Source organism: Mesoplodon densirostris, chromosome 10 (genome assembly GCF_025265405.1).
Source record: "Mesoplodon densirostris isolate mMesDen1 chromosome 10, mMesDen1 primary haplotype, whole genome shotgun sequence".
Classification (NCBI taxonomy): domain Eukaryota; kingdom Metazoa; phylum Chordata; class Mammalia; order Artiodactyla; family Ziphiidae; genus Mesoplodon; species Mesoplodon densirostris.
The window spans coordinates 61,118,565-61,524,730 of NC_082670.1; the positions used below are offsets into that span (position 1 = coordinate 61,118,565).

Sequence of the window (406,166 nt, forward strand, 5' to 3'; positions counted from 1 at the left end):
CCAGACAATCGCTGATCTCCTTTCTGTCACCGTGGATTAGTTGTACTTTCTAGAGTTTTATATAAGTTGAATCATACCGGATGTAGTCTTTGCCTGTCTTCTGTCACTTGGCATAATTTTTTGAGATTCATTCATGTTATTACATGTTTGTTCCTTTATAGGACTAAGTGGTGTTCCATTTATGAATCTGCCACAATTTATCTACTCATCTATAGATGGACATGGAGGTTGTTTCCAGTTTGGAGCTATTACAAACAAAGTTGCTGTGAACATGCGTGTTCAAGTCTTTATATGACATAAGCTTTCTTGGATAAATACCTAAGAGTGGAAGGGCTAGATCATATGGTAGGTATATGTTTAACTTTTAAAGAAACTGTTAAACTGTGTTTCAAAGTGGTTAAACCATTTTACCAGCAGTGTATGGGAGTTCTCGTTCCTCCTCATCAGCACTTGGTGTGGTCAGTCTTTTAAATTTTTACCATCCTAATAGGTATGTAATGATATCAGATTTTCTTATGGTTTTAATTTGCATTTCCCTAATGACTAATGCTATCGAGTATGTTTTTCTGTGCTTTACATCTATATATCTTCTTTAGTTAAGTGTTTGTTCAAATGATTTGCGTATTTTAATAGAATTGTTTCTTACTGAGATTTGAGAGTTCTTTATACTTATTGGATGCAGATCTTTTTTTTTTTTTTTTTTTTTTTCCGGACGCTCAGGCTCAGCGGCCATGGCTCATGGGCCCAGCTGCTCCGCGGCATGTTGGATCTTCCCGGACTGGGGCACAAACCTGTGTCCCCTGCATCGGCGGGCGGACTCTCAACCACTGTGCCACCAGGGAAGCCCGGATGCAAGTCTTTTAATAGATATATGTTTTGCAAAGATTTTTCTTCAAGTCTGGGCTTGTATTTTCATTCTCTTGCCAATGTCTTTTGAGGAACAGAAGTTTGTTTTTTTTTTTTTAAACTCTGGTTAAGTCCAATTTATTTATTTATTTTAAAATTTATTTTATTGAAGTATGGTTGATTTACAGTGTTGTGTTAATTTCTGCTGTACAGCAAGGTGATTCAGTTATACATATACATATATACATCCTTTTTCTTATTCTTTTCCATTATGGATTATCACAGGATATTGAATATAGTTCCCTGTGCTATACAGTAGGACCTTATTGTTTATATCCATTGAAGTCCACTTTATAGTCCACATTTCTTAACTTCTACTTCATATTTTTACCTTCTGGAAGAATTCTTGGCTTGATTTTACAACTCACAAATTTGCTCTTTGGCAACCTATTCTATTCAGCCTATATGTTGAATTTTTTTCAATGATCAGATACTTAAAAATCATTCATCATGTTTGCAACATGGTAATCTTACAACTCCCTGAGAATAGCAATTATTCAGTTCCGTTCAGTCTGTGAGCTTTGTTTTCTCGGCGTTAATTGTTACACTTGGTAAGAGGGTGACATCTTTCTTGCACAGCTGCTTGGTGATGCTTAGCTGAGGAGTCATGTATTTGAGGACACCCTGTTGGCTGGTCTTTGCCTGTTGTGCCCACTTCGAGGATGAGGAGTGAGAGGCAACACAGCACCACCAGAGGGCGCTTTCTTGGGGGCAGGAACTCCTCACTCCTCCCTGGTGCAGTCAGCCCCCTGGGACACTGTCTAAAGACTCATGCTCCATGGTCCTACGTGGAAGCGGACACCTCTGCTGCTGCTGCCTAGTCCCAGGGGCAATGAGGACAAGGCATGGACCTGACAGCTCCTACTCAGGTGCCCGCTCCAAGTGGATTCTTTTCCTTCTCTCCCATACATACCTTCAGGCTTTGAGCATCGTTGGAACCACCGCCCAACTTCTATCTACTTCTATGCAAGAGTCCTCTCCCATGTGTACCTAAGTATAGGATTCCTTTCAAAATCTGATTAGACTGCCTTCCATATTTCAGGGATTTTAAATATTTCTTATCTAAAAGGAAACCCCTTCCAATTTTCCAACATTATTATGGATCAAAAACACATTTGTCTCATTTCTAGAGACTTGTGATAGGAGGAGAGGCTGTAACATGCTTCATTGTCCAACCTGAATGGAACCTGTGGGCAGTATTTGCATCTGTAGAAGAATCTCAGTATTTGAAAGGCCACCAGTGCAGACCACATATGCTAAATGTTGTCATGACAATTTGGTTTGCAACTTTTTTCTTTTTGGCCTCCCCATGTGGCACACGAGATCTTAGTTCCCTGACCAGGGATCGAGCCCCTGCCCTGTGCAGTGGAATAGTGGAGTCTTAACCACTGGACCACCAGGGAAGTCCCTTCGTTTGCAACTTTGTTGTTTGCACATTGGGGAAAGTTTACCAGTGCCCACCATCTGAGGGGAATGCATGACCATTGTTGGAAATGAAAATCTGCCCATTTCTCTCCATGCTGGAAGGGCCATGTATCTGTGCTACTGTTGACAGTCCCAGCCGAGCCCAGACTTTCAGTCATTCCCACCAAAGCACCAGACGTGTGAATGAAGCCATCTTGGATCCTGTAGACAAGCCCAGCCGCCAGGTAAGTACCACTGAGACCCTCAGGTGATGCCACGTGAAACAGAACTGAAGAATTTCCCCTCCAAGCCCCAATTCCTTAGCAGGCTGCTAAGTGCTTGAGCTGTAACAGTGAAGCCCTTCTGGAGAGCAGTCTAGTGAGGGAAGCAGATGACAGAACAGATAACATTATGCAAGGGTTTGAAATGGGGGGAGATGACTGGCAAAGAGTGCTTTAGGAGCACCGAGGAAGGGTATCTTTTAGCTGCACGTACACAGGCACTGCACACAGTGCACTTAAAACCTGTGAACAGTGGGTAGCAGCTGCAGGAAATCTCTAAGGAGGACATTTCTGGAGTCTTCACCAATGGCTCACATCTGGGAAACCGGTGAGAGGCAGATTTGACAATTTGCTACAGTGATTGTAGAGGAGGAAGCCCAGCTGGGGTGAGCCGCTCACGTGAGGATGAGGTCGTGGCTGCACCACTGTGGGTTAGGTCTCAGCCTTCCACAAGCTGTACCTGAAGCACGTGGGGATGTGAGGTCTTGAACTTTTAAGCCAAAAGAGGCTCTAAAATGGCTCACTTAACAAGGAAGCTACTTTAAGAACAGTGCTTTGAATTTTTTCTCTTTTAATCCAAATGCAAATAGCTATTTCTAAAAGTAATTGCATAATAATAATGATTAAATCGCTAACACTTATCACTGTCTTCCCATGTGCCAAATACTGTACTGTGTGCTTTAGGAGGCATATTTCGCTGAATCCCCCACAGCAACCCTCTGTGATCCTCTCTTTACAAATAGGGAAACTGAGGCTTGGAGAGGTTAAGGAACTTCTCAAGGTGACATGATGTTATGGCTGAACGTGTGTGTCCTCCCAAAATTCATGCGTTGAAGTTCTAACCCCCAGCGTGGCTGTATTTGGAGTAAGGAAGTAATTGAAGTTAAATTAGGTCATAAGAGTGAAACCCCATCCCAATAGGATTAGTGCCTTTATGAGAAGAGACGCCAGAGAGCTGCCTCTCTCTCCATGTGTTTGCCCAAAGAAGAGGTCGTGTGACACATAGCAAGAAGATGGCCGTCTGCAACCCAAGGGAAGAGTTCTCACCAGTCACTGACCCTGGTGGCACCTTGATCTTGGACTTTCAGCCTTCACAACTGTGAGGAAGTAAATTTCTGTTGTTTAAGCAACCCAGTCTGTGGGATTTTGTTATGGTAGCCCCAGCAAGTTATATACCTGACAACTCACCACACTGGCATTATGAGCACCAGAGCCCCTGACTCATCACCCTGAACTGCCTCCTAGAAATATCATCATTTGAAAAGTTTTACATTTTGTAAAGTGGCATGCTAGTTTTAATATTTAAATTGACGTGAGACATGTTTTCAAAACTTGACATTATCGGGACATCGCTGGTGGCTCAGTGGTTAAGAATCCACCTGCCAATGCAGGGGACATGGGTTCGATCCCTGGTCCGGGAAGATCCCACATGCCGTGGAGCAACAAAGCCTGTGCGCCACAACTACTGAGCATGCGCTCTAGAGCCTGTGAGCCACAACTACTGAGCCAGCGTGCTACAACTACTGAAGCCCACACGCCTAGAGCCTATGCTCTGCAACAAGAGAAGCCACCACAGTGAAAAGCCCATGCACCGCAACGAAGAGTAGCCCCTGCTCGCGGCACCTAGAGAAAGCCTGCGCACAGCAACAAAGACCCAAAGCAGCCAAAAATAAATTAAATAAATAAATAAATAAATAAAACCTTGGCATTATCTATGCTAATATTGATGGTTGTTACTTAAAGCAGTTTAACTAAATTTGGATCTCTGGAAAAAAACATTTTTTTGAGCATGGAAGCAGGTTGGAAATATTGCACCCAGTAATAACAGTGAGACTTTTGGCATATGAAATACTTCAGTGGGAAAGTATTTGCTTAAATCTCTGCCTGCTATTACAGTTGAAGGTTTGGTGATAGTATTTGCCCTTCCCATGAACTTTCTGGATTTCAAAACCATGTGGAAGTGTAGCTTGTCTTATACGAAAAATAAAGTCGGAGAACTTTTAAAGAATTAACATCAAGAAATGCATTAAGCTAAGTATCAGTTATTTAGAGAATGATTATCTGGTGTGTGAATGATCTTGGTCCTTTTATTTCTCCCCCTCCTTTGACAATACCATGAGGATACTTTTCTTCCACAGGTTGGCTGCTCTCCTTCTTAACCTCTGCTGGGAGTGCAAGCAGGTGTCAGCCCCTCAACAGAGGCCAGGCTGTTCTAACAGGCTTTCACTTTGATGAATGCTTTGGCTTTATGGGTGGAGCATCTTTTACATCCACTGCTGGCTCTCTGTAGACCATTTAAGCAGTACAAAAGGAAAGATAGATGATGGGTAAGTGAGTAGGTAGATGGATAGATGATACATAAATCAGCAAGAACAGCCCACAATCTGAGCTATAACCATTACAGGTTATATATATATGACATAGATATATAACATATATATAATCAGTTATATATATATATATATATGAACATATAACATTTCAGGTAAAATCCAGACCTTTTTTGGGGGGGTTATTAATTTTATTTATTGCTTACTCATTTCCTATTTCATCAATTTCCTCTGTATTATTTCCATTCTTTTTTCTTTTAAAAAAATTTTTTAAAAATTAATATAATTTTAAAGGTTACACTCCATTTAGTTATTACAAAATATTGGCTATATTCCCCATGTTGTATAATACATCCTTGAGCACATCTTACACCTAATAGTTTGTATCTCCCAGTCTTCCACCCCTCTATTATCTCTCCCCGCTCCCCACTCAGACCTCTTTTTATGAGCATGTATACATATAGATGCATGAAAATCTACATATGTCAGATCATCATATTTTGAGCATATTAGAATTTGTAGGATGCAGCTCAAACAGTGCTTATAGGGAAATTTAGTGCATGTGTATACACATGTATTATATATAGTATATATTTTATATAATATATTTATTATATATTATATAAAATGTATATAATAGAAAATAATTAGAAAAATAGTAAGGCTAAAAATCTAAGCAACTATCTCAAGGAGCTAGAGAAAAGTATTGCAAATTAAATCCAGAGAAAGTAGAAGGAAAGAATTAAAAACAAATCAATAAATAAAAATTTAAAATTAAAAAGTAAATGCATTATAGAAAGAAAACCACCAAAGTTAAAAGTGGGTTCTTTGAAATAATTAAGAAAATTAATAGCTCCTACAAAGACAGATCAAGAAATAAAGACCAAAAATACAAATTACAAATAACAGGCATGAAAAACCTGACATCACTACAGATTCTACAGACATTAAAAAGGCAATGATTCTGATAGTGTGGTCAAGGAGAGACAAGGGCTTGAACTGAACCCAGTAGATGAGAATGAGTTGGTGGATTTGAAAGCTTGAGGAGGTGGAATAAACAGACTGGTTGGATTGGGTGTGGGAGAGAAATAGGTGTAACAGTTTGTGCTGAGCTCTCTCTTAGTTGACTGGGTGGCCAAGGGGCGCCACTAGTGAGGCTGGGCAGCTCAGATGGAGAACCAAGCTTGGTGAAATTCGGCTAAAACTTTTCCCGATTTAATTTTATTGCTTTTTTTACTTGCTACCTAAAAAACAATTCCCCCCCCCAAAAAAACCCCAGAAAATAACAAGTGTTGTGAGAATGTAGAGAAATTGAAACTCTGTGCACTGTTTGTGGGGAGGTAAAATGCAGTGCAGTCACTGTGGAAAAGTGCGGCAGTTCCTCAAAATATTAAACATAGAATTACTATGTGATCCAGCAATTCCACTTCTCGGTATATACCCTAAAGAATGGAAGGCACTTATCTCGAACAGATAACTGTATACCTATGTTAATAGCAGTATTGTTCACAATAGCCAAAAAGTGGAAACAAACCAAGTGTCTTTCAAAGGATGGACAGATAAAGAAAATGTGGTGTGTAAGTACAGTCTTTAAAAAGGAAAGAAATTCTGATGCGTGGTACAACATGAATGGACCTTGAGGGCATTATGCTACGTGGATTGGCAAACATTAAAAGACAAATACTGTATGATTCCACTCAATGTGGGGTACTTAGAGTAGCGAAATTCACAGACAGAATGGTTGCCAAGGGCTAGAGGGAGGGGAGAAAAGAGGAGTTACTGTTTAATGGATATAGAGTTGCAGTTTTGCAAGATTAAAGTTCTAGAGGTGGCTGGTGGTGGCTGCACAATAATGTGAATGTACTTAATGCCACCAAACTGTACACTTTAAGATGGTTAAGATGGTGAATTTTATGTTATGTGTATTTTATCCAGTTAAACAAACACACACACACACACACACACAAGGCTAGACCCCAACCCAAGGTTCTGATTCAGCAGGTCTGGAGTGGGATCTGCTGATTGGCCTTTCTATTGGCATTCTATTGTATTCAGTAAGTTCTCAGGTGTTGCTGATGCTGCCGGTGTGGAGACCACACTTAGGGATAAGTGGTTAGGAGGCCTGGTGAGTATCATGTGGAGGGGTCCTCTGCTTGCTCCCTCGTGGCTATCGTTGTTATTGACAACAGCTGGCCTTTATGGAGGGCTTGCCTGCTACAGGTTATCTCACAGTTGGGTGAAGGGGCAGCAGATGGGCAGGGCTAGAGTAGATAAACTTCACCCGGCTTCCTTTGGTCCTTGGTGTGAGTGTAAGGCTGAGAAGGAACCAGAGACGCAAATAAAGACCCAGTACAATAGAGCACCCAGCCGCGGGGAGAATTAGGGTCGCCTAGGGACCGAGCGCCCAGGGCGCGATCTGGACGGGGACGTGGGGCTCCCGGGCAGGTCTCCAGGCTCCTCCGCGGCCGCGGGAGGCGGTGGGGGACTCGTGGCCCGCAGAGGGCGCTGCCGCGCCGTCCCGCCGCCTGCCGCCCAGGCCGCCCAGGCCGCCCACCCCGCGGGCGCGCCTCTCTGCAGTCCAGCGCCGACTGGCCGGGGACCCGCTTGTTCCGAGCGCGCACACTTCTCGGCCGGACTGAGGACGCCGCCAGCTCCTGGCCGCCCCTGTACTCGCCTGCGGCGGCAGCTCGGCCCACCGCCCCCGGCCCGGCACCGCGTCGCGCCCGCGACCGAGCGCAGAACTCCGGCCCCCAGGAGCCTCCCGGCCGTCGGCGGACCCAGCGGCTCCGCCGCCGGCACGCTCGGCGCCCTGCTCTCGGGGCACAGGGGAGGGCGGCGGCCGGCTGGTGATGGGCGGCCCGGCGGCGCGGAGGGGCGCCGGGGGGCTCCGCGCGCTGCTCCTGGCGCTGGTGGCCGCGGGGAGCCCCGCGGGCGCCTACAATCTGGACCCGCAGCGCCCCGTGCGCTTCCAGGGTCCCGCCGGGTCCTTTTTCGGCTACGCGGTGCTGGAGCACTTCCACGACAACACGCGCTGGTAAGTGCCCTCCCGGCCCGGACCCTGACCCCGGCCCGGACCCTGACCCCGGCCCGGCTGGTCCCGCTGCAGCCGCCAGGCCGTCGCTGCCGCCGCCTTTCCGGCCTCTCCACGCCGCCGTCCCGAGGGGGCGATTTAAATGTCTCCGTTGTGCGTAGCCCGGCCGCCGAGGAAAGGCGGGGAGGAGGGAGGACGCCGGTTCCCGGTCCAGCGTACTGCCCGGTGGGCGCCGGAGTCGGAGGGGTTCGGGCGCCTCCCCGCCGGGGTTGCCCCTCGCTCGGCCTCCTAGCCAGACTCGGCTTAACTCTCTAGGTCGCAAAGTAACTTGGTTCTTCTGCCCCCGTGGGCCGCAGGCAGCCCGGCCAGAATCCCGAAGGCCCCGGGCTGCGGAGACAGACTCCTCAGTTCGGGGAATTCTTGGTGACACCCCACCCGCCTCGCCCGGGCTTTAAGCCTCTCCCGCCGGCTCTGCGCAGGAAGCGGAGTAACCCCGAGATGCGAGGGGAGTGGGCTGGGTGTGCGTGGGGTCGGGGGGGCGGGGATGCCGACTGTGTGGTCCCCCTTCTCGCTCACCAGGCCCTCTGCGGAAGCGAGCTGAGAGGGTCCGGAGGCAGGGAAGGGGGATGGTCCTGGACCCCAGTGACAAGTCCGGTGCGACCGGTGGGTGATTTCTGGGGCAGCTACCCTGGAGACCGGTAGAGGTCAAGGAGTCCAGTTGCCCCCTGAATGTCCCCTTAAGAGTCCCAAGAGGTGGGAGCTCTCCCCAGGAGGCACCACCTGTGATGGGGCACGAAGCTTGAGTGCTCAACCCCAGGGGAGAAGCACCGGGGGAGGTTGGTCTCCCCTTGGCCCTTTCCTATGGACAAGAGGGAATGAAGCAGCCACAGGAGGGGTCAACCCCTCCTCAAAGAATTAGGGTGTGGGTAGTTCCCCAGTGGGGCCCCAGATGACAGCTGGTCTGGGGCTGGTTTTATTGTGTGGTCACCAGTGTGAACATCCTTGGGGGCTGCAGGCTGGGAGGGCGAGGTCAGCCCTCTGTGTGCGCTCAGCATGCAATTCTGCTCGGAACTGGACAGAGGCTGATAGAAAACGGAGGGTTTGTAGATTCGAGTCCTCTGGCGTTCCTGGAAAAGTGGGGACTCCGTGACCAGCCAGCCCTTTAACAATCATGCTGTTTAGGAGAGCTGCCTCCAAGAGAACAAGTTTTTAAGGTTTTTGTGTAGCTCCTGTCCAGTTCCCTATCTCTCTCCCTACCACTTACCCCAGTTGCTGAGTTTAAGACCAGCTGTCTTTTCTTGCACTTGCCAAATCCCCCTTTTAAAGCAAAGCAGGCTGACGCCTTTTCTGTGTCCTCTGTACTCAGCGTCCACTGTGGACTTTGGTAGAGAATGTAGCCTGGGCAGGAGCAATTGGAGAACACATCCCAGGATCCTGGGCTGGGCTCCCGAACTGTGTGACCTTGGCACAAAGCATGTGGGGAGGGCTGTTAAAGATAGAAGGGCTGGGGCTTCCCTGGTGGTGCAGTGGTTAAGAATCCGCCTGCCAATTCAGGGGACACGGGTTCGAGCCCCGGCCCAGGAAGATCCCACATGCCGCGAAGCAACTAAGCCCGTGCACCACAACTACTGAACCTGCGCTCTAGAGCTCGCGTGCCACAACTACTGAGCCCTCGTGCCACAACTACTGAAGCCCGTGCGCCTAGAGCCCGTGCTCTGCAACAAGAGAAGCCACTGCAATGAGAAGCTCGTGCACCGCAGCGAAGAGTAGCCCCAACCAGAGGAAGACGCAACGCAGCCAAAAATAAAAATAAAAATAAATTAATTAATTTAAAAAAATAGAAGGGCTACTCTGGGCAGGGGGCTGCTGAGGAGGGGCAGGCAGGGGAGCTGGAGCACCACATGGGGTCTGCAGCTCCGCAGCCTCATGGGTCTCTGAGCTCTTTGGGCCACGAGTAAAAGCTGCCCCATTTCGGGAGTAGGGGGAGTCAAGAGCAGATCTGACTTGGAAAAAGAGTCCAGCCTGCTTTGTTTTAAAAAGGTGATGAGGAAAGGCTGTGTGGTATGAATATTTCAAGTATGTTTCAATATTTCAAGTATTTCAGGGGTCCATCCACAGCCAGGCTTCCGGTCTCAAAATCTCTCTCTCTGCTTCTGATACTGAGTGGGCTGCTCTTTTTATTGGAGCGCTTATCCCTATACTTTTTCAAGTACCAACTAATCTCTATTGCAATCTATTTAAAGCAACTTTTCTTATTCCCTGCCCCCCACTGCCTTAACTCTGTCTTAGTTTTTGCTTATCTCCTTGTCTTCTGTCCTCTTGTTATTTCTTCCTAGCGTCTTCCTCCCTGTTCTTTTCTCTCTCCTCTCCCTTCCCCCCAGTATTCTTGGTCTTAGACCTTGACGGTTATTCTCTGCTGATTATGCTGCCCAGTCTTGGTATGCCAATGGTCTTTGAAGCAAGAGACTTTCAGCATCTCCTGTTTTCTCCTTCTTACTTTTCTTTATATCTTTAGAGGCTAGGCTTATTATGAGGCTAATGAAACTTCCACCAAAGGCCTCTCACTTGCACAGGCCCCTCCCTACCAAGGCCCTGTGCCTAATTCTATATTCGTAATTTTGTATTAATTTTCTTAAAGGTAGTTGCCCTATATTTGTAGGATTCAGGCCCTGTGGAATCTGGATCTACCCTAGGTCTCTACCTTAACTCTGGGGTTGGTTGACTGACTTAGTGACTGATTGTTGGTCTCTTCCTACCAGGCAGTCCTTGGGCCCTGGATCTTTTAGCTTTGCTTGAGGGACATGCGGGTTGTTTCCAATTATTCACAATTATAAACAGCAGCAGGGTAAACATCCTTCTAACAAAAGCCTCGCGGACATCCTTAATTATTTCCTTTGAATAAGTTCCTGGGCTTAGAATTGCTGGGTCAGAGAGGGAGGTTTTAAAGCATTTTCTCTGCATTTCCAGAGTGCCAGTGAAGCTGAAGTGTGCCCTTTAGGGAAATGTGTTTAACTTTGGAGTAATTTACCAAAGGGCTGCTCCAGTCTAATGGAAGAGCATAGCCACCTACGTGAGGGGGACTTAGAAAAAGATCACAGAGTGTCAAATTGGGTGTGGGAGGTAAGTGACAGACACAAAGAGGACAATGTGTTAAAACTCTGAAAGGAAAAGGAGGCAGCGGTCACTAAGCCTTGTATCTGTTGCCTTTCTTTCTGAGCAGAAGTTACTCTTAAGCTTCTTCATTCAGTCTTAGTGGTTCAATAGTTTTGCTTCGTGCTAATTAAACACTTCTGTACAGGTGGAAGGATTTGTTGTGTGTAGGGTAAGGGAGGGAGGAGAGTGTGCAGGGGGAGGGGCAGGGAGAGAGCCCAGGCACGACAGTCTGCAGGGGCCAGAACTGAAGGGTCCCCAGGTTAAGGGGACCCCAGGTGCACATCACAAAGCTCCTGCATATGCTCCGTCAGTAGGACTAGTGCTTCTTCTCTAATCCCATAACTGAGCATTCTTAGCAGTTCTTTTTTAAGCAATAATTGTCACTGATCAGAGGTCCTATCTCTCTGTGTAAGGGATGGCGTGGCCTCGCTTTCCGAGCCCTGGGGACTGCGTCCTGCATATGCAGTCATGTTGCGTTGGGAACAGAATCCTGGACCCAGCCTCTCTCCAAGGGTTTGGCTTGAGTGGCCTCTGCTGTCTGTCATGCTCTGGGCAGTGAGCATTGTCCCCATGGCCAGGTGGACCAGAATATGGCAGGCAGTGTGATAGATGTCATTTGTATCAGTTTGGATGCAAACATGCAAGTGACTCGGTTTCTTTTTTTCCAGTGACGCCCCTGAGGGCATCTCCCTGCCCTGAGCTAGCATCCTCCCCTAGACCTCCCACCACCTGGGTCTTCTTGCTCCCTTTGAACAATAGCAGGAGGTGCCAGGGAACACGGACAAAGCAGATTTCTGTCCCCTTCCTTTAGACACGGACTGGTCTCTCAGCTGCAGGGCAGACAACTGTAACACCCTGTGAGATAAATAAATGCAGCCCTACTGGCTGGCGTAGAGCCCCAGAGCGGGTTTCTTTCACACCCTCCCCTTCCCTCCTTCCTCTTGGCCCCAGACGCCCTGGAGTCCTAGGCGGTTGGGTGCATTGGCTTCCTTTCTGGAGACGTGCTTCCTCCCTCATCTCCCGGGATGCTCGGGCCCAGAGCAAGTGCTCGGAAATGGAAGAGGCGCCGGCGTTTTGCTTTGTTAAGGTTGTTAGAGCATCACTCAGTGAGGAACAGGAGGTGATTCAGAGCCGAGGGGACCACAGCATCCTCAATTTGCATGAAGGTTGAGAATTAAAAGAACAAGCTAGATGGTCTGGCACTGCCAGTGCAGTTGCCGCGAGCCAGATATATTGCTGTCTAAGTTAAAATTAATTACAACCAAATAAAATGAAGAATTCAGTTGTACAGTCATACTAGCCACATTTCAAGTGCTCAGTGGCCACGCGTGCCTCGTGGCTACCGTACTGGATAGCACACAGAACATTTTCACCATCGCAGAAAGTTCTGGTACTGGTTTGGAGCAATGACTTGTGTCTTAAAGGGCTAGCTAGACAGGGACTTCCCTGGTCGTCCAGTGGTTAGGCCTAGGCGCTTTCACTGCCATGGGCCTGAGTTCGATCCCTGGTCAGGGGACCAAGATCCCACAAGCCGTGTGGTGCAGGCACCCCCGCCGCCTTCCGGCAAAAAAAAATAAAGGGCTAGACAAAGATCAAAAGGCAGTGTAAGAAAAGTCGACCCTTGTATTTGAGTATGAAAACCGAAATGAGGGAGCTTAACTAAAACGTAAGACTGGGCAGCCTCTTTTCATCCATCAAACATTGGAGTGCCTGCTCTGTGCTAAGGGCTGGGTATTCAAGAATGAAAAATGCACTCACAGCCTGATGGGCGAGAAGGTTGTGGGCTTCTCGTCTTGTGTGTCAGGCAGAGATAAGATGTGGGCTCCCATGGGGGAGAGGCTGGTCCTGGGGCAGCCCCGGGGACTTGCGATGGGCAGAGGAGAGTCCCGTGAAAGTAAAACCTTCCGAAGGGGGACCCTGGGATCATGGGCCCCGCTCCTCACCCCCAGCCCCACCCGGCTTTGCGAGGAGACACCCAGAAATGATGGTGGTGGCCGGTGGACTTCTCATAACCTCTGTGGTGACCTCTTTGTCGCGTTCTGTCCCGTGTCAGGCTCTCAGGTGGGGCTGTAGCTCCACTTCCCCATCTGGATTTTCTGGAAGTAGCTTTTTCAAACCTCGTTCCTGGTTCTTGCCCTGCAGAGCTTGCTTTCTCAAAGCACTCAAGAAGGGATGACACATGTATGAGGCTCGAGTTCTAAGGGGACCCGGAAAGCATCCCTTGGGGTTCCCAGGACGTTTGCCTGAAGATCTCAGGAGGCTGGCGAGGGTGCTGTTTCCTGAGCTAGTGCTGAATGCTGGCCAGGGGAGAGGCAGCTGTGTCACTCAGGAGAGAGCCTTCCAGGGCAAGAAGACAGACGCTTCACAGCCAGTTTCTAACAGCCCAGAGTGTGAGAGTGTGAAGGGCCGGGCCCTGGCCAGCTCTGAGTCCCCAGCGACCTGCTGCTGGTCAGGAAATGGTCTCCTTCTGATAACTCCCATTGTGATTTGTCTGGGGAAAATGCCATATTCACATTTGTTAAAAGCAGCCATGGTGTTCTCAGAAATCATTTGTTTTCAAGGAAGTAGCATATAACTTTAAGAAATCAAAACGGGGACTTCCCTGGTAGTCCAGTAATTAAGACTCCGTGCTCCCAATGCAGGGATCCCTGGGTTCGATCCCTGGTCAGGGAACTAGATCCCGCATGCCGCAACTAAGAGTCTGGAACTAAGATCCCGCATGCTGCAGCCAAGACCTGGTACAGCCAAATAAGTAAATAAATATTAAAAACAAAACAAAACAAAATGAACGATCCCATCAGATAGGATTTGCTGGGCATCTACAAGAGGTCCAGTGCTTTCACAAGCGTAAAAGTCCCCCAGTGGGATCTTTGGGACAACCTAGTGAGTGGTTTTCAGTTTGCCAGGTAGAGAACAAAGGCTTACAGAGTTACACACCTTGTCCAAGGTCCATCCCAGCCTTGGTGATGCATGCACATTGGGGGCCTGTGCAAGAGAATTATGGGGGTGGGCGGTAAGGCCGGTGAAAGAACTGGGGGTCGGGGAGGAGACAGGATTGGGCAGGGAGAGCCTTGGACTGTGATTGGGATCTGATTCAAGTCTCGGCCATCTCAACACGGGCACACCCACCCCAAGATTATAATCAGTCCCTGGGGCTGCCTGGGAGACGCGTGGCATCAGCTTGATTGCCTGGAGGGGGCTGCAGCTGGAGGCTGTCGGCTGACTGTCCTCTTGCAGCCAAAAGGCTTCAGGTGGTGCACACCTACCTCCACGTCGGCCACGGAGCCCATCGTGTGTGAAAAGCTGTGTTCGGAGATGTGAGGTGTGTTCTTCGGCCTGCAGTGTGGCTGGGATCATCTGTGCCTCTGCTTATCCCGCTGTATCAGCATGGGGGGCGCTGGGATTCTGGGCTGTTAGAATTGGCCCCGAGGCAGACTCCCAGGGTGCCTCTTCCTGGCCTTTGGGAAGTCTCAGGTGAGGGACGGAGGAGGAAGAGAGCTCCCACCTTACCCTGAGCCACTGAGTCGCTGACAGCGCTTGGCTGGAGGGAGCTGCCAGACCTCAGCCCTGGTACCTTGTGAACTGCAAAGCCTCAAGCCATGTGGATTTGGCGACCAACCAAAGCAAAGTGTTTGAGCATCACTTAGGAAGTGAAAGTGAATCCAAGATTGGGAAAAATCCAGTCTTTGAAACCACAGGCTCATTTGGTCCCCAGTGTCTGCTTTTTTGGGAGAACAAAAAGGACTTGTGAGTTTAAATTTGCAGCAGCAGCGGCAGCAGCAGAAATACACTTACAGGGCGCTTAGCCCATATTAACTCACTTAATGTTCTCTGCAATTGCTTCAGTTGGTTATCACTGTAGCCCCATTCATGAAGGGGAAAACTGAGGCACAGACGGTGTTTGCCCAAGTCACATGGTGACACAGTGGTCGAGCTGGGGCCTGCACCTTTGCCTCTCAAGAAGTCAAGAGTCTGAGTTTGGAGCTTCAAGGCACCCAAGCATCTGTGTCATGAGATTCTGTCTTACTTTCTTGGAAAAGTTATGGAATCACGGTCGTGGTTGCTTCCCTGTGACACCCTTTGCAGATGCTTATTCAGGGCCCACTGGATACCTGTGCAGAGATCCTGGGGTTCTGCTTTCCAGAGATGCTTGATCCCTCAGTAAACAGGGACCAGTGATTCCGCCAGGGACATTTGTAGGTCCTGCTGTCATGCTAAGTCTCTATAAGACAAGTGTCCTAGGAAAGATGGAGCGTTCTGGACTATTCTGTGTGTGCATCCTAACCTCCCTGGGCTGCTTTTGTTACCATCCCTCCACCTGCTCCATTGAGTCCTCCGGGCTCCCACGGCTTATTTAAGAAGCTCTGTTTGGAGAGTTGATGGGAAAGAAAGCCATGGCGGCCCGTGTTTAGGATTTACCCCTGGGTTTGTTAAAGAAACCCGCACAGGGTCAGAATTTCTGTATAGGCGGCCAACAATATGAGAGCAAATCTGAGCATAAAAAAAGCATGGAACGAATTTCCTCCATCTCAGCTCATCCCTTGGTATGTTGAAGCCCAGGTGACCTCTCCCACCCATTCTGGACTGTTTAGTGTTAAAATGCTGCAACGTGCACAGACGCCAGAGCAAAGTCGGCCGTGTGTGTGGGACACCCCAAGGGCATCACTGCACAGGGTCCTGGCACCTCTTCTCCATCAGGCTGGGTCCTGGAGTGGTTGTTCCAGACGCAGGGGAGTGGGGTTCTACATGGCTCTGCCTTCATTGTGGCCCCTGGTTCCCCAGCAACAACCAAATCCGTGGTCTGTGCCATAACGGGGGGGGGGGGGCGTCTGACTTCGCCCCCATTTAGGAGCGGTGTGTTCTTGGCAAGTTACTTCAGCTGTCTGAGCCTCATTCCCTCCTCTATAAAAGAGGAATAATGAGAATTTGTCCCTCATCACGTTGTGGGGGAGATTAAATGAGATGATGTCTGCAAAGTCTGGAACATCACATGCAGAACATAGTAAATCCTGGATAAATATGAATAGCTATTTCTATTGCTACTTTGATCTGACATTTGAAGCTAATGGTCTTCATCCTGCCTTTAGATGCTAAAAGTTTGCTTTCAGTACATTTGTTGATCCATTTATTTATCAAAATTTGAGTGTCAGCACTCAATACAGAAATGAATGACAGAGTCTTGCATAAGACACTATTATGTGTGGTCTCTAAAATTTTGGTCATGGTCTACATAAATCTGCATTTTTGTGTATTCATGTGTATGTCTACTTCCAAAAGGATCTGAGATGGCTGCTTTAATTGGAGACCTGTGGGATTGTAAACCCTAGAGTTTTTAAAATCTTTTTTAAAATTGAAGTATAATTGATTTACAATATTATGTAAGTTTCAGGTGTACAACATAATAGTTCACAATTTTTATAGATTATATTCCTTTTAAATTTATTATAAAATATTGACTATATCACCTGTGCTGTACAATACATGCTTGTAGCTTATTTATTTTATACGTAATAGTGTGTATCTCTTAATTCCCTTCCTCTGTCCTGCCCTGTCCTCTCTTCCCTCTCCCCCCTGTTAACCACTAGTTTGTTCTCTATATCTGTGAGTCTGCCTCTTTTTTGTTATATTCACTAGTTTGTTGCATTTTTAGATTCCACATATCAGTGAGAACATACTGTATTTATCTTTCTCTGTCTGACTTATTTCACTAAGAATAACACCATCCAGGTCCATCCATTGAAATTTTGCCATTTACGTTCTTTTTTATGGCCGAGTAATGTTACATTGTATATATACCACATCTTCTTTATCCATTCATCTGTTGATGGACACTTAGTTTGCTTCCATATCTTGGCAATTGTAAATAATACTGCTGTGAACATTGGGATGCATGTATCTTTTTGAATTAGTGGTTTGTTTTCTTTTTCCCCCTAGGAATGGAATTGCTCTGTCATATGGTAGTTCTATTTTTAGTTTTTTAAGGAACCTCCCTACTGTTCCCCATAGTGGCTGCACCAGTTTATTCAGTATATTCCCACCAACAGTGTAGGAGGTTTCCCTTTTTTCTACAGCCTCCAATATTTGTTATCTGTGGTCTTTTTGATGAGGGCCTTTCTGACAGGTGTGAGGTAAATCCTAGCATTTTGCATGCCTCTTCCCTTTCTCAGCGAGCAAGCGGGAGGTCACTTCTTGTCTGGGGAGCTCTGGCCCTCATCCCAGGCTCCAGGTAAGTCTGGGAGGTAGGTCCACACTTCCAAGGTGCTGGTGAGAATTTTACCCCCCCCCCCCAAAAAAAAGTAAATGTGAAAGTATTGACTTATTTTTCTTGGAGGAGAAAACTTTCACGAGAAACCAACAGAAGATTTCCAGGCTCAGGTCTCCAGAGCTCCGCAGCTTGCTCTGCCTCTTGAATTTTAATGTTTACTTGATGCTCTCAGGTGGGGAAGGAAAACCTCGGCTCTTTGCCATGTTTCCTTCTCCAGGTACATCTACCAGGACCTGAGCCCCTGGACGGGGCAGCAGCCTCTGAGGACCCTTTACTCCCATCCAGGGTGGCCAGCGGGGATAATTTCTCTCCGAGCTGGGACCCTCCCCGTGGCTCTGTTCTTTCCCGGTTGGTCATGGAATTTTACCTATTTCCTTCTCTGGGGAGTGAAGGTTTTGGCATGGTAAGGTGGCTTTCCTGGCACTGGCTTTCCCACTGCTCAAGTCTTGGCTGTGTTTTGCCCAGAAAGGGATGTGGAGTGATACCTGGGGTTTCCCTGAGGTGTGGTGGACACGCAGTGATTGAATTCCACTCCTGTAACTAAAACGTGGGTCCCCAGGGAAGTTTTGGTTTGGGGATCAAATGCCTGAAAGCAAACCTAATGGGTTTAAGGTTTTTAATCCCCAGTTGCTGTCCTCGATCTGGCTGTAATTTCGCCCTGCAGAATCACTGCTGTGGTATTCGTGGGAAGGGAGGGAGCCCTTGGGACGATGTCAGTTCCGAGCCTCCTCCAGGGAGGTAGCTGTGGTTCAGCCCTTTTCTGCCACCTGCTCCCAGGGGAATTGACGGGTGGTTTGCTCTCAGGAGGTGAGGGATGGGTTCAGAGTAGGACGGGAGGCTGGACTGGAGCCTTGGTAACCTGCTTCCCCACACACAGGTCAACCAAGGAAGTGGCTCTGTTGGAAATATGGAGTGCATTTAAACTGCCACAATAGGAGGGAAGGACTTCCCTGGTGGTCCAGTGGTAAAGAATCTGCCTTCCAGTACAGGGGACGCAGGTTTGATCCCTGGTCAGGGAACTAAGATCCCACATGCCTTGGGGCAACTAAGCATGTGAGCCACAACTACTGAGCTCACACACCTCAACTAGAGCCCGCGTGCCGCAAACGACAGAGCCCACGTGCTCTGGAACCTGCGTGCCACAACTAGAGAGGGAAAACCCACACGCCTCAACTAGAGAGAAGCCCGTGCGCCGCAACGAAGAGCCTGCGCACCGCAACTAAGACCTGATGCAGCCATAAATCAATAAATAAAAGTGGGAGTTTGGGGGGACTGGAAAGAACATGCCCTTGGACATGGGCACCCTGGGTTCAAATCCCAGCCACTTACCAGCAATGGGACCCACCAGTTTTATTAGGTCCCATTTGTTTAGTTTTTGCTTTTATTTCTATTGCCTTGGGAGACTGACCTAAGAAAACAGTGGTATGTTTTATATCAGAGAATGTTTTGCCTATGTTCTCTTCTAAACAACAAGGTCCTATTATATAGCACAGGGAACTATATTCAATATCTTGTGACAAACCATAATGGAAAAGAAAATGAAAAAGAATATATATGTATAACTGAGTCACTTTGCCGTACAACATTTTCAATCAACTATACTTCAATAAAATACAAAGAGAGAGAGAGAGAGGCTGACCTCTGGGTAACACCACACCAACCATGTGAACGTTCTAGGAAAGCAAGAAGATGATCGAAATTCAGCCTGATGGGGAGGAGAAGGACCATCTTTCAGTTCCAAACCCCTGTCTGTCCTTTGGGGACAGAGCTTCCAATCTAAGTTCTAAGCTCAGGGCCACCTGCAGAGCATCACATGCCTTTTTCAGACAAGGTCACATGTGTGAGTGGCTGGCACCAGAGATGGCTCTCGATACCTGTTGGCTCCCTTTTCCTCCTTTCTGGCTGACGTGGGGTGGGCAGAGTAGGGGAGTGGGCCCTGCACCCCACTGCTGGGGTGCATGCTGCACTTGGTGTCTTACCGTGCTCTGTGGGCTCAGGCAAGTCCCATGACCTTGTGTGGCCACCTGCTTCTCCATCTGTAAAGTGGGGATAATATCAGTGCCTCCCATAGGCTTGCTGTGAAGATGAAATGCAATTGTGCCCAGAGGGAGCCTAGCCCAGCACCTGCACACTCCAAGGGCCCATTACAGGCTGGTTGTCCTTGTAATTAGGAACCCGAGTTCTGAGTTAAGGAGGAGGCTAAAATGTCTGGGAAGTTTGTGTGCATCTTTAACTGGGGATGGGATAGAGGAGAGCCTTGCTTTTCGGGGTCATCAGTTCATACGGGCCCCAGATGAACGTGATGATTTGTAATCAGCATAGGTGGTTCTGTAACCCTTAGATTATAAGTCACCTGGGGAGCTTGTCAAAATGCACGTTCTGATTTAGCAGGCTGGGGATGGAGCCTGAGATTCTGCATTCCCATCAGGCTCCCAGGTGTTTTGCATGCTGCTGGTCTGAGGATCACACTTGAAGTAGCAAGCAAAGGTCCGAAACAGCCTGATGATTTATCACTGGGAGCCTGTTGGTGGGGAACTCCTTTAGATGGTAACCCTACAGAGGAAAGAAACATCTTATTGTCTTGTCAAGAGTGCCGGGAAAGATTTGGGGGGGGACATTTGAAGTGGCTGGGATGTCCCTTTGTAACTCAACGAGAAAAAAAGTAGATGGCCTCTTTCAGTGGCATGCCCTGAACTCTGGGCCATTGCCTTCTCTTTGGGATCAGCCTGGCGAATAGCCAGCTGAATTAACTTCAGAAGAGGCAAGCTCATCGGCTGGCCTGTAGAGCAGTCTTGCTGGCCAGCGGCCTAGGTAAAGAGCAGCACCAGGCTGCGGAGGAAGCCACAATGTTCTGTGAACACAGAGATACGGGCTCGTCCTCCAGCGAGCCACCACTGTGAATGTCGTGCACACAAGTGCACACACACACCCTTATCTCTTGCTTCATTTCTTGTTAGATTTGGGGGAAAAAACCTCCTCTGAGCAGCTGATTAAGAGTTTGAACCAGATGGTTGTTATCAGTGCTTGATCAGCCCTTGTTGTTAGAATCATTGAGTACCTTGGGCTTGGAAGGAAAACATAATTCAGCAGGTCCCTTCTTCAACTTTCGGTTTTGAAATAAATTTCTGCTTCTCTGTCTCAGCTCTTGGCTGGGAAAAGCAGTGCTGGGATTTAAGCTCTCCAGGGTCCTTCCTGCTTGGATACCTGTGTATCTGTATTGAGAAGTCTGGAGCAGTGGCAGTCTGTGGAAGGTCCGGGGTTCCAATGCCACTGTGGGGGACATAATAGAGAAACAGCCCATTGTTTCCTGCAGCCATTTCCCTTCCTTTGTACATGATGAATTCTCCCCCTTGTTTAGTTCTTGTGATTTTTTTTTAGTAGCATGGATTGCAATTGGCGTTTATTCGCTGTGCTGATATAAATTCGGAGTTGGTGGGAATTTCTGGCCCCAGGTCTGTCCCATGGGGGTTTTCTAGTGGAGGAGGTATTTTATGTTCCACAGCTCCTCTGGCCTGCCATGTGGAAAGGCGGTGGGTGTTACAGTGTAGAGATGGCAAGCTGCTGATGCCTCTCACCTGTGTAAACACAGCCAGCATTATAGAGCCACCCTTGGCCGAGCCCCGGTGGCTCTGGAGCTCAGCCCCAGAAGCCGGGGGGTGGGGGGGAAATTGACCCCTTCATGTGGCTTTCTTCTCACTTGAGTTTCATTTGGTGTGTCGTCCTGTATTTGAGTGAGAGCAGTCGCAGGCCAGCCAAGCTGCCCTCATGTGGTTGATGGAATCAGTGTGGTCTGTGGGGAAAGTGCTTGCTAGGATTTCCAAAGGTGATGGGTTCCAGCCCCCCTTCTGCTTGGGGGTCCAGCAGCTGTGGCCCATCGTGGTGAGGCAGAGGCTGGCAGCTGCCCGGGGAGCACTGGCAGGTTGCAGATCCTGGGCTGTTACTGAGCGGCAGCAGGCAGCTTGGGGGTGCCCTCACTGTTGAGGGCCTGGCTCCTGTCACCCCTCAGTGTGGTATGATTTGATTCCTCATAGGATCAGATCCAGACTCTCTGAGACTGACCTGGAAAGAAAGGTTCCACTAAGGAGACCCTTCCTAGCCTGGGGGTTGAAGGATTGGGCTCAGGGACCCACGTGCCTCCTTGTGGACCTGACACCATGTCTCTGAGCCAGATTAGGGTGCTGTCCCTGTGGGATCTGCCAGCCTTTGCTGAAGGCCCGTCTGAGGGTCTCAGCCCTCCGTTTTCTGATCTGGAGATCTCCACCCCTTTGCTACGCCAGAGCGTCGGAGGGGAGCAGCGTCATTCTGAGGCCAGGGTTGGGGTGAACGTTCGAGATCCCAAGATGAAGGTGGCTTTTAGGACAGAGTGGGGGGAGACTTTGTCAGCTTTCTACAGCCCCAGGGAGGCTGTTTAAGGTCCTTCTAACCTGTGCTTTTAGACACCTTTTCCAGAGATGCATGACGGAGAATGCTTTCCATTCCAAGGCCAGTGGGAAATGATCTATTTCATAACATGCCCGGTACCCTTGGGAGGGAATTGCATCTCCCTTCCAGGCTGCTTGAGATACGGGGCAGCTCACTTTCCAGTTGAGCAGTGGCTTGGCACTGTCTACTCTTTGAACATCAGCATGGGTTTTGTTTAAAGTTTCGTTGTACAGGTCCTTGTAGCTCAGCACCAATCATTCCTGGCTGGGGGTAGTTAGTATTCTTTGCTACAGCTCTTCGGTTGACTGCTTTCCAGAAACAATGCACAAAACTGTAGGTCAGAATTGTTTTTGTAACATCTGGAGGGGTATGTGTGCCATTCCCTCATGCTCTGTACCCAAATGTGTGTCTCTGTCATCTTGGCGTGTCTTGCTCTTTTCCTCCAGTGGGCAAGGGCCCTGCTGGGGACGGCTCATTCCTAGGGCAGCTTTTCAGTTCAAGATGAAAGATGCACAACCACGTTCTTGCCCTGTTGTAGCCAAACTCTTCTATCTCCGGTTTGCTTTGGGCTAGAGGACGCAGTTTCTAATTCCACATTGCTGCTACTTCTTTCCTGTCACCCCCAAATGTACACGTTGTGTGTGGCAGGGAGGGGCAAGAGGGGGACGTGGGACAAAAGGCATTTCTAAATTTCTTTTTTATTTATTCACTAAAGTTTTTAACAAGTTGAAGTGTAACCCATCCAGAAAAGTGCCCATTGACATATCTACAATTGAATAAATTTTCACAAATTTGTATAAACACCACTCAGTTTGAAAAAGAGAACATTTTAAGCACCACCCTCCAGGAGCCCTTCTTCCTGGTTACAACCCTCTTCCATCTCCCGAGGTCGCCAACCTTTAACACAACCGTTAAATTTCGCCTACTTTTGAACATCAGATTAGTGGAACCGGCAGTGAGTACACTACTGTCCCCAATGTCTTTTGCTCAGTGTTTGTGAGTTTCATCCATGAGGCTGCAGTTGACTGTTCATTGATTTTTCATTGCTGTGTAGAATTCTATTTCTACACCACAGTTTATTTATGCATTCTAGCATTGGTGGATCTTTGGGTTTCTTCTAGTTTGGGGCTGTTTTACACCCAGCTGTGAACATTTTGTGCATGTCTCCTGTAGACATATGTGCATTTCTGTTGGGTATGTTCCTAGATATGAGATTGCTGGGTCAGAAGGTAGGCACTGTTTTAGCTTTCTCAGGAGTTGTTGAATCACTTTTCCAAAGTGGTCGTGCCCCACAGCAGTGTGTGAGGGTCCCAGGTGCTCCATATCCTTGTCAGCACTTGGCGTTTTCAGTCTTTTTGGTTTTAGCCTTCTGGGTGGTGTGAAGTGGTATCTCATTTGGATTTCTCTGATAACTAATAGACTTATTGGCCATTTATCTTTCTTCATCAAGGATCTGTTCAAGTCTTTGGTCTATTATTCTATAGATTTGTCTGTATTTTTTTTTTTGCGGTACGCAGGCCTCTCACTGTTGTGGCCTCTCCCGTTGCGGAGCACAGGCTCTGGGCGCGCAGGCTCAGTGGCCATGGCTTACGGGTCCATCTGCTCCGCGGCATGTGGGATCTTCCCGGACCGGGGCACGAACCCGTGTCCCTTGCATCGGCAGGCGGACTTTCAACCACTGCGCCACCAGGGAAGCCCTATCTGTATTTTTGTTATTGATCTGTGGGAGTTCTTTATACATTCTGGATAGGAACTGTTTGGTGGTGGTATGTGTTCCCAACCAAACTCAGATTTTTTTCAAGTCATGTTAAAATCATAACAGGTTCACTGTAGGAGTCCCTCCCTTCTGCCCCCACCCCCCTCCAGCACTGTGTAATGCTGGGGTATGATCTCCCAGGGAGCATTCAGACAACACGCCCATGGCTGGGTGAGGATTTAACCATTGGCTGCCCTTTCTTCGTACCGGGTTGTGACCGAATGCCCTTTCTTCTTGATGTGCAGGGTCCTTGTGGGTGCACCAAAGGCGGATTCCAAGTACAGCACTTCAGTGAAGTCCCCTGGGGCTGTGTTTAAGTGCCGCGTCCACACCAACCCTGACCGGAGATGCACCGAACTGGACATGGCTCGAGGTGGGTGGATTTTCGCTGCCAAGGTGGGAATGGGTATCACACCCTCACACTTTCCTCTTTTTCTTCCTGATTATTCATCCATTTTTCCTTCCTTCCACCCATCCACCCACCACATATTGAGTACCTGTTACTTTGTAAGCACTGGGATACACCAAAGATCCTACTATCCAGGGTCTTATAAATTAGTAGGCAAAAGATATTAAACAAATAATTGAGTGTGAGAAGATCAGAGGGGAGGTGAGTGTTTGATCTGATCTAGATTGGAGGGTCTGGGGCAGTGACTTTTACAATGACTGGAAAGATGCACAGCAGTAAGCCGGGCAGGTACAGGAGGCAGAACCTCCAAGTGGAGGAAAGTTTGTGCCATTTTAAAATTCAGAGCAAGCACAGCATCACTGGAGTGGTGAGCAGGGGAGCGTGGAAGCAGAGGTTGGTGAGGTGGGCTGGGACTGGACCACACAGGGCCCGACAGGTGGTAAGTAAGGTGTTGGGATTCTATCCTACGTGCAAGGTGGGAGGCCATTAAAAGCAATGTTAGGTTTTATGTTTTAAGTAGGAAAAGATATGACTGAGGGATGTTTTTAAAAGCCCGCTTGGTCTGGTGGAAAATATATCATCTTTGGAGTCAGATCTGCCTGGGTTCAGAGCCCAGCTCTGCCAGTTACTCACTGGGACTTACTGGGAATGTCCCAGAGCCTCTTTGGCCTCAGTTGCCTCACCTGTAAAATCAGAAGGAAGATAGCTATCTCATAAGGATTACCTTGAGAGGATTGATGAGATAATAGAGATGAATACACAGAACTGTGCTTGGCACATAGTAGGTTCTCAATAAGTAAGAGCTATATTTTATCGTACTCATCAATTCAAGACCTCACTTTGTCCAAAGTCCTTTCCCCTCAAGATCTTCTTACTATTATTTTTTTTAAATGAAGAATTGTCATGATTTTCTTTAGCAGAAATAGGGGAGGTGTCCATGGTGTCTATGACTGGTTTGTGGGCTGTTACTGGTATATAACAAATTAAGGAGCTTACTTCGTAATATAAATCAATGTACTGCTTCCTTCCTTGAGAAAGTCTTGCTATGAAAAAAAATTGACTGAATTAAACAACATACGTGGTGGTGGAGTCAATTTACATCTTGTTACCAGTTCCTTATTTACGGGCTGGTAATGTAATAGGGGCGGGGCAGCCGAGCGGCCGTAGCCGCGCTGCCGTTACCGCGAGACCCTCAGCGCGCGAGAACCCGGAGCTCAGAGGTGAAAGGTCCCGCTCCGCCGGGTCAGCAGGGAAGCGGTCCTCGTGGCGGAGAGTGTGGAAGCGGCGGATCGCCGCCTTCTCCCCGGGGCCCTCCAGGCCCTTTGGCCTCCGCCGGTGGGTGAGCTGGGGGCCCGGGAACAGGCCGAGGGCTGTGTCCTGCAGGGCTCCAGAGCCCTTGTCACTGGGCCCCGGCCTTGAGGCAGCGGTGAACCTCTCCCCCATGCCCACCTCCGCGAGCTAATGGCGGCGGCAGTCACCCTGGGTCGCAGTCGGCGGGACCTGGCCCCAAGTTGGGCGGCCTAGGGAGCCTGAGGGCCGGCTGGGTCCTGGGCGCCTGGCTCCCTCAGCGATGACGGCTGGGCGGGGTCTGGGGACCTGGCCCTGAGGGCGCCGCCAGCTGAGATCTGCCTCCTCAGCCGGACTGGGCACTGGCGGGAGGACCCGGGCTGGGTGCCGGACCAGCGCTCCCGGGCAGGTGACCGGCCCGCGCAGGGACCCCTCCTCTTAACGAGGCCTGGACCTCGGAGGGCGAAAGTTGAGCCTTGGGACCTTGCCCTTTCTTGTCATAACAGAGGCTAACATTCGTTTGGTGGACGTTTACAGGAACATCGTGACCCGACCTCAGGAACAAAGGATCTGACACCAAGAAGCTTCCAACAACTAACCCCACCCCTCCCTCACCTTTCCTGTAAAAGGGCTTTGCTGAAAGCTTTCAGGGAGTGTGGAGTTTTCTAAGCCTTGAGTCACCTGTCACCTTGCAGGGCACTGCAATAAACCTTTCTCTGTTCCCAATTCCGACTTTCGTATTGTTTGGCCTCACTGTGCATCGGGCACAGGGCACTGCGTTCGGTAACAGTAACAAACACTTGGGTTGTAGACTGCCCTGTGGAAAGCAGACAGGAGAGCAGCATTCCTCAGTCCAAGCCTGGCTTTTCTCTCTTTCCTCCAGGGAAGAATCGGGGCATGCCCTGTGGAAAGACCTGCCGGGAAGACAGAGATGATGAGTGGATGGGGGTGAGCCTGGCCCGGCAGCCCAAGGCTGATGGCCGCGTGCTGGTAAGGCCTCCTGGGGGAGCCATGGGGAGAGGGTGGCACCCTGGAAATGAATGACCTTGACCCCTTAGGAAAGCTGGATGGCATGGCAATAAGGGCATGGCTTTGAGATTGCCTATTCTGGACTACTACTTGGACAAATGATTAATCTTTTTACTTTCTTCGTCTGTCAAATGTTAATAATGTCTGTCCAGGGTGCTGAGATGTGGCTATTGAAAAATGGCAAATGAAATATAGGTGAAAAGTACTTTGCAAATCTCATTCAATACATAAGCATTTTCTTGTGGGTATCTTTTTAAATTGAGGTATAACTTACATAAAATGCACAGATCTTAAGATTGCAGTTTGGATTTTGACATTTGTACACACTTGTGCGACCACTCACCCATCAAGATACAGAATACTTCTGTTGGCCCCAAAAGTTCTCTTATGTTTCTTACTAGTCAGCTACTCCCACTTCAAGGCAACCACTGTTATGATGTGTATTACTGTGGGTTATTTCTGCTTTTTCAAGAACTTCATATAAATGGAATCCTACAGTGTGTGTTCTTGTGTTAAGGCTTTTTTTCACTCAAAAGAATACTTCTGAGATTAATCCATATTGTGCATATCAGTACTTCATTCCTACTTATTCCTACACAGTATAATATTTTTTTTTTTTTTTTTTTTTGCGGTATGTGGGCCTCTCACTGTTGTGGCCTCTCCCGCCGCGGAGCACAGGCTCCGGACGCGCAGGCCCAGCGGCCACGGCTCACGGGCCCAGCCGCTCCGCGGCATATGGGATCCTCCCAGACCGGGGCACGAACCCGTATCCCCTGCATCGGCAGGCGGACTCCTAACCACTGCGCCACCAGGGAGGCCCTAGTATAATATTTTATGAAATACATATACGTTGTTTTAAAATAGTCATTTATTTCCTTCCCAAAGTGCATATGATATATTCTGATCCATTAGGTGCTTTGAGGGTGATGCAAGGAAGAAGATGTCTTTGTCCTTGAGACTTGCGATATGCTGGGACTGCCCAATAAAGCAGTCATTATTTAAATTTATCAGAATTAGATAAAAAATTCAGTTTAGTCACTCTAGTCACATTTCAAGTGCTCAGTAGTCACAGATGTCTGCTGGCTGCTGTGTTGGCTGGCACGGAGGAAACATTTCCATCATTGTAGAGCGTTTTATTGGCCTCAACAAAATCTCTCACTGACCCAGAGGTCTTGTTTTGTCCATTTTTGTCTTTTACAGTTTTTTCTTGAGGTATAACACTAAAGTTCTTAACATACACAGTTTCACTGAGGAGCTGGATGGATGTTTTCATGTCCATGTACTCATGTATCTGACTTCATAGGCCTTTTCTTGGAAGCTGTATAAAGATTTTTTGTTGTAAAAGCATGAGATCAAGACGGGAAAATAATACTAGCTGCTGTTTATGGAGGGCTTCCTCTGGGCCACAGGCTATAAAGCTGAGGGTTTCACATATATTTAATCCCTGGGGGAAACAGATTTTCCTTAAGGATCTAGGCAAAATGTTTCTGACTCCTCCCTGAGCAGTCCATTTTGTGTTAGACTTCTCTGTGCGGAGTTGTTGGTCTGAATTTCACCTGCCTTGTCAGCACAAACTAAGCCTCTTGCCGTCGGACCCCTTTGGGGAGGGAGGAAGCAGCTGGATGCTGTTGCAGTGTCAGAGGGCCTCCCTACTGGACAGCATAGGTCCTGTGGAGGCCCCCATCCCAAAGTTTGCCTTGGTTTCCAGCCCTTTAATCACTGTCACCTGCTGCCCTGGACCCTCTCCAACCTCTGCCTTCCCGCAGACACGGTGGCCTGACCCTGACTGCGTGACCAGGCCCCAGGAGGCTTGTCTGCCATCCTATGGGAAGGAGGGGAAGGAGCTGATCCATCTATAAATCAGAGTGGCCCTGAGGTCAATATTAAGAACAAAGGAGGTGGTGGCCTGGTGACAGCAAAATACGTAGGGTTCCTGAGAGCCTTGAACCTAGATCCAGTGGTTACTCCCGTGAAACATGCCCCCTCCCCACGGAAGGATGACCTCCACGTGGCTGAGAGCTTACTTCCAGAGGGTTCTGCACTTCTGCAAATGAGTATCAGGAGGGGGCCATCTCCGTGGACATGAAGAGCGATGAGGATCACAGGGACACTCGAGCCAAAGAAGCTAAGAAGGCAGAGCTGGAGGGTTTGTGCCAATGGTGCTGTGATTATCCTGTTCTAATTCATTGCATGCAAAGCTAATTTTCTCATCTTTTACACAGTTACTGCATCATCTATTTAATAAGCCACTCTGGGGGGCGGGGGGAAGGACGGGCATGCAGCAGCATCTGCTTTCCTCATGGCTTTTTAATATTGTGGTCAAAAACAACATGAAATTTACCATCGTATCCACTGTTACATGTAGAGTATAGTAGTGTTAACTATATATATATCATTGTAGAGCAGACTTCTAGAACTTTTTCATCTTGCAAAACAAACTCTAAACTCATCGAACAATAAGTCGCCCTCTCCCCCTCCCCCCCAACTTCCTTTTCTTAAGAGTTTGGCAACTTTACATACTGCATGATTCCATTTGTATGAGGCATTTGTCTTTTTTTTTTTTTGAGGCATTTGTCTTTTGTGTGTGTGTGTGAGTTAAAATTTTTTACTTAAAAATATTGCATACATTCTTTTGTTTTTTCACCTGTTACATTTTATTTATTTATATATTTTTAATTTTTAATAAATTTATTTATTATTTATTTTTGGCTGTGTTGGGTTTTCGTTGCTGCGCGCGGGCTTTCTCTAGTTGTGGCGAGCGGGGGCTGCTCTTCGTTGGAGTGCACGGGCTTCTCCTTACAGTGGCTTCTCTTGTGGAGCACGGGCTCGGTGCGTGGGCTTCAGTAGTGGTGGCACGCGGGCTCAGTAGTTGAGGCTCGCGGGCTCTAGAGCGCAGGCTCAGTAGTTGTGGCGCACGGGCTTAGTTGCTCCGCGGCATGTGGGATCTTCCCGGACCAGGGCTTGAACCCGTGTCCCCTTCATTGGCAGGTGGATTCTTAACCACTGTGCCACCAGGGAAGCCCTGATGTTACATTTTTAAAGTTTTGTCAATGTGGTTAATATTCTCTGTAGTATTCTGTTGTTTTGTTTTTTTTTTTTTTTTGGTGACTGGCTGATTTCACTTGGCATAATGTCCTCAAGTTTCACCCATATTGTAGCATAGGACAGGATTTCCTTAATTTTTAAGGCTCAGTAATATTTCACTGTACGTATGTACTACATTTTGTTTATCCATTCATCCATTGATGGATATTTGGGTTGCTTCTACGTCTTTTTTTTTTTTTTTTTGGCCATGCCGCTCAGCATGCAGGATCTTAGTTCCCTGACCAGGGATCGAACCTGGGCCCCCTGCAGTGGAAGGGCAGAGTTCCAACCACTGGACTGCCAGGGAAGTCCTGCTTCCACGTGTTGGCTATTGTCAATAATGCTGCTATGAACATGGGTGTGCAAATCTCTCTTCAAGATCCTGTTTTCAGTTCTTTTGTATATAAACCCCGAAGTGGGATTGCTAAATCCTATGGTAATTCTATTTTTAATTTTTTGAGGAACCTCTATATTTTTTTCCACAGTAGCTGTACCATTTTACATCCCCACCAACAATGCACAAGAGGAGGGTTCCAATTTCTCCATGTCCTTGTCAACACTTTTTTTTTTATGGTGGCCCTCTTAATGGGTATGAGATTGTATCTCATTGTGATTTGTATTGCCCTAATGATTAGTGATGTTGAGCATCTTTTCATGTGCTGGTTGGCCATTTGTATGTCTTCTCTGGAGGAATGTCTGTTCAAGTTCTTTACTTATTTTTAAATTGGATTTTTTTTTTGTTGAGTTGTGTTCTGGTTTTTTGCACGTGTGCCATCTTGCCAGGAAACGTCTGTCCCCAGTCCACTCTGTCCTCCCTGGTTTAGACTCTGCCACCTCCATGAAGCCTGTCATCAGTGACTGTGCTGTCTAGAACAAGCTTGGCATCTTTTGTGTCATTAGGAACTCAGCATTATGTCGTTACCTTATGTGCATGACTTATTTTATGTATATGTCCTTTTTAATGGAAATCACTTGGGTATAGAGACCAAATCTTCTAGCCTTTTAACTCTCAGCACATGGAGAAGGTCCCTCTAAGGAGTGGGTCTGAAAGTGTGTTTGAATAACGTAGGGGCTGAGCGTCAATGTTGAAACAATTAGAAACTAAGTTAGTTGCCATCTCTTCTTCGTGGCTGATTTTAAGCAGTTGATGGAAGCTTGAGGCAAAGGCTATAAATTGCCCCTAGGAAATGACAGGTGACAACAGGGTACAAGGAGTGGTCACCTAGTCCATATTCATGTTTAGGAGGCTTCTTATCCATTTGCTTTTTCTTTAATGTCTTATTTCTACCTGTCAAAGCTTTCTGGGAGGCAGGTATTTATTTTAAAATTAAGAACAGGAAGATATGTGTTATTCAAATATGTTTTGAGAACTCGGGAGGTGCCTGGGGGTGTGGGCATGACACCTGTATCCCCAAGGAGCATAATATTGGATTCCAAGTTTGGGCTTGAAGAGGGAGAGGTGGGATGGCTTTTTTTGAAAATGGCATCTGGTGCTGATTTCAAAGTAAAGAACAGATAGAGGGGCTTCCCTGGTGGCGCTTTGGTTAAGAATCCGCCTGCCAATGCAGGGGACACGGGTTCGAGCCCTGGTCCGGGAAGATCCCACATGCAGCGGAGCAACTAAGCCCGTGCGCCACAACAACTGAGCCTGCGCTCTGGAGCCCGCGAGCCACAACTACTGAGCCAGTGTGCCACAACTACTGAAGCCCACGTGCCTAGAGCCCACGCTTCGCAACAAGAGAAGCCACTGCAATGAGAAGCCCGCACACAAGAGTAGCCCGCGCTCGCTGCAACTAGAGAAAAGCCCGCGCGCAGCAACGAAGACCCAACACAGCCAAAAAATAAAATAATAAAATAAATAAATTTAAAAAAAAAAGAACAGAGAGTTTGAAAGCTGTGACAGCGTGTCAAGTATCTCAATGACACATGGCATTTTCTGTCCCCATGGACCGGCAGCCAGCTCTGGCAAGACCCAGGACATTGGGCTGGTCTGGCAGGCTGCCCTTGGCTCAGTACCTACCAGTCTCGGATCCACACACGTTGTGGTTCCTTCCATTGCCCCAGGGAACAAATGATACCTGGAGTGAACATAGCATTGGGATTAGAGGCAATCCCCTTCCCTTCCCACACTCCCAGATGCAGATGACAGTTTAAGAAGTCGGGGGGAAAATATCACTTCTGGTAATAACCACCCAACAAACCCAGTACAGGCACTGAGTCGTCTCTTGGACCTGGGAGGGCACACAATGTTCAAGTCTGACATTTCTGCTTTTCAGCAGAGTCTGCAAGCCTCAGACAAAACTGAAGTCAGCATCTAGCTGACTTCTGGGAGGAAGCGGTGTTCTCCAGCTCTATCCCTTGGCTGTTTCCTTTCCAAGCATCAGGGCAGTTGCTATCTATTCACCACTTCTCATCTGTCCATTTTTTCAAAGCCACAGGATACACTTTTGCATTTACTTCTGTTGCTTTGTTTCCTGATTTTTTTTTAAGTGAACTTTTTGCTGAGCTTTAACATCCATGCAGGAAAGTGCACAAATCATCTGTGTACATCTAGATGAGTTTTCAGTAGGTGAACATTTTCAGAATGAGTTTCCCAGAACCCCAGAAATCACCTTCCCTGGACCTCCCAGGCCCTTCCCTCCTCCCTTGGAGGGGAAGCTTCTTTGAGGGGTGGAATCTGTGGCATCAGGGCCCTGATCCCCTCCATCCCCTGCTCTCAGTGGCCCAGGGCCTGGCCCAGCCTGTGCTGGATGGACCCGAGGCATGGGAAAGCTCTGGCCATCTGTGCATGGCAAATGCATGTGTAAGAGGCTGAGGTGGGGGGGGGGAGTGGCGGGGGGGGCGGTGTGGCGCAGTGTTGGGGGAGAGGTACATGCCGCTGTGGCTGAGCCATCAGAAAGGCCCAGTACCCACCACCCCCAGGAAGGACATGTGTTTCCATACAAGAAAGCCCTTCGAAATATACTCATCTCTTTATCCTTTTGGGAGGAAGAACAGCCCTTAAAACCTGAAGTATGTAAGATGCTAAGATTTGGGGTGATCCGCCTAGAGGGGTGGGATAGGGAGGGTGGGAGGGAGACACAAGAGGGAGGGGATATGGGGATATACGTATACATGTATAGCTGATTCACTTTGTTGTACAGCAGAAACTAACACAACAATGTAAAGCAATTATACTGCAATAATATGTTAAAAAAAAAGATTTGGGGTGGTCCTAGACCCTCCCCCCTCTTTTGTTATAATTCTTTGGAATGCAAGTTGGAATAAGTCTTGCTGTTTCCAGAGGGTGCTCTCTTTCTCCTGTTGGTCTTGCCTGCTCTGCCCACACCCCCGCCTCCCTCACAGCAGAACTCATTTGGAGAGATTGATGGAGATATTAATGCTTTGGAGACAGTCCCTAGGAATTTTTCTTAATGTAGGAGTCAGATTGACATGCGTGTATATATAAGGATAATTGGGACTAAACAAAGTCTTTTCTTTCTGTAGTTTATGTTCAGAGACACTTTTCCTTGTTTTCTTACACGCAAACTGCCTTTGACACTTTGATCTCTGACCTCACAGAATGCATTAATTTTTGTTTCGTTTATTGTGAAATGCAATCTTTGGCTCTTCTAGAAATTCACCGAGATCACTTCTTAAATAGTTTATGGCAGTTAAAAAAAAAAAAGACAGTAGGGCTTACCTGGTGGCGCAGTGGTTAAGAATCCTCCTGCTAGTGCAGGGGACATGGGTTCGAGCCCTGGTCGGGGAAGATCCCACATGCCGTGGAGCAACTAAGCCCGTGCGCCACAACTACTGAGTCTGCGCTCTAGAGCCCACGAGCCATAGCTACTGAAGCCCGTACGCCTAAAGCCATGCTCCGCAACAAGAAAAGCCACCGCAATGAGAAGCCCGCACACCGCAACCCACACAGCCATCAATCAATCAATCAGACAGTAAGCTAGACATTAAATACAGAAAGTCCGTCCTTACAAGAGTCAGCATGTGTCATGATAAACACCCGCCTCGGCCCTTTTCGGTCCCTCTAACCCAGAAATACAGTAAAACATGGTAAGCCCACGAGCTTTGCCAAATCCATAAACTAAAATATAACTAATGTACCAGCTAATTAGATGGTAAGTGATTCAAATTTGCAAACTATCAGAATTTGGTCAGAAATAAAATAAAATTAAAACACTTAGTGGAATGGAGTGATGATCCACCAAGTGATACTGTTGTTTAGCTTCTTGCCTGATACAATTTCAGTCTATTGAGAAATGTGCTAGAAGCACAGAATAGTACCACGCGGGGAGGAATGAAGGTGGTTTGCAGTGTAAGGAGCAATGAGATTAACGTCATAGGGTAGGAGGCAGAGTGTGGGCAAGCTGAGGTTTCTCACCACTCTGAGTGTCCTCATTTTCCCGTGGACAGAGAGCAGCCTTGTCAAGGGCCCTTGGGCGGTTTGCTTGAAGGGATGAAGACCAGAGAGGATGGCAGGCAGTGAATTTCTTTGTAGAGTGACCTCAGGGATAGCCAGGCCCTGGAAAGCTCCCCCACCGCCCAGGGCCTGGACATCCTGTTCGACCCCAGAGAGGTCATTTCGGGGGTCCTGAGACCTGTGGAGAGGCTCTAAGGGCAATAGCTACCCGACCTACCTCAAAGGGTGGGTTTTTTTTTTTTTTTTTTTTTTTTTTTTTTTTTTTTTTTGCGGTATGCGGGCCTCTCACTGCTGTGGCCTCCCCCGTTGCGGAGCACAGGCTCCGGACGCGCAGGCTCCGGACGCGCAGGCCCAGCGGCCATGGCTCACGGGCCCAGCCGCTCCGCGGCATATGGGATCCTCCCAGACCGGGGCACGAACCCGCATCCCCTGCATCGGCAGGCGGACTCTCAACCACTTGCGCCACCAGGGAGGCCCAAAGGGTGGGTTTTGATGGCTTCTCAGGTGGGCATTGGGAGTTATAAATTGGAAATGTTTTCTACTAAGACAAGGAGAACTCTGAAATGTGGGTTCCTGTGTTGTTTGCAGCACTTACCAGCTCTGGAACTTAAGCAAAGCACTCTCTGATACCCAGGGTTCCTGTACAGAAAATGGAATTCTAAGACACCTCCCCACCTTCCAGGGTTACAAAAGTGGTCAGATGTGGACCATGTAAGTGCTGAATGTTACAGCCTACAAAATCAGTGTGTTTGATGCAAAGACACGAAACACTTTGATTTTTTTTTTTTTTTTTTTTTTTTTTTTTTGTGGTACGCGGGCCTCTCACTGTTGTGGCCTCTCCCGTTGCGGAGCACAGGCTCCGGACGCGCAGGCTCAGCGGCCATGGCTTACGGGCCCAGCCGCTCCGCGGCATGTGGGATCTTCCCGGACCGGGGCACGGACCCGCATCCCCTGCATCGCCACCAGGGAAGCCCCACACTTTGATTATTTTAAAATGCAGTATTTTAAGAAAATGCGTCTGTTGGCCAGAGTGGAGCAACCTGATAACAGAAGTGAGTGTGAATGTCCACGAGAAACAGGCGGGGCTAGGCAGAGCACACACCTCTGCAGGAAGCAGCTGGGCTCCTCACCAGCTGTGCGGGTGCATTCGAGTGTGAAGCTGGTGTGTCCAGTGCTGGTGGGGAAGGACGCGAGTCTGTGTTCCTGCTTCTGGCTTCCAGAACTGCCCTCCCTCCAGGTGTCTCCTGGCACGTTCGACCCCAGTGCTCCCCAGAGGCTCCCCTCCAGAGCTGACCAAAGGGTCGGTCTCACTTCCTCGCATGTGCCAAGCTCTCGCCCACCTCAGGGCCCCTCCCAGTTGCTCCCTCACTTTCTTCAGGTCTCTGCTCAGATGTCACCTCCTTGGAGAGGCCCAGGCCACTTCCTGGCATGTGGGACCATCCTGGTGAGATGGAAATGTTCTATATCTTGCTAAGGGTTTGGTTACAGGAGAGTGTATTTGTTAAAGCTCACTAGATGGTACACTTGAGATTTATGCATTTTTCTGTACGTAAATTTACTTCAGAAGACCGTCAACAAACATTTACTTCTGATTAATGATATAAAACAGTCAAATATCAAAAACTTCATATGGTTTAACCAAATGCTTTGCCCTGAACCTGAAAAGGAGCTCCTAAAGGTGCTCCACGGACCAGTGGCCTCGGCTCACCAGGGGGCTTGTTAGAAATGCAGATTCTCAGGGCCCTGAAGACTGGCCGAGCCAGCTCTCTGGGTGGGGCCCAGCGGTCTGTGATTTAGTAAGGCTTCCACGTGATTCTGAAGGGTCTCATGTTTGATGGAGGCCAGTGGCTGCTCCTTGGGCAAGCAGGTAGCACCTTGAAGCTTAGGGTCTGTTTTGGGTGGAGCAGCACTCCTCGTCTCTGGCTTTTTCTCAGTATGTTCTTTGCTGAGGACTCGAGTCTGTCTGCTGCACCAGATGGACCTGTGACTGTTCACTGCTGCATCCTCAGTGCCCGGCTCAGAGCCTGGTGCATAGTAGGTGCTCAGTAGATACTTGATGGAGGAATGAACAGGTGCATGTGTGGGGCATGCACAACGGATCCATCGTGGCCCGAGGGCCCTGAAGCGGGTATTGGGTGCTTGTCTTATCCTCTGCCTGGTTTCCTTTTCTGTCCGTTCCTGCTCTCCCCACATCTGGTGGGTCCCTGGGCCCATTAGCTCCACCTCTACATCGTGAGGTCACCCCCTTCTCCCATCTCCACTGCCACTGTCCTGGTGCAGGCAGCAGCATCCCTCACCTGATGTTCACTTCCACCCTTGCCTATCTACAGTCTCCACTCGGCAGCCCAGTTATCTTTCCAAACTGTGAGTCAGACCATGCCACTTGCCTGTGTAAGACCCTCTGTCAGCACATCCACTAAAGTCACAGTCATCCCCAAGGTCTATAAGACTCCCAGGGCCTGGCCCCTGTCCCCTCTCTGACCTCAACTCCATCCAGAGCAGCCCTGCGGGCCTCCTTTCTTTCTCTGGACCCTCTAAGCCTTCTTCTCCATTGCCCCTGATATTCCCTCCTGGAGCACTTCCCTCTGTGCCCAGTGTGTTTGGTTCTTTCTCATCCTTTTGGCTGCCCCTGGCCTCCAGGTGAAAACTGTCCTCCCCACTCCCAGATTCTCAGTCCATAACCCAGTGTCTTTCCTTTCCGGCACTTGCTAGGATCCCCATTTGTTTGTATGTTTGTTGGTTGTCTGCCTCTCCCAGGGGCGCTCCCCAGGCTCTCACAGTTTGCTGATGCCCACCCAGCACAGCATCTGGGCTGGATGGGAGAGAAGGTGGCTTCCTGGCCCCTCTGCACCTCTTGCCTCCTACAGAACCACCCGGCACTGCCGGGCTCTGCTTTGTGACCTCCTGAGCCTGACTCTTCTCCTCTGAACCTCTCTCTGTCCTCTAGGCCTGTGCTCACCGCTGGAAGAACATCTACTACGAAACAGACCACATCCTGCCCCACGGCTTCTGTTACATCATCCCATCCAACCTCCAGGCCCAAGGCAGGACGCTGATCCCTTGCTATGAAGGTGAGCTCTGACTGATCCTCCCTCTTGCTTTCTGACCCCATGTCACACCCCAAACAAGCCCCAACCATCTCCACACCACCATCTGAACACTTCCCCTGGCTTTCCACACTCTAACAGAAGGGCTGCACCATGTCCCCAGATGGCCCCTTGGTGTCCGAGGATCAGGTAATGAGGAAGATGGGAAGGGGCAGCGTTTCCAGGCCCTGCCCAGCCTTGTCCATCTGTGCCACAGACCCCATGGCGCTTCCCAAGCTTTATGAAGTCTCAGACTGAAATTCACCAGCCTCTTGGTTTCCTGACACTGCCAGATGTTGTACAGCCTTGGGAAACTTGCTTTCCCTCTCTGGGCCTGTTTCCTCCCCATGAAAATTCAGAGGTTGGCTCAGATGGTCTCCACAGTCCCATGCAGCTCGCAGATGGTCATAACGCTCCCAAGACAACTCCCGGCCATACCCGTGGACAGATGTCCTGAGGCAGGGGGAAGAGAAGGCCCAGGGTTCAGTCACTTCATGACATCCCAAGTCTGGCTTTCCTTCTCATCCGGTCTGCACACTCTGGCAGATGCTGGAGAGTTGGGTGCACCCTCAGCATGGTTTTAAGAGTTCCTTACCAAGGGGCACTTGGGGTTTGGGAAGGAAAATGTTTCCTCAGGCTCCCTACTTAGACGGTTCTAATGCCTGGGCTGGGGACCACTGAGCCTATCATGACTTAGCTCAGTTGAATTTGAGCTTTAAGGATTCAGTGTCATTTACTGCAGTTTTATACCTTGTGCTCTTAGGGTTTGCTTAGCCTAATTCCAAGTGAGCTAAGTGTTTAGCTGTTTATGTTTTAATTCTCCCCCTAATTTATTTGTTTGGACAGAAGTCTCCACTAGCCCGTGGCCACCTTTCCCTTGGGCCTCCCTGGGTTTTCCCATGTTTCAAATTTTGGCCATTGAAAAGGGGCTCTGGGAAAGGCTGGGTCCCTGCAGGAGGCATGGACCCTCTCCTCTGTGAGGGGGACCCTTTCTTTGATCCCATGTCAGCATCTGATCAGCTCTGGCAGGACCATGCTAGGCAGCTGAACTCTGGCCCTGTTTATCTCTGTACTGCCCCCATCAGAAGAAAAACCTCACCTGAAAAATAGATGATGATGTGATCAGTCGAGAGGAGGAGGGATAGGTCATATAAAGACACAGATGAGGGCCTCCCTGGTGGCGCAGTGGTTGAGAGTCCGCCTGCCGATGCAGGGGATACGGGTTCGTGCCCCGGTCTGGGAGGATCCCATATGCCGCGGAGCGGCTGGGCCCGTGAGCCATGGCCGCTGGGCCTGCGCGTCCGGAGCCTGTGCTCCGCAACGGGAGAGGCCACAACAGTGAGAGGCCCGCATACCGCAAAAAGAAAAAAAAAAAAAAAAGACACAGATGAGGGGCCAGGACCGTGCTGACTGCCCCAGCTGGTTGCTTCCTTTTTTTCCAGGAGGAAAAGTGAAAAGACCCTGGAAGAACTCGTTGGGTAGCTTGTGAGGCTGGGAGGAGTGAGGGAATCAGTAGGGACGATGGAGGCTGTGGGGATAGAACCCAACTAATTATGCAATAGGACCAGCAGCACTCTGGTTTTCTCAGAAGTTGTCTTGTGAAATAGGGCCACGTTGCCATCCCTAGTGACTCCCCTGTACACCACCGTAAGCGTTAGAAAGCAAAAGATGGCCCTTTGGAGAGGGAGCTGGGGTCACATGTCCATGTGTACCTGTAGCCACTGTGGCTTACACTTTTAAAGGATCTGTTATCAGGCAGTTGAGGGGGCGGTATCAGCAGTAGAATGGGGTTGGTCTGGGGACTTTATATATTCTTTTTTTTTTTGGCCATGCCGTGTGGCATGTGGGGATCTTAATTCTCCAACCAGGGATCAAACCCTTGCTTCCAGCAGTGAAAGCACGGAGTCTTAATCACTGGAAGTAGTTTGTTTTGGAAGTTATTCCAGAAGACACCAGTGGGGAGCGGGAAAGTGAGAAAAGGAGGGGAAGGCGGCCCATGAGGGGTGTGGCCCCCATGAGGGGTGTGGTCCCCACGAGTTACCAGCCTGGGCCACTGGGATACAATCTCTGGGCCAGCGTAGGACACACACCTCAGAATTATCTTGCCTGAGGGATGAGGGGATGGGTCTGTATTCACTGGGCATCCTGTCCTGCCACGTTTGTGGGCAGGGAAAGCCCCCATGCAGAGAGATGCAGGTGCTGGCAGGTGGCAGTCAGGCCATGTTACAGAAATGGTAAGGGCTGGGGGGACCTGGGGGGGCCCCCTTGGTGGCGGGGGTTCTGTGTTGCCTTTCTCCTGTTACAGATGAGGATGCTAAGACTCGGCGTTTAAGTAAATTGTCAAAGGTCACTCAAAATCACATGGTGGATAGAGCTGGGTTTTGAATTTTCATTTGTCTGACCTCAGCAAATCATTTTGTCCCCTGGTGGTTAGTGGGGATTTGTTTTGTGTTTTGGTGTTTCTGGTTTAAATGAGATTTAAATAGGAGCCAGTTGTTCACCCTCTCAAAATAAGAGAGGGTGACTGAACTGTCCCAAAGGTCCAATCATGAGGGAGGGGAACATGAACATTTTGGGTGTTGGTGTTCTCAAGAGCACCTGCCTGTTTTCTTTGCTGGCAGCTCTGGCCTGACCTTGGCGGGAACGTGCAAGCCTCCATGAGCCAAGGAGGGCACCACGGGGCCAGGTAGCAGGTTGAGTCATGTCTGCTCCACATGTCTGTCACTCACAGTAGAGTGTGAGCTCAGAGCCCACCCCTCTGGTGCTTTGGACTGTTGCCTGAACGCGTTCCCTGTAGCTCACTGGTCCCAGGAGAGAGACGTGTGGAACAGACCCAAACCCTAAAGCTGCAGCCAGAGCCCAGCTAGGTCATCCAAACCCTAGATGACCTGTAGATGTGCATGGGAGAAATAAATGCTTGTCATTGTTTTCAAGGAGATTTCCTGGTTGTTACGCAGTAATAGCTGACTGACACAGGCTCATCACAGGAACCCACATTCCTCATGCGACAGTGGCTGTGGGATGGGCTTCGGCCTCTAGAATCACTCTTTTCTATGGTTGTTCCTTGACTTAATGATGGCCAGCTGGAGCCAGCAAGGAAAGTAGCAAAGTGGTCGTGCCCTGCCCAGTCCTTCTTCCCCACAGGCGCCCACACTTCTGTATCCTAACTCATTCAGTGCCCAGGGAGGATTATGGTGTGGGGCCGGGATGGGGAGCATTGGGGTATAAGCTGCCTCTTAGAACAATGGGGGACTGAATGGACCGCCTCTGTAGTTCTTGGTCCTGTAAGAGGCGAGGTGTGGCAGATGCTCAGATTTCTCTAGAAGAGGGACTGGCTGGTGGGGGATGCAGGCCACAGGGCCCTTGCCTGTGCTCTTGCTTTGGGATCTCCATCTCCCTGTTTGGTGGTCTAAACTAAACCTATTTAAGCTCTTAAGGCAACCATTATTTTCTCTTAATGTGGAAAAACTCAGTAATGCTGGCTGTCTGTTCCACTTGGGGGATCATGTGGTAGTGAAGTACAACAGAAGTATTTTGGAGTTTGACCGGACCTTTCAGATATCACCCAGCCTGGCCTCTTTCTCTTTAATGACATCCAGAGATGTGGGGTGGCCTGCTCAGGCTGAGTTTTAACTTCCGTTCTGTTATTCACATGCTGCACAATCAAGAGGCCAAGTAGAGTGGCGGCTAAGAGCACAGACTCTGGGCCTAGACCGTCAGAGTCCCAGTCCTGGCTCTGCCACTTGTTTTTTGTTTGTTTGTTTTGCCATACGCGGGCCCCTCACTGTTGCGGAGCACAGGCTCCGGACACGCAGGCTCAGCGGCCATGGCTCATGGGCCCAGCCGCTCCGCAGCATGTGGGATCTTCCCGGACCGGGGCACGAACCTGTGTCCCCTGCATCGGCAGGCGGACTCTCAACCACTGCGCCACCAGGGAAGCCCTCTGCCACTTGTTAATGCTGTGACTTCAGATGAGTGACTTAACCTCTTGTGCCTAACCTTCCTCAAGGGGCTGTGGAGAGGATTAAGTTAAAGCTTGTAAGTTCTTAGAGCAATGGCTGGCATATGCATATATATATATATATAAATACTACAGTTGACCCTCCGCATCCATCTGCAAATTTTGGTATCTGCAGGCATCCTGGAACCAAGCCCTCATGGATACTGAGGGAAGATTGTATATGCTAATAAGCACATAAATGTTAATATACCATATTATGTGCTAATGTACCATCAGCCAAGCAAGTGTTTGTTAATTACTATAGGGCAACTAATTTGTCTACCAGGGGTAGAGTCCACTCAGTTTTATTAAGTACCTGTTAGACCGTGTGCTAAGTGCCTGATAGATAAAGCCCAAGAAATTCCCCATCTACAGGGGAAAACAGAGCGGGAACATGATGCTTCCAAAGTGGCAGAGCTGAGTGGGGAGAGAATTCTATGCCCGTGTGCGTGGCCTGGAACCTCTGCAAGGACCCAGGCTGCATCCACGTTCAAGGTGGCATTAAGGCAGGATTATTTCATTTTACAACTGGAAAAATGGAGACCCGCCTAGAGTCTGCAGCCTGTTGGGGCCCATGGAAAACACAAATGGTGGGTGCTGGGCAGGGGAGGATGGACACTTCCTCTGCAAGAGTGGAAAGACCCCAGGGTGGGGCTGGGTGTGGCCTGATCTTCCAGGCTTCTGCCTCCATGGCCTCAACCCTGTGGCTGGACCCTCGGTGGGGATGGACACCATGATGCCTCCATTACATTTACCTCTGAGGGTTATTGTGAGAAGCTCATGAGAAAACGCAGGTGAAAGTGTTCAGAAAGACCACACACTGTTCTCTAATTGTGGCCTGATTGTGGGTCTCAGTGAGGGTCAGCCGTGCTCTCTCCAGAATGTTGGGAGGTTGGTTTAATTGAGGAGAGCCTCCAAGTGTGTGGGCACCTGTCCACAACGTCTCAAACTTTTCACTTCTTAAAAAGTCCGTCTTTGGGGCTTCCCTGGTGGCGCAGTGATTGAGAGTCCGCCTGCCGATGCAGGGGACACAGGTTCGTGCCCCGGTCTGGGAAGATCCCGGCTGGGCCCGTGAGCCATGGCCGTTGAGCCTGCGCATCCGAAGCCTGTGCTCCGCAACGGGGAGAGGCCACAACAGTGAGAGGCACGCGTACCACAAAAAAAAAAAAAAAAAAAAAAAAGTCCGTCTTTGGTTTGTCACAAGGACATTTTTCTCCTGGCTTTTCGGGTGCCTCCTGTTTCTGGTTGGTGGGAAATGCTATCAGAATATCCTGTTTGGAAGCAGGAAATGTAGAGGGAATGGGAAACAAAAATGAATTTAGGACACAAAGTAAAATAAACGGATGGCGCGTACCCCTAAGTCAAACCGTTTATTTGATAGGAGAATATCGTCATTACTACCATATGGGGTTTGGTTTATATCAGAATGTGTGAGAAAATGAGAAGTTTAGTGGGGTGACAGATGGGCAAAACTCTTCATAAATTAAAGAGCATGCACTGTAAAACATTAGTTGCTGTTAACCAAGTTATGGTTTTACCGAGTCCAAGCTCGCTCTGCTCGCCGCACGACAGGCCAATGAATTGGAGATGAGGTGTTGAGGCAAGGAATACGACTTTATTCGGAAAGCTGGCAGACTGAGACGATGGCAGACTAGTGTCTCCGATAAATCATCTTATCGGGGTTCGGATGCCAGTTTCTTTTATAGCACAGAGAGGGGGAGGAGATGAGGCAGTAAAGTAAAAAATACCATAAGTTTTGCAAATATCTCCTGGAATGGCCAGCCTCCGGTGAAAGGCTGTGTTAATTTCTTCTTTCTTGCAGCCATCCACAGGTGGGCAGGGTCAGATGGTCTCCCTGTGAGCTGAACAGGAACACTTTAACATTCAGGCAGAGGGGGCAGGGTTCCCTGAGGCAGGCCATTCTGTATGATTATAATAACAAAAGCAACGAAAAGCAAAGGTTAAAGGCAAAGAAACAGATCGAACTTAGAACCCCATTTAACTCTTTCCTGTTACAATGGGATTTTAGGACTCCCCGAAGTGAAGTCAGTGCATTGATAAAATCAAGCGCAGAGATTTCTTTCATCCTTTGCCCTTGAGTCCACTGAGGCAAGAAGCCAGAGCTTGGCAGGAGGGGGGTTATAAACAGGTCATCTTTTTATTCTCACTAATATAGAATAATCTGGGAGCAGCTCAGCTAAATTAACAAAAAGTATTACAAATAAAACACTGATAAATGCAATTGGGTACCATTGTATATTAGATCTAATTTCAGAATCTGGCTTTACCACTCACTCATTCCTATGATTGAACCCATAGCTCCTACTTCCTGATTGGGTGACTTTGGGTAGACAGCCCCCCCCCGCCCCCAGCCTTGAACCTCAGTGCCCTCCTCTGTAAAATGGAGGGATTAGTCCCTACTTAAGAGGTATTTGGGACTTCCCTGGTGGTCCAGTGGTTAGGAATCGGTACTTTCACCGCGGTGGCCTGGGTTCAATCCCTGATGGGGAACTAAGATCCCACAAGACACGCAGCATGGCCAAAAAAAAAAAAAGAGAGAGAGAGAGAGAGAGGTATTTGAAGTATATAATGTGCCTAACACAGCTCCTAGCTCAGGGTGAGTACTCAATAAAAGGGAATTTTCTAATTAACTTTAAAAATGGTATCATAGTGTCCTTAAACCTTCTCCGAAGACGTCCAGCGATCCTGCTTTAATGAATAATGGAGGGTGGAAAGCTGGGTATTGCTAACCTGATTTTAAGACTCCTTGAAAAGATTATAATTTTAAAAATTCTTTTGAAGATTATATTTGCACAATTTATTTTCTTAGTAAGCTCTCTTTATGTAGATGATCTGAAGTTTAATTTCATGCCATGTTTAAATATTCTCAAGTTTGGAATTGCTGGGGTCTTAATTTATCAAATTTTACTGTGCTTTAAAATTGTCCTATTGATTCCAAAGATTTCTGTACCATTTTCTTCGTTATCAGGGGGTGGCCAGGCCTTTAATTCCTAATTGCTTTTGCATCTCTCAAGACAGAGATCATTTCTGGAGAAGGAAATAGATTCCCCTATTTAGATGAGAAGATTCCTCTTCCCCCTTCTAATGTTGAAGGCTGTGGCTCCACAGGGGATACAAATCAATCAAGATTCATTTACAAATGAAAAGCAGTTGAGGTTTTGTTTTGTTGTGTTTTTGTTTTGGAGAGAACCATAAAAGGCTAAGTTAATCCATTTAAAAATTCAAGAACAAGCCCCATAAATTTTTATTAAATAAAGAGCTCTACATTTACATAGGATTTTATGGTTTCCAAAGAGCTTTCATAAACATTATCTCATTTAAGTAAATACAGCAAATTAAAAAAAGCAGATGCAGTTCTGTAGTATGCCCAATTAATGTGGAGGGGGACCCTGAGAGGGAGGGTGGCTGGAGGGTTCAGCCAGGGCCAAGCCTCTGGCAATGGCTCTTGGAGCTCAGGGAGACCCATCAAGCTTTCCCTTTGGTGCTAAGAATTCTTATCTTGGGCATAAATATATTCTACACTTCAAACATGTTTTCATACATTGTGTGGAATTATTGACTACTTAAACTATGTCATCTAATAGTTTCCTTATGGATATTCAAATGTTATGAATCTCCTCTTCTAAAATTACATATCTGTGTGATGGATGTCTTAGGTTTCGTTTCTTTTAGAGACACTAACAGATTCAGAGTCACCAAATATTTATCAAGCACCTACTGGGTTCCAGGTGTTCTAGGTACTTAACATTTATGATCTTACTGAGTAATCACATCATGGGGGGGGTTAAGTATTCTTATCCCCATTGTACAGATGAGAAAACTGAAGCTTAGGGAGGTTGATGAAGGTCACAGGCTTATTAAGCAGAAGAAGGGTGGTGGCTTTTAAGTTCAGAACACGTTTCTTTTTTTTTTTCCATTTAGGCTGTGGTCCTTGTAACTGAGGGTTGTTTTATATATTTAAATGCCCCTTTTATCACTAGATATCTGTCTGCCTGATTTCATTGTCCTCTGAATTGTTTTTTTTGTTGTTCTTTTTGCATTACACGGGCCTCTCACTGTTGTGGCCTCTCCCGTTGCGGGGCACAGGCTCCAGACGCACAGGCTCAGCGGCCGTGGCTCACGGGCCCAGCCGCTCCGCGGCATGTGGGATCTTCCCGGACTGGGGCACGAACCCGTGTCCCCTGCATCAGCAGGCGGACTCTCAACCACTGCGCCACCAGGGAAGCCCTGTTGTTGTTTTTTAATTGAAGTATAGTTGATTTACAATGTTGTGTTAGTTTCAGGTTACAGCAAAGTGATGTGTACATATATATATATATAAAGTGATATATATAAAATATATATATTATATATATAAAATATATATGATATATATATAATATATATATTCTTTTTCACATTCTTTTCCCTTAAAGGTTGTTACAAAATATTCAGTATAGTTTCCTGTGCTAATACAGTAGGTCCTTGTTGGTTATCTCTTTTATATATAGTAGTGTGTATATGTTAATCCCAAACTCCTAATTTATCCCTCCCCACCTCTTCCCCTTTGGTAAATTTGTTTCTATGTCTCTGGGTCTGTTTCTGTTTTGTATATAAGTTCTTAAGTATAATCAAATTGTTTAATTATCAGTTGGTTAGTATTCACTCAGAAATTGAGCAAAAATTCAGACATTAAGACTGGAAAGCTATTTTTTTCCTCTGATATTTTATTTCATGGCTAAGCTAAGGAACTCTGGAAAGATAATTTTAAAATTGCTCTTTTAGAAAGACTAGCTTTGAAAGATGAAACTTTCTCAAATGGTTAAAAGGAAGAGAGCTCAGTAGGAATAATATATGTTACACTGTATGTAAATCTTGATCTTTCCATGGGTTGGTTTTATCCCGCCAGTATTTTGGGAAGAGTGCAGGAAGCGACTCCACCCAGCCTAATTCTTGAATGAATTAAATTCATTAGTGTACGTTCCATGCATTGAGTTGTGGGTTATGAGCATTTGGAAACCAGTATCTTTTCCTCTCTCAATTGCCTGCTGTTTAGACAGGGTTTAGTAAAACCAGCAGCTCAACCAAGGAAAATACTACCATTTTTAGACTGGAGGAGCCATGCAACTTAATGAATCAAAGTGTGTGACGCAGGCCACATAATTCAGACCCACCCATGGCAGAAAGACAGAGCTTTCCAAGGGAAAGCTCCTCCAAGGGATGTCTGGGCCCCCTCGTTCCACCACGTCTTGCTTCCCTGATTCAGTTGCCCCACATTTAACAGAGTCAGGTTTGTTACAGCATCCATGAGCTGCTGTCGTGCCAAGCCCCGTTCTCCCTTGCTGCTTCGAGGTGGGTAAACGTTTTGTTCCACAGCGGAGAGGGAGGAAACTGGCGTGTTGTGGTCCTCTCTCCCTGGCCACGTCCTCGGGGCCTTTGGAGACTGAATGGAAGTGCCCAGGAGTGGCCCGGTGCCTCTGTGTGTGCAGGAGCAGTTCTTCTTGAGAACATAGGAGGCTGGAGGTCCTGCCCCAGCCCTCCGCCCTCTACTTCCTGGACCTCTCCACAGAGGGAGGGTGTGTGACCTGGGGATGCTGTGATGGGACAGCCCCCTTGTCTCCACACTCACCCCCCTTCTCATAGCTCTGTGGTAGAGGCTCTCCTGCCTTCTCCAGTATGGGCAAGCAAAATCGAGCTTTCTAGCATACGGGAATGATAGATTGCCCTATGTATATATTTTTTTTTGAAGAAGAAAGGCCTGTACTTTAGAACTGGATTAGAGAGAAACTACAACCTGCCCTTTATATATATATATGTATACACACACACACACACATATATATATACATACATACATATAAAATATATAAAATATTTTAAAATATATATTTGTATATATTTATATATATATATATATATATATATATATATATATATATTTTTTGCAGAAGGTATCAGGTTAAAATAACAGTGGCGTCCTTAACTCATGGAAATAGCACTCAACAGAGTGAAAACAACTGAAGCATGCTGTGGTCCAGGATCCAGTGTATCTGGCCAGCATCTCTTGGGAAGCCCAGGCCTGGACCCTAAGGGCCACCACTGCACCCTGAGGTGCCAGTTTACCTGTTGTGTGGCCTTGTTCACTTTACAAAGTCTTTCTTAGATCATTTCTCACTTAATTAGGATTTTTGAGTATCTGGTAGGCCAGCACAACCAGGTGGGTGTTTGATTTTTACTGGAAAGGAGCAGGCCAGGCACAGAACTTGACTTGGGGTTTGGGTGGCTGTGCTTGCACAATGGTGCTGAGTCTTAAGATGTGGTTGATCAGGAAGAGCTTTGAAGTGTTCTGTGAAGCCTGCTCACGTCACTTCTTCACAGGTGTTTGGCTTTTAGAAGAAGAGCACTTTGTACCAGGAGGGCCAGGCTTGGACACAGGCTCAGTGTCTCCCAGCGTGGGCCGTCCCACCTGTGTCCTCAGATCTTTGAGGACAGTCCGTGAAGGATCATGCCAGGGGGTGGGCAGGGATTGAAGAACCGGTTCTGAATATTCTGTGCGGTTTCTCTTGAGGCCCAAGAGGGAGATGGAATTGCCCAAGGCAGAATCAGTCAACCTAGGTTCGGAAAGCCCAGAAAAATCCATCCTGTGTGTCCTTGCCCTGCTCCAGTCACACCTACTTCCATCCTTAGGCCTCTGGGGTCAGTGACGCCACCGCTTGGAGAAGCAGGATTCCTGGTACCCAGGACACAACTCCTCTTCGAGCAAGGCTGGGGTGGAGGTCACAGAGCCTGATGGACTGGAGGACAGAGGGTAGGGCTGGGAGGTCAGGGGGCACAGAGGTCCAAGGCGAGCAAGTTGGAGAGTCCAGGTGCTCAGTGGCTGAAAGAATGTGCCAGATCCTCTTGCATCTCCGCCTGGGGCCTTGGGTCTGGGCACGGACTGCAGCGCGCACACCTGCCCTCAGCAAAGCCTCACCTGCACACACTGTATCTTACACTGGGCTGGGGTTGGGTGTACTGAGATGGGTGAACTCATCTCGGTGTTGAATAAACGATGTGATAAACACACACATTTTGAGATGGGGAGAGGGTGTCACTTACCTTTACCTACAAGGTCCCCTGGGCACAGAAGCTGAGGAGGGGTTCTGGAAGGCTGTGGAACGTGAACTGTCAGATAAACATATACCAGTGGAGCCTTCCTAGACCGGAGTTGCCACAGCTGCCCCCCAGAGTGTGTGGTGCTGTGGGGAGCGAGGGGGCATAGGACTGGATCCTGTTCCAGGTTGAAGGGGTTAATCAGAGTACAGGCATTTCTGGGCAGTCAGAACATGGTCTGTCCTCTCAGGAGCCATGGGTGCTAGTCAGGAGCCCCACGTGGTTTGATTCCTTGCTCTAGAGCAAGCTGAGAAGGCAGGTATAGAGCCTGGGGTTTCAGGAATGTCAGAGCCGGTGAGATGGTGACTGCTTCCTGTGTGTGAGGCCCACAGACCTCGGAAGAGGCCATCCCAGCTTGGGGAGCTGGGCTGACCTCTGAACGGTGCCACGATGCCGGCTGAGGCAGGGGTGCTGGTCAAAGGGCTTCCCCAGTGGCCTTTGGCCTGGGGTGGGGTTGGGACCCTCCCAGCTCCCAGAATGGCTGTGGTCACCTCAGGAGCCCGGGGCCTGCTCCTGGCTCAGCGCTCGCCAGCAGAGTGTGGGGATGGGGTAGAGAAAGACAAGTTTTCCTGTCTAGTTTTGGAGCCCCTGTCACAAAAGAGACCTTGAGACTGTTTTCTTTAAAACATGAAAGATTCCCACATAATTCCTATTCATGTCCTAAACTTACGAGGCTGAACTCGTGTGTCCTGCACTGTAGTTTCCTTCAGCTCGTGGGGGCTGAATTTCCTTTCGTGTTTCATTTGTCTGAGACTTACAATCGGGTGAGTGGGTGGATATGCTTTTTGCCGGACCTTCCACATTTAATATGACTGTTCCGGTTGGGACATTTTGACCCTTTTTGCCATTGTGCTATTTGATATAGGATTTATTAGTTTTTATGGTTTCTTGCCATCGTACAATTTGATGCAGGATCTCTTTATGACTTTGCATAAGTCCCGCTCCCAGCCTTGGTGCAAGATTTTGCAGAGAAGTGTGTTCTACTGTCACTGGGTTGCTTTCTGGCAGGGCTGTGAGTTCTCTTTGTAATAACAGGACAAGGTAGGAGGAACTGAGTTAGCCCTCCCCTGGAAGAGGAGTAACTCCATTGACATTCTGTTGTAATTTAGCAGTTGGTTAATGGCCACTTACTGGAGAATGTTACCAGGCTCTGCAGTGAGTGTTGTTAGAAAATGAATTCCTCTGTGTATTTCCCCAGGGCCCTTCTGCTTCTCCTACAGGACGTAACTCTGGAACCACAGGAAGTGGCACTGTGGTGCAATCACAGCTTCACTGTTCCTTTGTATTATTTATTTTGTGTTTCAGAATTAAGTATATTGCTTTTAATGGAACCAGAGACTTGTCAGGAGCCCAGGGGGTGACATGGGGGTCACTGGGTCATTTTACTGGGTCTCTTGGACCTGCAGGTGCCCGGGGCAGCCGTGAGCCTCTGTCCAGCAATGTCAGTTTCACATGTAATTAGAGTCGCCTAAGCTGAACATCACTCCATCTCCATGCCTTTACCCATGTCTTTATTTCACACGGCTTGTCACCTTCTGGGTTTTGTGTAATCACTCACTGCAAAACCTTTGGTCAGCCACAGAGGTGAAAGAATGTGAATTTCCGAGTCTGCCGAAATTGGATAGAATTCTGGCTTTGTGACCTCGGACAAATCACTTGAACTTTCTGAGCCTCAGGGGTTTTACCTGTTAACAAATGGTGATGCGGGCTCCCAGGGATGAGGGACTGATGAAATGGTGAGTGGGCACAGCTGTCACAGTGCCCAGAACATGCTAAGCTTAAAATGCCAACTGAAAAAGGAAACAGTAGCAACGGAGTTCCCGTCTGTTGGGTTGGAGTCTTAGGAGCTGAGGGACAGGTGGGGGAAGAGAACTTATCCAGTTGTTTTCTTTTGGATCCATTTGTGGAGGGAAAAAGAGATCTCCCCTTTTCCTTCCACACAAGGAAGACGAGGTGTCAGTGATGGCGTCACCGTGCCGTGGGGCCGGTACGGCGGCCCCTGGGCTCTGAGGGCTGGTTTCTGGTCGCACGGTGGAAAGCATATCGCCTTCAGCTGGATGGAGTGTCTTTTTGGGAGGCTTGGTCGTCTCCCAGGGGACTCCACACTGGGATGGCCACATCATTCCATCTCTGTGTCGTGTTTTCAGTTCTTTCTTCCTCCTGGGGCTCCCGTCCTTTCTGAAGTGAATGAGATAATTGTCACCGGCCTCCCACTTAATTACTATGGCTGCTGCTTCTCCTTTCCCACATGCAAAGAGGAAGCCCATCAGGGCACTTGGCAGCCTCACTACCTGATGGCACCAGAGCCTGGATTTTTGAGGTCTGGTGGATTCCTGAGACTTTTTCTCTGCGCCCCAGTCTGGATGGCATCCCTGGGCCGGGCCTGCGGCCGCACTCAATAACATACCCAGCATGCTCAGGCGCTCCGCACACGACTGGCACACACTGATGAGGCTGTGGTTTGCTTCTCTTCCCTACCCTCCCCTTCTAGAGTATAAGAAGAAGTATGGAGAGGAACACGGCTCCTGCCAGGCTGGGATAGCGGGCTTCTTCACTGAGGTGGGTATCTCTCTTTGGGCCTTTCTCTTCTCTCATGGGTGTTCATTTCCTGCATGGCTTCCCATCATATGGTAGATTAAAGTCCAAACTCTGTGTCTTGGCCCATGGGCCTGACTTTCTCCTTCACTCACCAGAGGACAACCCAGAGCTGTGGGAGGGGATGGGACAGTGAGGGGGAGAAAAGGCCTATGACACCCACTGGTTTCAGCTGCTGCTGGACCATGCCAGATCCTTACTAGCATCATTATTACAGAGGTCCCCACGCATGGTGTTCTGTGCACAAGTGCACATTTCTGTAGGTGAGCCGCACAGTAGAGGAACTGCTGTGTCAGAAGCTCTTCAAAATGTGAATTTTTGACACATGCTGGCAAATTGCACTCCAGAAACATTTACCAGTTGACACTCCCCCCAGTTGTGTGTCATTGTTCCTACATCCTCTAACCAACACTTAAAAATTTTTGTCATTAAAAAAAAATGACATTGTGTTTTAATGGCCCTTTACCTAATTATTAGTGTAGTTGAGTATCCTTTTCAAATATTGGCCATTTGTGTTTATTTTTTCTGGAAATTGCCTGTTTATGTTCTTTGCCCATTATTATGTTATTTTTTAACTGTTGTTTTACTGATTTTTAGGATCTTGTATTTTCAATAGTAATCTCATATCTCTTGAATGTGTTACAATATTTTTCACCAATCTTTTACCTGATTTTTAAGTTTGCTTAATGGTGTCTTTACTATATGGGCATTGAACATTCATACTTGGTCAAATCTGTCAGTCTTTTTCTTTCTGGATTCTAGACCTCTCTGTTAGGAAGGTCATCCCCATCCTAAGAGCATGAAATATTCACGTTTATTTTATTCTGCCACTTTTATAGGTTAAAAAATATTTAAATCTTTAATCCGTCTTAGATTTATGCGTTCAGACATTATACGGGAGAAATGAACTTCATTGTTTTCCTAAATGTGTGGTTGGTTGTTCTTTTTTTTTTTAATAAATTTTTAAATTTTATTTATTTTATTTTTTTGGTTGCATTGGGTCTTTGTTAATGCGCGTGGGCTTTCTCTAGTGGCGGCGAGCTGGGGCTACTCTTGGTTATGGTGCGTGGGCTTCTCATTGCGGTGGCTTCTCTTGTTGCGGAGCATGGGCTCTTGGCACGCGGGCTTTAGTAGTTGTGGCTTGCGGGCTCTAGAGTTCAGGCTCAGTAGTTGTGGTGCATGGGCTTAGTTGCTCCTTGGCACGTGGGATCTTCTGGAACCAGGGCTCGAACCCGTGTCCCCTGCACTGGCAGGCAGATTGTTAACCACTGCGCCACCAGGGAAGCCCTGGTTGGTTGTTCTGATACTGGTTTGTTAAATGTTTTCTTTATCCCCATTGATTTGAGATACCATCCTGCCATATGCCAAGGTTACCCATCTTCCATCTCAATAAGCCTATAGAGGGTGTAATTTCTATGGCTGTTGTTCCTCCACTGAGATGTAGCAAGTATGACTCAACGCAGGAAGCAGCAGGGAACTGCTGTTAAGTTTACAGACACAGTGATGGCAGTGCCGTAAGAAAGTCTATTTGGGCTGGGTCTTGTGCCCAGGTGTCTGGAAGTGGGAGAGCCTGGAGGAGGCCAGGTTGGAGGCTGTGGTGTGGTCCAGCCACAAAGAGACAGGGCAGCCTATGGGGTGTTTTAGGAATAAAAATGATGAGGGGAGTCAGAAAATATGAAGGCAGTATCAGTGGGCTGGGTGACCAGAGGACTGTGGGGGCGTTGAGGAAGGAGGTTTTATGCCAGGTTTCTGGGGAACACTGGTGCCGGTGGAAAGGGGGCTGCCCAAGGAAGAATCCACTGGGAGACGTAAACTGATGGGTCTGCTGTATACACATGCCATGTGAGGTGATGGGATGGGACACTCACATAGATGTTTCTAGAATCCAGCCTTGATTTGGCCAATGCTAGTATGTTTCTGAGGGGACTGGGTATGCTTAGCATAGGGCCGGGGTTGGGGGGCTCTGAGCAGAATGTCTCTTGTAGACAGTGGGAAGAGAAAGTCAAGTCATTGCAGAAATGAGAACTCATTGGAGATGTTGGTGGGGAGCTAGGGGAGAGGAAGAGTCCCCGGGAAGAGATGTCTCCAGCCAGAGAGTCAGGGAAGACGAGGGCACTGGGGCTAGTGGGGAGGAGGAGGAGGAAGGACAAGGGTGTGGAGGGGAACCCGGTGGGCCGTGCCAGCTCCGGATTACCAGAGGACCTGCTGGGACTCCACAGCCTGAGGGAAGCAAGGTGCGGGCAGCAGTGGGGCTGGTGTGTGGAGCACTGCAGGGAGCCGGGCGGCAGTGAGCAGGAGGGCTCAGTCCTGAGCCGGCCACTCGGGGCCTTGGCCTCTGCTTCAGTTCCCAGGCTTTTGGCCTCCCTAAACAGGAGGTCTTTGAACTTCCAGTCTCCCTCGTTTCTGGAACTTCAGCTGTTGGAGGCCAAGCAGGAAATATGGTTGAAGGGGTCAGGCAGCACTGTGCCCCTCTCCTGCCCTCCTGCTGACCTTGTCACTTGGGTTTGCCGTTGCTGGGAGCTGGGCTGCCCCTGCACAGGGGCGGCAGCTGCCTCCCAAGCTGGACGTGGTTCTGTGGCCTTCCGGTCATGGCCATGTTGCCCCAAACTACTCTGGCCCAAAGCGACTGCGTGACCTGAATGTCAGTGACCCTGGGGTTATCAAAGCTGTTTGAGTTATGGACACTGCATGAATTTTAGCCCAGCGTTGAGGACAAGGGAGAACTTCCCGGGAACATATTTATTTTTGTAGCCTAGGATAACAGAGGTAGATACTTCTAAGCAGCAAGAGAAGACTTGACCCAACCCTGCTGGTGTCGGGGCACCACTGTGAGAGCCTGGGGACATCTGGGTGGAAATCCATCTAGCACAGACTTCTGCCACAGATCCCGAGGACTATTCTACCCCCTGCTTGTGCCAACCTACAGGGCACAGAGAAAAGCCCATGGCTCCTCTCAGGCAACTCCAGGTACCTGTGTGCCTCAGGAGGTTCTGCCCCTTGCAGAAAGGCCCATGCTGTTGATCGATGGAGTTTCGCACACATGATTTAGGCAGTGGTGGCCTTGGGCTTTTGGAGAAGCTTGCACTTCTGTGTGTTGCATTTGCGTTGTCTGTTCCTGGGCGGTGAGGAGCCAAGCATTGATGACATTTTCCTGGCACTTGTGGACAGTGTCAAAAAGGCCCAGGCTGCACCCACAGCGGATGGAAAAAGCCAAGTAGGAGGGAGTTCCAGGGAGATGCTGTTTCCTTGCCCCCAGCCACAAGGGTCTCAGGCTGGGCCTCAGTTTACCTAGTTTGAACTACAGGGAGAAGGGGGCATAAACAGTAAGAGGAGAAGGAAAGAAACCAAAAGCTGTTGGTTTTAAAGGTTTTTGAGGAGAGCGATGACCTTGTTTTATTCTCTTTGTAATGTTTGAGAGAGGGGATGCAGCGATACGTTAGACGTACATTTCTCAACTTTTATCCTGGATTAATCTGAATCATCAGAAAACAACACATCCACTGCCTGGTGTCCCCACGAGCCTTACAGGCCTCTGGTGGTGCTCAAAGCTTTGGCTCGTGAAGAGCTGCTGGTGGAGAAAGCTCTCCACTGTGTATGTGGCTGGCACTGGGGATACTGCTCATTTTGTCTTTCTGTGCCCTTTGTATTCGGGCACTGATTACAGAGTCCTTTCTGAGCTTAAGACCAAGGAGAAAGACTCCCTTCTCTGATGATCATTTGTCTTTCTCATGCCCCTTCTAGAACCAGCACAGTCCCTTACACAGAACAGATGACTATAAGGGGAATGAATGAATGCACTGCCCATGTTTTCCCAGGGATGTGTCCTAAGTGCAGAAAGTGATATATTTTTATAAAACAGTGAGATACCCCTGAGAGTATCCAGTTTCTCATCCTCTTAGCATCCTTGGAGATGGATTGGATCTCAGAACCTTAAAGTGAAGTGCTTCTCAATGGTCATTCTTGGTCCACACCTTCATGAATTATCAACAGCAAACCATTCAGGCAGGAGTCTGGTGGCTTTCCTTCCAGCCGTGCTCACACCCTGTTCTTTGGTAAGGTTCTTACCCGAATTGACCATAGAACATGTATTGTTCAAAGTATCGTCCTGATACTGCTCTTGCCATACACGTGCTCTCCTTTCTGTGTGCTCTGTCCTCCTTTCTCTGCTGTTCTATTAAGATGGCTCTGGCCTTTTCAGACATGTGCTCCCAGGGAATTCAGTGTCACTTTATGAAATGTCAACAGAAACTCAGAATTCTTAGGGGGATCTAGCCTCCAGGGACTTGTTGGAAACCAGCAGCTTCTGACAGCGGTGAGGCCAGCTCTGTAGAGAGGGGCCAGCCTGGAAGGATGTTTCTGAAGTATAACAGTGCGGGGACCCTAGAGGCCAAGGGTGGTGTGTGTGTGTCAGTAACAAGAGCATGACCTGTACAGTGTCCAGCATCTCCATGAGCCCAGAAGGCCTGTATCTTTGGGGTTTTTGTACAGCTGAGGGGTTTCCTCTAAAACTGCCTTTATTTTAACCCTTTTGGGTAGAATTTTTTCTAAACATTCTGTACATTTCCTTGTTGCCTTACCCTGGGATTTTTTTTTTTTTTTTTTTTTTTTTTTTTTTTTTTGCGGTACGCGGGCCTCTCACTGTTGTGGCCTCTCCCGTTGCGGAGCACAGGCTCCGGACGCTCAGGCTCAGCAGCCATGGCTCACGGGTCCAGCCGCTCTGCGGCACGTGGGATCTTCCCGACCCAGGGCACAAACCTGTGTCCCCTGCATCGGCAGGCGGACTCTCAACCACTGCACCACCAGGGAAGCTTCGTGGTTTTTTTTTTTTCCTGGGAATGTTTTACAAAGGGATTTGATTGATCTGTGGATCTGGTATAAGTAGGAGATGCTTAATAAATATTGTGGAGTGAAAAGTTAATGAATTTGTTAGAAAAATAATTTTTATTATTTCTTACTGCAGTGTAGATACTTTAGAAAATATAGATAATCAAAGAGAAGGGATTTCCTGTTGGGGAAGGCTGGGGAAGGAAAGCCTCGATGATGTCTTTCTCTATTGGACTTACTTCACTGAGCATAATGCCCTCCAAGTTCATTCATGTTGCCGCAAATGGCAAAATTTCATTCTTTTTTATGTCTGAGTCATATTCCGTTGTCTATATGCACCACATCTTCTCTATCTGTTCATCTGTGGATGGACACTTAGATTGCTTCAGTATATTGGCTATTATAAATAGTGCTGCTGTGAACATTGGGGTGCTTGCTGGGCCTGTTTTAATAGTAGTGTTGTGTCTTGCTGTCTGTGGTCTCTTCTCTCCCCAGTCCACATCTTTCCTGTAGTGGGCCTCTCTGCTCTCTTGTTTTAATTGTTTTGACTTTGCAGTGAGCCTTTAGTGGCCAGAAAACCCAGCTTCAGAACCATTCCTGAGAATGAGGACTGGAGGGGATTTCTCTGGAGTGTCAGTACATTTTATCCATTCATCTGTTGATGGACACATAGGTTGCTTCCATATCTTGGCAATTGTAAATCATTATGAATATGAAATTTTTTTTATTGCTCAGGTGTGGCATCTTTACTTTAATTACGAGTTCTTTGTTGTGATTGTGGGTCTCACCACACCGCCTTCTCCCCTCTTCAGTTTCCTTCCCTGTTTACCTTTGGATTTCTCTTCCATAGGAGCTGGTGGTGATGGGTGCCCCAGGGTCATTTTATTGGGCTGGGACAGTCAAAGTGCTGAACCTCACAGACAACACCTATTTCAAACTAAATGATGAAGTGATCATGAACAGGAGGTACACCTACCTGGGTGAGTAGCTCAAGGAGGTGACAGGTAAGAAAGGGGAAGTGGGAGTGATTACCACCAAGCTTGCCAGTGATTGCTTTACGGGTGGAAAGAAGAGTTCGTTGGCTTTTACATCTGCTGTTCTACTTAGTTGCACTTTTAGCCAAGGGCACCACAACATTGAGCTCCACACATAGCAGGTAGAGAGAGGAGAACAAAGAACGGGACTGAATTAAAGCTGTGTGATTTAATTAAAAAGCTGACAGTTGAACCTCCAAGGAAGCAAACATTTTCTTTTCCTATTTTAGCAATTACTCGGGTTCAGATGATTAGATACAAAACGAGTGTGAGAGAATCCTGTTTTTCCATGACTTTCCTTTGGATGAGGTCTCTGCTTTCTGGTCACAAAACTGGTTGCAGGTAGAAATAATAAGAACCAGAAATTAGCATGATGGATGGTAACCTAATCCTGAGGTTTATTTAAAGGCTCAGAAAAACTTTCATTTTCTTAACCGTTTTAATCCTCTAGAAAGAAGGTAGACACAACTTAAGTTAGCAGCCACCAGGCCAGAATGACTCTGGACAAGACCATGCTTATTGGTGAATAGAGAGAGGCTGTCTTTACTTGTGTAAAAGACAATTTGACATGGCTCTTTTCTTTAATTCAGGCCCTAAATGCTGTAATTCTGGGCTGAAAATGAAGCTAAATTTAGCAAGGCCTAATGATGAGAAAACAATGTTCTTTCACACTCATTACACTTAACTTAAATCTGGGGGAGTCCCTGACCCGCTTTTTGTATGGAGATTCACTTGTGAGTTGGCAGGAGGGACTGGCTGACTTGTCTTTTCGCCTCTAAGTCTTTTGCCCAGTAGCACTGACTGTGATACCTTTACTCAGAGGCCCAACTCCTTAAATGCTGTCATTTATTGGGGACTTACTCCATGCCAGGCTCTGCATATGAAAGAAACCGAGGTACAAAGAAGTCATTTAACTTGCCGAGGTCCCATGGTTCATCAGTAGCAAAGTGGGGGTTTAAACCTGTGGTTTCTGAGTCCAGAGTCTAGGTGCTGAGCTGCCCACCTGTGTATGCTCTGCAGACAGCCCTGCCCGCTGGTGTGGACCCCTCGCTGGGCTGGGAGCACCTTGGAGGAGGGGAGTTTGTCTGACATTTCCAGGACTTGGTATAGTGCCTGGTGCAGAGGAGGGACTCAACACATGTTTACTATGTCAGAGAATGAAGAGAAGGCAGAAAAGAGCCCAGTTTGGTTGTGGCTTTAGGGTCGATAGGCCCTCTGAGCCTCAGGGCCCGTGGCTCCTTCCTGTATGCCAAGTAGAGGCCTTCATGCTGCGGGATTGCAAGGCTCACTTCAAGCTTTGATGTCACTCATAATAGTCTTAGGGAACGTGAGCCTCCAGTTTGAGAGAAATCAGCCACCTGGTGAGTAAGAGTTGATCATAATATGACACCATTACAAAATGCAAGCAGCTTATGGTCATAACATTAGGGTTTGAGGATGAGGAAAAGGTTTGTAGAATATACAGCAGCCTGTACAGGGTTTTTACTGCCAGCAGGGCTCTCAGAAAGCAGGAGACATTTAGACTAAGCTCAGACAACTTTTACCTTTGTTTCTAGATTCTTTTTGCGTCCGCGCATTCTTTGCTGTCATCCATCTATCCACTGACCCACTGTCAGCTTTTTTCTGGCTCTTCTTAAGAGGGTGTATGCATAATGGTTCACAGCAAGGGTGATTTGGAGACACACAGATTGGATTTGAATCTTGCTGTGTGATCTTGGGTGTGTTGCTTACCTACATTTAGTCCCTGTTTCCGTATCTGTGAAATAGAGTTGGCAGATTAAAAGAGACAGTGGCATCTGAAGACATGTGTAAGAATGTTCATAGCAGCTTTATTCACAATAAAGCTGAAATAACTGGAAACAACCTAAATGCCCAGCAATAGGAGAATAAAGACATTATGATACCATCATACAATGGAACATACTCATCCATAAAAAGAAACTAGTACCATACTCAACAGCATGGATGAACCTCACAGAAGTTATGTTGAGGGAAGTTTGGAACAGGCACATGTAATATATGGTGACAGAAATCAGGAGAGGGGTGACCCATGCAGGGGAGGGTAGTGACTGGGAGAGGGAATGAGGGAACCTTTTGGGCTCGTGGTTCTGTGGTTATAGTCACTCTGGCTGGTGATGTCCATGTGTACACACTTGTTAAATTCTACACTTTAGATGTGTGTACTTTACTGTATGAAAATTGTATCTCAAAAAGGAAAAAATAGATGTGGAGTATTTAGCACAGCACCTGTTCCAAAGAGGACACTCAGAAAGCACTCTTTCCTGCCCTGGAGTCCTTGTGAATGTGTCTTTTTGTGCGATGAGCCATTCCAGCGTGAGAAGACTGACAGCTGCCATTTATTCCCTGATATTTTATGTTCCAAGAATAACTGGATCTTAATTGTCCAGATAAGGATGCTTGAGAAACATTGTCCTCTGATGGATCTTCTTTCTCCACCCCTTCCTTGGTTTCTCCCCGTCTTCTGCAGGTTATGCAGTTACTGCCGGACACTTTTCTCACGTGTCCACCACCGATGTGGTAGGAGGTGCCCCTCAGGACGAAGGCATTGGGAAGGTGAGGAACAAAGTTTATGGAATAGCATGGGGTCAGATGGGGGGAGCATGCTGCCGCTCTTTTTGAGGTTTGTCAACTCACTTTGATGTGAACATTCTGCTGGGCGGCTGGCAGGTAAGTGATGAAATATTGAGGAATCATCTGTTCATCTCCATCCAGCCTCTTTTGAGAATTTACTTTGAAAGCTTCTTCCGAGTATGAATACTATTTCCAGACCTCTCCATTCTCTGCACTTTGTCATCTGAGAATGTTTTTCATGGCTGATGCTGTGTGTGTGAGAGATGATTAAGATTGACCCGTGGTATTGTGCCATTCTCCAAAGGAAGGGTGTCCAGTGCTACCCAACTTCAAACCCTCCCCTCTCCCAAATCCTTTCCAAGTTTGACTTAATGGCACCAGGTCTAGTCCCAGATATCTTTGGGGCCTTTTTATTTATCTTTAGGCCTAGATTCTCACATTTTTTTTCTCCAATGTTTTAGAAACAAGACCAGTTCAGCCCAGAGGCTAGACTGGGAATATATGGGTCTGTTTCCCTAAAGTATCTGCCCAGAGTGTAGAAAAGACCCCATGGATCTAGGACCGTCAGAATCCCTTTGGGAATCATGGCATCTATGGGGCCTGAAATATGGAGGACTATGTTTGTTGGCTCTTTAGCTCCAGGCTACAGGAAGTCCAGTTGAGTCGACCCAGATGAGTCAGGAATGTGCATTTTAACAAGCTCCATAGTTTGTTTGATAGTTACGACTGAAGAGAGGAATGGTCTTTGGGTCTGAGCCCATAAGGGGTGGACCTTTGATAGAATCTGGCTATATCTCTGGGGGCTTGGAAAGGTGGATTCTGGAGAGGCCCAGACAGACCGAGACCACTGGTAACTGGAGCCTTCGGCCAGGATGTCAGTCTGATCAGCAGACAAGGCGTGACTGCTGGACATTCATGAGGGTTGTTTTCCCGGATCCTCCTGGGCAGGAGTTAGGAGTCAACACTCAGATTTCTGGAGCACATGCCTCCCTCCCTGTCAACACTGATGCTATTTTCCTTGAAAACGAAGCCACGGTAAAAACCCAGGGCCCTGAGCACAGGGGAGGTGTGCAGATGAACTCTGATAACTTCCAGCAAAGGGTGAGTCTCTCCGAGTCACATGAATTCCTCTGCGTGGTGGAGGGACAGAGCCAAGGGCTGTCCCCACATTGATAATCTCTTCTTGGGGAGGAGCTGCGTGTGACCAGGCATCTCTGTAGCCGGTAAACACGCCTACCTCCCAATTCACAGCAGTGTGGATGCCTCAGTGCTGCTGACAGCAGCTTTGTTTTGTTTTAAATCACCAGTTACAGAATACTTGATCTAACTATCTTCTCTTCAGGTGGTTGGCATAACTGTATAGTCCCTGTCAAGCCTTAGGATGATAGAGCCAGGCAGAGGGCATCCTGGATCTAGTTAACAAAGAGGAACATAAAAATGCTGCTTTCAGCTGGAGCCCCTGAGAGGTGCTGGGGAGACTGGTCATAGTTGACAAAGTTGCTGACGGTTCCACATTGCCAGGCATGGGAGCTGGTACAGATTTGCTTCCCAAGGACCCCAGGATGGCTCTCTGGCCTTCAGGATCTTGGTGGTTATCGTTTCTGGTATTGGGGCAGGAAAGCATTCACACTAAGATGGTGATTCCTGACCCCATGGGAGGCTCCCTGACACTGGTTCTCATGGGACACTCGCTCTTCCCTTAAGATGCAACTTGAAAAAGAACTTCCCCACTCATGTCATTTAGGAAGTTCTACACAAACAGTCTTTTCTGTGGTGGAGATTCATGGTGTAAATGCACAGGCTAAAGGCTTTGAAAGGTCCCCAGTAAAGGAATTTATTTAATGTTTAACTCTGGCATTTTGCAAACTAAACTCATATTTACCCAAGCAGATCTCATGACACTAACGTTCTGTGGAATCACTTTGTCTAAAATGCTCATGTCCATCCCTCTTCTTACACAGTTGGCCCTCCCTACCCGCGGGTTTCCACATCTGTGGATTCAACCAAACATGGATGGAAAATATTTGGGGAAAAAAATTCTAGGAAGTTCTAAAAGCAAATCTTGAATTTGCCACGCAACTATTTACGTAGCATTTACACTGTATTTACAACTATTTACATAGTATTTACATTGTGTTAGATAGTCTTAAGTAATGTAGGGATGATTGCCTAGGTTATATGCAAACACTACTCCATTTTACTTAAGGGACTTGAGCCTCTGTGGATTTTGCTATTCTGGGGGTCCTGGAACCAGTCCCCCACAGATGCCAAGGGATGACTGTATTGTGATACCTGCTAAAGCTCTCACTAATAGGAAGGAAGGAAGTGTTTCGAGGAAGAAAATCCTTTTCCCAGGAGTTGACTTTTTGGTAGTAATTTGGAAGCTCCTTAGGTCTTACTGGGCATGGCTCCCGTAAACAATGTGGCTCAGGAGGCATGGAGGTGATTTCTGCCTCAGGATTGAAGGACAGTTTCTTTGCAGAGTGCGTAAAATGATTTGTCATCAGCTAGTGTAGGCACATCTGCATGTGTCTGGTCAGGCATTTACATAGAACTCCCAGAAGGATGCTGATAAATATCTTTGGTCATTGCTTCCATCTTAACTGGATTTTTTTTCCTTCCATAGGTTTATATTTTTAGAGCTGACCGAAGATCAGGCACCTTAATTAAGATTTTTCAGGCATCAGGTAAAAAGGTGAGATCCTTGGGATTAGTGTCTTGTTTGTTTGTTTGTTTGTTTGAGAGATGTCATCATGTGGGAATCAGTTCTTACTTTTTAGAATATTGGTTTAAAGGCCCATCTGTGCCCTACATTTACATGGCATGTTCAGTTGCATGTTGGAGCCTTTACCTTCTCAGCATTGTGTGTGACCTGCAGATTCCTGGGATTCACGCATGCTGAGACGGGGAGCAAGATGAGTTTGTACACAGCCAAGTTACAGCACAGAGGTCTAAAAGGTTGTCCATGGTTCAGATACTCATCAAAATGACTATGTGCTCTGTTTCTTTTTGCCTTTATCTTTCTGCCTCTCTGTCCCTCTCCATCTGTCTTTCTCCCAGCTCCAGAGAGATCAGGCATTGTTGAGTACAGATACATGACTGATTATTTTCAAAGGAGGCAGGCAGATAGATGGTTCTCACTCTCCCTATCTCACCAACCCAAAGCTGCCCCTCCTGCTTACATCCCAAGCCCTCTGCCACCATCGCCATGGGAACTGCTGCCACACAAAAAGCAAACAAATATCACCCGGTTCCTTTCAGAACTTTGAAATAGAAATAGCTGGGGAAGGCTGCCCTGAAATTAGTCCTGGGCAAGGTTTATCTGCCTGTGTCATCTTATTATCCTTACCCTGTTGCTAATTCTCTCTCCATTTCCTGCAAGTTTCCATTATATTGCACCATAGTCTGAAATTAAGTCAGGTAGAGATTCCTTTGATTAATAAGCACCATTTTTCATGGGCTTATCAGTGGTGCACACCTTGGCATGGCTTTGGTCGGCAGGATTATTTGGTAAGATTGGCCGCTCTAAGAGGAGACAAGTTTAAGTGGGGAGGTGAAGGGGGTGATTTGAAGAGTTGTCTTGGTAGAGGCCTTAGTGAGCTCGAGGAAGAAGCACAGGACTTGGGACTTGGGAGGGAGATTTGAGGAGATAGGTAAAATTGCCTTCTGACATTCTCCTACCATCACACTAAGAAGAGGGGGAAAAATGATGTTTCCATCCTGGGTGGGCCATGTGCTGCAGTTCAGGTCCTGCTGTGTTAGACCTGCCGCATGCCAGCCTGGCACCACTGCATATTGTTCTGATGGGGAGTCATAGTCTGAGTTCCAAAAATCCCACTCACAAGTAGAGCTTTTTGCAGTTTTAACAACCATCATGTGTATTTTTAGTATATAACTGTCATAACCTTTTCAATAAAAAATACATCACCAAACTCAGTTTTGTGAGGTTTTCCCTGAGAGCAGCTCTGCGTTCCCCCGGGAACTATGCAAGCCTGTGTTATTTTAACATTTCCAAAACCCCAAAGCAACAACACTGGAAAAAGACTGTGAGCAATTCTGCAAAAAAGGATTTCCAAGCACCTCTAAAGTTAGAAAATAAATAACCCCGTGCCATTTCTGAGAAAGAGTCCCAAAGAGCAAGTAGGGTGTAAATGCTGCTAAGCCTAACATTTTAGCTCTTTATCCAAAAAAAATAAATGGGTGAGTTCTCCTGTGGAAAACCCTCCCTCCCTCTGCTCCCCTTCCAATGTACCTCGGCTTGACAGCATGAAATTATTCCCCCCCCAGCTTTATTGAGATATAATTGATATATAACACATTTAAGGTGTACAGTGTGACGACTTGGTACACGTATATATTGTGAAATGATGACCACACTGAGGTTCGCTAACACATCTATCATCTTATGTAACTACTATTTTTTTTAGGGAGTCTTTAAAATGAATTGTGGGGCTTAAACACACTTATCACCCGATTTTTTTATTTTTAAAATTTATTTCTTTTTTTTGCTGCACTTTGTGGCATGTGGGATCTTAGTTCCCCAAGCAGGGATCAAACCCATGCCCCCTGCAGTGGGAGTACGGAGCCTTAAGCACTGGACCACCAGGGAAGTCCCTATCACCCTATTTTTAGAATATATTCATGTTCAGCTGTCACCGTGCCTCCCCCCTGCTTCCTGTGTCCCCACCTCCACTGCCCGCTGCCTGTGCCCAGGACAGGCCCAGCTGATGCTGGTCATCCTGGTGTAAACAACAGTCTATAATTGGGCCCTTTCTCTTTCCCAGAACCCTCCCTGTTTGGATGATAGCTTTCATGGCTACCCATCTGTGGCTGGGTCATGGGCAGATTTGGGGGAGCAGATTTGAGAGTGGGTGATGTGAGAGGGAAAGGTTTGAGAACCTGCTTTTCCAAATTTCCCGAGGACATGATGACGTGGGTTCCAGCACAGACCAACCTGCAGGTCAGCTTGAGTGTCCTTATTATGACACGACAGGGCTCCCTGAGGAGGAGACCATGGGCCAGCTGTCTCACCTCCCAGCTCCAGAGCTGCCATTCATTTTCCTTGGGGCTCTTCTCGCTCTCACCTTGAACCATTATAACATATGTCCTTCACTCTGCCATCTTGTTTCACCATCTTCCAGCTTTACCCTCGTCATCGTCTTTCTGATTACTCCCTTTAGACATCTTATTCTGCTCGTGCCAGAAGAAATGAGAAATTCTTGTCCCACTGACTTCTCCATTATTTCAGTGGGAAAGGACATGAGCCCAGGCTTTCAAAGGATGCCTTTGCTTTACCCCTGTGTCCGGAGCCACACATAGAGGAGGGTTCTGATTCAGGAAATCCCTGATCCACTTCTGCTTCCATGTGGCCAGAATCTGGTCAGAGAGTTCTGTCTCCTGGCCGTAAGAGAGACAAAACCCCAAATGGTTCTGGTCTTTACTGGTTGACATCCTTCGTATAGTGCACATAAGAAATCACCAATGCACGTAAGAAATCACCTATACACGTGCAATTCCATTGCTATGACATGTGTCCTCATATTTCCAGGGTGATAGGAGAGCTGTGATCAAGGAACACTTACCCCAAAGCATGTCGTTGCCCTATCGAAGTTTCATTGCAATAATTGAGTATGTGAAGTGTTTATATGTCAAAACTTAGATAGGAAACTTCACGTACGGGGATTGCTGATTGAACACCGATGAAGATGCCAAGTTAAATAGACCATTGGAATGAAACAAATAGTTCCCCTGGGACTCAGCCAGAGAGAACAGCCAGCAGCTTTGGTCTTCAGGGCCTTGCCTGGGTCTTAGCGGTTTCTTTTACTAAAGTCAAGATAGGGACATTAGCAAGGCCACTGAATTGGTGACTGTCAACTGGTTTCTGCCCCGCCCCCCGTGATTCTGAAACTTCCCCATGCCCTTCTCCCTTGGGAAGGGGGCAGGTGGGGATGGGGGTTGGGTGGAAGTGACCTCAGCACGTGACTGGGAGGGACTTGAGTCCTTTCCCAGGCTGAGCTGCAGGAAATAGACCAAAGTACCCTCCACCTCTCTCAAACTCCCCTGGGTTAGCTACCAACAAACAGCAAAAGAAAATGCTTGTTCATGTCTGTAAAACCAGAGCCCTTTTATTTGAAAACATTTATTTTAAAAGGATAGATTTTTTTTTTTTAATTAAAAACAGAGGTTGCCTCACTGGCAGCCTTTGGAAAGGATACAGCCTACAAAAATTTTAATTTGGCCTGCATGGTATGTTTGTTTATTATTTTTTAATATGAATTAGTTGTCAGCATTTTAAAAATAGGCAATTCAAATAAAATTTTAGAGCTTTGGTTTCTCTTGAAAAATGAGATGGTTGGCCTTTTCTGGGTCAATCAGGAGTTGACTGCCCCTGGATGGGGATTGCTCCTTTAGCTGGGTCTGTGGACTATAGTTTGCTGCAGTCTCCACCATTCTCTATCGTTTCTTAGACACAGAAGCTGAGTGTCACTTGCCACCTGTAAGCATGCCTGCACTGTTGTTTGCTTTTTCCTTATACTTGTTATATCACCTGCCTGGATCCCATTGGATTGTGTTTGAGACCCCCAATTTAAAATAACAGGTACTGAATCAGACAGAGAAAGACAAAGCACATTATACCTCTTATATGTGGAATCTAAAAAAATGATACAAATGAACTTATTTACAAAACAGAAATAGACTGACAGACATAGAAACCAAATTTAGGATACCAAAGGGGAAAGGTGGTGAGGGGAGGGATAAATTAGGAGTTTGAGATTAACAGAAACACATTACTATATATGAAATAGATAAACAACAAGGGCCTGCTGTGTAGCACAGGGAGCTATATTCAGTATCCTGATTGAATATAATTGAATATAGTAATCGAATATATATTGAATATAGTAATAACATATAATGGGAAAGAATCTAAAAAAATATGTATATATATTTATATATGGAAAAGAATTTTTTCAGATTCTTTTCCATATATATGTATACATATACACGTGTAACTGAATCACTTTGCTGTATACCTGAAATAATACATTGTAAATCAACTATACTTCAATTAAAAAAATAGTAAAACATAGGGGCTTCCCTGGTGGCACAGTGGTTGAGAGTCCGCCTGCCGAGGCTGGGGACGCGGGTTCGTGCCCCGGTCTGGGAAGATCCCACATGCCGCAGAGCACCTAGGCCCGTGAGCCATGGCCGCTGAGCCTGAGCATCTGGAGCCTGTGCTCCGCAACAGCAGAGCCCACAACAGTGAGAGGGCTGCGTACCGCAAAAAAAAAAAAAAAAAAAAAGTAAAAAATAAAATAACAGGTACTGAATTAAGCTATGATTAAGCCAATATAACCTGGCTGTTTTCCGTCATCCTCCAAATGGTCTTCTGAGTTGTACCTTTTTCTGTTACTTCAGCTCACGCCTTCCTAACCAGTCTTCAGCTATGCCCAGGACTGGGCGAGGGTAATCTGTTTCCCATGTAACATTTATTTTCATGCCTGCCTTGTGTTGTGAAATTCCATATTCCTAACTTGCTTGGCCTTGTCAAATGTCTGATACACGAGGCACTTTTATTATGGCTGTAACCTATGTCTGCAGCCTCAGCTTGCATTTGTAAAAGCAGTACCTTGTTCTCCAGGGATCAGTCCATTTGTTTCCCCCTTGGTGGGGCTCCAAGCCAGTGAACGTGGGTCTCACTTTGACCGGGGGGCCCACATGGCTGCCAGGAGGCCAGGGGAGTTGGGATCTTACCGTGGCCCAGGCATTCTGGTTTCCAGGGTGGCATGGCTGGCACAGCCTCCGAGGGGCTTGGGAGCAGGTGTTTGTCAGCCTGGGCATCTGGAGGAAGGCAGGGGCCTTGTGTGTGAGGACGGACACTGAACACTTTGTTGCAACTTGACTTGGTTGCAGATGGGCTCTTACTTCGGCTCCTCCTTATGCGCAGTTGACCTGAACGTGGACGGCCTCTCTGACCTGCTCGTGGGGGCCCCCATGTTTTCTGAGATCAGGGACGAAGGGCAGGTCACTGTCTACATCAACAGAGGAAACGTGAGTACAGAGCTGGGCAACATGTGGACAGGGTGTGGGAGAGGGATGTTGGCCCGGGGGAGTAGTGACTGGGCCCCATCACCCAGAGGAGGTAGAAAGACATGCTTCTTACCTTCAAAAAGCTCCGTGTTCCATCAGTGGAAAGTTATACTCAGTGTTATGACTGCAAACATACAGGGGTCCAGAAAAATCTTAATGACTAAAGTTGAGTGATTCCTATGTACCAGGAACCGTTTCTCCTGCTTCCTGTGAATGATTTCAATGACATGTGCATGTGGTATTGGGGGTCCCCATTTTTCAGGTGAAAAAACTGAGGCTCAGAGAGGTTAAGTCACTTGCCCCAAATCACACAGATAAGAAGCAGTGGGGCTGGGATTTGAACGTAGGCAAACTGGCTTCGGAGGTGGCATGCTTCACCTCTCTTATTTTGTCTCCTTGGGACTATATACACACCTGCCCACGGAGGCAGAGAAGCCTTCTCAGAGGACATGATGGCTGGGAGGAATCTTGAAGAAAAATGGGAGTCAGGTAGGCAGGCGGGAGTGGGCTGGGAGCTGGGCAAGTGGATTGAGGTGTGAGGCAGTGGGACCATAGTTCAGCGTGTTGGGACTGGGAGGGGTGGGTGGGGGCCACCCCAGTGGCCAAGGGCTATAGTCACGATGTCCCGTATTCTGCAGAACCATGAAAAGGATGTGGCCGAGTCAGAAAGATGTCTCTGCAGCACAGCGGAGGGTGGGTGGGGGCAGGGGCTGAGGGGCAGCAGTGCACCCGTGGGTGCAGGAGACCAATGAGAAAGTAGAATCTTTTCAGGATCTAGAAGAAAGAATATTCAACAAGAGGGAAATGGTTAAATGAATAAATCCTGTGACCACCAGCCTTTAGCTAACATGAGAAAATGCTTATGAGATAATCAGTGAAAAAGCAGGATAAAGACTGCAGGTACAAACAACCTTTAAAAATGTACAAAATACATAGAGAATGTTAATAGATCTCTCTGGGTGGTGGTGCTTGGGTAGATATTTAGCTTTATCTTTATCCAAACAGTGAGAATGTAATTCTTTCATAATCAAAAAAGTCAGTAAAAGTGTACTTTTAAGCGGTGACCAAGGTGTTAGTTATCCTAATCGGGAGCGGGTGGTGGTGTTTAGCTGTAACTAGGTGGGCAGATGCCAGAAAGGGCAGTTATTTAAAGAGGAGCCAGGGGAAGTTAGAGCCTTGAGCTTTCTTGGATGTTTGCAAACTCTTTGGGAAGGTGGATCTAAAACCTGGGAGGAAAGATGCTTCCTGGTACCTGTTGCAACAACTCATGGCACCTGCATCTGCACTGACCTTCCAGGAAGGGGGACAAGGAAGGTGAGGGGAGAAGTGAGGTGGTCGTTATGGAGGTGAGAACAGCCGGCATTCAGTAGCTGCTGGCCACCATATATGCTGGAGACTTCTGCGTTTGCATGGGTGTTAACTTGTCAGGCAATAAGGTGACCAGCCCAACAGCCCCAGGGCATGGAATCTTGGAGCAGGATAATCCCCCAGACCTTCTGCGGCAGCTGGCACCCACACATCCCACCCCCAGTCAATGTTTCTTAATGCCGTGTGGTTACCCTAAGTACAAGGGTATTCTTATTTCTGTTGAACTTCATCTGTGTGATTAATGATTGCAGGGCAGTGTGGAGGAGCAGGAATAAATGATGACTTGCCTTTGAATCTTGGTGTTGCCACTTACTAGCCTGTGTGATGTGGACAAATAGCTTGAAATCAGCAGCTCAGTTTCCTCATCTGTAAAGTAGGCAGAGTCATAAGGTCTGTCTTATAGAGTCACTGTGTGATTTAAATGAGGATGTGGATATACAGTGCCTGGTACATACAAGGCACACTGATGGGAAGAAATCAACACATATTTGTGTTGTGGGGCAGAGGTTTCGGTGACTTAAGAACTCATCATATCTTTACTGTTTGCAAGTTGTTTGAATACAGTGGGAAAAAAATTTCGTTGTAACGAAAGCTTTGGGATGGCTTGTGGATGTACAGTGGGTCTCAGTGCCTCTACCCGGGGGCAGGGTTAGACAGTCTTGTGCCTCAAAACATCGTGTGTGTGTGTTTTTAAAAATATTTAATTAATTTATTCATTCATTCATTCATGGCTGCATTGGGTCCTAATTGCAGTGCACAGGATCTTTGTTGTGGCGCACGGGATCTTCTCTGCGCTCAGACTTCTCTAGTTGTGGCGCGTGGGCTCTGTAGTTTGCAGCAGGCGGACTCTCTAGTTGAGGCGCCCGGGCTTAGTTGCCCCGTGACATGTGGGATCTTATTTCCCCGACTAGGGATCGAACCCACGTCCCCTGCATTGGAAGGCAGATTCTTAACCACTGGACCACCAGGGAAGTCCCTCGGATGGTGTTTTAACACTCTGATAGTCATGTGTCAATGATTTGGGGGTAAAGTGGGCGTGGCTTTTAGTGACACCATCACCATTGACCCCTCCCTCTGTTGGTTGGTGTTTGCTTAGGAAATCCAAACCACACGTGAAAATGCGCACAGTCGTGTGTCCTGTTATCACTGCTCCCACCCCTTAACCAAGAACTATTGGGTGTTGGGTTTTCTGAACCATGAGTCCCTCTGCCAAGATTACTAATACATTCACCCTACAAAACAGCTTTATAAATTTGTACCAGAAGGCAGAGGAGAGCAGAAATGGAAATATGTACTCCCTCTAAAACAACTTTGGGGATATCAAGGGGAGAGGAGACTGTGGGGACAAGCAGGTAGGTTGATTAATAGGTTGGTGTATAGAGTGTTAGGACAAGGGAGAGATTTAGTCATCAGTGGCCAACAGTGGGTCTCCTTCCCTCTAAAATGCATCTCAGGTGATTGGAGACCTTCATGGCACCCAGGTGGAAGGAGCTCATTTGGCCACCAGCGGGTGGGGGAGGGATGTTTGGGTGCCTGGGATTCTGCCCAGGTGTTTCCTGTCCATGGGTGTGCTGCAGGGCAGGGCGGCATTCCCAGCTCTGTTTTTTCATTCTTTTTTTGGTTATTCTGTTTGTTTTGTTTCCCGTTTTCCCTCCATCCTGTTTCCCAGGGAGCCCTGGAGGAGCAGCTGGCCCTGAGTGGGGATGGCGCCTACAATGCACACTTTGGGGAGAGCATCGCCAGCCTGGGCGACCTCGATGATGACGGGTTCCCAGGTCAGTGAGCTCATACCTGCCCTCTAACTTGCCCCTGTCGTGGGCGCTCCGGGGTCTACCTGCCCATGGCAAGCTCCATCCATGTACACTGGGGAGAGGACGCCTGTTAGAAACCACATTTTCTGTGTAGACGCAGGGCTGAGCCCTGAGCCCACTGGAGTTTTGCTTCCATGAAATCCCTTCTCATCAGCTCAGTGCTCTTTACTATGTGTTTGTGGTGCAGCGAACCTTGTGGCTGGTCCATAGGGGCTTCTATGGAAGCCAAGTCTGAACCAGCTTCCTCTCGCTACAAACCTTTCTTGTTTCTGAGCCTCTGATGCTCCACGATGCTCTGAGAGCATGGAGGAAGATCTAGTTGGCAGTTTGTGAGAGTAACGTTGATTTTTTTTGGTAAAGGCAGTACCATTTTATATAATTCCTTTACCCAAGAATAGAGTTGACTTTCTCAGTCATGCAATAACCATTGTCTATGGAGTTCCCTTCTCAGACAGACATTAGGGTGGGTGGTGGATATTTGCATTTCTTTTATTGGATAGATCAATGATTTATTCCTATGAGGATGAGAGAGAAATTTTCTGGAACTAACCTCTTCTCAGCTTCTATAATTTCCTTTCTACTTTTTTTTTTTTTCCTGCTGCTAAGAGATCATGTGCCTAGATTAATGCTTGAACAGCAACAACCAAGAAATTTCTAGACATCGTGGCAGGAATTAGAGAATCCACCATTATGTTAATGGCTTTTCTAACCCAGAGCTGCTTTTCTCCTCCTAGATGTGGCCATTGGTGCACCCAAGGAGGATGACTTTTCAGGAGCGGTGTACATCTATCATGGTGATGCCAGTGGGATGGTCCCTCAGTACTCCATGGTAATTGGTGTGAGGGTGTCATGGTTGCTGTTCATACATTCATTCCACAGATACATACAACACACGTCGTTGTTCCTGCCTTCACCTTCCCCCCCACTCCAGTGGAAGACACAAACCATTGAGACTGCTTTTTAAATCAAAACATATTTACAGACTCCCGAGTTTGCTCATATCCAGGGAGGCATTCTGCCTACAGAAGAGAATATCCAAATTCTTAGCCAGAGTTAGAATGATTTATGTAAGAAGAGGTGGATTGCTTTTTCTGGTTACTGCTTTGTCAACCATCTGTGCTAAGCCAAAGGAATATCTTGTAAAATATAATCTAGAAGGACAGTGGTCCATGGAGGAGGGACATAAAAGTTTTCACAGGGCTGTTGTCACAGTTGGCATTAAAACAGGGAGCTGGTCAAAGCCCTGGCCTCGTGCCCCAGACTTGGGAACGTGGAAGTGGTGAGTTCTGTTTTTTGCTATATCAGCTTGGAGTTCAGTCTTGCTGATGGTGTCAAGCCCAGCCCCTGGGAAAAAAGGAAGTCACTCTCTGGACAGAAGCATGGTCAGGATGTTTGTGGATGTCTGCATGTAGAGTGGCACAGGCCTGGGTCTTTCTCCCAGTGGGTCAGCAGCAGAAAGGGACTGAGCACATGTCGAGAAATTTCCAATGACCACCTGCTGATTTACTGAACATTTACTACGTGCTTACCGCTTCCTATTCATGCTGACATTTCTCGTCACAAAGAAGCTTGCCTTGTATCTTGATTATCGTGAAGGAAACAAAACTTTGAACTGAGTCCTGTTCTTATAAAATATTCTATAACATGAAATAGGGAAGTATCGAAAGCTGTCCATGTACTAAAGTCTCTAGGTAAGAAAAGGCTTTGCAAGTTGATTTTAAGAGGCAATGCATATGTGTAAGTTCAAGGTGTACGTTCCTAATTGTTCTCCCTGCAGCAGATGTGAGTTAGCTAATGAAGGGTTGAGGGCTGGCTGGTTTGCTGCCACTTGAGCCCAGATTCCCTCTGCCGGGCCTCCTGCTCAGCTCCGTGACTCTTGCAAGAGGCAGATGCCAGGGGAGGTGCTGGCGAGAGCAGGGATGCTTACTGAGTACCTGCTCTGCCCTCTTGCCTTCAGTCCTCAGAATAGCCCTGTGTGATGGGCACCTTGATTATCCACCTTCTATTTACAAGGTGACTCCAGGCCAGGGAGGTTAATTAACATGCCCATGGTCACCAGCTAGGAAATGGCAATCTGACCATGAACCTTTGCCAGTCTGACTCCCAAACCTCTTGCTGCAACCACCGCCCTCAACTCCACATGGGGAAAAAGGAACTCTCAGGGAAGCTCAGTTGGAAAACTCAGAACTATGGAAGCTTATTTGTCTGTGAGGCATATATACTCTGAGGGGCATTTATCTACATGGACCATCCTCTGTGCATTAGAAATGAGTATTGGTGGGAATAAACTCCTAGAGGATTTAGCTGAGGTGGCAGGAGGAAGAGGGCTCTGGGCACAGTTTGGGGGCCACATCCGTGTCCCAGGGGCTGCTCTACCTTGGGTCAGGGACGCTGTTCCCACTGTCACAAGCCGAAAGTCATCCAGGGAGCAGCCATCCTTGTGCCGCCATCAAGGTCACTCTCCACGCTTCCTCCTGGAAGCTTGTTCCCGGACCTGGGAAGCTAATCACACAGAGAGGCAGCCTGTGAGAGACCCCCAGCTTCCCCTCCTCCAGCGGCCCTCTCGTGTTTGTTGTGTTGCTGGGCGGACTCCCTGCAGAGAACTGAGGTATAAATTTTGTGGTCAGCGCGGATTGTCTTTAGTAGGAAGCAGGGAGCAGCAGCTGGACCCGTCCTGCCTTTGTCAGCACGCAGCCTGGCTCATTAGCTCTAACAAAGAGAAGTGGTTTGGGGCTCTTTAAAAAAAAAAAAAAAGAAAAAAAGAAACAACCATGATTACACGTTTCCAGACTCCTAATATGTATGTGATAAGGTTTGTGATTTTAAAGGAAGAAAAATCCTTTAACGCCAGGTTCTCTCCAGGGCCTAGGTCTGGACAGAGCGGGCATTGTGTGGGTGAACTACAGGAGGAAGTCAGAAACAAGTCTGGGCAAGGGAATCGCTTTTCTTTGGCCCAGATTGGTGTTATTTCTGCTGGATGCATTGTGAGATCAGGGTCTAAAGTTCTTCCATAGCACTCTGTAACTCATTCCTCTTTCTTGAGTTTACCATGAAAAGTGTTGATTTTAAGATCCTCGTGTGCCTTTCTCAATTTGAGAGCCCTCCAGGCATGTCACGGCGGCCCCTGTGATCTTTCTCCTGCCATCAGGACACCGCATGTAAACCTGGTGAAGTGGAGGTTTCCCAAGGCTCCTGGTTTTCATTTAGAGTTATTAGCATCGAGCAGACTTATCTTCCTGGCTTTATGGCCTAATGGCCTGCAGATGTCTGTGGGATAACTTAAGCCTGCATCGCCACCCCCAAAAGGACCACCCCTTCACTCTTCCCTGCTTGTCTTAGCCACAGCATACCTTAGAAATGCAAACCCAGGGCAAGCTGCTGCTCGCGTCATTGGACCTCAGAGCTGAGATGGTCTGCTTCAAGATGTGACTTTTAAGACACATGCAGATGCATATCCGTGTTTCCTTAGAGCCATCGGGGATGTGTGGCTCTGGCTGTTATCAAGAAACACTTCTTCAGTGTTTCCCTACAGTGTTCTGATTTGTGCTTTGATGCTTGCACATTTCCTGTTGGAGGGTTTCACTGAGGTGGCAGGCAGAGGGCTATTTGCAGTTATTGGCCGCTGCAGGGTGGGGGAGTCCCTGCTGTCTCCATCTGTAAACCCTGTAGGAACACCTCCTCCCCATACTTGTGACTTCTTTGCAGGATGACTCAGTGAGGAAAAGGATAAGGCAAGAAAGTCCCAAGTGAGCCACGACTATGTGTAAACCTGGTTCTGACATGGAGGTTGCTGTGTGGCATGAAAACAAAGCATTTCGCTTACCATCTACATCGAGGGCCTTGAGAGGGCAGCCTCCCCAGGGAGACTGATTAGAGAAAGGGAAGAAAGAACAGGTCAGATCCCAGAACATGGCACTTTTCTGATTCAGGAAGTTTGATATCTTTGTGAGGAACTGTGCCACACAAGCATGGATGTGTGACAAAGGCTGGTTGTACAATGAATATTCTTGGACCAACACAGCATGTTGTCGTGTTAGCATCTGTTGAACTTAATGATGGAGGAGAGGTAAGTACAGGTGCTCGTGTGCCCTGTGGCAGAGGAGCTGTCAGTGCTGAATGGTCGGTTGAAGGCTGCCTTTTAGGAAGAAGGGTGGCTTCAGCTAATTTTTTGGATTTCCTACAGTTTGTAGAAGGTTCAGGACCATGGAGTTCTAGATGTACTAGGTAGAGCTGTTTCATCCTGTCTGTGATGCTCAGGAGCCTGTAGATCTTTTGGTTGGCTTGATGGAGAGCTGTCGTGCTAATTTCTGTCTACCTAGGGAACAGATGACGTGTGCCTCTTAGGAGTGTTCCACGTTTAGTACATGTTTGGGTAGAGAGATATAAGGACAATATGTTCTTAGAATTTCAGCCAGCTATACCTGTATAAACACAAAAGAGAACCTCCCTTAGAAATGGAAGTTAACCTTGATCCATTTGGAACTTCAACACATCAAAACACTAACACACTCATCTAGGTGGCTTTTTCATTAGCACTGAGCTTAGAAAAAAATTTAAATGGTGACATTTGACTAAGGCAAGTAATAATAAAGGAGTGCGTGGTCTTCAACTGCCTGCTAAAGCCCCCCCACCCCCTGCCCCGATAAAATTCGGACTATGATTTTTTTCTTTGAACAACTTCAAGACCAGGTATCCTAGGGAAGCTGCCCTAAAACAGTCACTGGTTCTTATTTGTGACCATGCTCCTTCTGGTGACTCCATCTCTCTATTATCTGTTTCAGAAACTTTCTGGGCGGAAGATAAGTCCGGTCCTGCGGATGTTTGGTCAGTCCATATCAGGAGGCATTGATATGGATGGAAATGGCTATCCCGGTAAGCTATTTTTCTTTAAAAGCATATGAGATAAGCAAAGATAACCAGCCTGGTAAGCATGATCACAGATGTGACCTGGATTTAGGATTAGGAAAATTCATACAGTAGAATAGGGTATTTTGCTTGGTGTTTGACTTTTAAGATGAAAGTAGTCTTAAATTTTATTTTTCAGTTTTAAAATGTTCTACTCCAAAGGGTTTAAGCACCAGGAAGGTGGATTTTTGCAGTGATTTCTGTGGCAAGTCTTTCTGCTAAAGACCAAAAGCACTCCCCACATTTAAAATGATAACTAGTGAAGCCTCATGTTTGCCTTGATATTTGAGCATATTTGGAGGCGTCTTCCTCTCGAGAATGAAGAAGTCACTGAGCAAACCCCCACCCCCGCTGTGAGATGAGTATTGAGAGAAACACTTGGAGCAGGAAGAAAACCATGTCATATGTCATCTCCCTGACGGACAAAACAGACCTTCACCATTCAAGGCTGGCTGGCTTGTCTTCAGGGTTAATTAATGCCTTGTGGTGACTGAGACTGATTGAAGAAAAATGTACGATTTCAAACCCCAATCCCAAGTGATACCTGGTGTAGGTAAAATTGGGCAATGGAGTAATGGTTCCTTTGCTGCCTGAAGGGGATGGAGTAGGTGAGGTGAGGAAACAAAGAGAAGAATTTGGAAAAACCCCAAATCATCATGGAATTCAGAAGAAATGTCCCTGAAACTCTAGGTCATCTTGCTATCTTGAAAAAGTGTTTCTTTGCATTTAAAATGCCTCAGAAGGATCTGTGAAAATGAATGCAATCTTGTACGAGTCTTTTTAGGTTTGAGAAAGCAGTTCTTGTTCTGGGCAATTTGTAGCCATCCCTAAATAATACCTACCATTGGTTTAGCACTCTAATATATGCAGAATGCTTCCCCGTGCAATGTACATCATATAGTTACCCCATAGGTAGCTAAAGATGGGGGTGTCTCCCCAGTTTACAGACAAGGATACTGAGCCTCAGAGAACTAAGGGCACCAGAGACCACATCATTGTGGACGGGGACCCAGGCTGCTTCTCTGTAGTTGCATGGTGAGCAGGTATGGTCACACTTCACGACGGATGTGGATTTCTTATCTTGCATTTTTCCTAAAAGAAATGGCAAGTGCGTCAGGTTCTTTTATTTTCAAATATCCAGGCAATTTAAAAAGGCTATTAGAAAATAGCAAAATTAACAAGCATACCCAAGTGCAGAAATTTTAGCAGCCCTGCAATCCACAGATATGCTCTTTGTGTTTCCTTAATGAGGACGTCGTATAGATGTAGGGATTCAGATGCTTGGTTCTGTGAAGTAGTCATGGGAACCACAGGGCTGAGAGGTTTATATTTGAGGAGAGGAAAGGCAGAGAGCTGTTGGATAAATGCATACTTCCTAAATTAAATTTTTTAGGAATAAACATTACCAGCTAACACTTGTCTTGATTTATAGTTTGCCAAGTATTTTCATGAGTTTTCTGATTTTAATATCTGATTTAACATATTTAATAAATATATTGAACAAGTGTTTAATAAATATATTCTGATTTAAATATTATGAAATATTGTCAACATTTGAAGAAGACAGTGGGGATAATTATCTCCATTGTGCAGACAAGGACACAGAGAGACTCCGGGGTCACATAGAGTGACGGGTGGAACGGAGATGATTCACATGTTCTACAGAACTTAGAGCTTTTCCCAAGAGTCATTTAATTCCAAGTGTCCCCCTCTCTGATTCCCTGATGTCCAAAAGAAATATAATGTGAGCCACTTACATAATTTAAAATATTCTAGTAACCACTAAAAAGATAAAAAGAAACAGGTGAAATTAATTTTCATAATGTTAATTTAGCCCAATGTATCTAACACATTATCATCTCAACATACAATCAGTATAAAAATTATTAATGAGATCGTTAACGTTTTTTGGTACCAGGTCTTTAAAATTGTTTCCTGTCTTACACATACAGCACATCTCAGTGCAGACCAGCACGTTTTGGGGTCTCAGCAGCAACATCTGGTGATTGACTGCCATACGGGGCAGTGTGGCTCTAACTCCTACAAAGTCATTTCAGAGCCCAGGGGGGCCCCCTGACCTTGAGGCTGGCCTCCATTGCCGTGGAGCCCCTTGACAGCGGGTGGGTGAAATGGGCTTCAGCAAGTTTCTGAATCTGTAAACTTGTGGTTTTCAGATGTAACTATTGGAGCTTTCATGTCGGACAGTGTGGTTCTCCTAAGGTGAGATGCTTCTCTCTTTCCTCTTGGCTCTTCGTGGGTGAGGGATGGAATTTGGTGGGGGAGGGGGGCCCAGGGGAGTTACTCATCATTAGTCAGCAGTCACTCTGCCCTGTTCCTTGCAGGCAGAGGTGCTTGGTGAGTGCGAATGCTGCCTTTGTTTTTTCATTCTTGTTATCCTGTATCCCAGGGTTTCCAGCTGGTGGGCCTTGAGTGGTTTACGTGTGTGAGAGGACAGCATCCTCTTGGATGCTAGAAGCTCCTCTAGGAGCTTCTAGGAAGAGTTGGAGTTTTTGCCTTTTGCCGTGAACAGTCTCTCCCATAGATGTGCTCTACACATGGTATCATTTCCTATGGGCGCCATGACACTGCTCTATCCCATCTCTTCATCCCTGCACCCTTCATCCCGGCTCTCCCACCTTGTAGTCCCCAGCCCCCCAGGGCCTGGGAGCCTCCTGCCCCCTCATTCTTTGGTGGCAACAGAGGGTGAGGGACATGAGCTCAGGCCCAGTCCTCGCTGTGAAGCCCATGCAGTCTGCATCTCTCCTGCAAAGGCCAGCGGGCTGCCGGCCCACCCATGAACCCTCTCCAAGTATTTCTGTCTCTGTGACTCAGAGAAGGCAACATTACACTTTGGAGCGGGAGCCAACTCTTAGGTTTTGTTAACAACCTGATTTCAGAACTTTCTAAAATAGGCTAGTAGGATCTTAGAGCTGGAAGGGATCCCAGAGGCCATGGATTTCCACACCCTAGATTCCTCTCATTCAGCAGGGCCTTCCTCTGAGTCTCTACCACAGGACCACACAGCCTCCTCTAGAAGGACGTAGTGCCTAGGGTGGGGATTAGTAACTTCTGAGGGGACCAGTTCACCCACAGGTAATGAAAAATGTTAAATTGTTCAAGCTAGTTACTTTGCACACTTAACTGACAAATGCTAATTTCAAGCTTTGTCATATTGGCAGCAGTCAGAATTGTCTTTAAGAAAACCCATGTGTAACTTACTTTTTCAAGATGATGATCATAAAATTCCTGAGTCAGAAATGACTCTGCTACTCCAGGGATTATAATACTTCTAATATCAACCACTACTCATTTATTGAGCACCACAGTGGGCAGAGAATTGTGGGGAAACATAATATTTCAGGCATTGTCCATTCTACACCAAGGGGATTAGTTAAAGCAAGCCATAAATATATCATAAAACCTCAGCTATATAATGAAATATGTGATAGGTGCTATATGAACAGTACAGATAATAAATATTCTAAGGATTTAGAAAAGGTGATGAACAACACCCTAGGGATGCTCTAGACAGAGACTTGGATCATATTTTCTCATCAAGACACATAGCCTCAAGGGCCTTTGGCTTTCACGTTCTTTCTTTCCTAAAAGTTGGCTTAACATGGCCTATCATGTTGGAAATGAAATGAATAAATTTAATATGACATCCCCCCCCCGACAAATGTTAAATTGTTAAAGAGGCAGAATAGCCTTAAGGTTAAGGGTGTAAACTCTGGGGCCAGGTGGTCTGGGTTCAAACCCTAACTCTGCCCTTACAAGGTGAGTTTCCTGGGCAAGTCTGGTAACCTCTGCTTCAGGATTGTCATCTGTTAAAAAGGCAATAATGGTACTTACCTCACTGGATATCATAAGTTCTTATGAGAGCTCAGTGAGCTAGAACAGTGCCTGGTTTAAGTGCTCAATAAATGTTAGCAATTCTGACATCAGTTGGGTTTAATTTGCCTGCCTCCAAGTCTGCTTCTTGGTCCCCTATCTTCCATATAACAGCCCTTCAGCATTTGAAGGTGGCGGCTGTGTCCCTCGGGTGGTGACTTCAGTAAGATGGGCCCTTTAATTACTCCCCACGGGACTGGGTTTCTACTTTATCACCGTTCTTCTGGGTTGGTAGTTTTTCAGGTGGAACAGCTTTCATAGCTCCAGATGGTTGTGGTTGGACTTGTGAAGCCAGGGCTCTGGCTGGTGGCCTCACAAAGTCATTTTCCCTCTCCTCACTCTTCTGAGCAGCGTTCCCTGGCTTCTCAGGATTCCCCTTGAATAAAACCTGTTCCCTCACTTCTCTTAGTGGAAACCAGGCCCTCTCCAAACTGGGAGCTTCTAGCACAAAAGGCACATCTCACGGGCTCTGCTTTTTCATCATCTTGTATTTTACAAGCTTGTAGCTGTGAGCTCTAACCCAGAGGGGCTTGTCTCCTTCTGTCCTCTGATGTGAGGGACAGCCCTCCCCAGGGGTTTGCTCACACATGGGTGTAAACATAAAGCGAGGCAGTGGCACGTGGATGGGAGACCACAGACCCCAGCCTGGGATGGAGGGTTGAATCGGACGAGGTGAACTCTAACGGGGCCAGATGTAGAGTCCATGGAAGAGAACGCCTGGAAGCACTCCCAGGGAGGGGAGGCTTTAGGAGCAGGGCCAAGAGTACCGGCTTGGACGGGGAGGTCCACGGAAGGCCGTGACAGCCACTGCAGGGGTGCGTAGGGGTGCCGAGCTCACCGTATCCCATTCCCTCATTCATTCTGCTCTGTGCATTGACCTGTTAAGACATGAAGTAGCTCCCTGGAGTAATGGATGGCTTTGGGGATATCCCAGTTAGTGGTCTAACACTTTCACCAGGGTGCGGGCTCATTATGTGTCCCCGCCCCCATCTCTGCCCTGCAAGCAACACGACCCCACAGAAGGCCAGGGTCACTGGAGCAACACCACGTCAGAAAGTATTCTGACTGGTTTTATTATTTACCTGGAAGTTAAATATCAGGATCAAATCAAATATCAGAATTTGAACTATCCGAGAAGCATCAGAAAGAAGTATTCCATGGAAAAAGAAGATGTGGTATATATATATATATATACAATGGAATATTACTCAGCTATAAGAAAGAATGAAATAATGCCGTTTGCAGCAACATGGATAAACCTAGAGATGATCATACTAAGTGAAGTAAGCCAGGCAGAGAAAGACAAATACCATATCTCACTTATAGGTGGAATCTAAAAAAAATGATACAAGTGAACTTATTTACAAAACAGAAATAGAATCACAGACATAGAAAACAAATTTCTGGTTACCAAAGGGGAAAGGTGGGGGGAGGGATAAATTAGGAGTTTGGGACTAACATATACACACTACTATACATAAAATAGATAAACAACAAGGTCCTACTGTATAGCACAGGGACCTATACTCAATATCGTATAATAATCTATAAGGGAAAAGAATCTGAAAAAGAATAGATATATGTATATGTGTAAATGAATCCCTTTGCTGTACACCTGAAACTCGCACAACATTGTAAATCAACTATATTTCAATTAAAAAAGAAGTATTCCAGCCACCAGCTTCTTTAAAGTCTCAAGCACATTTGCGGTGCTGTCTTTGGGTGCCCCTTTGCTTTCATCTCAGACTGTGAAACGCAGTCTCCCGCCCCTCAGGGGTGTGGGTTGGCCAAGCTCTGCCCTCGGGAAGTTTGTTCTCTGGGATTAGCTCGAGAGGTCAGGCCTGGTGTTAGGGTGATAGGCGCCTGGTGTTAATGCCATTGAAGATCAAAGGAAGTGATCAGAGAGGCTTATGAAAGATTTCTGGGCTTCTCCTGGTCCAAAAACAATACTTGGAGTTGAAACAAAAAGGCTTGAGGGAACTGATCTGATGGATGTTAGAGATGTGCTTGTGAAGGTCCTGGTCTGTCATTTCAAAGGGCTGTTTTTTTTTTTTTTTTTTTTTTTAAACAATGGCTCATGGAGGTCCTTTTGTCTGTACCACTCACTTCTGCTTCCTGCTCACCTCACCTTCCTCTGCCAGGCTCTGCCAGGAGAAGAGGCGTCCTCCCCACGAGGGGGCCCTGGGGTGATAGGAGGGCCTGGGCTGCTTCTGTGCAGTGACTGGCAGGACACATGGGCAGCTGGGGCTCTCACAGGGTGGATGCCCTGTTTTGTGAAACTTTGGCTCCTTCTGTGGTTTTCAATCCCTTGGCCTGGAGAGGAGGTTTCACCCATTTAACAAGGTTTTTTTTTTTTTTTTTTTTTTTTCTTTTTGTGGTATGCGGGCCTCTCACTGTTGTGGCCTCTCCCGTTGCGGAGCACAGGCTCCGGACGCGCAGGCCCAGCGGCCATGGCTCACGGGCCCAGCCGCTCCGCGGCACATGGGATCCTCCCAGATCGGGGCACGAACCCGTATCCCCTGCATCGGCAGGCGGACTCTCAACCACTGCGCCACCAGGGAGGCCCTAACAAGGTTTTTTGTTTGTTTGTTTGTTTTAATTTTTATTGGACTATAGTTGATTTACAGTGTTGTGTTAGTTTCAGGTGTACAGCAAAGTGAATCAGTTTTACATATACATATATCCACTCTTTTTAAGATTCTTTTCCCATATAGGCCATTACAGAGTATTGAGTAGAGTTCCCTGTGCTATACAGTAGGTCCTTATTAGTTATCTATTTTATATATAGTAGTGTGTATATGTCAATCCCAATCTCCCAATTTATCCCTCCCATCCTTTCCCCCCTGGTAACCGTATGTTTGTTTTCTACATCTGTGATTCTATTTCTGTTTTGTAAGTAAGTTCATATAACAAGCGTTTTTGAACACTTACTCTCCTGGGAATATCAGGATGAACTCACCAGGATTCCCACCCCCCTCGGAGGGCCTACAGGGTGGGTGGGGCGGGTTTGGACATGGACAGTGACCTTAGTAGGTGAGGTGAGGTGTGAACACAGTGCCGGGAACACAGAGAAAGAAGACATCCAAGTGCCAGGGGTGCTAAGGAACACTCGAGCATTTTCTAAGAATGAATCCAGGAGGAAGTTGGAAAACCGGCTATTGGATTTCTTCCAGGCAGCGCTATTGCCTGACTGCCGTTAGACCTACAGCTGTATCTGCTCTGGGATCCTGCAGTTCCTTTCTACCTGTCACAGCTGTTCCTGTCTTGACCCACGTCTCAAGGCAGTGCTGGCAGTAGTGAAATCCTCTAACCCCATCTGGGCCATGCAGCTCCTCGCTTCCTTTTTTCTCTGAGGTTTTCCTTAACGCTTTCTTTTCTCAGAGTTGGTGTTGGTCCTGGTTCCCATCTGTCTTCTCCCCGTGGATGCTCTTTGTGGGATCACTGAACACAAGTGAGGTCATTGTTCTCAAGCTGCTAATGCCCCGTAATCTTGTTATGTCACCCCAGTGGCGTGAAGGCTGGGGCTCCTTGGAGGTAAAAGGGTCTTTTTGTGAGGCCTAGAGGGGAGAAGGTTAAGCCATAGCTTAGGTGAACCGTCCCTCAGCAGATGTTTGCAACAAGAGAAGAATGGTGTGATTCACTCTCTGCTTCTGTTGGGGAGCCCCCGGGGAGTCCCCAGAAGGCCAGCAATGATGGATGGAGTCCATCCATCAGGCCCTGGGGGGTGATCCCTGTCGGTGAGAGGAGTGTGGTTGTTTATTGGGTTTCACTTGGTCCCACGACCAGGCAGGTTGATTTCTTCAGCTCTAAAGTGCTTTGGTGTTACCAGCTGGGACTCCATTCATCGAGGTCTTTTAGAAAAATACTTAATGAATTGATGGGAGTAAATGAAGAGAGTAGGTTTGACCCACTGGATGGGACTTTGCAGTTCATGCTTATAATGGCAGTAAATGCTTTGGGGAATTCCTGCTTGTGTATCTATTTCTTGAGTCACAGCATCCCCTATAGGGATGCCTCTTAAATCTATTCCTATCTTCCTAATATAATGGAAATCAGAACTTTACTGGTGAAATTTTAAATAATCTCTCAACATCTGGTGGTTCATTTACGGCTTCAAGCAGATAGATGTGTTTTGTTAACAACTAACTTGCCTTCATTATTGGGAAGATAACCATTCATTTATTGGGAAATAAGCTGAGAAACCGGAGAAAAGGATTTGCAGAGCACCCTGGCCATTCTCTCTTGGGCTATTTCACACTTTAATTAGAGGCTGGTCTGAAGCCCTGGGATTTGTCCTGTTGGTTTAGTTCTCATTTGCTTCTGAGTGCTGCTCTTCACCGTCACTAAGTCGCCTTCCTCTTGACCTGTAGGGCGAGACCCGTCATCACGGTGGATGTCTCCATCTTCCTCCCCACCTCCATCAACATCACGGCACCCCAGTGTCACGATGGCCAGCAGCCTGTGAACTGCCTGAATGTCACCGCCTGCTTTAGCTTCCACGGCAAGCACGTTCCGGGAGAAATAGGTAAAGAGCCACCGAGTTAGGGCTCAGCATAACCATCTTAGCTGGAGTGGGCATGTGGGGTCGTGGGCAGCCAGGGAATGTTTCTGGGGTTCCCTCCTGCTGGGCATCACAGCTGGTTTTGTAGGCAGCAGGCCCATAGGCTAGATGCCCTTTCCCCTGAGGTTCCCCCTCTTCTTTTCTTACCATTGTTTTTCCAATTCATTGCAACCTCTAGCTCTCAGACAAATAATATTTGACTCTAAGCATCCTTTCTCCAAATGTCCATGGACCAGACTGAAACCTCACTGGGCCACGGGTGGGATAGGTGGTGGGGCTTGTGGAAATGCAGTGAATAGCCTGGCCCTTCTGGAACATTCCATGCAGTTAGAAAAAAGAAGTGGTGGGACTTTGGAGGCTCTCCCTTGAGCTTGCAACACCAGTCAGATGTCAGGGGCTTGTGTTCTTTACTGTGGAATCAGAGACCGAGGATGGGTGGTGGGATAGGATTGCTGAGTTTTCCAAAGGCTCGGGCTTCCAAAAGGTGGGGAAGCTGCTTTGTTAGCTTCAGATGTTGGAGAAGGGGCAGGCGAACCCTGGCCAGTGCCAGCTGTCCCTGCCGTTTCTCTGACTGGGAGAGGGCGACTTGCTGGCCCAGCTCCAGAGACTGGGCCAAGCCCTGGAACAAGATAGGATCAGTGTGGATTAGAATTCAAAGTGTGTGATCACCTGAAGGAAATGAATCTGGAGCAACTGTGCAGATTAAGAGGTCTTTTGTTTTAACTTGAAAGACATTGAATAATAGAAAGTAGAGTTCCAGGAAAATGGAAAAAACAAAACAAAACACAATAAACGCCACCACCATTCGGGACCTGGACTCACTGAATTTCTTAGACAGTTTTTGTGTCTTGAGTGTCTCCCCTCCCTACTCACTGTGTAGCCGTTGGACCAGCAGTATCAGCATCTCCTGGGAGCTTGTTAGAAATGCAGAATCGGAGCCCCTGATCTGAACCTCTGAACCAGAAACTGCATTTAGCAAGATCCCCACAAGATGCTGGTACACATTTAAGTTTGAGAAGCTCTGCTCTGGAGCGCATGTCTGTGGGCGCCCGGACACGCAGAGCTCACGTGCACACACTATTCCATTTCTCCGCTGCACCTTGAATGCTCTACCTTATTTAACAATATGCTAATCCTTCTAGGCTGTTTCATTGGCATTTCTCTTGATCTTCAGATGGATTGAATAAGCTCGACAATGAAACCTTGTGTTTTTTTTATATGGATTTTTGAAAAAGAACTTAGAAATTTCAAAACTGAATGTAAATTTACTGTGAACTTGGGACTTGGTTAGTGAGAGAGGACTAACAAACTTTTTTGTGTGCAACCCAATGAGAAAAAGATACTTGGTCCGGATCATACAGGTCTCGGTGAAGCCAAGAGTTGAATTCTGGTCTGATGATACTATTGCTTTCCAAACTATTGCTTTCCAAAAATGATTTCCCACCACCTCCCTAATTGTTTAAGGCACCACAGTCCCTAGGAAAAAAATGTTCTGATGGTCTTGGGACTCATATATTTTCTGCTTAGTTAGATGGTGTGTCCTTTATCAATACTAACTTGTGGTGTAGTTGAACTCCATTAAAAAACATTTTAAAAGAATTGTTGAGTTGACGATTACTTCTGTTGTGTTTAAAAATAAGCAGAACTACTCTACAACTCTAAGAAAAGCAAGCAATTAATAGTTCATGTGTGTGTTCATTTGACAAATATTTACCGTTCGCCTGCACGGGCCAGCCGTGTCCTCACAGAGTTTTTAATGGGAATTGAAGGAGTTTCTGTTTTGATCCTGAAGCTGCATACACAGTTTTCAGACTCATTAACTACATCACTGTGGTGGTGGAAATGGAGGTAAGTTGGTAGAGCAGGAATAGAGGAGAAGAAACCAAGATGCAAGTTTTGAGCAAGGGTGATTTCAGAGCATATGAGATCAGTGGGAGAGCAAACTCTGATTTGTAGGTTCAGGGGCTGAGCCAGGAGGAGATGTGGGTTTCTCCTCATGCTGCCCCCCACAAGTGGATCCTTCTGGAACCCCAGTCATTGACCCCAGTCACTGGGGCCCCTTTCATTGACCCCAGTCATTGGGGCCCCTTTCATTGACCTCCAGGCAGAATTATAATTAAGGTCCAGGCTAGCAATGGCCCTTCAGTGCTGGGGTATGATGGAAGAGACAGGCTGTTGGATGACATCCAATATTGCCTTCATGGGCAGCAACCTGGCTAATGTCCACCTTAGGGTGTGGGACGTTGAGCAGGAGCACCTGCCCCAGTGCAGGTTACTTCCTTACCCTCCATCTGCCACATAGGTTCACTGATGAAATTAGACATCCCTTGACAGTCTAAGGGGATGTTTGCCCACATATATTTAAGATTCAGGTGTGAAGAGGATGATAACTGGAGACTTTGGGTATTTGTAGGGCAAAGCAGGAAATTTTCTATCCCCAGCATTTTCTGTCTCTTCCCCTGCCATTCAGGGAAATGAGCTATATCTCAGTCTTCGCAGTAAAGGGAGAAATGTAGAAATCTGCCTTAAAATAAGCTGGCAGGGGAATACAGAGAGTTTGAGGAGGGAATGATGGGAAGTCATGATGGTGTGATGAGGAATCAGGTGGAGGCAAAGTAGCCAGGTGGATCCAGATGTGGGTGGAGTGCAGCATAGAAGTAGCCCCGTGGTTCTGTACCACCGGGAAGATCAGATCCCCCGTTTCCATATCCAGGAAGGATGGGAGCATCTTCAGCACACAGACATCCTCCTCTCTCCTCCAGGCCCAGCAGCCAGTGCTGGCCAGCTCAGTGTCATCGCTCAGGCCTCTGCGTTGGGAGCCCAGGGCTGGAACTCCAGTTACGAGCCTTCCTTGCTCTCACTGCTGGCAGCTGCACAAGAGCATGTTAGTGGTGGTTTTGGCATGGCGTGCTTGGCAAGTGGGCATCTTCCAGGCACCTCTCAGTGTCTGCATATCCAGAGCTGAGTCTGTCAGCAGAACGGCTGCATTTGGGCAAGACAGCCTGGGCAGTGCAGTAAAGAGGCGCCGGTTGCGTGCTAGGTACTTCTGAACAGTTGTCAGAAGTGGCATATATCTGCTGGCATCTTCAGCTGCGGGACCACCCTCGGGATGTCTCGGGCAGCCATAAGCGGTTGACGTTACAGTCATCTCTTTGGTTTTTTCTCTCCCTTGGGACCTGATGGGGCTGAAGCATACACACAGAGAAGGGACTCCTTTTGCCTCTTCATTTTCTGCGTTGGTAATGGAAAAACCAAAGCTCCCACTTGGTCACAGGACATTCAGTGCCAGCTGATGACCCAAGCCACTAGAGGGGCTGCTGTGGCTTCTGGCAATGCTGTGGGAACTGCAGAGGTTCTTTACGGGGGTGACTCTGCCTTGGCGCCAGTGACAGCTTGGCAGGGTCCATTCAGGAAGATGGAAACCACACCAGTTATTTTAACAGAGGGCGTTTAACGTTTGGAATCAGTTAAGCAGGTCATGGAGGACCCGGAAGTAACTGCAGGAAGCAGCCACCACTTCTGGGTCTGCACCAGGGATCTCAAAGGTGGTTCCCAGACCGGCCGCCACAGCAGTACATGGAATCTTGTTAGACATGTGAATTCTGCCTGATTCGGAAACTGAGGGTGGGGCCCAGCAAAACGTGTTTTAAAGGAATTTTTTTAATATATATAAATTTATTTATTTATTTATTTACTGGCCGAGTTTGGTCTTTGTTGCTGCGTGTGGCTTTCTCTAGTTGTGGTGAGCGGGGGCTACTCTTTGTTGCGGTGCGCGGGCTTCTCATTGCAGTGGCTTCTCTTGTTGTGGAGCACAGTCTCTAGGCGTGCAGGCTTCAGCAGTTGTGGCTCACGGGCTTTAGAGCGCAGGCTCAGTAGTTGTGGCTCACGGACTTTGTTGCTCTGTGGCGTGTGGGATCTTCCCGGACCAGGGCTCGAACCCATGTCCCCTGCCTTAGCAGGCGGATTCTTAACCACTGTACCACCAGGGAAGCCCGAGCAGCTTCTTAAATCTGTCACAGGGAGTCGCTGAAACTCCTGTTGGCTTATTCAATCAACAGATAGTTATTAGGTTCTGAAAGGTGCCAGACTCTGTGCCCAGCGTTGGGCACAGAGCATGGAACAGGCCAGGCAAGGTCCTTGCCCCCATGGAGTGTGTGTGGCCAGCCCTGTGCTCCGTCCTGGGGTGCAGACACCGTGCCCAACTCAGCCCCCAGAACACATTTATAACAGATTTCATCAAGCCATTTAAAACAAGAGTTTGGCTCATCTCAAGTCTTATTAATCTTCATTCTTGGCCTGGGGAGCAGCGTGTGGCTCCTGGGAGCCTCCTGGCTGTCATAAGCAAGGCAGGTGAAGGCCACGCCTGAGAGGCCTCTGCCCCTTACCCGCGGGCTGGGCCTGTACCTACTTGCCGGCCAGGCTGAAACCTAAATGCACTTGTCAGTCCTTGGAGGCTGAGACTCAAGCTGGCAATTCTGCACTCTCCCCGGAGCACTAAATAGAAACCAGCCAGGGCTGAGCCCTAAGTGGTTGTGTTCTGTGCTCTGACCCAGCTCCCTCATGTCGCTGTGGCTCTCGTATATCCTGGCAAAGCTGTGAGTGAGCAGGGGGCCTGCCCTACCCCTGGACAAGCAGTAGAGCCCAGGTCCTGAGAAATGGCACCAAGGTCATGCAAGCCAGTGGCAGAAATAAGTCTGACACCAGCAAGCTTTCCCCAGACCCTTCCTCTGGTCCTAGGGGTGCATTTCTACTCCAGAGAGCATTTGCACACAGAGAACATTCCCTGAGCTCCTTCCGGTCTCTTGAGAAGCATGGAGATGGGATGATGAGGCAAATTCATGTTCTATGAGGAGGGGGGGAACCTATTCTAATTACCACCTCATTCCTTTGGGGGAGGGTGAGAAAAGTTAGGTAAGTGGAAATAGCCTTTTTTCCCGTCTCCTGGAAAACTCCGAGGGAAGCTCAGAGTAAGTCGAAGGAGGATTTATTAGTAGAATTTCACAGCTGAAATCATGTTCTGATGGAGAATGGGAATGAATCAAAACTCTCTGGGAGCGACCAGAGCCGTGCTGATGCAAGACAGCTGGCTCGATGCTGGCCCGGGCCGGTGTGGGGGGCCCTGGGGAACCAGCTGGGGGGCAGGGAAAGGAGGAGGCTGGAAGCATGACTCTGGGCTGATCAGCTTTTCCATCAAGATGACATCATTCGACATGGCAGGGACACAAGCTGCCAGAAGGAGAGCTGAGGATGTGAAGTGCGCTGTTGGAGCAGGCCCTAATCAGAACCAGCACCTCCCCGGCCCCCGGCTGACTGGGCTGGGGGCGGCCGCTAGCAACTCCACCAGCCTGTTGCTCCCACGGGGTGGGCCGCTGAGCCAAAGGGGCTGTCAGGCTGCTTCTCCGGCATCTCCTCTGCTTCTTAGGCGGGGCTCCCTTTTAGACACACTTGGGGTGGGGGCTGATCAAAACTGTTAGCAGCGAGCTCAGGGATTTAGGGTGGTCCACACTTCTTGCCACTCCGGCAGCTACCTCCTCACTCAGGCTGGGTTTCCCATCATGGGTCTCTGGTTTTGTTCTAGAAGAGAGATTTTGCTAAGGTGCTGACTTCTTTTTGTGTAATTTAAAATGCCAAAATAAATTTTAAATCAAGGAGAAGCACTGAGTAGGCAGTTCAAAAGGGGAAATGTTTCCAAAATGATTGCACTTGGTGAATTGGGTAATTTGGTCTGTCTGATTGTATACTTTCTTGTTTTAGAAATATCTGGTAGGTGAGCGTGTTGGCATGTGTACGCTCTGCCCATAGCAGAGCAGCGGTTGTGGTCCTCAGCTTGGCGTTAGTAACTCAGCTGTTTCTCCCCTCCCTTGAGTTGCAAGAAGAATCTAGTTGGGCCAACAATTCTGCAGTGAGGTGGGGTTTTGGAGAACTAAGCTTGATGTTTGTAAAGTATCTGCACAGTTCTTGGCACATATGGAGGGTCGAATTCATTCTGTTTTCTGGACTTGCCACATTTTAATGCAGATTCTTGCAGAAGCAGAGCCTGTGTCAAGGATTTGAGTGCACATTGTTGATTCAGGAGGGGATCCCAGGAAACACCAGTAGGAAAGCAGGACCATGAGATAGGAAGGGAAGGCAGCTGTATTAGTCAGGTTTCACCAGAGAAACAGAACCAAGAGGGTGTGTGTATATGGATATTATAGCTCAGAGGCAGTCTGGAAGCAGTACTTCTTCTTTTCTGGGGGGGACCTTGGTCTTTATGTTTTAAGGCCCTCAACTGATTGGGCGAGGCCCAGCTGCATTCTGGAGGGTAATCTGCTTTATTCAAAGTCTACTGATTTAAATGTCAATCCCATCTAAAAGATACCTTCATCGTAACATCCTGATGGGTGTTTGACCAAATATCTGGATACCGTGGCTTAGTCAAGTTGACTAGAAACCATCACAGCAGCTGGATAGAGGGTGTGTTATTAAACAAGTTACCACTGTAACAGGGCGGCGGGAGCAGAATCCTGCTGGGGAAGTCTGGGAGCCAGTGTGGAACACACCTCATGGTTACCCCACCCAAAGGACCAGGGAGCTGGGGTCATGCTTTCCTGAGGGCTGCCCCAGGGGCTTTAGTCCTTGGTGCTCCTGGCCTGCCATGCCCATGGGTGGGTGCCGTGCCCACCAAAGCCCTTAGGAAAGGGAATGCAGGTGCCGGCAGTTGGAAGTTGGGCTGGACAGCAGGGAAATGGTAAAAGCCAAGAGGATGTGGGTGGGGCCCTCTTGCTGTCTGCTCTGTCTTCCTGTGTTCATTTCCACCCAGGCTTTCTCTGGGCTCAGCCATTCATTGCTGACGAGATGATTCAAACCCTCTGTTCTCTCCTTGGTCACCCTTCATGCCCACCCAGGGGAGGGTGGCCGTAGCTCTCTCACCTGGGAGGACGGCCAAGTGAGGGGCTGTAGCGGGGACCCCGCTCAGCAGCTGCTGCCACCACATTGGTTACCCCACCAAGGTCTTCTGGCTCATCTTCCAGCGACACCCATCTCCAGTCCTGATTCTGCTAAGTGGAACTTGGAAACTCACTTCATTTATGTTGTACATATTCTTTCTTATTGTTTGGCTGTTGCTCAGGGAAACTGTGATTAGGAGAAAGTAAATTAGCCAAAGTTCAGCTCCAGATCTCTATACTCATTTGATTCTGTTGTCTGTGCATTCCAAGAATGTGAGTTTTTTGTCTGATAATATAAAAAATGCACCAAGAACCAGTATGGTAGGAATAGCCCAACACTGGAGATGAGCAGAGTTCCAGATTCCGCTCTCTGGCCTGCAGCAAGTCTTGTTCCCTCTTGCGCCATCAGTTCCTCATCTGAAAAATGAGGGTCTTGATCTAGATGGTCCCTAGGCTTGCCCAAAAGGTTTGACATTCTACGAGTCTACCCCATTTCCTGCACTGTCACCATCAGAGTAGGTATGTAAATCTTGTACAGGTTCCCATTGTTTTCTCTGTCGAAGTACTTTCCCGTGTGCTTTCTTCTCTTCCCAAAAATATCTCCTGGGATCATCCAGGTCGCAGGTACCTCCTGGTGATCTAGCCTTGCCTTGGAAATCAGCTGTTTGCTGAAATAAACAAGCTGGGGCAAACCTGCCCTTGCTGACCAGGCATCTGCCAGCTTGGCCTGGCAACGTCCCTGAGATGGCAGAGGCCCAGGAAAACCATTAAATGCATCAAAAATATACCCTGTGGCAGCTACAGAATGCCAATCCAGGTCACTTTCCTCCTTCGTACCTCCCCTAGTGGCTGATCCCTTTGATGTTATTAAAAGCCAGAGCCATCCCCATGGCCCCAGCTTCACATACTCAAATGCCAGGAGGCATTAGGCTGATTTTTTTTGGGAGCAAGAGCCCAGCTTCTAGGAGGCTGGTGTGTGGAGCCAGGGCAGGGGCTGGGTCATCCGCTTTCCCACTGCTCAGCAGTCTCATCTGGTCATTTTCGGGACAGAAGCTCCTTTTCTCTCACTTTAAAAATACCACGTTCCCCTGAATCCACAAAGCAACTGAAAGATAGTGTTCCGTAGAAAAGTGTTATGGAGGGGCTGACCTCTGAATCAGGGTTCTGTGGTACAGAAAAGCAATGAAATGGGTCTGTTAATACCAAAGCCGTATTTACCTAATAAAACACATTGTCCCATACTTACTGACAGACTCTGAAATAATGGAGGCGAAACCCTTTGGGTTTATTTATCCAATGTGTGTTCTCTATTGTGACCATTTTTTAAAGTCCCACATTGTGTCACAGTAGGTTTTGCCATCTAGCATTACACCTTGAGGCACAAGGTGATGAGGTTTCCTTTTTGGGAATGCACCCCAGTACAGACCCCACAGTAGTCATGGTTTTGTTGAACCGATAGGCACCATAAAACTGGTCACTGTATGGCGGCCTGGGAATGAAGTTAGCTTCAGCCGCCCCTGTGTTTCCCTGAGTGAAATCTCCATGAGGGCAGGGGTTTGCCCTCGTTGTTCTTTGATGTGTCTCCCATGCCTGCACAGTGCCCAGCTCAGTGGACCACGGATGGCTATGGTCCAGTAGATGTAGCAGTTATAGAGCCCGACGCAACAGCTGTGCAATGAGTCAGAATTATTGGGTGATTCCTCCCTCATGTGGGGCCATGTCCTGTTTCTTTATGGGAGTCAGTATTCCACGCAGCCTTGGTGGTTTCAGCAGCTTCTTATAGTATTCCTTGTAATTGTCCTGCCTTTCAGGACACTAATTATGTTGGGTACAGCTAACCATTGATGTGTATATTGGTGGCTCAGATGATAACTCGTGAGGTTTAAATTGTGGGGAGCTGTGAAGTGTGATGCCCAGAGCATCCCCAGGAAGACAGGGCTGTCCCGGTGTCTCTGGATTCTGGGGGTGCCTGGCTGTATGTTTCTCTCTGAGATGGTGTTGATCAGGGCTGCCTGCCATCAATCCTCTGTGCAGCAGGGGGCTAGGTATTGTCTGAAGGGTGCTTGTGATCCTCTGAGGGGGTCTGGAGGGGGCCTTGTCACTGTGTCTATCCTCGCTGATGTTTTGACCTTATTCATTGGCAGGCCTGAATTACGTTCTGACAGCTGATATGGCCAAAAAAGAAAAGAGCCAGTTGCCCAGGGTCTACTTTGTGTTGCTGGGAGAGTCCGTGGGTCAGGTCTCAGAGAAGCTGCAGCTGGTCCATTTGGAGGTGACATGTCATCATTACGTGGCTCATGTGAAGGTCAGTTCTTTTTATCCTCAAACTTTGATCTCTACAGATGTTCATTTGGAACTGGTGGAAACTTTTATTGTACATTACATATGCTCTGACTTTCAAAATTTTATTTTACAAGGAGGAGAACATTTGTTTCTTCTTTTAAAGTTGGAGTTGGGCAGCTCTTTATTGATCTTACTGTGCTGGTCTTAGTCTCTGAGCGGGGTGATGGTGGGCCAGGAGACCAGCAGTGCTCTCTGGCCTTGCCTTGTTCTTTTGGGATGTTTTTTGTCCTCTCCCCTCTGTGAGGCTCAGTAGTCTTCTCAGAGGAGAGACACAGAAGCACATGCCTCTTGAGTCAGCAGTGGTGCTGGATCACACTGTGCCTGATACCTTTCTTGGTGATTCACTACATATTAGCTGATAGTCAAGGTTAAGGTGTTTTACAACTGGTTTGATTGTTCTCTCTTGATTACTTCCTGTTTATTTTAGGAGTGCATTTTATGGTCCCTTTCCCCCTCAATTAAATAAACTTTCAAAATGTTTTTCTTCTACTGAAGTTATTTGTTAAATACACTTTGCTGCTAATTCAGGAGGCCAGGCTTCAGTTAGTTACAGAGAGGCCCCTGTGTAGTAGTCAGGTCCTGTCAGGTTGGGAGTCTGGTGCCCATTGCTGCAGGAACAGCCAGCCACTGACCCCCAGGCAGAGACAGCAAAGGAGGTGGAAGGACCCCCATGACCCAAGCCACATGATGGGTAAGATGAATGTGGGTTTTGGAGTCACACAGACCTGGTTTGTGTCCAGTTGGATGAGAATTTTGACTTCTCTGTGTCTTAGTTTCTGCATCTCGAAAATAGTTACCTTAAAAGGTGGTTGTAGAATTAAACCTTACATGATGGTTATACTTCAAGGACCTCGCACGGAGTCTGCCACACAGCAGACACTCAGCGTTATTATTCGGTTGGACCATACGTAACTGCCAATATTCTAACATTCTTGACTTACAAAAATGATTGCATGTAGTTCAACCATTATTAATAACCAGCGGTCTTTTGGATAATAGCAAAAACAGACTACGGGTTGGAGATGAAGTGTCCGTCTATCATTGTGTCGTTAGTGCCAGAGCAGGAGAGTAACAGCTGCTTCTGCCTGCTTCTGGGTTGTAGATAGAGAACTGCCCCACACATCCATGGCACTTTGGCTCAGAGCCTGAGTCCATGCCCCTGCGATGCTTTTCAGTGGGGCTGGGCTCTGTCTCCTGCCAGGACGCATGCAGGGGCCTGCCCAGACCAGCTGCCCTCAGGCCTCGGCAGTGAAGGCCATTTATAAAGCAATTCATGCTCCTGTTAAGCCAACAAGCCCAGCCACATCTCTGGGTCTTAGATGATGTTGGCTCGTGAGCACCCTTGCGGGTATGAGGCCGTCATGTCAAACACTGTCAGGCCTTCAAGTGCCTGCACTTGGCGTCTCCACACTTCCTGGAGGTGGGGCGTCTTCCCTTGGGTTTCTTTTCTCTCATTTTTTAAAAAATTAATTTATTTAATTTTGGCTGTGTTGTGTCTTTGTTGCTGCACATGGGCTTTCTCTGGTTGCGGCGAGCGGGGGCTACTCTTCGTTGTGGTGCGTGGGCTTCTCATTGTGGTGGCTTCTCTTGTTGCAGAGCACGGGCTCTAGGAGCACGGGCTTCGGTAGTTGTAGCATGAGGGCTCAGTAGTTGTGGCTCTCGAGCTTTAGAGCGCAAGCTCAGTAGTTGTGGCGCACGGGCTTAGTTGCTCCGCGGCACGTGGGATCTTCCCGGACCAGGGCTTGAACCTGTGTCCCCTGCATTGGCAGGTGGATTCTTAACCACTGTGCCACCAGGAAAGCCCTTCCCTTGGGTTTCTTTATGTTGGTCTCTTCCACAAATACTTTCCTTCTGGGCTCTTGCGACTTCTTTCTTTGACTGAGAGGTTACCCCTTCCCATGTAGCTACCAGGGGTCTTGGCTGCGAGATAGGGCCACACAGAGCCTGCAGGGCTTTGAAAAATACACTCAGAAAACAACAATAATGAGGTGCAGGCTGGAGGCAGGGCTGTTTCTGTGGTGGCTTCTGAGGATTAACTGGGGAAGAGCAGAGCTGCCCCAGGCTGTTGGTCCTTCAACGTCCTAATATCTAGGGTTGCCAGACTTAGCAAATAAAAATATTAGACTTCCAGTTAAAACTGAATTTTCAGGTAAATAACAAATCAATTTTTTTTTTAGTATAAGTATGTCCTAAATAGTGCATTTACTTATCCTAAAAGAATTTTTAAAAAATTTATTTGTCGTTTATCTGAAATTCACATTTAGCTGGGCATCCAGTTGGAAGGGTCACCCTGACCGATATCCTTCCATCCCACAAGCGGCACTTCTCCCATCAATCAAAACACTGCTGACAAGGAGAGACATTGGATGGGGGTCAGAAGAATTTGGAGGATGAAGGCAGGGCTCAGGAGCACAGAGCAAGCACACACCTTTGTGGGATTATTTGGGTCATTTTAAGGAAGAGCAAGAGAGCAGGGCTTCAGCAGGGCTTCTTGGACCTAGAAAAATTTGGATATAGTTATTGCTTGGCCATTTGCTCATGCAAGGAGACCGGGGTGGTGGGATCCATCAGGAAGTCACAAGCCTCTGATGCCTTTATGGTTCAGGAGACGCGCAAGGTGGGTGATAATTTATAGCCGTTTGGGAAGTTTTTTTCTACCAGGCATTGTCTGTGTCATAACAGAGGACCCTGGGGACTGGCAGAGGGAGCCAGTGAAGGTGAATGCTAATGGGCCGGCTGGCTGTTCGCGATGTGGCCCAGCTGGCTTGGCCTGTGGTTTCTTCAGTTGTGGGAAAACAGCTGTGAAGGCAGTGACCCTTGTGTGGCCGAGGCAGGCAGCAATGCTGGGGGCAGGGAGTGGCAGCCTGGCCACCTCCTGGAGTGGGGCCGGGGGCTGGGAGCTGCTCATCAGGGCGGCAGGGTGTGAGAGCACAGCGCAGCCTTCTCGATGGGGCTGGCGCTGGGCTTTATAGACAGTGAAGGAAGAGAGAGAAAAGCGTTCTTGCTTATCACACGCCATATGGCAAGCAGGCAGGGAGGCAGGCACTAGGCGCTGGGTGTGTTTTGTTTAGGCTATCTTTAGGTATTTTTTTCCTTTTTTTCTTTAAGCTCATTCCAATCTTTTTTTCCCTTCTTCCTTTTTCCCCTGAAGTTTTCATTCCATATATGGCAATAAGTATCTCTATCACAGAAAACTGCTCTGGCTGACACCTGCCTTCCAAGCTGGCTGCGTTGTCCCATTTTGTTCCTTTCACAGCCCTGGTGGGGCCTCCGAGGTGTACCTAATTTCATGATACACTACATCCTCCTGGGGGTGTGGGTCCACTCTCAAGGCCTTACTTGGTCAGCAGAGCTGAGGCAGTTTTCGCTGCTTCCTTGGCCTCTCTCCCTCAGAGTCCACAAGCCCCAGTTTGGGGGATGGGCCCCCTTCTACTAGTGAAGCAGCCTAGAAACCCTTCTACTAGTGAAGCGGCCTAGAAACCTCTGTGGGTCCCCACGGTCACAGGTGAAAGCCCACACACCTCCCCTTAGCCTCAGGGCTCTCCACAGCTTGGCCTCAGTTTACCTGTCCAGCCACATTTCTGCATCACATCACATGTGCCCTGGGCTCTTGTCAAGGTGGACTGACCCCTTTACCCCTGGAATGTGTCCCTTGTGCTTCCCAGTCTTAGTTCTTGTGCTCACCCAGCACCTCTGGCACTTCAGTCACCAGAGGCCCAGGTTTTGTCATATCCGTGTACAACCACGTACCACCTGCATGGTTTTTGCATTTTTTGGTCTCATACGTGCACCACCTGTGGTATTTTATTTCCTGTTTTTTTCTTTCAATCGTCCTTTTGCCTGAAAATAATTTAAAGCAGAAACTTTGTACACTCCTGTAAGTGGAACACCAATTATTGCCTGCCAAAAGAGAAAGTAACAGTAAACAAAAATACATTGAAGACACAACAGTGTTGTTGAATTCTAACTGGGCTTCATTTTTTGCTGAAGTCCCTGAAGAAGCGGCCCGCTCTTCCTGTGTGTTAGAAGGGGAAGTTACAGAGTGCTGGGGAAGTATTAAAGACATGATGGCACCACACTGAACTTTCTCTCTGATGCAATCAGAAGGACTAAATGGGTATTGACTGCGGAGTAACTTTCCAAATGTATGGATCCTTTTATAGAGCCCTGCCCACGTGCCGTGGGAATCCATGCCACGAACCCCGTCTGGGAAGCCCTAGGGCCTGGACACATTCTGCTTTGATTGGCTGTGCCTTCCCCCTCTTGCCTGCCGAAGGGTTATCTGTGTTTCAAGGCTCAGTCAGTCACCAGGTCTTAAACGTCCTCAGCCAGCCGATGTCCTTGGCCCTGGGGAGGTTGCCATCAGCTTCCTGCCTGCTCAGAACTTGTTCCGTGCTGCCTGACTCCGGCTTTCGGAATGATAGCCATGAAACAAATGCTTGCAAGACCCAATTGTGCTGAAGTGACTCACTGGGTCGGCTGGACTGTGGGGTCACCAGGAGCGTCTGATCAGGGACCTCTAACCACTCTTGGACCTCCGGCTGGGAGGTGATAGAGTGGAGGGTTTTGGATGCACGGCCGTGTTCCCTCATCACTCCGTCGTTTTCTGGTCTCTGTACTTACCTGGATGGAAACTGTGCTCCATCTTCAAGTCCTGCACAGCCCCTTGAGAGAACCAGCCCTTTGTGAGGTCAGGTGCTTATGTCTGACAGCCAAACGAGAGCGTTTTCAGGAGTGGGGAAAGCAGGCGACAGCTTTGAGCCTATACAGGGACAGTGCAGAAGGCCAGGAGAGGCTGAGCATGGGGTCAGCTGCCTCACTCCCAACTGTGAGGATCCATGATCCCCTGCAGAGGCCTCCAGAAAACCTCTGGTGAGCGAAATCACGTTCAGACATTGTCAAGGGAGCCAACAACAGGATTAATGTAAAAAGGAAAAAAAAACCCACTCCACACTAGACGAGGGTATATAAAAGCACCGTTGGCTTCTCTGAGTAGCTGCAGATGTTCAGGAGGCTGTTCTCTTATGTTGCTGGAGGATTCTTCAAGGGAGTTGGAACCTTAAGCTACTGCAGGGCCTGGCCTGGCAAAAGGAGGGCAGCACACTGGCCACCTGGCGGTCTCGGAGGTTACGCCGTGGGCTCTGCCCAGATGTTGTAGTTTTTTTTCCATTTTCACATCCGAAAAAATGCCTTAGGGCCAGCTTCAGTCACATGATAGACTGTGAGTTTGCAAAGTGTTTGGATACATCGAATGCCAATTTTCAAAGGTGCTGGAGGCTTTTATTTTCTTGTTTAAGAAACAGTTAAGGAAGGAAGATTAAGTTGGAGTAAAGAAGACCTCTGTATGAGGAAGAGAAGAAAGGAAAACAGCAACGTTTTCTTCTTTATCTGGGAAGTAAAATGCTAAATCTCTTGATAAAATCTCTTAATCATCCTGATAAATCAAATAAATAGCCAAAAAAAAAAAGTTGTAAGGTTTGGATACAAAAGGGGATACAGACCTTAGATGTAGGAGGTCATCTTAAAACATTTTTAAAAAATTGATAATATATGCACATAGTTAAATATTTTTTTAACTGTACTAAAATTTATAGAAAGAAAGAACATCTCTCAGCACCCCATTTCTCTCCCGAAGGCATCTGTGGTTCCAGTTTCTTGTGTGTCTTCCAAGAGCTTGTCGATGAATACACAAAGCTGTGTTTTACACAAACAGCATCATGCTGTGGCTCACTGCTGTGCAGCTTCCTTTTTCCTTTTAAAATGCCCAATAGCAGAATAGGTAAGCAGGTTTTGGAAAGGTTGTGCAATGGAATACTACTCAGCAATAACAAAGAATGAACTGCAGATATGCACAGTAACGTGGGCGAATCTCTAAAGCATTATGCTAAGTGAAGGAAGCCAGACTCAAAAGGCTGCTACTATGATTCCATGGGAAAGACCAGCTCAAAAGACAGAAAGCAGATCAGAGGTTTCCAGAGGCCAGGGATGGGGTTGGGTGGTGGCATCCATGATTGGCTGCAAAGGGTCATGAGGGAAGTTTTGGGGGTGATGAAAATATTCTAGCAGGATTGTGCTGGTGGTTATATGACTGAATACTTTTATTAAAGCTCAACAAAAAGTTTGCAGGTAGACCAGGTTTTAAGAGGAAGATCTGGAGTTCAGTTTTAGACACACTGAGTTTGAGGGGCCTATTAGATGGTGAAGTGGAGATGTGTATATATGAGTCTGCGGTTTGAGCAGTGGTCTGGGTTATAAGTATAAATTTGGGAGTCATCAGAAAATAGTGTTTAAAGCCATGAGATTTGATGAGATCACCAAGGTAGTGAGAGAGAGAGAGAGAGAGAGAAGGGAAGGAAAGGGGACCGTGGGTACCCAGCACCAGGAGTACCTTTCTTCTTGGTCCCAAGATGGCTGCTGAGTTGCAACCACTGTGTCTTCTTTCCATGCAGGAAGAAGGGGGATGGGCGAAATGCTCTTGCCATCTGATCTGAGGCCCTTTTAAAGAGCCTCCGATGACTTCTACTAACAACTCATTGACCATCCATATTTTAAGGGAGGTTGGGAAATGTCAGTTTCATCTGGACACTACAAACCCTAACAGTGTAGAGCTTTGCTCTCCAGTAGAACTTTCTGTGATGTTGGACATGTGCCATATCTGCATTGTCCAATATGGTGGACACTAACCACATATGACTATTAAGAACTTGAAATGTAATGAGTGCCACTGAGGAATTTTTACTTTAATTTTTTTTTTTTTTTTTTTTTTTGCGGTATGCGGGCCTCTCACTGTTGTGGCCTCTCCTGTTGCAGAGCACAGGCTCTGGACGCGCAGGCTCAGCGGCCATGGCTCACGGGCCCAGCCGCTCCACGGCATGTGGGATCTTCCCGGACCAGGGCATGAACCCATGTCCCCTGCATCGGCAGGCGGACTCTCAACCACTGCGCCACCAGGGAAGCCCTTTACTTTAATTTTAATTAAAGTTTAAATGTAAACAACCGCATGTGGCTAGTGGCTACCATATTGAACAGTGCAGATTTCTGCTACAATAGAACACAAAGAGTCTTCATAGGACATTGGTCACACAAATCAAATGTCACAAGCCAAGTGGAAACAAATAACTGGGGTGAAGTCAAACTGACTATTTCATTTTGCACTTACATTGATTAAAACCTGAGTTTCAAGAATGCCATAGAACATGGTCTCTCTCTTCAGGGTTCTTTTGGAGCATTCACACACACGCGCACACACGCGCACACACATATCGGCATGCACATACATGTTTCCATAGGCCATAACAGTGGGGGGAGGGGAGCGGTATTAGAATTGAGAAAGTTGGATGGTTCACCCTGAGTTGATCATTTCAGGAGTGTTACAAACTTGCATCTGATGTTTTCTATTTTCTTCTCTGTGGCTTGAAACTATGTAAAAGGTGGCAGTATAGAGGATGGAGATACAATTGCTGGGTCAGGAGGGAAGACATTTTTAAGGTTTGAGACATATCACAGAATTGCCTTTTAGAATGTAAAGCCCACCCCCCACCCCGATGCTCTTGCTAGTACTGGGTGGAGAGATTCCTTTTCAACTCATATTTGTGACCCACATGAAGTATACACTTCCCGCTTGGGTGGTGAGGGCTGGGCTGGGCTGGGCTGATCTGATCTGTGGTCAGCCATGGGGTCTCAGGCAAGTGCTTCAGCTGGGTCTCTGAGCTTCCTCAGATGACAATGGGAAGAATACCGACTTCCTAGTAGGGATCTGATGAGCACTGGGCCCCTTTTCCCTTCTCCTTAACCCGGAAATCTATTATTCTCCCTGGCTGCCTCTGTGTTAGAATGGATCAAGACTCATTTCATAGGTGTTTGGGGAATTTTTTAAAAAATGATTAGAAGCAGATGGTGAAAAGAAAATAGAAAGTATGGAGCAAACAAGAAATAAATGTGGGAAGAGAACAGCTCTGTCAGCCAACATCCTCCTTCTCCACCTGGAACAGAGCAAGTCAGAGCCACTGAGTCAGTTTACAAGGGCTCCTCCAACTTTAATGTGTACACCAGTTACCCGGGGACCTCGTTAAAAGCAGATCTTAAGCAGCAGGTCTGAAGTGAATTTCTGACGAGCTCCCCGGTGATGCCAATGATGCTGGTCCATGGACCACACTCTGAGAAGCAAGGAGCTAGAAGAAGTAGGTACCAAGAGTACCAGGTAAAGAGTCAAAGGATGAAGACTATGGTCTGGCAGTTTTCCAGGTGGAGCAGGCCTCGGAAGGCCAGCCACTCCCCTCACACTGATGGTGAGAGGTTCTACACCAGTGATGTGGAGCCATGGTTCTGATGGTCATGCTCTGGCTTCCTTGTGACCTTGCGCAACCCTGGGGCTCACACTGATGCTTGTGAGCAGAGGGCATGCCCCTCATGGAAGGGCTGGTGAGGGCTGTGATTTCTTCCGCGTTCCCTCACTGCCTGTTGCTTGAAGGACTGTGTTGTCAGCAGTCAGCTTACTGAGCACGATTTTTTCAGCATTTCTGTTTAACTTCATTGGAGTGTTTTGGGCATGACCCAAACAAAAAAGTCAGAAATCTTCTTCCCCAAAGACTAGGAGCTTCTTGAAGTACAAGCTCTTATTAAGCAGAATAATTATGCATTTTTTTGCCCCATCCATTGGGGCAAACAGAGAATGAGAAACCAACTTAGAGACTGCATAGGTTCTTTCTGCATTTGTGAGCAAATGCTGGTCACGTGCATTATTTTCCCAGGCAGGTTATAGTGCCAGCCTCCTGAGTGACCTCTATTTTTGAGGACGGAGAATTTGCTGGTTGTAGTGAGTGTGGACGGCAGAAAGGGTTCTCTTACTCATAGATAGCCAGGGAAGCCTCTGCACCAAAGAAACCCATTCCTTCCAAGCGGCTGCCTGCGAGTGGCTTTTGGGGTTTTCTCACAAGACAGACCTGGCCTCGTGACATTAGAATTGGAATAATGGTGGGTCCAAGGACAGATCTATCCATATGCATCCCAGAAGTTTTGTGTGAAGAGGGTGACAGAAAATTGCTTCTTTTTCTAAATGCATTAGGACTGTGTAAGTAAAATACTATAGGTAATAACAACAGTGATAATAGCTATCTTTTATTAAACATTTACTATGTGCTCAGTGTTTTACGTGCACATTTAGTTCTTATAAGAACCCCCCAAAGTATAATTGTGAATACTATATATATAAAATTATATGTATTATAATGATATGTAATGGATATAAGTAAAATAAAACCCCATTTTAGAGTTGACAAGTATGAGACTTAAAACATTTAATTTACTCAAGATCTCACAACTGGCCAGCAGCAAAGTCTTGGGTTTGAATCCTATCTGGCAGCTAAATAGTTCTCTGACCTTGAACAAATTATGTCATCTTAGCACCGTGTCCCACCAGAAGTGATGGTTACTGTAGTTGTTATTAAAAAAGCGATCTGAGGAAGAGAAAGACCTGGCTCTGGGAGGCCTGTCTCTGGGTGAATGGGTGCTTGGTTTCCCATGTTGGTTGGAGAACTTGACTCACAGCTGCTCCTGCACACATGTGTCCACATCGCCTGTGCTCTGTGGCCAGAGGAAAGCTCAGGTGTGGGCCGGTGAGCCCAGAGCAGGCAGGGGGCCTGGGGCCTTTTCTGCTTTTTGGTCTTCCCGGTCTGTCTTTGGCCTCAACTATTTAAAAAGCTAAATGTCATTTATCCTCTTTTTTAGGATCTTGAAGTCTGGTTCATGCATTCAGCCTCCCAGCATGTGTTGGGTGCAGGGAAATGAAGATGAAAACACCCAGGCTGGCCTTTGAGAATGGTTTCACCCCTGCCTTTGGGGCACTGTCTCAGTGCTTAGCTTTGCCCCTCACCCCATGTGTCACTATTTTCAGTTCACTTCTGCATGTGTCACTGCTATGGTGACCACTGCCCAGGTGTGCCTGGGACAGTCCTGGGGTGCACCTGTTGTCCCAGTCACAGTCATTAATAGTTACCCTTTCCCTTGCAAAGCCTTCCAGTTTGGATGGGAAATTGTGTATGCCACTGCATTTATGGAGCACCCACTGTGTGCCAGACACCGTGCTGAACCCTGGGGAGATGGAGAACGGTGGACCCTGCCCTGCCACCAAGGATGTCTTGGTCTATTGGGGCATCTGTTCTGAAAGCCATGACTTGGCAAGTCAGGCAGCCCCAGCCTTCCAGGCTTCTTGCTTTTGCTCTTGTTCTTGTTGGCCCCCGCCCACCACCTCCACCTGTGCAGACCTTCCCTCCTCTCCAGGTCCAGCTTAATGAGGCTCCTTCTGCAGAATGGCTGCCCACCGCCTGATCCCCCTCTGCCCACCCTCCTCCCTCCCCATCCCCCAGGTCAGCTGTGGGCCTTTTCCCCACTGGTGTGACTTCTTGGTGTCTTAGTCTTCTCAGACCGTCATAACAAAGGACCACAGAGTAGGTGGCTTGAACAACAACGTTTACTTCTCACAGTTCTGGAGGCTGGAAGTATGAGATCAAGGTGGGTTTCAAGGTCAGCAGGGTTGGTTTCTCCTGAGGCCTCTCTCCTGGGCTTGTCTGTAGGTGGCCACCATCTCCTGGTGTCCGCCCACTGATTTGTCTCCCTACTTGTCTGTGTCCTAATCTCCTCTTCTTATGAAGACTCCAGTCTTATTGGATTAGGGCCCACCCCCAAAGACCCCATTTTAGCTTAATGACCCTCTCTCCAAACCTGGTCCCATTCTGTGGTATGGGGGTCAGGGATTCAACATACGAACTTTGGGAGGACACACGTCAGCCCACAGCACTCTCACACTTGCTTTTAGCCTCCTCTGTTAATTACTGGCTGCTTGGGGCCAGGAGTGCATGACACTTGGCATGGTCACCCGGGCCACACCTCATGGGACCAGCCCCCATGCTTGTCAAATGACTGATTAGGATCTTTTTTTTTTGTTTCCAACTTGAAGACTTTTTTTACATTGAGGTATACTTAATTTACAATGTTATGTGATTAGGTTCTTAGTGTCATTTCTTATTGTTCATTTCAAGGGCTGAGTAGAGTTAATGGATTCAACTTCAAAGGAGAGATTTTTTTTTTTCTGATGTAATGAATCAAACTTTTCTGATCCTGGAAAGAATTTGGTGGATGAGACTTTATGAACACACACACACCCACACACCATAACCATTTTGTGGTCATTTGTTTAAAAATAAACAAACAAGGAATTCTTTCTGGACAATCTCTGCCCTTGGGTGTAAATGTACTACGGGGCAAAGGCAGGGCCCAGATGTTTACCCCACAGTGTTGGTGTGAGGCTAAAACGAGACCTTGCTTATAAAGTGCTAAGCTCTGCACAATGGAAAATATGCAAACACAGATGTAAGAGTCTTCCGTAAATGGACTGGGTTGGAATTTCCAGGCAGGTGTTCTCCCTGCCTCTTTTTAGTCCCTTGTGATTTAGCTTTTTACTTATCACCAAAGACCCAGCATATGGTGATTGTGGAGCCGCATGTATGCTCTTCCCAGATCAGTGGACCTGCCTCAGAGGGAGAGAGGGAGGGACCCAGACAGTTTCAGGAAATGGTTCAAGGCTATATCATCTCTAAGAAAACGACAGAGAGCAGTCGCCCTATGTAGAAAGTCAGCCCTGTCACTCTCTGGGATGCCTGCTGGCCTGGGTGCAAGAAGTCGATTAGGTGGAGGGGCGCCCAGGTCCCAAGGCAGTGGTGCCTCCTCTACTTCTATCAAGAAAGGGGGGTTGTCCCAGAGTGGAAACTCTAGAGCAGCTCTGTCCAATAGAAAGGGACTGCAGGCCACATACGGAATTGTAAATTTTCTAGTTGCTATGTTGAACAAGTGAAAACAAGTAAGATTAATTTTAATAACACTGAACCCAGTATATCCAAAATATTATCCACATGTAATCAATGTAGGTATTATTAGTGAGTTATTTACGTTCTTTCTGGGGCTCGGTCTTTGAAATCCACTGTGGATCTTAGCCACATTTTATGTGCTCATTAGGGAAGTGTGCGCAGTGGTTAGAGTCAAACCTGATCACTTTGGGGACGCTGGGATGGCTGCAGGGGCCTGAGTATATGAGTACGTGAATGCGTGTCCTTCATCAACTGGTGGTAAAAGGACACAGTCTATTACCTGTGGTTCTGAGAAACAATATTATAAAGGATGTTTTCATACTTGGACTGGGAAGCCTGCTTCTGAATTTCCTAAACTAGAGTTCCTGGGGCCCATGTGTCCATAGCATGGTGAGGAGGTCTGCAGAATCTTTCCAGCATTTCAGAAAACCTTATGGGAGGCACAGAGATCACCATCCAGCAGTGGCGTCATTGCTCTCGGCTGGGGTGTTAGTGCTGGTGAGCCCGTGCTGATCTGACCTTCTCCTTGGCTTCTGATGACACTTAGGGGTTCCTGGGGTCGTCCTGGAGGTGAGGGGTTAATTGAGTGGGTGAAGAAATCCTAGGGGCTGCAGAGGCCCACGTTTCTTGTGTCTGTGCTTCTCACCCACGGACGCAAGCACAAACCTCCAGGGACTACTTGTCAGGCCCGTTAACCCCGAGAGGCTTTGGAGGGGACAAAAGGTTCTTGAAGTCAGTGAGCACTGTTACTGGTTCAGTGCTTCCCGGGTTGCAGTCAGGAGATAGGCATTTCCTGTGAGCCGTGAATTCTGCTCTCCACCTGTATGGAGTGCCTGGGAAAGGCAGCTTTGGCCTTCCTTCAGCTCCTCTGCAGTTGCTCTGCTGGTGGGGTGCCCCCTATTCTCAGAGCGGGGAGCCATGAAGAGGGCACTGGGGGCTGCTCCAGGTGTCCTGTGGCTCTGGCCACCCTGGTTGTGGGAGGATTCCACTGTGCTTGGCAGCCCACTCAGCGCTGGGAGGTATGGATCACCCCAAAGTCCTTCCGTGTGCTGAGCCAGAGCCCCTCCCCCTAGTTCTGCCCTGAGCAGCCATAGGCATCTGTCCGTCTGTCCCTGCAACCCCCACTTCCTGTTTCCTCCAGGGCTCAGCATCCTCAGTTCCTTTGGGTCTCCAGTTTATTATTCTATCAGTGAAATATCCATCCTTTGTTTTTATTCCTTTCTTCCTCTGTGTCTGACTTTTTAGCCATCCCCCAACCAGGGGTCAGGGAAAATAGAGGAGAAGAAATTCAAACCAGCCAGTTTTACTCCTTCCCAACAACGGTGTAGGGAAGATGCCTGTAACAAGGAGGTCCAATGGATGTGATAATTCCTTCCTGTTAGCCAGGTCCTCAAATTGGCTGATCTAATCCTCTCACCTGGCACCGCAGCTGGCTTGATTATATTTCCAAAAGGCAGTGCATGTTGGTCTGGTTTGCACAGTGACATTTATCGATGTGGATCTCCTGAATCTGACATTTGTTCCTCTTTCATCCTGTACTTTCTTGGGCTTGATGTTCCTCTTCCCATCCACTTGGTAAGAAACATGTTAGCTTATAGCACAGGGTATCCTTACCTATCAATTAATGAGCCAAAAGGGTCCATAAACTTAGGTTACAACCACGGTAGTCCTGGTTGGAAAGAGACATGGATTCAAAGAGGTTTGGGATAATTTTATTAATGACAAAGCCGTAAAGAGCTCCTAAAAGCTTATAAGATTTGGCATCAGGGACTGTCTCGTTTCTCACCGTATCGCCATCACCAAGCAGGGAAACTGACATTGACTGATTGTTCAGTAAATGTTCCCAGAATGTTAGAAGAAGCTGGACTAGGTCCAAGGTGAACATATGCCCAAGATACTCGACTGTAAGTTTACCATGTTAACTTTTACGTTGAAGTCAGTGATCCATTTTGAGTTGATTTCTGTGTGTTGTCCAAGATATTGTGGAACAGATGTGAATAAAAATATTCTTTTTGATTGTAATTAAAAGTAGATGAATACCTGTCAGACCATGTGGCCTGATTGCTTGAAAAGCCGTCACGTGAGAGCTTCTCCGTTTGCCTTCAGAGAGGGTAGCCAGAACTCCCTGCCTCCCCTGCCGAATTTAGGGTTGTTGTAACCAGATCTTGGGCTGAAGCAGTGTACTTTCAACCAGCCCTTCCCAGGGACTGTGGTACAGGTGGTGCTCAGACCACACGGCTTACCTCAGGGTGGGACGTCTGTGGGTAGAGAATCCCACTTCCCCATTCCGGATGTGCCGGCACTTTTCCTGCTCATCTCCTGCCATTGAATCTTTCAGTTCTTCCTCATTTCCCCTGTTGCTGTCATGCTCCAGTGAACGAATTCCTGTTTGTGGCTTTGCTGGGTCAATGTGACAGCCGCTTGTGTCCTGTCCCCCCCCCCCCCGCCATGTCAGCTTTGGTCACAAGTCCACCACAGCCTTCTGAAAGTCCTGCTCTCTGTGCCCAGGACACTGGGCTTGGCTTGGCCTCTCATGTTTTCTGACAGTTCCTCGTGTTTTTTTGTCATCCTGCATGTCAGCAGCAATACACAGACTGATCATTTTTATGGAACAGTCTTTGATGACACCGAAGTGCCTATTTAAATCACACCGACAACCTAAAGAATATTAATCCTTTATGAGAACATTTCTCAAAGCATTTTTTACAGGATGGTAACAGGTTTTATGTTCAAGAACAAAACAAAGGCCTATATTCAAATAAGTTTCGGAAAATACTGTATTTAACAATGGGTATGTTTCTTTATTGGAGGACCTCCCAGAATTTTTTAAGCCAGGGTACACAAGTCGATACATTTTCCCCCTTTTGCATCTCCAGCGTTTCCCAAATGTACTTGACCACACTTTTTTTTCTCTTGAAGATTAGGAGATATTGCTACAACATAGGTGAGTTTTCTCTCAATAATTTGGCTTTACACTTTCCTATTCCTTTTTTCCCTCCTCACACAAATACTCTTCTTTAGCTTCATGTTTTAGTGATAGAAGAAGTTAGTGATATTTGACATCTAGAGATTTTTCTCTAGGTTTTTTTCATCAATAAGACCACTTTAAAGGTATGGCAGGCCTTGTACCAATCTCTAGGGTCCCCACCATTTATAGACCTCCATCCATCCTGTGGTGACTTCATTGTTTTGTTATATTTTTAGTGACTGCCCACAATGTGGAGGCCTTTCTGAAAGCTCCTATCTCATGCTAAATTTAGCTGGACTGTTAGCAGGCTTGATTGATTGATGGTCTTTTTTTTTTTTTTTTTTTTGCTATATGCGGGCCTCTCACTGTTTTGGCCTCTCCCATTGCGGAGCACCGGCTCCGGACACGCAGGCTCAGCAGCCATGGCTCACGGGCCTAGCCGCTCCGCGGCATGTGGGATCTTCCCAGACCGGGGCATAAACCCGTGTCCCCTGCATCGGCAGGCAGACTCTCAACCACTGCGCCACCAGGGGAGCCTGATTGCTGGTCTTAATGGGAGAAAATGTGATCCTCACTTCTCCACCCCATCATTAAATTATTACTGATTTATGACAAAAGGAAGCAGCCACTGAATAAGTGGGTATCTTTTTTTAAAAATTGTGATGCTTCACCAAGATGGATACACTTGCCTGTTTACTTCAACAGGCATCTGTTGAATGTCGACCATGCAAACATCTTGCTGGCCTGGGGCCCTGGTGCTTTCACTGAAGGGCCTTGGAGCCCAAAACAAAATTCCAGGGCCTGGCTCTCCAGCCACACCCATCCCTACCCATCCCCACCTAGATTGAATGAGGAGAAAGGGGCTAAAAGAAGCCCATGGGATTAACAAATATTCCAAAACACCACCTCTAGAAAGGGGTAGAAATGGGTGTTGGGATTCAAGGCATCTGTGAAGTTAAAGGGTTGGCACAAAGCAGGCTGGATCTTGGGTTTTTGAAAACCCGACTGTTGCCATTGCTGACTCTCAGTGAGTGGTTCTCTTGCCGTGAGCCAGCGCCGAGTGCGGACCCGGCTGGGTCTGACTTCTGTCCCTGCACTCGCCGGCCTGGTGACCTGAGGCACTCCTGGGTCACCAGGAGGGTTTCCTCCCTCCTGGGTGCCTCAGTTTTCCTGTCCTGTGGAATGGTTGCAGCATGGGATTGTAGTGAGGATTAAGGGAGAGAACTGGTGCAGAGCACCCCAGAGGGGGCTTCGCACATGGTTGGTGCTGCTTGTGGCTTTATTGACTTCCTACTTCCTGGTTTCCTAGGGAGCCTGGAGTGCTACCTTGGCTGCTGGTCAAAGGCTGGGTTGGTTAAAAGGAGCGGGGACCTGCCTCGTGCTGTGTCTGGAGTGTGGATGTGGGGTAGGGTTAGGGGACTGGCAGATGAACTGGTCAGACTGCTCTGGTCTCGAGATGTATAAAAGAGTGGGTGAGAGGACAAGGCCGTGGAGGTAATGGCATTTGTCACATCGTTTAGTGGTTCTTATAGATGATAAGGGCCTCAAAAAAATCTCGATGTGTCCATGCCCAGAGTGGTCCATTATGGGCACATACCCACAGGGCAGTGACCCCAGCTCCCATGTCTCTCTCTCTCTGTGTCTGCCTGTCTGTCTGTCTCTCTGTATACACACACACACACACACATAATTATTAAAGATAAATTAGGGACTTCCCTGGTGGCTCAGTGGTTAAGAATCCACCTGCCAGTGCAGGGGACACGGGTTCGAGCCCTGGTCTGGGAAGATCCCACACGCCATGGAGCAACTAAGCCCATGTGCCATAACTACGGAGCCCACGTGCCACAACTACTGAGCCCACACGCCACAACTACTGAAGCCTGTGCACCTAGAGCCCGTGCTCCGAAACAAGAGAAGCCACTGCAATGAGAAGCCCGCACAGCACAATGAAGAGTAGCCTCCACTAGCCGCAACTAGAGAAAGCCCGCGTGCAGCAATGAAGACCCAATGCAGCCAAAAATAAAAATAAATAAAAATTTTAAAAAATAAAATAAATAAATAATATAAATACATGCATATATGTATGTATATACACATATGTATGTATATACAATCTGTTTTTCATAATTTTTTATTTTGAAATAGCTTGACTCATAAGAAGTTGCAAAAGTGGTATAGAAAGTACTCATGTAACCTTTACCCAATGATAACATCTTATATATCTGTAGTACACAATCAAAATTAGGAAATTGACATTGGTATAATGCCATACATTCTTTTAAAGAGTGCTCAGCTCAAGACTAGGAATCTATTTTCAGCACAATTATTTGAGTTGCCTACTTTAGCTCCACTTTGGTGAGATAAGCACTGGGGATTTTGAGATGGATTAGCCCTGATCCTCAGCAAAGTTTGGTCACAGAGGAGAGAGATCCAGACTGGATGGGTTTCATGGGTTTCACGTCACCTGTGGTTTACAGTGATCCAGCATGTTCTTTGGAATTGATTGCCTTATGAGGTAGTGATTTTCTCATCACCAGACATATTCAAGCATGAGCCTTAGGATCCCTGGCCCCAGCACCAAGAGGGAGCTTGGACCAGATGCTCCCTCAGTGAAAATCCTGTGATTCTCTCAATTGCTTTGGCAGAGTTTGCAGCTAACATTGATTATGCTATGAGTCAGGTGATACTCCACATTGATGTATTATAGTTGCCAAATCACCTTCCTGGGCTCTGGTTTAACTAGTTCATGTGAGTTAAGTCCTGGTACTCTGTATTGCAGGCATTGTTCTAGGCCTTGGAGTACAGAGATGAATAAGACATCGTGAGTACAAGCCAACATCTAGTGGGGAAGATGTTACAAACACACAACTATGATATAAATAAGTACACGCAGGTGTGGAGTGCTGAGAGACTCAGGGGGAAGTGGTTAGTTTTGTAAGTAGCCACAAGGCTGGGAGGCCAGGAGGGTGCAAGTTTTGAGAGAGGAGCTGGATCACCGGAGATGGGTTGGAGTTTCCTGGATTGAAAAAGAGTTGGGGGGTAGAATCAACGGAAGGAAAGACATTCTGGGGGGAGGAAACAGCACAAGTAAAGGCCCTGTAGCATGGTGTTTATATGCATGGGAGAAAGCTTGATGTGACAGATTGTGGGCTCCAGGGGACAAAGTACTTGCTGAATATGAAGCCAGATTAGATTTGGCCTCCACCTTATGCTAATGACAAAATGTTGGTACTACTGAGAGCTGCTTAGAGAATGTTTATCTTTGAGTCATGCCAGTGAGAGGTTTTCAGCTATCTGAGGATCATGCAGTTGTGAGGAACCAGATCCCCCAAAGTGGGGTTGATCAGTGATTTGGCAGGTCCTGAAGCATCTGCCCTGATGCCCCAGAGTCTCAGCATTTCTTCCCTGGGCTTGGCTACTCTTGGCCACCACCTCTTCAAAGGTACAGCAAAGACCCAACAGGATGCACCTCTCAAGTGCTTGGCAGCTTTTGCTGGACAGCTTTGGGGTCCTGTGGGCTCTTCTGGCTGTTGCTGTTCTTACATATTGAGTGTACAGAAGATTCACACACTGGATCTCTTGCTGGGTGTGACCCTTTGGGTCAGGAGTGGCAGAATGATGCTGCTGTGAATTGCAGTGAGCAGTTTGGGGACCTGATTGTTTTACAGGTTTCCTTGGAACCACATAGAGACTTTGTATTTTTTGTGTGGTACACGGGCCTCTCACTGTTGTGGCCTCTCCCGTTGTGGAGCACAGGCTCTGGATGCGCAGGCTCAGCGGCCATGGCTCACGGGCCCAGCCGCTCCGCGGCATGTGGGATCCTCCCGGACCGGGGCACGAACCCGTGTCCCCTGCATCGGCAGGCGGACTCTCAACCACTGCGCCACCAGGGAAGCCCGAGACTTTGTATTTTTGGAAGTGCATAGATCTGGGTTGCTAATGTCTAGCAGGTGGCTCCCTTTCCCTTTCTGTCACCCTTTGGTATCATCTGTCAGACTCACTTTGGGATATTTCATTATAGTCCAATCAAGGAACATGGGAGATTCCCAGAGGAAGAAGATCTACCTCTGTCATTCACCTGGGCGAGGACCACTGGGACCATCTGACCTTTTCACCAAGGCAAACTTTGACCTTTGAGAGCTTCCTTCGGTTTCTGAAAGTAGAGATTCTTATTTTTAGTACTTTCTCTTTTTAACTGCAGGAGGGAAATAAGAATGGAATGGAATACCTGTGTAGAGTAGAGAGATGAGAAGACGTTAGGAAAAAATATCCCAGAAGTAGTGCTGGATGAGAATCAAGTTATGAGAATCCCACTGATGAGAGGTGGATAGAAACAGAAGGCCCTAGTTCAGTGATTCAAATAGGGCTTAGCTGTTTGCATTGGATGCTAAGAATGTATGCAGCAGCAGTGGGCCTCTTGTGTAGTAGGTCCATCACCAATTTCCTAAGAAACTGGGGCTCTCCTGGCTAGAAACATGGCCTACTTTTTCTGAGAAGGAAATGTCAATTTGGGGGTGATAATTTTTTTTTTAAGTTTTTTTTTTTTTTCTTTTGCGGTACGCGGGCCTCTCACTGTTGTGGCCTCTCCCGTTGCGGAGCACAGGCTCTGGATGCGCAGGCTCAGCGGCCATGGCTCACGGGCCCAACCGCTCCGCGGCATGTGGGATCCTCCCGGACCGGGGCACAAACCTGTGTCCCCTGCATCGGCAGGCGGACTCCCAACCACTGCACCACCAGGGAACCCCTTAAGTTTTTTATTTTATATTATCTACAAAGTAAAAGTGTTTTCCTTAACTTAAAAGTTGAACCACCGTAGACAGTGACCACTTCATCAGACTTGATTTATAAATAATCTGTCAGCTTGATGGTAAGAATTTACTGAACCTTTGTCAAACAAATTAACTATTCATAGAGATGTGATAATTTAAAACAGAAGAGCAAGCCCAGTGGATGGACCCTGGGAGGGCTGACTGATGGGAAGCCTCTCGTCAAAGGCACTTGCTGAGGGCTGAAGGGGGTGCACAGCAGTACTGAGTGTCCAGAGCGGCTGCTCCCTAGCCCAGGGTCAGCCCTGGGCAGGGCAGTCAACTGGACACAGCATATCACAGCATGAGTTGTCTAAGAGGTTGAGAGAACATGCAAGATCTGAGCTGTGCTTGCGGGTCTCACAAGACCACAGCTCTGTTGCCCGTGGTTTTGTTTCGGTGAATGAAATGATTGGACAAGAAGGCTGAGCCCATCCCATCAGCCCACCTAGCAAACTCAGAGGGGTTCTGGGGTGTGTTCTGATTCAAGCGGCTGGGAGTGCTGCGTAGACATTAGCCAGAGAGAGGGCTGGGACTCGGACAAGACACACTAGAGCCCTTGTGTGTGGTCCTGTAATTCACGTCTGTGGCTCTCACTTGAAAGGAGTGGTTCTTGGATTTTGGCAGGTGTCAGAACCACCTGGAGGACTTGTTAAACACGGATTTCTGGGCCCTGCCCTAGGGTTTCTGTTTCAGTGGTCTGGGGTAGGAGCTGGGAAGGTGCATTTCTAACCGCTTCTTGGGATGATGATGCCACTGGTCCATTGATCTAAACGGCAAAGGAGGTCCGGATCCTGTGGAGGGGATCTGCTTTCTGCTTCCATAGACACTAGGCAGCCAAGCAGATACCTGGGCTGGAAGGTGACAGGGAAGCAGCCTGTCCCACTCAGGGCTCACCATCCGAGGACCCATCATTCTTTATTTCATTCCGTTCTTCCACTTGTCCTTCAGACTCAGAAATTCAAAAGGGGGCTTCCCTGGTGGCGCAGTGGTTAAGAATCCACCTGCCAGTGCAGGGGACACTGGTTCAAGCCCTGGGCCAGGAAGATCCCACATGCCACGGAGCAACTAAGCCCGTGCGCCACAACTACTGAGCTTGCACTCTAGAGCCCGCAAGCCACAACTACTGAAGCTCGCGCACCTAGAGCCCGTGCTCCGCAATAAGAGAAGCCACCGCAATGAGAAGTCCGTGCACCACAACGGAGAGTAGACCCCGCTCGCCACAACTAGAGAAAGCCCGCGCGCAGCGACAAACACCCAACTCAGCCATAAGTAAGTAAATAAATAAATAAATAAATTTTTAAAAAGAAATTCTGGGCTTCCCTGGTGGCGCAGTGGTTGAGAGTCCGCCTGCTGATGCAGGGGACACGGGTTCGTGCCCCGGTCCGGGAAGATCCCATGTGCCGCGGAGTGGCTAGGCCTGTGAGCCATGGCCGCTGGGCCTGCGCGTCCGGAGCCTGTGCTCTGCAACGGGAGAGGCCACAACAGTGAGAGGCCCGCGTACCGCAAAAAAAAAAAAAAAAAAAAAAAAAAATTCAAAAGGGTGGCTTATGACACAGTATTTTTAGTTAAAGAAAAAAGAGAACCAAAATGCCTGCCACATGGTGTCTGGGCCAGAGAGACTCCTGGGGTTTTATAAATTATTTGGGTAGCCTGTTGAGTGCTGCCTGAGAATTTCGCCAGGATCTGAGCTGTACAAGGTGGCCCATTAATGTCCAGCGGGAAGCTGCTGGGTCCTGGTGTGTGAACACATCCAGGGACTCTGAACACGTGTACTTCAGGCACTGAGTCAGTTAGAGGTGGAAGAGAAAACGTGTCTTTGCTGTGTTCTGTTGAAAGTCCTTTTTATCATTCCCTCATGTTTCTTTAAGGGAACTCGAGTGGCAGAATATTATTTAGAGCACTTTGTAAGTTCTCAGTGATTAGATAGGAAATGAACTGAATGTGAGTTCACATTTTACCCTCAAGAAGACTGCCTTGTGGAAGCCTTGCAGTGCAGTGGTCAAAAGCAGGACCCTGTTCAGAATGCCTGGTGTTTGAATTCTGGCTTTGTCACCTCATCTCTGTGTGATGTGACTTGCCTGCACCTGTTTCCTCACCTATAAAATTGGGATAATATCAATACTAGCACCTATTTAATAGAATTGCTAGGAGGACTAACTAAGGCAATTCATGTCATGCAATTAGAATTGCACTTATAAAAAAAAGTCATCATGTTTTAGTTATCACTGCTAACCTTAAGCTGTGAAAACATCTGTAATGTATGCCATTTGTGTGTGTACACTTTTAGGAATGGAATTCTTAGTTTTCCTGCCTACCCAAGATTATGTTTTATATAGGCTATCAATGTGCTGGAGAAAATTAGCTGGAGGGAGGAAAAATTCGTTAGAAAATTCGTTAAGCCTCGTCTGAGCTTTTACCTGCTGCTACTTTCATCACCACCTCTCGTTCTTCTGTTTCAACAGACCTTTACAGATTTTGTGGAGCCATGGAATTCATGTGTCTAAAAGGAAGATGTATGTGATATTGAAAGGGACTCACGTGTGATGTTAATAATGCCTCACGTATCAAAGGGTCTTTGTGTGCTGGGTCTCATGTAATACCTACAGTGATCTTATTAGGTTCTGTTAGTTCCATTTGATTGTTCATACAGTGAAGGCTTCAGAGACGTGACTGGCCCAGGCTCCCCCGGAGGTTAACGACCGCTGGGATCCTAACCTCCTCTCCTGCTCTGGGACCACCCTCTTCCCGTGTGTGTAACACCTGGCTCGCTTGTGACTTGGGGTTTGCATTCAAATTTGTGATTCTGTTCATTGAGACATGGTAGCCTGGTTACTCTTGCTCTGTAGCAAACCGCTCTAAACCCTGGAGGTCTGAAACAACCGTTTTATTTTGCTTGTGGATTCTGTGGATCATTCAGATTGAGCACAGGGGGAGGGCTTGTTGGGCCCTCAGCAGGCAGTTGTCCACGTTGGGGCTGGTATCATCCAGGACACCTTCCTTCACATGTCTGGCCGGCACCTGGCAGGGGCAGGACTCTCAGGTGGGCTACCAGCCAGAACACCTGCATGTACCCTCTCAAGGAATTGGGTTTCCTCCCAGCATGGCGGCCGCGTTCCTAGTAAGAGTCTCAAGAGAGCCGAGTGGAAGCACATGCATTTTTATGATCTAGCCTTGTGGTCCCAGAGCATCACTTCTGGTGTTCGAGATAGCCACGGCTGCCCAAGTTCAAGGGGAAGGCATATAGAGCTGACCACTCGGTAGGAGTGTCAAGGTTGCATTATAAAAAAGCAGATGACTTCAAAGAAGGGAATGCATGTTTACACTGACAGAGAATGTGATGTATTCTCAGCATAGGGGGTCATAGGTGAGGATCCTGAGTGGACGATCAGGTCAGTTTGGACACAGTGGGAGTGGAGGAAGAAAGAGGGTGCTGGGTCATCAGCCACCCGACAGATATTTGTTCAGATGATCTTGGAGCCAGGCAGAGTGAGCAGGGCTCCTGCACAGTCACTTCACATGGGAAGTCCAGGACTCTGCATACAGTCTTATCCTGTTGAGAATTTGACCTTATTGAAGACCATTTTAAGATTTATTTATAGTTAGCACAGGGCCTACAACATTCCATTTACTATCTAAAGAGTGAAAAGTTCATCTCAGTCAACATCCTGCCTGGCTTGTGTTTAAGTCAGATGGGAAGAAAAAAAATCAGCACCCGGAGAAGATTGCTCGTAAAAGTTTATTTTACATTTATGTGAAGTTTATTTTCAGTGCTGGGATTCTTCATAGGGTAGGTGTTTCTTTTAAAACTGTTAATAGTGTATTTCCTTTTTGTTTGCCACTCTCCACCAAAGTAAGCTCTCTCTGATTTTTGAATCCTCTTCATGTCCTCAGAATGGTCTAACTTTCAATAATGATTGGAGAAGTTCCAGGTTAAGTAGAGAGTAAAATCCTATTGCTTTATGACCTTTGGATTAGGATCAAGTGTGGTATAATAAAATATCAGTCCCAAGAGTCACCTTTGCTGATTTTTTCCCTATTATTCTTTCCTGTTTTTCCATATCCATCCAGTTTTTGCAGCCAAGGATTGTTACATTAAGATCCAATCTGAAATTAAAACTCAGGGTTTTAACCAATAAGCTATAAAGCTGTTGAACTCCCCTGGGATGTGGTTATCTTTTCCTAAACTCCCTAAGTTGTCTCTTCTTAGCCCCACAGTTGATTTCTTATTGAGCCTTTGGAAGGATCCCCAGTGTTTCACACCACTGCCCATCAGAGTGGGGACAATTAACTGTTCAGAACTCTTAAGGTCACAGGCTTTGCAACTGCATCCCTTCAGTACACGGGGAGGGCTTCCCTGGGAGGGGGGGCTCCAGTTGCCCTACCTGGGGACGCAGGTCTGAAGTCATGGTGGAGAGGGGCATCAGGCCCCAGCTGAATGGGAGTCACTTGGTCCAGATTTACAGAGAACCTTCTGTAACGTTCTGGAGCACGTTCTCAGAACCTTCCAGAGGACCTCGCCCTGGACTTGCCTTCAAGGGTCTTTTGACACAGGGACTGTGTCCTTGTATTCAGCTCCTCTGAAGGGACCCTCACGTCAAGGCTAATAGAGAGGGAGGCAGGCAGCTGGACCCAGTTGCCTTTGGACGTTTGGTGACAAAAGGACATTCATTGGTGAGGCTCTTTCTGGTGAGGGGGTTGATGCCACCACAGACTGCTGTCACCCCAACCCTAGACCTGCACCACACGCCACTGGTGTAGCTCACGCTCCTGCAATCCTGTTTATCAGTAGCAGATTCTAGAACATCCTGTTCGCGGGCATAGAGGTGGCTCAGAGCACTGTGAGGAGACTGGGCCCCCAGGTGACCGGCCAGCCTTCAGCAGGTGTGTATCAACATGATCCACAGACCCATACCTGCTAGTATGTTGATCCCGCTGCTCTTTCCTGTGACTTTATCTACTGTCTCCTATTGAGGGGTAACTGAAGGTAGTGAGAGTCACAGAAGTAACATCGATGATGATGACTAGTAGTTACTGAACACTTGCCCCACCCAGGCACTGTTGGAAGCTCTTTACCCAGCTGTCTGCTAGTCCTCACTGCAACCCTGTGACAGATGGGCTGTCATCACCCCCTTTACTCACAGGGAAACTGGGGCCCAGAGAGGTGAGCGACTTTGCCTAAACTCTTATGAGCAGAAAGCAGTGAAGTGGGCCCCAAATTCAGTTTGACCCCAGAGCCTGGCCCCCTACCCTGGGGCCTGGGCTGTTTTGTTGAATATCCGGGGCCATCCAGGCCCGGGTGACAAAGCACGGCTGCAGAAAAGCCCTGTGTGGATAATCCTACCTCTTGAGCATCTGCTCATCAAAGTGGGGGCTGTCTGGAAAGTGCTTTGAGCACCATAGAAGCAAGTTATTAAAAGCCAAGGAATTTTTTTATTCTGATAAAAGATCAAGGTTTTCATAATTAAGTTTGGGGGAAGGGGGAAGGGTGCTAATTTTTAAACTATCTGAAAATCTGTCCCAAGAAACAAAACCTGGAGTCAAGTAAAAGGACCATTTTGGAGCCAGAAAAAGAGAGGGGAGGGACAGCCGTGCCCCTGGGAAAGGCTCACTGCCTGGCAGCCCAGAGCCGGTGGACCCTCAGGTGGCTTTAATTCTGCTGCTGTTTGTGGAGCATCCACTGGTCTCCAGGGCAGGGTCACAGAAGTAAACAGGCTGCATCTGTGTCTCGAGGACCTCTCCTCCAGGAAGAACAAGAGGTGACAAAGCCCTTCTCTGGCGGGGCACACAGGGCAGGGGAAGGAGGGGGCAGAAAAGGATGAATTTGGCTGTGATCTGGGGCGGCCTCTTAATGTCTTTTAATAGGAATATTCATAACCTTCCTGCTCTGCACTTCCTGTGAATGGGGACTCTTGATTGTTTTTTCCTTTAATGAGGGAAAGTGGGCATTTGTTGGAAGTTACAACTACATGTTGAGCTCTCCATTTGGGTATGAGGGATCTCAGTTCAACATGAGGGAGGACAGGAGAAGTCCCACCCAGGGTCATTTTCCATCTAAAGTCCTGTTGGAGAAGTTGAGGTGGGAATTGCGGAAGGGGCAAGGCTTCGTGGGGCATGGCAGGAGTGCCCATGGGAGCCAAGCATGTAGCCCCAGCCACAGTTCTTGCTTGAAAAAAAAGTATGAAGCATATAAGCAATATCATATGATATTTGTCTTTCTCTGTCTTACTTCACTCAGTATGACAGTCTCTAGGTCCATCAGTGTTGCTGCAAATGGCATTATTTCATTCTTTTTTTGTGGCTGAGTAATATTCTATTGTATATATGTACCACATCTTCTTTATTCACTGCTCTGTCGCTGGACATTTAGGTTGCTTCCATGTCTTGGCCATTGTAAATAGTGCTGCAATGAATGTTCGGGTGCATGTGTCTTTTTGAATTATGTTTTTTTTTGTTTTTTGTTTTTTGCAGTACGCAGGCCTCTCACTGCTGTGGCCTCTCCCATTGCAGAGCACAGGCTCCGGACGCGCAGGCTCAGTGGCCATGGCTCACGGGCCCAGCCGCTCAGCGGCATGCGGGATCCTCCTAGATCGGGGCACAAACCCACGTCCCCTGCATCAGCAGGTGGACTCTCAACCACTGCGCCATCAGGGAAGTCCTGAATTATGTTTTTTTCTGGAGTGGGATTGCTGGATCATATGGTAGTTCTATATTTAGTTTTTTAAGGAATCTCCACACTGTTCTCCATAATGGTACTAATTTACATTCCCACCAACAGCGTAGGAGGGTTCCCTTTTCTCCACACCCTCTCCAGTATTTATTGTTTATAGATTTTTTTGATGATGGCCATTCTGACCGGTATGAGGTAGGGATAAATTGGGAGATTGGGATTTATATATACACACTACTATACATAAAATAGATAACTAATAAGGACCTACTGTATAGCATAGGGAACTCTACTCAGTACTCTGTAATGACCTATATGGGAAAATAATTTTAAAAAGAGTGAATATATGTATATGTATAACTTATTCACTGTGCCATATGCCTGAAACTAACATAACATTGTAAATCAACTATACTCCAATAAAAATTATTTGAAAAAACAAAAAAAGAACAAGAAAAAAGTATGAAGCAAAAATACAGAATCAATTTGGCTCAGGAGCTCAGGAACCCAGGTATGGCCATGATGCCCTAGGGTCCAGGTGACAGAGGCTGACCCCTGCCCCTCATGACCACATCCTGGAGGCAGTCCGGGCCCTGAACACTGTTCCTCTAACACAGAGCAGCTGGGCGGTGGGGGTGGGAAGAGCGGAGAGGTGAGGGCCACATCCAGTGAGGTCACTGACTTCCCAAGGTGCCCCCCATCCCACTGCCCTGTGGATGATGTGGACACTTCTGTGCCCAGTTACAGTAGTTGTACATGGCTGAGCCCCTCTGCCTCACTGCCCTGGCTTCCCTGTATTCTTTGAGTAGGGATGCCTCGAGGCTTGGTTCATTGATTTCATTTGCTTGAGTTAAAAGGAACCCTGGCTGGACATAGAGTGACTGTAATCATAAAAACCAAGTGATGACTTTGGCCTCATCCGAGCCAAGGGGTGTTCACGCTCTCATGGCTGACAGTTGTGAGAGCCGCAGGTCTTTTTGTGTCCTTCAGAGGCAAAGGGCGGCCTTGGGCTCCCCAGAGACCCATAAAATGTGACCACACAAAGCCGCAGGATCAGCGATGGAACCAACTGTTTCTGCCTTGAGCAGAAATCCAAACAGGCTTTTCCAGCCCAGTCTGCCATTTTTTAAAAGTTTTTTGTTTGTTTTTTTGCTTGTTTGTTTGTTTTAATTTATTTTATCTATTTATTTTTGGCTGCGTTGGGTCTTTGTTGCTGTATGCAGGCTTTCTGTAGTTGCAGTGAGCGGGGGCTGCTCTTCGTTGTGGTGCGTGGGCTTCTCATCGCGGTGACTTCTCTTGTTGCAGAGCACAGACTCTAGGTGCGTGGGCTTCAGTAGTTGTGGTGCACGAGCTTAGTTGCTCTGTTGCATGTGGGATCTTCCCGGACCAGGGCTTGAACCCGTGTTTGCTGCATTAGCAGGCGGATTCTTAACCACTGCACCACCAGGGAAGCCCTGCCACTTTTGTTTCTAATGTATCCTTAAAAGGCATGAAGAAGTGGCATGGGTGATGGCTGGAAAGGTTATGTTTTTTTCAGTGGCCTCTTTAATTTTGGAATGACCAGGCTTTTTCCTGAAGCTTCTCCTGAATTATCATTTTACATTCTGTTTTTAATCAGGTTGTAATTCAAGAGGAACAATTAATAAAACCTTCCATTTCCACATCTACTGTGAAGCTTTGTAACTTCTTCCTGTGAGGTGGTGGCTAAATGAACAGAACATGAGAAATCTAAGTAGATTTGTGGAAACACAAACACATTTTAGTTTAGTTGTGAGTGTCACTTGGAATATAAATAGGGCCCTAGAGGATTCTCATATTGGTCTTTCCTCCTGGAGGCCTTCAGTATTATCTTGCGCTGTCATCTTTATGTTGTATTGGAAAAATCTGGGATTCTTTTTCCCTTGGTCATTATTTACTTTTTAAAAATAATGGTTTAAAGATTTCTTGCTATTTAATCTCAAGCCCAAACATGGTTTCTAGTGAAGAAAAGATATTTAATAAAGTTGGGTATTTTTAGTTCCAGAAAAAAAATTGGGGGGAGGGGGAGGATGGGCTGCATCTAAAATGTGGAAGAAATGTTTAGGTGGGGCGGTGGATATACTCTGAGTCCTGTTCCTTTTGCTCTTTAAAAACTTGTTTCCCGTGGAAAAAAGAAATGTTTGATTTTGGAACTTTTTTGTGTACTGTTTGGTGGTCCTAACTTTTAATTCATTGGTGGGAAATTTTGGATGAGCTCGTTTCATAAGGATTTATGTGTCTTAAGAGATGGCAGGGGGTGAGGAAGCTTAACCTCCTTCGGAAGGGCCTGCATCCTTGGATGCTGCTACTTTTTGGTGGAAAATGTAAAGGCTGGTCTACTTTCGGGTGACTTTTCAAAGAGGATAGTAGCTGCCCCCTCTTCATTCTTGGCTTGGCGTGCCCTTAGGGAGAGCTTCCTTATTAGCCATCCTTCCCCAAAGTGGTCCCTTTACCTCCTTGTTTGCTTGCATCTGCCAATTCAGTCAAGAGAGACTGATCTCGAGCTACACGTGGAACAACTCCTACAGAACACCTACTGAACGCTGGCAGAAGACCCCAGACCTCCCAAAAGGCAAGACACTCCCCACATACCTGGGTGGGGCAAAGCGGAGAGATTCCCGCACAGAGGAGCGGTGCCGAGCGGCACTCACCAGCCCGAGAGGCTTGTCTGCTCCCCCGCCGGGGCGGGCGGCGCTGGAGCTGAGGCTCGGGCTTCGGTCGGAGCGCAGGGAGAGGACTGGGGCTGGCGGCGGGAACTCAGCCTGAGGGGGGCTAATGTGCCACGGCTGGCCGGGAGGGAGTCCGGGAAAACTCTGGGGCTGCCGAAGAGGCAGGAGACTTTTTCTTCCCTCTTGGTTTCCTGGTGCGCGAGGAGAGGGGATTAAGAGCGCCGCGTAAAGGAGCTCCAGAGACGGGCGCGAGTCGCGGCTGAAAGCGCGGAGCCCAGAGACGGGCGTGGGACGCTGGGGCTGCTGCTGCCGCCGCCAAGAAGCCTGTGTGCGAGCGCAGGTCACTGTCCACACCGCCCTTCCGGGAGCCTGTGCAGCCTGCCACTGCCGGGGTCCCGGGATCCAGGGGCGGCTTCCCTGGGAGAACGCACGGCGCGCCTCAGGCTGGTGCAACGTCACGCCGACCTCTGCCGCTGCAGGCTCGCCCCGCACTCCGTGCCCCTCCCTCCCGCCCGGCCTGAGTGAGCCAGAGTCCCCGAAGAGGCTGCTCCTTTAACCCTGTCCTGTCTGAGCGAAGAACAGACGCCCTCCGGCGACCTACACGCAGAGGCGTGGCCAAATCCAAAGCTGAGACCCAGGAGCTGTGAGAACAAAGAAGAGAAAGGGAAACCTCTCCCAGCAGCCTCAGAAGCAGCGGATTAAAGCTCCACAATCAACTTCATGTACCCTGCATCTGTGGAATACATGAATAGACAACAAATCATCCCAAATTGAGGAGCCAGGAGTCAGTGCTGTGCCTCTGAGGTGGGAGAGCGAACTTCAGGACACTGGTCCACAAGAGACCTCCCAGCTCCACATAATATCAAACGGTGAAAATCTTCCAGAGATCTCCATCTCAACACCAGCACCCAGCTTCACTCAACGACCAGCAAGCTACAGTGCTGGACACCCTATGCCAAACAACTAGCAAGACAGGAACACAACGCCACCCATTAGCAGAGAGGCTGCCTCAAATCATAAAAAGTCCGCAAACACCCCAAAACACACCACCAGACGTGGACCTGCCCACCAGAAAGACAAGATCCAGCCTCATCCACCAGAACACAGGCAGTAGTCCCCTCCACCAAGAAGCCTACACAACCCACTAAACCAACCTTAGCCACTGGGGACAGACACCAAAAACAACGGGAACTACGAACCTGCAGCCTGCAAAAAGGAGACCCCAAACACAGTAACATAAGCAAAATGAGAAGACAGAAAAACACACAGCAGGAGAAGGAGCAAGATAAAAACCCACCAGACCTAACAAATGAAGAGGTAATAGGCAGTCTATCTGAAAAAGAATTCAGAATAATGATGGTAAAGATGATCCAAAATCTTGGAAATAGAATAGACAAAATGCAAGAAACAGTTAACAAGGACCTAGAAGAACTAAAGACGAATCAAGCATCGATTAAAAACACAATAAATGAAATAAAAAATACTCTAGATGGGATCAATAGCAGAATAACTGAGGCAGAAGAACGGATAAGTGAGGTGGAAGATAAAATAGTGGAAATAACAGCTGCACAGCAAAATAAAGAAAAAAGAATGAAAAGAACAGAGGACAGTCTCAGAGACCTCTGGGACAACATTAAACGCACCAACATTCGAATTATAGGGGTTCCAGAAGAAGAAGAGAAAAAGAAAGGGACTGAGAAAATATTTGAAGAGATTATAGTTGAAAACTTCCCTAATATGGGAAAGGAAATAGTTAATCAAGTCCAGGAGGCACAGAGAGTCCCATACAGAATAAATCCAAGGAGAAATACACCAAGACACATATTAATCAAACTGTCAAAAATTAAACACAAAGAAATCATATTAAAAGCAGCAAGGCAAAAACAACAAATAACACACAAGGGAATCCCCATCAGGATAACAGCTGATCTCTCAGCAGAAACTCTACAAGCCAGAAGGGAGTGGCAGGACATACTTAAAGTGATGAAGGAGAAAAACCTGCAACCAAGATTACTCTACCCAGCAAGGATCTCATTCAGATTTGATGGAGAAATTAAAACGTTTACAGACAAGCAAAAGCTGAGAGAGTTCAGCACCACCAAACCAGCTTTACAACAAATGCTAAAGGAACTTCTCTAGGCAAGAAACACAACAGAAGGAAAAGAACTACAATAACGAACCCAAAACAATTAAGAAAATGGGAATAGGAACATACATATCAATAATTACCTTAAATGTAAATGGACTAAATGCTCCCACCAAAAGACACAGACTGGCTGAATGGATACAAAAACAAGACCCATATATATGCTGTCTACAAGAGACCCACTTCAGACCTAGAGACACATACAGACTGAAAGTAAGGGGATGGAAAAAGATATTCCATGCAAATGGAAACCAAAAGAAAGCTGGAGTAGCAATTCTCATATCAGACAAAATAGACTTTAAAATAAAGACTACTAGAAGAGACAAAGAAGGACACTACATAATGATCAAGGGATCAATCCAAGAAGAAGATATAACAATTGTAAATATTTATGCACCAAACATAGGAGCACCTCAATACATAAGGGAAATATTAACAGCCATAAAAGGAGAAATCGACAGTAACACAATCATAGTAGGGGACTTTAACACCCCACTTTCACCAATGGACAGATCATCCAAAATGAAAATAAATAAGGAAACACAAGCTTTAAATGATACATTAAACAAGATGGACTTAATTGATATGTATAGGACATTCCATCCAAAAACAACAGAATACACATTTTTCTCAAGTGCTCATGGAACATTCTCCAGGATAGATCATATCTTGGGTCACAAATCAAGCCTTGGTAAATTTAAGAAAATTGAAATTGTATCAAGTATCTTTTCCGACCACAATGCTATGAGACTAGATATCAATTACAGGAAAAGAGCTGTAAAACATACAAACACATGGAGGCTAAACAATACACTACTTAATAACGAAGTGATCACTGAAGAAATCAAAGAGGAAATTTAAAAATACCTAGAAACAAATGACAATGGAGACACGACGACCCAAAACCTATGGGATGCAGCAAAAGCAGTTCTAAGAGGGAAGTTTATGGCAATACAATCCCACCTTAAGAAACAGGAAATATCTCGAATAAACAACCTAACCTTGCACCTAAAGCAATTAGAGAAAGAAGAACAAAAACATCCCAAAGTTAGCAGAAGGAAAGAAATCATAAAAATCAGATCAGAAATAAATGAAAAAGAAATGAAGGAAACGATAGCAAAGATCAATAAAACTAAAAGCTGGTTCTTTGAGAAGATAAACAAAATTGATAAACCATTAGCCAGACTCATCAAGAAAAAAAGGGAGAAGACTCAAATCAATAGAATTAGAAATGAAAAAGGAGAAGTAACAACTGACACTGCAGAAATACAAAAGATCATGAGAGATTACTATAAGCAACTCTATGCCAATAAAATGGACAACCTGGAAGAAATGGACAAATTCTTAGAAATGCACAACCTGCCAAGACTGAATCAGGAAGAAATAGAAAATATGAACAGACCAATCACAAGCACTGAAATTGAAACTGTGATTAAAAATCTTCCAACAGGGCTTCCCTGGTGGCGCAGTGCTTGAGAGTCCGCCTGCCGATGCAGGGGACACGGGTTCGTGCCCCGGTCCGGGAAGATCCCACATGCCGCGGAGCGGCTGGGCCCGTGAGCCATGGCCGCTGAGCCTGCGCGTCCGGAGCCTGTGCTCCGCAACGGGGAGAGACCACAGCAGTGAGAGGCCAGCGTACCGCAAAAAAAAAAAAAAAAAAAAAAAAATCTTCCAACAAACAAAAGCCCAGGACCAGATGGCTTCACAGGTGAATTCTATCAAGCATTTAGAGAAGAGCTAACACCTATCCTTCTCAAACTCTTCCAAAATATAGCAGAGGGGGGAACACTCCCAAACTCATTCTACGAGACCACCATCACCTTGATACCAAAACCAGACAAGGATGTCACAAAGAAAGAAAACTACAGGCCAATATCACTGATGAACATAGATGCAAAAATCCTCAACAAAATACTAGCAAGCAGAATCCAACAGCACATTAAAAGGATCATACACCATGATCAAGTGGGGTTTATTCCAGGAATGCAAGGATTCTTCAATATACGCAAATCAATCAATGTGATACACCATATTAACAAACTGAAGGAGAAAAACCATATGATCATCTCAATAGATGCAGAGAAAGCTTTTGACAAAATTCAACACCCATTTATGATAAAAATCCTGCAGAAAGTAGGCATAGAGGGAACTTTCCTCAACATAATAAAGGCCATATATGACAAACCCACAGCCAGCATCGTCCTCAATGGTGAAAAACTGAAACCATTTCCACTAAGATCAGGAACAAGACAAGGTTGCCCACTCTCACCACTCTTATTCAACATAGTTTTGGAAGTTTTAGCCACAGCAATCAGAGAAGAAAAGGAAATAAAAGGAATCCAAATTGGAAAAGAAGAAGTAAAGCTGTCACTGTTTGCAGATGACATGATACTATACATAGAGAATCCTAAAGATGCTACCAGAAAACTACTAGAGCTAATCAATGAATTTGGTAAAGTTGCAGGATACAAAATTAATGCACAGAAATCTCTGGCATTCCTATATACTAATGATGAAAAATCTGAAAGTGAAATCAAGGAAACACTCCCATTTACCATTGCAACAAAAAGAATAAAATATCTAGGAATAAACCTACCTAAGGAGACAAAAGACCTGTATGCAGAAAATTATAAGACACTGATGAAAGAAATTAAAGATGATACAAATAGATGGAGAGATGTACCATGTTCTTGGATTGGAAGAATCAACATTGTGAAAATGACTCTACTACCCAAAGCAATCTACAGATTCAATGCAATACCTATCAAACTACCAATGGCATTTTTCACAGAACTAGAACAAAAAATTTCACAATTTGTATGGAAACACAAAAGACCCCGAATAGCCAAAGCAATCTTGAGAACCAAAAACGGAGCTGGAGGAATCAGGCTCCCTGACTTCAGACTATACTACAAAGCTACAGTAATCAAGACAGTATGGTACTGGCACAAAAACAGAAAGATAGATCAATGGAACAGGATAGAAAGCCCAGAGATAAACCCACGGACATATGGTCACCTTATCTTTGATAAAGGAGGCAGGAATGTACAGTGGAGAAAGGACAGTCTCTTCAATAAGTGGTGCTGGGAAAACTGGACAAGGACATGTAAAAGTATGAGATTAGATCACTCCCTAACACCATACACAAAAATTAGCTCAAAATGGATTAAAGACCTAAATGTAAGGCCAGACACTATCAAACTCCTAGAGGAAAACATAGGCAGAACACTCTATGACATAAATCACAGCAAGATCCTTTTTGACCCACCTCCTAGAGAAATGGAAATAAAGACAAAAATAAACACATGGGACCTAATGAAACTTCAAAGCTTTTGCACAGCAAAGGAAACCATAAACAAGACCAAAAGACAACCCTCAGAATGGGAGAAAATATTTGCAAATGAAGCAACTGACAAAGGATTAATCTCCAAAATTTATAAGCAGCTCATGCAGCTCAATAGCAAAAAAACAAACAACCCAATCCAAAAATGGGCAGAAGACCTAAATAGACATTTCTCCACAGAAGATATACAGACAGCCAACAAACACATGAAAGGATGCTCAACATCTTTACTCATTAGAGAAATGCAAATCAAAACTACAATGAGATATCATCTCACACCAGTCAGAATGGCCATCATCAAAAAATCTAGAAATAATAAATACTGGAGAGGGTGTGGAAAAAAGGGAACACTCTTGCACTGCTGGTGGGAATGTGAATTGGTACAGCCACTATGGAGAATGGTATGGAGGTTCCTTAAAAAACTACAAATAGAACTACCATATGACCCAGCAATCCCACTACTGGGCATATACCCTGAGAAAACCATAATTCAAAAAGAGACATGTACCAAAATGTTCATAGCAGCCCTATTTACAATAGCCCGGAGATGGAAACAACCTCAGTGTCCATCATCGGATGAATGGATAAAGAAGATGTGGCACATATATACAATGGAATATTACTCAGCCATAAAAAGAAATGAAATTGAGCTATTTGTAACGAGGTGGATGGACCTAGAGTCTGTCATACAGAGTGAAGTAAGTCAGAAAGAGAAAGACAAATACTGTATGCTGACACATATATATGGAATTTAAGAAAAAAATGTCATCAAGAACATAGGGGTAAGACAGGAATAAAGACACAGACCTACTAGAGCATGGACTTGAGGATATGGGGAGGGGGAAGGGTAAGCTGTGACAAAGTGAAAGAGCGGCATGGACATATATACACTACCAAATGTAAGGTAGATAGCTAGTGGGAAGCAGCCGCATAGCACAGGGACATCAGCTCGGTTCTTTGTGACCGCCTGGAGGGGTGGGATAGGGAGGGTGGGAGGGAGACGCAAAAGGGAGGGGATATGGGAACATATGTATATGTATAACTGATTAAATTTGTAAAATAAAATTAAAAAAAAAAAAAAGAGAGACTGATCTCCTAGGCTCTAGCTCACCACTCTGATTTGGATTTAGATGGGATCAGGAATTTTGTTCGACATCCTTTTGTCTTTAAAAAAAAAAAAGAAGAGATGGCAATCCATAATCTCAAGCCTATTTCTTCCTGTCCCCACCTGTTTCTGTGTCCAGGTCCCTGAGAGCTGCAGGGAAGAGCCTCATCATGGTGGGAGGGGAAAAGGAAGGTAGGAAGGAAGGTCCTAGGATGCTTTCTCCCCATTGCTCCTGAGGTTCAGTTGTATGTAGCCATGTACCTGTCAGCTGGGGCTGAGGAGGGAGAGCAAGCAGAGATGAGGGGAGGAGGAAGAAGGTTGTTTGGGGTGGTTTGTAACTGGTGAGTGGAATCCCGATCCTGGTAAGAGCAGTGAACTTATCCTTGCCCATTGTCCCTCATCATTTAGTATCCCATCCTTCCCAGGAGAAGTTCCAAGAGCCTGTCCTCTGGTGTCTGGGCAGGGGTCTCCCCAGAGGCCCTATCGCCCTAGGGAAAGCACCCTCGTCAGCCTGCCTTTCTCTTGATTCCTCTCTTGGTGCTGCTTGGTGCCACCGCTCCTTTAGACCAAGCCAAATTGCATGTAGCAGAAAATCCAAATAAGATATTTGTATGATTCAGGTTTATTACTCTTACACAAAAGAAGTTCAGGACTGGTACGGTGGTTTCATGGTCATCAAGGGTCTAGGATCCTTATCTCTTTCTGTCCCACCATCCTCAGACCATGGCTTCCAGCCTCAAAACCATCCTTATCACCCAGTGTGACTGTTGGAGCTCCAGCCATCACATCCAAATTCCAGATGGGAGACAGGAGGAAGAGAGAAGAGTACAAAGGAGTACATGTCTCAGCTAAGTTGTCTCCCTTTATGGAGCTTTCCCGGAAAGCTCACATGGTGATTTCTGCTTGCATCCCATGACCTCCTTCCTGCAAAGGAGGTTGGAAAATGTTGCCTGTCGCTAGGCACATGGAAGTCTCTGCCGTGGTCCAGCATATGTGAAGTACCTTATGTGTGGACCTCAGCATACTCTGCCAAGCATTCTAGCTACTTACATAATATCTAACCCTCCTATCAGACCCTCAGCTGTTTGGAAGCAGCTTATCCTCTTCTTTGTACTGTTTATAGCTACCAACCCAGGGGCATGTGTGGTGGGCTCTCAGCCCATCTTTGCTGAATTAAATCAAATTCAGACCCTCCCTCTCCCACCCCGCCCCCCGTTGGATCTGCGATTATAAATGGTTTCTTGTCAGGCATTAAAAAAAAAACTAACTTCTTCCCAGAGGGCTTTTACATAATTATCAGTTTAATATGTGATTATGATAAAGGTGCTAATAATTATTAATAAAATTGGAAAAATCTAGGTCATGAAAATTGGCACTATTGGTAAACATGTGATTATACTCTCTGATTCCAGATGTTAGAGAGACAGGAGAGAAGCATTTCATCACAAGTCAGTGTTAGTAGAATGTCAGGGAGAAATCTTTATGAAAAATGCCCTTTTTGACTCTTTTGAGTTTGAACTTACAAAAATATAGGAATATCAGAGTTGCCTGAGAAACTTTGTGTTAGTACTTCATATTTGTAAATGGGCAGGTAATCCTAAAAATCTAGTTATGTCAGTTTATGTTCCACCACATAAAAAAAAAAAAAATAGGTGGGTGGAAAAAATCAGAATGGTTGGAAGGAAGGGCTTTCCCTTTTGCTCTTGGAGGGAAGGAAACCTGCCTGAACCGGACATCTCAGCTGGACAGTGTCTTTGGTGAGCCCTTGCCATGTGACCGGCTGATTCACTTTGTCTGCTAGGTCCCCAGAGAGGTGATGTAAGCAGGGCCTGGAGCTTCTAGGGAGAGGAGAAAAATCAGTACTGGCCCCACCCTCTGGCCTTGGAAACTTAACAGAGCTCAGGCCAAAAGCAGATGGAGGTTTGCAGCTACATTTTGTGATTCTGTCTCAGATGTTGGTCATAGCATGTGTTGTTTCCTCTTTCTCGTTTTCCCTTCCCTTCCCTTTCTCTCTCTTACCTTTTCTCCTTTTCTTTTCCAGTTATGCTCCTATGTGCAACCATTCTGCTCTCCCCAAATCAACTCAGGTCTGATCTTTGGAAATATGTGCACGAGGAGCCACGGGCTGCTGCTGTAGTTTTGGTTTTGAATCTGGTGAATCCGTGCTAAGAGGTTGAGTAGAAAGAGCCTGGGCTTTGGTGTCTGCGAGACACAGGTGTTAACTCCAGCTCCACCATCACTGGCTGTAGGCTTGGGGCAAGTGCCTTCACTTCTCTGAATCTCCCAAATCTCATCTGTAAACTGAAGTTAATTCCTACTTCAAAGGGTCATTAGGAGGATTGAATGAAATATGCAGAAAAGCACAGAGAGGCGGATGAAGACCAGATTGTGTTGGGCTACGTATGCCAGGCTGAGAGGTTGGATTTGATGTGGCTGCTCTGAGAGTCAGGGCAGTGGTGTGATAGGTGTTCCCAGAAGGTCACTCTGGCTCTAGAGAGACCGGATTGGGGCGGGGGCAGGCGGGTATGGAAGCGGACGGCCCAGCTAGGAGGAGAGCTGTGGAGAAGGGGGCTGGACCTTTGGGAGGTGAGGACAGTAGGAATAGCTGAGGTCTTAGATGTGGAAGAGGGAAGGACGGGGAGCAATCAAGCAGGAGTCCTAGGTTTGGGGATGGTGGTGCCCGTCCCAGAGCCTGGCGGAGGACTGCGCACGTGGATGGCAGCTGCAGCGTGCTGGCCAGCTGGCTGGATCCCTGAGAACCTGGAGGAAAGAGGGGGTGCATGTGTTGGATGGTGAATACCGTGGGGCAGGCCATGGTCCACCTCTGCTCTTGCTTTGAAGCTGTTGTGCTCTGACCATCCACCCGTTTAGACAGCAGCTTCTAGAAGCAAGTTGGGCAGGATCCAGCGAGGCCTGGAATGTGACACAGTCTCCTGAAAGCGTTAGGGACCCTGGATAGTCACCTTGATACCACCTTAGATGACACTGGTCCCCTCACTGGTACTGTCTGCTCGAACAGAGAGTCAGGACAAAGTGAAAGCTACCCCAGAGCTGGATTCGGGGTGGACTTTGGAATTTGAGCAGCATTCTCAAATTTGGGCACACTGATGGTGTGACTGTTATAGGTGAGTCAGAACCCCACCCCAGAGCATGTACCTGTAGATCTCGGGGTGGGGGGCCCCTGGAAATCTTGAGTTTTGAAGTGTTTTGAGAGACACTGTCCTGGGTGGGGGGAGGTTTCCACGCGACTCCTGCCCTGGTTCTTTTCTTCCCTTTTTTTTTTTTTTTTTTTTCCTTCATTGAGGGAAATCAGTTTGGTGGCGGTATTTCCTCATCTTGTTTGTAATCCAGACTCTGGGGGCAATTAGGAGCAGGCAACATCCCCACTGAGGAATAAGAAACCTTGCATGTATTTTATGAATATATTCCTAAAATAATGACAATAGCAGCAAACAAACATACAGTGAGGTCTTTGTGTTTGTGAAATGATTGTCATGCATTAGAGCCCAGATAAAAGGCTTTGGCAAATCTGTAAAGAATATTTCAGAGAGAAAAAGAACAGAATTTATAGGGTCTAAAAATAGCAGCTGAAGTGCTGCTGTGTTTAACTTGTCAGGAAACCTGTTGCATTGAGACAGGCAGGGGATTTTATTTCTCTGGCCCCGAGGTCACTTGTCTTGTTTAAGAAGGGGCAGCAAACATTTCCAAATAGGGATGGGTTTTTAAGGGGAGGAAGATGGCTGAGTGTATATGGTATTTCTTGTTTTCTCCTCTTCCTCTTCCTGCTTCCTGCATCACTCCAATCTTCCCCCTAAGAAAAGGAAGGCAGGCCTGGTTTTCTCAGTAGAGTAAGTGGGGGCTGCCTCGGTGGCAGAGTTTTGAATACATTGGCAATGATGCTTGTTGATGCCACATTTGGTGATGGCTGGTCTGAGGAGTGGTGGTGGCAGTCTGATTATTTGGTCTTTGTGGGTTCCCACACAACCCCACTAAGTAAGGAAATCAACCCATAGTTGAAGAAATAATGGTGTGACTTTTCCAAGGCCGATTGGCTGCTTTCCAGACCTTGCTTGTCCCATTTCTGGGCAAGGGTGGTGTCTTCGCAATTCTCTACAACCCACAAAAGAGGTGTCTCCCCCACCCCCGGCCTAGGCAGTCTTCAGGCTTCTATACTTAATAACATTATGGAATTAGCATCCCCAAACTTGTCAATTAGTAGGACTTCAAACCCCTTGCCTTTCAATACTTACTGAAACCTTGGCTGAAATTAATTATATCAATATAACTGATATATATATCAATATAACTGAAGGTTATGCTGTCCATCCATTTTCTAGGCCAGTCATTGAAAACTGGTAGCCTGGAGGCTGGATCCTGCTCAGTCATGCTTTGCTTGCCCTGCACAGTGTGGACCTATACAATTGTCAGAATTTAAAAGTGGGATATTTTGTTTACAAATCTTATCTTTGGATTCTCGTGCAGTGCTCCAAGATACATCCTTGGTTTAGACTTCCTCTGCTGAGAGTGGAGTCCCCAGACTGCTGGGCATAGATCCCTGACCACCCAAAGGTGGCTCTCCTGTAGGTCATGATGAGAAACAGCCACTGCTGCTTCTTAGAGGATAGTAAGAAAAGGGGTAAATCAGTTGTATGTTGAACAATCAGTTGTATGTATGTTCAGATGTTCTAGAAAACATCTGCGTATACAATTGGCACGTGCTCTCAGCATTAGCTGTTGTTGCTGTTATTATTATCATTGTCATCGTGGCATTCCCTGTTTTCTGTGAGGGTTCTTTTGAAGATGTTGTTCACTACATAACCCAGGGCCTTATGGGAACCCCAGGGAAGACATGTATATTAGACCTCAGTTCCAGGAAATAGTTGTCCTCCTTCTGGGTTCCTGGCTCATTTATACCTTATTCATGCTACAAATTGTGTTTCTAATTTTGCCTTAGCTGCTGGGAAGCTCGGGTAACTTTGCAGCTCATTTCTAACAGAAGGACATGATTTTATGGCATGCATTTGTTTTCACATGCCATCGTTTCTCACTGCTCTGCTTTTCTCACTTGTTTATTTTATTGTGGGCATTTTTGTAAGCATCCTTAAATACTGTTTGGAACAAGGCTAGGTGTAAATTAAAACAACAGTAACAAAATGTCTGTTCCTCTGAGAGAGGGTTTATAGTATCACTGCAAATAGGCTCCCACATCAGGATAAGCCCACATCTAAGCTTTGGGATGTCACATGGTCTTTCTCCCTACTGGACACTACTGACCTTTAACTCCTTGTTGGACCTGGTTCTATAAATTGGGCTCAGCCTTTCCCTCTACCCCGGTAGCTTCTGTTCCTGAATTGGGATGGCTTATTCACCTGGGTAGAGTTATGTATCAGTCAGCTATTGCTGCATAACAATGACCCCAAAAGTCAGGGCATACAACAAGAAGCAGTTATCGTTGTCACATATCATTCTGAGGGATGACTGGACAGTTCTGCTTCAAGCCATAGTTCTCCAGTTTGGCTGGGGAAGCTCTTCTCCATGTCTCTCATCCTTCTGGAACCAGTTGGCTACCAGGGCAGGCTCTTCTCATGGTGAGGGCAGAAGTACAGCAGGGGTGAGCGGAAGCATGTGAGGCCTCTTAAGGGGTAGAGGCTCAGAAGGAGTGCTGTCACATCTTCCACGCTCCACTGGCCAAACCCAACATCAAGGCAGTGGGGAAACAGTTTGCCTCTAGTGAGAGGAAGTTCAGAGTCAGTGGCAAAAGGATGTGAGCACCAGGTGGGGGTGGGGGATGCTGTCTACCACAGGCAATATGTCTATTGAAGACTGTCAGGGTGGGCATACTGCAGTGGACAGCCCTTAGTGGGTATGTTGGATATTCTCCATTTCTCCCCTCCACATCTGTGCTCCACCATCATTCTCCCTGCTTTGTACCCTTGGAGGCTGACCTTCCCTCTGCCTTTTAGTTGGGTTCAGTCTGAAGGGAGTACCAGAAAAAGAGGGTGGAAGTGTGCCCACCCACAGGTTGGTGTGACTGTGACCCTCTGCAGAAGGCCATAGCTTCTGCCAGGCGGCTAATTCTGATAACCTTGAGGTTCTAGTAACCTTCAGACTTGGGGCCACAAGAGCTCCCTCCTCATGTACTTTGCCATGGGGGAGGGCTCCTTTTAAACCTGCCCCCTCTCTTGTAAATAGTCCCTTCACTGAACTCCTTCTCCCTGTTTGCAGGAGCCATCTATTCCTGGCCAAGACTCTCGTGGATACATTAGGTGCTCAATAAGTGCATGGTTGAGTATCAGGGCTTCTTGTTTTTCCTCCCGTTGGCCTTTACACTGATCACTTCTACCTGAAAACCCCATGGGATTTCAGACCAGGAAACCCTCCCTCTCTCCCCATTACTTGTCCAGCCACGGTTCATTGCTTCTCAGAAGAACCTGGCAGTGTCAATTCATCAGAGAGAATCCAGATAGGAAAGGTTTTACTTTTTTCTCTGGGTTTTTTTGGCATGCCCTTTGGAATAATTAGGGATTCTTTCAAGAGCAACCTTTTTTTCATGGGGGATTTATTTCCCAGATATGATTTATGCCCTATCACATCCCAAGAAGGGAATGTAGGGAGTGTTTGTGGCTAAAGCAGTCTGAACATAAGGAAACTAAGTGTAAATCCCACCAGGAATGATCACCTTCATTAATTTGGGAAGGGTTGATTAACACTGCTGCGCCTGACTCAGTAGAGCAATGCATTTTGTTTTTCTAAGCAGGAAAAAAAAGGGCCCCACATTTCAATCTCCTGAGTGAGTTAGAGAACCACTAGAGTATTTCCCAAACTTCCCTAATCAAGTTAATGTTTTGTTAAAAGTTCAGATTCCCAGTGATTCAGGTTCACTGAGCCTGGGCTGGGGCCTAGGAATCTGTATTCAACGTGCATCCCTGGGTGAGTCATTTTAATCCCCCACACTGGGCTCAGCTAACGATTCTCACACATTTTGGTCTATTGACTAAGAAGAAATCCAATGATGACGATAACAGTAAGGGTAGTATACAAGACTAGTAACATTTAGAAAGCACTGTATGGTTTGCCAAGATTTTACATATTTTGTCTCATTAACCACATTGGCCCCTTCAGGACTTGTTCTTGTCTAATATTGCCTGTGCCAACATTATTTTACCAGAATTGAAGGGAAAGAATGGTACCAGCAGGTTTTTGTTAAATATCCTAATTGATACCAGAAGCAAAGATACAGCAGTTGTCAGGTTATACACATGAAAGCTACAAGCAAACAGCCTTTAGCCCACCCTTTGAGAACCAGTGCATGTTGTCAGGATAAGATTCTTTCAACCTCACCACATGCCTGGATTGTGCAATAGGAGTTTCTAGGACGTTCTGTGGATGGTTTCCTTACAGAGAGACATTTCTAGGCAACTGACTGCTCTCTGGAGGGGAGCACAGATGTTCCCTCCTAAAAAGGACATGCCGGGCTGTTTCTTTCTTGCCAGTTAGGACGTCTCCCTTTCGAAATGCTGTTTCACGTTTCTGTAGCAGTTTTTCAGGAAGCCATGCCTAGAAAACAGAATTACTCTGATACTAGATGACTTTGCAGCCTTTGGTATCAATGCGTTGTGATTGCTGGGATTTGGGCAGGGGGAGGTTTCCTAACTTTATTAATTAATACATTTGGGGAACCATCAAGTTATTCATTTTAATTAGAGATCCTGGGCTGCCTGTTGACTTATAACTCCTCTAGTTATTGCTTCTGTGACCCACTGAGGAACGAAATGTCTCGCAGGCCAAGCTGAGTTCTCTCCGTACCTAGTCCACACCCTTTCTTCTGCCTTTTGCAAAATCTGTGGCAGTGTTGAATGAAAAATAGAAGCCCAAGGACTTGGAGGGCTGGGGAGCTCTGATGCCCATGTGTTTTAGTGTTCACACATTTCCCTCAGCCATGATAAAACCTTGGATTAAAGCTGATTTATCATCATCCCTGGGTTAGCATGTATTGCGTTGTCTATCTGGGAAAATAGTGTGATATCTATTTACTCATTCTGCACTAAATTAGCACTGACTTAGATTTGAGCTTCAATTCACTGAACCAACAATTGTGGTATTAAAAACATTCTCCATATCCAAGGGCAGAGATGAGGCCATGGTGGGTAATGAGACCCTTGGGCCATGAACCTTGAAACATGCATCTTCCAGAACTGAGCTTGTGACTGTTTGCACATGACCTTACAGCACATGCTTTAGGAGAATACATTTAAGCCCAAGTCCTAAGTCCAGTGACGAATTCCAATCTTTTTGTTATTTTCTTCTTGAAGACAAAAGGAGTTTTATGCCCTGGTATTTGAGGTTCAGTTTAAGGGCAGTGTTGGTGAATCATTATTGGATGGGGAGTTTTGTGAATGCTGGGTAGTTTGTAATATCCAACCAAGAATCTACCTACCTGTCCACTGTCCGTCCATCTGTCCATTCATCTACCTATCCAGCCATCTCTGCACTTAACTGATTCCTACAAGGTGCCTGGCACTATGTTTACATGCTAGGGTTGCAATGATAAAGCAGTAGTAATAACCATAATTTATTGAGAACTTACTATTCTCAGACGGTTTCCAATGCTCAAAGCATCTTTGTGAGGTAAGAATTGTATCGCCTATAAGAGAACAGAAGCTAATGTACCTTTACCCTGATCACCCAGCCAGTCGAGGTGGAACAAGCCTGAGGCATCCTTGTGACAGGAGGAGCCGAGCTGCCTCTTCCATCTGCCTGGACCCAGGCCCACGTCGGAAGGTAGAGTGGACGTTCTGGGGCAGGGTCACAGCTGGAACAGTCCCTCATTTGTCACTTCTTGCGGTATCTTCCTTTTATTAGTGAAACCGGGATAGGGATAGTCATGGGACTGAACCCCTGGGAGGCACGTCGACTCTCGTTTCTCCGCTTTGCCCTTTACCGTCTTGGAAACTTGGGGTTCTTTCCAGACTCACTGTGTCATTTGAGGGTGCAAGAGTACAGAAGTACAAATGGAGGTCCACTCAGTGAATGTCTAAATACTGAAAAGTTCAAAACAAGGTAGCCGTTAAGTAAACTCTGTTCTGCCCTCCTACACCTTTATGACAACCTAGAAGCCCAGGATCAAATGTACGTTTCTCAGGCTCTTTGGAGTTTAGTGCAGAAATTGACAGCATAAAGATGGCTGGTCCCCAGCCCATCCCCCCACTTCTCTTTCCATCTGACTCCACCCCACATTGCAGTGGGCCTCCTGTTTGGGACACCTCAGCCATCAGACAGTCATGCATGTATGTGAACACCTGTCTAAGCTCCATCCACCCACTCCACACAAAAGGCTGCCTTTGGGCCTAGATGTGTACTCGCTAGTGGTGCAGCTTGCAATTGAGGGCGCGGACCCTGGAGAAGAGCCAACATACACCCTGAAAGTAGACCCAGGCTGTTTGGGCAGGAAATCCTGGGATCCTGGGCACCCAGGGCATGTCTGAAAGGGGAGGATACCAGTGCTGCCCTTGGCCTCACAACCTCCTTGTCCTTGGGGGAGAAACATAGCTAGAGGACGGTTCTCTTAAACGTGGTGCTCAAGGCAAGGGCCGCTCTTGCCCAGGTCTCAGGCTTGATACGAGGTCTTCACAGTCAGGTGATGGAAGGGACTGAGAAGGTCACATGACCCACCTCTGTCATTTTATACAAGCTGAACCCAGCTAGTAATCTCAGAGCTGTGTCTGGAGCCCTGGTTCCCTGATTCCTTGGTTCCCTAGCCAATGTGCTATTCTCATCTTGCAAAGTGAGCCTGCCACTTGCAACTTCAGAAGGATGAGATTTTTCCAGACATCATCCTAGTGCCATTGTCGGTTGTGAGGACCTGAGGCTGGCCCTGAGTGGGTGACTAGCTTACGTGGGCTCTACTGCAGAGATATGATTTCAAAACAGTTTATACAAGGTTCTGAGCTTTGGAAATAGGCTTCTGGGGTGCATATCTCAGCAGCAGTGCTGACCAGCTGTTTGATTTCTCTTAAACTCCTGGAGCCTCAGTTTCCTCATCTGGGAATTGGGGATAAAATGGAATCTGCTGGTAGAGTAGTGCAGGTGGAAAATGAAAAGTTTGTAGAAATCTTCTCACAGAGCATGACTTTGCCCATAGTGAGCACTCATGAATTGCATCTGTTGTGATGGTAGCTGTTACTGTAATTGTTCTCTAGGAGTCCTGGGCCGCACTGAGAAGGGGCTGCCATTCATTCATTCATTCATTCAACAAATATATAGAATACCTACCATTGCTTAACACCGTTCTGGAAGCTTGAGATTTACCAGTGAACAAGAGAAACAAAGTTCTTTGTCATAATGGTGCTGGCAGAGGCATCCTAACAGGCAGAGGCAGAGATAAATCATGAGTATAATAAATATGGAAATTGCATGGAAAGTAATAAATGCTATGGGGAAAAAAATAGATAGTAAGAGGGGTTTGGTCATGCCAAGGTGGGCTGTAATTTTAAATAGGATGGTCAGGGTATGCCTCATGAGAGCAAAGACTTGAAGGAGGTGAGGGAGGGAGCCACGTGGAGAGATGTGAGAGAAGAGCATTCCAAGCAGAGGGAACAGTCAGTGCAGCGGCCCTGTGACAGAAGTGCCTGTTTCTCCAGGGACAGCCAGGAGGGCTGTGTTTGTGTGTAGATTGTAGATGAAGTCAAAGAAGTGACAGGGGCCTTACAGACCACTGAAAGGACTTGGCTTTTTCTCTGAGTGAGACAGGGCAGTTGTAGGGTATTGGTGGGGGGGGATTGACATGACCCTCGGTACCTTCTTGCTAGGGCTTGACCCTTGGCGTGGGCCCTTAGGTGCCCTCTGTATTGTCAGTCTGAGCCCCCACACCTCCCCCATCTGCTGTTCCAGGCTCACTGTCCCCATCCAGTCATACGCCCCTCCCCGCCCCCAGCCGCCATGCCCTGTCCCATTCCCTCAAGTCCCAGATGTCTGCCTCCAGCCAATGATGCCAATGATCGGATGCATTGTATTCTGAAGCCCTTTTTAAAAAAAGGAGTGATGTTGCTGTTGGGAATTCGGCGTGGGGCAGGTTGTGGGTGTTCTTTTCATTTCTGCAACCAGCTCCCCATGGAGCTTGGGGCCCATGCCCAGGCCACCCTGGGCCCCTGGTCTCCTGGCAGGCTTTGTCCTGGTGAGCAGGGCTAGAAGACAGGAAGACGGGAAGGAGGCCTGGGTGGAGGGCAGGGTGGAGGACATTGAGCGAGGGGATGTGTTGGAGCCGACAGGAAGCAGGGCTGGGTTTTTGTTCTCTGACTAGTTCCCAGCCCTGGCTCTGCCGTGGGGTTTCAGGGCTCGGTCTGAAACTGCATTGTTCCTGCGGTTGCTGCAGTCAAGCCCAAACATTGAACCACAGCCACACCAGCCCCAGTTCAGCGTGTGACTGTGGGCATCCTCCGGGAGATACCTGCCCTGCCCTTGGCATTGGCGGGACAGCCTTGCCTGCAGCCACAGGCTCTCCTGGGTCCTGTGCTGAGGTGTGAATGTGCCCCTTTGCAGCTCTGCGGTGGGCCTGGGGGTGGGGTGGGGGGCGGGGAGAAGCAGGACCTGCTTCACCTGCTGCTCTCCCAGGGTAAGAGGACCTCTTCACTGAGTCCGGGCCTCCTGCTGACAGGCCCACCCCTTCCCACTCCTGCTCCGAGTAAATGCAGAGAAGCCCCATAGCTCTTCTTCTGGAAGAATCCACCAGTGGAAACACCCGCTCCCTTTGTGCAGCCCTGGGTTATCAGCGTTGCTCAGATTGAGGAAGTCTTCACCCTGCTGCCCGTCCTCCCGTTCTGTTGTACCCCTCCCTGCCCTGCGGAGGGGAGGCCCTGCCCGTGGGAGAGTCTGGCTGCCACCGGGCAGTACGGCTGCCCCTCCCGCTCCTGACTTCAGGACCCTGGGTTCTGCCGAGGATTAGCTTTGTGATCAGGGAAGGATCCATTCTTCTTCATTTTTTCCCCCACCTTCCTTTCATTATGTCTGTGTGAAAAATGAAAGCTATTGTTGATTTTAAAGGGCTATTTGCCTAATGCCCCTGGAATTTATTTGCTGGAGCATTTTCCATTTTCAGATTCAGTTCAGACCTCGGCTGCCGCCGAGAGGTTATGTAACCTGGGATGGAGTGGATCCTGTTGGCATCTGGGGACCCCAGTGCACCCCACCCTTAGCCTCTCCTGTGAGGGGTGAGCTCCTCTGTGAGCTGCTGGAGGTGGGGAGCTGGGGAGGGGAAGGGGTGGATAGGGGAGAGTTGGCAGCTGTTAGAATGGGGTCAGGAGGAGGATTTCTTCCGGGGGCTGAATTCTTAGCTCTTCTCCGGACCTGCCTCCCCTTCCTCAGCTGTAGACCCTCCTCATGTACAAAGCCCTGGCCCATCAAATGGGCTGTCCCTGGGCCTTAACAAAAAGCCTGAGCATCCTTACCTGAGGCTTGGTGGGATTTGGGACCTATTTCTGGCAAGTTCCTTCCTGGCGAGCCTGTGGAATCTGTCTCCACACTCTGTCCATCCCAGCAGTACTGGCCTGGAGGGCCTACCCTGGCTGAGGGCCGCACTTCCAGCCCTGATTTCCAGCCCAAGATCCCTTTTCTCCTCCGAAACCTGGCCTGGGTCTACATGGAGTAACTCTGACAGGGAGAGAGGTGTTGTCCTGGGTTATGAGGGGCTGGAAGTCTAACCTGCTTCTAGATTTTAAAGGGTGGCAAAGACATAGAGTGGGATTTGGGACCCAGAACTCAGTCATCTTAGTTGTGAAGAGGCCCCAGCAGGGTGGATGGGGGTGGGGGGGAGGGGGTGCAGGTCCCGCTTTCCCTGCCACACCCCCTCTTAGGAGATGGTAGAAAACCCATTCTTTCCAACCCCTTTCCTCCTCCCTCTGTGGCCTGAGATGTCTCCCTTTATATCATTTCTCTGCTTAAATTTGCTCATTAGCCCCCATTAAGAGCAAGATCACCCTGTATATGCCTGTATTCGTTAACACAATGCTAATTGCTGTAATTACCTAACAAACCCTCAATTTTCAGTGACTTAACCCACTAGAAGTTTGTTCATTGCTCACGTATCGGTCAAAAGTCTCTTCTCCAGTGGACGTAGCTTCGTCCATGTGGCAGTGCTGAGACCCTGGTTCCTTCCATTGCTGGCTCTGCCACCCCCTAGGGCCTCAGAGTCTTCTGCTTCCTGGGGGCAGGAGGAAGAAGAGCCGGTGGAGAAGGTGCAGCTCTTCCTGAACACTACAGCCCAGAGATGTCCCACATCCCTTCCATCAGCTTCCATTGGTGAGAACTAGTCAGATAGCTACAGCGGTGGCCCCCGTGATAACGCCACATGGCATCGGTGGGAGGAAATGGACAGAAAGGGGTGGGTGTCCTGGGGAGGTGGTGGGGAGGTGACTTCAGCAGGACTTGTTGAGTGAGCGTCTGTGCAGCTAGGAAGGAGAGTCAGCCGTCCGAGGTACCCCTGGGTTTCTAGTTTGGAGGACAGGGCGCGTGGTGGGGCCACCCAAGGAGACGAAGTCTGCGGGAAGAGGGGCGGGTGTCAAGAGGGAAGGCTCCTGTCTGTCAGAGGCCCAGGAGGGCGGGTGCTCTAGGGCTATGTGGTGAATGCAGGAATGAGTAGAAACGGTAGTGATTGAACTTGAGCCCCTTCTGCCCACCCCATGGAGATGCACTTGAGAAAAACTGGTAGCTGTATTCACAGTCTAAAACCACAGCACCTGATAGGATCAGACAGACCAGTTTGCAAGTACAAAGCTAAGCATAAGAATAATCGGGGGGAAATAAAGCATCCTCAGTAACCCAGGAGAGGATGCCTCCCTGGGCCTTGTGCCCTCTTCAGTGTCTGGCTATTGTCTCTGTGAACCTAGGGGGAGCGGTGAAGGCAAGTGCCTGACTCGGGTGAAGAGGGGTGCCCTCCTGCCCTGGGCTAGCATCACTTCCTCAGTCTGGGGAGGAGGGGGGTGGGGGTGATGCCGAGAAGGGCTGGGAGCAGGCATTACTTGGGCATCTGACCGGAAGCAAGCAGGCTGCCCCCTCCTCCCCTCATCAGAAAGAAATGGGGAGCCGGCTGAAGGCCAAGTCCCATGCTGCAGCCACACCTGCTTTGCCACTGGGCTGTTCCAGGCTGTGTCACAGGTGGCACCAGGGCTGCCAGGAAGCCTGGGCCAATGGGACTCCGAGTCAATGGTGGGTCCCTAGAGCAGGGACTTGGGGAGGCTTTGCAGGTGAGGGTTGAGATAGAGGCTTGGCTCCATTCCTGTCTCCAAGGTCAGACTTGGCAGCCTTCTCTTATGCCTTTATGCCAGGAGCCAGGAGAAGGGACACTGCCCGATGGGGGAGCTGGGGAGATTCACAGCCCTGCCTGTGAGGAAACCTGGGCAGAGGGTGCGGACAGTCTATGGCCTGAGTTCCTAGCTGACATCTCCCACTGCTCTCCATAAACTCTCCTGCCCCTTCTCCCTTCCTTCTGTTGAAGCCTCAGGAGGAGATACAACTGTGAGGGGGCACTTAGCATGTTTTAGACCAGGGAGGTCACTCTTAAGGAAGTTTGTTTTGTTTTATTTTTCCTAACTTCCAAATAAAGCATGAAGTGATGTATTTGAGGCTGCATAGCAGAGGTTAAGGGCACAGATTCAGGAGCCAGATGGCCCAGGTTGGAATCTAAATTCTACCACTTACTACCTTGGGTAAGCCCCTTTACTGCTCAGTGCCTCAGTTTCCCCACATGTAAAACGGTGATCACAGTCACTGTTAGTAGGAGGACTAAATGAGTGCATATTTACAAAGCACTTAGTACAGTGCCTGGCACATAACAAGTGCCATATAGTGTGTGTAAATTTTTTTTAAATTAAATTTAGTTAAGGAGCGGGTATAGACCAGAAGGTGGTAATTCCTAGTTTTCCCCTGTCTTCTCCCTTAAGACTCTCTCCATTCCTTCTCTGAGAAGATCTGCTTCTTTTTTTCTTTAACCCCTTGGCAGCTGTGGAGTAATGACAGCCCTCTCCAGTACCGTTTCTAGACTCTGTACCAGGCAGCACAGCTGCTGGGGAAATGGACAGGAATCAAAAAGAGCTCGCAGGTGCCATGCTAGGCAGTTTGCATAAATTGCCTTTAATCCTAAAACAGTGCAATACAAGAAAGCACTCAATCCTGAGGGGTGGGGATGCTATGTCCATTTCACAGATGAGGAAACTGAGCCTGAGAGTGAGTCTGGTAAGTTGATCCTGGGTTCAATACTCAAACCCTAGTTTGCCTGAGGCCCTGATCTCTCCTTGATGTCAGGCTTCTCCTCTCCCTGCAAAGGTGGTTGCTTCAGTTGTCATTTGATTGTGTGTCATCCTTCTGCTTGAACTCAAATGACCGATCACAGTGTTTATTGAATACATGCTGAATGTGGAGTACTATAGGAAAACAAAAGAGGGCTGTGGACTAGGCAGTGGTTGAGATGCAAGAGGGGTGAACCATTTGAGGAATGACCTGAAACATTGTGTGACTGCTTGAAGTTCCATGTTCCTTCTTGGCAGTGTTGCTGGGAGTCCACAGGGGAGACCATACCAGGGCCTGCAAGTGTTGGGGGAGCTTCCCCAATAGGAGAGGAGGTGCAGGCTGTGTCCTGAAGGTTAGCAAGGTTTTAGGAAGGGGAGGCCCACTGGAACATGCACAGAGTGGGTGAGTGAAGAACAGGTGAGACCAAGGTCTGAATAGTCAGGGGGAGAAAGCATGCTGGAATAAGATTGCAAAGTTAGACTTAGAATTGGTTAATGCCCTATAGGGCAATAAAATGGAAACTTTTGGGTGTATCTTTCCACCAGACAGACGATTCCTGGATTGTCAGTGTTCCACACATTAGCATCTGACTTTAAATAGTTTGGGCCCTATTCAAGATTAAAAAGTAAATAAAAGATATCTTTTCCTAAATAGTCACATGACCCTTAAGCCATCTTGCCAGTGTTCTAGTATGACATTGAAAAGCTACCAATAGTATCTTTGCTTTATTTCAAATTTGGAAGGTTTCTGGCATCAGGAAGAACAGTGGTATCATGCTTGAGAGAGAGCCAGGTTGGAAGAGGAAGGCAACTGGGTTTCCAGATATGTCTGGGAGGCTGATAGGAGCTGGGAGCTTCTGAGGCCTGAGTTTGGGGTGATGGAGGGACAGTAGCCCCCAGAGGGCCCCAGGCTGTGCAAGGGGACAGGCCCGTCCTCCCCAGAGCAGGTCAGCAGCCCTCCTGTGCCAGTCCCACCACCAGGCCAGACGGTACGCTTGGCAACCCAAGCACCAGGCTAAGGGAGAAAGCACAGACAAAGTCGTAGAACCAAGAATTGCAGATGTCAGGGAATTCTGGTGGCGTGGGACCAGATTGGAGTCTGAAAACTGCATAGAAAAAACAGCCAAAATTGAAAGCAAACAGACTCTGACTTGGGAAACTCGTTCTCCTTGTCCAGAATGCACAATTCAGAGAATGGCAGAACAACATAAACACTGCAAAACAAATTCAGCTACTTAATCTCTTTATTTTAGTAATCAGAGTTGGCACTGGGAATGCTGGTAGGAGCGGATCCCCTTAGCCTCACTTGGCTTTTTCCTCTGTGTTTGAACAACTTGTTAAGTCTGCGTTTCCATTCCATTCCTTTCCTGGCCTGGTGTTTGGGTTGTCAGCCTGATGGCTGTGTGCGTATAGAGAAAGCTGTGGGGTGGTTTCCTGCTGCCTGGGTTTTGAGAGCGTTCCCTTGGTCCCCGTGTGTGGCACTGGAAGACCAGTCTGGCCCTCAGTCAGGATTCTCACCCTGTGGGATGCAGTGGGCCCATGAGTTGGTCCACAGCTCCATCCCCTTGTGCCACTGTGGCAGGAAGGTTGGACCACTGCTTCCTGGTTGTAGATGGTTTCTTTCTTCCGTTCCTTCCTTAATTAACCTGGTTAGTCAACAAGCATTTTCTGAGCACCCACCATGGGCCAGCTTTGTGCAAGATGAAAAAGAGCTCAAAGGGAAGGAAGGGAATTTTAGGCTGAAGAAATAGCAGGTAAAAAGGCATGGGGGTGAGAGAGTACACAGCCTCTGTGAAGGAGGAGGTGGGAGAGTGTGGAAAGGGGGGCTGAAGTCTCTCTGCACTCTTGGGGTGTGGTGCCAGAAAGTTCTGATCTTATTTTGCTGGCTTGGGAGCCATGGAAGATTCTGTAGGAAGGGAGTGATTTATTTCATTCAACAAACATTTCTTTGGCACCTACCATGTACAAGATACTCTTTTAGTTGCTGGGGAAACAACAGTGGTTAATCACAGTCTGGTGGGAAAGTTAGACAGGATGGGCAGAAAATGAGCTCAGAGAAACTGGTTGGCCAGGAGAAGTACCAGCCCTGACATCTGCTTCTACTGCATGGGGTTTTGCCCCCCCACCATCCACAAGCAGCGAGCCTGCTCTTAGGTCCCAAGTGTGTGAAGCCCCCTCTGCTTATAATACTTTATCTTTTCATGGCCAAAACCATCTCATAATGGGGGCTGAAGAAGAAGTAACTGAAGGGTGGGAAGCTCAGAGGTCTCTGAGGATCCTTCAAGCCAGGAATCCCTCCACTAGAACCGAGGGCTGGGGCACCTTTTGGTGGATATGTTTTGTGGGATCCCTGGGTTTGTGGAGAAGGCTGCACCAGTGACCTCTTCAGCCCAGTGGGCGGTGCCTTTCCTTTGTCACTTCTTATGCAGACTTCTGGGAAGAATTTGTAAAGAATTATAACAAAGAAGTGAAATGAAAGCAATTATGGTGAGCAGGCAGAGGTGAGTGGAGACTGATAGGCCAGTAGAATGGTTACTGCTGAGAACCTCATTCTTGCGGGACGGATTCAGTTCTTTATCTGAGCAGAAGTGTGTGTGTGTCGGTTAGCTTTTGCTGAGTAACAAAACTCCCCCAAATTTAATGGCTTAAAACAATAGCCATTTATTATTGTCTGTGAATGTCTTGGTCAGCTGGGCAGTTTTGCTGATCTGGGCCAGGCTTGGCTGATCTTGGCTGGGCTCACACATGTGGTATGGCTCAGCTTGCAGGCTCACTGAGCGTTGGCTCACTCCAATGTCATGTACTTGGCTGTGGTGACAAGGGTCTCTCATCATGCTGCAGGCTAGCCTGGGCTTTTTACATGGTGGCTGGGAAAGGTTCTAAGAGTAAGAGTGGAAGGGAGAAAGGCCTTTTGAGGCCAGAGCTCAGAAGTTGTACAGTGTCATTTCTCATGCATTCTGTTGGCCAAAGTAAATTCAAAGGATGGGGAAATAGACTCTTATCTCTTGATAGGAGGAGCCACCATGTCATATTTTCAGGACGCACATGTGGGAAGAGGTAGAAAATTGGGTCCTTATGCTGTGGGCAGAGCACATGGGCTCTGGAGTCACCTGGGACTGTCAATCCAGGATTCTCCACTTAGCCACAACCTTCATCCATGAGATGGGAACACTAGTAGTATCTATCTCAAAAGACCATTTTGAGGATTAGATAACGCATGTGTGCCTAACGTATCGTAAATGCTCAGTAAAAAGATACTCTATGAAATGAGGCTTTCAGGTGAAGAGTATTTCATTCATTCTTGTTATTCCACCCTCCTCAACATTTCCTTAACATCCTAACTTTATAAATACAGTAATTCTAATCATTTATTTAGTCAGTAAAAACAAGCACTTATCGTACACTAGACTGTGTGCTAGGAGCCAGAGACACAAGGAAATGAGGCACTAAGGAATTCCCCCTGTATTAAAGGATTTCAGTTTCACTATCTGCTCAGAAACTTCTGAGAACTGCCATTGCCTCTGAAGTTATAAATTCTCAAGCTGGGTGTTCAAGACCCTTCACAATATGGTCTCAGTTTGTGCTGCCTTTCCTGTGCTTACTCAAGTCAAAGTGGATTCTTCCCTATGCCCCAAACATGCCCTGTGCTTCTGCATACTTCCAAATAGACCCTGGACAGGAATGGACTCCACACTGCAGGGTCAGTAGTAGGGAGCAGCCAGGCTGGGCTGGATGTAGGGATCCCGAACCAGCACATGGCTGGGATCTGTGGGGTTCAGGGTTCCATAGATATGACACTGTTACCTCCATCTCAAGAGGCCTTTACTGATGCTCCCCTAACCTTTAGAACTTGCTGTGATCTGCCACTCCTTGATGCCTACCTTAAAGTGGTCTGTGGACCAGTCTGACCCCCTTTAGGAGCTCCATGGACAGAAACACTCTTCCTCTTCTGTCTTCAACATCCTCCCACTGACAGTGCATCTCTTCCTAGGAGTTCCACAGGCAATTACAGAAACCCTCTACCCCAGTCAAACAGCCAAATACACACTACTTTACTCCTGGGGTATATCTGAAGGAATGGGAGGCTGCATAGCCTGCCCCACCCTCTTTTCCCTTAACCTGCAATTATTGGATGAAAAGAGTAGGATATAGCACAACACAAACACTAGTTCAGTAAATGGCATAAAGAAGTTGAAGTTGTCCATGGGCACCAGTCACGTGGCTGTGGAAAGGTGACCTTGAGTGTGACTTCCCCATGGACCCACGATGGGGCTCAGAGATCCCTCTGTTCCTCATCACCAGCCCTTCTAAGCCCCACCAGCAACTTTATGTGATTTCAGACCCTCTTCCAGACCTTTGAGGTCCCTGTGCCTTGTATTGCAACAACAGAGGTACATATACCATAGAGCTAAAATATAGGTAGCAAACTCTACGGACTAAAATATATTTCCTTTATTTAATAAAGTGTATCAACCAGAAACCTATAACAAGCATCATATTTAATGGTGAAATATAGAAATAATTTGCATCATAGTAGGAACTATAGGCAAGAAGGCTTGCTATCATTGCTACTGTCTATTGAAGATTCTCACTAATGTAATAAGCCAAGAAAAATAAATTAGGTATAAATAGTAGAAAGTGAAAGATAATGTCATCATTTACAGATGATACTGTCTAACTAGAAAAATCTAACAGAATAATAGATGAGCTGTTAGATTAATAGATTTCAGCAAGTTAGCTGGATCCATACACAAAAATCAGTAGCTTTCCTATATGTACTTAGCAAGAACATATTATTTTTAAAAAATCACAATAGCAGAGTCCCTCAGACAACTACTTGTGTATCTTTCTAGAAATTTATGTGTGTATTTTTTTTTTTTTTTTTTTTTTTTTTTTTTTTGCGGTATGCGGGCCTCTCACTGTTGTGGCCTCCCCCGTTGCGGAGCACAGGCTCCGGACGCGCAGGCTCCGGACGTGCAGGCTCAGCGGCCATGGCCCACGGGCCCAGCCGCCCCGCGGCATATGGGATCCTCCCAGACCGGGGCACAAACCCGTATCCCCTGCATCGGCAGGCGGACTCCCAACCACTTGCGCCACCAGGGAGGCCCTATGTGTGTATTTTATTAGTTGATTTATAGTGTTGTGTTAGTTTCACGTGTATAGCAAAGTGATTCAGGTATACATAATATATATATATTTTTAGATTCTTTTCAATTATAGGTTATTATAAGATATTGAATATAGTTTCCTGAAATATACAGTAGATCCTTGTGGTTTATCTGTTTCATATATAGTACTATGTATCTGTTAATCCCAAACTCCTAATTTTTCCCTCCCCGCTTCCCTTTTGGTAATCATAGGATTGTTTTCTATGTCTGTGAGTCTGTTTCTATTTTGTAAATAAGTTCACTTGTATCATTTTTTTTAGATTCCACATATAAGTGATATGATATTATATTTGTCTTTCTCTGACATAGAAATGTATTTTTATGTCTTCTGCCTTGTGTGTGTTATACAGGTGAGATTGTGTTGTACATACAGTTTCACCCATCCTTCTTGTTGATTGCTGTTTAGTATTCCTCAGTGAAGCTGCACTGTGGTTCATTAAAAAAAAAAAATCACATTGGCAATAAATGTAAAGTAAGAATGAACCTAATAAAAAATTTGTAAGACTCATACAAGGAAAACCATAAAATTTTAAAAGTACTTAAAAGATTTGGCTAAAGAAAGAGATATACCACACAAATCTATCAATTGTCCCCATACACTATTGTAGTAAGATTTTTTTCCATGGAACTTGACAGGCTTATCTATAATTCATATGTAAAATAAAATGTGCAAAAAGAATCAGACTTTCTTTAAAAGAAAAAAATAGTGGAAGAAGGAACCTGCTTAGCCAGATATCAAAATATAAAACAGTATTAAAACCATATGGAAATGGTACAGCAGTAGACAAATAGATCAGTGAAACAGAATGGAGAGTTCAGAAACAGACATGTATACATGAGGTTTTAGTAGATGATGGAGATTATGTTTCAAATCTTGGAGAAAAGGCTGAACTATTTAGCCTTAAATATTAGCAGGTTCCTCATTGATATTCAATTGCCAAAAAAGTATTAACTACTCATATCTGTTGCTTTTATATAAAGGTTCAATGTGCTTTTATTGTAACCTTTATCTCAATCTTTGTCTTTTCCATATGAATATTAACTGTGTAGTGACCATTTATAGTCCTTTCGTATTTTCATTTCTCATTCATTAGCAAGAACTCTAATATTTTATAATATTTGTATATATGTTTATAGAACATATATGAGTATATAGATAGGCTGAATATATATATGGTTCTTCAGCCATTTTATTTTTCTATTTGCTTAATATTGCTTAGTTTTCATTTATATATATATTTAATATATATTTACTTATTTTCTTTTTTGTATGATTTTTCCATACAAAACTTATGATTTCTATAACTCTTATGCATAGAATATCTTCCTCACTGTAATATGTAATAATTTAAAAATACTTTTTACAGCTAATTTTCAAAATTCACCTGAAATTTATTTCACATATTGAAATATAATAATCTCACTTTCTCCAAATAGTTTATCTTAATAATCCAGGCATGGCTTTTATATTTCAAAAATAAATTGTGATACAAGGTTTATCATTTATTAAAGTCTTAATTATAAAAGAACTATTTCTTTTCTTTTTTAGTACATAGATATCTTCATTTTTTCTCTCACCAATATCACTGTGCTTTAAAATGTATAGCTTTAGTGCTCTGCAATGGGAGAGGCCACAACAGTGAGAGGCCCGTGTACCGCAAAAAAATAAAAAAATAAATAAAAAATAAATAAAAAAAAAAATTAAAATGTATAGCTTTTTTTTTTTTTTTTTGTGGTACACGGGCCTCTCACTGTTGTGGCTTCTCCCATTGCGGAGCACAGGCTCCGGGCGCACAGGCTCAGTGGCCATGGCTCACGGGCCCAGCCGCTCCGCGGCATGTGGGATCTTCCCGGACCGGGGCATGAACCTGTGTCCCTTGCATCGGCAGGCGGACTCTCAAACACTGTGCCACCATGGAAGCCCAAAATGTATAGCTTTTAATTGTATTACTATCTTATAAGGAAATTTATCTGTTATTCATTTATAATCTTTTATCTAATAATATCACAAGATTATTTTTTCCCAATAGATTTAGAACCATTTTTTGGAAATTTTTTATCATGCTAAGATTTTGATTCTAACTGTATGTTGCCAAAAATTATTGTAGAAAGAATCAAATGCATATATGCTATAAAATGACTTACAAATCTGCAGCAAAAAAAATAATAATATGTATATATATATTAGCAGAAATGACTATCAATTAAAAAGTAGTTAAATCCCTACCATATGCCATTTACAAAAATAATTTCCACATGGTTCGATGAGTTAAGTGTAAATGGCAGGGGAAATTTTTAAAACTATATTCATGAATTGGAGTAGGGGAAGTCTTCTTTTTTTTTTTGGCCGTGTCATGTGGCTTTGGGACCTCAGTTCCCCGACCAGGGATTGAACCCTGTCCTCGGCAGTGAAAGTGCCAAGTCCTTACCACTAGGCCACCAGGGAACTCTGGGGAAGTCTTCTTAAACAGAATACAAGATGTCAGTACTATAAAGAATGGATGATACATTTTATTACGTTAAAAACCCTTTTATGTGATAATTGATATCATTAACAAAATATTACTAGTAGAAATGTAAAATGATTAGTAGAAAATATATATCATAGGCAAAGGATTCCTAATCAGAATATATAAAGAACTTTTTAAAAAACAATAAAGAAAACCATTTACTGCCAATTAAAAAACCAAAATATATAAGGAGGCATTTTAGAGTCTAGGAAATACAGTAGCCCAACAAACAAGCAAAAAGTTACATATTTATTCTCACTTGTAATCAAAGAAGCACAAAACAATGAAATAGTATTTTTCACCCATAATATTGGCAAAAAATTTTTAAAGATTAAAAATATCAAATGTTGGGCTTCCCTGGTGGTGCAGTGGTTGAGAGTCCGCCTGCCGATACAGGGGACTTGTGCTGGGTTTGTGCCCCGGTCTGGGAGGATCCCACATGCTGCAGAGCGGCTGGGCCTGTGAGCCATGGCAGCTGAGCCTGTGTGTCCAGAGCCTGTGCTCCACAGCGGGAGAGGCAACAACAGTGAGAGGCCAGCGTACCACAAAAAAAAAAAAAAAAAAAAAAATCAAATGTTGGTGAAAATAAGGAAGTAGTTATTTGCATTTACTAGTGATAGGAGTGTAATTTGACATATCAAATATTTTAATTGTTCATATCTTTGAACCTAACAATGCTTCTCAATCCCCCAATTTATCACACCACCATCACCACCACACACACACACACCCCGCTTCCCCTCTTGGTGTCCATACATTTGTTCTCTACATCTGTGTCTCAATTTCTGCCCTGCAAACCGGTTCATCTGTACCATTTTTCTATGTTCCACATATATGCATTAATATACGATATTTGTTTTTCTCTTTCTGACTTACTTCATTCTGTATGACAGTCTCTAGGTTCATCCACGTCTCTACAAATGACCCAATTCCATTCCTTTTTATAGCTGAGTAATATTCCATTGTATATATGTACCACATCTTCTTTATCCATTCGTCTGTCGATGGGCATTTACGTTGCTTCCACGACCTGGCTATTTTTAGTTTTTAAGGAATTCTTAGAATTCTTAGGAATTTTTAGAATTTTAGGAATTCTTAGTTTTTTTATTTTTTTTATTTATTTTTTTTTTTTTTTGCGGTATGCGGGCCTCTCACTGTTGTGGCCTCCCCCGTTGCGGAGCACAGGCTCCGGACGCGCAGGCTCCGGACGCGCAGGCTCAGCGGCCATGGCTCACGGGCCCAGCCGCTCCGCGGCATATGGGATCCTCCCAGACCGGGGCACGAACCCGCATCCCCTGCATCGGCAGGCGGACTCTCAACCACTTGCGCCACCAGGGAGGCCCGAATTCTTAGTTTTTTAAGGAACCTCCTTACTGTTCTCCATAGTGGTTGTATCAATTTACATTCCCACCAACAGTGCAAGAGGGTTCCCGTTTCTCCACACCCTCTCCAGCATTTGTTGTTTGTAGATTTTCTGATGATGCCCATTCTAACTGGTGTGAGGTGATACGTCATTGTGCTTTTGATTTGCATTTCTCTAATAAGTAGTGATGTTGAGCAGCTTTTCATGTGCTTCTTGGCTATCTGTATGTCTTCTTTAGAGAAATGTCTATTTAGGTCTTCTGCCCATTTTTGTATTGGGTTGTTTGTTTTTTTAATATTGAGCTGCATGAGTTGATTATATATTTTGGAGGTTAATCCTTTGTCCGTTGATTCATTTGCAAATATTTTCTCCCATTGTGAGGGTTGTCTTATCGTCTTGTTTGTAGTTTCCTTTGCTTTGCAAAAGCTTTTAAGTTTCATTAGGTCCCATTTGTTTATTTTTGTTTTTAACTCCATTACTCTAGGAGGTAGATCAAAAAAGATCTTGCTGTGATTTATATCAAAGAGTGTTCTTCCTATGTTTTCCTCTAAGAGTTTTATAGTGTCTGGTCTTACATTTAGGTCTCAAATCCATTTTGAGTTTATTTTTGTGTATGGTGTCAGGGAGTGTTCTAATTTCATTCTTTTACATGTAGCTGTCCAGTTTTCCCAGCACCACTTATTGAAGACACTGTCTTTTCTCCACCGTATATCCTTGCCTCCTTTGTCATAGAGTAGTTGACCCTAGGTGTGTGGGTTTATCTCTGGGCTTTCTATCCTGTTCCATTGATCTATATTTCTGTTTTTGTGCCAGTACCATATTGTCTTGATTACTGTAGCTTTGTAGTGTGGTCTGAAGTCAGGGAGTCTGATTACTCCAGCTCCGTTTTTTTCCCTCAAGACTGCTTTGGCTACTCGGGGTCTTTTGTGTCTCCATACAAATTTTAAGATTTTTTGTTCTAGTTCCGTAAAAAATGCCATTGGTAATTTGATAGGGATTGCACTGAATCTGTAGGTTGCTTTGGATAGTATAGTCGTTTTCACAATATTGATTCTTCCAATCCAAGAACATAGTATATCTCTCCATCTGTTTGTGTCATCTTTAATTTCTTTCAACAGTGTCTTATAGTTTTCTGCATACAGGTCTTTTGTCTCCCTAGGTAGGTTTACTCCTAGGTATTTTATTCTTTTTGTTCCAGTGGTAAATGGGAGTGTTTCCTTAATTTCTCTTTCAGATTTTCCATCATTAGTGTATAGGAATGCAAGAGATTTCTGTGCATTAATTTTTTATCCTGAAACTTTACCAAATTCATTGATTAGCTCTAGTAGTTTTCTGGTGGCATCTTTAGGATTCTCTATGTATAGTATCATGTCATCTGCAGTTTTACTTCTTCTTTTCCAATTTGTATTCCTTTTATTTCTTTTTCTTCTCTGATTGCCATGGCTAGGACTTCCAAAACTATGTTGAATAATAGTGGTGAGAGTGGACATCCTTGTCTTGTTCCTGATCTTAGAGGAAATGCTTTTAGTTTTCCACCATTGTGAATGATGTTTGCTGTGGGTTTGTCGTATATGGCCTTTATTATGTTGAGGTAGGTTCCCTCTATGCCCACTTCCTGGAGAGTATTTATCATAAATGTGTGTTGAATTTTGTCAGAAGGTTTTTCTGCATCTATTGAGATGATCATATGATTTTTATTCTTCCATTTGTTAATATGGTGTATCACATTGATTTGTGCATATTGAAGAATCCTTGCATCTCTGGGATAACCCCACTTGATCATGGTGTATGATCCTTTTAATGTGTTTTTGGATTCTGTTTGCTAGTATTTTCTTGAGGATTTTTGCATCTGTATTCATCAGTGATATTGGTCTGTAATTTTCTTTTTTCGTAGTATCTTTTTCTGGTTTTGGTATCAGGGTGATGGTGGCCTCGTAGAATGAGTTTGGGAGTGTTCCCTCCTCTGCAAGTTTTTGGAAAAGTTTGAAAAGGATGGGTGTTAGCTCTTCTCTAAATGTTTGATAGAATTCACCTGTGAAGCTATCTGGTCCTGGACTTTTGTTTGTTGGAAGATTTTTAATCACAGTTTCAATTTCATTACTTGTGATTGGTCTCTTCATATTTTCTATTTCTTCCTGGTTCAGTCTTGGAATTTTATACCTTTCTAATAATTTGTCCATTTCTTCCAGGTTGTCCATTTTATAGTCATAGAGTTGCTTGTAGTAGTCTCTTAGGATGCTTTGTATTTCTGTGGTGTCTGTTGTAACTTCTCCTTTTTCATTTCTAATTTTATTGATTTGAGTCCTCTCCCTCTTTTTCTTGATGAGTCTGGCTAATGGTTTATCAATTTTGTTTATCTTCTCAAAGAATCAGCTTTTAGTTTTATTGATCTTTACTATTGTTTTCTTTGTTTCTATTTCATTTATTTCTGCTCTGATCTTTATGATTTCTTCCCTTCTGCTAACTTTGGGTTTTGTTTGTTCTCTTTCTCTAGTTCCTTTAGGTGTAATGTTAGATTGTTTATTTGAGATTTTTCTTGTTTCTTGAGGTAAGCTTGTATAGGTATAAATTTCCCTCTTAGAACTGCTTTTGCTGCATCCCATAGGTTTTGGATCACTGTGTTTTCGTTGTCATTTGTCTCTAGGTATTTTTTGATTTCCTCTTTGATTTCTTCAGTGATCCCTTGGCAATTTAGTAACGTATTGTTTAGCCTCCATGTGTTTGTGTTTTTTATGTTTTTTCCCCTGTAATTGATTTCTGATCTCATAACATTGTGGTCAGAAAAGATGCTTGATATGATTTCAGTTTTCTTAAATTTACTGAGGCTTGATTTGTGGACCCAAGATGTGATCTGTCCTGGAGAATGTTCCGTGCGCACTTGAGAAGAAAGTGTAATCTGCTGTTTTTGGATGGAATGTCCTATAAATTATCAATTAAATCTATCTAGTCTATTGTGTCATTTAAGCTTGTGTTTCCTTATTAATTTTCTGTTTGGATGATCTGTCCATTGGTGTAAGTGAGGTGTTAAAATCCCCCACTATTATTGTGTTCCTGTTGATTTCCTCTTTTATAGCTGTTAGCAGTTGCCTTATGTATTGAGGTGCTCCTGTGTTGGATGCATATATATTTATAATTGTTACATCTTCTTGGATTGATCCCTTGATCATTATGTAGCATCTTTCTTTGTCTCTTGTAACATTCTTTATTGTAAAGTCTGTTTTATCTGATATGAATATTTCTACTCCAGCTTTCTTTTGATTTCCATTTGCATGGAACATCTTTTTCCATCCCCTCACTTTCAGTCTGTATGCGTCCCTACGTCTGAAGTGGGTCTCTTGTAGACTGCCTATATATGGGTCTTGTTTTTGTATCCAGTCAGCGAGCCTGTGTCTTTTTGTTGGAGCATTTAATTCATTCACATTTAAGGTAATTATCGATATGTATGTTCCTATTACCATTTTCTTAATTGTTTGGGGTTTGTTTTTGTAGGTCCTTTTCTTCTCTTGTGTTTCCCACTTAGAGAAGTTCCTTTAGCATTTGTTGTAGAGCTGGTTTGGTGGTGCTGAATTCTCTTAGCTTTTTCTTGTCTTTAAAGCTTTTGATTTCTCCATCGAATCTGAATGAGATCCTTGGCAGGTAGAGTAATCTTGGTTGTAGCTTCTTCCCTTTCATCACTTTAAATATGTCATGCCACTCCCTCCTGGCTTGTAGAGTTTCTGCTGAGAAATCAGCTGTTAACCTTATGGGAGTTCCCTTGTATGTTATTTGTCATTTTTCCCTTGCTGCTTTCAATAATTTTTGTTTGTCTTTAATTTTTGCCAATTTGATTACTACGTGTCTCAGCATGTTTCTCCTTGGGTTTATCCTGTATGGGACTCTCTGTGCTTCCTGGACTTGGGTGGCTATTTCCTTTCCCATGTTAGAGAAGTTTTCGACTATAATCTCTTCATATATTTTCTCGGGTCCTTTCTCTCTCTCTTCTCCTTCTGGGACCCTATAATGCGAATGTTGTTGCATTTAATGTTGTCCCAGAGGTCTCTTAGGCTGTCTTCATTTCTTTTCATTCTTTTTTCTTTATTCTGTTCCGTAGCAGTGAATGCCACCATTCTGTCTTCCAGGCCACTTATCCGTTCTTCTGCCTCAGTTATTCTGCTATTGATTCCTTCTAGTGTATTTTTCATTTTAGTTATTGTATTGTTCATCTCTGTTTGTTTGTTCTTAATTCTTCTAGGTCTTTGTTAAACATTTCTTGCATCTTCTTGATCTTTGCCTCCATTCTTTTTCCGAGGTCCTGGATCATCTTCACTGTCATTATTCTGAACTCTTTTTCTGGAAGGTTGCCTATCTCCACTTCATTTAGTTGTTTTTCTGGGGTGTTATCTTGTTCCTTCATCTGGTACATAGCCCTCTGCCTTTTCATCTTATCTATCTTTCTGTGAATGTGGTTTTTGTTGCACAGGCTGCAGGATTGAAGTTCTTCTTGCTTCTGCTGTCTGCCCTCTGGTGGATTAGGCTATCTAAGAGGCTTGTGCAAGTTTCCTGATGGGAGGGACTGGTGGTGGGTAGTGCTGGCTGTTGCTCTGGTGGGCAGAGCTCAGTAAAACTTTAATCCACTTGTCTGCTGATGGGTGGGGCTGGGTTCCCTCCCTGTTGGTTGTTTGGCCTGAGGTGACCCAACTCTGGAGCCTACCCGGGCTCTTTGTTGGGGCTAATGGTGGACTCTGGGAGGGCTCACGCCACAGAATACTTCCCAGAACTTCTGCTGCCAGTGTTCTTGTCCTCGTGGTGAGCCACAGCCAACCCCCACCTCTGCAGGAGACCCTCCAACACTAGCAGGTAGGTCTGGTTCACTCTCCTATGGGGTCAGTGCTCCTTCCCCTGGGTCCTGATGTGCACACTACTTTGTGTGTGCCCTCCAAGAGTGGAGTCTCTGTTTCCCCCAGTCCTGTCAAAGTCCTGTAATCACATCCCACTAGCCTTCAAAGTCTGATTCTCTAGGAATTCCTTCTCCCGTTGCCAGACCCCCAGGTTGAGAAACCTGATGTGGGGCTCAGAACCTTCACTCCAGTGGGTGGACTTCTGTGGTATAAGTGTTCTCTAGTTTGTGAGTCACCCACCCAACAGTTATGGTATTTGATTTTATTGTGGTTGTGCCCCTCCTACCATCTCATTGTGGTTTCTCCTTTGTCTTTGGATGTGTGGTATCTTTTTTGGTGAATTGCAGTGTCTTCCTGTCAGTGATTGTTCAGCAGTTAGTTGTGATTCTGGTGCTCTCACCAGAGGGAGTGAGAGCATGTCCTTCTACTCCACCATCTTGAACCAATCTCCCAGCTCCGCTTTTTGATGTCTTCTCTACAGAAATATTTGCATGCATGCTCAAAGTAAGGATTTTTTATTACAGTGTTGTCTATGATCATAGAAAAATTGAAACCATGTAGATGTCCACAAATAAGGAGATTTAGATGAGCTATAGTGGAGTAATCCTATGGAATCTAATATGAAGCAAGTAAAAAGAATGAGGCAGGCTCTGTAATGACATAGAAAACTCTCAGAGATCCTACTTTAAAAATGAAAAAAAAGAGAAGAAAGAGCATGGTGGATGCTGTGATGCACAGCTCACAGTTCAGATCTTCCTCCAAGAAGGACTTCTTCCTCCAGCTGAGACCTTCAGCTGTCATTTCCTCTTGTGCATCACCTTCAGCCAACCTTGTCCCAGGTCACACCCCCTTCCTGGAGCAGCCTGCATCCAACGGCTGATCCTTACAGAGGAATAAAGGCCTGGACCTCTTGGTACAACTTGGAACAATGCTGAAATATCATTCCATCTTTAGAATTTAATAATAATTATTATTATTATTATCAATTATTTCTTGAGTAATTAATAGGTTTGGCTAAGACTTCCATTGAGACCACATCACAGCTCAACTTCCTCTGCCCAGTCGGCTTCTGTCCCTTCTCATCCATAAGTGTTAATCCCAAGGGCACTCCCTAATAATCCTCATGCATACTAATCACCATCTGAATTGGCTTCCCCAGAACCCAGCCTGTGCCGATGAAGTCATAGAACCATAGACATAGTTGATACTATTGACATTAAAGCAGTCCCGACAATGCTATAGTATGTATATGTATCAAATATATTTTTAAAGTTCAGAGTGAGTTCCTGGCTCTCTTCAAATGCTTCATTAGATGATGAATTTTGTGGTAAGATTTAGATCCTCTGTTTGTTTGTTGTTGTTTTTTCTGGCCACGCTGTGCACCATGTGGGATCTTAGTTCCCTGACCAGGGATCGAACCCGCACCCCTTGCAGTGGAAGCACGGAGTCTTAACCACTGGACCACCAGGGAAATCCCTAGATTCTCTTTTTTTAAAAATTTTAATCCTTTTATTTATACTTCTTAAATCAGGCGTACCTTTCTAGTTTTTGGCCTCTTCCAAGTGAGGTTAGTTACAGAGTCAATGGATTCAAACTGATGTTGTAAGTAACAGTTTCTCTTTTAACAATGGCATTTGTATATCCTGAGGCCTTGCTTGGTGTCGGGTATTTTGTGTGCATTATCTCATTTAATCAGAACCACCATTCTGTGTCATGGGTACCACCATTACCGTCATTTTGCCAAGGAGGAAACTGAAGTTTCAAGAGGATAAATAAGTTGTCCAAGGCCACACAGCTATTATTCTGCAGAACTGGGGCAAAAGGTCCATATTACTTCAAAGGCTGTGATTTTAGTCATTATTCTCTAGTGTCCCCTTATGAGAGTGCAACACTCGTCCTAGAATTTCTCTGTGGATCGTCCACTTCTCATGATGGTGTATTTTGCTCTGGACCTGTGATGTGATGATCTGGATGCGGACAAAGTTGCTAAAGCACTCTCCAATTTGACCCAGCCATTCATTTCCCTCTTTACTTCATGGAGAATCATATATTCCAGCCACTCAAGTATCTTTGAGGTTCTGGGCCTTGTTAAGTGGGGTTTATGTTGTTCAGCATTTCCCCCACCTAATGGGAACTTTCAGTCATGTGGTCATAAGAGGGAAGTGCCGTGTGATGTTTCCTGAGAATTCAGGGCTGTTGTGAAACTTTAAATGGAGTACCTCTAAGTTTTCTTCTTGGAAAATCCTGTGGTTCTCTTATTAACTGATAAGGGGCCACGTGACGGGATTTTGCTTCACCAAACACATTGTGATGATTCCCCTTACCCAGTGTGCCTGACACCATGAGCTGCGTGTCCATTCTGGTATCTTTTCCTTTGCCAGAGGAAGGAACTGAGCTCAGAGAGGCTGAATTCTTTACCCAAGCTATCACGGATGAAAGGCTTCAAATTCGGGGTTGCTGACCCCAGAGCCCTGTCTTCCTACCACACCATGCTGCCGTATTTTATTTTGTTGGGATGGGGAAAGGCAATGAGGGAGCCCAGGGCTGGATGAAAGAATCCGGTACATATTGGATTCAAAGTGTGTCCGAGCTATGTCCGAACTGCATGGGTGTCCTTAGGTCTTGTGCAGGCTACCTATTCAGCCAGGAGATGGAACATTTCCATCAGAAGGGAAACCAATTCAGTTTTAAGAGAAGTTCAAGGTTCTTCCCCTACCCCTCTCTCCCAGATCATATCCCTTCTCAGCCCTTCAGCAGAGACAGGTAGAAATAAGCTGTACTTTTTTTTCTGAGACATCTGGAATCCCAAAAGTATCTGAGATTTAAATGAAGAAGGAGCATATGGAAAAACTGATAGCTGCGTGTAGATAATAGTTAGCCTTAGAGAGACGCTAACTAAATTGTGAGGAGGTGAATTTCCCATCAACCAGGCAATCTTTTCTAGTTTTCCACTTTCTAACAAAGCTGTGTTAAATTTGGTTACAGAGATAGAAAGTTCCAACCATCAGGTGAATTCTAGAAGCAGATGCATTGGAAGTGAAGCTTTACCTTTTGATGTGTTTTAAAAGCAGTTCATGGGACTTCCCTGGTGGCGCAGTGGTTAAGAATCTGCCTGCTGGGGCTTCCCTGGTGGTGCAGTGGTTAAGAATCGACCTGTCAATGCAGGGGACATGGGTTTGAGCCCTGGTCCTGGAAGATCCCACATGCCGTGGAGCAACTAAGTCCGTGCGCCACAACTACTGAGCCTGTGCTCTAGAGCCCACGAGCCACAACTACTGAAGCCTGTGTGCCACAACTACTGAAGCCCGTGCGCCTAGAGCCCATGCTCTGCAACAAGAGAAGCCAGCACAGTGAGAAGTCCACGCATCGCAACAAAGAGTAGCCCTTGCTCTCAGCAACTAGAGAAAACCCGCGTGCAGCAGCGAAGACCCAATGCAGCCAAAAAAATTAAATAAAATGAGTAAATAAATTAATTAATTAAAAAAAAAAAGAATCCACCTGCCAATGCAGGGGACACGGGTTTGAGCCCTGGTCCATGAAGATCCCACATGCCATGGAACAACTAAGCCTGTGCGTCACAACCACTGAGCCTGCGCTCTAGAGCCTTCAAGCCACAACTACTGAGCCCTCACGCCACAACTACTGAAGCCTGTGTGCCACAACTACTGAAGCCCACGTGCCTAGAGCCCATGCTCTGCAACAAGAGAAGCCACCTCAATGAGAAGCCCGCACATCGCAACGAAGAGTAGCCCCTGCTCACTGCAACTAGAGAAAGCCTGCGTTCAGCAATGAAGACCCAACGCAGCAAAAAATAAATAAATAAATAAATAAATTTTTAAAAAAAAAGTTCATGGAAATCTAAAGAATTTCCCTATTATGTATGCCTGGAGGGTAGCAGAAAAAGGGTTCCTTGTGAGAATCAGAAGCACGAGCTGGACACTTAGGAAAACCTTGCTTACAGAAGCAGACATTTAGCCAGAGGGTTCCCACACTGAGGACTTTGTGTGTGACTTTCGGGAACGGTGTGGAAATCATGTGTGGTGCTAAGTTCTGCTCAGCCCTTAATTATGCTTCACCTTTCCTCAGTGTCTCCTCTCTTTCCTTGGCTCACTGCAGAACAGAAACCTGAAAGATGTAGTTTTTGGCAGGTGGCCTTGGTAGAGTTATTTCTCACCCCACCCCTTTAAAACCCTGAAAGGAGTTCATTTTAGAAAGTTGAAGGAAATCACTCGGAGGTTCTTGGATGTTCAGAGAGGGCTCCTCCCATCCGTGAAGGTGCTAAGGCCGGCTGGCAAGGCCCGAGAAGGCCTTCAGTCATCCTCCAGTTCGTTCGTTTCTTCAGCTTGTTTACTGAGCCTTCTTATGGGCTGGGTATTGAGAGGCTGATGAAATAGATGTGGTTCCCTCTACTAGGAATGCTGGGAAGTAAACACGTGATAATTAAATAAGGAGAAATCGATTGTCACAGGGCCTATGAGGGAAACGACCAGGCTTCAGTGTTTGAGGAGGGTCAGTCACGCTGAGTATAGGCGGAAGAGCACTGGATGCAGAAGGCATAGCACATGCGGTGGCCTGGAGGCAGGTGCGGGTGTCGAGAGGGGCAGCTGGGAGGCCGGCGTGACTGGAGTGTGGTGGGCGAAGGGGAGCGGGGGAGGAGGTGATGGTGGAAAAGCCCGAAGAGCCCGTTCCCGAGGGCCCGGGTGGGCCAGGCTCAGTGAGTGGGTTTAATTAGATAGCAGTGAGGAGCAGTTGAAGGGTTTTCAGTGGGGGGTATGTGGTTTTACTTGCATTTCAGGAAGATTACCCTGGCTTGAGTGGAGAATGGACAGGACAGGAGCAGGAGAGAGAGCAGGGAGCCCGAGAGGAGATACACATGGTAGGTCATGGGGAAGGGATAAATTAGGAGGATGAGATTAATATATACACAGTACTGTATATAAAACAGATAACCAACAAGGACCTACTGTATACAGGGAACTCTACTCAATATTTTGTAATAACCTATAAGGGGAAAGAATCTGAAAAAGTATATATGTATGTATGTGTATATATATATATATATACACACACACACACACACACACACGTAAAACTGAATCACTGTGCTGTACACCTGAAACTAACATGACATTGTAGATCAACTATACTTCAATAAAAAAGATAATTTGAAAAAGAAGTCACTGTGCTTCCCAGTGGACAGGAGTGAATCTAATTTGGCCCCTGCCACTTCGTTACTGTGCAGCTTTGGGCAGGTCTCCTAATCTCTCTGGCATGCAACTGTTCACCCCTAATAAAACAGGGACAAGTATTTTCTCATGTGGTTTCTGGAAGGAATAAGTATTACAAAGTCCTCTATAAACCTGGACCGTATGCTAATATGATTCATATTGAAAGGAGGGGGGTCCTCCAGTGTGGGAAAATCACTCAGCAGTCGCCACATGAGCAACATTTTATTACCGCCTGAGGCTAAAGAGATGCTTTTGTTTCCTTACTGCCCCATGTATCTCTAAGGGAGGGCGGCTAGTTAAAAATCACATGGTGCGGTCATTTATATGTAGTCATTTACGGCGGTCATAACTTGGAATGGCTGAGCCTTTTTTTTAGCTTTATGTCTCTGGTCACCACCTGCGGGTGACACACGTGTGTGATAAAGTGTGTAGTGTGACATGCTGCTGTGAATGTGAGGAATGCCTGACAGAGGACCATTCAGCCTTCCACAGCCACTCTCCACTGACATGAGACCACAGCTTTTAGCACCCTATTGCTGCTGCTAGACCATCAGGGTCCCCCAGTCCGGTGGATAGCTATATTCTCATCCCCAAGTTCCTCAGTTTCTCAGGGTAAAGTCACAGAACACTGATTTTGGCTTTGAACAAAGCATCTCTATCTTTCATCATGAGCTTGGGCCATTTGAAATCCTTATGTTACAAGGAAATATCCTGTTTCAAGTGCAATTTTCTGTTATGGCTCTGAGCAGATACTGAAATTTTGCTGCTCTGTCATCCAAGAGGGTCTCCAGGTTCCCAGAGAGACAAATTTAAAAATGTTTGCTGGACGGGTGCTGTGATGGTGGAAATGTTCTTGGTGTGTCCTGTTCAGTACAGCAGGCCCTAGCTGCACGTGGCTCCCGAACACTGGAAATGTGGCTAGTACAACAGAGGAACTGAATTCTAAATTGTATTGCATCTTAACAAGTTTAAATTTAAATAGGCACATGCAGCAAACGGTGACTGTATTGGACAGTGCTGTTCTAGAGGAATGTTTCTTCTTGTGGGAAACCGCTCCTCTGAGCCCCAAGGGTTCTGTGAATCCATGAGCTCAAAGACTCCCCTGACGCCCTCCAAGAGCCTCACCAGGGTTTGTGCCTCCCGTGTTGGGGCAGTGCTGTAACGCGTATTTGGTTTTGGACAGTTACAGGGGATCGCTTTGCCATCTCGGTGTTTCACTGCTGTCCGTGTGGTGAGATTAACAAAGTGATGCTGTGAGGGTCTCAGCGAGAAGGCTGTCCACGGAGGGGCATGTACTCCCCACACTTTGCACTGCTCCTAGCTCCGGCCTCTCTTGTTCTCTCCCTGGCACACAGCAACTCCCAGAGAGGGCATTGGTCGTTTCAGACTCTTGGTGTTTAATACTGTCACCACTAGCCTAGATACTTGAAAGTCAGTGGCTTCTTGCTACACGCCCCCTCCTTGGCCTGTGTGAGAAATTTCTGGGGGACGGTGATCACAACGCAGGGCCCTGACAACAGCAAGGCCCAGTGGGCTCTCGGCATGAGCCAACTTCCTTAGGTACATGAGTGTTATCAGGAGGCCTCTGCTGAGTGGCAGGTGGGTGGGTTGTCGAGCTAGCAGTATTCTCCAGGACCAGGATACTCCTGGATTCAGGGTCAGAAGTCGGGCGGCTCATTAGCCTGTAGAGGGAGAAGTTGAAGGTTACACTCGTGCAGATGGGGAAACGGTGTCAGGACAGATAACTTGGGAACATCATTCTTTCCAGTCTACAGGTGAGGAAAGGAAGATTGACAGTTCACCCAAGCTTGATGGTAGAATGAGTGTTCATTGTGAATGGCATCTGGTTTGCTCCCATTCTGGAGATTGATGTCTGGGCAAGTCCTGCCCTTCAAATGAAAGCATCAGCATTCAGCATTTGGGGCAATAATTCATATTCTACATAGCAAAAGGCACTTGAAAGATAACAGATGAATGTTCGATGGAGGACAGCTTAGTTTTTTGCATGCCCTAGGTTTAGAATATAACTTCTCTAGGGAAGAACAGGGTTAAAATGTGCTGTCTGTCATAGTAATGAGGTGTGCAAAGTCCATGGGATCTGATAGAAACAGCATCACTTCCAGGAGCAGCCCAGACCTGGGAGTGATGTCAGGGAGGCTGGGGCCCCAGCAGACGTGGTCCTGTGAAAGGGTGGCTGGTTCTTTTTTAAAAAGTCAAGTTTAACAGGAACCATCTTTAATTTGGGGGTTAGCCCTCTTTTTACCATTGGCGGTCATTCCTCAAAGGTATTTTTGTTCCTGACAGGACGGCCAGGCATTCGAAAACCAAGCAGAGATTTTCAATTACAGGTAATTATCCGAATTGCAGCCCTGGCTTTTTCTCCTTGGCACATCTTTGTTCACCCCCCGGGTGTGAACTGATCTGCTTATAAACACATGGTTTGGGTGTGTGTGGGGATATCTGTGGGATCTTTATAGCTGTATTTCCAGAATATGCATTTAAAGATTATGGTCAAATTTACCCTGATTGAGGAGGGTAACTTATTATAAAAGCCTCAGTCATTTATGTTTCCCTTTCCAATATAAAAAGTGGTATTAACTTACCCACTGAAAAGGTTAAGATCAAAGAAATCATAAATGCCGCAGAAATACTATTTCAAGAACATAAAATTCAGCTGTTTCTTTTAACAGAAAGGGGTTGGGACAATGTCTTTGAAGGGGAACACCAAAAAGTGTTGACGACTTTTTCTTTTTCTTTCTGTCCTTTTTTAAACGTGATCATATGGAATATCAATGCAAAAATGCAAATAGGCCGATATTTAGTGGAAAATGGGTTAACTAATTAAGACTTTATGAAAAAGACAAAAATTTTTCTGTCATCCTTGGCTCTAGTTATGTCAAGAATGCTGGTTCATGGACTCCAGATAATTCATGGGAGCCGTGTGAATCATTTCAGACAGGTTTGTCCTTGGGGCCCCTGAGAGTCCATCAGTGCTTATGAATCATTGTAGACGAGCTTGTCCTTGGTACAAATCGTGCTGCGTTTAGAGTTCCTGGAGACACTTCCCTAGTCCAATAAAAGGCCTTTACTGGACTTTTCAGTGGCCTGAAGTTGAAGGCATAAATGCTGTTTTATATAGTTAGCAGGACCACTCTTTTATGATGTGTTTTACAAGTCTAGAGGATTTTTTTTGTTTCTTTGAGGTTTTCTTTGAAACTTCAAATTAGGGTAGTCCTTGAAGTGGAGGCCGTTAAGTTCCCCCGTCATCTGTCCCAAGGGGAGGCAGGGGAGCTGGGGAGAGAGACAGACCACAGACATTCAGGTTCCTGGGACCAGAGGCTGACATTTTGTGGGGGAGGGGCTCTGCCCTCCATGTCATGCAGCACTAAGACGTAAGTCATCCCCTAAATTTGCTACTCCCCTAAAGTAAGTGATGCTACACCCTTACTTTTTATCCATTGAGCAAAAATTCTTGACTGGAATCACATGATTGGTCCTTTTCCTGCTCTTCCTGAGACATGGAACATGCTCTGTGCTTTTCTGCCTATATTCCATCTAGAATATCCACACAGTCACTCTCTCACACACCCCACTCTTACCTCTCGCCTGCCCACACACTTTCTCCTATCAAATACTTCATCCATCCTTCAATTTGATAAGAAAGGGTTTCTTCCTATAAATTCTCACGACACTTTGTGTCTCTTTAGGTTTGTGTTAGAATTATTTGTAAACAGGTCTTGTCTCCATCTAAAGAAATTCTGTAGTCTCCCTACAAGGTAAAATGATACCTTATTCATCTTTGTAAACCCCAATGCACTCTGGCATTCTAAAGAAGTGTTTGTTGAATGACTGAATGAAAGTTGTTCAGCACATATGTGCACATTGTTGTGCCTGATACAGTGGAAGATTTATCAAAGAATGACATGGTCTCTACCCATGACACTTGTCAATAACTATGCATCACAAAATATGGGTGTTTCAGTTATCTACTGCTTAACAAACCACCCTAAACTTAACGGTGCAAAACAACAGCCATTTTATTGTGCTCAAAGATTCTATGGGCAAGGAATTTGGACAGGGCACATTGGGCATAGCTCACCTCTGCTACACAATGCTGGGGCCTCAGCTGGAGGAGACTTGTATGGCTCAGGGCTGGAACAGCTGGGGCTGGAAGATGTACATCCAAGCTTCTTCATTCACATAGACGGCACCTTGGTAGTGATGCCTGGAAGGCTGGAGTCAGCTGGGCCTGGCACCTCCAGCATGGTAGTCTGGAGGTTTAGGGGAGCATGCTTCCTGCATGGCCATCGGCTTCTTCCAGAGCAAGCATCCCGAGGGCATATGGTGGCAGCCACATGGCTTACTCTAACCTGGCCTGGAAGTCATATAGCATCACTCCCATTGTCTTTTTTTTTTTTTTTTTTTTGTGGTACGCGGGCCTCTCACTGTTGTGGCCTCTCCCATTGCGGAGCACAGGCTCCGGATGCGCAGGCTCAGCGGCCATGGCTCACGGGCCCAGCCGCTCCGCGGCATGTGGGATCTTCCCAGACCGGGGCACGAACCCGTGTCCCCTGCATCGGCAGGCGGACTCTCAACCACTACGCCACCAGGGAAGCCCACTCCCATTGTCTTTTAATGGTTACTAGTAAGTCCTGAGACCCACCCAGATTCAAAGGGAGTAGAATTAGACTTCACCTCTTGACGGAGGAAGTAGCAGGGTCACATTGCAGAAGTAGAGTGGGAGATATTTTGTAACCATCTTTGGGAAATACAACCTGCAACAATAAGTGAAAGCCCAAATGAGTGGCACCAATGGTGGTTGTTGCTGGGTGACAGAGAGGCACTTGGGGAAAATGTCTTGGAGGAGGAGATATTGGGATCCACCTTGAACTCTGGTTGGGGGAAGAGGAAGAGCAAGGGGTCCAAGGCAAGTTTCATAAGCAGTGGTGAGGAGTCTTGTTCATGGGTGAGGAGGGACAGTTCTAGAATGGCTGGCTGGGCTGGAAGGCTTGTTATGTCTCCTAAATTAGATTTCAAAAATTTCTTCAGCCTTATTGAGATAGTAGTGACATATAACATTGTGTTAAGTATAAGGTGCACAACGTGATGATTTGATGTATGGATATATTGTGAAATGATTTCCACAATAAGGTTAGTTAGCACATTTGTCACCTCACATGGTTCCAGTTTCTTTTTGTGTGTGTGCAGAGAACATTTAAGAGCTACTCTCTCAGCAAGTTTCAAGTATATAGTACATAACTGTTAACTGTAGTCACACGCTGTACACCAGATCCCCAGAACTTATTCATCTTATAACTGGAAGTTTGTATTCTTTGACCACCTTCACCCATCGCCCACCCCCACCCCCACCTCTGGAAACTGCCAATCTACTCTCCACCTGTAAGTGAGATCATACAGTATATGTCTCTCTCTGTCAGACTTATTCCACTTAGCATGATGTCCTCAAGGTTCATCCATGTTGTTGCAAATGGTAGGATTTCCGTCTTTTTTGTGGCTGAATAATATTCGTGTGTGTGTGTGAGAGAGAGAGAGAGAGAGAGAGAGAGACAGACAGACAGACAGACACATCTTTATCCATTCATCTATTGACAGACATTGAGGTTGGTTCCATGTCATGGCTACTGTAGACAATGCTGCAATGAACATGGCTGTGCAGATATCTCTTTGACAGTGATTTCATTTCCTTTGGATATATACCCAGAAGTGAGATTGCTGAATCATATGGTAGGTCTATTTTTAGTTTTTTGAGAAACCTCCATACTGCTTTCCATAATGGCTGCATAAACTTAACATTCCCACCAACAGTGTACAAAGGTTCCCTTCTCTACATCCTCACGAACACTTGTTATCTCTTGTCTTTTTGATAATAGCTATTCTGACAGCTGTGAGGTGGTATCTCATTGTGATTTTGATTTAAATCTCCCTGATTAGTGATTTTGAACACCTTTTGTGCACCTGTTGGCTGTTTGTATATCTTCTTTGGAAAAATGTCTATTAAGGTTCTTTGCCCATTTTTAAATCAGATTATTTGTTTTTCTGCTATTGAGTTGTATGAGTTCCTTATATATTTTGGATATTAACCCCTTACAAGATATATGGTTTGCAAATATTTTCTCCCACTCAGTAGACTGTTTTTTCATTTTGTTGGTCATTTATTTTGAGGTATGGAAGCTTTTTAGTTTGATTAGCATCACTCATTTTTGCTTTTTGCTTTTGTTGCCTTTGTTGCTTATACTTTTAGTGTCATATCCAAAAAATCATTGCCAAGACCAATGTCAAAAAGATTTTCAATTTTATGGTTTCAAGTTTTATATTTAAATCTTTAATCCATTTTTAGTTAACTTTTTTGAGTGGTATAGTATAGGGATCCAGTTTCATTCTTTTGCATGTGGATATCTAGTTTTCCCAACAACATTTATTGAAGAGAATCCTTTCCTCATTGAGTATTCTTGACTTTTTTGTCGAATATTAGTTGACCATATAAGCATGGGTTTATTTCTGGGAAGTTGATTCTCTTCCATTGGTCTATGTGTCTGTTTCTATGCCAGTACCTGACTGTTTTGATTACTATAGCTTTTTTTTTTTTTTTTTTTCCTTTTTGCGTTATGTGGGCCTCTCACTGTTGTGGCCTCCCCCGCTGCGGAGCACAGGCTCCGGACGCGCAGGCCCAGCGGCCATGGCTCACGGGCCCAGCCGCTCCGCGGCATATGGGATCCTCCCAGACCGGGGCACGAACCCGCATCCCCTGCATCGGCAGGCGGACTCTCAACCACTGCGCCACCAGGGAGGCCCTACTATAGCTTTTTTTAAAAAAAGTATTTATTTATATATTTGGCTGCGCCAGGTCTTAGTTGCGGCACTTGGGATCTTCATTGTGGCATGCAAGATCTTTAGTTGTGGCATGTGGAATCTTTAGTTGCAGCATGTGGAATCTTTAGTTGTGGCACGCGAACTCTTAGTTGCAGCATGTGGGATCTAGTTCCCTGACCAGGGATTGAACCTGGTCTCCCTGCATTGGGAACGCGGAGTCTTAGCCACTGGACCACCAGGGAAGTTCCTTTATTACTATAGCTTTGTAGTGTACTTTGAAATCAGAAAGTGTGATGCCTCAAGCTTTGTTCTTCTTTCTCAGGATTGCTTTGGCTATTTCAGGTCTTTTGTGGTTCCATATGAATTTTAAGATTATTTTTTCTTTTCTGTGAAAAATGCCATTGCAATTTTGATAGGGATTGCATTGAACCTGCAATCACTTTGGGTAGCGTGGACAGTTTAACAATATTAATTCTTCCAATCCATGAACACGGGATATTTTTCCATTTATTTGTGTCATCTTCAGTTTCTTCCATCAGTGTCTTATAGATCTTTTACCTTCTTGGTTAAACTTATTCCTAAGTGTTTTGTTGTTTTTGATGCTATTATAAATGGAGTTGTTTTCTTTATTTTTCAGATAGATTTAAAATTTTTGAGGGCAGGGCTATTTAGTATTATATTTGCCCTGGAAGAAGATGAGATTTTTGTTTTCATTCTCTAAGTTGTTTAAGTAAGACTCATAGGTCATGTTAAATTTGTACAGTGTTTCTATCTAATGCCTGGGTGGGAAAGGAAATAAGCCTTACCCAAATAGAAGAGGGAGAAATGAGGAGAGGAGAGGATAAATTATTTCTGCTCTTTTATTATCTGTTTGTTCAGGTTCCAGAAATGTAGTGATGGTTCAGAGTATTCTGCTGTGATTCCTGACAATTGTAACAGTCTCTTGGGATCATATTAGTTAACTCTAAAATGATATATATACAGACTTAATTTGTTGAAGCTTGAGTTTCACAATTTGGGGAAAAAATACCTATGGTGAGATTGTACCAGATAACTTATAAAAGCATGTAGCCCTGTCTTGGGTATTGGTGATTGATCAGTGTCAGTTGAATTCAAATGTGACAGGTGCCAATGCTAAAGAGACCAAAAGAAAAGGAGATCTCACTCATAGTGTCTGTTTGCCAATGTTTCAGCCCTTTCCCACAAATAAGAAGCCAGTGTCTGTCTCTTTTATTACTGGATTAAGATCCCACAGTATCCAGTAAAACCCAAAAGCTCTAGCTCAGAGGTATAATAAATGGTATCTATTAAGTGGTTTAAGAAGGTTTTTGTGGATAGGTGTGACACTGCTTCTTTTGAGCTTAAAGATGTTTAAAATAGCCAAGGTTAAGAAGGAGGGAAGATTTGAAAAGAAAAGCAGTAAAGAAGTGTGAGATTTAAACACTGAAAGGAAGTAATGGTACAGCAAAGAAATAAAGGTTCAGGTAAATGCTTAGTAAGCTGTTTATATGTATATTGGACATTAACTGTAGGTGTAGGATTGATCTGTGGAATAATGCTGCCTTAATAAGGGGGGTTCTTTCCTTTTGGGGTGAATGTCCATTTCAGTTTATGTACATCTCAGGAAATGTTTATTGAGTGTCTGCTCTGTCCCATGCCCTGGGACATGCTGAGATGAACGTGACATGGCCTCTGCTCCCAAAGAGTTCAGTCTAACTGGGGGGCTGCGGATAGGTTAACCAATAAATGCCATGTGTTGCTTTAGATATCATCTTAGAGGACAAGGAACTGGGAGGACTGGAGGAGTGAGCCATCCCTTGGGGGACTCAGGGAAAGATGAGCTTCAAGAAGAAGAGATTCAACCACGTGAAATGCCTGCGGGGGTCTGGAAAGATGAGGATAGAGGAGGGGTGTCTGTTGGATCTCGCAACATGGCAACTGTTGGTGATTTTTGCCAAAACCAGTGGAAACAGAGAGGCAAGAAGAAGAATGGAATAGACCCAAGAGTGAATGAGTTTTGATGAAATTCACTGGAATCTTAATGGCCTTGTTTTATTACAGGTTTGAAGGGAGCTGCTTTCTTCTCTAGTTAATGAAGTGAAGCTAAGCTGCAAATCAAAGAAATTGTGCTGGCTTAGTTCACCCCCAAGCTGGGCAGATAGGCCCATTGTGGTTTGAGGAGCTTGAAAATCTTGTGGGGTCAGTATTTTGACTCTCTTCTTCATCTCAGTCACGGTTCAGGGTTTTCACACACCACTAAGGTCTGGGGCAGGCTTCTCAGCTTTCTAGGTACCCTCTCAGGGCTCATGAAGCAGCAGGCCTGCCCTGGAGAGGTCAGGATTCTTTTTGTAAAGGCAGTGAACACTACATGTAGCCCAGAGAACCCACTGTCACTACCCTCCCCCTCCTATAGGCTCACACAGGGAAACAGATGCTTTCACGTAACTCTCAGCATTGAAGCAGCTCTGCTCTACCCTGGCCCGAAATACCTATCCAGGACCAAATTCTTAAAACCCCAGGAGCCCTGGGGTGATTTTGAGCTCAGGCCTTGAACCTGTCATAAAATGTAATGGACGGTATATTTTTAACTGCTGAGACCAGGGAGTTCATATATCCTGTGAAGACTGAAACAACACAGCATTTCTTTCTGCAACTTTGGAAGCATATTTTGAAGTGTTTCAGAAACCACAGGATGGTGCCTCTCATTGTATTGTTTTCCATTAAGACAAAAGTCCTTGATCATTTTTGTGCATGGACCCCTTTGGCAGCTGGGGGAAGCTTATGGCCTCCTTCTCAGAATAATGTTTTTAAGTGCATATTATAAAATACACCAATTTCTAAAGAAACCAACTATATTGAAATTCAGCTGGCAGTTGCATGGGAACGGCACAACCAGTTTGAGATGGGCTCCGATTGGAAAAATTTCCTTTTACATTGGCTTCCAGCAAAAATTCTCCTTCCACAGTGAAGAGACTGTGGCTATCAGCTGTTCCTGGTGCAAGCAGGTGTTTCACAATCAGGTGACCTGCTTCATGCTGCATCAGATTGAGGAACCCTGCCCCCTGGGGCTCACACTGCTGTTATTGTCCCACCCACCTGGATCATTAAGGTGAAGAGACCTCAGAATTGTTCCCTGAGCAGAAGCAAGAAGAACTATAATCCTGCAGCCTGTGGAACGAAAACCACATTCACAGAAAGATAGACAAAGTGAAAAGGCAGAGGACTATGTACCAGATGAAGGAACAAGATAAAACCCCAGAAAAACAACTAAATGAAGTGGAGGTAGGCAGCTTTCCTGAAATTCATCTATCAAAATATTAAAAAGAAAGCCTTCATTTATGGCATAGTAATATACCTGCTTTTTATTAATGCATTAAATAATGAGATCTTTTGAAGTTTTGAAGTATTGAGGAGCATAAACAATATTACAAGGACTCTACAACTGTAATATGATATGCAAATATCTCAGATTTCTATTGGTGACAGTCACATGTCTATCTAATACTTCTGTGCTTTCCTGCCTACATACATTTATTTATTTATTGAAGTATAGTTAATTTACAATGTTGTGTCAGTTTTTGGTGTACAGTGAAGTGATTCAGTTATACATATATACATATTCTTTTTCATATTCTTTTCCACTATAGTTTATTACAAGATATTAAGTATAGTTCCCTGTGCTATACAGTAGGACCTTGTTATTTATCTATTTGATATATGGTAGTGTGTATCTGATAATCCCAAACCCCTAATTTATCCCTTTTCTTCCCTTTCCCCTTTGGTAACTGTAAATTTGTTTTCTGTATCTGTGAGTCTGTTTCTGTTTTGTAAATAAGTTCATTTGTATCATTTTTTTAGATTCCACATATAAGTGATATCATATGATATTTGTCTTTCCCTTTCTGGCTTACTTCACTTAGTTTGATCATCTCTAGGTCCATCTGTGTTGCTGGCAAGTAGCATTTTTTATGGCTGAGTAATACTCCATTGTCTATATGTACCACATCTTCTTTATCCATTCATCTGTCCATGGGCATTTAGATAGCTTCCATGTCTTGGCTGCCTACATTTATAACAAAAGGAAATGCTAAATTTCAGTGAGAGGTTAATAAAAATAAAAATGTACATATTTTTCTCCATCCAAGTTCACACACCCCCTGAATTATCTTCTAGGTTAAGAACCTCTGGTTTAAGATATAATTTTGGTTGAAAGTAGTAAAACAAACAAAAAAGTCTGTGGTTTTGTGGCACACAGTAATAAATCATCAGTTGTTCAGGGCCGAGGAGCTCATTAATTCTGTGGGTGGGCCAAGTCCCAGTCCTTTTCTTTGCACACTTTACCTTTTGTAAAGCATGGTACCTTGTGTACAAGAGACAAAGGTGCTTCATGAGCAGCTCTAAAAAGGAAAAAAAAAGGTTTGCCTTGTGGAGGCCTGGGGCCGATGTGTCTTTAATTCATGGAGTGCTAGCTCTCGTCTTTTTGAGAATAAATAAAAGAAGGGCAAACTAAAACCCCAAGTTGAAAGTAATGGAGAGTAATGGTCAACATGATAGTCTGTGTGTAATCCCCACTCATTTCCACTGGTGACATTCATCTGCTTGTGTTTTGGTCAGCTGTGAGCTCTGGGTCATCCCTCACACTTTATCTAGCTTTTCTCACCTCTTTAAGGAGATTGTAACTAACAAATTCAGTGTGGAATTGATTATGGGGTCTCTTGCATCCCGTTCCCCAGAAGCAGAAGCCAAGATGGGGATTTCTGCCAGAGATGTATTGTTGGAGTGCTCTCAACAGTGAGGGAAGCAGGATAGGGCAGGGGAAAAGTGAGTAAGGATGTGGTCTCAGGAGAAGTCTAGCCTCAGCCTGATCCCAGGAGGGAGCTCTGGAGTATGAATCACCCTGGAGCTTGTCCCGCTAGAGGCCAGCTGTGCCAGCCAGCCAGGGGAGTGGGGCACGTACTAGTTTTCTATGCTACATAAAAATTACACATTTTGTAGTTTAAAACAACACCCAGGTCTTCCCTGAAGGCGCAGTGGTTGAGAGTTCGCCTGCCGATGCAGGGGACGCGGGTTCGTGCCCCAGTCCGGGAGGATCCCACATGCCGCGGAGCGGCTGGGCCCGTGAGCCATGGCCACTGAGCCTGTGCGTCCGGAGCCTGTGCCCCGCAACGGGAGAGGCCACAACAGTGAGAGGCCCGCGTACCGCAAAAAAAAAAAAAAAAAAAAAACCCAACACCCATTTATTATTTCACACTTTCTATGGGTCAGGAGTCTGGGCACAGCCCAGCTAGGTCCCCGGTCAGGCCCTCAGGTGTCAGCCGGGTCGCATCTGAGGTTGGGGTCTTCTTCCAGGCTTATGTGGTTGCAGGCAGAATTCATGTCCTTGCAGCTGTGGAGCCCACGGCCACTTTCTTCTTCAAGGTCAGCAGGAAGAGTGTCTCTCCTGCCTCGAGTCTCTTAGCTCAGGGAAGAACTAAGCCCTCCTTTAAAGGAGGCCCACCCAGATCATCTCCCTTTTGATTAACTCATATTCAACTGATTTGAGACCTTCTTGACATCTGCAAAATTCCTTCACCGTTGCCATAGAATGTAGCATAATCATGGGAGTGACCTGTGTCCTGTTTACCATCCTTCCCACACTGGAGGGGAGGGGCATGGGTCATTGGGGGTCATCTTAGAATTCTGCCTATCACAGGGCATCACCTGGCAGGCGTCTCTGGAGGAGATGGCTCCCATCAGCCAAGGGCAGTCCTCCTGAGAAGATTGTAGGTGTGAACCATTAGTAGCTAATGCCTGTAGCAGCTGCAGGAGGGGGTGTACCAGCTGGTAAGGGCATCTGGGCGGGGCACTAACAGCAGAGCTTGAGATAGGGATTTGCTTGCCCAGAATTTATTGCAGGGGTGCTCTCAGGAGAGGGAAATGAGGGGAGCAGGATGGGGCTGGGGAAGGACCTGAGCAATGATGTGGTGTCAGCTGGAGACCAGCCTCAGCCTGATCCCACAGGGAGTTCTGGAGCATGAAGTGCACCACAGAGTTCTCCCACTTTGAGGCAAGGAGTACTTCCTTTTGTACCCCCATGCCAGTCAGTCATTGCCTGTGATGGGGGGAGGGGCATAAAACCTCTTGAGTGAGGTGGCTCTCATTTAACCAAGGACACTTCTCTGTGAGAAGCAGTCGTGAGCTGATGGCAACCAACATGCAGCTGTGGGGGACACTAGCCCCACAAAGGTCCCATCCTCCTCCCTTTCCATCCTGTTGGTCCTTCAGATCCCCTCTGGGCTTCTTATCCTAAAGCTGGCTTTAAAAATGCATGACAGTCCCCACTACCCACAGAATGATGCACCTTCACCTGGTTTCTGAGGTCCTGCCACCTGGTTCCAGCCTGCTTTCCCTCCCAGTCTACAGCCCCTCTCTGCCTCTTCCTATGTGATCTTACCTTACAGACCTTTGTCAAGTGGTGATAGTGATGATGGCGATAGTGGTAGTGATGGTGATGGTGATAGTGATGATGATGTTGGTGGTGATGATGCAGCAGATGCAGCTATCCTTCACTGAGTACCAGGAGCTCTCCATGGTGCTTGACATCTATGATCTCTAAACTTCATGACAGCCATGCAAGGTTGACTCAGATTAAGTGAAGTGAGCAGTGTCACACAGTTTGTAAGAAATGGAGCTGGGACTCCCTCAGACCCAGGACTGTCAATGTCGAAGCCCTTGCTCTCCACCTTGTCCGTTGCTTCTGTTCCTGAGACACGCAGTTGTCTGTTAGACATCATCTCCACCAACTGATCCCCATTCCCCCATCAGCCTGCTGAACGTCTCCTTTTTCTTCCAAGGTCACCTCCTCTGGAAGGACTCTTAACGCTCCCGCTCCTGCCCGTCTCTGGGTCAGAGATGATTCCCTCTCATCAGGTTCCCTCACTTGTTGTCCACGCACCTTCTTCTCTGCATCTTGGCTTTTTGCTCACACGGTCCTGCCTACCTCTTCTCTGCTTCCCTATGCTTCACGTGGTTCCTGGTGCAGGCACATGGCAACCAAGTGTTGGCTGCAAGCAACCTAGTTGATGTTCCCCTAGAGGGTCAACCTCAATGTCAGTGCACTCACCCTTCCACTCCTGCTTACACACCTGTCATCCCCTGCCCTGACCTGAGTGTCCTGTCCTGTCCTCTGCACACCAGCCTTTCAGACACGAGCATGCGCAGTGTTGCCAAGAGACCCGGGGAGCTCCAGGCAGAGCTGAGATCTGGTTCCTGCAGCTGCACTTACCACTGTGAGGCAGCCCCACATTCCCTCACTCCCCACACGGCTAACAATGTAGTGACAGCTTTCCAGGCAGGGGTTGAAGAGGGGAAACATTCTCATAATAAACCTATTATTTTATGCCAAGTTGCATCTCCACTTCAGAAACATTGAATGAGAGGCTGAGGGAAGGCCTTAGATTCAGGGAAAGACAGCAGTAGAAGACAGAAAATAATTAAGTGCCAAACTGTGTCATAAGGACCCTGGGAGGCTATGGTTGGAGGACTCAAGAAAAGTCCCATAGAAGAGGCAGCCTTGAGCTGGGCTGTGAAGGGTGGATCATGTTCCATGGAGATAAGGGCACAGCAGATGTGGGGTCAGCAGAGCAGAGGTACAGGTGGGAGCAGCAGTCGGGCCTGAGCAGATGCACTTAGCACAGTTGTGCCCCCTTCCTTGAAAGCTTGCTTTATCAGATCAAGGTGCAGAGAGAGGAGATTCCAGGGCTTTCAACTGCTTTCTGAGCCAAGTCAGTCCTCCTTCCCCCTCCCTACTTCTCCTTCACTGTTGGCTCCCGGGGTCCCAGAGCATTTCTGTCCTAAAGTGAGGATTGAGGCTGACATGCCAGCTGGATAAAGGACTCGTGGCTGAGACAATGTGGCGAAGGGTGGCGGAGGAAGAAAGCCTGCCTGGGCCGGCTTGGGCCATATTTCTTCTGTTGGTTACACTGGGAGCATTTTCTTCTGTGTTAGTTTCGTATTCACCTAGAAATATTTTTATCAGAGCCACCTTGGAGGTTTGAGGATGGGACACAGGAAGAGAGAATTAAGACTGGAAAGGAGGAGCGATAGATTGGAAGATGAAATTCTGTTTCCCCTGGAGGACACATAGGCTGAATAATCTCCATGCTGGGCCAGTTCCATCTGGTGTCATGTAGCTGTCAAATGATGCATGCCATTATCTGTGATGTAATTAACATGTCTCTTTGCAAAGAACATTTTACAAGGTTGTGGCATGCTCTTAGAAGATTGTTTCCAAATTGTCAAAAGTTCTAATATCACATTTGTGTGTTTTTGGAATGGATGCAGGGAAAAAGAAAAAACAAAAGTCACAAAACACGGCTTCCCTGGTGGCGCAGTGGTTGAGAGTCCACCTGCCAATGCAGGGGACACGGGTTCGTGCCCCGGTCGGGGAAGATCCCACATGCCGCGGAGCGGCTGGGCCTGTGAGCCATGGCCGCTGAGCCTGCGCGTCCGGAGCCTGTGCACCGCAACGGGAGAGACCACAACAGTGAGAGGCCCGCGTACTGCAAAAAAAAAAAAAAAAAAAAAAAAAAAGTCACAAAACATACACACATATAAATTGACTAAATAAGCAGTCGCCACCTATGTACACAAACTCTCAGATATAAAAACAAACCATTTTTCAAGGATCCAGGGAGATGTTGTTTTATATTTGAAGAGGAAAAAGCATCAATAAGGTTATGTGATTTTCATAGATAAATAGAATTATTTATGCAGATATGTTAATTGAAGTGTAATTAATGCTTTCATGCCCTTCCTGGACACTGATGCTTGCTGGAGGATCATACATTTCAGACTAATAATGATATCCATTTCCATAATATGATATTACATATAAAGTAGTATGTAGTCATAATTAAAATCTCTAATCTCACTGAGAAACTTACTGAATTTTCTCCCTTTTAATTTAAATTCTCATTTGTTTGTTTACTTTTTTAATTTACAGGACTCTAAATGAAACCACACTTGGCCTCAGCCTGTTCTCTAGTGAAATGGAAAATAGGTCCTTGCTACATGCACAGTTCATAAAAAGGATTCATTTTGCAATAGGGCAGTTTTCACAGATTTTCATATCAAAGTTACCGCTTAAAAGATTATGGTAAAAATAATAATAGCCACTATTTATTGCCCACCTTTACTACACTTGGCATTGTGCTGGGTGTTTCATATAATTGTAGAGACTATTTATTATATCATTTTGAATATGTCATATCTTTCACTGTGGCCTTTTCTGAATTTAAGTTCTGAATTTTCTATCCTTTTTACTCTCCATGCTTCAATCTGCATATTTTCTATTGACTTGCCTTCTGGATCAATGGTCTTCTCTCTTGCTGTGTCCAGTCTCCAGCTAACTACATCTCTTCTTGTCATCTCAGCACCTTGGCCACAGCCTTCTTCTTGGTTTCTGAGTCTCGTAACCCTATGCTGCTGTGGAATCCACCAATGCCCCAAGAATAAATGTGGTGTCAAAAATCAGACTTGCCTCAAGGTGCTTACCTTCTATTTGGAATCTTGACCCTCAAGTCCTGGCCACCTTAGTAGCTCTGAGCTTTAAGTTTGTCTTCAGGGACTCATAAGACTTCCAGGAACTCAGCTCAGAAACTCAAGAACTCAAGCTTTTAGCCACCAGTTCACATTCGTACAGGTTCTCAGCCTCTTATTCCAGGCTGCTTAGAGATCTGTAAACAGCTCAAGGGAAGAGTTCCTTGATACTGTTAGACAGGTAGAGGGTGTGTGTGTGTGTGTGTGTGTGTGTGTGTGTGTGTGTGTGTGTGTGTGTGTGTGTGTGTGTTCCAGCTTTTCTAGTTGTTCTCAAGTGAAATGATAGATCTTCAGCAAGTCCCTCTGTTATTACCAGAAATGCAAAATCCTTAGTTTGCTTTTAGAAGAATCTTCAAGCTTATGGGACTTCTAAGCTCTCCTCTAACACTTTAACTGCCATTCTAATTGTTATGGTTATTGAGATAAAGGAAAAGGCATTCCACTTTGAAGACTTCTCACTTCTAGGGCTGCCTGCAAGGTAATCGTAGGCAATAGAGCTGGGTGTAGAGAGCAGAGGAATCGTGAGAAAGGATACAGGAGGGAGGGGACAAAAAGATCACGTTTGAAAATAGAAAAATACTGAGGCATCTTTAAAAAGCCCTTAGAGGGTTTTTTCCTAAACTGATTATCTGGCTTAATGCTAGCTGCTTATTTGCTGGCCTTCTGTGTTATTTGCAAATATAAAGTAAGGTCATCCTTTCCTGTTTTCATTTAGTTTACCTCTGTAGCTGCTAGTTAGCTAAGGAGGATAAAAACCCTTCATTTCTTGGAGAAAAGCAGCATGAGGTCAGTTTCTAATTCACGTGGCTGGTCGAGGGGTGTGCGGTGCTCGGGTCCTGCTTACATGGGGCTTGGAATAGAGTCCACCAGATAGTGAGGCATATCTTCCCTTGGCCAGGTGGGTGGGGGTCCGTGATTTGAGGCTTATACTCACCAGGGAAAATTCCCTGGTTCCACAAGTAAAGGAGACAGAAGACTTTTGGGCTTCTGACCCTCACAACGGCCTAGACGCCCTAGGATAACAGGGCAGAGTGACCCCTCCTCTGGTGGAACCCTTGAGTGGGTGGCCCCTGCCTGTCACGAGCCTCCCCTGCTGGGTGTTCCATCTGAGTTACTTCGATTTCACAAACAAGTTAATGAATGAGAAGGAAAAGCCGGGACTCCCCATGAAGTAATGGGGGTACTCAACCGCGTTTCCCTAAGGGTCTCTCTCCCTCTTATCATCAGACCCTCCCTGGCCCTGCAGTCCTCCCTCGGGGCCCCAACAGAACAGCTCTGCGTGTGAGGTGCACCGAGGGAGGAGAATAGTGTGGTTTGAAGGAGGGCAAAGCTCGTCCCTGGAGGACGGGTGGATGAGCTCAAAGTGTAGACAGAGGGTCTGTGGTAGGTCTGGATGAGCCATTGCTGGGGAGGCTGACCTTGGACGCTGGGGCAGGGGAGCAGTTTTGTGGAAGGGAAAAGGTAGCATGGGGTTTTAGGCGCAAATCAGTGTATTCTGGGAGATTGCTTGTGGAGTTGGCATTTGGAGACAGGAAGAGGATTTCTGTGTTGTAACAAACTTCAGTATGTTCACACCTAAACAACTTGCACACTTGTTCCCTCTCCTGGTTCCCCGTGGTGATGAGGGGCTGCCAGGTCCACTCACTCACCTGAGCTGAACACTGGGGTACCTTCCATGATTCTCTTTCTCTCATCCCCCACTTCCAGTCACCAAGCCGCAGCATCTCTTCTTCCTGAGTCAGCCTCACCTCCCTTCCGTTCCCCATCCCCCTTCTGTGTCCTGGCCCAGGCTCTCTCCATCTTTCCTGTGAACCCCTATGTTAGACTGCTCACCCCGGACCTCCCCCCCATCAATCCACTTCCATGCTACAGCTAGAGGGATCTTTCTACAGCACAGCCTCCCTACCTCCAATCTCAGACCCATCCATTCGAGAAACCAGAGGGATTTTTCTGTAACACAGTCTCTTGCATTACCTTACCCCCCTCCCAGCTCTCCCTAGATTTTAGGTTGAAAACAACACAGCCTTTAAGTCCCCGTGAAATCTCATCTCTGCTTCAGCCTCCTCTCCCCTCCCACCCGCCAACTAACCTGACTGTCCCACCTTTGGGGAGCACATGTAATCCACTGGACACCCATGCCCTCTCCCCACTGCTGTGTGTACCGGCCATGCCTGCCCCCTGGCTAATGTCCTTCTGTCATCTGACTGAGCCCAGGGACTTCCCTTCCTCTGGGAAGCCCGCCAACCTGCAGTCTGAATCAGGTGCTCTTGTTTGTGTTCCCAAAGCCGCCTCTCTTCTAGTACATGTTGCACTAGGTTGTCACTGCCTGCCTGTTTCCTCCAAGGTCTTTCATCGCCATCTCCCTGGGGCCCAGCACATTGCCTGGCATAAAGTAAGCACCCAATAAATTTCAAATTGCGCATATGTCAAGTTCCCTATAAAACCTCAGCTGCCAGTCTGAGGGTTCTTCTCTGTGCCGCCTCTTTCATTTTTCAGAACAGGAGTGTGCAGTAGATTTTTAACAGGAAAAGGTGGATTATTGGCTTTTGGTCTATCATAAGTAAGTGTGTTCAGCTTGGGAAGCTTCTGTTTGTAGTGGTGAATATTTTTAAGCAGTAAAATGTCAGCAACTAGAGTCTCTGCCCAAACCCCTAAGCCTCCATCTCCATCCTGAGGGGTCCCTTCATTTCATTGCAGTGCTGGGCTGAGAGAGGCCACACTTCCAACAATGCAAAGGAAACCACGAAATGTTGCTGCTACTTTTCCTTTGCAGCTCAGATAAAAGAAAGCAAACACAGTGTGGGGAGAAGGGGCTGTCCTTTTTGGGGTGCTGACTTGTTTCTTTTTCTTTTCTTTTTTTTTAAACGGACTTTTAAAAGAAATTATTTATTTATTTATTTGTGTTTGTGTTGGGTCTTTGTTGCTGCGCGCAGGCTTTCTCTAGTTGCGGCAAGCGGGCTTCTCATTGTGGTGGCTTCTCTTGTTGCAGAGCATGGGCTCTCGGTGCGCACGCTTCAGTAGTTGTGGCATGTGGGGTCAGTAGTTGTGGCTTGCGGGCTCTAGAGCACAGGCTCAGTAGTCGGGGCGCACAGGCTTAGTTGCTCCACAGCATGTGAGATCTTCCCGGACCAGGGCTTGAACCCGTGTCCCCTGCATTGGCAGGCGGATTCTTTTTTTTTTTTTTTTTTTTTTTTAATTTTTCAAAGTTTTTAGAAGGCACATTTTAATTTTAAATATACAAAACCAGATCTTGTGGCTGTGTCGTGTGCGTGAGCCCCGTAGGGCCGGCGAGGCACCAGCTGCCGGGTGGGGAGGAGGCCGAGGCCACAGCTTGAGGGAGGCCCCGGCCCCTCTGCGCCTGTGTCTGGCAGAGCTGGTGTGAGACCAAGAGACAATCCTTCCCAGCCTCCGGGATAATCAAGAGTTTTGGCCAGAACTTTGAACACACACCAAGATAGTGAGGAGCCAGACAAAAAGCACAGACTATGGCGCTGAAACGGATTAATAAGGAACTTAGTGATTTGGCCCGTGACCCTCCAGCACAATGTTCTGCAGGTCCAGTTGGGGATGATATGTTTCACAAGCCACAATTATGGGACCTAATGACAGCCCATATCAAGGCGGTGTATTCTTTTTGACAATTCATTTTCCTACAGACTACCCCTTCAAACCACCTAAGGTTGCATTTACAACAAGAATTTATCATTCAAATATTAACAGTAATGGCAGCATTTGTCTCGATATTCTAAGATCACAGTGGTCTCCTGCTTTAACTGTTTCTAAAGTTCTTTTATCCATTTGTTCACTGCTACGTGATCCAAACCCAGATGACCCCCTAGTGCCAGAGATTGCACGGATCTATAAAACAGACAGAGATAAGTTCAACAGAATACCTCGGGAATGGACTCAGAAGTATGCCATGTGATGCTACCTTAAAGTCAGAATAACCTGCATTATAGCTGGAATAAACTTTAAATTACTGTTCCTTTTTTGATTTTCTTATCTGGCTGCTCCCCTATCAGACCTCATCTTTTTTAATTTAATTTTTTTTTTACCTCCCTCCATTCATTCACATGGTCATCTGAGAAGACTTAAGTTCTTCCAGCTTTGGACAATAACTGCTTTTAGAAACTGTAAAGCAGTTAGAAGAGAACAGTTGCCCAAGATTCAGAATTTTTTAAAAAATGGAGCATGTGTATTATATGGTCAATGTCTTCACTCTAACTTGGTTATGAGACTAAAACCATTCCTCACTGCTCTAACATGCTGAAGAATCATCAGAGGGGGAGGGAGATGGATGCTCAGTTGACACATCAAAGGAAGCAGCGTTATTCTAGCAGCATCCATTCTTGTGTAAGCCTTCCACTGTTAGAGATTTGAGGTTACATGGTATACTTTATGCTCATAACTGATGTGGCTGGAGAATTGGTATTGAATTTATAGCATCAGCAGAACAGAAAATGTGATGTATTTTATGCATGTCAATAAAGGAATGACCTGTTCTCGTTCTACAGAGAAGGGAAATTGGAAGTCAAACACCCTTTGTATTCCAAAATAGGGTGTCAAACATTTTGTAATTTTCATTTAAATTGTTAGGAGACTTGGAGCTATTAGTTAATCTATCTTCCAATACACTGTTTAATATAGCACTGAATAAATGATGCAAGTTGTCAATGGATGAGTGATCAACTAATAGCTCTGCTAGTAATTGATTTATTTTTCTTCAATAAAGTTGCATAAACCAATGAGTTAGCCGCCTGGATTAATCAGTATGGGAAACAATCTTTTGTAAATGCAAAGCTGTTTTTTGTATATACTGTTGGGATTTGCTTCATTGTTTGACATCAGATGATGATGTAAAGTTCTAGAGAGTGAATATTTTGCCATGTTCAGTTAAAAGTGTGCAGGCTGTTACAGGTTGACACATTGATTGACCTGATTTATGCAGAATTAATAAGCTATTCAGATAGTGTAGCTTTAGTATGCTGCACATGATACTGGCAGCCCGGGAGTTCATTGATGGACTTGGGACCCAGCAGTTTTGAAACGTGTATATGGAGTTTAAGAAATTTATTTTCCAGGTGCAGCCCCCATCTAACTAAATTTTTTCTTCACCTTGTACACTTGACAGCTGAAAAAACCATAACATGGGAGTAATAATGGGTCAAATTTTACAAAATAAAGTACTGTTTTGGTGTGGGAGTTGTCATAAGGCTATGTTGAAGTGACTTAACTATGTGGGATATTGAGTTTTTTTTAATGGAGTGAGTATCCATTAAAATGAATTGGTTCAGCCATTTACATTAATGAGCATTTAAATGCAACAGATGTCATTTCAGATGACTTAACATGAATGAATAAAAGTCAATGCTATTGGATTAAAAAATATATATATATACAAAACCATATTGCTCTGTCTTTTTCTATAAAATAAAATTAGTTATTGATAGAAAAGCTTTTAAATTGTCTTAGTCAAACTCAAGTAAAAGGATTTAAAAAATAAAACATTAACTAAAAAGAGTTTTACCAGAATATCGAACTCTCTGTGATAGTCACAGAAATCAACACAATGTCCATTAGTGCAGAATAAAAGACATACACAATTCAGTGTAAAAAAAAAAGCAACTTGCATTAATGGAACATTAAAATTGTGATTTAAACCCACAAAATTCAGGAAATTCAGAATTAGAACTCCCAAGGTAACCTTAACCGTGACCTCTTGTGCATGTATGCTGTTTAGAAATTTGAGGTTTTTTGCCTTCCTGATCACATACCACTATGAAGAACAATTTTGAAGGGAAAATAAAAAGGTACTTTTCCTTAGAACCACTGTATATGTTTAAAATTTTATACCCACTTAGAAAATCAAATGATCAATCTTATACTACCATATGAGCTAATTATGGAATAAGAAGGAATTTTAAAAATATACTATAGAAAGCTGTATAAGCTACAACATAGCGCACATCCACTTGAAACACGATTTGAACTTTCTTTTTGATACAGCCATAAGTGCCTACCATATAAAAACATATTCACATTGCAGGAAGACAGAGGGGAACACTATTAAAACTGAATAGCATGTAAGGAAGAAGGGTCAGGGAAATAATTGAGCAGAGAGTCAAAAGTAACATCCTTCGTATTTTTAAATCTACACTTTCCTGGGAAGATACTTTATCTCTTCAACTATCAGTTCTTCAATTTTAAAATGAGAGGATTGAGTTAAGTAACATCATAGTTTCTTCTTCAAAACTGTATGATTCAGTGACTTCATATAAATTAATATTCTAGAGGAGACTCATAAATTTGACATCGTATTAAACCTTAAGTAATTTGTATCAGAGCTTAGTGAGATATGCCAAGAAAGAAAATGATGTTGATAAACCACTGGGCCTCTCTTAGATATGATCAGCCTATCTCATCAATCCTGCCCTATCTTTTGGATCTTTTAGTCAAAAAAATGTTAACTCATCCATCCATCCAGATGTTAGTTCAGTCTTTGTGCCTGGGGTTATTGGAAGATATCTTCTAGTAAATTAAAAAACATCATCAGGGGGCTTCTCTGGTGGCGCAGTGGTTAAGAATCTGCCTGCCAATGCAGGGGACATAGGTTCGAGCCCTGGTCCGGGAAGATCCCACGTGCCGCGGAGCAGCTAAGCCCATGAGCCACAACTCCTGAGCCTGTGCTCTAGAGCCCACGAGCCACAGCTACTGAGCCCGTGTGCCTAGAATCCGTGCTCCGCAACAAGAGAAGCCACCACAATGAGAAGCCCGCGCACCACAACAAAGAGTAGTCCCCGCTCGCCGCAACTAGAGAAAGGCCGTGCACAGCAACAAAGACCCAAAGCAGCCAAAAGTAAATACATTAATTAATTAACTAAAAAAAAAAATCATCAGGCCTCCTGAGATATGTTTCTCAATATTATGAATGTGAGATCAAGAAGGACTACAGAGAAAGGTAGTAGCGTAAGAAGGCCGTAATAATGCCACCACGGTATATAGCTCTTCAAGCAAAGTCACCATGGCCCATTTTTTTAAATAAGGAAATATATTTATTGAAAAGACAACTGAAAAAAAAGCGTATATACTTACAGTTATATAAACTGTGGCATAACAGATACTATCACAACCCCTTTGCTCTCCCAGCAGCCAGCACTTGCATCTCTGTCAGATGGCTGCCCCCAGGCTGCCAAAACCTGGTTTATCCATATGCACAGAGAATACGCATATACCGGAAGTATCTTGGAATTTACAGACCCCAAGGTGGCTGTTAACCAATGTCTATAAATACCACTGCTCCCTTGTTTCCTATGCTGCAACCTCCACTGTCTTCACAGCTTCCCTGAAAGGCTGAGGCAATGTTATCTACCCTTCAAAGGATTTACTTGAAATCACATCTAGTCCTAATATGCTGCTGGGCTGACTTTGGGATTCCTGGAATTAAAAAAAGGCCCAGTTTTTCATAATGTGTTTATTCCAGAATTGCCTTGGAAGAATATTGAGGACGGCAATCAAAAGGCTAAAAGAAATGGAGATGTGAGAAAAGTCCTATTATATACAAGCGGTGAAACTCTTAGTGGGCAACCAGCTGAAGTGTGAGTGGCATCCTGCTGACCCTATTCTGCCATGAGCCCTGTAGTCCTGCACCTTCTGGCCACCAGGGCAGGCAGATTCTTAACCACTGTGCCACCAGGGAAGCCCTGCTGGCTTGTTTCTAATTGCTGTGTCTTCCCCTGCCTCCACCCATGGCTCAGTGTGGGTTAGGCCCCTTCTGCGCAGAGCTACTGGGACACGTCATAAGAAGGTGTTTCTCAAACATCATAGTTAAAACTGGTTCGTGCAGTCAGTGTCAGAGCACAGCGTCTGTACTGCTAGGTGTCACAATTCATTACTCACCCCAAATAGCTGTGCCCTGACTAAGACACAGAATGACTGCACATTTAGAAACAGCCCTCCCTTCAAGTCCCTATTTCTTTCTTTATTTGTCATTTACTCACATTCTTCCTTGTATGAGGAACATTTCCTTCCCCTTGCCCTGTATCCTCCTAATTAGATAGATAATATTTCAGGGTGATGTCAGAACCTAAAGCAATTGGGATGATTTTTAAACAGTATTTCATGGGCTTCAAGGAAAGCAGTTTTGCTTCCGGTTCTAAGTATTAGTCCGGTTCCACCACTTACTAGTTTGGGGATGGAGCACAGTTTATTTGCGTTCATCTGTACAATGGGAGCAACAATCTACCAGCTTGGGTGTGGTGCAGATTAAGTAAAAGGATGTCTGGGAGGAGGTTGGCCCAGTCTCTGGAATACATGTGGTAGCCGGGAAATGTTCCCTGGCTTCTGCCTCCCCACCCCCATCTTCAGTTCCTCCCACAAGAGTAACAGCGTGTAATAACTGACTTATTTCGGCATGAAGGATTTAAATGCAAAATCTTAAGGCAGTCACCCTTAAAGAAACACTGAAGCGTTTATCTGTGAAAACATTAAGATTGCACTCCTTCACTGTTCTCTGTGCCCAGGCAGTATTTACATTCTGTTTAGGAGAGTCGGTCAGTAGGCGGAGGGGATCTGGATCCCAGGTGTGTGCTTTGCTCACAGAAAGGACAGGAGCATTAAAGATCTGCTCCTAAAATCTGAAGTTCTAGAGAATTTTGTGGAAGTAGCTTATCCAGAGGCTCCCCCATCACTCCCCCAAAAGGTTCCGTGTTTTATTTACGTAAATGATTGAAGCTGTTCCCAGCTGAATGCTTTCCTGAGCATGTCGCTCAGACTCCCACCGCAGAGTCATCTGTCCCCCGCAGCCCACGTTCAGCAGCTCTGCCTCCCCGCCCCGGCCCGGGCACCATCTCCTTTCCTGGGCTGCTGCAGGAGATTTTCTGTGTCTCTGAGCATGTTCCACTCCACGTACATGCCCCAAGGATCTCCAGGGAAGCACAGGGTCCTGTGGCCTGGTAGACTTGGGGCCACCCTACGCTTTGTGGGAGGCAGTTGCAGTAAAAACAAACAATAAACAAAAGAGACTAAACGCCCCTTTGACTGTGTAACCTGGTGTCCCCCCAGTTTGTTCGATCACAGACCCTTTCATTAACTTCCCCCTGGTGAACTGGTACATGCTGAGTGAGGAAGGCAAAGTGCAGCTTGCTGTAAGCAACCAGTTCCCCGCATGTGCTTAGACTGGACGGATAACCCGGAACTGACAGGCGTGTCTGTCTCTGGAGGGGGCGCTGGGTATCCAGGGGGTGGGGTAAGAGCCAGCTCCTCACTGTGTGCCTCTTGGGAACTTTAAAACTTTCTACTGTTTTGAACACGGCACTAGTCTGCTCCCAACTCCACCAGACTTTATGTGGAGCGTAGTGTGAAGTCCTTGGATCTGCTCACGGCCTTGGGGTTGGTTGGCTTCTGCCTGCCCACCTAGCGCCTCCCACTCCTGCCTCCCTGCCAGCTCCCGTCCTCTCTTCCTGACAGATGCAGGCAGTGGGACTGCAGGCCATGGCTCGTTGGTGCTACTTCTGAGATTTACCCCGCTCCCCTTGGAAGCCCACCTTCCATAGAGCATGCTGGCCTGGGATGTGGGGATAGTGATGCTTTATTCCTGCCTCAAACTCTAACTTTTGAGCCCCGGGGGGTAGCCAGAGTACCCAGGAGGCAGCGAGACCTGGGCCAGAAAGGTCAAGAACTCCAGGATTGAGCAGATGTGACTCAGAATCCTTATCAGCCTTGTGGCCTGGGGAACTTGTGCCTTCATCTTCCTTTTATTATACGATGGAGGGGAATAAGCCCAGCTGCAGGGTTTGAACGTGTGGCTCGTCTCTGTAGAACAGCGGTCCCCAGCCTTTTTGGCACCAGGGACTGGTTTCATGGAAGACAGTTTTTCCACGGACGGGGGTGATGTGGGGGGATGGTTCAGGCGGTAATGTGAGCAGTGGGGAGCGGCAGATGAAGCTCCGCCCACTGCTCACCTCCTGCTGTGTGGCCAGGTCCTAACAGGCCGCGGACCGATATCAGTCCACGGCCCAGGGGTTGGGGACCCCTGCTCTAGAAAACCTAGTGCAGTGCCTGGCATCTTGTAGGTGTTCATTGTGACTATGGACCCATCACTCCCTTGGCTCTTAAAGTCCTGGGCTCCGAAGGAAAGAGCACAGGCCAGAAGCCGGACTTCATCCCTGGCTCCATTGATGCCCAGCTCTGGGAAGATGCCGGGCCCCAGTGTCTTTAGGTCTCCTGCCCTAACACACAGTCCATATTTACCTCAAGGCAGAAGAGCTTTGATGATCAAAACACCACGGATGGGAAGGGTTAGCAGTGCACTATGAATACAGACGTTTGCCTGCCTGCCAACTAGGTTATAAGAATATTTGGAAGATGACTAAGGTAATGTCTTCCACATGCTAAAGAGAGGATGATTTCGTACCATGTGAGGTAGAGCGGGGAAAGCCCCCGCTCATTAGCGGAGTGACCTTGGAGAGTCATCACTCTCTGCCTCATTACCTCATCTAAGATACGAAAGCAATAAAATCCAGCCACACAAGGGTGGCTGTGAGGCTCACACGGGGCAGTCCATGTGGAAGGTCTTTGTAAACTGTTGAAATGCTCTGCACATGTCAGCAGCGCCCGCCACTCACGTGCCTGTGTGTTTATTGTTTCAGCGGAGAGTGCAGGACGTCATCAGCCCCATCGTGTTCGAGGCCGCCTACAGCCTGGGCGAGCATGTGATGGGAGAGGAGGAAAGGGAGCTGCCGGCCCTGACCCCCGTGCTCCGCTGGAAAAAGGGACAAAAGATTGCCCAGAAGAATCAGGTGAGAACCTGAAAGCTCACGGCTGGGACCCCAGGTGGCAGGTGCCTATGCAGAAGTAATGACCCTGGTGGCCTGGGAGCCCATGGCCAGCCACACCCCCTCCTGGGCCTCCCTTTCCCGATCTGCAAAATGATGAAATGTATGATTTAGGGGTTTGTGTCTACCAACCACGTGATTTAAACTCATTTTTTAAATGAGTTTAAACTCAAGCAATTAGAAAATGATGATCCCTTTGAGGTCATGAACTGGCTGCTTGGCCCCGGCACTTGCCTCGTGTTCCTACACTGTTTCCAGAGCTCAGATCAGCACCTAGTGAGTGCTCTACATACAGTACATGTTTTATTGATGGGAGCATGAGTGGGGTGAGGAGGCAAGAGCTTCCTCTTGCTAGAATTGGTGGTTGAGTTGAGAATGGCCGCTCAGGCATCTTTGGAAGGCAGAGCACCGTGAGCACAGGCTCTCACCATCCTCCCCCGCTTGGCAGATTCTGGGCTGTGCTGCTGTGCGGAGGAGCTGCAGGGTGACGTGGGGTGCAGGCCGTACGAGGCCATACAGGGTAGGAGTGAGCCATGAGGTAACGCCATGCAGCATCACTGGCCTGTCTGCCCCGAGTCATCTGAGAGATATACAGTGCTGACGACAATGCAGGAAATACACAAGAAATCTGGGATCCCAAGTCTGGTTCTAAATCTTTTTTTTTTTTTTTTGCGGTACGCGGGCCTCTCACTGTTGTGGCCTCTCCCGTTGGCGGAGCACAGGCTCTGGACGCACAGGCTCAGCGGCCATGGCTCACGGGCCCAGCCGCTCTGCGGCATGTGGGATCTTCCCGGACTGGGGCACGAACCCGTGTCCCCTGCATCGGCAGGCGGACTCTCAACCACTGCGCCACCAGGGAAGCCCTGGTTCTAAATCTTTAACACCCAAGATCATCACAGATCCAGGACCTGGGGAAGGTCAGACAAAACTGTTTTTTGGCTTAACCAGACTCCTGGGTGGGGTGGGGGCAAAGCTGTGGAACCACCCACCAGCCCCAGTCTCCACAGTTCTGACTGCCCTGAGCTTATGGGAAAACTAGCAGATCAGTGACCCACGCCTTGCAGATGAGAGTTGTAAATAGAACCACAGAGAAGTGTTTGGAGTTCGAGATGTAAGATTTTTACCAAGATGTCCTCATTTTCTCCCAAAGTCTCTCCCATGTGGTCTTGGGTCAGGTTCCCCAGAAACAGAGCCTAAGACAGGGATTTAGGAGCAACTTGGTCTAATGAAGCTGTGCTCTTAAGAGAACCCTGTAAGGAAAGGGAAAAGGGTGAGCAAGTATGTGGTCTCAGCTAAAGTCTAGCTTTGGCCTGAGGCAGGGAGCTTTGGAGCATAAATTACAGCAAAGAGCTGTCCTCTCCTTGAGGGAAGGGTCTGGCCTTTTGTACCCCTTACTTGTCAGCCATTGGCTGACTGTGGGGGATAGAACGGGAGTGTAGCCCTCCTTGAAGGAGACTCCTTGCAGCTGTGGACAGTTCTCTGGAGGAGGCTGCAGATGTGAGCCGTTAGCCGCCTGTAGCACATCAGCTGGGGGAGGGGCAGCAGTTGTAAAGGGATGTGGGCAGAAGCTGCTACCCGTATACACACAACCTACTGGCAACACTGCCTTTTTGGATGCTTCTTTTTTTTTTTTTTTTTTCTTTTTTTTGCGGTACGCGGGCCTCTCACTGTTGTGGCCTCTCCCATTGCGGAGCACAGGCTCCGGATGCGCAGGCTCACGGGCCTAGCCGCTCCACGGCATATGGGATCTTCCCGGACTGGGGCACGAACCCATGTCCCCTGCATCGGCAGGCGGACTCTCAACCCCTGCACCACCAGGGAAGCCCTGGATGCTTCTTTTGAAGTCAAACATGAACTTTCAAAACACAAGTGACCTGTAGGGTGGCCAGAATGTCCAGCTGGTCACTGATACTTGGAGAAGGCTCTGGGGGAGTGAGGGGAGAGACCAGGAGGATGCTGGGTGTCTAAGTGGTGGGGCAGGGTAGAGGGGAGGCATGAGGAAGATGAGGACAGGAAGATAAGATAAAGAGGCGGGACAGGAAGCTGATGACTCCTACCTTGACTGAGGAGTAGAAGTGTGTATCATCTCCTGACAGTAAAGTTGGGCCAAGAGGTCAGGCTGGGGACCCAGTAAACCAGAATATTATGATAATTCCTAGATCATGAGTTCCCCGTCCTATTAATACTTTGCTCTCTAAGGTGGAATCTTGCTGGCCCAATAAAGTTGGATTATGGGAGTGGTCCAAACTTGGGGTGCTGGGAATCATTTCAGGGTACCCTGTGCTTGTTTTACCTCTGAAATGACCCTGTGAGGTAGCAGCCTCCTCTGTTCAGCATCTTGCTAGCCCTGGGCATCCCTTCTACAATGAACCCAACTCTCATTTCTACCAATCCGTCAGTGGCACAGAGCGGGCCTTCTTTAGTGAAGAGCATCTTAGAACCTTTACTGGCATTTTTAGATTGAGGCAATCTGATCAAAGGCAGAGATGTAGGGAAAGATTAGTATGAAAATGCTCTTCTTGGTCACTTATGTTCAAGATGGCCAAGCAAGCATAAATATTTATGTCCATGCTTCCTGAGACCCCCATTATAGTGATTATAAATGAGTAAATCAGAACAGGGAGGTGAATGCTGCTGGGGAAGGGGCATCAGCCAATGAGAGAGTCCAGGGATTTTTGGAATGAGTAAAGAAGAAGGAAGAGTGTTGGTGGGTGAACCTTGCACTCTACATGGAGGGGCTGGGTGCCTGTCCACCCATGGGTCCAGAGAGGCTGTAGCCACGGCCAGGCCAGCAGTTTCAGAGGGGTACAGGAGTGAGAAATGGGGCTGGAAACAGGGAAGGGGGTGTTAAGTGAAGGTTCGTTTGTGGAAGAGTTGACTTTCTGCCCCTGTCCCCACACGTACATACTCCAGCCATGCAGAATAGCAAGAAGCCAGGCCTTTTATTTTCTAAAGAATTGAATGAACTGGTTGAGATAGTGTAGGTGGGCTGTTTCCCCAGGGGGAGGCCTTATTTCTTCTGGCATTTGGAGCCTCCAATGTAAGAGCTAGCTTCCCCTCCCACCATCCACCCAAACACCCAAATTTTCCAATCAGCTCTTTTACTTTATTCTTAAAAATGAATGGACAACCAAGGAAATCTGAAATTGAGGGGAAATGTGGTACATGGAGAAAAAAACCAAAATACACCTACAGAATAACTGACTTAGAAGGAAATAAATTTTTTAAGGAATAGAAGAGATTATAGCAATTTAAATACCAATTTATACTCTATGTAATAAACACAAGGAGATTCAAGAATATATTCTATCCGTTAGAAAGTGGTTGGAATTCTATTTCTTCTTAAAAGAAAGGAAGAACAAGGAAAAGTTTCTTGAAAATTAACAATATGGATGCAGAGCCAAAAATGTAGTAGAAGATAATGATAAGAAATCTCCCAGTAAGCAGAGCTAGAAGACAAATAGAAAAGAGCTAAAGCATCAATCTGCAAGGTCCTATATCCAAGTAATAGGAATATCAGAAAAAGCAAACAGAGAAAATGAAAAACATTATGAGAGATAATGTAATAAAATTTCCCAGAGTTACAGAGAGACACTTTTTTAAATGTAAAGGACCCTCAAACTTGCAAGCAGGATAAACCAAAAATATCCTAGATACATCATTTTGAAATGGTACTACTCCTAACACATAAGGAAAATTCTAAATGCTTCCAGGACAAGGAGTACAGGATGGTGGTAGTGAGGAATATTTGTCCACTAACAGCATAATTAGAGTCACACTAAGTTGTCCATTAGACTTCTTATTAGCAAGATTGGAAGAAAGCATAAGTGAAATAAGGGCTTCAAAGCTCTGAGAGAAAGTGATTTTGAAACTAGGGTTTTATACTTAGCCTAACAGTCAAGTATGGATCAAAATAAAGTTATTTTTCAGACAAGCAAGGACCCAGAAAGTTTACATCCCTAGTAGCCTTTCCAAGGAAATAACCTGAGATGCACTCCAAGAAAACAAGGGTGACAATCAGAAGGAGCAATATGGGGGATGTAAGAACTAACTCCTAGAAGTCTAATGACAAGAAATTCCAGGATTACAACTGTGCAGCAAGTCTAAAAAACAGTTGATCAGTTTAGAATAGGGTATCAATGAACTTCGAGAAGAATGAAGCCAGCCATAGCAGAATGCCAAGAGAGTAGCAAATATTCAGGATACAGTGGAGATGGAATATATTTTTTCTATGGATAAGAAAAAATAAAGGCAGTCAAAAATTCCCAGGAAAATAAAAACATGCCCAATATGTCATGGTTCAAATATAAAACAAATTAAAGTGTGGTGGGATTTTAAGCAAATAGAAGAATATACAGAAGAGAAGGACCTTAATACTAGAAGCATTCTCCTTTAAGCAAAATTTGAGTATTCTAGTAGTTTAACTTTGCACCTGTAGAGGAAGATATGTAATCATGACACTTGTCTTGGCTCTGCTGTGAACAGTAATCAAGAGGCCATAATGACAACATGATTTATTGGTTGTTAGTATTTACAGTCAAGCCAAATCAGTTACGGTTATAGTACATAGTGTAAATGTCTTTAATTTTACTGTATAGAGTTTAAAATAGAACAAAACAAGTTGTTTTAATGTCTTAATCTTTTAAATTGGCGAGCCAAGAGATATTGTAAAACTTGATGAAACAAGAAAAAGTTGTGATTACTTAAAATTGCAGAGGTTACCAGTAGAGCAGTGCTTCATAAAATGTGGTCGCTGAACCAGCAACATCAAACTCCCTTGGGATGTTGTCAGAAATGAAAATTCTTGGGCCCCACCCCAGACCCTTTAATCAGAAACTCATGGGTGGGTCCCAGCAATCTGAGTTCTAACAAGCTGATCAGGTAATTCTGATGCAGCTAACATTTGAGAACCAGTGCAGCGGAGGAGCTGAGAGTAACGATTTGCTTGTCAACATTAGGAAGGTGGATGGTGGGAGGGGGCCTTCATGTAGGTGAGTTCAATTCTTGTCTATCATGGAAGGAGTTCAGTGAGATAATGTCTAAATCTGATAAATCAAGAAGTAGTATCAATATATTTTCTAGAGATATGGAAATAATCATCAAAAGAAACATAAATGGACATGGGTAAGAGTGGTTCCTCTTGAGAGGAGGACTCAGTATATGAAGGTGTGTGGCAGGAGGTTATTATTTTAACCATGTGATTTCTTTGGTTGAAAATAAAATGAAAGAAAAATATTGTCCTTAGATTGAGAAGATTGTCCAGGAGCCTGAGAAAAATTCTGGGAGAATGATCCTTGCTTTACTCCTTTTCCTGATTATGGCAAAAAAAAAGATAATTTAATGATCTTTCTCCATGTGTCTTCCAGATGTTGGCTTAATTTAAGGGAAAGATTCTGAGAGCTAGGCCCACTCTAGGAAGCAGAGCTGATTTTTAACTTGTATGTTATGTGACAGGTCCACAAAGAGCATCTAACCTCTTTCCTAGGAAGGAATAAACTCATTGAAACTCTTCATTTTGTCAGGTAACTTTAGGATTTAAGTGCCTTAGTCTCGTCAACTAAAAGGCACTAAAAGCCCGTGTTGGTACATAGGGCTGTGCAATAGAGTGGGTTAAATTCTGGCGATCTTTTAGAGTCAGGGTCTGCCCCCATTGGTGGTCTAGTTCAGGTGGAATAGCTGCACAGTGTATATAACATGGAGTCAGTGACTAGAGGATGTTTTTTTAAATTTTTTAAATTTATTTTTATTTTTTATACATCTTTATTGGAGTATAATTTCTTCACAATGCTGTGTTAGTTTCTGTTGTACAACAAAGTAAATCAGCCATATGCATACGTATATCCCCATATCCCCTCCCTCTTGAGCCTCCCTCCCACTCTCCCTATCCCACCCCTCTAGGTCGTCGCAAAGCACCGAGCTGATCTCCCTGTGCTATGCTGCTGCTTCCCACTACCTATCTGTTTTACATTTGGTAGTGTATATATGTCCATGCTACTCTCACTTTGCCCCAGCTTCCTGCTCCCACCCCATGTCCTCAAGTCCATTCTCTGTGTCTACGTCTTTATTTCTGCCCTGCCACTAGGTTCATCAGTACCTTTTTTTTTTTAGATTCCATACATATGCGTTAGCATATGGTATTTGTTTTTCTTTTTCTGACTTACTTCACTCTGTATGATAGACTCTAGGTCCATCCACCTCACTACAAATAACTCAATTTCGTTTCTTTTTATGGCTGAGTAATATTCCATTGTATATATGTGCCACGTCTTCTTTATCCATTCATCTGTCCATGGACATTTAGGTTGCTTCCATGTCCTGGCTATTGTAAATAGTGCTGCAATGAACATTGTGGTATATGCTTTCTTTGAATTATGGTTTTCTCAGGGTATGTGCCCAGTAGTGAGATTGCTGGGTCATATGGTAGTTCTATTTTTAGTTTTGTAAGGAACGTCCATACTGTTCTCCATGGTTGTTGTATCAATTTACATTCCCACCAACAGTGCAGGAGGGTTCCCTTTTCACCACACCCTTTCCAGCATTTATTGTTTCTAGATTTTTTGATAATGGCCATTCTTACTGGTGTGAAGTGATACCTCATTGAAGCTTTGATTTGCATTTCTCTAATACGTAGTGATGTTGAGCATATTTTCATGTGCTTCTTGGCCATCTGTATGTCTTCTTTGGTGAAATGTCTGTTTAGGTCTTCTGCCCGTTTTTTAATTGGGTTGTTTTTTTGATATTGAGCTCCATGAGCTGTTTGTGTATTTTAGAGATTAATCCTTTGTCAGTTGTTTCATTTGCAAATATTTTCTCCCATTCTGAGGGTTGTCTTTTCATCTTGTTTATGGTTTCCTTTGCTGTGCAAAAGCTTTTAAGTTTAATTAGGTCCCATTTATTTATTTTTGTTTTTATTTTCATTAAGAGGTGGGTCAAAAAAGATCTTGCTGAGATTTATGTTAGAGAGTGTTCAGCCTATGTTTTCCTCTAAGAGTTTTATAGTATCTGGCCTTATATTTAGGTCTTAATCCATTTGGGGTTTATTTTTATGTATGGTGTTAGGTAGTGTTCTAATTTCATTCTTTTACATGTAGCTGTCCAGTTTTCCCAGCACCACTTATTGAAGAGGCTGTCTTTTCTCCATTGTATATTCTTGCCTCCTTTGTTGTAAATTAGATGACCATGTGTGCATGGGTTTATCTCTGGGCTTTCTATCCTGTTCCATTGATCTATATTTCTGTTATTGTGCCAGTACCATAGTGTCTTGATTACTGTAGCTTTGTAGTATAGTCTGAAGTCAGGGAGCCTGATTCCTCCAGCTCTGTTTTTCTTTCGTAAGATTGCTTTGGCTATTCGGGCTCTTATGTGTTTCCATACGAATTGTAAAAATTTTTTGTTCTAATTCTGTGAAGAATGCCATTGGTAGTTTGATAGAGATTGCATTGAATCTGTAGATTGCTTTGGGTAGTATAATCATTTCCACAATATTGCTTCTTCCAATCCAAGAACATGGTATATTTCTCCATCTGTTTATGTCATCTTTGATTTCTTTCATCAGTGTTTTATAGTTTTCTGAATACAAGTCTTTTGCCTCCTTAGGTAGGTTTATTCCTAGGTATTCTTTTTGTTGTGACGGTAAATGGGATTATTTCCTTAATTTTTCTTTCTGATTTTCATTGTTAGTATATAGGAATGCCAGAGATTTCTGTGCATTAATTTTGTATCCTGCAACCTTATCAAATTCATTGATTAGTTCTAGTAGTTTTCTGGTGGCATCTTTAGGATTTTCTGTGTATAGCATCATGTCATCTGCAGTGACAGTTTTACTTCTCTTTTCCAATTTGTATTCCTTTTATTTCTTTTTCTTCTCTGATTGCCATGACTAGGACTTCCACACTATTGTGAATAAGAGTGATGAGAGTGGACATCCTTGTCTTGCTCCTGATCTTAGAGGAAATGCTTTCAGTTTTTCACCATTGAGAACGATGTTTGCTGTGGGTTTGTCATATATAGACTTTGTTATGTTGAGGTAGGTTCCCTCTATGCCCATTTTCTGGAGAGTATTCATCATAAATGGGTGTTGAATTTTGTCAGAAGCTTTTTCTGCATCTATTGAGATGATCTTATGTTTTTTATTCCTTAATTTGTTAATATGGTGTATCATATTGATTGATTTGCATATATTGAAGAATCCTTGCGTCCCTGGGATAAATCCCACTTGATCATGGTGTATGATCTTTTTAACATGTTGTTGGACTCTGTTTGCTAGTATTTTGTTCAGGGTTTTTGCATCTGTGTTCATCAGTGAATATTGGTCTATAATTTTTTTTGTGATATCTTTTTCTGGTTTTGGTATCAGGGTGATGGTGGCTTTGTAGAATTAATTTGGGAGTGTTCCTCCCTCTGCAAATTTTTGGAAGAGTTTGAGAAGGATCGTTGTTAGCTCTTCTCTACATGTTTTATGGAATTCACCCGTGAAGCCATCTGGTCCTGGGCTTTTGTTTGTTGGAAGATTTTTAATTACAGTTTCACTTTCATTACTTGTGATAGGTCTGTTTATATTTTCTAATTCTTCCTGGTTCAGTCTTGGAAAATTGTACCTTTCCAAGAATTTGTCCATTTCTTCATGGTTGTCCATTTTATTGGCATATAGTTGTTTGTAGTAGTCTCTTATAATCCTTTGTATTTCTGTGGGGTCAGTTGTGATTTCTCCTTTTTCATTTCTAATTTTATTGATTTGCATCCTCTCACTTCTTTTCTTGATGAGTCTGGCTAAGGGTTAGAGCATGTTAAGTACAGGCTTATTGATGGATCCCAGGCTTTTGGCAGAGAGTGGGAGTGAGTGAGGCAGGCAAGAGGCCAAGCCTTCCCTCTGCCGGGTGAAGAGCAGCCTTGGGAGAAAATGGGCTTCAGGGTGGGTGCCAGGCTGTATGAGTGAATAGTGGGGTTGCCACTGTTGCTGAGGACCAATTGGGATTCTGGGCACTTGGAGAATATTATAGCTCTAATGCTACAACCTCTGTAGGACGTACAGCCTGATGAATGCACGTTTCACCTTAAAAATTTAAGGAAAGCAGAGACCTGCCTCTCTTGCCTCAAGAAATATTTGGTACAGGTATAACAACAACAAAGTGTTTTATCCATTAGCCAGAAGAGTAATTTAAAAGGACTATAAATCTAAGAGCAATTCAGCTAATTGAGTGTCTGCTACACGTAAGATGTGGATAAAAAGATAAATGAAACATTGCTGCCTTAGTAGACTTAGAGACTGTACAGGAATAACTTATACAGAGCAGAAAGTGAGATTCAGACTAGTGTGTGTGAATTTCACTCCGGAGACCTCTTCCAGCTGAGGGTAAGGAGATGCTCTCTGGAGAAGGGAGAATTGGCTGGAGCCTCATGGAAGAAGTAGGATTTGGATACTTGGGGCTGGAGGGCTTTGACCAACAGAGAAGGAGGAGGGCGTGATGGATGCTAATGGTCTTCCATGTGGCTGAACATCTAGTGAGGAGGAGAGGGGCCATTAGGGCTAGAGGTACAGTCAGACAGTCTAAGACCACTTGTTCACTGACCAGGGAGTTGGACTTGATTGAACTGGTAGGGGACAGGAGACCATCACATCTTCTTGAGATGGTCTGCCTGGACTGGGGGGCCAGTTAGGGGCTCTCACAGCAGCCCCAGGAAGGTCTTGCAGGTCAGTTCATGAAGGTTCTGTCTGATAACACTCAGAGAGTTGACTCATCATCAGTTCCTAGTGGGTCTCAGCTGCTGAAAGAGTATGGAATGAAATGAAACAGTCCTGGAAAGTTCTGGCTGGCCTGTGTGCTGGGAAAGCAGGAAGGCTGTCATTGGGGCCCTAATGTTTCTCCTACAGGTGAGCTTACCAATGGCTATGACAGAGGCCCTGGCTTCAAACCCTATACACAGAGTAGAGCTTTGGAAATAACTGCTCTCAGCCTTCCTCAGGAGGCCCCCAAAGAGACCTGGCTGGGGCTGGACTTCCCGGCCACCCACTGTGGTAGACAGAATGGCCCCCAAAGATGTCTACACCCTCATTCCTGGAACCTGTGAATATAATGTATCACATGGCAAAGGGAAGGACTTTGCAGTTGTAACTAAGGTTATGGGCTTTACACTAGGGAGAGTATCCTGGATTATCCAGATGGGCCCAATCTTTCTCCAGCTGGAGGCAGAAGGAAGGAGGAAGAATAGGAAGTCAGAGAGATCTGAAGCTTGAGAAGGACTTGACCTGCCATTGCTGGCTTTGAAGACGGTGGTGCAACTTGACAAGGAATGCAGACAACCTTGAGGAGCTAAGAGAGGCTCCCTGGTGAATGTCAGCATGGAAATGGGGACCTCAGTCCTACAACCACGGGGCAGTAAATTCCGCAAACAACCTGAGTAGGCCTGAAAGCAGATTTTCCCCAAGAGCCTCCAGATAAGGGCCCAGACCAGGTAACACCTTGATTTTTGCTGTTGACCCCCAATGCTTGGCACTGCCTGGCTCATAGAGGATGCTCAGTAAACCTATCTCAGTGGAAAGGGCCCTTCTGAAAGAGCACAAGGCTAGGTCCTCCTGCAGACGTTGGACGTCTTATCAGAATTTCTTCACTGCAGATTCAGCAAAGCTGTATAATTAAAAGAAATGTGCTCCATGAACTCTCTAAGAATTCCTCCCAGGCAGGAGAGCAAGGTATGTGATTTAGGGTGACTTACCTACTCCACAGTACATTTGTGCATGTGTGAGTCTGTTATTTTGAAGATCAAGATGGAGGAGACACAGCTGATGAGAGGAAAGGCACTGGCTATGCTGAGAATACTCACTTTGTCATCTTTTAAGGGATAGGTGAACTGTTTTATTCTAATATTAACGTTTTACTATGTTGAAGCCATAAAATCTGAACCTCCATTGTGCTGGAAACCATCACCATCTGGACCTCCCACCCCGACCCCTCAGTGCCTGGGTGTGTGGGATGCCAGCCCCGTGCCCACAAAGACTCAGTGTTTGTTCAGCCTGGACATTAGGTAATGCTTTCCTGGCTGAGGTGCCCAGCCAGCTTAAAATGCCATTATTTACAGCTCTAAGGTTGATTTTCATTATCATATGTAAAGTCTCTGCAGAAGGATGGAAAGCTGAGGGGTTGGCAGGGAGGAGAGAGCAGAGTAACTCCAGACCTCAGAGCCGGACAGGTCTCAGAGACCATCCAACCTGCGGGTTCCAGAGCACACACCTGGATTCAAGGGAGCAGGTTGGTGCAGTGGAGGAGAAGGGGTGTTAGAGGAGGAGGTGTCCAGCCCCCTCCCTATTTCAGCCTGATCAGTCCTACTTTTATAGGCATCAGCTATTTGGCATCAGCCTCTGGCTAATCTTCTCAGAAAGGGCACCATGGTGAAACACCTGTGAAAACCATCCACTTTCAAGTACAGGTGAGGAAAACAAGTACATAGTTCAACATTACTGACCACAGAAGTCTGGCTATATCTGTTTCTCAGGCTTCCCGTCAAGGTTAATCCAAAGAGCAAAGGAGAGGTTACATCTACTATCAAAGGCTGGGCTGTACTTGTAGTCACCTGTTGAATTTTTACAATTTCTTCTTCAGTGTTATACTTTATCTTTGCAATTTTTTTTTAGCATGAGATTCTTTTTTTTTTTTTTTGGCCCCACTATGCGGCATGCGAGATCTTAGTTCTCTAACCAGGGATTGAACCCAGGCCACGGCAGTGAAAGCGCCAAGTCCTAACCACTGGACCACTAGGGAACTCCCGCAGCATGGGATTCTTTATTTCTTTTTTTTTATATTCAAAGAAGATTTAATACCTATCCTTATCAAACTCTTCCAAAACAAATCAAAGAGAAGGGAACACATCCTAACTCATTTTACGAGGCCAGCATTACCCTAATCCCAAACCAGACAAGAACAACACCCAAGAAAGAAAATTATAGGCCAATATCGCTGATGAACATAGATGCAAAAATCCTTAACAAAATATTAGCAAACTGAATTACAACCGTTATCTTTGCAGTTTCTGGAAAGAATGTGTTCTGGTCCTCCAAAACTCTTTTCAGAAGAAAATAGTGGTTTTCCTCCAAATCTTCAGCCTGTTGAATTTTCTTCTACATTGTCCTGCTTTATTAAAAACCTCCTGCACAAGCACATGGAGTGTGTGTGTAAACAAGCGAGGGTGCACATCCAGTGGATAGTCTCTAGCTGGGGAAGAAATCTTAGCTTCTCTGTTGGTATCTTTTGAGATGATTCAGGAAGTCAAAGGCCAGGCTCTTGCTACTTGAAATGCTACCTAGAGCCCATTCACATGATGTTCTTGCAGAGGAGAGGAGGGGAGGGAGAGGTCCCCCTGGCGTCCTCTCCAGTTTGAAGCCATCTTTCTCACTCCCGGTTGCCTGACTACGTCTGACTCAGCAGCTTTTAGAAGCATGGCTAGGGACTTCCCTGGTGGTCCAGTGGTTAAGGCTTCGTGCTCCCAATGCAGGGGGTCCGGGTTCCATCCCTGGTCAGGGAACTAGATACCACGTGCCGCAACTAAAGGAGCCCACATGCCACAACTAAAGATCCCGTGTGCTACAACAAAGACCCAGTGCAGCCAAATTTAAAAAAAAAAGAAGCATGCTAGAATACTCTTCCTTTTCTCTGACAGCACCAGCCCCTTTTTTTGAACTCGTTGGTTCTGTTTTCTGCCTCTTGTGACTAACAGCAACCTTTTCTTAAAAAAATAAATAAATAAACAAAGAACACAAACTATTCCAGGGTAAAAATCAAGGCAAAGAAACTCTGGCACTTTAAAAAAAAAGAAGAAATGAAAGAAATTCTGGGGCTTCCCTGGTGGCGCAGTGGTTAAGAATCCACCTGCCAATGCAGGGGACACAGGTTCGAGCCCTGGTCCGGGAAGATCCCACATGCCGCGGAGCAACTAAGCCTGTGTGCCACAACTACTGAGCCTGCGCTCTAGAGCCCATGAGCCACAGCTACTGAGCCGGCATGCCACAACTACTGAAGCCCTCACGCCTAGAGCCCATGCTCCGCAATAAGAGAAGCCACTGCAATGAGAAGGCTGTGCACTGCAACGAAAGAGTAGCCCCCACTTGCTACAACTAGAGAAAGCCCAAACGCAGCAATGAAGACCCAACACAGCCAAAAATAAATAAATAAATTTATTTTTAAAAAAGAAAAAAAAAAAGAAGGAAATTTTGGTTCTGGAAGGCAGGAGATCCCTTGAGGAGAGTTGATGGCTGAGGTTGTAGAGGGACTTGAAATATGGCCTGCAAAAAGCCACCAAGTCTCAGGCAGACCTGGAAAGGACACTGGGAGGGTCCAGAGGCCAGGTGCAGGCCCAGGTGGGCAGGACCTCCCTGAGCAGCTCCTCCTCCCACTCAGTTCTTCATAGGGATTGAACTAGATCTTCAAAATGTTGCCTTCAGGCAGTGGGGGCTGTTCTCCGAATCACAGGGCCATGGGGTAAACCAAGGGATACCCAAAAGACAGAAGCATTTATCACTTCCAGTTTTTCCATGGGGGACATGAAGCAAAATCAGTACCATGTTTGTTGTTTAGAGGGAAACCAACTGGACTCCTCCCATGATTTCAAAATCTGAAAGGACAATTTATACAGACCCTGAGATAGAAGGAATTTCTCAGCTTTAATTTTACAAAGTATTTGTCTTTCATTTATTCTTGTGGACGTGCTATTCTTTAGAAAGCAAGTCTGTCTGCATGACCTGATTTTATTTGTTTATTATTTATTTATTTATTTATTATTTTTGGCTGCGTTGGGTCTTCGTTGCTGTGTGCAGACTTTCTCTAGTTGCAGTGAGTGGGGCTACTCTTTGTTGCAGTGCACGGGCTTCTCATTGCGGTGGCTTCTCTTGTTGCGAAGCACGGGCTCTAGGCATGCGGGCTTCAGTAGTTGTGGCGCACGGGCTTAGCTGCTCCGCGGCATGTGGGATCTTCCCGGACCAGGGCTCGAAACCATAACCCCTGCATTGGCAGGTGGATTCTTAACGACTGCGCCAGCAGGGAAGCCTGTGACCTGATTTTAAATACCAAGCTATGAGACTCTTCCTTCCTTCATTTGGGTATAAGACTCAATAGAGCTGAAATTCCTGGGACCACCCAGGAATGAGGTCTTTAATGTGCCACATTAAGGACAATTTTGCATTCTGGAAAAAGCATTAAAATGGAATTGGGACGGAGAAACCTCTTACACTCAGGTCATGGCATTTACACACACACACACACACACACACACACATGTTTAATACTATGCTAGGTGCTGGGAGCTGCAGGCATGAACTACCTATGGCTGGGGCCTCTGGGAACTTATGTGGGACGATGGGAGGAACAGCAGTTCAGAAATGTCCCTCCTGTTGTCCAGGCAGAGACCTTCTGCAAAGTCAGATCGCCCATCAGGAAATGTCTCGCTCATTTTAGTTTACAAACAGCCTTGGGCTGGGATTTGAAAAGCATTAATTCCCACCCAATCCAATTGTCCTATTTTCTCAGGTCTCAGCATGGGACCGGTTTGCCATGGCAACCCTATAAACAGTGTCTATCCTACATCAATGATTTATATATTTTTTAAGCTAATATCACCAAATTCAAGAAACTGATCCTCCTCTGAACATGACAGCTGGAATAGACTAAGAATCCTACTTCCTGCTAGATCAGTGCAGATTTTTCCACTGTAGATTTGGGTGGGAGAAAATGGGCCCTCCAAGGCCTGAGCACCTGGGCGACTGCTCTTCTGAAGTCAGCCTTGGCCAGGGCAGCCATTGAGCACTCACACGCACCCAAGGTTGTTCTGGCCTTGGTAGCCACAGCTTTGTAAGAAAAACACAGCCAACTCCAGCCTCTGTGCTCTGGTTCAGAGCAAAATGTAAATTGCACTGAATTTATTGTCTTCTACCCTCCCCCCAACCCCCCTGGCCTAAAGGGAATGAGGAAACAAGTATCCAAATATTCTAGAACAGGAATGGGCAAACTACAGTCTGCTGGCCAAATCTAGCCTGCTGACTGTTTTTATAAATAAAGTTTTACTGAGACACAACCATGGCCATTCCTTTACATATGTCTGCTGTTGCTCTAGCAACAGAGCTGAGCAGTTGTAGCTGAGACCATCTGGCCCTCAAGGCTGAAAATATTTACTGTCTGGCCCTTTACAGAAAAATCTGCCAACCTTACTCTGAAACAAGTAGAGAAAGGATTGGAGGAGAAGCTGGAGAAAGGATTTCAAAAAGAAAAGTGTATTCTCCAGGGAAAGCTGAGATGAAGACTAGGGTGTGGAAGGAGCCAGCATGGAAATGTAGTCCATGAGGCTGGGGAGGCCACTGAGTGTCCAGACTGCAAAGCCCAAGGCAGGAAACAGTCGTCTCCTGAGAGAAGGAGTTTAATCTCCTGTAAACAGAGAGGAATCGGAGATGATATCTTCTTCTTTTTTTTTTTTAGTTTATTTATTTATTTTTGGCTGCATTGGGTCTTCTTTGCTGTGTGCGGGCTTTCTCTAGATGCAGCGAGCGGGGGCTACTCTTCGTTGCAGTGCATGGGCTTCTCATTGTGGTGGCTTCTCTTGTTGCAGAGCATGGGCTCTAGGACATGCAGGCTTTAGTAGTTGTGGCGCACGGGCTTAGTTGCTCCACGGCATGTGGGATCTTCCTGGACCAGGGCTTGAACCGGTGTACCCTGCATTGGCAGGCAAATTCTTAACCACTGTGCCACCAGGGACGTCCTCAGAGATGATGTCTTCTTAGCTCTGTTTCCATTTTACAGAATGGCTGCTTCCAGGTTAAAAAAAAAAAAAAAATTGACAGGGATTTTCCAGTCAGAGGTCGAGGCTGGAAGGAGGTGGGAGAGACTGCTTCCAAGCTGGGTTGGGATTTGCCTGATTTAGGCAGCTTGTGTTTGCCCAGAGGGTTAGGGAGATGTGGAGAAGCAGGCAGAGGAGAAGTTGGAAAATTGGTAGTTTGGCCCATTGGCTTCAGGGAGAACCTGTACTCTTTCCACTTTGTACAGGAGAGATATTTTTTACTTGCTCCTGGAAACTATGCTGTCAGCTAGCATTCTGAGGCTTCAGACTACCCCCGCTTCTGCCCCCGCTTCTGCCCCAGAGAGATGTTTTTCAGTTCCTCAGGAAACAAAACTGTCACTTGCCCAGAGAGACGAATCCAGGTCCCAAGCGCAGGATCTCTGAGTTTCAGCTTCAGTCTCCAAGGTGGATGACACAGGTCTCTTGATTCCTTGCTGTCTTGATATTTTACCTATAAGACAACTTCATTCCCAGCCTGGGGAGGGTCTTGCCTAAGCCAAGGCTTTGCCAAGGCTTGGAATGCACAGCCACTTTTGTTCACACCATTACCCAAGTTAGGGGAGGCCATTAGGTTGAGGAATATTCCAGTAATCTATTTCTTTAAAATAAACTATCCCAAAATGTAGTGGCCTAAAATAACAGCAGTCATTCATTTTGTTCATGAATTTGAAATTTGGCAGGGCCTGGTCAGAGCAGCTCATCTCTGCTCCACATCATGGCAGCTTGGTGGGGCTGGGGGACCCATTTCCATGGTGGCTGACTTCTGTGGCCTTGAGGTGATGCTGCCGGTCAGTTTCTCTCCACGTGGGCCTCTCCATGGCTTCCTTGTAGGGTAGTAGCTATAGTCCAGGAGCAAATGCCCCAAGAGAACTCAGAGGAACCTCTAGTACTTTTGATGACTAGGCTTGGAAATTGCAAAGCACCACTTCTCTGTAGCCACAAATCCACCCAGATTCAAGGGGTAGAGTATTGACTCCATTTTCTGTGGGATGAATCTCAGAGTCACATTGTAAAGAGTGCAATGGGAGACATCGTGCATTGGTTTTCAGAAAGTACAGTCGTCTACACAGAGAGAGATTCATTTTGATTCTCTCTCTATGGTCTTGTACTGCACTGTCCACTAGGGAGTCCTCATGGAGCTCACTCTTACCTCACTCTTACATCCATCATTGTCATTCACATTTGTTGGTGTAGACAGTGATGCACATTTGCTGGTGTAAACAGTGATGCCGAAAACAAGAACAGCATAATAGCCACAAACTCCCACTCCCAGCTAAATGCTAATCTGGATTAACAAGAGTGTCAATAATGCTGTTATTTTCATTTTGTAAATGTGGAAATTGAGTCCTGGACTGATTTCTAAGCTTGTGCTTTATCTTCTCACTATAGTTTGTGCTTAATTTTAGCTGGTCAGTGTAAGCACTCAACTAATGTGTATCTGAGTGTGTGTGTGTATGTGTGTATATACACCCAGTTTTTGTGTGTGAGTGTGTGTATGGCAGACTCAGTGCTTGCCTTTGTTGGAAATTCAGCAGCACTGGAGGACTTAACAGCTAGAGAAGTTAGTTTCAGGGACAGGAAATAGAGAGCAGAGTACAAGGGAAAGTCAGACCAAGGACAGAGCTTGTAGCTGAGCAACAGTTCTTTGCTGGGGGGGCTACAGCTTTGGTGTTGATGAGCAGTATATTCTCATTGGCCCATGTTCCAATGGTCACCCCATCTCTCAGAGCATGTGGGGTCCTCCAGTGTGGCAGCTTCTACATGCTGGGGTCTGAGAGCAGGCACAGGGGTGAACAAGACCAGTAGAGTCCTGGAGCATCATGATAAAATTAATTACTTACAATCGAGATGAGCTAGAAGGAAAAGTACATGAACTACAAGAACTTATGACAGAGCCCAAGCTCATCAGGGGCTCAGGGATGTGGTTTTGATTTGCTCATTGAAGGATGAGAAGACACATACCAGGTGAACCCGGTGGAGGCATTTGGGCTCGGCATGTGGGGAGGCCCTGAGGTGGGAAGTTATACGGCCAGGCTGAGGGGTGGCTGGCACAAGAGAGCCAGGGTGATGGAGCTGAGGAGGTCAGGCACCTGATCTTTTCAGAATGTGTGCCACGGGATGGCTGTAGGTCCCTTCCTCCTTGGCAGTTCTCACCTGCTCCCCACCCCACCGCACCCCACCTCCAAAGGCTGGAAGTCAGACTGTTTCTTGCCTGTAAAATGGGAGAAACACTTGTAAAGAGAAGACTGTCGCCAGGGGCAGAGCTGGGTTTAGTGAAGCCTAAAGCTTATATGATTTGGGAGGAGAGCTTCTCTTGGGGAAAATCAAGTAACATCATGAATAGAAAGTGAGGTGCAAGGCCTCAGTGGGAGCATTGTCAGTGAAGGCCCTTCAGCCTGAAGTTTCACCAGCTTGGCGGTAAAGTCACCTTTGGTGTTTCTCCTCATTTCTAACCCCGGAAAGCCTTCTTTTCCCACCTGAGATATTCATGCAGACCTCACATCCACTTATTCCTGTTTTCTCCTTGACTGAGGTGGCAAATAAATCACAAATGCCCCCTATTAAAATCTCCTGGAAATTTGGCTCTCTCTTTGCCCCCAGTGTTGTCCAAAAGAACATGGGAATGTCCTTTTTTTGCTCACGACTTTCATGAGTTTTTCCCCCACACTCATGGCAGGGAATGTTGGCTGGGACATATTATTCTTTTGGAAATGTGACACAGGGATATGAATTTCCATAAGCAAAGTTACTCTGCCTGGTTGGGTCTAGACTGTTCGTTGGCCAGCACGTTTGCTGGAGTACACATGGACACTCAGAGAAGCTGCCTGGACTTGTCTTGTGGGAGGAGAATGAATCACCTGGAACTATGTTCTCTGTATGTGTTAGAGGGGGACCCACAAATATGAGTAGTGATGACAGAGAAGTTGAATAGTGAATAAATGACAACTGAAAAACGGCCACAGGCTCTCCTCTCCAAAATGCCACCAAAGTGATCAAAGACATCTAACTAGTGAAGAGTCTCTGTCGGTGTGGACTCAGGAAGCCTGCTGTTCACAGATTAGAGACATCAGAGAGATTGAGACCAGAGGAAAGGACAGACAAGCCCACCGGGTACCAAAGAGAGAAGAAAACTGTAGCTCCTCCCCAGAGCCGCTCCTGATTTGGCTGCCCTCCACAGGTAGGCCCAGCTCAGGCACACGCTGCAAGCCCCCTGGAAAGATGTTGGGTGTGGCATAGTGAGCTTTAGGCCCCAGCACTGCGTGGAGGCCCTGGAGGCCCAGGAGGCCCAGCCTTGGTTAGAGAAAGGACACTCCATCCTGATAGCTACTGGCTGCCCCGCCGAGACAGGATCCCTTCAGTTGGCTGTGGTGCCCTTGGCCTCAGAGCCTAATTGCCTTTGACTTTCCCCTTTGGAATTAAAAATTATAGTATGAACCCCTCGTTCAGGCAGAACCCATATCAAATACGGATTTTCTGCCTCACCACGACAGTAGAGGGAAATGACCAGACTGTAATCTAAGAGTTCTTGACTCACATGGGTTATTATTCATTCCGATCTGAGAGCATTTAAAGATCATCTCAAAGATGGGAAGAACACCTACCGTGTACCTTTCTTGAAACAACTACTTGAAGAAGCACTTGAGCAGCCTGAGAAACGAATCAGACAAGGGGTGCCCTCTGTGGTCAAGGCCACACCCCTGACTTGGGTTTCCTTGTTAACTGCTGAGGGCCCCTCGCCCTGTGGGAGCTGGCTCCATGGGGGTGGGGGACTTACCCTAATTGTAATAGGGGCCAGGCAGCCGCGCGGCCGTTAGCGCGAGACTCGGAGCGCAGAGGTTAGAGGTCCCACTCCGCCGGGTCAACAGGGAAGCGGTCCTCGCGGCGGAGAGTGTGGAGACAGGCGGATCGCGACCTTCTCCCCGGGGCGCTTCAGGCTCTTCGGCCTCCGCCGGCGGGTGAGCTGGGGGCCCGGGAACAGGCCGAGGGCTGTGTCCTGCAGGGCTCCAGAGCCCTTGTCACTGGGCCCCGGCCTTGAGGCAGCGGCGAACCTCTCCCCCATGCCCACCTCCGCGACCTAATGGCGGCGGTGGTCACCCTGGGTCGCAGTCGGCGGAACCTGGCCCCGAGTTGGGCGGCCTAAGGAGGCTGAGGGCCGGCTGGGTCCTGGGCGCCTGGCTCCCTCAGCGATGACGGCTGGGCGGGGTCTGGGGACCTGGCCCTGAGGGCGCCGCCAGCTGAGATCTGTCTCCTCAGCCGGGCTGGGCACTGGCTGGAGGACTCGGGCTGGGTGCTGGACCGGCGCTCCTGGGCAGGGTGACTGGCCGGCGCAGGGACCCCTCCTCTTTTCTTTTTTTTTTTTTACAACTTTATTGGAGTATAATTGCTTCACAATGGTGTGTTAGTTTCTGCTTTATAAAAAAGTGAATCAGTTATACATATACATCTGTTCCCATGTCCCTTCCCTCTTGCGTCTCCCTCCCTCCCACCCTCCCTATCCCACACCCTGTGCTATGCGGCTGCTTCCCACTATCTATCTACCTTACGTTTGGTAGTGTATATATGTCCATGCCTCTCTCTCGCTTTGTCACAGCTTACCCTTCCCCCTCCCCATATCCTCAAGTCCATTCTCAAGTAGGTCTGTGTCTTTATTCCTGTTTTACCCCTAGGTTCTTCATGACATTTTTTTTTCTTAAATTCCACATATATGTGTTAGCATACGGTATTTGTCTTTCTCTTTCTGACTTACTTCACTCTGTATGACAGACTCTAGGTCTATCCACCTCATTACAAATAGCTCAATTTCATCTCTTTTTATGGCTGAGTAATATTCCATTGTATATATGTGCCACATCTTCTTTATCCATTCATCTGATGATGGACACTTAGGTTGCTTCCATCTCCGGGCTATTGTAAATAGAGCTGCAATGAACATTTTGGTACATGACTCTTTTTGAATTATGGTTTTCTCAGGGTATATGCCCAGTAGTGGTATTTCTGGGTCATATGGTAGTTCTATTTGTAGTTTTTTAAGGAACCTCCATACTGTTCTCCATAGTGGCTGTACCAATTCACATTCCCACCAGCAGTGCAAGAGTGTTCCCTTTTCTCCACACCCTCTCCAGCATTTATTGTTTCTAGACTTTTTGATGATGGCCATTCTGACTGGTGTGAGATGATATCTCATTGTAGTTTTGATTTGCATTTATCTAATGATTAATGATGTTGAGCATTCTTCTTAACGGGGCCTGGACCTCGGAGGGCGAAAGTTGAGCCTTGGGATCTTGCCCCTTCTTGTCAGAACAGAGACTAACATTTGTTTGGTGGACGTTTACAGGAACATCGTGACCCGACCTCAGGAACAACGGATCTGACACCAAGAAGCTTCCAACAATTAACCCCGCCCCTCCCTCACCTTTCCTGTAAAAGGGCTTTGCTGAAAGCTTTCAGGGAGTTCAGGGTTTTTAAGGCATGAGATGCCGACTCCTTTCAGGGCCCTGCAGTAAACCTTTGTCTGCTCCAAACTCCGACTTCTGGTATTGTTTGGCCTCACTGTGCCTCAGGCACATGGGAAGAATTCCCACTGATTTGGAAGGAAGTGGTTGGCTGTTATTTACTCATTTGCCACTAACCCTGTTTTGCTCTTCCTCTTGTGTCTCCCTCACAGACTGTGTTTGAAAGGAATTGCCGATCTGAGGACTGTGCCGCCGACCTGCAGCTTCAGGGTCACCTGTTACTCTCCAGGTGAGTCAGTGCCCCCTTCTTGACTTTGTTCTGGGAAGCTGTTTGTCCTGACTTCAGGCCCAAAGTCTGCATGTGCAGATTTCCCCACCGAAGAGGGTAAATAGAGGTGGGTTTAAAACGAAAAGTTGCAGTTTAAGAAAACGTATATTATACTGTAATTTTAGCAACAGGTATTATTTGGGGGAATAGTTTGGTTTTTGTTTTGTTTGTAGTCTCACATATCTCACAATTAGAGTTTTGTATTTCTAATTTCCCTGAGTATTGGTGATGTGTGTGTGTGTTGGGGGGTGTATTTTATTCTTAATGTAATGTTTTTTTAATTATTTTATTTTATTTTCGGCTGCGTTGGGTCTTCGTTGCTGCGTGCAGGCTTTCTCTAGTTGCGGCGAGTGGGGACTACTCTTCCTTGCGGTGCGCGGGCTTCTCATTGCGGTGGCTTCTCTTGTTGCGGAGCATGGGCTCTATGCATGTGGGCTTCAGTAGTTGTGGCACATGGGCTCAGTAGCTGTGGCTCACGGGCTCTAGAGTGCAGGCTCAGAAGTTGTGGCTCACGGGCTTAGTTGCTCCGTGGCATGTGGGATCTTCCCGGACCAGGGCTCAAAAACGTGTCCCCTGCATTGGCAGGAGGATTCTTAACCACTGAGCCACCAGGGAAGTCCTGAGGGGTGTATTTTAGGTTTACTCATTGTATTAAGTTGAGCCATGTGAAATTGCCAATATTTAACTGTTTGGGACAACCCCTATGATTCAGTTTATTATTACATAAAGGAATACGGGAACTACTATAAAGGTTCTTTTTATTTTTTTCCCCACACTTAAAGCGTTGTGCTTTAACAACAAATAATGGTTCTGTGGCAGGAGCAGGTGGAGGAGAGGGGCAGCTGTCCTGATCCAGGGGACAGACAGCCAGTCTCCTGGACCAGGGCTTCCTCCTACAGAACATGAACCCTCAGCTAAAGGTGAACCTTCCGTAAAGGCCTTCTGTTTTCTCTCTGCCAACCTGTTATTTCAAACTTCTTGAAGGTGCTGGTCCTGAGTCATTTAACCACATTTCAGGGAATGGGTTCCTTTCGAGACAATTCCTTCTGAGAGATTGTTTTAGCCTCCATGCTATTTATTTATTTATTTATTTATTTATTTTTTGCCGGTACGCGGGCCTCTCGCTGTTGTGGCCTCTCCCGTTGCGGAGCACAGGTTCCGGACGCGCAGGCTCAGCGGCCATGGCTCACAGGCCTAGCTGCTCCGCGGCATGTGGGATCTTCCCAGACCGGGGCACAAACCCGTGTCCCCTGCATTGGCAGGCGGACTCTCAACCACTGCGCCACCAGGGAAGCCCTCCATGCTATTTATTACCATTTCTCAGAAACAGTCATCAGTGTTGATAGGTATCCTCTAAAATGCCATACTGTGTGTCTTAACTGTGAGAGTTAAGTTTGGGTGGAATGAAAGAAATATCCCATCACGAACCAGTAACTACACTAGGACACCTTTACTTCTGTTGATAAATAACCTGTTATTCATCAAAGGAAAGTAATAGTAAGAATTCTTTTTTTTAATATCTTTATTGGAGTATAATTGCTTTACAATGGTGTGTTAGTTTCTGCTGTATAACAAAATGAATCAGCTATACGTATACATATATCCCCATATCCCATAAGATTCTTTTTCTTTTGTTTACATTTATGGGGGGAAAGGTGACGTAACCGCCCCCTGTCCGCCCTTCCACATACACACAGATGCTCTTCCAAACCTCTTAAATATTAATTAGCATTACTTTTACTTAGGACTTAGTGTAGTAGATTAAAGTAGCACATGTTGTGCCAAGCTTAGAAAATTATTTCAAACTGATAACTGGGTATTGGAATTGTTTTAACATTAGTCAGAAGGACCTCCTGGGATTATGAGAGAAACCAATTCTAAAGAAGGTTCATAAGTTATCAGATCATGACTTTTAGTTTTAGAAAGGTCTTCCAAAAAGTGTTTTAGGGGAAAAGTAACATGAAACAAAAATACGTGGATTTGTTTTATCTTGAGGCAGACTGTAAATGGTGGAAACTTATTTTGGATTGTAGAAAACTTCATGTGTTGGGAAAATGTTCACTTGCTCTAAGGTTAAATATTAGAAGAGTCCTGATGTTCTTGCTGCCCATTAGTGGACGGTCAAATCCATCTGTATTGCATTGTACTCTTCATATGTTAAAATATAAAACCCGAGGCTCATGGTCAGTAAGGCACCTTTTCCCTAAAGCTGCCTCCACTGCCTTACCCTGGCCTCTCAGGACTGTTCTATTCTCTGGACCCAGTAATCAACAATATGGGAACAACTGGTGTGGTGGCCAGGGCCCAGACTCCCATATGTATCAGCTAGCTAGAACCACAAGAAAGTGCTGTATAACAAACTAGGCAAAACTCAGTGGCTTAAACCAGCAATCGTTTATTCTCTCGGAACTGCAGCTCAGCTGAGAGTTGGCTGGTCCAGTCTGGATTCAACTGGATCTTGGTTGACTTGCTTATGCATCTGGGGTTCAACAGAGGGTAGGTGCATCTCAACTAGGCTCAGGTGACCCAGTTCAGCCCTGCTTCATGTGTCTTTCACAGTCCTGCTGGAACCAGTGTCCTAGCCTAGGTGTATTCTTCTCATGGCATGGCACCGGTGCAAGAGGGCAAGCAGAAACATGCGATAACTCTCAAGGCCTAGGTTCAGAGCTGGTGCGTTCTTACTTCAGCCTTATTCCACTGGTCACAGCGAGTCATATAACCAGTCTCAAAGTCAAGGGACTGGGAACTATTATTTTGTGCCCTTTTAGTGAGGAGAACTGCAGTCATACAGCAAAGGAGGCAAATTTAGGGAGGGGTGAAAATTGGAACCATAACGCAATCTATTATACCATGTAAAGAACAGGGTCTCTGTGTCGCTTTCCTGGTGCCTTATAATTTTCAGGACTATTTCAGCCTTTCTTGCAATTCCATCTTCCTACAACTCAGACATGAGACCTAGAGATTGCGGGAGGAGATTTTCCAAATCTCCGAGGTAACGTCCTTGGACCAAAGCTCTGAGCATCTCCCTAGGATGAGTTATTTCCCAGGAGGCCCCTTGGTCTCTCAAAATAGCCTTTCAGCTGGATCCCCCATTAAACAAACCTTCATTATACTCTTGGGCCCATAAATGTCCCCAAGGGAGCCATCAGAGAAACATTAACTTGTAATTGGCTAAGTAGAGATACAAAACCAAGCCCAGGGTTTAAATTACTTTGAATTTTCCAGATCTTTGCACAGAGCCAGGCACAGAGAGAGAGAAGGCACAGTCAGTAAACTGCTCATGGAAGCTAAGGTCTGAATTTGGTTGACAAAGGAAGACTTGGTAGCTTGAACCAGAAGTGAGCTGTTTTGGTTATCATGTAACTTTCTTGATTCATTACTGCCAGGGATGGGATGTACATTTCTTTATTGTTCAAGTCAGGGAAGAAATGTGGGCCCCGCTCTCCCAGGATGCCCAGTGTGGTGGGAGAGGACAGCTGGGTGCTGTCAGTGCCTGGTCAGTGCTGGAAGAGAGGTAGATGGGTCATCATGGGGCCTTGGAATAGCTTCCAAGAGGAGGAATTAAAGGCAATGTGTCCAGACATTCGGGGCAGAGGGAAAATGTGAGCAGAGGCACAGAGGTGTGGAGGGCAGGATTCCCATGCAGATCTGCAGGCATCTGGAGTGAAGGAGTCGGTCAGGAGGTATTTTTGCCATGAGCTTCTCTGCTGTAAACAGCTTTGCCGCAAGAGTTTTTGCTGCAGGCATTTTCACCATGTAACTAATTGGCTATAAGGCAATTCTCCTGTAAAAGATAAAAATAAAAGAGCATCATTAAACAGGACATAATGAAACATGAAAAATGAATAACAAAGATTAAAAGACTTTATTGCAAAATAAAAATATTTGAATACATTTAAAATGTGATTCGTTTTCCCGTTCAGCATCGCACTTTTTCTTTTTTTGCTAAGATTTCTTCCTCCATTAAGAGAGGGATCAGTTTCCAAATACTGAGATGCACATTTGTAACTGAGCTTTGTGTTGTGAAAGCCTCTATACTGTTGTGTGTTCCTGGCATCTTGTCACATGTTCATTGATAGATGTTCCGAAGTTCATGGGAAACGTGGGTTCAACTCTCCACCTTCAAATATCTTAAGGATTTGCAAACTGATATGTTATTATTTTCTAGTAGAGTATGCAGTCTGGCTTTACCCTCTCTTATTTCATAGTACGTTTTACCACCATGTTTCCAATCAAGTCGACATATGTAGTTGTTATCCACTGCTTTAAGACTGCCTGTCTCCTTGTCACCATGTAAAGTGTTACGAGTGCTAAGATTTATGTAATATAAATCAACCAGTTCTTTTATCTTTTATGGCAAAATTGCCTTATGCTCAATTAGTTATGTGGCAAAAATATTTGCTGCAAAAATGCTTGTGGCAAAGATGTTTATGGCCAAAATACTGAACACAGGCCAGGAGAACACAGTAAGAGATGAGAGAGAGAGAGAGAGAGAGAAACACTATATTGTGAGACACCTATGAGTTTGGGTTTCATCCTGAAGCCAGTGGAGGTATAGCAGGATTGTAGCATGAATGGATTTAACCTAATAAGAATGCAGGTAGGCACACTGAAGGGGTAGGGAGAGAGGAGTGGGGGTGGGGATTGAGATTTAGATGGTGTGGGTCATTGGGTTCTCTATTCCACTGAGTGAAAGTACGGTCCAGCTTGAGTTTTGAGTCAGTTACTCTCTCTAGCATCTCAGTTCCTGGATCCCTGGCTCAGGTCCATGGAGTGGCTGCCCTTGGTCTCAGTGCAGGAGCACCTTGGGTAGGATTGGGCTTACGAGAGATATTGTGTTGATCTCCACCGTGGTGCCTCTCCAAGGACTTCAAAAGGACAATTTGGACAGAACTTTTGCCTTTCGTGATATCTTTAGAGCCTAGCTCTCCTGTTGGCTGTCATCCACTCTACTATAAGGTTGAAGCCAAGGGGTAACAGAGAAAAGTCCCTCCGACAACAGGGTAGACAGCACAGTACAAGGTGTTGTGGTGGGAAACAGCCAAAGTACCCATAGACTGAGGATCCTTTGTCTTGAGAAAACAGAGGGAAATATATCTGGGAGTGATTGGGTCACCTCGAGTGGCCAGGGATCAAGCCAGGAAATGCTGTCTGTGACTGGGACTCACAGATGTTTTTGTTTTTCTCTCCAGAGAGCATGAATTCTGGCAGGCCTGTTGTCTCTTAAAACAACCAACTCTGCAATTAAAAGTCTACAGTCTTTAATGGTCTTGAGCCTCGTTCCAAAACACGCCATTTCCAAAATGTCCAGGAATAGGGATGAAGCTGTTTAGTTTCTTTAAACAGGACTGAAAATTCCATTTGTAAAATGATGCGACTATGTTTTGTTTCATCTGTCTGACTACTCACAGTACCTAAGAATATACCACATGTGATTAAGATAAAGAAAAGAGAAATAAACACTATGGCAGTTAAGTTAAAAAAATTTTTCTTTGTTGCATCCTATAGGAGACCAGTGGAAATTTCAGTGCCTTCTGGCTAGCCAACTCCAATAATGAAAGAACTCTTAAGGCAGGTGTAAAGGCACAGTAAGAATATATATGGGGCCTCCCTGGTGGCGCAAGTGGTTGAGAGTCCGCCTGCCGATGCAGGGGATACGGGTTCGTGCCCCGGTCTGGGAGGATCCCATATGCCGCGGAGCGGCTGGGCCCGTGAGCCATGGCTGCTGAGCCTGCGCATCCGGAGCCTGTGCTCCGCAACGGGGGAGGCCACAACAGTGAGAGGCCCGCATACCGCAAAAAAAAAAAAAAAAAAAAAAAAAAAAAGAATATATATGAAGTTGGAAGAACCATCTAGTGGCCACATATAATAGTCTTCTGGTTGTAGCCTTAGTAAGGCTATTTTTGTGGTGTGGGTGGGGGACCAAGTGCATTTCCTAAAACGCTTGGCTGGAGATGGGTGGCTCCATCCATGAAAAACCAGCCTTCAAGAGGAGGATCACTATACCCAGAGTGCCATTTAGAGTTTGAAACAAATTGTTCACCTTCCTAAAAATGGTACAGTGACCAAAGTCATCAACTGCATAGCTTAGGGTAGAAGTAAAGTTGTCTTCTTTTATGAAAGGGAAGAGATGCCTGTTTATTGAGTTCCCATCATGTACTAGGTACCCTATACTAGGACTCTAGGTGCTAGAGTCCACTGTAGTGTCTGCACAACTGCACAGCCTCGGGCAAGTTGCTTCACACCTCTGTGCCTCTGTTTCCTCTTCTGTAAAATGGGAGAAATAATAGCAACATATTATTAAAGTTGTTTTGAATACTTAACGAATTAAAACATATTTAAGTGCTTCCAAAAGGTTGGCTTATAGTAAGCACTCAGTAGATGAGAGCTAGCATTATTATTTCATTTAATCCGGTCAGTGACACTAAGAAGTAAGTATTATTACACTCTTTTTAGTGTGGAGGACGCAGAGGCTTAGGGAGGCAGGTGACTTGCTCAAGGACTCATGGTGGTCGGGGCTGGGGGTGGGGATTAAAGCTGGGAGGGTCCAATTCTGCATCCTGCTCTCTTCCAGTACACTGGCCTCAGTTGCTGAGGTTGGCTCTGGACCAGAAGGACCAAGGCTGGAGAGCTGGGGGAAGAGTCCTCCTCTGTGTGAAAAGCCCCAATTCAGAAAGGAGGTGGATGGGTAAAAAAATCCATCCTCAAAGATGCCTCCATCCATCCCCAGTCATGCTTCCCCTGTGCTGTCTGACATGTGAGGTGCTGTTCAAAAGCTTTTCTCACTGGAGACCACAGACACCAGTCCTGCTGGGCCAAAATGGTGGTCCAAGCATCGAGTCAGGATATTCTTCATACATGTAGGCTGGATTTTTCTCTCCTTGGAGGGCCTCAGATTTGACTGTGAGCTTGTGGCTGGCATGTCAGCAGTTTCCTCAAATGTAATATCATCACTATTATTATTATTATTTTATGAAGAAAGATGAGTGGGAGCTGATCAGAATCTTGGAAAATTTTTGCCCTGACCAGAATATTAGCCATGTGATTCATTATTTTTTTTCTTTTTCCTCCACTGTCTTTCTAAAATCTGGGACAAAAAAGTGCAGAAGTTTGTTGATCGGGAGCAGCTGGCTTTTGTAGTGGCTGTTTCTGGAATCTCTGGAAATAGGAATGTTTTTTTCGAAGGTATGTTCTTGAAAGAAAGGTGAAATGCTCCAATGAATAGAACCTTTTGAATGAGAGTAGGATTCCTCATCCTCACTCTCCTCTCTCCCTTGCTCTGATGGGGGTTCCCTAGGGAGACAGTAGGTGTCTCCCGCACATTTCAGGACCACATCAAGGATGAATGGGTGTGTGGGTGGTCCTTCTGTTGGAGTTACCTAGGCGGAGGGTGAGATGTAACCCCTGGGAAGGTGACCAACAGAGTAAGGCAAGCAAAGAGCCATTCACACACTGGAAGAGGTATTGAAGAGTGCAGTACTTTTCCAGAATACTTCTACTCAACTGACAAGAAGTGATACACTGCTGGTGTATTCATTTATATGGCAAATATCGATGGAGCACTTGCCATGGATGTACCAGGCTTGGTGAAAACAAATAGGGACAAACTACTGCACACTATGCTCTTGGTCTAGAAGGGGAAACACACATGAAAACAGTAATTATAATTCACTGTGATCACTATAATCATGGGAACATGAGGGAGTTCCCTGGAAGCACAAGGGAAGAGGCCCACCCCGTCTCCTGTGTATCAGTTAGTTATTGCTGTGTAACAAATCACCCCAAACTTCATGCCATGGAAAACCCACCATTTATTCAGCTCCAGATTCTGTGGCTCATCTGCTTCAGTCTTCTGGTCTCCTGGGCTCCCTCATGGACCTGCAGCCAACTTCACGTTGGCTAGGTGTCTCTGTTTGGGGGTCCAAAATCTAGAACATAGTGCACAAGGCCTCATGAGACCTGTTATAGAGCTGGTCTGTTTTCACTTTTTGCCACATTCTGTTAGCCAAAGCAAAGTCACAGGGCCAGCCGGATTCAAGAGATGGGGAAATAAACTCTGCTTACTGCTGGGAGGAGCTATGTGTCATAAGACAAAGGATGTGAATAGGGAAAGGCTACCAATCAGCCCATCATACCCCGCTGCTGCAGGGGATACTGGATCTTCATCCTGCAGGGAAATGCTAGGGAATGGTGGGAAGCACACAGCTTAAAATTATTGCCTCTGAGGGGTGAAGGGGCTGGGGTGCTTGTACACCAGCTATGGAGAGTCATTGGTTGAGCACTACTCTGGGTTTGGGTATGACCTTCCAGCCTGTGGCCGACAGCAGCTGGGTCTGGTTCTGAAGAAAGGTCCTCAGCTACAGAGATTCAGACACTGGCAGCTGGAAGTCAGCAAGATCATTTGAAACAGTCTGAGGTGGGTGGCAAGGGCGTGGATGACGTCTTCTACACCCACTTTCTCAAAGAATCTCAGTTGATGAATTCATTCTGGAATTTCCAGCAGGAGTGTCATACTACCTTTTGACACCGCGGCTTCTTTCCACTAACTTGCGGGGAATGCTTTCTTTCCGCATTTCCAAACCCCTAACATTCTCCATTACTGTGGTAACTTGATTTCCTCTTGCACGTGTCTGCAACTTACTCCGTTTCCCCTTCTCTCCTGAGCGGCACTGTGTATCACCCACCTGCTGAAGGGCATTTGGCTGTAGTGAAAACCCATGAGCCAGGTGCAGGGCTGGGAGCTTTGTTCCTGTTTTCCTGAGGATAGCAGCAATGGCAGGTGAGGGAAGTGTCCATGGCACATCCCAGGCAGAGAGGATCAGGCCTCTGCCCACTCCATCATCCCAGGAGGGACCTGGGTAGAGCTGGGCCAAGCAGCTGTGCTGCTTTGCAGCCCTGACTCCAGCCCAGCCCCAGGAGGAGCACAGACAGCGACTCCACTGTCCTACACAGTAACTCAGGCGGGATGGAAAGAAGCCCAGCTCGAAGCCTCTTCATGGTTGGTGGTTCTCGCGGATTTCAGATGCAGAACAAGAAGCTGATAGGGATTTGAGTCACTTTTCTGAGGTCAGATAGAAAGGTCAGTAGCAGTGGCAGGAAAGAAAACCTGCTGGGAGGTTCCTGAGGCCAAGTCCAGTGTTCTAGCCATTAGACCTGTGGCCTCTGTCTTTAAATAGCCTGTTTCTTGTTCCCACTCTGACACGCTGCTTACTCGTTGGAATGACTTTGGGGAATACCTTCCTATCTCCAGGAGGATCTGATTTGTAGTTTCCTAAAGGGTGAACCAGCCTTGGTGTGAGGCCCTACCACACATGAGCAGCAGAGATCCATCCCAATGAATATTGGGCTTCAGGGAGAGCTCTCCCCCTGCTGAGCAGACACTAACCAAGATTTTCCATCTGGATGGTAAGAGGATGGGGAATCTGTAGAGGAGCCTTGAAGACAGAGCTGAGGGGTAACCATGGCGACCATAGAAGAGGCTGGGACCATGCTCACAGCTCCCTCCGCAGCCACCCAGGAAGTCTGGATCTACCTCACAGGTGTACCTAAGAAAATATTATTTGCTAATATTTTCCTTGGCTTCCAAATAGAGCCAACCATCAGAGGTTTTATGCGTAAGCATCTTTTCAGCAGGGCCAAAATGATATGGCTGTCGTTTTCCTTCTCGCTGGACATTCAACCTAAGAAAAGGATTTACCAAAAAATATAGCAAATGGATCGTTCACTTCTCTCAGATCAAGAGCAAACGGGGAGCCACATGCTGTTGGGGTTTTTTTGTTTTGGTTTGGTTTTTTGGCTAAGATTTTTGCAGTTTATTCTGTGTGACTGTGGTGTTGGTCTCTTGCCACAAACGCTAGACTCACCCGTCCTGGGACAGACTTAGTTACTGGAAGAAAAGCCAAATTCCAAAGATGCACAGTTGTTTTGTTTTCTGAAGTAAATCTTCCCCCGCACATATTTTTCTTGCACATGCCCTCTTATTAGCATCTCTCCCAAATTTGTTTAGAGCCACCTGATATAAACTCAGGCAAATCAGAAAGTGGCCCTGCTTCTCTTGGTAGGTAGAAAACCAAAGACCACTTTGGCTTTCTCCCCAGAGGTCACTGCCCCTCCTCCCAGGGCCAAGGTGACAGGCTTAGGTAGAACATGAGCTGCCCATAAATCACTTCATTGCAGTTGCCACGAGAGGGAAGGTACTAGGTAAAGAACTTCTAGATTTTATGAGCTTTCCTCCCTGACTCCATTCCAGGTGATCTTGATCCAAAAATGATGAGGCTGGGTGGAGGCTGTTGGTGCCACGCCCAGATCATTTTATGGTACAGGTGCCCCGTTCCCAGCTGCCATTAAGTGTCCCCTGCCAAGGCTCACAGCTGCCCTTCCTCTTATCTGGAGAAGGGCCCTTGCCTCATGGAAGTCGCCTTGCCTGAGAGGTTACACCCATCCTGGGCAGCCCTCTCCAATGACTGCTGATTTAAGGTACAAAAAGCCAGCCTCTTGCCTCAAGTGCCAGTAACTCTATGCTGTGTTTTGTGCTCCAGAGCCCCCTGTGAATCAGGCCAAGGCTAGACTCTACCCAAGACCACCTTGGTCTTACTTGCTCAGACTCTTCCCCACTCCAGTCCTGCTTCCCGTGGCATCCCTCACAACCACCCGAAGCCTTGCTGCCAGGGAACCCCACCTGAGATGCTGGAGAGCTCGCACCTCACAATCTGTTCCTTCTCAGATCTCCTGGCCAGGAAGTATGAATCTTTTTCAGAACCGTGAGTTTCAAAAGGAAACCAAATTCAATGTATTTATCAGATATGAGTGGGGGAAAACAGTTGCCGGTGGGTGTTTACCTGCCCTCTTGGAATTGGAGGGTTTTTGGATTTTTAAAAACCAGGACTGTGGAGTGATGAGTAGGAGGTCCCTTCAGGGGGTGAGTGGGACTTTGTGTCTTTTAGGAATACTTCTGGTTGCTTCTTCCCCAGGACTTTGTTTTTAAAGAGGACTATCCAGATGCAGGGATAAAAGGAGAGGGGCCCCCTGTGAGATATAGCTTTCACTGCAAAATGTCCTCCCTGTGGGAGCCAAGGGCAGATACAGTCCTCAGGGCATAAAAGTCACAAGCTGCTCAAGTGAAGTGAGCAGCCTTCCTTGCCAAGAGTGCTGGCTGTTTTTTGAGAATGTTTACTGTGATAATGAGATTTGAACAAGAGGTGAATGCCATTGTTTCAGTCCACAATTGTGTTTCTTCAAGGGAAAAAAAAGGCACATTTTTTAAGTTTTCATTTATTTATTTATTTATTTATTTATTTATTTATTTATTTATTTATTTATTTATTTATTTATGGCTGCATTGGGTCTTCATTGCTGCTCGTGGGCTTTCTCTAGTTGAGGTGAGCGGGGGCTACTCTTCGTTGCAGTGTGCAGGCTTCTCATTGCGGTGGCTTCTCTTGTTGAGCACGGGCTCTAGGCATGTGGGCTTCAGTAGTTGTGGCACACGGGCTCAGTAGTTGTGGCACAGGAGCTTAGTTGCTCTGCGGCATGTGGGATCTTCCCAGACCAGGGATCGAACCCACGTCCCCTGCATTGGCAGGCAGATTCTTAACCACTGCACCACCAGGGAAATCCCAAGTTTTCGTATTTTTTTTCTGGAAGAAAATTGTTCTTTGTGTGGAAGAACATGATTCATTTAACCGCCTGAGCCAAGAAGGAGAAAATTCTCATTTACGCACCTCTCTGTCCAGCTTCCCCAGGTTCATCGATTTTAAAGATGGCTCATGGTTAGACCTGGAAGAGTAGGATTGAGATGAAGGAAACCAACAGCAGTTACAAATCTCTTATTCTACACCTTTCAGAAATGCACGTCTTCCCTTTCCTCCTGATGTCGGAGGCTAAGCATGCTGTCCATCCCTCCCTTCACCTGGCCTCTCATCATCATTGGTGACTCATCAGCACTGAATTAGTCCCTCCCTCTCACTTGCCATAGGACACAGGTTCCTAACCTGAGGATATGGGTTCATATCCTCTTGGTGGTCTGCACTTTGAATTCATGGGGTCTGTGAATTTAGATAGGAAAACAATCACAGCTTTATTTTCACTAACTTCAAAGTAAAATTTAGCATCGTAGTCAATTGTCAATGTAGACGACAAAACAGAGTAACATTAGCAGGACCTGTGACTGTCACACATAGAAATCACTGATATTTTCACATCCAGTTACAATGTTGCACATATTTCAAAATATCATTCACATTCATCTCTACTTCAAAGTTATGGTAGCTATGTGATCTACCACCAAATCTTATTATTCAGTGTTATTTTAAAAACCCGTATTCATAAACCACATATTTTTAAACATAATTATCACTGTATTTTTGTATAGCTGGTTTCTTTATAACTCTATTTTTCATTTTATACATTTAAAAACATTTTGAAAAGGGGTCCATTCACTTCACTAGACTGCCTAGAGTATCTGGTGACAAAAACAGGTAAAAACCCCTGTTCTAGAAGTTTTCCCTGATTTGGGGAAAAGATACATGTTGGAGAAACAAACATTTTGCTCTGCTTACTGGAATAGACAAAAGATTTTTATTACAATATCCAGAACTGAGACTTTCTTATAAGGCTGGTGTCATATTATTATACCTTTTTCTCTTTTTTTAACATGGGGTCAAACTTAGAAGCCGCTGGAGGAAGTGTTTCTCTGACCCTGTAGCTCCCAGCGTCTATGATACACTGGTGATGAAGTAAACATTCATTCCTTGTTTGGGTTTGTTAAAGACACGGGTAACTGTCTATCACAGCTTTGATGAGCTCAAGAAAACCAACGCTTCAGGCCCAAAGCAGAGAAACTGGGCATCGTGGTAAATGTGGCAGCCACTTTGTGCACAAATGGGCACATATGTGGTTGTTTGAAGTGCTGCATCTGGAGTGTCTATTCTTGTTTCTACCTTTGGGGACCCAGGTGGGAAGAGCCACTTTTCTCTGGCCCCTATGACTGCTCACCTCACAGGAAGAAGTTTCCAAATCAGGGAGGCTTGTAATTTCAATACACTTTATTGTCTGTGACCATTTACATCCCCCATTTGGTTCTTGAGCTAGAAACAGGGAAAAATGATGGCCATGACAGAGTTATTTGCGGAGGGATCACGGTGGCCCTGCTGACTTGGGCTCTCTTGAGTTGTCTGGCCTGCCAGTGTCATGAAATGCAGGTTCGCTTCTTGCATTTTAAATGCATGGTGGCCGAGTTTAACGGGCGGTGTGTGTGGTGCAGGGTGGCACTGGGCCGCTGCTGGTCAGGTCATCCGTCGCTGCACACCATCCCCGTCATGACATCAGACCTCTGGGCAGCCCGCAAATTTGGGGAATTCCTCTGCCCCCCAAAGTACTCTTTGTCTTTAATCCAGTTGTTACAGTGAGTGAACCTGATTTGTTCCAGATGTTGTAAGATTTAGTGATTCCGGAAACTACTCCTCAAGTCGAGGCTGATGAGGATTTGAATTCCTCTTGTTCGCTGGAAACCAGCAGTTCTTTTCACAGTTAAGCAGATGGGGCAGGAGGAGGAAGCCTAAGCTTCTTGGAGGGGCAGGGAGGGCATTCAGGCTTCTCATGTCTGCCTTGTTAGAAAGAAGGTAGCCTTTGAAGCAAATACTGATTCTATAACTAAATGAGTTATTAAATGAGCCAGAGCTGGGGCCACATTGATGCTAGCAAAATCAGTGAGGATATAGCCATGTTATTTTTTTTTTTAAGTAACATATTTACACGAAAGATCTGAATGTTGCTAAGGAAACCACTATTTTAGTTCAGATCACCTTAGTAAATACTTTTCTCTTACTTTATGAGCATAAAACCATCCAAAGGGGGTACGTATGAGGGAGATAGAGGTATTTCTGGTTTCACGTAAGTGGTTTTCAAAGCAGAAATTCACTCCCAGGAATCATTTCCCTGACTCGCTGTAAACTTTAGTTGACATGCCTTACAGAGGTGCCCCGTGATCTCTGTCTGGAGTTAATAGCCATGTGGGTCTGTTTTGCCTGATTAGAAGGGATTTATAAAGCATGGCAAGATATGAAGCACATCTCAAACTCTATGTATAATAGCCCACCGTTGGAGAAGGTTGAAACCTACACCCATACAGATAGCATATTCTGTTTAACAGTATTATTGGTTTATGCAGTTTTTGAGGATATAAACAATATGAATATTAAAGCTCCTTAAAGTTATGGATTTAAAACAAAAGCAGAAATTAATTAATGTAGATTGTTGCTGTTTAGATTTTTTTTAAGTGTATTTGAAAGTAGACAAATGCCCAGATAGATGCTGGTGGGGGTCTGGGACAACCTGTGTAAGTGACCCAGGGATTCAGCTGCAGCCCAGCCAGGTGACTGGGGTGTGTATCCAGGGAAACCAAAGTCAGGAGGAGAAGCTGAGTGGTGACAGAGCTATGTGGGTTGGGCACACCTGAGAAGCAGGTGGGTCCCCGACGTGGCACTGAGTTTTGAACAAAGCAAAATAGGTTGCAGGGTATAAAATGAGGGGATCCTGAGCTGGTCGGTATGAGGATCATCAAATGGGTTAGAGCAGATGATTGTGGGGTGAGGCTGTAAACCACAGGAAGTTTCCCCTGGCCTGGACTTATGTGGGGCTAGCTGTAGGATAACCACAGGACAAGATGAATAGTTGGGCAAAAGTAACAGCTCCTACCATTCTAGAGTATATTAAAATATAAAACAAGATTAGATTTGATTTCTTAAATCTATTCAAAAGTGTACATTTTAGGTACAGTATCTTTTTTGGGCATTTCTTGGTGATTCTTTTGACTAAAAAATATGTTTTTACCAAAAAAAAAGTGATATCTTTTTTGGTGGTCTTAGTTAATAAAATAAATTCCTAAATGTTTGCCACAATAGCTAGAACCTTCAAAATCAGGAAACTTTAATGACTTTTCATGGCAGTGAAAATTGGTATTTGGATTCTATATACTTTGATGTTTCAGTGAGTTCTATAGGAATAGGCAGTAAAACTAATTAAACTAAGTAACTAACTAACAAAGTAAAACTAAAATGAGCCAGCAATACAAAAACAATTCCCATCCCTGTAGGAAGGAGGAACTTTGGAGCTTACACTGGAACATTCCGTGGGGACTGAATCCTTTGTAGTCCCTTGCTGGAACTCGAGGTTTCCTTGTCCAGAGTTCCATCGCATGAAAACTGGGGAAAGGATAGCTTCCCTAACTTATTGCAAGCTGAGAGTAAGGGACTAAGAATCTAAAAACATAGTGCATTTATCTGTTCCCCACTTTTCTTTGCTCTGTTCATAGGAGCCTGACTCTGAAAAACTACATTTCCCAGGCTCCTTTGCCAACAGACTTCCTGTTAAGTTTGGCCAATGAGAGCACTGTTGAGAGGTTGAAGGGAGGGAGAAAGAGAAGAGTCAAGGTATTTCTCCCCAACCCCACCCACTTCATGCAGCATCTCTGGTAATAGCTACATCCCCTCTGTGGTCTCAGCCTCTTCTTGGCAGTCCCAGCTCTGGTCACAACCGCCTCCCTCAGTCCCTCCAGCTTCATGGATAATAGTTACTTCTAATCTCTGGTTTTCCTCATCTCCCCTTGTTTTCTCTTTTGGCTCTTCTAGCACCTTTGTTCCTAGTTCCCCGTTTTAATCTCTTCCAGTGAACTACCTGGCATGGACTCTGTTTTCCTAGCTGCACCCTGACTGATACAGTGTGTTTGAATCCTGGCACTGCCACTAGGTGAACTGGTACTACCACTAATTACCCAATAAGTTCCTAAGTCACTTATATCACTTGGTACTCAATGTCTTTGCAAAATAGGGAGGAGATTGCTCTGTAATCAATTCTGAAGTCCTTTTCAGCTTTAAAAGACCATGAGTCTCTAAACTTTGATCTTATAAAAATGTGTGTATCACTCCACGTCTGACTCAGAGATGTTTTTATCATTTACTCCCCAGGACATGGCTTAGCCTTCATAATATTCTATGTGTACAGAATATGGTGAAGGCATTCCCAGTGGCTTCTTACCTCTAAAGGCTGATGTTGGCAGCTTTTTCCTTTCGTGACATACAAGTGTTGGGATTTTGAGAATGGGTTTTTATACAGTTTTGTATAGATTGCTAAGGAGTTGCCTGTGTCACAGAGGCAAGGCCTCCAGTCTGGCTCTTTGAATGCAAGTGCTTCTGTAATGAAGAATCTCAGGGGCTTTGAAGCAACTCTCAGATGCAGCAGTAGGCTTGACTATAAAAACTCTCATCCTGTAGAGGTGAACAGAGGCTGAAGACCAATCACCATAATGACATTCTAGGACAAAGTGGTGTCAACACTTGCGCCTTGGAGGTATTGACAGCTGCCTTCCTGGGTTGGGAAGCCAAGGACAGCCCCTTGCAGAGTGCCTGCCCTGCAAAAATGGGTTCAGAAATTTGTGCTTGCTGCCATTTGCGTCTTCTCTAATTGGTCCCTAGTCATTGTCCCCAAAGTGAGTTGCACTGGGGAAGCTCAGAAATATATACTCCTCAGATTCAGCAAGGGTGGTGTGCTATGTGACTTACCTTAAGGTGCACTGGTTTAGGGCAGGGACAATATTAAAAATAGTTAACAACCTGCACAGCAGGCATACCTACCTTTTAGAAGCAGTCACCAGGCATAGACAACCAGAACAGTGCCCCTGGTGCAACCCACCGGCGGTCAGCCCTGGGTTAGGGGTGTGTTCAGTCACCCATACCTATGTTTCCTGGAACCATGGGAAGAAACAGAGACTGTGGCACCTGAAGTGGATCCTTGTGACGGTGGCATGAGAAGGAAAGTGAACAGGATGTGGATCACAAGGGGTGGAGTGGGGTTTCTCGAAGGCCTGGAGCCCCTTTCAGATGGTCAGAGATAACAGGATTAGTTGATCTGACCTGCCAGAAACAGGCCGTATTCACCAGGTCATAAAGCTGGCATAGGGTCCCACCACAGGCACCGTCAACGCTGTCAAATCCCTTTACCCTTATGTGCTGGCCTGGCGTCCGGCTCCCAGAACTGCCTCTCTGCCTACTCTACCCACCGGGTAGCAGTCCAGGTAGCAGGCCAGAGGTGCTGGGAATAGATGCTCTTGTTTTCCCACAACATCCCTCAACCAGTGACTGGAGTCGGCACATAAATTCTTCCTTCATTGCACAGATGCGATAACTCAGGACATTCCTGATGGCCTAGATCTGTGTGGTTTACCTCCTTTTTGCACCACATCACATGTAATCAATGAGGTTCCCCTTGCCCAGTGTACATTTGGGGCATCACATTTTGGTAAAAGTCAAAATTATCTTCTGGGGCAGAAAAGTACATATGTGGGACACCTTTTTTTTAAAATTTTACAATATTCATTACAGCATTTTATAAGCAAGTGAGTTTCAGGAGCTAAATATTATCAATTTTATGTCTTTAAATACTCAATTTTATTTTTACCCCAGTTTATTTTCCCTAGACCTCTACTTTGCAAGTAACATGAGCAAATCTGTGCCATTGAAAATTAATTACAGACAACCATATTATATGTTAAAAGTACAATACGTAGAATTTGCTGAGAATCTAGAACAGTGCTGACCAATAGGCTTTAAACTTTTTAAACTTTCTGGTAGCCACATTGAAAAATTAAAGTGGAACTGGTGTGACAAATTTTATTTAGTGTATCAAAAATCATTTAAACATGTAATTAATACTAAAGCAATGATTGAAAATTTTAAATCCTTTTTTGTTTTATTGCACTAAGTCCTCGAAATCTGGTGTGTATTTTACACTAATTCAGACCTGCCGCATTTCCAGTGCTGAAAAGGCACATGCGACCAGTGGCTACCATATCTGACAGCACAGGTCCAGAACGTACTGTGTTGTCTCACTTAGTAGATGAGAGAGCTGGGGTAATTATACACCAGTTCCCATCAGTCATTGTTTGAGGGCTGCTACAGGGAATGTCAGGGGCTTAATTCTTAGGCATTTAGCTGGCCTGCAGCAAAAGGTCCTCCGGCTAAAGATGGGGATGCTGGCAGATGGAATTGCAGCCTTGGAGGCTGTAGAGATAAGACGCCCAGGGACAGGAGCAGAACCACCCAAACATAGCCTACTACGTTTTGCAATACCTTCACTTTGGTGCCTTATTATTTATTAACAAATTATTTGCAACACACCTGGCATTGGTGACTCAAGATAACTGTTAAGTTTACTGGCCTAGAGGATAAACTCAGCACTCTGACATCCAAGGTCCATGGGAATCTGGACACAGCCTACACATTCTATCAATATTGTCCTCCTACCCATCTTATTGCTAAGAATGTCCTTTTCCTGCCTCTTTCCATGTTATTTCTGAGTCACTTCCATCCCTTTATCTTTTGTTTACTTTTTTCTCTGCCTGGAATGTCCTTCCTATTTGTCCCCCCATTTGCTCCTTATCCTTTAAAATGTGCTCATTTTCTACATCTCTTAGGGAACTTCTTAGAGCAGCGTCAGTCTGCAGTGATTTCTTTGCTCTGGATTTCTCTTGCCTCTTATACTGCACCTGTTCTTTTGGCATGACTTGTCTTATCAGCTTCATGGTGCATCTCCTTCACATAATAATTTATTTGGTGCCTTGTGCTCATATTCCTCATAGGAAGACATCGATGAACAACCATGGTTTTATGTGGTTTTTTTCATGTTTGTAATTTTAAGCACTAAAAGTTGAAAAGCTATGATAGTTGTCAACAAAGTGCCAAGAGGGAGATTGTCCAACATAGCTGCTGAAGGCATCTGGAGTCATCCTGAATGCCTCCACCAATTTCAAGGAAAATTGTCAAGAGGAAAAATAAGCACTCACAATAGCTTTTGTAAAGAGATGACACCACCCAGTATTCTAAATATTCTAAATGGTAAGAAGGCAACTACAATTTCATTTCTCATCCTATACCCAAATAAGTTTTATGTAACTTTTATACTGTTTAGTTGTATTTTTATGTACTTTAGGAGCAATGGGCACACAGGGAGAATCACTGGCCCAGGAGTTAGGAGGGCTGCCTGGCTCTGCCACTATCTTCTGTGTGGCCTCAGGAAAGTGGTTAATTCTGGCCTTTATCTGCAAAATGATGACTCAAATGAGTCCCCATCCAGCTGTCAAATTCCATTTCTGATTTTATGATGTCTGCTCATTTTTAAGACTAGGAATTGTTTATGATTTTAAATTACAGTGGCTATAATTTATGTCACTGCTTTTATGGCACATTGTTGAGGATATCTGTGATTTGTTGGATGCTGAATCCTTACTCAGGAACGCGGCCCCCGATTTTGACATTTCTCCTATGGGAGAACATGTTCTGCTTCACAGTGTCCTTTTTAATATGATTTCCATGAATGGAGAAACTAGTGTGTGGGGGTGTGGGTGTGGACAATCGATCTTAGCCAAATTTTTGTTGACAGGGCTATCATTCCATTAACTGTAGGATTCATGGTTCACTTCCTTGATAATACTTTGTGTAATATCCCTGATGGCCCTCCCCTAACCCCACTGTCCCTGCAGAATCCCTTCTTTGTCCTCTCATCGCATACAGGGTCTTGTAAGGGTCTCATAAGGATGTTTCCTTATCCCTAAGGGTCAGCACGTAGCACATATTGACATTAACTTATGTCGCACATGTTTGTTTCCTCCACTAGACTGTGAATTCCTTGAGGGCTGGAACCTGCATCCTTGGTGCCTAAATTGAGAAGGTAGTTTTAAAAAGTGATGGATGGATAAATGATTAGAAAGAGGAAGGGAGGGAGGATGGAAGGAGGAAGGCAGGAAAGGAAAGAGCAGGTGGATTTGGCTGCCCTGTAGTATTACCCTAGTTGTCATTATCAAATATAGTTGTGGTTCATAAATAAAATGTCAATCTTAATGACAGTATAACAGGAAGTTTTGTGAACTCAAATACAGTTGACTAGAATGTGCTTGACTAACCCTGTCTTAGCATCCTTTACTCAGGTTAAATTTAAACTAGCAGCAAAAGAAAATAAAAGTATTATATTCTATAAAAGATAGATTATAACCACAAGTTATTTAAATAAAGTCATTGTTTATATCTTTAAGACTTAAGGAAGGTCTAAAATGATCTAACAGAAAATTATTAAACACCAATTTAGCTGCTTTAGTTTCTTTCCTTAACATCTTCACCAAAGAATTATCTGCATAAAACTGTTTCTGTGATGGTAGAAAAGGAAGAATTTGCTTTAGTGACCTTTAATGGTTCAGCATAAGATGATTTGGTATGGAAATGTATTGCATTTACCCAATAAGGAACTTTGAATGGTATGTGTTTTTAATGTACAGTAATGAGTGAGGTCAAAGTACAGTTTCTATAGTGATCCTCAGGTACCACACGGCCACTAAGACGCCCGTAGCAGCATCTGACATTTGGAGTATTGAATGAATTGGCGCTAAACTTCAGTATAAACCCAACATGTTCACAAACAGCTGCTGTAAGATGTATTAGGACAGTTATTATTTTTGATAAAACATGAGCAAGATGTTTCCAGCAGGCTGTATGTGTGCTGTAAGATAAACTTTATAGAAACTGTACAGTTTGTACATTATGTTAGTGACTAATCATGCTTTTCATATAAAAGTACACCAGAGTCATTGGTGTACATAGAAATCTGACCCACTTAAAAGACTGCAAAATCAAATTAGAATTAATGGGAGAATTTCTCAGAGACTAAAATGCCTTGAAAATTAGAAAGATTGTTCTTCAATAAATCAGAAAGCACCCGTGGAATGTTTGGCACAAAAACACTGTGCCTCATTGTTTTACTCTTTTAGCAGTCCCGTCCGAGAGGTTGGTCTTCACGGAATCCTCTTTTTTTCAGATGTCATTAAATGACATTTCTTGCCAAAGCCCTTCCTGGCTGAGCTGAAGATTATGTAAGAGTTGTAGCTCAGACAGCCTTCATGATGAAGGAAGTTTGGCACCAGCTCCAGCTCAGCACCTCCATGGCCTGGTGACCTTGATCAGAGTGGACTCCCCTGTGGGGGGCTCAGCATCTTCACTTGTAAATGTGAAGGTTGAACTCATGATCTGTTGTGGGGAGGTCATACATGCCATTCATTCATTCAGCAAGGGTTTGTTGAGCACCTACTATGTGCCAGGCACCATTCTATCTCTGAGGGTTCAATGATGAGCAAAACCAGACAGAAGTCCCTGCCCCCTGGTGCCTAGATCCTAGTGGGGAGAGAGATCATCCTTAATCAAGCAGCCACACAAATAAATGTGTCATGACAACCTTGGGAAATGCCATGAAGGGCTGGTGGAGCCCTGGGGCTGAAGAAGCTCATAATAGGGAGATTTATTTCACCCAGATGGGAGACCAGAAAGGGCATCCTAAGGGTGTGACAGGCAAGGGGCTGGAGAACGCAGGCAGCGGTGGAGAGGGACGGGCTTTGAAGGCACAGGAGGCACTGAGTGCTAAGCTCAGCAACTTGACCGCCTTATCTCCCTGCATCTCGATTTCCTCATCTCTAAATATACAGCTGACATCAGGAACCTTTCATGCTGTCATGCTGTTGAAGGTTTCAGGACAACTTGTTTGAAAGTACCCAGCACCAGGCAAACTACATTGCATTGCATTTCTAAGAATAGCTTTGGAAGCAGAGATCTACTGTTTTGTACGTGGATTTTCAGATGTGAAGAAAGAGTGGAAACAGCTTTGAGGCTTCTTTTGTTAAAACGTCTGAGTTCGCTTACAGCCCTGGAAAGTCCCTGGCTTCCCTTAATCATAGAGCCATGTTTGCCTTACTTGACTTTGAAAACCTGGGAGTGACCTTGCTGCCTGATTAAGTGACAGAGGCTTTAGGTGCTGGCAGAAGGTTGGACATCCCTGGCCTGATCCCTTGCCGTTTACACACAAGGGAAGGAGGCTGATCACATGAATGACAAAACTGGAGTGAGCAGGCAGCCCCTGCCCCATGGTCCTGGGCTTTTCTGTCTTGTCTCTCTGCTTAATATTTCATTTGGAAACTATGGATACTTTCTGAGGCTACTTGTGGGTGCTTAGGCAATTCCTTCTTGAGATAACGCAAGGCTAATGCTCTCTCATAACTCTTCAAGGCCTGAGAATTACATCTTTAATCTTACAAAAGCAAACAGGAGGACAGAAATAACCCATCAATTGTTTAAAATGAAAATGGCCAACAATAATAAATAATTGCCACAGTAGGTTGAGGTCAGGGTCTTCATTTACTGGAGGCCATTCAAGAATTTGAAACTTTTCTCCAAGTTAATTTTTCACATCTTGTTTGGATCCTCAGAGCTCTTGCTTCCAAAAACAAGGCCATCAGATCTCTCATTGCACGTTATTCTTGTTGACATGCCAGGTGTGCAGGAAAGTGAGGTCCTCTCTTCATGGATGGGTAATGATGATCCCCTCCCCCACAAAAATGCATATTTCAAAGTTTTATAGCCTACTGAGATTTTGGAGAGTTCTCTTCTCTTTCATGCTGTATTAATGGTTGCAAACAACAATAAACGTGCTTGTTAATTTAAGTGGAAAAGGAATTTATTAGAAGGATACGGGTTGGTTCAGAGCCTAGGCAGGAGGGAGAGGCAAGGCTTAGCCCAGGATGCCAACCCTGGGCTCTCAACTCCTCTGCAACCACTTCAGATGATCTCAGAGGGCCCTGGTGTCATTGGTCAGCCCTCACAATTCGTGGCCCCAGTTGGCAGCATCCACCCCCTACACTGAGGCCACTTGACACCCTTAGATCACGTGACTGCACTTAGTTAAATGCCCACACTTGAATGACCAAGAGCAGGGCAGAGGGAGGGTCTGCCTCTTTTCTGCTGATAGTTCTTCCACCTCTCTTGAGATTCCCCCCAAACAAAAACGGGTCAGGATGCTGAGTGGCCAAAAGTAACAACTGTCCATTACTCAAACCCTCATATGCTTGATCACATCTGCCACTAACTGACTGGCCAGTCAAAGATCGGCCTCCAGTGTGAATTTATTTTGTCCAAAACTCACATTATCTAATAATCATCAGCCTCATGTGCATCTTCATCCTTGTCATCATCCTCACCACCATTATCCTCATCCCGTTGATGGTCCATTCACTCCTCCGCTCTCCTGGGCTGCCATTTCCCTCCATCTCCTCACCCTTCAGATATTCCCCTCTCCCCCCTCCCTTCCCAGTCTTTGACGCTGCTTCTATTTCACTGCAAAGTGGAAGCAATCACAGGGGAACTTTCATTTGTTCCTACCACCCTTCTACTGATGCATCTGGGCCATGCACTCCACTTTCTCACTTCGTACCAGCTGAGGCCAGCCCCTCCGTTTGTTCACCAGGCCATCCAGCAACTGTGCCCTGTCATGTCTTTATTAATTGTCCCCTATTAGATCCTTCCTGTAATCATGTAAATATGCCATGATAATTCCCATCTGAAAAGAAAAAAACAATTCCCTTGAGCCCACTTTCCCCACCAGCTGTCAATCCTATTTCTCTGCTTTCCTTTATAGAAAAATTCCTCCAAAGAGTCAGCTGTGCTTATTGTTTCCATTTCTTCTCCTCCTACCTCTCTCAGACCAACTCCAATTATCCCTGTCACTGCACTTCAGCAGTTCTTATCAAGATCACCAGTGGCCTCCAGATGGCTAATTCCAGTGGCCAGTTCTTTTTTTTTTCTTTTTTTCTTTTTCGGTACGCGGGCCTCTCACTGTTGTGGCCTCTCCCGTTGCAGAGCACAGGCTCCGGACGTGCAGGCCCAGCGGCTATGGCTCACAGGCCCAGCCGCTCCGCGGCATGTGGGATCCTCCCAGACCCGGGCACGAACCCGTATCCCCTGCATCGGCAGGCGGATTCTCAACCACTGCGCCACCAGGGAAGCCCCAGTGGCCAGTTCTAATTCCTCATGTTAGATTGCCACATTTGATGAAACTGATTACTCCTTTCTTGAAGCATGTGGCTGCTTGGAGACCGTCTCTCTTGGTTTTCCTCCCATCTCCTTAGCCACTCTTTTTCAGTCTCCTTTGCTGGCTCCTCGTCATCTTTAGCTCCTAAACATGAGACCCCGACTTCTCTAGTTACATGCATTCCCTAATGATCATTTCTAGTCCACCCAAGTGCATACCTCCAACCCTGACCCCTGCTTCCACTCTAGACCCTTACATCCAACTATCTCAGCATCTCTTCTTAAAAATCCAATAGGCATTTGGATTTTCTCTGCTGACCTTCTATACCCATGGTCTTTCCCATCTCAATAAGTGACCCCTCTTCCCTTCATCCAGTCCATAAGCAAAATCTGTTGGCACAACCTTTGAGACATCCAGAATATGACCTCAGCTTCTACACTGTGGTCTGGGCTGCCATCTTCTTACACCTGAATTATTACAAGAACCTTCAAACCAAGCTCTCTCCTTCCCCCAACCAACCACTCACTCCGGACTGTTCACATCACATCCAGTGAGCCTTTAAACATTGAAGTCAGGTCACACCATGCCCTGCTCAGAGGCCTGCAGGAGCTCCTGTCTCAGAGGCAAATCATGGGCCTGGGGATGGCCCACAATGTGTGGTCTGCCCACCCCCACTCCCTTCACCTCTAAGCCCATTTCCTCCCACTCTGCCCCTTACTCACTCCTCTCCAGCCACACGGGTCTTCTTGCTGCCCTTGAATACACCAGACACAACTTTTCCTTTGCTAGTTCTCAGATATCTGGGTATCTTGCTCTCTTTCTTTCTTCCGATTTCTACTGAGAGGTCACCTCATCAGTGAAGCTTCCCTGACCAGCCTATTTAAAATTGCACCCCACTCTCCCTCCAAATCTGGTGTCCTCTATCCTTCTTACCTTTTGTAAGTTTTCTCCGTTGCTCTTATCACAATCTGACCTGTATGTTTGCTTCTTTGTGTATGTGTTTTTTGTCTCCTTGAAGCTACAGGAAAGCAAGAACTCTCTTTTGTTCACTGCTTTCTCTAACACATTAGAGTAGTGATTGGCATGTAGTAGGTGCTCAGAAATATTTGAATAAATTATTATATGACCAAATTCCATGTATAGGTTATTAAATGTCCTATAATTTTCCAAGTTGGATGCATTAGATTTCACATGAGCCACAAGACAGCTTAGTGAGTTGGGCAACACAGGACCATAGAACTCCCCGTGCTTAGATGACAAAGCTGAGGCCCATGGGGGCTGACTGAGTGCCCCAGGACGCATGGCTAGTTACCGGGCTTCCTGGAACTTGTAGTTCTGATCCCAGCAGAGTTTCTGCCCCCACTCAGCTATCCCCTGATGCCTCATGTTATATCAGCAAAAGCTTCAGAACACTCATTGCTGTTCATTTTTCCTTGCAGTGTTGATGACAGAACCCCGTATCTGGCTATGGGGGCTGTGAAGAATATCTCCCTAAACATCTCCATCTCCAACCTCGGGGACGATGCCTATGATGCCAACGTGTCCTTCAACGTTTCCCGGGAGCTCTTCTTCATCAACATGTGGCAGAAGGTAAGAAGGACCCACATCTAGTGCATTTGCTGACTTTCATTGTACCTTGGAATATACAGTGATTCTGCAGAGATTATTCCTTTATGTGGAGGATCGTTTGGAATTATTATAATTTTTTCCTCCTGAACTTAGAAAGCATTGTTGGTAAAGCCAGAGAAGAAACCATAAATACCCACGGTGCATCAGAGCCGTATCCGTATCTCACACTGTTTCCCATCCCTTCTTTCTTGTGAAACCCTCTCTGCACAATTTTATGTCTGGCCCCTTCTCTGAGATGATACAGTCATCGTCTCCGGCACACGCATGTTCTAGAGTATTCCCACTGTAGGTCAGTAGTTGTTGTGAAAAACCAGATAAGAAATGAGAACAGATCACTGCTTATCATGCGCGTTATCACCAATGGTGCCTTTGATGTTTTCCATTCGAGAGTCATGAACATCTGCCTCTGCTTTGGCATATTGATTTAGTTCTGAGATATTTTAGTGAATTGAGGAAATTAAATTATTTCCATGAATTGAGTGAGTTTTAAAGAGCGATTTAATTTATTTGCATGATTGACGTTTAAATAGCATGACTCGGAAAGGAAAAAGGATCTGGGATTCTCTGTGGTCCCATAATGCCCCTCAGTGAACCACTTTGGGGAAGAAAGAGTAATGGGTCTCAACCATAGGCGGCAGGAGGAATGAGTGGACTCGGATAGACCGTCTTCTACCTGGTGGTTGCCTGACTGTGGACAGCTGTTCCGATGGGAAGTTTTGCAGCTTTTCAAAGTGTTCACAGATTTGAACTGCAGCGCTTTGATGTCTGTGTAAAAATGGAGCCGGAATCACTTTCCGAGGGAAACCTTGGCCCTGCCCACAGGTGAGCGCTTGGTGTGCCTCTGGGCAGTGGGCAGCCTCTGTCCAGGCACAGGTCCTGCTAGACTCAGTTGTTCGGACAGGACTGTGCCAACCCTGCCCGGCTTAGGGGGCAGCTGGGGCATATGGAGACATCCTGAAAGGCGCTTCAAGAACGTCCCAAGCGGTCATCTCAGACTCTCTGATATTCCGTAGCCTCTGGAGCTCCAGGGTAAGGGAGGCCACAGAGGCATTGAAGAAAAGGGAATGGGCTGAGAGAGAAGCAAAAATAAAGGTTTTGAGTGGGATAAGGAAATATTATAATGAAAACAAGAAGGTAATGACAGAATCAAAATAAGTGTTATGGGGACTTCCCTGGCGGTCCAGTGCTTAAGACTCCATGCTTCCACTGCAGGGGGCCTGGGTTAGATCCCTGGTTGGGGAACTAAGATCTTGCATGCCCTGCAGCATGGCCAAAAAGGAAAAAATATGTGTTATGATCAGGAAAGAGCAGAATTGGCAGTACAGGAAGTTGATTCATTGTTGCAAAGGGTGTATTTGAGGAGATCTCTGAGAATTCAGAGAAAAAGAACAGAGCAGTGGAGAAGGCTGGCAGTGAAGACTAGGTATGGAAGGTGGAAGCTGGAGAATCAGCAAATAGAAACAGTTCCAGAATCACTGGAATAGAAGACATGAGTAGACAGCAAAGAAGGATCTCCGTTTTCTTGAATGGGTGCTGCAGATATTAGGCAAAAGTGTTAAGAACAGTTTAATGTTTACACATAGCCTCATGACATTTCTAATTTTACAGGTATAAAAATGATACTACTCGTACCTAACAGAAAACAAAGAAAGCCATTTTCTATAGATTTCTGTAACATTAATAGCAATAATTAGAAATTATTGTTCCATGGTGAAATAAGAATTCTATACCCAACCAACTTGCCCTCCATGGTAAAGGCAAAATAAAGATATCCTTGAATATATAAGAATTTGTAAAGTCTACTAACTCTCCTGATTTGGATTCCCCCCAAAGCAGACCCAGACACACTGATGGTGGTGTCGGTAGTTTAGAGAGTGGTCTCTGGGGGTGGGGGTGGGGCACGGTGTGGGAATGGTGAGTGATGAGAGACAGGAGAGTGTGCACAGAGGGGCAGGTGGTGCTGTGGGCAGTGCGGGCTCCATCCTGCTGCAGACCCTCTGAGAGAGAGTCTAGAACACCCCTCAGACTCACTGCTCTGCAGGGTAAGGAAGCTGCTGGAGGGTTTATCCACCAACTCCTGCTGCTCATCCATGGAGAATCACTCCAAAGGCATTAACTGTCCAGCCTTTGCAGCCTTCCTTGGCTCTGGGCCATACTTCCTGGGGCCAGGAAACAACTCAGGCAGAGAGATGGGGGAGCTTTGGGCCTGGAAGGGGACTGGCCTCAAGTGAGCAGCCCTACGGGTGTTTCCAGGGAACACGAGCAAGGCGCTGGCAGCATCTGCCACAAAAGTCATGAAAGCTTGAATAGCCGTGAAACTCTTCCTGAGAAACAGTTACAGATACAGCGTATTGTTGAATAAAAAGTGTATTAAAGCCAAATTTTAAAAGTAAGCAAAAACAATTTTTACAAATATTGAAAATATTAAGCAAATGTAAAAAAATTATTGCCTCAGTAAATACATAATTTTAAAGATTAATAAAAAATAAGCCTATAATCTGTTTTACCATAAAAATTTGAGAAGAAACTCAATCTTGTCACTCCTCCTGCTTCACATTCTTCAGGATGGAGCTCAGGCTCCTCAGCTGTTCCTGGGAGGCCCTTCCCAGCCTGGTCCTTCCTGCCTCCCTTCCTCCCTGGCCTCATTGTTCACCATCCCCCACATACATGCTTGAATCCATTCATACTTTATTACTGAAGCTGCCTTTACACAGGAATACCCCAGCCCCAGTTTGTTTAATGAACTGCTCCGACCTCACATCTCAGCTCAGAGGTCACCCATGCAGGCCCCTCTCATGGCTGCACAGGTGATGTGGGTAGATGGATAGTTGGGTGGATGGGTGGATGACTAGCTGTCCCTCTTGTCCAGAGTCACAAAGCAACTCAGGGCCCAGGCCCTGACTACAAGGTCTCCAGTCTTCTCTGTCATCACACAATTAGTGATATATCAGTTTCTGAGACTGAACAAAAAAAAATCTAACTTGAGATGGATTTTTCTATCTCATGCGAGGCTTCTTTCATGGATTTGTTCTTCCTTTAAGGGAAGACTGCTTATAAGAATGTGGGCTGGGCTTCCCTGGTGGCGCAGTGGTTGGGCGTCCCCCTGCCGATGCAGGGGACACGGGTTCGTGCCCCAGTCCGGGAGGATCCCACATGCCGCGGAGCGGCTGAGCCTGCGCGTCTGGAGCCTGTGCTCTGCAATGGGAGAGGCCACAGCAGTGAGAGGCCCACGTACTGCAAAAACAACAACAATAACAACAACAACAAAAAGAATGTGGGCTGCACAGGGTTGACTTTTCTCTCACCTACATAAAGCTAAAAGAGAGAATAAGAATGGAGAAAACATGGTTTGGAATACCACTGCATCATACAACTTTAGGGTCACTTTCACCTTGGGCTCTATGTGAGTGACACCTCAGAGTACAGTTCCGCAGAATACAACATGAACGGTGCCCTCTGGAGTCATACAGCTATGTGGCACTGGAATCAAGATAAAGTTGAGTTGTCATTTCTTGCCTTGGTGCTACTTGGCACAAAGGGACTTAGCTCTTCTTGCATTCGTGGAACAGGAATGGAGTTGTTTGGACAGCAGTGATTAAGTATCTGCTGAGTGCCAGGGACTATACCAGCTGCTAGGAGACACAAGGAGGAATAAGCGCTGGTCCTAGCTCCCAGGGAGCTCAGAGCCTAATAGGGTGAAAGACATATCAGGCAGCATTTAAAGTACAAGATGCCAGCTGCTCTACAGAGGTGCTGAGAAGTTGCTTTGAAGCACAGAGATGAAAAGGTGAAGCAAGTCGCTACTGTGACAGCTAGTCTTGGGTTGGACAAAATCCTTAGACAAATGCTAGGGGTAGATGGATGGGCCTCTGAAGAGTTGGTGTCAGCCGGTGCCAACATTGCAGACCTGGGGTCAGCGGGTGGGGTGGGTGAATTTATTTGGGAGGTGAGGTCCAGAGCTGGGCTGGAGTAAGGGTGAGACAGCAGAGGAGAGCAAAGGAGGAGGGACAAAAGGAATCCAGCGAGATGGAAAGAGGTTGCCCATGAGGGACAAAGGACCAGTACGATTCCTAGTGGCAGGGTGATGTTAGGACATTTTAGGAATGCTGATACCTGCTGTTCTGTGCTGAAGTAGCTTGTCAGGTAGGACTCCTGCACTCTTGAATAACTCACATGAGCGAGAGAAACTCAAAAAAAGAGGCTGGGCTCATGAGTACATCTTTATGATATTGACTGCCATGCACACGTGGAAACAGACACGCACACGGACATTGTAAGCTTCAAGCAGGTGCGGGAGAGCTCCCAGCTGACTTTTTGGGTACAAAGGGGACGCAGCCTTGGAATTAGGGAAGCCCATGCTGGGAAAGAAGAGAGAGGAAGGTCAGGCTCCTGACCTAGTCTCTTCTCCACAGCGTGCACTCTTGATTTGGGTCTCCCAGATACTGACCTTGAAACAAGAAATTGAGGTCAGTTCATTTATTTGAGAGGTGCAGGAAACACTGGTAAGGAGGTGAAGTGATACAGGCAGGTGAAGGCAGCTAATGAAGAGGATGCTTTTACACCAGGTACCACAGTGGGTGATGGGGCTTCATCCTGCAGGGTAGCTCGGGAAACAGGACAGAACACAGGCTTCAGGGGTGAGGGAGCTGGAGATTTACACCCCCTCCCAAAGAGTCAGTGGTTGAAGCCTTCTTGGGGGTGTTCATTCGCCAGTACTAATGTCTTATAATGTGCATGGCCAGAGCCATCTACACGGTTCTGGAACGATGTTCTCAGGCACAGAGATGCAGATCCTGGCAGCTGGAAGTGGGCTGGAGCAGCTTGAAAGGTGGAAGCCATCTGCGCAGGGCTCACCAGCACTTCCACCCTGAGCACCTCACTTTCTAGGCTTCCAGAAGTTGTAAGTTGGCCTCATAGCACTTCACTGGCATTCTGCAGGCACACACCTCACAGTCCACAGGAGTGGGGCAAGGCAGGTGTTGTAAATGGGTGAAGGGGGCTGGGTGTGGGACAGTAGGAAGCAGTGGAGACTGTGGAAAAATGGAGGATTCCAGCCTATTCCACAGAAGGCAGCCCACACCGAGCAGCGGTCACCTGTTGCCAGGTGGGAGTGAGGACCAGTTTGCCAGACTTACTATTTTTCAACAAAAGCCAAAAATCCACATTTTTATGTGAAATTTCATGGTGTTGGCAGCTAATTAAAATATTCTCTGAACATTGTATGGGCCAAACAAAACATGTCCGCTTGACTGCATCCAGCCTGTAGGCCACCAGTCGTGACCTCCCGCTTTGCTGTTTTCCACATGTTCTAGTCCTGTTGTCTTGCCTGCCTGTTTGGCACATGGACCTGGATTTCTGGTAGAACCTAGTTTGTCTGCAGCCTTGATGGCACTTCAGGTCTACCCCTGGGCAGCAGATCAGCTAGCCAGAGACTGGAGTGTGAGTGTGTATTGAGGGGAAGGAGGGAATTGGAGAGGGTCAACCCAAATGTGGTGTTCATGAATTTTTTTTTTTTTAATTTTTGGCTGTGCTGCACAGCATGTGGGATCTTAGTTCCCTGACCAGGGATCGAACTCATGCCCCCTGCATCGGAAGCATGGAGTCTTAACCACTGGACCACCAGGGAAGTCCCCTACTTTTTTTTTTTTAATTGAAGTATAGTTAATTTACAATGTTGTGTTAGTTTTAGGTGTACAGCAAAGTGATTCAGTTACACATACATATACATATATCTATGCTTTTTTGGATTCTTTTCCCATATAGGTTATTATAAGATATTGAATATAGCTCCCTGTACTATACAGTAGGTCCTTGTTGTCTATTTTATTTTATTTATTTTATTTTATTTTATTTTATTTTTTTAACATCTTTATTGGAGTATAATTGCTTTACAATGGTGTGTTAGTTTCTGCTTTATAACAAAGTGAATCAGCTATACATATACATATATCCCCATATCTCTTCCCTCTTTATCTATTTTACATATAGTAATATGTATATGTTAATCCCAAGCTCCACATTTATCTCTCCCCCCTCCCCCCCACTGTCCTCTTTGGCAACCATAAGTTTGCTTTCTATGGCTGTGAGTCTGTTTCTGTTTTGTAAATAACATTTTTGTAGATTCCACATATAAGTGATATCATTGGGTATTTGTCTTTCTCTGACTTCACTTAATATGATAATCTGGAGGAGGGAGACAGGTGAGGAGGATGAGTAATCATGAATCAAGTGGGGAGAACATAGACCCTCCACTGTGATGCGTTTGATCGCATTTGGAGCACTTCCTGTTTGTAAGAAGTGTAGTTCCTGCTCGTCACCCATTGGTTGTAAGTCACTGGATTCGACTGATGAGTTGTTGTATCACCTCCTAGTCTTCTGGAGGAGCTGCAATGGAGGAACGGGCCTGTGTCCGTTTATTTACTCCATTACAGGGTCTAACATGGGAGGTGTGACAATAATATAGAAAGATGCTGGAAGGGAAGCCCAGCTTTGCTTTTTCTGAGGAGCGAGTGCTTTGAGTTCTGAATTAAACTCAGCTTTGGCGGGGAAAAGCTGCAGGGCAGCTTCCACAGCTTTCAGTGGATTATTCTTTATGACAAGACACATAGAGGGCTAACAAGTTTGTTTCTCTTGTAAAGTGATTCTTCCAGCTATGTCTGCATTTACCCCAGAAAGGGCAACCCCTTCTAAAGTTCAAAGCAAACCATTCAAGGTGGCGCCAGGCCATAAGACTGATCCAGTTTCTAACCCAGGTAGATCAGGAAAGATTAGACCCTGCCATGTTTGTATACCTTTATGTTTGTGGGAGTGCCCTGGCCTGTTCTCAAGGCAAAAGGTTCCACACAGAAGCCGCATCCGTACACAGGGACAAAATGAAATGTACTAAGTGGAGCTGGGCAGCCCAGCATCGTGCTTTGGAAGGGTTTGCGGGCGGAAGTGCGTGCACCTCATCATTGAGCGTGTAAACAGATTTCATACAGCCTTCCTGCACCCTGCCACTGCCCCCATTCATGGCAGGAACTGATTTTCATTGTGTTCTGCTTTCTCCGGTGTCTCTTGTCAAGTTAATAGTAGCCTCGAGTAAAATGCAACCCTTAGATGTTTATAGTCATCTTGGCCAGGCCATTAAGATGATGCATGAACTTGCTGCTTGCCCTTGTAAGAGAGCCCTGAGGGTGGATATTGATACTCAGAAAATAGTAAGTCTTTTCCACCCCTTTCCTGTTTTTAATGCAGTGCCCCAAGCCCCCTGGTGCTTTACCTTGAACTTCCTGCTTAATGCCAGGCAGAAAGACCTCACCTGGATCCAAGGCCATTTGAAGCTCTTAACACAGAGCACACTCTCTCACTCTAGTGGTCTTCCCCATCCGCTTGTCAGAGGCAAATCCCGTGTTCCCTAGAGCCCCTCGAGTTTCTGACTTACTTCTGCCGGCCCTGAACTTCCTCCTGGAGAGGAGGAGCGTGGGTGGTGGGGAGCAGGAACCAGGCCAGGTTTGGTCCTCACCTGGGTTACCTGTGGCCATCGCGCTAGCATTTTTCTGACCCCATCAGAGCTGTCATAACCCAGAGTGAAGCTGTGCCTGGGAGGAAGGCTGGGCCCTTTCTGTGACAGCCAGCAGCGAGGAAGTGGGGGAGAAACCCAGACACCCATTTCAAATCACACTGTGGCCTCAGTGTTCCATGGCAGGGTTCAGTTTTCACGTATGTGAAAAGCTGCTTTTGTGTATTCACTGCTTTGGGAAGGAAGGCTACATTTTGCTTGAGAAATGTCAACAGAGCTGTAGCTACGACAAGGATTTTTCACGAAAGAAGTTTTCCAGAGCTGCAGGACTTGGGCAGATATGTGCGGGGGGAGTTTAGAAAACATGTATTAAACCTCTGTATTTTTTTTCCTAATGAACTGCACAACAGCAATTTAATAATTTCCTCTTTTAAGAGGAAAGGGGGAGTCTTGGATTTTAAATCTTTTTTATAAAGCAGCACAGCACCTCTTAAAAAGAAAGCCATGAAATTCATCTGCTAAGTCCAACAAAAGAAAACTAAAAAAATCAAGAATTAACCTGTTTCAGGCTGGGTTTCCTGAAGCAGATCCCAAGGTGAGGATTTGTGTCAAGTGGTTTATGAGGGATGTGCTCCCCAGGGAGCTCCACGTGGGGAGTTGGGGGAGCAGGGCAGGAAAGGGGGCATCTCAGTCAAAGTCCTGAAGAGGGTGGCCTTGCCTGTGCTCTGAGATGGGGGCCACACCTCAGCGCTGCCACGTCTCAAGGCCGGGAACCTGGGCTTTGGTTCTCCCTCGAGCACTGGTCATTGGTTAAGGGCCAGTTACGGAGGAAATGAAGCCCCAGGCACTTCCCACGCTCTGAGGGTGAGGTGTGGATGGAGCGGCTCCAGAAGCCAGAGGGCAGGCCTCAGAAAACCCACAGGTGCTGGCTCGTGAAAGCAAATGCGCATGAAGCCAGAGGGTGGACACATCAAGGAGACCCAGGGGATGGCGTGGACCACTAAAAGCACTTGCTACAGCAGGATTACCATCAGTGGGTGCTCTTTGTGATCTGAAAGTATATTACAAGCATATGGACAAAGATCTTTGAGCTCTTGAAGTGTTTTTGTGATGTTCTCAGTGTCAGTTGCACACAGGATATTTCTGCCAGCTCCTGAATAAGGGAATCAGCAACTGTGGAGGCCCTTGGAATTTAAGAGAGAACATGGATGCACAGCTGTGGTCCATTGCAGTCCAGTCTTCCAGAGCTGTCATTTCATACCTTTGAAGCCAGCCTTACAAGGAGCATCCCTGCTCCCTGATGGCCACTGGCATCATTCTTCCCCAGGCACCTGAGAATAACTAGCCAGCCTGTCCTGTTCTCCTAAGCAGGTAGATTAAGCAGCTGATTTTAAAAACCAGTTAGAAATGTGTTTGGCTGCATGTAAGTGATCCTAATGAGATTTCGATTTTTCCTTTGTAATAATAAGTCTCAAAGTGGACTGGTAAGGACTGGTAAGTAACTGTACGCTGCCATCAGAAACCCAGTTCTTGGGGCCTCCCTGGTGGCGCAAGTGGTTAAGAGTCCGCCTGCCGATGCAGGGGATACGGGTTCGTGCCCCGGTCTGGGAGGATCCCATATGCCGCGGAGCGGCTGGGCCCGTGAGCCATGGCCGCTGGGCCTGTGCTCCGCAACGGGAGAGGCCACAACAGTGAGAGGCCCACATACCGCAAAAAGAAAAAAAAAAAAAAAAAGAAACCCAGTTCTTCTGTCTTTCCACTCAGCCTTGCCTCATACACATTGCTTCTTGGTGTCCACTTCCAACACTGCAGCTGTATTCCAGGCAATAAGAAGAAGAAAGAGAACAGGACTGCTCGCTTTTAAAGAGCTTTCCTGAAGCTCCACTCAAGATTTTCCTTGTACATCTCATTGCAGAACCATGTCACATGGCCACCCCAGCCAGAAGGGAGGCCGGGAGATGAGTTTTGCTGGCAGGACACGCTGCCACCCCAAACACAGCCAGGTTCTGTTTACGGGGAGGAAGAGAAGAGTGGCATTGGGATGCATCGGCAGAGTGGTCGTTTGCAAGTGTCTCTGAGATACAAAGCAGAAAGGGGGAAGGAGGGGTCCCTGGTGGCACAGTGGTTAAGAATCCGCCTGCCAATGCAGAGAACACGGGTTCGATCCCTGGTCTGAGATCCCACATGCCGCGGAGCAACTAAGCCCGTGCGCCACAACTACTGAGCCTGTGCTCTAGAGCCCGTGAGCCACAACTACTGAGGCCCGTGCACCTAGAGCCCGTGCTCCGCAACAAGAGAAGCCACCGCAATAAGAAGCCTGTGCGCCGCAACGAAGAGTAGCCCCCACTTGCCACAACTAGAGAAAGTCCACATGCAGCAACGAAGACCCAATGCAGCCAAAAATAAATAAATTGATTAATTTTTTAAAAAAAAGAAGAAGAAAGGGGGAAGGGCAGGGAATGAATCACAGACAAACAGGCAAGTGACCGGCACAATTACTCTCTTATTGTCCTTCTGCCAAAGTTTTTTCAAGCTCTGTGTTACTGCATTTAGGATTTTTTTTGCAGTCGCCCTCAAGAATACCTTTTGGGGAGATCTAGTTTGGCCATAGTCAGGTGCAGCAGAGCCCCTGGTGAGAACCAGCAGGTGATGTGACCCAGTTCTGCCTAATAAGCAGTGCCCAAGGGGACTACTCCTACAGTAGACTTTGGATCCTGATAAAGTATAAGATAATTTCTATCTGTCCACCTTATCTATCATCATTGATACCTGCATTTATTTGTTTGTTTGTTTGTTTGTTTATTTTCTTTATGGCTGCGTTGGGTCTTTTTTTTTTTTAAGTTTCTGCTTTATAACAAAGTGAATCAGTTTTACATATACATCTGTTCCCATATCCCTTCCCTCTTGCGTCTCCCTCCCTCCCACCCTCCCTATCCCACCCCTCCAGGCGGTCACAAAGCACCGAGCTGATCTCCCTGTGGATACCTGCATTTCTTATTTTCACAAGATGAAACCATTCCAATCAAGATGTCACTGTATTTGGATTCAGGGCCTCCAACAGAGGTGCTCCAGCTCTACATCCAGGCCAATCTGTGCAAGAAAGGTCAAAGTCGGGCTTCCCTGGTGGCGCAATGGTTGAGAATCCGCCTGCTGATGCAGGGGACGCGGGTTCGTGCCCCGGTCCGGGAGGATCCCACACGCCACGGAGCGGCTGGGCCCGTGGGCCATGGCCGCTGAGCCTGCATGTCCGGAGCCTGTTCTCCGCAACGGGAGAGGCCACAACAGTGAGAGGCCCGCGTACCGCAAAGAAAAAAAAAAAAGAAGGGTCAAGGTCCAGTACCCCGTCCTTCTGACTGTTTGGTATATATATTTCCAGCCCCCTTCTTTACTGTTCTATTTATCTGTTTCCATGCTGTGTCTAGTTTGGCATCTTCCTTCTTAAAATGTAAACCTCAGGCCTGCACTGCTATCCAGTGTGCCCAGCATAGAGTTATTATTGCCCCAGGTCTAAAAATGATATTTCTGTTAACGTGGCAGCCACAGCACACTTGCATTTATTTCTGGTGCCTTTATTCTAATTTTTTCTGCTCTTTTTATGCTATTTGGAAGTTGTGTCATTTATAGCCTTGCTACTCAAAATACAGTCATGGACCAGCAGCACAGCCTCACCTAGGAGCCTGTTAGACATGCAGAATCTCCACCCTGACTACCCGGATCTGCTGACCAGTATCTGCATTTTAACACGACCCTTAGGTATTTGCCTGCATAGCAAAATTTGAGGGTGGTCTGAGCTCCTGACTTCAGGTCATCTAACTTGGTAATTTACCAAGACATTGATGAGGACCCTAAATGCACCTGGAGCAGGGGCCTGTGGTGCTCTAGGTGTGATGCCCTCTGGGCAGACATGGAGCCGCTCACGGAGTGCCTGGGGAGGGAAGGAGGAGGCTTTTATGAAGCATCCTTCAAGCACGGGGCTGGGGGGTTTATCTCATTGAGCCCTCACCACAGCCCTGTGTGATGGGGGCTCTTATTCCCAATGTGTAGATGAGGGAGTTGAGACTCCGAGGTTAAGGGAACACAATCATTTTATGTTCAAGACTCATAAAGGTTAATGAGACTGAGGTCACACAACCAGTAAGTGGCTGAGCTGGTGCTAACATCACCTTTTGGCCCAGATTTCCTTGTCTGAGCCACCAGGAAGTCTCTTAGATGCTTTCCTGAAAATCTGGTTGGCTGACTGGGGAAATCGGTCTCTGTCTCCGTGGCTAGAGGTGACGCTGCTTCTCTCTAGTGCTAAATTTTAAAATGGCAGCCATTCCACCATGCAGGAAGCAACAAGGTGAGCTCTTCCGTAAAGGAACGTATGCTGGAGAAAACAGAGAAATTCAAAACCAGGGAGGGGTCCTGAGGCCTCTAGAGGAAGGTCTCAGGACAGTGTGCGCGGTTGGGGGGGGTGGTGGTCCCCTTCCTAGAGGTGACAGGGTCACTGAGCCGTGAGCACAGCTGCCACACACTAAGACTGAGATAAAGAGAATGTGTGCGCAACTTGAGAAAAGGGGAAGGTTCCCTGAGCCAGAGAGTAGACTGTGCTTGAGACTGGCTGTGTGACTAACAGGTGACATGCAGACAAGCATCACCTCCACCTGGCCGAATCCAGGGCTCATTTCTCCGTCCTTTTTTTTTGTGGTACGCGGGCCTCTCACCGCTGCGGCCCCTCCCGTTGCGGAGCACAGGCTCTGGACGTGCAGGCTCAGCGGCCATGGCTCACGGGCCCAGCTGCTCCGCGGCATGTGGGATCTTCCCGGACCGGGGCACGAACCCGCGCCCCACCTATTGGCAGGCGGACTCTCAACCACTGTGCCACCAGGGAAGCCCTTTTTTTTTTTTTCTGGACCCATCAGCAACTATTAGTATAGTTAATTAGTTCATTTTGGGGGTTTCACTTTTAGTCTTTAATAGCATTTTTCCCCTTGAGATACAATTTACATAGATTAAAATACATACATCTTAAGTGTGCAGATCAATAATTTTTTGCATATATCTGTATCCATCTAGTCATCACCCACATCATGAATGAGAACATTTCTAACAGGAGAGAAGGATGTCCAAAGTGGGATCCTAATCCCCCCAGACCAGTTCCATTTGCAGGAAACAACAACTCCATTCTTCCTGTCTCCCTCTATCTCTCTCACCCCTCAGCTGTCCCACCATGGCCTGCTGGCTGGACCTGCAGAGTCCATCCCTAAGGCAACCACTTTTTGCCATCATCATTGCTTCCATCCTCGCCCAGGTTACCATCTTCTTTGCCTATTATTGGCTGCAGTGGCTTCCTTCCTAATTAGACTCCCTGCTTCCACCCCTTGCTCTGTTATACTCCTTTGCATACAACCCTCCGATGGCTTCCCATCTCATTGTAAAGCTTCGTTCCGTTCAGTACCCATAAGGCTCCATAAGACCCAACCCAATTGCTGCTTCTGTGAGCATATCCACCCCTCTCCTCCTTGCCCTCTCCACTGTAGCCGCAATGGCCTCCTTGCTGTTCCTTTCAACACACCAAGCTTTTTCCTGCCTCAGGGCCTTTGCACTGACTCTTCTTCAGATGTGCATATGGCCCACTCCCTCACTTCCTTCTTGCCTCTGGTCAGATGGCACCTGATTAGAAATATCCTGCTGTTCCAGACATCCTCATCTCATCCCTGTACCCTAATTTTCTTCATCAAACCTGTCATCTGACACAGTAATTGTTTCTAACTGTCTTGAATGACTTTTTAGTCACTGATTCATCCCTGACACCTAAATGCCTGGGATGTAGTCGGATCTTAATATTGTTGAATGAACAAATGTATGGATGGTGGATGTACATATAGATAAATGAAGGATATTTCTGTCTTTCTACCTACTTTATGACTACTGTGTCAGTTCCATTAGGTTTTACATTGCACTAGTAGTTTTTAAGTATTAAATGCTCTTTTTAAACAACTAATAGTTTGGAGAGAGATGCTAATTTCTTATCTCCCTGGAAAGGGAAACCACCAAGAATCAGAGAAATGGAGAAATGCTACCCCCCCCCCCCAATAGTGATAGAGTCTTGCTGTGTAAGATCAGGCCTTTGGTGCTAAAACTCATCACTGAGGGGCAGCTTTGTGTCTGTGCCTTTTGGGGGTGACAGGCGACAGACCGAGGCCATGCCTGCAGGTTTTCCAGCACACCCTCCTCATTTGAAGCCAGCAGCTGTTTCCAGCACAGCAGTCTTTTGTCCAAGTGGGTTTCTGCAGTGGCCCCAGGTTTGCAGGCCTGTGGTAGGGCTGAGAATGTGAGCTACAGTCCCCACGGGCTTGAAAAGCATCTGTGCTATGGGTTCTTTACAAGAACCAAAAGTGACACCCATGTCTTGGTTAGGTTTCCCCAGAAGTAAACCCTGAGAGAAGAATTCAAATGCAAGTAGTTTGGGAAGTGAAGGTAGGGGAATGGGGAAGTGAGAGAGAAGAAAGAAAGCAGCTGAAAACGGTCAGGTTATGAAGCCAAGTACTACTGTTGGACAACTGGGTTACTCTCACTGGGGAACTCGGAGTCCATAGAACAAGCATCTCAGAGTGATGCTACCCAAGCGGTGATGGGGCCGGGGCTTTACCCACCACCTCTCAACAGTCACTGGTTGAGGGCTGCTCCTGGAGGCATTAATACCCTGACACTTCTGGCCTGCCTTGCAAAGGGGACAGAGGAGCTTTGTCACTAGAGAAAGCTCTCTGGTGAGAAAATGCAGATGCCGGCAGCTAGAGAGACAGGGTGGGGATGTGGACCAAGAGCGTCTGCTGTGACACCTCCACCACCTCCCTCGTGTCAACCTCACAGGCGAGGATGGCCTCCCTCATCACACCACACAATCACCGGCCACAGTTCTTTCTTTTTCACTCGCTTCTTTCTGGTCCTCACTGAGATAGAGTGAAGGATACGGAACAGCAGTCCACAGGCTGTAGGACTGAAGGACATTAGAGTAGATACAGCTTTCAAACCACACAGGCTGTCTGGAAGCTTTGGCCTCAGTGAGGCCACCTCTGCTCTCAGGGAGCTCCCAAAGGCTATGGAACAGGTCATGTCCCCTCATGTGTGCACATGGACCCCCAGTGGCATGGCTCAGGGCCCAGGTGGGATTCTGGGGGGTGAATGGGTGAGTTATTTGGTGCTCAAGGGGCCTGTTTTTAGCAAAGACAGACAACATGCATGAGGGGGCTGACAGGGCATATGCGCGAGTACAGACCCACCTGTGAAACTGGGGATAATAGTAATTATAATCACCCACTATATTTTTAAGCCCAATTTTAAAATTAGGAACCTGAGGCTCCAAGAGGCACAGGTGGTTCCAGGATGATGCAGCTAGGAAACAGCAAAGCTGGGGTCTGAGCCTGGTCTGTCTGGAGGCCAAGCCTGTGTTTTGTCCATTGTGTGTGCACTTCTCCAAACGAAGGTTTGCCTTGACCCGGCATGTGTCTGTGTGGCACAGCAATGGCCCCCAGTGTGTTCCTGTGGGTGGCCAGGTGGTTAGAGCTGTATGTGAAGAGGTCTCCACTGAGGTCTCAGTTTTCCTCCGGGAGAGTTAAAGGAGGACCTTGTGGAGCCTGCAACCTTTGGATAAGAGCTCTGTCCTGTTTGCCCTTACTCAACTCAGCAGGTAAAATGCAACTCTCTAAAGCTTTACCAGAGGCGGAAGGAAGAAAACTGGGCTACTGGTGTCTAGTGGAGCCGATCACCATTTCGAAAGGAGAGGTGGGGCTTTATGTGGACCGGGTAGGGACTGTGCTGGAGCCCTTGCCTTGCAGTCAGCTACAGAAAAGGAGTCACCGGCACTCCTTCCAAGGATGCCGCTCTCCTGAAAGTCGCAGTTGGGAAAGGTGTCATTGGGGTCCCCCTCAGCCAAGCATTCTCTCCTTATGCCATCTCAGAAGTGAGAGTTCCATAGACATCCCCTGAGCACCTAGGTTGTATGATGAGACACCCAAGGGCCCAAAGATGGATCAGATGTTGGCCCTGCCCTAGGTGTGTGCCCCACAGAGTCTCACCTCCCAGAAGGCTCCTAGTGTGGGGATAAGAGGAGGTTCTGTTGCTCCCCGAGCCTGGGAGGGGTATCAGTTCTGCTGGGCAGAAAGATCTTCTGTGACCCCATGGCCCAGCTATGACCACTAGGAATTGTTGGCTTATGTTTGTCCCAAATTTCTTCTTGTCATTTTTATGTACTTATGTATTTGAATATATATTATGTGAAGGGACATGTGAAAGGTTTTATGGATGTTAAACTAGAAATAGTAACTCTTTGCCTGTGGCATTTATCCCCAATTTGTCCTTTCTCTTTTAACTTTGTCACAATTTGCCCAACAGAAGACTTTAACTCTTATGTAGTCAGATTCATCCATCTTTTCCTTTATGCATAGCTTCTAACTTTGGTGTTGGCTTAGAAATTCCTCCCCATCTCCAGATATCTACCCAAGTATTTATTAATGCTTCATAGTTTCCTTTTTTTTCTACACTTATATTTTCAGTCTATTGCTGGTGGAATTTACTTTGGTGTAAGGAGAAAAACATAGAGCTCCAACTTTTTTTTATATACATAAATTTATTTATTTATTTATTTTTGGCTGTGTTGGGTCTTCGTTGCTGCACGCGGGCTTTCTCTAGTAGTGGTGAGCGGGGGCTCCTCTTCATTGTGGTGTGTTGGCTTCTCATTGCAGTGGCTTCTCTTGCTGTGGAGCATGGGCTCTAGGCACGTGGGCTTCAGTAGTTGTGGCTCACAGGCTCAGTAGTTGTGGCTTGCGGGCTATAGAGTGCAGGCTTAGGAGTTGTGGCTCGCGGGCTTAGTTGCTCCGCGGCATGTGGGATCTTCCCGGACCAGGGCTCAAACCCGTGTCCCCTGCATTGGCAGGTGGATTCTTAACCACTGTGCCACCAGGAAAGTCCAAGAGCTCCCACTTTATTTCTTCCAAATAGTCACAAATCGTCAGATGTTTCCAAAAGATTGGTTAAACCCTCCATTACTCACCCGCACCACTGCTGACTCAAGTTACTCTCGTCTTTGTGTTCTGAATTCCCATTTACATTTGGATCCATTTCTGGATTTCTCTGTTCTGTCCCCTCATCTCTCTACCTCGGGGTCATACCATGAACCATAATTGCTAAAGCTTTATATGACAGTTTAATATCTGGAAGAAGAATTTTCTCCCTTAGCATTCAACTTTTTTTGCCTAGTGTCACATGCTTATTCTTTCAAATAAGCCATTCATTTAAGTTCAGAAAAATTCCATAGCAATTTGACTGGAATTATTTTAAATATGTAATTTTGGAAGAATATATATACATTTTTTAGTGTTGGGGTTTCTCCTTCAAGAACCTGCTTTGTCTGTTCACCTACTTTTTTTCCTTTCTCTCTCTCAAAAAAACATCATCATTGTCTCCACCTTTCCTCTGTGTTTTTATTATTCCTGGATGTTTGTTGCTGTAAATGGGGTCCTTTTCCTTTATAGCTGGCTTTTACATGTATATGAAAAAAACAAGCTTTCAAGTTTGGCATAAGTTTAACTGGTAGCTTTACTAAAATTATATCCTAGTTTTTCAGTTTCATTAATCTAGGCCTTTTTTAGGTAGAAATCATGTCATATGCAAATAGTGATTTTACTCCGTCGTTTCTGATATTAAACTTCACTTCTTCTGGAGCAGTGCTCCTCCTCTCATTTCATGGCAGTAGGGAGCAACGCCAGACCTAGTGAGCATCCTTCTCACTCTCACCTTTAATGGGGCACGATGCTGGTTGTAGACCTGAGTTCTGCATTTTATTAATCATGTTAAGGAAGTGCATTAACATGAATGGATGCTGACATCTTGTCAGATATGCTTTCAATCTGTTCAAATCTGAAGGGCTTTTATGCATGAAAAGGAATGGTTACTTCTGTTAGTCTTATGTCTAGTATCCAATTCATTTATTTTGAAGGAACTACCATTTTACAGATATTCACATTATACTTGTATAACTTGTAATAAATTAAAAACATGAACTTAAGTGGTTTACATTGAACCATATGAAATTGATATTGTTTTAGGTTAAAGATAGCTGAATATTGGCAATTTCAAATGGCTCAACCTAATAGATTTTTCCCATTTAGCTTTGAATGCAAGCTAAATCAATTGAATTTTTTCATAAGTCTCTCTAAAATGCTTTCAGTACCTTAAAAAGCAAATCATGATTCACCAATCAATAGGCTAACACTAAAAACCAATTAACGCAAGTGCTGCTACCAGGGATTTAAATTTCTTTATTATCTCTAGCCTGATTCTAATTTTGACTGTGGTTCTGACTTCTTCCTGGAGCTACGCTTGTACTGACTTTCCCAGAGGAGTTAGGGTTACCGTTTCAAGCCTGCGACGTGGACCAGGGACATGATGGTTCTACCCTAATCTATTATCCAGTTGGCCCTCTTAGCCAATAATGTTGGCGGGCATTCCGCCCTGATTCTCTCCAATCCCTCCCTGCCGTTTTTGCCACTCCACCTGCACACACCCCACTTTGGTTTGCTTTTAACACCCAGCACCTGTGATCCATTTTTTTTTTTTTTTTTTTTGGAGGGCTCACCTCAGGCTATTGGAGCCGCTCTACTTGTAGTCATGAAAAGCCACAGGTTTCCCAACCTGGGCAGCCCTTGACCAAAGACTCTCTGGGCCAGATTATGAAAGCCCAGCACCCCAGGTCGGGACAGCTCTGAGGTGTGACTCACTCCAGAGCTCCCCGTGGGATCAGGTGAGCACCACCCCTCGCCCTGACACATCCTTGCCTCATTTCCTCCCCAGCCCCTATCCTGCTTCCCCCACTGCCTCACTCGTCTCCCTGGGAAGACATTTTTATGCATCTTTTGATCATGAATCCTCATCTCAGGGGTCTGCTTCTGGGTACCCAGACCTAAAACAGGCTGGCCCTCTTTTTCATAAATAGGCTTTGTTCATTACAGCAGAAACGTCTCAAATTACTGATTGGGCCAATTAGATATGTTTTGATTTTTTTTGTTGTAACCACAATCTTTTCCCTCAAATGACCCAGTTTGGAGTAGTTTATTTTTGTAACACAACCTAATATAAATCTACTTTGTAAGTATTTGTTCTGAGTGATTATTTCTTCTGAATGAGGCTCAATCTAATTCACTTAAAATCTAAAGTTTTAGATCAGTTGGGTCACTGAAGATATAACGTTTTTTCCTTAACTATTAACACTTAAAATAATGAGATATTAAGCCATTCATATTGCTTCCCTTTTTTGACATTTGAATAAGATCGATTATATTTTTAAAATTCCAGCCTCTACTTGGTCATTGTGTATCATTCTTTTCCTTTGTTGCTGGATTTAAGGTCTAATATTTTATTTGGTATTGTTGTATCTATTTTCATAAATGAGATTTGTCTGTAGTTTTCTTTCTTATATTTGTCATTGTCAGGCTTTTGTTGGTTTTTGCAAAATTAATCAAGAAGCTTACATTCTTTCTCTGTACTCACGATGTACAGGGCATGATCCAACCGCATGAGCTAGCCCTTTCTGGAGCACTAATTAATGTGCCAGGCATTATGCTCAGTACTTAACTTTTATTAACACATTTAACCCTCACAACAATGTCCAATTATGATCTCCGTTTTCCTGGTGAGGAAACTGAGGCTTAGCAAGGTTAAGGAAGAGCCACATCTGGTTAAGTGGCGGAGCAGGGATTCAGGCGCAGACAGGCTGACTCCAGGGTGCTGGAATGCGTCTTCTTTGCAGAAAAAGGCTTAATTTACATGTTTGATGCGGTGTGCGGGCTGCCCACGTGGCTTTGTGGCTCTTACCCTCTGGAGTGCCAGGTGCTTCATGAATTAGATCTTTTTCATTACATCACTAGTTTTTTGGTTTTTTTTTTTTTTTTTTTTTTTTTTTAGCGCAAGAGGCAATGGGCTAGGAAGCATTGATGAATTTTTAGAGACAGCTGCAGTTTGTCTGAACAAGGCTCTCTTCAGTATCCCAAAGATATTGGCACACAGACCCAGCTCCCAACCAGTTCCTCCTGGAGCGAGCTTTCCTGTGGTGCCTGCGTGTCTCTACCCTGGATCCTGTAGAGCTGGCAGCAGCCTCACCCTTGGGTTTTCCTCTCTGGAATTAATTTGTCCCCAAGTGAACTCAAAATAAAAAGAAGATCACACATGAAAGCTTTGTCCTTAGGTGGGGTTAGGAAGGTGGAAATAGCACAATCCTTCCTGCTTTAACGGTTACCTGTTGAGCATTGGATGTCTGGAAGAAGAGATGCTGGTGGTCACAGTGGGTCTGAAGCTCTTTTAGGCACCAAGGAAATCAGTAGTTTAGGTTGTATCACATAAGAACTGGAATCCTGTGACATATTCTAATTTCCTAGTGTACAATGGGGTGATGCTGGGTTCTAGAGATAGCTGTGATTTTCATGGGATAAAAGCCCTTATTTTTACTCTAAATAGTCAAAGGCAAGTTCTACCAGTAAGAGACTAAATGAATCACGTAGAGCCCCTTGTTTGCATGATTTAGAACTAGATCTTGGGGAGATAACCATTAACCTATATCCTAAAGGTGTAAAGGAACCAAACTTACATATGGGACAGTGGGTTCTTAGAATGTGTAAATGGCAGCTGGCTCAATCATGAGGAGGGTGAGGATGCCATTCATTCATTCATCAGGTATAAATTGTGTGATTAACACATATTAGGTGTAGGAGATACATGAGCAAAGCAGACATAGGCCCTGCCCTCAGTCTGCTTCCAGTCCATTGGGGACTAGATATTTGCTGAATTCTTCATGAAACTGATTGTAACTGTGGAGAGTGGAGCACACTGGGTGCCACGGGAGGTTTCCCCAAGGCACTGTGGGCAGTTTTCAGGAAGAGCAAAGATGCTGGGACCAGAAGGAGCACAGGCCACTGCAGGAAAGTTCAGTGTGGCTGCAGTGGAGTGAGTGCATGAGAGGAGAGGCAGAGGGGATGTGGAAGCACCAGGCAAGCCCACGGGGAGATGTCCACACGCAAATGCAGGGAGGACTATTGTGCAAGTGTTTCAGTTTCTGTTTTGCCTTAATGTTGGAGCCTCCAAATTTGTTTATAAAATGCCATAAAAATGTTTATGTACTTATTTATTTTAAAGCTTTAATCTAACAATTAAATCTGGGGAAGAAAGGACATACAGTTAATCATTTCTCCTTACTTTAGAAGAGAAGCCATAAAACACTGTCCTTAATGAAAACAGAAGCTTTTTCATTAAGACCAGAATTGTCATCATAAAAGAACCATTTACACATTTGGTCACTGCTGATGGTCATTAGCCAGTTGATGGCTCCAAGCTTTAAATCTGAACTTGTCATAGGAGATTGGACGCTCAGGTTATAGAAGCCCAAAAAAGTTACCTTTCACAGATGGGACAAGACCCTGGAGAAGGAGATGGTCTACTGAAAGTCACAGAGCCAAAGAGCGTATTGATTTTTTGGTCCTTGTCTAAGAAAACCAAGTCCAGGTTCAGCGTAATTCCTTCTTTCTTCAGCTTCTCTGAAAGTGTAGCTGGTGCGTGAGAACCCTGACCCCCCAGCCCTTGTTTCCCAGCCCAGGGTTATGCTGTGTGTTCCTTGAACCCCTCTGCCTGCACTCAGCATCAGCTTTCAGCCAGTTTCCACGTGCAGTATTAGTTTTGGCTTTGGAAAGTGATGTTTCTTTTACTTGGCTGGAAGTATACAGCAACCATTTTCTTTTGCTTGTGCCTCATGAGTTAATCGGGCAGTGAGAGGAAAGAACCTGCCTGGTGGGCATCTGCGCTCTTTTAAAGCCACAGTTCACCCAGGTGTTGAGCACCCAGCTTGCTCTTCAGGAAGGAAGGAGTGTTCTAGCAGCACCAGGCCCCATGTGGTATCTTCCTTTTCCAAAGTCATTCATTCTTTCTCTTCTTAATGGGGACTTAAGGATGGAAGCAACAGAAAATGAAAAGATGGTCCAGCAGTTTCCATGAGATGGGCTTGCCATCAGGGTGGAAACATAAGATGGAGGTAAGAGTAGAGGAAGTTTGGTTTTGCAGAGCAAGAACCCACGCAGGTTAGTTTCTTACACCCTTGCTCTCTCTCCTTCCCCCTGCACACATACTGGCCTGTTCCAGAAGGGCCATTTGTCCTTAAGAATGTTGCCTGTGAGCCTTCAAGCTGTCAGGAGGCCTCTTCCCCATCAGCTCCCTCTGGAAGTCTCCGTCTCAGCCTCAGTTGGACTGTTGGGCCTTTTGATTCAGCTTTTTCCCGAAGTGCTGTTTTTTAGACCATTCCTCTTCCTAAGATTTGCTGGCCACAGGCCATTGGCGCCTGCCATTTGCAAAGCCTGAAACGAGGATGTGGGTGCAGGTGGTTTATTGGAGCAGGGCCTCAGGAAGGAGGGAAGAAAAGTCACCATGAATGTGTGTGGTTTTAGGTTACCACCAGCAGTGATCTAATAAATGTGACCTAATAAAAGTCACCCATAAATGTTTGCTTGAGGACAGGAGACCAGAGCATTCATTCTCGGACTCCTGTTCCCAGCGAGTTGAGCGATGCCTCCGAAGGAGAGGATTATTCTGTCTTGGCAAGGGATGCAGTTGAAAGTGAGGACCCATGGAACTGTCCACCACACCAGAGCTGGAATCAGAGTTGGGCCAGGAGGAAACCACACAGGGCATCTGAGGCATTTGCTAAACCTATTTCTTCTTCTTTTTTTTAAAAAAAATAAATTTATTTATTTACTTTTGGCTGAGTCATGTCTTTGTTGCCGCGCACGGGCTTTCTCTAGTTGTGGCGAGCCGGGGCTACTCTTCGTTGCGGTGTGCGGGCTTCTCATTGCCGTGGCTTCTCTTGTTGTGGAGTATGGGCTCTAGGTGCGCGCGCTTCAGTAGTTGTGGCTCGCGGGCCCTAGAGCGCAGGCTAAGTAGCTGTGGCGCACAGGCTTAGTTGCTCCACGACATGTGGGATCTTCCCAGTCCAGGGCTCGAACCCATGTCGCCTGCATTGGCAGGCAGATTCTTAACCACTGCACCACCAGGGAAGCCCGCTAAACCTATTTCTGACCCCAGTCCCAGCCCAGGCTGCCAAAACCTGAGTTCAGCCCCTAATTGCTTTCAGCGATTTGAACAAAAGCATGGGTCAGCTCTTCTCTCAGCCCTAATCAGTTGACTGAGATTTTCCATGAGCCCAAAGGGAAGACAGTCTGAATTCTAAGTAGAGGTGAGCCAGTAAGAGTTTGTGTTTTGGAGGGAAGAGGGTGGGAGTTTGAGTCTAGACCCTCACTCTTCCTTACCTATTCTTGACACTGGACATACATTAAGAAAAATAAATAAATATGAAAATATCTGGAAAATTATGACATTTAAACTATAGTGTGCAGGAAACCTTACTTGGAGCTAAACAAATAAAATAAAATCCAGACTTCAAGAAAGGTAAATAAGGAACTGATTACTTTACTCACAAGTTCCTTCTGTTTACAAGGGGATTAATACTGAAAAATTTAAAAACATCTTAACAGGTCAGTGCAATTCAAATAAAAAGCTCAGTGTGCTTCAACAGTTTACAGATATTTAGTTCAGGAACAGTCTTGCCAAGGAGCTATTTCTGTTTAAAGTGGGTTCTCTGGGAGTGGCTGCACCATCAGTGGATGAGGAAAACAAGTTCTTTGAAGGAATTTATGAAACACCTCTCTTGTTTTTATTACATTTGTGTTCTCCTTATATTTCTTTCTATTTGCAGTACCCTCAAGTGCTTTAAAAGTTTGGGGACAGTAAATAAAATTGATGGCTGTTTTTTGTCATCTGTCTTCTGAGTCGGGATGTTTTTCTGTGTTCAGAGGTTCATTCCTCAGCTCCCAGGGGACACAGTTAAGAGTGAAACGAGGTGATGCCAGGGCTTCTTGTGTACATTCCATAACCCCAGGCCCCATCTTTCCTCCTCGATAGTAGATAGGCTCAATCGTGCAGTCCCACCACTCACAGCCTGATGAAATCCATGCTGCTGTTCTGCAGTTATTTTCTTACTCTTTTTCTAATTTTTCTCTTTTCACCTTTGGATATCAGTTCTTCCTCTTTTTAGAGTTTAACCACGAAAGAAGGGTTGGCCTTAGCTTCTTACAAAGTGGAGTGTGGACAAGCAGGGTCCTCCCTTGGCTCCCTTGCACGGGCTCCACATGGGTGACCACACCGTCATGGCTACCCCTTCCTGAGCAATTCCTGTCAGCTCCACTGGGCTTAGGTAACTCGCAGGTGCCCTCATTTACTCTGCACAGTGACTCTGTATCTGTTGCTGTAGCAAACCGCCCCAAAATGTAGCAGCTTCACACAACCACCATTTAATATTGCTTGTGACTCTCGGAGCAGTTGTTCAGCTTTGGGCCTGGCTCGGCTGCCCTTGGCTGACCTCCCTCAGGTGTCTGCAGTGAGCTGGCAGGTCAGCTGGAGCCCAGCTATTGTCTGAGCCAGTGGGAGCGATGGAGCCCCGAGGCTCCCATCCTCCAGCAGGCTAGCCTGGGGTCCCGTGGCTTCGGCAAGGGTCCGAGAGAGTGGATAGAAGTTCCAAGGCCTCTTGAGATGAGGATTGGAACAGGCACAGCATCATTTCTGCAGCATTCAGTGGGTCAGAGTAAGTCATAAATTCTACCCAGGTTCAAGTTGGAGAAATAAAGTCTGCCTCGTGGGGGAAGCTGCAAAGTTGAGTTGCATGCGGTGTGGATGCAGGAGGGATGGAGAGCCTATTGGGAGATCTCATCATCCTCACGCTTCGTCCAGTGGGGAGAAAGTGGAGCCCACCATTGCAAAGTTTTGGGAAATCTGGGGTGGAGAGTGAGAATCCAGTGTTTCTAAAGAATCGCCCTACTGCCTTGATGAAAATTCCGTTCTGACGGGGGAAGGAGGAAAGGATTCCATCTGACTCTTTCTTATGAGAGAGAAAACTATGTACAGGGTTGTACTTACTGTTCTGGATTGATTCTCACAGATGTTCAGCACAGGACAGTGCTGGGGAGGGCAGAACCCCCCTCCCCCCAGCTGTGTGCAGGAGCTGCAGTAGGCATCACCACGTGCACCATCAAAGGGACACTCACATAACCGGTGGAGGTACAATGACCCTCTCCATTTTACAGAGGCAAAAACTTAGCAGGAAGATTGTGATTTGCTCCAAGTCACAAAGCTAGTAAGTGTCAGGTCTGGGACCAGACCCCCCATCTGTCTGATGGCAATTACCATCCTGCCTCGTAAGTAAGGACAGAGCCTGATCCTGACATCAGGGAACTGTCAATCTTGTCAAGAAATAAATGTTGTCCTCCCCCGCCCCTACAAAAATAAAGAGATAACAATAAACGATAGTGTTGGAGGTTGAGCTCACGAGTGTGGTTCATGTGGGAAGGCATCTGGGTGAGCAGGCCTCTCGCCTGGGCACCGAACAGAATCGTTTGGGCTACAGGCTATCCTCCAAGAGGGACCCTGAGGCCTGAATATTAGAGGTGGATTCCTTATTTCAGGGGTGAGCACGCAATCTAACGAACTAGGACACTTTGGGGACTTAAAGGGAACATTATTAATAATGAGCCCCAGGAATACAGGCATAAACTGGTGCAGTCCCAGGCAAATGGGATGCACAGTCACCCTACTTATGGCCAAAATACAAGGAAGCCTTGGAGACTCTGCAGGCTCCCTGAAGTGGACATAGGAGCAAGACTGTGGCATTGGAGCCCAGTGAATTGGGCCCTATTCAAACCCCCTCTCCCCTCTGTCTGACTCTGGGTCTCTGCTGGGTCTGATTCCTGATCTGTATAACAACCCTAAAGATGCCCACAGTATTCATTATCCACTATTGTGTAAAAAGTTACCTAAAAACCTAGTAAAACAACAACGAACATTTATTACCCCTCATACCGTGTCAGGAATTCAGGGGTGGTTCTAGCTCGTGGTTTCTCGTGCAGTCAGGATGTTGGCTAGGGCCCCCATTGTCTGAAGACTTGAGGATCTGCTTCTGAGGTAGCTTCTCACACAGCCAGCAAGTTGGTGGTAGTGGTTGGCCATATGAACTCCTCCAGCAGGTTGCTTGAGTGTCCTCACAGCATGGCAGCTGGCTTCCCCCAGAGGGAACCAGCCAAGAGAGCAAGATCCAGGCCGAAGCTCACCTATTTATGATCTCTCACAAATCACCCAGCATCACTTCTGCCATGTTCTGTTCTTTAGAAGCGAGTCACTAAGTTGGGCCCATATTCAAGGGGAGGGGAATTAGGCTCCACCTTTAGAAGGGAGGAGTGTCAAATTACTTAAGGACATATTTGAAAACAACTGTACCTATTCAGGATGGATGTTACAGACTTAACAAGTTAGGTGCTGTAGGTAAAGTGCCTGCAACAGTACCTGGTACTCATTAAAAACAGGAGGAATCTCTTGGCCCTCCAAGGTCCAGCAGCAGCATTCCCAAATGTGGATGGGCAAGGACAGGGTCTGATGCGCAGTAAGCCTGAGCACCTTGGCCAGACATGAATGAACCCAAGTCACCTTTATAATTCAGGGCCTGAGAAAATCAGGTCAGCTCTGAGGCTTCTTCAGATATAGGTCATTTGTCCATGGAGTCTTGGGTGGCCAGAGGATTGCCTCAGTTTGGACTTTCACATGTGTCCTCCTAAAATCCTCTGATGAGCACCCCCAACCCCCCTTGGTGTGTGGAGCCATCATGGCTGAGCCTCCTTCCCAACCCAGGGGAGCTGGGCCCCAGAACTGTAGCCCAGAGGCCTATTCCATGGGCTGTCCTCTAGCCCACCCTCTGCTGGGCCCTTTCAAGGACTTATTTAGTTCATGTCTCACAACCCTATGAGATAGGTATTTATTTGTACCTGTTTTAATGCTTTTTGTGACAAGAAATAGAAAACTCAACCCAAATTGGCTTGAGTGAAAAAAGAATTGTTTTTCAAACTGAAAAAACCTAGGCTTGGCCTTGGCCACAGATTATTCTTGGGCCACAGAGCAGTGTCACAGAGTCTCTCTCTATTGGTCAGTTTCTCTTTCTTGTTTTGGCCCTGTTCTCAGACAGCCTGTCCCCTCAAGGTGGCAAAGTGGCTGCCAAGCCATGGTGAACAAGGAACCTCATTTCACAAAAGTCCTAGCAGAAGTTTCATTGAGTCTCATTGGTTTAATTAGCTTACACCTAGGTCATGTGGCCCACCTCTTACAAGAGTGGGAGTGAGGTGGAATGCCACCCAAAGCCCCTGGGCTGAGGGTGGGGAGGAGATGGCTCCCCAGAGGGAATTTGTGTGTGTGTGTGTGTGTGTGTGGCGGGGGGGTCATCAGAAACCTGGATGATGCAGGTGGCAAGAAACAGATATCTGCTCCAGTCTCATTACCCCACTTACCAAAGCAGAAATTGGGCTCAGGCAAGTAACTTGGGCAAAAGTCTCCCAGCTGGCAGTTGACGGAGCCCAGTCCTCCAGTCCTGCTTATGTTGATGGAGAAAGAGGCTCTCTCCACCCCAGTCCTGATGCTCCAGTGCCCTGTGGCCATCTTAAGTGTCCACTTAGAACTCTAAGACATGACCAGTGGCTCTAAAAGTGACTGGGTTCAAACGCCATTGGCTTGGAGGTTGTGGCACGGGATGATGACCTGCTGATGGAGTGGACAGAATTTCTAGTTAGGGAAACCCCTTCTCAGAAACCCTTGAGAGACCTTGGCCCTGTGGACAATGACACTGGGATCTTTTGTCGTCTCCAAGTTCATGTGACTTTTCCTTTCACCTTTTTTTTTTTTTTTTTTTTTTTGTGGTACGCGGGCCTCTCACTGTTGTGGCCTCTCCCGTTGCGGAGCACAGGCTGCGGACGCGCAGGCTCAGCGGCCACAGCTCACGGGCCCAGCCGCTCCGTGGCATGTGGGATCTTCCCGGACTGGGGCACGAACCCGCGTCCCCTGCATCGGCAGGCAGACTCTCAACCACTGCGCCACCAGGGAAGCCCCCTTTCACCTTTTAGTGCTGCCTGGTCATAAGACTTAAAGCCAGAATTCTTTTCCCACGTGTCATTTTTCAGCAGTTGAAGTTTCATCTGCCAAGGAGATGCAGAGCTGACGCTCACGACACAAGGCCTCCCTCTTCCAGGCCCCCTCATCTAGAAGGTTCGAGCTGAAGGGGCTGCCTGTTGCCTCCAAACATGGAGGAGGGCAGCGGATTGAGCCACAGACAGAGGAGGAGGAGGGCCTCACATTCAGAAGGCGAGAAACAAGCTCTATCCCCAACAAGCAGGAAGCTTGAGCTGCGAGGCGAGGTTGTTGGCCCTGGGGAGGGGTCCGGGGGTTGCTTCCACACACCCTCATGAGGTCACTGGAACGGGGCAGGAAATCTGAACCTCGTGCCAAAGAAAACTCTCCTTGCTCTTTATAAAAAGCCTGTTGAGCTTTCCTCACGAGGGTTGGGACTCACCAATGGGCACACTGGCTGCTAGCAAGGGGCCTCCTGGCCATTTCTGAAGGCCTGGGGCCACTCCACTTGCTTTCACACTGCTGTTTCTGTCTGGCCTAAGGACGAGCCTTGGATCCTGGAGCCGATGAGACAACATCTGACCTTTTTATTTCTGGTTGGGAAACCCCACACAGACCAGAGTCTGTTTCATGGCTTAAAACGCTGCCTGTGAAACACTTCCCTCCCTGGCAGGAACTCTGCATGGGGTCGCAGGCCTCTGCAGCCTTCTCAGCGCCAGCTGTGCCCGGGGCAGGGTGACCAGCATCCAGACAGTCACAGGCACGTAGCCTGGGGCAGAGGAAATGCAGGGGTCTTGGGGCCAAGCTGACCTGGGTTTGAATCCCACTTCAGCTGCTTGATAGCTGGGCACATCTTGACAAGTTGCCCAGCTTCTCGGAGCCTCATTTTCCTCCCCTATAAAGTGGGGATTATGAGACCTACTTATAATGTCAGGATTGAATAAGATGGTACCTCCAGGGCCAGTTATGGAGAAGGCACTCTGTAAATGTTTGTCCATTCCCTCCTCCCGCTTTGTTTCCTCTTTAGCATTTCCTCACCATAGCATCACTAGGAAGTTCATTTTCTAGCCCCATTTTGTAGAATAGGGGGTTGGAGGCAACCTGGAGAAAGGTGACATCTAGGTGTCACAGTGACAGCCGGTGGCTGTGAAGGGTTCCCATACAGCAGTGGCAGGGGCCCTGCGGACTTCACAGCATCCCCACAGGTGTCCACTGGCTCGGCAGACCAAGCCCCACTCTCGCTTGTGAGACTGTCCTCCATTGTGGGTCCTCCCCGGGCCCAGTGTTTCTAAGAATCTACGTCAGTGTTTTCCAAGTGTGTTCTCCTGACATGAGCATCCACATCATCTGGAACTTGATTAGAAAAGCACATTCACGGGCCCCTCCCCAGACCTACTGAATCTGAAACTCTGAGGGTGAATCCCAGCAGAGTGCATTTTAATATACCTCCGGGTGGCTTCAATGCACAGAGAAGTCTGAGAACTAGTCAGCTTACGGCAGAGCAAAGGGAAAACACACTATCACCATGCGCACCCTGAGGCCCCTTTGCAGACTGACTTCTGTGAGGCAGTACGGGCTCTAGTGAGACTGCTGCCGTGAGTTCTAGCTCTACCACGTGGCTGCTTTGTGACCTCGGACAAGTTACTTCCCCCTCCTGGGCCTCCGAGTCCTGATCTGCAAAATGGATAAAGTAATACTTACCTGCAAAATGGATAAAGTAATACTCAATACTTACGTGGTTGAGAAGCATAACATAAATCAGTTCTTCCTCAGAGTGCTTAAAGCAGTGTCTGCCACGTGGTCCAAGTCCAGTACACATTAGCTCTGTCTTAGTTTCCAGGCAGCCCAGCCAGGTTGAGGGTCGTATTCTGGAGGTGGTTTGAAGGCTAAGGATTTGCCAGCAACTGTAGGTGGCCAAGCAAAGAAAACACTTGAAAAGTCCCGCTCTGGAGCCTAATAGCATCAATAACCACTGTGGTGGCAGCTAACGTAGTAACTCATTCAGTCCTTATAGAGAAATTGTGGGGTAGGAATTACTATATGTGCTTTTATGGGGGGTAACTTAAGGCACCACTTGGTAAGTGGTAGAACCACTTTGATTTGAACCTAAATCGGTTTGGAGAAAAATCATGTGATCACAAGTTGAGAAGTTTCCAGGGTCTCAATTCCTTCCCCTGGGAAACTGTAAAGAGGAAAGCAGCTTTCACTCGCCATTCAGGGGCCCCTGCCTGCATCCTGGCATGGACAGTGCGGGAGGCATCCTTCCCAAATGGATCAAGAGAAAATGCTGAGGAGCAATAATTAAATGAGTCCATGTTTAAGAGGCACTTAAGTGAATTAAAATCAAGATGTGAGTCATGTAAGTCTGCACAGCCGTCTACGCTGGCATCCTTAACGTTTGGCGGCTGGGATTCTTTGTTTTAAAAGATCCTGAGTTGCTTGGAACTGCCAGTCCCAGGGAAGCAGCTCTGACCTGGATCGTGCATTAGAGAGGGTGAGAGGTTTCCAAGACCTGGGAGGCCATTCGCTCGAAGCCTGAAATGCTCCACTGATGCCAGGTTGTCATCCCCCTACCTGAGGGCCCCGAGCAACGAGGGGAGCTGGATGTTTCTGCGATGGTCTGTTCCCACTACCTCAGTCTTAGTTCCCTAGAATGAAATCCTGAGACGAGACATCATTTCAAAGTAATTTGCTAGAATATGTTCCCAGAAGAAACCATGAGGGGGACAAGGAAGGCAGCCAAGCAAAGGTATGATATCAAAGTCCAGGGGGGTGGGAGGAAGAAGGTGAGTAACTTGGGCACAATCCACAATATAGGTCATACCTCAGAGGGTCCCAATCAGGGACTAGGGAGCTTGGTTGAGCGTCCCCCCAAGGGGGCTTGAATTCCCAAGACCTTCCATCTCTCCATGTTCACAGGCAAAGAGCGTTCCAGCAGCCCAAGGGCCCTCCTCCAACAAAAGACACCCAGATGCCAGTGAAGAGGCCAGTGGGGACCTGGAGGGAGCCTCGCCAGCACTGTGTCCCCAGCCTCCCCTCCCCCTGCTGTGAGCGAGGTGGTGTGTGTCCGTCTCATCAACTGAAGCAGAACTAAAAACCGGCGGGGGAAGCAAGACAAGTGAACCACTTTAAAAAGGAGAATAGAGAATGAGTGAAACTGTCCTGTGGGGGAGAGACACAGAAAATGCTGCTCCATCTCTTACTTCTGCAGGCTCAGAGCCTGGGAAGGAAGAAATAAACCAGTCCCTTCATCTCCCCCCATAACCAAGACCCCTTCAGACACAATCCTAAATTTAGTTCATTCCAACAAGTTCAGAACACACATACCAGGGCTTAGGCAGTCTTATAAACCTGCAGCCCATCCTTTTTTTTAAAGAACCAGGAAAAATAATAAATTTTTCACAAACAACTCTAGCAAGTCTGAATATAAAACCTCACCATTAAAATAACCAAAAGCAATTCCTCTTTGTAAGTCATTTTAAACAACTAACCAATTAATTGAAAATGTTGAAACCAAATACAGAGAAAGCCAAGTATCATCCTAGAAAACAAAACCTGTCTATTTTGTTCTTGACAGTATGATAAGGACACATAACTTTAGCATCTATTTATGTTAGTGGGTCCTTCTTCATTCAGTGCTGGTAATTGTTGTAGTTGTGTATTGACCCTGGAGGTTCTTGGCGTCAGGCTTTTTTTTTGATGTGTGCACAGTATGAATACCTAAGATACAGCCCGTGCTCCCGACTCTGCCCTTTTCTCGTGGGCATTCCCTAAAGTTCGAACCCTCAGCTGGTATATGTTTCTTTGTTATATCAGCCGCTAAGGCAATTATTCTGTGTCTGGTATTTAAAAGAAAAGCTTGCTTAGGACAGGGATATGCCTGTGTCCCTCCATGCCTGACGCATGAGGTTAGTCTAATAGTATCTGTTGAATAAATTAGTAACAGCACAGGTCCTGCACCCACTACAGGGACCTGTTCTCAGGCTTTTAGTACACTAGACAACAGTTCTGGGTTTTCTGTATATATTATCATGTCATCTGCACATAAAGACAGTTTTACCTCTTCCCTACCAATTTGAATCCCTTTTATTTATTTTTCTTGTCTGATTGCTGTGGCTAAGACTTCCAATACTATGTTGAACAGAAGTGGTGAGAGTGGGCATCTTTGTCTTGTTCCAGATTTTAGCGGGAAGGCTTTCAGCTTTTTTTTTTTTTTTTTTTTTTTTTTGGTGGTACACGGGCCTCTCACTGTTGTGGCCTCTCCTGTTGCAGAGCACAGGCTCCAGACGCACAGGCTCAGCAGCCATGGCTCATGGGCCCAGCCGCTCCGCAGCATGTGGGATCTTCCCAGACCGGAGCACAAACCTGTATCCCCTGCATTGGCAGGCAGACTCTCAACCACTGCACCACCAGGGAAGCCTGGCTTTCAGCTTTTCACTGTTGAGTGTTATATTGGCTGTGGGTTTGTCATAAATAGCTTTTATTATGTTGAGATGTGTTCCCTCTATACCCACTTTCTTAAGGGTTTTTTATCATGAATGGATGTTGAATTTTATCAAATGCTTTTTCTGCATCTGTTGAGATGATCATGTGGTTTTTGTCTTTTCTGTTGTTGATGTGGTGTATCACATTGATTGATTTGCATATGTTGAACCATCCTTGTGACCCTGGGATGAATCCAACTTGGTTGTGGTTATGATCTTTTTTATGTGTTGTTGGATTTGGTTTGCTAATATTTTGTTGAGAATTTTTGCATCTATATTCATCAAAGATATTGTCCTGTAATTTTCTTTTTTTGGTAGTGTCTTTGTCTGGTTTTGGTATCAGGATTGATGGTGGCTTCATAGAATGTAGATAACAGTTCTGAACAAGAGGACTCTCAGCTGGCTCTTGCTGTTTTATGAAGGGTATTTTTGACTATTGTCATAATAGCTTTTGACCCATGTGTTCACATGATGAACTAAATTTTCCCACTGAAGTCAGCACTGATGGGACTGTCTGGAAATCACTCTGTCAGGTCTTGAATTCCATAAATTAAAGAACTTGTAGGGAATTCTCTGGTGGTCAAGTGGTTAGGACTCCATGTTTTCACTGCCAAGGGTGCAGATTCAATCCCTGGTCAGGCAGCTAAGATCCCACAAGCCATGCAGTACAGCCAAAATAAATAAATAAATAAAAATTTAAGAACTGGTAGAGGTTTTTAGTTAATTAAAAGGAAAGGTAAAGCAGTGGTAATAATAATGAGTAACAATAATGAAAGTATGTAATAATAATGAAATAGGACTAATGGCAGTGAGGTTGGGGGAAGTGAAGATTCTCTTGTCAGGAGAGACCAATTTTAGCCCTGTGAGTGTGCCTCACCCAAACACTCATCACAGGAGTCTTCCCTCAAACAGCTTGGTCCTTCTCCCTCCTCACAGGCTGGGAGCATCCCCTGGAGACAGCAAGGACTGTATTATAAAGGCATGTTATCCAATGCAGGACATCGAGGCTGCTTAAAAAATAATAAGTGAGGACGTGAACAAAGGAATGTAAGACATAACAGAAAACATACGTGTCTCATGCATAAGAATTATTCTACAGAAGCTGTTTCCCATTTGAGACAAAATAAGAAACACTTGTTGAGTGGATGGATGGGCTTCCTCCAGGGCCGCAGGGGGTGGGCACCCATGTGGGAGCTGGTCTTGGTCTCTGTAGACATCATCTCTCTGGGTCACTGCCCTGGGGGCATGGTGGGCAGGGCTCCAGTCTGAGGGCCTGTAGGCAGGAAGGGCCATAATAAAAGAAATTCTGTCCTCACCATGGTTTGAACCCCAGTGAAAGCACTTTTTTCCCTTCCGTCTGGGTCTCCATCTCTTTTTTTTTTTTTTTTTGCAGTACGCGGGCCTCTCACTGTTGTGGCCCCTCCCGTTGCGGAGCACAGGCTCCGGACGCGCAGGCTCAGCAGCCATGGCTCACGGGCCCAGCCGCTCCGCGGCATGTGGGATCTTCCCGGACCTGGGCATGAACCGTGTCCCCTGCATCGGCAGGCAGACTCTCAACCACTGAGCCACCAGGGAAGCCCTGGGTCTCCATCTTTTAACCTCCAAAATGGCTAGCCCTCGGGGCCAGGGTTTCAAAAGCTAGTATAGAAAGGTTGCCTCAGATTCAAATTCCAGATTTCCTGACCCTGCTTCTGCTCTAAAGCATCCCACTCTTTTTTTTTTTTTTTTGCAGTACGTGGGCCTCTCACTGCTGTGGCCTCTCCCGTTGCGGAGCACAGGCTCTGGACGCGTAGGCTCAGCGGTCATGGCTCATGGGCCCAGCCGCTCCACGGCATGTGGGATCCTCCCGGACCGGGGCACGAACCCGTGTCCCCTTGCATCGGCAGGTGGACTCTCAACCACTGCACCATCAGGGAAGCCCCTAAAGCATCCCACTCTTGAGGGTGGGCTCAGCACTCTGCATTTTTTTTCTTTTAATTAATTAATTTATTTTTGGCTGCATTGGGTCTTCGTTGCTGCACGCAGGCTTTCTCTAGTTGCGGTGAATGAGGGCTACTCTTCATTGCGGTGCGCAGGGTTCTCATTGCAGTGGCTTCTCTTGTTGCAGAGCATGGGCTCTAGGCTCGCGGGTGCAGTAGTTGTGACTTGCAGGCTCTAGAGCGCAGGCTCAGTAGGGGCGCACAGGCTTAGTTGCTCCACGGCATGTGGGATCTTCCCGGACCAGGGCTCAAACCCATGTCCCCTGCATTGGCAGGCAGATTCTTAACCACTGTGCCACCAGGGAAGCCCCAGCAATCTGCATCTTTAACAAGGATTTTAATGTAACCTAACTTTTGAGGGTTCTTAGCTTGGGTGTGTGTTGGAAGCACCCAGGGAGCTTTCAGCAAATGCTGGCCCATGCTGTGCGCTTCGATTCAGTGGGGCTTCCACGGGGGGCTTTTTTACAAAGCTTTCCACAAAATCATCACAGTCTGTCTAGCACCATTTTACAAATTGCAGAGAAGTGCCCCCTCTAGTGGGCCACAGCCTCTTGCCAGGGTACAGGGCTTGGGGGGAGCAGCATGGGGTGGGTTTCAGCCCCTTCCCCACCTCAGCCAGGTCTCTTGTGCAGTGACCAGCGTGCACAGCTGTGCATGGTATCTCTGGCTCCCAGGTGGTTCCAGTGCACACCCCAGCTGGGAAGCAGTGACAAGTGTGGCTGTTAATAACCTTTGAAGGCTTTTGGGCAGAAGTGCACAGAGTAGTGCGTTCAGATTCACCCGGGGCAGCTTGTAGACCAGATTGGGGACAGCTGAGAACAGAGCATCCACAGAGAAGCTGTTTTACACAGGCCTAAGTGGGAGGAGATTGGAGCTGATCTGTTGTGGCAGCAAGGAAAGAGAAGGGATAGTCCTGAGCTGTGTAGAGAAGTAGTAAAGTGGATGTACCAACCTGGGGGGAGAGATTAGTAAGCAGATGCCCCCTGAAACAGGACTGCGTGAGCCCACAGAGCACTCCAGGGCACTGCGCTGGGGAAGGGTCCTCTCTCAGACCCTGTCTCTTCATTTGTGGCCAAGGGAAGTTCAATATCCCTGGAACAACTCTCAATCAAGGAGAGGCAGGTGTTGGCGGAGAGGTGACACAGCTTTCTCATCCCCACTCCTTCAGGGAGCACCTAAGGTCACCTCCCAAACTACTTGAACCCCAGTCCTTGTCCCAGAGTCTGCTTTGGTGGGGATCCAGACAATGGGGCATGTTAATGGGTGGACCCCCAGCTCCAGGAAAGTGTGTTCTCACTCAGACAGGAGCCCTCAAATGCATCGGCTGTGTATATCTTTTTCTGGAGGGCAGAGAGCACAGGAAGTTGGTCTCCATGGGTCAACATCGTATGTTTCCTGAGTGGGTGGGTCAGTGATGTGGAGCAGGGCTTCTCAAATGGTCATGTGCACGGAGGTTACCTGGAGATCTGCTTAAAATACAGATTCTAAGTGTGTGGGACCTGAGAATCTGCGTTTCTAACAAGCTCCCACGTGATGCTGATGCTGCTGGTCCAAGCACCACACTGAGTAGCAAGGACCTTAGCAGCAAGGTCCTTCACAAATGAGTTCTAAGGCTGCAGGGGTATAAGTGGGCTGGTAGGTGGGATGGAGCTCTTCACTGTAAGTGCGTTTCTAATATCAAGATTCCTGGCCAGGCTTTTAATAAGTACTCCTCATACACTTGACTCCTACAAAACCTTTTCATCCAAACACCACTCATAAATTGTTTTTATGCCATGATGTTAAACTCTTTCTGATCATTTCAGGAGAGGTCGCCACCTTGTAGAGTTTTCATCCAGCCTGTGGGGCAAAGGAAAAAATGATAGAAAATCAAAATAATTTAATTCATGAGATGGAATTCAACTTTGAATTCTAGTATGTTGATCAGTAATTTGCAGGCTCTGGGAAATACTGTGTTTTAAATCTAAGAATAGAAACCACTGTTTAAAAATCTAAGAATAGGGATATCCCTGGTGGTGCAGTGGCTAAGAATCCACCTGCCCATGCAGGGGACATGGGTTCGATCCCTGGTCTGGGAAGATCCCACAATCTGTGGCGCAACTAAGCCCACGTGCCACAGTTACTGAAGCCCGCGTGCCTAGAGCCCATGCTCTGCAACAAGAGAAGCCACCGCAGTGAGAAGCCCACACACCACAACGAGGAATGGCCCTCCACTGGCCACAACTAGAGAAAGCCTGTGCGCTGCAATGAATACCCAATGCAGCCAAAAATAAATAAATAAATTAATTAATAGTAAAAAAACAATCTAAGAATAAGTCATTTGCCTCTGTGTAACAGGAGGAAAAACTACCTGGATGAAAATCAAATACTCTGATTACTTCTTAAACCTTAGAAGACACAACTTACTGGTCTTTTCACTTTGGGCTTTTCAGTTAAGGCTGGTAGATTGATTGATTGATTGATTGGTTGATTGATTTTTAACATCTTTATTGGAGTATAATTGCTTTACAATGGTGTGTTAGTTTCTGCTGTATACCAATGTGAATCAATTATACATAAACATATATCCCCATATCTCCTCCCTCTTGCATCTCCCTCCACCCTCCCTATCCCACCCCTCTAGGTGGTCACAAAGCACCGAGCTGATCTCCCTTTGCTATCCGGCTGCTTCCCACTAGCTATCAGTTTTACATTTGGTAGTGTATATAAGTCCATGTCACTCTCTCACTTTGCCCCAGCTTACCCTTCCCCCTCCCCGTGTCCTCAAGTCCATTCTCTATGTCGGCAATGTTATTCCTGTCCTGCCCCTAGGTTCTTCAGAACCTTTTTTTTTTTTTTAGATTCCATATATATGTTAGCATACGGTATTTGTCTTTCTCTTTCTGACTTACTTCACTCTGTATAACAGACTCTAGGTCTATCCACCTCATTACAAATAGTTCAATTTCGTTTCTTTTTATGGCTGAGTAATATTCCATTGTATATATGTGCCACATCTTCTTTATCCATTCATCTGTCGATGGACACTTAGGTTGCTTCCATGTCCTGGCTATTGTAAATAGATCTGCATTGAACATTGTGATACATGACTCTTTTTGAATTATATTTTTTTCAGGGTATATGCCCAGTAGTGGGATTGCTGGGTCATATGGTAGTTCTATTTTTACTTTTTTAAGGAACCTCCATACTGTTCTCCATAGTAGCTGTATCAATTTACATTCCCACCAACAGTGCAAAAGGGTTCACTTTTCTCCACACCCTCTCCAGCGTTTCTTGTTTGTAGATATTTTGATGATGGCCATTCTGACTGGTGTGAGGTGATAGCTCATTGTGGTTTTGATTTGCATTTCTCTAATGATTAGTGATGTTGAGCATCCTTTCATGTGTTTATTGGCAATCTGTATATCTTCTTTGGAGGAATGTCTATTTAGATCTTCTGCCCATTTTGGGATTGTGTTGTTTGTTTTTTTGATATTGAGCTGCATGAGCTGCCTGCATATTTTGGAAATTAATCCTTTGTCAGTTGCTTCGTTTGTAAATATTTTCCCCCAATCTGAGGGTTGTCTTTTCGTCTTGTTTATGGTTTCCTTTGCTGTGAAAAAACCTTTTAAGTTTCATTAGGTCCCATTTGTTATTTTTGTTTTTATTTCCATTTCTCTAGGAGGTTGGTCAAAAAGGTTCTTGCTGTGATGTATGTCATAGAGTGTTCTGCCTATGAACTCTGTTCCTCTAAGAGTTTGATAGTTTCTGGCCTTACATTTAGGTCTCTAATCCATTTTGAGTTTATTTTTGTGTATGGTGTTAGGGAGTGTTCTAATTTCATTCTTTTACATGTAGCTGTCCAGTTTTCCAAGCACCACTTATTGAAGAGGCTGTCCTTTCTGCATTGTATATTCTTGCCTCCTTTATCAAAAAGATAAGGTGACCGTATGTGTGTGGGTTTATCTCTGGGCTTTCTATCCTGTTCCATTGATCTATATTTCTGTTTTTGTGCCAGTACCATACTGTCTTGATTACTGTAGCTTTGTAGTATAGTCTGAAGTCAGGGAGCCTGATTCCTCCAGTTCCAGTTTTCTTTCTCAAGATTGCTTTGGCTATTCGGGGTCTTTTGTGTTTCCATACAAATTGTGAAATTTTTTGTTCTAGTTCTGTCAAAAATGCCGTTGGTAGTTTGATAGGGATTGCACTGAATCTGTAGACTGCTTTGGGTAGTATAGTAATTTTCACAATGTTGATTCTTCCAATCCAAGAACATGGTATATCTCTCCATCTGTTTGTATCATCTTTAATTTCTTTCATCAGTGTCTTCCAGTTTTCTGCATACAGGTCTTTTGTCTCCTTAGGTAGGTTTATTCCTAGATATTTTATTCTTTTTGTTGTAATGGTAAATGGGAGTGTTTTCTTAATTTCACTTTCAGATTTTTCATCATTAGTGTATAGGAATGCAAGAGATTTCTGTGCCTTAATTTTGTATCCTGCTACTCTACCAAATTAATTGATTAGCTCTAGTAGTTTTCTGGTGGCATCTTTAGGATTCTCTATGTCTAGTATGGTGTCATCTGCAAACAGTGACAGTTTTACTTCTTCTTTTCCAATTTGGATTCTTTTTATTTCTTTTTCTTCTCTGATTGCTGTGGCTAGAACTTCTAAAACTATGTTGAATAATAGTGGTGAGAGTGGGCAACTTTGTCTTGTTCCTGATCTTAGTGGAAATGGTTTCAGTTTTTCACCATTGAGAATGATGTTTGCTGTGGGTTTGTCATATATGGCCTTTATTATGTTGAGATAAGTTCCCTCTATGCCTACTCTCTGGAGCATTTTTATCATAAATGGGTTTTGAATTTTGTCAAAGCTTTCTCTGCACCTACTGAGATGATCATATGGTTTTTCTCCTTCAGTTTGTTAATATGGTGTATCACATTGATTGATTTGCATATATTGGGGAATCCTTGCATTCCACTTGATCATGGTGTATGACCCTTTAAATGTGCTTTTGGATTCTGTTTGTTAGTATTTTGTTGAGGATTTTTGCATCTATGTTCATCAGTGATATTGGCCTGTTGTTTTCTTTTTTTGTGACATCTTTGTTTTGGTATCAGGGTGATGGTGGCCTCGTGGAATGAGTTTGGGAGTGTTCCTCCCTCTGCTATATTTTGGAAGAGTTTGAGAAGTAGGTGTTAGCTCTTCTGTAAATGTGTGATAGAATTCCCCTGTGAAACCATCTGGTCCTGGGCTTTTGTTTGTTGGAAGATTTTTAATCACAGTCTCAATTTCAATGCTTGTGATTGGTCTGTTTATATTTTCTCTTTCTTCCTGGTTCAGTCTCAGAAGGTTGTACTTTTCTAAGAATTTGTCCATTTCATCCAGGTTGTCTATTTTATTGGCATAGAGTTGCTTATAGTAATCTCTCATGATTCTTTGTATTTCTGAAGTGTCAGTTGTTGCTTCTCCTTTTTCATTTCTAATTCTGTTGATTTGAGTCTTCTCCCTTTTCTTCTTGATGAGTCTGGCTGATGGTTTATCAATTTTGTTTATCTTCTCAAAGAACCAACTTTTAGTTTTATTGATCTTAGCTATTGTTTCCTTCATTTCTTTTTCATTTATTTCTGATCTGATCTTTATGGTTTCTTTCCTTCTGCTAACTTTGGGGTTTTTTGTTCTTCTTTCTCTGATTTCTTTAGGTGTAAGATTAGGTTGTTTATTTGAGTTGTTTCTTGTTTCTTGAGGTAGGATTGTATTGCTATAAACTTCCCTCTTAGAACTGCTTTTGCTGCATCCCATAGGTTTTGGTTCGTCATGTTTTCCTTGTCATTTCTTTCTAGGTATTTTTTGATTTTCTCAGTAACCTCTTGGTTGTTTAGTAGTGTATTGTTTAACCTCCATGTGTTTGTATTTTTTACAGATTTTTTCCTGTGATTATATCTAGTCTCATAGCGTTGTAGTCAGAAAAGATACTTGATACGATTTCCATTATCTTAAATTTACCAAGGCTTGATTTGTGACCCAAGATATGATCTATCTGGAGAATGTTCCATGAGCACTTGAGAAGAAAGTGTATTCTGTTGTTTTGGGATGGAATGTCCTATAAATATCAATTAAATCCATCTTGTTTAATGTGTCACTTAAAGCTTGTGTTTCCTTATTTATTTTCATTTTGGATTATCTGCCTATCTGTGAAAGTGGGGTGTTAAAGTCCCCTACTTTTATTGTGTTACTGTTGATTTCCCCTTGTATGGCTGTTAGCATTTGCCTTATGTATTGAGGTGCTCCTATGTTGGGTGCATAAATATTTACAATTATTATATCTTCTTCTTGGATTGGTCCCTTGATCATTATGTAGTGTCCTTCTTTGTCTCTTCTAATAGTCTTTATTTTAAAGTCTATTTTGTCTGATACGAGAATTGCTACTCCAGCTTTCTTTTGATTTCCATTTGCATGGAACAACTTTTTCCATCCCCTCACTTTCAGTCTGTATGTGTCTCTAGGTCTGAACTGGGTCTCCTGTAGACAGTATATATACAGGTCTTGGTTTTTTTTTTTTTGCAGTACGCGGGCCTCTCACTGTTGTGGCCTCTCTCATCGCGGCGCACAGGCTCCGGACGTGCAGGCTCAGTGGCCATGGCTCACGGGCCTAGCTGCTCCACGGCATGTGGGATCTTCCCAGACCGGGGCACGAACCCGTGTCCCCTGCATCGGCAGGCGGACTCTCAACCACTGCGCCACCAGGGAAGCCCCAGTTCTTGTTTTTATATCCATTCAGCCAGTCTGTGTCTTTTGGTTGGAGCATTTAATCCATTTAAATTTAAGGTAGTTACCGATATGTATGTTCCTATTACCATTTTCTTAATTGTTTTGGGTTTGTTATTGTAGGTCTTTTCCTTCTCTTGTGTTTCCTGCCTAGAAAAGTTCCTTTAGGAATTGTTGTAAAGCTGGTTTAGTGATGCTGAATTCTCTTAGCTTCTGCTTGTCTGTAAAGGTTTTAATTTCTCCATTGAGTCTGAATGAGATCCTTGTTGGGTAGAGTATTCTTGATTGTAGGTTTTTCTCTTTCATCACTTTAAATATGTCCTGCCACTCCCTTATGGCTTGCAGAGTTTCTGCTGAAAGATCAGCTGTTAACCTTATGGGGATTCCCTTGTATGTTATTTGTTGCTTTTCCGTTGCTGCTTTTAATATGTTTTTTTTGTATTTATTTATTTATTTATTTATTTATTTTGCGGTACACGGGCCTCTCACTGTTGTGGCCTCTCCCGTTGTGGAGCACAGGCTCCGGATGCGCAGGCTCAGCGGCCATGGCTCACGGGCCCAGCCGCTTCGCGGCATGTGGGATCCTCCCGGACCGGGGCACGAACCCATGTACCCTGCATCGGCAGGCGGACTCTCAACCACTGCGCCACCAGGGAAGCCCCTGTATTTAATTTTTGATAGTTTGCTTAATATGTATCTAGGCATGTTTCTCCTTGGATTTATCCTGTATGGGACTCTCTGTCCTTCCTAGACTTACTTGACTATTTCCTTTCCCATATTAAGGAAGTTTTCAACTATAATCTCTTCAAATATTTTCTCAGTCCCTTTCTTTTTCTCTTCTTCTTCAGGTATCCCTATATAATTCGAATGTTGGTGCATTTAATGTTGTCCCAGAGGTCTCTGAGACTGTCCTCAATTCTTTCCATTCTTTTTTCTTTATTCTGCTCTGCAGTAGTTATTTCCACTGTTTTATCTTCCAGGTCACTTATGCGTTCTTCTGCCTCAATTATTCTGCTACTGATTCCTTCTGGAGAATTTGTAATTTCATTTATTGTGTTTTTCATCATTGTTTGTTTGCTCTTTAGTTGTTATGGGTTCTTGTTAAACGTTTCTTGTATTTTCTCCATTCTCTTTCCAAGATTTTGGATCATCTTTACTGTCATTACTCTGAATTCTTTTTCAGGTAGACTGCTTATTTCCCCTTCACTTGTGTGGTCTGGTGGGTTTTTCCCTTGCTCCTTCATCTGCTGTGTATTTCTCTGTCTTCTCATTTTGCTTAACTTACTGTGTTTGGGGTCTCCTTTCTGAAGGCTGCAGGTTCATAGTTCCCGTTGTTTTTGGTGTCTGCCCCCAGTAGGTAAGGTTGGTTCAGTGGGTTGTGTAGGCTTCCTGATGGAGGGGACTGGTGCCTGTGTTCTGGTGGATGAGGCTGGATCTTGTCTTTCTGGTGGGCAGGATCACGTCCAGTGGTGTGTTTTGGGGTGTCTGTGAACTTATTATAATTTTAGGCAGCCTCTCTGCTAATGGGTGGGGTTGTGTTCCTGTCTTGCTAGTTGTTTGGCATAGGGTGTCCAGCACTGTAGCTTGCTGGTCGTTGAATGGAGCTAGATCTTAGTGTTGAGATGGAGATCTCTGAGCGAGCTTTCACCGTTTGATATTATGTGGGGTGAGGAGGTCTCTGGTGTACCTATTTCCTGAGCTCGGCTCTCCCACCTCAGAGGCACGAGCCTGACACCCAGCTGGAGCACCAAGACTCTGTCAGTCACCCAGCTGGTCTTGCTAAAGCCGGGCTGCCTGCAGCAGCCTGACCAATGGAATATTCATATTGGAAATGTTGCCATAGCACTGGGTGTTAGAGGAGATCTCCATCGCTCCATACCAGAAATAAAAAAGGATGGACAGCTCCAGCCTGAGAGGCTTGTCTGCTCACCCGCTGGGGTGGATGGGGGCTGGGATGGTGGGTTTATTTTTATTTATTTGTTTGTTTAGATTCTTTAGTTTGTTTTCCTGCCATCCCGAAGGGGGCAGTCATCAGCATTTGGGGAAGTGTTTTGATTTGTCTTCATGTTGGGAAAATACAAAGGTTAGGGGTTGATGTAATGCACAGGAGGGGCATGTGACAGGAATAAGCTTATTCAAGTCATTTCTGATTTGTGTTGGTTTTTTTAAATGCAATATTATTTTTACTCATTTTAAAGCATCCTTAGCGCCAAGAGGACTGTTTGGAAGGAGCCTCCCTTGTCTCCACTTTGATAAGAAAATTGCTCCTCCTGGGACAGCTGACTTCCCACTGCCTGTGATGGGTACAGGGTTGTTCAAAGTGCATGCTCCAAATTCAGCACTCCTTAGCTTCAGAGGGGATTTTGGCTTTAACAGTTATGTGGTTCATCTGTCTCAAACATTTGTTTTGACTCTAGCTCTTGCTTGCTTTACTTTTTTAAGCTTGGAAAGAACAAACCCAGAATAGTCTGGGCCTTCACTTCCAAATGGGGGTTTAGACAAAAGTTTAAAAAGGCACTTGCTTTGTAGCACTTGCCTTGGAACCCCCATGTGTGCCGGTAATCACCTCTATTCCCTCAGACTGCTGGTTGCCAGCCCCTATCCGGCAGGGCCTGTAAACCAGTGCCCCAGCCTTGCCAGGCCATCAGCCACGATTGGCATCTGTCCTGGCATCCCGTGTGCTCCAGGTTCCTTAAAGGCCACGTGCTCCATTCATTGGGTTTATGCTGCCCACCTGCTCAGGCTCAGTTTCTGTGGGTTCTTCGGGGGATGGGGAAGAGGGGACCTTGTCTGTGCCATGTTTGGGGTTCCCCGCCTCAGGCCCCCTCTGGTCCATTCTTACATTGACAGCTGGGAAATCCTGGGCAAGTGCTATAACTTCTCTGTGTTCCAGTTTCCTCCTTGTAAAATGGGCATAAAAAGAGGAGCTACCTGGCATGTAACAAGCTATTACTGAGTAGGGGCCATCTGTGGACTCCGTCTTTACAGCCGTCCACACTGGCAGGCCAACCCCAGTCCTATAATGCAGATGTTATGGCTTCATTTTTCAGGTGAGAAAATGGAGGCTTGTAGAAAGGCCAGCCTGTTTGTCTGATGACCCATAGCTGTTACATATCTGAGCAAATCAATTGGGACACCGATGCCAAAGCTTGTGCACTTTCTATGCTGCAAGCCCGTGTGCTTTTCTGCATGCTGAGGAATTCCATGGGCCCTGTCCCAAAGGATTCCCCTCTAGGAATAGCACTGTTTTTTCTGGTGAGGCTCAGGCTGACTCATCCTTGAGTGGGGCCAATAAAGTATTTCTGGGGAATAAACTCTTTCTATTAACTCACTGGGCCAGGTTATTGAGAACCCCTGCTCACCTTTGACTCCTCAGTTAATTAGAGAATTTGGGATCAAGTGCTTCCAAAATTTACCTGAATTCTTTATTAACTGAGTTAACACAGAGCTTATCAGCTCACAGGGGTCACACCTCACGTGGCTGGAAGAAAGGAAGGGGGTCTTAGATGAATACCAAACTTCAGTCAGACATAGAACATGAAGGGTCATCTCAGTTTGACAAACACAGGAGGAAGTAGCAAATGGGAAGGTAAACTTCACACTCTCCCTGGAGCCCAGCATTAAGCCCTGACCGGATTTGCTGCTCCCACAGGGCACTGCGTTGGTGGTCAGAGAAAGTGTGGCTCCAGAATAAAATTGAATGCTGTGTGAATGGGAAGAAGGAGCCTGAAGGCCAAGGAGGCTCACTAACTTCATGATCTGATTTCTTCCTGCCAGCCACACTGCATATTACAAGCAGGGCTGGAGCTTGGCTCCGCTGGCCAAGCTCCCAGGGCCAGGATAGCCGAGGTATGTCTGGAAAAGAGAGGGCCTTTGCCAAGGCAAGCATCTCCCATGCCAGGCAGACCAGCAAATAAGCTGCCTCTTGAAGTCCCTTCATCTGAATCCCCGAGGAGCCAAGGCTTGTTGAAGTACTAAGTGCAAACTCAGGAACTGCTGAGTGCCCGGTACTGAGAATATAGAGACAAATGTGCAGAAACCAAGTAGGCTTTCATCTTGTGTTCTAAAAAAAATGTTAATTGATGTTTTTCTGATCCTGAGAGTAATGTGTCTTAGTAAAAAAAAAAATTTAGAAAATTTAAACTGAATCACTCAATCTCTGGGGAGAAACCTTGATAGCATTTTATGGAATTGGATGTGTCTGCTAGCCAAGGAAAAGTGGGACTGGGAAAAAGGCCAGTTTTGTGAATCTTCTTAAAATAGGGTCCAGAATTTCATATTAAAATTTTTTCTTTAAGTTTTGATGGAGACTTTACTTGAAAAATGAAACTAAAGATTATGAAAATAAGTTTGTTATTCTACACTTAACAGCTCTTGTCATAATAATGGTCAAGGATACTTAGACCCAAGGCAAAAGTTTATTTGCTTTATTAGCATCTTTAAAATAGCAGTGCAGGGCTTCCCTGGTGGCGCAGTGGCTGGGAGTCCGCCTGCCGATGCAGGGGACACAGGTTCGTGCCCTGGTCCAGGAAGATCCCACATGCCGCGGAGCGGCTGGGCCTGTGAGCCATGGACGCTGAGCCTGCGCGTCCGGAGCCTGTTCTCTGCAACGGGAGAAGCCACAGCAGTGAGAGGCCCGCATACCTCCCCCCACCCAAAAAAAAACTAGCAGTGCATTAATTACTGAAATGAAAGAAGTAACTGAGTCCTGGGTAGGCAGCTTTTGGATGTGAATATTCCTGTTATAAGGTAACATTCTTTGCTTCATATTTTGCCTTTTTTTTTTTTAGGACAATAACAGAAAGGTCGTTTTTATGATGGTGCATTTTTCCCAAACACTTCTCTTGGTCTTTTAAATTTAAAGCCTTATCTTCTCAAGCATCTTAAAGTGTTATCATCCAAGGATAATTTTGACTTCTTCAACAGTTAACTGATCTAACTCTGCCAGATCCAGACTTAATCAGAGGCTTTGAGTGGTTTGAGCAGTTTCTGAGCATCACTTTCATTGATTTCATGAAAGCCTGCACCTTTGCAACAGGTTTTAGTAGATTTGCACTGCATCTGAGTTGGGTAATCGGATTCTACACTGTCTGGCAATCAGTGACAAAGGGTAGACAGTCTATTCACTGGTCCACATTCCCCGTCAGCTGAGAGCTGGTAATCATAAGTCTTGCAACAGTGCTGAAGGTAAGTTCTCCAAGCTAAAGTCAGTGTAAGCAATGATTGAGGCACAAAAGGAATCAGAGCCAAGGAGAAGCCTTGTCCTTAGAATCTCTCCCATGTACCTCCTGGTGGGGTACCATGTGCCTGGCGGAGGTAAAAAGCACCCTCCCCCCACTAGATCACTATTCCTGATGCTGTCTAAAGCCAGGGCACAGCTAGTTTAGCCACATCATACCAACATTCATCTTTTAAAGGTTCCCTGAGACTTCTTTGACTACAGGATGCCTGCCTGACTCTGGAGTGGGGGTGGAAGTGGGCTGGGGTGGTACCTAGCTCCATAGTGACCCTGTTTTTTAAGGTTATGCCCCAGGCAGGATCTAAAACCAAAGCAAAGGGGATGCTGATACTGCTTTGAGATTAAGTGCTCCCTGATGGGGGCAGCTATGCTGACTTTATAACCAGTAGTTAGAAAATTTTTCCTTTGGTTAGTAAGGATTTGAACAACATTTGTTAGCATGTGAGGGTTCCCCTCCCATTGCCTCTCCCCACCTAGGAACAAATGCCCAGTACTTTCCAGAAGCTCTCAGTGCCAGCAGCCTCATTTATAAAGAGTATTGTCTGAGGTCAGGTTCACCGGAGAAGAACCTGAGATGGGGATTCCTGGGCAAATGATTTACTGCAGAAATGCTCTTGGGAGAAAAGGAGTGAAGGGAACAGAATGGGGCAGAAGACAGGAGCAAACAGGGATGTGCTCTCAGCCTAATCCCACGGGGGCTCTGGAACATGAGTTGCACAGTACAGCTGGTCTCACCTTGAGGCAAAGGGGCAGCCTTTTGCACCCATGTCAATCATAGGCTGCAGAGGAAGGGTGTTATAACCTCCCAGGCAAAGCAGCTCCCATTCAGCCAGGGACTGGAAGTCATCTAGTAAAGGGGTTCTGGGTGCAGCACTTGTGCCATCCACACCAGCAGTCACAGTGTTTGCTGAAGCCCATGCTCTGGGGGCCTCTTTGCCTCATAGCTACAGTGAAGAGTGGAAAACGGAATTAAAGCCTTTCAGTCAAGGGGACTTACATAGCCACGGGAGGGCTGTTATGGTGCTGACAGGCGCAGAAGGGTGATCCATGACATTCCTCCCTGTCGCAGCGTCCGGGAGTGCGTGAGTCATGACCGTACACTGAGCGCTCTCATTCCTACGGAAGTCTTTGGTTTTCACTCTTTTTGCTTGTCCCCCACTCCAAGATCCAACCAGAATTCTGTCATTTCTATTACACTGAGTAGGGTGGAAGAGAGATGTGGAATAATGCAATAAATGCTGGTTTAAATGTTATTTCCTCACATTTTGGAATTAACAAAAATAAGGTAGTTCAGCAGTTCTCAGACAATCAAAAGCAGTCTTAGATCAAAGCTGAGTAAACAGAGGTCCCCTCAAGTTCCAGAGTAAATTTTTAAAGCCTAGTGAGTCCTTCACATCCATGTAAAGCCTGAAGAAGTCTTCGGGGTGATAAATCTTTGAGAACGGATAGACCTTTGACTTAAATTGAAAACCTCTCTCCTGGTTTGAAAGGGATTTCCAGTGAGATGTTGAGCTTTGGAACTGGGTTGAGTAATATAATTTATGTATATCCTGGGATGCTCTTGAGAGTAATTACACCAGAACGACAGACGTAAACCAAGACTGTCCCAGGGAGTTAAGGTCACCTAGGCTTGAGCTCGCTGCCTCTAATGCCCACAGGCCAGTTAGCTAGTATTTAGAGTAGCTTGTACTTGGGCCAATTGTGGACATTGCTTCTTGGGTGAGGAATTATAAGGAAGAGAAAGGTGACAAGAGGCCACCAACAGTGAATCATTAGGACCAATCTTTGGGCCATGCAGTTCGTAAGACAGCATTTGAGAAATTATTCACTGGTTTTCCTTATTGAGATTGCCGCTGCATGTTCTCAAGATTCCAAGAGCAGCCCCTCACGCTGCCCTGTAAATGTCTGTTTCTCTGCTGGAAGATGTTCCCCTTCTAAGCTGTGAGCTCTTCAAGGACAGGGACTAATGTCATTCAGATCTGTGTCCTCAGTGCTGATCGTGGGAGGTGATGTGATGACTCAGCCACTCAATGGATGCTCAGGGTCTGTTCCAAATCCTGTGCCATGCCCATATTAGATATGCAAACTTACCTGCTACCCACGAGTGTTTGGGGCAAGATGGGTGAAGGAAACCTTGGAGGAAGGGCTGAGGAAAGGTGTTCCTGACAGTGGGAACAATTAGGCAAAAGTGTGGAAAGTGTGGAAATGAGACCAAGAAAAGGATATTTGTAGAATAGTGACATATGTGCTCAGAGAGGTAGGGGCCAAATGGATGCCAGTGTTAAGATTTTGAGTTTTATTATATTCATAATGGAGAGAGGCATTTTAAGAAGAGTCCTCAAGAAACCTGTAGAATGGACCAAAAAAAGGCAAACTCATAGCAGTGGCTCCCAAAGCATTGCACAGTGGAACACTTACTGTATCACCTATCATGAATTGAAAATGCTTATCTCAGGCCCCACAATCTCAGAGTATACTCAGGGTCTACTCAGACCACTGGGGCATGGCCTGGGAATCTGTATTTTTTAAGGTGCTCCCAAACCAATTTTAATGCAGAAGGTCCCAAGTCCACATGAGGGATGCTGACTAAGGTCACAGAGAACCGTTAGAAAACTTAACAGTCACTGAGATCACTTATCCCCATTAGATATCTAGATTGGATGCTGAAAGATAAGCTACAGTTCCCTTTTATATTTATATATCTCCTATGTTTTATTTCGTTGTATTTCGGGTTGTTTCTGTTGCTGTTTCTTTGTTGCTATTTTCTAAATAAAGTTTTATTGATGTTTAGAAAACAGACAAAAGTACACAAATCATTAGGCGCCCAGCTCAGTGAATTTTCACAATGATCACACCTGAGAACATCCCCAGCACCCCGAGAACTCCCTTCCACTTGCCACCCGCCAATTATTATCTTGACTTCTAATCCCACAGATGAGTTATTTGTTTTTTGTCATTTCTACTTTTTGTGTTTGATAATGTTCATAATATATTAGTGTAATAGTATATGTGTATAACATATAACTAAGTAGGTATGTTGTGGTAAGTGCTCACATTTTTTTTTTTTTTCTGATTAGACAACTTAAACTTTTTTTATTTCACCCATCTACCTGGAAGTGTGGGTCTGGGCTGAGGTGCAGGTCTTGGAAATTGGAGGAGGGAGCATGGGTGACATTTCAGAGCCAGAATCCACACAGGTTGGTTCCTTTTGGCTGCCATTGTGTGTTGCAGAGTTGCCAAGGCCCTCGAGAAGATCAGGGCCTTGGTAGGGGAAGGAGATAGGTTTTAGAGTCAGTCAAGAATGACCTTGGGGGCTTCCCTGGTGGCGCAGTGGTTGAGAGTCTGCCTGCTGATGCAGGGGACATGGGTTCGTGCCCCAGTCCAGGAAGATCCCACATGCCGCGGAGCGGCTAGGCCCGTGAGCCATGGCTGCTGAGACTGCACGTCCGGAGCCTGTGCTCCACAGCGGGAGAGGTCACAACAGTGAGAGGCCCGCGTACCACAAAAAAAAAAAAAAAAGAATAACCTTAAGGAAGTCACATGACCTCATTGAACTCCAGCACCCCAGCTTCTAGACATTCAGCCAGTGCTAGTTCTGTTCTGTGCCTTCTCCTTTTCCCAAATCTGAAAACATTCTGTCTCCCCTCAGAAGTCTTGATTTGGCCTCAGTGAGTCAGAGAGGCCCTGTGGGTTATGAAGGGCCTCCTGCTTTCCATTGACTTTGGTTGTAAACCATGTGTGCAGGTGGAAAGATGGCAGCTCCCCGTGGCCCCTTTCCTGGTTTTCTCGAGCCTGTCTGTAGAGTCCACCCAGGCCAGCTATGCTGGGAACCCTCTCCTTGCCCTTGCACCTACCCCCACCCTGGGAAGGCTTGCTGAGGGTGCAGCTCAGCCCTCATTGCTTCATGCTGTAGAAAGAATCCCTGTGTTTTCCTTGGTGCGATTTTCTTAGCGTTTATTTTTCCTCAACTAGTAAGGTTTTGAAAGGCAAGATTAGGGTGTGAGCCAGAAAGGCGACTTGGATGCCTTTTAATGCAAACCTAAGGAGGCATCCAGCTCACGTGTGGGCTGTCCCGTTTCACCAGGAGAGCACCGGGGTTCAGAGCCAAAGGGTTGCTTAAGAATGAAGAGTGTTCTTACTAATAAGAACCTGCTGTATAAAAAAAAAAAAAAAAGAATAAAATTCAAAAAAAATAATAATTGCTTTAAAAAAATCACATTTTTAACTCTTTTTATCCCTACATCTTCCAAACTTTTTGACCCCAAAACCCTTTTTTAAAATGTAATACCCACAGAACTAATGTTTTACGGAACACAGTTAGGGAAACTCTGATATACAATAACAAACATGATTAAAAAAAAAAAAAAAAGAATGAAGAGTGGTTTTGTCCTCTGCACCGTCTTCCCAGAGAACCTCTGGCAAGGGTGGCAGGGCAAGTGGGCAGTCAGAGGAGGACGGGGACTTGGCCTGTCAGAGGCTCCTCATTCCAGCACAGCCAACAGTGGCTGTTGTCTGAGAACTTCCCTAAAGCAGGACCATGTCTGCTGAAGCCTGGATTTGCCTGCCTGGGGCTCCTCCACACACCTGTCCTGGTGCAGCCGGCCCATCTGTTGGTACTTTTTGTCTTTCAGGAGGAAATGGGCATTTCCTGTGAACTGCTGGAATCGGACTTCCTCAAATGCAGTGTGGGATTCCCTTTCATGAGGTCGAAGTCGAAGGTAAGGGGCAGGGACGGGGCACTTCCTTGGCAGCACCCCCGGCCCTTCCCACCAGCCACTCATTCTGCAACTGCCTCCCCGAGGTTTCGTCCACACCCCACTGCAGCAGGGTGGCCAGCAAAGCCCTGCCTGGGCACAGCCAGCCCTGTCCATGGCCATCTCCAAATCTGTTCCGGGGGGCCGTGGACACGTGGTCCTTCCCCTTGATCCATGTGACATACCGCAGATGTGAGACACACGCCACGGCCTTTGTACTTTGTCAATCACCATCTGGTTGGCCTCTTAACATTTTATTTTCTGGGACATCCCATGCCACTTTGAGTCCCTGGGACAACATAGGAGAAGATGTGGTCTGGGCTAGTGACCTACAGTCCTGGCTGTCACCCCCCGGGAACTCACAGTTTTTTGAAGAGGCCTCTTAAAATATAAATAATTGTATTGCACTTCATTTTTTCAGAAAAGTACAAGAAAGTACAGTCACTTTGGTATTTATAAGGAGCCAAATTTTCTAAGCGCAAACAATAATATGGCTTAGCATATTTGGAGATTCATGGAACATTCTAGTATGTGCCATCACTATAAAGAGATGCAAAGACATAGAAGATGTGATTTTTGGAGGTAAAACTAGACTCTAGAAGACCAGTTCTGCCTTTTTAAATGGAAGCTGTTTTCCCTGCTGTGGTTTGAAGGAAATTTTATATTCCTTTGTCTACCTTTTTTCCCTTCCTAAAAAAAAAAAAAAAGAAAGTTTAATCCTTTTATCCTGCCTATGTCGTAGAATTGGATCATTTTAATCTCTAAGGCTTTTTGGTCTCAGTACATAGGAGCTGTTTTGCAAACCAGTTGTGAGAATGTTCTAGTAAGGAAGATTTGCTCATTTCTTAGCAAATCACTTGAATCCCTCCACCTCGTTGAATGTACCTGCTCCAAACTGTGGTGGCTCTTACATCTGTGATTCCTCAGCCTTTTTTCTGGCTCTGATCCTCATTCTGTCCACATTCATCCCAGGAGAAGGGAAGCCCCAAGTGGTGGCTGTCCTCAGAAAAACTGGCAGAATATGGGCCAAGTCCTGTGAGATTCCAGGTAGGGTGAGGATGCAGGAGGAGGACCCTGAATGCTGGGCATCATTGCCTGTAGTAAAATATGGCACGCACATGCACACACACACACACACACACACACAAATTTTATTGACATCTTTTGAGCAACAGGAAATAGACTTAATTGAAACAGTTTAAAAGTAGCCATTTTGGGGCCTCCCTGGTGGCGCAGTGGTTGAGAGTCCGCCTGCCGATGCAGGGGATACGGGTTCGTGCCCCGGTCTGGGAGGATCCCATATGCCGCGGAGCGGCTGGGCCCGTGAGCCATGGCCGCTGGGCCTGCGCGTCCGGAGCCTGTGCTCCGCAACGGGAGAGGCCGCAACAGTGAGAGGCCCGCATACCGCAAAAAAAAAAAAAAAGTAGCCATTTTGGGCTTCCCTGATGGCGCAGTGGTTGAGAGTCCGCCTGCCGTTGCAGGGGACATGGGTTCGTGCCCCGGTCTGGGAGGATCCCACATGCCATGGAGCGGCTGGGCCCGTGGGCCATGGCCGCTGAGCCTGCGCGTCCAGAGCCTGTGCTCTGCAACAGTGAGAGGCCCGCATACCGCAAAAAAAAAAAAAAAAAGTAGCCATTTTGTTGTAAAATCCAGCCTCCCTCCCTCAAACCTGAGGTGCGTCTTGCTAGTTTTAAAGATATTTTAAAAGGAAAACTTATCATTGCAGATGGATCCAGGATCACTTCCCATAAAGAGAAAGTGAATAAATGAATACAATGAAAATAAAGTAATCTTGACTTATGGGGCCTTAAATTTTGTTAAAATTCATTCTCTCTCAAAATAGTCACAGAGCCAACAGAAGTATGGATGTTGGATGTTGGATTTTTTTTCCAGCTTGGTAATGTCACTGCCTTCCTCCACATACAGAAGTGAAGGCCTATAGCAAGGCTAGTCCTGGAGGCAGGGCTCTGGGGGTGAGTCCCTGGAGAAAGCCCCAGAAGCGACCCAGCAGGGATGGCGCTCCCTCTATCCACAGCCCGGCTTGTCCTGCCCTGCCCTCAGACCCTGTGGGTCATCAGGCTCCAGACCACCTGCTAAGCCTCATGACCACACTATCTGCTTACTTCGCTGGCCGTATGTTTCTGTCTCTCATGACCAGCCTGCCCGGTTCCTGACCTTCTGTTCTCCCAGGCCTCTGGCTCTCATTTTGGCTTTGTGCCCAAATCTTTTGCTTCTTACCTCACTTTGATCTTTAGAGGGTTTAATTCAGATCTCCTGCCAGTTCAGACTCTCTGCTGCAATGAGACCCTTGACTTTCCCTTCCTTTGGGTCCTCCAGCTCTGTTTCCTGTCCTGTCTCCATGCCCCACCCTCACTGTAAGCTGACAGGTCTCACTGCAACAGAAATTTCTGTCTAGAAAGGGATGTCCAGCATCCACTCTAGTTGATGGTCCAATGTCATGATCCAGCGTTCATTACTTTCAGGTAGCATTCAGTTCAGTAGAATCCAGTGTTGCAAAGTTAGACCATTGCCTAGAATTCGTCATAAAGGAACGAAATGATGTCATAAAGGAACAAATATTTAGATGTTAAATAAGTCATAGACTCTCAGAACTTGATGGAATTTAAGGATCATTTTGTCCACCCTCTTCTTTTTTATTGAAATGCAAAGAGATCGAGTATCTTGGCCAAGATCACATAGTTTGTGGTAGAGCCTGGCTCTATAAGCCCTACCCGAGGGGTCCTTCCTGATTCCCACACTTGCCCGGTGTGTATGTGGTGAAAACCATTTGCTTGGACCAGTGTTCCCCGAATCACAGGGTGCCCACCACTGGGAGTACCTGAGATGATTTTGGATGGCTCATGAGATGATTTTAGGTGATACATGGACATAGCACTAAACCACGTTGACTCTAACAGTGAGAAATTTATTACCTTTTCAACACTCTTTCAATCCTAACTTTTTGTGGGAGAAATTCTCTGGTAGCTCTACAATATCTCTAACACCTCCCTATCAGTCATTAATCTCCCTTTTATCAAAATAGAGCAGACCTTAGGCCCAGAGCCTTCAGCAGGCAACAGAATTCAACACCCCTTTGTTTCCGTTATGTTTATTTTTATGATGACCTCCTCTTTATGGCAAGTGATCCTGGATTCCCATCTGTGATAGTGATATAAATTCTTCTCTTTAAAATAGTCTTTAAACAGCAAGAGTGAGGCAGTAAAAATACAAAGTACATATCACAGGTGATATGATAAGCAGATGTAGCAAAAAACTGGGATGATGGTGTGTGAGTGAAATTTAGGAAGTCCTGGTTTAAGAGTTCAAGCGTATCGCTTCCTAACGAAAACCTCAGTTGCTGAAAAGGACAGCGTGCCTCTCGCCAGAGTGGGCTCTGGGTTTTATTGCTAAAGTTGTATCTCTGGCCTGACCATCAGAGAGAAATGCACACAGAATAAAGCTTGCCGTGCAAATGAGCAACCAGAGGTCATAAACTGCAGAAGATTGTAGTGTTTAAGTTTGGAATGCTGGCTGATGCCAAATGTCACTTTCTTCTCCCATAGTATGAATTCAGCGTGATCTTTGATACAAGCCACCTGTCTGGGGAAGAGGAAGTTCTTAGCTTCATCGTTACTGCTCAGAGGTAAGGGGGATTTAAATTTTTTCCAAAGATGAAAGATTTATGGGACCAAGAAAGGTCATGCCCTGGTCATGCTTTGATGATGATGCCCAAAACGCCGAGGAGGAAGGAACTGCTCAGTGATAAAGCCCCAAACCGCTGCATAGAATCGGGTCTCTCAAGGATGGTGCTTGTCTAGTTCCGCTTGTGCAGACACCAGCTCAGAGAGAGCTGGGAAGGACTAGGGGTTCATCCAGTCAGAGGTAAATGATTTTACAGCTGAGGAGAGACAGGCCTGGAGTGGTCAGGATTCCAGCCCAAGCTTGTGTGGTTGGTTAGTTCACAAGTGTCCTCTGTGGTCAGTGGCTTCTCATGCATGTATCCCAGCATCCCTTGATGCGAGGACAGGGCCCCTGCAGCCTGAGGGCCTGGCCAAGCCTGTTGGTGGAGGCCCCCAAGAGATGGTCCTCAAGAGAGGGCTTGTCCTAGGAGCTGAGTGGACAGATAGGGAAGGGGACAGTGCAGTAGTGATGTCTTCCCTCAGGACTGTGCTCCTGCCTCTCTCTCTCCAGTATAGCCAAGCGTGCTTGAGAGAGACTCTGGGGTCGTAAGCTGCCTCCACAAGCCAGAATCCACACGTGCCTTGAAGTACCATCTGGGTAGCCCTTGGCCGATAGCTGGGCTGGAAGGAGAGGTATTTAGGTGGGTGAATAGGGAGATACAAGCTTTGACTGCATAGGTTGGATACCCAAGGCAGCCTTTTTATTTGAATTTTTATTTGGAAATGATTTTAAACTTAACAGAAATGTTGCAAAGAATAGTGCAAGGAACTCCTGTACACCCTTCACCCAGGTTCACTCAGCCTTGACGTGCTGCCTCATTTAGTTTATCATTCTCTTTCTATGTATGATGTTTTCCACTTAACCATCTGAAAGTAAGTTGCAGATGTCATGCCTCTTTACCCAAAAGTGTCTCCATGTGTTTCCTAAGAATGAGGCCATTCTCTAAAATAACCCCAGTATAGTTATAAAATTCAGGAAATTTAACACTGATACAATGCTATTATCTAATCTCTAGTCCATGTTCCAGTTGTCCCCAAAATGACTTTGTAGCCACTTTTTTACTGGTCCAGAGTCTGATCAAGGATCAGGCATTCAGTTATCATGTCTTATCTCTAGTTGCCTTAATCTCCAAGACAAACTTTCATGCCAAGGGATCTGAATCTATCCCAGAGGTGGTCTGGAGATCTGAACCAAACACTGTGAAGCCCAAGGTCAGGCAAGATCCACAGAAAAAAAGGTGAGATAACAAAATCAGGAACCTCATGGCTAATGGAGGCCGGGAAAATGGAAGGCCAGACACTAGATGAGCAGACCATGAAACCAGGGGCTGCAAGTCAACCAGAGAAAGGCGATTGTGCAGCCACAGGTTAGCATGCGGCCAAGACTGGAGACCCACTGAATCCGGGGTGCAGAGCGAGGCAAGGGGCTAAGCGTTGTAAAACTAAGGCCCCCACCCACATGGTCACCTCTGAAATGAGGGCGCTCAACCCAAGACTTCCTCCAAGGAGGACTGCACCCTTGGGCACTAGGAAGGCGCTCCTGGTCCCACATTCTGAGAGAGAAGGTCATCTCCCGGACTTTTCAGATGAGCCCCATGGTGCAAGATAACAGGTGCCGGCTCAGCCATCTATCTGACCCCCAGGTAGAGCAAGGGATCCTGCTCTGGACCACTGCTCTCAACCCCATTCATGTCCATCAAGTGTAAAGCACTGAGCAGAAGCTGAGAGGGAGCAGGGATGAATGGGAGAGAGTCTTCCATCTCAAACCTCATCAAGACAGGGTCAGTCTAGAGACAGAGGCAGACACGGCTCAGTGCAGGAAGTAGGGCAGAGCAGCCCAGGGCAGGCACTGTCCCTCACTCGTTCTACAAACCTTGGAGCACTTACTACGACCAGCCACGGTGTGAGACAAGGGGAGATACAGCAGGGACCAAAGTTAGTAAAAGCCCTTCTCTTGGGCTCCTACAGTCGCTTCAAGCCTCAAATCAAATTCACAAATCCATAATCAAAGTGTCTCCTGTCCCATGAAATAATCAAAACTTGATTTCAAGTTAAGGCTTCCTCCCCTCTGCCAGGGCAAGGCTGCAGGAGGGAAGCCTTTCTCTGGGAATAGTCTAGCTTTCCTGCAGTGGTGCTTCTACTGGCCTTCTCCCCCTTTTCCTGAGAGCCCCCCAGGCTCACAGCAGGGGTTGTGAGAGGTAAAAGGCAAACAGGAAAGGTCTTACTTACCAGGCACTGCTGCAGGCACTCACTCAGTCTGGGTATGCAGAGCTGGCTCCTCCCCTTTGGGGACCCCCTCCACCCTCCCACTACTCTGGAGGCTCACCTGTGCTTCCTCCCTCACCACATCTTCCAACCTCAGCCTCTAGGCAGCCAAAGATGCCTTCAGTTCCTGCTGCCGAGACAGTGCCCCGAGACAGGACCAAAGGTGACCCTACCCTGGCTCTTGCTTGTAGATCCCACTCAGGAATCTTTGCCCTGACAGTCTCTGGAAAGGCAGGTGATCCTTGTGGAGTCAGGAGGGGAAAGCCAGCAGCCCCCTCCCCTTAAGTTTCCTGGGCCTGCATCTGACTGTCCTGATCAAGGTCCTCTGAAGCTTAAAAGGCAGTCACCCTCCCCTGACCACAAACCATTTTCTCCAAAATCTGTCTCCAAGAATCCTCCTTTCCCGACTCTGTTACATCCTTGACATTATAGTTTGGGTTGTTGCCACCAGACATAGTAAATCCTGGTTTAGTGCTTTCCTCTGAATTTTGGCATCTATTACGCCTCAGCCAAAACTTGGATTTTAACACCCTGTCGTACTCACCCCAGCCTGAGTGATTCTTGAATTTTCACAAAAACACCAATTAGTCAAAGGTTAGACTAAGATTCTTCCCAAGTGCTGAATCTTTCAACATCACCCTTGGTCCATTCTTGCCTCTTACTAATTAATGGCTTTGCCCGCAAAGCCTGAAGTCACTGGGCATTTGGGAGGTTCAGGTCAGGCCCCAACATATACAACCCAACAGTAGACAGCAGCAGGACTGGTGGGGCAAACACTTAACGAGGTTTTGTTTTATTTTTTCACTGGAGTCCTTCCTCAGTCTCGGTGTTATTTAAAACTCACAGAATTAAGATTAATTTTCCTTTGGGAACCACTGTGAAGCTGGAAGGATACATTTTCAGAGCCCCTCAATCCACCACCACTGTAGCATATTTTTGCGTTTAATGCTGCTTTCTCTATTTTTTTTTTAGCATTTTCCTTAATATTTTAGAGAATGTTCTTGTCTTAAAAATGAGAGCACAGCACGTCACAGTGGTTGTTTGACCCTCTTTACCTTGTGTTGTCATATCCAACCTCCACTCCAAAGGTGATGACTTTCTGGCCTTTAGTTCAGCACTAGTGGGACTTAACAAACACTAATTATATCCTACATATTGCAGTAGGACATGCAAACCAGATGGAAATAAGAACCACAGTGAATGTTAAAATACAGCCCAGCAATCCCCCAACTCCTGCACAACTTTCCAGTGCAGCATGGCTCCCACTGTCTGTCAGGGTAGCATTGCCACGGGAATAATAGCATTTCAACACAGATGACAATTGTCTGAGCTTGCCAGCTTTGAAATCATGCAAGACGTGATTTTTTATTCACACTATTTTCAATATCACATCATTCATGTTTACATAAAGCATGGCTGTGATCTAATAGAAACGCAAAGCATAGAGAAGGTAGACTTTGTTCCCACTGCTAGAATCCAAGAAGGGCTTCACTGGGGAGGTGGCATTTACACAGAGGAGTCTGTTTTGGGGCTGAAGAAGCCTAGGCACAGTGGTGCATGGCACAGCCTACTCTGTCACACCCATGTGACTGGTGGGCATTGAAGAGTGTTGGGGATTCCTGACCATCTCAGAGGAAGGGTGGGGGACATACAAGGGCAGTAGAAGGAAGATGAGGCTGAAAGAGGAGATTGGGCTGCGCCACGGAGGGCCTTGACAGCCTCAACTGCATTCCCCAGGCAGTGGGGAGCCACTGAAAGTTTTTGAAGAGGGGAGTGATACAATGCAATGGCTTGCCCACAGAGCACAAGACTGTTGGACTTAATAAAGGGGGGCAGATGCTTATTCCAACCTGAAAATTATTCTGCTGTTCCTAGGATCCACAGAAAACTCACCATTGTTGGGCAGATCTATCAGTGTGCTGTCTGGGTCTCTCAACACCTGGAGCAGCTGATATTCATGGGAAGGAACATTTGGGCAGGAAATATGACATGGAAGAGACTTTTCCTTGTCAAAAAGAGGAAACTCCACCTACTTCCCAATCCCATTTAGGGCTAATCAGAGGTGTCAAAGAAGGGGAGCAAACAACACAATGGCAGAAACTTTATCTACTAGAATCTCATGTCCATAGACCAGTGGTGTTCTGATCTTAGGAGCCCATTGGAATCACCTGGGAGCCTTAAAAACTACCGATGCCTGGTCCACCCTACAGGGATCCTGATCTAATTTGTCTGGGGTGAGATCTGGGCATTGGGATTTTTTTAAAGGTTCATCAAGTGATTACTCTGTATAGTCCCTTACTCTATACTGGGCACATTTTCACTCAACACACATCTGTTAAGCACCTACTATTTGCCAGATGCAGTGCTGAGCATATAAGAAAACGCTAATAACTTAATTAAAGAACATCCCTTTATGTACATTAATATTTCTATATAGCATTAGGGAACACCTAGTACTGGTCGCTTAAATAATTAAATATCAGAATCTTCTAATTTCTTGAATCACAGATGTTTAGGAAGCAGAATAATTCAGGCACCCATTTCTCTGCAGACTTTGGTGAAAATCTGGTCTTACTGTCCCAGAGGGCACCCACAGCACCTGATTCCCTACTGTGATGGAAAGATCCTTAAAGCTCCTTATCTTGAAAGCCACAGTTAGAATACCAATCGTCCTTTTCTTCCCGTCACCACCCTTTGAAGATCTCTTGCCTACTTGTGGATTTAGGAGGATAGAAAGTTGAGACTAAACAGTTTCTCAAGAGCTCCTGTCTCAGCAGCCTGGCTCTGCAGACCATGGGAAGCATCCCAAGTCACGAGCTTGCAGAATAACTGGGGGCCTTTTGATGTTCAGCCTCTTTATCTCAACTTTGCAACTTCACTCAGTCTGGAGCGGTCACCCGATGACAGATGAGACTGTTGGGCCAGAGCTGCCAGCGGCCACAGGTGGCTGGACAAATGGCAGGGCACGGGGTGGTGCTTCCATCAGGAACCAATTACTCATAACTGGTGGGATGCTGGGTGAGGGGAGGGAGCAGGCCCGGACGTTGCCATCCTCCCATCCATTCAGGAGTCACCTCTGGTTTGCTCTGAGCAGTGATTGTACAGCTTTTATTGTCCCCCCTGGGAAAGGAAGGGCAAGGAAGTGAGGCCAGGTGGGCACCTGATCCTGCTGCTTCTGTAAACTGTGATGGATTCACCCCATATGCGGAAGACAGATGAGGAGTCAGGGGTCAGAGTCACAGAGCACCATTGTTTCAGAACAATAGGAGAGAGGAGGAGAGGGGATGTGAGCTATTGAAGTATGGTTGCATTCAGCACTCACTGGTGGGGAGAGGAAGGCAGTGGGGGCGGAGGGAGGGCAGGGAGCCGGCAGGAACTCTGCACAGGTTCAGGGAATGATGGGTGGGGAGTGGTCCGGATGAGCTGTGTCCAAACCTCAGCGGGTCTTGGGGACTCCTATGTTCCACCCCTGGAGGGTGAACTTAGCTTTCAACTGGGACCCTGTGTTCACTCTGTGTGGTAGAACCAAGTATAGGTGCTGGGTTCAGCACCATGTACCCAGTAGCCATGCTTTTTCCCAAGGTGGTTGCTTCCCTACAATAATGATCACAATTCATATTTGAAATTTCATAAAGTAGTGAAGGGAAACTAGGTCTTCTCTCTCCTCCTTTTCCTCCTCCTCCTCCCTTCCTCTCCTCTTCCTTCTCCCCTCCCTCAATCCCCCAAATCTGGTATCAGGAGAAGGCATCACAGTGGAAAAGCACTGGTTTTGGAGACTGTCCTGGTTGCTGTGGGTGCTTGGGACAAGTTACCTAATCTGTCTGAGCTGCTTCTTACCTGTCAGTGGTGGGTGAGCCCCTCCCTCTGGGGTTACTCTGAGGACCCAGCTCAGTCACGCTGAGGAGTGTGCCTGGCACATGGTAGCCCTCAACAGCATCAGCCCCCTTGTGCTCACCTTTCCAGAATGACCCTGCAAGACTCCCCATTCTGTGCTTCCTCACACCGAGGGGAAGGCCTGTATGTGAACCTGCTGGAGCCAGAATTCCAGAACAGGAGCTCCCATGATATTTATCAGGACGGGGTTGGCCAGGACCTCTCTCCTGGCCTTGGTTGTCAGTGGATGATGGGTGATGCCTGTAGATGGGAAATAGATGCTAAAGTCCAGCAGACCCCTTCCCAGCTGCAGTGCCCTAACCTTGCTGGTCCATTACTCATGGAGCAAGCCTTGCAGAAGCAGCACACACTGTTGGTACCCACCCATAACCTCTCAGCACTCACCTCCACCACGCACGCACTGGACAGCTCCCAGCTCCCAGCACCTGCCTCTCTGCCTGAGGCTTTTTCTGGCCACACACCCCCTCACCTGTGCACATAGGGCAGGTGCCAGGGATTTAATGCCCCCTCCCCGCCCCCCAGCAGGCCTCAGGAATCAGTGGATCAGCTCCCATGGCCTCAGTTAGGGAGACTGGGGTTGGTGCTCCACGCTGCCTCCCAGAATTCCCCAGCCAGACCAAGCCCAGCTGCCCACAGCCCTGACCTCCTGGATCATGTGCCCTGATTGCCTGCCTTCCTTCCTGTCTCCCTTCTCCACTCCCCACTCATGTCTTTGTGGGGGGAATACACCTGAGACCATAGGGCACTGGGATGCCATACAGGGACCAAAAACAGAGCTGATGGTAAAAAGGTGCAGAACAGAGACCTGTTGCAGGGAGGGGAGACGCCCTCCGTGGGCGGGCTGTGCTGACCAGTGTCCCCTCCTCTCTCCCTGCACAGCGGCAACATGGAGCGCTTAGAGTCCCTGCACGACAACACCCTCACGCTGACGGTGCCGCTGATGCACGAGGTGGACACATCCATCACTGGGTGAGTAGCCGGGACACAGATCTGCCTGGAATGGAACCCTGTACTTCTCTTATGTTTGCTTGTGTAGCCAGGAGCCAGCAGCCCTGCCACTGCTTCTGCCCAGCTTTGAAATGCAGGATGAAGCTTTAGCTGCAGTGACTCATGTCCTCCTCCCTGATTTTCTCCTCTTTCCCAGCTACCCACCCACCTGGTAGGTAACCCAAGAAGTGTGATGACAAATATAAGCCCCATAATTTCTTTGAATATTCTGTACATCTTTCCATGCATCTCTTCCCAGTGCCCACCCCTCCAGAGTGTCATAGGATAGGAGGCAGCTTGATTCCTGGGATTAAAATCTTAGCCAAAGGCTCCTGGGCCAGAGGTTACAACCAGATGCATCCCAGTGCCCTGGCTGGCTCCCAGGAAACCTGGGCTGCTTTCTGATTAGCCTCGAGTCACCACTGACTTTGCGTGTTTCCGACCCTTCTGCAGAGCCAGCAGGCAGGGCCGATCACAGCAGGCACACCATCTGCCTGGCTGAAGTCCTTGGCCACTCAATGCTGCTGGCATTGTTGGAAAGCAGGGCTGCAGGCAGGCACCCAAAACAACCCGGGGTGGTTTTCAGCCAAAACCCAGGCCTGGAAAAATGAGAAGTCAGTTCCTGTTTCCGGCTTCAGAAACAGAGCACATACTTCTTTGATAGTGGAAAAAGGATTTGCACAATTAGTTTAGATCAAATGAGGACCTGTTGAACCCTTGCCCCACAGGCAAGCTGAACTTTCTGGAGGTTCAAAGTTTCTCATTTTCAGTTTTCAAGTGCTTCTGGGTCCCGGCCTTGGCTGGAAGTAGAAAAGTTAATGCGTTGCAGAAGGAACCATCCCTGCAAAGCTCCCCCACTCTGCTGGGTGTCAGGAATGAGTCTCCGGTGGGCGTTCCTGCCTCTTGGCGTTTTTCATCACGTTCTTTAGACATGAGGCATTGGTGGAATATATTTGCAAATTAACACAGATTTGCCTCTGTTCATGGCTCTATTTTTAACCCTGTAGTTTATTTACTTGTCTCCTCAGAGGCACAGTGAGAATATCCCCAGGACCAAGCCCCGTCCTTGGGGGATGAAAGAGAAAACACAGGCTCACTTGATCCCGTTGTCCGGCCCTCAGAGACCTCGTTGTGAAGTGTTAACAGCACCCCCCACCCCCACCAACCCCCTCTCCCCCTGCTGACGAAGCCATCAGTTAAGCAAACGAGTGAACTGCTGATACTTCCAGGAACATAAAACAGGGCTCATTTAAATGAACCAGCTCTTGCCATTGGGTGGTACTGGGAACTCACTGCATTTCCAAACTAATATACGTTATGTTGAAAATAGGTGAATTGCTATCCATTCAGACTTGGTACCAAAAATCTTACATTATTGTGTTTAGGCAAATGAGCAGCTTCTAGAATCTCCTCTAGAATCCATTATTTGTCTGGAAATTTAATAAGTCTGGCTTTGTCTCATCTTGGGGTTTGTTTTTGCGGGCAACGTTGAAAGCATCACTACAGAATGAACCGGAATTCTTAATCACATCTTACGTAGCCACTGTTTGAAATCTGAAGAAAAAGGCTATCACTGAGAGGACTCAACTTTTAATACCTAATTCCTAGTAATTTTGGTAGTCGGAAAATCTTTATTTTTTTTAAATGAATTTGTCACAGAGTGGGTGGGGCTTAAGATGCCAAATATATAATTCATTTAAATTGTCATAATCTTTTTCAATCCACAAAATGTTTTTCAAATGACAAAACAGAACATGCGTAATTTTATAATCCAGTTTAAAAAAAAACAAATCAAAGCTACCATCGTCTTCCTTCTCATTTTAGAAATGTAATCCTGGTACATGTTTGTATACGTAGCTTATTGATTTCACCTAAGATGACAAGACATTACTGGAAATGTCTGTTTAGAAAACATAAGTCTGGCTGTGTCCATTTACAGGAGAGGGAAGGAACGGTTCCAGAAGGGAAGCGTTTGGTGGAGGACACTGCGGGGAGCCAGGTTCTAGATTAAATAGGGACAGATGTTTGGGTTCTCAGGATAACAGTTACCCTGGGTTGGGATGACAGATTTCATGCTTTCCTCTTTCAGAATCATGTCTCCAACCTCCTTTGTGTACGGCGAGTCTGTGGATGCATCCAACTTCATTCAGCTGGAAGACCTGGAGTGTCATTTCCAGCCTCTCAACGTCACCCTTCAGGTATCCACCCTTGGAGACCTTCTCTGTCACTGGGGACCAATGGAAGGACCCAAGCGATGTGCCTTCTGTGTGTGTGTGTGTGTGTGTGTGTGTGTGTGTGTGTGTGTGTTTTCCATAATTACACACAGAATTAATCCCTTTGCTGTGTGGTACTCTGCTGTGTAGACCCCTCTGCTCTTCAGTATTTGGAGAGAGAGCTGCATGAATGCTCTGAAAGCTGAGGCCAGGTCAGCATCCCTGCCCAAATGGCCCCAAAGGACCCCTTTCAGTTCTCCATCATTCTTCACGTTGTGGACAGGGCAGCCTCAAGGATTTGCCATGTCCCCTTAATCCTGGACTTCTCCACACTAACTCAGCCAGGAGCCCGCTCCTCCCACAGAGGGACAGCCTTTCAGAAGTGGGGTTTTACAAGAGCAAAGCAGTGTGAGCGATGGGAACTCCCCCAGGGGAAACATGCTGCTCTCCCAGAGAACAGGGCTGGCTCTTCCATCACATAAGCACTGTGTCCAGCAGGTCCACTCGATGTGGACTGTGGACACTGTGAAGGACAGCATCCTTCTGGAGGCCAGGGGTGGGCACAATTTTTTTGCAAAGGGCCAGAAGATAAGTATTTAGGCTTCGCGGGCCAGCAGCTATGCAACTCTGCTCCTGTATCATGGAAGCAACCATAGGCCATGCACAAACGAAACTGTAGCTGTGGGCACTGACATTTGAATTTCATATCATTTTCACATATCATGACATGTTCATCTTCTTTTGATTTTTTTTCCCAACCATTTAAAAATACAAAACCATATTAGCTAGCAGGCTGTACAAAAGCAGGTGGCGGGCCAGATCTGGTGTACAGGCCATCATTTGCTGAGCCCTGCTCTAAGTACAGACCCTTCAGGCCAGTGCTGTTCAACAGGAGGGTCTTTGAACATAAAGTGAGAGGGACAGAGCATCGTCCAGGCATTCTCCTCGATGGACAAATGCGGGAAATGTAGGCCCAGGGAGTAGAGGACATGCTGCAGGGCACAGAGCTGGGGGCAGCCGGGCTGGGGCCAGGACTGGGCGGGCATTACCTGGACACCCCTGTGTAGCTCAGCATCTGCCAGGAGCTGGGGATGAAGTGATGAAGACAGTGTGCCGTAATCCACATCCCACATCTCTCCAGCTCTAGCTCCCGAAACCCTCCCCTGCCTCACCTCCATCCTTCCCCACGTAGAAGATGGTTTCCTGGTCTGGCATCTGCTGCTATGACCAAATAATTATTTGTTTTTTCCCTGTGACCACTCCTGGGTGGACCAAGGGGATGACAAATAAAGATGGGGTGAGGGTCCAGAGAGGGAGGCAGTAAAATATTTGTGGTCTCTCACAAACAATGGTCTCCCTTTCTCCAAAGCATTCTCCCAGGCAAGAGGCCTCCAAAGCCATGATGGATAGCACACATCCCAGCTCAGAGAGGAGGCGCCTGCCGGCCAGCTAAACCCCAGCTATCACACTCTATGTTTGATTTACAGGAAAAAAGGGAAAGATGAGGTTAGCCTTGCTTTTGAGACCTTAGAGTGATTGCTGGGAATAGGGCCTCAGTGGTTCTGAATTGCTTCTCAGAATTAGTTTCCTTTTCTCCATCGCTTTTTTGTAATTGGATAGAAAACAGATGAAGGCCAGATGGAGTTATTTCATTTTACTTAAATGATTTTAATTTTAATTACTTACAAATTAGGTAAGTTTAGTTACTTAAACTAAACTTTTGGAGGTGTCTTACAATAAAATATACAGTCAAAAACATTATTGAGAGGGGTTCAAATGACACACATCATGTAATGAAAAGGGTATATGCAGAAATTAACACAACACTGTAAAGTAACTATACTTAAGTAAACTAAATTTTTTTTTAAAAAGAGGGTATAGATGTTGAAAGAAGGCAAAAAAGAATAACAGTTATACAAAAACGTATTCAAAAGATATACAAAATGTTCTTTTCCCCCTCTTTAAAAAAAGAAAGAAAGAAATCTGAGGGCATGTGGTTACATCATGTTTTTCTGAACACATTTTTGCAGGGAGCTTAAAGTTTCGTATTCAGGCAAAGAGCTTTCTTCTTGTATCCTGACGTAGATTCAGGCTAGGGAATAGGGGTGCCAGAAATGAGTGATTGGCATGCCCCTTAGATTCTCCTCGTGATTATCAGTTGCCTGAGGAAGTACATAGCATTCCGTTCAGGATTAAGAAAGTTGGCTGGGTCTGAAAGATAGATAGTGTGTGTCATTGATTGGAAGGAAATCCTCTTGTGTTAGCAAAGCTGACAGTTTCCTTGAGAATTCTCTGATGACTAATTTTCTGGTATAACTGTCATTATTCTGACGATCCTGCAGGAAAGCCACTGACCAGGTTGATGGTGATAGTGACCCCCAGAAAAAGGTAGAGATAGTGGGGGAGAATGGGGTCAGGGATATGGATAAAATTCTGTTTCCTTATTCTGGCAACATCCTTCCTGAAGAAAAGCACAAGTCTTTCCACATAAAGATATTTTTTCTGTGTCTTTTCAAAGCTAATATTCAACAAGCTGCGTCATTGTTTAAAGACTCCACTGCAAATGCTGATGGGAGAAAGGCAGAGATATTAGTCTTGGACCTGGTTTCAAAGTTTCATCAGAGTTTTCTTAACAGAGATGTAATAATTTGTTGACCATTGATAGTTGGCTGTTGTTTTTTTTTTTTTTTTTGCATCATCAGTTATTTCCCCCACCTGAAAAATGATGAAAAATAATACAGATGTTACACAAGAACATTTGCAGAGAGTCAGACATTAAGACATTTGTTAAAAATAAATAAATAAATAAGGTAATATAAGCTCTCCCATCCATCTGGTTTTGATGGATGAAATCATGCAAAACAAAATCATCATCTTCTTTTCTTCCCCCGACTTGTGCTTTAATTGGGATTTCCCAGACAGGTCAATAGGTTTCTCTTCAATTCTGTGCTCTCATGTTTCACTTCAAATTAGCTATTTCCATCATGGTTGGAAATTCCTTCCTTTTCTTGTGACTTAGGGTTGTTGTTATGGGTGAATTGTGTTCTTGCTGAATTAAGAGTTGCCAACAACTGCTCATCCACTCAACCGTTTTTTGTGTCTGTTCTCTGAAGCAAAACTCACTATTGCAAAAAACAAAAACATGCTTTTCTAGGGAAGAGCTTGCTGGAGCTAGATCCTTACGCGTTCTGCCAAGTGTGAAGACCCGGTGACTTGTCCAGCCTGTCTCCTGGCTCTGCCCTTCTGACCTCAGCTTTAGAGATGCCCTGAATCCCTGAATTCTCTCTCTAGCCCCCAGGCCACCAAGCAGTGTTTCATTTCTTCCTCTCTCTTGCTCCTACCCATCTTTTTTTAAAAAAATAATATCTCATATACATTATTGATACTATGTATAAAATAGACAATTGATGGGAACCTACTGTATAGCACAGGGAACTCTACCTAATGCACTGTGGTAACCTAAATGGGAGGGAAGTCCAAAAGGGAGGGGTCATCTGTATGTGTATGGCTGATTCATTTTGTTGTGCAGCAGAGGCTAAGACAACATTGTAAAGCAACCATACTCCAATAAAAATTAATTTAAAAAAATAACATCTTTGAGACACATACCTTAGAGTTTACCTGTTTAAAGTGCACAGTGCAATGACTTTTTCTACAATTCTGTTTATACAGAATTGTGCAGCTGTCACCATAATCTAATTTTAGAACATTTTCATCACCCAAAAAGAAACTCCATACCCATTAGCAGTCATTCCCCATATTAGTCTCCTATTGCTGCTGTAACAAATTACTGTGAACTTTATGCCAAATTTATTATCTTACAGTTCTGGAGGACAGAAGTCTGAAAAGGTTCCACTGGGCTAAAAGCAAGGTGTCAGCAGGGCTGCGTTCCTTTCTGGAGGTTCTAGGGAAGAACCTGTTTTCTTACCTTTTCCAAGTTCTAGAGGCTGCTGCATTCTTTGGCTCATGATCCCCTTCATCTTCAAAGCCAACAATGGCCAGTTGGATCTCTTTCACAATGCATCTCCCTGATTCTGACTCTGTCTCCCACTTCCCTATATAAGGACCCTTGCCATTACATTGCACCCACCTGGATAATCCAAGATCATCTCTCGATTTTAAAGTCAGCTGACTAGCAACCTGAAATCCCCCTTGCCATGTAATATAGTCAGTTTCCACGGATTAGGACATGGACATCTTTGGGAAGCCATTCTTCTGCCTGCCACACTCCTCATTCCCCCTTCCTCCCAGCCCTAGGCAACCACTAATCTACTTTCTATCTCTACACATCTGCCCATCTCTTTTACTCTCCGTCATCTTCCATTTCTTCCTTCAGTTTCATGTTCAGCCTTTGCTCCATCTCCTTTCCTGTATCGGTCTTTCTGTGGCCGCCATCTTTTCTCTCATTTCTCAGGAGATAATGGGCTGCTGGAAACAGAAAATAAGGAGGACTGTGGTGGGAATGAGAGGGGTAAAGTTTACAGGACCAAATGCTGGGACAGAAAAGAGGTGCACAGGTGTCATCAAACAGTATTAGCAAGTGATAAGCTGTAAGTTATGGAGAAATCAAACCAGCTAGATAGTATAGTAAAAACAGCCCTTTCTGTAAGTTAGGTCATTTGGTTTGGGGACAACCCACTTTTTCTTTGAGGGTCTCAGTTACCTCAAACTGTAAAAGGAAAGGCGTTGCACCAGATAAGTGGTTCTCAAAGTATGTTTCCTGGGCCAGCAACATCAGCATCTCCTGGGAACTCATTAGAGATGCAAATCCTTTAGCCTCTACCCACCCCCTCCCAACCAGACCTACAACCTCAGAAACTCTGGACATGACCTTGCCCCAATCTATGTTTTGATAAGCCCATCTGGTGGTTCTGATATGTGTTAAAGTTTGAGAAATACTGGTCTAGATTATTTCTGAATCCCCACCAAGTGTAATAGTCTATGAGTAAATTTCCAGGTGTGTAAAAAGAAATATAATTTTTAGCTGGAAGAATACAAGAAAATGCTAACGGGAAAGAAGGTAATTTGAAGGTTTGGTGATGTTAAATGCATATTCAAAAAATTTATATTTCATTGAAATCTCTCATCATTTGATATTTCACTTCACTTCAAGTCATGACCTTCTGTATCCTAAACCGTAGTATCTCTGTGTATCATTTCAAAGGATTTTAGAGTATATATTGCAGGACATGAAATGAAGATCTCTATTTCTATTAAAACTTGCTGTGTGTGTCTCACACCCACAGGTCTATAACACTGGGCCAAGCACCCTTCCTGGGTCATCTGTCAGCATCTCTTTCCCCAGTCGCCTGTCACCTGGAGGAGCTGAGATGTTTCATGTGCAGGAGATGGTGGTGAGTTCTCATTTGTTTTCACACTTGCTTTCAGGCTCAAGCCAGCCCATTCACATTTTGTATTCCACCCAAGAGCCCAGAAAGGTTAACTCATTCTACCTTTGGAAACATACCTGGAGAAGCCAGGAGACCTGCAACACCTGAATTTCTACATTGAGACAGCTTGGGTCATGCCATGAGAAGACCTCTTTGGGGATGGGCAAGCGTCAGTTGTGAACCTGACTTCTGGGATGGACTTTACTAGCTCTGGGAACCGCCAGCAACTGTCTGTAGTCTTGTGCGTATCTGAATGTGTTTTTCTAAGGGAAGATCCCCAGCACTCATAAAGATTCTCATAGGGCCACTGATGCCTAGAGGGTGAAGGATTCATTCATAAGACAGAAGTGTAGGTTGAAACTCAAGTTCATGTGCAGAATATGCCATTCAACTTGATCCTAAGTCGGCTGTAGATGATTTTCTCTCAACTAGGATATGATTGTTCCGCCCACCTCCTTGGCTTCTAGGATATCACATTCCCTTGGCTTCTCCTTTGTCACTGGTTTTCTCCTCATCTCCCCAACTTCTACAGGGCCCAGGGTCTCTTTTTTACCATCCTTAATCTTAGAGATCTCCCCCAGACTCATGGCTTTATATTCAGTCTGTGCTTATGACACCAGATGTTTCTCTCTCTAGCCCAGATCTCTCCCATGAATCCCAGACTCTGACAGTTAACTACCTTCAGGCCATCTCTTCCTGGATGCCTAACAGGAATCTCAGTCTTCTGCACAGCTGAACTCTCAACGGTACCCCTCCAAACCTGCTTCCCCCCATGACCTTCTGCATCTCAGCAAACAGCTACTATGTCCTTCCAATTGCTTGAGTCACCCTTGACACCTTTTCCCCACAGTTCACATCTGATCTGTCAGAAAATCTGATGTCTCTGCCCTCTCAACAAATCAGAATGTTACCACTTTTGACCCTTCTACTGCCAGCACCCTGGCCCAAGGCACTGTTATCTGTCATCTGGGTTATTGCAGTGGCCCCCTCACTCGGGTCCCTATTCCTGCCTTGGCACCCCTGCCATCTGTTCTTGCCCCAGCGGCAGAGCCAGCCTTCCAGAATCTAAGTCAGGTCATGTCATCCTCTGCTCAAAACCCTCCAGTGGCTCACTTACCCCGCAGATTCTTCCAGCACCTCAGCCAGCCTCACAGCCTGTCTCTTGCCCCTCTCTGACCTCTCCTTCTCCTCCTCCTCTTCGCCACTCTCTCTACCGCAGTCATCCTGCCTACTTGCTGGCCCTAGAGCATGGCAGATACTCTCCCACCTCCTGAATTTTGCACTGGATCTTCCCTCTACCCAGCACTCCCTCCCCCAGAGAGCCATGTGACCTCTGCCCTCACATTCTCCCAGTGCTTACTCAGATATCACCTCCTCAGAGAGGCCCTCCCTGACCAGCCTTTGTCCCAGCACCCCTCACCCCCTTTTCCTGCTTGTATTTCACCATCACCCTCATCACCAGCTGACATACCATGTATTTCCCTATTTGACCAGATTATCTGCCTCCTCCTGGCCCCGTACAATATAAGGACGGGGATTTCTGTCTGCTCACTGCTGTATTTCCAGGGCCTACTATATGCAATGCTTGGCATATATTATATGCTCAATCAATATTTGATATTGGATTGAAAGAAAAAACTCACAGTATAAAACAAAAGAAAGAGTCGTTTACTCTTTCTACATGAATTCAGGAAAAGTTTCATGCTGATAAAAATCGCCTCAGTGTGCCTGAGAGTCTGGAGTGACTGGGCGTGAGGGTGACCCCTCCTGGGAGGGAGGGTGCGTGATGGTTGAGAGAGTCACTACATAAGGAGAGGGAGTGTGGTCCACATTGAGGGTACCACTGAATTGTTCCTTTTGCACGGACACGTGAGGGACAGCTAGCCAGACAAAGGGACAGTCTCTCCATGGATAGCTTGAAAATAAGGGCAGCAAGACCCATGGCATGTGACACATCTGAGCCCACGGGAGGCTCAGAAAGCTTCATGTGATGGTGATGATGGTTTCCTGCATTGCTGTCTTCTTGGTTCACGTGGGCTGAAACCCTGGACCACGGGAAATGTTGAACGCGGAACACGTGCCCCTCCTGGCTTGCCTGCTTGGCCATCCCCACCGCTCACGGTGTTCCATTCCTGCTCCACAAAGTGCCCGTGCCTGGGTGCTCTGCTGAAACAGCGGTAGAAAAGCCCCCGGCATTCTGCACCTACAGCTACCACGGTTTGAGCTTAGTGTGAGGTTCCTCCCACCCACGTGCTCCCATTTGCCTCCTTACATAATGTTCATCTCACCAGCCACTCCACCTTGTCCCCACAGCTAGGGATGCTATCCTCACAGAGCATGTTCTATGAGCCGTTCACATAAACATCTATAGTGTTGTAGAAAAAAATGCTCCCCCATGGACAAAATTATTTATTGAGCAAAATCGGAAATGTAAGTCACTCAGATTCTGAAAGTATCTCAGCACCAAGTCCACCCCCTTTTCTCTTTACTGATCATCAGACCGAGCAGGAGCCACTCGAAAGGACTTTGGGACATGTTTATAAATAGCTGGCTTGGCGGGAAGGCATGAGAAGTGGTTTTTCTGACGATTTGCAGAACTGCCTGACTGATCATCCAGCTGAGTGGACTCTTGAAAACCCAAGTGCTGTGAGCTGCCTGCATTCCGTTCTCTGAGTTCTCAGAAGCAGACCCTTTGGATTTTCAATACGGTACTGAGAATTTTCAAAAGTATGTAACAGAATTCTCAAGGACGGCCAAGCCTTTGCTTGGATACACCAGCCTGTGTTGAGGCCCTTGGCATTTGTGTGGTATGGAAAATCAAGCTCACTGGCAAATTCTCACTAAGCAAGTAGTGAAGCACTGTGTTCTCATGGACAGTCATCACTGGAGACCAGAGTGATGATGAGACTAGAAACGTAAAGGCCAGTGCATAATGGATGCAGTGATGAGGCAAGAGTCCCAGGTACTGTTTCAGAGGCTGGTGGGCAGCACACCCTCTACCCTAAAGCCCAAAGGGCTGAGAGCAAGGGCATCCTGCAGCTCAGCCAGGTTCCCAGCCTCGGCCCCTCCCTTGCTCAGCAGCGCCCGAGAATGCCTACTGGGGCAGGTCATACAGCTCGCGACGTCCTCCACTCTGGCCTTTCGGGACTTTGAATAGAGTGGGGCTCTTGTTCTGGGCATTTGGGTGGCTTGGTGCAAGTCAGACTCACTTATTAGGAGAAACCAGTACTCCTTCCTTGTATTACACTAGGAGGGGCCCCTAAGGCCTGGTGGCATCCCCCCATACCGCACCCTCAGCCACCACCAACCCCTAGTCTTGGACAGGCCCCTGGGCAGCCAGGAGCCAGCTACCTCCTCAGCCAGCTGAAGCCCAGGAGCAGAGAGCAGGCATTGAGAGAGGACGTATCTGCCATCCCTCCCCACACACCACGGGACCCTCAGATTGTTTCTCTCCCTTCAGCAGTGCCTGTGGTATCCATCATCTGTTTAGATTGCTGAGGGTGGGCGTGCTGGCTGACCCCACGGGTCTGAGCTATCACTCCACCTAAGGCCCCGACTCTGCAACACAGTTTTCTAACTGTTGGTTCAGAATTCATTCAGAAGTGTCTGGGGCTGCAGCCAGGGTCCCTGGACACGACACGCCTGCCTCTACGTTTCACCAGAGAGTCTTTTGTTCTTCCAAAGTGTTTTTTGAGGTCAAGCTGCCTGTGAGTGGAGAGTGCCTTTGCTCACGTGGGAGAGATTAGTATAGGAAGCCTAGTGCAGTGGGACTCCTTTCTGTGTCCACCCAGCTGAGGTTCCTGATCTCCTTCCCTCAGAGCAAGTGTTCCTAGCCCCACCACCCTGCTTGTGTTTTATTTAGAAACAGCCTTGGTGGTGGCCTGAGGAACGACCTGCAGTTTCCATTGCCTGCCACCCACTGGGATTGTGCCGAGTCCTGTGGGGACGCTCAACTCCCCACAGCACAGCCAAAGCATGGGCAGGCCACCACGACCCTAGAGACCATCAGGAGGCCTAGTGGGGAGGACCGTGAAAATAACAGAGAGAGTGAGAGAGGGGAAGAATGACAGACTTCTCCGGCCCATCTAAAATAAGAATCATCACAGGGACTTCCCTGGCGGGTCAGTGGTTAAGACTCCGCACTTCCACTGCAGGGTGCCCGAGTTCGATCCCTGGTTGGGGAGCTAAGATCCCACATGCCACGCGGTGTGGCCGAAAAATAAATAACTAAAATAAAGATGAATAACTAAAAGTTATAGCAGAGTAGACATTTCCCCTAGAGGTACAGTGCATGTTGATAGTTGAAGTGAATGAATTAAATAAAACGAATTAAATAAAAATCATCACAAGTGCTAGATCATCCTTGATTTATTCTTTAGACACTGGCAGAGAAAGCACCAATGATGTTCCAGGCTCTACTAAGAGGAATAAATCACGCAACACTGGCAGAAATTCAGTCTAGCAGGAGGCAGATCTGTGAAATGTAATTGCAGTGCCATATACCAAATGCAGTCATGGAGGCACGCCCAGACCCAGGGATGTACAGAGGTATGGACCCCACCCTGGGGAGGGGACAGCAAATGCTTCACAAAGCAGGCTTTTGGAGTCAGGGCTTAGGGGATGTGTAGATGTTCACCAGGAGAACACATGATGAGAACATTCCAGACAGAGGGAGTGGTCAGCGTGTGTAGGAGTACAGTGGAGACCCTACCTGGTTCTCCGTTCTCTCTGCCCACCTCTTATACATACAGGCAAAGGTGACTGTTCTCTACGCCTTCTGCAGGGCGTACAGCAGATGGATTTCTTGGCAGTGTGACAGGGAGTGCTAAACCACTGTCATTTCCCGTGACAGTTGGTGAGGTTCTGGGGTGCATCATTCCTTCTGAGGTGCATCATCTGTTTGCTCATGGACCCGCACCTTCATTTCTCTTGACTTAGGATTGGGGAAGGCCAGGCGCCCTGCTCCCCAAGGCTAAGCACACGTCGTGGACATTGCCGGCAAATGATCAGGCTGCTACAGGGGAGAGTGGCTTCTGTAGGCCTGACTACCCGTGTGAGACAAGCCATAGGCACTTGCTCCTGAGAGAAGGTTCCTGTTTGGATTGAGGATACAGCTTCTCTCACATAGCTTGATAGGAACCTGCCTGGAAAATGTAACGACCTCACTTTGTTGTGGGCCTGCTGCAGAGATGGGCCTTTTAGCAGAGCCCCTGAGCACAGGCCTAAGAGAGGGCCAAGGTAGCACATATGTCACAAGCTTTATGGCTCATGAAGGCAAGACCTTTTGAACTTGGGTGGGATCCTGCTCCAAACTTAAGTTTACTCACAGGGGATGAAGGTTCAGGGGAAGGGATGGGAGGTCGTCTCAGGACTCAAGCTTCAGGTGTTGACACTGAAAACCTGTCTGTGAGCAACTTTCTAACACTGGAGAAGGAGGCTTAGGGGTTTGGCTTCTAATAATATGCAGGAAGAAAAGAAGTCATAAATGACTTACAGAGAGCAAAGGGCTGGAACTTTATTCCAGGTGAAAGTCCTGGGTCTTTCAAAAAACTCTAAAAGTAATCTAGAAGAAACATGAAATAAATACCATACCCTTCTTTCTTCCTTCTGCAAAACTATCTGAAAAGGCTTACCTCTCTGGTATGTTCTGTCCCTACTATTGGGCAGTGATTCTAAAGAATTGACATGATTTCCAGGAAGTAAAATTGGGTGGGAATGAGGGATAATATTCCAAGGAGACACATCAATAACTTTGCCATAGGGTACCATTAGGATATTGATATCAATATAATATCATTACCAGTATTCATTAGAATATCCAAGTTGGTGGCAAGACTTATATCTTAGTAAATTATAACCTCCCCCCTCCCCCCCGCCAGTGCATGTGCACCAGACAGGGCTGCCCATGATCTAATTTCTGCCAAAATGAGTCAGTTGATACTGGAACCTTAATTAATTTGTGATGAGGATCTCCATATCCCTATGAAGAAAAGATGTACCTGATATATCAGTGACTACACAGTAGCTTAAACTTAGAAATGGAGGACTGAATTGTTTTCCCCAAGGATGATCTGAGGAAGACAGATCTGCTTAATGAAAGTGGTGTTAGGACCATCAAATCGATCACATTTGATCAAAGGCTAAAGAGTGAAAAAATTTCTCCTGAATAACTGACAAAAAATGAATACCACTTAGTGCTGTCCTGAGGCTTTAGTGGCTTTTTTATATATGCTGTTAAATTTAATCCACACAGCAGCTCCATAAGGTAAGGCCATTATCCCAAGTTAAGGGACCAGGACTCAAAGACTTGCCCAACATCACACAGCTAGTAAGTAATAGAGCTGGGTTTGTAGTCAGATCTGTCTGACTTCAAAGCACAGGTACTTTCCCCTGTACTACTGTGCACACCCCTCCTGGGCACACTGCCCACTCCCCAGTCACCAGAGGCAGACTCAGTCAACAGAACAGACAGAAGATGAGCAGACCATCAAGAATCATCCACTTAATGAGGAGCATCTACCCCAGGACAGCGAGGCACCAACTGCTATCAAAAGAATAACTAACACCAGAGTGTATATTAGTGAGGCAAACAGAAGAAGATTTTAGAATGAACAAGACTGATGTCTTCAGAGAGATGCAAAAAGACAGTATTCCCATGAAATAGAATAAACAAGAGTTTTGTAAATTTAAAATTTTGATCATTCAAATAAAAACCTTAGTATATGAGCTGTGTAGTAGAATGGATATAAAAGAATAAAGTAGTGGACTGGAAACTTGAGGGATTTCTCAAGAATGTAGTACAAAAGGACCCAAAAAAGGCCAGTTAAACTTTTAACAATCTGGAATGAAGATCCAAATGCTCTCAATATAAGAGTTAGGAGGCTGGCAAGATGGAAGTAAAAGCAAGCCAAGATTCTTGTCTTGTTTGGGGGAAAAGTTTGTGTACCAATTAACTCAAGGCTTTGATAAAAATAAAGTTTAAACATGCAAAAATTTTAATGGCAACTTAGAAGAATAAAATTAATGTAGGACATCCAAACCACTAAGAATAAGAAGCACTTAAAAAGAAAGAACTCATGAAGAAGCAGGTGAAGGAGAAAAAAAATTTTTACATGTATTTATATATATGAGATGTCAAGAATAAATCCAAATATATCAATAATCAGAATAACTGAGAATGAATTAAATGCCTTAGTGAAAGGCAGACTTTCAGGTGGGGTTTTTTTTTGACCCAGGCATAAATTACTTGTAAGAGACACACCTTTAAAAATGACCCATAATGTAAGGCATTCAAAAAAAGATAAGGCAAATTCTAACAAAAAGAAAACAGGCATAAGAATATTAATAACAAACAAAATAGAATTGAAACAAAAAAATTGTTAAACAGGGCCAAAAAATGTATTTCAGAATGATTAAAGATACAATCCAATGATAATTTGTCATATAAATGAATTTTTATATAACCAATCACATAGCTATAAAAAACATATAAAGTAATACCTGACAGAAAAACAAGGAGAAATTTATACATTCACAGTTACTGCAGGAAAATTTAATACACTTTCCTCAAAAATCATGAGTATTTGAATAATGCAGCTAACAATTGTGATCTCTTAGAGAGAGAAAGACCAAAATGAGTCAGAATGTCTGGGTTTCATTAGTACTTGCCTGCTTACCAGCTTTTGGTAACCTTGAGGAAGTCACCTAAATTCTCCAAGCTTATTTTCCTCCTCTGTGAAATGGGCTATCTACTTCACATGGTGAGGATAGAAGAAGTTAATGTATATGGAACAATTAGTAGAGTTCCTAGTACGTAAATAAGGGAATGCACATTGTTTTCAAACATATGTGAACATTCACAAATTACCCACGTATTGCACCACAAAAGCAAATCCCAATAGAATTTCAAAAGTCAAAGTAATACAAGCCACATTCTCAGACCACAATGCAATAAACTTGGAAGTTGACAACAAAAGTTTAGCCAAACAACCAACCAAAAACAGAACTACTTGGGAATTTTTAAACACCATCTTAATTTACTTTTTAGATAAAAAAGAAATCAAAGAGGAAGGGATAAACAAATTAGAAATGAAAGAGAGTGAAAGCTTGTTCATATCAAAACTAATGGTTGTAGACAAAACCCACACAGAAGAAAATGTCACTACTCATATACAGAAAACAGGAAAGACTGAAAATAAGGGACCTAAATTGACAACAAGAGCTAGTAAATGGACAATAAAATAAATTCAACTGTAAGAAAGTGAAGTGAAGATATCATTGAAGATAAAGCAAAAGTCGTGAAATGGAAAAAAATCAAAAGTATTCTACATCAAAAAAACTAAAAACGGGGGCTTTTTTTGGTCCAGTAAAATAGATGAACCTACAGCAAATTTGATCAGGAAATGAAAAAGAGTGGTAATGCCAAAAAACAACCCTGGAAATGATCAAAGAACTACACTCACATGGAGAAGATTTTTAAATTATAAGATATTATTTTCACAATATAATGCCCACAAATATAAAAGCCTAAAAGAAGTGTTATGAGGTAAAAAATCCAACTAGACTAATTACCTCAGGAAAAAATATGAGTAGTATACAGACATCAAATTATAATGCTGTACACCTGAAACTTATTTAATTAAAGAAAAATGAAGTGTAGTCAAAGACTTGCACCTTAAAAAAGCACGAGACCCAGATAGCTATTTAGGTAAGCTCTACCAAGCTTTCAAGGAACAGATAATTTCTGTGTTATATAAGCTGTTCAAGAGAGTAGAAAAAGATGAACAGCTCATTCTAGGATACTAACATAACCATGATTCCAAAACTAGAAATGCAGAATGGGCAGTAACACAAAAAAGGAAACTGCAGGCCAACTCACTTTGAAAACAGATACAAAAATTCTAAATAAATGTTTGCAAATCGATTCCTTTTAGAAGAATCTATCCTGAGTAAAGAAGGATGTAATCCAGGAATGCTAGGTTGATTCTCCATAAAGAAATTGATTAACATTATTCACTCTATTAATAGTTAAGGGATGAAAGATGATATAACCAGATGATTGTCTTGAGGGCTTCTAAAAAGTCAAAAATTAAATTTAACATCCACTTATTTTTTTTTTTTAACTTCTAGTAAGGAAGGCATGGAAGGGAACTTCCTCAGCTTGACAAAGATCCCCTATCAGAACCTATAGAAAACTCCAACCTGGTGCTGGAACATTAGGAGCTGTCCCACCTGTGGAGTGGAGGCATGAGTTCCTGCTTTTGTCTCTCCAGTTTAGCAGTGTTGGATGTCATAGGAATAAAAAGAAATGAATAACCTTTATTGTCAAGAAAGAAACCAAAGTATCCCTATTGCAAACAATGTTATTGTCTCCCTAGAAAATCCAAGGGAATCAATTGACTCAATATGAGGCTTTGTGAATGCCGCAAGTAAAAGCTTAGGCACACTTATAAACTGCCTGACCTTTGAATGCATTCCCCAAGCCACACACAGGTCCATCGGCTAAGGGTGGAAGCCTTACTGGATCAAGGTATTTCTGTGCAACCTCTGACCAAACATTGACTGATCATTAAGCTATACTGATCCAGGACAACCTCTAGGAAACCAGGTTTAAAAATAAAAACAAGTGTAGAAAAAATTAATGAGCAGAGACATCAGAGGCTACACACTTCATGAGAAACAGGCTTCACAGAATAGTCCTGGCAAGTCAGTAAACAAACAAGCAAAACCAAAAAAGAACTGAAAGAAAAGAGAATACAGCCATCCCTCAGTATCTGTGGAGCATGGATTCCAGGACTGCCCTATGGATACCAAACTCCATGGATGCTCAAGTCCCTTATATAAAATGGCATAGTATTTGCATATAACCTACACACTTCCTACCATATTCTTTAAATAATCTCTAGGTTATTTATAATAACTAATACAAAGTAAATGCTATGTAATAAATGGTTGTAAATACAATGTAAATGCTACATAGATAGTTGCTGGAAGGCAACAAATTCAAGCTTTGCTTTTTGGAACTTTCTGGAATTTTTTTCCCCAAATATTTTCGACCTGTGGTTGATTGGATCCACAGATGCAGAACCTGTGGGTAAGAAGGGTCAACTGTAAAGAAAAACAAGTAAAACCTCAGAGACCTGGGGACACCATAAAGCATAACAAAATACACATATTTAGAGTTCCAGAGGAGAGGATAGAGAGGAGGGAGCAGAAGAAATATCTGATGAAATAACCACCCCAAACAATAGAGGTATATAAACTCCTTCACAATAAATGAAGAAAATTGTCTCTCCATTTGGGAAGAAATTACGGAAAACCTGTACCTCACTTAGAAAAATAATAGATGGATGAAAAAGTTATATGTAAAGAAGAAGAAGTATTAGTAGAAAGTGCTGAATATTTTCATAATCTTTAGATGGGAAAGCTCTTCTTCATAAGCAAGTCATAAATTCTAGAACCCATAAGAGAAGGCTGACAAATTTAAATCTATACAATTACCAAAATCTTGTGTGATCAAAATGCATCATAAACAAAACTAAAAGATATTTGGGAGAATATACTGGCAACATAGTTCACAGACAAATAATATATAAATAACTTCTACAAATCAATAAGGAAAATGCCAAAAATTATCAAAATGGGTGAAGGGATAGGAATGGGAAATTCACAGAAGAAGAAATTTTAATGACAAACATATAAAAAAATTTAATGGCAAATAACCATTAGCCTCACCAGTAATCAGAGCAATGCAAACTCAAATGAAAATGAGGTCTTTCCCCCCATTAAACTGGCAAAAATCTACAAGACTCTTAATATCCATTGTTGGTTAAGATGAGGTCAAACGGGCACTCCCAAATACTGTTGGTGTGAAGGGCAATTTGACAGTAACAGAATTTAAAATACAAATACCAACAATTCCACTTTTCAGATCATGCCTCAGAATTCTCACATAGTATATATAGTAGAAGTTTCTAACTTTTTGTTAGTAGATGTGAGTGGTCATCGTTCTCAGCTTAAATGTAGGCTTTTCCTATGTTGATGAAGTAGAAAATAATAATACTCCATTAGTATTCTAAGAAGGCGCTGTTAGGTTTAGGCTAAAAAGAAGTGGTAGTAATATTAATAACAATAATAATGATAATAATAAATTTTTATTAAGAACTTAACTATAGTTGAGGAACTGTACTAAATACTTTACCTGGACAGATTCTTTTAATTTTCATGATAGTTTGATGAGGAAACAGAGGTAAAGACAAAGGGATGGCCAAGATCACAGGGTCAGTAAATAGCTAGGTTGATGTCTGCTCTTGACCACTAAACTGTACAGCCACTGCAAGGCCTCATAACACCGTTTTGTCTGGACTTGTAGCTGTCCAGCAGCCGTAGCATGACCTGGAAGTGAGAAATGTAGAAAGGTAGAATCTCAGGTGCCACCCAGACTTGGTGAATTAGAAAGTGTTTTAACAAGATCCCCAGTGATTCCTTTGCACATTAATATCTAAGAAGCCGTGGTCTAAAGCATGTTACTTAATTCTCTCCGAGCTTCCCTTTCCTCATCTATAAAATGGTGATGACATCCTTGCCATGAAAGGCTGGTGGGGGGTGGGGGGTTTAATCCACACCTTCATTTATTCAGCAAATGCTTTGCATGCACCCTATGGCAAGCACTAGGTTACTATGGGGAACAAAACAGACAAAAAGTAATAATTTCCAGCCCTCGCGTAGCTTACATTCTGGTAGAGGCAAGTAATAAATAAGTAAAATGTATAGTACATTACATGATAGGAAATGCTTTGGAGAAAAATAAAGGAGGCAAGGGGGTGAGAGTGGGGAAGTTTTTGATTTTAAATAGAGATGTCAGAGCAGGTCTTGCTGAGACCTTCATTCAGGGTTGGGGTGGGGGAGGACCCAAGTTGTCGCAGGAGTTTGTAAGGTGATCTTCTTTGTTCATAAGGCCTTGCCAAGTCTGTGTTTTCTGATAATTCTCTTTCCTTGACTGTGGCGCTACTTGGTTTCTCTCCTTTGCAATTCCAACCCCGCATGCTGCCCCTGTGTGGTGGTGTCCGAGTCCGAATTGGAAACCAGGAGTCTCTGTGTGTGTACTTGTCAGCACTCACTCTGGGGGAGCTCTCTTCCCAGAGTGAATCACTTATCTCACTGGCCACAGCAGTTGACAGTAACACTGATTTTTGAAGCTGGCTGGCTGTTAAGGCACATTTTGCATGAGGAAAGTCCTGGGTTTTATGACTTAGTTATGTTTGGAGGGTAGTTGCAACAAGAAATCTCCCTGCAGCAGACTTGCTGGAGGCCAAGACATAACCTGTACATAAGCCAAGCCTGGCACTTTAAAGCAACCTAGCAAATAACCCAAAGAAAACTCACTTTTTTTTTCAGTGTCTACTACTTGCCCTCTTGGTGAACACATGCTTTTTTTTTTTTTTTTTTTTTTTCCCTTTTTGCGTTATGTGGGCCTCTCACTGTTGTGGCCTCTCCCGTTGCGGAGCACAGGCTCCGGACGCGCAGGCCCAGCGGCCATGGCTCACGGGCCCAGCCGCTCCGCGGCATATGGGATCCTCCCAGACCGGGGCACGAACCCGTATCCCCTGCATCGGCAGGCGGACTCTCAACCACTGCGCCACCAGGGAGGCCCGCTTTTTTTTTTTTTTAATTGAAGTGTGGTTGATTTATAATATCATGTAGGTTTCTGGTGTTTGGTACAAGGATTCAGTTATATATATATATATATATATATATATATATATATATATATATATATATATGTTCTTTTTCAGATTCTTTTCCCTTATAGATTATCACAGAATATTGTGTAGACTTCCCTGTGCTATACAGTAGGTCCTTGTTAGTTATCTGTTTTATACATAGTAGTGTATGTATGTTAATCCCAGCCTCCTAATTTATTCTTCCCCCTATCCCGCTTTCCCCTTTGGTAACTGTAAGTTTGTCTTTTGAGACACAAGCCCCTTCACTCTCAGTTTTTTCTGTAGAAATTTCTTCCTCTCCTTCATTCTCAGTTTTTTCTGTAGAAATTCGAGGGCTCACCCTAAACCAGATCACTGCTCATCCTGGTTGGGAGGTTCCTGCAAACAAGAATTCAAGGCTTAGAAACCCTCCTCAGGATGCCAAGTGTTTGGGTGATATTCATTCTTTTCCCTGATATCCTGTAACTTAAATGGTGTCATGTAAAGTTAACTGTTAATAATACAGCTTATGTAACGAGGAGATAAGCGGGGAGGGGAAGAAACCCTTCTCCAGTAGGGGCAGATGGATTTCCAGCCCTGGGGTGGATGGGGCGGGGGTGGGGTGCTATGGGATCCAACCCTCTACCTTTGGACAGAATACAGTCGAGACATCTCCTCAGTACAACCGAACCGTGCTTCCAACAAGTTCTCCGGGTTAAGCCATTCTGATATCCCTTGAATCCCATTTTTTATGACTATCTTCAGTTCATCATGCTCTAATTTCCCGACCTTTTCTGAGTTAAAATGGAAAACAGTTGCCTAGCTCCCTCTGTGGAGAAGTTGAGCTGTTACTTAGTCATTCTTCCCACTTCTCTTCCCAAAAAGTATCACAGTTCCTTTAGTTCTCTTTTTCCCATCCTAAGCCATTCTCTTTGTTCTCTTAGTATCTAAATAAATAAAAATTCAAAACTGAGCCCCTCCCTGGTGGCGCAGTGGTTAAGAATCCACCGGGACACAGGTTCGAGCCCTGGCCCGGGAAGATCCCAGCAACTAAGCCTGTGCACCACAACTACTGAGCCTGCGCTCTAGAGCCCACGAGCCACAACTACTGAAGCCCACATGCCTAGAGCCCATGCTCCGCAGCAAGAGAAGCCACGGCAATGAGAAGCCTGCACACCACAACAAAGAGTAGCCCCCACTCACCGCAACTAGAGAAAGCCCGTGCATAGCAACGAAGACCCAGCACAGCCAAAAAACAAAACAAAACAAATTTATTAAAACAAAACTGAGCCCCAAGTACTATGCCTTTTTATCCAAACTCTCCTCATCACAAACGGTTATTACTCTGGCAGGGAGGACCTGATTTACCATTTGAAAACGTGCTTCTACTCCTAATAATTCCCCAGTGTAGCTCTCAGAGACACCCTGAGGTTCTCTGTAAAAAGATCAACAAGGAGATCTTAGTGGCCAAAACCATGAGGTCCAAAACTCTGCATGATCCTCCCACCTTTCCAGGCCATGTTCTGCAACCTCCTCTGCCCCTAACCTCACCCCTGACCCTGTCTTCCAGCCACTCTGGACCACGAAGGCTGCTGACCCACCCACCATGCACTTCCCTGGGCCTCCTGACCTTACTAATGCTTCTCCCTTCCCTCTGGCTGTGGAAAGCCCACTCATTCCTCCAGACCCAATTCACACATCCTTTCTTCCCTCAAGCCCTCCCAGATGCCTTCCCAGATTGTCCTGCCTCAGGGCCTTTGCACCTGCCTCTGCTGAGAACACTCTTCCCCCAAGTATTTGCATGGCTGGTTCCTTCTCATAATGCAGATCTGAGCCCAAAGTTCACCTTTCCAGGAAGGTCTACCCTGACCACCTTAGCTAAAGCTGCAAACCCCCTATCAACTTTCTGTCCCATTACCCTGTGTGCTGTTTTCTTCATAGCACTCACCACTATCTGAAATTACTGTTTTTAATTGCCTGTCTCCTTCCAGAAGACTAAAAACACCATGGAAGTAAAGGTCACGACTGCCTTGTTTTCTGTGCATCCCTAGTGTTTGGTGCCCGGACTCTGTGCACATATGCACTATATGCAGTATGTGCTCAAATAAATGAAAGCATTGGCTACTCCCACTCTGTTAGTATCACCATCACAAATATTTCTCTGGGCGTTAGGATAGGGTGTGTGTCCTTAGACACCTACACACCCTGCCGCACATCTAATGAGCACCTCTTACGTTCCAGGAACTTGGAAAATGTGCACTGAATTTCAATCCCTGAGTAGAGATGTTTTGACAATTTCCCTTCACCCACAACAGAGGTTGCTTTAATTTCAATGTGGGAAAAAGTAAAAATGTAAAACTTTGAAATAAGGGGCTGAGTCACTTATTAGAAATGAAGGCTTTGAAGAGCAAACTTAAACTCCACAAATTTTGATCAGAGATATTATGAAAACGTTCTCTCTCTCTCTCACTCACACACACACACACACACACACACACACACACACACCTGCTGATTTCAGTGATGGCCTCAAACCATTTTTAAAATTTTTCCTTCTTTCTGCACATGTCTGAATGTGAGCTGAATAATCAGGTCCTAAAATGGATCAGAATTAGGTTGGCTGTAATTTTTTTTCTCAACAGAAGCCAAACACTTAGGGGAGATGGCTGATGGAATTCTGGAGCAAGAGTTATGTTCCTGGGCTCTTGGGTCAATTTTAGTTTGGCTAGAGGGAGAAAGCGTGTGTGTTTCTGGGCAAGCTTACACCTGACCCGCACCCTCTGGAAGGTGGGGATGAGCGCCAGCCTGGGCTGCACGTGCACAGTGTGGTTCAGAGACTGCCCTTTAGCCCTTGTGGACAGAGTGAATGAATCAAGGCAGTAAGGCCAGCTCCCCATTGGCTGAGGGTGCCACCTATCAGGGGTTGCCGGGCTCGTGCGCACGGCTGCTGTGCCATCTAGAAGCATTAATGCTTTGTGGCAGCATGCGCGTGATGATGCTGAGCCGCCTGTGCTCTCTGGTCTCCCAACACAAATGAGCCTTAGAAGTTGGTGGTTATGCAGTTGACTTTCCTTCTTCCTTTTTTCATTCCTTAAGAGCAACATAGCCCTGTCACTGCAGGGATGATGGGTTGTTAGCAAAGTTGATAACAGGAAATCTCACTGAGGATAAACAGAACACATCAGCCATTGCCCAGAAACACATGGTTCTCATTGAACCTGCCGAGGACTAATTGTGTGTGTATCAGAAGCACGAAAACAGGAAAACTCCTTTCTGATAGACCCACCAAGCCTCTTCTGACCAAAAGGAACTTTCTCAGCGTTGTTAGATACTGAGAAGTCATTATCTCCCCAGCTGTCAGGGTGCTAACTCCACTTAACTTCTCCTAAACATATGACCGAAAGCCTCTCTGTTTCAGGCCTCTCACGAAGTCTTAATAAAGCTTTAGATTCAATGAGTGACATCTAGGTTTCTCTTTTCACTGCTCTGATGCGTATCCCCTCAGAAAACCAGTGTAAGAGGTTAGACAGATGCTTATACCTGAAACATAGCATCCAGAAAATGACTGTTATTTACCTTTTGGTAAAAGAGCAGTCATAAAGTGATGCATCTAATAAATGCAGAGATAACTCAGTGATTCCATAGGTGTGTTGCTGTATCCTTTAACGTAAGATGGGTATGAGCTTCACTCTTCACTATAAGATGGGTCCAAGAGCTAGAACTGGAGCTTAAATAAGCCAGTACAATTCCAGGGACTGTGTTATGTCCCACATCAGGGCTACTGACTCATATATTATTCAAATCAACAAACCATTCTGCTTCCAAAATGTTTCATTATCTGTGGAAGGAAAGTATTTTTGGCATGCACATCAAGTGCTCAGATAACATTCTTATGTCTCTCTTTTTTGCTAAAGAGAATCTGACCACATCTGGAAATTCTTTGGTGTCACTGCTTCTCTGAAACTACATCCCATCTGTATCACTTAAACTCCAGTAAAAGGCCATCCGCGTGCTTTGAAATGGGCCTCATGGGGCGGGGCCAGGGTGGGGTGGGGGAGACTTGGCTTTCTCTGATAAAATGTAAATGAATGCTGTTTTACAGGGCAGCCTGGTGGTGGCCTGCACTCTTGACTTTTCAGCATGTTGGCCTGTGACACCCAGAGGAAAAGGGTGTGGGGGATGGGGAGGAACACCATTATTTTAGCCAAACCCTAGAGCTGGTGGGAAAAAATCATTGCCTTTTATCATAAGAAGTGATATCTTTTATGAAATAATAGCATATTCATATAGAGGACAAAATTGTATGATGGATCGTGCTCTTTCTTTCCTCTGGAATGTTGGTTTTGAGGCTTTGCCCCTTTATTTCCTGCTTCAGTTTTGGTCTCAGTAACACACTGACCTTTCAGATCAAATGCAATTTTTCCCAGTGGTGATGGCCTTAAGGGATGGGGAAGGGGGTTGGGGAGGCAAGTCTTTTATTTAGAAGATAACTTTTCAGCTAGAAAGAGAGAGGACATCTGGAGTTGAAGTTATGGTCTTTTCAGGCTTTTTTGAGTTGCTGTCTTTCCCTTTCTAGAAATTAAAAGGTACTAGGTCATTGTTACAATTCTTGCTCCTTCTGCTCCATTTCCAGCTCTGCAGGTTTGTCAGCGGGCTCTTATTTATGGACGTCTGTTCTGTGCTCTCATTTACACATTTCAGTTCGAAACCAGAATTCAGCTCTGCTCTTGTGGAGTGAGGCTAGGAGGGCCTGTCCAAAGCTAGAACCTCATATTAACTTACCTTGTATTGTTGTGATCATCAAAATGCTTCTCCTTTTTGTCTGTTTGTAGGAACACATTGAAGTCTGTAGCTACACACAGAGGTAAATCAGAAAATCAGAACTTGCCAAACTAATAAGCAAGGGGACCCTTTTCACAAAGCAAAAGAATTCATAACTCTTGAGAGAGGTCTACCAAAGGATGCCTTTGACAACTCCTACCTTTAAATGATGTGCACACACAAAAATTGTGTTCTCAACCTTTCAAATACATAGGTAACATAGAGCTAGGCATATCCATTATATAAGGAACTACCCAAGATGGTTATCACTGTTTTTCTGCCCTTACAGTGTCTTTGCGGTTGAAGAAATCAGAGTGAATAAATGGAGACTTTGAGCACCCAACCCTTCTAGGTTATTCTGGGTCTGCATTTTACAGTCTTGAAATGAATGGTGATACATAAAAGTATTTTTCTTAGGATTTATTATTAAAATGTCATCTTTCACTGTTCTTTGGGCAATATCAAGAAACACTTAGAAAATCATTGCAATGTGATTTAACATAAAAGATAATAAAAAGGGTTCTTTAAGACTAAAAAAAACTATCACAGTTTACGTTTTGCTGAATGGAAAATATGTAGCTCTTATTTCTCTTTCTAGTAGTAAACATCTTAGATCGGCCTAAGTAACCAGTTGGTGTCATTTCTTGACCCTTTTATGAGGGCTATATTTATTTCAAACATTGGAGTCCTAAAATTAATACCGGCAAAGCCATTGTGGTCAACGTTCAGCCTCCCGTGGCAGAAAGGGGACTTATCATCTCCGGATACCTTGGTTTCAAGAGTAGGCAGTAGGTAATTGAATTAGCAAAGTAGGCATTCAAAACATTCTCTGGGTTTTTTAAGCTCAAGGGGCATGTGAATTCAGAGGAGCAGGTGGTAAGTCAGGGGACGGGTCATGTTTACCCAGTTGCCATCAGCTGTGATCGGTGTCACATGATATGGAAAAGTGGCCCAGGGATGTAACAGAGAACAGAAAGTCAACGATTAACAGATAAATGTGAGTTAACATGAAACACATGTTATTAAAAAATGAACCTATGCCCCCCTTTAATCCAGGTCATTCCAACAAGCATAGTTTCTAGACCAAACTTTACCCAAGACCCACATTGGTGGAGACGCAAGGATTGGCTCCTGGGGAGAACTGTTGTCAGTGAGTTTATTCCTCTATTAATTTAATCTTCCATTTCTCTTTTATTTCCTATGTCCAGGGAGCATCAAGCAAGGGACACTTTGGTGACCCTTCCCATCCCTAGAACCCAGCCAGCTGGAATATGGTTAAGGAATGAGGCTGATGCTGGTAGAAAAGGGACATCCATGCTTTTGCCTGTTAAAAATATACCAGTAATACCAAAAATAATAATAATAATAAATATACCAAATATACCAATAACACCAAAAATATACCAATAATACCAATAATTAAGGAAAAGTGGTTCCTTAATTTTGAGACATGTTAATCCACCTTCTGGATAACTTCCCACCTCTGTGATTTGCCTACAAGGCCCTCCCTCCTCTGTGTCCAGGCCCCCCTCACCTGCCTCATTTCTGGCCACGACTCCCCAACATTCATCCAGTGCTTGACCACGTTGAACTCCCAGGCTCTCTAGACTCAAGCCTACTGTTTGCATCTCCATGCCTTTGCACATGCTGTTCTCCTCTGCCTGGAATTCCCTTCCCCTGCTCCCTTTACTCTCTAGAGGTTCTCTTTTCCTCCAGAATTCACCTGCAATGCTACCTCCTCTGAGTCAGGAATGCAATTCATGACAGAGACTGACTTGTTGGCTGAGAGAGAAATTTGTAGACAAGATTGACAATCACAATAGGAGCCCTGCTCTGAGGGCTGTGAAAGGATAAACCGTGAGATGATGGAACAGAGGCTGTGCATCCTGGGTGCAAGGAAGGTGGGGCTGGACAGGGAGCTTCCTGGTGGAGACTTTGGAGATGGTACTCCTTCCACAGTCAAAGCTGACAGGTACATGACAGGTTCCTTAACCTCTCTGGGCCTTGGTTTTCTCATCTGTAAAATGGGGGTGAAACTTCAGGAGACCAGATGTCCCAATGTGCCTGGCTTATACCTGACCTATGTCTCTGTCTTGCTATTCTGTCTGGTTGACTCCCCGACTTCATTCTCAAAAATATCCCCGTTTAGATAATAAATTATATGTCACTTACTGATAATAGTACCCTCTGTGAGTGGGTGTTATAAGGATTCAGTGTATCCCATAGCTCTTAGAATAGCACCCACTGTTAGCTAGTATTATTCCCATTTATATCTGTGTAGAGATGGGGCCTTAAGCAGCTAGAATTGGTTTCCAGGGTGATGTGCTGGGAGCAAGAGACTTAGAAAACACATTGGAGGACTTTCCTGTCCCTCAGGCCCAGGGACAGGGACTCTATTCAGGCTGCTGTGTTCTGGGAACCTGGGAGAGACCTGTGTCCTCTCTCTCACTGTAGGTTAGCCGACAACACTAAGTACCTTGTACAGGCCCCTCTTTTGAGGCCACAACATGGAAATGCCCTGTTTCTTACAACCCCTTTATCAGACCACCACACCCTAGAGAGTCTTTAGTAAAAGCTCTAGATGTCCTTTTCCACCTGGTGGCAGGTAATGATAAATTCGACACAGAGTTAATTCCCTTTTTCAGTATTTTACCCACGAATCAGCCCCAGTTCATACTTGAAACCCATTATTTCATGAATGAGGCTTTGCCAGGCTACCTGGAGTGCACTGAGGACACTTCATCCTCAGACAGGCCTGGGCCCTTGGAGACTTCTGACTACGAAGGTTCCTCTGACCCAGGCTGACCCAGACTCTGCCACCAAGTGATGTCCACATTCTCTTGGGCTCCCCACAGTTTCCCAAATCACCACCAGTTCTTGGTTTCAACTTGCACAATGTTTTCTTTGGGGTCAGGATGAGGGGAGAGGCGGAGGCCAAATGGCAACAGCAAACCCTCAATAGCTGCCTTTGCCAAATTCAGCCTTAACACCGTGTCCTGTATCCTCTTGTCCTTTTTTGTGTGTTTGGTAAAGTTCTTTTATTCACATTCCAGTAGATACGGCCTATTCCAGCTCCCAGAGGTCCTGGAAGATGAGCAGCCGTGTCATGGGAAGCATTTGGACTCAGAGAGTCTGGAAAATAGATGAGAAGTGGGTGGACAGGGATGAGCAGGGGCCAATGGCTGCAGAGTCCCTGGCCAGCCATGGAAATGAAGCTGTTGGATATGAGTGCCATAGTGCTTGGATTGTCTGCAAGAAGAAAACCTTGCATCTCCTTGATGATTTCACCACCAGACGGGGTGGTTAGAACCCAGCTGTGGTGGGTGGGTGCTCAGTAATTGCTTATCTATGTAGCAGGAGAGTAGGTGACCCCTGCTCTAATGAAAATGCAGGAGAATCCTCAAGGGGCATAATTAGCAACTGAGGACAACCTTAGTGATCACCATCCTAATTTCACAAGTGGGAAACTGAGGCCCCAGAGACCTGAACTGCATCAGCTGTTAGGAGCCTAGGACCGTCAAGTTCATCAAGGCCAAGGATTCCTTCACTGGGTGCCACTTGCTGCCACCAACCAATCACGTGACCTTGGACGAGTCACGGAACTCGGGGCCTCTGGTTCCTTACTGTCAGCCGAGGCCATGGGACCGTATGGTCTTGGAGCTGCCTTTCAGAAACAACATTCCAGGATGCTCTGTTCCCCTTCCAGCCTGAGACAGCGTGGAGTGGCCTGGCCTCCCAGCCAGCAGGCACTTTATCTCCCATGGAGCAGAAGTGGGTCAGGGTGGAGGACTTTGGGATTCCTGGGCTTGTAGGCTCATGGTTCCTTCCCTTTGACCGGGATAAGAACAGGAAGGGATGGTTTCCCTCTACCTTCACCTCCACCCCCCACCCCTCCATGACTCCTACCCCAGCCCCATCCTCAGCCTCTGGACCTAAGAGGCAGGGAGGTGGTTGCAAACAGGTCTCTGGAGCTGGATGGCCTGCGCTCCAGCCCAACTCTGCTGCCTGCCCCCTGGGAGACCTGCTCCCCCACCCCCGCCTGTCAGCTTCCCCATCTGTAAAATGCTGACAGTAACAGCACTCGCCTCACAGGGGTGCACAGTAAGGGCTGCACAAGTGTCGGGTACCATTGTGTCCATCACACATGTTCTATCCATGCACACAGAACAATCCCTTGCCCTCATGACCCTGGCCAGGGACCAAGTTGCTCATTTTAGCTGAGGGAGCGTCTACAACCAGATTAGCTGGTCTGAACCAGACACATGCAGCACGGAGCAACCTTCGGCCTCCTTTGAGAGAGGACCACCCTGAACCTCCCGGAAAAACATCGTTTTCCCTGATTGAAGTGATTCCCATGTAACCACAGTCGGGAGCACGACTGGCTGAGACTTTCATTCACCACAGACTCAGCCTCCACTTCCCTCCTCCAGATTCCCCTGAGGCAGATCAGATGTCACATCAGATCACATCACGTCCCTGTCATCACCCTGTTCACAGGCCCCTAAGACTCTAGGGGAAAAGAGGAAGATGGAGCTCCAAGCTGTGTCTGTGCCCCACGTGTTGGCACCGGTTGCTCCTCCCACCTCACCCTGTGGTTCCCAGCAACTTCCCCCAAGGTGCTGGTGTCCTGTGGGCATGACAGTGAACCTGGCTGGGTTGGGACTCTGCTCCTACACTTCCCCTCCCTGCTTGGAAACCCAAATCGCCACTGCAGAGCCAGGAGGAGCTCCGCCCCATCCCTGATTTTAATTAGGAACGGATGCATCCTGCAAGACTCAGAGTTCCGTCTCTCTCAACCCAGACCAAATGTGTTTGGGGGTCCAGGCCTGGTCATCTCCACAGAAGAACATGAATCCCACAGGGCTGCAGAAGGACCGTTTCTCCAGCGGCTTTTCAGCAAATGTCCAGTCCAGAAGACAAACAGGAAAAGTGGAGACCCACATGCTTCTGAGTGAAATATGATTGGAATTAACGTGAGCACACACATTCAAGTTCTCAAATGTTCAATGAACAAAATGTTTTCTATCTGTGAGGTGCCATATATGCCCAAATAGAGGCAACCCCCAAAGAACACAATCCACCACTTTTCTAAAGAGGTAAATTTAACAGACTTTTGGCCAACTTGACAGGAATCAGAACTGTGATGGCTTTTGGGCTGGGGATGGGAATTGACTGGATGAGGGCCAGGGGAAACTTTCTGGAGGGATGGACGGGCTCTGTCCCTTGACTGGGGTGGTGGTTATGTGGGTGATTTCATTTGTCAGAATTCATCAGATTATACCCTTAAGATCTGGGCATTTTTAGGGAATGTAAATTTTAACCTCAATTTTAAAAAAAGTTAGAAAAGTAAATACCTACTTGTAATACTTAACCTAATCATGTAGTCACACACTTAAAATTATAAAAGAATACTATATTAATTTATATTACTCTTTTTATTCACACATTTCACAAAATGATTTTATGCAGATGTGGATAGCATTATTAAAGCCACTTTTTTAGTTGACAGTATTCCAAAGCATATCATCTTCAATTCATCTAATTTATTTGAAATGCACATTTTGAATCCATGTTTGATGCTGAAATTTTATTGTAAGACACAAATACCCATTTGTATAACATTACAGCAGTTGTTTTTCTCATCTGTCTTAGAAGTGATTGCTCTTGATTCTCACGACATAATCAACTAATGTTTTGCTTTCCAAAATGAGCTTTAAAATATTTATCACAACTTACAGTTGCACCCCAGGAATAATCACCACATCTATGTTAAATCTCATTGCCTCCTTCCCATTAATTCTTCTAGTGACCTCGAAAAGCATCCAAAACCAACACTGATTGAGACCATTTCAGACTGGCGTGTCCTCCCAGATTTTGTGGTTCGAATAAAGCAATTGAGAGAGTACCAAATTACTTACTGTTTTAAAGAACAGTAAGTCCCTTGAGTTCCCTGGTGGTCCAGTGGTTAGGACTTGGCGCTTTCACTGCCATGGCCCCGGGTTCAATCCCTGGTCCCCACAAGCTGAGAGACGCAGCCAAAAACAAACAAACAAAATGCAGTGCATTTTAAAGAACAGTAAGTCCCCAAACTATGAGAGACTTTTAAAGGCAACACTCTATTTTCTAAGAGTTAATTTGAGGAAATAAACCTTCATCTTATTTATCTTCAGGCATATATAGTAAATCCTGGCATATGTGTTCAGACCAAAGATAAAATAGAGATTAAATTTGGAGGTCTTGTTTTATAGTTCATTGTTCAAAGATTAGCATTGTTAGCTTAAGTTAGAAGTTTCCATGTAAAAAATTTAAACTAGACCTTTCTCCCTACCATGAATGAGAAGCTGAAACATTCTTGAATCAGTGTAAACACACTATATTTTACTCAAAGGCATTAAAGATAGGAGAGTGTAGTCTAAGTAGATTGTAAACACAATCCTAAATTATGAATTACTAACGATTAATTTTGCAGCTTGACCTTAAGTCATGTCAAAGCTTCAACTACACACAGTGTGATATGATAATATATAAAGAAGGCTTTGTTTTTTTCAACATTTCCCCAGTTTAGGCATCAAAAATAGTATTGTTCTTAAAGAAACCAACATGGAAGACTATGTACTGTTGTTTTGATCTTTTTTAAATGTTGCTGTTGCTCAGCATTGTTTTTCCACTGGACTTTTAAAAGCTGTCAGAAGCAAAATCAGGTAACTCAGCAAGAGCTCCCAGGGCATATAAGCTCCTATATGGCTCAATGCAGTGGATGCCAAATTTTCTCTTTTTTTGGATTTAAATGACATTATGTGTGGTTGATGCTCTAGTTGGAACAGAGATGAGACCCCAGAGCAGTCCTGCTTGGTGCCCCTTCTCCTCTCTAGGGAATCCACTGGGGGTTCCATCCACAGCACCTAGAGGTTCTGTGGAACACAGTTTGAAAACCTCTGGCAGTGGACCTTGCCTAAAGGCTGGAACTCAGAAGATCTCGGTTTAAAACCTGAGTTCTGGTCTGTGTGATTGTTAGCAAGTAATTTAACCTGAGCCTCATTTTCTTTCTCCAGACAAAGAACATGAATGATCATCTCAGAGAGTTGCTGTAAGGATGTTTTTCAAGTTTATTTTGTTCCTTAAGTCTTACTCTTCCTTGGTCACAGCTCACTTGCATGTTGTGTGCCATCTCAGTTATTTAACGACTTAGCATCCACGTTTTTTATTATTTGGCCTTGTTGATGCTACTACTTCTGCCTTTCAGCTTCTCAGCCATTATTGTCCCCTGGAGAATGGACCAGGGGGAACAGTTGACTTTGGACTCTACTGCAACCTCCTCTACAATAAGGGATTCCAGGTTCATGATCCGTTCTTGGGATGGACCACTCTGACAGGTTTCTTTTCATTTTCAGGTGGGCCAGGAGAAGGGAAACTGTTCTTTCCAGAAAAACCCAACCCCCTGTATCATCCCTCAAGAACCAGAAAATATCTTCCATACAATATTTGCTTTTTTCACAAAGTCGGGAAGAAAAGTCTTGGTAAGAGTTTGCTTACTGGTTGGGTTAACATGGGTGGTCCTCAATTAGGAAGGCAAGTCTGAGATGAGAAGCCAGTTTTCTATTTGGCATTTATTATTTCCCAAATCTGGTTTTAATCAATTGGTTTAGGAAGTCACAAGGACTGTAGTCAACTTCTGGTTTTCAGCCTGAGGTTTCTATCAAAGTGTTACATTTACATTTCAAATTCCATTGGCTGGCAAAGGGAAAACCTTTGCAACCCACCAAGCACAAAGTTAAACATTTCTCCCACTAGTATGAGTCTAATCAAGAGTGATGGTTCTCGTACAACCACTTTGTATACCACTATTGGGCAGTATATACTAAAACTAAACATATCTGTACCCTATGACCCAGCAGTTCCACTCCCAGGTATATCCCCAAGAGAAATGGGTACTTGTATCCCCCCCAAACACATGGACAAGAATGTTCACAGCAGTCTTAAAATAACCAGAAACTGGGAACAATCCAAATATCCATCACCAGGAGAATGTATAAACAATTGCATTGTACCCATACACTGGAGTATTATGAGCAATAAAAACTGCTACACCAGCAACATAAGTAAATCTCACAGATACAATATTAAATGAAAGGAGCCAGAGACAAAAGGACACATGTTGTAATATTTGACTTACATGAAGTTCAGAAATAGCAAAGCTATCCATGGCAATGGAGTTCAGGGTAGCAGTTAATTTTGGAGGAATATTGACAGTCATGGGCATGAGAGAACCTGCTTAGGTGCAAGAAATGTTCTATATCTTGATCTGTATAAACGTATGTAAAAATATATCAAGATGGATCCTTAAGATTTATTCTCTTTAGTGTATGTAAGTTATACCTTAACTTTTTAAAAAGTGAAGGTATTAAAGATGGAATCAGATGCTTTTCCACAACCTCACTTCTCCATGTCTTTGGTTACATCTCTTCAGCTCCTTATTTCGGCCACGGCACATCTCACTGACATTTCCTTCCTCGATTTTTTTTTTTCCGGTGGAAGTAGTAGGACTGTTTGCCATTTGGAAGGTTGGAATATTTTTACTTACATAACGCTGATGATCACCTATTTTTTTGAAGCCCTTAGAATTGTTAGATATACTGATATCTAGTTGTTTGACGGATGCAACTCTGTATCTAGCCGAAATTTTTACCCCACATGTGAAACGCCGTGAAGGTATGTTCGCACATTTTGGATCCTACAATACAAAAGAATTCCTCCTTTGTAACTTAAATTTGGAATTTAGGTTTCTAGCTGTAATTCGTGTGTTTTCTTGGTTAAACGTGTTTTTCTTTACTCCTATGGTTTCTTGAGTCATGTGACTTTGTAGCCCTTTAATTTGCCCAACCTAAAAATTGGGCATGAAAGTGTATTTGTCACTTCACAGGCAGAAATCACGTAATATGGGACATGCACCTTGTGTTCAAAACTCATAAGAGGAATGCTCCCAAAATATGTAAATGTGTTTCTTTAAAAACAAAACAGGGCCTCCCTGGTGGCGCAGTGGTTGAGAGTCCGCCTGCCGATGCAGGGGATACGGGTTCTTGCCCCGGTCCGGGAGGATCCCATATGCCGCGGAGCGGCTGGGCCCGTGAGCCATGGCCACTGGGCCTGCGCGTCCGGAGCCTGTGCTCCGCAACGGGAGAGGCCACAACAGTGAGAGGCCCGCATACCGCAAAAAGAAAAAAAAAAAAAAAAAAAAAAAAAACCCTTCTTTCTCCTTGCAAATCCAGTTTTTTGGTAGGGTGCACCAGTGAGCTTAGACTTTAGGCATGTTCTGGTGCCTGCCAGGCAGGAAGTCCCTTGATTGCCCTCTGGTGGCAAGAAGGAATGATTGCATCTTCCTATGGATTTCCTCTACCTGGAATGGCCTTGGTCCACAGAAGTTCACAGAGCCCTCTGTGCTATAAATGCTGTGCTCTTGTCTTTGTTCTTAATACGGTTTGATCATTCTCTCTTCTTCTCAGGACTGCGAAAAGCCAGGAATTTCTTGCCTAACAATGCACTGTAATCTTAGTGCGGTGGCTAAAGAAGAAAGTCGTACTATAGACATTTACATGCTGCTGAACACAGAAATACTGAAGAAGGTAAGCCCTGGGAAGCTGTACTATTGGGGTTCATTTAAAAGCATTTGAATTGGTTTCCTCAGAACAAACTCTGCCTGCCCACTTTAAAAACTGCCCTGGATAGCACCATTGGTAATTCTGTTGCAGATGATGCCAGGGAAACATACCAGACCCTTGTTATTCAAAGTCTGGTCAGAGGACCAGCAGTATCAGCATCACCTGGGAGCTCCTTAGAACTGCAGAATCTTGGACTCTACCCAGCCTTTGGGAATCAGTTTAACAAGCTCCCTAGGTGTTTTGTTTGCACAGTTGAGTTTCTCAGATTTTAGCTTGCATCAGAATCACCTGGAAACCTTGTTAAACCACAGATTCCTCAGGGGGGAGTCTGAGGGTCTGCATTTCTGAGGAGCTTCCAGGTGATGCCAATACTGCTGTTCTGGGGACCACGTTTTAGATTGGGGTTTTCCTTAAAGGGCCAGTAGTAAATATTTTAGGCTTTATAGGCTATACAGTGTCTTGCCACTGCTCAACTCTGCCATTGTATTGTGAAAGCAGCCATAGACCATACTCAAATGAATGGGTGTGGCTGTGTTCCAATAAAACTTTATCAAATCCAACAAAGGGCTGGATTTAACCCATGAGTCATAGTTCGCCCACCCCTTGTTTAGATGACACCTTGTTTTTCAGAATTCCAACTTTTGAATCTCAGATAACTTTTTTGTTTGTTTGTTTGTTTGGTTGGTTGGTTTTTTTTGCCATACGCGGGCCTCTCACTGTTGTGGCCCCTCCCGTTGCAGAGCACAGGCGCCGTATGCGCAGGCTCAGCGGCCATGGCTCACGGGCCCAGCCGCTCCGCGGCATGTGGGATCCTCCCGGACCGGGGCACGAACCCGTTTCCCCTGCATCGGCAGGCGGACTCTCTCAACCACTGCGCCACCAGGGAAGCCCTACTTTTGTTTTTTTAAGGTTGTTTTTTTTTAACTTTTATTGGAGTATAGTTGATTTACAATGTTGTGCTAGCTTCAGGTGCACCGCAAAGTGAACCAGCTATACATACACATATATCCACTCCTTTTCAGATTCCCCTCCCACATAGACCATTGCAGAGCACTGAGCAGCGAATCTCAGATCACTTTGCTATTATAAGTTTATAAAAGTGGCTCATAAACAATACCTCAGTCCGTGAATTGGTGGCCCTTAAGAAAATCATACACATTCACTATGATTTATTTTAACATAAACGCTGCTGAGTATGAAAGGCTACATCGAACAAGATGCTTCTAAAATAATCACATGTGAAGCTAAAACAAAATAGGCATGTTAGCCACAGAGATTCTCTTTATTTTCCTTTGGAAAAACTAAATGTGTGAGTCTGTATAAAACTGTCAGTGTATAAATGAATATCCTTAGAAAAGTCATTCCAGTGTTATTTTTTAAATTAGGCATGGCAGTAACATGTTGGCCTGATAAGTCACAGGCACAGGGGGTACAGTATGTTTTACCCACTCTCCGTCTCCAGCTGGTGGAGAGCTGTGAACAGTTCTGCTTTCCCTGGATTCTTTGGAGGGAAACTGGTTTGGGGCAAGTTGGGTGCACACAGCACTGCTTCCCTGTTGTACCTCTCCCTTTAAAAAGGATAGTGTTGGGAGAGGACCAGGCATGAACTAGAGCACCCCTGGTCACCCTGTGATTCCAGAATGTCACATCACAGGAAGTGCCTTACTGTCCTGGGTCCCCAGGACAGGTTGAGGGATTATGATTCTGTTTGCTTACCCATCCTGTTCATCTTCTTGATAAACGGTCCTGGTGATAGTTTTATCCCCTGTGCCACACTTGCCACTGTTGACAGAACCCTGATACGGCACTGATGGCGGGAAGCCACTCTGATTTCTCTTTCAGCCTCAACCCAGTTGGCTGCCGCTTGCACTTACAAATTAGTCATTAGTACAGATTTAATCGCAAAGCCTCAATCCTTCCTTGTCCCCAGCTCTGGCCTGGTCTTGTGCAGCTTTCTCTCTCTCTCTCAGTGATCAATGGTGACCCTTTGCCAAGGAACATGTCCCAGTGACTGCTGTCCCCGTGGGCCATCCAGCCTAGTCTGCATCCCAAGACAGCAGGAAGCCATGGGGTGTCGTATGTGGATGTTGGAGAACCGATCTCCCTACTGGTTCCCTCTCAGCAGAAACCAGTGGAAGTCCCAGGTGCAGAGGAAAGCCTCTGTCGGGCCCCCAAGGGCAGCCACGCCTCCCTAAGGATGTGGAGCAGAACCAGCCTTGTGGTTCCCTGGGCCACCGCTTCTGTTAGTTTTCCTTTGACCTGAAGGTCTGGCCACAGACAAGGGAATTTGAGGTTTTATTGTTTTGACTTTAACAAGTTTTCATTTGAAATGTATGATCTGATTTTTTTTAATCATCAGAGGATTCCAGTTTCTTCCAAAGTATTTGTTTTTTACAACCACAAGGCACCTGTTCTGTGCCAGGCTCCTCATCTGCTCGGCCTTTAACTTTGACAGTTATCATCGTCATTATCATCATTATTATTATTGTCATTAGCAATGTCCGAGATGATGATGATGATGATGATCTAAGATTGAAAAGACAGTATATCCTGACCCATGAAACCACAAATCTACAGAACTATTAAACTGGTAAAAGATTGCTGCATACAAAATTATTTACTGCTTAATATGAGCTCACTGAAGCAGTTTTTTTTTGAGTGACAAGCTTCCCAGAAGCACTTCAACTGTGTTTTGTTGCTATTTTAAAGAAGGACAATAATTAGTGTGTAACTCCCAGATAAAGTACACAGAGTGGCATCCCCGGGTGTCCTCCCAGGAAGGTTTGTGGTTTCTTTGGAAAAGATGAGCTGAGCCCCTTGGAACTGTTTTCTTTAGAGAGAGTCCTCTACTTTGATTTTTTGGGGGTAGGTTTAACCAGAAGTGGGTCAAAGCTGGCATCTGATAGGTACCTCCTTGCATGGCAGGCATGCTGAGTAAATGTAGAAAGACACCTTGCCGGCAGAGCCCAGCTGCCCCCACAGGTGGGATGCCTTCTGCCCTCTGTTTCCACCATGGGAAGCAGCCTGCCTCTCCCTCCACAGTCAGTGCAGCCCCATCTGGACCACCGGCTCGACCTTCTGGCCCTTCCCTAAGCCATAGTTTTGCCAGCCCCTGTCTTCTTCCAAACTCTTCCATCACTGCCTTGGAGCCATTCTCTCATTATCTGGATTGGTGGCTTTGAGCCCACGCCAAGGCTTCTGCCTGCAGTGGCTGGTGGGCTCTTCCTGAGTCTTTCCTGGGCCAACCTCCCTCCCCCCATCCCCTTTCTCATCGGGCCATTACCTAATTACAGTAAGTTCCCTACATACAAACCTTCCTCAAGTTGTAAACTTTCAAAGACGTGAACGTGCGTTCCATCACCATCAGGCGTGAGTGAAATTGCAGCTTGCCCTCCGTCTCCTATTGCTGACGATCCTTCAGCTCTACCATCTCCCACCTCCTCTCCCTCCTCCAGTCATTAACTGTCCTTCCCTGTTCACACGATGCCAGCCCCTGTATGCCAGCTGTTGTACTTACTGTACTACTGTACTTTTCAAGGTACTGGACTGTAAGATTAAAATGTTTTCTTTATTTTTTGTGTTTGTTTTTCATGTAATATTTTTGTGAAAAGTATTATAAACCTATTACAGTACTGTACTATTTATATAGCCGATTGTGTTAGTTGGGTACCTAGGCTAACTTTGTTAGACTTACGAACGCACTCTCGGTATGGAACTCGTTCACATGTGGGGGGACTTACTGTATAAGCTAGATGCTTCCCCCCTCTCATCTCTCCATCAGGTACCCTCTTCCCAGCTTAAATGGCTTTGACCCCCCCAACCAGCTTCTTTTAAGAGCAAAGAAAGAGTTAAAAGGAACTCATGTGGAGAGTTTGAGGGTTGTGGTCAAGGCAGGAAGATGCTTGAGAAATGTAAATCAGATACCTTCTATGGCATGCCAGGCCTAGATTTGTTGTACACAATTAACAGCTTTATTTATTCTCTGCTCTTTGGGAATATGTCAATACCAAGATCCAAATATCTGGCTCCTGCCACTTGGAAACCACAGCACACAAGCCTGCATGTGTTGATGACTCAGCAAAACTCCAGAGCTTTTCAGTGTCCACTATGATATGAAAGAATCCTCAAGAGAGAGACTGGAAATCTCTCGTCTCATTCAGTGATAGAAATTTTTGTCTGGTTCACATGGAATCTTTGAATTTCAGTTCTGCCTGGGACCTCGGGGCCCAGCCATTGTGATTGAAAAGTCTTACAGTGAGTTGTGTTGTTTCTTCCTCAGGACAGTTCATCTGTCATCCAGTTCATGACCCGCGCCAAGGTGAAGGTGGACCCTGCCCTGAGGGTGGTGGAGGTAGCCAGTGGGAACTCAGAGGAGATAACGGTGAGTTGGTCACCCCCCACACACACAGCCCTCCTCCAAGGGTGAGGGAATCTGGGTGACTTGGGAGACTTGGTGCTGGCATTTGAGGGTAAAGGCGGTCTCTAAGCCAAGATGTCAGCTTTGTGGTAGACCCAAGACCTTGCCTGCCTTGGCTTCCAGGCCCCCATGGAGAACTTCTGTGGTCTGCTCTTGTTGTGATAGCCATGTTCTCTGGGATGCTGTTGTTATGTGAAAGCTCCCGGCTATGACCGGCCAAAGGAAAAATCTTCTGGAGGTACCCTTGACAGGGCTTGCATTTCCATTCTGGAGCCAAGACTATTTTTATTTTTCTCAGACCTTTCCCTGAAATCTCATCTGCCTTCCCAGTCACATTGCTCCATGGATAAACGCTGGGTGTTTCAAAAACAAGTTGTTTGAGTAACCTGAAGGGGTCACATCCTAGTTGCCAAGTCCTAGAAACTCCTCTTTCATTCCCTACCTAACCCCGTATCCTCTATCACAGCGGTCCCCAACCTTTCTGGCACCAGGGACTGGTTTTGTGGAAGACAGTTTTTCCACGGGGTGTGGGGGGATGGTTCAGGTGGTAATGCGAGCAGTGGGAGCGGCAGATGAAGCTTCGCTGTCTCGCCTGCCACTCACCTCCTGCTGTGCGGCCCGGTTCCTAACAGGCCAGTACTGGTCTGTGGCCCGGGGGTTGGGAACCCCGGCTCTATAAAGTGCAGTCGGTAAGCAGCCTCAAGATGGAATATGTGGCAACCGGGAACTCGGATGTGGGGTGTGGGAGAGGCTGGAGGGAAAGGGGTACTCTTGGAAATTTGCTGCCTTTTATTATTTTTCAGGGGCAGGCGGCAGGGGGGAGGCTTATTCTCTGACACCCACACTGCGGTCCTAGGCACATGGGGAGACAGCAGCCTCTGAACTGGTTTGGCCAACGAGCTACGCAATGATGCTAGCGTTTTGCATCTCCTTTCCTGGAACTTCTCTCAAGGGAGACTTTACCCTCTCTTGGAAGAGTGAATATCGCTGTGACAAATTTACAACAGTGAAAAATTCACAAAGATTAATTACTTACAAAGAAAAAATGGTTAACTTATTTTCCAATAACAATGAAGACACCACATGTCTAAATGTTAGGATGAGGATCAGAGCAAAGCCCACTCTTACAAGACCCTGGTTAGGAAGGGTTCATATAGAAAATAAATGCCCGGGGACTTCCCTGGTGGCTCAGTGAATAAGAATCTGCCTGCCAATGCAGGGGACATGGGTTCGATCCCTGGTCCGGGAAGACCCCATATGCCGCGGAGCAACTAAGCCCTTGCACCACAACTACTGAGCCTGCGCTCTAGAGCCTGCGAGCCACAACTACTGAAGCCGACGTGCCTAGAGCCCGTGCTCCGCAGCAGGAGAAGCCACCGCAAGGAGAAGCCTGCGCAACGCAACAAAGAGTAGCCCCTGCTCTCTGCAACTAGAGAAAGCCCGTGCACAGCAACGAAGATGCAACACAGCCAAAAAGAAATAAAATTAAATCTTTTGAAAAATAAAGAAATGCCCAGGCCCTCCATGAACTCTCAGTCCTGAGCAAGAACCAAAAGCAACAACTGGTACAGAATGAATAAGAATCTGTGAGGATGTTAAAGCTGCCCCAGGCCATGGGTATTGCATGCCTGATGCAGGGAAGGACTGTCAGATGCAGACCTTAACTCCTCTACTTACATCAGGAAATTGTACATGCAGTCATTTTAATACCAGAAACTGAATGAGATGAAATGGAATGACGCTGGAGTCCTTCACTCCTAGGGTCAGTGTTTATGGAAGGTCAAATATTTGGAGTTGGCCTTTGCCTTTTCCTCCTTGCCTTTTGGCCATTTAACTGCTAATTCAGACTTTTACCTGGGGATTGAAAAAGAATGGAGATTCACTGCTCGTTGTCACAACTCTGGTTAAAAAGTTTCATAGGATGAGATACATGCCCAACATGAGAGGTTTGGAATGTTCTGGTAGACCACTGTGTTCCCAATTAAGAGTTAATGGAAGTAATTAACAGGTTTCCTACAGGTGGAATCCCTTGGGTAAATGAAAAAAAATATCATGGGCGCATTGCCTTTGATTAGAACACAGAGCTGTGGGATCCAGGAAAACATTGCCTAATACCCCACTGTTGGATTCTGAGTCATCTGTATGCCCCCAAAATACCACTTCCGTTAGTTACTGTTCCATTTTGAGCACTATGGTAATATTATCATTATCAAGAGTTCTTTGGAAGAAGCTCTCATTTTCAACTGGTTTTTTTCCAGTACTCTAAGAAAAAAGGGTACCCGTCGGAATCCCACAATGCCTCCACCTCCCTCCTTTCCATAACTTCGCCTTTCAATCCGTGAGCCAAGATGAAGTACTACAATCTGTTCTCAACTTTCCTGGCAGAAAAAAAAAAATATTTTCTGAGTAGGAAGGTTTGCCTTTTTAGAACAAACACGTTCCACCCTACATGTTTCTTCTGAATGCCTGCCGCTCTGTTAGTTGTTCATCGGAAGGGAAATTTCCATAGAGGCTAGCCACCAAATTTAAATCAAGCAAAATATCACAGGATTTTAGATGAGACGCCACATTTGTATGGCCTTGGAATGAACAGGAAGTGTATTTGCTGCTGGTAACGAGCAGGGTGTGGGTGAGAAGAGGAAAACAATCCAGTTTTTAACCACATAAAGTACACATGGTGATAATTCAACTGACAGGCAAATCAAATAATTTTCTTGGGACTCACTGTGTCTTTTATTTTTACGCCATGGTACAGGGAGTGCTTTACAGGGCGTACGGTTGAATACCTAGAAATATGTACTAGATATTTGAGGCATTTTTCTTGTTTACTAATAATACATTTGAGGTGCCCTTCCTAGGTGGGGTATTAGCACATGTCCAAGGCCAACCACACCAGCTTACCTGGCTTTGTACAGACCCAAACCTGAGAACTGTGGATGAGATCTGAGTCACCGCATTCAGCGCTGATTGTGCTGAGAACACGCTGAACTCCCATCCTGTCCAACCCAACCCTTCTGGCTTTTCCGGCAGTGCTGCCAACAGCTGAGGCTAGAAACTCCCCGGGGGCGAACCAAGAATCTCCAGCACGCCAGCTCTGTTCCTGAGAGCCACCACCCCAAACCCCCTTCTCAGACTGTGTGAGAAGCTTGTATGAGTTACAGAGCAAATCTGTTTTCTTGATATTTTGAAATAGTGGAATACATGATGAACATGGAAATCCACAGATGGATAAGTAAGGCATTGCCATGTGGAGTGGGCACCAGGCTGAGATTCTAGGTACCAGCAGGAGAGACTGACTCCATCTCATTTTAGCGGAATCAGAATGGATTAGAAGGATATTGGGTAGCTCTCAGAATTGCCAGGAAGGCTGGGGATATGACAAACCTGCGGCGCCAGGACCACAGGCTGGGTCAGGCCCCAGGAAGAGCCTGGCATGGTCCTCTGGACACTGCTTCCCTGGCTTCTCTCAGCCTCTTGCTCTGGAGTCAGACAGGAGCCTCTCACTGGCTGAGGTTAGACCTCTGTCCCTGGGGTAGCAGGCACCCCAGAAAGAGCAGGTGGCTGGCATTTTGGACTATTATAGTAGAGCCTCACCCTCACCCCAAGACTCACCTAGAGGAGGACTCCCCAGCACTGGAAGGATGCTAAAAAGTGACAAATACCCCCTCCCGTGTGCTTTTCTAATACCGAAGACAGCATGGGGCCAGCCAACACCTGGTGCATCTTAGAGCTCCCATCTGAGCCAGTCTTTGTTCAGTCATTTAGACCACTTTGTCAGCTCCATTAATGAGAGAACATGAAAGTCTTTGTCCATAGGTGGTTTAGCAGTGTTTGTGCTTTGGGCTTTGCTTTGTTTTAAGAATGAATATGCTGGAATGAGCTACTTCTTTGCTGACATTTGCTGACAGGGCAAATGTCTGGGGCCTTCACCTTCTGCCCCAGGAATCATATGTCCAAAGAGGCGGTCACCTCCCTCCCACGGTCCTCCTCTGCCATCCCTTACCCTGCAGCTGGGGAGATGGGTCATAACTTTAACAAGTCCCCTGAGATTCCACTGTGCCCTGCCTGGATTAGAACCACAAAGCCTCTTCCTCTAGTGAACAAAGGGCCTCTGATGCTCGGGGAGAATGGGTGACTTGCCCTGGTTCTCACATCACTGAGCCAAGAATAGTGTCTGGAGCTCTTGACTCCCCAGCCTGGTGCTCCTTTCCCTGCCCTGCAGCCACTCAGTCACACGCGAGGGCACTGGGCCTTTTTGGATGAAAGGGCCCCGACAAGTGCAAGTGTCCACTCTGGAAAAGACTGACTTGTTTTAAAGTCTGTCTGTTAAAACTGCCCAGGTACCCTTGGAGCCCAGCCAGCCCCTTCAGACTGGACCTGGCTCTCCTCACCCCAGTGGGGGCTTTCCCTGCTCAGTCTCAGTCAGACTCCAGAACAAAGCCTCCATCCTGCAGCCACGCTTTCACTTCTGAATAAACCTCCCCCTCACGCACGAACTGATCAGGACAGCACGTTCCAGCTTCATTTTCTCTGAAGCAGTTCAAGTTCAGTTCCCAGTCTTGGCCTTTCCGGGAAGTCAGTACTTCTAGTTTGGCCTTGTCCTCTGTGAACAGGGAGCACTGCATTTCCCCCTTTGGAATTAGAAAAGCCTGGCTTCATATCCCATCTCTTTCACATCCCAGTGGTGTGATCTTGGGTATCAGGTAAGCTCTGTGAGCCTCCGTTACCTCATCTGTAACATGGGAAACCTGCTTTCTACTTCCTGGAGGTTTCCCCTCCGTTTTGCTCCCTGCCACTGCCCCCCAACCCAGAGGGCATCATCTACGGTGGTAAATGAGATTACTTCGAAAGGTGCCACCTATAGTTCTTTTGTTGTTTACTGCATCTTGAAGCAAACTTTACAATTTTCTGTCACCGAATAGACTGTGACTTGTACTTTACCATTTATGTGAAAAATTACATTATACCCGGCAAGAGAGTTTTCCCCCTTCTTACACTGAGAGGTACGATGAAGAAGAGGGTCATTGGAAAGTCATCACCCCCCCATTCCCTGTCATCATCAAAAGATGGTAGGCGGTCCTCTCCCCTCACCCACTACCCCCAATATGAGAATTAAGCTCTAACCATAAGGAACTGAGGAAAATCCCAGTGTGGTTTGCTGATTGTCACTATTCGCAGTTTCATTCAATGAATACTTATTGGGGGCTTGCTACGGGCCAGGCAACGTAGAGACACTGTGGGTGCAATGGGGAACAAAGTAGCCATGGCCCCTGCCCTCCCAGAGCTGACTGAGGGGGTGACAGAGAGTAAACAAGGAAGCAAACAAAGGTTTTATTTCAAATCAAGGTGAGTTCCATGGGAGTAACCTGCTCTAGATTGAGGGGAAGCTAAAGGAATGTTTCTCCAAGGAAGCTGAGATCTAGAGAGTGAGGAGGGATTAGCTTGCCAAGCGCAGGGAAGAGTGTCCCAGTGAGGAGGGAGAGCCATATGAAGAGCCAAATAGCTTAGCGTGTTCAAGGCTGAAACACCAGTGTGGCAGCAACCTGGTGAGTGGTGAAGCCATCCATGATGGGAGACACGTGAAGATATCCATGATGGGAGACACGTGAAGACATCCATGATGAGAGACATAGGCAGGGTCACACCATATAACACCAGGGAGCAGTTACAAAGGGAAGCCATTGCAAGCTTCTGTTTTGAGTGGGGAGTGGCATGCTCCAATATATATTTTTTAACAATCACAGGCTACTGTGTGGACAGTGGATTGTAGGGGGCTGCAAGAAGGTTGTGACCGTCACTTGGCTAGAGATGATGGTGGCCGAGGAGATAGAAGTAGACAGGTAGCTTTACATCAGTAGAGGTCTAGCAGTTTGTGCCAGTCACATGTAGGGAGTATCTGTCCTAAAGGGTTGGGAGGGATCAGATCACATCTTGGTGCAAAGCCCCTTGCCTGGTGCCTACGCATGAGCAGTCAGTTAATAGTGGCTCCCATTGCATGAAGAGATGGCCAAGGATGGGAGGAAGCAAATGAAGAATAGCTTCTCCCTCCCTCAAAACCTCAAGTCATGATCAGTTTACTCTAAACCAATGATTTCCAGCTGTCATCATGATAATCATCATGTTTTTAAACAACACAACCCATTTCTAAATTGAAATGTGCTTTGGTTGAGTCAGAGGTGGGATGCCTGGAACTCCCCCAACTTGTATTTCCATTTTCCCTTGGGGGCCTCTGCATCCCCTCACCAAACCCCTAGGCTCTGTGGAGCCAAGGAAACCACTGCTATGGAAGGTTGTATTTTAGGACAAGGCTGCTGTCCAGTCCCTCAAATTCTTTCACTAGACATGAACTGGACCCCCCGCTAAACATGAACAAGAAAAAAAATTTTAGCCTCAAGGGGTGAACACTGCACTTGCACACGTGTGCAGACATACGTGCTCAAGCACACACACACACACACACACACACACATACACACAGTAGTATGGTTTTGTGCTGGGAAAGGCTGAGCTGAAGAGGTTAGGAGAGGCTGGCTGCATGGACGGAGTGACCCCTGAACAAGTATTGAAAGCATTTTCTAAGTGGACAGGGGAAGGTCGGGCTCCAGATGGAGTCAGGTGGTGTCTTAAGATAGATTCTCAAGAAGCAGACCCTCAGATGAGGATGTGGGTGCAAGGATTTTAGTAAGGAAATGCTCCCAGAGATGGGAAAAGAAGGTAGGAAACAGGATAGGGAAAGAGAACAAGCGGACCAAGGATGAGATTCCAGGGGCCCCAGCCTTAGCGGAGCCTGGAGCACAAATACCACCTCAGAGTTCATCCTGCCTTGAAGCGAGGGAGCTGGGCTTTCTCACTCCTGTACGTGTCAGTCACTGGCCAGGGGCTGCCCAGGAGGTAATGAGCCCCAAGGTCGTCCTCTCCCCATGTGCCCTTGGGGCAGGTGGCCTCTGACAGTGCCGTCCACTTAGAAGTGAACACATGTAAAGCTGGGGTTGGACATAGGGAACTGATCGAGGGACCCGAGGGATGTGGGCGGACGACCAGGAGTGTAGGGTACAGATGGTAGTGGTCTCCACGCAGACACTGGGGGCTTGGCTCGACGTGCCCTTTGTGTCCCGTTGCTTAACGATTTTATTGTTTTCATTCGTATATGCTCAGTTCTTGTGATGTGCTGGGCATTTGATGTGATTATCGCCTATCACTCTCGCATCACCCCGGTGAATGAGATATTATTACTCCCATTTTCTGATGAGGAGACTTGAGACCCCCAGGTGAAGGGACCTACCAGCCTGAGATGCCACAGCTTGTCAGTGGAAGGGCCAGGTCTGGTGCAGGGCTGCCTGTTTGCAAGCCTGAGTCTCCCTTCATCCTCCGCTCCTTGGGCCCCTGCTGTCCTGTTGCCCGGCCCTCGCACAGCAGGAGCACCACTCTGGCAGATGGTAGGAATGCAGCCATGGGTGGCCCTTCGTCTTTGGAGAGACCCTTGGCTCCAGTGACCTCAGAAGCACATCATGCTCTGACTTAGTGGTCTGTTGATTCTGGAACTCTTTCCTGTTGTGGCCTGGTCCCTAACCAGATGCACGGCTACTCATCAAGAGAATTAGCACTCATTGAGGGCCCTCCGTAGCCTGTGGTAAAGGAGCTGCGTGCGTTCCCCTCCTCCCTTTAAAGAGCAGTCATGAGGTTTCTCAGGAGTAATAGATATAAAACCTCTTAGCACCATGTCTGGCACATGGTAAGTTCTCAACAAATGTGACCCGTTCTTAACAATAAAAGAATTAGCACCGGCCCAGCTCATTCCTCTGCAAATTCTAACAGAGCAAGGAATTCCTGAAACCCAGCACCTAGCAGGCAGGGGCAAGTTTGACATCTTTGTTTATCACAGCACAGACTTACAATGTCCGTCTTGCCAAATGCAATTTATTTTCTGTTCACTGATGTCATCTCCATAAGTCTTCGGTCTCCCCTGAGCGGGGATGCTTTCTGAAGGCTCTGTTCTGAGAGTGATTTAAGACATGGTTCTGCTGAGAACATTTCCTCCAGCTCCCACAACCCTTTATCCCTGCCCCCTTCCCCACTGGCTGCTAGATGTAATTAGAAGCAGATGAAAATGGCATTTCATTGTCCCAGATGTTCTTCTTTTCCCACTTTTTATTTTATATAAATTCCTTCCCTCTGTGAGACCTGTGTGTGATGTCAGTTGCGGAAAGCATCTTGCCCTTGTAATTGACCTTCAGGCAGTGGGGCCTGGGGTTGCTGCTGATGCTGAGCTGTCCCCTCAGCCGTGGAAGCCCTCCATCCAGCCAGGCCTGGGCCAGCTGTACCCCATTGTGGTCATGTCCTCAGGCCTTTTGGAAACCTGAGCATTTCCAGCTATGACATTGGGCATATTTACAGTGGTCAGAACATAAAAGTTTCCAGAAACATACAAGTGAATCAAAGGCTGTGGTTCAGGCTTACCAGCTGCCTCAGACTGGAAGTTGGCTCCTGGTGGTTCCCTGATGCCAGCTTGCCAGCCTCAGGTGCGTTCAAGTTTACAGTAGCAGGCAGAATGCCCAGCGTGTGGGCCTGCCATCGCCCCTGCCAGATGTCTGTCCTCCTCAAGGACTCTATTGAGGCAAATCCTCGTGCTCCTCAATTCTCTTATGTTTTATTAGTTAACATCCAACACACGAGGCCTCCAGCTTCAGTCTGCTGCTGTGTGATCATTTATCCCTTCGTTGATCAGAACTTCTGCCGCCCCATCTCTCAGCCTCCTACCACCCTCTGAAACGTGCAGACTCCCCCTCAGCCTCAGTCTTTTTTCTCCTTTCATACTGGGAGTGTGGATCTCTGCTGGGAAAACCACTTCCCCTGCAGCCCTCTTAACGGACCTGTTCCTTGAACCCCCACGTAAAGTTCTCCCTTCTAATCTAGATATGTTTTGCAGCCAGAGTGCTCTTTGCAAAATGCAAACCATGTCACTCCCTAGTTAGAACCTTCCATTGACCTCCCATGCCTCTTAAGATAAAGCGTATAATTCCTTTTTTTTTTTTAGGTTTAATTCCACAGTATTTTTAATGGCATAGTTAAAACATCCCTTATTCCTCCTATGCTTATCAACAATTTTCTCAGGTAATTTTATGAATGAATCTGATGATTCTCAGGGATTATTTATAAGTAATTTTCAAAGCCATGCCTCAGGAAGACAAAAGAGGTTCTACATTGCTTTTTGGAGCGATCTCCTCTCTACTTGAATGGAGAAGGAGAGTCAGAAGCTTGAATTTCAGTGTTTTATGAGAAGAAAGTAACCTATTAAACTAAATTATTTAGGAATTAGACATTAAGATCAAAATAACTACAGGTTTGGTTTGATTTAGTGCAGCCATCAAAAAGCTAGATGGGGCCAGTTTTCAGATGGAAGCCACAAGCTTCTTGAATATAAAGGACATAATTCTTAACACAGCCTCCAGGCCTTCCCATCTCTCCAGCTTCATCTTGAATATTTTCCGGTGAATTCTTGTTCATTCCATTTGCTCCATGCCCACTGTCTGTTGGCAGTACTTCACCTCTGCCAGGCTCTCTTCTGTCACAGGGGGTTTGCACGTGCTATTCCTTTCTGGAATGTTGTTCTTTTCCCTCTTTGACTAGTTAACTTCTGCTTACCCTTTAACTCTTAGCTCAAGCAGTCCCTCAGAAAACTCTTTCTGACTGCCATGCTTATCTTAGAGTCTTTTCTAACCATGAACCTCTCCTTTGGGGCACTTTCTAAAGTTATAATTTTGCATTTATGTGTCTAACTGGCCAGTATTCTCTACAAGCTGGAAGCTCCATGAGGGCAAAGACTTCCTGTTTTATTCATCAATGAATCCCTACAGTGCCTGGCACATAGTAGGTCCTGTGTACACATTTGTTGGATGGGTGGATGGATGGATGGACAGACAGACAGACAGATGGATAGACAAACAAATGGACAGATGGGGTGGATGGGCAGATGGATGCATGTGTGGATGGATGGCCAGGACTCTCCCAAAAGAAATAACATTTGCAGATACATTTTTGAAGTAGAAAAAAGAGAAGCACACTTAGAAACTCCAGCTTCAAATCTCATCCTCTCTTCATTGCAGACTGAATCATAGTCATACTTCATCGAATGGTATGGCAAAAAGGACATTGAATTTATTAATCTGTGCCTTCATGAATCACATGATGAATCACTACCTTGGCCTAGGTGACGGGAGAACATGCATTCAAATCCTTGTTCTGTAAGAATTCAGTTTACTGGAGTCCATAGACAGGAAGATACATCATTACCTTACAGAGTGAAGAGGACTTAGGACTGGGATGATGACGAAGTGCTCCACTGTGGTTTTAAAGCTAAGCTTTGTGGAGCCGTGGGTTCCCTTGAGTTGGTTCTGGGGCTGCTGGGCCTCGGGTAGAAGGCACTGGCTTGGGAAGGGGGACCGACCAGGCAGGGCTCGAGCTTCCCACCTTCTTTATAAACAGAGAATCTCCAGTTTTTTCTGTTTTATACGTTGGGGTGCTAGCGCAGATTTTCTCTGCTAAGAGAAGTTGAAAATTGCTGTTTCCAAAAGCTCAGAGGATGATTAACTCTGCTGAAAAGAGCAGAGTAGGTCAGTCTTCTTGGAACAGAAGGTGTTGGAGCAGAGTCTCTCCTTTTAATTTTTTTTTAACTTGGCTTTAAAATGCTCAATTTTTTTAAAAAGTAGTTAAAAGTAGAAAAGAGAAAACAATACCCGTAGTATCAAAAAACACCTATTTACCTAAAAAATATCCTACATTTTTCTGCAAAGCTGAAGTCTTCTGTATGCTAAATTGATATTGATTTTTTTGTATAACTTTATAGCATTTATCATTTTTCCCATTTTATTATCATGCTTTCTAAAGCATGTAAAACTTGGAAATCAGGCAAAAGATGATGGTGTGTCCTTTCACACCTGGAGCACTCTCTATCCCCTTTCTACTCAAAGTGTGGTCCTTGGACCAGCAGCATCAGCATCACCAGTGAGTGTAACTGTGATGTGGACGCTCAGGCCCCAATCCAGACTCCCTGATTCAGAATCTGCATTTTAACGAGGTTCCTCATGTGATTCTTACACACATTAAAATTTGAGAAAAACAACACTGTTCTAATAGGCCTGCCTAACTCCCTAGGGCCCATATTCTGTGAAATTACATATTAACTTATAGAAAACTAAGTTACAAATGCCTTTAGCCAGTAAAGATGAAAATGACTTCTGTCTGGCAGAAAATATAATCCCAAAGGTTATAGTTTATTGCCATGTAAGGTATTAATCAGTTTTGTATCTGATTTCAACATTCTTCTATTCTTTTTTTTCTGTAACTACCCACATTCTCAGAATCTTTTTTTTTTTTTTTTTTTTTTTTGGCGTTACTTGGGCCTTCCACTGCCGTGGCCTCTCCCGTTGCGGAGCACAGGCTCCGGATGCACAGGCTCACCGGCCATGGCTCACGGGCCCAGCCGCTCCGCGGCATGTGGGATCCTCCCAGACCTGGGCACGAACCCACGTCCCCTGCATCGGCAGGCGGACTCCCAACCACTGCGCCACCAGGGAAGCCCTCAGAATCTTTTTTGAACTAGCTTTACCATCCTACTGATTCCCTCGGTCATGAATTAAATAAATTTTTAATGTGTATTTGCTGCGTATTTGTATGAGAGTCATGTTTTTAACTTTTTGAAAATCATATTTTGACAGCCAGATGTATTATCATTTTAACGGCTCTGTGGTATTCTACTTTGCGATTGCCGTAATTTACTCATCTGTCACTCTATTGTTAGACTTTTAGGATATTTCTTTTTTTTTTTCCTTTTTGCGGTATGCGGGCCTCTCACTGTTGTGGCCTCTCCCGTTGCGGAGCACAGGCTCCGGATGCGCAGGCCCAGCGGCCATGGCTCACGGGCCCAGCCGCTCCGCGGCATATGGGATCCTCCCAGACCGGGGCACGAACCCGTATCCCCTGCATCGGCAGGCGGACTCTCAACCACTGCGCCACCAGGGAGGCCCAGATATTTCTATTTTTTATTGAAGTAGAGTTGATTTACAATGTTTTGTTTAGTTTCTGGTGTACAGCAAAGTAATTCAGTTATGCATATATATTCTTTTTTGTATTCTTTTCCATTAAGGATATTCCTAATTCTGTACCAATATAAATAATTCTACAGTGAACATCTTCGAATATAAAACGTTTCCTGTACTTTATGTTTCTTGCCTATGAGTAAATTTCCAAGTACAGAATTAATGGATCAAAGGATATGAACAGGGCTGCCCTGGTGGCGCAGTGGTTGAGAGTCTGCCTGCCGATGCAGGGGACGTGGGTTCGTGCCCCGGTCTGGGAAGATCCCACATGCCGCAGAGCGGCTGGGCCCGTGAGCCACGGCCGCTGAGCCTGCGCGTCCGGAGCCTGTGCTCCGCAACGGGAGAGGCCGCAACAGTGAGAGGCCTGCGTACTGCAAAAAAAAAAAAAAAGAAAAGAAAGGATATGAACATTTGTAAGATAAGCAGTATTGGAGTTTGCCAACTGGACAGGAATGGAAGAGTCTTCCAAGGTGGCAAAAGCAGGCTGCAGACAGGCAGGAGGCCACAGGTCCCACAGGGAGATAACTCTAACCAGCTAGAATGTGAGTACAGGTCCTGCCAGGGGCTGGAAAGGTAGGAAGGAGACCAGATTGTAAAGAGCCTGGTACCCTGAAATGTATATTTGGTATAAAGGGAAACCATCTGTAGTATAAACTGAGAAGTGCATGATGAGGCCTGTGCTTTAGGAAGATAACTCTTAACAGCAGGAAGGCTCCTCCAGAGCTCCTGAAATAGTGCTGGTGACAGAATCTCAGGCTTGAACTGGAGCAGTAACTGGGGAGGTGGAGAAAAGATATTTAAAGAGGTACCGGGGATGGAATTAAGAGATACAAACTACTATGTATAAAATAGATAAGTAAGAAAGATTTATTATGTAGCACAAGGAGTTATAGCCATTATCTTGTAATAACTTTTAATGGAGTATAATCTGTAAAAATACTGAATCACCATGCTGTATACCTGAAACTAATATAATATTGTAAATCAACTATACTTCAATTTAAAAAAAACATTAAAAAATACCATGGGCTGATTCAAAAGTTTTTTTTAATTTTTGAATTAAAATAAAGAGGTATAAGGGCTTCACCAGGATCATCCTGCTGTTTAGTGGTGGCGACCAGACTGGATTGTTGGTGCTTCCTACCTCTCTCTGTGGTCCATGCTGCTGTTCCTGTGGGTTTTTATCTAAGATGTGACTTCTTAGAACTTCAGGCTGCTCAGGTCCTTCCACTTAATGAGTTGATTAGAGTCACGATGTGCAGGAACCAGCTTTGCCAAAGCATAAAGCACATGTCCAAGATGATGAATGGTATCACTAAAAATAATAAAAGATTAAGCACACATTCCGGGGAAGTGCCAGGGCATTCTTGTGGAATTTGCCAGACTAAACTGTAGTGGATACTCTTCACTGTCTCTGTATCTACAAAACCAGACCTCCAAGGTAGCTTTGCCAGGATACGCATTTCAGACACCGTGGGCAGGCAGCATCCCTATGCGGCTCTCGGGGTGATCCAAGGGGCTGGACTTTACAGCTGACCCCATGGAGCCCACAGCCTGTCTCACTGTCAACAGGAAGGTTCAGCAGATTTTCACTATGCGACCAGAGACCAGGAACTTTCAGACACTATCTTACTTCCCCATTTCACAGAGGAGGAAACTGAGAAGTTTGTATTGGTTGCCCAAGGGTGCCCCTCTCAGCCACAGGGCTTCATAGTTGACCTGTGCAAGACACCACAAGAGATTCTGAATGTGAGAGGTGATTTGATCCACAGCTTTTAGGGGCAGTAACTCAAAGACATGAATCTATCTGTCTTTAAAGACAGAAGTCTCTAATCTGAACCAGATAGAAAAGAGTAGGCTTAAGATGACAGACTTCACAGCCCATTTCTGTCCCACCACCTCTCACCCCCACATATTCCTCCTTCAGGATCGCCTCATGTCTGAAAATCCCTCTTTGTAATAGCCCCAAACCAGGTAGAATGGATAAATAAATCGAGGTGTATTCACGCAGCAATGAGAATGCCATGCTCCAGCCTGGAGGAATCTCCCAAACCTAATGTGGAAGAAAGAAGTCCTTCCAGGTAGAGCGTGCACAAAAGCAGTGATGCTCGTCTAGGCTCTTGGCCGTCAGGACAACGATTACCCTTCGTGGGGGCTGTGACTGGAAGAGAGAGTGAAGGGGGCTTCTCAGCAGCTGGTCTCATCCTGCATCTTGATCTGGGTGCTGGCTACACAGAAGCATTTCGCATTCAGTTCGTGAAAATGCAGTGAGCTGTGCACTTAGGTTACGTAGACTTCTCTATGTATATTAGACTTCAATAAATAGTTTTTTTAAATAAGGGTGCCAGCCAACCATGCACAACCTCAAAAGAAATCTCCCTGCCAGCAGTGCTAATGATGCTGATGGGAGCACCCGCCATGTGTCAGGGGTGGGCTCTGCCAATCGCTGTGCATGCATTAGTTCCTTCAGTTCTCTGGGGAGGTGCTGTTCTACCCCTGTTTTACAGAGGAGAGAACTGAGGCTCAGAGAGGTAAAGTACCCTGTCCAAGGTCACACAGCTAGTGAGTATGTGCTGAAAAGAGACCTTATTTCCATTCCCAGGAGTGACTACTGTGTTCTGTAGGCAGTTTTCTTTGATCTGTCCCAACATAGGAAGGAATGGTTTCTGCTCTGATTTCCCTAGAGATAATGTTTTGGATTCAGGATCTGCCTCCTGGATGACCATCCTCCCCTCCCCCAGCACCCCCCCCCCCACCTCAGCTGTGGGAATGAAGACAGTTGAGACAAAGGTGATTGTGTTTGCTTTCCTTATCACCAGGGAAGAGACAGTAAATGATCCATTTAATTGACAGATAATCTTTAAAGAGCCACTGTCAGCCAGGTACTCTATGGTGTGCTAGTGACCAGCTTAGATTGGGAGTTTGGGGTTGGCTAGACCTGAGTTCAAATCCTGACTCTGCATTTTAAGCTACGTGGCCCAGAGCAAATCCCTTGTCCTCTCTGGGCCTCCATGTCCTGCTGTGTAAAACAGGTGCTAAATACCTCCTGGGGTGATTGTGTGAGTTAGACAAGAGATTGCAAGAAAAGCACAGAGCCTGACACGAGGGGCATTCAAGAAATGTTAAAGAGAGAGGGAAGCCAGGCCCTAAAAAGGTAACATAAATAGCGCTAGTATCAACTCAGTCCTGTGCCCAGTCACCGTTGAGGCTTGAGCAAGGGGCTCCCATAACCAGCGAGGCTTCCTGCCAGGCAAAAAATCAGCTGGCTTTCAGGATTGAGCCAGGTTTACATAGGCCTTCTCCAAGGAGGGACTGGGCATTCCAAGCACACGGCCTAGCTTGGACAAAGCCCTGTGGCTGGGCCAGCCTGTCTGCAGCCAAGGGAGACAGTGGCTGCCCAGAGCTGAGATTTCTGTCTCTTCAGCAAAGAGGAGCTTGAAAGGGATGGTGGGGTGTTAGGGGATTGGCTGTAGAGGACACAATGGATGCTTTGAATTCTACAAAAATAAACTCCACTGTGACCAGTGGGGTGAAAATAGAGCCAAAGAGTACAGTCAGTGTTGAGCTAGCACGTGTTAAGCTATCCCTTCTGTGGCAGGAGGGTGGGGGTGCCCTGATTGGTTCGCCACTTTAGGTGGTATAAATACTCCTGTGATGGACCATTTCAAAGTAGCATTGTAACATCCTTAGATGTGGAGCTGGGAAGAGGTGCACACCGTTGGCCCCAGTGATGTGAGCTAGCACACCACTGAGCTTCCATCCAAGTTGGGAAAACTTGCCCCACTGAGACATGGGCTCTGAGGACCTATGGCTCCCATTGGAGACCAGGACTCCGCTCCTCGAGTGCGTGCTTTTAGTATGCTAGGCATCGCCATGAGACCCAAGGCAAACTGTGCCCAGCCCTTGAGGTCCACAGCCTACTGGGGAAACTGGCATTAATTGAGTAATCACACTAAGTTACGCAGTGCACGGAACACTCAGAAAAAAGTACTGTCTTACCTGGAGCGCACGCCCATGCCCTTGTTTCAAAACCATAATAAAACAGAGACTGTTATTGTCTGTTCTGAATCAAGAACATAGTGCGTCCTCTCAGTTTTTCACCACACTTATGTTCACTTCGTGATACTTAAATCAGGCCTGTTGTCATTACAGCCCTTTCAAGAACTGGGGCTGCGATTTCAAGTGCCTTTTCAGGTCCTTGTGAAAAATCCATCCGTATACACCCAGGAAAGCACTCAACAGAGGCAATTTTAGAGTAACAGCAGTCTGAACACATCTCTCCAGTTCAGTGCCAATGTCAAGCCCAGGCTGGGTCCCCTCATGCGGTGGGTGCTTCCATTTGGGAACCATCTCACTTCTGCTTTGCCTCCCAGGTGGTCTTCGAGGCGTTGCACAATCTGGAGCCCCGAGGCTACGTCGTGGGCTGGATCATTGCCATCAGCTTGCTGGTGGGAATCCTCATCTTCCTGCTGCTGGCTGTGCTGCTCTGGAAGGTGAGTGGAGAGCGCAGGTCCCCAGGGAGTCCCCGACCAGACACCCGGCTCTCCTGCCTCAGCAGGGCTAGAGCTCATCGTGGGAAAAGGTTTCCTGGTGGAACTTCCTTCCCAGTGCAGGTACAATGAAAGGAGGGCAGGGTCCCCTCCAGGCAGTGAATGGAGTCTAGGCTCCTCCTGAGGCCATTCACACCTGAGGACTGGACCGCTTTAGAGGGAACCCCAAAATCTTACTCTCTTCTCCTGCCTTCCCTAGCAGAGTTGCCACCAGTCCTAACACAGGGTGGTGGGAGCCTCACTCCAACACACAAGCTTGGGGAGTAACAGCTGGGACTGGGACGGGGATGGTTAACTCCTTTACTTGGGACAAAAACAAGAAAAGAAACTACAGAGCCATTCTTTGTTCTTTTCCCATGTGGAATATGGAAAAGATTTCTGCCCAGAAGACTCTAGTAATGGCGATGGGCTGTATGTGTGGAGTGCTGCCTGGGTAGCTTCATCAGAAGTTCTCCCAACCCCATGGGGGTTCATTCGTAGGTGCCCCAGGGGTAGACTTGCCCTGCCTCCTTCAGCAGGGAGCACCTGCTCATCCTTCACATCTTGCCTCTTGTCACTTTCTCAAGAAGAAAGAGGTGTCCTCACCCCCAATTCTAGGATGGTTTCTTTGCCCTGTGCTCTTCTCTCAGACACCTGGCATCCTTGACTTTAGGGCCTCTGTGTTCATCAGTAATGGTTTCAGAGTCATTATCTGAGGAAGGTCTGTCTATTCCACGGGATGGTAGTGTGCCACGTGAGTTGGGTCCTGTCTGTTCTTGTTCCCACCATGTCCCCAGCTCCTGCAGCAGCACCAGGGACCACAGCTGGGACTTCCTGACACCAAGTCCCTGCTTTTCCAGTGTTCCAGGTTTCAGAGGCAGGTGGAAACAGCCTCTTACATGACTATGGATGGATCCTTTAAATTCAAATAATTAGTTTCTTTGGGATTCCAAAATAATTTGTATTTATTGATCAAACATAGACACATGTCAGTAAGCAAAAAAGTTCTCAGATACTCAGGAGTCCCCATCCCAGAGATAACTGTGGTGAGACCAGCGTTGTCTCTTTTTGAACTTTTTCCCTACATAGTAGACAGAGACCAGGCATTCTCATAGCACCCACTTATTTGTGAATAGTGTGTTAAATTCTCCAGTAAAATACCCAATACATTGTCAGGTGCAGGAGCTCTAAACTTAAAGCAATGAGTTCAATTATCAATCTGAAAAAAGTATAGTAAATATACTTCAGAGTGTCCAAGAAATCTAGAAACACAGGGAAAATAGGGTTTTTGTTGTACATCTTTTCAGACTGACAGTTGGACTTCACCTGAAAAAAGTATTGGAGGTTGAAGAAAAATATATTGAGCATATTACTTGAAAATAAGTTTATCTCAGGTTCCCATGCTTTTTGTTTTTTGTTTTGCGGTACGCGAGCCTCTCACCGCTGTGGCCTCTCCCGCTGTGGCCTCTCCCGCTGCGGAGCACAGGCTCCGGACGCGCAGCCCCAGCGGCCATGGCTCACGGGCCCAGCCGCTTCGCGGCACGTGGGATCCTCCTGGACCGGGGCACGAACCCGTGTCCCCTGCATCGGCAGGCGGACTCTCAACCACTGCGCCACCAGGGAAGCCCCCCATGCTTTTTGGACATCCCATTTACTATTTTACAGCCTCGCTTTACCTGAATGCAAAATTATGAAAGTCTTTCCCTATTGTTAAAAACCCGTGTCCATCGCCGTCCTCAGGCTGCAGGTGTATGGCAGATCCCAGTCCTCGGTTGTTGGGATTCATTCACATGGCTTCTGGTTTCACACTTCTTGTACCAGTGCCACAGTGAATATGCTTGGAGCCAAATATTTGCACAAATCCTTCATTATGTCCTTAAGATGAAACCCTAGAAACGGAATTACCGAGTCAAAAGAAATGCGTATTTTAAGCCTTTTATTACGTATTACCAGTTGCCCTCTGGAAAGGTTACACAAGCAGTGTATCAAAAGTGACCATTTTCCTGTATATTTACCAGGAGCGGATATTACCTTTTTTGAAAAACCTGCCCATTTATTGTTTGTTTAATCTGCGTGGCCAGATAGAGTCTTAATTCTCCCTTTTCTCCAACTCCAACTCCTTCCTGCCAAGACGTCTGGTCTGGGGGTAGAGAACAAAGCCAGCTCAGTGTTTGGGATCTGAAGACAGTAAGGGCTTTGCGGGGGGTGGGGGGGGTGTTTGTGTGTGTGTGAGAGAGAGAGATACTTCCTTCTGCCTTTGTACGGACATTTCAGAAGAGAGGGAACACCGTCCTCCACTGCTGGGTGCACGGGACCAGACAGGGACACAGAGTGGGGAGTGGGGTGGCTGTTTCCCCTCCCTGGGCCCCCCACCTGGCTCTGCCACTCAGGAGTGTCCCCTCTCCTGAGCACACCCTCCCACCTCCTTCCAACTGCCATCTGCTTCGCTTTGCTTCTGCCGTGTTTCTTTAAAGAATGTGGTGTGTCAGGAGGGGGTGTCACGGGGTGGCCAGCACCCTGAGGCCACCCAGCTGTGTGTGATCCAAAGAGCCAGGGCCCGAGAAGGCAGACATCACCCGCTGCCATGGACTGGCCGTGAAAGCAGAGTGGTGGCGGTCGAGGCGCCTTAACCAGACAAGGTCATCTTAACTGCTGGAGGAAGGAAGGGTCTAGAACAGCTCTGAGAAAGCTGGTGAGTGATGCCATCAAAACTTCTAGCCACAGACACAGACTGATCAGCCCCCTCTGAGTCCCAATCCTACAAGCCTGGGAGAGAGAATCTGACTGGCTCAGCTCAAGTCAAATGTCTACAACTGTGGCAAGAGGCCAGGAGGTGGCAGAGAGAATCTGACCAGCCCGGGCTGGGTCACATGTCTCCCACATCCAGACAGCTAAGGCCAGCGCAGGAGAAAGATGCAGTGTGGAGGTTTGGGGAGGCCAGGTAGGGGTGGGGATAGGGGCTAATCTTAGAAGGAAACTAGGCAGATACCCTAAAGGCTTTCACTCCAGCAGGGTTTCACGGTTGTCAGTGGTGCTATTGCCTAAATTACAGTCTTTTATATGGTACTGGGTAGCTATGGCCTCACAACAAATTGCCACCAAATTGAGTTCCCTTCTGCCTAACAAATGTATAGGTCAGGAATTCAGGAAGGGTTTGGCTGGATGCTTCTTCTGCTCCAAGTGACACTGAGTGGTGTCACACAAGGGCATTCACCTGGTGGCTAGGCTGGTCTGCTTCACTTCACAGGACAATTTTATTCACATGCCTGGCACCTTGGGTGGAGATGGCTAGAAGGCCGGACTCTGCCAGGCCCCTCCCTGTCTTCGTGTAGATTCAGGGCCTCTACATGTGGCCCTTCCAGCAGAGTGTGCTGACGTTTTACATGGTGGCTTCAGCTCTGGGAGAGCATGGTGAGAGCTGCTAGTTCTCTGAAAGGCTGGCCCAGAACTGGCACGGCATCATCCTGCTGTACTCTGTTGGTCAAAGCAGTCACGTGCCAGCCTAGAGTCAAGGAACAGGAAAGAGACTCTGCCTCCCAATGGGAGGAGTAGCAAAGACTTAGTGGCCATCTTTTGTCTATCACATACATGATATTCAGAAATTTGGGCAAAATCTTAATCTTTTCTGTAAAACTCACTATGGCAAAGGATGATTAGCCTAACAGGAAGTTTTGTTGTTCTAAAGTAGATGAAACCTCATCTCTCTTCCATTGTGTCATAGATAAAATTATGATTGAGCTCCTTGGAGGAAAAAAAAGTAAACCTCGGTGCAGGGTTCATGATCTCACTCAACATTCAGAGTGGGTAGTCTGTTCAGGCACAGTGACAGTGCAGTAACGAGCTCGGCAGAGGGAGTTTCTTTAGGAAAAATATTTTTCTCTTGAAGGACTAACTAAATGGAATGACTTTATAGGACACTGAAAAGGGCAAATGAAATGTGGGATTATTCTGAAGACCTACATATTCCTCAAACTTCAACTGCAGACCTCTTTTGTTTTTTATTTATTTTATTGAAGTATAGTTGATTTACAATGTTGTGTTAATTTCTGCTGTACAGTGAAGTGATCCAGTTATACACATATATACACTCTTTTTCATATTCTTTTCCATTATGGTCTATCACAGGATATAGAATATAGTTCCCTGTGCTATACAGTAGGACCTTGTTGTTTATCCATTCTATATACAATAGTTTGCATCTGCTAATCCCAAACTCCCAATCCATCCCTCCTCCATCCCCCTCCCTGTTGGCAACCACAAGTCTGTTCTCTATGTCTGTGAGTCAACTACAGACCTCTTGTCAACTTGGATCCCTATGTCTATAACCTAAGAAACATGCATTATGTATAGAGGTCTAATATTGACAGTTCAGTGCACAGAAATCCGTTGATTAATGGGCCTAATATTTGAGTTAGATGGGAAGTCTAACTGCTTCTGGCTTATTACCGTATTTCACATATCATTCCCTCCAATCCTTTCAAGGGGAAAGTCACTGCATGGTACCCAGTTGCCACTACTGATGAGTAAACACTTCACTAGACCCTTTGAAGACAGGTGGGCAATGTTTAAGTCCTCTTTCCTTTCTAGAGTCACATCTCTTGAAGTTTCCTTTGGTGTAGCACCTGACACTGCTACCTGTGGTTGCTTGCCATTGCCTTGAGCTCATGAGCCCAAAATGGTTGTTCCCAAAAAAGTACAAGGATGGTGGCATGGTATCAAAAACAGAACAAGGTGGCTGGCCCAGTGCGGATGGATTTTCTGTACCATGCAGGCCTGAGGGTTAGCATGCTTTACACTTGTGAGCTGGCCGGTGCCTTCACTCAGCAAACAGATCCCTGCGAAGTGGCCGGCTCGGGGTAAAGGGACAGAGGTAATAAGCAGCAGAGCCCTCACTCCATCGTAAAGACTGGGGAAAGCAGGTAAGTGACCGAGGCTGAGCCAAGCACATCCTGAGGGGTAAGCAGCACTTGGCCAGGCAGAGAGCCTGTGCCACACCTCCTACATGTTGCCGTGGTTCTACCAACATGACCATCATCCCCTGTTTATCTGAAACAGAAACCCCTTATAGGGTCAGCAAATACCTTCTCCAGAGCCGAAGTCCAGGCTCCCTGCCTAACGCTCAGCCTCCTTCTCTCCTCCGGGGCCTTCCAGAGGGTCGGCCGGTGGCACATCAGGCGCTGTCTCATGCTTGGCCGCAGCAGGTCCTGGCTCCGGTGCAAAATCCACAATGAGGGCCCCGAGCTAACCAGACCCTTCTTCACATTCTGAAATGGATCCTAATCAGCCTTCCCAGAGCTGAGCTGTTAGCAGACACTGGGAGCCATAATTTAAACTTTCTGTGCAAGGACTACAGTAGCCTGCCAAGCCACCGTGCAGGAAGAAAACTTTGAAATAGGAAACTCTTTTAAGGGAGAAAAATCCAAATGAGTCCCCTCTTCTTTCGTTTGGCTCCTGTTTTGGTTTGAAATGGCCTGGGCCCTGTGCCTCTTCAAGACAATCGTAAAGGCCTGTTTATAGGAGGAATTTCATTATTCAGAGGGTATATGTGACTTGCACCTTTAAAAAGTGCCTTCAACTCATCAAGCCAGCCTTTAAGTCAAGTGGTGAGAGAGTGGAGATGCTGGGATGTTTTTCCTTCAAGAGGAAAAGCCTCATTTAGGGCCCCAGGCTTCTCTCTCCCTCTCTCTCCCCCTCTCCTCGCTCCCTTGTACAGTTTGCCAAAACACACAGGCCACCACTCAGTGAAGGCGAAAACTCTGCATCCTCCTCTACTGCTTCCAGCCCAGGAACCTTTCCCTTCTCTCCTGTTGGCCCCTTTTGCCAGTGAGATGGCCTGGAGCAAAGGGCAGTGCCGTGGCCTGGCCAGCCCCATGCCTTCCCAAAAGGCCCAGGACCTGCCAGCCTTGCCTCACTTGTCTCACGAGTGGTATAGAGGTGGGCTGTGCAGTGGGTTTGCCACCGTCCTTCAGAAGGACTGTCTCGAACCCTCTGTCAGCCGGGCCTGTTCCAAGAGCCTGCTGCTCCAGAGCTGGTTTTGGGCTCCTGGTTTTCATTTAAGAGCATTCCTGCTGACCTCAAGCAGAAATACTTGGAAAAATAAATCTGTGAAATGGCCCAGCGGATGGGTAGGTTTGGCAGCCCCTCCGGGGGTCATTGGGGTTATCACCTGCCCTCCAGCTGGGCTGTGAGAACCCATCCTTGTTTCTCCTGCAGAGAATATGAAAATGCACAGACATACGTGCACACACCCTTCGCACTGTCTCAATTAAGACCATGTGCCAGAGACGCTCAGTGGGGACTTATTTATGTTTGGAAGTAAATATTGGGCTGATGTTGCACTGTTGACATCTTGAGACAGAGACGTGCTATGTAAATAGTCAAGGAACTTGAAAGGACCCATAAACATGAGGCTCTGAGTTAGTCCAAAGAAGGAGTGTGTCCAAGGCCCTTGGAATAGCTGCCCAGGAGGCAATCCAAAAGCCAGGGAGGAGGGGGTGGGCATCTCCCCAGAGACCAGAGGCCATGGGGTTGTGCGGCCGCCCTTCACTCACCCTAGACTGAGCTGGGAAGGAGGAGGCTGGTGCTGTAGGATGTGGACCCCAGAATCCAGTCATTCTCACTTCTTCCTGGGCCCCAGGCCCCTCTCAGAATCTTCCTAATTAGGGCCATTCAGGGGAAACCTGCTGTTTCCCTAGGAGTTTTCTGGCAGCTTTTTTGATACAAGTTTATAACAGAAAGTTGTGTGAATCTGTCAGGAGGGCTGAGGGAGCTGCCCTGTGGGGCCGCAGGTCCCCCTCAGGAGCGGCACAGACAGGAAGCCAGAAAACCCCTGCTCCCTCAGCTTTCAGGGGAGCCAAGTTTGGCTCTAGTCTCTCTTCCTGTAGGGTTTCCATGAGTGTTCCCTCCGCTACAAACAGCAGTTATAAACAGAGCCTTTTGCCCCTCAAGTGGCAAAGCAAGCCCTGGAAGGATCCAGAAAAAGTGCAGGAAAACACATACTCCACTGAACTGGAATTGCGTGAGGGGCTGCTGAGGGTCCAGCTTAACTAATCACGGCTCATTTCCCGGCACCCTCAGTGTGGGCTTAGCTGGCTGGGAAAATGTAGGTTTGCCCAGCATCTCTCCAAGGTTTTCCCCAAAGTAACCATGAGTACTAGTGATGGTGAGAGTGTAGGCCTGCTGCAGGAGAGAAATGTCTTTGAAGTCTTGAGTTATCTTAGTTTTTAAGAGTTTTAGACTTCTTTATACTTTATAACATATCCATACTTTAATATAAAAATTGGAAATTTAATTTTCCAAAAACTCTTTGAGAAAAAATGATACCAGGCGAGGATTCTGTGCCCTGTGCCTCCTGCGTGTGAGGACTGGATACACAGCTGTATGGCCTATAGGCTGCAGTCCCGAGTTTGCTTTGGGGACCAACATAAAAGCTTTCATTGTGTTTCAGGGCTAGAAGAGGTCTGAGAATGCCATCGATCTCTTGGGCAGAGACAAAGACACTGGGGTTCAGAGCCAGGAAATGACCTGCCCTGTGGCCAAGCGTGAGCAGTACTCAGAACTCCAGGCTCCCCATGCGGCACCTCTCCTGTCCAACCCTTCTGAGTAGGTCCTATGGCACTGGGCAGGCCTGGCATGACACAGTTGTTTGGGGAACCCTGGCTTGGTAAACTAGGAGCCTGGGCTTTGGGTTCTATATCAAAAGCCAAAACCGGGCTCTAAACAACAACACAAAGGTGATTTTCTCTTTTTCTGAAATGGAATTCGTTTGATCACGTAAGAAACAATATTAATTTGACAGAACCACCTCTAGACTATATTGCACCTTTGTGCAGACAAGTAAACAGCGCCCCTTCCTCCAGAAGCTTTACTTCCATCTGTCAGAAAATTCAGAAAGTCTACTGATTTTGTTAGAAAAAGACACCCGACTGCCATCTGCTGGAAAATAGTTGTAATAAGTTTACACGTCCATGATCTCTCTGATATGAGTGGCACCCTCCCCCCTTACATGCAGTGCACATCCTGCGCTACTGTACCCAGCACTCCCTAGACATGAGAGTGGTCTGTGTTTTAAGAAATGGCCATGGGCTCCAAAGAAGAAGGACAGATACCAGTGGCAGCTCCACGCTTCCATCTAAAGATGAGACTACACACAGGTTATGTTGGGAACAGGGCTCTGGATACCCTGCCTCACTGGAGTGGGGTGGAGGGTTTGCAAGCCTGTTTCTAAGAGAAGCTCTATGGTTACTGCCAGCAGGGGTGGAATTTTCAAGACTAGTGCTGAGGGACTTCTCTGGTGGTACAGTGGTTAAGACTCCGAGCTACCAATGTAGGGGGCCTGGCTTCGATCCCTGGTCAGGGAACTAGATCCCACGTGCATGCCACAACCAAGAGTTTGCATGCCACAACTAAGGAGTCAGCGAGCCACAACTAAGGAGCCCGCCTGCCGCAACTAAGACCCGGTGCAACCAAATTAATTAATTAAAAAAAAAAAAGACTAATGCTGACACCATACCACTTGAGACAAAAGAGCTTGCTTTTGGATGCCTACAGGAGATGATATACCATCACTTTGTTGGTAACAAGTATGACACACATAAAGATGTGAGAGTTGGGCCAGGCACTCTAAATCCTTGCTAGATTGCACACGCTGTATCAAATCCTTATGCCAGCATAGCTGTGAGAAGGTGAGCCGACTCTCGTCTTCCTTAGAGATGAACAAGAAAAGTCTGTTCAGCAGGACAGGGCACAGTGATGCTCTTTCCATCTAGAGCCCTGTCAGGCTGCCCCTCTGCCACCCTTCCCGTGGGTGTTGATTCATTCAGTAAGTCAGGCAAAAAAATATGGAGTTCTGTATCAGTTAACTCTTGCTATGTAACAAACCAAAGTTTAGAGACTTAAAAACAACCACCATCTACACAGGTCGCAATTCTGAGCTCAACAGGGCGGTCCTCCCGTCTCAGCGGGGCTCAAACCTACACCTGCAAGCAGTTGGGGGTTGGTGGGTCTATGAGGGCCTCAGCTGGTGGACTCATCTTTCAGCAGCGAGACCAAACTCATTCACTTGGAAGCCAGGCAGCGTTCTGAGAAAGCAAGTGGAAGTGTGCAAGGCCTTTGAGGCCTAAGTGTGGAACTGACAGGGCATCACCTCCCATGCACCCAACTGTCATAGCAAGTCACGACTCAGATTCAGGGTGTGGAAAATAGACTCCGTCTCCTGATAGGACTTGCTGCAAAGCCACGGTACAGGGCATGGATACAGGGGCATTTTTGCAACTTATCACTGGCAGTAAGTAGCGGTGAGATGCTGAGCTCTGGGGATAAAAAGCACAAATCCGTAGGAGTCCTGAGACAAATGTGAAAGATGATAAGAGAGAAGACAGTTAAAGCTCTGCTTGATTGGTGCCACAGTAGAGAGATGTTACTTCTCTAGAATTAAAGTGAGTAACTGGAGATCACTGAAACATCACACTATCCGCAGGTAGAGTCATGTGCTAAAGAATCTTATTCTCATGCTATATCCAGCCTTCTTTCTATGATTATGTTCTCCTCAGCTCAGAAGGTGCACATGACACATTCGCCCTGTCAACCACATCTTCATCTTTCAAGAATGAGATTTCAAGCAGTAACTTCTGAGTTAGACATTTCCATGAAGTCTTGGGTTGCTTTCCTGGCCTCCTGTGGGTATGCTTTGAGGATGACAAGAACGACCTTTTTCTGATTGTCTGGAACATTCAAGCCAAGCCTCCTTTCCACATCCCTTGCAGAAGGGAGAAGGTGGTAGAGATTTAATGAGAGAAAAGTATATGGGGGTGTCATAAAGTGAGGTTCTGATAGATGTGGTCTGAGGCTTGGGAGGACATATCCAGGGAACTCAATATCTGTCTGTGAAATGGGCCTTGAGGATCGAAGCTCAGAGCACAAGACCCTTGCCAGCTGTTCTGTGGAAGCTTCCACTCCCTCCCAGCCGTCAGACTGCTCTCAAAGGGAACTCTCAGGACTCCCTTGGCAAAGTGGATGGAGGTGACCAGCGCTGTCTTGGCAGCTCTCTTTGACAGTTCCCATTTTCACCTGGACCAGTAAGCCCCTTTCAAGGAATAAGAAGATGGTGCAGTGAGACTGTGGATGCTTGGTTCATGGTGAAGGAGTGTGAGGAAAGATGCACAAAGGAGTTAGATGTGCCCACAAGCCTGGGTTTGCTTGACGATTTGTTTAGGGCAGGTTTTGTATGTGCATCCCCCATTGGCAGCAGATTGCAGAGATTATTAGTCTCAAGTGTTTTCAAATATGACTATGGAAATTATACACCAGTGACGGTGTGGTACCACAGACCTGCAGCACAGCCTCCCAGCAGCGAGCCAAGTGTGCATGTCTGTTTCAATTCCCCTATTCAAGAGGATCGAAACAAGGATTTGAGGGCAAGTCGTTTATTTGGAAGATAATCTCAGGAAACAGTGATAGGAGACCAGGGAAGAGAGGGCAGGGAAGGAAGCTAATAAAGGACGTGTTATCAAGCTGGTCATCACTGCAGGAAAGTTCCACGCGGAGCGTGCACCTCAGGGTTTTGCACCCAAGGAGAGAGGAAGCTGGGGTATTTGTATACCAACTCCAGTCAGTCATGTTTAAGGGCAGATGCAGGAGGATGTCTGATCTCAGAAACAGAGGCCACTAATGCTAGGGAGCACCGGACAAGAGATACCAGGTCTTCCTGAGCTTGGGAGAAAAGGTCAGCTTTGGGCTACAAAAAGTTACTTTTATATGGCAGTAGTGCCTACGCTGACTATGTGAAAAGAAATGGAAATTCATCTTACCCTGTATGAAAAGCCATAGACATCGGAAGGAAAGGTCTTTTCAGAACTAAGCTAAAGGAAACTGCCATCGTGGCTCAGGAGGAGTTGCCAGTTTTAGGGGAGTACACACTGCCAGCTGTGTGCACGGCAGCTCGGCAGCTCACGAGGGTCACAGATATGAGCGAAAGATCTAGAGGACAGCAAGATAGGATGCAGACCTACAGATACTATAAAACTCCTATTGTATGAGAGCAGTACTTATCAAATTATTCTGCAATGGCTAATCTCTCTCAGAATATTAATAGATTTATCAAAAGCCAGATAAGCTTGGGAAATATCAAGTCCCTGACTTTCTTAATCCTTTCCTAAAAGGTTGATTTGATCCTTTACTGTTCTACTGTACCTTATGAATCTCTTAAAGAGTGTATCGTTTCCAAACTTATTTGACCGTGGAATCTGTTTTACTCCCAAACAACCTATGAATAGCTCAATAACTAGTTTTCCCCAGCATACAGTTTGGGAAACACTCCACCAGAAGCACATTACAAGGAACAAACAACTTATCATAAGAAAGCTTGCTGGAAGTCCATGCATTTTGAAAAGTGGTTCCACCTAATGCTTTTTCTAAATCAGCCCAATCTGAGGAGTTGTGAGCATAGATCATGCCTCCTCCGGGTCCAGGTGGCTTGGGAATCAAAATGGTTGATTCCCCAGCATCTCTAACCTGGCCTCTCCTCTTTCTGCCTTTCAGATGGGCTTCTTTCGCAGAAGGTACAAAGAAATTATTGAAGCTGAGAAGAACCGTAAAGAGAATGAAGACAGTTGGGACTGGGTCCAGAAAAACCAGTGACCTGCCACCCCACCCCAGCCCGGTCATGTGGCCCAGTGGTTTGCCTGTCTTCCTGATCTTTGTATCTTCCATATTTGGAAGAAAGAATCTTCTCCAGATTTTTCGGAGGCCCCACGATGCTGTTCTCGTCCTCGTTCTCTCAAGCCCAGGTGCCAACCTGAGGCAGTCACTTCGGCCAGGTCACCTGACTGGAACCACCACCACTTCCTTTTCCAGCTGAACTCGGAACTTTGGAAAGCCGGCTGCAGAGCCAGGCGATATTTATGGATGCAACATGCGTGGTCAACCCTCAGGGGAAAACTGTTACCTAAAAGTATTTTTATAAATATAAGCCTTTTATACTGATTATGTCTTTATATTTGTATCGATGTTTTATTATTTCTATTAAATGGTTATATAGTTCACTCAAGCACTGATATCTGGCCTGAAATCTTGGAAATACTTGTATATTCATACAAATGTTAAAGGATAAAGATCTTATTATACTTTGGAACTTGCTGTTAAAGAAGACTCTCAGATGAAATCATCTGAAGAAACCTCATGTGATGAATCCACCCAGCGGGTGGTACTGTATATCAGCTGTGGTTTGGGGCTGAACCCGAAGGCATCTCACATCTCTGTTGCCTGGAGTCAAGTGTGGAATAATGTGCTAAAGAACCAAGAGAGTTTTTTCATCTGTACCGTTCATTGGAAGATTCCCAGCAGGAATTTGGATGGAAAAACCTGATTCTTGAGGTCTGTTCTGCATCACCTTATAGAGCAGACATTTCACCCTCCTTCCACTTAAATTAAGACATGAAAGCTTGGAGCAATGCCATTTCACCACTGGTAAACCTCAGAATGGCATCTCATCCTGGACATCATGCATCAGAGTCCGCAAACCACCGGGACTGAATTGGTGCCCACCAAGCAGAGACTTGTGTCTGAGTGCTGTGATGTGTTATCTTTTCATGTTAATTTGAGTCCAGAGGTCTCCGTTGTCCCTGTCACTCTTGCTAATGGTCATTGCAGTGTCCTTCCCAGAGATGACCATTCAACCTGTCCTTATTTTTTTTAATTGTGTCTTAGGTGGAGTTCTTAAGAAGTGGACCCTGAGACAAGGATTTTCATGCAGTAACTTATTAAGGAAGTATCCCCAGGGCACGCCAGTAAGGACACAAGGGAAGCAGGACACAGAAGGGGAGGAAGACAGGTAAGGGAGCCATTTCAGGGCAGGTCCCGTGCAGGGGGTCTTCAGCCTGATCCTGCAGGGGGGCTCTGGAGGATAAGTTATGCCTCAGTGTTGTCCCAACCCGGGGCAAGGGAGCTGAGCTTTCATAGTCTTGTACCCGGGGGAGATGTAAACTTTCTGCTTTCACTTCCTGCCAGCAAAATAGCCCCAGTAGCTCAGGAGCAGTCCTCAAAAAGAGGGCGGTGCCCCCAACCTGGGAAGCACACAGAAATAATGCAAAAGAAATGATGCAAAGGGATCTGGGCATAGCACTGACGTCCTCGCCTATCCCCTGTACAGGTGAATGCTGAGTTATGGCCTTCACTATCCAAGCTCTCTATTTGACAGTGTTTATTACCAGACGCACAGTGCTGTCCAGGTTTGAGTGCAGTGTGATTCTCTGAAAGGGCAAGGTGTTGATGGATGTAGCAAGCTCAACACCATGCCTGGCCCGTAGTGAACATTCAATAACCATGAGCAGCCCTGGCTGCTGTTACCGCTGCTGGAAAACCATCTGGTACAGGGGAAAACGTGCCTAAGAGCAGGGTCTGACAGAGTCCTTAGTCACTTATCACAGCCTGCTCAAGCCCCGGGTACAAACAGATGGCATCAGATGAGAATGAAACAAGACCAGGCATCTTTCTCATAGAGCCTTGTTGACTGGGAGCTAAGATGTGCGGGGGCCTGTGAGTATTGTTGAAAAGACACAGAACTCAACTTCAGGGGAGACAGGTTTTTCCAGACACATAGTTGGCTTATGCTTGCAAAGATATCTAAAGTTTTGGCAAAATTATGAGGGTGCTGGACGGTTGCAAACCTGGCAGGGAGCACACGTGTCTTTTCGTTTCTTACGCAGTTGACTCTGACACAGGGAGATACAGAATGCATCATGCTCCCCTTCCAGTTCTCACTCAGAGTTCACCTCTGACAGATATGTATGGGGCCCCTGCTGTGCGTCAGGCCCTGTGCTAAGTGCGTGGGGTTCCCCAGTGAACACCACCCCACGTTTTGCCCCAGGAGAGGCAGATCTTCCCACAGTGGGAGTGTGAATTCCTTTACGAGACCTCATCTGCAGCCTTCCTTGGATGGACTTCTGCTTGTTGTTTCATGTTGTCCTTTAATAAATCATTTAGGATTCTTAGGTGGTAGGCCTGGGACAGCTCCATCAGCAGCTTTGGCCAAATGCACGAATAGCCACAGCCAGCCTCCTGCAAGGGGTGCAGACGCATGGGAGATAGTGTAGCAGGATAACTGGCGGGCACGCGGTTCTGCCAGCTAGAGGGGAAAGCCTCACCAGGGGAGGGGCAGGCTCCATAGCCAGTCTCAGAGCTGGGATCCATGTGCTTCTGGGTGGTTCTGAGTGGTAGACACACGAGTGGTCACATACCCAGGAGATTACTAAGTCTAAATAGGGCAGTTTTTAAGAAAATCACGCTTGTCCTCCACTGGAGGAAATACTGGCAGCCACTCTGGAACCTGTTTGGGGAGGATGGTACATCTGCTTATCTCCTGATGCTGAGTAGGCGGGGCAGCAGGGACTGGGGAGCTGACCGTTTAGCACAGAGATAGAGAGGGAAGTTGATCAGGTTGTCAGCCCTCTCAGCTTGGCCAGTTCACCAGCTCCATCCAGTTCAGAAGCCCTCAGTAGGCTCTCGGGGGAAGCAGACAGGATGGGTTGGTGTGTCTTTGTTCCTTCTCCAGAAGGTTCTTTTAAAATTCCACAGTGCCTTCCAATTTCCATCTTTCCTGCTTCTGTGGGTTCACTGTGGAATGCTATCTAATGTTCTCTTGCACAGCATCATTTAAGTCTGCTTCAACTTTTTGGTTGTGTATTCACTAGGGTTATAATCAACTGTCAGAAGGATTGAGGTGCTTTTTAAATATGAAAAAAGGACCTTTGTAGAAATTAAGTGAAATAATGCCCCCTTTTCAAAAATGATTCACTTATGCTCAGTTTACATGGGACTCAGGAGTTTGGAACATCGCCTAAGTGAGCCCTGGACTTGTCGCAAAGGAGAGGCCATGAGGTTCAGGAACGAGGGGACACTGGCAGGAGTGAGTGGGTCCAGTGGCTTTACGGTGACTGACAGGCACACGGCCAGAACCACTTGCTACTGAGGTCACTGAGGCTTTCTCAGTCAATTCTTCAGGAAACTTCCATCAGCATTCTGAAGTTGGGTAAGCTTTGTAGAAAATCCAATGGAAAGTCCTCCTTCACCAAATCATATGCAACCTTCAGCCCTGGAGCCAGAGGCAAGGAGGTTCAAAGCAAAACCAGCGGGCCTCCTGGAAACATCAGGGACCTGTTTTCAATGTGGATGTGTAGCAGGTCCCTTAGGTGGTTGTGATGGGTGCTGATATGCTACCTGTGGAACTGTAGCAATGTCATTTTTAAAAAAGGTTATTCTACTTTTATTTTTGGATAAGGCATCATAGCAGGGCAACGCAGTTACACTCGGGTTACATGTAAAACCTACCCCTGATGAAACCTGCACCTAATTCAGACTTCCCGAAATGCAGAGGCAAAGCAAAGGATTGGTATTTGGGGGAAATGGCCTTTTAGCAGATAAAAGGCAGAAAACAAGGGTCCCTTAAAAATGCTCCAAGTATGCAGGGTTTTAGTCCATGTGTTGTTTTGCTATATAGAGCAAGAATATACACAGTGGAGAATATGTTCTTAAGCAAAGAATGGCTGAAGGGTTAGAATACAAGGCAGTAGGGCCAAAGTGAACCTTCTAGAATGTCTTCTGATTTTCAGCATGTGAGGGGGATAATGAAAAAATGCCCCACGTGATGCAATGCTTTGTAGCACAATGATCTAGATTTCAGACTGTGTTAAGGTTTTTTCAAATTCTAATGTGCACGGTGTGACCGGCAGAGTAAGTTTTAAAGCTTTAAGAGTGTGATTAATTGCATGGCAGGCACCCACGCTAACTTCACTTCCAGAACTTGATTGATGCATCCATGTACGTTTCCGTTGAGGAATTTCATTGGGAGGGGTGTTCCTCTTCACAAAGTCACATGTATTCAAGTCTGTGCAGTCACTTCTAATTCACTTGCACTGTTTGGGAAATGCAGGTTTACAAAAGTACGTGTTTGGAATAAAAAAACGGCTACAAATGATTTGGGAGTTCAGTCTGTAATTTCTTTTGCTACTGAAGAACTTGAGCCTTTTTAGGCTGTTAAAGATGGGGTTTCGGTGTAATACAACATGAGCATTTAAAGAGCCCATGCAGGTTCATCTAATTGCACATAAAGAACCCACTCGATGTGTCCGAACTGTCCCTAGTCTTTGGCCTCCATTCCATGGTCGCCGCCTTCTCTGTGCATCACCCACCTGCCCAGGGCCACACCTGGGACCTTGGTCTTAGGATGAATGTGCCCAAATTAAATGCGGCTGATTCCTCGTTTTTAGTAGACTGCTTCCTCATGTGTCTTCCAGTCATGAAGCATTTTCCCGGAAGCCTTTTGGTAGCATCCTTACACATTTACAAACATTGTGTTCTCTTAATTTTTGATCCCCTCCATCTGTCTAGTTATGTCCCTGTTCTTATCTCAAATATTGTTCATTTGTGTGTTTTTCTCTTTTTTCTCTAGATGAGACCAACAAAGATCTATTTTATTGATCTTTTCAAGAATAAGCCTTTGGCTATACCAATCAAGTGTACTGGTTTTTGCTTCCTATTTCATTAATTGCTGCTTTTGTACTTGTTAAGATTTATATTACTCCCCTGTGGTTAAAATTCATACACACACACACACCCCACACAGTATAGAAGGGGGTCTGAAAAGATACACACCAAGGGGATAAAATTGGTTGTCTTTAACTAGGTAGGATTGTCAGTGTTTTTGCTTTGCATTTTGTTTTGTTTTTACTTGTCTGAATTTTCATGTTCTACAGTGAGCATGTATGTCTTTTGTAACAATGAAACATATGCAAATTACTTTTAAAATAAAGTTACCTCTGGGAGAGTATGAATTGCTAAGCCAAAAGAGATCCCAAATTCTAGGTCTCAAAAGAAAGAGCTTTGTTTGCAGCAAAGAGCATTGATGAGCCTGACGCTGAGGATGATGGTCCAGTGAGAAATCCCAAGATTTTTAATTCGGATGCTTCCTGGCTTAACAAGACCTGCCAGATCACTAATGCTGATTAAGTATGCTTCTCTTGTGTTGCGCCACCTGTTTCCTTCAGCCAGGAAAAGGCCTTGACTAACTCAAAGGAATCAAAGATACAAAACTAAGAAGAAGAAAAATGGCCAATTAGTAAATTCTGTCTCCCGTTCAATCAGGAGTTGTACAGTCCACTGTTCTTTACCTCTGGTCCTTAAAGTCTGTCTATTCATCCGGGTATTTTGCTTAGTAATAGAATTAATGGGAGTGCTTAGTTAGAGCTCTGTCTATACTATCAAACCACTTGGCAGCTATCCACCAGCAAGGCCACCCGACCCTGAGATCACGTCCATTCATTCTGTGTAACATCCAACTAAAGTGGATATAATGAGATATGGCCAGCTCTGCCCTGAAATCTGAGGCTGTGACGTCTGGGCCTGCTGCCAAACATCTGCTTCACCTCAAAGTCTAGTCCAGATCATTCTGTGCTTTATTTGATGTGATTCTTCTATAATTGAAAAAACACCTAAAAAATTAAAGCAGATCTCAATAGAGGTATAAGTACTACCTTCTGAAGACACCAAATGGATTAATAAGCAGGGGGCATTTTTAAAAGGATCTTCAGGAAAACTTTCTTCTAAGAAATGGCAGATTTGGAAAAAATGAAATCCTCTCCAATATTACGTCTATTCAGAACCCACCTTATCAGTTAGAGGACTATTTGGCTCCATATAATAGAAAAATCCAAAATAACATGGTTTAAACATACTGAAAGTATGTTCCTCTCTCACATAAAAGAAGACCAGGTGTGGGCCATCAAGTTCTGGAACAGCAGCTTCATGGATGATCAGGATACCAGCTCCTATATTTCTAGGCATGTGGCTTCCATCCTTAAAGTTACCTCGTGGTCCCAGCTGGCTACCAGTGTACCAGCCATCGTGTCCACATTCCCAGCCAACAATAGAGGAGGATAAAATGGCAATGCCCCCTCCCTTTTAACTGGCCTTCCCAGAAGTCCCATACGGCACTGGCCAGAAATTAGTCATATAAATGTACCCATCCACAAAGGAGGCTGGGGAATGGATTTTTGTTTGTTTGTTATTGCGGTACGCGGGCCTCTCACTGTTGTGGCCTCTCCCGTTGTGGAGCACAGGCTCCGGATGCACAGGCTCAGTGGCCATGGCTCACGGGCCCAGCCGCTCCGCGGCATGTGGGATCTTCCCGGACCAGGGCACGAACCCGTGTCTTCTGCATCAGCAGGAGGACTCTCAACCACTGCACCACCAGGGAAGCCCAAGGGGGGATGGATTTTTAAGGAATAAGAGGAGAATACATATTGGAGACAACTAACAGTTGCCACACCCATTGGTATAAGATACTCAGAATATAGCTTCCTTAAGCCCTAAATACATACCCTTCAAATCCTTGAGTCTGACTGGATTTGAGCAAGAGGAACACCTTTATTTGGGGTGGGTACCTAGGGTACAACAGAGTTGGTTAGTCATATTAATGTCCGCACAAAGCTCTTTCTTGTTTTATGTTATTTTTCTCCTTTATCCCCTGCCATCCTCATTCACATTCCTCTCTCTCCTAGAGGCACCAAGTCTAATGAATTGAATACATGTCCTTAGAAATGTTAAGTACATAGTATTATTTTGTGTGTTTCACTTAAATGGTATTGAGCCTAAAAGCTCAGGTTGTGTCTCAATTTTTTGAGGATGTATTCATGTTGCTGTGGTTATGCAGCACTACATCCTACATTGTTTCTACAGCATTTTACTACTCCAGCCCCTCTGTAGGAGACCTTTGACTGCTTGCACCCTCCTGCTGCAATGAACATCCTCTCCCATGTCCCCTGCTGGACCTGAGCTAGAATCTCTCGTGGTACATATTACATATATTACATCTTAACATAGTTACAGTCTCCTTTCCCAGATTCTAAAATGACCACACAGTAGATGCTCTCAGCAGCAGTGCATGTCCCTGCATCCTTGCCCATCATGGAATTATCTGACTTTCTTGCTAATCTTGTATGTACACTGTTGTATGGAGTTAGGTTTGAATGTGTTTGACAGCCATACACATGCATCTCTTCATATTCTTATTGGCCATCTGGGTTTCCTTTTCTGGAATCAGTTTCACCTCCTTGAACAGTCTCTCCATTAGATTTCCAGAATAGTACACCTACCACCTCCCTGGCCACTTCTCAGCCTCCTTTGCAGGTTCCCAGTCTTCTTCCCAGCCTCTTGGTCTTGGAGGAGCCCGGAGCTCAGACCTTGGAACTTCTTGCATCTGTACTCCTTGGAGATCCCCATCCAGGCTCCTGGCTTTACGTGTCACCTACAGGACCCAGGTGCCTCCAGTCTGGTCCTCTCCTCTGAATTCTCCACTCGCTCAGCTAGATCACAGGCCTCTCAAACTGAGCATGTTCAGAGCTGGACTGCTGCTGTCCCCATCTCAGGAAATGGCAGCTTTATTCTTCTGCTTGCCCTGGCCAAAATCCTTGCAGTCATCCTTGACTCAACCTTCTCCCACACTACAACCAGTCCATCAGAAATCCCTGCCAAATGGTCTTTAAAAAACAAAACCACTAATCAAAAAGGTACATGTGGGTTTCCATGGTGGCGCAGTGGTTGAGAGTCCACCTGCCGATGCAGGGCACACGGGTTCGTGCCCCGGTCCGGGAAGATCCCACATGCCGCAGAGCGGCTAGGCCCGTGAGCCATGGCCGCTGAGCCTGCGTGTCTGGAGCCTGTGCTCCACAACGGGAGAGGCCACAACAGTGAGAGGCCTGTGTACCGCAAAAAAAAAAAAAAAAAGTACATGCACCCCAACATTCAGAGCAGTATTTTTACAATAGCCAAGGTATGGAAGCACCCTAAGTGCCCATCAACAGATAAATGGATAAAGAAGCTGTGGTATATATATATATATATATATATATATATATATATACATATATATATATATACACACACATATACATACACACACACACACACAATGGAATATTACTCAGCCATATAAAAGAATGAAAATTTTGCCATTCGCAGCAACATGGATGGAGTTGGAGGGCGTTATGCTAAGTGAAATAAGTCATACAAAGAAAGATAAATACTATATGGTATCACTTATATGTGGAATCTAAAAAATAACAACAAACTAGTGAATAAAGCAGAAAAGAAGCAGACTCACAGATACAGAGAACAAACTAGTGGTTACCAGTGGGGAGGGGGGAGGGGCAATATAGGAGTAGAGGAAAAACAGGGTTATTATGGGATTATATGAAATCATCTGTGTGAATCTTTTGAAAATTGTAAAGCACTCATTGCCAGGCAACCTTAAGAGCTTTCAGGATCACTCAGAACCATCCTGTGTCTCTGTCCATACCCACTATGACTGTGGATTTTTCTTTATTTCCTTTTAGTTCTGTCCATTTTTGCCTTTTATTTAGGACTGAGCCTATTTTATTAAGTACCTAAAAGTTTAAATTATCTATCTTTTCCAGATCAACACTCTATCATTATGCAGTGATCTTCTTTTTCTCTATTAATACTTTGTGTTCAAGTCTATGTTGGTTAGTGTTTATACAATATATCTTTTCTCATTCTTTTATTTATAGCCTTTCTATTGATATATCCTTATATTTTGTATGTATCACTTGTAAACAGAATATAGTTGGGTTTTTAAAATCCGTTCTAACACTTTGTCATTTTATTAGAACATTTAGTTTATCTGTACTTATAATTATTAATGAAATAATTGGATTTATTTCTGTCTTATTTTGTGGGGTTTTTGTGTGGTTTCTTTGCCTATCTTAAGTTTCTTTTTCTGTCCTTTTCTTCTTTTTCACATTCCGTTCTTCCCCCCATTAGTCCTTCTTCTTACATTCTTTAAGTGGATACCCAGATACCCTAGAACTTCAAGACTTACCATAGTTTACTTGCCTAAACATACCACAGTCTAAAGTTAATAACTCTCCTTTAATGCATTTTAAGTTTATGCTTCAACATCATAAGTCTTTTGTTTTTGTTTTTGTTTTTTTGTGTTGAATATTCTGTAGTAAAATGTTGCTCATGTATTTGCCACCTTCTCTGTTCTTCATTCTTTCATCTCAGATCTTTCTTCCTGGGGTCATTTTCCTTATGCCTAGTACATCTTTTAGAATTTTCTTTAGTGAGAGACTGCTGACAGGCACTATTTCCGTTTTGTTTTATTTGAAGCTTCTTTAATCTGCCAGATTCTTGACTTTTTGCTGGCATAGAATTCAGCAGTTATTTTCTCTTGGTGGTTAAATATATCATTTCATCTTCTTCTGGCTCCTGTTGTTACCATTAAGAAGTTGGCAGTCAATCCATTTGTCACTTCTTTAAGAGGGATTTGTTTTTTCTATCAGGCTTCTTTTAAGGTTTTCTCTTTGTTTTTGTGATCTGTAGTTTCACTCGGATGTGAAGGTGGAATTTCTGCTTATTCTGCTTGGGATTTGCTGGGCTTCTGTTGTTTGATGTCTTTCATCCATTCTCTTCATCTCTGTAAATATTCTCCATGCTTCATATTCACTTCCTCTCCTTTTAGAACTCTTTGCCTCTTTGTCTACCTTTCCTGTTTCCATCTCATCATCTCTCTGTGCAGCATCCTGGAATATCCCTTCTAGACTACTTTTGCATTCACTATCTTTTCAGCTTGTGTCAAATCTGCTTCTAGAATTGTTTATTGGGATTTTCATTTCAATTACATTAATGTATCTAAAAGTTCTATTTAGTTCTCCTTCAAATGTGATTGGTAATTCTTTGTATTTTCTTGTTCACTACATGTGCTTTCAAGTTTCTTTTGTATCATTACACATGGTAATGATAGTTTCTATTTTATATCCAGTACATGCAATGTCATTGTTATGTGTCTATTTCTGTTTTCTGCTTTCTGGGATTTTTTCCCCTGATGATTCTCATTCATGTTACCTTGTTTCCTTGTGTAAATAGTGGATTTTTTTGTTACTTGGTTGATTGTTTTCTCTTGGTCTGTATGTTTTTTACTATTAGCTGCTTATTTTCCTTGGAAAATTATTTGTGGTAATTCTTTGAGAGATAGGATGGAAATGTGTTCCTATAGAGAGCATTTGCTTCTGCCTCTGCCAGGAGCCAGTCTGGGACCATACAGTGAGGTTTTATGGACCACCCATGTAGTGTGAATTTGAACAAATCCATGTTAAGGCCAACTTGTGGTTGTTACTTCTCAGCAGTGATATTTTCATCACCCCCTTGCCCACCCTGTGCCCTATTCAGGAGCACTGAGGCAACTCCCCTCAGTTGAGTACTGGTAGGAATGATGTTTCTATTTCTCTTACATGGAGGTTGTAGCCCTTTGAGCTCCCACTTTATGGGCCCATGAACCCTGCAAAGCCATGAAAACCAACCTCAACTTTGTTAGGTTGACACCTGCTGAGGACCTAAGTGACTGCAGTCCTCCACTTACCTCCCCACATTGCCTCCTTCACTCAGATTTTGGCTTGTTAATTTCATACTGTTACTGAGTCCGAGCTCCTACTGTTCACCACACGACAGGCCAATAAATGGAGAGACGAGTTGTTGGGGCAAAGAATAGCGACTTATTCAGAAAGCCAGCAGACCAAGAAGATGGTGGACTACTGTCCCGTAGAACCATCTTGCCAAGGGGGTGGATGCTAGTTTCTTTTATAGAACAAAGTGGGGGTGGGGGTGGTGAGGAGGTAAAGTCAAAAAGGCAGTAAGTTTTTGCAACTATTTTCTGGTTCTGGCCAGACTCCAGAGGGGATGTGTTAATTTCTTCTTTCCTGCAGCCATTCATAGGCGGGCCTGGTCAAGATGTTTGCTGTGGGGCTTCCCTGGTGGCGCAGTGGTTGAGAGTCCGCCTGCCGATGCAGGGGACACGGGTTCGTGCCCAGGTCCAGGGGGATCCCACATGCCGCGGAGCGGCTGGTCCCGTGGGCCATGGCCGCTGGGCCTGCGTGTCCGGACCCTGTGCTCTGCAATGGGAGAGGCCACAACAGTGAGAGGCCCGCATACTGCAAAAGAAAAAAAAATATATATATATATATAGATGTTTGCTGTGAGCTAAACAAAGGTATTTTAGTTTAATGCTCAGGCTTGGGAGACAGGGTCCCCAGAGGTGGGCCATTATGTATACTTTGAGCTATAGGCAACATCCCTTGAGTAATTAACTTGTAGCAAAGGCAATAGAATACAAAGGTTAAAGTAAAAGAAACAGATCCAACATGGAGTCAGATTTGTTCTTCCCTATTACAATACATTTGCCATGTCTTCTGTGCTTTTAAGAGCATGCTATTGAAAATATTTTATTCTTCATTTTTAATATTTTTGTTGTTGTTGGGAGGCTTGATCTACCTTTATTCATGGATATCTAGATATCTATTTTCTAGGTATCTAATCTCATCAGTGTGTGTGTGTGTGTGTGTGTGTGTGTGTGTGTGTGTGTGACGTTATATAAAATATTTCAAGCAAACAGAAAAGTTAAAATAGTTTTATGGTAAATACCTGTATGCTCACCATCTAGATTCTGTCCATTAGCATTTTACTATAATTAGTTTATCACAGATCTATCCATTCCTCTCTCCATTCCTCTCTCCATCCATTCACATGTCTGATTTTTACATATTTCAAAGTAGGTGGCATATACTAGTACATTTTCCCCTGAATGTCAGTTGTTTTTGTATGTTTGTTTGAGTTGTTAATCCAGTTATATTTTTCATTTCTGTAAGTTCTATTTGATTCTTTTTTAATCTATATAGTCTCTCATCCCTGCACGTATGTTTAAGCTTTTATTTTTAAAGTATGTTAAAATTATTTTATGATGTGTATGTTATTTCCAATAGCTGATGTCTTTTGTCATCATTGCCTGTTTCTCAGTTGTGGTGCCGTGTTTCCTTTGTGTTTTGCCATTTTTTCTTGTCAATTGCTTGTTCCCCTCAGAGTTTATCTGTGGGAATTTGAGGTAGTTTCCTCCAGGGAAGATTTTCATGTGCTTCTGCAAAGTGGATGAGAGAATGAATAATCTGGGACTGTTTTAAGCTAAATTCTCGCCTTGAGTTTTTTTCAGACCACCCAGGGAGTGTTGTAGGCAGCCTGCAAACTGATGTCAGAGCAGGAGCAAGGCTATAAGTTCCCTGGGGAGATATTTTTTTTCTCCTCTATTCAACACCAGGATTCTAGTCTGGCCATCTTCTTGGTATACCTTGGGATGGGGCAGCAGCAAGTTGACTTCTCATTTAGCCTTATGCTGATGGTACAGTCCTTTGGCGTCCCAGATTCAGGAAGGGAGAGACCCCTTTCAGATCGCCCTCCTTGAGTGATTCTAGGACTATGTCTCCTGTGCCCCCTTCCCTATGATGCTATAAAAATTCAGACCCAAGTTTTCCCAGTTTGGCAAATGTTTCCAAGGCACAAGTCAGTTTTAGCATTCTGCCTACCACCCCTACCTGGGTTCCCCACACCCCTGAACTTAGTGCTTATCCTGGATGTGCCTTCTTTTCTTGCCATTTTGTCAATAATTTAAGAAAAGCAACTATAATATTTTCATCTTGCCCTTTTAGATGATTTCAGCAGAAAAGTCAGCCATGCTATCGGAAATAGAAGTCTGTATTTCTCTCTATATTTAAAATATGCCATAATTTAAAATAATCTAATAAAAAGAAAAATCTAGAAACTTCTCTCAAGTAATTCTCATGTGCTCTATTAAGAATTCACTTAGGGCTTCCCTGGTGGCGCAGTGGTTGAGAGTCCGCCTGCCGATGCAGGGGACACGGGTTCGTGCCCCGATCCCGGAGGATCCCACGTGCCGCGGAGCGGCTGGGCCCGCGAGCCATGGCCGCGGAGCCTGTGTGTCCGGAGCCTGTGCTCCGCAACAGGAGAGGCCACAGCAGTGAGAGGCCCGCGTACAGCAAAAAAAAAAAAAAAAAAAAAAAAGAATTCACTTAAACTCTAACATATGTGAAAACTGATTATACGAGATACTGAAAGCAAGAAGATGAAAAGCTCTGTTCAACATTTTTATGAATTATTTATTCCCTCTGGGTTTTTCATTTAAGTTGATCTACCTTTGAGTTGAAGGTTTTATTAATGATACTGCTGTTAATGTAGCTATTGGCAGTAACTATGTAGTAAAACTTATTTTTACTATACTTGTGATTGTGTGCTGAAACTTGTATGAACATATGAGCTGATGGAAATAAGTATAAATTAGTTTCCTATTTGTCATTGCTTAATATCAGCAGCAATAATTATTAGGATTTATTTTTTTATGGTGCTTGTGTGTCCATAGGAAATATTGTAAACCCAGACTTATTAGAAATGTCTAAGAAGGCTGGGATCTGAGAAGATATATAACTTCAGACAAATAGATGGTCTTTCTTTACACCACGCTGAGAAAGTACACCCTGACAGAAGCCAAATAATTTCTTGAGTGGTCCTTGAAATCTTTTGAGACAAAAACAATAATATTTATATAGGAGCATGAGGACTGGGTGGCTCTGGGCCTCTGAGAATGAGTCTATATCTTAGAATACCAATGCCCTGTGATGTGATTTTGTTTCTATGTGGACTTGTTCTCCGACTAGTGGGCTGAGAGTCAGATCTCTGAGAGGATGGGCAAGATCGAGCAAAGGTGATTCGCAGGGTTGCGTTTTCATCCTCAGATCTTCTCTCTGACCCTCCTTCGTATCTACTAAGTTAGTTCCTCAGTGTGGGGGCTTGAAACATGGGAATAACAACATATATTACATAACCCAACGATAGTGAATGGTATAGCTTCCTAAAGGGACCCTACATTACCTTATAGTGTCTTAGAGCTACCCCAGGGTGGGAGGTAGCTCTTAGACACTATACGTTAGGTATTAGAATATGATAACTCCTTCCACAAGTAAAATACGCATTATTTATCAACCTCTTCTGAGAAATGGTGGCCGTCCGTGGACTCTCCATGTAAGACTTTCCCAGGATATTTGTAATATCAGATATCTATCATGTTCTCATTATGTGTCCAAACCTGTTGGTAGATGATGTGTGAGTGCAGTATGGGGGCATGGCTGAGAGGGCAAGCTCTTGATTTAGGCAGATCATAGGGAGAACAGCCAACAGGAGAGAAGTACCCACGAACAGCAGAGGGCCACCCCCACAAGGGCCCTGAGGAGCCAGGAAGGAGCCCTGGTCATTGGAGAAACAATCCCACTCTCAGCACCACAGTGCCGTGCCTGTAATCTCCCCTAAAGGATGGGTTGGCGGCAGGAGGAGCCCTGGTCAGTGGTGAGACAATGCCCACCACCACCACAGCCCCACCATGTCCCAGAACCTTGCTTATGGGACCTTAGAAAGAAAATGAGCTCACCTAGGACCGCCCCCCCCGACCATGCACACAGGGAATAATGCAGCTGCACCTAATCATGATCATGCCAAGGAGGTGATTCAGGAGTGCTTGGTTGCATGATTCTGGCTGGAGTATAGGTTCTTGGGTATTGTGTGATTATGGCTCCTCTATGCTTTTGTAATAGCAAGGTCTAGCATATATTAGTTACACCTAGAATCTGAATCTTGGAGTTGTCACCTTCTCTGGAGATCACTCGCTACAGGAATCTTTTCTTTGGCATCCTTGAAATTGCATTCTTCGAGTCTCTGCTCAGATGTCCTCATCGATGAAACATTCACCGTACTTCTCTGCCCCACTGGGTCAGTGCTGCTGAACCCTGGAGCTCCCTCTGTCTCCCCAGCCCTCCCAGCCATCTGTGTCACATTTCCCTTTTTTGTTTTTTTAAAAATACTGGTAAAATACACATATCATATATTTTACCATCTTAAACATTTTTCAGTGTACAGTTCAGTGGTATTAAGTACATTCACATTGTTGTGCAACCATCACCACCATGCATCCCCATAACTCTTTTCATCTTGTAAAATCAAAACTCTATACCTATTAAATAATAATTCCCCATTCTCCCCTCCCTCCAGTCCCTGGCAATCACAATTCTACATTCTGTCTTTATGATTTTGACTACTCTAGGTACCTCATATAAGTGGAATCATACAGTATTTGTCTTTTTGTGAATGGCTTATTTCACTCAGCATAATGTCCTGAAGGTTCACCCATATTGTAGCATGTGTCAGAACTTCCTTCCTTTTTAAGGATGAGTGATATTCCATTGTATCAATATACCACACTTTGCTTATCCATTCACTAGTTGATGGGCACTGCATTGATTCCATGTATCAGCTATTGTGAATAATGCTGCTATGAACGTGGGTGTACTAATATCACTTTGAGACCCTGCTTTCAATTCTTTTGGATATATATATATATCCAGAAGTGGAACTGCTGGATCATGTGGTAATTCTATGTTTAATTTTTTGAGGAACCAAGGAACCGCTATACTGTTTTCCACAGTGTCTTTACCATTTCACATTCCCACCAAGAGTGTACAAGGGGTCCAATTTCTCCACATCCTTGTCAACACTTGTTGTTTTCTGTTTGATTGTTTGTTGACAGTAGCCATCCTAATGGGTGTGAAGTAGTATCTCCTTGTAGTTTTCATTTGCATTTACCTAATGATTAGTGATGTTGAGCATCTTTTCATGGGCCGATTGTCATTTGTATATCTTCTTTGGAGAAATGTTTATTCAAATCCTTTGTCCTTTTTTTTTTTTTTTTTTTTTTTTTTGTGGTACGGGGGCCTCTCACTGTTGTGACCTCTCCCGTTGCGGAGCACAGGCTCCAGACGCGCAGGCCCAGCCACTCTGCGGCATGTGGGATCTTCCCGGACCGGGGCACGAACCCACGTCCCCTGCATCAGCAGGTGGACTCTCAACCACTGCGCCACCAGGGAAGCCCGTTTGTCCATTTTTTTTTTTTTTTTTTTTTTTACTGTATGGTTGTGCTTTATTTTTTTTTTTCTTTTTTTTTTTTTTATTGCTCTCTCTAATTTTATTTTATTTTATTTTTTTTCCATTTTTTTTATTAGTTTCTGCTTTATAACAAAGTGAATCAGTCATACATATACATCTGTTCCCACATCCCCTCCCTCATGCATCTCCCTCCCTCCCACCCTCCCTATCCCTCCCCTCCAGGCAGTCACAAAGCACCGAGCTGATCTCCCTGTGCTCTGCGGCTGCTTCCCACTGTCTATCTAGCCTACGTTTGGTAGTGTATATATGTCCATGCCTCTCTTTCGCTTTGTCACAGCTTACCCTTCCCCCTCCCCATATCCTCAAGTCCATTCTCAAGTAGGTCTGTGTCTTTATTCCCGTTTTACCCCTAGGTTCTTCATGACATTTTTTTTCTTATATTCCATATATATGTGTTAGCATACGGTATTTGTCTTTCTCTTTCTGACTTACTTCACTCTGTATGACAGACTCTAGGTCTATCCACCTCATTACAAATAGCTCAGTTTCGTTTCTTTTTATGGCTGAGTAATATTCCATTGTATATATGTGCCACATCTTCTTTATCCATTCATCCGATGATGGACACTTAGGTTGTTTCCAGCTCCGGGCTATTGTGAATAGAGCTGCAATGAACATTTTGGTACATGTCTCTTTTTGAATTATGGTTTTCTCAGGGTATATGCCTAGTAGTGGGATTGCTGGATCATATGGTAGTTCTATTTTTAGTTTTTTAAGGAACCTCCATACTGTTCTCCATAGTGGCTGTACCAATTCACATTCCCACCAGCAGTGCAAGAGTGTTCCCTTTTCTCCACACCCTCTCCAGCATTTATTGTTTCTAGATTTCTTGATGATGGCCATTCTGACTGGTGTGAGATGATATCTCATTGTAGTTTTGATTTGCATTTCTCTAATGATTAATGATGTTGAGCATTCTTTCATGTGTTTATTGGCAGTCTGTATATCTTCTTTGGAGAAATGCCTATTTAAGTCTTCTGCCCATTTTTGGATTGGGTTGTTTGTTTTTTTGCTATTGAGCTGCATGAGCTGTTTATAAATTTTGGAGATTAATCCTTTGTCAGTTGCTTCATTTGCAAATATTTTCTCCCATTCTGAGGGTTGTCTTTTGGTCTTGTTTATGGTTTCCTTTGCTGTGCAAAAGCTTTTCAGTTTCATTAGGTCCCATTTGTTTATCTTTGTTTTTATTTCCATTTCTCTAGGAGGTGGGTCCAAAAGGATCTTGCTGTGATTTATGTCATAGAGTGTTCTACCTATGTTTTCCTCTAAGAGTTTGATAGTTTCTGGCCTTACATTTAAGTCTTTAATCCATTTTGAGCTTATTTTTGTGTATGGTGTTAGGGAATGATCTAATCTCATACTTTTACATGTCCCTGTCCAGTTTTCCCAGCACCACTTATTGAAGAGGCTGTCCTTTCTCCACTGTACATTCCTGCCTCCTTTATCAAAGATAAGTTGGCCATATGTGCGTGGGTTTATCTCTGGGCTTTCTATCCTGATCCACTGATCTATCTTTCTGTTTTTATGCCAGTACCACACTGTCTTAATTACTGTAGCTTTGTAGTATAGTCTGAAGTCAGGGAGCCTGATTCCTCCAGCTCCTTTTTTCGTTCTCAAGATTGCTTTGGCTATTCGGGGTCTTTTGTTTTTCCAAACAAATTTTGAAATTTTTTGTTCTAGTTCTGTGAAAAATGCCAGTGGTAGTTTGATAGGGATTGCATTGAATCTGTAGATTGCTTTGGGTAGTAGAGTCATTTTCACAATATTGATTCTTCCAATCCAGGAGCATGGTATATCTCTCCATCCGTTTGTATCATCTTTAATTTCTTTCATCAGTGTCTTATAATTTTCTGCATACAGGTCTTTTGTCTCCTTAGGTAGGTTTATTCCTAGATATTTTATTCTTTTTGTTGCAATGGTAAATGGGAGTGTTTTCTTGATTTCATTTTCAGATTTTTCATCATTAGTGTACAGGAATGCCAGAGATTTCTGTACATTAATTTTGTAACCTGCTACTTTACCAAATTCATTGATTAGCTCTAGTAGTTTTTCGGTAGCATCTTTAGGATTCTCTATGTATAGTATCATGTCATCTGCAAACAATGACAGCTTTACTTCTTCTTTTCCGATTTGGATTCCTTTTATTTCCTTTTCTTCTCTGATTGCTGTGGCTAAAACTTCCAAAACTAGGTTGAATAAGAGTGGTGAGAGTGGGCAACCTTGTCTTGTTCCTGATCTTAGTGGAAATGGTTTCAGTTTTTCACCATTGAGGACAATGTTGGCTGTGGGTTTGTCATATATGGCCTTTATTATGTTGAGGAAAGTTCCCTCTATGCCTACTTTCTGCAGGGTTTTTATCATAAATGGGTGTTGAATTTTGTCGAAAGCTTTCTCTGCATCTATTGAGATGATCATATGGTTTTTCTCCTTCAACTTGTTAATATGGTGTATCACATTGATTGATTTGCGTATATTGAAGAATCCTTGCATTCCTGGGATAAACCCCACTTGATCATGGTGTATGATCCTTTTAATGTGCTGTTGGATTCTGTTTGCTAGTATTTTGTTGAGGATTTTTGCATCTATGTTCATCAGTGATATTGGCCTGTAGTTTTCTTTCTTTGTGACATCCTTGCCTGGTTTTGGTATCAAGGTGATGGTGGCCTCGTAGAATGAGTTTGGGAGTGTTCCTTCCTCTGAAATTGTTTGGAAGAGTTTGAGAAGGATGGGTGTTAGCTCTTCTCTAAATGTTTGATAGAATTCGCCTGTGAAGCCATCTGGTCCTGGGCTTTTGTTTGATGGAAGATTTTTAATCACAGTTTCAATTTCAGTGCTTGTGATTGGTCTATTCATATTTTCTATTTCTTCCTGAGTCAGTCTTGGCAGGTTGTGCATTTTTAAGAATTTGTCCATTTCTTCCAGGTTGTCCATTTTATTGGCATAGAGTTGCTTGTAGTAATCTCTCATGATCTTTTGTATTTCTGCAGTGTCAGTTGTTACTTCTCCTTTTTCATTTCTAATTCTATTGATTTGAGTCTTCTCCCTTCTTTTCTTGATGAGTCTGGCTAATGGTTTGTCAATTTTGTTTATCTTCTCAAAGAACCAGCTTTTAGTTTGGTTGATCTTTGCTATCGTTTCCTTCATTTCTTTTTCATTTATTTCTGATCTGATCTTTATGATTTCTTTCCTTCTGCTAGCTTTGGGGGTTTTTTGTTCTTCTTTCTCTAATTGCTTTAGGTGCAGGGTCAGGTTGTTTACTCGAAATGTTTCCTGTTTCTTAAGGTGGGATTGTATTGCTATAAACTTCCCCCTTAGAACTGCTTTTGCTGCATCCCATAGGTTTTGGGTTGTCGTGTCTCCATTGTCATTTGTTTCTAGGTATTTTTTAATTTCCTCTCTGATTTCTTCAGTGATCACTTCGTTATTGAGTAGTGTATTGTTTAGCCTCCATGTGTTTGTATTTTTTACAGATCTTTTCCTGTAATTGATGTCTAGTCTCATAGCATTGTGGTCGGAAAAGATACTTGATACAATTTCAATTTTCTTAAATTTACCAAGGCTTGATTTGTGACCCAAGATATGATCTATCCTGGAGAATGTTCCATGAGCACTTGAGAAAAATGTGTATTCTGTTGTTTTTGGATGAAATGTCCTATAAATATCAACTAAGTCCATCTTGTTTAATGTATCATTTAAAGCTTGTGTTTCCTTATTTATTTTCATTTTGGACGATCTGTCCATTGGTGAAAGTGGGGTGTTAAAGTCCCCTACTATGATTGTGTTACTGTCGATTTCCCCTTTTATGGCTGTTAGTATTTGCCTTATGTATTGAGGTGCTCCTATGTTGGGTGCATAAATATTTACAATTGTTATATCTTCTTCTTGGATCGATCCCTTGATCATTATGTAGTGTCCTTCTTTGTCTCTTCTAATAGTCTTTATTTTAAAGTCTATTTTGTCTGATATAAGAATTGCTACTCCAGCTTTCTTTTGATTTCCATTTGCATGGAATATCTTTTTCCATCCCCTTACTTTCAATCTGTATGTGTCTTTAGGTCTGAAGTGGGTCTCTTGTAGACAGCATATATATGGGTCTTGTTTTTGTATCCATTCAGCCACTCTGTGTCTTTTGGTGGGAGCATTTAGTCCATTTACATTTAAGGTAATTATTGATATGTATGTTCCTATTCCCATTTCCTTAATTGCTTTGGGTTCGTTATTGTAGGTATATTCCTTCTGTTGTGTTTCTTGCCTAGAGAAGTTCCTTTAGCATTTGTTGTAAAGCTGGTTTGGTGGTGCTGAACTCTCTCAGCTTTTGCTTGTCTGTAAAGGTTTTAATTTCTCCATCAAATCTGAATGAGATCCTTGCTGGGTAGAGTAATCTTGGCTGCAGGTTTCTCTCCTTCATCACTTTAATTATGTCCTGCCACTCCCTTCTGGCTTGTAGAGTTTCTGCTGAGAGATCAGCTGTTAACCTGATGGGGATTCCCTTGTGTGTTATTTGTTGTTTTTCCCTTGCTGCTTTTAATATGATTTCTTTGTGTTTAATTTTTGACAGTTTGATTAATATGTGTCTTGGCATATTTCTCCTTGGATTTATCCTGTATGGGACTCTCTGTGACTCCTGGACTTGATTAACTATTTCCTTTCCCATATTGGGGAAGTTTTCAACTATAATCTCTTCAAATATTTTCTCAGTCCCTTTCTTTTTCTCTTCTTCTTCTGGAACCCCTATAATTCGAATGTTGGTGCGTTTAATGTTGTCCCAGAGGTCTCTGAGACTGTCCTCTGTTCTTTTCATTCTTTTTTCTTTATTTTGCTCTGCATCAGTTATTTCCACTATTTTATCTTCCACCTCACTTATCCGTTCTTCTGCCTCAGTTATTCTGCTATTGATCCCATCTAGAGTATTTTTTATTTCATGTATTGTGTTTTTAATCGATGCTTGATTCATCTTTAGTTCTTCTAGGTCCTTGTTAACTGTTTCTTGCATTTTGTCTATTCTATTTCCAAGATTTTGGATCATCTTTACCATCATTATTCTGAATTCTTTTTCAGGTAGACTGCCTATTACCTCTTCATTTGTTAGGTCTGGTAGGTTTTTATCTTGCTCCTTCACCTGCTGTGTGTTTTTCTATCTTCTCATTTTGCTTATGTTACTGTGTTTGGGGTCTCCTTTTTGCAGGCTGCAGATTCGTAGTTCCCGTTGTTTTTCGTGTCTGACCCCAGTGGCTAAGGTTGTTTCAGTAGGTTGTATAGGCTTCCTGGTGGGGGGGACTAATGCCTGTGTTCTGGTGGTTGAGGCTCGATCTTGTCTTTCTGGTGGACAGGTCCACGTCTGGTGGTGTGTTTTGGGGTGCCTATGGCCTTATTATGTTTTTAGGTAGCTTCTCTGCTAATGGGTGGGGTTGTGTTCCTGCCTTGCTAGTTGCTTGGCATAGGGTGACCAGCACTGTAGCTTGCTGGTCGTTGACTGAAGCTGGGTGCTGGTGTTGGGATGGAGATCTCTGGGAGATTTTCGCTGCTTGATATTATGTGGAGCTGGGAGGTCTCTTGTGGACCCGTGTCCTGAAGTTGGCTCTCCCACTTCAGAGGCACAGCACTGGCTCCTGGCTGCAGCACCAAGAGCCTTTCATCCACCCAGCTCAGAATAACAGGGAGAAAAAGCAGAAAGAAAGAATTAGTAGAAGAAAGAAAGAGAGAGGGAAAGAAAGGAAGAAGGGAAGAAAGGAAGGAAGGAAGGAAGAAAGAAAGAAAGGAGGGAGGGAGTGAGGAAGGATGGAAAGAAAGAAGGAAAGAAAGGAGGGAGGGAGGGGGCAATGAAAGCAAAAGGAAGAGTGAATGGAAGAAGGGAGGGAGGGAGGGAGGAAGGGAAGAAAGAAAGAAAGACAGGAGGGAGGGAGGGAGGAAGGAAAGAAAAAGAAAGTGGAAAGAAGAAGGGTGGGAGGGAGGGAGGAAAGAAAAAGAAAGAAGGAAAGGAAGAGCGGAGGAAGGGAGGGAGGAAGGGAAGGTAGGAAAAAAAGAAAGAGCAGGTAAAGTAAAATAGAATAAAGTATGAAATATAGTAGCGTTATTAAAATTAGAAAGTAATTATTGAAAAAAAAAAAAAAAAACGGACCGATAGAACCCTGGGACATATGGTGGAAGCAAAGCTATACAGAGAGAATCTTACACAGAAGATTACACATACACATTCACAAAAAGAGAGCAGGGGGAAAAATCAAAAATCTTGCTCTCCAAGCCCACCTCCTCAATTTGGGATAATTCGTTGTAAAAAGAGGAAAAGGGCAAGAAGTCTGAAATCTTGCTCTCTAAGTCCACCTCCTTACTTTGGAATAATTCGTTGTAAAAAGAGGAAAAGGGGGGAAAGTCTTAAATCTTGTCCTCAAAGTCCACTTCCTCAATTTGGGATGATTCGCTGTCCATTCATGCACTCCACAGACGCAGGGCACATCAAATGGACCGTGGAGCTTTAATCCGCTGCCTCCGAGGCTGCACAGAGAGATTTCCCTGACTCTGCTCTCACAGCTCCCGGGTCTCAGCCTTGGACCTGGCCCCGCCTCTGTGCGTAGGTCGCCGGAGGGCGTCCGTTCTTCGCTCAGACAGGACGGGTTTAAAGGAGCCGCTGATTCGGGGGCTCTGGCTCACTCAGGCAGAGGGGAGGGAGGGGCGCGCAGTGTGGGGCGGGCCTGCGGCGGCAGAGGCCAGCGTGACGTTGCAGCAGCCCGTGGCGCTCCGTGCGCTTTCCCGGGAAAGCCGTCCCCGGGTCTCGGGACCCCGGCAGTGGCGGGGTGCACAGGTCCCCCGGAAGGCGGGGCGGACAGTGACCCGCGCTCGCACACAGGCCCCGCGGCTGCGGCGGCGGCGGGCGGCGGCAGGCGGCGGCGGCGGCGGGCGGCGGGGGGCGGCGGCGGCAGCGGGCCTCGGCGGCGGCGGCGGCGGGCGGCGGCAGGCGGCGGCGGCGGCGGGCCGCGGGGGCGGCGGCGGCGGCGGGCCGCGGCGGCGGTGGCGGCGGTGGCGGGCCGCGGGGGCGGCGGCGGCGGCGGGCCGCGGCGGCGGCGGCGGCGGCGGCGGCGGCGGGCCGCGGCGGGCGGCGGCCCACGCCCGTCTCCGAGGTCCACGCCTTACCCGCGGCTCGCGCCTGTCTCCGGCGCTTCCCTAAGCAGCCCTTTTAATGCCCTCTCCTCGCACACCAGGAAACGAAAGTGAAAGTGAAAAAAGACTCTTGCCTCTTCAGCAACTCCAGACCCTTTCCCCGGACTCCCTCCGGGCTAGCCGTGGTGCACTAACCCCTTCAGGCTCTCTTCCTGCCGCCAGCCCCAGTCCTCTCCCTGCGCTCCGACTGAAAGCTGATACCCAAGCCTCAGCTCCCAGCCCCGCCCGCCACGGCGGCCGAGCAGACAAGCCTCTCGGGCTGGTGTGTGCCTGAGGGCACCGATCCTCTGTGCCGGAATCTCTCCGCTTTGCCCTCCACACCCCTGTTGCTGTGCTCTCCTCCGCTACTCCGAAGCTTTCCCCCTCCGCCACCTGCAGTCTCCGCCCGCGAAGGGGCTTGCAGTGTGTAGAAACCTTCCCTCCTTCACGGCTCCCTCCCACTGGTGCAGGTCCCGTCCCTATCCTATTGTCTCTGTTTATTCTTTTTTTCTTTTGCCCTACCCAGGTATGTGGGGAGTTTCTTGCCTTTTAGGGGGTCTGAGGTCTTCTGTCGGCGTTCAGTAGGTGTTCTGTAGGAGTTGTTCCACGTGTAGATGAATTTCTGATGTATCTGTGGGGAGGAAGGTGATCTCCGCGTCTTACTCTTCCGCCATCTTCCTCCGGCCCCCCCGTTTGTCCATTTTTGAACGGATTTTTTGTTGTCTTTGTTGTCAAGTCTTAGAAGTTCTCTATATATTCTGGATATTAAACTCTTGTCAGATATAAGATTTGCAAATATTTTCTCCCATTCTGTGGTTGTCTTTTTAGTTTGGATAGTGTCTTTTGATGAGCAAATTTTTAAATTTTCATCAAGTCCAATTTGTCTATTTTTCCTTTTGTTGCCTATGCCTTTGGTGTCACATCCAATAAATCATTGTCAAATCCAATGTTGGGAAGCTTGTGTCTTGTATTTTCTTCTAAGAGTTTTATTGTTTTAGGTTCTTGATCAGAACAGTTAGGTTCTTGATCCATTTTGAGTTAATTTTTACATGTGGTGTTAGGTAAGGGTTCAACCTCATTTTTTTGCATCTGGATATACAGTTTCCTAGTACCACTGGTTGAAAAGTGTTGAATGGTTTTGGTACCCTTGTCAAAAATTACGTGACCAAATATGTGAGGGTATATTTCTGGGGTCCTTATTCTATTCCATTGGTCTATATTTCTGTTCTTCCCTCTGTATCCCCAACCTTCCCAGCCCTCTGTCCCAGGTTTCCCTTTAAAAATAAAATATCTACTTTGTCTCCATGACAGCATTCAAAGCATATGAAAAGAGCTGCTATATAACCTATAAAATTTCTCTTTCCTGCATAAAGAAATCTCTAGTTCCTAAAACTATGTTTATGACAGCTTCCACATCCTGTACCATCTCTGACATAAAGAAGAAAATAACTGTCACCCTGTAATGAAGCTACCCCTCAAATTTCCCTCCTTGCTGTGAGCTGCCAGCATAGAACTAAATTCAGTAACAAGAATTTTTATCTGTGTCTTGTTGGCAGCTTTGCTACCACGTTGACTCATATTAAGATTGTGGGCAACTCCTAGGTATTTTAAAATTCACTCCTATAAATGAAAAAAGAAAAGACCTTCCCGATGCCATTTGTTTTAATTCTGAAAAATATTTCAAAAAAGTGCAAACAGTATTATAACAAATGCCTGGGAACCTACCACCACTTTGTCACATTTGCTTCAAGTATTTAATTGGATTTTTAAACCTTTTTTTGGAAATAATTATAACCTCGCAGGCAGCTGAAAAATAAGAAGCCCCATGTACCCTTCACCCAGCTTTCCCCAATGGTAACATCAAGCATAACTATAATACATACAATGCCAAAAAGGGGAAATTGATATTGGTATAATCTATAGATCTTACTCAGATTTCATCAGTTTTTATATACATTCACTCATTTGTGTGCATGTGTGTGATCTATAGTTCTATGAAATTTGATCACATATATAGATTCCTTTAACCACAGCCACAATCAAGATTAATTACCACATAATGTTGCACACCTGAAAATAATATAATGTTATGTCAATTATATCTCAATTTAAAATTTTTTTTAAAGATTAATGGCCACAAAGGGACTCCCTCATGCTACCCCCTAACCCGACCCCTAACAATCATTAATTTTCATCTCTATAATTTTGTCTTTTAGAGAATATTTTTAAAGTGGAATCATAGATTATACAACTTTTTTTCTCCATTTGTAGATTCTAGTCAGATTTATTTCTATTCATAGAAATTGTCCCTTTTTTCCTTTCTGCAGGCAGTACCCACTTTACATATGTGTGGAAAGCCCTCTTCAGCCAGGTGGGAAAAGCAGGAGGAGGGAGATTCCCAAATCCACTGAGAAAACTGAATCAATTTTCTCTGAGAAAATGCAGTTGGTATTAAGTTTCCATAGGGGTAGCACTACTATTCTTTTGTCATCCTGTGGACACATTATGGATTCAATAGACGTTTTTGACTAGACAAAGTACTATTCATAACATTGCTCCTGTGAAAAAATATATCCCAAAGTCCAAACTGGAAAATAACCCATTTATTGGTGTTTGCAAACGTTGTGTTGGAATTGTGCACCCAACTTTGCTTTGCCAAATATTGTGTGGACTTGGAGTAACTTTTATCTGACCAAGGTCAGAGAAACAAAAATATTCGCATTTCTTTCAGTTGTGGTAAAAAAAAAAAAAAAATATATATATATATATATATACATATATAACCTTTGAGATTGGCTTTTTCACTCTGTATAATTCCCTTGAGATCCATCCAAGTCGTTGCAGGTATCAATCATTTGTTCCTTTTTATTTCTATAGTATTCCATGATATGGATGTACCCCAGTTTGACCATTCAGCTGCTGAAGGGCGTTTGGGTTGTTTCCAGTTTTTGGCTGCTACAAATAATGATGTATTATGACAATTGTATTTCAGGGTTTTGTGGCACATAAGTTTTCATTTCTCTGTGATAAATGCCTAAAAGTGAGGTTACTGAGTTGTAAGGTAAGTGTATATTGAGTTTTAAAACTAAACTGCCAAATTATTTTCCACCAGCAATGTATGAAAGATGTAGTTTCTCTACATTCTCACCAGTATTTGGTATCATCACAATTTGTTTTTTGAGCTGTCTAATAGGTGTAATATCTCATTGTGGGTTTAATTTGCATTTCCCTAGTGGCTAACAATGCCAAACATCTTTTCATGTGCTTATTTGTGTCAGCATATCCTCTTTAGTGAAATGTCTCTCCAAGTCTTTTGCTCATTTTCTAACTGACTGTTTGATATTTTACTGCAGAGTTTTGAGAGCTCTTTTTATAATCTAGATACTAGTCCTTTGTTAGCTACGTAGTTGGGAAATATTTTCTCCCAGTCTGTAACTTGTTTTTCACTTATCTATTTATCAATTTTTTTATGGATCATGTTTCTGGTGTGAAAGAACACGTCATCTAACCTGAGATTGTGAAGATTTTCTCTTATGTTTTTTTTCTAAAAGTTTTCCAGTTTTGTATTTTATATTTAAATCTATGACCCATTTAAGTTAATTTTGTATAAGGTGTGGGGGTTTTGCATTTTTTGTCTTTTGGCTTTTTTGCTTTTTAAGTAGACTATTTTTAGAGCGTTTCAGGTTCACAGCAAAATTGAGCAGAAAGTCCAGTAAATTCCCATATCCTCCCTGCCCCCAAACACACTCAGCCTCCCCCACTTTCAACACTCTGGAGCACAGTTGTACATTTACTACAATCAATGAATCTAGACTGATACATCATTATCAACCAAAGTTCATAATTTACATTAGGGTTCACTCTTGACCTTGGGAATTCAATGAGTTTTAACACAGGTATAATTATATGTATCCATCATTATAATAAAATACAGAATAGTTTCACTGTCCTAAAAATCCTCAGTGTTCTGCCTATTCATTCTTTCTCCTTTCTCCCCCCCAACCCCTGGCAATGACCTATCTTTTTATTTTCCCCCTAATGTTGCCTTTTTCAGAATGTTATATAGTTGAAATCATACAGCACATAGCCTTTTCAAATTGGCTTATTTCACTTACTAAATTAACACAAGTTTTCTCCACGTCTTTTCATGGCGTGATAGCTCATTTCTTTTTAGCACTGAATAATTTTCCATTGTATAGATATACCACAGCTTATATATGCATTCACCTACTGAAAGACATCTTGGTTAGTTCCAAGTTTTAGCAACTATGAATAAAGGTGCTAAAATATCCGTGTACAGGTTTTTGTGTAAAAAAAAGTTTTCAACTCATTTCAGTAAATACCAAGGGGTGAAATTGCTGGATCAAATGGTAAGAGTAGGTTTAGTTTTGTAAGAAACTGCTAAACTGTCTTCCTAAGTGGCTGTGCCCTTTTGTATTCCCACCAGCAGTGAATGAGAGTTCCTGTTGCTCCACATCCTTGTCAGCATTTGGTGTTGTCAGCATTTTGGATTTTCATCTTTTTAATAGGTATGCATTTTGGATTTTCATCTTTTTAATAGGTATGTAGTGGTATCTCATTGTTTGAATCAAGGTTCATTATTTTGCCTATGAAAGTCCAACTGCTCCAGCGTGTCAGCTATTTCAAAAATAAAAACAAAACATTCTTGATGAAGTTGAAGCCCCTTTGTCCCCAGTCCCTAGCCCTATTCTCCTCCATTTCTCCTTTCCAGGAAACCACCACTATGAACTCAGAGTGCATCTTTTCAGTCCTTTTTTTACATTTTCAGAGACTTATAGATATGAATCTATAAACAATATTTATGTTTTATAGGTTTTTAATTTACAAAAATGCTGTCATGTCGTATGCATCATTTTTACTTGCTGATTTTGCTAAACATTTTGTTTTTAAGACATTTTCTTGAAGCACTCTCGGATAGTCAGAGCAAACATCTTGCCCCATTGGTGACACATACAGACTGTCCCTGACTTATGATGGTTTGACTTATGAAGGTGCAGAAGCAATACACATTCTGTAGAAACCATACTTCGAATTTTGTTTTTTTGTTTTTTTTTGCGGTACGCGGGCCTCTCACTGCTGTGGCCTCTCCCATTGCGGAGCACAGGCTCCGGACACGCAGGCTCAGCGGCCATGGCTCACGGGCCCAGCCGCTCCGCGGCATGTGGGATCCTCCCGGACCGGGGCACGAACCCGTGTCCCCTGCATCGGCAGGCGGACTCTCAGACACTGCGCCACCAGGGAAGCCCCCATACTTCGAATTTTGAATTTTTATCTTTTCCTGGGCTAGCAATATGCAGTAAGATGTGGTCTTGAGATGCTGGGCAGCTGCAGCCCCCAGTCAGGCATGCAATCACAAGGGTAAACAACTGATACACTTACAACCATCCTGTACCCAGGCAACCATTCTGTTTTCATTTCAGAATAGTATTCATGAGCTCTATCCACCACCAGTTCCTCCCATCAGGAAACTTCCACAAGCCTCTTAGATAGCCTCATCCACCAGAGGGCAGACAGCAGAAGCAAGAAGAGCTACAATCCTGCAGCCTGTGGAACAAAAACCACATTCACAGAAAGACAAAATGAAAAGGCAGAGGGCTATGTACCAGATGAAGGAAAAAGATAAAATCCCAGAAAAACAACTAAATGAAACGGAGATAGGCAATCTTCCAGAAAAAGAATTCAGAATAATGATAGTGAAGATGATCCAGGACCTCGGAAAAAGAGTGGAGGCAAAAATCGAGAAGATGTAAGAAATGTTTAACAAAGATCTAGAAGAATTAAAGAACAAACAAACAGAGATGAACAATACAATAACTGAAATGAAAAATACACTAGAAGGAATCAATAGCAGAATAACTGAGGCAGAAGAACGGATAAGTGACCTGGAAGACAGATTAGTGGAATTCACTGCTGTGAGACAGAATAAAGAAAAAAGAATGAAAAGAAATGAAGACAGCCTAAGAGACCTCTGGGACAACAGTAAACACAACAACATTCGCATTATAGGGGTCCCAGAAGGAGAAGAGAGAGAGAAAGGACCTGAGAAAATATTTGAAGAGATTATAGTAGAAAACTTCCCTAACATGGGAAAGGAAATAGTCCAGGAAGTGCAGAGTCCCATACAGGATAAACCCAAGGAGAAACATGCCAAGACACATAGTAATCAAATTGGCAAAAATTAAAGACAGAAAAATTATTGAAAGCAGCAAGGGAAAAATGACAAGTAACATATGAGGGAACTCCCATAAGGTTAACATAAGGTTAACAGCTGATTTCTCAGCAGAAACTCTACAAGCCAGAAGGGAGTGGCATGATATACTTAAAGTGATGAAAAGGAAGAACCTACAACCAAGATTACTATACCCGGCAAGGATCTCATTCAGATTCGATGGAGAAATCAAAAGCTTTACAGACAAGCAAAAGCTAAGGGAATTCAGCACCACCAAACCAGCTCTACAACAAATGCTAAAGGAACTTCTCTAAATGGGAAACACACAGGAGAAAAGGACCTACAAAAACAAACACAAAACAATTAAGGAAATGGTAATAGGAACATACATGTCGATAATTACCTTAAACATGAATGGATTAAATGCTCCAACCAAAAGACACAGTCTTGCTGAATGGATACAAAAACAAGACCCGTATATATGCTCTCTACAGGAGACCCAGTTCAGACCTAGGGACACATACAGACTGAAAGTGAGGGGATGGAAAAAGATATTCCATGCAAATAGAAATCAAAAGAAAGCTGGAGGAACAATACTCAAATCAGATAAAATAGACTTTAAAGAATGTTACAAGAGACAAGGAGGGACACTATGTAATGATCAAGGGATCAATCTAAGAAGAAGATATAACAATTATAGATATATACATACCCAACATAGGAGCACCTCAATACATAAGGCAACTGCTAACAGCTATAAAAGAGAAAATCAACAGTAACACAATAACAGTGGGGGACTTTAACACCTCACCTACACCAATGAACAGATCATCCAAACAGAAAATTAATAAGGAAACACAAGCTTTAAATGGCACAATAGACCAGATAGATTTAATTGATATTTATAGGACACTGCATCCAAAAACAGCAGATTACACTTTCTTCTCAAGTGCGCACAGAACATTCTCCAGGATAAATCACATCTTGGGTCACAAATCAAGCCTCAGTAAATTTAAGAAAATTGAGATCATATCAAGCATCTTTTCTGACCACAACGCTATGAGATTAGAAATGAATTACAGCGAAAAAAATGTAAAAAACACAAACACATGGAGGCTAAACAATACGTTACTAAATAACCAAGAGATCACTGAAGAAATCAAAGAGGAAATCAAAAAATACCTAGAGACAAATAACAATGAAAGCACGATGATCCAAAACCTATGGGATGCAGCAAAAGCAGTTCTAAGAGGGAAGTTTATAGCTACACAAGCCTACCTCGAGAAACAAGAAAAATCTCAAACAATCTAACCTTACACCTAAAGGAACTAGAGAAAGAAAAACAAACAAAACCCAAAGTTAGCAGAAGAAAAGAAATCATAAAGATCAGAGCAGAAATAAATGAAATAGAAACAAAGAAAACAATAGCAAAGATCAATAAAACTTAAAGCTGGTTCTTTGAGAAAATAAAATGATAAACCATTAGCCAGACTCATCAAGAAAAAGAGGGAGAGGACTCAAATCCATAAAATTAGAAATGAAAAAGGAGAAGTTACAACAGACACCACAGAAATACAAAGCATCCTAAGAGACTACTACAAGCAACTCTATGCCTAAAATGGACAACCTGGAAGAAATGGACAAATTCTTAGAAAGGTATAACCTTCCAAGACTGAACCAAGAAGAAATAGAAAATATGAAGAGACCAATCACAAGTAATGAAATTGAAACTATGATTAAAAATCTTCCAGCAAACCAAAGTCCAGGACCAGGTGGCTTTACAGGTGAATTCTATCAAACATTTAGAGAAGAGTTAATATCCATCCTTCTCAAACTCTTCCAAAAATTTCAGAGGAAGGAAAAGTCCCAAACTCATTCTATGAGGCCACCATCACCCTGATACCAAAACCAGACAAAGATACTACAAAAAAAGAAAATTACAGACCAATATCACTGATGAATATAGATGCAACAATCCTCAAGAAAATACTAGCAAACAGAATCCAACAACACATTAAAAGGATCATACACCATGTTCAAACGGGGTTTATCCCAGAGATGCAAGGATTCTTCTATATACGCAAATCAATCAATGTGATACACCATATTAACAAATTGAAGAATAAAAACCATATGATCATCTCGATAAATGCAGAAAAAGCTTTTGACAAAATTCAACACTCATTTATGATAAGAACTCTCCAGAAAAAAAAAGAATGGTATTCATTAAATTACATGAGATATTTAACACTTTATTATAAAATAGGCTTTGTGTTAGATGATTTGCCCAACTGTAGGCTAATTTAAGTGTTATAAGCACATGTAAGATAGGCTATGCTAAGTTGTGATGTTTGGTAGGTTAAGTGTATTAAATGCATTTTCTACTTAAGATATTTTCAACTTACAGTGGATTTATCCAGACTTAACCTCATCATAAGTCAAGAAATATCCTTTTAAAATTAGTTCATTCCCTTTTAAAACAATCATGTTGTAGTCCATGATATGATATTACTGCATTTTATTTATTCATTCCAGTCTTAGTGGACATTTAAGAAATTTCTAATCCCCATGATACAGTTATACAATTGAATTTTGGAACCTACTTCTGAATGAATTGGGAGGAAAGCAAAGAATCTGGCTCCCGGCTGCCCCCTGGTGGTCAGGGTACGTCAGGGCAGCCTTTCTAACAACTGCTCAGAAGGTATGCGGATATTTTTGGTATTTATGGGAACAGAACATTTAACTTCCTAAAACGTCAGTGGAATAGGGCTGAGGGGCAACAATAATCAAGAAATTAAGTGATGCAATTAGTGGGAGTAATGAGGAAAGGAAAGCAAGCAAGCATATTTTAAAAAAACAAGGGCATTCCCTGGTGGTCCAGTGGTTAGGACTCTGTGCTTACACAAGCCACAAGGCACGGCCAATAAACAAACAAACAAACAAACAACGAAAATACTTCAACCATAAACTTATAAAAGCAATTTTTGAATTTGGCATTAGTTTCGAGTTGCAGAACTATTGAGAAATTGAGAATTACGGTGAAACATAGAACGTGATCCTTACTGAGATGGGGCTGTTCTCTGTGGACTGTTTTGTAACCTATTTTCCCCACTCCCCTCCAAAACTATATCACTGTCAAGGCGAGTCACTCTTAATCCCCTTGTAACCATGGGTGAAATGCCACTAAATCAATGGATATCTATTGGCAACATTTTCTCTACAATGTCATTGCAATTACCAGAAAAAAATCTTAATTTTAAACACACCTTATAAAGGCAACAGAGATGAGCTTTGATTCTAAGATGTTTATATTCTTCTTGTGGTGTTTAATATAGATCCTTTTCCATGTCTGTGTCTATGTATGTGTGTATGAATGCTTCAGTGTATGCTCTGAGCCCATGAGTTGAAAACACTTTTCATTGTACCTAAGTATCTTTACTCTCAGGTGGTTTACGCTAAGGTTTTTTTAAAATTAATATTCTTCTACTTTGAATATATGACCTTGAGCTATGGCATACTGAATTAAAACACCAGTATTTTGCCTACCAAAAATGTTAAAATTTGTTATCAGACATCTGCAAAAGTGTAAACAGAATAGCTTGCCATTTGAGAATATTTTTAAAGGAAGCTAATTACTCCAAAGAAACAAACAAACAAACAAAATTTATAAACCAAAAAAAAAAAAAGGGCAAGAGAAACATTATTGAGATATGCATCCGTCCAAAATATTATTTGCCACAGTGTTAGTTCTAATTATTCTCTGGGCTCCCCAGTTTAAAATATTTTGATAAACTCTATGACAAATACAGATTCATCCATTTAATATATTTGAGTAACAGCACTCAACTTAATACATTTTCTTTTTTTAATTCATTTCACATTGATCATATGCCATGTACCAAAACCTATATTCTCTGAAGATTTCCTGACTTTGCATTTTAATATTTTAGAAGATCTTGCTTTCTATCATTCTAGAACTATAGTTGATAAATTCTTTCTTTGCTAAATTCCCAATTTCACTAGCTGAAATATTTCACTTTTTTATTGTGAAGCATTGGCAGGGGAGGGGGACTGTGGCATGGATATCACCATTCCATCTTGAAATGTGCTCTATTTCTTCACTGGGTGAAGTGGTTTATTGACTGTCAATTTGTAAAGTGCACTCTGGGATTATCTGAATGCAAGGTAGTAGGAGGGGAAACATATTTCATTGCCTTTTCTGTCAAATGGAATTAACATGCACAATATATCATCTTCTAGCAAGAATAGATGAAATACCAGTGAGTGACCTAGAGTCTCCATCACATGGTTGTCCAGACAGAGTCCTAGCTGGATAGCTGTGGTCTCCAGGGTCTAAATGGCTTCCTCTGCTGTCCTTTTAGTTTAATAGTTGTTTTTATACATGTGTGTTGATATGTATGTATACATTATGTGTGCATATATAAGTATTTGATTTCTTTAATTTTATGTATTTTATTATTTATTTGGTTGTGCCAGGTCTTAGTTGTGGCAGGCGGGCTCCTTAGTTGCGGCACATGGGCTCCTTAGTTGTGTCATGTGAACTCTTAGTTGTGGCATGCATGTGGGATCTAGTTCCCTGACCAGGGATCGAACCAGGGCCCCCTGCACTGGGAGCGTGGTGTCTTACCCACTGTGCCACCAGGTAAGTCCCTGGAAATATTTGATTTAAAACCTACTCCTCAGGGTCAAGGGAGAGAGAGAGAGAGAGAGAGAGAGAGAGAGAATTCCCCTCCCACCCTGTCCCCATCTACCCAGTGTCTTCACCACATTTCCTCCACCCTTCAACTAACCACTGCTATTTGTTCCTTACGAGTCCATCCAGATTTTCTTCATATGCTTACAAACAAATACGAATATGGATCTTTGGTTTTTTTACCTTTTATACATAAAAGGTAGCCTGCTATATACACTACCCTGCACTTTTTGTTTTTCTCTCAGTTCACAGAAAGCATTCTTATTCTTTTTTATTACTGTATATTTGTTATTCCATCGTTCTAATGTATGGGTAAACCATAATTTATATAATCAGTCCCTTTCTGAAACAAATGTAATTTCTTTCCAACCTTTTATTATTACTGCAGTAAATAACCTTGAAAATCATCATTTTGCCTGTGTGCAAATATACTTTAGGATAAATATTTAGAAGTAGAACCACAATCTATCCCTTTGTAACTTTGACAAATATTGCCAAATTGCTCTCTGTAAGCACTGTACCAACTTACTCCCACCCATAATGGTTCTACTTGATGTGTTTTCAACGGTTTTTTGAAGAGAGAACACATTTTTTATCATTTCTTGTTTCCTATATATAAACACTTATTCATTAAACAAATAATTACCCAGTGCCAACTATGCCCTAAGCCCTCTTCTTAGGCCCTGGAGACACAGCAGTGAACAAAACAGACATACTGCTTTCATAATATTTTATTGTGAGACAGAAAAATAGATGACTAAGTGTGGGCATGATATATAACTTTCTTGATCATTTAAAGCCTGAGTCACCAACTCAGATGCCACACAGGGAACTTAAACGTGTGAAGCTCAGGGGTGAGACATCAGAGGGCATAGTGGGCACCATGTAGTCCTGGAGACCACAATGCCTGTGTAAAGGCTGCAGCTACTGGTCTGCTCTACACTATTGGATCATGTGGGAAGAAAAGGTCCTTGTTAATAGATCCCCAATTTTCAAAAAGAAAACCCAGAAATCCATATTTTCATGTGATATCTCCCCATTTTAAATGTTGGAAACTAATTCAAACTTTTAGGAACATTTTGAGGACAGGTTATTTTTCAATGGTGCTAGATAAGTTGATACTAAAGTTTATATGGAAAAAAACATGCAAGAATATCTAGGAAAATACTGAGAGGAAAAAAGCTATTGTGAGAGTCAGGGACTGGCCTTACAAGACACTAAAACATATTCTAAAGCCTCTATAATTGAAACAATGTGGTATTGGTACATGAATAGACAGACAGTCCAGCAGAACAGAATAGAAAGCCCAGAAATCAACTTCGGTACATATGGGAAAATAATATACAATAAAGGTAGCATTTCAAATCACTGGGGTAAAGATTAACTTTTTAATAAGTGGTGCTGGGAGAACAGCGCTGACATGGGACAAAGAAAAAACTAGATTCTTATCTCACACCCTACAAGAGAATGAACTCCAAATGGATTAGAAATCTAACTGTAAAAGATAAAACCATACAAGTCCTAGAAGAAAAACTTAGATGGATCCCTTCATAACCTGGGTGTAGGGAAAGGCTTTCTAACTATGACTCAAAATTCAGTGGCAATAAGAACAGATTGATAAATTTAACCACATAAAAATTTCCTCTTGGCAAAAAAAAAAAAAAAACATAAGCAAAGTCAAATGAGAAAATGGGAGAAAATATTGACAATCTATGTCACAAATAAAGGGCCAATATCCTTACATAGAAAGAACTCTAAAACATCAGGGATGTCAGATTTTAAAAATAGAAAAATGAGTGAGCGACGTGAATAAACAATTTACTTTATACATAAATGAAAATATGTTCAACTCACATGATAAGAGAAATACAAATTTAAACTATGCTGAGATACCATTTTTCTCCTAGAAGATTGGCAAAGATTTAAAACATGAAAACACATTTTATTGTTGTAGCTGAGGGGAAAGAGGCATTCTCATCCATTGCTGGTGGAAATACAACTTGATATAATCTTTCTTCGAAGAGATTGGCAATTCCTAACAGAACTACACGTGTGTTTACCTTTTGACCCAAGAATCTGGGTCAAAAGTATCCAAGAATTTACCCTTAAAATACTCCTATGCAGTGTGGTTTTTTTAAAAATGAGAAAGATCTCTATGAACTGAAATGGAGTGATTTGCGGGCTATATTGTTAAGTGAAAAGGAAAGGTACAAGTGAGTATTATAGGCTACCTTTTATGTAGGACATGAGAAATTGTCATATATACACGTATCTGCTCTTTGTACAGAACAAGAAAACAAAATCCAGGAAGGATACACCAGAAACTAATGAGAGTAAACAGCTAAAGCTCTAGGGTAGAAACAGAGTAGAGAGGATATGGGGTCAGGGGTGAGGTACAAAGCATGGGGCAGTGGCACTCTCTGAGTATACCTTGCTGTATAGTTCTGACTTTGGGGACCATATTAATGTTTCACTTACCAAAAAAAAATCTACACAAATGGGGAAAAAACCTAACATAGAATAAACAGAAAAGAATGACCCTAACTTGAGTGTGGAAGAACAAACCCAAGTAACATGTGAATAAACTATTTTGACAAAAGACAAAGATAACTGGGACATCCCCAGTGGTCCAGTGGTTAAGACTTCACCTTGCAATGCAGGGGGTGTGGTTTCTATCCCTGGTCAGGGAGCTAAGATCCCACATGCCTTGTAGCCAGAAAACCAAAACATGAAACAGAAGCAGTATTGTAACACATTCAATAAAGACTTTAAAAATGGTCCACATCAAGAAAATCTTAAAGTAAAATAAAACACATTAAAAAAAAAAGACAGAGAAATGTAAACAAATACTGAACTCTACTTGGTGGGATGGATTTTTGCTGTGGACTGGGTTAGCAATTCTGCAGCTACTCCCTGGGTATGCTAAGATTGAGCACACAGCTATATGGTGGATTACAGGAGTCAAGTTTCTCCCTGCCATAAATGGGAGTTACAAATATGGGAAGAGGGGAGGCTAGAATGAAATCTGTGGTGTTAGATAGGAACTCATGGTTTTAGCAGATTGAATATGGATAGATGACTGGTAAAGAGATAGACTGCTTGATACAGATATAGATCAAGAAATTCATATAGATGTAGATGATATATAGATAGATAGATGAATTTATATACCTGTGTCCACTGAGTAAGCCTAGAATCAATAACACCCCAGTAGCAATGAACACACATCTAGCCCCCAGATCTTGGTCTCTAAATACCATTCTCCACTAAAAAGAATCAAGACTCCTTAGACAGATGACTGACTCCAGTACTAGTGCAGGGAAAGGACAAGATGAGCCTGGAACATCTTGTTGGACCAGAAAGTGAGGAAGAGCTCAGAGAGTAATGTGGAGATGTCAAATGCACACAAAACCCAACTTGAATGGATTCCCACTGATGAAATGGGGAAAATCCTGATAGTAGTAACCAAATTCAGGCAAGAATCATCAACAGATGCTAAAGGTAGAGGCTAAACATTTGATGAGAGTAAGGATATTTGAATGGTGTCAAAGCACCTCCCCACATAAAGCTCTTTAATTAGAAATGGGAAAATACAATGGGACAAAATTTATAGTGGACAAACCTTAGAGCTGTTGCCTTAAGCAAGTGATCAAAGTAACTGTTACCAAAAATGTTACCAATCATGCCACAGTAAAGCAACATGACATGCCTCTTCATATGATGTCCTGGTAAGGATACAGCATCACTTCTGGAGCATTCCTGCCAAAAATGCATAACCTGAATCTACTCCTGAAGAAACAATAGGCAAACCCTTGTTAAGGGATATCCTATTAAATAACTGGCCTGTACTTTTCAAAACTGGCAAGGTCGTGAAAGACAAAGAAAGACCAAAGAACTGTTCCAGATTAACAGAAAGAAAAGAAACCTGACAACATAATCCTAAATTGGATCCTGGACCAGAAAAAATATATTTTCTTTTTTGCTGTAAAGGGCAGAATGGGTCAGTTGGTGAAATGTGAATAAGGTCTGCAGATTAGATAATAATTGTGTAACAATGTTAATTTCCTGATTGGATAACTGTACGTGATTATATAAGAGACTATTCTTGTTTTTTAGGAAATATTCACTGAACTGTTTGGGAGTAAGTGTGCAACTTACTCTCAAATGGTCCAAACGATAATAATAAGGGGGGATAAAAAGTTAACATTTGGGAATCTAGTTGAAGGGTATATGGGAATTCTTTATTCTTGTAAAGTTTCTGTAAGTCTATAATTATAAACAAAAATTTGTGAGAGTCTGTGCTGTACAAGCAAAAACAAAACAACAATAACAAACCATGTTTGCCACCAGCACGGACCTGTAGGCTGGGTGCCACCCCTGGGCTGCTAGTTTGCAGTCTCCAGTTTAAAGCTATTTTCTTGAGTTGATTTGAGTGAGGTCTTGCTGATAACAACCATTGCCAGGGCTGGAGAGTGCTTTGCTGCATCTGGAATTTTTAAACCAGCTTAGCACCAACAAGGAAGCTGCCGAGACAGCCCTTATATAAATAATCAATTTGTTAATAAAGGAGTTTCAATCTGGACGCAGCCCCAATCCGCCGAGACTGAGGAAGAGCGGTTGTGGTCCAGACAGTCTTCCCCCGCAGAAGTCCTGCATTTCATCAGCTGCCTTTGGAGAGGTGCAAGCAACCTTGTCACCTGGTTTTCCTGGTCTCAGTCATACACAGCACTAGGGGGGTATCTAAGCATCTTTCAGAACCCCACTGTTGAGGAAAATATGTTTATATCAGTAAAGGGGGAAAAGAGACTTTAAAGTTGAATTAAGTTAGGAAAGAAGAAAATGTGTTTCAATATATGAGAGGGAAATGTTGTTCTTGGCACATCAAGCTTTTCTGCGTAGCAGGGCCTCCTTCAGGGGCCCCGTGCAGCATATGGGATGCTTTCATCTGAGGGTGCAGCCCAATCTGCCAGAGCCAGGATGCGTTAAAGCAGTTTGCAGACTGATCCAGGGGACATTCCTGCCACCTCTTCCTTCTCACTCTGCAACTGTACTTTCCTGATTAGTAGGTCCAAAGGCCAAGGGGAACACAGCCCAGGAATACTGAACTCAGAGCAGGCTCCCTGATGATCGGGCCTTGGAAAAGCCAAAAGACGACTGCCATTGAAAAGACAGTTTGTTATACTCACAATTTCCAAGAGAAGGGGCTGCCCCATGCCACGGGAAGGGGGATGGCATGCGGGGAAGCACGAGGGTGGGTCAGGAGGCAGAGGGAGAAAGGGGAACTGTAGCAAGAGACTTTACTGTGGTTTCTATGGAAAGGAACAGGTGAGACGGGGTTAGTGGTTTAGGATTGGCTAGTTAGAATAATTTCGGTGGGCTCTAGGATGTAGGGACCATCTCCAGTTGTCTGGTACCTGATCCTAAGGTGATTAGGGCAATAGTGGCCTGGAGTGTAATAGCTCCAAAAAGGAGGTGGCTGGGGGAATGGGCTCTGGGTTGATCGGTTTGCATATGAAAGACACTGTTTATAAGCCAGTTATTTGCTTTCTC

General features: G+C 45.5%; 1 protein-coding gene and 1 pseudogene across 1 annotated transcript; both read left to right on the top strand.

The window, feature by feature from the left end:
• The first annotated feature begins 7,457 nt into the window (after positions 1-7,457).
• ITGA9 (integrin subunit alpha 9) lies at positions 7,458-370,629 on the top strand. The gene is made up of 28 exons (XM_060108991.1): positions 7,458-7,955; positions 23,794-23,921; positions 26,128-26,234; positions 36,722-36,845; positions 50,504-50,571; positions 56,282-56,411; positions 58,954-59,039; positions 61,684-61,752; positions 66,972-67,109; positions 70,186-70,291; positions 71,062-71,156; positions 75,109-75,199; positions 77,407-77,452; positions 83,494-83,648; positions 92,758-92,918; positions 190,022-190,171; positions 211,686-211,762; positions 237,130-237,280; positions 287,908-287,994; positions 291,594-291,673; positions 298,749-298,838; positions 300,946-301,054; positions 306,316-306,423; positions 331,373-331,498; positions 333,482-333,601; positions 337,917-338,018; positions 354,523-354,642; positions 366,217-370,629. Exons 1-28 carry the CDS (start codon positions 7,771-7,773, stop codon positions 366,313-366,315), a joined length of 3,108 nt encoding a protein of 1,035 aa, XP_059964974.1. The 5' UTR covers positions 7,458-7,770; the 3' UTR covers positions 366,316-370,629.
• On the top strand, positions 182,640-183,492 carry LOC132496942 (ubiquitin-conjugating enzyme E2 D3-like; annotated as a pseudogene).
• Positions 370,630-406,166: the final 35,537 nt, after the last annotated feature.

Bases quoted from the DNA above. Each gene is read 5' to 3' on its own strand.
- ITGA9 (XM_060108991.1), top strand. From the start codon at position 7,771: ATGGGCGGCCCGGCGGCGCGGAGGGGCGCCGGGGGGCTCCGCGCGCTG. The intron at 36,846-50,503 runs GTGAGCTCTGAC...CTCCCCTTCTAG, and splicing joins GCTGATCCCTTGCTATGAAG to AGTATAAGAAGAAGTATGGA. The intron at 61,753-66,971 runs GTGAGATCCTTG...ACTTGGTTGCAG, and splicing joins TTCAGGCATCAGGTAAAAAG to ATGGGCTCTTACTTCGGCTC.